Source organism: Thermobia domestica, chromosome 10, assembly GCF_964235325.1.
Source record: "Thermobia domestica chromosome 10, izTheDome1.hap1.1, whole genome shotgun sequence".
Classification (NCBI taxonomy): Eukaryota; Metazoa; Arthropoda; class Insecta; order Zygentoma; family Lepismatidae; genus Thermobia; species Thermobia domestica.
Window position 1 is genome coordinate 151261031 of NC_137463.1, and position 576716 is coordinate 151837746.

The following is a 576716-nucleotide window of genomic DNA, read 5'->3' on the forward strand; positions in this document are numbered from 1 at the left end:
ACTTTACTTAACTCCACTAATTTAAGTTAATCTACAAACAATGGAATAAAGTGATTATTAATAACAATTACAAACATACAGAAATGTATTTTGAAACAAAGAAAAATCAAAGTGAACCAGAAGAAAATTTGAACCCGGGTTGCTCCACTCATCAAGCAGACATCTTACCGACTTACCCACGGCAGAACTCGTAACTTTTGGTTTTGAAGCTTTATTTATATTGCGTATGTTACGTAACAACGCTACGAAATGTCATTACTGTTGCGACGACCTCTTTCAAGACCCGTTTCTTAAATTTACGAAATAACTCTTTTAATCCTCAATCATTCCGATATATATATATATATATACAAGGTCTGTATGATAAGTAATGAGACTCGCCGCGCCGCGGCGCGCGTGTCGCTGGAGCGGGTTTGTCGGTGATGGAGGATGTAGGGGGGGGTCCGAGCAAAGCAACGCACCGCGCGTCAGTTGGCTCCGAGCCTTAGTGGAGCGCGGACAAGCCTTGGACAAAGCCCTTGTGAACATTCTTGTCACGGCGGAAAATCAACAAACATGGAGGGTTCCATCGAACAGCGTTATGCGATCAAATTTTGCGTTCGCCTGGGGAAAACGGCTACTCAGACGCTTTCTCTCATCACGGAGGCCTACAAAGAGGAAGCCCTATCCAAAGCCCAGGTGTTTCGTTGGCACAGTGCGTTCCGGAACGGCCGGGAAAGCGTTGAGGATCTGGAGAGGGCTGGACGCCCGACAACAGTGACTACGGACGAAACTGTGGCAAAAGTGAGGGATCTCCTGAACTCAGACCGTCGATTATCGTTGAGATTGATTGCTGATGAACTCGATATGAACCACACAACAGTGCACAAGATTGTGACGGAACAATTGGGAATGAGAAAAATCTGTGCGAAACTGGTGCCGCGAGTGTTGACTGACGAACAAAAGCAACGACGTGTTGATTGTTGTCAGGAACTGTTGAACCTCATGAACAGTGACTCTAACTTTGAAGATGACGTCATAACAGGTGACGAGTCGTGGGTGTTCCAGTACGACCCTGAAACGAAACGTCAAAGCGCGGAGTGGCACACTCCTGCGTCCCCGCGCCCCAAGAAGGCCAGAATGTCGAAGTCAAAGGTGAAAACAATGTTGATTGTTTTTTTTGACAATGTGGGGGTGGTCCACAAGGAGTTTGTACCCCAAGGACAAGCCGTCAACGCCGCCTTCTACAAACAAGTCCTTGAGAGACTGCACAGGAGCGTCAAGCGGAAAAGACCGGCGATCGCTAGCCGGTGGAAGTTGCATCACGACAATGCCCCTGCCCACACCGCCTTCTTAGTGACCTCCTTTTTGACCCGGATTGGGGTGGAAGTCCTTCCACAACCACCCTACAGCCCAGATGTGAGCCCGGCCGACTTCTTCCTCTTCCCGAAGCTGAAGCCACGCTTGAAAGGAACCCGTTTTGCAGACGTCACAGCCATCCAAGCAGCCGTGACCACATTTCTAAAGGACATGCCGGCTGCTGACTTCCAGGGGGCGTTTGCAGCGTGGAAACATCGATTGCAGAAGTGCATCGACGCAAGAGGAGAGTACTTCGAAAGCTTTTAAGTCCCTGTACAGATCAGATCAATAAAACAATGTTTCCAGACCTGGTCTCATTACTTATCATACAAACCCTGTATATATATATATATATATATATATATATATATATGTGTGTGTGTGTGTGTTGGTGCACCAGTAAGTTCCTAAGACTATAGATTAATTAACTCTTGATTTTAATCTAGAAAACAAATGCTTTTGATGAAAACAAGGGGACTGTTGCCGTAGATGGCTAAAGGCCGTAAATAAAATTCAGACTTCAAGTGTAACTGGGGTAACTCACCGACAATGGCTGATTTAACACGTTTGATAGCGCGTGTAATGGCTGATTTATAAACGCAGTTTATATAGCGTGTACAGATAAGTGGGTAGCGTGTGTGACTGTTGTTCTAAGGATTCTGTTTTCGAATCTCACCCTAGACTGAGTTACATTTTTTTCAAGGAATTAAACACTATAAATGATGTTCGCGTTTGATACTGAAAGAGATTTATCCTATGAAAAACCGAGACAGATGTAGGGGATAGGCGAAAGACGCAGACTGTTTATCCCTAAGTGTTAAAATTTAATTTATTCCTATGTGTTTTGCTCTTTCCTTTCCCCCTTTCCTTCTTTTGTCATTTTGTTTAGCTTTCCATACTTTTTCGGTCTCTGCATGATGCGTATTATTATTTTCGTTTTCTTTGCATTAATTCTTATCTCTTACAAATTAACGTGAATGGAATTTCTGCAGATTTACCTCGTGGTTGTTTTTCTAAATGATGCTCTCAGATAGTAATACTTTTCCTTCCAAGTGGAGGAATATCCTGGCATGTTATGTTTTCGGGCATGTATTTACTGTCATGTTGGTTGTCTAACTATCAGACATACAGTGAAACTACTGCTACTGGGAAAAGCTATAATTTCTTACATATCCAACCTCCAGTTTCTGAAACCGTGGCTGTACTAGCAATAACTATAGATCTGTACTTGAGAGATTTGGTTTCTAATTTACTAATTTTGTCGTTAAGACTACCCATTTCCTGCTCAAGGTTTTCTACCTTATACTCGAGTGTTCTAATTCTCCCTGATTGTTTGAGAGCATCTACTTTCAAAAAACATATGTCAATTAAATCTCTATTACTACCTCGCTCATTCCTTGCGCTATCAAATTCGTTTTCCATTCATTCTTCGTATTGACACAATTTGTTTTCGATGTCTTCATTCATTTAAAGTTCGGGTTGTTGAGTTGCATTGCACTTACCGTAAACGTAATCAATTTGCCCTCGCAATACTTGCACTTGTTCGTTAGTATGAGCTACTTGAATAGTGTTTTCATCTACTTCGTAAGGAACCTAGCCTACTTTTCCAACTATCTCATTAATGCTCTTGTTTTCTTATTTATGGCATCTGCATTAACTGCGTCTCTTGTTTATACATGATTTTAATATTCGAGATTTCGGATTCGATACTTTACTGAATGGTTTCTTCTACATTTGTAAGTGTATTTACTATTGTGGTAGTGCTTGGTACATTCTTTCTGAACGCCTTCCACGAATTCTTCCAACCGATCTACTTTGCCCTCTACTTTTTGAATTCCTCTCTACTTTCGGTAATTTGAGTTTGCATTAATTCGAATTTATCATTGCAGTTTTCGAAATTTCGATTAATTTATTCACGTAATACTTTACTATTATTTTTAATTTCTTGTCCACCTTCTCTCATTTCGTCCCCAATTTCAATATCTGTTTGCTTATTTTGTTCCCTGTTTTCTTTAATTTCTACCCAAATTTTGGCTTGCATTTTTTGTACAATCTCTAATTTCTTACTTATTTTCTCTAATATCGTCCTGAATATGGATTAATAAATTACGTAATTTTTTATTTATTTTATTTTATTCAACACAACAGGCTCTAGGCCCAGTTACAGTGTTGTTCCTCAAAAATACATTTACCCTTAGTTATATATATATATTTAAACAAGGTTATACATTTATATATTTTCATTACATTTACATATTTTTAAGGCTATTCTTGTATACTGTCTCCGACATTCCAAAAACATCTATAGAAGTTATCCTTTCAATTGCATTGTAGGAAGCACTCATTCTCCATATAGGAGACTTAGCGAGGATATTTGTTCTTGCCTTTCTGCAGTAAAATGTACTGCTATTTCCTACGCGGGTTTTACCTGATGGGACATGCAATTGAACCTTCGAAGTAAATCTACGTTGGCGGCAGTTATTTCGAAATATTCACTCAATATATTGATTAATAAACATCGTAAAAACGTATAATTACTACCTAGATATAATCGTAAAACAAAATAAATATTCTATACTTACAATATGCTGATTTACAACTGGTACTTTTTTAAAGTCACTGCCTGGAAAAAAACATTATTTTGCAAATTTGACTTATTTTATATTTAGCAAGCCAACGGCTGTTCAAGGTCCATTAGTTAGGTCCAACCGCAATCGTTTACTACTTCGCAGTAAAGGAAAAGAGAAGCCTGAGTGAGTGTCGAACTCAGTTACTCCTGGTAACCTTAAAATTGTGATCTAGCCTGGAAACCTTGGCCATGGTAATTACTTTTCGAAGAGTTAGTGAAATGAAAAAGAAAATTCAAAGACTATCCTGAGTTGTCGGAAAATTCGACATTTTAATACTTGTAATACAGAGAAAAGAAACTGTCAATATCAATTTTAAATATGGAGAGGCTAAAATTCTCTTCTCTCCTAACGGGCAAATGTAGTGCATGCAATGATGTAGGAGGTATGAAACGTCAAGAGCCATATAAAGGAAATACGAATACGTTACCTAGATACTGAACATTTATTATGTATATCCAGAACACAAAATAGACATGAACATTTGCACGTGTTAAATTTGATATTATTATTATCAAAACACTGACTATTCTATTACTATTAAGCCCTTTCGCGGGTTTTCTCACGCTTTGAATCGCACACTGATATTTATTTCACAAGGGGGTGTATAATTCAGAGGGTCGCTAGCGTAGGTGATTGGGGACTATCAAAAAATTTCTCTTCTTGCCCTTCTTCTCCTCAAAGCAGTTTAAAAATGGGTGGGAAACAGCGATTTCACTCCATGTAACTGTAGCTGGCGAACAACGTAATAAACGATTTAACTTCTCACTCACTGCAAAATATTACTTGCCGTTTCAGCGTGCATTATTATACTACCTGTACAAAAGGCAAATGCCGAACATAAGTGCACTGTATGGAATAGGTCTACATGAAAACTGACCTAACCTGGCTTCTATATTGAGGAAAGGACGGATGCACACTGTTCCTTGAGAAATACGAACTTTCTCAGCATTGGGTTTTGGGCGTTATCATTAAGCTGGAAAATTCTGATGTTGGTAGTAGCATCCTTGAGAAAAGATTCAGTAAGTACTTCTCACGATCACAATTTTCAGGTTTCGAACGACGGAATATGTAAGGAGCTGACAAATATTTTAAATTAAAGGTACTCAAAAATACTGAGTGAATAAAAATAATAATTAATTTGCAATCTTGAATGTGTTATCATTCATTTCGACGAACAGTTGTTTTCTCACGCACCATTATCAACACTTTGCAGAATCTCGTAAAATGTCTGGTGTGACCAACTAGCTAGTTTATTTCTTCTTCTTCTTCTTCTTTTTTTGTATAGAAGGCGCATTGTTCGTTGTAAAAAGAAAATTAATGATTTCAGAATATTTTAGTTTTTACGCTTCTCACAGAAAATGTGAAATGTTACGAACAAATAATGCTAGTTAAAAATGCACTGTACACCAGAGATGGAGTGGGTCAGTGGGTCAAGTTTTCTGACTGGGTCAGTGGGTCGTGGGTCAACAGCATGTGACCCACTGTGACCCACCACCCACCATGACCCACTGTGACCCACCACCCACCGTGACCCACTGCGACCCACCACCCACCATGACCCACTGCGACCCACCGACTCAGTATGATCTACCGACCCTCTCTGCTCACTCCATTGTAGACAGTATCTTCTGAAGACTGGTAAATTTGTCTCCGTTTTACTTTCAAGACCTTCATTTCCCTTTCTTTTCCACTTGTTTCTGTCTACTTACCTGAGGTGAGTATATCTAACCAAGTGAAAAAAGAACTTCAGGCACTTTTGGATATTGATATTTTTAATAGTAATAATAGCAATAGGACTTTCGAGACCAGTGACTTTTTAGAGCTAACTACTGGAAAAAATACATTTTTGAATCACTGTAATATATAAATTATTATATAAAAAATTGAATGTAACTATGTGTGCCTGATCATCACGGTGAAATTGCAAAGTCAAATGAAATTACTTTTGGTATATAGTTAGGCCTTAATCCAAATTGAGATGTTATATTGCTTTTATTATAATGCATAATATCCTAAGGAGGTAGTGAGTATCCGAATTTTTGCGAAAAAAAAAATGAGTATCTTGCCAGCCGTTAAACTTACGGAGCTGAAATTCAGTGTATTAACTCTTTATTGAAAATAAACAGAATATGTCCTAGCATTTTTTTAAATTCTCCTTTATGGAGGGGGGGCACTTTCTATATATGGAAAATTGGTAGTGAGTTGGTTTGTAAAAATGATAGAAAACGATCGATATTAGTTAAGAAAAAATCAGAAACAAAAAATTCAGTGCTTGGCTTCATATATCCTTGTTGCTTTCTGCTATAAGAATTGCTGAAGCTTATGTTTATTATATGGAGCGCTTACAGCACAGGGCAATCAACCCATAAAGTTGTGAGAAAAACAGGCATAAAATTTGTACTGTAAGCTTAATTTCACGGAAATTTGAAGTTTGGATTATACGCATAATTGTATGGAAAATTTTGCACTTTTTTTTCTCTTTACGTTAGTCTACTTTGATTTGGAACTTTGAAATTTCATCTTTTTTTTCACTGAAAAGTATTGATAATTCAACAAGGAAATAATTATACTATGATAATTTAGTTGAAATTCATCGTAATTTGGCACATGGCAAACAGCAGTGTGGTAATCGAAGTTGAAGAAGGAGGGAAATTCCCATTCACCTCTGAACACTTTCCAGGAACCTCGTTCCCTTTCGCTTTCTAGACGGGGGAGGGAACTTGGTAATGGTATAAAACCTTCATGTGTAAATACAAAAATTAAATTTATAAACAAATAAGAAATAATCAGTTTATCAGGCTTTAATTGATAATTTATTCACAAGATTCCCTATCAAAGGCGTGGTAGATGAAGTTTCTGTTCTACATGGGTCGACATTGCCAACTGACATGGTCGATATCGAAAAGGTGTTGTATGGTGATAGAGAGATGATACTTCTTGCTGAGTATTTCAAACCTGACCAAGAAAAATCGTTATCAGACTTAAGTCTAACAAGTAGATTTTCGATGAGAAGTTGCAAAAATCGGGTAGAAGTATTATCAATTTCTACGACAGAATGGGAATGGGGATTTCCGCTTATGAATTTACAGATGACTGATATTAGAAATAGACTAAGTGCTCAAACATTGTCTAACTTGTTGCTCATCAATGTTAACGGCCCACCGCTAGACATGCTCAAAGTAGACGAGCTAGTTATTTCTTGGCTGAAGAATGGACATCATTCCACTGCAAATGATTTACCGCCAAAAAGTTACCAACAGGAAATAAATCCGATTTCAGATTTGTTTTAAGATGGAAAATTACGAGTTACGGAAAATGTATACTTGTATTACTAATGACTTATTTGTATTATTCAACTTTGTACCTAATTTTTAGTAAGTCTCTTCTTTGCTTTAGGTAAACTACTTTGAATAAATATTCGTAATAATTGCAATTATGCATATTTGTAACTTAAATTTAACGTGGTGTTTTAGTGATTACACAAATTACAATTATGAGCATACTTTATGGAAATGGTCTTACATAGGGTACCCAAGCACCTTTATACCCTATGAACAACTGATTTTTCAAGTCTGGTTGTGAGAAAAATACTGTGAACTGAGAAACCATAACCTTTTCCATATTGTACAGGGGTATTTTCCTGCGAATATAAGTTTCTTTTGGAATGCGTTCAGAAATTAACACTTGCAAGAATACTCTCTTAGTACAAGTATATAGTATTTTAGGCACACACTAATTTCCCCCCAGCTCGAACTGTTTCAATTTCCTCACTGACAAACACTTTACCATTTTATATTGTAAAGTTCAGATCCAACGTTATTGTAACAGAGTGGTGCTTGAGCCATTGACTAGAAATTCAAACTCCGATTAGTGACAATTTCACAGTCTTGTTCTATTACAAGTGTAAACTCTTTAGTCAGTTCAGAAGAGGCCGTGGATCGTGTTCACAGTTGATGACGATGGATTTTGGTGAGTCAGAGTAGGTCAAAGTGGATGAGAGTGGTTCATGGTGGGTGGTGGGTCAGAGTGGGTCACGGTGGGTGGTGGGTCATGGGTCAGAGTGGGTCACGGTGGGTGGTGGGTCAGTGGGTCGTGGGTCAAGTTTTCATTGACCAACGCCAACTCTGCTGTACACTAGAGCAAAAATTCGTGTAACCGTGGATCTACATTTAGTCAAGGAGCTAAGGGGAGTTGAGCATGCACGGAAAGCCTAACGCAGTTTTATTTCTGATTATTGTTGTAGGCATTATAGTGATCCTGAAAACCGATGTCGTAGACCCCCATCGTGGTCCACAACTTAGGGGAGGGGGAAAGGGGTGGGGCGCAGAAAATCATATACCTTCACGTTTTCGGTCCTAGTAGCCCTCCTAATTGTCACAGGGACATGAACAATACCTCGTTGGAAAGCTTATAGAACACAAATTCCGACGAGGTAACTTTTGTGCACCCCGTCCCCAACATGTAAAAGAAGAAGAAGAAGGAAGTAAAAAAAATTGGAAGAAAAACGAATTTTTGCAAAATTTATGGGACGCTGGCTACACTGTTTTGTCGTACGCAACAAAAAATAATCTCACATTTACGCCATTGGCAACAATCATATAAGAAAATGAAGGGCCTAGACACAATAGCAAGAGATATAAAAATTCGGATCTTCGTACCTCCGATGGCCACTCTGTACATATTTTTCGATGAACTATCGTCACTTTGGCAGCTCTAGCAACGCCCCTAATTGTCACAGGGACATGAACAATACCTCGTTGGAAAACTTATGAAACACAAATTTCAGAGAGGTAACTTTTCTGCTCCCCTACGTACGACAAATAACAGTGTTGCCAGACTCCCACAAAGTTAAAATTGTTTTTTTTTTATTTTCTTCTTCGTCTTCTTTTAGGGGTTGAGCATGGGAACACCAAAGTTACCTAGTTGGAATCTATGCTGTTTAAGCTTTCCAACGAGGTATATTTCATGTCACTGTGACAAATAGGAGCGTCGCTAGTATTGCCAGACTATGTGAAGGTAGACGACAAATATTAAAAAAAAAAAAAAAAAAGTACGAGCATCCGACTTTACTTTTATCTCCCTTGCTATTACACCTACGTCCTTCATTGTTTTCATATGACTGTTCCCTATGTCTGGTGTACATGTGAGATTTTTTTCCTGCTTACGACAAATAACAGTATTGCCAGCGTTCCTCAACGTTTAAATATGTGGCTTTCTTTTCTAAGAAAATACACACTGGAGAAATGGGCAAATTCAATACCCCATTTACCCCTCGTAAGCCCAAAGACAAAATATAGGGTATCACTAGTTAGTATATTCATTTATTTATATTGATACCAATTTTTATGCTTACAGCTCCTTTGGGATAAGTTTAAAGGGTATTTGAGTTTAGTAAAATGGATAACATTTTTTGGAGTGTATCTTTAGCTGTAAAATCATTATCATATAGTTAATAAATGTAACTGAAATAAAAGTATAATATTAGCATAACAACAATTTTATTTGAACCTACCTTCATTTGTTCAACATTTGTGTTCCTGAAGTTAATCCAGCCAATTTCCAATGACAAATAACGCCCACATCTGCACGTGTTATGTTATTTAACAACACTTTTTCATTTCACAAACGAACTGCTTGATTTTTAAACTTTACACTTCTTTAACTGAACATGTATCACTTACCAGAAGTGGCTATGTCATCAGAAGTGGACGATGATTTTATTGTTATCTAAGAAAAAAGAACCCTTGGTTAAATCTCAAGGCTCCGCAAACGAAATTGTAGAGTTACTCCAATAGTACAGTTAACCAGTGCATCTCAGTACATGTTGTCGGAAAGAGTTGGAGATGCACGGTAAACAACCAATATCATTAACTGCTGATGGGGATGACAGGAAGTGAATGCATCTAATTTCATCAGAAGAATTTTGCTTTTTCTTAACAATCTTTAAATAGGCAATCTGTATTTGGTGAAGTTGTGTGTCATTCAGGTCTTGTTGATGTAAAACTGTAGCACATCTAAAACATAATCCGATATTATTTCTAAACTGAAAACTTACTGTTTGGCAGGGTGCGAAATCATTTGAAAATGGTGGGGGGGAAGAAGTTCAGCGATCCACACTAATGCTTCGTGGAGCCACCAAAAAATTGAAATATTAATGGATTATTATTATTATTATTATTATTATTATTATTATTATTATTATTATTATTATTATTATTATTATTATTATTATTATTATTAATAATAATAATAATAATAATAATAATAATAATGTTCAAACTAGTCGTCATTGTTATTTAAAAATACTTTAATGTTATTTGTTCATTTAACCAAAATTGGTACACTTATTTACTGCATCTAATATCTACTGCATTTCAGTGCGTATGGTCCAGGGTTAGACTCCCATGGGAGCACATTCCTCTTGTGTTTACCATCATATTGAAGACTGCATTCACGAAAATAGCAGTATGAGATCTAGAAGTAAGAAATAATAGCTCCTGAGAATCGTTGTGCTAACCAAGCATTAGATCTACTAAGTTGAAATGCTCCACCTGGCCAGCCATAGATCCTTATGAGCTGTAGAGTCAGAGTATAGCTTTTATTATTATTTATGAAATTACCGTTTCTTCGCTAAGTATGTAGTGTTTCAGTTTGGTCGTTCAGATATCCAGTTACCTTTGTAAGTCTAAATGATACTATGTATCTATATTGTATTATTAGCAAAAATACATTATTATAAATAACAGATATGATTTCTATACAAATACTTCATAGACAACAAAAAGCCGTGTTGCCTCAATGGTAGAGCGCTCACCTCAGATGAGTGGGATCATTGGCTGGATCCTAGCTCGCGCCAAATTCTGCTTATGGTATACAAACAATTGTGTGGGGGTTTTCTCAGGGTCCTCCCGCTTCCTTCCACTATCTTAATCCACCCTTATAATTCATCTCATCATGGCCGTCTTCCTTAGCCTTACTGAATATTCGTAGGACGTTAAACTTTAGAAAATAAAAGCACAAACACTATAATACGATTGATTTGCTGATTTAAGTTTAATGACCCTTTTCAGAAGCGAGGCTATGAGATGTGGACTTACAGTTTAAGGCGGAATCCGAACCACGGTAATCGTTCAAATTTTTGTAAGGTGCTCTCACCGGGAATCGAACCCAGGACCCCGTGCACCGAAGATGGTGCGCGCATGCCTGCCACTAGACCACCGAAGAGAGCCACAATAATACGAGTATTCAATCATTGTGTTACTCTATTTATATACCTAAAATATAGTTTGCAATAACGTTTCTTATCTTAGAGAAAAATTTTAAGATTAAACTTCACTTTCTTTCCGTGTGTAACGAGAGCTGGACATGTGATGGCGAGAAGATACCCACGTATGAGCAGCAGTAACAGCATCCCATAATTTTAAAGGAAGTCCACTGAGTTTAATTATCAATAAAGATTGCAAGTACTCGCCAACAAACGGTTTCTTTCGGAACTTTTAATATGAACAACTCTGAATCCACGTTCACAGGCAGCAGTTGATAATGGCACAGAACGAACTTTCCGCGTTAAGGCTTTAAGAACTTGAAAATCATTTACCGACTTAAAACTTGACTTGTACTCTCTCCATTCTGACACTGTAGAACCCCCGCTTGGTCTAGTGGCTACCACGCTTGACTTCAGTTAGCGTGGTCCCTGGTTCGATTCCCGGTGGGGTACAGTTGAACGACCAAAGTGGTTCGGATTCCATTATAATCAGTAGGTCCACGTCTCCTTTAGCCTAGCAGGCATAACCGTGGGATGTTAAACTAAATCAAACCAAATCATTCTGACACTGCAGTATCAAGATTCAAACCAAACAATTGAGCTGCTTTATATACGTCTACGTTACCGTATAAACCACTCATGCTATTACGATCTTTATTTTCAAACACTGAAAAGCACTTTAGCACATCATTAGAAGGAAATCTTCTTTCCACTTCATCTACTAAACCCTGGATTACCTGCCACCTTATTTGATCAAACTCACTATCATCACTCCCTGTATCAGATGCTTGTGTGCAGTGCACTTATCTTTGCAAAGACTTTGGTAGACATCATTTTTCATAGGCATTTCTCTCAGAGCATGGATTGTAGGTTCAATTTTTTCTCTTTCATTGTACGAAACTGCTTCCTTTTGCATCGTTTCACTATTAGACAGAATGGACTCAATACGAGTATCCAGAAGAAAACCGAACAATAGAATGTTCGTTTTCTCCGACAGTTAGTTTTTTTTTTTATTATTATTATGTAAATACTGCTCAGTTTAAAACTGTCTGTTGAAATGGTCATTATTTTCATACTCCAAGAGTAGGAATTGCATCATACAAGAAAAATATGTAAAGGCTGCCAATAATGCATCCTTCTCATTTGAAATCCAACGTATGTGAAACAATTGTTTGATTTTCAGCAGTCCTGCGGCATCTGTGACTATCGCGATACTTTTAAGTTTTGCAGCTGTAGATGACTTATTGAACACCTTGTAAAGTTCGCCTAACAAACATTCAAAGTTGTGAACAGCATCCACAATACCAAAAACTCTTTCAGAAACCAGGTCCATTCGATGTGCCATGAAGTGTACGCTAATTAGGCACAGGTTGACATTTCTTCCAATTTGAGCAGCAACACCTTCGTTCTCCCAATAAACACTGCATCCACGTCCGAACTAAATCCAACAAGTTTTTCTTTAGGATTAAAAATATCTATGCCATCTTCGGAAAATGCTTGAATAATTTTCTCTTCAAGGGATTTTGCATCAGCATTTTCTACAGGCACTAATTTATAAAAACGACAACAAGGTTTATTTTCTTCGTCCACATATGTTACATATAACAGCAAGTGCTTACCCGCAAACCTGTTTGTAGATTCGTCCACTGAAATTGAAAAACAATCTGTTTGTTTGAGAAATTTTACCAATTTTGCACGTAACTGGTATGCTAGAGAATAAAGGTCTTCATCTCGTCAACAACTGAACAACCGAAAAAGTTAAACACCTGATCCTTTTGCAAATAAACTACGTTTTTTAAAAACAGCATGCATTTAAAATTATTGTTTGTCTGAAAATTTTTATTATAGACCTACTTATATTTTCATATTAAGGTGTCCCCCCTTACAGATTTTGGTGAGGGGGAAACTCAAGTGTAAAATTTTTGGTGGGGGGAAATCCCTCCCGTCCCCCCCGGGATTTCGCACCCTGCTGTTTGGTTTCTACTTCGCTCGTCGATTCACAGCTTGTAAAACATTATGAGCTGGTAAACTTTTGGAGAATTTTATCCCAAGTGCTTCTGATGCTATATAACATCCTAGAGCTCTTTTCATTTCTCCAACACCAGCGACTAACCACCAACTATGGCAACCGATATCTGTCAAATCATGCCAGTATGATATGGTTAATACGATCATATCCGTCTCTGGGCTGTGAATCATTAGGTTTACACTTCCTTTGTTTCTAACTGAATCAAATACATGAAGAAACATGCTTGTGTCTGCTTCATTCTGGTTATTTTGCAGGTTTTCGTACGTTCTTGTTAACTGATTTTCATGTTTTAGGTAACACTCGTTTTAGTTTTCAAAACTACCAGACACAGAAAACTGTTTGCCTGCAGGAATCATTAGCTTGTTAGTTATATACTCTGAAATGTACTTGACGTAGTTCCTTTTGTTTTCAGGCAAAGTTATGTAACGGAACTACTGTGTTGGAATCTTAGTCAGATCACTATTATTTTTTATGAGTAAAGGAGACTTCTTCATACTTCTGAAATCGTTTTCACCATTTTTAATTGATGTACTGATGTTACTGTATCTGTCATACACAAGATCCACTCGTGTTGTTGCACTGTTGTGGAGAAATCTTTCACCTTTCCTTAGTTGATGCTCGGCAAAGTCTTTGAAAGTCTCTAAATTTGATAAAACATTGTTTGGGACACTATGAACCAGACCCATTCCATCTTGGTTCCCTAGAGATTTAATTCTTGCAGGGGTTTATTACAAGAAGTCTCTGTTTTGATGACATTCATCAGGTGAGACTTCACACTTTTCTTGAGATGGAAATGCGGGTATGCTGAAGTTGGCAGATAGTCCAACAACTCATGACCCAACAAATCCTGGATATGATGGCTCTCTTGATTAGTTATCGGACTATCTTATATCCTGAACTATTTGTGGAGAGTACGTACTGTCACGCAAAAACGAAAACAACTGGGTGGATGGCTGAAAAAGTGGCCACACATCAACGGAGAAGGGAACCAGTTATGGGAGGAAAGTGACTGTGAACATTTCAAGGGTAGAGCGGATTATTTAGGACAACAGGTGCATCACGTTCATGGAACTAGAGGCGGCCACAGAACTTGCCAGAATTACTCTTCACCGCATAGTGCACGAACACCGTAAGATGGGTAAGTTGTCTGCCAGGTGGGTTACCAAATTCCTGAATGCAACACAAAGACAACAGCGCAAGGACGTGAGCGGTGATCATGTGCAACGCTACAGCCAGGATCCAGAAGGCTTCATGTCCAAACTCGTGACTGGCGACGAGACTTGGCTGCACTACCATGAGCTAAACATCAAACCCTAATCAATACAGTAGACGCATAAAGGCAGCCCCAGCCACATCCCTCTGTAGGCAAAGGAATGGCCACAGTCTTCTGGGACAAGGATGGAATCATCCTCATTGACTGGCTGGAAACCGGTTCCACAATTAACATGGAATCATATGTGACATTCATTCGGAGTTTGCGCCGTGTAATTCACAGGGAACGACCAGGGAAATAGGCGAAAGGTGTGCTCCTGCAATACAACAACGCTCGTCCCCAGACGAATCGGGCAACCACGACTGATATTATTGAGCAGGGGTTCCAGGTGCTGCCATACCCACCATATTCTCCTTTCCCATCAGCAGTTAATGACATCTGTTGTTTACCGTGCACCTCCATCTCTTTCCGACAACATGTACTGCGATGAACTGCTTAACTGTACTATTGGAGTAACTCCACAATTTCGTGGCAGACCATTCAGATTTAACCAGGTTAGTTTTTTTTTTCTTAGATGACAATAAAACCATCTTCCACTTCTCATGGCATAGCCTGCTGTACCAGATATCTTAATTCCACCTTGCACATCAAAAATCTGCAAAACACTGTCTTGCACGTGTTTTGTAAATAAGTCATCTTGCTGCAGATATTGTGCTTGTAAGGACAATTGCTAATATCCTGTGACAGGCACGTAGCCAGGATTTCGTAATAGGAAGGGGGGGTCCGAGACATGAAGTACAGTGGTTATCACACTAGAGTTCGATTATTTTAAACTATTTTACTGGTAACATATATTGGTTCGTTTAGTCAGGATTTCGTAATGAAGGGGAGGGGGGGAGTTTGACATGAAATATTGTTGTTATCACACCAGGGGCTTGATCAATTTAAACTATTTTACTAGCAACCAGGGACGGCGCCAGAAACGTTTGATGGGGTGGGCGGAAAAAGGCGGACCTAGTTGCTGGGTGGGCGGACAATGAAAATAAGAAATGGGCAATGTAGACATTTTTTTGGCAATAATTAAGTTTCAATCTTTAAACTCTTTAGTTAGCTAAGGCTCATACCGAAATAGGGTAGGGACAAGGATGTGGAAAACAACTGTCTTGGCCTTATAGAAGATACAATTCTGGCATTCGCCTGGTGGGACTGAAGAAATGCAGAATTTAGAATGGGCTGCGGGAGTTCGTGGCTATATGCTCGACCTACCGAATTTCGCGTAACAGACACGCTACCTCTACTTCTAGTTTTTCAAAACAATAATAACGGTGTGTACTGTGTAGTCGATGAAGTTCAAGACAGCTTTACCTCCTCTCCCTCCAATAGGGATGCGCACGAGACAAGATTTGTGGTTGTCTCGTCTCGAAAATGTGCTGTAAAAGTAATGTCTCGATTCGAAAAATGTATATTTCACTATTGGAAGAGGCGTGTCTCGACTCGAATTTTGTCAGGAAAATCCTGTCTCGACTCGACTCGTGCGCATCCCTACCCTCCAAGAATGCACATGGATGCATAGAAATAAAAGAAGGTTCAAACATCACAGACTAACAGATAATATTCTACCTTTCGTTAATATCATCGAGGGAGGCCGCCCCCCTAAATTTTTACTGGCCCCCTCTAAAATTTTCACAGGCTTGCAAATGAACTATAATGTGGTGATGTACTATAATATTTTTGGATCGGGCCCCCCTAGCTTTCACCGGGCTGGCTACGGGCCTGTGAAGGGCTGATTACAAGCTTACAATAAACGTACGAACAAGCTTACAATAAACTTTTATACCTGCACTTTAATGGAGTACATTGCGTTGATTGTTATGTCCAACATCGAATAATTTTATCACATTCTCTACATTCTCTATATTCATTACAAGTTTTATTTCTACTGAAAGGAAACAAAGATCGCTTAGGCGACTGTTTGCCATACGATTTCTTACACTCTGTAAAGACACTTGCTCGGATATGGTTTTCACAAAATACATTAACCAAACTATTTTTTACATGAATTCCTGATGACATTACAATGCATATTTTCAATGAGCAGTTCATCCATAATGCTTGCGCCAGAGATTTGGGTTATTGAGGGGGGATTTAGATTTCTGGGCTTTCGGATCTAAGGCCATTTAGCCCGTCACGTTTGAGGGATGATGTCCCTCGGGGATCACACTATCCGGGGAGAGGGAAGGAAGAAAGGATTGGGAAAGGAAGGAAGCGGCCTGGGACCTATAAGTTAGGTACCACCCCGGCATTTGCTAAGAGGAAAACCCAGGAAAACCTCATTCAGGGTGGCTGGTCTGAAAAAGCGTTTTTTTTTTTTTACAATTTTTCGACCGAGTGTCCCCACCGGAAATCGAACCCGGGACCACTCGCACCGAAGGTGAGAGCGATAGCAACTACGCTACGCGGGGCCACTATTTAGGTTATTGAGATTAATATAATTAATTTATATGCATGTGTAAGTAGCTATGTGTGTTTTGTACTAGATCTTTTGTAGAAAGAGTTACACATAAAAATAAGAAAGGTCAACAAGAGCAGACAAAACAAAAAATATATTAAGGGTAAGATATATTTTGTACAAACATCAGGAAGTACAATACAACAAACTAGTATTTTGTATATCCAACAGGGGCTTTCTGCAGTGTAGCGAATCATCCAGACATGTTGGTAACAAGGTTATTGCAAAATCCAGCGTCGATTTCGTGGAATCACGCTCGGAATACCTGTTCCGTGATTTCCATTCTAGTCGAGATAATTGTCTATTCAATCTTCTGCTCATATTGACTCACACATTTTCGATTGGATTCATGTCAAGTGAGTGTGGAGGCCACATGAGTCTCTGAATACTCATATTGTTGAACCACGTATTAACGATTTTCGTTCGGTGACATGAAGTATTATCGTCCTGGAAAACGATATAGTCCATATTTCCTTCACAAAAGTAATCTTTAACTGTTGTAAAAACTTTACATACCAGAATTTGAAGATATTTTCGTACATCAATTGACCCTTCACATATATCAATCGTTTTGACACCTTTAGCGGTGAAGTAAAGCCACACCATCACTCAGTGAGTGAATATTTGCAACTCTTAAACGCAATCCTTGTCAAGTTCCACGCTCGTGCGTATCCACAACTTCACACTATAATCGTTTGCCACTATTCTAAACTTCTTTTTGGCGGAGAAATCGACGTGTTTCCAGTTGCCTTAAGTCCAAGTTGCATATCGACTCCAACACCTACGTGTTGATGCCCTCTGTGATTTTGTCAGTTGCAGGTTCTTACGAAGTTTCTTCTTCGTAATATCCTCTTCATACAATAAAGACAATACAGCTGTACAAGTAACTGCAGTTCCCAGGTCATCTCGAATTAGAGAAGCGAGTTGTCGGGAACTCATTCCTTCATTGTGCAATGCTATTGATTTTATTTGGCCATCTGCTGTGGTTGATGCTTTCTTTTCTGTATCACGTTGTTGACGAAGGGACGATTGTTATGCTGTCTTTGCTTGTGAATTACTCTTCCTGCCGTCAAGTGGTGGATTTTGAGTATTCTGCCCATCTCCCTTCGAGATTTACCGTAGCTGAGCAAAGTAAGAATTATGCCTTGTTCACATGGCGAAAAATCACATTTCTTACCCACCTTATTTGTTTACAGTCCATATAATATCAACAATATCAAACAAAAACAACGCTGCACGACAAGAATACTGCCACTTGACACTGTCCAAACATTGAGAAATCAAAGAATAATCACAAAATACTATTTCCCTGGACCTACACATCTCAAATTCAAAGCAGAATTCTTCCTACAATAACTTGCGAGGTGCTCTCACTGCCATCGGAAGAGAATATTACTACTACATAAAAAATTAGCAAGCGCCGTTGTACACCACAAGTATCACATATAACGCAAATGAACTATCCCACTGTTCGTTTCCTTCTATTTCTTTTCTAGCGGGTTGCAACTATGGTTTTCTGTATCAGTTACCCAGTAACCTTGAGAATTGAGGTGTCTTTTTTTTTTTTTTTTTTTATTTACAGAGTGTAGATATGTTTTAACCCGTCTAAGACACGAGAAAGAACGTTCACATGGTGAACTAGATACAGGAATGGTGACAGCAATTACGGCTAATTTTGAATTTCATGAAAAGCAATTTTGAAACGATCCATCACTTCAATAAATTGAGGAACGGAGGTAATTTTGTATTGCTTTTCCTCCTATAACGTTTCAAAACTTTCGGGAGAAGTTTCATTTCCACCTCTACACTATCGATATCACATCCATAATGACACGTACAAGTGGTTCAATTTTCTCAAATGAGAGGAAATGTTCCCTTTTAGGGTGAAGACTGCTTATTCCAGTGTAAATTGGCGTTCAGCTGTATCTGGAATTATGTTTGTAAATAAAATCATGGTTCATTGCAGAGTTAAACAGGGTCTTAGAACCTATTACATTACAATCAATAGTAATACCTATTGCTTTTGGTGTCACTTTCATCATTTTACTTCTGTTGGGGTGGGCGGATGGGTGGGCAAGGCCATTCATCGGGTGGGCGGTCGCCCACCCCCGCCCACCCTTAGTGCCGTCCCTGCTAGCAACATATATTAGTTTGTTAAGACTTTAAAATTAGGATATTTTAGTAAGTATTTTAGTAACAAACTATGAAGAAATCTCGAATAAAAGAATATTTAAAAAAAAGATTTGAAATGAAAATGAATTGAAATCTTTAAGTTTTACGTCCCACGTTTATACCGGTTAGGCTAAAGGAGACGGTGATGATGAGAGATGAGTGAAAAGATAAATGAAGAAAGTGGGAGGAAACGGAAGAACCCCGAGAAAACCCACCAGCACGGCGCGAGCTAGTATCGAACCAGGGAACACAAGCACCGGAGGTGAACTCTCTACCACTGAGCCACCGCGCCCCCCCAAAAAAAGAGATTTAAAAAAAGATTTTACAATATCTACGTTCCTTCTGTTCATCCAAATATAACAATTTTCCTTTAATTATGACCTCAACTATTATAAAAAATACATATTCAATAATGTTTTGTAAAATATTTTACAATATCTGCATTTCTTTCTTTGTTGAATTAAATGTTAACAGAACTTGATTTCTACATAACTTTTTTTTTGTTTTTTTTGTTTTCATTATTCCGTGAACTACTGTCTGTTCCAAATGACAAGTTAAAGGATCAGTGGAAAACTGTTTCCGAAATAACATGTTTGATACTGCTGAGAAGCGACGATGAAAAATTTTTATTTTTAGCTTTTTTTATTTTTAACGCTGATTCTTCCTATTTCTTGTTTCTTTTTGTTTCATCCTTAATTTTTTTTTATTTCTGGTCTCGAAGGGGTGGGGTCCGGACCCCCCGGACCCACCCCTTGGCTACGTGCCTGCCTGTGGCTAAATATTACTGCGAAGAAGCCGATTGTGAGTAAGTAAATTATTTCCAATTGCGATGATTAAGAAGAACAAACCATTAGTATTAGATTTATTTTACTTTTTAAAACTGATATGCAAACTTTAACGCAACAGTTTCGATACGTTCGACCTCAAGTGATTAATGTTTAGTTAAAGAAGTGAAAACTTTGAAAAGACAAGCAATTCGTTTGTGAAATGAAGAAGTGTTGTTAAACAACATAACACGTGCAGATGTGGGCGTTATTTGTCATTGGAAATTGGCTGGATTAACTTCAGGAACACAAATGTTGAACAAATGAAGGTAGATGCAAATAAAGTTGTTGTAATGCTAATATTATACTTTTATTTCAGTTACATTTATTTACTATATGATAATGATTTTACGACTAAAGATGCACTCCAAAAAATGTTATCCATTGTACTAAACTCAAATTGCCTTTAAACTTATCCCAAAGGAGCTATAAGCATAAAAATTGGTATCAATATAAATAAATGAATATACTAACTAGTGATACCCTATATTTTGTCTTTGGGCTTACGAGGGGTAAATGGGGTATTGAATTTGCCCATTTCTCCAGTGTATATTGTCGTAGAAAAGAAAGTCACATATTTAAACTTTGAGGAACGCTGGCAATACTATTATTTGTCATAAGCAGGGAAAAAATCTCATGTACACCAGACATTGGGAACAGTCATATGAAAACAATGAAGGACGTAGGTGTAATAGCAAGGGAGATAAAAAAAAAAAAAATTGAAACCTTTACTTCTTTTAATATTTGACGTGTACCTTCAAGTGGTCTGGCAATCCTAGCGGCGCCCCTATTTGTCACAGTGACATGAAATATACCTCGTTGGAAAGCTTAAAAAACACAGATTCCAACTAGGTAAATTTGTGTTTGAATGCTCAACCCGTAAAAGAAGACGAAGAACGAAATCAAAAATAAAAGAAAAAACAATTTTAACTGTTGGAGTCTGGCAACACTGTTATTTGTGTTACGCAAGGGAGCACAAAAGTTACTTCTCTGATATATATGTTTCATAAGCTTTCCAAATAGGTATCGTTCATGTCCCTGTGACAATTAGGGGCGTTGCTAGAGCTGGCAACGTGACGATAGTCCATCGAAAAATATGTACAGAGTGACCATCGGAGGTACGAAGATCCGAATTTTTATATCTCTTGCTATTGTGTCTAGGCCCTTCATTTTCTTATATGATTGTTGCCAATGTATGGCGTACATTTGAGATTATTTTTTGTTGCGTACGACAAAACAGTGTAGCCAGCGTCCCACAAATTTTACAAAAAACGTTTTTCTTCCAATTTTTTTATTTCCTTCTTCTTCTTTACATGTTGGGGACGGGGTGCACAAAAGTTACCTCGTCGGAATTTGTGTTCTATAAGCTTTCCAACGAGGTATTGTTCATGTCCCTGTGACAATTAGGAGGGCTACTAGGACCGCTAACGTGAAGGTATACGATTTTCTACGCCCCACCCCTTTCCCTCTCCCCCAAGTTGTCGACCGCGATGGGGGTCTACGACATCGGTTTTCAGGATCACTAGAGTGCCTATAACAATAATCAGAAATAAAACTGCGTTAGGCTTTCCAAGCATGCTCAACCCCTATCCATGTATTCATCTAGTTACCTATCCTTTGCATACTCTAAATGATATTGTTGAATATAATTTCCATGTTCATGATAAACTTATACTCTATCTGTTCACACCCACAGTCTTCTTGCTTTACCCATTCTACTGGCTACACCTTCGTTGAGGTAGCTGATTGGTTCCCTATCTTTCTACTAACCGGTATCAACACCTCCGTTGTGAGTATAGCAAAACGCTGTAGATGCTGATCTCACAGCTTTTGCCTATACGCTATCTAAGACTAGTTGATAGGAAAACAAGAAAACTCCCCATCTCTCCTCCTCTTTCTCGCCGCAAGAGGGGAAAGCAGGAATACCACCCCTGACAGTGAAGGAAACGTTTGAGACATTCATATCAGTATTGTTTAAAATCTAAATTTTCCACTCCACTACGTGCGCGCTTTCTGTCAATGTGAGGGAGTTTGCTGTTCCTTTTAGCTACTCTTAACCCATTCATCATTCACAACTTCAATTAATATGGTTATTTTAAGAAAAGGATATAGCATTGTTTATGTATTTTATAGGACTAAAAAATATTGATTTGAGCATTTTAAAAAAGTATAACAACAGTTATTTATAAACCAAATTTATGCTGATTCTTTTATTTGATGTTAGAAGGGGGGAGAGAGTTATGAGGAATAGTTGACATATGTTCCCACTGTAAAGAAAGAAACAAAAATAGTCGTATATTCGATTGGACATCGAATACGTGGAATTAGCGTGTGTGGGCTCAGTGGTAGAGCGTTCACCTCTGGTGCTTGCGGTCCCGGGTTCGATCCCAGTCCCCGCCAAGTGAACTTTGTGATGGACAAACACCGTATGCGTGGGTTTTCTCGGGGTTCTCCCGTTTCCTCCCACTTTCTTCCTTCCCCATTTTCATTCATTACTCATCATCACCGTCTCCTTTAGCCTAACCGGCATTAACGTGGGACGTAAAACTCAAAAATTTCATTTCATTTCATTTAGCGAGTGTGAACTCTATAGTGTGTGAAAATACTGTAGTGCTTGTATATAGTAGAAAGTGTATTAGTGGATGTATGTGTAATACATACAAAAATATATTTATTTATTTGTAAGGTTTTTAGTGTGCGTGTTAAGCAAGATTCTAGAATGTCTTCCAGTTCTGTGATAAACACAAACGCGGAAAAGCTTTGAGAAGTGGTGAGAGGCGCTGCGTTTTGAATGTGTTTAATTCTTTGAGAGAACATCATCCTCATTTAAATGTAGAACAATTGGCCGACATGACTGCAAAACAGACAGGGGTGGGAAAAGCAACTGTGTACTGAATCCGACGGGAGGCCAAATTTAATGAAAATAAACTGAAAAGTCCAAAAAAGACGCGCAAAAGCACTTCCCTACTTGAAAAATACGACGATTTTACGAAGTCGGCTATTCGATCGAAGGTACATCAGTTCTTTTTCCGAAATGAGTTGCCAACATTAGATAAAATTCTGTCAGCAATAAACACCGATGATGACCTTCCATTTTTCTTTCGTGCAACTTTGCACAGACTTTAAAAGTTATGAAATTTAAATACGTGTTGCGCAACAGGAAAGGTTTCATAGTTGATAGGGATGATATTGTGATCTGGAGGAGAAAGTATCTCCGCCATCTTCATGGAAAACTGCAGGCCAGTAGCCAGTCCAAAAATGTAAAGGGGGTCCGGTAGAATTTAGGGGGGGCGATCCAATCACATTGTAGTTCATCAACATATTATTGTTCATTTTCAAGTCTACAGTGAAAATTTTAGGGACGCCAGTAAAAATTTAGGGGGGCCGGCTCCTTAGACCCCCTTTGATACGGGCCTGAAAAGGAGTCGACACACTTTTTAGTTTTCTTGTCATATGTTGCTATATTTTTGTTGCCATATGTTACGGAGGAATGGGGGCTCCGTGGTAAATTATTTACTTCCGGTCCGGTCCTTGGTCATGTAAATTCGTGGCTGATGACATCGTGTCAGTGAGTTTTCTCGGGGTTCTCCCTTTGCTGCCACTTTCCTCTTCCATCAATACTTCCTTATCATTCATTTTCAATTATCATAGTCTCCTTTAATCTATATGGCATACGTGCGAGACGTTAACTAAATATGTCCTATCATTTTTTTCATGCACATGTTGGTGTATTAACAAAAAAGAAACCTGATAAAATCATCGTGCTGATACAATAAATTGTGTACAAGGTCCAACCCTGCTATCAGTTGTAATGCGCACTCGAGTAGCAGACATAGTCCGCTATTCCAACGCTTCTGCACACTCCCCGCTTTTTGAATTAATGAGCATACTTAAATTGAGTTGACAGTTACTTGTTAACCCGTTTTGGTTACTCTGTTTAATGTGTTAAGAACCAAGAAGTACGTACACGTTTACCTGAGAGTTTCAATCCGTTATTTACACAGTGTTTTTTTTTTTTTTTTTTTAATATCTACATAGCAGCGAATGGGGGTTTGTATTGCTAAAGAGAACAGCAACACAACCCCCGTCTCAAACTGTAGGCAGCTAGCAGGTGAATTAGGTTTAGAATAAAATAACCATTTAATAAGAATTTAAAAAACAATGGTAATTTTTTATTCTTAGAAAAATATAAAGCTCATGTAAATAACAGTTTTAATTCATTGTGCTTATATAAACAGGTACGAAATGATGTCATTTAGTTTCTTATAAAAGAACATAATTTTCTGCAGAAATTCATTTGGTAATTTACACACATTCTATTGACACAGTACACTTATATCAATATACATATTCGAAAATGAGTTAAGGTACATTATATTTTGATGGCACTTTCTTACATGTGATATTGGTTAGTACAAATCAAACAAAATAAATGCAGGTTAACGTAAGTAATACGTAATATTATCATACCTAAGTTACAACTTGAGATTTAAAAATCAGGGAATTAGTTGTATCTTCTACATGTTATTACTGAATATGTTAGCAACTTCTAGTTTCCTTTTTTAAATAATATCAATAGTTAAATCACATTTTACGTACTTAGGACAATAACTAAAACTATAGTTAATATCTGTGTATGATAGAAGTGTCCAAACACGTGGGATTCGAACTCCTGCCAACCAACCATAATTTCGATAATCGAAGTTTTCCACTTCTACTTAACTATAGATAATTCATTTCGTTGTCTCAAACTTTCTAAACCGTAATTTGTTGATATCGATAAGGTGGTATTAATATCGAAAATGGTCCTAATCTACATACTGATGCCCAACTATTCAGTTATTTTACGAGTGGCATTCCTACTTCTAACTCTCAATAATCTATCCCTTTATTTTCGCTCCCTAACTTCCAGTATATATATATATATATATATATATATATATATATATATATATATATATATATATATATATATATATATATATATATATATATATATATATATAATCTAGAACAACAAAATAAGAAAAGTTTTATTTTCCGCAATGAATAAAAAGTATGTAGATTTAAAGATAAACTTTTAGAATAAGCAACGCAAATATGAATGCACGATACTAAAAATAATTTTGAAAACAAAGGCAACTACGAATATTCTTTTTTGACCTCTCCAAGTCCCAAACAACGAAGCAATCCGTATCTATTTCCTCAAAATTTACAATTTGCGACATAATTAAATAAGCAATTAAGAGTACTATGCCCATTATTGCAAACTGTAACGGAAGTTTGCGTTATGTTGATGCAAATCGCTATGGAATACGGCCCCTTATTGTTACACGCCGTGGCCACATATGATTATAATTACGAGTTCTTAGTTATGTTGTGCTTTCATGAAGATGCTTATGGAAACCAATAGCGTTCTTGACGCATACACACATGCTATTGTGTTTCGCGTACTACTTCTCTGTTCGCTTCGAACACGTCCATGTTGATGAAGAAATTGCCGGGAAGCTTTGATTACGTGTTTTATTTCATAGGTTACAGGAATTCCAGTAGTTATTCCTACTACATGAATAGTTTGAAAAGACAGATTAAAATAGCCCTACTCTTTAGCAGGTACAAGAATCGAACAAGGTAGAAGGAATGAAACAGAAGTGTGAAGCACACAAATACGGAATGGATATTTCTTATAACATATTTGAACACAAACACAAAACAAGGAAAAATTTACATGAACACATGTTCATAAAGTAGAACACAATGCAAGTTCAAAGGTGATAGTGACGACGCCAGAGAAATGGCAAAGGTGCGAGTGCCCTCGATGACTATGCCTGTTTCTCTTCCTTCTCAGAACTTTTCTTAAAACATTTTACACTGGTTTTAACACGTTAGTGTCAAAATCAGTCTCATTGTCAATTATATTATCCACGCCTTTATTATGGGACTGATTACTGCCGAAGCTTTCTCTTTTGAACGCATGGGTATATACCTACATGTATACCCATGGGTATACATGGGGAAGTTTTGTTTCCTAACTTAGCACTTTGCCAATATTTTGGCTAAAGTTGTTCTATTTTCTAAATATTAATTTCAATTTAGCGTTCTTTATTTATTAGCAATATTATAGTTTCTGCTTCAACTAAAAACAAATAGTGATTGTATTGTATGTAGCATACGGTATTGCTATAGTTCCTTTAAATCAGGATGGAAAAGGACGACAAATAAAATCATTATATTATGCATATTAAATAACTCGTGTATACTTTTCAGATTTAATATTTTTGTTAGTTTTATTTCAAGAGTCTTTGAAAACATGATGTAACACTAATTTAAACATTCAGCATTGATAGAATTGGCTTATAAGAGCATCATTTGTGTCTATTAGTACTTAAGTTCTTTAATTAAATAGAGAACTCAGGTTTAAAGTCTAGAAATGGCAGTAAAGGAAGTATATTCAACAATGTAAAAATTTAATGTAGACTTAGAAATGTTTAAAATACAGTATACCTAAAATGCTGTAAAATGTAAAGGACAAGATTACTTTAGAAACAACGAGCATTTATATTTGTTCATATTTTGTAATGTTTTGTCAATTGTTTTATATCACAAAATGCGCTAACCCTGAATTAAACAAGCAACAACTTTGTTACCGCGATCTTTTGGCTGGGCTGCGAACTTCGATGGTTGTGTTGATTTATGTTCGTGCTTGATTTTTGAAGGGAGAGGAACAGGAGATACAGGCCCGTAGCCAGCCCCAAAATGTAGGGGGCCCCGATCCAACCATATTAGAGTTCATTACCATATTCTAATTCATTTGCAAGCCTACCGTGAAAATTTTAGGGGGCCAGCAGCGGCCCCCCTAGACCCCCCTGGGTACGGGACTGAGGAGATACCGTACCGCACATACACTATAGAGCACTATTAATGTAACAAATTGTGGCAACAAATATCTAATTATAGGGAATACGTGGTATATCGTAAAAATACTTATAGAAGGAGACATGTAACCCACAGAAAAGTTCGTTTAAGGCGTTATCGACGGAAAGGCTGTGAAGAAATCAGATATACTTGATTCTGGTAATACGAAAGCATACTACTGACTAATACAACTTATTACATTTGGGAATAAGTTAGAATGAAGTTTGTGATTGGCAAATTAACAATATATATGGTTAAATAAAATAACAGAAACGCCTAAAAATGCAACTTTAATATGGCGTTGGACCACCATTCGCCCTCAGAGCAGCCATGGTGCGACGTAGGGTAACGTTCGTAAGACCAGGCACGATACTTAAACGGCATAAGTTTTAAAAATATGGACAGGAGCCAACAATTTTAGGTCTTCTGCCGTTTAAATCTTGTGCTCTTTAGGGCTTATGACGTTTAGGATTTCCGTCTGTTTCATTCACTTCTTTAGGTTTCAGATTCGCCACTAACCCACAGAACTGTGACAGTACAGTAGCTACCATAATGCTGTTACGATTGTAGTTAATTCTAACGGGAACAGTTACATTAGTAATACAATTGTATTAGTATATTATTATTATTATTATTATTATTATTATTATTATTATTATTATTATTATTATTATTATTATTATTATGCAGTTATACGTGAATTATGCAAAACAACTTACTTCATTGTAAGAATGATTCAAGACATTTTTTTCACATACAGGTTGTTTTAAAATATAAATATCGTCAATAAAAGAAAAACTGACTTCTTAAAGAGGTAGTCAAAGCCTGAACAAGAGGGAATAATAGATTTTTGTAAGTCAGATATATTCATCAATGGACTGCCATCAGAAATACGAATCTATACAATATGGTAAAAATGATGTTTCAAGTTTTCCCGCAATCGTCTAGCATAGAATTAAAATGAGTCAATTATGAGGAGTAATTTAACCCTTTCCTTGGATTTAGATATTACTTTCTTCTATAACTTTCGTTAATAGATGTTGGATTTTGCTGCAAAATATGGTATTTATTTTTTCTGAGCCTTACCAAAGAAACAAGTTGAAATTGATCAATAATTAGGAAGTGAATTTAATCCTGTCTCTATTGATTAAAAGCATACGTCCGCGAAACTTTCAGAAAAATTCTGCATTGAACATAGGGTGTGTTTTCTTTCATATTAGAGAGTTACTGATCGCTATGTTTAGGGTTGAAGTTAGGGGAAAGAGATTGATTCACGCCATCTCATGAAGCAGGTTAACAATAACTTCATGGAATATTGCGTATGTTGTCTTTCAGGCTTTCAAACAAGGTCTATTATTATTGATCAAAATCACTTAAAAGCGAATTCATCACAACTTCTAAATCATATTTCACGGTAACTTTCGTTAATAATATACGAATAAATACATAAATAATTATAAATCACGAAACAAGTAATGTTTTCTAGGAAGCGTCTCCTTCGTTTCCCACTAGAATTCAATTCTGGTCCACTTTGCTACCCTACAAACCAGGAGTATCCATCGCTTTGGTACATGTCGCACCCACTAAATTTACCTCACATGTTTCCCTAAAATAGTTATTGGTGCTGAGGCCGGTGTCATGGCCCTAAAATCCAATTTTCTTGAAGGCGAGGTAAAGTGGTAGGGAGCGTCCTATATTGTGAAGGTTGATCTTGTAACTGGTCTGTACACTCCCAACTGCACCAGATTCAATCCTCAGTCGTGGTTCGGAGCCCACGTTAATAATAGGTTCCATTTTTGTAACCACGAAGTAGCGTATGGATTCAAAACACAGAAGCTAAAAAGTCCAGATCAGTTATTGATCCTAAACTGATTCAATAGATCGTACATCAATATACCCACCCCCCAACCTGGAGTGGCTTTGATCAGAAGTGTTGTTTTTTGTATTCATTATACTTATTTAAAATTATCATAAATTTCAATTACACGTTGCTTTGAAAGATTCCTAAAATTTCAATAACGCATTCTGGCTACAATTAGTGATGATTTTAGACGATTTCTCCCGGGGGAGAATTTCAATTCGCAAAGAATTAAAGTACTCCGAAAATACTGGTAACTGCGAAAATATTGAGCATGACTGGAGATTCGCCCCAATGAGAGGGTGCAATTCCACCTCGGATCACTTCCTGAAATCATCACTGGTTATAACTCTTTCATCACTGCCAGTAACCCTGCTACAAACTAAGAACTTAAATATTCGATAAAATCTGACAGTCGCTAGCTATTTATACTGCTTTTACAGCATTCTTGGTATAGACGAGATGGTACCCCTACAAGAGATTTCAAGGCTTATGCCGGTTAGGTTCAACATAGTTTAGGTCTAATGCTATTTAGGGCTGGTGCCGTATATACGCTAAGTGAAATGGAGTCATAGAGATCATGAATGATAGCCAGTGAAATATTACGCCATTACACGAGCAGTGCATTACTAAGTTTTGTACGAGAGGATACAGGCAGAAATCTGTGCCGGATTTGTGTATCCAACACGGACGCAAAGTGTTCAATTATAATAATGCTCAGTGATTGAGTGGCCCAGAGCAAGTGATTGACTTCATCCCGGTCTACCTCAATCCAGGCTACAACAGCTCCAGCTGTGTTAAAGGGCGCATTATTATCCTGGAATATGGTGAAATTGCCCGGGAGCAACCTTTGGATCATAGGATACACATAATCACACCTTATGATGTGATACAATTACACCTTATTACTGCTGCTGCTGGTGTTTGTTCATTCTACATTCAAAATATATGAAATCATGTAGATTCAATTTCCTTTCAAACGACTTAAGTAGTAGGTACTAGTAAACTGCCAGGAGTTCGGTAGTGAAATTTGAAATGCAGCAGCCAATCAGCATGCATTGGGAGTTCCTTTCCGATTTGTATATATTTAGCACTGATACTTTCCCGTTCCTTTCTGCAATCATATTGCTTTTGAAATGTAAGCGGATCCAATTCTCCACAAAGTAAAATTTTCGGTCATCAGAAGTAGTTCAATAATACTACTAACAGAAACGTCCATTTGACAACTACACAACAGCATTAAAACTATTTGACAAGTGTTCTACGAATTTCATATTTCCATCTTCAATTTTCTCTCTATATTTGCTTGCCTATATCTTTACTTAAACGAAGGCCTCTTCACATTTAGAATATTTCTTCTAGTTTCTAAGAACATCATTTCAACCTATTGTTGCTAAAAACAACGAGATGTCGAAAATTTTATCTTTGTGCTCAGAAATACGTCGTCAGTTCAAATCATAGGTAATCTTGGCACAAACAGAAAACTGAATAACAATGGTTAACATCCTCAATGCACAATATTTTCACCACACGGGGATAGTGTTTCCAGAGAGCAAACATGCAAAAGAAATTATACCACAGGCGGAACCATTCAACCTGAGCGATTCTGTAATGGTGGTGATGACGTTGTACAAAATTTTAAATACTGCAAATTTTGTGTGAATTGTGACAATCAGAAATGAAGAAAAGCGGCTGTACTTTCAAAAAGAAATATTACGTAGCTTTCTTGTGGGGTTGGAAACTTGCTAAAACTTTAATTATTCTTAACTTCAAACGAATGTATTAGATGATTCGATTTATTTTAGCTATAACCACGTAGATTCCTATTTCTGAATTGTAACTATATACGTCCCGAGTTCATAATGTCTTGATAAGCTGACTAGAATATTGTTTTTCTCATATTCCACCAGGCGAATATAAGAATGATATAGCATGGGTCTCAACAGTAGAGCGCTTACCTCTTGTGCTTGGGGTCCCTGGTTCGATTTCCAGCCAAGTAAGTTTGTTGTAGATGTTATCTACATCGTGTCAGTAGATTTTCTCAGGGGTATTCCCGTTTTCTCACACAATATCATTCCACCTATTCTTCCATTAGTATTCACTTGCCTTAATCATCTGTCTCCCTTAGTCTAAATGGCATAATCGTGGGACATTAAAGTGAAAGATTTCGTTTCATTTTTAACAGTGGTATATGTATTTGAACATACTTCACCTGATCAATTTCATTCCTAACATTTCTTTTCACTCCTCATTAATAATGTTTCCAATGTCACATCGATGTATGTGGAAATTTAATAATAGATAAATAGGCGAATAAAACTGAAAGTGTACAACATGAAAGCCCAGGCTTATTTTTAAAAACAGAGATTCTGACAAAACATAGTTAAAAAAAAAAAAACATTATATACATTCATGTAGAAGAACGAGAAATACTTAATATTTTAAAATATAAAATTGTTTTAAAATCATTACCAAGGTATATGATTTGCAAACCAAGATAAAGTACATATGTAGTTACAAAGTCCCTAACTTGATACTTGATTTATTTATTTTTAGTAAGCCTAGCTACCTTGTAAAGGTCAGTGGGTGCTGGGGAACTATGAATATTTCAGCTTATAACATTTCGTATCAGCCTCAAAATTTAAAGGGGCCTGAGATCGCAACGGATTTGTTCCGTAAGTTACTAAAAAGGAAGTTACTACAAGGGAACCAGTATAGTGGAAGAGTATTTACAAGTCAACTTCTTAAGATTTCCATTGAACATGCTTTTCTTCCTGATATTTGAGTAACAAATATGAGACAGTGTAGTAAACCAAATCTCAACCACTGAGCGCAAAGTCAAGAGAGTTTCAGCTGTATAATAGTTTGTGAGCGTGAGTTCGAGTAAGCGCGAATTTCAGAAATCAGTTAGGAGAGGTTGGATGGAGCTCATATATAATGGACACCTCTTATCAAAGAAAGTAACGTAACATCTTAATGGCTTTGACAGATGCAATTGAAAATTGTTTTTGCCGAGAAAACAAAGACGAATAATACACTTAAACAAACAATGAAAATAAGTGGTATACAAGAAAGCTAACAACAGAACAAAAACATAAATTTAAAACTAAAATCTGACATGGTAACATTAAATATATATAGTAATAATGACCTATCACATTATCAAATGAACAATTAGTTTCTGTAAACATTTAAAATCACAGCTTAAAAGGAAAATAATACAGAATTATTTAATAGGAGCATTACGCATCACATCCACATAACTCGAACCATTGCTCCAATTTCACTAAAAGACTTAAGAAAAATGATTGAATAACTAACTCATTAAGAAATAATTGCAACCTGACGTATAAGTATAAATGTAAAATTGTTACACATAAAAATAGGTACATCTGAAACAAAAGATCTTGATTCATTTTCTGATTTGTCAGACCATTTGAAATATTGCAAATAGGCCTTCCAAAAGGCACTGGCATAGAAGTTACATATGATAACAATCAATAATAGTCAGTGTTTCATAATCAAATTTAATACCAGGTTAAGAATTGAGTGAGAATACGGGTGTAATACTGTTTTCTTAATTTTAGTAAGAATTGAATAAAATTATTTAAAAAAAGCTTTAGTACACTTGTTAAGTATTTTTCAAATAAATCAATAACTGGAATGGCACTGATAGAAAAGCACCAACGGGATTGATTGCTTCCAAACCAAAAATTTAGTCTTTTATCCACACTTTATTAATATAAAAACATACTTGAGAGGTTAAAACGTAGAGTTTTCTCCGATTCCTGCTAATTTATATAACTTAAAGCTCTCCCTCCTAGAATATAAAGTTTGTTTGCACTACTATAGAGATATACACAAATGTTGTTAGTTCACACTGAAAATTACGTCACTGCCATTTTGGGGAGCCAAGGAAACTAGCTGACATACTCAAGTTATATTGCAATTAAACTTTTGTATAAAAAGCGTATAGTCTTCATACAACATGTTTTAACCAAGGTATGACAGGGACAGGATATTGGGAGTCAGAACGGGACATATTAGGATAATTTTGGGAGGGCGTCATATAAATTGGGCTGAGGATAATCAGTTTTGGCTATTGCGTACATAATAAACATAATTTCGGTTAGAGATGATGTTATTAGAGGCAGTTATTCATTTTTCTTAACAGTAAAAAATGCTTTGAAGTCTTTGTTGCAGTAACAAAACTAAAACATATACAGAGTGGCACATAAGTCATTTTACCTATACAGTTACATTCATGGTATCTCGGTAAACTGACTTCTACATCACTCTATTTTAAACAGTTCGAAGAACATATTATAATTGATTGTTTATTCAAGGTTTCCTACATGTATGTATCAGCGTTTTCATAAATCGGTATCACATCAGAGTTCACTAAACAAAATCACAGATATGCGATGCAAATGGAAAATTACATAACAAACTGCGGCGCATCTACGACCATCATTTATTACCAAACTGAGTTATTTCCGCCACAAAAGAGCATCACATCATTGTCATATATAGTGCAATAATAAACCATTTTCCTTCACTGCTGAAAATGCTATACAGGATTTATAGATTGCAAAGCGAATTTAAACTTGTCCTACAGTTTAACTATCCACAAAGCAAAATGTAAACGCAAAACACTGGAGTTTAGTAGAAGTTTATTGAAATCTTTCATTTCTTGTTAAAATAAAAATATGATAAGGTAGCAAATAGTAGTATTGGTTTGAATTTTAATAATTACGGAACACACACAGGGTTGGGGTGTTATGACAGACAAACTGTGGAATGCGTACAGAAACAAACTTTAAAAAGTAAGCATTTAACTTCAATATTTTTTGTGTATTCGATTTTAATTTTACAACTTATTTAACTATTTAACTATTTAACTTACAACTATTTACATTATAGTTTTCTGGACATTCCTTTGCTGACATAGAATCTAATTTATAGAGAAGAGTAATTCAATGCATTGCTAATAGATTTTGGAAATCAGAAACTGGTCAAGATTAGTTTTGAATCTTTCTGAGTAAGGCATATAAGGCATAATAAAACACATAAAAATAAATAATTATTTATATAAACAATGAAGAACAATTTGAAATTCACTTCTTTGCTCAAGGCTAAATAATACCAAAATGACCATATACACCACACACACATTGTATATATATATATATATATATATATATATATATATATATATATATATATATATATATATATTAGATAGATAGATATAGTGTCTAACGAGTACTCAGCGGGATTTAGAACCAAAATGAAAGATACAATACCACTTTTCTAAATTAAAACAAATAAATAAATAAAAATGAGGTATTAAAAATAAAAAAAAATGTCTTCCTGCAGTTTATGACTTTCCATAAACAAACACAAAACGTCAAAACTCTCTTTACTCTTCTTCTACCTAACATTGGAAGTGATGTCTTGTAGTCTATCTCTCTTCGAGACGACATAGTATGATGAGAAGGGTTTGCTCCCTTCCACAGAATTTTTGTGTGCCTATCTCTGCACCCACGAACTACAATGATCGAGACACCGATATGGTTTGGAGTCCACTTTTATAATCAGACTCATCCTTGTAACTTGGGTGTTGCATAAGGAGGTAACGCATGGTGTCAATTACTGCTTTCTTCAAATACATGAAATTCACACGATCTTAAGAAAAATAGTAACAACCAGATGTCTTCGAAAGTGCAGCATGGTAGTGAAACTAGTGCTAACGAGAAGGAGTTAGCAACATTGCAAGGTAATCTTCCCTCAGTCTGGGCTCCAGTCGGACAAACAACAGCAGCGGCAAGGGTGAATGAAAAGGAATATCCTGTCCTTCGACAAACAAGAAGAAGAGGAGGGGCACGACCTCAGGAGACTTCGAAATTGACAGGAAACGTTCAATGACCTTCAAGGTGAGACTTTGAAAACTGAATGCTCCAATATGTTTGGCAGTGGTAAAAAGATAGAACATTTACGTATGTGCTATATAAATGTACGATCTAATAGAAAGAAGGCGACTGAGTTTTATCCTAATATTTTATCAAATTACTATGACATCGTAGCATTAACAGAAATCTGGTTAAATAACAGTTTCTTTGATCATGAGTTTTTTTTTTATATTCGGCACTCGGTTTATCGGAAAGATAGAGATAGTGCATGCAATAAAATGCGTGGGGGAGGGTGCTACAGGCATTTAAGAACATTGAAGTGATTCAGGTTATCTATACAGATCTGAACATGGATGGTATTCTTGTGAAAGTAAAAATTAATTCAAAGGCTGCTTACATTTGCGTTGTGAATATTGAACCGGACTCCAGTATCTCTCAATATGATAATTTCTTTCAATTTATTGAAGGCAATTGTGAAGCAGGCAGCACTATTCTCATAGTTGGGGATATGAACTATTCTCAAATTAATGGAACGCAATTTTCTTTTCTTAACTTGACAGGCAAATATCAACATTTATATAACTTTGTACTGTATTATGACCTAACACCCCTTAATAATGTGCGCAACAGCTTAGGAAGAACGTTGGACCTGTACTCTCTAACCTTGAGAATGTTACTGTAGAAAGAGAGCCGCATCCTCTCGTAAAAGAGGACATGCACCATCCGTGTCTTATCATAAATATATTGTATGAACGGTCAATAAAATCAAATTCCCATAAAAATATTTTAGGTTTCAACTTTCGAAAGGGAAATTTTTTGCAACTTTACAATGATCAACATGAAATTAACTGGCTAAACCTGGGAACTTACAGGGATGTAAATAGAATGTTGGATCAATTTTACGAAATAATTTATGACACTTCTCGCAGAAGGAAAGGTCCACAAAAATTTTTTTTCCATGTTGGTTTACAAGTAGTTTAATAGAAAAAATATAAAAGAAATCGTACCACCGTGCTTTTTGACTGAGGGGAAAGGTTAATTGTCAATTTCATTGCAGTGAATTTTGTAAATTGCGGAAGGAAGTGAAACAGGAAATAGCAAGGGAGTATAAATTATTTATTTTAGAAACGGAAATTAACATACAGGAAGATCCAAAACAATTTTGGAACTATATTAAGAGTAAAACGTGACATCTCTCTTCTGGACCATTGTTGTACCAGGGACGTAGCCTGAGCAAAAATGATGAGATTGCAAATGCTTTCGCACACCATTTTCAGTCTGTATATCGACTAGCGTCGTCAACTGATGATACCGGTAGCAGTCATTCATTTGGTGATAATATTGAAAATAACATTATGTTAGGCTCTTTTTTTCTATATCGGAGATAACATAAAAGAAACTGAAAGGGCAATTAAAAATTAAAATCTAATAAATCAATGGGAAATGACAACATTCCTCCATATATTGCTAAAGCATGTATTGATATTTTTATATACCCTTTAAGTATAATATTTAATTTTGCAATATAAACTGTTTTTCCTGACAAATGGAAGCACTCAATAGTTTGCCCAATTTCTAAATCGGGAATGAAAAACAATATTGAAAACTTTCGTCCTGCTGCAATTTTACCCGTGTTTGCTAAGATATTTGAAAGTGTTCTATATGTTCGAATACTAAATCACGTGCGCCCTGCAATCTCGGTATATCAACATGGATTCTTACAAAGTAGATCGACAGTTACAAATTTAGGTATTATTACAGACTTCATAGCTTCTTCTTTGGACAACAATGGTCAACTAGATGTTATATACCCTGATTTCAGTAAGGCTTTTGACACTGTACAACATGATGTTTTACTACATAAATTAGTTTTATTTAACTTTAGTTCTGCTATGGTCAGTTTCTTTTCCTCTTATTTGCATAACCGTAAACAGTCCGTTCTCTATAAGGAATTTCTTTCTAAAGAAATAGACATGGTTTCAGGAGTTCCACAGGGATCAAACGTAGGGGCTCTTATCTTTTTAGTTTTTATCAATGATCTCCCGTGTTGTATTGCAAATTCAGAAAAACTATTGTTTGCAGACGATCTCAAAATATATACAAAAATCAAAACACAAGAAGACTGTTATTTATTACAACAAGACCTAAATAATGTAATGAATTGGTGCAAAGTAAACACACTTCAGATGAATGTAGATAAATGTGTGTCTGTGACTTCAGTAGGAAAGAGTTTTCTTTCCAATATTCGCATTCCATTGGTGGGGCAAATTTAAACAAAACAAACTTAGTGAAAGATTTGGGAGTAATATTTGATCATAGGTTAACATTCAACCAACATGTAGATAAAATAACTAACGAAGCCTACAGGAACCTCGGATTCGTAATTCGAATGAGTAATGAACTTAGAAATGATATGACATTGAAGACTCTTTACTTTCGTATGTTAGGGCTAAATTAGAATATGCGTCAGTTATCTAGAATCCATACTTAAAATCTGAATGCCAGAAAGTTGAGCAATTACAAAATAAATTATTGAGATATTCTACCTACAAAAGTCTGTATCCAAAATTTGAGCACTATACCAATCTTATCGATAATTTTAAATTCAGAACGTTAGAACAAAGAAGAACACTAACTGACTTAATTTTTCTCTTTCGACTTCTATATAATAAAATTGACTGTCCAGCGCTGTTACAAAATCTATTTATTCAAGCCCCGTCCCTCAAAACGCTTGCAAAAAATAAAAACACATTCTTTTGCTGAAAAGCAAGGACAAATATACTGTATATGTCACCTACTTGGAGAACTAGTGCTGCTTACAATGCAATAAGTAAAGAAAATGTGTTTTTGGATATATTTAGTAACAAAGAACGTCACTTCAGAAACCAAGTTTTGGAAGTCCTATGATTCATGGCTTATTTGTACACTTATTGTATTTTATTTGTCTTCTCCTGTTATTAAGTATTTATTTACGTATGTGTTTAAACTTATTTATCACAATTATTCTTACTGGTTTACTGGACATAAACACTGAATGTTAACCTTCTGTAACTGGAGTTTTATACTCTGTTGAGGGTACAAATAAATAAATAAATAAATATTTTGAGTCATTCTGTTTGAAAAAGTGTCAACGAAAGAGTTACATAATTTATTAGTCTCTCGAGAAATTTTCCTACAGTTATCCGTACACCTAATACCTTTCAAATTCTCAGAAGCACTAATTCGCTAACTAGACTTTGGAGGTATATTTTCATGTGAGTGATTTACATTCAGCATATATGAATTGAACACCTTGCGGACAAACTTCAATATACCATTTTTTTTCAACAGAAGGAGTTATTTTCCTTTTTCAGTTATACAAAGAAAGTAATTCGTTAAAATTTTTTCACCTTAACCCTCTAGTGGATACGTGCTATTGACTGACATTTCTCTTACGTCTTGACAGCAAATTCCACGAGAATGCACTGGCTAGTGTTGCCAACACTCAACGGAAAAAACCCGGCTAAAATCAATAGCTAAAATGGCCAGATTGGCTAGAAATAAAGGAGGAAGCTTGAGCGCTGAGACAAAGTTAAATAAATTCGGTTCCTATAATAGCATAAAATTAAAGCAAAACTCCTCTAAACAGAAATAAATATCATCATCTTCTTCTTCTTCAGATTGAGACGAAGCTTCTTTTGTCTCGGTTGCTTGCACAGGGATGCTTTTGTTTTAACTAGCTGCAAAGCTGTGACTAAAATTTCGTATAGAGAATAACATTTTACTCACGGTGGAACCCAAATCTCACTATTAAAACTGAAGAAAGCGTTTTGTTTTCCACATGTTCCTGACTGTTTTTGACTATATGCACCAGCTTGAATACATGTTTCCGCGTTCGAACGTAGATCCGTTACTATGAAAAAAGACAACGAAACCAATTCTAAAAATGGACTCTCTTCTCCGAAATCTGTGTATTGATTTACTTCTTGCAAAAGTTCTTCAGTTAAGATTTATTTACATTTCATGAAATTTATGTTTGCCACTGATTTTCAAAATTATCTATATTATTTTTAAATTCCAAAGTGAAAGCTAAAGCTAAGGAAGTGAAATCTATTTCACTGATTTCAAATTCTAAATAGCCACATTTTCTGAAGCTCTGAAAGATGAGTATAGTAGTCTCAGCAAGTCTATTCTGAACTTTTTAATGAGTGTTCGAGCTTTCTTTTTCTTTTTTTAAACTAAAACTTGCACATCTTTTCCGAAGATTTTTCTCAACGTTTACGGGTAACTTACAGATAAGCTTATTCTCTACTACGTAACCAAGATCAATATGACCATCAATGCTACCATTAACAGAGGCAATTTTAGCAATTCTAGCGATGGTACCACTTAGGGAAGGAATCAATCTTCTGAAAATAGCAAAATGACCCACATAATATATTAAAAATGGATAAATTCAGAAAATGGTTAAAAGCAAAAGGCGTATGACTAGAAAAGCCACTAGTGTTTTTCTCGGAAATGTGTGGCTAATCCAGGTTCTCAACATGACCAGATATAGCCACAAAATTGCTAAATCGGTAAGCCTAAGCACGGTGTCCACTTTAGTGGACTTCGCTCTGACCGTTTACAACAGAGTGATTTACAATGAATAATCGCACCATCTGTTGGCTACGTGAAGATTATTTGTTCCGTTGCACGTGGTCGAGAAGAAAAGGAAAGAAAAATGAATGACAAAGGATCAGAAGAGAATCCACCTAATATTTTCTACGGAGGAGGTCCTGAAAAACAGGCCCGTAGCCAGCCCAAAAATGTAGGGGGGCGGCTGAAGTTACGGGGGTCCGATCCAACCATATGATAATTCATAACCATATTATAGTTAATTTGCAAGCCTACCGTGAAAATTTTAGGGGGCAGTAAAAATTTAGGGGCGCCCAGCCCCCTAGACCCCCTGGATACGGGCATGCTGAAAAGGTATGTATTTTTTATTTACTAATTATAAATGTACGAATACAATGTGCATGTTATTTTATGTATTTCTTCTATGTCCTCGTATGACGGAATTTCACCTGTCCACTCCACTGGACATTATGCATTAATAGTGAAAAGTGCTAAATTTATTTGTGCACGGAGATGAACAATGTGCTCTAACGCATAAAACTATATTTTGATTTATGCTTGCCGATTTGTTAGTTTATTTGTAAGAAATTACCAGAAATATATTATATCTAAGTAGAATCATGCTCCAGAAGAGTTATTATGAGTCAAAAATATCAGAAATAATAAACCAGAATGTAACTTTGTTGTATGTACCATGAATATTTTGTCAGTCATAAATAACTGGAATACAGTTTGATATTGATTCTGTATACAATACCAATGGCTGCCCGGAGCGGAAAGGAAGGGGAGATTGTCCCTTCTGGGAATCTGAAGTGGGATAATTTCTGTAGACTGTTACATATTTTCAAACCCAAAATCGGTGTAAATGACGAACTTTTCGTGCGTTTCACCCCGGGTCTTTTGTCATCACCTGGAATAGTTATGCGAGTTGCCTGTATGTGTCGTATTTCATAGATAGGTTTATTTGAGAGCTGAACGCTGCAGTCACACAGAATGACATGTTTTGGAAACAGTTATGAAACTATACAAAGGCGTTGTGATCTATTCCAACGTTATTCTTTTGCTAACAGTGTTCTTAGCCAATGTGACAAATTCGAAATAATAAGGTGTCACGTAAGCTTGAAGGCAGTGTACAAAAATTATATTTTTTTTTTCGGAGAAACATAAAACATTTAGAAGTTACTTTCCTAATTAAACACAAGTTGCACATGTTAGTTTTCTCATTGACCTTTTTTGTCCACTAGTGAGAAGCGAAAAAAAAAAAATGCTTTGTCTTTCAGCAAAAGTTATGATTATTATCGGTTTGGAATTACATAGATATTCTCCCTTGTTGCAGGGTGTAAGTAACTAACTCCAATTTGAGATATTGGAATCATTTCCGAGTGATTCAGAGAACAGCAAAGAAGAGGATAGCGATTGGAACCCTGATACGATTCTATCTTCAGCTGATTCCTCCACTTCGAGTGAAGATGAAGATGCACGGAGTACTCCAAGACGAAAAACAAATGAAGCATCAATAAACTAACTGGACAAAGAAAAAGAAAAATAACAATTTAACAGATAACTCTCCCTCTTTTCTCGGGAATCTTCAAGTAAAGATTCATGGCGATAAAACTCTTGATTTATTTTATTTATTTATTTATTTTTATAACTGTTGTATGAAGAATTGCTGGATGAAATGGTTGTATCAGTTAAATCTCTACGTTGTGCAATGTGGGCAAAAACATTTCTATCTTACAAAAAGTGAACTCAAAGTGTTCTTAGGTATAAATTTGGTTATATCACACATTCGTTATCCTCATAAGCGAATGTATTGGTCTTCTGATTAGGGATTTGCGGTCTAACATAGTTGCTGATCACATGCCTTTCAATAATGTTGAGATTATACTCACTAGTGAAGCACTTGAAGTGGTACGCGGGGATCTGCATGCGTTATATATCGTTGGAAAGGTCATACCGACTATACCTCACATGTAAAATATCTCGTTTGAATGGAGCCTGTAGGGGGCGTGGCGGCCATTTGAACATCAGAACAAGACATGCTCCGGAACACCATAAAACGTGGACAAAATAGGAAGCTATGATGAAATTGTTTTGAGAATCTGACATCAAATGTTTACAAATCAAAATGGCGGACACAAATTACAAAAAACAAGCTATGGATCTGAAGTTGGGTATAGAGATATTAGACATTGCTATATATGAATCGGATACCAAAAGTAAAAAAAAAAAAATAAATAAATAAAATAAAAAAATAAAATAAAATAAAATAAAATAAAACGAAATGGCGGATCCAAGATGGCAAGAAAATGCAAAACACTGCTACAGAACCGAAAGCGGGTAGGTAGAGATTTAACTGAATGTTAAAAGTGCAAAATGCAATATGACGAATCCATATAACGGGCGAAAAGTGCAGTAATAATAATAATAATAATAATAATAATAATAATAATAATAATAATAATAATAATAATAATAATAATAATAATAATAACAGAACGGACATATGTGATTCTTACACATGTAGTAGAAAAACATCAATAGTATATAACGGAGCAAATAGGGACAGGTGATGTTTTACAATAAACGGAGAGCGTGTTTTGCTATACAATCATGCCAAAATTGAGGCACGGAATGCAGAGCAGGTTTTGTAACGGACACGAAAGTTTTATGATACGAACAAATTGCAATCATAGACAATAATTATTTTACTCCCAACTCCCTTCCCTGCCCCCGAAGAGCTACGCGGAGATCGGCATCTGTTATATATCAATGGAAAGCTCGCAGCGAATACACTTTACATCTATAATATCTCGCATGAATGGCGCCTATAGGGTGCGTTGTGGTTATTAGCAAATACCATTTGAAGATCGAACAACGACAATGAAAAGGACGCGTTTAAAACATCGTTATGCTTCCATAACTGTCTTTCCGTTTTCACATTATGATGTGTACAGCGGGCCACAGAAATTCTTGATGTACAAAATGCGTGAGATAGGCAACCAAACTAACGCCTGCTCCAAGGTTAATTACGCCTGGTACAGTAGCTAGAATAGCAGCGTGAAGTTGCCTCACCTGTTAAAAGAACAAATCCGTAAAGAGTGTTTTCGTGCAGAAGTAGAGTGAAACGCGGACTGACGAAATGACAAACGGGAGTCTTTGGATACTTGAACTCACAGTCCCTCTTGTTTGTATGATACACACACAAAATTATACACGACCACTTGAAAAAATATACGGATACCAGAGACGCCGAAGAGAAGATAACAGTCGAGGGACTTAGTTAATCTCATAATTAACTCAAATAAGGATTATACAAACAAGTTTACTTAGGTCATATAGGTATAACTATACATATCCGCGTATCAAATAATATACAGATAGATTATGCGGTATATATTGTAGGTTATTTTCTTTTACGTAAAAGTGATGAAAATCGACTGGAAGCCTTTGAAATGTGGGTGTGGAGAAGAATGGAAAGAATTAGTTGGGTCGAGCGCAAAACGAATGAGAGTGTGTTAGAAATGATGGGTGAAAAAAGAACACTTTTAGATATTATTAGGAAGAGGAAGAGAAACTGGTTAGGACATTGCCTAAGAAGAGATTGTATCATGAGGGACGTCCTAGAGGGTATGGTGTCGGGAAAGAGAGGGAGGGGGCGGAGGAGACTACAATTAATGGATGATATAAAAACAGAAAGATCATACGCGAAGACGAAGAAGTTAGCGGAGGACCGTGGAGCATGGAAGCTTCTCAGCTGCGGCAAGTGACCTGCCAATAAAGGCAGAATACCTATGATGATGATTTTCTTTTAACTAACCCAAAGCTTTGCGCCGAGTTTCGCGCTAGTCCTACCTACAAATCAATTAAAAGTATGGATGGATCGTTTGAGGGAAAGAATCCAACTCCCAATGAAAATTTTGAAGGTCTAACAGGGCGTGAACTCCTAGGTTCCAGCGGTACTGATTCATACGTAATACTACTTCGAAAGAAGAAATAGTTGATTTCATTATTCGTTAAATCATTTTTGAAAATACCAACTATTGGCAATTTATTTGTAAAATTAAAAAAGCAAAATTCGATAACACTCAAACGAGTTGGAGAAGTTATTCCTTATTAACGTATTTCCGTTAGGTTACAAACATAACTGAGGGTTCATAATTTGTATAATATTTGTGAAATTTTACACATTGAGACACAAAGAGAAAAGGGGAGAATATAATGTCAATAAACAACTTAAAATGCATGAAATTAACGGATAATATCAAATATAGAACCATTCACACAATTAATTCTGTAACTCGTTTTCTCCAATCATTTTCTTTCCTTTATTTTCAAGATTATATCATCACTGAATTTCTCCACTTGAGATTATCTTTTATTTAGCAGCATCCAACTGGAGCTCAGCCTTGTAAATGAAACATTTTAAAAAGGTTAAACGGCGAAGGCGGGAATCGAACCTGGGGCACCAGATTAGAATAACTACAACTCGAACCACTCATCGAAAGCGTTACTTCTTCCGGCTCGCCTAAATAAAGAGCGTTTTCTGTTCGCTCAAAACAGTAGCTTGTTAATAGTCAGATTGATTGGCAAAACACAGGATCGGAGGGCATTATATCACTGTATTCACTAAATTATCAACATTACAGATTTTTTAAAAATAAAATACAAATCTCCTTTATTTTGAATTAAATACGGCGCGTGTATTATACTCGTAAACAAATTAAAGACAAATCAATTACTGCGTAGTAATCGTGGTTAAGTGGTCAAGGCGCTCGATCAGTAATCTGAACACTGGCGTCGTTAGCTTTTTAAATCTGGGGGGTCGGATGAATCAAAATCAAAATCCTCTTTCCAACGAAAGTTACATATACAAAGTAGTATAGTTTCTTTAAATATACTTGACTAAAGTCTGGGGGACGCGACCCCCCGAACCTCCCGCTAACGACGCCCGTGATCTGAAGGTAGTCGAATCGAAATGAAATGAAATGAAATTTTGAGTTTTACGTCCCAAGGTTATGCCGGTTAGGCTAAAGGAGACGGTGATAATGAGTAATGAATGAAATGGTGGAATGAAGAAAGTGGGAGGAAACGGGAGAACCCCGAGAAAACCCATGCACACGGTGTTTGTCCACCACAAAGTTCACTTGGCGGGATCAGGGTTTGAACCCGAGACCCCTAGCACCAGAGGTGAACGCTCTACCATTGAGCCACCGCGGCCCCGGTATTCGAATCGAATCGGATCCACGAACGACCAGTAAATTTTTTCTACTTTAGACGTTTTGGTGGCGATTGATCGGCGATGACACACGTTTTATTTTCTTCTGATATTTGAATACTAGGATGTTTCAATACTTGAACTTTCAAATTTTCACGAATAATAATAATAATAATAATAATAATAATAATAATAATAATAATAATAATAATAATAATAATAATAATAATAATAATAATAATAATCTCATAGAAGATTAAAAGTTAGGAGCTTATTATCGCTCAGGGCATAACATTACAACCAGAAATGTAACATTTGGCAAGAATATTTCGGTTTGGTTTAGTGTTGCTCACGAGAAGAGGAATGAACCCGTAACCCGGAGCAGGCGTAGTTGGGTTACCTAACTCACGGACTTTGTACATCAAGAATTTCTGTGGTCCGCTGTATACTTGTGAGCCATATGTATGATAAATGTCCACTCTGATGAGTAGGGATGGTACCGACACCGAGACTAGTCTCGATCTGATCTTGGTATCGTCTCTCATTCGAGTCCGAGATGTGCTTTTCCAAATCGAGATTAGATCAAGACAGAGTGCAGGCTTGTCTCGATACAATATGTCCATCCTGTACTTTTGCACTTTTTGTTCGCCATATTGGATCCGTTATACTGCATTTTGTACTTTTAGCATTGGATTCGTACCAGGATGGATTGATTTAAATCACTTGATTTTTTAAATAAAAATCGTTGATTTAAATCAAATTCTGAAATAATTTAAAGTGAAAATAAGCGAAGTCCCGTTTCTGTTCTGTTATTTCGATTATGGAAGATGATAATCATAATACAATGAGACTCAAATATACAGTATGTACAGCATAGTATGAAAACAAGTTCATGCAGAGGATGATTAGGAAAAATACCGTTTTGAACGGGTAACAGGGAAATCCTGTTTTCTTCTCTTCGTAACATAGGGTTTATGTTGTAAATCGTTAACATTCCAACGGAGAAATCACCATCGATATTTGAGACGAAGATTCTATTGTGTGCGCGTCTATATATTTGTTCCCAGATAATAGGGCGTATTTAGAAGTGTCCTATCCCCTCTCCGAAAATCTTTTAGATTTTATAACTTTTAGACAAAATTTATGTATTTCGTGCCGCAAGCTAGTTACAATTTCCTTAAAAATATGCCCCTGCCAAATTTCAGCAATTTTTGTGGAAAACAAGTGTCACTTTGATAAGCGTTGCTGTACTTTTTCCTTAACGCTTAACCTTTTAAATTATATTACCTATTTTTAGGTGATAGGATAAAATATTCATTCTTCGATTAAAAAAGTACCAATAAGGCTTTTTACTTCGTTTTTCAGGACAGAAGGCATTGTAGAGCACGTTACACATGCTTTCACGCCTCTCTGCGTCGAGACATAGGATGTGATGACGTCATAAATTTGAAAAAGATATTTTTTGTTGGGTTTATTTTTATTATTTTTGGCGGGCCTACATTTTGCATTCAGAAAACTGAAATTCTGCATACTCGTTTAGTGCACCCTTAGTATTTTTCAGAAGATTTCAGATCTCTGCGTGAAAACATGGGGGTCCAGAGGGGCAAAAATGTATTTTAAAAAAAGGAATATTTTTAACAAAAATTAGCTTTCTTCGCGATTTTCCCGCCTAAGATGGAGACATACGAATGGTGCCATCTGAAAGGCTGTTCGATTCGGAAGAGAATGATGTACGAACCATGATCTTAGGATAAATAGGGATGTCTCAGGAAATTGTTACCTGAGATCCTGTTTTATATGGGAATCTGGAGTATTTGGGGATATTATTTTTCGCGAGCTTACTTTTGCATCTAGAAGTTTGAAATTTTGGACACTCATTCACTGCGCCCCTTAGTATTTTTCAGATTTGTTTCAGATCTTTACCTTTAAACAGAGGCGGTACAGAGGGGTAAAAAGTAAAAAAAAAAAGGGGGGGATATTTCTTAACAGAAAATCCTTTTTCTCGTGATTTTTCAGCCCCAGATAGCCTACACGATGGAGACATTTGAATGGTACCGTTTGAAAATCTGTTTTATTCTGAAGAGAATAATGTACAAATCATGATTCTAGGATAAATAGGGATGTCTAAGGAAATTTTTATATTACATCCGGGTCATCTGCAGTATTGTGGGGATGTTCTTAGCTCATTGTTAAATATTTTTCCCGCCCTTACTATTCAAGACAGAAGCTTGAAGTTTTGTACACACATTTAGTACACCCTTAGTATTTCCCAGTTAATTTTGAGATCTGTGCGTTAACACAGGGGAGTCCAGAGGGGATCAAAATTTTAAAAAAATCAGAAAAAATCCCGACTTCTCTCGAAATTTTCCGCTTCAGGGACATGATAGGGAAAATGTGAATGTTACCGTTTTAAGGGCTGTTTTATTCTGAAAAGAATGAGATATGAACCATGATCCTAGGATAAATAGGGATGATGCCTGACTGAAAGTCGGTAATTTACCCAAAAAAAAGCCATAATTTAAAATTGTTAAGAAACATTGTTTGGGATTGATATAGGTTAATAATTGGGGATTAATTCAAAATTCAGCCCCAATACTTTCACTTAAATGGCATAATTGGCATTTAATACTAATTCGTAATGCTTTTTCTTCAGTTCGCGACTTGTATTATACGAGGAGAAAGATTTGGTTTAAATCAAAAAATAGATTTCAATTAAAAAAATCGATTTAAATAAAAAAAATCATCAAAAAATGATTTTTTAAAAGAAATCATGATTTTTTTCCATCCTGATTCGTACTCCGCTACCACGAAAGCCTCCACGTACCCGCTTTCACTTCCGTAGCAGTGTTTTGCATTTTGTCCGCCATCTTGGATCTGCCATTTTGAATTTTATACTTTTGGTATCCGATGCATACATAGCGACGTCTAATATCTCTATATACCCAATTTCAGATCCAAAGCTTGATTTTTTTTCTGTAATTTGTGTCCGTCATGTTGAATCCACCATTTTGATTTGTAAACGTTTGATATCAGATTCGTATTTAGCTACCTTTTAAACCTATATATACCAAGTCTTAAAACAATTACATCATAGCTTCCTATTTTGTCCACATTTTCTGGTGTTTCGGAGCATGCCTTGTTCTGATCTTCAAATGGACGCCACGTCCCCTACAAGCCCCATTCAAGCGAGATATTTCACCTGTGAGGTGTACTCGGTGTGACATTTTCAACGGTATATAACACATACAGATCCCCGCGTACCACTTCTAGTACTTCCCTTGTCAGATATTTTCGTTTTTATAACAACTTTAAGGCACGAGAAGGAAAGATCGCCTGTACAACTTACGTCCAATAGAAAAAAGCTTCAAGAAGTCAGAGTATTGACGATCAGATAATGCCGATTAAAAGTCGTCTTCAAATAAAATAATACATAACAATAAACAAAGCCGTGAGAGGTAAAAGTATGGGTGAGAGCTGGAAGTAGTGGGTACATGTTTGACTTTGAAGTATACCAAAGTGTGTCGGGAGATGAGAACGAGACGTGTAATGTGGGAGTGCACGGCAATATGGTGCTAAGATTGTCTAGGGGTTTGGAGAATATGAATCACAAAGTATTTTTTGACAACCTTTTTTGCAGCATTCCACTGCTCCAAGAGCTGCAAAAGAATTCTATTTATGGTACAGGTACATTTCAATCAAATTGTCTGCAAGGAGCTTCAACAGTACTCGCAACAGAAAAGGAATTTTAAAAAATATGGGAAGAAGGACGTCAGAAGAAGTTATATCAGATGATAACGTAACTCTAACAAAGTGGCTTGATAGATTGGTTCTACTTGTTACGGGAAAGAACCTGAAGATAAAGCGAATCGATGGAGCAAAAAAGATAGGAAGGTTATAAGTATTGCTCGCCCATATTCGGCCCAGATTTTCAACTCTCACATGCTTAGTGTTGACAAAATGGATCATTTGGGGGCACTATATCCCAGGGGTAAAAGTGGATCTGAAAAGGTAGGGGGATGGTTGAGGTCACGCTGTTCCCCGTGCCTATCTTTCCCCATTGTAATTTTTCAGAAAGTGGGGGGACGCCACCAGTGCCGTAACAATGGGCAATACAAGCGGTGCAACGCACCGGGGCCCCCAAGCCTAGAGGCCCCGTCAAGCCATTAATTAATCAGTAGCCTACCGAATACTTATATTTTATTATTCATTTCTTATGTGCGAGAGAAAAGCACTGTTAATTTTAAAATTGCCAGCAATTCTAGTAATATTTTTTTTTCAGTTTTGGGGGCCCCCAAGCCAAGAGGCCCCGCTGAATCCGGTTATTACTCAGTACTGAATACTTATATTGTTATTGACATCTTATGTGTGGGAAAAAATCGTTGTCAATGTAAAAATTGCTAGCAATTTTAGAAATATTTTGTTTGTTTGTTTGTTTTGCCCCCTCCAAGCCTATAGGGCCATTTCTTATGTGTAAGAGATAATCATTGCGGTGAAATTCTAGATTATTAGTAAGTATCGTAAGAGTTTGTTTGTTTTTGGGGTCCCCAAACCCAGGGACCCCTTTAAACCCGTTTATTACTCGGCACTGAATACTTATATTCTGTTATTTATTTCTTGTGTGGAAGAAGTAGTGATGAGCGCAAGAGTCTTGGTCTTGCAGTTTTTGCAAGAGTCTTGGTCTTGCAGTTTTTGCAAGAGTCTTGCATGCAAGACCAAGACCAAGACCAAGACCAAGACCAGGTATCCCGATGCAAGACCAAGACCAAGACCAAGGGGTGCAAGACCAAGACCAAGACCAAGACCATACCTGCAAGACCAAGACCAAGACCAAGACTCTTGCGCAAGAGTCTTGCACAAGTATGGTACTACTTGATTTTTTTATAGAATGTAAAAAGGAAGGGGAAAAACCATTACATCTTTCACGTGAACTTCTAGGCTCCAGTAAAAATACCACCGGAGTGAATGTGTTCCCAGTAGTTTATGCAATCCATGTGAGTCGATCTGCTCCTGTAACGTATAGCTACAGTATGTCGTTTTTTGAATCGGTTGTTCACGAGACGACCGACAGCATAATTCTATGAATCGTTACAAGCTATAATAACTTCAATGTCTGATTTACTTTGGCCATCATTTGATCATTCACGACGGCCCATGATTGGATTTTGGAAAATCATACGAAGAATAGTTGTGTCCATAAGAAGTGGATAAGCAAAAATAAACTAGAGCATGTTATGGACACGGTAGCTCAGTGGAAGAGCGTTCACCTCCGGTACATGGGGCCCTGGTTCGATCGCAGCTTGCGCTATGTGAGCTTCTTTGGTGAACAAACGCCCTGTACGTGGGTTTTCCCGTTTCCTCGTACTTTCTTCATTCCACCATTTCTCATCATCACTGTTTCCCTTAGCCTCAGTGTAATAATCGTGGGACATTAAAGTAGATATTTCATTTCATTTCAAAACATATTAATGGTGTTCTTCTTCCAAAACTAAAGAAATGTAGTATTGAACATTGGCAATTCCGTACACCATAGGTGCCGACTACATGGGTATGGCCTTGGCTCTGAGGTTCAAGCATCCATTGGAAATTTTTAATGTGTACTTATAAAGTTAATATTGAAATAACATTTTCATGACATTGACAAAAACTTAGCGCATGTGACCGCAAGTTTGATTTCATGGGCGGATACTTATACGTTGAATAATTGTTTATCAATATAACTTATACCCCCTTTAGGTATACGGCATATCTAGGATTCAATGATATAACATTATACAACAATAAATAATCTATATTCACAACTGAGAGTGATTTCGTACTTATTTCAAATAGTTTGAAGTTTGATGCCGTTATTATGTATTTGTAATATAAGTCAAAAATATATATATAAATTGAGTTTACACAAAAGACATAAACAGTTGAGTCGTTTTCAGTTTTCACTCAAATTATTCTAAAATATTGGGGGCGCGGTGGCTCAGTGGTAGAGTGTTCAGTTCTGGTGTTTGGGATCCCGCCAAGTGAACTTTGTGATGGACAAACACCGTGTGCGTGGGTTTCCTCGGGGTTCTCCCATTTCCTCCCACATTCTTCTTTCCACCATTTTCATTCATTTTTCATCATCACCGTCTCCTTTAGCCTAGCCGGCATAATCGTGGGACGTAAAACTCACAAATTTAATTTCATTTCATATTCTAAAATATTAAGAGGTTTAATTATTATTATTTTAATTTTTTGCCTCTTTTTTTTTTTTGGTCAATATTGCAAAACATATTATCATCGTCATAATAATAGCTATTCTGCCATTATTGGCAGGTCACTTGCTGCAGCTGAGAAGCTTCGATGACTGTGGTCCTCAGCTAGTCTCTTCGTCTTAACGTAGCAATTTTCTGTCTTAATATCTTTCTTCAACTACAATCTCCTTCGCCCCCTCCCTCTAACACGTCCCTCATAATACAGTTCCTCCTCAGCCAATGTCCTCCTCTTAATTACATCTAAAATTCTTCTTTTCTCCCCGACTGCTACTATTTCTAACACCTCATTCGTTTTCCGTTCAACCCGGCTGATTCTCTCCTTTTTTCTCCATGTCCACATTTGGAAAGTCTAATTGTTTCATCGTTTTTGCGTAATGTCCTTGTTTCTGCCCCATACAGTACATATTAGAATCAGTAAAACAAAATTTCATTATTGGGAGTTTGTTCAATACAAAGGTGAGCTAATCGTGGTTGGAAAGAAAAAAATCTGACGCCTTTGGAGTGTAAAAATAATTTTGCAATTTATGGTATTTCAGTAATCTGTGTCGCCTTGGTTTTCTTTCATGCGTCTCACTGTCAGGGGTAGCCTCCCCAGTTTGGGAACCAGTGGAGTATTGGATCTGTTAAATCATATAGAAATATTACGAAATGTTGTGATTTATCTTATAAGCAGTGAAGCGTGATCACCCATTGAAAAAAAACCGTAAAGGTCATCGCCTATGTTGTACAGTATCATCACACTTACACGAAGGTAAAATATATTACATTTAGAAATATACATTGTATTTCCCTCACTATTGACGCAATGTAGGATTTATTACCCCTTATATCCAGAGTAAAATTTACTTATGAAAATCATAGATTTCTTAAAAGCAAAACTTGCAAGACTCTTGCAAGCAAGACCAAGACTGGGTGTGCAAGACCAAGACCAAGACCAAGACTAGGTGTGCAAGACCAAGACCAAGACCAAGACCGAGGGTTCCAGTGCAAGACCAAGACCAAGACCGCATGCGCAAGACCAAGACCAAGACCAAGACCACCCGGGTCTTGGTCTTGGTCTTGCATTTGCTCATCACTAGGAAGAAGTCATCATTGTGAATTTTAGATTATCAGTAATTTTAGTAACATTTTTTCTGTTTTTGGGACCCGCAAGCCTAGGGACCCACTGAACCCGTTTATTACTGAATATTGAATAGGTACTTATATTCTGTTATTCATTTCTTATGTGTGAGAAATAATCATTATGGAATTCTAAATTACTAACAATTTTGTTAACATTCTTTTCTGTTTTTGGGGCCCCCAAGCCCAGTGGTCCTTGCTGACCCCTTTATTTCTGAATACTCATATTCTGTTATTTATTTCCTATGTGGAGGAAATAATCATTGTGAAATTTTAGGTTACTATTGCAATTTTGATATAACAATTTTTTTTTTTTTGGGGGGGGGGATCCCTTTCTATGTCAAATTGCAAGTTATGTTGGAAAGTAAAACTGATTTCGCTGATTTGCATTGTGTTCATGATACAGCGGAACACAATGTAACAGCTGATTGTAAACACTGACTGAGATTTCCTTCTCGTTCCACCCACCCCCTTTTCCTTTTTCTGGCAGGTTTGGATCTTACCTTTCAATACCCAACAGATAAAGTGCACTTTAGGAAAAACGTTTCCAACAGATTGAAGCGGAGTATTTTGTCTTATGGGCCTTGCCGACCAAACATTAACCTTCCTGTCAATGGAATTACAAGTTTTCTGAAGATCACTTTATGAGAACAAAATCAGGGGGTAAAATTCCTGGACTGTGGTTAAGTTATTCTTCTCTCATGGATAAAGTGTACTGTGAAACTTGTTGGTTGTTTGGTGATAGAAGTGCAAATCATTTTAAGACAGAATGGATGACTGTATAAATGATTGGGGTCGTCTTTCTCAGAAAATAACTTCATGAGAGAAGTATGATTCACATGGATGCTATGAAGATTAGTTGGATGATAAATGAAACAATTGATAAGGGTTTCGAGCATCAAATTTCAGAAGAAAGTGCGTTTTGGAGAGAAGTTTTTGTGTGTCCCATTAAAATAATACTTACTTTAACATCTGGAAACTCAACTTTGAGAGGAAATGAAGGTAAAAATGTAAAGACGACATTACAGAAGGACATTTTCTACGCACAGTGAAGTTAATCGCACAGTTTGATACGGTTTTGAACACGCTGCTACAAAAACAGGAAGTTAAATATCTGACTCCTGCAATTCAGAACAAACTCATTGACATTCTGTCTAGCAATTTGAGAAACATTTAATTATTTTTGAAGATGTTCGAAAAATCTCAGTCATTTTCAATAATCGTGGATTCAAAATTGGACATACAAAAACTGATCAGGTTAGTGTTAATATTCCTTTGTTAGGTTGTAGTGAACTATGAAAAAGCGACATTAGAAATTAAAGAAAGTTTCGTAGGATTTTATGCATTAGATAAGCATGGTGCCGAAAACTATGAACATCTCGTTCGTGAAAATTTCAGGAACCAAATCGACAAGGTGCAGAGGTCAGGGATATGATGGAATATCAATAATGAGCGGAGTTTATAATGGTTTACAAGCAAGAATTAGTAATACTCCAAACGTTCCGTACGTTTATTGCTGTGCGCATAATCTGAATCTTGTTATTGCAAATGCTGCAAAAGTCTCCACATACGTTTCCATGATTTAAAAATGTTTTTCAAGATATTTTCCTTTTTTAAGTTCTAGTACTACTAGATGGTCATTGTTAGCTCTTGGTGATGAAATGGCTTCAAAATTAAAGAAGAAAGCTAAAAAATGTATAACTAGGTGGGAAGCAAAACATACTGCTGTTAGCTGCATGAAAGAGAAAATTGCTGATGTTCAAAAGTACCTTTAAGCGATTTGTCTGACAAATGAGAAACGAGACGAGTAGAGAACATCTCAGGCATGAAAGAAGAAGAAAGGGACATTTGAATTTGTGTTGATGCTGGTCATTGGGAAAAGATCCTGGTATCCATGTATGTAACTTCCAAATTTTGCAGTCTTCTGATATTGATCTGCAAATAGCAGAGAAAAATCTGAAGAAATCACTTCAGCAAATGAAAGATCTTCGGGGAAATATGACGAGCTTGTAAAATTCACAAAAGACCTTTGCTCGAAATTGAGTATTTCAGAAACATTTCAAGAGAAACGCAAAAGGTTTGCAAAGAAATATTTTGATGAACGAGCTACGAATAGTAGACTAGACGTATCGGAAGATACATTTCGTGTCACTGTATTTTATCATATTCTGGATTGTATTGTGTCATAGCTTAGTGCCCGTTTCCACGGAATGACTTAAGTGCACAATAGCTTTTCTTACCCCAGCAAGATTGTTGTGGATGGGTATTTTCCCTTTGTTCATGATATGCTTACTGCATGTGTAATTTTTTTTAACAATACCTCTAAATGTGGCTTCTGCTGAACGCTCGTTCTCGAAATTAAAGCTTGTTAAGAACACCTTGCAAAATAGTACCTCACAACAAAGGTTAACAAATATTATATTAAACGTAGAACGAAAACATACTTCAAGATTAAACATAGACAAGATTGTTTCAGATGTTATTGATGCTAAAGCTAAGAGAGAAAGCTTTTTGAAATGACTTTAAATTTTTGTTGTAATGAATGGTACTTTGTATATTTGAATATTTGAATCCATTACAATAATTTTATTTTGAAATTGTTCCTGCAGTTGTGCATTCCTGATATTCCCTTTTTATTTCTTAATCATGATGTTGTTTTCTGTAAATAACGTATGTATAACTTCGGTACAATATGAACAACATTATTTCTTACACACACACACATACACACACACACACACACACACATATATATATATATATATAAAAAATTTTCTCTTTAAAAATGTATGTGATTAATACCTTTAATACCTTTTTCATTTTGACTAACACCGAAAAGACATTTCACTTACTGTGCACAATGGATATGGTACTGTGCTTTTTAAAAGCTCTGTAAAATTATCGTAAATTGTGAAATGCTGTAGTATGTAAATATACCCTTTCTATCTTGTGTTATTCCATCATTAAAGATTACTTTGGAGGAAAGTATTTCTCTCTCTTCCCCCCCCCTCTCTCTCTCTCTCTCTCTCTCTCTCTCTCTCTCTCTATATATATATATATATATATATATATATATATATATATATATATATATATATATATATATATATATATATGTGTGTGTGTGTGTGTGTGTGTATGTATGTGTGTAATATTGTGTCTCCTGCTTTTACTATTATATTGAAAATACGTTTGCTTGTGGGAGGCTCCCAAACATACTCTTGCACCGGGGCCCCGAAGAGTTTTGTTACGGCACTGGACGCCACATATATTTCCTAGAAGTGGGGGACGACGTCCCTCCGCGTCCCCCACTTTTACCCCCTGCTGTACCCCCATCGCAGGAAGAACAAGAGATGGTACATAAGGCTGTTCTTCCACTTTATAGATGCTACTGTTGTGAACGGTTGGATAATATACAACTTTTAAATTACAGTGACAAAGATTTGCTGGAATTCAAAGCTAATGTCACTCGAGTATTGATCAAAGACATAAGAGGAAGCAAGAGAGGACGACCATCTTCAGCTACTTCGTCCATTGTGAAAAAAAAAAAAATGTTCTTCCAAACCACCAACGAAAGTAAGATACAGTGAGGGTGGACATTGGCCAAAATTGATGTAAGTGAAGAATGCAAACTGGTGTCATGATGTAGGATGCAAAAGGAGAACAAAGTAAAACTGTAAAAAGTGTAATGCGATTGTGTGTCCCGATTGCTTTGAAAACTTCCACACGAGAAAGTAAAAGAAAGTGCTTGTAATTTCCCATTTCGCAAAAGACAACCACTTGTTAGGAATTGATTTACTTTCACGCACACTTAAGCTTCATAATAATAGTAAGCAATGATGGAATTAGAAATGCTAGTAGCTAGTAGTCATAACTATAACCTTGTTAAGTGCCTAGCAATTAAGTTCTATTGTATCTTTTAGTGTATGTAAACAATAATATAAAATGAAGTAAATACATAAAGTAAATAGGTGTTTTATTAAAAAATCAAAAATACTCCTATCGCATAATATCCACACAGGTGGACAGAAAGATTGTTGTCTATATTCCCAATATACTCAATCAAAAAATTACAAATACCGCATTTTCTTATTTAATTAGTGGTAAAGAGTTTAAAAAATACACATTTAAAAAAAAAACAGTTTTAGGTATTTCATGTATGAGAGGGTAAAACAGCAAAGCCTGCTCTTTCAAAAAATATGTAACTGTAAATATAATAATTGTTTTTATATCTGCAAATGGTTTTCGTTCTCTCTCTTCGGGAAAATTTAAAAAAATATGTCAGAACACATATTGACAATAATTAATACAAAAATAATTGACATGAAATACATACGTAGGTTGGATAATAAGAACGGCAACACTGTTCTCACGTTAGAGAGCTCTGTCTCACAATCAGCATTACAAGATTTCTGTAGCTTATAAATTAATGGACGGCGATGAAGTGTGGTGAGTAGTAACAGTTCTATGTTATTTAGTGAAAAGCAACAGTATCATCAAACAGAGGAGATAAGCTGAAGCGCCATAACAATATGTTTCGGAAAAAGGAATAACGTGGGTGGATTAAGATCAAAGTGACAAGTGGGCGCAGTGTACAACAATGTTTTCAGGGACACGGTAAGCACAACGTTGCAAGATAAATAATCATCCGTATCGTATAGCGATACTGTGTACATCAACAAAGATATACGCGCTGATGGAGTACAACGCTTTCCACAAGATGTGTAACAGATAATCTTCTGTGGCAAAAAGTCAGACTCGAGTAACGATGTTGCCATTACTTTTTATCCAGCCCTCGTATTTTAAAAGTGGACCTTTTATCCAGCCCTTGAATCTGTCTTCTACAGTTTACTAGAAAACATTGGCATATAGGAGCAAAAGAGAAAAGTTCACTTGCACAAACTCAGCTAACCATTATTTTACTACCATTACAAGTATGATATTGTGAAGGCAGCCAAAGAACAATAAAAAAATAAATAAAAATAAAAAAAATAAATAAAAAATAAACTTGTATGTAAGTGAACTTGTTATTTGAAGAAATAATACAAATTATTTACATAATTCCTCATTTTAAAGAACAGACGCCATACTTTCCCTTTCTTTCAATGCAGCGAAAAACTCCCATATTTATAATTTTTGGAAGTTAGCAATATTTTCGATAAGTACACAATAAAATAATCAAACGAAACAAAATCCTTTGTAAATCTTTTACCTCATTTTCAGAATCAAAATTTCACTAGTTTCGAAATCAGAACCGGAATCCTCGTAAAGAATTTCCAAAATCTAATCACCATCTCAATTGATCGACTCCATTTCGATACATGTTCAAGTAAGCTTCCCCTATGACGAAAACATTTTATTTTTACAAGTGAATGAGGAAACTTCTTTCGCAAAATTAACCAGTTCCGTTTTAGAGTCCCATATATTTTTAACTTTTTATGTAAAATTAAAATTAGTGAATGAAAAGTATTTGATTAAAATACCCAATAAATTATATTAAAATTATTATTATAAAACAGTAGACCTGCTAATAGAACGTAATTTAAATATGAAATCAATAAGAGTTATTTGAAATAATTATTTTTTGTTGCTTATGTGACAGATTAGAAAACAAGATTTTAATAAGCCATTTCCTTGAAAGATGTAAAGATCTCTCGAAAAGAAGTTATTTAACCCTTCATTCCATATTGAGTATCAGCTGTCCAGAATTTAATGAAATTTCTCTTAGGTCACCAAATAATGAATACTATTTTTCATCCCCCTTTTCTCTGAAAAACTTGTAGGCCTACTTCTAGAAGTGAGTGTTGCATATCATAATAATTGGGAGACCTTCGCCAATCAAAGTATAAGTATGAAAGTTGATTTTCAAAGGTTTTACCCTATAAGAAAATATTGAGAGAAGTTTGTTTTCCCATAATAAACACTCTCTGCTATTGACATGGAATACTACATGTTCGTAATAGGAAATACTAAAACGAAATACAATGTCGATAGACTAAAGTATGATTGGTCACACACTTATTCGGTGAAATCGATACCCTCAAAGAACATTTTTAGGATAAATAACATTTAAAATACTACAAAAACAAGATCTAATATGGTACAAAAGTCATTATCTACTATAATTTAATTGACCTAGTTAGTAAATATTTCCAATTTGTTACAAAATCAATTACTTTTACCTTAGAATGATATATTAACCCTTTAATATACAAACAAAAATATAGAAAAAGAATATTTTGTGCATTAATTCACGTGGACTAATAAGAAATGCAACAACAATAATATTAAAAAAAACAGTTCTGTTTATATAAAAAATTTCCAAGATTATCTAAAGCTATAAATTTTTAATAAGTTTTCATTTTCAAGCATAAAATTAACAAATAAAATTATAAAAGAAAATTGGTACACTTGTGATGAGACCATCTTTGGCAAACTATGTATTGCAACAACTTTCTCTTTTCTGCACTTAGTGACCATAATATATCACACTAAATACATTCATTATCATAATCAGTCGTCGTCGTCGTTGCATGTACTCACTAGCAATTTTCAGATTTTTATTTTTATTTATTATGTATTTTGGGGAGGTTGTAATTTCTTTCTTCGAGGCTGCTTAAATTGACTTCGAAAGTGTAACTGTTTCTTTACTACTCCTGGAAAAGATGCTTTTCGTGACGATGTAGTGGACATTTGCAAATCGTTTTATGGGGGTGCTTGATATCACTTTAGTTTCGCTTTGTTTTCGACCACACGTTTCGATCCCTTCCTTGTAGCTGTAGTAGGTAATTCACAGTTCCAGTTTGTAGAATTGTAGTGTTCTTCTCGCCGCTGACAAGGCTTGAGAATATCAGAATTTAATAACTCGTTTTCATATATATACAGTATATTAAAAAAGGTTTAATAGATATATTCCAGTTATTTTAAATTTATTAACTTCTGTTTGAACATCTCAACTGGATTATGTATTTTTTTCAAGAAGTGTAGAAACTGAAAACACTCTAAGGGTTGAATAGGGTTATAGTGAAAAGCCAAACGTGGATGCAATTCTTTACAATAATAAACCTTGAAAAGATTCATAATGAAAACACCTAAAGGTTACAGCTAGCTGGAGCAGTGGGAACGCAAACACATGCGGATTTTCGGAGTTCCATCTAACAAAACAAATTAAAAATTTGGAGTATGAAGTCCCTTATCGAAAATTAGGGTCTTCTGCAGTTGGTTTTACAGAACTTACAAAATATTTGAATGTAGTAAATCCAGTCTGACGGATAAGCATTTCGTTCAGTCTGACGGATAAGCACTATCTTGAAGAGCGGCGTCAGTTAATTCCTGCTTCATGTTCTTAGTAAAAGTACGAAAATTCCTCCTGTGCTCGTGTAAGGTCACTTGTGTTACCAAACTGATCTTCTAAGCTGAAATCAACACACTAGCTTTTTGTTTTTCCTTCAGCAACAAAACCTTTGTATGCTTGTCCTGTATGATAGTTAAACCACTCTCACCAGTTAAAGATTCAATTGGTTACCTGGGTAGAAATGCTCATACTCAGTATTTAGAAAATTGGAAGCTTTTTGTACCTTCTTCTTAGTGAAACCTTTTACTCTTGTTATGTAAGTTTCCTGCAAAGTTCTATGCTTTCCTTTGGTCTCTATTGTCAATTGCAACCTTCTACAAGATGGGGAAAAAGTCTCGAGAGCTTTGGAAATAGACTTCGCATAGTTATCATTTTAGATTTCCGGACCTTGGCCAAAGATGGAGACTCAGGACGTGAATGTTCGAGTTCCTAGAAAGCAGACAATATTTCTTATATGTCAATTGTAAACCAAATCTACACAGCTAAAACTAAGAAAAAATTGCAGAACTCAAATGCACAGGTTTTACAAGTTCTATGATATAAGGACGACAGTTAAAATACGTCACGCACTTGCAACAAGGAAATTATATGTATAACATAGGCTACACATCTCAGAGAAATACAATTTATATCTTCGAACATACATAACTTGTGATGATCGCTCGTCTGACTTCAGTTAATTGGCTCAATCCTTATATTTCAACATTAATCTGTTAAGCCTTTCTCGGTTCACTTATCAGGAGATTCATTAGTCTCATTACTCCGGACAGGGTTAAAAGTGGATCTGACAAGGTGCGGGGGACGGTAGATAGCGGCATGACCTCACGACGTTCCCATTGTCCATCTTTGCCCATTGTAATGTTTTAGGAATTGGGAAGACGCCGAACATATTTTTTCGAAATGGGGAGACGCCATCCCCCACACTTTTATCCCTGACTCCGAAGAAAAATATGAATTTGTTCACCTACATAAATTCATAATGGTCATTTCTTACATAATAAATTCTTATTACATTCAATACACATAGGAAAACAGTATTTAGTATAAATAAAGCCAGTAGAATCCATAAAACTTTGATGAAAAATATCGAATTTTCATAGAAAGACGGCGTTCAGCTAGACATTACAGCTGAAATTGATTTTAAGCGAATTTCTCAATGAAACTTGCAAGGTGTGCTTAAAATTAAAAATGGATATTAAGTTTCATCGTACGCGTTTGAGTTCTGAATTATAAAATATTTATCATTGTTCATAAATGTTTGAAAGGATTATGATAAAATTTTGTACATTTTCTGGCTTTTGCAACAAGTCTGGAAAACATAAGGAATGGGTATTACTCTCCCAAATGAAATTTATTAATATTGAAATGCACAGCTGACTGGTACATGGACTTATTTTTCAACGAAGATTCCCATTGCACTTCTCCTTTCTAAATCTTTTCAGTACAAATTCGTTTCGGAAGAAAAGGAACGACTACTATGTTAAATTATCAAAAAGGATGTTTCACTTATAAGAAGAAAATTAAAAATCTGATATTCTGCAATTTTAGTAAAGCAATATATAAAAATTTTGATACACACACACACACACACACACACACACACACACACACACACACACACACACACATTATACTGTATATATACAGTGCGTTCCACGAATAACACTAAGGTCCACCTCCTGAAAAAATCAAGGCAGATAGAAACATGAAATCTTTTGGAACCTTCAAGGGACATAAAAGGCAACATTATGCTGAGAAGGAGAATCCCCCACAAGGAGGGCTAAAGGGGGTTACTGGAGGTAACTCAAAAATTTTAAATAGCAACCCCCATCGTGTGGTACCTCGTTTGAAAGGTAATCACGAGTAAAGACCACCTGTGAAAATTGTAAGTCGCTAGCATGTCCGTAGCCAACATGGCGGCCATCCGTAAAGGACGGTCGAAGTGCGTTCAACGAATAACACTAATGCTCGTCTCCAGAAGAAACGAAGGCAGATAGAAACATGAAACCTTTTGGAACCTTCAAGGAACTTAAAAGGCAACATTATGCTGAGAAGGAGAATCCCCCACAAGGGGGGCTAAAGGGGGTTACTGGGGGTAACTCAAAAATTTTAAATAGCAACCCCCATCGTGTGGTACCTCGTTTGAAAGGTAATCACGAGTAAAGACCACTTGTGAAAATTGTAAGTCGCTAGCATGTCCGTAGCCAACATGGCGGCCATCCGTAAAGGACGGTCGAAGTGCGTTCAACGAATAATACTAAAGCTCGTCTCCAGAAGAAACGAAGGCAGATAGAAATATGAAACCTTTTGGAACCTTCAAGGAACTTAAAAGGCAACATTATGCTGAGAAGGAGAATCCCCCACAAGGGGGCTAAAGGGGGTTACTGGGGGTGACTCAAAAATGTTGAATAGCAACCCCCATCGTGTGGTACCTCGCTGGAAAAGTAATCGCGTATAGAGACCAGACCGTGTCCACAACAAACTCTAAAGTCTAACGTAGGTCTAGTTCGGAACGAATGCACAATACACATACCACACAACCAACACTATAACAGTATTGCAAATACAAAACATGCAAATTGAACTGAAACCGATAGAAAAGAGAGTACCATAATATTATTGAAAAATCTGAACCCTCCGAGGCTCGAACCCCGGACCGCACGTGTACTGAACCAAAACTTTACCATTGCGCTACTGTCGAACTGCTACTCTTACGGACGAGGAGATGTAGTTCATGACGACGAGTTGCCCGTGGTAGCGCTTTGGTGTTGGACACACGTACTTTAGCAAAGCTACTCTGTTTACTCGTGCACCACTATCAGATGTGCTTTTCCGAGCAACAGTGCGCTACACTACAACCCGGAACAGTAGGTCTGAAGGACGTAGACGTGTGTTTGTGCTGGTGCGTTTGACCATCCTACATTGCATACATAATGTGGTCTCTTGAACAGAGAATTGAAATTGTGTTACTCTTTGGTGCTACGAATCGTTCGTACAGTGCAACAGCACGGTTGTTCAATGAACAAAATGTGCGCAACCCAATTAGTGTTTCTTCTGTACGCCATTTATTAATCAAATTCTTTACGACAGGCAGTGTGACCAATGCCCCAAAGCCTCGAAACCCTAGTGTTGCTACGGAAGGAATACAGATACAAGTGTTGGCGGAGCTGAATATGCATCCTCAACAGTCCATAACAACTGTGGCTCAAACATGTGGTGTGTCACGCACAACGACATACAGAATCTTAAAAAACATACCTTCCATCCATACAAACTACATATGGTCCAGGAGCTAAGTGAACATGATCCCGATATGCGTATCGAGTTTTGTGAGCAGATGTGTGAGGCATTGGCACGTGGGACCATTGTGCTGACAAATGTGTGTTTCAGCGATGAGAGTACGTTCTACTTGAATGGCAAGGTCAACAGGCATAACTGCCGATATTGGTGTGACACAAACCCTCATGTATTTCGTGAAGGCAACACTCAACACCCAGAGTCGCTGAATGTCTGGGCGGGTATCTTAAGTAATCACATAATCGGGCCCCTCTTCATCGATGGAATATTAACGGATGAGAAGTACCTGGCGCTGCTGCAAGACTTTATTCCACCGTTGATTGTCGAGGCAATGGAAGAGAATCCGCAAGAATTTGGAGAGATTCCGCCCGTTTTTCAGCATGACGGCTGTCCTGCCCATTTTTACCGCCTTGTACGTGACTATTTAGATAGTGAGTTTCCGCGACGATGGATTGGTCGTCGCGGCACCATTGAATGGCCAGCCCGTTCGCCAGACCTTGCTCCACCCGACTTTTTTCTCTGGGTCTATTTGAAGACTATAGTGTTCCGCACGCAGCCGAACAGCATTGCGGAGTTGCGCCAACGCATAGTTGATGCCTGTCATTCTATACCGGTAATGACTTTTACCCGTGTTCGAGAGGAGTTCGTCCAACGTTTACATTACTGCCAGGAAGTGGGCGGTGCACACTTCGAGCATCTCCTGCATTAATGAGGTATGTTCCAAATCATACTATGTTACTCTCTGCTTACAGGTTTGCAATGTTTCTTCGACCGTCCTTTACGGATGGCCGCCATGTTGGCTACGGACATGCTAGCGACTTACAATTTTCACAAGTGGTCTTTACTCGTGATTACCTTTCAAACGAGGTACCACACGATGGGGATTGCTATTTAAAATTTTTGAGTTACCCCCAGTAACCCCCTTTAGCCACCCTTGTGGGGGTTTCTCCTTCTCAGCCTTTTATGTCCCTTGAAGGTTCCAAGAGGTTTCATGTTTCTATCTGCCTTGGTTTCTTCAGGAGGTGGACCTTAGTGGTGTTATTCGTGGAACGCACTATATATATATATATATATATATATATATATATATATATATATATATATATATATATATATATATATATATATATATATATATATAAAGAAAATGTTTTAACGAGATTTAGATAATTCACGTAAATTACATAAACACATCACTTAACTGAATTTCAAGATTAAATTATAGATTATTTACTTGGAGAAGGGAAATTCATTATCGTGCGGATCAATAATAATACATCTAGTAGGAAATAAATACAAGAAATAAAATAAGTATTACAAATAACAGAAAACAATTCAACTTTTTCATTCAGTGAAGATTAATAACAGTTCGGCTAACAAAATAACAGTATTCTGTAATGTGGACAGAATACTAACGAAACGTGTAGGATGACGTTTCATAAGAATCTCTATCCACTAACGATCCCTGCTTTACTATTTTTGTTAAATCGGTTTGAAATAGGGCTATTATTTATTTCCATTAATAGAAATGTAAGTCCTCTTAATGTAAAGAGTATAAAGCCCTATTACTGTCGATCCATTGTAATGCAATGATTCGGTACTTGTTTTTCCAGTTCTTAAGAGAAACCTGACTTCAAATGACTACTAGATAACGACGATATCGTCGTAGTATTCTATTTCTTTAACCACTGATGCTGTGAACATCTTTAAAGTCAAATTGCGAGTATATAATCGCAGTAGTTTATTTTTCTGCCCCCAGTATGAAGCACTGCGCAGGAAGAATAAAAAATATTCATAGTTGACAGTTTGGTCACGATTGGACTTCTGTCAGTACTCCGAATTGATTGAGTCATCAGATGAACCATCCCAGCAAATCTTGGTATGCCAAAACTATAGAAATAATATATTTCTCACAAGCTTCAATTCAAAGTGTAAGAAGATCTTTTTTAGTTCATATATGCATGAGCCAGGGGTGGACCAAGGGCCAGGCAACCCGGGCGACTGCCCAAGGCGCCACAATCAGGGGCGCCAAAACGAGCCCCAAAAAGTAAATTTTATAACGTGTTTTCTACTGACTTTTACATTTATATTCTAGTAAAGTAGCGTCAATTACATATTTTTTTCCATTCCACCATGGAAGAAGAGAGTTTTATAGTAGGGGGCTCTATCGACAAATGGAGACGTCGTAACGGTATGTAGAAGTAGGGATGGGCACGAGTCGAGTTCCGAGCCGAGTCATTGTTTCGAGGTCGAGTTTCGAATCGAGTTGAGTTTGATAAACGGATCGCTCCTTTAGCTCCTTTTAGCTCGTTTTGAAATCATGGCCTGATTAGACTAGAAAGCGAAATTATGAAAAATGTAAGCAGTAATGTGGAACATTTTTAGTGTTGCTCACGAGATGTACACATCTTGCGTCTCGTCTCCTCTCCATTAACAAGAAGACAATGAATTTTTATAACAAGACTGCCTCAAATGTCGTGAGTACCAATATAAGTACCGATATATACTGTAGTTGTTACTAACAAAGCTGAGACCTGCATGGTTGAATTTTTGAGCAGAAGCAGCAGCCCAACTCGGGTAGTGATGTTAACTGGCTCAGTTCGGTACAACTGAGCGAGCAGCTCGGGCCGACTCGGTTGAAACGAGGCACCGACTCGGCTCAGGTGAGCCATCGGCTCGAGCCGGCTCGGTTGCGGTGAGCATCAGCTCGGTTTGTTTCGGCTCGGTTGGGTGATCTGTTGGCTCGGCTCGATAATGAATGAGCTGTGAGCCGAGTCGCTAAAGCTGTTGAGAACCCTAAACCCGAGCCGAGCAGGTTTGAACATGTTTGGCCGGCGCCCTCTACTTTTAACGATTTTTAGTTCGAGCCCAGATACTTGCTCCTCCGGAACTCAAACCCAGAACCTCGTGAACGATGTCATTGCCTCCTAGACTTCACGACTACCGAGGTCAACAGTAATAATAATAATAATAATAATAATAATAATAATAATAATAATAATAGTACGTTTCCGTGTGTATGAAGAAAGTGACTATGTATTCACCTGCAAACAAAGCGGAAGTGATCCTTCAGGCATCGGGTTTGAGTATATGTGCAGCTGCGCAGTTTCATTACCAATATCTACAGCTCATCACATACAATGATTGGCAAGCTATCGACACGCTTCAATGATACTGGCAGTGTCTTGGGCCGACTTCGCTCTGGCAGACCGCAATCCGTAACCGACTCGTTGACATTCTGGCTAAAGTTACGTGCAGTCCAACGCGATCGATACGAAAGATGGCCGAAAAGAGTAATACCAGCCGAACGTCTGTCCAAAGAATTCTGCGTAAGCATCATTTTCATCCATTAAAGAGTTGCATAGATATGATGCCGACCGACGACGTGAATTCTGTGAATGGTTTACTCACACACAACATAAACAACCCAACCTTGCGGCTAACGTCATGTTTTCCGACGAGGCCACATTTCCTCTTAATGGAACTGTTAACCCTACATTGCATAGTGAGACAGATATGAGTCATAGTGGTAAATAATATAACGGTATGTAGTTGCTAATGCATGTTGACCGAGATTGGGAACGTTCGAAGCTAGTTGTAATTTCACAGTTTTCGCATAGATAGCACTATTAAGCGTACCAGTACTTCCTTGGCTCATTTTTGCTTTCAATTGCAAATCTATTTTTTCACAGAAAATAAGAAAAAAAAAACATTGTAGGGTTAACAGACATAACTTCGAGTATTCGGCAGAAAGCAACCCTCATGTTGCCGAAGTTCCCCATAATGAAAATGATCCTCGTATAAATGTCTGGTGTGCAATTCACGGTAATGTTCTGTGTTCCTAGAGGCGAGACTAACAGGTGAAATCTACCAAAACTTGCTACAAGTAATACTGGAACCTTATTTTGACAACTTGCCTCCCGCAAACCGCCAACACTTTTACTGCCAACACGATTGTGCACCACCACACTTCAGTGTCAATGTTCGAAAATGGTTATTGCAGCAATTCGTGGACATAGGATCGGGCGTCGAGATCTGGTGGAAGGGCCACTGAGATCGCCCGATTTAACACTGCTTGATTTTTTTCTGTAGTGCCACTTAAAATCTGTCGTTTATAGGTATCGCCCGCGTACAATTGCTGCTCTACAAGACAATATTCTCGAGGCCTGCGCTGCTATTATCACTGAGACTCTGCAACGGGTTAGGAGGAGTTTGCGATATTGTATGGCAATTTGTGCACAACAAGATGGACATACTTCGAACATCTACGCTGAGCACAGCTGCAGACTTGTTTTACCTGTTTCAGGATCTTCCAACAGGTACGTGACTTGAGGTGAATGGATTAGGTTACGTACGGTACCCATAGTGTAAGTGTCGCAGTCCATTCTCCTTATATCATTTATTTGTCAAAGGAACAAGGATTGTATGCCATTGTCGCCCATCAGACGAAAGCTGGGATGTTACAGCTAAAATAACGTTTTTTAACTCCTTTCCAATGATGTAAGTAGTATTGCTCACGAGATCAGAATATTCTCATATGTCGCCACGTTTCGAAAACTCATACAAGACACTAGACAATCATTCAACGTAATGATATGAGACAAGATTACGAGTCGAGACAAGACCTGCAAATGAATAATGATGCTCACCAGTTGAGAAAATTTATTTATTTGTTTGTTCAAGGAAATGACACAAGGAGAGATTAGGCTTCCACTCTGAGGTCACATGGACCCTTTAGGTAAGTCTAGGACTGGAGAAGAGAAGGGACCAATCCGGCATGCACCCGGGAGGTGCTGAGAAACATCAGAAAACAATTAGTCAGGATGTCCCGTCGAAGCAGGGATCGTATCCACGTTTCTCCTACCCAAATGCCATGTGGCAGACAAGCACGCTACCCCTACACCAGTGGCTATCTCACTTGAATTCGTCTGGAAACTGTTGCTTCCGTTTCTAAACGAGAGAACAATTGAATAATGAGAAAGGATCTAAGTGCCACAACAAGTAGAATTGAATTGTGTCGTTCAAAGGTGTCTTAGTAGTAAGCAGAATACATTTGTAAGGAATTTATAGCTTAAAAGTTGTTGCTTCTGTTTTAAAGCACTCATATGGTCACATCACCTATTTAACTTGTATTGCGATAATTCATGTTTATCGACTTTTTTCTGGAATTTGAGTTTTGGCACTTAGGCCCTTTCTAATTTTATTCAATTGTCCTCTTGTCTCGTCTCGTTGACATTACTAAACAATTAATACCTGTTTGCCGTGAATAAATTCAATTCAATTTATTTTTCGTACCTGCCCCCTCCCTTTCTGATGATGACGCCACTGACTTGGATTGACTTTGCGTGTAATCCTTCTTCATATCCTTCATTGTTTGCCGTCCCTTCTGTTCTCCTTGGTCCAGGATACTTCAAACCACATGCACTTTCCTTTATTGTTGTCCAACAAAGACGTGACAACATTTCGTTTTTCTTTGGCATTGGGCGCAATACCCGTGTAGAGCCCAAACGGTTGGTCCAATTCCGAAAATTCCAACATTTGAGATTGAAAACACATATACCGAAAATTCACACAACATTGCTCCCTTATCATTTTTTCGTATCTTCGATAGTATGGCCTATGTAAACGGACTTATGGGACACCCTATATATATATATATATATATATATATATATATATATATATATATATATATATATATATGGACCGTGCTCAAGATAAGAATATATTTAATTTTTATAGTTTTTGAAACATAATGCGGAAAGTAGTTTTACCTATCAACAAATTTCGAAGAATTATTTTTGTTACTGACAGTGCTGAATCAATTAGTACAATAGAAACGTGATCATTTCTCAAAATCCCTTATACACAAAAACAATTGGCAATTGGAACGGGACTGCTACTGAGTTGCTTCATCACATTATACAATGTTAACTCTGTAGTAACTAATGCAATTGAAAAAAAAAACTCGAGTTGCTGATACTTGTCAGGATTTTTTTAAAAAAAGTATTCAATTATGTATGTTCTTATGAAGCAACGTCACTTGCAGTTGCTTTCCTATTGCTACTTGGTTTCGGTATGCATCCATACGCTTCATATATCAAAGTACATACATTTTCCAGTTGTTAGTAAGTAAAATCTATTTTCCTGGCTTGGGTAGATGTCTCTTCATATGCAGCGCCAAATGGTCAGAACGAGCGAAGGATCTCTCGCATACTTTGCACTTAAATGGTTTTGCTCCTGTATGCTTTCTGTAGTGCCGAGTCAGCTCATCGGACCTTGCGAACCGCCATTCGCACTCTGGCCATTGACATGTATAGGGTTTCTCGCCTGCAAGAAATAATGAAAAACATATATGTAATTATTAAATATGAATGCATAGCCGTTGAGTACATTAGTGGAGCGGTTCTCAATCATTGTGTCGCGACACATTGATGTCATGCAGTCTTCTAAGGAGTATAGCGAAATTTTAAAATTTAAAAGCCACGAAGAATTAAATAATAATTAGTTAAAATCAACTTGGAGACAGACTGCACCAACCAACGCCTCCAGCAGAAGCGATGATGTTCAAATCAAACAAGTGTGTCGTGATGTCCCGGACGTTCAGTGAAGTGAGAAAAGGTTGAGAACCACCGCATTAGTGCTTGAGCATCGAGTACAAAAATTTATTGGGTTCCTAATATTAACCTCATCTCACAGTAAATGCACTATGGTTGTATCTATGCAGGATTTAAGATTAATAAATAAGCTACATGCATCATCCAAAATTTCAGCGGTCACAAACGCATAGATTAGAGGAGGGAACCTTTAAATCAGCATTAATTGAGAAATAGTAAAATGTGTTTAAATTGGTTCGTTCTATGTGATTCATGTGGATGCCGAAATATTGAGGATACATTTCTCCCGTGCCTTCGACTTTATAGGCTGTTCTTAAAACTAGAATAAAGATAATTACATGGTTAACTTAAGTCGCCTTCCGAATTGCTACACCTATTCAGCATGTAGTATTCTCTTGGTGACATTACCAATACATCACATTTACACTGGGATAATAACTATGAATGTTACGAAAATACTGTATCAGGAATTGAATTAAAAAAGTAGCCTCTAGCAGAATTAATAGCCCTGCAATTGACAATATTCATATATTCTCAATTATGGTGTGCCTAATTGTAGAGGATATCTACGTTACGTTATACGCAGATAGGGTTCCTAAATGTCACGGTTTAGATGGGAGAATTCCGGATTTACATAATTCGTTCCCACAAAAATTGTTCCGATTCATCTCCAAACCATAATATCATTTGTGCAATATGTAAAAAAAATACAGCTTTTGTTTGTCATCCATAATCAACTAACAGGAACAACCTATTCTCTATTCTCTATTACTTACTTGCTATCACCTAATATACTGCACCTAAGATAGTTGCAGTATATTAGGTGACAGCACGGCTAATTATTGTGTAGTGCTTGGGTACAATACCACTAAAATTCTAATATATATATATATATATATATATATATATATATATATAATACATTTCAGATTCACTACAGACAGTATTTGACGAACTTAATAGATTCAAGTTATTCGCGAGACAACTGGGCACCCATTGGCAGGTCAATTTCATGTCTAATAAATGATAAGAGCAAAATAAAGATATAAACAAATAATGAAAGTGTGAGTTTATTTAAGAGAAATCTGTTTATTTTTTTATTGATTCATTTTAAAATATGAGAGGAACATAATCTTAAATAGTCAAAGATAATATATCAGCATTCATTTAGTGAAATAGGAAAAAACAAGATATATATAGCCTATAGATATTACTATTAGGATTTGTATCCGAAACCTGCCAATTGAGAAATAGGAATGATTCTATGGAGGTAAGTGAGAGTGGTCCTAACATGTCGACAGTAGCAGAACCCAAACATGTTATATTGGATGTTCAAAATACACTATACTCAAAAGCACATACTGTATCTACAGAAGTCACAGAAGGACCTTTCCGGACAGGCAGCATGTTATGCAGTACGCTCCCTGAGTATACTCGGGCAACAATGGTTCCCAGAGCCCACTTGGCGGTCAGGTACTATCCTCGCATGTTCTATCTACACACACTAGTTAAAGCTTAGATCCGGAGACCAAACAAAGCAAGGTAGAAAACATCAGAGATAGAATGAGTCAGTGAGTCGTAGATCAGGTGGGTCAAGTTTTGAGAGTGTCAGTGGGTAATGAGTCAACCAACACTAGTGACACTGCGACCCACCACCCGCCGCGATCTATACTGATCCACCACTCTACAGTGATCCACTCTGACTCACTACCCACCATGACTCACTCTGACAAAGCGACCGAACATAATCCACAATGACCCTCATTCATTATGGCCCACTGTGTTTCATGTTATTGAAAATGCCAGGCACACCAAACACAAATGCTCGATTGTCAAGTTATTACGCGTATAATTTTAAAACAAAGGATTACCTGTTTAAACATAGTGAACTTTCCTTGTATTTGTGTGTAGTGTTTTAGATTCCTTTCTAAGCAGAGTGGAAACTAGGGAAGAAGACGGAATACGTCACTGTGGCGCCAAGTTGGTCAGGAAATCAATAAAAGGAGTAATGAATAAAGTCTGAACATTAATAATAATAATAAAAACACATAACACCATTTGCAGGTATTCGCTATTTGACACTATAAGAAGTCAAGAATTCCTAACATCAAAGGAATATTAATTGTCTGTAGTGATTACTTTTATAATGATGCTGTAATTACACAGTTCTTGTGTACATAGTACTTTACTAATTCTGAATCTATTCCTCCACTCTAGCTTCTTAATTTTCAGTATTCTACATAGCTATCTTTTTTAATCACAGAGGAAACACTGATCCTTTTCCTTCTCCTCTACAGGCTTAGTATCCCCCTCCCTCTAACTACTCTAGATAAGTCAGCAGGAATGAAAGTTCTGGTATAAGATAAACTCAACTCTGTTACCTGGTTCATTTATTCACAAATCCTTCTCAAATATACGAATTTACTGTAAATGTATCATCATTATTGTTAAACTCTACAGTGTGATATTGGTAATCACTTCTCGAAATCATTGATACGACAATACAAAACTATAACATTTTCCACATCCTAGTCATTGAAACTAAATTTTGGTAAATGTAAATCACATTTTCTAGACATCTTGCTAGGAACATAGGCAAATCTTGTGGAAAGAGAAAAACTGATAGTTTCTCGTAGATCATTGTTAGGGAAATTCATGGATATACATTTCTAACAAAACTTCTGTGAAGTATTTACTTGAGTACCATGTTATAACAAAAGTACTGGGAGCGGATGTTGGAACGCATGTGCCCCATTCGTTAAACCCCGAATTAAAGATTTCGAATAATGCATCGCATACCACTTGGAAAAAAAATCAGTGAGTCTTAATATACAGCTAATGAACAATAAATAAATGCTTTCCTAAAGTAAAATTTTCAAATTTCGTATTTAAGTGGAGTGAAGTATCTAAGTAGACGCTCTAGAATTTCCTCCTCTTTAATCAAATTCTGTTCATAGAGGGAAATAGGTAAAATATCTAAAATACTCAAATCATCAATCGGTAATTTGAATATCATATATTTTTTTCATTTCCTTCTTTAGGAACAGAATTTACGAAAATTCTAAAATCACATATTCCGTTATTTTTAATTGAGAATTTACATACCAGATTCCACCTCCAACTTAAGTGAATTCTCACATTTGACAAAGAAATAGAAAATTTAATATTATTGAAATGGCCTTCTTTTCCACTTCAAGAAAGTAGTTTTTGGAAACGTTGAAATATATATTTCATTATTTTGAACTACGAGGATCATTTCATAAATAATGCACATTATGGTAACACTGAGGATTGCATGATGAAATCGAGGAAAACATTTCATCTGTTGAAGTAGAGGTCTTGAGACAGCGGAATGTGTACTTGTTCGCTCTTTAATAAACACAGTATGGCTGCAACAAGTGTTGGAAATGGAGGCGGCAGGTGTCTCGTGTAACGTGTCTATTGAATATCAGAGGTCGTACATAAAGATTGAAACTTGAAGTGCAAAACCCGACAAAAATTCACAGTGCCTTACGCGAAATTTGTGGTGAGATAACAGTGGACCACAGTACAGTTTCTCGTTGGACTACAAGTTTCCGTAAGTAGAAGGACCCTAGGAAAGCTGGATTTGACCCTTGACCTTTAGGCCCAGCCTGGTGTGGAGGGCACGGATGGAGAATGCAACGTAGAGATGATATATATAAATAGAATGAAATTTAAATATGTTAATGAAGTTCATTTGAATGCAATGTAAATAGTCTTAATTATATGCATATTTACTAGCAAAATTGGTACAGCTGATTTAAATGTCGGTAGAGAAAAAACTAATTTTTAAATTGATAAAGAGATTATGCTGAACAAAATGAACTACAATTACATTAAAAATTTCCAGCAAAGATGAGACTAGTTTTCAAGGTTTACGCAATTTTACTCCAGGTGTAAGGAGTCAATAGTATCTCCCACTCACGCAACAACATATGGATGTTGGTCAACCGTGTCGTACCGGACTCGGACAACTCCAGGACAGCTAAAAAGAATACATAATATTGGCACACTTTCTACATACCTTAATGGACTTCCTGTGGAGAATGATGAGCACAGATTTCATTCGAATGAACAGATTTTAATTCGTTGTAATCACACGTTATATGAAGTAGAATAGTTCCCTTTCGTGACCTTCCTGAGGCGACATCATTTTAATTAAGGCTTTTTACGCTGTATTACGGGCTTCTAGCGCTGCGGTGTTGCCAAATTATGCCTTAAAAGGGTTGAAATTTCCTATATTTTGTATATTTATAGTGTAAATAAGGCAATATTGTAAGATATAATTTAATTAAATTTTGATATCAATTTTATTAACCCTTTAATTAAACTCCTATCAAATTGATTACCCCTTTAATCAAACAGCTATTAATTTATTCAATTAAAGATGATTGCGTAGAATTAATGTAATCGCCTATGATGATACACGTACCGTTATTACCTTATAGTATTGTTTAATTACGAAGGGGTTTAATGTATTATTGAAGTAATGACTTTGCAATTATTTTGGATTGATAAAGCGTGTTAGATGGTGCCGCTGGCGCCCTCACTGTCTTGTTATGCTGCGACTTTCTTTATACATTACCGCTTGCTTTGTGTATTTTATTACGTATGTGTAACCTTTGCGCTGGCGCCATTACTGTCGCGAGTTTTTTGCCCGCCTGCTTTGTATATTTGCCGCTTGGTAGCCGTGGACGCTAATGGTATTTTTCTTTATAGATACCGGCACACTTTGTATGTTTATCTAATATTTTAACTTAAGTAAGAGTAGAAAGTTTACTTACCTTTGATAACATTTCCGCTGCTGCATATTTCCTGGTTACGGTTGGTGGTTCATTGATGTTGACATTTTTTTATGACGTAGAAGAACTTGTTGCGCGAACCGAAAGCATACAAATATTGCGTTACCGCAGTTATAGTTTTCGGTTTTAGGGTATATTTATAACCTCAGTTGACTATTTGATTTAGGTTATTATTGAATTTAATAAAATAATAATTAATTGGGTAAATATATAAATTCGATATTGTAATTTTATGAAAAACATAATTATTGTGCACGTATGTATTGAAGAAACTTTTAAAAAGTACGAAAACTATACATTATTGCAATATGTAGTCGTATATTTTTATGATACGTGTCAGACATATGGATATTATCTGAAACTAACTATGTTTACAAGCTTACGTTGCATGATGATACTTGTTTATCACTTTTTTCCGAAACTTTGGCTTATTTGATATTCATTGCGCACTCACCATTTGATTGAAGGATATTTCCTGATCCTTACAAGCTTGAACCAAGTTTTTATACACAATACTTTTTGTTATTGTTAATACAGCTTGAATTGGAATTTTTATTTATTATTATTATTAGAATTATGAAAATAAGTATTATGTTACGTTAGTAGAATTGGAACTTGGGCTCTTTGAATTACTACTCCGTTATGTCAGGATATATATGACTCGAAGAGAGTTAGTTTTGTATGTTGCAGGAAATTATTATAAGTATGTGATTGCGTTTTTTGTATATGAAATTGGATATAGAAATAACAGTACATAACATGTAGTTGCGATTGTTTTTTATTGCATGCCCCTATTATTTCAATGTGAAATTACACGTTACAATTATTTGATATGTATAATACACTTATTATTTTGTTACTAATTGCGGAGACCATATGATTTTAGTTTACTTTTGGATTCTGATATTCAGATTTTAATGTTTAGTCTGTGTATTCTACCAGTTATGTAATCGGTAAGATTGAACAAACAATTTGAAAATGCGTAGAAGTCTTGTTTACCAACCTAATTTTGTGCTGTTTAGATTTTCATATTATATATGCATAAGAATAGACATTCTATACATAGGATGAATATATTTAAAACTGAAATTGTATTTTAGATATTTTGGAGGGTGGATTTTAAGGATACCCATTTTTTGTTTTGTTAGATACTTATTCTTTTATTTAGGGTACTGCATTTTTATTTACAATATTAATGCATAGACATTCAAGATATAAGACTCGAATTTAATAATGTTATTACTAATTTAATACAGCTTGTATTCAAAATAATGGTGACATTATGGATTGACAAGTCAAACGTGAATTTTACTAATTAAACTATATTTACTACGTATGGCATTAATTTTACTAGAACTTGCAATGGTTTTAAGATGTTTTGCTTGCATGAAATTAACATTAGCGGTTTGATTTACATTGGAGTTATTTGAATTATTCTTTAAATTAGAATTTTTCTTTATAACGGGAAACTTTATAGCTGAGTTTTACTTAGAAATCCTGTTACAGCGTTTGAATGGTATATACGTTTATTGCATGATGGTTATTGTTCTTGTAGGTGAAATGAATATTTGTTTACTGAATGAAGATATGATTACAGAAATATTTGATTTTTGATAGTCTTATCAGGAATTGAACTAAAAATTTTACGCTCCAGAGGTTACAATTGTACACTAAATAATTTTAAGTTTATCGTTCTACGATTATGCATGTTAAGGTAACTTTTATCAAAACACTTTGTGGTGACTTTCCCTTTTAAGATGAAAGAAACGGTGGAATGAGAATGTAGGAGGAAACGGGAGAACTTTGAGAAAATCCCATATGTAAAATGTTTGTCCATTACAAACATATATGGTCCAGAATTGAACCAAGAGTATTGGCTACATCAATTACGAAGTGTGTTTACTATAAATAAGAATAGAGTGTATTTCATTGTTTGAAGCGAATTTAGTGGGAAATTGTTGATAATTGTAAGGGTAAAAGTTATTCACTTTATGTGATAGATAGTGTTGCAGAACTATTTATATATTATGTGGACTTAAGACTTACAATGAATACAGTACCGAGACTATTGATTTAGGTGAATATCTTATTTGATGGCTTTTATAGAGAGTTTTTTTTAGTTTAAGCTTGCCGAGGAGGCTTTGAAGTAAATATACTACGGATATTTAATCTTGTACTCACAAGTGGACTTGACTCACAAGCCTTTTGGTTAACACCTGGATGTGTTACTTGATTATTTATTTTCTATGCTGCAGAACAATATTTTAGTGTATATGGTTTTATTTGACTCAATTTATGTACATTTAAATCACTGACAGAATCATTATAGGTAAAAATTGTTTTTGTCTCGAAATTTTATGTTAAGTGTCTTGGTTGTTTACCGTAAAAATATTTTTCATGGAGTATATGTGAATTTGATTATATCTAAGACTAGAATATATTGTTATTGACAGAGTATTTGACATAGGTTTAATTGAAGTTGGGAAACAGAGATTCACAAATTGACATGTGATGCATATATGTCAGATTGATTTTTAGTATAGTGTCGATATATTTAAATTTACAATGCACGACTATATTAGAATTTGACATGACTTGTATTATGGTAAAAGATTATCCTACAGAACCATCATATGAAGATTTGCCTGATTACACTTTGTATTTTGCTGAACTAGGTCCTTTAGGAGATTAGTTTTGTATAGAGATACAGATTAACTACACGCTATTACTGCATGATGGTGAAAATGATTGATACTTTATTGTTTGGATATTAGATATACGGGTTAATGGTTTCTAGAAAAGAATTCACGGAAACTTGTGTGCATTAAGATTTTGGAATTTCAGATTGCAAGATAGAATTTTGTTTGATGTTATTTGGTTTATTTATGGATGTTGATTTAAATTTGTTGAATTATAATTACACTATTTAAACTTGAAACCTGTTTAAAGTATTATATTTATGTAACATTACCAGAAACAACTACAAATTAGTTTGTTATATCACATTAGACCATATTAGAAACTATTTATCAAAATTGGTAACTATATTTGAAATAAGATTGAAGACAAAGAACTATGCTTGAATTTGGCGATGAATAATATTTACTTATTAGAACTTTAATTATGTGTTATGGTACCGCCACTGATTTACTACTTCATTGTTTACATATTGCATACATTTTAGGATAAATTAGTTTTCTACGACTATTTGTAGATATTACAGTAGGATTAGAATTTATTTTATATTGAAATATGACACAATATTAAATATGAACTATTGATAACTAATACTAACTACGGTTTACTAGGAACACAAGTTCAGACTATACTTTGTAGGTTTGAAATTACTAGTCTTTTAAGAAGTAGATGGTTACTATGTTTTAAGAGCAAGAACAATTGATTTGTACAATAGTGACAGCTATTATACTGGATTGGAGATACTCTATTTACGTAACTTTAATTTTTTAGTATTGCAATTAGTAGATAGAAGTACATTATTTATAAATATTGAGGATACCGAGTCTTTTAATTATCTATAAATGGTATGTTTATTAATTAATGTCATTTAGATTTGTTTAACTGGAATCAACTAAAGTAACAGTCTTAACTATGACCAATATTTTGATCCACTGGAGAATGTTTTGAGTTGATATCAGTGAAAATATACGGTAGAGACTTATTATATCCTTGGAATTATAGTTTTTACTAAGAAACGCTATGATTATGAATTATTATGATCTTGATATTGATATGTATTGCTTTAATAATAAGAATTAACTGATTTAGAATATTAGGATTGATAGATGATTCCCGGAATATTGTTATTTATTTCTTTATTTTAGATACAAAGCACCACAGCTAGTGACAAGTATTATCCTTTTGAACTACTAAACACATAATTGACAGATTGACACCTAGTACTTTATAACATAAATGCATTACAATTACATGTATGCTGTATGCTCATTTATTAAACCATAAATATTTTTTTAAAATGCCTGTATAGTAACAAGGTATATTGACGTTAAATACGACTCAGTATACGTCATTATCATGTACTACATCGTATTTAAGTTATTAGATTTTTGAATGACCGACTAGGACGTTTTGCTGTTATAAGAGTGTACTATTGACATTTAATTAATAGATAGCCAGGCCACCACAAATAGTGACAACTATTGTTTTGTTTAAAGCTATTTAAATATAATTGACAGATGGATATGTTTTGCTTTTATAATAAGATATATTTGGTGTACATTTATGGAGACACTTTTGTTTTGGCATTAGTCACTTATTTTAGATATGAGGCAGCGCAACTAACGACAGCTATTATTTTATTTGAAGTATTAAATACGCGAATGTTAGCGTGATTTGTTCTTTGGTCATAAGATGTATTTGCTTTACATTAAAGTTGGATATTGTGATTATTACAATACTGAAATATATATATGTTAGATAGAAGGCAATACAACTAGCAACATCTATTAACTTATTTGAATTATTAGAATGTGTGAATACCAGTTTCATTTGTTTCCTTTTCATTATAAGATATATCAGGTTTACATTTAAGGATTGATATTTGATTAGTATGATACCAAGACTACTCAGGTTAGATAGGAGGTAGCACAATTAGCGATATCTGTTGACTTATCTGAATTATTAATTGCATGAATGTCAGATTTAATTGTTTTACTTCAAATATTCATTTATTAAACCATAAATATTTTTTAAAATACCTGTATAGTAACAAGGTATATTGACGTTAAATACGACTCAATATACGTCATTATCATGTAGTAGATCGTATTTAAATTATTAGATTTTTGAATGACAGACTAGGACGTTTTGCTGTTATACTAAAAGATTAATTATTTTGAATATTTATTCATTCAATCAATAAATACTAATGGATATGCATTATATTTTCTTTTACATAACTTTATATTTCATTTATTTGCTGCTTATATTAACTTGTTATTGTAGACATTTCCTTTTGTTAAAGAAATTTGATAAGATAAATATAATTGTATAAACGCAGGTAAATTGAAATTATATATTTATAGCCTACATATTGAATAAATACTGTTTGATTTACGAGTTGATGATGAAGAGTTGAATAAACACACTGTGAGTTTTATATTTGTATATCAGTAAGCATAATATAAGGATAACTTTCTATGAATATGGAATAATTTTCTTGTACTGAAGAACAGTGTATCCTCATTGAACAGAAATTTTTCAAATACATGAACTTTAAAGAATCGTAAGGAATATTTACAAGTAATTGACAAAAAACTAAAACGATGAGACATGACTTTATGATGTGGAGATATATATCAGGAAAATATGATGGATAAGAAAATAGCAATTTTTACTTATGCAGACTTTTTTATGTATTTTTGTTTAATAGTGACAGCAAGTATTTTTATTTGAGATTGATTACAGATAAAAAACTATACACTATTTTCACTACTGATGAATTACATGATAATTTAATTGTATTATAGATTATGACATTTACAGTATTAAGTGCTTTGAAGGTTTGAAATTCTCCCAAGACGATGTTTGTGAATAGACGAATGTTATGTTCATTTATTAATGTTTTAATAAACGTATCAATGACGGGATCAACACATTGTAGGATTTGTTCATAGTTTCAGCACATACAAAGAATAATTTAATTATTAGTAACTATAAGCGCTTGTTTATCTTAGGTGACAGTTTTTGAGACTATATTCACTTTAACAATTGCATAGAATTGTTTTCATTATATTGATTCCTTTATTTTCTGCAAGATATGTTTTATGTTACGTTTGTTGATCCTATTTCTTCAGTATAGTGAAAAATGTTTTAACTGTATTGTGATATTTGAATGAAAATGATAAAATGATAACAACCGTTTTGTTTATTATTAGAGGTTCATTTGCTGAAGAGTATGAAGAATATGATGCTGTAATGAAGGAGAAGTTGGATTGATTGTGTTGGCTGGGTGTCTATAGAAATATGTGCGAATGACTGGTGTGAAGATGTCTTGAATGAAATCAGCAAAGCTTTACATTTGGAGGAGTCTGTCTATATAGGTAAGGCATCATTTGGTACTTGGTATGCTGTTTTATTATGTTTTCCGCAAAGAGCATTGAAATGTTTCCAGTACTTGTTAGGACGAGTGACATTAGATAGTATTACATATTTTAATCCGACACCATAGCTTCTAACCACAGATGTAATTCTTGACCATCCTTTGAAGTTGTCGGTGACGACGGAGTGATTTTGGATTTTTTGTGCGTTGATAGTCACGCTAAAATTCTCGAGAGCGAGTGATAAATGTGAGATATTTTGTTGGCAATGTTGGTCGATAAGGCGTTGATGTAATTACTGGTATGTAAAGTGAACTAGCGTCTTGGATTGAAGATATGTTGGTATGAATGTCATGATATGGTGCATCCATTGATGTACGGCTGTAATGCGTCTACTGTTGACGATAAATATGTTTGAATTGTTCACAGTTGAATTTGTCAAAACGGATGCTATCTTCGAAATTTTGTAGATTGAGTCGTATGATGAGTATTAAGTTGTAATTTGATCGGAAGAGGCTCACTTCCTAATGGATCGAGAACATCAATTTGGATTTGTGAAACATGATTAACAGAAGTAATGACAACATCTGGGATGCTTTGTGATACAGGCCTAGGGGGTTTGGAAGATCATGAATGATACCAGGTATGTAAGTTATGACAAAGGTTTGAAAGGTAGATCTGTTTTTTTTCTGATCTGCTGTGCATTTTGAACTTGTTTATAATTATGAATTTATTATAATTATCGGAAATGTGTTGCACGATTACAGTAGGAAGCGGTTTTACAGGTCTGATATAAACTGTAACAACGATTATAGTTATATATCGGAAGTATAAAGTAATGATGAGATATTCAGGAAGATCTGGCAGCCTACAAAAGTGTTGGCGTGATGGAATACGTGGAGAAAATTCCACAACTGTTCATCCATTTGTGCGCTTCCTAGGAAGGTGCTAGCCTGTAGAATTATTGTATATCCAGAAAAATGACAAATGATGGACGGAGTGAGAAAGGTTTCGTTAAGGATAAACACTACAGCTCTTTCTACCACTAACAGCGCTTTGAATAAAGCTTTATTCTGATGAATGGATCTAATATTGATAAAGACTATATCCATGACCAGTAGGTTAGACAATGAATGACTGGAGCGATCACCAGATCAATAGCTGCAGAGAGACGTATTTGGACATATGCGGTAGAGTGTTGATTATATGTATAGCATTTTTTTGTTCGCATTGAAGTGTTAGGGGGTGTTGGTGACCGTGAAAGTTTAACTCTGTTTTTTGTTATAAATGTATGCTCCAATAGTTAGAAGAGAATCATTAGTGGTTTGAGAAGGTGTTAGTACTTGAACAATGTACGTGGGATATGTAACATTTATAATTTGCATAACCTTCAGGAGTGTGTGTCCTTCGTAGGTAAGTTCATCCTGAATTTCTTTATTGGTATAAGGATCAACACACCGATTTATTACGGAAAGGAGAGGAGGACGGCGAGGTGGTGGCATTTACTTGCCTTGAGATGCATTATGGTTAGTAAGTTTAGCATGTTGTTGAAGGTTTCTATATGTACTTTGTTTTTTATAATGCAGACCAAGTTTGCATTTTCTGTTTGAAAATAAAGCTGTTCCTAGTTTGGTAAGAACTATTTGATTTATAATATCACAGAACAATATTTGATTGGTATATTAGTGTTATTCATATGCAATAGATACACCATATTGTATCTAGTATCAATAAGTATATTATTTGAAATATGTCAACCACACATGATAGTTGCTAATTTAACTTCTAAAATAAGATATGGTTTATGAATTCTTGTGGATTAATGAAAAAATGAAACGAAATCTTTGAGTTTTACGTCCCACGGTTATGCCGGTTAGGCTAAAGGAGACGGTAATGATGAGTAATGAATGAAAAAAGTGGAATGAAGAATGTGGGAGGAAACAGGAGAACCCCGAGAAAATCTACGCATACGGTGATTGTCCACCACACAGATCCTGTGGATTTGATTAATATAGAACCGTTATGTATCAACATTAAATATGAACCATCATACGAATTGACAAATATTACCATATTCGAAATTTTAACTGCATGATTGTCAGACTGAAATGTTTAGTTTCACAAAAGTTACGTACATTACAATATTAAATCAAGAGTAATCAATATTATAAAAATTTAAAACAAACAAAAAATGTAAAACTGAAAAAAAGTGCAGAACTAAAACTAAAAATACAACTTGAAAAACAAAAAAAAAAAAATAAAACGGAAAATGAAAAAGTGTAGAAGTAAAATCAAAACTGCAACTTGAAAAACAAAAACAAAAAGTAAAACTGAAAATAAAAATGCAGAAAAAAATTAAAAGTGAAACTTTGAAAAACAAAAAAAATGTAGAATCGAAATAAAAACTGGAAACAATATTCAAAATGCAAGTCTTGCAATGTGTGTGCAACTGCAAGTTCACTTCGTATGATGGCTCATATTTAATGTTGATACATAACGGTTCTATATTAATCAAATCCACAAGAACTTTGTGGTGGACAATCACCGTATGCGTGGATTTTCTCGGGGTTCTCCTGTTTCCTCCCACATTCTTCATTCCACTTTTTTCATTCATTACTCATCATTACCGTCTCCTTTAGCCTAACCGGCATAACCGTGGGACGTAAAACTCAAAGATTTCGTTTCATTTTTTCATTAATCCACAAGAATTCATAAACCATATCTTATTTTAGAAGTTAAATTAGCAACTATCATGTGTGGTTGACATATTTCAAATAATATACTTATTGATACTAGATACAATATGGTGTATCTATTGCATATGAATAACACTAATATACCAATCAAATATTGTTCTGTGATATTATAAATCAAATAGTTCTTACCAAACTAGGAACAGCTTTATTTTCAAACAGAAAATGCAAACTTGGTCAGCATTATAAAAAACAAAGTACATATAGAAACCTTCAACAAAATGCTAAACTTACTAACCATAATGCATCTCAAGGCAAGTAAATGCCACCACCTCGCCGTTTTCCTCTCCTTTCCGTAATAAATCGGTGTGTTGATCCTTATACCAATAAAGAAATTCAGGATGAACTTACCTACGAAGGACACACACTCTTGAAGGTTATGCAAATTATAAATGTTACATATCCCACGTACATTGTTCAAGTACTAACACCTTCTCAAACCACTAATGATTCTCTTCTAACTATTGGAGCACACATTTATAACAAAAAACAGAGTTAAACTTTCACGGTCACCAACACCCCCTAACACTTCAATGCGAACAAAAAAATGCTATACATATAATCAACACTCTACCGCATATGTCCAAATACGTCTCTCTGCAGCTATTGATCTGGTGATCGCTCCAGTCATTCATTGTCTAACCTACTGGTCATGGATATAGTCTTTATCAATATTAGATCCATTCATCAGAATAAAGCTTTATTCAAAGCGCTGTTAGTGGTAGAAAGAGCTGTAGTGTTTATCCTTAACGAAACCTTTCTCACTCCGTCCATCATTTGTCATTTTTCTGGATATACAATAATTCTACAGGCTAGCACCTTCCTAGGAAGCGCACAAATGGATGAACAGTTGTGGAATTTTCTCCACGTATTCCATCACGCCAACACTTTTGTAGGCTGCCAGATCTTCCTGAATATCTCATCATTACTTTATACTTCCGATATATAACTATAATCGTTGTTACAGTTTATATCAGACCTGTAAAACCGCTTCCTACTGTAATCGTGCAACACATTTCCGATAATTATAATAAATTCATAATTATAAACAAGTTCAAAATGCACAGCAGATCAGAAAAAAAAACAGATCTACCTTTCAAACCTTTGTCATAACTTACATACCTGGTATCATTCATGATCTTCCAAACCCCCTAGGCCTGTATCACAAAGCATCCCAGATGTTGTCATTACTTCTGTTAATCATGTTTCACAAATCCAAATTGATGTTCTCGATCCACTAGGAAGTGAGCCTCTTCCGATCAAATTACAACTTAATACTCATCATACGACTCAATCTACAAAATTTCGAAGATAGCATCCGTTTTGACAAATTCAACTGTGAACAATACAAACATATTTATCGTCAACAGTAGACCCATTACAGCCGTACATCAATGGATGCACCATATCATGACATTCATACCAACATATCTTCAATCCAAGACGCTAGTTCACTTTACATACCAGTAATTACATCAACGCCTTATCGACCAACATTGCCAACAAAATATCTCACATTTATCACTCGCTCTCGAGAATTTTAGCGTGACTATCAACGCACAAAAAATCCAAAATCACTCCGTCGTCACCGACAACTTCAAAGGATGGTCAAGAATTACATCTGTGGTTAGAAGCTATGGTGTCGGATTAAAATATGTAATACTATCTAATGTCACTCGTCCTAACAAGTACTGGAAACATTTCAATGCTCTTTGCGGAAAACATAATAAAACAGCATATCAAGTACCAAATGATGCCTTACCTATATAGACAGACTCCTCCAAATGTAAAGCTTTGCTGATTTCATTCAAGACATCTTCACACCAGTCATTCGCACATATTTCTATAGACACCCAGCCAACACAATCAATCCAACTTCTCCTTCATTACAGCATCATATTCTTCATACTCTTCAGCAAATGAACCTCTAATAATAAACAAAACGGTTGTTATCATTTTATCATTTTCATTCAAATATCACAATACAGTTAAAACATTTTTCACTATACTGAAGAAATAGGATCAACAAACGTAACATAAAACATATCTTGCAGAAAATAAAGGAATCAATATAATGAAAACAATTCTATGCAATTGTTAAAGTCAATATAGTCTCAAAAACTGTCACCTAAGATAAACAAGCGCTTATAGTTACTAATAATTAAATTATTCTTTGTATGTGCTGAAACTATGAACAAATACTACAATATGTTGATCCCGTCATTGATACGTTTATTAAAACATTAATAAATGAACATTCGGCTATTCACAAACATTATCTTGGGAGAATTTCAAACCTTCAAAGCACTTAATACTGTAAATGTCATAATCTATAATACAATTAAATTATCATGTAATTCATCAGTAGTGAAAATAGTGTATAGTTTTTTATCTGTAATCTATCTGAAATAAAAATATTTGCTGTCACTATTAAACAAAAATACATAAAAAAGTCTGCATAAGTAAAAATTGCTATTTTCTTATCCATCATATTTTCCTGATATATATCTCCACATCATAAAGTCATGTCTCATCGTTTTAGTTTTTTGTCAATTACTTGTAAATATTCCTTACGATTCTTTAAAGTTCATGTATTTGAAAAATTTCTGTTCAATGAGGATACACTGTTCTTCAGTACAAGAAAATTATTCCATATTCATAGAAAGTTATCCTTATATTATGCTTACTGATATACAAATATAAAACTCACAGTGTGTTTATTCAACTCTTCATCATCAACTCGTAAATCAAACAGTATTTATTCAATATGTAGGCTATAAATATATAATTTCAATTTACCTGCGTTTATACAATTATATTTATCTTATCAAATTTCTTTAACAAAAGGAAATGTCTACAATAACAAGTTAATATAAGCAGCAAATAAATGAAATATAAAGTTATGTAAAAGAAAATATAATGCATATCCATTAGTATTTATTGATTGAATGAATAAATATTCAAAATAATTAATCTTTTAGTATAACAGCAAAACGTCCTACTCTGTCATTCAAAAATCTAATAATTTAAATACGATCTAGTACATGATAATGATGTATATTGAGTCGTATTTAACGTCAATATACCTTGTTACTATACAGGTATTTTAAAAAATATTTATGGTTTAATAAATGAATATTTGAAGTAAAACAATTAAATCTGACATTCATGCAATTAATAATTGAGATAAGTCAACAGATGTCGCTAATAGTGCTACCTCCTATCTAACCTGAGTAGTCTTGGTATCATACTAATCAAATATCAATCCTTAAATGTAAACCTGATATATCTTATAATGAAAAGGAAACATATCAAACTGGTATTCACACATTCTAATAATTCAAATAAGTTAGTAGATGTTGCTAGTTGTATTGCCTTCTATCTAACATATATATATTTCAGTATTGTAATAACCACAATATCCAACTTTAATGTAAAGCAAATACATCTTATGACCAAAGAACAAATCACGCTAACATTCGCGTATTTAATACTTCAAATAAAATAATAGCTGTCGTTAGTTGCGCTGCCTCATATCTAAAATAAGTGACTAATGCCAAAACAAAAGTGTCTCCATAAATGTACACCAAATATATCTTATTATAAAAGCAAAACATATCCATCTGTCAATTATATTTAAATAGCTTTAAACAAAACAATAGTTGTCACTATTTGTGGTGGCTTGGCTATCTATTAATTAAATGTCAATAGTACACTCTTATAACAGCAAAACGTCGTAGTCTGTCATTCAAAAATCTAATAATTTAAATACGATCTAGTACATGATAATGATGTATATTGAGTCGTATTTAACGTCAATATACCTTGTTACTATACAGGTATTTTAAAAAATATTTATGGTTTAACAAATGAATATTTGAAGTAAAACAATTAAATCTGACATTCATGCAATTAATAATTCAGATAAGTCAACAGATGTCGCTAATTGTGCTACCTCCTATCTAACCTGAGTAGTCTTGGTATCATACTAATCAAATATCAATCCTTAAATGTAAACCTGATATATCTTATAATGAAAAGGAAACAAATGAAACTGGTATTCACACATTCTAATAATTCAAATAAGTTAATAGATGTTGCTAGTTGTATTGCCTTCTATCTAACATATATATATTTCAGTATTGTAATAATCACAATATCCAACTTTAATGTAAAGCAAATACATCTTATGACCAAAGAACAAATCACGCTAACATTCGCGTATTTAATACTTCAAATAAAATAATAGCTGTCGTTAGTTGCGCTGCCTCATATCTAAAATAAGTGACTAATGCCAAAACAAAAGTGTCTCCATAAATGTACACCAAATATATCTTATTATAAAAGCAAAACATATCCATCTGTCAATTATATTTAAATAGCTTTAAACAAAACAATAGTTGTCACTATTTGTGGTGGCCTGGCTATCTATTAATTAAATGTCAATAGTACACTCTTATAACAGCAAAACGTCCTAGTCGGTCATTCAAAAATCTAATAACTTAAATACGATGTAGTACATGATAATGACGTATACTGAGTCGTATTTAACGTCAATATACCTTGTTACTATACAGGCATTTTAAAAAAATATTTATGGTTTAATAAATGAGCATACAGCATACATGTAATTGTAATGCATTTATGTTATAAAGTACTAGGTGTCAATCTGTCAATTATGTGTTTAGTAGTTCAAAAGGATAATACTTGTCACTAGCTGTGGTGCTTTGTATCTAAAATAAAGAAATAAATAACAATATTCCGGGAATCATCTATCAATCCTAATATTCTAAATCAGTTAATTCTTATTATTAAAGCAATACATATCAATATCAAGATCATAATAATTCATAATCAGCGTTTCTTAGTAAAAACTATAATTTCAAGGATATAATAAGTCTCTACCGTACATTTTCACTGATATCAACTCAAAACATTCTCCAGTGGATCAAAATATTGGTCATAGTTAAGACTGTTACTTTAGTTGATTCCAGTTAAACAAATCTAAATGACATTAATTAATAAACATACCATTTATAGATAATTAAAAGACTCGGTATCCTCAATATTTATAAATAATGTACTTCTATCTACTAATTGCAATACTAAAAAATTAAAGTTATGTAAATAGAGTATCTCCAATCCAATATAATAGCTGTCATTATTGTACAAATCAATTGTTCTTGCTCTTGAAACATAGTAACCATCTACTTCTTAAAAGACTAGTAATTTCAAACCTACAAAGTATAGTCTGAACTTGTGTTCCTAGTAAACCGTAGTTAGTATTAGTTATCAATAGTTCATATTTAATATTGTGTCATATTTCAATATAAAATAAATTCTAATCCTACTGTAATATCTACAAATAGTCGTAGAAAACTAATTTATCCTAAAATGTATGCAATATGTAAACAATGAAGTAGTAAATCAGTGGCGGTACCATAACACATAATTAAAGTTCTAATAAGTAAATATTATTCATCGCCAAATTCAAGCATAGTTCTTTGTCTTCAATCTTATTTCAAATATAGTTACCAATTTTGATAAATAGTTTCTAATATGGTCTAATGTGATATAACAAACTAATTTGTAGTTGTTTCTGGTAATGTTACATAAATATAATACATTAAACAGGTTTCAAGTTTAAATAGTGTAATTATAATTCAACAAATTTAAATCAACATCCATAAATAAACCAAATAACATCAAACAAAATTCTATCTTGCAATCTGAAATTCCAAAATCTTAATGCACACAAGTTTCCGTGAATTCTTTTCTAGAAACCATTAACCCGTATATCTAATATCCAAACAAAGTATCAATCATTTTCACCATCATGCAGTAATAGCGTGTAGTTAATCTGTATCTCTATACAAAACTAATCTCCTAAAGGACCTAGTTCAGCAAAATACAAAGTGTAATCAGGCAAATCTTCATATGATGGTTCTGTAGGATAATCTTTTACCATAATACAAGTCATGTCAAATTCTAATATAGTCGTGCATTGTAAATTTAAATATATCGACACTATACTAAAAATCAATCTGACATATATGCATCACATGTCAATTTGTGAATCTCTGATTCCCAACTTCAATTAAACCTATGTCAAATACTCTGTCAATAACAATATATTCTAGTCTTAGATATAATCAAATTCACATATACTCCATGAAAAATATTTTTACGGTAAACAACCAAGACACTTAACATAAAATTTCGAGACAAAAAAACAATTTTTACCTATAATGATTCTGTCAGTGATTTAAATGTACAAAAATTGAGTCAAATAAAACCATATACACTAAAATATTGTTCTGCAGCATAGAAAATAAATAATCAAGTAACACATCCAGGTGTTAACCAAAAGGCTTGTGAATCAAGTCCACTTGCGAGTACAAGATTAAATATCCATGGTATATTTACTTGAAAGCCTCCTCGGCAAGCTTAAACTTAAAAAAAAACTCTCTATAAAAGCCATCAAATAAGATATTCGCCTAAATCAATAGTCTCGGTACTGTATTCATTGTAAGTCTTAAGTCCACATAATATATAAATAGTTCTGCAACACTATCTATCACATAAAGTGAATAACTTTTACCCTTACAATTATCAACAATTTCCCACTAAATTCGCTTCAAACAATGAAATACACTCTATTCTTATTTATAGTAAACACACTTCGTAATTGATGTAGCCAATACTCTTGGTTCAATTCTGGACCATATGTTTGTAATGGACAAACATTTTACATATGGGATTTTCTCAAAGTTCTCCCGTTTCCTCCTACATTCTCATTCCACCGTTTCTTTCATCTTAAAAGGGAAAGTCACCACAAAGTGTTTTGATAAAAGTTACCTTAACATGCATAATCGTAGAACGATAAACTTAAAATTATTTAGTGTACAATTGTAACCTCTGGAGCGTAAAATTTTTAGTTCAATTCCTGATAAGACTATCAAAAATCAAATATTTCTGTAATCATATCTTCATTCAGTAAACAAATATTCATTTCACCTACAAGAACAATAACCATCATGCAATAAACGTATATACCATTCAAACGCTGTAACAGGATTTCTAAGTAAAACTCAGCTATAAAGTTTCCCGTTATAAAGAAAAATTCTAATTTAAAGAATAATTCAAATAACTCCAATGTAAATCAAACCGCTAATGTTAATTTCATGCAAGCAAAACATCTTAAAACCATTGCAAGTTCTAGCAAAATTAATACCATACGTAGTAAATATAGTTTAATTAGTAAAATTCACGTTTGACTTGTCAATCCATAATGTCACCATTATTTTGAATACAAGCTGTATTAAATTAGTAATAACATTATTAAATTCGAGTCTTATATCTTGAATGTCTATGCATTAATATTGTAAATAAAAATGCAGTACCCTAAATAAAAGAATAAGTATCTAACAAAACAAAAAAATGGGTATCCTTAAAATCCACCCTCCAAAATATCTAAAATACAATTTCAGTTTTAAATATATTCATCCTAAGTATGGAATGTCTATTCTTATGCATATATAATATGAAAATCTGAACAGCACAAAATTAGGTTGGTAAACAAGACTTCTACGCATTTTCAAATTGTTTGTTCAATCTTACCGATTACATAACTGGTAGAATACACAGACTAAACATTAAAATCTGAATATCAGAATCCAAAAGTAAACTAAAATCATATGGTCTCCGCAATTAGTAACAAAATAATAAGTGTATTATACATATCAAATAATTGTAACGTGTAATTTCACATTGAAATAATAGGGGCATGCAATAAAAAACAATCGCAATTACATGTTATGTACTGTTATTTCTATATCCAATTTCATATACAAAAAACGCAATCACATACTTATAATAATTTCCTGCAACATACAAAACTAACTCTCTTCGAGTCACATATATCCTGACATAACGGAGTAGTAATTCAAAGAGCCCATGTTCCAATTCTACTAACGTAAGATAATACTTATTTTCATAATTCTAATAATAATAATAATAAATAAAAATTCCAATTCAAGCTGTATTAACAATAACAAAAAGTATTGTGTATAAAAACTTGGTTCAAGCTTGTAAGGATCAGGAAATATCCTTCAATCAAATGGTGAGTGCGCAATGAATATCAAATAAGCCAAAGTTTCGGAAAAAAGTGATAAACAAGTATCATCATGCAACGTAAGCTTGTAAACATAGTTAGTTTCAGATAATATCCATATGTCTGACACGTATCATAAAAATATACGACTACATATTGCAATAATGTATAGTTTTCGTACTTTTTAAAAGTTTCTTCAATACATACGTGCACAATAATTATGTTTTTCATAAAATTACAATATCGAATTTATATATTTACCCAATTAATTATTATTTTATTAAATTCAATAATAACCTAAATCAAATAGTCAACCGAGGTTATAAATATACCCTAAAACCGAAAACTATAACTGCGGTATCGCAATATTTGTTTGCTTTCGGTTCGCGCAACAAGTTCTTCTACGTTATAAAAAAAATGTCAACATCAATGAACCACCAACCGTAACCAGGAAATATGCAGCAGCGGAAATGTTATCAAAGGTAAGTAAACTTTCTATTCTTACTTAAGTTAAAATATTAGATAAACATACAAAATGTGCCGGTATCTATAAAGAAAAATACCATTAGCGTCCACGGCTACCAAGCGGCAAATATACAAAGCAGGCGGGCAAAAAACTCGCGACAGTAATGGCGCCAGCGCAAAGGTTACACATACGTAATAAAATACACAAAGCAAGCGGTGAAGTATAAAAGAAAGTCGCAGCATAACCAGACAGTAAGGGCGCCAGCGGCACCATCTAACACACTTTATCAATCCAAAATAATTGCAAAGTCATTACTTCAATAATACATTAAACCCCTTCGTAATTAAACAATACTATAAGGTAATAACGTTACGTGTATCATCATAGGCCATTAATTCTACGCAATCATCTTTAATTGAATAAATTAATAGCTGTTTGATTAAAGAGGTAATCAATTTGATAGGAGTTTAAGTAAAGGGTTAATTAAATTGATATCAAAATTTAATTAAATTATATCTTACAATATTGCCTGGTTTACACTATAAATATACAAAATATAGGAAATTTCAACCCTTTAGGGCATAATTTGGCAACACCGCAGCGCTAGAAGCCCTAATACAGCGTAAAAAGCCTTAATTAAAATGGTGTCGCCTCAGGGAGGTCACGAATGGTAACTATTCTACTATATGACACTGTACACTAAATTTACAGCTGAGAAAAAAATATTTCAAATTTTGAATGTTCAAGATTGTTTCGCCGAAAGTGTTCGTATTACGTTTTATGCCTGTTGTATCTAGAATTAGAGTTCGTGCACGTTGCGTCCCATGTCCTGGTCCTAGATCCTAGTGTCTCCTATGGATTCCATTTCCTCTTCTAGCGTTGTTCCCACTATCTTCCCTTCGTAGTGAGACGTCGGTCCAACGATGGCCTTTTTCCTCTTCCCATTGGAACAAGACTTTTCTACAACACCTCTGTTTCGCCTATGCCTTGTCAGTTTAGGTAACAATTGACATTTCCCATTGACTGGTGCCCGCAGTGTAGTTAGTTTCTGGAAGCTGCTCGTTTCGCCTAACTAGCGCGATCCAGCCCGTTAAGTGGCTATGGTGCGACTATCAAATTTCATCACCCTAATAGCAAAGGGAAGATGACACTGACGTTAAAATAACTTTCAAAACAATAGTTCGGAGATTCCGCTCATTGCAAAATATAACAAGAAGAAAAAAAACTGTTCTGTACCTAAATACACAGTTGCTTCGGTGAAAGTTTATATTGTTCAAACGATGAAAATTCTAGAGATTGACCAATATTTCATGTCTCTATCATTGCCGATCGCACACATCACTCACAGGAGCGAAAAACGCACCGAAGATATAGTTCTTTACGAAAGTTGAAGACGCATACTAAATATGCTACAAGTTCGTGAAGACCAATGTTTCTTTACTAAGATTAAGCACAAATTATCGAAGAGCGCGAAGAATGATCTTTCTGCTCTGTTGGCAAGACACGAATTCTCACTGTACGAGAGCGCGAAGAGTGATACTTCTCGTCCGATGTCAAGACCTGAAGTATCCTGATTCCTCCCGGTTATTCTCTTTTAACAAACTCTGGTTGTTGTCAAAAGTCCGGGATCGCTTTCTACCTACTGCAAATCTTATGGCGGGGGATGGTGCGGTACGAGAGGGTTTCCTCCACAGGTCATTGCACTATCTGACCTCATTAGGGCACTTTGGCATGTTCTCACGTTAATTACGTGAAACTGTTAAACACTATTTAAAATCCGACAATTGCACTGTCTAGTAGAAATATCAAGCTTTCATTCAATATATATCACTTTACTGAAAATATCACTAGTAAATATATAAATTAGTTTTAAATACAATGTGCATGCGTTGCACTTGAGCTAACCCCTTCCTCACACTCGCTTTAGCCGGTGCTACCACCTGGCAAGATTACTCGTAGTTGGTTCACCTGCATGAGGGATTGCTGTAACTGAGATTATTATCTACTTTCCATTGTTTTTCGGTGATTGAAATGTTTGTCAACACACAACACATTAAAATAAATATTTACATACATTAATACACATAATATGAACATATGACATGCTGTCATATCGTAACAACATAATAATTCATGATTTTGTTCGACGTGGGTGCTGTTTTGCTCCCCAGGACGTCTGCTTTACCGACAATAACATTGCCGCTCTTACATTTATTATGCATCCCCCTCAGGTTTAAACCGTTGGACTTGCCGTCCTGAACGGAAATAAGCCTTTCTTTCTTTATTTTCTAAATCATACTATAAAGCGAATAACTTATCCTACACACTACGATATCGAAACTTCAAGAAAATTTGTACAATACTTAAAGAATTACTTGTGAAAGTATAATTAATTACAGGGGTGAAGGCTTCTACAGGGAATGCTCTTTTCCTTGATTTTACTCTTCAGAGGTGAGGGGAGCTTCAAATTTCTAGGCCTGACTTGAGCTGGCCGAAAATTCGTTGGAGATAATGCTTCCGAGGAAAAAGGTGTTAAATCTGGGCAGTTTCTCATAAGTTCACACCTCTTGTATTCGATAATTTCGCATGTACCTTACAACTCCAGCAAGCGTTTTTGACAATGGCCTTTCTCGACTCGGTGTCTCCAGCTGTCAACGTATCCGACCGGAGTAAACTTGTCGTGGATATCTTTTATATGCACGTAGATACTTAACGTTCAGCCATATGCACCTATACTATGAACAATAAAGTTAGCAACGATGTACCAGTTGCTTCAAACTCATGGGTGTTCTCTGCTTGCAGACAAAGAATGTAATTTTTAAACTTTTCTCCTTTTTTTCTATGTGCTGGGTTTCATGCGAGCTGAGTTCCCAACTTCCTACGTTTTCTATATGGAATTTATCCAGAGCTTCGCCTTACAATTAAATATCATTTGCAATCAATATTAATCAAAATTCTAACTTATTTCGATCCTTCACATATGAAAATGCTACCAAACATGAATAATAATAATAATAATACACATACAAATGAAATTACTCTACACTATTACTTTCACAATTAATCCTTTGCTTACTACCTAAATTTAAATAAAAATAATTATACAACAACACATTTTATACGCAAATTAGGTAAGAATAATGATATGCATAGATTAGATTAAAACGATTTACATAGGGTACTGTATGTATATTACACTGGGGAAGTTCCCTGGGGGCCTAAATCGGCCGGAACTAGTATGTTAGGAAGCATTCATGCTCTTGGACGCATACTGGCTGTACAAACAACATGAAACATGTTTTCCTCTCCTTCTTCTTCTCGTCATGTATTGGGTAGTTATTTTGGATCCCCCGCCCCTCCTGCGAAGAGCGTAAGTACCCATGGGAGCAGGCTATGAAATTTGTCCTTTGATCGAATTGGTCTTAGTTGCTAAGGTGAATCTCATATTTCATGATTTTTTGAAAACGTGGGATGAGAATTCTTATATGCAGGTGCTCATAGACATTGAATTGGCCTTGACGTGAGTGCCCATGGGAACAGATTTTGGTACCAGACTATGAAATTTGTTCTTTGAACTTATTGGTTTTAGTTGCTAAGGTGAATATCGTATTATGAGAATTTGTATATGCAGGTGCTCCGATAGACACTGAATTGGCCTTGGTTTCAACGAAGAACTGCACAATCGAAATTTAGCCTTGGTCCTATTTCTCCCGGAGATGCCCGTATAAACAAGATGAAACCTGACTTTACCAGATGTTGAGTGAATAGTTTCTTAATTGGATTCAATTGAGCATGATCTAAGAACGGAAGGTGATATACTGAATGATGGAAGCTTCTCATAGCATTTCATAATGTTTTGACAACGTAGGATGAAAATTTGTATACTCAAGTCCCCCAGTGGGCTTGTGTTGCACATAGAAATGATCGAATCAGGTGATGTCATGTTTATTGAAGATACAGGATGAGAAATCGTACACTCAAGTCAAATATTTGAAGACGTAATTCGAAGTTAGGGGATTGTTTTGTTTAAAGTCACTTTATGATGTGATTTTCGATTTTAAATAGGTAGAAATGATAGGTGGGTGGGTGGATGTGATTGAATCATAACCTGTGTTATTTATGCCGAAGGAAAGAAATCAACAAAAATTTCTATGATGAGAGCCGCTAAGATCTATCGATTAATATGAATATTTGCCTTTGATTGACGTAGTCCACAATTCGAATCTGGGTGAGTTACTCTTCATTTTACGTTAGTGAAGTTAAATTTGTCAGAAGGAGAGAGACGTACATTTGGTTTCGTTTGTCTCGGAATATTTGAACTCTGAAGTGGAAAATACATTTATAAAATCTCTTGGACGGAACACAAATTTACTTAACTTAGGATCAAACCAAAAACTCACACAACAAAGATAATCTAACTTTAACTGTGGATTTCAATTCAAAGAAGTTGGAGACCCGAGTTCAATTTCTGGAAGGAGCTCATGTGCTTCGGATTTCACAGTAATCGGTGGGTCCACGTCTCATATACCCTCGCTTCTGAAAGAGACGCTAAACTAAAATGAACTCAACCAATTAAAGAAAAAGACCTTCTCATTTAGTTTAATAGTTTTATAGGTCTCGTCTCGTTTCATTTGCTCAGTTGTATAGTGTTCATATTTGCTATTACAAAAGAAAATCTAATTCTATTCTATTCTAGCATAGACGCAGATCACGCCAATGAGATTTGTTTTGCGGAGGAGGGGACAGAAATTTACATTCAAAATGGCAAAATCGTATTTTTAATTATACCATAATTTTACTTTTAAGAACGCCACATGGGAAGGAGAACGAATGTATTCTCTCTGACTTGAAAGAATAAAATAATTGGGTGAAGGTGGGAGTGAACAGAAACTGATGATGTTTAGGAAGAATGCATGCTACCAAGCAATGGCGTAACTAGGAGGTCTGGAACCTCCGACATTTCTAAAAGTTGTTAAATAAGGCTTAAGATTACGGTTTTATTAAAAAATTCTGGGAGTGGATCCCCGGATTCCTTCCGAATGAACGTTTAGCTAGTTGCCCCTCGAAATCAAATCCTGGTTACGCCCCTGATACTAAGTGAATGTACTGTCCTATGTGTGTGACATGCAAATCAATGTGGAATTCATTAGAGGGGAGAAATCTCGCTTACAATTTAAACACTTTTTCTGATGGGGAGGAGGAGAAGGATAAATGTGGGAGAAATTTCGCCCAAGCACTTGGAGGGATAGTCACCTATCGCCCATGAAGGAGTGGGGCTGTAATTTTTAAGTTGCCAAGAGCTAGCCAAGAGATTAAGTTCTTCCCCTCCAGAAAAGCAGTAGACAAAGCATTGGTTACTACTGTGTTAGTTAAGTTTTATTTGGAAGAACCGTCTGCTAAAAACTACTGTAAAATAATAAGAGATAAACCATAGCGAATATTCAAAAATGTCCTGAAAATGTAATATTTGTGAAACATGAGAGAAAGAGAGAATTAGACTTGCACATAACAGTGTCCCTCGGTTATAAATTTAAACAAAGAAATGCTTTCCATTAGATTTCTTTGATGAGTGGTTACGATTTGAGTGGATTCTACGTAAAGGGTCAACCGGCGCCGATTTCTCTGTAAATTTGGGGGGCTCATTCAGATGCAGAAGGTATTTATGAGGATTTTAAGACAAGTTGCACTCAAATTATGCCGAATATTGTATATTCATTAATACACTGGGGTCTACATGAACTTTGGGGGTCCCAGTCCCCCCAGGATCAGCGCCCTTGCCTACAGCAAGTCAGTTATATAAGAGTAGGAAAATATTTGCAGACTTCCTATATATTTGTTTTGTATTTTCAACGAAGACATCAATTTATTAGTTAATCATGTCTCAATAACTCAAAAGCACATTTCTTGTTACAATCAGCTACCAACGTCATTTGCACAATGATATTCTATAAAAAAACGCATATATATATATATATATATATACGCATCAGCATTCCGATTATAGAAGAGTAATTCCAAAGATAGTGGCACCGTACGTAGCGGTACTAGGTGAGCAGTAAGCAGATATCTGAAAAAGTAAGGAATTCAGTAGTCTAGAGGAAGCACGTGGGACTAGTAAGCGGAAGCCTGGGGTTCGATTCCCATCAACTTTTTCATTTTTTCTTTCTTCGAGCGTTTATTTTCATAGCATATATTGATTGCTAATAAGGTTGAGTTTATTATACACGGCATTTCATTCTAACCGGTCCCGCCACACAAACTATTGAATCGAAACGGGCACTTTTCCATGTATCTCATATATTATAATAATGTACGCTGCCGACAAAACAATTGCCAAAAGGTATGTGTGTGTATATTTCCTTAAAATTTACAATCTTATACTTTTTCGTTTGTGGTATAGACTTCAAATGTGGTATACGCATGTATCTAAACGACGAGCATAAAAGGGGTAATTTTTGCAATCATTTTCGGTTTGAAGCACACACTGTTGACGCGAGACAAAATGTAGAATATACTTGTCTGGTATGGACACTATATAGTGGACATGATGCCCAATTTTTCTTCCAGGCTTTTTTGGGGGTACACCACCTCCTCGGAGCTTTCAAAGTGCCCCCGCAAGAGACCAAGTATGTCTGTAATACAATAATAAATACAATATTATCAACAGTGCCCCCGGAATACTAACTGTGATCCCCCGGAACATTTTTGTTGAAAAAAACACTGGTGATGCCCCATCTCCAAAGCTACATATGTTTGTTTTTCAATACTTCAGTATCGTCTCGAAGCTTTACCAGAACATACTGTCTCGTTTCGAAACCATTTCAACCATTTTTATAGGAAATATATTCTTTCCCTGTACGTATGGAATAACGAAAATATTTTGTTCGCGCAATACGAACACAAGCTACTTTGCTAACACGAAGCAATGGAGATAAGAAAAACTGCAAGACAAAAATAAGTTTCGCCAGGAATAGAACCCAGAACTGTTACTTAGGAAGCGGACACGTTACCTCTGAGCGACGCTAGTACGTTGATTTAGGTGTTTCCATTATGCTTAACATATATAACAATTCAAATCAAGCCAATTCAACAACATGGCAACTTTGCACTCAAGATGGCGACTTCTTCAATGAATTGTTTCTTCGCTTAAACCATACTTCATCCTTAATAGTATAACAATACGTGACTGTCCTACCGTGATTACAACTTACAATTTTCATTATTACAAAATTTTGAACCGCCATCTGGAATCGAAGATGACTTTTCCAACATGTCCGATTTCACTCCTTACTCACGCTGTAATCTACACATTTGAACGTAATTTCATGATTCCACCATACTCACAAGTTGTCTAGAATTAGACTCCCCCTTAAAATATTCCTACCACTTTCTTACCCCGAAGATGACTATTTCTTTCAAATTTAAGTACGCATTCAGAAACTACGCATCAGAATAAGCATCAGCTCGAAATTTCAAAGTTCTAGCAACAGCCATTAAAAATTTCACGTTTTCTCGATTTGTGCCGCCAAACGGAAACGACTTTTAATGCCCTTTCTTCTAACACAAACTATGTTCAGTAAGCATTTATTGAGGTAAAAGTTTTATAACACATTTCATTAAGTAGTGAAATTTCGAGACGAGACAGTCATATAATTTTCGAGACGAGACAGCACTTTCACGAAACGAGACGGGTAGAGATTTTAAACTGCCTCTTGTCCCGTGCCAACACTAGTAATTCCACGAGACAAAATATTTCTCTTGTACCGTCTCGATAAATATATATAAGTATAAATAACGAGACTTCAAGATGAGACAGTTATACAATTTTCTAGACGATACGACATTTTCACGAGACCAGACGAAACAGCCTACAATCTCGTCTTGCGGTCACACCATTAAATTAGGTAACTTTGTTCTAGGCAACCTTTAAATATCAGTAACCGTCGAAAAATGTTTAATAAAAATGAACAAGTAGTGAATTCCTGACACATATCGCGTTTCGAACACTTTCAATTTAGTTATTCACTAACAATTTTGGAAATGTTGTGACTAAGGTGGAGACGAGAGAATTTTCTTTTGATTCCATGAGCGCCAGCAGCGAGAGATATGAAATTTAGTACATACTTTATATGAAGAAATTAAATATATTTCTAATCAACAAAATAAGGTTCCTAACACCGTAAAGAAAAGCTTTATAGAAAAAATAACAGTAATTGTCCACATTCTGCTTGAGTCGAATGCACTCAGACGTACCAAATCAAGCAATGGAAAGTGTTCAAAATTTTTAGAGACTTGTTTGGTTCAAAACTGGCATCGTGAAACAACCATGTGTTGCGTTTTACTTACAAATTCTGTAACCTGATATTTCAACTGGTTTGGGTTTATCAATGAACATTTCGTAAGGCGTAGAAAACTGCTGCATTAAATAAAGAAAACGAAAATTTACTCTATCGGGACTCGAATCCTCGTCCGTGAGACTAGAAGCATTATGCCTTAAACGCCTGTGCTATTATGTTCATCTACTACCAATTCACATAAACCGTGAAGTATTGGATATTCAACGAATATCCAGACAATATCCAAATATCCACACATGTTCACGAATATTCAACGTGTCGTGAACATGTACAGGAAGGTCACTCATGTTATGTGAAGAAACTGAAACGTACTCATATAAGGATATTTCTTTACATTGTCTATGACGTAGAGACCATGCTCCAACCGGAAAATGAGCCTGGAAAGCGGGAACATATATGCCTAGTGTGCCTTAGATATGTATGCTATGAATGTATAAACATAGATATTGATGAGAGCTGTAGTACATGTGGTGATGAAAATGAAAACCGTTCGTTTTTTAAAACCATTGATGAGTTTATTACACATATTTTATTAGATAGAGCGCTATTTAATACGGTCTGTGTAGTTGTGCATAATGGCAGTAAATTTGACATCTTCTGTTTGAGGTCCGTCATTGAGTCCCAACATATTATTCCACAAATCTTAACTCAGCTCAAAAGATTTTCAGTATTTCTATTCGAGATAAAATCATTTTCACGGATTATTATCTTTTCCTCCAGCTGAAGCTGTCAAAACTACCAAAGACATTAGGCCTTTCTGCAATTTACGAAAGGAGATTTCCCACACTTGTTTAATACTCTGGAAAATCAGTTATGTAGGACCCTGTCCGGGAATAGAATATTATGACACTGAATCGGGAAGTACTGAAAAAAGAGCGGTTGGAGATATGGCATAAAGAACTGTGCGATTGTGAGAGCAATTTAATTTGCGAAAGCAAATGGAGTATTGTGAAAACGGACGTGAGAATTCTCACAGAAGCTGTTATTAAATTTGGTAATATTATAGAAGAGAAAACGGGTGGCTTACAATATTTTCTTATTTCGTCAACAATTGCAAGTTTAGCCATGCCAACATATCGAACATCATATATTCCAGAAGAAAGTATCTCTATTATCCCACCTTTGGGTTCCATCATAAAACAAAAACAAGCGAAAAAGTGATTAAATAGCTAAAATATATGCAACACCAAATGGGTATAGAAGTCCAGCATACTGGACGGAATGGAGAACCATCGTTTGAAAGGTATGATGTTGACGGATACCATGCAGATCTCAACGCTGCCCTTGAGTTCATGGGGTGTTGCTGGAACGGGTGTAAGCTTTGTTTCCCGAATAACCGTAATGCCATAGTAGGTAATGCCCATGGTCCGTACAACACATTCGAAAAAAAGGGACGAACACAAGGAACTCCGTCGAAAATATTTCCCAGAAATTATAGAAACGAATTTGCATGAAATATGGGGGAGCTCTTCGGATGATAAGAAACTCACTGATGTATAGATGCAATAGTTCCTTAAAGAACATTGCACTGCTGCAGGCGACTTTCTGATTGCTAAGAATTACTACAACGGAGGACGTACAGAAGTATTTCGTTTGTATGTGAATTGTGCGAACGATGAAAAGATTTTTTACTAGGATATTACTTCGTTATATCCTCACGTCATAGCAACGAAAGCTGGTGGAACCATCTAAGGTACATAAGGGGTCGGTTTTCCCAGATGTAGGGAAATTCATAGGATTGTGAAATGTACTGTATTGGCTCCAATACAAATCTTTTTCCCTGTTTTGCGGTACGTGGTGCAAGGCCGATTACTTCTTGTCTTATGTCGCACATGTATGGAAGAAGAAACTACAATTGCACTCATAACGATTCTGAGCGCACATTAATTGGAACTTTTTGTACACCATAGCTTCACCGTGCTTTTACAAACAGTTATAAGATCGTCAAAGTATAAAATTTGGGAATTCGAACTTATGGGTTCTGAAGATTGGAATTCACTTAGTTTATTCCGGGAAAATGTAATACGTTTCTCCAGATGAAGCAGGAAGCGACAGGCTATCCTGCTTGGTGTAAAACTGAAGAAAACAAAAATACAAAGACGATTATTATGCTTATGAAGGCATAAGGTTAAATAAAGATAATATTAGGACTAACCTTGAACTTAGACAATGAGCGAAGTTGTATCTCAATTCCTTATAAGAAAAATGGGGCAGCGTAAAGATATGACGCAGTGTGTGATTCTTGATAGTAGGGCAGAGTTTCATAGGTACCTTACAACATCGCGGTATGAGGTTCATAGTGCGATTCAAGTTGGTGACGAACATCTCATTCTCACATATAAAGACCTGGAAACTAAGAATGTACCTCTGGAATTTTCCAACGTCATACTTGCCTGTTTTATTACCTTATGACTAAGGCTAAAATTAAATGCTTACTTGTAACTGTAGGACCTAATGACGTAATTTATTGTGACGTAATTTATTATGTTTACGCGTAAAAAGATAGGGAACCACCGTTGAAGGTTCAAAAGTATTTGGGTGATCTGATTGATGAAACAGAAGGGTGGGAGTTTTTAACGTTTGTAGGGTTAGAGCCAAAACATTATAGTATGAGGCTCAAGAATGTTTGAGGAGGATTTCGTTACATTCACAAAATTCGGGGAATTACACTAAATGATATGACTTATCAAAGAATAAACTTTGAGAGTTTTTATCACTTAGTGTAATTTCCCACCTTTTTTAAAATACACTTTCTAAATGCATTCTTCCCTCCAATTCTATTCACTAAAAGAAAAATACGCAACATCCCTTGCTGTAAAGGGTCAGTTGACACACAAGCTGTATTTTCCCACCCAACGCGTTCAAGAATTTATGTAAATACAATAGACCTTTTAACAAAAGAAACTCCTCGTTTTTCTTCACCCCATAAGCGAAGAAAGCACCTCCTCGTCCACAGTGACTTACTGTCAGCGATAGAGTCCGCAACTGTCTTTTTCGTACATTCTGTGAGTATGCAATTTTTATTTAATATATTCAATTATTGTATGAGCAACTACACTCGTTCAAAAGCACAACGGTTACCTATGTTACATGGGGGGTACTAGTTCGATCCCCAAACAGTTTCATTTTGTATAAAATTATTTCAATTTGTTTTCTCTATTTTCGTTTCCTCCCATTTTCTTCATTTATTCCACCAATCGTCATTCACTTGGTATACATTTTATAAATTATTAAAATTATTATAAAGAGTCTACAGGGAATAATCTTGGGACGTTACACTGAAAGATTCCATGTTATTTACCAACTGTGTACAAATTTAACACTAACCAATCTTACGCAACAATAATAAGTCAGTGAAACAGGGTTCATCTCTCATGTTTTAGGATTCCATGCTTAATCCTCGACCAAGCGAGTTTGTGCCGCACAACATCATGTTTACTTTGCTACACATTATCCGGGGTTCAATTTTTGCTCACGTAAGCATCTTATACAAATTCATTCTTAAAAGTAGTCGTACAAACATCAAATATAAATGTAAGATACACATTAGTAAATTAAACGAAATTTCACAAAAAGCAGCCCTTATAGAATAGATAGAATTCATTTTGATTCAAAGATGTCACTCTAATGTAAAAGTTCCGTGTTTATTTCCCAGAGAAACTTCACGCGATTTGTATCTCAACATTTAGCTTCGATGTTGAAAACAATAAAGGGTACAAAAAGAGTAAATCAATTACCAGTAACAGCCATACACACAAAATACTCTCATGAGGGGCGCGGTGGGTCAGTGACAAAGCGTTCACCTCCGGTCATGGGAACCTTAATTCGATTCCAGCTCGCGCCAATTATATTAACATTTTCCATGACAAAACAGGATTTGGATTTGTATAAATTTTTGTACAAGCACTGTGTGTATGGCTTTTCACAAGATTCCTGCTACTTCATATACTTTTTCAAGAGCTTTTATAAAAGGGAAAATAAATAAACCATAAACGTGTCCTTCTACCTAAGCAACATAATCGTAGATCCTAAAACTGAAAGATAGCACTTCATTTCAAAATAGCCTCGTTGCTAAAAACATTCAGAAATGTTAGTTCTTAAAAACGGTGGAAAATACATATATAGCAAAGTTGTTAAAAATAAGATCCATCACATAAATCAAAGCAATAGTAACTAACTAAATAAACAATACGCGTCAAGTGTAGTTTACAACAGCTCGATTCTCACTTGCAATATTTTTGCAATACAGACAACTTCTTGTATAAGCCCATGTTTCATATAAACACAAGTCTTTATATTCAAAATTTATTAATTTTATCAATTTCATGTAAAAATAACCTTAACAACACAATTCAACAAAACAGGTTTCCCGATTTCACTTACCTCTTGTCACCCCTTCAAGCCAAACCGTGATCCATTCTTTTTTTCAATTCTGCCATTCTCAGGATTAAGTAACTAAACACCCACAGTACCTGGCTAACTTTTTTTTTTACAGACACACAAATCATATTTCCTGTAACTAAAAGCGGTCTTTCGTATTCAAACGTTAAAAAATTCTCTCTTCGCATTTTTTAGTAAACAAAAGTAACTCTTTCGTAAAAGGAAAGAATGTATCAATCCCATTCACTTTTATGTGTCACAAATAACCAACGAAGGTCACCCTTTCAAACTTGACTTCCAACAAAAGAGTCAGCATGTTTACCATCACGTTTTTTACCCTTTCTTTAGAATGCCCATGTCACCTACATGTCCACATTTATCAAAAAGACAATAGAAAGGTATGTGAACATATCTGCAATCATTCTACCGTACGTGAAATAAAAGCAAGGATAGGAATGACGAAAGAGACTTTTAGGAGGAAGAAAATACTATTTTGTGGTGCCTTAAATAAAGGGTTGAGAAAAAGACTGATAATATGCTTTGTGCGGAGTATTGTTCTATACGTGTCAGAAACATGGAAATTACGCAAAAATGATTAAAAACGCAGGAAGCTTACGAAATGTTGGTGTGGAGAATGAAGAGAATTAGCTGGGTCGAACGGAAAACGAATGAGAGGGTGTTAGAGATGGTGAGGGAGGATAGAACAATTTCACACATTACTAAGAAGATGAAGAGAAACTTGTTCGGACATTGGATAAGAAGAAACTCTATCATGAAAGAAAGCTAGAGGGTATGGTGGCAGGAAAGGGAGAGAGGTGGCGAAGAAGATTACAATTAATGAATGATATCAACACATTAAGATCGTACAGGAAAACGAAGTCGTTAGCGGAATACCGTGGAGTATAGAAACTTCTCAGCTGCGGCGTTATGCCAAACTGGTAAAATACACACGACGATGATGAGGAAACATGCAGGATAGAAAAAAGTAGAACATCTAGTTTGTCACGAAAGAAAGGTATCATTAACATGTATAAAAGAGTCATGTGAATTGAGAAAGAGATAAAACTTAAATTCTAGCACACAGGGTAATGGTGATGAACCCCCACGTTTTTCTCGTCTGGGTACATGTTGTTTTGTTAAACCCTGTATATTAAATTTCTTGTATTAACTCATCAGATTATAAGGAATATATTATAAAGAGTATATATATATTTGAGATGGATTTCAGTATATAGTTGAACTTTAAGAACAGTATCAAATATAGTTATCATTTAAAGTAAGTGTGAAAGGTTAAGCATAATTTGTCAGATAACATTGGCATTCATTTGGAAAATTAGTGATAGTTAAGTGTCAAAGGCGAAGCTATGGCGTAAACCATCTGGTGATCAGTGAACAATGTCTAAGTGTCAAAGGTGATGCAACATTGGAACATCAGGTGATGGACGAATTATGCAAATATCTAAGATAAGCGAGAAGTTTTACTTCAGTTATTCTGCTGAACGCTCTCCGTGTGAAAGTTGCTGAGGCGCGTGCACAAATTTTTCGCCACCACCTCGTTCCGGCGACAGAAGTAACTGTATTTCGTTGTTGTATTGGACTTAATCAAATTTCAAATAAACGTACTAATATCAAATCTTTCTTTTTGAAGAATTACCAACATACCATTGGGTACGATTCTAAGGACTTGCGTCTTCTCTTTGGTGTGCTCCTTCGCCTGCAAATCGTAATTTGGTCACGTTTACTTTCGGGGCACAACAAGAATAATTTTGGTGGCAGCTGTCGGATGGAATGGAGTGCGGACTCTCATCACGTCCTTAAGTGCAGTGTTAATATAAACCATACATAACGTATTTGCAATCCTTCAGTGTGTGCTTCTCAAATCTAAAACAGTGCAGTGACGCCCTTCACACGGTAAAATCAGCAACCAGCATTTACAGAAAAGCAAGCACAAATCCAATTCAAACTCTATGCGCGTTTTCCTGGAACATGCCTATGAGGAGGAGGAATCCATAGATACCGAAAACGACGAAGCGACACCAGATCACCCGGACAACCTTTGGCTGGAAGATCTTGGAGCAGGATTTGGTCATATAATTTATTGGGAAGACGAGGAAATTGTGGACTACCTGTTAACCGAGTACGCCACGAGGGGTCGATTAAGAGCCAGAACGCTTACCTTGTGGGCATTTGGCTATACCTACATCCCGCAACAATTCGTGGGCAAAACAGCAGTTTCCTTTACTGAAGCACAATTTTGACTTCACTTACCCAGTACCAAGGCTGCTTTTGTGGATCCATCCGATCATTGGCCGCAGGAAATATTGAATATCGCCCCAAGACTCAGAGGATATCGCTACGACGAGAACGCCTATTTTCTATTGTGATTGGTGTTTAATTGTCTTCGTGAGGAACTTCCAGTGATCACCCAGTTAACTGCCAGAAAGGACTCGTTACCCCGGGATTTCACTTGGACTGGTACGCCGGGATCTACTGTACTGTAAGTCTGAAATTTTTAATTATACTAAGTAACTTTTCAAAATTTAAAGTTTGCACAAGAAACATTTTTTTTTAACAAGCGAAGTGAAAATAAGTAGTTGTGCTTGTTCTATCTGTAAAAGTTGTCTTTGTATTTAAGTTTTGGTTACATTTCTAGTTAGAAGTTTTAATTTTTTATAATGTCTACATCAGAGGATGAAAGCGTACATGATTATTGTAGCGTAGGTGAAGCCATGAAACTCATATCAGAGCCATTTTCGGGAGATAAGAAAAAACTTAGAGAATTTATAAGTAATGTCGATACTGCTTTCGAATTAGTAGACCCACAACAACATAGTAAGCTTTTAAAGTTCATTAAAGCTAAAAGGTGACGCTAAGGCAAAATTATTGGTTCGTTCAACAACCGAAACCTGGGCTCAAGTAAAAATTATCCTGGAGGAAAATTATGCCACCAGGAGGACATTAGACTACCATACCTGCGCACTCTTTAGTGCCAGAAGGGGAAATCAGAACCTACAGCTGCATGGGGATCCCGAGTCGATACCCTGCAGTCGGAACTTAAGGAAGCTGCATGTCGCGTCTGCGCGGATGGAGAGCTCTGTGGAGCCGTGCCACTTATTGAACAACTTTCGAAGGCTAGTTTTATTCAAGGTTTGGCTAACGAAAGGATACAAACAATTGTCCGTAGTAAAGGAAATGAAAAACTGACTTTAGGGAAGGCGGTAGAAATTGCTTTAGAGGAAGAGAGCAATTTACTCTCGCAAAAGGAAAAACCTTCGAAGCAGGCTCCACCTCAAACCGTGGATATTGTATATAGTAATTGCAAACGTAAAGGTCACAAAGCCGTAAATTGTTATTTGCGCAAGGGTAAGGAAAAGAAAGTAGCTTCCGTTAACGTAGTTCAACCCACTAAGCCCAGAAAACAAAGAAATAGGCAAGGATGCAACCCCTTGCCGAACGATACTGCATGGTCTTCTATGAGAGGCAGATGCCCATATTGTGCGCGCGTACACACATTCTCGCTCTAATGCGAATGAATTTGAAAATGTTTCCTGTAGTACTGGTTCTCAAAGAGGCTGCCAGCAGGACCGACCAGCGAACTTGTGCGGATACTCGCAGTATCGCGGAGGCTTAGCCACACAAGTACGGGCGCGGTGAGAAACCTGGGAAACTCTCAGTAGAAGGATTGAGTAGGCAGCCTGCTCAACCCTCCCGCTTCACGGGTTGCATACATGATTACACACATGAACTTACGGGAAGCGATAACATTGTTAATGTGCCCATAAATGAACTTCTGAGTCAAGTTCGTCTTTAAACAGACACAGGGTCACAACTTAGTGTTATTTTGTTATCAACACTCAATTCTTTTCTAAGAGCTCAAATAACAAAAACTAAAAACAACAAATAAGAGGCATTGGAGATACTCTCTATGGTACAGAAGGAACGCTTATGTTAACATTAAATTTACCAAATACGACCTTAAGGCATAAATTTCGCGTTGTAAATGACAAGGTTACGTTGCCATCCGATTGTCAAGGCATACTAGGATTAGACTTCTTTTCAAAAAATAACTGTGACATTTCATTTTGTAAGGATGCAGGTAAACAGGTTTTGAGAATCTGCATCCCTGCACGTTGCGAACAGCTTGTAAAATTGCCGACAACGTGTAGTGGAATATGTTTGGTGCTCAAACAACATCTTTCACCGAATGTAATATTAGGAGAAGCCATTACAGAATAATGAATTTATAGGTTGCATTTTAAATGCGAATGAAGAACCAATTGTTATAGATGTCGCACCAATACAGTTAGAACCTATTAACAATATTAATAAAGTATTGGCCATTCAAACCAACTTAAAATCATCAAGGGGTGAACCACTGAGTGAACGTCTCCAAAAATTACATGAGTTATTGCGTCTAGATCACCTAAATTCCGAAGAAAGGGACAGCGTGGTTTAAATATGTAATGACTATCATGACGTTTTTCTCCTCCCTGGAGATAAATTAACTCATACCACTGCAACAGAACATAGTATAGAGCTACTCCCACAACACAAAAATACAGTAATAACTCAAAAGAATTATCGAATACCTGAGATCCACAAAGAAGAAATTAAAAACAAATCCAACAAATGTTAGATGATGGCATAATTCGACCATGTCGTAGTCCTTGGAATTTTCCATTATTAGTGGTACCGAAAAAACTCGATGCTAGTGGCAAACCACGCGTACGTCTATGCTTGGATCTCAGAAAGTTGAATTCAATTTCTGTCGGTGAATATTTTCCTTTGCCTAACATCACTGAGATATTAGATCAAATTGGTAGAGCAAAATATTTTACAGTTCTCGACTGTACCCAGGGGTATCTATAGGTGCCTCTTCGCGAAGAAGACAAGGAAAAAACAGCATTCACATCGGCAGATGGCCACTGGGAATACAACCGAATGGTTTTTGGATTAAAAAATGCACCCAGTTCTTTTCAAAGGTTAATGAACACTGTTCTTGCCGGCCTCAATACTATCAAATGTTTTGTCTATATCGACGATGTAATTGTCTATGGTACCGATTTACCTAATCATAATTAACGTTTACGGGAGGAATTACCTAATCATAATCAACGTCTACGGGAGGTATTGCAAAGATTTAGAAAATGTAATCTGTTATTACAACCCAAGAAGTGTGAATTTTTGCGAAAAGAGGTAAGCTACTTAGGTCACGTTCTTTCAGAAGATGGAATAAAACCTGATCCAAAATTAGTTGAGAAAGTAGTAAACTATCCGCGTCCAAAAACAATTAAGGAAGTTAAATCATTTCTTTCACTTTGTTCATACTATAGAAGATTTGTAAAGGATTTTAGTAAAATAGCCACTTCATTAAACGCGTTGCTTAAAAACATGCTGTATTACAGTGGACAGAAAACGAGGAAACAGCGTTTGAAACTCTAAAAACAAAATATCCTCCTATTCAGTATTAGCATATCCTGATTTTACATAAGATTTTGTGATCAGCTGCGACGCCTGTGGGGGGCCATTGGCGCGATTTTGTCTCAAGGCGAGATTGGCAACGATAGGCCGATAGCTTACGCGTCACGTACTTTAAATAAAGCGGAGAAACACTATAATACTTCTGAAAAGGAACTTTTAGCGGTCGTTTGGGCTTGTAAAATTTTTCGACCGTACATATATGGCCGAAAAACGATCATATTAACAGATCTCCGTCCCCTTCAGTGGATTTTGAGCGTAAAAGATCCGGGCTCGCGTTTATTGCGTTGGAGGATTAAACTGGACGAGTACTGTTATGAAATTCGATACCGCCCCGAAAAAAACACCAAAATGCAGACACCTTGAGTAGGACCCTAATAGTAGGAGAAAAGGAAAAGAACGAAGAAGAAGAAGAAAAAGTATCTGAACGGAATAAGATTAGTAACACATTAAGTTCAGACACTAAAAAGAAAATACTTCTTGAATTTCACGATTCACCGTTAGCAGGACACGTAGGAACTAAGAAAACATGAAAAAATAAAGGAATATTTAACATTAAATAATATTAGCTTAGATGAGTGGCCCAACTTGAAAGCAGATGTTGAAGGGTATATTAGACAATGTAGTTCGTGCCAGAAAAACAAAAGTATGCAACACAAAACGAAAATGCCCATGGTGGTAACGACAACGCCTCACTTTGTTTTCGAGCGCTGTGCAATGGACGTGGTAGGGCCTGTCACACCGTCAATATCAGGGAATAAATACATCCTACCATTCCAGGATGATTTATCAAAATATGTAATAGCAGTTCTTATACCGCAACAAGACGCCACTACAATTAGTAAGGCCTTTGTCGAACACGTCATACTCAAATTTGGAATTCCAACTCAATTACTCACAGACCACGGATCAAACTTCTTAAGTCAAATATTTGCCACAACTTGTAAATTACTCCGAATAGACAGAATATATACTACAGCATACCATCCCCAAGGTAATGGTTCGATTGGGAAAATGCATCAAAATTTAGTGCAAATCATGCCACATTTTGTGTCAGAAAATCAAACAGATTGGGATCAGTGGCTACCGTATGCAATCTTTGCCATAAATACAAGTAAACATAGTGCTACGGGGTTCACTCCCCACGAATTAATGTTTGCAAGACCCGCGAATATTCCTGGAATATTACAACAAAAACCATATGAAATAAATTATAATCCGGAAGAATATGTTAAAAACTTGAAACAGAAACTGCAGGAATCATATAAGTTAGCTCGAAGTAATCTTTTACAGGCAAAAGAAAAAAGTAAGGAATACTATGATCAGGATATAAAAGAACAATTATTCAAAAAGGGGGATATGGTTCTATTATATGACGAAACTGTACGACGTGGCCGATTACGAAAATTGTAATCGCACTCTAACCACTATTCAGGAAAATGAACAACTTAAAAGTAGTCTTGAATATTTAACCGAGGAAATAAATAAACGGGAAAAGAAATTAACCAAAGCATATGTGACCTTAGAAATGCGAGTAACCCTCAATGAGCACATACGAAAAATAGATAAATTGGTAAAGGAAACACGACAAAATTTTGAGCTCATATTACAAGCTATAATAAATGCACAAAAAGGAATTTACAACCACATATAATCACACCCACTGAAATTTTTCGACATTATCGAGATAACGCTGTCACCTTGCCCCAGGGACTTTCGTTACCGTTCCCAACTAGTGTCTCGTATGGATATCTTCTCTTAAGGATTATGACATTAAATGTATTTTTACACGAAACCATATTAGGATATGTAATTAGTGTGCCATTAACTGAACAATTAAAATTCGATGCGTAACATGTGTTACCATTACCCATACGATTAGTAAATTCTACTACAAAATTCATATATATACAACCTGAAAAGGAATATATTATAATTGATAATACGAAACAATATTATGCAAAATTGACTGAGCAAAAACTTTCGTTGTGTAAACAGCTAAAAACGAATTGGTATATTTGTAAGCAAGCATATCCAATCTTATCCACTCATTTACACGATAAGTGTGAAGCAAGGTTGTTACAATATACACGTATAATATCAGAAGATTGTAACAAACGGATTGCTCATTTAGATAAACCCTTTGGACACAACTCGATAACAATGAATGGTTGTTTGTAACCCCGTCTGAAGAAAAATTAACTATACTATGTCAGAATCAGGAACCGTATGACATAATATTACATGGCACTTGTAAATTGTATTTAAAACCTAATTGTAAGGGATATGGCATTCGAACCTTGATACAATCACAGAACACCTACACGACTAACATCACAAACAAAGACATTGTGCCAAAATTAAATTTGACATATGAATGTTATGAATTGCACGGAGAAACCGTTAGTATTGATAATATCCAATTAGACATCACACAGAAACACATAATAAACAACTTAAATGACTTGCAATTGGCATCTCACAAAATTGATGATGTAGAAAGAGCCATAAGCGAGCAGGAATGAAAGTTATACCATTCTACACAGGTGAATAAACTTTCTACGTTTGCCTATGTAGGTGGTATATTGTGTTGTTGTGAAAGAAGTAAATGTTTCAAGGTAGCGAAAAAATGGTGCGTTGACGATGATTGTTGTAAGTGTATTTGTTTCAATTCAACAATAATCAATCGTATTCATTCAGATCGTAAGAAAACTCAAGTGACCCCAATGAGTATGAGTCAACTGGCCCAAAGCGAAACCAGTTTAATCGAAACGGAGGAAGCAACTGAACCCACATCCGGAATCAAACCCAGGAAAGCTTTGCCACGCACAAAAAGTCGATGAGTGACTGGGAAAAAAAGTCTAACCACTTTTTTCCTTGTGGGGTGGAGGTGATGTACCCCCACGTTTTTCTCGTCTGGGTACATGTTCTTTTGTTAAACACTGTATATTAATTTTCTTGTATTAACTCATCAGATTATAAGGAATTTATTATAAAGAGTATATATATTTGTGATGGATTTCAGTGTATAGTTCAATTTTAAGAACAGTATCAAATATAGTTATCATTTAAAGGAAGTGTGAAAGGTTAAGCATAATTTGTCAGAGAAATAACATTGGCATTCATTTGGAAAATTAGTGATAGTTAAGTGTCAAAGGCGAAGCTATGGCGTAAACCATCTGGTGATCAGTGAACAATGTCAAAGTGTCAAAGGTGATGCAACATTGGAACATCAGGTGATGGACGAATGATGCAAATATCAGCAAATATGGGTTTTTGGTAGTTTTTTGAAATTAATCAGAATATGTCTGACCATGATGAAATTCTGTATTAACCTTATACACGTGTCAATGTGACTGTCGACCGGATCGAGCTGGAAAGCGACAATTACGCAGCTGAATGGTGCGTATAAAAATCCCCTCTTATCAGATAAGCGAGGAGTTTTACTTCAGTTATTCTGCTGAACGCTCCCCGTGGAAAGTTGCTGAGGCGCGTGCACCAACTTTTCGCCACCACCTCGTTCCGGCGACAGAAGTAACTCTGTATTTCTTTGTTGTATTGGACTTAATCAAATTTCAAATAAACGTACTAATATCAATTCTTTCTTTTAGGAGAATTACCACCATACCATTGGGTACGATTCTAAGGACTTACGTCTTCTCTTTGGTGTGCCCCTTTGCCTGCAAATCGTAATTTGGTCACGTTTACCTTCGGGACATAACAATGGATGATCTGTACAGGGTGCAAAATGACCAGGATAAAAAGAACAAAAGGCAAATAGGCAAATTATTGCATGGCATGGTTAGATAGGCCACATATTTTTTTATTAATAAAATGATAATATAAAACAGTGTATATAACTATTAAATAAACAAGAATAATCTAACACAACAAATCTGTCATACCTAAATTCAGAATAAATATATTCTTCTGGCAGCCTTTACTCTTAAGCTTGCAAGTTGTTCGGGTGGTAAAATATCAATAGTCTATACGATTTTCACAAGAACATATTTAATCAAAATATTGGATCCCATACGCCAAATATGTTTCTCTATTGTTACCCCTTCCCGGGGCTGATAGTTTCCCTGATCATAATCTTGTGCTGGCCGAAGTAGATATTCAGCTGAGAATGTAGGCAGAAGAAAAGTAGGTAACAAAGTGTTGAATAGTGAAAAGTTGAAAAACGAGGAAATAAGAAATCTTTTCGTTGATAAATTTGAAGAAAAATGTTCAAACGAGGGAAGGATAGGCGCAGGTAGTAACGCATGGTGGGAACATATTAAACGTTGCTTACAGCAGACCGCAGAAGAAGGAGTCGGTTACCGCGAACACAAAACTGCTAAGAAACCGTGGGTTACAGAGCAGATGTTACAGAAAATGAGGGAGAGGAAGATGTGGAAAGAGGTTGATACAGAAGAGGGCAGAAAGATGTACAGAAAGTTAAATAATGAATTACGAAGATAAACAGACAGAGCGAGGGAAGAATTTTACAAAAGAAAATGCGAGGACATAGAATAATTAGAAAGAGGTGGGAAATATGACGAAATGTACAAGGAGATGAAATCTATGAAACTTCGGAGGAAACAAGGGAGTATTATGATGGCAGTAGAAAATAATAATGGGAAGGTAGTCAGCGAGAGAAATGAAGTCATAGGAATGTGGAAAGAATACGTTGAAGACTTATATGAGAGTAGGGATAGACCGTGTAGCCTAAATGTTGAAGTAGAAAATGAAGTAGGCGATGATACAGTATTTAGTATTCTTCGGGATGACTTTGAAAAGGCTATATCCGAGATTAGGAACGGAAAGGCAACCGGAATAGATAACATACCAATCGAATTTATTAAAAACATGGGAGACAAGGAAAAGAAAGAATTGTTGCGACTATACAATGAAATATATGAAACAGGAGAATGGCCAAAAAATAGCTGAAAACGATCATGATACCGATGGCTAAGAAATCGAACCCAAAGAGATGTGAGGATTATAGAACTATTAGTCTCATATCTCATACAGCTAAAATTCTGCTCCGAATACTGAACAGAAAGTTATATGACAGAACAAATAAAGATGTTTAGGAGGAGCAGTTCGGGTTCAGAAGAGGCAAGGGCACAAGAGATGCAATTGGATTATTAAGGGCGATCGGTGAAAGATTTATAGAAAAAGGGAAAGAGGTGTATGTTGTATTTATTGATCTAGAAAAGGCTTTTGACCGCGTGAATTGGGAATTGTTGTTGGGAGTTCTAACGAAGATAGGGTTGGAATGGAAAGATAGAAGACTCATAAGAAACTTATACATGAACCAACAAGTAAGTGTTAGGATAGGGGAAGAACTGACGGAAGAGAGTGCAATTGGAAGGGGAGTTCGACAAGGATGCTGCCTCTCGCCAACACTATTTAATGTCTATCTAGAAGAGATAGTGAAAAAGAGCCTACATGATGATGATGGAATTTCGGTAGGAGGTAGGATGATTAGATGCATAAGATTTGCAGACGATATGGCGCTTCTTGCAGAATCTGAATAGAAAATCGATAAAATGTTAGAAAAAATTAGAAAGGGCTTTGAAGAATATGAGATGAAAATAAATGTTAGAAAGACAAAAGCCATGGTGATTGGAACGAAGTGGTCTGTGTCAAATATAAAAGTAGGAGGGGAGAAAATAGAACAAGTGAATAGTTTCCGATATCTGGGCAGCATTCTTAGTAATAACATGAAGTGCGAACGTAAAATAAAAGCAAGGATAGGAATGGCGAAAGAAGCCTTTAGAAGGAAGAAAAGTCTGTTTTGTGGGACCTTGAATAAAGAGTTAAAAAGAGTCATAAAATGCTTCGTTTGGAGGGTTGTACTGTATGGGGCGGAAAAGAGGACATTACGTAAAGGTGACGAAAATCGACTGGAAGCCTTCGAAATGTGGATGTGGAGAAGAATGGAAAGGATTAGTTGGGTCGAGCGGAAAACGAATGAGAGAGTGTTAGAAATGGTGGGTGAGAAAAGAACACTTTTAGATATTATTAGGAAGAGGAAGAGAAACTGGTTGGGACATTGCCTAAGAAGAGATTGTATCATGAGGGACGTCCTAGCGGGTATGGTGGCGAGAAAGAGAGGGAGGGGGCGAAGGAGACTACAATTAATGGATGATATAAAAACAGAAAGATCATACACGAAGATGAAGAGGTTAGTGGAGGACCGTGAAGCATGAAAGCTTCTCAGCTGCGGCAAGTGACCTGCCAATAAAGGCAGAATACCTATGAATGAATGGTTACCATTAATTAGTATTCTTTTGGGTCACTTGAACTATGACAATCTGCCCTTCAGCTCAGCATTCTCATATCGGATGGTATGCATAGCTAAATATTTGAGATAAATATATAGAAAAAATAAATAAACAAAAGAAATCGCATGCTTTAATTTTTTTGACACAAAACGTTAAGTTATTCTCGAATCTTCTATTTTAAAGATTCTGAAATTGTAAATTTTATGTTTGATCTCAGAAGGCCACATAGGATGTGTACCGAAATTCTAGGATTTTTTAAGAAAACAAAGCATTTGATAAGTAGTGAAAATCAATTTCGACATAAAATGTACAAGTGACAGTACAGTGGCAGTAAGGTCCTCAATAGCATACAATCACTACTTTATATAAACTTACAGTCTCATACTATTGTAATTGATATAATTCATAATAAAAAATCAAATAAATGTGTTGCGACGTGGACGATCAGTAAAGTGAGTCGTCAGTCAAAGAAGGACAGGGACAACTAACTGTCTTAGGAGCCAAAATCAAGTTCTTATAAAGAGTACACTTACCGGTATGAATACGTTGATGAGCTTTTAGATGCGAGCTCTTCGTATAAACCTTCATACAACCTGAAACAACAAAATCAAACGGTTAACAGAACTGTGGAATAAAATCCGTCAAATGTTTATAAATATATAAGAAAATACGTGCGTGTCTCAGTAAATATGTGTTCAAATCTCTCCTACCTGAAGGCACATTATTTTTTAATTAAGGCTTTTACGAGGCTTCTACTACTACGCTGCTACCACATTAAGCAGTAAAGGGTTGGAATTCTCTCTCTCTCTCTCTCTCTCTTTCTTTCTTTCTTTCTTTCTATATACATATTCGCTTATTTGTGTCAGAAATTAGACAATGCTGTAATCTAAATTTCAACCAGACTTAATGATTTACCCATAATAAAACCTCCACATTCATTAAAAAAAACACGTTTTATATTTTATTGAGTTTTAAAAAGAAGCAACTTTAATTTTTTATCAGCTCATAAAAGCACGATTATTTTTTTATCAGTCTTTAGAAAGCGCGGTTGTTTTTTTTTATTAGCTCTAAGAAGGAAGTTCCCTTTGTTTAGGAGTATAACATATCTAAGAGACTGCCGACCGGGCGCGGTTGTCTTTACATGTTTGCTAATGGCTATCGGTATGTTAAAATCTAGAATAGAGTATCTTGGTTGTTACTTCGCTAAAAGAGACTGTTTTACCTGCTTCGTCGAAGGTTGTCAATCACGGCTGCTAACGTCTTTCCAGGAAACCATAACTTCTTCCATGTGTGTTTCTTCAGTAATTAATGAATACGGCTAAAATATGAGTTCTCAAACTAATATGAACCAGATAGGCTCTGTTGGACTAAAATATCAGTTATTTTAGTAAAATAATGATTTATTGAAGCATTATATGAATTTGACATTGTAATATTAAGAATGGTAAATATAATGTGCCTTTACTCATCAGGAAAAAAAAAAGGTTTCAGAAAATAAAATGCCTCCTAACGTACTTTTACACTACGAGGATATTCCCATCAGTCTAATGTTAGGGATAAAGAATAGAAATCTTATATTTAGCGTTTATAATCATGGGTGAAAGCCACCGAGAAGTGAATTTCTAATAGCCTCAATGAAGAGGATCGTATTTTCATTTGTCCTTTATTTCGTTCGAAACGTTGATATCGAACTTAGGATGCATGTCATTACTTGCAAGCGTTAGCTATGTATTTTACGAGCAGTTTTCCACACATTTCTCATTGTATGATCTCAAAGTATTTTCAATCGAAATTTCTATTTTAGCAGTTATTTACATTCATTATTATTATTATTATTATTATTATTATTATTATTATTATTATTATTATTATTATTATTATTATTATTATTATTATTATTATTAAAGTTATTATTATTATTACCATTTGCTCCAAGCATTGAATTATGAAAATAAAATTTTATGTGTTCTAAGCAAGATTTGAATCGTCGACCCCAAGATTACTAATCCCCGTGCTACTTACTAATCCATCAATGTTTTTGCTATGAGCTGAGGTTGCGTGAATATAGGAGTGATAGATCTCTCTTTCTGTCTCTGTGATAATGATAACTCAACACTTGTTCTAGATAACTTTTAACGTTTCACTCTTCATGAAGCTTTAGAGAAATAAGGTTCGCTGTCGCCTAGTTGTGAAACTACCTAATACAGGAAATACTAAAATGCGAAATCACACGTTCAAATCAATGAATACCTATATAGTCCAGTAAAGATAGGATTGAGAAAGGAACAAATTAGTAACAAGCTGAAAATTGGTATGGAAGTAGGGGGATGTATCAGGAATAACATACTAAAAGTCCCCTAAAATCCCACTGTAGCTTTTCCCGCAATTTTGAAAAATGTCCGCCATCTTTAGACGACAAGGAATTTATGGAAATCGTCACCCTTTATGTTTATTCCTCTAGCCACTATTCTATCACAAAGCCATGAATCATATATGGTTGGAAACCTTGAAAGACAGAAAATCTAAGTAAATAACATATATGCCCATCGTGCTAAATTTCTAGAAGCAGAGGAAGAAGAAAACAGCTTTTTTATTTAAAAAAGATATATTTTTAGAAATCATGAGAAGTTTGCAACACTGACAGTTATTGCACACCAACGAAACACCGCCAACAGATGTCCTTGATATTTATCTCAATCATAGCCAACAATGACACAAATCGGTGCAAAACAAGCCGAGAAAAAAATTTAACTTATGTTACTTTCTGACCTCTATGTACAAAAGTGCATAAGGTGACATACACTTTCGCGGTTCTAGTCACCTTCTTTTATCACATAGGACCAAGAGTTATATATCATTGGAAATATTAAGAAACGTAAATTCAAACAAGGTAACACTTATACTAATCAAGCCCAATTTGTGGAAGAAGCGCAAAACCCAAAATTTCGGGATAAAACGTGGTTTTCGCATAAATTCTTTAAAACTTGTAACACTGGCAATTAGCGTATGTTAACAAAACTCAGCCACCGTTTTCACTATCATCATTATTAATTTACTCTTAAAATGGCCAACGTTTTTCCCAATGGAATAAGCTTTTATGATACATAGTTTTACATCACTTAAATATAGCAGAAAAATCATTTATTGACAGCATTAGAAAGTAGCAGAAATTGGTAGTCTCCTATTCATAGGAAAATCTAATTCACACACTTAAAATCACTCTCAACTACAATAGTCATTTGAATGTAATTTTTAAAATATGTCTTGTTTATAACTAGAATGCAATTTTCCTCCTACTATTCTTCAAATCAACTTAATATTTACATTAGACGTTAGTATGCACTTTGAGAACATTTTTGTAACTAGTCCATTCGGACTTATTTCATTAGAAATCAATGAGGTTATCATTATCTCGTTCATCTTTATGGTTTTTATCATTTGATTTTGCATTCACACATCATTGCATTGCTTATAAGAGATACTTTGGATACCACATGAACTCCCGCCGGGAATCAATTCCGGGTCTCCCACACCAAAGACGCGTATAATAATAATATATTTGATTTTGAGTTTAGCGCCCCTTTCAGCAGCGAGACTATATAAGAAGTGAACCTACGGCTTAACGTAGGCTAAGCCCCGAACCACATGAGCTCCCTACGGGAGTCGATCCGGGTCTCCCACGCTGAAGAAGCGTATCATAATAATAATAATAATAATAATAATAATAATAATAATAATAATAATAATAATAATAATATGAACTGCGTTCTGGTAGTGATGAAGGAGGTATTAGGGCTGATATGATCTTCTGGACAATAGAACTCCGGATTTATTTTGAGGTTTACGAAAATCTTACGGATCGATGCAAGAAGTAATTTGCACTAAGGAGGAATCACAATGGGATATATAGAAAAGGTTTTACATCTGTACACCTTTCTTTTGGATAAATTAGAAAGTTGTCCATCACTTCCGTGTAATACATATACTATAAATGTGTACGGCAAAAATAAATGAGAAATTACAAAATGAAAAAAAGTAAGAGCATCGAGTGGGACTCGGACCAGGTTCAAAAGTACTAAATCCGCACAAAAAGCAAGAACTTAGCTTGCATGGCTATCGAGACAACTATGAAGGTCCATTCCTATTTCATGAATAGAGAACGAATTTCTTAACAGCTCTCCCTCCCTTTTTTTTAACGAATATTGTGGTCGAAAAGCGTGTGTGCTTTACTTACAACCAAGTTTTCTGCATTTACTAAGTACTATGATGTTCTAAATGTATCATTACATTAAGTTATAGAAAGACAACCGAGTATTTCAAACAGCAAACTGTGAGCTGTGTTGAGAAGTCTCGTTATTTTTTTCTTTTCACTTCCCCTACCCTTACGTCGACTGCGATGTTGCCAAACATACAATTTTAAGGGACTTAGAAAAATTCGGGCATGCAATTATATTTTGGAGAAGTGTACAAAAAGATTGTATCGAAACAACGCATTAGTGACACTTTCAACTTAGCAGTACTATCGCCAACAACAGCTGCTGCAAATCAGCATAGTCTCCGAGTGTTTTATCAAGTTCATAAGTGGAAACATCAAGAGATGACTTCAACTGAATGGGGCAGGAGAACTTGTGGTGATTGCCTTCTTTCTTTAACATTTAAACAACCTGTTCCAGAAGATTTGTTAAAGTTTATAGCATCCAACTGGCAGGCGAAATGCGGAAACAATTGTGGGTGCAAAAGAAGAGTGCTAGATTGTACATCACTTTGTGAGTAGAGTAGTGGATACGGATGTGGTGGTAGCACTACTTTAATTGAAGATGCAGATGAAGGAGGGGATGATGAAGCTGTCACCAAAACCAACTTCTTTGAGAAGGAAGTTAACAAAACTGGACATTCAACTGCAAAACGCCATCGAGAAAAGTAGGTCTCAAAGTACACTAGGATATTTGAAATTTTTGTTTAAGTTCATTTATCATCGCAAGGCTTTCTATGGTGCCATATAGACTGATCAGCAGTTGAATTAGAGACAGCAGGACAGTTGCAGAAACCGACCTGCAGATGCTCCACTAGTGCATGTGAATGAAATGCATCGCGAGTTTACTGCTGCCGTGTACTTCGTCTCTCGGTATCCATGTCAGTGCAGTGTGTGATGGGCAAGACGAAGGACTTGAGTGCACTTCACCGTGGTCAAATTGTGGGGAGACAGACGACTGGGTGGCTCGATTTTGGAAGTGACTGCGACACTCGGATATTCAAGGGCAACTGTGTCAAGGGTGTATCATGAGTACCTGGCTTGCGGTAAAACCGCACCTACACGGGCTACTGCCGCGGTCAGGGGTGTGTCGAGGATACTGATAGACGCCGAGTGGCCAGCATCGTAACAGCCGATAGACAGGCCACAGTGCATCAAATCGCGGCGAGGACCAATGCAAGACAAGAAAGCCGTGTCAGCAGCCACAAAATTCGCAACCACCTGCTCGCCAAGGGGTACAGAAGCCATCGACCTACACGAGTATCCGTTCTAACAGCACAACACAGGAAACAACGTCTAGCATGGACAAAGGAACACTGCCTCTGGACCGTGGAAATGAGGGAAAAGGTTGCCGGGATAGTTTCACATTGGTACATGCCTATGAACCAATAAGGGTGCGTCGTAAACCGCAAGAGGAAATGGATCCATCGCGACAACAGGGAACTGTGCAGGCCAATGGTGGTGGTAATCTCATCTGGAGCATGTTTACGTGCCTGAAATGGATCCCCTAACAGAGTAACACAGTCCTTTACACGCAAACGCTACCGCGATATTCTGGACGACCATGTCATGTCATTTGCTCGGCTGCTACTTCCAGGTGGTGACCTTATTTTGCAGAGAACAATGCGCCGGTCCACCACTCTAGGATGGCACCAAACTGGTTTGATGAGCACTCCTCTGATCTGGCAACACGGTCATCGAACCTCAATCCCATTTAACACATCTGGGACGCCATACAAGGACGCCTTCGGCAGTGGACACTCTTCGAACTAACATGCAAGCTCTGTGGGAGATTTTCCAGCAGATATGGATTGAGATTCCACAACACTTCAGGCGCCTCGTGGAGTCCATGCCGCGGCGGGTAGTCTCTATTATCAAAGCGAAAGGTGTGTTACACGATATTAGGTAGGTGTCTATAGTTCAACTGGTGATCAGTGTATATTGTCTTCCTTTTCATAACTACAAAACTTATAAGTTTAGCCGTTTAATACATGCGCAGAAGAATCTAAGCATAATTATAAAATCTAGTATGTATAGTGAAATAGTGAAAATCATGAAACAGGATGGTATTTGCTGTAAATCGGATACAAAATGCATCTGAAATAATCTAGGTAAGTATATTTTCCTTCATTTTTAATAATTAATCCTTGTTTAAACCAATTTTTTAATTATTTTTTTTCTTAATTTATATTTTCAAGCACTATTAGATAAAACTTAAAGGTACACTGAACTTTTGGTTACGCCAACGTGGAAAAAGTGATCACATATCTGGACCTGAGAAGTAGACTATGCCAAGTCACTTTTTGGTCGAAATTCAGTTATCATCTTTTTCTTACTTACATTAGCACGATGCTTCCAGTGGTAAATTGATCTAGATCCAAAAGCAGCTAGTTTCGGAAATAGCCAGTTGTAAACTAATCCAAGTCACAGTTTGTGTAAGAGGTAAAGAATGCTATGTGCACTTAGCTTATCCTCCGATATAAATATTTAGATACTAATATTCTAAGTCAGACTTGAAATAGTCTACCTTGCAAGGACATATAAAAATATTTTTTATTGTCAAATAATAATATTCTAAGTCAGACTTGAAATCTTATACCTCTCAAAAATATATAATTATATCTTTTACTTCTGACTTATCATATTTGTGTATTTAAGCACATAGGTGTTAAATTCACTCTCTCTGGAGCGCAACAATCGATTACCACAATGTAGCTTCTATAAAAAAAATAAAACAGCGGGTGCTTAGTCTTATGCGGTTGTTGAATCGAGCAGACGCACTGCAAAATGGCTGAGAGAAATCATATGATATTGCAAATGGTCCACAAACAAGCAATTGAAGATGATAGGGAAGATATTGGTAAGTACTTGTTTATTTTAATTTTAGAAGGAATAAGTAAAGAGAGGACGTTTTGGTTTAATCTCTTTTAATAGATAATAATTAAATCTCACTCATCCATCTTTTTAAAAAGAGTTAATCAGAAATAAAAAATCTGTATTTCCAGAGTTGCTTTCAGAAAAAGTTATTTGGGAATATTTTTTTTTAAACAAAAGGGGATATTATATGCAGAAATACAAGTTTCGTGGTATTCTTTCAGTATGCGCTGGGCAGGGAGAGGATTTTGCCAATACATTACAACGAGACCGATGCAACTCACGCAAAACGTATCTGGTCCATCCACATTTTTTTAAATTTAAATTTTGAAACGGCGCATATCAGAAATCTGCAAAGACTCAGTCTCGGGAAGCGTCGAAAATTAACACGGAATTGGCATAATACTTTTTTCTAATATTGCAACCCTCATTTTAATCATTCCTCGTTTTATTTTGATGGGGAAAATACATGAAAACTCATATATTTTTATTCTCATTGCTTATAAAGGAAGTTCTAAGCTAGAACATATGATGTTACTGTGAGAACTTGCGATGCATGTGTCTAGGTTTTCGGCCAATCTAATTTTATTTCTTTTATGTCGTACATAATTCCGTAAATGTTTACTTTTTGTTCGCTCATAAAGCAGTAAGATCACAAGCTGTTGTCTTAGTATTAATTACTTTTCTGAACCTAATTGGAATACTAAGAGTGTCCTGCCGAATCCATGGAGTCCGCGAAGAAGAGTTGAAGAACTCCTGATATGTACTGAACAACAAATTCAAATACAGAAATGTACGAGGCGAGTTCGAAAAGTAAGAATACAAAGACTAGTATTTAATGAAGTGTAAACACACTAAAACATCTGGATTAATAATTTGGATAAAACACGTAGATTATTGTAATCTTGTTTTCCGAACTCACTTTGTGCATTCGTTTATTTGGATTTGATCGTCATTCAGTCCAGATCAGCGGTTCTTCATCTGTGTTCCCCAGACCCCTGGGACTTGGCAGGACTCAACAAGCCTCCCTTAGATTCCGAAAAGTTTCGGATACAAAAGCAAACACTGAGGCATATCCGTAAAGTTACAACCCCTGTAGGCGGACAAGTAATATTTTTGTATGTAAATTTTTAGACTGGCTTTCAGTGCCAGCCTCTTGCTTCCCTCTCGCGGCTGTTTCTCTAATATTACAAAATGTTCACTACAAGCGATTTAGTGATTCAATGATACCGTATTCCTCAGAGGCTGACACTGAAAGCCAGTATAGCCAACCTACACACTAAAACATTACTTGTCCATCTACAGAGATTAATGAATATGCTTCTCAGAATATTGTGACTTGCGTTATTGATTTTTTAAAAATTTTTATCGTTTCAGATAGAGCTGGTGTGCCAGGACCTAGTGGCTTAAAGTGTACTCCTACTGCACCAAGCGATGTATGTAGTATGGATGATCGTTTGGATGTTGATGATATTGATGATCCCGACTATGAAGAACCTTCATCAGTTTCAGATTCACCCCCTGAAGAAACTACAAAGACTAAAAAATCAAGGAAGAGATGTAGAGATAAATCTACTTGGAAATCTGAAATTCTCAAAAGGAAGAGAGCAGCAGGAGAGGAGTATGTTTCTAGAACAAATAAAATCGTGGCCGCGAAAAGTGTACGACCTGGTTGTCCTGGGAATTGTCGCCGGCGTTGCTTTCAACTTATCTCCGAGAGTGAAAGGAAACATATCCATAAAAACTTTTGGAATTCAAATGTAATGATCAATCAAAAACGGCAGTTCATAGTGTCTTGTGTGGAGAAGGTGCCCATCAAAGTCAGACGGGAAAGAAGTGGCCAAAGGAGTGGGCAACGGACCACAAGTCTTTGCTTCAGCTTTCGAATCGAAGGTCGAAAAATACGAATTTGTAAACGCTTCTTTTTGACGACACTCGATATTTCTGCCCAGTTTGTGACCACTGCGCTAAAAAAAACTGCAAGACGGAGGTGTTGTTATGGAAGATAGAAGGGGAAAACATGAGCCTCCAAATAAAATATCTCCAGAAGTACGTGCACAAGTAATACACCACATTTCAAGATTTCCAACACATAGTAGTCACTACTCCCGTGAAAAATCAGTAAGAAAGTACTTGGGTTCCGAATTAAATTTAGCAAAAATGTACAAACTGTATCGCGAGGAATGTATACAGAATGGTGTACCGGAAGCAAACGTGAAAGAGTCTTATTATAGAGCGGTGTTCAATTCAGAATTCAACTTATCATTTAAAATGCCCGAAAATGACACTTGTGACACATGTGATAGTTTTGTTGCCAGCTTGAAAGAGAATCAAAGTGAAGAAGATAAAAATAAGCTCCAACTCGATTATGATAATCACTTGGAAGAGGCTAATAAACGATACAATTTGAAATGAGAAGATAAGAACAGAGCAAGAGGCAATTGTAAAGAACAAGTTCTTATGGTTGACTTACAAAAGTGTCTCCCAACACCATTGCTTAAAAATTCTGAAAGTTTTTACTTACGGAAATTGTGGACATTCAATTACACTATTTTTGATAGTACTACCCAGAAAACTTACTGTGTTATGTGGGATGAAACAAAGTATGGGAGAGGTGCCAATGAAATGGCTTCGGGTTTATACAGGTGGGCAGAAATAGAGCTTACCAACAGTGATGTTGAAGTGATAACAGTTTGGTCTGACAATTGCAGTGAACAAAACCGGATGTGTGTCTTTATACATGTGGTTGCTTCGAAAGTTTCCGAACTTGAAGATTATCAACCACAAATTTCTTCTAAGAGGTCACACTCACTTGGAAGTGGATTCCAAACATGCTGTGATTGAGAAGGCCAGGAAAGCGCTTCCGCATTTCTCGATAATGACACCATGGGATTGGCAACAACTTGTTAGAAGTTGCAGACACAAACAACCTTTTATAGTTGTTAACATGGAGCTTGAACATTTCAAGAATTTCAAGGCATTGTGTGGACAACGCTCAAGTCCTTTGCGTCTTTCTAGAAAAGGTACTAGTGAACAAGATGTATTTATATCAAAAATGGTCCACATGCAAGTACGTCAAGATAGTCCTGGAGTGCTATACTACAAGGAGAACTTCGGTGAAAACTTTCAAAGTGTTGACCTAAACAAACCTACGCGATATGCTGTGTGGCCGGACGAAGTTCCCCAATTAAGTGATTCATTGAAGCCCATCAGTTCGGCCAAGTACAAGGATATTCAAAGATTTTTAACGTGGGTCCCCATCATTTGGCATGAGTACTACAGAAACCTACCGCATCGTAATGCTGACGGGGACTCAAGTGATATGGAACATGAATGATTCTCAGTGTAATCATTGAAATCTCAATTATTTCTATGAGTAAATACCCTGTAAAACAATAATATCATTGTACCACATGCGTGATACATTGAAATTACTACTTTACAATGTTTCTTTCATTTTAAACTGCAGTTATTACTTTGCTAGTATATAGCGAAAACAAAGTTTTGTGGTAAAATATTACAAGTCATTTTGCACTAACACATAAAACATTGTTGCTAACATCGCAAAATACAACTTTAGGACACGGAATAAAGCAAAAATGTTTACTTTATAGACCATGTTAGAAAAGTTAAGTATCAGTTTTAAAATGTTCAATAAAAATATTACGCAATTAACCAAAATAGCGTCTTCAAAACAGTTTTTTGCTTCTCCTGTAAAATTAATAAAATGTGACTTATACTACTCTACTTGTCAGGTCCAGATATTATATAACCTATAATATTAGAAGTATAATAAAGAAAGAATAATACTTTTACGTTTATTGGCTTAGAAGCCATAAGGCAAACACTACGTGCTGGGGAAAATTTCAAGATGACGTACTGCTTATTTAAAATGGTAGGAAACCAGCAACTAGAGTTTTGAGATTGTTTTAGTATATCAATACCTATAACATATGCTAACAGGTTTAATCTTTTTTTCTTAACTTTTTGATTGATTTTAGTCGTAACTGCACTGGACTAAGCCTATTTATTCAAAAAGGCGGAAAACCCACTACTGGATTCTTTTGCAGGATAACATCAGTAAAACATATTTCAATAGATTTCACCTTCTTTTTGAAACGTTATCTCAAGTACTAATTTCAAGGGACACATAGGCCTACATACAGTAAGATAGTACGAAAGTCTACTTTCAGAGTTCTTGCGCACCTCCTGCCGACGCCCCTGTTTACGAACTATTTATTAAACTAGCCGGACTTCCAAACCTGTTGATACTTACGGAAATCGCAATGAAAATCTCAAATCACTCCCATCTCAAATCACTAAATAGTTTTCTCTTCATTTTAAATGATTCATTCATATGTTTCTACAGAAATTGTGTGCAGTCTGATAACGTTTGAAGCTTCATTGCGCATCTCTGACATCGTATATAGTAACAATATTATACATCGTTTTAAAACTTATGAAATTTCCAACAACTTTTATTCGAGCACTTTGTTCATATTTCTACTCTATTAAGTTGTATGAGGCAATGAAAGTACATGCCTTCGAATACAGATAACTATTTTTCACTTTATCCTAAAGTTATGCAAAACCGGTTACACGGAGAAAAGTTATAGCGTGTTACATTGCCTATAATAAAGAAAGAATGATCCTACTACATTAATTAGTTTAGAAGTTATGTGGCATAAAATAAGTACATGTAAGAAATCCAAGATCGCAGACTATTTATTGAAAATGGCGGAAAACCCGCAACTGGATTTTTTGGGATTTTCTGGAAGTTAATGAAGAGATTACGAACAAATTCCAGAAGATCCCATCTTTTTATTTAAATGTCTACCTCAAACATTATTTTGGCTGCACTAAAGGAATAATTTTTGAATTAGCTGTAAATAATATTTGCTTAATGTATTGATTAGAGTTTTAAATGTAATATTACATCATTATGGATTTTAAACTTTTTTATTATAGCTAATATTGCATATATTCTATGATAAATTAGAGTTTGTTATTATTCGTTTTAAATATTTTGAACTGCTTACAATTTATTGTGCATTTCGAATATACTGTATTATCAAGGAAGAAGTATTGATAAGTAATAAATTGACCGTCAACTATTAGGAATAGGTGCATCAGACTAAATTTTGTCATATCAGAAATATTAATTTCCTCTTACTTAAAAATGGTTGTTTAAGAAGTCTCAAGAGTGCAGACAAATGACCTCCATGTCATTATCAGCTAATGCATTAGAACGTAGAAAATATATCTAGTGCTAATTATAAAACTCTTTTATAAGTTATTTGAAATGAAGCAGGTTATTTTCTAAGTAATCGGTGATAACTTTTTAATCATCTGCAAACGGTGTACTCGTGCGCATTTAGATTGGTAACTCGGAAGCAATATTACTAGCGTTTCGTATTACCTCTTGTTCGATAGGTTAACACGTTTTATTTTATAAAATTGACTAGGAATTTTTAAGATACCTATCCGACATGAACGAGATTGCAAGATAGAAAGCTCTATGAACGTAAGATATATGGTATTGTAGTTAACATCGAGTGTTATCAAGATTACAAATTATCAAGATTGTTACTGACACACTGATATGTCTTGCTTTTATAATGAGATCTACGTGCTTTACAATCCTTTCGATCGTCAACTAAAGAGGACACTAGCGATACCTAATGTCGATAGATAGATAGAGAGCAGCACAGTTAGTTACAACTTCTTGTTCATCTCAACCATAGGTTGGTGAGCAACATGGAAATTTTAAAACCTCTCTCTCATTTGCGAGATGTTTATACTTTGATAAAGTCTCCTCTTCGTAACTGCATCTAAATATTCTACCATTGGCCTTCCTCTTCCTGGTTTTCCTTCTTTTTTCCCTCTATCAGCACGGTGATTCAATCAGAGTGCCGAATAAAATGTCCAAGCATCCTGTTTCTTTTTTTTCCTATTGTCTTCAACATATGTTGTCCTTCATTAGCTTCCTTTAGTACTTCATTCCCTTTGCTTTCGGTCCATGATATGCGCAGCATTCTGCGCCAACACGATATTTTAAATGCTTCCAGCTTGGATATTTAAACTTTTCTCAATGTTCACGTCTCTGAAGCGCCATACTCTATACCAGGGTCTTAATAAATTGTTTACGAACGTCCAACGACACATATCTTGATGTTAGTAGTCATCTTTTCCTATCGAATGCTTGTTTAGCCTGCGCCATTCTGGAACTAACGTCTTTTTCACTTCTTCCGTCCGTCTTCCGTTACAACTATTAACCAGATAAATTATTAAAACGGTAACGGACAAGATTGATATGTCTTGTTTTCGTAACAAGATACTTGGTTACATACCTTCTGATCGTTAAATGATTAGTACACTACTGACATACGAGGGCTGTCTAAAAAGTATCCGACCTTTGGCCAGAAAAATAGTTGCGAATACCTGACAGGATTTGGGACCCTAATCCCCTTCAAAGGGGATTCCACACACTTAGCCCACCGATCCTTCCACTGCTGGAAACACCGCTGGAAGTCTTCTTTTGGAATGTTGTTCAGCTCCGTCGTCGTGTTCCGCATTATGTCTTCTCTACTCTCAAAACGGGATCCCTTCAGAGGCGTCCTCAATTTTGGAAACAACCAGAAGTCACAAGGAGCCAGATCTGGAGAGTAGGGAGGTTGGCGAACGGTTGTAATTCCATGTTTGGCTAAGAACTTGTGGATCAATTGGGATGAATGTGCTGGGGCGTTGTCATGATGGACGTGCCAGTTCTTCGCTGTCCACATGTCTGGTCTTTTGCGCCGGACTGCGTCAAGGAGTCGCCTGAGAACATCTTGATAGTACTCCTTTGTCACTGTTTGTCCTTCCGGTGCGTACTCGTGATGCACAATTCCACGGGCATCGAAGAAAACAGTCAGCAACACCTTGATTTTGCTTCGCACCTGCCGCGCTTTCTTCGGCCTTGGAGAATCGGGATGCTTCCATTGAGACGATTGTTGTTTTGTTTCTGGGTCGTACCCGTACACCCATGACTCATCTCCAGTTATCACGGAATTCAGATACCCAGGATCAGTGTTGGTGGTGTCCAGAAGGTCCTGTGCAACGTCAAAACGGGTGTCTTTTTGTTCCTGAGACAACAACTTGGGTACAAATTTAGCAGCCACTCGTTTCATGTTCAAATCGTCACGGAAAATTGCATGTGCAGAATCTTTACTCACTCCAACATCTTCTGCAATCTCCCGCACTGTCAAACGGCGATCTGCCATCACCAAATTTCGCACCCGCTCAACAACAGCTGCATTCCGAGCAGTTTGGGGCCTGCCGCTACGCTGCTCACTCTCGACTGATGTGCGGCCATCTTTGAATCGATTGAACCATTGTTTAATTTGTGTTACACCCATCGCATCTTCTCCAAACACCTGCTGAATCTTACGAATTGTTTGGCTTTGAGAATCACCCAGCCTTTGACAGAATTTGATGCAGTATCTTTGCTCAATTCGTTCAGTCATCTTGCGAGAAACACTAAATCTGACGAACACTACCAACAGCACCTCACTTCGCGACCACCAGCTCACGACTGGCACACGCGAACGCGGTGAAAAAATTCAAGCATGCGCATTAAGGTTCCTCCTTCCACCGTGCACGGTGGCGCCCCCTGAGAATCACTACTTTGCGTGGAAAAAATTAAGGTTGGTACTTTTTAGACAGGCCTCGTATGTTGTCGATAGATGGGAAGCAACATAGCTAGTGACAACTATCAACCTGTTTTCAACTATTAACGACATAATTGTCAGACTAAAATGACGTTTTAACATACAGTAGACATCTTTAAAAATGCTTCTATATTAGTGTTACATATAAAACGGAATAAATATATTTATCATATAGTAGAAGCATAGATAACGAGATCTAGTACGTTGTGTCTGTGAAATATTAGAACATACATGATAGACCAAGACATCTTACTTTTATACTAAAAATTAACCAATTAAGTAATAACTCTATGATTATAATATATTGTTTCGGTTTCCATATTTTGATATGTCCATTACTTTTGTTCATATCATCATGTACTACTAACAAATTGATAGTGTAAACATATGATTAACTAAAAAATATGTTAAATAAAATTCTATATAACTATAGGTAAATGAAAATTATATATTTGTTGATTACATAATTAATAAGTATAGGACTGATGATTTATTGAGTAGATACTCATTAAATCCATGTATTCTTATGACAAAATTATATTGTATTGTCAGGAAATTCATAGATTAATTTTTGCTTAATTTTTTCCTTTTTCATTTTTGTTACTGCAACAGAATTAGTATTTCATTTACTTCTTTTAAAATACAAATTCGTGTTGAGTGTTTTTGTTCAGAAATAAGCAACAGTACACATATTTCGTTTGCTACTGGGCACTAATTTGTGTCCAGGTCGTTGAAAAAATTAATTTCGGCGTGCATTTTGGTGCAAATAACCTTCCAGAAAGAAGCCGGTTCGTTCCAAAGAGCAAAACTGAACTTAGGAAGATTTGAGTTATAGCTTCAAGTGGCAGCGTAGGATTAGAGTAACGTCCTGGACTCACGAGTAGTATAAATTCAAAACGTAGGTTCCAATGGTGGTCAAGACAAAGGTCTTTTTTTTCAAAAAGTGATCGTGAAGAATCGAAGAGTGACTTCTGATACTAAACTAGCAATTCGTAATAAACAATCCGAGTCCGAATAAACAGCGTGTGTAGTCTTCATCATACAGAGTAATGATAACTAGTTCTCATATTTATATTCGTATCTCTTTCTCTCTCTCTCTATCCATCTTTCTTGACGTTTCCTTATCATGTCTTGCATCTTTCTCTTTTCTTCTTACTTCCTTTACATAAAGTGTGTGTTTGTGTATTGTGTGAGTGAAAGTTCCTTTTATCCTGTGGGTTACCGAGTCTCAATCGAATCACCGTGTCACTGCGATGACCAGTCTCAGGTCTAGCGTCTTCATTCTACCATTGCCACTTACGTTATATCCGCAATAGGTGAAATCGAGAGTGGATGTTCGGAACAGACGAACGTTCAGAAATGACTAGAAAATGGCCCATTTTTGGTCAAGACAGATTTTATTTATATTAATTTGACAAAAAAATCCTTTCCATCCCATAATACTTCGATTTGTTTTATCCGCGTATGAAATGCAAAATATGGAAGATTTGTTACGTCTATAAGGAACTAACATCCAATTTTCCTTTTAAACATTTTTAACTTTTTATTATGATACAATTTGGAATTTTAATGTAAGCTCTTTCTGACAGAAATTTAGCAGTAAAATAGGACTCATTCAATTTTTCTTTCTTTTTCTATATTTTCTTTTTCTTTTTTTCCGTTTGCATTAGTAGTGTCGAATGGAAGGTATGACCTACGCTACCTACTATGTTTATTATATTGTATTTGAGATCTGTATGTTTAATGAACACTACCGAATTTGCAACAGAACCATGCGGAAAGACAGCATGTGTGTGAAACTTTTGGCATGATCCTAGATGTCTTGTAACTTTTCAGTTTTACTGGTAATTGAGTACTTAATTTGATCACCAAGTTTGGTATTCATTTTGAAAGTGACTTAATGAATTTTTCAAGCATACTCTACGTATTTATTTGAATAGTTCTGACATTTTAAACATAAACGTTATTTCTATATAACCGTTGGATTTCTGGAAACGGAACATTATAATGTTTGGTTTTTTTCTTATTACCTTTAAATCCAATATTGTTATCTGTACTTCCTTTTCTTTTTCTTCTTCTATTTCCTTTCCTCTCTGTCCCATTCCGTACCTCTAACAGATGTATATTGGTTTCAATTTTTCATTAAGATATGTTTAAGTTTTTCTCTATATTAACTTATGAATCTCGCTTCGTCTAATTTTTTCTTTCACTTTATTGACACTAATAAATGTATATTTTGGAATTACAACTGTGCTCATGTTGTTGCTGATTTCAATATGGGGGAGAGGAAAGGAGGAGAGGGAGGGGTCTTTCTACCAGACACGATTGTGGAATAAGAAAGTATATATTGGATGGCCTATCTGCAAGGTGTTAGCTGTCACTTTTTTATGCGGAGTGTATAAATTCAGTAATTCACCATGAATATAGTAAGTTGAGTTGAGTTGATTTTGAGTTTTAACGTCCCGTTCAACAGCGAGGCTATATGAGACTTGGACCTACTGATTAACGTGGAATCCGAACCACATGAGCTCCCGCCGGGAATCGAACCCGGGTCTCCCGCGCCAAAGGCGCGTACGCTAACCGCTTAGCCACGGAGGAGCTCATGAATATAGTCAATCAGAAGTGTTTTGTAACGAAGAAATAACATAAATTGTAAAATCTCTTTTAACAAACTGTCGAGATCTGAGTCGACAAACTTTATACTTTCCGGTTCCGATTACCTCGAAAGCCCGGTAGCCAGAATTAGCCCGGGATAAGGGACTTATATATTAAAAAATGTCAATTCCAGCCAAATGCAGACGCCTTTTAGTGTGGGGGAAAAAAGGAATTAAATATTTCATTTCTAGTTCTATTAATCTTGTAGTTTTGAGTCTGAGTCATAAACGCTGACAGAAATAAGAACAATGAATTATGATTATTTTGTAGAACATTCCACTTTATTATCACAAAAATTTTATCTTCCGATTTCGTTAGTTGTAAAGTCTTAGAGTAAATTGCTACACTATGTAAAGTATGTGTACTGTCGCTGATTTCTGATGACAATCAGATACAGAGGTAAAAGATAAATTACAGTAATAGTTTTCTATTAAGAAGGAAATATAACTACTTTTATTTTAACATTTTTTGGCTTAAAATGTTTGTTCGAGTTCATCCCCATCCCAGTCAACCTATGGTATGGAAATGGAAGAACACGTTTAGATTTTTATTGTTGATACAAGTATATTAAATATCCTAAATTATCGATATCGATCTTCCGTGTGGAGGGGAAAGCGAGGTATTAGGCGATAATAAGACTTGCGATAGATGAAGTAATAAAACTTAATACTTACAATAATGTTTTCTGATGTCAATTTCTTTATTACTATTGTAATGTAAATAAACCCACCTGCAAGTTGCAATATTATATACTGTAATTTCTTAAGCGACAAAATTTTCTCTTCCCAAAAAAAAGAAGCAAGAAAGCACCTGTCAAAAGCAAGTGCTTCGAACTTTGACCTAGAATGTATAAGAAAGCCTATTGTTCCTCTTTTTTTTGAGATTTCCAACCCTTTTGGCCTTCGGAACCGCTGATTGTCATAAAGTGCAAACATGGACGCTATATGTAGACATACTTTTATACAGAGTCAGAGATTTTGAAAAGGAAACGAGTATTCAATAACAACATTAATAATATTATTAATAATAATAATAATTATTATTATAACAACTGGGTTTACAAGGTGGGTTCCATGTCTTTCTCTTGCATGGGAGGCCCGCAAGTCTGCTATGCCAATTTTGTTCTTAAGTCTGTGTTTGTCTCTCCGTTTCGTGTGGATGTTTGTTCTTGTGCTATTAGACTTTTATATTAAACCTTTACATTATATAACCTTTTTGTTTTTTACGGGTTTTTGTGAAGAAGGAAGGAAACTGCATTTCTCTGATATCTATTTGTCCACATTCATCTTGTGTGAACTGCTTAGGTAAAAAGTTTTTTTGTACCTTTTTGTCATCCATTTCTCTCACAATAATAAAACCGTCATTCTTAACAATTTATTTTATTCTCTTATTTGCAGTTCGCCAAAATGATATATTTTAACAAAATTGAGGTTTGGTCCAACGCCTTTCTAATTCTCAATCAACCCAACGACTCAGAGTTTTGGGTTGCCTACAATTGCAGGAAAAGAAGAATTGCAGGTGGGAATGCACTTTTGGAGTCGTCCATACAAAGCAATGTTCTTCAAATAGGTAAATTGTTCTTGATAGTGAATAATTTGTATTCTACAAGCTCTTCCTTTCGCTGAAATTTGCAATACAACAAATGCTATGCTAACAAGTACAAAAGATACAGAAATTTTATCTGCATAGTATATTTTTGATTTTCCAAACTGAGTTCTGCTACGTAAAGTTAGCACCGACCAATTAGTTTTTGATATAAATTGTTTATAAATCGTGAACAAACAAATTTTATGAAAACATTCGTGAACAAGGGATGAATAAACGATCTGTATGGTTTATTTTCGATTTCCGGAAATGAGTTCTGCCAGGTTCATGCAAAAAATTTGTTTGGCTTCTTTCTTTCAATCTTAACTAGGTCATATTATATATATATATATATATATATATATATATATATATATATATATATATATATATATATATATATATATATATATGTGTGTGTGTGTGTGTGTGTGTGTATGTGTGTATGTCTGGATATAACAAATGATTGTGGGGTCTCAAAATATTTTAACAACATGTTCCGGCTATGTGCAGTGAAATAGGATCGAATCATCAATATTCATACTACGAACTGTACCAACACCTTATGTGTAAAAACATGTCTATTGGAACATTTGAATCGTTTAAGCTGTTAGGGGTGAGCACAATGCCATATGGTGTACTGCTTACCTCTGTTGTGCAAGGTTCATGATTCGCTCCGTGTCTAAATTATTTGTTGTGGACAATACCGTGTCCGTATGTTTTCTCGTGGAGCTCTATTTCCTCCCACAACCTCATTCCACCTAATATTTCATCATCATTCAGCTGAATTAATCATTCATTTCTCTTAAATCTAAAGGGTATAGTCGTGGGGTGATAAACTGAAGGATTTTATTTTTTGTTTAAGCTAATATCAATGTCATAAGCTTCAATATCAAACAACTTAAAAATGAATAAAAAGATTTGATTCTCCCTAAATGCCTTTGAATAATTTTTAGGAAAATACTCTTTTGATGAAATGTATAACCATCAAATTCTATCCTGACTGTAATTGGTGTATATATGTTTAAGGCAAATCAATATATATTACCTATATTAACCATGAAGTAATGGGCTTATTAAAACGATCAACAATGCAAATATAAGCGGCTATAAAACATCAAAACGCAAATATCAATTTATACAACTATATTTATTCCAAACAGCATTGTTATGACCTGCTTCTCATCAAGTCATAGCATTGTGATTACTTAGGTATTGATATACAGGATGGCCCTAAAGTAGGTATATAGTCCCGTACTGAGTAGAGTTGCCAATCATGAAATGTCTCATGAAATGTCTCGTCTCGTCTCGTGTATCAAAGATGCAAACGCTGGTGGGAAAGGCCAAGATTGAAGTTAGCAGTGGTCATATAGATTGCAAAAGGAAAATCCCCTTTGTGAGAAAATATTTTGAAAGGCCTTCATAGAAGAGTGTCCTCTGTCTATTGAATGAAACAATCATGATACATGAGTTTCCAGAAATATCAGCCTTAATGTCTTGTCCCAAATTCCCCTTGCCGTAAACTGAGGAATCCTCAATTTTTTCCATTTCTGGCTGGAATGATGAAAATAAAACAAAGACAGGGAAGATTTTTAGAAGCTCAAGAAACTACCACCACCATCCATTCAATTAGAAAACTGGGTACACTCTTCACAATGGTCTTTATTCTTTTTGCTAAATGCACCGAAAACGGCAATTGAAGCACGTCATATTGCAACTAAAAAAATTTCTCCTCTCTCTCTCTCTCTCTCTCTCGCGCGCGCGCGTTCACACACACAAACATACACACATACTTTTACCATTTTACCAATCGCTAGCTTAGGGGCATCTACAATATACAGCAGTCGTGTTGTAAAATTCAGCTCTTCGTTTGGAAGCCGGGCGAAGGACGAAGAAAGACAAGATATTGTCGATGAACCCTTCGAATTGTTGTTTGTATTCAGTAAGTTTATGATACTAACGATAACACTAGAGATGAAGAGGTTTTACAGGGGGTCTCTGTTTTGTTCCGTGGAAATGCTGGATTTGACCAGAGTCTGAAATTGCCCTCTGCTTCCATGAATACTTCCATTTCCTAGTGAATAATATTAATTAGAACCTGAATTATCTTCAGGAACGGTTTCCTACAGGCACATAAAACCTTTCGAACTTGATAAGTGAAAGAACATTTGTTATAATATTCATGGAACTCCGTTGAAAGCAGAAAATATCATGAGAACGGGCAAAATTCGAACACTGAAGAACTTAATTAATAAAAAAGAAATAGGATACCAAACCATATTCTCCCCAAATTTTTCAGACTGAAATCCTCTTATCCCGCACGATTTCGCCCCCTGACACTGATACGAAAAGACAAGTGTGTTAAAATCCACACACATGACCCTTCCGGGACTCAACCCGGGGTCTTCGAGCCGATGGTATATCGCCGTAGACCGCTCGGCTTTTTATGAATGTGTACGTTGTACGATCACGAATAGATCACTACAATATAAGAAAATGTTTAAAAAAGTCGCCATCATTAATCGAAAATGGTCACCCAAAAATCATTTTTTTACACCACTAGGTAATCTGGGTGTACCGTTATGAGTATGTTACACAAACGGGGCGAACACCATATAGGGCACAGACCCCACGGGTATGGGGATAGATTTGTAAAATGGGGTGTAGAATGTCGTCAAAACATTCTTTCCTCCGATGCGTCGTTTAGCTTCTAGTACTATGGCATTTTAAACAGAGCTTATTGTGCAGTGACCTATAAAATTTCAATTAAATACTTCTATTAAAAACTAACTAACTCTATGGCCTATGGAACCCGGAAGTTCAATGCCGCGTTCACAAAAGCTCTCCACTGACTTCTATCCTTAGCTAACTGCATTCAGTTTCTACTTTGTATTCCAATCTCTGCGAGGTCCATCTTAATATTGTCCTCCCATCTGCGCATAAGTCTTCCTAATGGTCGTTTTTCGATTAGTTTTCCAGTCAAGACTGAAAGCGTTTCTACTTTCTTCCATTCTAGCTACATCACCCGTCCACCTAAGCCTCCTAGACTTGACGACCCTGACAATGTTGGGTAAACCGTATAAATTATGTAGTTCCTCGTTATGAAGTTTCCGCCATTCCCTATTCCCGTTCCTCTTGAGTCCGAATATTCGTTTCAGGATCTTGTTTTTCCCTCAGAGTAAGCGACCATGTTTCGCAACCATACAGAACAACAGGCATGATTATCGTTTTGTCTATTTTAAGCTTCAGATTTTTCGACAGAATTCGCGATGACAAGAGATTTTGAACCGAATAGTAACACGAATTCCCTGCTTTTAGTCGACATTTAATTTCTTCGTGAATATGATTGTCGTCTGTTAATACTGATTCTACTTTTATTACTCAATAAAATTATTTTGTTCCAAGCTATTGCTGTTGTTTTATAAATAATTGCAACAAATCTAAACATGCTAAATTGGAAAGTAGTTTTTGGATTGGTCTGGGTTAACACTGAAAACCTAAAGGCTGAAGTATATGAAATCAAAGTATATACCTAGGTATATCTTTCTGGAATATATGAAATCAAGTGTCTTCGCCTTCGATGTGCTTTATGAGCAATTTACTGTATATTCGTGTATTGAAACTCGTGAAATAAATTTCAACGTTTCAAAATGTAAAAAAAAAAAAAAAAAAAAAAAAAAAAAAAAAAAAAAAAAACAGGAAGTCATGGTCGAGGAGAATCAGACAACTAACGGCAGAGAAATATTATCTTGTAAACTATTTGTCCTTGCCTTGTGAGCTTTTTTGAATTTATTTTTAAGACGTTTAGGCAACTTTGGCTCACGCTGAATGGATGATGATGGGAAAATTAGTAGAATGAAGAAAGTGGTAGGATACGAGGCAACTTCTAGAAAACAGGCACACTCGTTTTTTCACCACAAAGCTCACATGGCACTAACCGAGATCGAACCGACTACCACACGCACCAAAGGTGAATGCTTCAGGGTGTACTTTCTTTTTTAGCTACCGTGACATTTCTTGTCTTGTATGTTCTGGGAAATAACTTTGTTGTATCTTGATAAGCATGGTGCAGTTTGCTACATTTTACTTTCGTTCGTATGATATGCCACAATATTTTACGAGACAAGACGAGACAAACGAGACGAGACATAACCCTTCGAGACGAGACACGAGACAAGGCGGGCATATCTTTTCGAGACGAGACAAGCTTTGCACGAGACGAGACGAGACAGCCTGAAGTCTCGTCTCGTGGCAACACTAGTACTGAGCCGCTCATGGCATTTTATATAATTTACTTATTGTTATCCATACAAGCAGTAACTTACGGGTTCTTTATTATTTGTTTCTTTAATCTCTTTTCACTCATACCTTAAACTTGGAACAAACAGAAGCAAATAAACTAAAGTGTCATACTTTTGGGCCACCCTGTATAAGTGTGTTGTTGTTGTTGAATTTAGCTGTTTATTTTGTGTGCGACGAGTTACAGTACGGTACATGGATACTAGAGTGAACAGTGAAAGAGCAGTTTCATTTCGTTTGAGTTTGTAAATTAATTCAAGTTAGTTTAACTACGTTTACATTTAATAGTGTGTAATGAGTCTGAACGTGTTTGATTAAAAGGTCAAGTATTGTAGAGTTATGCAGTGATCAGGAATAGTAGGGTACCATATGTATGCAATTTCTTGGCATATTGTACATACACACTACACATTTTGGACGGCCCTATGATTAAAAAGGAATGTAGTATGCTATTCCATATGAAATGGAAGCAGAAGATGTAGGACAGTAGTAAGAGAATTACGAACAGTTAAATGTAATGTAAATAAAGTATACAAGTAGGCCTATATTTGTAAATCACATATATTGGTTCCATTTTTATGCAGTAAAATGGAAAAAAAGATAGGATAATATAAGACACTTATTGCATTTATTAACTTCAAGTGGGTTATATGTCTCTAGTTCTAACTGATTTCGAATGTAAACATTGCATGCAACAACTTACCTGTTATCGCAGAAAGAAAGTAAGCGCGTGACGCCATCTTGGAATACATGAACGGCAAAAATGTTTGAAATTTCACAAAATAGAACAATGTAATTAAGAATAAGAGTCAAAATAGTTTCCTTTCAACGAGGAAAGAATTTAAGCATAAAAATAATGAACTCTAAATGGCTTAAAATTCCGGTTCATTAATGAGCCTGCTGGTTGGCTCCTGAGAGGGCACGAATATTTCCGATGATGGTGTAAATAGTGGGAGTTTGAATTTATATCTGGATGCTCGCAAGTTGTGTTGTAATTGAGGAAAATTACTTTCCATATGTAAAATCCGTCTACATAAGTAATTAGGATTGTAAAGACATTACCCGGCATGCAGGTAATATCATTTTAATTACAAATAATGAACTTCAATGTGAGAAGTCGCGAGGGACGCCATTTGCAGTACGAACCTGTTTTTCACTGAACAATAATTATTGAATAAACTGAAACTAAGAACTTTTAAAAACTATTCATCTTAAATATATGTGTTTCTGTAAAGAGTTGCCTTAATCATGATCTTTTATGAGTAATTAAGTACGAGGGCAAGTCAAGAAAGACTTGGACTGATTTTTTTCCCGGCAGTTCTGTTAACGCTGGAGCTTCATAATTTGGCATACAAGTAGGGTGGGTCTTGCTGTGCATATATATAAAATGTTGTTAAGGAATCATTGCATGTTTGGTAACCACGACTTGTTATTGCAGGTGATGTTCTGCGCCGCCTCTAGAAGTCGCCTGTAGAAGAAATGGAGTCATTACGAGATGAACAATTTGCAGCTATACGGTTCTGCTATCGCCTGGGGAAAAGTGCAACAGAAACTCTAGGAATGTTGAGAGCAGCCTACAAAGATGACGCTCTGCCACGAAGTACCGTGTTCTGGTGGTTCAAAGAGTTTAAAGAGGGCCGAATGACAATCACGAAAGCTGGTGGACCAGGTGTATCAGCGTCAGCTGTTACTGAGGTGAACATTAACACGGCAGCAGTCATTGTTAGAGAAGATCGCCGCATCAGTATCGACGATCCGGCAGCCGCACTACGCATATCTCATGGCAGTGCCTTCAAAATTTTGCATGACCACCTCCACATGAGCCGAGTGTGTGCGCGATGGATTCCACGACTCCTGACACCAGAGCAGAAGGCCGTTCGAGTGGAGACTTGCACGGAGCTGTTGCAAAGGTTTGAGGATGGAGACGCCTATATGGAGTCAATTGTCACCGGCGATGAGTCATGGCTTCATCATTTCGATCCAGACTGCGTGGACGCCGCTTCTCCGATAATTCCGAGGTTCTGAAGGCATCGGAGGCGGTTTTGAAGGACCTCTCAAAGAATGGCCCGCGACACGTGTTTGAGGACTGGAAGACTCGAATGAAAAAGTGCATTCAAATGGGCGGGGACTACTTTGAAAAGGATCATGTGCCTGTTGCTGAGTAATAATAAATTGCCTAGAAAAAAAATTAGTCCAAGTCTTTCTTGACTAGCCCTCGTACTTACATTCGTCACAGACATTTGAACCAACTCTGAAGGGGGCGTGTCCTAACTTGTTCTCTGCAACCAATATTAGGCCAATTAATGCTATTTCCAAATTATAAATCCAAAACTATGATACCTTGTTAAACTTGATCACTGGCGCATTGGAACCTAATTTAATTAAGAAAATGACTGATTATGCAGGAAAATGGGAAGTGTGACCAATGTCTATTGAACCTTATAATTAGTATAAAAAATTATACGTATTAATCATTGCATAGATTACCTGCGTTAACTACTGAAACTCTAATCGGGTCACTCAAACAGTTCAGAAGTCATTCAAGAAAGCTATAATTGGTGATAAATTGACTGCAAATCAATTATGCAGAATGTGAGAATAGCATAGGGAACATCTCAGTTGCTACCTTAAAATTAAGATGCCCAGTCTGGATAATATATATTCATTAATTCAGAAAGTTAACAACAAATTGGTAAGTCATGGTCCATTTAATTGTGATAATATGTACAACAAACTATTGAGAAAAATGTATTTCCACAATATAAACAATTGCATCAGCTGTAGTGTCTGTAAGATTATGAGATGGGGAACATGGTTAGGTTAGGTTAGGTTAGGAAGGATAGGCTAGTTTAGGTTAAGGATTTTAGTAGTTAATTATTTGTTTATTACTTTAATGTGCTTATGTAAAGTATTGATTTTGAGTCCTCATATATTAGTATATGAATTGGAATAATTGAGTGGACCATATTATATATATATATATATATATATATATATACAGGGGTGGATCCAGGATATGATCAAGGGAGGGGCTAAGCCATATTTTGCCGTTTTATCCAGTGCAAAGCAGGATTCAAGCCCATTTTATCCAGTGTATACCTGAGCGTCAAGGGGGGGGCTATAGCCCCTATAGCCCTCCCCTTGGATCCGCCACTGTATATATATATATATATATATATATATATATATATATATATATATATATATATATATTAAATTCGTTGTACAAAAGTTGAGGAGTGATTCCTGGGAGTAAAATAAACAAAAAAGTTCCAATAAACATAGGGCGAAAACCCCATCGTTTGCGTGTTATAGGCTGCCGAAAACATGAAAAAATGAACTCTAAAGGTCCATAGTTCCAAAACTATGGGACCTACTGTAGCCGGATCAAGACCACTTTAGAATTAGTATATGCTCTATCGAAAAATACATGTTTTAGAATCCTAAGGTACTTTTTATGGAGGTAGTTGGAGAGTACTTTATATCATAGGCCCGTAGTCAAACTCCCTCTATAAAAATTGTTGTGGAAGCACCTCAGGATTCTGAAACACGCATTTTTGGCTAGAGCACATACTAGTTCCTAAGTGAAGTCTTGATCCGACCAAGGTAGGTCCCATAGTTTTGGAGCTATGAACCTTTAAAATTATTTTTTTCATGATTTCGGCAGCCTATAACACGTAAACGATGGGGTTTTTGCCCTATGTTTATTGGAACTATTTTGTTTGTTTTACTCCTAGGAATCACTCCTCTGCTTTTGTACAACGAATTTAGCGCCATACTATATTATATATATATATATATATATATATATATATATATATACATATAATGTGTGTGTGTGTTTGAGTGAGTGAAAAAGAGAGAGAGAGAGAGAAGTAATGAGACTGGCAACACTACGGGCGTTCTGGCAACTTTGTATCTATCTGCCTGTGCTAGACCGGTTTGTTTATCCCTTCCACTTCCTTAGTTCGAGTTACAACTCCATATAGCTAACACATTATTTTTGACAGCGCCATCAGTGAAGTTGTGTTTTTGTTGTGTTACAGAAATGGAGCATCGGAATTTACAGCAACGTTGTGCAATAAAGTTTTGTGTTACAACTCTGCGAGTGTGACTTTTGAAACGTTGAAACAGGCCTTTGGGAAACATTGCTTATCAAGAACACAAGTTAACTGCTGGCACAAATCATTTTTGGAAGGCCGAGGACACGTTGAAGATAAACTTCGCTCAGGGAGAAATTCAACTTCAAAAACAGACGAAAACGTTGAACGTGTGAGGGCTCTAGTGAGATCAGACCGTCGTTTAACAATACGGATGATGAGTGAACAGTTAAATTTAAACACTTTCACCGTACATAAAATTTGGCAGACGATTTGAACATGCGAAAGATTTGTGCCAAAATGGTGCCAAAAAAATCTCACAATTGTACAAAAGGACAATCGAAAAAACGTGTGCGTTGATCTTCTTGAGAGGATTGCCAATGACCAGGAATTCTTCAATTGTGTGATCACAGGTGATGAATCCTGGATATTGGAGTACGATCCTGAAACAAAGCGGCAAAGCGAAGAGTGGCACAGTCCGTCATCTCCTCGGCCGAAGAAACGTCGAATGAGTAAATCAAAGATCAAGACGATGCTGATTTGTTTTTTCTGACATTAAGGGTCAAAGAATTTGCACAAAGCATTTGTTCCACCAGAACAAACTGTCAACCAAGTGTTTTATAAAAGTGTCCTTGAAAGGCTCAGGAAAAGAAGGATTCGTGTGAGACCAGATATTACAGACAAGTAGATGCTTCATCATTATAATGCCCCGTGTCACATGGCCATTTCCATCACTGAATTTTTGACCTTCAAACTCATTTCTGTTGTTCCTCAACCCCCTTATTCACCTGATTTGAGTCCTTGTGACTTTTTCCTTTTCCCGACATTGAAACATGTCCTAAAAGCGCGTCCTTTTGGAACTCTGGAGAACATTCAAAAGACTATGACCGACCAGTTAAAAGCCATATGATTTGAAGACTTCCAGCGCTGCTACCAAGACTCGGAACAACGACTCCGCTGGTGTATAGCTGCCCAAGGGAACTACTTTGAAGGGGATAACATTGTTGTTTGAAAAACATAAAACTTTAGTTAGTACAAAATCAGTCTCATTACTTTTCTAACACACCTCGTATATATATATAAAGATCCGATCTACATTGGAAATGGAATATAAATATGAATGCATTTGTCCTATGTTTTATTGAATATTGAATTATTATTATATTACAAAGAATACGGAATCATCGGTCTCAAATATAATAATGTTTTTTTTTTTTTTTATGATTTGTATAAGCAAATATTGCTTTAACTCACTGTTGAGAAAAAAATAATTGATTATAGTAGCATATCTGAATTGTAGTAGTGTTGCTTTCAATATTAAATGGGATTTTGTGAACTCATCAAGAAAGCTAGTATAAAGGACCAAGCATAGTTCCGAGCTCTAGACAACTCCAGACTGAGATTTTGTTACTTAGTAGCGAATAGAATAAAGAAGCCAATAATTGATAAAATTTGAATATAAACTTTATTAAATTTATGATATACAATTAAAATCCTAATGAAATTAGCTGTTACGCTCAGTAGCCTATTAACTTACAGAAGCATGGTATCTACTTATATAAATTATTGGTGAAAATTATAGCATTTTCACTGTATATAGCTTTTATGGAAGTAGATTGCACTAAAATTTGTTCCTCAGACTCTACATTTGAATTGATTAAAATTGTTTCTTTTACTGAATACAACATTATTCGTATCGAAAGAGATAATAATATCAATATACTTGAGATTAGTGCACGTAATGTATAAATTCTTAGTTGATGTATAATAGAGTTTAAGTTCTCTTGATGAGAGTGGCACCACTGCAAGTTCCTGGATTCGTAATTTATCCGAAATCATATACCTATACCGTTGCGCGAAGAAAAAAATATTTTTCCGATGAGTAATTAAGTCTACGTACATCCTTTCTTCTGAATCAACTTGAAAGAAATATAGTTTGGAAAATTTATTTCTACAAGTGAAAGAAAAGAGAACATATAATTCACTTCCCATATTATTACTATATATATATATATATATATATATATATATATATATATATATATATATATATATATATTACTACTGCTATTATTTTGTTATTACTTTATTTATTTACTAGCAGCGTTCACCCCGCTTCGCTGGGGTCACCCCGGAACGCAATAAACCTTGTTAATTAGATAATTTTTACTTTTTCGCTTTCAAGTGATATGATAAAAACCATAGTAGATTGCAGTAAATGTTAACATTATATCGCCTGTCATTTATGTTAACCCGCCGAGTGACACGGTCATGCGGGTTGCATATAAATACGTTTGTTTTTACCTATGATGAACTAACAAAGGATTTGTACGTTATGGTAATTGAAAGCGAAGACACTGGTAATTGAAAATTAAAGTGATATGATAAAAACCATCTAGGGTCCAAATCCTAATAACCCCCCAAAAATGAAAGAAATTGGTTCAGCCGTATTAGCGTGATGAGGGAACAAAGGATTTGTGCGTTCTCTTTTATATATAAGATTTATTTTTATGATGAAAGAAAAAAAGTAACGTCATCGACGAAATCTCTAGTTTCAACCATTACTTTGATATTGAATATCTATTAAAAGTGCCAAACTGTTGCAATCTAAAGCCAATGTCACACGTATAATCCATAAGCTAACAATTAGTCGTTGTCGATCTGAAACACCACGAACAACCGTGTATTTAATACCAATATCAGTATTCTCTACAATGTGTAGCAAAAAAGTGAGAATAATTGCTTTGGAAATACTACTCCACACTTGCAATTAGTATTAATTAATATATACATTATATTTCTGATATGATTTATGAAATAGGGTAAGGGTGGGACAGTGGGCACACTTTTGAAAACAAAGGGAGAAACCTAAATATTTATGTTTTGTGTACTTCAAAAAGAGATTACATGTAATTTTAATCATTAATGCGATGGAAATGCACATTAACTAGGTTATTGACAGCCACTTCACATCATTTTGCATCCAACGAAAGTGAAGACTTTAGCCATCTGTCCCACTTGGCGTATCTGGGTGGATAAGATAGCGCAGAGAGAATGTCAAACAAAGAAAAAGTTTATTACCTTGCACATTCTTCCTGGTACCCCATAGTTTGTTGTTTAGTATTTATCCACAAGCAGAACACTTATCTGAATACACTGAGCATGTTTTTTGTAGCCATCTTCCGCACATAACACACTGTATCCAGTCTGCGGTGGATGTTGTTTCTGCATACAGTTATAGACACTCAAAACATTCATTTTCGTTCACCAATATAACTGTCACTGTCGTACATGAGAAGCGAACATGAGGACGATGAAAAAGAAGAGAGCTATATTATTCGGCGTCTTCTGTGAGTCGTCTGCTTGGGACGTTATAGGTTCTTTTTCAGAGCACCATACTTCAACTTCTTCTTTGCAATGAAATCTTCTTAGGTGAGAACATCAGCTGTTTATTTTCTTTTCGATGTCTTTGGTCTGGGAATACTAGGAATTGGATAAATTAACTTAATTACCTTGTTCGGAGTAATTGGAGCGTTGTTGTTTTCCCCTGCACTATCGCTGGAAATGGCATGTTGTGCTGAATGATGATTAGGGGCTTCGGTAGTATTACGAGATGGGCTCGGTTGTGATGTTGGAGAGTGGCCTGTGGATTCTGTAGTAACTGGAGATGCATGTGATGTTGAAGCGTGACTTGGATGTTGTATCTGTTGAGTCTCGAATAGTGATATGTCGGAAATTGAAAATAAATGGTCGGGAATAGCGGAAATATTTAGATGAATATTCCAGTAGCTTTGAAACCTGTAAGTCCATTGGCTGTAGTTGCTGCGCGTTTCCATTCACGGCAAAGTAGTCCACCAAGCTGATGACTTGTGAATTTTTCGGTTAGGATTTGTTAACATCCAAAATTGACAAGCCTGATAGAAATAAGCCTTCAAAGGCTTAAAGAAAGCGGCCCAAAGGCTGAAGGTAATGGGTTGTATGACATGGAATACAAAGGATGATAATATAATTATCCATGATAAAGTCCAACATTTCAAACGAACTCTTATGACTACTTTCTTTGACAGGAAATTTTGTTTCTATAATAATGTCTCTCTTACATTAACTATCTTTTCAAATGCCTTTTTACATTTATTCGCTTAAACGCATGTATGCTCTATTATTTTACAAAAGAAAGTGGCCACAGGTATTTCTTTCATTGATTAATGTACACCAATTACGAAAACAAACCTACAAATAAATACCAGCAGAAAGTTTTCGGAATCGATTTTCGGCCTCCAGAACTTCAATTTAAAACATTTACAATATTACACAGTTGCTGAAAAACAGCAGTGTTTGAGCCGACTTTCAACTCAAACTGACCTGACCCGACCCGATTGAGAGCACTGGTTGCAAAATAGCTCAGGCTTTCTAGGGTTAAAGAACAAGACAGATTGTTACTCTTATTGCCAATACAAATTTCTACATTACCTTTTTGTATTTTTTCACACATTATTCACATGTATCCACATAGCCCTAATGTATTCTTCAATACATAATTTTGTGGATGATAGAAGCGTAGGACAACTAGAGATTTAGTTCTAGAGTTGAAATAGGAAATGGTTCTAGGTCAATACCGCGCAAACAATAACAGCGATGGACAAAAACAGCGCAGCAAATACCGCGAGGACAAAAACCGCGCATGGACAAAAACAGCGCAAGCAAATACCGCGTGAACAAAAACCGCGCAAGGACAAAAACTGCGCATGCAAATACCGCGTGGACAAAAACCGTGCAAGGACAAAAACCGCACATGCAAATACCACGTGGACAAAAACCGCGCAAGGCAAAAAAAAGCGCATGCAAATACCACGTGGACAAAAACCGCGCAAGGCAAAAAAAGCGCATGCAAATACCGCGTGGACGAAAACAGCGCATTGCCATAATATGCACAGGTGCTGAAAGGTACGACAATGGCAGAATGAGTTTAGAGTGCGTCTGACACACTTCCCTTCAATGCACTTGATTGGCTTATAAAGTATTTCCTGCTAGTACTCACGTGAACGTTTTAATCCAATAGACGTCTTATTGGTTTTGTCGTGTAGGTGACGTTAGTTTTTAGCCAGCCCGTCAAATGAAGTCATTGCTATTTGGTGCGTATTTGCAGGGTATGATTAATGGGAATCTTAGAGGGTCTGTCTGTACCCCCGAGCCTCCACTCTGATCAAGATACAATCATCATCAGAAGATAAAATATGACACAAATATGAAACATATTCCCTTAATTTTCCTACTGTACTTTCACAGAAATGTATCTATTAGACGACGTCAGCAGGGATCACATTTATTCTAGCCCCGGGCCTCTAGATGGGTTAATCCGGCCATGTGTATTTGAAATGTTTAGTTGCCACAATCGCAGAAATGTGTTACCGTGATTTGTGAGAGGAGTGGCGTTTTGCTGTTTCCTAGCGTATTATAACTCTTAACTCAACCCTGGTGTGGCAACAAGGCATTGCAGACAGATCCATTCTTTAGGCGGGGAGCGTGCAAAGTAAAAACAAACATACTCTAGATGAGGACCGAATTTCTGTTTGAAGTAAAACAGATTCACGAGTATTAAGGATAGCTTACAACTAAGCCACGGATTTTATGTTCTTACATTTTTCTTTGTATGTACGTTGGTGAAAATCAGAAATGCTGGAAAATTGATGTGAGGAGCCATTTAAATCAAAATCACGTTACATATTTTTACATATTTTGAAGTCTGTTACATACTTTCCGTCTACTGTACACATTTTTACATTTTGATGACGCACCTACATAATTTCTAATTAACTAACTACGAGACTCCAAATAAAAGGACAGCAGAAGAGAAACAATATGACTTTCTAATAATTTATACCTACGGAAATTTCATTTTGCATCTTTATTTAAGGCAGAAACAAATAGAATTCGATGTATAAAAATTCTGCACAACTTTGCAAGGAAATATCATTTTATGTCGTCTTAACTGATGTTTTTTCCCCTGATTATCCTTGGTCTTTCTTAAGGCAAATGCTGGGATGGTGCCTTGTTGAGTCCAGGGTAGATACCTTCCCATTCCTGAGATAAATTCCTCAGGGAAGAAACTGAGGGTTTTATTATTATTATTATTATTATTATTATTATTATTATTATTATTATTATTATTATTATTATTATGTGATTTCTATTTTCTTGGAATACATTTTCATTTCTTCCTTGTGAAAATTTGAACTGTCTGTGGCAAGTAAGTGATAATAATTTTGCAGTTAAGCATAATTTTTTCAGAGCAACCTAGAATAAGCACCTGGAACATAAATAAATGAAACATATATATCTTTTTAACTGAGTAAATGACGCAGAAATAAAATACACTTGTAAATATGTTCACATATTTTTACGTATGTTAATGATTTTTTTAAATATATTTACAGTAGCCTAACTAAGCGCGCATGGACCTCCCAACTAAAATATTAAAAGGGACTCTCCTTCCAAGTTCATGAAGGCACCTAAAATTTATAGAAAATACAGTTTTGACTTATGATGTTCCATCTAGTCAGTCACTACTTGTTCATATTATGGGGAAAAAATGCGTATAATAATTTATTATTATTAAGCAATTATACATTGAACCAAGAAAATATCAACAGAAACAGATTTTTCCTAAATAAATTAGAATAAAATGTTCACAAGTAATATATCAAAACCCATAAAAATTTCTGGAACCTGCTCACAATTTTCCAAACCGACAAAAAATTTGGAAGAGGTATTCGTTGATTACTTTGTCAATATGAACATTGTGACTTTCTTGCCTTTCAATGCTAAAGATTATAAAAAAAACTCAATCATGTAGGAATAGATACTGACTAGCCAGAACGTTATGACCACCTACTTAATATTTCATGTGTCCACTTTTGGTTTGCAGGACAGCAGCAATTCAGTTTGTGACGGAAACAATGAGACCTTGGTAGATGGTTGGAAGCACTGCACACTACATCTGCACATACAAGCAGAGCCCTACACGGGCCGGGTGCGCCCGTTTGACCCGGCGGATTACCCGGCCTGGCCCTGCCCGTTTCAGAAAATAGCAAATTCTTTCAAGTAATATCAAACTGGACCGGGCCGAACCGGGCCGTGCACATTCCAGGTCGGACAGAAATGCTATAGGGCCGAACCGGGCAAATGTATTTCCGGGCCGGCCCGGCCCAAACACTCTGAAAGACGGATCGGAAACTAATGTTGTCAGCCTATGTTAATCGTGATGTGTTTGGGAAACTGACTCTTTATTCAAGACTGCAAAGTACTGTAATACTACTACTATTACTACTTCTACTACCACTACTACTTCTACTAATACTACTACAAACCACTCCTAATACGACTACAACTGCTACGACTTCGCGTCAGAGTTGACATGTCTGGTGGTACCGAATTTACCTTCTAAGTACAGAAAAAACGGAGAAATGCTACTTATTATGGCAGGGCTGCGTAGAATGTTAACCGATGCTTGATCTACGAGGGACAACGGTGGCTCAGTAGGTAAAGCACTCATATCTGGTGCTAGAGGTCATCGAATCAATCCGAGCTCGTGCTATGTGAGCTTTGTGGTGGACAAACACCGTGTGCGTGGGAGTCCCGATTCCTCCCACTGTATTCATTCCACCAATTCATCCCATCATCATCCATACGGCCTGAGCCGTAGCTATCTAAAGAACATATGATAAAGTCAAGTACTTGACCTACTAAGTAGAATTTGGTACTCTACCATTAGACCACGGAAGTCAAAACCGTGAACTTGCGTGCTCATAAGATCAATGCAATTTGTACTAATGTTCAATTGTCAAAGGAAATTCCAAATGTTACATGTTCCTGTATTTTTTATAGTATGATACTACAAACATAACAGAATATAATGATCAGATAAATTACGAAGACGCCGAGCCGATTAGGTGTTCCTGGAACGGTTGCTCAGTGGTTGAGCATTCTCTATGAACTTTGTGGTGGACAAACACCGTGTGGAGGATTTTCTCGGCGTTCTCCCGTTTCCTCCCACTTTATTCATTCCACCATTTCATTTCTTTTTCACCATCACCGTCTCCTTTAGCCTAGCCGGCATAACTGTGGGACGTAAAACTCAAAGATTTCATTTTCATTGCTTTGTTTTCGTATTACTAGTATTAGCAGTAGTGGTATTTGCTGTCGTATTAGTATTGTAATGGGTAGTAGCAGTACTGGTAATAGTAAAAGTAGTAGCAGTGGCAGCAATATTGGAATTAGCACTAGCATTCGTAATCGTAATAGTAATAGTAGTATTAGCAGTATTAGTTGTAGTATTAGTATTACATATAGTTTGTTAGCAGTTTACAGACTCGTAATGCACTAATAAATGAACATGTGTAGTATAAGACTTTTACGTCCATGAGCTGTATTAATGTATAATAAACATGGCTGGACGGAGCAAGCACAGATAACAAATTGCCGTCTAGCAGTACGCTCCAAATATGGTGAATTATCCACTAAGAGTGTACAATTTTCCGCTATACATGATTCAGCAGACTGACTTAGGAATCGTCATAATTTTGCGAAACCTTGGTAGTCCTAGCGATAGACCGTGTCTGTTTCTATCGTATTCTGTGGGGATTTGGATGCAAATTGATGTTAATCGGTGCAGTTTTGCAGTGTCAGTTTCTTGCCGCAGTACTTTGACCTGAAAGTTTTGATGGAAGTTTTTTTTCTTTTTTTTAATGAAATTTGTCGTCCTCATGTCAGTTTCGTTTTATGCGTAGTGTATTACATAGAAGTTTCGACTTTTCACAACAGTAATCCCTATTCTTGTTGCAGTTGTCGTCTGTCTGACTGGTTTCTCTTTGTTTGTCATTCTTCTCCAGAATAATTGAGAACTATAACAGAGAATAGTGGATTTCAGGGCGAATGTGCTACTATTATCTACTATTATCAATTTACAGACATACACGAACACAAAGAATTTAACAAATTGTTTAATATTACGGCAATTAAAAAACTACGTATTACATACTACATTAAGTGCGATTACCTGTGTGCACATGTAATAAGAATATATGCCCTACGCAATAACTTCGAGAGTTGTTTGATAACTTCACATACCAACTGGCATGTTTAGAAGTGTATTTATTGTAGAATACCAAAACAACAAGTATTTTCAAAGGAACATAATGGAACCGCAGAACAGTAAAAATATTGCTTTGAAATATTTTCTATTGTGTCCTAGACAAACCAACCATAAAACCTTCCTAGGGGATTTCTCGGTACTGGGAATCGGTCATATAACGAATGAGAAAATAAACTAGAATAATTCATATCACTTGTTTTTTTTATAGAAAAATAAAACGGAACATTGACACAAAGTCATACTCGTACTGCCATGCAAATCAATTATTATGAACTCTCTGAAGACTATAAAACTCAAATTTCCTCTGCTGCTATTTGATGGATCAAGACGAAAGTTTCAGTTTAAGTTGAATATAAAATAAGACACATAAAATCATTTTGCTATTCACGTAGTTTGCAGTGTTGCCATGTAATAACTGTACGTTGACACAAAGTGGTACTTGTACTTCCACTATGAACCCTGTGAAGACTATAAAATACATATTTTCTCTGCTGCTATTTGATGGATGAAACCGAAATTTTCAGTTTAAGTTGAACATAAACAGAACATCTAAATACATTTTATTATTCACCTAGTTTGCAGCGTTGCCATGTAATAACTGCACATTGATACAAAGTCGTACTCGTACTTCCGTGAAGATCAATTATTATGATCCCTGTGAAGACTATAAAATTCATATTTCCTCTTTTGCTATTTGATGGATTAAGACGATATTTTCAGTTTAAGTTGAATGTAAAACAGAACACCTAAATATATTTTATTATTCACCTAGTTTGCAGTGTTGCCATATAATAACTAAAAGAATCGCGAAAATCGACTTTTTAAAGGGAAATTTTCTGAAATATCCCTCAATTATTTTTCCTTTGTACGCAGAAATGTCTCGTTCGTTACGTAAACTGAAAGCCTAGACTCTTACAAATCGATCGAGGTATAACTTGTTCCAGTGTTCCACTGACGGTCTGAATATTGACACTAAGTCATACTCGTACTTCCATGAAAATCTATTATTATTGTGAACTCTGTGAAAACTATAAAAAAAATATATTTTCTCTGCTGCTATTTGATGGATCAAGGTGAAATTTTCAGCTTAAGTTGAACATCAAATAGGACACCTAAATACGTGTTATTATTTACCGTTTGCAGTGTTACCATGTAATAACTAAAATGAATCGCGAGAAGGGACGTTTTTAAGGGAAATTTTCTTAAAGATCCCTCAGTTAGTTTTCCTTTGTACACAGAAATGTTCCGTTCATTACGTAAACTGAAAAGCCTACAATATTACAAATCGATCGAGGTATAACTTGTTCCAGTGTTGCACTAACGGTCTGATCTACGGTTATTTAAAGAGATCCCATTGATGCTTCTAAATATACACGGGTGTTGAAGGGTTAAGAGTCCCAGGACCCAAGTGTTGCACTTATGTGTTGACCAACAACTATTTTTAGATCATAAGAACCCTAAGGAACATTTCTAATATAGTGGCAAAAGTTCCCTAGGGGGGGGGGAGTTATCACCCTTGGCCCTTGGTCTATAAATTTTAATATATATAACAAAGCAAGTGACATGAGAAAGAAATCAAAATATCTTTTTCACAGTGGTTCAAAACACTATGTATTACTATAAGTACTATATATACGAACGATGATTAAGATACTACTAACTTGTTGCCTGATAACCAAGTAACTGTATTTGAACACCATTAAATTCTGAATTACGGAGGAAAGTTTTATATTGTTCTATTTACACTTGTAGTGATTATTATACGTTTACTGACAAATGGTAAAACGAGAACTTGGAAATTCAAATGGATTTTTTATTTGCAGAAATCAAGAGCTTTGCGGCACGTGATAACGTTGATGGATTTTTGTGAAATTTTGTGTATGTTGTTTTAATTACGAAAGGAAAACAAATACGGGGTGGGGCGGAAAAAATTTGAAAATTTATTTTTTTCCCATATACCTAAGGATCACCCTAACGTACTAGTTAAATAAAAGTTAAAATATTGACAGTCAGTCAATAACACTTATTTTCTGTTTAATCGATCATAATAATAATAATGAAAAATGAATATAATAGCATGTCATTATGATATTCAAGCGAACGGACATAATCCTTGTACATAATTTTTATACTTATGCACTACATAATTTGGAAGTCTAACAAATGTTTCGGAATCTTTTCTTAAAGAGTTATTAGTATACGTAGTTCCAAAGAGTGTCACAGCACGAAGGGAATTTTGGTTTCACGACCACACATCTATGTTTGTTTCATAATATGTTATTCTGAAAATAACACAGAATATGAATTTTGTTTTACATTGTAAAACTGTGGTAGATTTCCAAATATTTGGATTCTATACCGAAAACAGAAGTAATAAATTTATTATAAGTTATTACAACACAAGATTAGAGAAGGCACCCGTTCTTCGGACGCATATCAATTAAGAATTTATCTCATCTCTTACAGCTTTTGTTCTCCAGGAATGAATATTAAAACCAGAATTAGTACTAATTCTTAGTACTTCCGGTTTCCATAGAAGAATGAAAATTCCTGAAATAGAATGTATTATCAGGATCGTGAATTTCTAAAAATACTTTTTACCGCCATTTGTTGCAGGTTTAGCCCTATCGGAATAAATATATAAACCGAAAGTGGTAGTAAATTTCAACTTATTCCGGTTTTAGTAGCGAGATAAGAGCAGAGAGAGAATCTATACTTTAGATACTGCAGCTGTAAAAGAAATCCACTTCTCGATATCTAACAATCCCTGTAGTGATCAATCTTGCAAACGAGAATTGCATTTCCATCACTTCTGGTTTGAACAAAAGGGATAAGGTTTGAGGTTAAATTTATTCTTGAGATGAATTTATAATTAAAGCCATATCTCCTTTGCATTACCATTTTCACCTTATAGGCATCTATATTGAACCTGGAAGTAGTAGTAGATTTCTGCTGTTTTTGGCACTAGTAGAGAGATGGAACTCACTCTTGGAACAGTAAATCTAAGTGGGAAAGAGCCAGTCCTCATTATACTGGTATATTATCATTTTTGATCTATGATGATCAACGTTGAAACAGAAATAGTTGATTTATATCAACTTCAATGTGAACATATGGTCGAAGAAACGGAACCTATTCTTGGGTCACTGAATCCAGGTAAAAGAAAATCGCTTGTCATTATTACCATTTTTGCTTGTAATAAATAATTAAGGTCATCTATAATAATAGTCGAACAATGACAGTCATATTTATCGGTTAGTTCACTGAACATGTTTTACCAAGCTTACAGTTAGTGCACATAGCTCAAATAGCTAAAGAGTACCCAAAAAATTTTACTGTAAAAAGTTGAATAAATATTGAAAGTTACTCACCGGGAAAGTCACAATGGTGTATTCTCCTTTTCTCTAGCTCGGGGTTGTTTCGTCGATTGTATTTAATTGTAGTCACAGTACTGGTGGTAGGTGAGGCATTCACTGACATAGACTTTACTGGAATTGTTGCTGATAACGTATCACTAAACATAAGATGACTGGGTGGAACTGATACAGTATTTAAAATATTATTAGTTATTGGCGCTGGATAAGGAGGTGGAGGTGTCCTTCTATTTACGCTTGTCCTATCAGCTCCAGGTGAACCTGGTTCCGAACTTGGAGGTGTAGGAGGTATATATCCACGAGATATCAACACCGGATCCACCGAACCCGAAAACTTTGCTACACTACATTCGGGTTGATTACGTAATAAATGTTGTTCATGTGGTAACAAAAAGTTATGGCTCATTCGCAAATGAAAACTTTGTTCTTGACGGAGGTTAGGTGAATGTGGCACCAATGTTGATTGTTGTGGCTGATTAACAGGACTTAACCGTTCAGATTTTATATTATTATCAGGAATAACATTTTGTGAACTTAAAAGTGGCACGCTGAAATCTCTAATAGCACACTCTTCTTGGATGGATGATTCATTTTCTGGTTTTGGCAAAATAGTAGCATTTTGAGGGTCAAGTTTCTGTATACTGGAAGCAATATCATCCCATAATGAAGACCCCATGTTGTTTTGAAAAGGTTCTAATGGTCTTAGAAAAACATCGTCATCCATTATCGTAGATCCGTGGGAAGATTTCAAAGGCACATAACTAACAACACTTCGGGAACGAACCGTAAGCCGTCCATCCGTAGACTGCTCGAAAAACTCATCAATTTGTGACGCTGACTCGCGTCTTGGCTTGTCGGTAGACTCCTCTTGTAAACGTTCCCACTGTTGTCGACAGACGTATGCGTCGAAATCACTTTTCTGGTAAAAAGAAAGGAAAATACATACATATATTACAATTTACATTATTGGAAGTGTCAAACATCTGAATATTAGATACATGCTACCGGCATTTCATTGTAAAATACATAACTAACAAGTATTGAATGTTCAACACATTTTCTGATTACATTTAAAATACCATTACAATACAATAACATAGTGTTAGTAAGGGTAAGAAAGGACAATTTTATAATTATTTCCGAGATTACTTATTTATGTATTGATATGCCATCTATTAATACAGTGCGTCCGTAAAGTTGTGCAACCCAAAATTTGATTGTGTATACCTTTTGATCGAAGAATGATAAAGACCTGAGACTTGAAACAAATGTAAGCATGTTCAATGTAGATATTTTCGAGATCATGACCAATGCTGGAACTTGTAAGTTTTTGTGTAGTAGCGAAAGAATTTACTGTAAGTATAAAATAAAAAATCTGCAAAATAAAGAAAATCAATATCCTGTTGCAGAAAACTGATTTCCTGCGGGTGAATTCCTGTGTATATGTACATTATGCATCAACATTTTTCCAGTGGTGCGAAAATGTGACGATGTTGATGCAGTGTTGCCATATAAAAGGGGTATTTAATGCAAGTCCGTAAAATGGGTGTTTTTTGACAGAAACGCGCCCCCTAGCAACACTTGTAAAATTCGCGATATCGCAAATGTTTGCATAAAAAATCATATTATCAATTATGTGAAAATTCTCATTCCTTATCATTAATTAACCTAAAACACACCTGTTGGAGTAATTATACAACAGTGTTCCCTAATTTTATTTAATATATAATAATAATCTAATAATAATATTTGCCTGGATACTTGTTAGAGCTCTAATGGAACTGCCTTCTTTTTCTCCCAGTAATTTCTAGTAATGGTTTCCGAAGAAATGAAAATCAGAACAAATGAGTTTCATTTTACAGTGTGAAAGTACGGTAGACTTTCAAGATATGCCAATTAAAGCATTACATGCTATTACTGCTTTTGCTCTATGGACATTAATACGAAGTGTGATCAAAAAGTACGATGAATCATTTTGTTACGAACAACGTAATAAGCTTATATTAAGTATGAATCAATCTCCTTCAAAGTGCATCCGTTGCCTTAACGTTGATTACACGATTGGAAGCTTTTATGGTAGTCTTGTTTCCTCAGTGTCTTCAGCAGCACCGACATCATCCTTTGGATGCCGGAAATAGTGTCAAAACGTCTTCCTTTTAGCACGATTTCGATTTTCGGAAAGTCAGACGTCCTATAGCGTAATATCCAGAGCGTATGGCGGATATAGACTTTTTTCAGTTAAAAACTCGCGAATCAAAAGTGAGGTGTGGCAAGTTGTGGGAAACATATTTCGCACTCTTGTCATTTGCAAAACGACGATTAAAATGCTTTGTACGGAAAGTATGAGACGTTTACTTCTTTGTAAAGATCTTTTTAAAGTCTGTTCCAGACAACCTGATAGGAAACTCCCCTATCTCCCACCATTTACCACTGCAGAAGGGGAAAGGAAGTCGCTGACCTTCGCAGGGAGGAAAACCTTTCTAATAAACAGAATCGTGTAAACTCTAAATTCGTACGTCAATTCGCTCGCATTTGATGTTGAGAAAGCACTGCTGTTCGTTTTACCATCAACCCCGAGAAACAATCAACTACTGTTTTTAATTTTTGTCCTGTAGAAAAGTATTGCATACTATTTATGTGCTAAAGTTCACCCTACTGTAAAACATTTTATTGTCTTAACAATTTTCGAAAACATTAAAATCGATAAAACCTCAATGCGCTCAATTTTGTATGAATATAGAAGTTGATCCCTAACACGAATACCAAAACGGAAACTGCCGGGTTTCGAAAATAAAATGTTGATAAAAAGATTTGGAGCAAAAGAGGCATACATTCAGGTGAATTAAAACGCTATATAAGCTTTTATTTCACAACAACTACAGGTCACCGAATAGAATTAGTAAAGTTAATATATATAAGATAAGCATGACACATTGTTTGTATGGGAAATACGCACTCAGTCACTAAGTCCTATTCAAAAAGTCTAGGTGAAAGAGACTATTAGGTGGGCTTTCGGCTTCCGGACAATGTAAAGCGGATCTTTGAAGGATGGTTGATAACAAACCTGTCACATTGACTTTTCGCAGGCTAAAATCTAATGGAAATGTTTGTTTCTGCTACGATGAGTCTTTGAGCCCTAAGCAAAGCGTTTGTTATTTTTGTATAATTGAACAAACTCGTATTCATCGTTACTCTTTTTTTCTCTGTACAATAATCAACTCTTCTTACAACATTAGACTATCCTGCACGCTTGGGGCCGCTGTGGCTCAGTGGTAGAGCAACAAGTGAACTTTGTGGTGGACACACACCGCGTGCGCGGGTTTCCTTGGAGATCTTCCGTTTCCTTCCACTTTCTTCATTCCATCATTTCTTTCATTTTTCATTATCACCGTCTCCTTTAGCCTAGCCGGCATAACTGTGGGATGTAAAACTCAAAGATTTCACTTCATTTTATATTCTGCACGCCATAACCGTCTCTCTCTTGCAACTTAATTATTGCAAATGATTATTCTTATTAATGGAGACCGATAATATTTCTAAGACAGTAAAATGTTATTTTCTCCTCTTCTGCAAGAGGCTCAGCAAACAAAATTATTATTGGAACTCTATTATCAGTGTATATATATTTTCTTCCTGTTCTTTTTAATGTAAGAACATTTGATAATGAGAGAGGAAACGAGAAGTGTTTTTTTTTTTTTTTTTTTTTTTTTTTTTTTTTTTTTAGCATTTCAGGTTCTATTGTTGCCTTAACGCTCTGATAATTTACCCATACGTATAGCACTTGGTTTTTGATTTTACAGCGTATGCGTGGGTTTTCTCGAGTTCTCCCGTTTCCTCCCACTTTCTTCATTCCACTGTCTCATTCATTTCTCATCATCACCGTCTCATCACCACCGTCTCCTTTAGCCTAGCCGGCATAACCGTGGGACATAAAACTTATAAAGATTTCATTTTCGGTTTTCGATGAAATTATTGTATTAATAAGTAAACACCCATTCAATTGCTAACCCTGCCATCCCTTGCTATTCCAACATTATGTCTCAAGCTTGACTGCCAAGAAGAAGGAAAATAAACAATACAACTGTGCAATAAAATTTCCATTATAATAACACATGTGTTACTTACATCACTAATACAGCCAAATGTAATTAAGTGTTTTAAAGTACGTAGTGTTATTATGAAAGTTGTAATTTATTATTTAGACATATTTAGATACACTCTATACTTCCGTGTGCTGAGGCTGATGGTGGAAGAACGAACACCAACATTCACCTGTACTTGAGCGTGGTGGGGGAAAACTTCTTTTTCCTATCAGGTTACGTGAAACAGATTATAGTTGAAATAGATAAAATGCCGATAGTTGGAGCTGTATAACTACATCCACCACATTTTTTTATTACAACTCGCATTGAAAATGCTAATTGATTCTATCACTTTCAGTTGCAATAGACGAAAACCCAAAGAATAAACGTATTCATGCGGTACCAAATCCATGTCAAATAAACTGCTTGTTGCTCTTTACTTCCATTTTATTTATTATAAGTTCAGTGTTTTAACCTGAAATCGCAACTTTTAACCTCTTCCGGTTTAATTGGATACAACAGAGTACAGAAAGACTTCAATCTTGAAAACAGAGGTATTCAACATATTTTATTAGTAGTAATGTTACCTTATTTTACTTTTTGAGCATAGCATTACTTTATTGAGATTTATCATTCCTTTATTGTAAAAAAGAATATGGGGAAAGCATGAAAGCAAATGGTTTAAACATTCATTCACTTTACTTTCTCCTGCAACACACTGAAAAGCCACGGGATAAAAGTTTTCAATCTTCCGTTGTATCGCATATCAAAGAAGATTTTTTATAAGATGGTCAATACTCCAAAAGTGTGAAAAGCACTCATCGCAGGTCATAGATAGAAATAACTCAGCCCACACAACTTATTACCAACTGTGAGAACAAGTTTTTGTAGCTCAACATCACTCAGAATCTTTTAGATTTTTTAATGTGCAATTGGGAAATTTATTGTATACACGACTCCAAAAGTGCATTACCACTTGCTCCCTTTCCTGCAATAGTAGGCAACCCAAAAACTGCAGCTGGAGTGCTTGAGCATTAAAAAGGCATTGGACCAAACCACAATTTTCTGACAAATATGCAAACTGCAAATAAGAGAATAAAATAAATTGTTAAGAATGAGAAGTTTGTTATCGTGAAGGCAATGGACGACATAAGTTACAAAATGATCTTACTAAAGCAGTTCAAATAAGATCAATGGTAAGAAACAGATACGAGACGAAATATTTTTTATCTCCTTTTTCAAACAAAAATCTCGTAAAAAGTTACCTAAAGTAAATGTTTAATATAAAAGCCTAACAGCACAAAAACAAACATTCATACGAAACGGAAATAGAGACAAACCCAGAATAAGGGATATCACTGGCGAATGGAACTTCCGGGCCTCCCATGCAAGAAAAAGCGATAGGGCCATAGTTGCAAACACAATTCCAATAATACTACTACTACTATTACTAATAATAATAATAATAATATCAAAAACTCGTTTCCTTTACAATATCTGACTCTGACTAAGAGCATGTCTGCATATAGCGGTCATGTGTGCACTTTTTGTCAGTGATTCGTCCCAAAGGCCAAAAGGGATGGAAATCTCAGAGAGAGAGAGAGAGAGAGAGAGAGAGAGAGGAATAAAAAACTTTCTTATGATAAGTTCTAGATTAAAGTTCGTAGTACTTGTTTTTTCGTTTCCTTCTTCCGGGAACACAAAAGTTTGGCGGCTAAGACATTATACTATACAATATTACAAATTTGCAAGTGGATTTATTTTCATTGCAATTTGTGGTAATAAAGAAGAAGACAAGTAAAGGTATGGTTTCAACAGTCAAAGGTTTGATCACAAGGCATATGAATTCCTGGGCGACATCGAGAGAGAGAGAGAGATTCAAGTATGGAGACAGAGAGGGATTCCGAATTTTAAAAATCTGAAACTTCCGAGACGGGTTTGGAACCACGAACCTTGTAGTTATTGAACCATGACTTTATCCATTCTGCTACGGAGAACTCTACGTACTCGTTTACAGAAGTCTCCTTTAGCGACGTTAAAAGAGATATTCCAAAAGTTGACTCGGTGGATGCGCCGTTCACATAGGACGTAAACCTCTTGTAACTTAGTTGCAATGTATCGTGGCGGATATAAATCATTGATCAGGTAATGACGACTACTATCAAACAAATGCAGAGTATGAGAATTAAATCGGTCATATCTGTGGTTTCGTCTGGAGAAGAAATAAACTTGTGAACCAAAGGTTTAAGAACAACTCAAGTTATTAATAAAAACTTTGCCGAAGATTATTCACTTATATCATCATAAAGGTAATACGAAAGACGTTCTCAAACGAAGAAATACAACTTTGCAAGCGGTTCAGTAGTCAAGGCGCCGAATCAGTAATCTGGAGGTTCGTGGTTCGAATCAAGGTCGGGCGTATTTTTTGTTTACTTAGGATTTTTGATGGCGATTGATCGACGATGACACACGTTTTATTATATTCAGATATTTGAATACCTGGATGTTTCAATACTTGAACTATCAAATCTTCATGAATAATAATAGTAATAATAATTATTATTATCTCGTAGAAGATTAAAGCTAGGTGCTAATTATCATTCAGTTCATATCATTACAAACAGAATCGTGACATTTGACAAGAATGTTTTGGTTTTGTTTAATGTTGTCCACGAGAAGAGGAATTTTTCATCTCGTTTCTAAAACGAACAAAGGAAGAGAATTAACATTTTACATTCGAGACGGGACAACGCTAACTCAAATTATCGTCTCACTTTGGAGATGAGAATCGAGACGAGACGAAAAGTATCGTAAACATTTCTCGTCTTGTCTCGATTCTCGAAATAGTGTATGTCCATTCTTTAAGTAACTATTACTCTGTAGACTGAATCTTATAGGCTTTTTGTTACTTTGTATTTAAGAGATCATTGAATTATGGTCTGTGTAGGTATTTTTGTAGCAAAGCTTTTATAATTATCTCAGCATATCCTAAAAATTAGTTTATTATATGCTTTACTGTTGAGTGATGTTCAGTTATTTTTATTAGTTATTTTTCTTAAAACAAAAAGTAGAACACTCTCTACATGAAACTTGAATGGAAAGCTTTTGTTTAAAATGTGGGTGGTTGCAGGGGTGTGTCTTGAAGGTACGGAATCTCCTCTCCGAAATCCCTACTTTAAGTAAGTTTTGCCAAAATTTAGTGCCACTTTAAAATTTTAACACCATTATTATTATTATTATTATTATTATTATTATTATTATTATTATTATTATTATTATTATTATTATTATTATTATTATTACTGAAGTGTTGTTAATTTAATGGTTCACCCTCTTCCACCCAGTTCCCGCCTAGTGGACATTGTGCTGAACAAACACCCTGTGTGAAGGTTTTCACCGGTCCTCCCACTTTCTTTATTCCAATATTTCTTTCATTCTCATCATCGACGTCTTCTGTAGCTTAAACAGTATAACCATTACTTAAAAACAAATTTTCTTACGGCTCTTGTGACGTCTGTATCCCTACTTTCCACATGAAATTTACCTCGAAACTTTCCGTTATAACATTTAGCTAGTTGTAAAGACGTATGCAGAGGGTATGTCCTGATGGTCCTGACACTTCTCTCCAATCCCGGGTATTTTGTAACTTCTGCCTAACGCGATGGGCAATTTTACAGATTTTAATACAATGTGTCGTCATACAGAATTTGTCTTCTATATGATGATGATGATTATGATTATGATTATTATTATTATTACTGTATATTTGACACCTCAATATTACTTCCTATTCCAATGCAAATTGGCATACTCAAGTTAAGAAAAATAAAAAGAAAAGTTTCAGATATTCTATAAGGATGAATTGCGTTATAAGAGATACTTTGAAAAGAAAAGGGGGGAAAAGAAGGTGTTAGCTACTGGACAATATGAAAATCGAAACTTCGGATGCCTTAACAGAAACTAAGTAGGATTTGTCATCACGATCACCCTTTGTTTGTATAAAAGACATTGGATTATGTATGCGTTATATTGATATTTTAACAAAATATAGAAACAAATATAAAACGAGAATTGTTCTTATTTACCTATTTTTTTGAACGAATATACGGAACGTGTTGAAAATGGCGAACGAAAATATTATTATTATTTCTATTTAGTGGAAGAACTTAATAAGAATTCCACAATGACATTTCAGACAAATTTGTAACTCATACTAGGCCTGAAAGATGACCCGTTTATATCCATGAATTGTTTGCGAAACACGCGGTTTTCAGACAGTAGAAATCGAAATTGTAGACTGTGACGTTATGTTTTTAGTTTTTTCCTTGTGGAGAAAGTCTTTTCAACTCTAACTTGTAAGAACGAGAGAAATTGACTATTTTTCATGTTGTTATACTTCAGAAATATCTATATTCTAAATTATAAAAATTTTCTGAATATCCTCGGAGGGACACAAACCGCGGACCCCTAACTTACGAAACGAATGCTCAAGCCACTACCCTAAGATCGCTCTTTTAAGTACAAGTCATGAAACACTCGTCTATGTAGCAAATTTCAAACGTTTACGATTGCAATATTTTGTTAAGGATAAAATACCGATTTCCGTCATGATAAAATACTATAGTCCAGGAAATTCAAGTTTATTTTTTTTAAAAAAAGACCGAAAGTACCTCCGTAACTTATCTCTATTATGTACGGTTATTCTCATTTTAGAGGTATTTCTAGCAACCTTGAACGACAGGGACACGAACACAGATACAGCGAGGACATTTAATATTTCAAAGGCTCTCCCACAGGGAATCGAAACTGAGTCTCCGCCTACTGAACTATCTGATGAATGGGGTGCCTGGTTCGTTCCCAAGGCAAGTAAGGTTGAGACGGACAACATCGTGTTCGTGGGTTTTCTCAGGACACTCCCACTTTCTCATTCCACCATTTCGTCCATCATAATTCACTTGCTTCCTCAACAGGCATAATCGTGGGACATTAAACGTAAAGATTTCATTTTCAAGCTGTTAACCCAAACCTATCCGAATCCAAAACAATTGTATTTTCTATTGCTCATTAACGTTTTTCACAAAAAATGGGGTATCGTAATTCCATTCAAAAGTGAAACAGCAGACTCGTAATACCTTAACCTAAAACGAAACCATTACATTTCGTTTGGAACTTTTCCAAAATATATACGGACATTCTGTCAAGTGGCAATATAGTGTCTATTAGTGCTCTCAACGGGTTGGGTTGTGGACCGACCCGATCCGACTCGTGACCCGCCCCGACCCGAACTGACCCGATTGATCCGACCCAACAACCCGACCCGAGCTGAACCGATTGACCCGACACGACAGCCCAACCCGAGCTGACCCGTCGGGCCAGGTCAACCCGACCCTTTTGAGAGCACTAAGGTAATGACACTGGTGAACGCAAAAATGCACTCTCATTGGGAATTAAACCTGGAGCACGTGTACCGAAGTCTTACACGTTAACCACTAGCTAGATCAAGCGGGAGATTTGTATATGCATCTTAATGAATATTTGGCACTTTTGAGGTTTGGTTATTTCTTTTTATAACCGATACCAATGTCTGACGTGGGAGAAATTAATTTTTTCTTGCTTTAGTTGTATGTGACGAAATTTTTCTTCAAGATCAGTGTTCTCACCTGCTCGAACGGCCGAGAAGACCCTCTGCCCACGTCAGATATTGGTATCAGTACCCTGGGTCGGATCAGCTCGGGCCGTGTTACGGGTCGGGTCAGCCGGGTCAGGTTGTTGGGTCGAGTCAGTCGGGTCAGCTCGAGTCGGATTGTCGGGTCAGGTTATTCGGGTCGAGTTGTCGGGTCAATCGGTTCAGCACGGGTCGGGTTGTCCGGTCGGGTCAATCGGTTCAGCTCGGGTCGGGTTGTCGGGTCGGATCAATCGGGTCAGCTCGGGTCGGATCACGGGTCGGGTCGGATCATCGGGTCGGGTCAGTCAATTCGGGTTACGGGTTGGTCTACAACCCGACCCGTTGAGAGCAACAATAGACACTATATTGCCACTTGTCAGAATATTCGTATATATTTTGGAAAAGTTCCAAACGAAATGTAATGGTTTCGTTTTAGGTTAAGGTATTAGAGTCTGCTGTTTCACTTTTGAATGGAATTACGATACCCCATGTCTTTTTCTATATATTTTTTGTGAAAAACGTTAATGAGCAATAGAAAATACAATTGTTTTGGATTCGGATTGATTTGGGTTAACAGCTTGAAAACGAAATCTTTACGTTTAATGTCCCACGATTATGCTTGTTGAGGAAGCAAGTGAATTATGATCAGGGTTTGAAAAAACCCGGGCTTTTTTGAAAAAGCCCAACCCACCTGGGCCCATATGGGTTTTTTCGGGTATTTTCGGGTTTAATTGGGTTTTTTCGGGTTTAATCGGGTTTTTTCGAAATATTTCAATGTCTTTGGGGTAAAAGTGTTAAAATGTTATTTATATTTCTGATGTATGTTTCAAGATTGTCATTGTCACAACTTGCAACAATTTTCTACTCACTGCTGTTTTGAAAAAATGGCCGCCATTTTGAAATTTTAAATTCAATCGCCGAGAAAATCTATACAGCAAATTTAGCATATCTTGTGCTTCCACCGTCAAAATTTCAACTTAAAAGACTGAAAATTGCGCTTCGTAACGTAGATACTCGCTGTTTTGACATTTTTCCTTGGTATGTCGCCAAAATCTATACAGGAAATTTAGATTGTCTCTTCTTGTACTGTGAAAATTTTAACTTAAAAGGCCGAAAGTTGTACCCTGTAGTGTGTGTGGTAGAGGCAAACGAGTTGAGTTGATTTTGTGTTTAACGTCCCTTTTAGCAGCGAGGCTATATTATACGGGACCTACTGATTAAAGTGGAATCCGAACCACATGATCTCCCTCCGGGAAGCAAACCCGGGTCACCCACGCCGAAGACGTGTACACTAACCGCTTACTGTTAGCCATGAAGGAGCTCGGCAAACAAACGAACAAATGTAGATCAAGTCATCCAGAAGCCTGACTGACATTCGCCAAATATGAATACAAAAGGGGTCTATTAATTTAAAACAAAGATACAATTCATGTTGTATGAAATAAATAAATGTTTCAAAATGTCGTATATGAAATTAACATCTTCCAGCGTAAATAAACCTGTCATATTTTCTCCATGAGAATACGGGATACCTCAGATCCCCCCCCCTCAACTTTCCAACACAATGCAATGAAATGTAGTCTGGTTATGAACAAGAGTATAATAGGCCGCGGTGGCTAAGTGGTAGAGCGTTCACCTCTGGTGCATGGGGTCCCTAGTTCGATCCCAGCTCGCGCCAAGTGAGCTTTGTGGTGGACAAACACCGTGTGCGTGGGTTTTCTCGGGGTTCTCCCGTTTCCTCCCACTTTCTTCATTCCAGCATTTCATTCATTACTCATCATCACCGTCTCCTTTAGCCTAACCGGCATAACCGTGGAACGTAAAACTCAAAGATTTCATTTCATTTTTCGGTCATTTTTGATCATTTATAAGTGTTCCTCTCCCTTCTTCTTCCCCTAAGTCTCACCGACAAAAGTGATATGAAAAGAACATCTCAGGTCTGAACCTCATATATGCTGAAAATTTGATCGAGATCAATCGAATGGTTCAAGAGTTAAGTTTTTTATTTATTTTTATATATCTCCCCACCCCCTAAGTTCTACCGTCAAAGTGAATACCTAAAAACAGACCCAGGCCAGAACTGCATCTACGTGAACAATTTGATCGAGATCGGTCGGGCGGTTCAAAACATTAAGAGTCACAAACATTTCAATTTTATAATATAGACTAGCATCAATTACCTGCTTCGCTGGGTTAAATTAAGAAAAAATAGTAATATATTCCCCTAGTCAGTCACTTTTTACTATTACTAAAGCGCTCTTTGATATTGGTCATTTTCGATTATTTTTTACATATCCCCCTTTTCTCGCCATTTGCGTGCCACGGCATCGGAAGTGTCATTGTTCATCTTAGCGACCCCAAAATCTACAAATTCGACGCAAATATCGGTCATTTTCGATCATTTTTAAATGTGTCTCCCCACCCCCTCTATTAAGTTACACCGTCAAAGTGATATGACAAAAAGCATCTCAGGTTCGAACTTCATCTAGGTTGAAAACTTGATCGAGATTGGCCCGGTGGTTCAGGAGTTATTAAGTTTTATTTTATTTGTATGTATCTACCCCTCCCAGTCCTTCCTCTAAGTTCTGCCGTCAAAGTGAAATTATAGAAAACATCTCAGGCCTGAAAATCTTCTACGTAAAAAATTTGATCGAGATTGCTCGTTTGGTTCAAGAGTTACAAAGTTTATTTATTTTTTAACTCCTCCCTTCCCCTCCCCGAAGTTCTATCGTCAAAGTAAATAGATAAGCACCATCCCAAGCCGAAACCTCATGTTGAAAATTTGATCGAGATCAGTTGGGTGGTTCAAGAGTTATTAAGTTTTATTCGTTTTCATATATCCCTCCCCTCCCCTCTTCCGCCCCTAAGTTCTACCGTCAAAGTGATGTAGGGATGGTACCGAGACCGAGACGGACTTTTATATACCGAGACGAGACCGAGCCCGAGACGGGCTTTTACATACCGAGACGAGACCGAGACCAAGACAGACCTCTATAAATCGAGACGAGACCGAGACGAGACCTTGGTCAGTCTCGAAAGTCTCGGTCTCGTCTCGAATATTGACAGCTATTTTGGCTTTACTCAAAATTTGTTTCGTTGCTGTGTGAGATAATATGGGAATGGTTGACTGATGTACAGTGGCGTATTTAGTGGGTAGGTGTCGGGCTCAAGCCCCTCCCGAAATAAATTTCTGATCATTTTTTCGCATTGCATGTACAACACAAGTGTTTCTTACCCGTTCCTCAAGCCTCTCCTGAAACAAAATCCACTGCTGTTGTATATAAGATTATTCTCCCTCTCTCTCTCTCTCTCTCTATCTATCTATCTATCTATAATATGATCGATCCAGGATATGAGCAAAGGAAGGGCTAAATCATACTTTGCCTCTTTATCCAGTGTAAAGCAGGATTGAAGCTCATTTTATTCAGTGTATACATGAGCGTTAAGGGGGGATATAGGCCTTCCCTTGGATCCGCGCCTATATATATAATTAAAAATGCTGAAAATTTGTGCCATGTTGTGCGAAATATTGAAGGGAAAATTCTTCCAGATACTCTGCAATACCACTAGATAAATAAGCAATGTTGCCAACGCAAAATAAAGTTGTATTTTTTAAAATTGCACTATGTAAGGTATTACCTATTTCTAATTTAGATGTCAAATAAAACCATAATACCACATACATTATACAGTGTAACAAAGGACAATACAGTATCACCAACATCAACATTTTGGAGATCTCTAATAACTCAAATGGCATAGAGGGTGCAATGCGCATCATTTGTATCTTAGCGTCAAGTGCTATGATCGTGGTAGAAGGAACAAAGTTACCAGAAATGGAAAATTTAACTTCTTCTAAAGACTTTACTTCGAAAACGCGCTGACATATCACGTCTCATCATGCAGATGCTTCCAAAAGACTTAAGTGATCATAATGTCATTTACAACAATTGTTATTTCAGAGATAGCAAACACATGGATAGTGATTGTTATACTGCTTAAAATAACGTATTTGTGTTAAATTTTTATAATGATTGTTGCTTTAGTTTGCTTCTATAACATTACAACAATAGTTTTTGGTGGTTTTAATTACAAGTCGCAGTTCCATTATTTTAAATAGTGTTGCCAACTTAAATAAATTGCTAAATAATATTCTAAATATAGTGCAAATAACGTAGCTAAGCTGTAAAATATTTTAAAATTACTCGTAATTTATTTTATGGTGCAAGAATGTTTTCAAAAGACGTTTTTTTCTTTTTTTTTTCGTAGTCTTTATAATGTTAATGTCAAAGTTTTGGTTCCAGCAATGCGTGTAAATGCAAATTGTAACTGATAACTTTTCAGTAACCCTTGTTGTTCCCCTAAGCCTTAATCCTGATGTACACAAAACCATGGTTAATTTAAAGTTCTAATTACACCCTAGTTACATTTCACTTTAGTTTGACCACAAACCACCTCAAACTCGATCCATACCATATAGCTATCTGCAATTATTCAAGGACTTACAGTTAGTAATACACATTGTGTTGATTTTTGGTTTGTTTTGTTTTAGTTTAATGTCCCACGATTATGCTAGGGTGTCCAAAGGAGACTTGGAGCTAATGATTATAATGAAACCCGAACCACTTCGGTCGTTTAACTGTACCCCCACCGGAAATCGAATTCGGGACCACGCGAACCGAAGTCAAGCGTGCTAGCCACTAGACCAAATGGAGGTTCTCACATTGTGTTGATTTAAATAATTGAGTCAGTGTTGTCAGATTCGAAGATCAAAACCTAGCGTGTCTGTGCTCCAAAAGTAGCGGATTTGAACTATTTGTAGGCCAAATATATACAGTAGAAATGAATTATTAGGCAACTAACGACTGGTACTAATGAAATGATTTTTAACATGGACTAGAAAATGTGCTGGACATATTGCAAGAAATTATGATCGATGACCAAAAACAATTCTAGACAGGATATTACGAGATAAAAACAGCCTGGAAAACGTCTTTGTACAAGAAGGTTTGACGAAATCAAGGACAACTGGGGAGTAACCTGAAAAAGAATAGCTCAAGATAGATAGTTGTAGTGAAACTTGGAAGGATCTTCATCCAGCAGTGGGTTGATTATGATTATGGTCATGATTTTATTATATCTGGACCTCAGTGATAAACTAAACCAAGTCATAATTTCCTAATTTTACAGGAGAAGCGAAAAACCGCGGTTCCTTAATTAAGACCTATAGTACTGTTTTTCAAACTATACTAAGTAGTTACAAAGTAATAGGATGCTTTTAGACTTAACATTATTACACCACTAGAAAGAACATAGTATATTAAAAAAGTATTGTTAACTCAATTTCGACCAAAAAGTGACTTAGCATAGTCTATCTCTACAGTTCATACATACATACTTACACACACATACACACATACACACACACACATACACACACACCGGATCCAAAATTTAACGAAATTCGTACAGCGAAAAAAAAATATTTTTGAAACTTCATATTGCAGCAAAACTACGAAAATTAATAGAAAAGAAAACTAGAAAGTTAAGAATAACTTGTTTTGCCGGGACAGAGAAAATAGATACATATAGGTCGAATTACCTATATACTTATATAATATGTATATCCATGTTTCGCAAGTAATTTTCAATCAATATAAAATTTCAACATAATGAAAGCACGATTAGTTTTCTCCATACCACATGCATCACTGAGAGCTCAGGAATAAGCTTAATCTATGTTACGGCACTGATATATGCTTATGTTATACATTACGACCTTATGAACTTGTATAAGAAACAGAATGTACTTAAAGTGAGACGCGAACTATACGAATAATCGGACTTTGAATCTGACCTGTTTGGTGATCCAACCCGAGACCACAGATAGCGAACATGAGTGCTGTAGCTCCCATCACAAGGTTCAAGAAGTTCCTGTTTCAAAGTGTCAGTCAAACACTGATATGTGAAACGGTAATAAAGCATTTGGTCAGTTTGAAACAAAATATAATGTAGTAATAATTTACTCTATTTGTTAAGATAATGAACGTTATATTCTGTTTTTAAAATGACAGTCAAAACAGAATGTATTGCATAATAACTGAGAAATTGTAAATTTCAATTTCGGCGCTATTAAATACATTCGTACTCCTATGTGTTGCGTTATCCGTTAGGAGGTATTCAACAATTTTGATTCAAAGGAGGGAAATAAACTATTATATAGTACTGGAGTTAATTTAATAGAGTTTAATTGTATAGGCAGTACTGAGGCTATTTGAGACAAAGTCTATTACTCAAAGTGAAATATGGGTTACTATTATTGCCTTATCCCAGGTACTCACTGACGATTGAAGCTGGAACACACAAATGGAAAACATTAGCGCTAGCAAATTAGCTACGAAGAGGTACATCACACTATAATTCTAAGTCAAGAATGAAGGCAAAAAAATAAGAAGCGGAAACGACAGACGGTACGATAATAATACTGTCACAATTTTAATTTCACATTATTTATTTCGAGACTTTCGAGACGAGACCCGAGACGAGGCCGAGACTTGGCCTTCGAGAGCGAGATCGAGACAAGAATCTGTTGACCGAGACGAGACCGAGAGGGCGATTTTTGACTCGAGACGAGATCGAGACCTGCTACTTATCAACCGAGACGAGACCGAGACTGTATAAAGTCTCGTCTCGTCTCGTCTCGATACCATCCCTAAAAGTGATGTAATAAAAATCACCCCAGGTCTGAACCTCCTCTATGTTAAAAATTTTATTAAGATCGGTCGGATGGCTTAAGCTGATGAAGTCACAAAGACAGTCACTTTTATTTTATTTTATTTTATTTTATTTTTCAAATATCTCCCCCGCCCCTTCCCTTACGTTGCACCATAAAAGTGAAATGGCAAAGCATCCTACGCCCTAACCTTATCTATGTTGAAACTTTGATCTAGATCGGTCGGGTGGTTTAAGAGTTATTAAGTTTTATTCATTTTCGTATATTTCCCCTTCTCCACTTCCCTAAGATCTACCGTCGAAGCGATATGATAAAAAAAAAATCTTCCCGGTTCTGAACCTCATCTATGTTGAAAATTTGATTGAAATCGGTCGGATGGTTCAAGAGTTATTAAGTCACAAACTTAGTCACTTCTATTTTTATTTATATTGATTTTTATATGTATCTTCCCCTCATCAAGAGTTAATAAGTTTTATTTATTTTTTCCATCTCCCGTACCTCCCCCCCCCTAAGTTCTACCGTCAAAGTGAATAGCTAAAGACACTCCCAGGCCAGAACCGCATCTACGTCAAAAATTTGATCGAGATCGGTCGGGCAGTTCAAGAGATTAAGAGTCACATAGTCATTTTCAATTTTATAACATAGATTCGTGACAAATATATATATTATATATATATATATATATATATATATATATATATATATATATATATATATATATATATATATATATATAATTATTTTATTAACAACTATATCTCACTTCCTGTTTTATACCAGTTATCATTAAAAAAACGAATGAAATCCAAACTGTGAAGCTGAAAAAAAAAACGTTTTTCACCAATTTTCCATCTGATAAAAAGAAATGTTTAAAACACTAGTTATAGCATACAAAAAATATAATTCACTTAAAAATTAGTTTAGTATCATTGTTTTATGGTATTATTTATAGTACCTTGTTAAAACGTTTGTCTTCAAACCGTCAAATATAAATCACAGTAAATTGTGCAATCTGCTATCACAAAAAAAGTATACCATACTATTTTCCGATCGGCATGATAAAATAGTATTTTTCTATACTATTTTAGTGTAAAGTATCAATTATATGTAAACTTTGTTATTTTTTAATGATTGAAGCGAGGTAATCTCACGATGATGTTTGAAAGCTGCTCACTTAGGGAGGGGGGTTAGGAAATCATTTGGCGGTCCTGGCCCCGATGGGACCCCCCATGGCTACATCCCTGGACTTAGGGATCCTTGCGTCATAGATAAACGCTACATTCTGAACTACTGTGCTGCACATTATTAATGTTTTCTCTGTTCAAAACCTCTTCGTTTTCTTGGAGAGGGATTTTTGGTAATATCAAAGCAAAGAAATAAGTTATTAAGTAAAAAGCTAGTTCACGATAGTTCAATGTCGTAGATTTGGAGGGATATTTCCTCCATTTAAATAACTTTCTTCTTTCTTTCTTTTCTTCTTCTTCTTCTTTTTTCTTTTTCTTTTCTTTTTTTATTTGTAAATTGAACTGTATATGCAAATTATCATTCCGTATATTTTAGTTTCTGTAGAAGGAGTGTAGTGTCATGATCAAGCAAAACTTCAAGAATCACTCATGAAGTCATGAATAAGTCTTAAACTCCCTTTGACACAATGTATGGTGGTCAATGCACCTTGTATTCCTCCCCTCTTTTTGTAGTGAGCTTATCCGAGGAATCTGGCCTGTGGTTCTATGTCGCGTGTGAGCCGAATTCTTAAGTGACGCCATTTCGTATTCAAAACTTGTCTGCTCAAACAGTCATAGGAAGACACATTCCATTTACCTGTGTGTATAAAAAGGGCACATAGGTTTGCCGAAGGATATAGATTTCTCTCCTGAGATCATCTGTTGCCTACACTCTCACTTTAGAACAACTTTGCATATATTGAGGACATACTAATGTATGTTGCTTTCATTTTAACAATTCCTCTCCCTGGTATAATGTTTCTTAGAAGATTTCTTAGTGACTCCCTGTCAGTTTCAGGATAAATCCAATGCCACATGCGAGTTATGAAACACCGCTCCGTTCTTCCTTGTAGACAAAAGGGTTCATTTGTCTCTTTTATAGATTAGTCTTTCTGGACTATTGTATCGTTTCGAAAACTAGTAACTAGAGGCAAAGTAAGAATAAGAAAATGAGAAAACATGAAAATCAAAAAGTCCAAAACATGAAAGAATATGGAATTACATTAATATACTTTCTCAAAGATTAACTTCATGCATTGTATTAGGGTCTAGGTCAAAACCCCACAGCCAAAACCCCCACACTCAAGAAATGTCAAAACGCCCACACGATCGGTCATAACTCCCACATAAATGGACAAATCCCCCAAACGCACGAACGGTCAAAACCCCCACAGCCAAAACCCCCACACTCAAGAAATGTCAAAACGCCCACACGATCGGTCATAACTCCCACACAAATGGACAAATCTCCCAAACGCACGAACGGTCAAAACCCCCACAGCCAAAACCCCCACACTCAAGAAATGTCAAAACGCCCACAAAATCGGTCAAAACTCCCACACAAATGGACAAAACAGCCACAGATAGCAACGGTCACAATCCCCACATAAATGGACAAAACCCCCACACAAATGGACAAAACCCCCACATGCAGAAATTGTCACAACTGCCACACAAATGGACAAAACTCCCACACAATCGGACAAATCCCCCACACTCTGAAATTATCGTGATTGCACGTCTTTGTTGCGGCTCTTTAAGACGCCCACTTTAGTGTTTCTGTCATTACAAAACAGTGCAAGAAGAATAGTTGCAACATCAGTTTAAGTGGAATAAAAAATATTGTTAAAAAGTACAAGGGCAAGAAATACAACCAGGATCATTTCAGAGTGTGGGAGATTTGACCGATTGTGTGGGGGTTTTGTCCATTTGTGTGGGGGTTTTGTCCATTTATGTGGGGATTGTGACCGTTGCTATGTGTGGCTGTTTTGTCCATTTGTGTGGGAGTTTTGACCGTTGGAGGTTATGACCGATTACCAGTGTGGGGGTTATGACCGTTCGTGTATTTGGGAGATTTGCCCATTTGTGTGGGGGTTATGACCGATCGTGTGGGCGTTTTGACATTTCTTGAATGTGGGGGTTTTGGCTGTGGGGATTATGACCGTTCGTGTGTTTGAGAGATTTGTCCATTTGTGTGGGGGTTATGACCGTTTGTGTGGGCGTTTTGACATTTCTTGAGGGTGGGTGTTTTGGCTGTGGGGGTTTTGACCGGTTTCCTTGTATTACCTTACATTAAATTTTATGTCACTCATTGATCATTTTCAAACATAGCCGGCGTAGATTTACCTATTATCCAGAGCTGGATTAACTCATCTGGAGGCCCGGGGCTAGAAAAAAATATGTGGCCGCTGCTGACTTCGCCTAATACGTTTCTGTGAAACTACATGTAGTTACTGCATTGGAAACGTTAAGGGACTATGTTTCATATTTTTGGTATATTTTGTCTTATGATGATGAATGTATCTTGTATTCACCAGGTTATGGCATATGCTGATTATGTAAATTTAATAGTGGATGACAGGAGAACAATAGAAAGAAATGCAGAGATCTTATTAAACGCTTGCAGGGACATGGGTTTAGAAGTAAATGCAGAAAAAACTAAATACATGGAAGTGCGTCGGGAGCAAATTATGGACGCGTTAAAATATTAAATAACACTTTTGATAAAGTGGATACTTCCAAATATCTAGGATCTATATTAACAGACTCAAACCCTATTCACGAAGAAATTAAATGTCGAGTAAAAGCAGGAAATTCGTGTTAATATTCAATTCAAAATCTCTTGTCGCGAATTCTGTTGAGGAATTTGAAGCTTGAAATATTTAAGACGATAGTGGCGCCTGTTGTCCTGTATGGTTGAGAAACATGGTCGCTTACTCTGAGAGAAGAACATAGACTGAAAGTATTTGAGAACAAGATCCTGAGACGAATATTCGGACCCAAGAGGAACGGGAACGGGGAATGGAGGAAACTTCATAACGATGAACTACATAATTTATATGGTTTACTAAACAATGTTAGGGTCATCAAGTCTAGGAGGCTTAGGTGGGCAGGTCATGTAGCTAGGATGGAAGAAATAGAAACGCTTTCAAAGTCTTGACTGGAAGACCAATCGGAAAATGACCATTAGGAAGACCAAGGCGCAGATGGGAGGACAATATTAAGATGGATCTCGCAGAGATGGGATTTAGGAATACAAAGTAGAAACTGGATCCAGTTGGCTAAGAATAGAAGTTAGTATAGAGCTGTTGTGAACGCGACATTGAACCCCCGGGTTCCATAGGCCATGGGTTTCCTAGTGGTATCCCGTGTCAATTTAATGGTACAGTATTGTGAATGGTATCATGTTGTTCCTTATAAGATAGGGAATAAGAAAAGTGATGGTAAACATGTCAGACACGCGACTGGGAAGTGGGAAGGGGTGTGGGGAAATGATGAGTCATCGTTCGCTTAACCCCTTGTAACTTCGCTCCTAATCATCCGATTTTAATTTTCTTTTCTTTTCTTTCTTTCTTTTCTTTTTTTTTTAAAGATAGGTCTACGTTCTACAAATTATGTTATTAGCACCTTTTACGTAAATGTAGCCGTTTTAGTTAAAACTTAAAAAAAAAAAAATCTAACAAAAAACATTTCATTTGACAAAATAATCATTTTTGCATTATTTATTTATGCCAAATAACTAAATTTATAAAACGAGCATGAAATACGAAGAAATTTTTATTTTCAAAATCATTGTTATATAAAACGCAAGGAAAAGAACAGTACAGAAAATCTAATATTTCACTCAAGAGAAGCAATTAATATATTTTAATTATCATTACATCTATTCCTACAATTTATTATATTATGGGATCTGGAAATGAAAGTTAATCTGGAAAGGTAGAGGGATGCATGACGTCACGCCGTCCCCCGTGCCTATCCTTGCGCATTGTTATTTTTTAGGAATTGGGGGACGCTATGGACATTTTTGGAAGTAGGGTAACGGCTTTCCCCCGCGTTCACCCTCACTTTTACCCCTGATGTGATCCATATTAATATTAATTCTGTAGATGTTCATAAGTATTTGAGAAAAATGTTTTAATTATTTTATCATGGAATAAGTACTCCAGTTATGTGTTTTCTTATTATATTCATTTACTGAAACGTTACAGGATATCCTTCTTTTGATGTGAATCCACAAGTTAGTCATCGGAAGACTTCCAGAATCCGAAGTTATCCTTCTTACTTCAATCTTTATAACATTATTTCTTCTTAATATTTTAATATACACTACACTACCCTATGACACGATATTCGAAACACACTAAGAAAAAACAAGAAATGGTTAAAAGGGGGGGAACAAAGGAAACATGAAAACACTTAGGCCTACCGCTCACTGGCGACAAAACAGTTGCGCAACTATCTCGTCGCTGTCGCCTGCAGTCAGCAACTTTACGAAGACAAAACAGTTTTGTTGCCATACCCTCGCTCACTGGCGACGGCAACAGAAAAGTTGCCGAGCATTTGATATCACAAGTTACATAATTGGCAACCGGAACAGTTCATATAATCGCTGGTTTCGGTCATTTAAAAAAACTATAGCCCATTCCAATGGTTAAATAAATATAAATAAATGAAATAAGACCTACTTGGATAAATTTCAAAGTCCTCCTTTTCTACTAATTTCAAGACGCTCAATCCAATAGAACTATTTTCTTAACATGTCCCTCTCTGGGGTCTCGAGAAAAATAATCTCAAAATTGGGTGGATTGAGCGTTCTCAAATTAGTACGAAAGGTCTATTAGACATGTACCCTATCGTGGGCACCTTTACCATTTGCATGAGGTTTTTTTTTTTTAATCAATTCACACTCGGAATTAGTGCAGAAGTTTTCGGGCGTGTTAAAGGAGTATAAGTTCAAAATAGTCATGAGTGGAACTAACAATGCGGAACTAAATAATTTGAAAAGATTAACAATGAGGACGGAGGATGGACTCAGACGACATAACATTATTATAACAAGATCTTCTAAAATGTTCTTGCAATGTTTAGTCTAGAAGTAAGGGGCCATGGCTCTCCAGAAAATTACCCTAATTACACCAATGCTATCAAATTTTGGAAGGTAGCGTCAACAGGGGCGTCATTTCAAACTTCGCTTGAGGGGGGCAAGAGCACTACCGACATAAGACTTCACGTTTTGTGCTAGTATATTAATAGACAATAGATTAGAGTATTTATATATATTTCTCAAACTCTTGGGTGGCAATTGCCCCCTCCTGCCCCCCCTAAATGACGTCCCTGAGCGTCAATGAGTGACAAAAAATAACAGCATTATGTAAGCTAATACGAACGGGAACAATTATTCGAATCAAAAGATAACAATAATAACGAAAATATAAAACGACTGGAAATAACTAACAGAACGAAACTAACAAAAGCGGCAATCCGACAACACTGTGCCGTAACTGTACTCTCAGATGTTCTATGTATAGCCATAAAATAAATATTGGCTTTCTTCGTTCTTCCTGCGTATTCTTGACGTTTTAAAATCGGCTACTTTTATACCGTACAGTTTTTCTTTTTTATATTTGAAATGGAAAGAAAATTGATAATGATAATTTTATCTCTATTTTTCTACTTGTGGGAAATTAATGAAAGTAGTAGTGTGTAGTATGCCAGCGATATGTCATTATCAATTAATGTACACTCATGTCCAAAATGATTGCCGCATATCTATAACTATATTCTTGTAAGAATATAATTTGATAATGATTTTGCAGGATACTTTTAATACTGATAGGCCTACTATGTGTATAATTGGGAATTGTATATTTGTGGTAAATTTCATAGGAAAAGAATTATAAATACGAAAATTACAATGAGTAAAACAAAATGTTGCTAAATGGACAAGAAAGTTTTATTTTCATTTTATTGTTCTTACTCTTTTGACATGAAATTTTCCACATACATGTCTTTGCTGATTATACACATACTAACATTATAAGAAATACCGAGCGAATTCGTTATCAAATTATATTCCTACAAAAAACATATTTATAGACATGCGACAATGATTTTGGATATGAGTGTACCTACCTGTGTTGTTTTTTTCTTGGCTGGAAAGCTCATTCTAGTTTCTTACAACAGCAAAACACACTTCCTTCAACAATTTCTTCTTTATATATATATTTTTTTCTTTAGCGCTGGGCGTTTCTCTATTTCCTCAATTAATTTTTCATAGTCTTTATCACTAATTAAAAACATACTAGTCACTAATCAAACAATGTGTTAGTTTCCTTTGCGAACACTTCTTTCCACGCGCTACACACGGAACGAACTCGTAGGAAACATTTATTTTTTACCTTCCTACTTGGCGGTACCTCGGCAACTTTTCTGTCGCCGTCGCCTCAGTGAGCGGACTCCCATAAGACTCAATGCATTTTTAGATGTTGCGCAACTGTTCCGTCGCCGAGCTGTTGGCCTGCTGTCGCCCTGCTTGGCGACACCTCGGCAACTTTTCTGTTGCCGTCGCCTCAGTGAGCGGACTCCCATGACTCAATGCATTTAGCCAGAGCAACAAAATAGTTGCCCGACAAAATGTTGCCAGTGAGCGGTAGGCCTTAGTGATTTCCATTCCTTCTCGTCACAGAGATTTTACGCTGTTCAACCTATCGTCAGCAGGTCGAAATACGGACGGACTGGTTCACGAAAGAATAGAATAAGAAGTTACATAACAAAGGCTTTCATTTAACCGAGTTATGACGGTGCTCAGTTTCTTCTTGTTCCACGAGAGTTTATTTCCTTCGCATTATCCTAGTAACAGAACAGATTCCCTATCTGCGTATTCCGCTTCGAGGTAGCCATCTCATAACCATGATTGAACTTCAACGCTGAAAGAAGCGTTTTAGGTCCACAAGGAATATCACACATTATTGGCTCGTATTAGCCTTTCCCATTAATAGTTCAACCCCAGTCAGTCACTGTAGTTCAGGATTCGCAATATGTGATTTTCGCCATATTAGGGCTTGAAAATGTGCTCCTTTATGACCAGACGCAGAGTATCCTGTGTTGGATGCATGCATGATCCTCCTTTTTGGTTTTAGTGAAAAAACATCACCGCATTCTTTCACGGATGTTATCTTCGGGATTCTTAGATATACAGGGCATATAAACTCGGAATGTTCCTCCTTAAGAGATCCGGGGTTTGGGGGCTATTTTTTAGACTTTCAGTCAAGCAGCTACTGCATCGTCACTATTTATCCTAGGATCATGGTTCATACCTCATTCTCTTCACAATGGAGCTGGCTTTCAAATGATACCACTTGCATGCTCATACCATATACCAAGAACGAGAAAAATTTTTGTCAAAGGGAAAATTTCGGAGGGAATTTTTTTCTCGCACTTTGGGCCCCTCTGGAGCGGCCCTGTGTGAACGTAGCCATCTAAAAGAAATCTGATAAATAGTACTTGGTATACTGAATGTGTGTGCCAAATTTCAAGTTTCTATCTTGAATACCAAGGGCGGGAGAAATTTTATCAGGAATTCCCATCATGCCCCAAATTACCGTAAAACACCATGATCTCAGGTAAAAAATTTCCTGAGACATCCCTAATTACCCTAGGGTCATGTTTCGCCCATCATTCTCTTCAGAATAGAACTGCCTTTCAGGCGGTATGACTCACGTGTCTCCATCATGTATCTAAGGCGGGAAAATGAGGAAAAACGGGATTTTTTGGTCTAAATATCCTTTTTTCAACTTTTAGCCCCCTGCCCCCCCTGTTTTAACGCAGAGATCTGAAAAAAAATCTGGTAAATACTACTCGGTGGGCTGAATGTTTATGCACAATTCCAGTTTTCCAGGTGCAAAAGTAAGCCCGCCAAAAAAAAAAAAATACCGACAATGTCCCATATTCCCGTATACAGAGGGAAATTTTTAAACATTCCCTGAGACATCCCTAATTACGCTAGGGTCATGTTTCGCCCATCATTCTCTTCAGAATAGAACTGCCTTTCAGGCGGTACCATTCACTTGTCTCCATTATGTATCTGAGGCGGGAAAATGAGGAAAAACGGGAGTTTTTGGTAAAAATATCCCTTTTTTCAACTTTTTGACCCTCTGGATCCCCCCCCTGTTATAACGCAGAAATCTGAAAAAAAAATCAAGTAAATACTACTCGGTGGACTGCATGTTTGTGTAAAATTTCAATCTTCTACGTGCAAAAATAAGCCCGCCAAAAATTCTTTACATAAACCCCCCCGAAAGGTATTACACGAAAATATAAATTTTAGACTTATGATGTCATCACCTCCTATGTCTCGATGCAGGAAGGTGTGAAACCATACGTAATGTCTTCTACAATGCCTCTGGACTTGAAAAACAAAAAACAAAAAACAAAAAACAAAAAACGGACGAAAAAGCTCAAATAGGAGAGTTATAACGCAATGTACCATGAAACACCCCGTATGGTAAAAATTGTACCATGGGATCGCCAAAGGGTTAAAAGTATCTTCTCCCAATGATGACAAAATGTCAAGAACTGTTTCATCAAAGAATGCAATCCAATGAAAGCATGAGCTCGGTTGTGACCTAACGCTTGATATATCATACGAACAGAAGTCTCACGTGTTTTAGCTCCTGAGGCAACAAACTAGGTATCCTGTGGAAGTTGAGGGTAGATCAAAGGTGGCCATTTTCCACTGGGCTCGCTCGGGCTCGCGGGTATATGATGGGTATAAAGAGGTATTAAAATCTAGACTTTGACTAGCAGTACGCCTAATTCAGTAGAAAATAGAGCTTTTAATGCTATATATCAGTTGTCAGATATAAAAATAAAATAATAAAGATGTTGCAGGGTTTAATGTATTAACCTTCTTACGTCCCTCGGGTCCATTTTGACCCAAAGCGATTTTTCAACTTGATTATCTCGTACCCTATGTGAGCTGTGATCATCATGCTTCGTGACTTTTAGTTATTTGACCAAATATGTGTTTTGTAAAAATTTCGATTCAAGTCTCCATCCTGTTACGTCACAATAGAAAAACTAACACATAAGTTCCTCGGGTCCATTTAGACCATTAGTTCAATGAATATTTAAGTGACTGAAAAATCATTATTGAATGGATTTCTGATGATAATACATCCACAAAACAATGCAAAAATTATTATTATTATTATTAGTTATTGCACTATCCGAAAATAATTTAGTTTCTTCCAGTATACTGTACTGGCAAAGTTGTTCAGTTTCTTTCAGATACCTTGTATTGGCAACATTGTTTAGGTTCATTTTGGATAAGTTTTTATTCGTAGTATTGTTTGTTTCCTCGTTGTGTAGTAATTACAGACTATTTTGGTGTCCAAAATGACTGCTCTGATACCAGAAGAATTCAAAACTTTCTTACTTTTCTGACGATGAACTGACATCTGAAACGGAGGATCAATTATCAGTGCAGGATTTTTTGTCTTCGTCTTCCCTGTCCGATGAAAATTCTTCGGAAAGCTTTGATTGAAAACTGCATCAAGATCTCCCTCGTGGCTAAGCGGTTGCGCCTTTGGCGTGGGACACCCGGGTTCGATTCCTGGCGGGAGCTCATGTGGTTCGGAATCCACGCTAATCAGTAGGTCCACGTCTCATATAGTCTCGCTGCTCAAAGGGACGCTAAACTAAAATCAGCTCAACTGAAAACTACATAAAACAAACAAAAATGTGCTAAGAAAAGTGCAGCCCAAGAAATCGTACGATCGCTCCGTGGAGAGACACAGGAGGAGTGTGTTCATCAAACGACGAGTAGCCCTGATGTTCTGAGGAAAAGAGGTATTGCCATACGTGAAAGGGAACAGACGACAAAAATACGATCAAATACAGTTTGTGAAACAAATTTATCTGTGAAAGACATCCCAATCAGATTTGTGAGCAATGTCAAAAACAGTGAAATGGGTGTTCACATGTTTCAAGTAGCATAAAAGAAAACAACCACTTACGTGGCTTTTGTTCTCAGAGATTTTCAATAAAAGTTAACAGGAATGCATGACCTAACCTAAATAAAACCTGCTTGCAACAGAAGTCAAAAGTATTATATATATATATATATATATATATATATATATATATATATATATATATATATATATATATATATATATATGTGTGTGTGTGTGTGTGTGTGTGTGTGTGTGTGTGATGTTTTAGTGTTCTAGATGCAAGGGCACCTCTGGCATGTTAAATTTCGGTGAATAATAAAACAATTGTACAATTATTTCTAAATATTTGAGGACGACCGGAAAATATATCATGTATTTAAAAAATATAGGGGGCCGAGGACATCCCCCCCCAAACAGTGACGCTTGTCTAGATTTGACCCATCTTTTGTTATATTTGACACAAACCAGTTACAACGCTATTGCATGTACAAATGTAGTGTAAACTACTAATTGAAACATAAAAAAATGAATGGGTCCATTTTGACCCAGAGGAACTTATGTGTATGCAAAAATCGAGGGACGTACAAGGGTTAAACGTGGGCGGACTTTGAGGAACTTGAAATAAAATGCTCCTGATATTTAAATCTGGGCTTTGACTACTAGTAGGCCTAGTTCCTCAATAGAAAATAGGGTATATGACTAACGTCATATAGGAGTTATCAGACATCAGAATAAAATATTAAGTGTTGCAGACTTCAAGTCTTAAGGCTGTCATCACGCTTCCAGACCAATACTCATTAAATGAATCTCTTTCTTATTTACTAAGATCAAAACAACTTATGAACAAAACAAAAGCTTAGTGTTAGTAAATACGAAAGAAACTTGTTTGAGTGTTTGTCTGCAAGCACGACGGCAGCATTAAGAAGCAAAGCCTAAATATATCTGAGTATGATGATTTCGTAAAATAATAATAATAATAATAATAATAATAATAATAATAATAATAATAATAATAATAAATCACCAGTCCTGTTAGCAAGAAAATTCTATTATGTAAGTACTCATGCCTTATCATGAAATTATTTTAATGCGGTTGATGAATTGTCAGGCTTATAAGAAAAATTTGGTTCGAAAATTTCCAGGGCCAAAATTAGGCTTACTGTCGCCCATGCTTCACACATTAAACTTGCAACATCCCTATTTTATTCTGATATCTGATAACTGCTATACGACATTAGTAGCTCTACTTTCTACCGAGTTATTTGGCCTATTTGTAATTGTAGTCAAAAGCTAGATTTTAATATCCAGGGCATTTTATTACAAGTTCCTCAAGGTCTGCTCACGTTTAATACAACGCAACTCTGCAACGTCCTTATTATTTTTTTATACCTGATAGATAAGTCATATAAGATAGTAGCTCAATTTTCTGCTTAGGAAGTAACTAACACGTGAATTTCAATATTCGGCGAATTTTATTACGAGTCCTTCAAGGAAGCTTATGTTTGCTATCGGTGAGCTTTTGTCTGTCCCTGTAATATGAGACTGTCGGTGAGATTATGTCCGGTGAGCTTTTTGCCGGTGAGCTTATGTCCAACACCCACATTACGCATAGATATCTCTTGTTTTTAACTAACACACAGATTCTTAGGTTTTAATTTTTTATTTATTTATATTTTTGTGAGAAGACAGCTTTAGAAGTAAAATTAGAAGTAGAAATTTAGGGAGACATTACAGGTATTCAACATTCGTGAAATTACAGAACTTATAATAACAAGAGCTAAACGTTTCCCGAAAATCTGCTAAACGTTTGGTAAAGATAGTAACAGGATCTGATATCAGTGACTCTAAGTGTTTGTTAAAACCATTTTATAATAAAACAGCTACCTCTGCGGAAGCTAAAAGCAAACCAAAAGGTAAAAGGGAACTTTCTCTGATCCCTTTATATCGGTTTGAATGTAACACAACGAAATAATAGTACTTCAGAGGGTATTGCAATGTCAATGGTCTCATAGGCTCCAGTAATACTTGCAGGAGTTCCGGCCTATCCTACAGAGATGTGCTAATCAAAGCACTAAAAATTAGAGATTTTTGAGAAATGTTGGTAGTGTATACATCCAGAGCAATAACTTTTATACATAGAGAAAAGGAAAAGTAGAAAAATATTTTCTAAATTTTTTAAAATGTACTTTCAATCGGAGGCGGCTTCTAAGAGAAGTAACACCGATAAAAATTAAAAGACTTTTTGTTGCTTCAAACTAAAAGAAGAAAACTTCTCTACTATATTAATTGTTGTATACAACAATCAGGGCCGGACTTCAGCGCATTGGACCGATTGTTCCCAGTTGGGTCCCGCGCTAGAGTGTAATCTACTATTCAGTGCCGTCGTAGCAGCATAATGTTCCCCTGTGGAAACTACTGTGGCTCCTATGACTAAATTCTGCAAGTAATACATGCAATTAATACATGCATTCTGCTCGCGGGTCCCTCTGCCAAGTGATCATCAGACTGTTAGATGGGTCTGTTACTCTTGGCTTGTGAAATACTCACAATAGCATATTGTAGTACATGTATTAATACATCCATGAACATAAACAAGGGAGCGTATAGCCTGTTGGCCTCTATCTAGAATTTGAGGGAGTGAATAGTTTGTATTAACAAACAAGCAATATTTTCTAAAGTTAATTCTGGAGTAGTTTCTTTGTTTCTTTACGTTTCCAACTTCCGATAAAAAAAATGGCCTATTAAGTGATATAACACCTCAATGAATACCAGGATGATATAGTCTTAATGCGATTTCTTTACTTGTTTTTCTGGAACCGGAAGTCCCACAATAGTGTTCCCATTCGGGCCTGCATCTTCTAAGTCCATTAGATTACTTTTTCCCCTTACTGTGAGGCAAGAAAACTTTAATTTTTTAACTTTGTGACTTCCCTCAGGAGCAACCACTACTTTTAATTATGTATTTGAAAGCATATTGTCCTGCTAAAATACATTAAATATGAATATTTCTTAATTTAGGCCAAGTTTAAGAGTATTAAAACTGAAAATTTGAAAGTATGCGTTGATTATAGCCTGTATTTTGTTAAAACAACAAAGAAAATTACAAATTAGTGAAAGCTCAATAAAGATGTTTATGAATGAAATTTACGTCATAACATCAGTTTGAGTCAAGAAGTTATGTGTAATACTTTCGAAAATGGTAAGCATATTGTGATTCTAGTTTTCAATTCATCTGTACATTTCCTTATGTATATTAAAAGACGGTTCTTTAATTAATGGCGTAACATAACGGAATAATAGAACTTATATAAAATAAGGTAATATTAAGAACTGCGTTAAAAGAGGAAATGTAATTATGTCAATTTAGGAGGCTATCGTGAAATTTAGAATGTTTTGTCTTTGTTTGTTTGGAGCTTAATATTCTTTTTCATCAGTGAGGTTATATGAGATCTCGCTCGTCTGGAAGGTGAGAATACTTACCACTTATTCACAGTGAATCAATATGAATAAGTGCCTGGCAACCCTTAGATATTTCGTCAGGTATGTGCTAATCTTCACGGTAATAAGATTTGATAAATCCGCAATGAAAATATTTATTTATTTATTTATTTATCAACACCTGATGCTTGAACACAAAAAACTAAACTAAAATAATACATTTTAGCCTTATTATTATTATTATTATTATTATTATTATTATTATTATTATTATTATTATTATTATTATTATTATTATTATTATTTTTACAAAACACACAATACTAGTTTTTTGAATGATTTTTCTGAACAATGAAATATGTCTACATCTTCGTAATCTTTAATGATTTTATTGTATGTAGCACAAATTCTCCATGTAGACATAGGCGCCGACTTTGGGGGGGCAGGACACTCTTGGCCCCCAATATTTAGAGGTGGGGTCCTCGCCCCTCCAATATAATCCGGCCGAGGAATAATTATCAAAGACTAGCAAGAATTTCTGTCGTAAACTTCGTCCTTCCTTTAATTCAACGTTAGGAACAGCCTTCTAGGGATAGGCACGAGTCGACTTCCGAGTCGAGTCAAACGTAATTTTCTCGAGTCGAGTTTCGAACCAAGTCACTGTTCTTTAGGTCGAATTTCGAGTCGACTCGAGTTTGATAAATGGCTCACTCGTTCAGCTCGTTTTAAAATCATGGCATGATTAGACTGGAAAGCGAAAGCCATGAGAAATGTAAGTGATAAAGTGAAATACTTTTAGTGTTGCTCATGAGAGGGGACACTGCTCGCATCACGTTCCGTCTCGATAACGAGATGACAAAGGATTTTATAACGAGGCCTCAAATGTCGTTAGCACCAATTTAAGTGTATACTGTAATTCTTACCATTTAGACTGAGACCTGCAAGGTCGAATTTTTGAGGCTAAACAGAAACCCAACCCGGGTAGTGTTGTAACTTGATCGGCTCGGTTCAACGGAGTGATAAGCTCGAACCGGCATGGTTGGGATGAGCCATCGATTCGCCCCAACTGAGCCATCAGCTCTGTTCGGCTCGGTTTGGGTGAGCCATCGGCTGGAGCCGGCTTGGTTGGGATGAGCCATCGGCTTAAATCGGCTCACCTAGGCCGACAATCCTAAACACGAGCCAAGCAGTGTTTATTATGTTTGGGCAGCGCCCTATAACTTTTAACAATTTTTAGCTAGAGCCAAATCCTTGCTTCTCCGGAACTCAAATCCAGAATCTCATGAACGATGTCCTTGCCTCCTAGACTTCACGACTTCCGAGGTTCGCAGGCAACTAGTTTTTGGTATTCAGATACAAATTGCCTATCTTTCATATTTATACACGATGTTATAATAATAATAATAATAATAATAATAATAATAATAATAATAATAATAATAATGAGTTGTAGTATCACTGATAATAATTATACTCTCTATCTAGGATAGTTAAAGAGAGTACTTGAAACTACACAAAATTTAGCTCTATTTGACTTGTTTTAGCTCGACTTGACTCGAAATTCGATCTGAATTCGAGTCGAGTTGGAGGGGGCCTTCAATCAAGCAGTTAATTGAAAACGGTTGAATACGATGATGATATATTTATTCATTGTTTGGACCTCCCAATATTTTCTTCAAGTCGGCGCCTATGCATGTAGATGACATATTCAGTGCATTTGTACGTGCCTTTCTGCAGTAGAATAGGCCACTATTTCCCTTGCGTGTTTTGATGGATGGAACCTGTATAATTATTTTTGTACTTATGTCTATACAGTCTATTTCGTTGTGCAAAAGTCTGTGTAAGAAAAGGAGATCGTTCAACGTCCGTCTTTGTTCAAGTGTCTGAAGTGTAAAGTTATCAAGTAAATTATCATACGGTTCGTATTTTGGGTAAAGTCCTGTCCTCTTGTACGTGAGAAAACGTATGAATTTGCTTTGTATCTGCTCTACTTTTTGGCTACGTGTTTTCACAGAAGTGTTCCAAATAAGTGAGGCATATTCAATTTTTGATCTTACGTAAGAAAAATAAAGCAATTTTAAAGTGTTGCCATTTATAAATTCTTTGGTCGTTCTGATAAGAAACCCAAGATTTCTATATGCATCTTCGGTAATATTTGCCACATGATGCGCAAAGGTTAATTTTTTTTATATCAAATATCACACCTAAATCTTTAATTGTATCTATTTTTTTCTAAATTTATTCCATTTATCGAATAAGTAAAGTCATACGTTTTTCCACGTCTACTGTATGTCATGGTTTAGCACTTATTAATATTTACTTCAAGTCTATTGGTAGTACACCAGTTTAGTATATTAGTCAGGTGCTGTTGCAGAAGTAGACAGTCATCTATAGATTTCACATTTGCAAATATTTTCAAATCATCTGCAAAGAGTAATTTGTGAGAGTTATGGATATAAAATGGCAGATCATTAATAAATAATAAAAACAAAAGAGGTCCAAGATTAGATCATTGGGGGACTCCGGAATTTACACGAAAGCTTTCAGTTTTATATTCTTTATATAGAACGGATTGTCTACGTTCACTCAAGTACGAATTGAAAAAAGTTATCATAGGGGAACTAAAATTGAAAGTGGCAAGTTTCTGAATTAGTATGTCATGATCCACAGTGTCAAATGTTTTATGAAAATCCGTATATATTACATCTATCTGTCCATTATTGTCTAAGGATGAAGTTATGAAATCTGAAATGATGGTGAGATTAGTTATCGTGGATCTCTTTTGTAGGAAGCCATGCTGATATATTGAGATTGAAGATTTAACATGATACATGACCTGATCAGAAATGACACTTTCAAATACCTTTGCAATTGTTGGTAATATAGCTACTGGACGATAGTTTTCTATGCTATTTTTATTACCGGGTTTTGGGATATTATTGACTCTTTCTATATGCCGGAAAAACATTTGTTCTTAGTGAGAGGTTAAATAAGGCATATAGCGAATATTTCAAAATATTACTACAACCCTTCACAATATAAGGTGGTATATTATCAGACCCAATTGCCTTATTCGGTTTCAGTTTCTTTATTGCATTCTCAATATCTCTTGGACTAATCTCCATGATATGAAATAAGTTCTGATATTCCCTATGTAGGTATTTTTTTTCATGTGAGTCAATACTATTTTTAGTTGAGAAGGAGGATTTACTGTAAATGGACTGGAAGTGTTGAGCAAAAGCTTCCGCAATTTCATCATTTTTAGTCAGACTCCGTCCGTCATAGGTCATAGACTCAGAAGAAAGATGTCGGGATTTACTTTTAATGTAGGTCCAGAAGTGTTGTGGGTCTTCGATTATATTATTTTCAGCATTAAAGATAAAATCATTATGTGCTATTGCTATTTCACGCTTCACTTCTCTACGTAGTCTGCAGTACTCGTTATAATGATACTGGTGATTAGTCGTTCCCCTCCTCTGAAGCCATTTTATGCCATGTTGCCATTTAAGTTTTATTTTTTGTATTATACTCTTACTAAAACAGAAAGGGTACCTTTTTTGCGTTGGCCTTTTCATGGGAATGCACTTCTCAAATATGTCATAAATTACTTTATAGAATTCTTCTACTGCTTCATTTGGATCCGTATATTCGTTTAAATATTGCCAATCTATTCTCGCTAACTCATTATAGAGATTATCATAATTTCCTTTCTTAAAATTGAAACCAAATATGTTTCTTTTGTTTTTATTCTAGATGATTTAACATGCGGAAAGCTTATACAAATAGATGGGTGGTAATTATCTTCTTTAATTAATGGGTGTGGTTCTTTTATTACTGTTATATTGGAAAGATTACTTATTACTAAATCTAATGTTCTCCCTAAGCTATTTGTAACATTATTGAGTGATTCCATGTCATGATATAACATAAAATGATAGAGACTTTGGGATTTACTTGTTGACTGTAGAAAATCAAAGTTTGCTCCAGTTATTTCAGGCAAATTCATATCACCTACAAGGAGAATAGGCTACCTATTGTACAATTACTTTCGATAAAATGAAAAAAATATTCGTATAATGATAGATCTGAGTTTGGTTCAAAATACACAACACAGATATAAAGCGGTTTGTAATTAACCATAGTTTTCACTAGAATGCCTTCTGGACTCTGGTCAGTAACAGCCACTTGACTCACGTCCAGGTTCTGTACTGCCAGCAACACCCCACCCAACCCTTGTTTTACCACTTGTATTATAGTCCCTATCTTTACGATACACTAGGTATCTGTTATCGAAATACTCTGAATCAAAATAATCACAAGACAACCAGGTCTCTGTTATTGCTACGATATCATAATTGTTCAATGAAATGTTGCTGGAAAACTCACATGCTTTGTTCCTAAGTGATCTCGCATTCATATAATACATTAGAAAATTATCATTTTTTGCGTTATCTACAACACACTTGCTGTCATTATTATAGCTCGCGACAAAACATAACCATTTTTTTCCTCGAAGGTCAAGATCTAAGGGTTTACTTGTCCCTACCATAAATCCTTCATTGTAACTAGATTCCGGCGTTGCCGCTCCAACTCAGGTAGAACTGTATAATGCTCTCAGTATGGCTAACCCCATTACGGTTATCATAGTAGCCCGAGCCCGTGCAGACCTCTAAACACGTTACTCCATAGAAATGAGTGCCATAAGTCCAGGCTTCTAAAGGCTGTTGCGCCAGGAATTTAGTTATCATTATTATTATTGCTAATAATAATATGTAATATTAGTAATAGGCTTAATAAAGATTCTACCTGTTTATCTGCTCTGCTTGTAAGTATATTATTTCTAACTTTAAGATATAGTTATACAGGTCAATATATAATTGATCAGTTTCTTTCTAATGTGATTCGTCACGTATATAAAAACTGGACAAACTACAAATTAGGATACTGAAAACAGAAAATTAATAACGATAGCTTTATTACTCAGATATTAACATGCATACATTAATACATATGAGGATTTAGGTACTTAATAGAATGCTTTTTAATCATTTCCTTTTTTTAAAAGAAAGTTTTAAATTGTCATTATAGACAGATGGCCTGTCGAATAATAATAAAAATAATAATAATAATAATAATAATAATAATAATAATAATAATGTTTTCCGAGGACATTGAACAAAGTTATCGTGTCTTGCAAAATATTTTTGATGGAGACAAAGATCATGTTGTCATCGAGATAGATCAATCGTTCTCAGAAACTGAGGAAAACGAAAACGAGGACATGTTTTGAACTCTTGAAGTGTTAAGTTCCAATTGTTTATTTTATCTATTTATGTGAGAATTTTCAAAATAATGTTCAATCAGGTCTGATATAGTGCTTTATGTGAGATTGATTCTAAGTTGCATGAAGGGCATAAACAAATAATAATAATAATAATAATAATAATAATAATAATAATAATAATAATAACATTTATAAAAGACTAACATTAGTGCATCACGCTAACTCCTAATAGTAAATCACGTTGATGCTCATTGCAATAATATAATTCAATAATTTAGGTTTGAGCATTTATATTTATGTATCCGCAAGTTCGTTGGTCGGCTACCTAAAAAAAAAAAAAAAAAAAAAAAAAAGTGAATGCAAACAATTAGAGCTTTTAAGTATTGACTTTAACCTATAATTAGTGCTTGAACTTTTCGGGTAAACTGTACCCGCCCGATACCCATTGCGTTTGGTTTACTCGATCCTTAGACCTGATAAACCCGTTTGACCCGTGTTTGGCCTGTTTGGACCGTTTGAACCGATAGACTCGTTATGAGTTCGTACATGATAATTAGAACAATTTGTGTTATGATAATAAAGTGAAACAACACATCATTTACAATAGTGACAGACTAAGCTTGTTTTCATTAAAACGAGATTATCAGGTCATCCCTATTCATACTGTTCAATCGGGCAAACCCGATTCATACGGGTAAAAATACAATATCGGTCCAACGTGCGGTCCAGTTTCTATTCTGTTTTCCGAGCATTACCGCAAATGCACAGTAGCCCGAAATGGCTCGGACGTAAAAACTATATTATTATTATTATTATTATTATTATTATTATTATTATTATTATTATTATTATTAGTATATTAATAGGAGAGAAAATTACTTGTTGAATGACCTGTACGTATTTTATCCCTATTTTAAATAGTTATTCTGGTTTTATGTATCTGCTTATTGGTTTGCAACACTCAGAAATAATGGTTCGAGAGTTCATTGTTTACCCTGGCGACAGGGAGAGTGGCTAAGCTTTTGTAATACCGGCAACATCCAACTGGTTGACAAACCGCACGTGGCCGCTAACAACCATATGACAGTTTTACTGCTGATAAGAAAACTTGGTTTAGCTTTGAAAACCACTAGTACGCGACAAAACATAACCAATTTTTTCCTCGAAGGTCAAGATCTAAGGGTTTACTTGTCCCTACCATAAATCCTTCATTGTAACTAGATTCCAGCGTTGCCGCTCCAACTCAGGTAGAACTGTATAATGCTCTCAGTATGGCTAACCCCATTACGGTTATCATAGTAGCCCGAGCCCGTGCAGACCTCTAAACACATCACCCTACAGAAATGAGTGCCATAAGTCCAGGCCTTCTAAAGGCTGTTGCGCCAGGAATTTAGTTATCATTATTATTATTGCTAATAATAATATGTAATATTAGTAATAGGCTTAATAAAGATTCTGCCTATTTATCTGCTCTGCTTGTAAGTATATTATTTCTAACTTTAAGGGGATCTTCTATCTCTTCGCTTAGGTTTCTAACTCTCCATTTGATAACACGTAAATTTTAATATGGTAATTTCTAACAAAGTATTACAGATAATGACTTGAAATTTTTAATACAAATACACAAGACCCGTATAAATTCAACCACGGTCTCCAATTTACGTTACATGCGTTAGATTAATTGTAATATATTCTTCAGAAAGTTTGGCAACTATGCTGTATATAGTATATGGATAGATCTTTTTGAAGGAATTGAGAGCCCTCTGAACCTCTAGCCCTACTAGTCTTCGCGACACGTGGTAGTGATTTATGAGCGTTTCAGGCTAAAAACCAATGTCGCCTCTGTTCCTTTCCTTCTAAATTTCTTTCTTCTTTTCCTTTTTTTCGAAAACTTGTTTTGGGCAGCTTTGCCATTTTGTCGGCTGTCTATAGAAATAGCAGTCATACTCCCTGGAATTGTTGATTCTCGGTTGGAAGAGTCACTTTCTCTCCGTCGTGAACCTCAGTGATTCGACAAACAAAAATAAACTCGAAGACAGTAAATGTAAAAAGACAACAGTAGCAGTAGTTTGTATTAAAAATTTGGAACGAACAAAAATATTGTATCTAAATAACGTATTTGTGTTAAATGTATTTTATCATGATAAGAAGTTCTATATTCTTCTCGTATAAGATGCTATAAATGCTCTACTTTGTAATAAAACTAAAAGTAATGTCTTTGAAAGATGGTATTAGACTTGGCAAAAATTGGTTTTGTGGGGTCAATGTAATATTTCACACATACAATATTTTTATTCAATTTTCAGAAATTAGTGTATTGGTAATATACAAAGTGTACAGTACATGTAATCAGTGTACAATATTAAGATATTTTATTGATATTTGTTTTTTGGATGACTTAACTTCAGGCATATAATCATTCTATTCTTTTCTATAATGTAATTAATATAAATGTGTACACAGAGTATGAATGTTGTTTGACAATAGTAAGGTATTTCGTTGAAAAAAAAAAATGCTTTTTGTAGGATCATTTTAATTTTAGATATATAGTCATTCTACCTGTTTTCATAAAGTAATTAATATAAATGTATCAACAGTATATATGTCGTTAGTGTTAGAAATGTAGGGAAATATTTAGTTGATAATTTTTTTTGTAGAATCATTTGAATTTTAACCTTATAGTCATTCAATGGGGTTCCATAGTCTAAAAAAATGAAATGAAATCTTTGTTTTACGTCCCACGGTTATGTCGGTTAGGCTAAAGGAGACGGTGACAATGAGAGACGAGTGAAATGAAGAAAGTGGGAGGAAACGGGAGATACCCCGAGAAAACCCACGAGCACGGTGTTTGTCCACCACAAAGTCCACACGGCGAGAGCTGGGATCGAACCAGGGACCCCAAGCACCAGAGGTGAACGCTCTACCACTGAGCCACCGCGCCCTCCGTTCCATAGTCTAGTGGTTAGAGCGTTCGACTCCTGATCGCCTGGTTCTAGGTTCGATTCCCTGCTAGAATACTCAAATTATTGGCGTCTGCCCATCGCCGTGAGGCAAGCTGGGTAGCCATGTGATTAAAAGACATGACAGTCTATATAATTAATAGAAATATATACACAGTACAAATGTTGTTTGACAGTAGTGAGGTATTTCGTTGTTAATTTATTTTTGTAAGATGTATACTATTTTTATAATGGTAGAATGTGTGTATACTATTTATAGGATGTAGACCTATACATTTCTTTGTATAGACTTTTATAATGTACAATGAATTTTTATAATCAAGAGCGAAAGTTTAAAACCTTAGAATGGGCGAATCTTGCCACAAAAGCGAGATGTACCCGTAGAAAGATTATTATTATTATTATTATTATTATTATTATTAATAATAATAATAATAATAATAATAATAATAATAATAATAGTAATAATAATATAATAAGGGAAGGAATGAAGAGGTACTAAAGGAAGCTAGTGAAGGACGACAGATCATGAAGATAATAGGAAAGAGAAGAAACAGCATGCTTGCCTATCTTATTCGACACTCCGATCGGACCACCGTGTTGATAGAGGAAAAGGCAGAATAAAAACCAGGAAGTGGAAGACCAAAGATAGAAAAATCTATAAGTTTTACGTCCCACAGTTATGCCTGGTAGGTTAAAGGAGCTAGTGACGTTGAGAAATGAAGGAAATGGTGGAATGCAGAAAGTGGAAGGAAACGGGAGAACCCCGAGAAAACCCCCACTCATGGTGTTTGTCCTCCACAAAGTTCACTTGGTGCGAGCTGAGATCGAACTAAGGACGCCATGCATTAGAGGTGAACCCTCTACCACCGAGCCACCGCGGCCCGACCAAGGATAGATGCAGTTACGAAGAAGAGACCTTATCAAATTATAAAATTTCCTTCTTGCGCATCAACCTATAATTGAAGTGAGGAAGATTATTATTATTATTATTATTATTATTATTATTATTATTATTATTATTTTATCGAGAATGTGTTTCTGGGTTTCCTCCTAAAAAAAATGCACACACTATTTCCAACTATAGTTATCCTACTTTTTACAAATTTGTCTAATTCAATATTGGTTTAAATAGTAGTAGTTTTCAAGCTACATATATGAGTTCTTTGACTAGCTGAATAGTGCACGCTCCTTCTGGCTCACTCGTCACTATTTAGCATTAAATTTCAGATGCTTCGATATATTTGCATAAGTTTATTATTTCTAAAATAAACATTACGTAAAAGGTCTATTCAAATTGATATCAAGTTTTTCTGACATTTGTATATTACGCATATCTTTCTTAATTTGCATTACTCACATTACCCCAGAAAACGAACACATTTTAGAGGTCGGGTTTGAACTTCTCTTACAATAATAAGCAAATATACGAGGAACAAAATTTACCATTATTGACGATGCGGAGGGGAGGAGATTTTCTGGACTAGGAAGGAATGTGTGCGGGTGCGGAGCAGAGGTCTGCACGGATCGGAATTTTCAGCCCGGGCCCGGCCCATGAATTTACAATGTGAGGCCCGACCCGAGTCCGAAATATGTCTTAGCATTCAGGCCCGAGCCTGGACTGAGCTCTGCGATAATCAAATGAGCCCGAAATAAGCCCGAATTACAGAAACTTAATTGTTAATGCAAAATTGTATTTTTATTTACAGCAATTCGAGGTTTGATTTTGCAGTTGTGTTTTAAAAGTCCTCCAGAAAGAACGGTGCAATTTGTATCATTTTACACTATATTTACAAAGTTAGGGCCGAAAAAGTCCGAGAAACATGGTTGTATATTTAAAAATTCACAGCCCGAACCCAGGGGCGTCATGCAGGGGGGCATTAGCCGTCCTGAGTTTGAGATTTATATAGATTTTATCAATAGAATAGTAGTAAGTCAGTGAAAAACGCGAAATTTTACATGTATCAAAGGGTCTTGCCCCCCCAAGCCAAATCTGAAATGACGCTACTGCCCGAAACCCTCCCGGGCCCGAAGTGATACATGCTTTGTAGGCCCGAGCACGTGCAGACCCCTAGTGCAGAGGCGTTTCAAGTGGTGGGCGACTGCCTACGGCCTTGCATCTTTAGGAACTTCGCAAAGACCAACGAGCCTAAATCGATTTGGCACTCACTTTTGTCGATGCAACAATAGAAACAAGTATGAATTCGGACTTACTTACAGAAAAACAATACATAAGGCTTCAAACTAACTTTTCATCTATTCGTATATATTAGATCGCTAGCATACGCGACAGGCGGCGAGTTTATTTTAAGATTGCAATAATGAATGTGTATAAGTCTTTATCGTTGGGATGAATTGTTTTCGATAAATTTTATTATAATTAGCCATTTTTAAAAAAGGGGGCAGGAAGGACTCGTAAACCTTACTCGCCTTGCTGTGCAGATGGTATGGTCAAAATAATACTGGATAGTGAAAGTGTAAGTGTAAAGGCTAATATGGAACAGAGAAACAAAAGAGAACTTCTTCAGAAGGGAATTGGGAGGGAAGGGGAGGAGAATACAATGCTGTGACACTTGAAATGCGTCTTGATCTGTATACTTCAACAAACTTTTCTTATTAGATTACGCAATTTGTAGTTTCTTACTCCGATTATTCAAAGTATTCAAATGTTCTCGGAGGAAGTGACCGCCCCTCCCTTTAATCCGTCCGTGGTGTCATTCAGTTTTGCTTTTTGCTACTAATTCAAAATGCTTTCCGAAACAAGTTGTCTTCTTGTGACTGCAGGGGGTGGAAGAAACAAACAAACCGTGAAAGGAAGAAAGAAGTGGTTTTGGGCTCTTCCAGTCCAGACCATTCTAACCACTGAGAAGCGAAAATCACAGCGTTCTTTTAAATGCAGCTAACAAGCAAACAGATGGTCAGCCCTCTCCCCTCTGCAGCATACTTTTTATTCTCTGTTGCCAAACTTACTGAAGAATATATTACAATTAATCTAACGCATGTAACGTAAATTGGAGACCGTGGTTGGATTTGTATGGGTTTTGTGCATTTGTATTAAAAATTTCAAGTCATTACCTGTAATACTTTGTTAGAAATTACCATATTAAAATTTACGTGTTATCAAATGGAGAGTTAGAAACCTAAGCGAAGAGGTAGAAGATCCCCTTAAGATATAGTTATACAGGTCAATATATAATTGATGAGTTTCTTTCTAATCTGATTCGTCACGTGTATAAAAACTGGACAAACTACAAATTAGGATACTATACACAGGAAATTAATAATGATAGCTTTATTACTCAGATATTAACCTGCATACATTAATACATATGAGCAGGCACGTAGCCAAGGGGGTCCGGGGGTCCGGACCCCCCCTTCGAAACCAGAAATGAAAAAAATAAGGAAGGATGAAAAAATGCAATGAGAAAAAGAAGGATAGCGTTTAAAAATTTTAAAAATCAGGAAGCTTTTGGTTACTCTTTCTTATGAGGATATTTGTATTACTTGAAATACATGGTGGCGAGGAGAGCGAGATATCCTGGAAGAGACAGAAAATTTGAAATTTCTAGAAAAGTTACGGAATTCTCAGAATTTCTAGAAAAGTTACGGAATTCTCGGAATTTCTGCTACTAGTCAGTGGGATTTCAAGGGACAGACAGTAGTTGACGGAATAATAAAAACAAAAATTTATATAGAAAGAAAGTTCTATTAACATTTGATTCAACAGAGAAAGGAACGCAGATATAGTAAAATATTTTACAAGGCATTATTGAGTATGTACTTTTTCTAATAGTGAATATGTACTGTTTATAATAGTTGGGGTCATAATAAAAGAAAAATTGTTATATTTGAATGAACAGAGGAAGGATGTTAAAATTGTAAAATCTTTTTCAACACTTTTTTTTTTTAGTTATTCCACTCGAGATTTCTCATAGTTTGTTATTAAAATACTTACCAACATATCCTATTTTATTGTCCTAACAAACAAATATATGTTGATAGTAAAGTAGTTTAGATTGATCGAGCTCATGGGCATTCAGAATTTCATGTCGACCCCTCCCCCCCGCTTACGAAATCCTGACTGAACGAACCAATATATGTTCCAGTAAAATAGTTTAAAATGATCGAGCCCCTGTTGTGATGACCACAGTATTTCATGTCACGGACCCCTCCTTCACGAAATCCCGGCTACGTGCCTGATATGAGGATTTAGGTACTTAATACAATGCTTTTTAATCATTTCTTTTTTTAAAGAAAAAAGTTTTAAATTGTCATTATAGACAGATGGCCTGTCGAATAATAATAATAATAATAATAATAATAATAATAATAATAATAATAATAATACTTTAATAATAATAATAATAATAATAATAATAATAATAATAATAATAATAATAATAATAATAATAATAATAATAATGTTTTCCCAGGACATTGAAGAAAGTTATCGTGTCTTGCAAAATCTTTTGATGGAGACAAAGATCATGCTGTCATCGAGATAGATCAATCGTCCTCAGAAACTGAGGAAAACGAAAACGAGGACATATTTATTTATGTGAGAATTTTCAAAATAATGTTCAGGTCTGATATAGTGCTTTATGTGAGATTGATTCTAAGTTGCATGAAGGGCATAAACAAATAATAATAATAATAATAATAATAATAATAATAATAATAATAATAATAATATAATAATAATAACATTTATAAAAGACTAACATTAGTGCATCATGCTAACTCCTAACAGTAAATCACGTTGATGCTCATTGCAATAATATAATGCAATAATTTAGATTTGAGCATTTATATTTATGTATCCGCAAGTTCGCTGGTCGGCTAACTAAAAGTGAATACAAACAATTATTGCTCTTAAGTATTGACTTTAACCTATAATCAGTGCTTGAACTTTTCGGGTAAACTGAATTCGCCCGATACCCATTGCGTTTAGTTTACTCGGTCCTTAGACCTGATAAACCCGTTTGACCAGTGTTTGACCTGTTTGGACCGTTTGACCCGAGAGACTTGTTATGACTTCGTACATGATAATTAGAACAATTTGTGTTAAGATAATAAAGTGAAATAACACATCATTTACAATAATGACAGACTAAGCTTGTTTTCATAAAAACGGGATTATCAGGTCATTCCTATTCATACGGTTCAATCGGGCAAATCCGATTCATACGGGTAAAAATACCATATCGGTCCAACGTGCGGTCCAGGATCGATTATATTTTCCGAACATTACCGAAAATGCACAGTAGCCCGAAACGGATCGGACGTAAAAACTATATTATAATAATAATAATTATTATTATTATTAATAATAATAATAATAATAATAATAATAATAATAGGACAGAAAATTACTTGTTGAATGACCTGTAGACCCCTACGTATTTTATCCCTATTTTAAATGGTTATTCTGGTTTTCTGTATCCGCTTATTGGTTTGCATCACTCAGAAAGAATAATTCGAGACTTCATTGTTTACCCTGGCGACAGGGAGAGCGGCTAAGCTTTTGTAATACCGGCAACATCCAACTGGTTGACAAACCGTACGTGGCCGCTAACAACCATATGACAGTTTTACTGTTGATAAGTGTTACGTTTAGTCGAAAAATAAAAATATGTAAAACGTTTGTTAATAAAATCTCCGTTTTAAAATAGCAATAGCTTCGTGAGATACTCGTAATTGAGTGACCTTGGCGGTGCCTGTGGTGAAGTGCGCGAGCTTTCCGCTCTGTGTCGCTAGTTGTCGCTGCAGCCAGCTGCCTGCTGCTTAACTAGCTGACGGCGTATTTTAACATATAGGTACTACTAGAGTGAAATTCGAAAACACGATCGTGGGAATTGTGAAATGGAGGTGTTAATATTTGAAGTTAATACGACAGGAACCAGTGGATTTTGGCTGCAAGGAGACTAAAGGAATATCTAACCACTAAAAAGGCTCTGTAAGGAAAACAGGTTTGGAGACAGAAAAAAAAAAAGGAAATGAAAATGAATGAAACAGTTTCTGGTTTGTATGTTAATTATTCTTATTTCCATTAGAAACTTCCATTTCCCTTTTCTTATTGTCTTGTTTGAAAAGGAAAATAATGAAAAGGAAAATAAATGAAAGAAACTTGGATTCTGTCAACTTACGTAACCAGTAAATGCCTTGGTTAAGCTATTTGAATAAAACCCCTTTTGGATTTTTGCTTTTAATTATAAATTAAGTTTCAGTAGCTAACCCTGGTTATTCGTATTGGGTAGAGAATTTCAATATCATTTAAAGTTCGATAAGCAGTGCTTTATTGCGTTTAAAGTGGGGATTTTATATCTAAAGATTCTAGTGTCAAACAAATCTTGAAAAAAAAAGTTAATGTGTGTTACTTTCTCATTGGATGTTGTATCTGAAAGTTAATTTAGTCAACTTCAAGACTTTCTTTATTACTTTTCGTTCAAGTTATTTGTTACTAAATTTCACAAAATAAAGTTTGTTAGTTGTTATCTGAAATTGGGATTTGCAGTAATTTGAAACTGATACGAACCTATTCTACCCTTCTATCGTAACTATCGCGCTCACTCGATGTGTGGACGTTAATTGTCAGTGCTGGTTGTTTTATTTTCAGGAATTATTTTGCAGTAAAGAATTTTAATGCTATTTATATTCCTAGTGGGTAAAACGGCTAGAACTGGGAATTGGCGGATACATGGAATTATATATGTGTATTTCATTACGCAACACATCTATAATTTAAATAAGGTACCTATGTTAAAATTACGAGTGTAAAATTAATTGAAGGGTTTTCATGAATAGGTTTTCTCTCTTTGAAAGTTTCTGTATAGCAGAGTTTCTGTGGAAGGATTTCCTGCTTAATGCTTTATTGGCAATTTGTTTATTGCAATTGGTACTGTTTGTGTATAGACGTTAATGTGTTCGTACTTCTTGCATTGTTTATGGCAGGTTGCTAAATGCGTAAAACTGATAGTTATGGAAGTCGCATGCTAATGTGGGAGGAAACTTTATGGAAGTATATTACAGAAACATAATAGATATAAAATTCCCAATTTATATTGTAGTGTTTATATGTATATATGTAATTCCTCTCTCCCCGTTATATTGTTTTGTATTTAAGAGTAATATGGCGCAGTTTAATGATATAAGGGCTGGTTTTGTACACGATAATGATCAATCTAGCTCTAGTGGCGATGAGTTCGTGGGGTATCAATATGAAAATCCTTTATTTGAAAATGGCCTGAGCGGAAGACAAATTCCTAATTATAATAGTGCTTCTCCTAATATGAGAAGGGGAGCCTCCAATGTGAGAGGAGGTGGTCGGACCGAAATGGTACCTCCACTAACCCGTCAATTTCAATTCAATTTTTCAAGGCATGCTTCGGATAGCATGTATAAAGTCTTAATGGAGGAAATTAATAGTTTACCAGTAATTGATGGAGGGAATACTGACTTGACTTTCAAGTTTTTGCTTCGTTTGGATAGTTTTCTCAGGGGACGGGATTTCCCGTTGGATTTGGTGCTAATCGCTTGTCTTTCTCGAACAATAGGGGAAATTCAGGAGATGGTACAATCTCTGATTGGAAGTTCCCTCTCATGGGAAACTGTTTGTAGTCGAATAATGTTGCGTTTCATCTCTACTATTGCTAGAACTCAATATATGAAGTTATATTTTTTCACTACTATGAGTGAAGAGGAAACACTCTATGACTTTATTGATTCTAAATTATCTATAATTAAGGTTTTGGATATGAATTTTGATGAGCATACTATTTGTAGTCTAATTGTAAATATGGTTACTCCTCGAACGCATGAATTTTTAGTTGAGCACGGATTTCCTAACACTTTTGAAAACTTGTTAACTTTAGCTGCTAGGTATGATGCTTTGTTCCGATATAAAAGGGATTATTATAAGTTAAGTAAACGAACCTTAGGGGACAAACAAAAACTGGTCACTACACAAAATATGTCACCTAATATTTTGAAGGCTCGTGGTATGCGTAGCTCAGTGGTTCAGGTACCGAAACAAAAATGTTATATTAATCATCCTAGTGTTCACCAGTTAGGTTATGAAGACGACTCAATTAGTGGAATGCAAATGAGGGAGAATAGTCAGGCTACAAAAGTAAATAGATCTTTGGGTAATAATACACTAAAATGTAAATGTCCTCATTCAGATTTAGATAAATTCAATAGAGTAAGGGGTGGTCTATCTCAACCACGGTCTAATGTGAAAATAAATGAATTTGGGGAATCTACTGAATCAAGTATAGCTCATATGCCTGATAAAAGATTAATGAATTTAATTTCGGTGTTAATATATATAAAAGGCGAAGCTGTACCTTGTGTAATAGACACTGGCAGTAGTAACAATTTCATTAGTCAGCGCTATTATCAACATCTAAGTAGTATGTGTCGTATAAAAAGTGAGAATGTGAACTTACGAACTACGGGTCTTGGAAATACTCAGATTCTCGTAAAACAGAGAGTTCGTATTTACTTCCGCATGGGACGTCAGCAGTTTTGTGAACTGTTTTACATCATCGAGTCGGACGACTTTGATATTCTTTTGGGTAACAGTTTTCATACAAAGTATAGTGCTGTTATTGACTTACCAAATAACTTATATAGAGTACAAAATCGAAGATTAAGCGTACCTATACAAGATGCCTCCCAGTTGTTGGCAGAAACTGTGCGCTCTTCCCTTTATACTTCTAGGGGAGAGGATCGTGGAAGGCAACCACCATGCAACCTAGGTTCGCAGGAAACATCTTCTACTCCTAGTACTTCTGCGAGTTTTCAACAACAACATGGATTACCGGAAGCTGCTGCATCCACGTCACATGGAGCTGTTCCAAAAGAGCCAGACCCAGAGTTGGAGTTTTGTTATGATCATTCGGTTCTTCATCCAGAGAGGATTACCGAGGAAAATTTACAAGGTAATTATAAGGTTTCGCCTGAACTTTTACAAATAGATCCTAGTTTACAGAAATATGTTGATAAAATTTTAAATAATTATCAAGATGTGATTTCGGATAAAATCGGTAGAGTTAAGAACTTTGAATATAAAATATAAGTAACTGATAATACTCCCATTAGACAACAACCTTATCATCTCCCTACCTTTAAACAAAAAGAATTAGAACAATATATTGAACAACTTGAGAAAGATGATATAGTAGAGAGGGTAGACTTTTTACCTTTTACTTCCCCATGCTTTCTTGTAAAACACTCAGATAAAAGTAGTCGTTTGGTCGTAGCGTATGGAGAAATGAATAAGCGGGTGATTTGTAATAATTTTCCGTCTCCTAACATGGAGAATGTTATATCAAGTATTTCTAATCACTCTATATTTAGTAAACTGGATCTCCGATCCTCTTTCTTTCAGTTGACCTTGACTAAAGACAGTCGTCCTTATACTGCCTTTGTCACAAAAAATAAAATTTATCAATTTAAGGTTTGCCCTATGGGTTTTCTAAATAGTCCATTTGTGTTAAGTAATTTAATGAATAAGGTACTTGATGGGTTAACTGGAAAGAATTTGGAAATATTCTATGATGATATTCTATTGTTTAGCTCTAATGTCAGAGAACATAAGAAATTGTTAGAGGATGTTCTCTCCCGTTTACGAAAATGGGGTATAACAATTTCCCCTAAGAAAACATTCTTGTTTCAACAATCTATAAAGTACTTAGGGTTTCGTTTTGAAAAAGGAACTATGTGTATTGACTCCGACAGAATTAAGGCAATTCAGGATATTCCAAAACCAAAAAATCGAAAAGGAGTGAATAAAATATGCTCATTTTTTGCATTTTACTCTAAATTTGTAAGAAATTATTCGGAATTGATAGTTCCTCTACAGGAATTACGATCTCCTAAACGAGTATTTAAGTGGACCAAAGATCATGATATTGCACTTCAAAGATTGAAGGATGAATTTTGCACTCATGTAATTTTGAAAGTTCCTGATATGAACTCAAACTTTATTGTCCATTCGGATAGTAGTTTGCGTCATTATTCGGGAGTTTTAAGTCAATATGATGAAAATGGTAATTTGAGACCTGTTGCTATGTTCTCTAAAGCAATTCCCCCTACAGATTGGAGTAAAAATGTCTATGAGTTGGAACTTAAAGCCCTCACTCTTTGCTTAGAACGATTTGAATATTATCTATTCAATCCATTTGTTGTATACAGCGATAGTAAAACCCTCTCTTGGCTTCTTACAAATCATAAAAGACAACGTCGGTATGGAACTCTTCTGGAGAAACTTGCTCGATTTAGGTTTAGAATAGTCCATATCCGCACTAAGGTAAATTGTATAGCTGATTTTCTCAGCCGTGTTGGCAATCATTTGGAATTTTATACGAAAGACGCAGATACTGTTGAAGTTGTCAAAGATCATGGTAAAAGTGTAAATGTGTCTTTTGTAAATTTTTGGAAGTATCCTGATTTCAGTATATCCTTGAAAGAACATCAAAGGAAAGATCCAGAGCTTCAAGAGATTATAGCCAAACTCGAAAGTAAGCAGGAGGTAAGAGGTTACAAATTACAGAATAACATCTTGCTAAAACGAACAAAAGGTAAATCTGGTCAAGGTTTTAGAGCTGTCGTACCTTCTTCTTTAATTAATAGTATTCTAGAATATGCTCATAATTCTTTAGTACCGGGAGGTCATATGGGAATTAAGAAAACGATACAAAAGGTTGCTTCTCGCTTTACATGGTCAACAATGTATTCAGATATAAAGAATTATGTGAATATTTGTGAAATATGTCAGAAATGTAAAGATAAAACTAAGAAACCTATGGGAAATTACTATACTAGAAATGTTAAACATCCGAATTACATTTGGCACATTGACGTAGCTGGGCGTCTTCCCAACAGTTCGGGATGAGTTTATTTTGATTGTAACAGATTCTTTCAGTAGATTTGTGTTTTTAGAACCTTTGAGACAATTAAATTCTAAGACTATTTGTAATAAATTATTAGATCTTTGTCTGAGATTTGGATTTCCAGGTTCTGTCTTGCACGACGGCGCGACATATTTTGTATCAGAGTACTTTTCTCAATTTTTGTACTCTTATGGTATTCAGGATGTAAAATTATCCCCTTATAACCCATCGCCGAATAAAGCGGAAAGAACCATAAGGTCGGTGAAGAATTTAATTCGTGCATACGTTGATAAATCACAAAGAAAATGGGCCCAATTGTTATCTAAAATCGCGTTCACTATCAACATTAGCATGAATGAAATTACTGGGTATTCACCTAGCGAAATTTATATGGGAAGAAAATTTTATCATCCTCTTGATATTAAATGGTTATTAGATCTAGAAATTTTGGACGATGACCTAAATAAAGACGAGAAATTTGCTATGATCTATAATAATATTCAGAATTCCTGGAAACGTAGTGAGAAAATTTACTCTCAGAAACATATTCCCGTTAATATACATGTAGGAGATCTTGTCTTAGTTAAAAGAATGTTAAAATTATCAGTGGAAAAGCACTTTAACCCAAAAATTGCTCCTCCTTGGGATGGTCCATTTGAGGTTTTAAGTAAACCTACACAGAACACAGTGTGGTTAAGAAGTGTAGAGAATCCTAATATAAGGTTGAAACGCCATGTATTCTTTTGTAAAATCTTTAACGTTCCTCCTAATGCTCAGGGTAATAATAATGAGGATACCTTTATATATACTTGAATTGCTTGGTATTTGTATTGATATTTATTGTTATATGTCTTATTGGAATACTTGTTGTGTTTGTTTTATTCTGTTTTTTTTCCTGCAGGAAAATCTTCATTATTGTTAAGGGCTAGGAGTTGTGGTGGTAGAGCCCATCATCATCATCCGTGTTCGTCGCGTGATTGTCGCTAATATGTAATGGAGTGGATAATATAAGTTTGTAAGAGGATTAACCATATAATAATGATCTTGAAGGAAATTTGGTAAAGTACAAATTAATTTTATTTTTCTCCTCTTGTTTAGTTTAATAGTATTGTTTGCCTTTTACGGGGGAGGGGGAAATTAATGTGTTACGTTTAGTCGAAAAATAAAAATATGTAAAACGTTTGTTAATAAAATCTCCGTTTTAAAATAGCAATAGCTTCGTGAGATACTCGTAATTGAGTGACCTTGGCGGTGCCTGTGGTGAAGTGCGCGAGCTTTCCGCTCTGTGTCGCTAGTTGTCGCTGCAGCCAGCTGCCTGCTGCTTAACTAGCTGACGGCGTATTTTAACATATAGGTACTACTAGAGTGAAATTCGAAAACACGATCGTGGGAATTGTGAAATGGAGGTGTTAATATTTGAAGTTAATACGACAGGAACCAGTGGATTTTGGCTGCAAGGAGACTAAAGGAATATCTAACCACTAAAAAGGCTCTGTAAGGAAAACAGGTTTGGAGACAGAAAAAAAAAGGAAATGAAAATGAATGAAACAGTTTCTGGTTTGTATGTTAATTATTCTTATTTCCATTAGAAACTTCCATTTCCCTTTTCTTATTGTCTTGTTTGAAAAAGAAAATAATGAAAAGGAAAATAAATGAAAGAAACTTGGATTCTGTCAACTTACGTAACCAGTAAATGCCTTGGTTAAGCTATTTGAATAAAACCCCTTTTGGATTTTTGCTTTTAATTATAAATTAAGTTTCAGTAGCTAACCCTGGTTATTCGTATTGGGTAGAGAATTTCAATACCATTTAAAGTTCGATAAGCAGTGCTTTATTGCGTTTAAAGTGGGGATTTTATATCTAAAGATTCTAGTGTCAAACAAATCTTGGAAAAAAAAAGTTAATGTGTGTTACTTTCTCATTGGATGTTGTATCTGAAAGTTAATTTAGTCAACTTCAAGACTTTCTTTATTACTTTTCGTTCAAGTTATTTGTTACTAAATTTCACAAAATAAAGTTTGTTAGTTGTTATCTGAAATTGGGATTTGCAGTAATTTGAAACTGATACGAACCTATTCTACCCTTCTATCGTAACTATCGCGCTCACTCGATGTGTGGACGTTAATTGTCAGTGCTGGTTGTTTTATTTTCAGGAATTATTTTGCAGTAAAGAATTTTAATGCTATTTATATTCCTAGTGGGTAAAACGGCTAGAACTGGGAATTGGCGGATACATGGAATTATATATGTGTATTTCATTACGCAACATAAGAAAACTGTCATATGGTTGTTAGCGGTCACCTACGGTTTGTCAACCAGTTGGATGTTGCCGGTATTACAAAAGCTTAGCCGGTCTCCCTTTCGCCAGGGTAAACAATGAATTATTCTTTCTGAGTGATGCAAACCAATAAGCGGATACAGAAAACCAGAATAACCATTTAAAATAGGGATAAAATACGTACAGGTCATTCAACAAGTAATTTTCTCTCCTATTAATATAATAATAATAATAATAATAATAATAATAATAATAATAATAATAATAATAATAATATGATAGTTTTTACGTCCGAGCCATTTCGGGGTACTGTGCATTTGCGGTAATGCTCGGAAACTATAATAGATCCTGGACCGCACGTTGGACCGATATTGTATTTTTACCCGTATGAATCGGGTTTGCCCGATTGAACTGTATGAATAGGGATGACCTGATAATCCCGTTTTTATGAAAACAAGCTTAGTCTGTCATTATTGTAAATGATGTGCTGTTTTACTTTATTATCATAACACAAATTGTTCTAAGTGTCATGTACGAACTCATAACGAGTCTATCGGTTCAAACGGTCCAAACAGGCAAAACACGGGTCAAAGGGGTTTATCAGGTCTAAGGATCGAGTAAACCAAACGCAATGGGTATCGGGCGGGTACAGTTTACCCGAAAAGTTCAAGCACTAATTATAGGTTAAAGTCAATACTTAAGAGCTCTAATTGTTTGCATTCACTTTTTTCTTTTTTCTTTCCTTTTTTTTAGGTAGCCCACCAACGAACTTGCGGATACATAAATATAAATGCTCAAATCTAAATTATTGAATTATATTATTGCAATGAGAATCAACGTGATTTACTATTAGGAGTTAGCGTGATGCACTAATGTTAGTCTTTTATAAATGTTATTATTATTATTATTTGTTTATGCCCTTCATGCAACTTAGAATCAATCTCACATAAAGCACTATATCAGACCTGAACATTATTTTGAAAATTCTCACATAAATAGATAAAATAAACAATTGGATCTTAACACTTCAAGAGTTCAAAACATGTCCTCGTTTTCGTTTTCCTCAGTTTCTGAGGACGATTGATCTATCTCGATGACAACATGATCTTTGTCTCCATCAAAAATAATTTGCAAGACATGATAACTTTGTTCAATGTCCTAGGAAACATTATTATTATTATTATTATTATTATTATTATTATTATTATTATTATTATTATTATTTATTATTATTATTCGACAGGCCATCTGTCTATAATGACAATTTAAAACTTTCTTTAAAAAAAGAACTGATTAAAAAACATTCTATTAAGTACCTAAATCCTCATCTGTATTAATGTATGCAGGGTAATATCTGAGTAATAAAGCTATCATTATTAATTTCCTGTGTATGGTATCCTAATTTGTAATTTGTCCAGTTTTTATATACGTGACGAATCACATTAGAAAGAAACTGATCAATTATATATTGACCTGTATAACTATATCTTAAAGTTAGAAATATACTTACAAGCAGAGCAGATAAACAGGCAGAATCTTTATTAAGCCTATTACTAATATTATATATTATTATTAGCAATAATAATAATAATAATAACTAAATTCCTGGCGCAACAGCATTTAGAAGCCTGGACTTATGGCACTCATTTCTGTGGGGTAATGTGTTTAGAAGTCTGCACGGGCTCGGGCTACTATGATAACCGTAATGGGGTTAGCCATAGTGAGAGCTTTATATAGTTCTACCTGAGTTGGAGCGGCAACGTCGGAATCTAGGTACAATGAAGGATTTATGGTAGGGACAAGTAAATCCTTAGATCTTGACCTTCGAGGAAAAAATTGGTTATGTTTTGTAGCGAGCTATACTATTGAACAGCAGTAATTCCGTAAACCATAGTTGCGGACTACGTGGGTATGACCTTGGATTCGAGGCTCAAGCATCCATTCGAAATTTTTAATGTGTGCTCATAAAATTAACGTCGAAATAACATTTTCACATTGACAAAACTTAATGCATGTGACCGCAAGTTTGATTTCATGGGCGGATGATTAAAAGTTGAATAACACTGGTCCGCATGGGTATTGTTGTTTTGAAAATTTCACGTGATTTTATGTTTTTCAGGTCGCTCGTTCATAATCTGGCATTAGTATTTTCCTCTCACCCTAGAATTACTAGCAATTCACTAATTACGCTCGAACCTAATAGCATATGTTTGCTCTGTAGTTCATCAAGCGCTCCCTGGATAGCAGCAGTGAGTCTGTAAGCAATTATGCAGCTGATGTAGGTATGAGGAAAGAAAATTAGTTATAAATTTAGTCCATAATTGACATTTCTCTTTGTCTACAAATTAAGTTGTATAACGTGCATAATAGACAAAGAAGAAATGGCGCGTCATGATTGTAAATATAGTCCGAATGTGTTTTTGTTATATTTGCGGTGAATTTGTTCCTAAGAGACAACGGCAATGCTCTTCGGAATTTGCTTTACAAGCATGTTACGCTTATTTTCATATAAAACTTGGTGATCAATCAAATCCATAGGCTCGACATAAAGTGCGCCGCTCTTTTGTTGAATCTGAGAAATTGGAATAAGGAAAAACAGGTGTCTATGCCATTTGGTATTCCTATAGTTTGTACAGACCGAAGAATCATACTGATGATTGTTACTTCTGCTGTTGTGAAACTGTTGGTATCAATGTTAGAAATAAAAAAAAGGTAGTTTAACAAATATTTAATCAGCTATAGGGTCTGTGGGTTATGGCCCAGACATTCCTATCCCAAAACTTTCATCACTGCTACAGTGTGTTAGTGATTCTAGTTCGTCTAAGCCAGAAAAAACTACATAAAAGATGACAACTTTGAACCGCCTAATGGTTCATCACTTTTCCCTTTTCTCTTTTCTTTTTTTTATCATCTTACTGTATACCTGTATTTTTCTTGTATGTAACCGTATCTTTTGTACTTAATTGATTGTATGTTTATTGTATAACTCAATGTACTTCCTTGACAAGGGTTAGGTGGTACAGCAGCAATATGCTGAACCTCGTCCGCTTGAATAAAGCCTTTTTCAATTCAATTCAACTCAATTCATCTCAGCCTACATTTCTCACAAAATGATCCTCATGATTTGGTTCCGGACTTAAATCTGTCGAAGGAGTCAGGAGCAGTCAGCAAAAGTTCTTAGTTCTAGGATTCACGAAAGGAACCTTCTGGAACGACATTTGGACGGTACAGACCGAGAAAGACAATTTTGACCCTACTTTGTACAAGAAACTCTTATGTACTGTTGTGGTGTGTTGGATTTGCTTAATAAGTTAAGTTTTTCTCTACTTTCCACTAGCTGGAGACTGTTTGTTGATTCTAACAAAACAAGTTTAAAATGAAAATAAGTACCCATCTGTACCTGTTGCCCATTCAATTTCAATAAAAGAAACGATGAAATTAATTCTAAAGAAAATTAAATATCAAGAACATGGGTGGGACGTAAGTAGGGACAAACAAGATTCTACACTTGAATAGGGGGTCCGTCGAACTGGTATTCTTTGTATTTTCTTGTCTGTGGGGCTGCACCGGCCCTGGGTAGGTCCTTGGGGGAGGAAGATTTATTACCTGGGCAAAAGAGGAGGATTGGGTGTTCCAGGAAAGTGGAATGACCTTTTTTCCTGTTGAAACGTGATCCTACACGATTCTTTAATCGAAATTTTAAAAATTATAATCAAATTAAAATTAAAAATATGTTTCAGATTATTAGAACTTTAGTATATGTCTTAAAACGCAATCCCTAGCTCTCACAAGCTTTTCCCCTTAATTTAATTATGATCTTACTTAAATATTTAATTCGATCCATCAAAATGATGTCATTTGTTTTAATTTAATTCGTTTTCATTAAAATTATTTTCCTCCTTTTTTACGGATCGCTCGTATAAGCTCTGCTTTTCTGTTATTTCGTTTTTAAACGTATTAAGAACTCCTTGTAAGAAAATGTTCCGAAAATATTTAAAAAGTATTATTTTTAATGGTGGTTCGTTTTACTACGTAGTCTTAAGATGGGCTACGGTAACTTCGAAAACTTTTTTTTTCGAAAACATTAACAGAACAGAGCAGAACAAAATAGAAATAAATTATATAGGAACGGGAAGGAAAGGAATGAATATTTATTTATTTATTTTTCATTTTTCGCTGCGAAACGAACTCCGTTTTTTTCAACTTTGCAGCAACATATACCCACATCTGCCGCTTAGCTTAGCTATCTCACCCCCCGTTCAGCTCAGATCTCCCAACTGAAATGGTAGATTTCGAAGTCCTCCACTTCCTTCACTACAGACATATTTTTGCGATCTGATTGGCAAGCCAATTCCAGTATAGCCACACCTCCCACCATTATCCGATGCGAAGGTAGACACATGTCAATCATTTCCTTTAGTTGTGAGTGAATGGAAGATTTAATTTTTTCCTGCCTTTTGCCCATTAATGCTTATAGTTTCTTGTTTGCACAGGTAAATTCCCACCTTCCCCCGCGATGACTGACTAGCCATATTGTTTCCCTCTTTCTCTTTACCACTGAGTGAACACACATTTCTTATTGCTAATGGATGAATGTTTTTTCCCTCACTCTTTGACGACTTCTCTGTCTGCCGAAAGTGTATTCTGCAACTTGAAGTGCTTTCCGTGCCTCCTCTCTTTTCATGCTGGAAGACGAAGAGCGTCTATAGGTTACTTAATCCCGCGTACAGCCGAATGAATGGCTTTGTTTTTGCAAACAACTGAAAAGGCTACACCTACTTCTGGACGTCCAATTGGCGTCCATAAACAATGTTTCAGACAACATTGTCCCTTCTTGAATGGTTTATTGCTCTTTTTGTGTATTCAGAGACAAAAATGGTTGCTGTGTTCCTTGTGACAAGAATACAACATTTATTGAGATATATGTCGAATTGAAGGCCATATATATTTTCAAGAATATAAAGCTGACATTGGTTTTCATTCCTTCATTCAAACGTATGTACCATTAAAATCAAATTTCTATGAAAATTGCTAGTTGACCCCGCCTTAACGAATTTTCTAGTTCTTTGTAGATATTAGCTCGCTTGTCTGGTGACGCGTCATGTTATTAAAATACAAAAATTTCTCTCCTCTTAACAGAGCTGGAGGTGTGATAGGCACAATTGTATTTATATATTATCTCATTTGCATACTAAATGTTTGCCTTATATACATATCTAATTCATGATTTAATTAGTTTTATTTTATTTAGATATAGTATAAAGGATTATACAGAAGCTGCGCGATTTAGATTAAGCTTGTATGTAAATATTGTTTGTATTTTATATTGTTTTGTAACGTGATATCAAATCATCGTCAATACATTTAAATAAGACTGCATAAATTAATCAAAACTAGAAGATAATTGGATATGGGGAATCTAAGGAACAGAAAATACGTTGAAAATTGGAGTTTCGCAGAGTTAGCGGAACAGAAAAAAAGATACAAGAAAGCGAACTTCGAAGCTCAACCTTTGTGTGAGCAAGCATGCATACTTTTAGCAGCGCAAATCAAGCAACTGTTACCATCTCATTTTCAGAAATAGGAACGAAGATGAATTAAAGAATAGAACAAAGAGATGGGGGTAGCATTTCTAGTTTCTGGTATAGGAGTAGGACACTGCGTACTGTAGACACGAAGTCGAGAGAAGACATTGTCTCCCAAGTACGAAAAATTTTCGCATGTCTATATGAGTCGTCGAGTTTAATAGTGTGTTACTTTTTCTGACTCCTCCCCTTTTTAGCGTCCTACATCTCTTGAGCGTGGCGTCTCTTAACGAATTTCAGGCTGGCACAGCGAAGCTATGAAATTCAAAATTTTAGCAGTCACCACAGCAGTCGAGAATTCTGCGTGATAATCCCAGTAGATGTCACCCCTGTAGTTGTTATGTGTAGCTTCTGCTATGATTCCATTATAATATTATGTATCGAAAACTTTCTGGATGTTTCGTTATATATTTTAATAGTAGAACGTTGATATGTTATAATAAAGATATAAAGGCTTGTATCAATGCATGTCCGAAGAATTGTTGCGGTTCTGTTATCTTACATGATTGCAGAACACGTACCAAAGTATTTTTTTAAATCCACTGCAGACGCAAACCTGAGGAGCGAAAGGGATGCTCTACAGGATATTTATCCTTTTATGAGGTTTCTCAGGTATGACAGCCCTTGAGAGGCTGCATACAAGATCACTATTATATGTATTTTCTTTCTCACACCTATGTTTAACAGATAAACATTTGAAAAAGCTAAAAACATTAGAAAAATGACTGCCTACACCATCAACCCCTTCTGTCATACAGGTGGAAGTTTGTGAACCTGCCGCCAGGTGGCAGCAAAAGATTGGTGCTGTCAAGCAAGTGTGCTTGGAAGTATAATTAATATAATTTTGTGTTTACGCTACAATTTCGAATATAAAACTATCTATCGATGTGAAGTGCTATATATCAGCGGAAAGCTTATTTTGTGCTCTGTGTAACGAACATATGCATTTACAGATATTTGAATCGTGTGAGAAGAGATAAACAGAAGAGTGAGTTAAAATGTAAAACTAGACCAACTCTAGGTCACGGAGCGATGTGCCCAAGAGGGCAAATACCTGCACCCCTATCTTCCAGTACTTTTGATAATGGGTGCGCCTGTAACGAGTCTTTGACAAGACAATGAACTTGCGGTTGTTTTAAAACAACGTGGGTCAAAGACTCGAGATCAGTTTTTACTTCGCTGTCAAAGAACTCACGTCGAGTCGAGATCAGTTGACACTTGACTTCTGGATAGCTCACTTAGAGCTACAAGCAGTTCGACGCTCGAACTATTTAATAAGTTGAAAAGTCGTGGATACGCGGAAAGAACGCACAATGTTCTTTCATTAGTGCTCAGTCGAAAACCATCGCGATTTTGATACGCGAGATCAGTTACTTTCATTTTTTGTGGAAGTGGATAATTATTTTTTACATATAAAGAATTATCAGTGTGATGAACAGTGATGTCCGCTAACTACGTTTCTGCATATAGTTTAGCATAAAAGTGTATTTCACCGCTATATCTGAATACACCATGCGGAGAACTGAGTTAAATAGCTTCGTACTGAAAATATGCTATTCTTAGAGCGGCATCGTCAAATATTTGTACATAGCTATATATATTATTCAGTGCGTCATATTAATGAATTTTGTGTTATTTTACTGTGAAGCATTCTCAATTATTCCATGAATCCATGAATTATTGGATAAATCCATGAATCTGCTGGGCATATTTTATGTTTAAAGTAACTTTTCAAAATTTTCCATTAATTTAAACATTAGCTCTACCGACTGTTATTAAATTCTTTTGGCCTTCAGCTTGTGATCGTATGCAGGGTCCGATTAGTTTAAGCCCCATTTGCATACATGAGTGTGATGTAGTCTCCCACATTAGCATCCCACTGTTTTATTTTCATACGTCATCCACTCATCACACCCTCCATTCACAGAGGCTACGATTCCAGACATACTGGCTATCTACAAAGTTTAAGCACAATATGGTACTGCCTAAAACTGGTTATTACTTTGAAGAAATTCAGATTTATTGACAACCTAGCTCCATAGGAAAGAAAGAAATGTGTTCTTTGATCCGACAAGATGTTTACAAGCGAAACATTCCTTTCTTTTGCTCTTTGTAAATGGAACCCAAGCAGTATTACAAAGAAGAATTCATTTACATTATTTCTCCTTTATCCCCCTATATCTTTAATAAATAAATATACTATATAAATGCACTGCACATCTATTTGTCAATATAGTTTACTCTTGCGACGTGGTGAAGTTGTGGGTATTTCTCATAGTCTAAAAATCTTGTGTTTTTCTTTTGCTTTTTTGTCTGTACATCAAGAGGAGATATCATATTCAAGTAAGTTTTATATTATTAATGTTGTTATTGTTTTGATATATATTTGCATTGAGAGTGGAGGGAACTCCCAGGAAATTTACATACATTTAATTCTTCGCCATAAACCTATTTACCCAAGGATTGAAGCGGGAACCCCCTAAAAATTGAGACACATTGTCTTTCTTATGAAAATAATTAACGCGGTGTAGAAACGAACCAAGAATTTCCACCACCACCGGAGAAAACTTTACCACTGAGCCATTATCTTTTAAACCGTGAGAAACCAATTTTGAGCCACCGAACCCTCACGATTGACTTTATTCTACTGTTATATATGTATCTGTTTTTGTGAATACTACAAATGGGTATTTACCTGTACGATTCTTCTCTCTAAGTAAATAGATGTTACCCACAACTGATGCCTATACCGATAGAGGTAATCTGCAACCTTTTTTGCAGGGCTGTGCAAACGCATTACCACAAGTAATACAGGATATTTAATACCTTTTTGTCTTAGGTTTTTTCTCATAATGTACTTGGATAACCTTTCCGAAAGTCTTGTCTTGCATCTTCCAAAAAGAGTCGTGAATAATATGATAACCTTGCTTCTTAGTACGGAAATTATAATCACAAGTTAAGCAAATCCTTAATATCACGCTAATTACAAGTAAAATTGTTTCTCAATATGGTCCCAAGAGCTCTTATATGAAAAGTGAGGAGCAGTGGGGTATCGACGAGAATATAAATATATACACATATGTGGTAAGGGAAGGAACTCAGGTAAATTTTGTGTCCCTGAGTCCCTGCTCCGGAGTCACGGCCAAGGAGAATAGGAACATCCCCTCTATATTTTGCCAGGTGTACCTTGGTCCACCCCTAAATTTTGGTATGGTAGTATAGGAACAGTGTGGTAGTATGGTAGTATAGGAACAGGGTATTACCTCTAGCTGTATTAAGTTAGGGTGATCCAGCTCGTTCCCTTTCATGGATAAACAATTGCCAAAAATGTAAATATGTAACCTAATTTATCCTCTTTGATGAGGTCTTATTACCTGATATTGTTATATGAGTGTGTAAAAAGGGATCCATTACCTTTTATAAGGCACGTGCACATTGGTGCTTCCTCTTGAAATTTGGAAGGGATCCATTGGCCCACCCTTTAACTTGGGAATTCTCAAAAGAAAACAAGAATTGGTAAATATTCACTAGGATCATAATATATACCACTATAAATTTGGATGGTTCATCTCGTTCCCTTCCATGGGTAAAAAAAAAATGCCAATAAGTGCGACCACTGTTAGCCATGAGGTCTGTCATTTAGTTAATTTATTCCCTTTGATAAGGGTTTTATTACTTTAAATGACTATATGGATATGTACAGGGGTCCATTTTTTTCACTGGGCATGGGTAAGTTGATGCACTCCCTTTTAAATTTTGGAGGGGCACCTCGGACCATCCCTTAAATTTCGGAATGGTCAAAAACAACAATTGGTAAATATTCTCTAGGACTCTAATATGTACCATTGAAAATTTTAGTATTCCATCCTATTCCCTTTTGGGAGACCCATGAGTACATTGTGTAATATATTGTAAATTTTGGGAGCAGGGTACCTAAGTTCACTTCAATTTGGGAATGGTTAAAACAGGAATTGGTAAATTTTCACTAGGATACCCTGTAAATTTTTATTAGTTCCACTTTTCTTTCTGGTATATGGTATATTACGTAGTAGGTTATTGACTTCTTAAGATCTTATTGCAAGTGTGAGGTTTGGAATCCGAGATAAGGGTACATCAATACACATTTTTCTGAGGAGTAACTAGGAATACCTTGTTAAAAATTGGGAAATGTCAAAAAAGAACAATAACTGTGAATATTGTCTAGGAAAATTTGTTATTCGTCAGGTGGGAATTTTGAATGTTGTACTACAAGGTTAATGACATTCAAACAAAATTTTATTTTCAACCAATGAATAAATTTTCAAAATAAAGATTATAAAAGTTTTCTCAAATAAAAGATGTTCAAACTAAAAATTTCCAAACAAAAAACTTCGGAAATACAACATTCACAAAATTAAATGTTGTGAGACAAATTATAAATATAAATTAAAATATAAATTTAAAAATTGTAAACCGGTATTTTGAAACTAAAAAAATTTAAAAGCTTTTTCAAGCAAAAATTAAAGAAAAATTTTCAAATTAAAAATTAAGGTTTTTTAAACAAAAATTAAAATTTTCAAAAAGGTTTAAATTAAAAGTTGTAACCTAAAGGTTTTCGAATATTCAAAATACTCAAAACAAAATTCTCAAACTAAAAGATTGTAAACAAATATTAAAAATGAAATAGTGATCGAACGAATTCATAATTATCAATCAAGAATAACTTTCCAGTGATCAACCAATCAGATTGAACGTCACGTTTCACGAATTACCGTCAAAATTTATCCGGTTTTCAGCTATTCGATTAACAAATAAACGATTTACCATTTCTCGGCCAACATTTATCAGAGAGTACAAAAAATTAAATGAAAATGTTCAAACATTTTTTTGGGACAAAACTCTTCAAACTCGTAAAAATAAAATCATTGATGTTCAAGAACCACTTTAATACACATTCTATTTGAAACAACGTGCTACTGTTTATCATGGATACACAGTGCAAATATCCATTTACTTGTATTCTCGCTGGACCTAATGGTTTGGAAAAATGTGTTTTGTGAAACCATTACTGTATAATCTTTCAAGTATCATCAATAAGAAATTTTGTAAGATATACTGGTATTATGGTGAATGGCAAAACATATATGCAAAGATACCGGTTAGTATGGTGGGAACACTTGCTGCAACACTTGTAACCAGATTTAGTGTTTTTTGTAACCAGATTTAGTAACTTTTTGTTCTCTTTTAAGACCCTTTTTTATGCTGATAGACAACGACTCTTTCTGGATCCTTATTGAATATAGCGGATTAATATTTCCCAACCCTATTGAACCTACGGCGCCTTTTCCAACCACTATGTAACGCAATAGAGGTTACAAAAGAAACGTTATATTTACATTTTCCAACCCTATTTAACATAGAATTTAATGTGACTTACACAAGAAAGGTTATGACTACTTTCTAACCCTATTTAATAGAGCAGAAATTACACAGAGACATATGACTCCCTATAAGAATGCCAGCACGATAGCAGAAAAGGCTACTTTTAGAAACGATCTATTCTAAAACCCTCTTTCTTTGAATTTTTAAAAATCACATACACACACATATATATGACTCACCTCTAAAAATAGGTGGGTTTACAGAAATAACAAAAGATACAGTTAAATATTTCTTTATTATACTAAACTTCTTATTAGTGAATAAACTATAACATAATTACTATTAGTATCGGAAAACATTGATACAAACATAAGCAAGGAATAACCTGAAGCCCTAGAAGCTAAATATAAAAAACAATAATAAACAAAATTGAGATAAGTCATCGTGAATACGCCTATTATTACATGTATAAAACAAACAGTTTTGTTTTAAAAACCTTATATAGAGCGGTAGGCCATAGCTATCAAAACGTTCTCCCACACGAATATTATATATATATATATATATATATATATATATATACGGCAACCAATGTTCACCGGGCTTATTACTAGGATCAAAATTTACAATAAATGCACTGATTACAATAAATTTACTGATTGCAATAAATGTTTGAATAAACTGAGGCAATTGATCTGCAGCATATACACCTATAAATTGATTTTAGGCAAATTCTGTTCTAACCCCTCATAAATTTGAACGTTATTTAACATTTTCTTTTAATAAATTAATTTACTTCTTCTCTGGAAATCTATTTCTATTTCCCAGGAGAATTCACCATAAATAATAGCTGTTACAGGAGATGGCAGTGCTTGCTACAAATGAACCTTTAATTGTACACTTCCTTTGCGTTGGGGACTAGTATGAAATGCAGCAGTACCATTAGAATTAGGAGTTAAATCAAATACGAGTAGAGTATAACCATTAGGATACTCAGTTAATGAAATATCATAACATTGATTAGAAAAATAAATACCAGAGCATGTAAAAAAATGTAGAATATGCTTGAATATATAGCTTATTATCAAAGTCTAGTAATAAAGGTACAGGCGTTCCATCAACATACAATGAAAAGAATGGCATACTGAAATACTTAAAAGGATTTGTGATATAAGTAGCTTTGAAAGCTGTATTAGTAACAAAACCTATAATAACATGCTTAGGTACTATTTCAGAAAATGTCTGAAGGTGTGGTATATATAGTTTCCTGAGGTAAAGTTTCTGTTTTCACCTGCCCTTTGTTCTAAATTTAGGGGTTTGTAATAGTTTATTTTGTGCTATTTTCACCATGTTTGTCACATCAACCTTCTTTACAAGTAATGTTGCATTGGTAATTACAACCTTTTCCTTAACACCCGAATCGCCCATTAGACAAAATGCAGATTTGGCTGGAATTAATTTAACACGCAATTCTACACCACTCAGCAGAAATTTTTCCTGACTGAAAATATCACCGTGAATATAACCCAGTAATTCAAATGACTGGTTTAAAGTAGTGAGAACAGAACGTTGTTTAAATCCTAAATTACTATCGGCCACTCTGTCCATATGGCCTGCAGTATCTTTAAATGACATGGGTGTTTGAAAATGCGTTAATTTTGCATTTGCATTATAATATAGTATTTTCCATAAGTAGAAGCTTTGCTTTGTATATACTTAAACACAAACTATTTGCAGAGCAAAACAATATATTCACATAAAAACTACATACGTGATACAGTTTCGCCAACTAACATTTTGGCTTCATCAGACACTATCTTCACCAGACTTCATCAGACATCAGATAGTGTCTGATGAAGCCAAAATGTTAGTTGGCGAAACTGTAACACGTATGTAGTTTTTATGTGAATATATTGTTTTGCTCAGCAAATAGTTTGTGTTTAAATAATATAGTAGTTTTCCAGTGTACGAGCGATATGGATATGTATATAAGGAGTAGGAAATAAGTTGATTATTTAGATATATTTTCACCTCGCTGAACATTGCACTCAGAATTATTTACAGGATCAATTTTCTTATCACCTTTGGGAAAATAAAACCATCAGTTTTAATAATTTTAACTTTAATATATAACATATTTTGGAGTCAATCATATATCAACACTATGACTTGGAGAAAACTAAATACATGGAAGTGCGTCGGGACCGTAATACAGCAAATTATGGATGCGTTAAAATATTAAATACTTTTAATAAAGTGGATACTTTCAAATATTTAGGATCAATATTAACAGAGGAAAATCATATTCACGAAGAAATTAAATGTTGACTAAAAGCAGGATTCGCGAATTCTGTCGAGGAATTTGAAGCTTAAAATATAAAAAACGATAATCATGCCTATTGTTCTGTATGGTTGCGAAACATGGTCACTTACTCTGAGGGAAGAACATAGACTGAAAGTATTTGAGAACAAGATTCTGAGACGAATATTCGGACCCAAGAGGAACGGGAATGGGGAATGGCGGAAACTTCATAACGAGAAACTACACAAGTTATATGGTTTACCCAACATTGTTAGGGTCGTCAAGTCTAGGAGACTGAGGTGGGCGGGTCATGTAGCTAGAATGGAAGAAAGTGGAAACGCTTTCAAAGTCTTGACTGGAAGACCAATCGGAAAACGACCATTAGGAAGACCTAGGCGCAGATAGGAGGACAATATTAAGATGGATCTCACAGAGATTGGAATACAAAGTAGAAACTGGATGCAGTTAGCTAAGGATAGAAGTCAGTGGAGAGCTTTTGTGAACGCGGCATTGAACCTCCGGGTTCCAAAGGCCATAGAGTTAGTTAGTTAGTTATGACCTGGAACTACAGACTCTATTGGTGCATTATCAGATATTGAAGACACAAGTTTATATGGGACTATTTTATTAAATATAATATTTGTTTGAGTGGTTAAACTCACAAATAAATCTAATTCTAATTTCGTACACTCACACTGTATCTGTTTTTGCTATTAATATTCTCACTAGTCAGATTTATAATAACATTATTATTATAATACGTCTCCCAAAATGTAATTTTACACATACACTGCCAGATTGGAAAGGAATATGATTACCTGTACTGTCTCTTAAATGAATAATAATCTGATCAAACTGTTTACGTTGCACAGGGACATAATGAGGATATTTAAATATGTGTACATTAATAATACCATACTCTGTAATATACGTAATAATGGAGTAACCGTGTCACCTTCCAGCTGTGCTTCTACCATATGAGTATAAATATATACACGGAACGGTAGCGATTTCTGTAAATCGGGTGGGTAACGAGCATAAGAAACAAGCTGTATATTTTCTTGCTGTATATGATGAAACCATAAGATTTTTGCTGATTCAGGGAAGAACGTATTTTTACACTGTCATCTTTTCTTTGGTAAGTTGAATTCGTTGTACTGAGGGTTTAACTTTCATTAGTAAATTTAATACATCATTAATCTTTTACTATTAATTTGTGATAAAATACCGTCAACATGATAGTAGTGTCGTGGCAGAACTTTAGCTATTTTATTTTCCACTTTTCTTCAACATTGGAACGGTAATAAATATTGTTAGTATATTTGGAAACGTTTTGAAATGAACTGGTACAATGTAGTTTAATAATAACTGTTTCCCACATTCGCCTCTTTAATACAAGAGAATGATATAATTTAGTAGTATACCAAGCGAGAGTAATTTGTGGGAAATATTCCATAGAACTGTTACTAGGGAGTGTGAAGTAAAAACTACCACTCTGTTCCATAGTTAATTCATTAATCAAAAATATATCTTTTCTTTTTCTTCTTTACATTACCACCACCACACGTTTGATTATTTTTACGTTTTAACGCAAGTTGAACTTTTCCCTGTTTCCTGATCCTACCAGAGTTGATTTATTTTATTTTGTGCTTTATTGTTTTAAAATTTGTTTTAGCTTCTTGTCAACGAGGTTTCAAAGACAGAGGACAATGTGAACTCCAGCGTCTATCCTATTTTGTCGGGATATCATACGCCTGTTAACCACCTATTATATAATTAGGTAAATATTAGGTAATTTAATAAAATAAAACTTCCATTGTCCCCGTTAAATGTTGCTAAGCGCTCTTTTTCACGTTCTTTAAATACGATACAGGTAGTGATGGGCAGTGGGAATATTCCCAGTAGGAAGGAATTTTAAAAATGGGAATATTCCCGGGTTTTTCCCTGGCCTATAAATTCCCGGGAAGGAATTTATTTCCATTTCTTTACTTTATCTTCCAAATTATAAGAACCGTATGGCTAATTACATTATTTTAATTTATTATGATTTACTTCTAGGTTTTAAAGAATTTGGAGATTAAAAATTTTAAAATTCTTTGACTGTACTTTATATAACTAATAATATGAGTTTTTAACTTCCATTTCCATTTGGACTAAACGGTAGGGTAATTGTTTAGTATTGGGGACTGAAACTAGCAAAACGTAGAACGATTTACGGAACAAATGAGTTGATAGTTGTGTTCAAGTAGTCAAGAAAGTACCAAACACTTTTTTTTTTTTTTTTGGGCAGTAGGGAATTTGTACAAACCATAAAGGTAAGTGGAAATGATTTATGTGAGAAAAGAAAGTTAATTATTGGTAACGATGATGGAAAACAACGTGCCCTGCGGGGCTCTAACCCCTTCACTCCCTAACGCTCGCTCGGCAATGCTGTCTGAATGTAATGTTGGTAACGTAATTTAACGTATGAAACCATAAAACAACCGCATCGGAATAGAATATCGCAAAAAAGTAGGTGCAAAAGCTAGCCCCTCAAAGCTAATAGCCAAAAGTAGCAAAGTAATAATTTACAAATGATGAAAAGGAACCATTTTGTACAGTAATGTAGAATTACGTAGAAATAGAGATGAAGTACTATTAATAAACCCTGAACCACCGTTACTAATAGACATCGGTCTGTCTCCTGTCTCTGACTCGAATTTCTGAAGAGGTACTCGGACTTCTCTTACATGCGAATTAACGCATGAAATTTCGAGAAATGGGAAGGAAGAAAGGTGGTGTAAGGCTATATTACATGCAAAAATATAAAGATAGATAAATAAATATTTCATGATATAAATATTTCATGCAAATATTGTGAACATACATATTTATGCGCAAATGTTGACAAAATGGTGGGACATGTGTCTTCTGGCAGTTACCCAACCTAATTTGTTTATAACATTTAAAAATTTAGTATGTTTATATCAGTAGTAGAGTCAAGTTTAGAAATTCCGCTTAAACATGTAAATTTAAACTTTTTAGCGGTTTAAAAGTATGTGGACTTACTATACCATTTTTCAAACATATTTACTTTCATAGAACATATTGTAAATAAATATCCATTTATGCATACTCTCTAAATATAATAAAAATATTAATAAAATAACATAACATCGTTCAGAATATACATTTTAAAGACTCCTCTGGGGGCAACAGTAATAATATACTGTGATATAAAAACGAATTTAACTTTGAAATCATAATATAGTAATAGAATGCAATTTTATTTGTTATTGTACACAAATTCCCGCAAAATTCCCATTTTTGGGAATCTTCCCAGTGAATATTCCCAAGAAATATCTTCCCGGGAATTTACCTATCACTAGATACAGGAACCCATGAATTAAATGAAACGGGATACACCCGCCAACGATCAAGTATGCGTTTAGCTTTAGCTTCTAAAATTTCGTTTATTTCATAAACTTTGGACAAGGGCACTCCTTATATTTCCTCTTCATAATATATATCATCAATCACATCACCACTTAAATCCTTTAACACATAAACCACATTCTTTCCTTTTATCGTATTTCTTTTATTTTAAATATTTCCATAGTCCAATTTTCTTTGTAACCTTTTCCAAAACACCGCTTTGCCTTACTAATGCGAACTATATCCAATTCTTTATATTTTGCTACTTTAGCAATAGTATGAGGCGATAGATTTATTAATTTATTCCACTCTTGTTCAGACCAATCTTGGTTCACAAAACTGATGGTAATTGGTGCCTTCTATGCGGTCGAGAATTATGCGTGAACTAACTGGGAAAGCACATTTATGTAGGTGGTAAGTCCAGGGCCGGCGAGAGTGGTAGCGGGCCCCGGCGCTGAGCAATCCCGGGCCCATTACATGTTCCCTTATGACTTTTTACGTACTTACCACTTAGGACGGAGGTAAACTAAAATGAACATTAAGGCTTATTTTGAACTCTTTATTAGACCATTAATGCGTTTAATTTACATGTTAAACAGTATGATATATCTGCAAGTAAGTGAATAATAATAAATCTGAACCTATGTTCTCTGTTCGCTGAAAAAAAAGAAAGCTCATTAATTCACTATTTATGATTATGTTTAGACCCTATACTTGTTGGTTCTAAGATTTTTTGAATGCTTCAAAACTAAAATGAATTTTAAAAAATTAATTTAATACAATGGTATCAAAATACAGAAAAAAGTAACTTATATATTTGTAATAGCAGAAGTTTTCCCCCAATGTTCAATGAAATGCTCAAAACAAAATAATTTGTGAAGGAAATGCAAAGAGAACGTATTAAATAGTTAATAAACGTTGAGAAAGTAAATGTTCTCAACCATCCAACCTACCATGTACTATGCAAATCTTTGCACAAATTGTCGCTATAAATAATTATATAGAAGTAAGCTATGCAGTTATTCTTCCTTAACTAGAGACATGAGACATTAGACCTAATTTAGTTATTTCAATGAAATATTGCTCAAATTAATTATAGTGTGATTAATAATGTGATATTAATAGTAACTATCTATAGGAGAAATTTATTATATGTATTACTGCTAGACAACTGTTACAGTTACGATGTATCTTTTCTACGTATAGTTACAACAAAATTCCCTTTCTGGGCTTTTTCAGGGCGTATTCATTAATGATAGCATCCAGGTTATTACATTTGACAAGTTCTGTCTCCACTTCCAACCGCCTAAGCTTGATAATCTGTCTTGACACATTGTTGGGCGTAAAATTTTTTACTCTATTTAACACAGAGAAAGAGCGCTCTGTACTAGCAACGGTAGCAGGGATTGTGGCGATTATACGAAGGGCCACTGTCAGATTTGGAAATAAATTTTCTAGATTCAAAGTTTTGATGTTATTTAGGAGATCCCATGGTGAAGCGTGTCACGCCTCGTCACCTCGAGAGCCGGTCACGCCTCGTCAGTCGTCTAAGAGTTCATCTTCGAGACGTGTGACTCCGAACTGGTCTGGAGGACGACAGTGTAGAATAGCGCAACGATGTATTTCTTAAATTAGGGTCGCCACCGGAGATATTCCGGAAAATCTTCTAGAGTGAAAAAAAAAACGCATCTGGTTCGTGAGAACGAGTGAACGCAAGCGTAAGAAGACGCGATCTAGTTGATTTCTTATTAAGACTATAGACATAGTAAATCCAAAATACCTTAAACATCTGTAATAATTACAATGTTTGCCAATAAATAACAGTAGCAGAATTTAGGTTAATCATTTATATTATAAAACACAACAGCTACATAAACGAACACAAGTTAACACAATCTATTAAATTCGCAATGTATATATATATATATATATATATATATATATATATATATATATATATATATATATATATATATATATATATATATATATATATATATATATATATATATATATATATATATATATCTTTACTGTAGATCCATATTATCCAACATTAAACGAAGCTTATAAATTAATCCAGGCATCTAGATGTACATGCACGTGAAATTGGAAATATAAATCAGTAACTTCAAGTATATGTGACAGAAGTAAGCTCAGCATGCATTTGAACATTTGTAAATAAAGTAGATTAGGTTTCGTTTGGTAAATAGTTGGTATGCCACAAGTCCTATTATTCGCCGTAAGCGGTGTTCTAAGTATAAGCAGCATAAATAGTACGTGAATATATATGTATATATATATTTTATTATTAGCTTAAGCTTTGTAATTAAATATTATATTTATTATTTGTCACTCACGTTTCTACGTATTTATCCTCCACTTATTTGTTTCATTATAATTATTTACTTCGTAACTCATAACCTCTATATTTATTCGTAATTCTATATATCTTTTCCTTCATTTATTCATAACATTTCATTTGCATCCATAATTGATGATGAATTCATTTCGAAGATTTGCTTTAGCTAACTGATTGTATTCACGTAAAAAGGAGGTACTATATTCTGCTTATATAGAACATTGACCAGGGTTAAAGTACATGCATGGAATGGTTATAGCTTGAACTTTTTTTTTTCGTAAGATTGATTGCTGAGAAAATTATGCATGATCTGCTAAGGATTAATGTTATCTGACACGTTCATATTATGAATGTTATAGCTGTGGAATAATATGGACACAAACGCTTTTCCAACATAATTTCGAGCAGTAAGAACTAGAATTTTGAAGATAATTTAGGTTAGTTTAAATTACGGTGCAACACATGTTCGCTGAATTGTTACAGGGGTGAACCCCTGACTTGGTTTATTCAGAATTTCATTGTTCCATTATTCAACAACCTCTTAAAACACAAAAGTACCATTCGGATTAAGAAGAAGTAAATATAACTTTACCTTGTTGTAATTTCTTTAGCCTGTTAACTTACGTAATGTAGTTTTCAGATAAAATATTATTTATTGAAATTAATTTTGAGGTTTGTTTTAGTAATTTACCAAATTGGAATACAAATTAAACATACATATTTACACAGATAATATCACTAAACAGCAAACTCGTTGTTCATCGATTCAGGGAATTTTTTTTTTCGTTATTTTTCTGTTTCAGAATACATTTAAAATCTTTACGGTTCAGACCAAACTTCCAAGTTGACTATATACGTCCATATGCTGTATACTCGTGCAGGTTAATTATGATACATACATAACATTATTAAACATACATGAAGATGTAAACGCAATATTATTTTAATTTTATACAACAATAAACAACAAACTAACAAACAATTACGAATACTGTAATGCCAATTATAGTGGAGCATTACAGTTCTCCTCCTCCTCTGATTAAAATTTTAGCGTATGGTAAAATTTTACAATCATGTGCTTTAGAAATTAAGCGTCCCTCGTATATATGGATTTTTAAATATATATCAGCAACAATGAGTAAACGATGTTTGGTATATTTGGTTACCTTAGTCTAATTGAGAATATAGGCTATAAAGTTGTTGTATTCAATTATATGAATATTGGGCAAAGGTATAAGTTAACATCTCAATGTGTCACTTTTATTTTTGTTTTCAGTTCTTCATCAGTATGCATATAATAAGAAAATAACTACGCGTAACCAGAATGAAAATAAATAACAAATCATAACACCATAACAATATCACAATCTGAAACATGGAATTACAGCTTTTGCCCTCGAATTTCCAAGTATCCGTTATCGAATTGCATGTTCTGTTGTCTCAACAGGTTTTCTTTTATACTTTTCTCCGCAATGGTTTTCTTCCTTCTCCATTGCTTCAAAAGTTTATCAGGTTTCGTTTCATTTTTCCTTTTCTTCCTCTTCTCTACTTCCGGTGTCATCAAGTTTTTCTTTATTGTCTTTTCTTTTATGATAGATGTACTGTTTGGTTTCTCTTTTCGTGGTCTCTTCTTCACAGGTCGCATCATTCTTACTACTTTGAATCTTCCTTTTCGTTTTACAATTCTTTTGTCAGATAAAACGATTCTTTCCTTACATACATAATGACATATCTCTTTCATAGCAGTTCTCTTCTCAGTCAATTTCTTCTCGGGAAGATTCTGATATCTTCTCTTGATTTCTTTATCTTCGTTTCCTCTAGTTGTTTGTGGCTTCTCTTCATCAATTCTCCTCGTTTCACCGCTTTGATGATCTGAGATTTCGCCATATATATTGTCGTGAACATCTTCCTGAAGAAGTCTGTCAATTTTATTGGTACACTCCGTTAGACATCTAGTACTCACTACGTCATCACTCACTGACACACTAAGAGAGTTTCTTAACTGGCATACTTGCATTTCCACCTGAGCTGTTTTTTCTTTTTGAACCACTATCATCGATTGACTTATGTGTTCCCGGTTACAAACGTGCTGAGACCAATGAATAGTTTTCTTTTCCGATTGATCCTCGGATATCAGATCAGCTATATAATGTTCCATATCCTTCTTCTTTTCTTCCCCTTCCAAAACTTCCGAACCAATTTCAATGTCACTTAATTTCGCATCTAAAGTAGTTCCTTCTTCAATATCTTGTGACGATTCTTCTACAGGTATATTGTTTTCTCTTTCCTTTTGATCTTCACAATTTCCACTTTCCAAAATAAAAGTTATTTCATCTTCAGGGTAAGAAGAATTCTTTAAAAACGCGCTGGATGATTCATCTTTCTCATATTCTTCAATCATTTGCTTTTCCATCACAGAACTGTTTGCGGTATCATCTCTGTCCTCTACATTGTTTCTAAAATTAAAACTTTCTTCCTTATTTAGGACTCTTTCTGCATCTGTCATAATCTTATCCAAATCAGATAGAAATTCAGTTTTAAGTCGTATAAACTCCCTCATAAACTGAGCTAAATTTAGTGCTTGTCCATCCTTCGTACTATTCACAGGGAACTTTTCACACACACTGTTATTAATGCCAGTGTCTATAAAATTATTGACTTTCAACATTATGTTATTTTCCACTAAAGAACACTCAGCAAGTTTCACCCCAAGTAACATATTCAGCTGCTCTCATATCTGCACCTATCCATATCGTTATATTTTAAAAGCTTCATGTAATTCTCACTTGATATTGCAAATTTATCGTCGTCTTCCGAACTCGCAGTTCGCACTCAATCCTCTTTAGTTGACTTCTGTGGCGAAGAACATTTCACATTCCATAAACAGCCAACCATGATCCTGGCTTTGGGTTTCGCCATTTCTGTCACGCCTCGTCACCTCGAGAGCCGGTCACGCCCCGTCAGTCCTCTAAGAGTTCATCTTCGAGACGTGTGACTCCGAACTGGTCTGGAGGACGACAGTGTAGAATAGCGCAACGATGTATTTCTTAAATTAGGGTCGCCACCGGAGATATTCCGGAAAATCTTCTAGAGTGAAAAAAAAAACGCATCTGGTTCGTGAGAACGAGTGAACGCAAGCGTAAGAAGACGCGATCTAGTTGATTTCTTATTAAGACTATAGACATAGTAAATCCAAAATACCTTAAACATCTGTAATAATTACAATGTTTGCCAATAAATAACAGTAGCAGAATTTAGGTTAATTATTTATATTATAAAACACAACAGCTACATAAACGAACACAAGTTAACACAATCTATTAAATTCGCAATATATATATATATATATATATATATATATATGTATATATATATATATATATATATATGTATATATATATATATATATATATATATATATATATATATATATATATATATATATATATATATCTTTACTGTAGATCCATATTATCCAACATTAAACGAAGCTTATAAATTAATCCAGGCATCTAGATGGACATGCACGTGAAATTGGAAATATAAATCAGTAACTTCAAGTATATGTGACAGAAGTAAGCTCAGCATGCATTTGAACATTTGTAAATAAAGTAGATTAGGTTTCGTTTGGTAAATAGTTGGTATGCCACAAGTCCTATTATTCGCCGTAAGCGGTGTTCTAAGTATAAGCAGCATAAATAGTACGTGAATATATATGTATATATATATTTTATTATTAGCTTAAGCTTTGTAATTAAATATTATATTTATTATTTGTCACTCACGTTTCTACGTATTTATCCTCCACTTATTTGTTTCATTATAATTATTTACTTCGTAACTCATAACCTCTATATTTATTCGTAATTCTATATATCTTTTCCTTCATTTATTCATAACATTTCATTTGCATCCATAATTGATGATGAATTCATTTCGAAGATTTGCTTTAGCTAACTGATTGTATTCACGTAAAAAGGAGGTACTATATTCTGCTTATATAGAACATTGACCAGGGTTAAAGTACATGCATGGAATGGTTATAGCTTGAACTTTTTTTTTTTTTTCGTAAGATTGATTGCTGAGAAAATTATGCATGATCTGCTAAGGATTAATGTTATCTGACACGTTCATATTATGAATGTTATAGCTGTGGAATAATATGGACACAAACGCTTTTCCAACATAATTTCGAGCAGTAAGAACTAGAATTTTGAAGATAATTTAGGTTAGTTTAAATTACGGTGCAACACATGTTCGCTGAATTGTTACAGGGGTGAACCCCTGACTTGGTTTATTCAGAATTTCATTGTTCCATTATTCAACAACCTCTTAAAACACAAAAGTACCATTCGGATTAAGAAGAAGTAAATATAACTTTACCTTGTTGTAATTTCTTTAGCCTGTTAACTTACGTAATGTAGTTTTCAGATAAAATATTATTTATTGAAATTAATTTTGAGGTTTGTTTTAGTAATTTACCAAACTGGAATACAAATTAAACATACATATTTACACAGATAATATCACTAAACAGCAAACTCGTTGTTCATCGATTCAGGGAATTTTTTTTTTTTTCGTTATTTTTCTGTTTCAGAATACATTTAAAATCTTTACGGTTCAGACCAAACTTCCAAGTTGACTATATACGTCCATATGCTGTATACTCGTGCAGGTTAATTATGATACATACATAACATTATTAAACATACATGAAGATGTAAACGCAATATTATTTTAATTTTATACAACAATAAACAACAAACTAACAAACAATTACGAATACTGTAATGCCAATTATAGTGGAACATTACAGTTCTCCTCCTCCTCTGATTAAAATTTTAGCGTATGGTAAAATTTTACAATCATGTGCTTTAGAAATTAAGCGTCCCTCGTATATATGGATTTTTAAATATATATCAGCAACAATGAGTAAACGATGTTTGGTATATTTGGTTACCTTAGTCTAATTGAGAATATAGGCTATAAAGTTGTTGTATTCAATTATATGAATATTGGGCAAAGGTATAAGTTAACATCTCAATGAGTCACTTTTATTTTTGTTTTCAGTTCTTCATCAGTATGCATATAATAAGAAAATAACTACGCGTAACCAGAATGAAAATAAATAACAAATCATAACACCATAACAATATCACAATCTGAAACATGGAATTACAGCTTTTGCCCTCGAATTTCCAAGTATCCGTTATCGAATTGCATGTTCTGTTGTCTCAACAGGTTTTCTTTTATACTTTTCTCCGCAATGGTTTTCTTCCTTCTCCATTGCTTCAAAAGTTTATCAGGTTTCGTTTCATTTTTCCTTTTCTTCCTCTTCTCTACTTCCGGTGTCATCAAGTTTTTCTTTATTGTCTTTTCTTTTATGATAGATGTACTGTTTGGTTTCTCTTTTCGTGGTCTCTTCTTCACAGGTCGCATCATTCTTACTACTTTGAATCTTCCTTTTCGTTTTACAATTCTTTTGTCAGATAAAACGATTCTTTCCTTACATACATAATGACATATCTCTTTCATAGCAGTTCTCTTCTCAGTCAATTTCTTCTCGGGAAGATTCTGATATCTTCTCTTGATTTCTTTATCTTCGTTTCCTCTAGTTGTTTGTGGCTTCTCTTCATCAATTCTCCTCGTTTCACCGCTTTGATGATCTGAGATTTCGCCATATATATTGTCGTGAACATCTTCCTGAAGAAGTCTGTCAATTTTATTGGTACACTCCGTTAGACATCTAGTACTCACTACGTCATCACTCACTGACACACTAAGAGAGTTTCTTAACTGGCATACTTGCATTTCCACCTGAGCTGTTTTTTCTTTTTGAACCACTATCATCGATTGACTTATGTGTTCCCGGTTACAAACGTGCTGAGACCAATGAATAGTTTTCTTTTCCGATTGATCCTCGGATATCAGATCAGCTATATAATGTTCCATATCCTTCTTCTTTTCTTCCCCTTCCAAAACTTCCGAACCAATTTCAATGTCACTTAATTTCGCATCTAAAGTAGTTCCTTCTTCAATATCTTGTGACGATTCTTCTACAGGTATATTGTTTTCTCTTTCCTTTTGATCTTCACAATTTCCACTTTCCAAAATAAAAGTTATTTCATCTTCAGGGTAAGAAGAATTCTTTAAAAACGCGCTGGATGATTCATCTTTCTCATATTCTTCAATCATTTGCTTTTCCATCACAGAACTGTTTGCGGTATCATCTCTGTCCTCTACATTGTTTCTAAAATTAAAACTTTCTTCCTTATTTAGGACTCTTTCTGCATCTGTCATAATCTTATCCAAATCAGATAGAAATTCAGTTTTAAGTCGTATAAACTCCCTCATAAACTGAGCTAAATTTAGTGCTTGTCCATCCTTCGTACTATTCACAGGGAACTTTTCACACACACTGTTATTAATGCCAGTGTCTATAAAATTATTGACTTTCAACATTATGTTATTTTCCACTAAAGAACACTCAGCAAGTTTCACCCCAAGTAACATATTCAGCTGCTCTCATATCTGCACCTATCCATATCGTTATATTTTAAAAGCTTCATGTAATTCTCACTTGATATTGCAAATTTATCGTCGTCTTCCGAACTCGCAGTTCGCACTCAATCCTCTTTAGTTGACTTCTGTGGCGAAGAACATTTCACATTCCATAAACAGCCAACCATGATCCTGGCTTTGGGTTTCGCCATTTCTGTCACGCCTCGTCACCTCGAGAGCCGGTCACGCCCCGTCAGTCCTCTAAGAGTTCATCTTCGAGACGTGTGACTCCGAACTGGTCTGGAGGACGACAGTGTAGAATAGCGCAACGATGTATTTCTTAAATTAGGGTCGCCACCGGAGATATTCCGGAAAATCTTCTAGAGTGAAAAAAAAAACGCATCTGGTTCGTGAGAACGAGTGAACGCAAGCGTAAGAAGACGCGATCTAGTTGATTTCTTATTAAGACTATAGACATAGTAAATCCAAAATACCTTAAACATCTGTAATAATTACAATGTTTGCCAATAAATAACAGTAGCAGAATTTAGGTTAATTATTTATATTATAAAACACAACAGCTACATAAACGAACACAAGTTAACACAATCTATTAAATTCGCAATATATATATATATATATATATATATATATATATATATATATATATATATATATATATATATATATATATATCTTTACTGTAGATCCATATTATCCAACATTAAACGAAGCTTATAAATTAATCCAGGCATCTAGATGTACATGCACGTGAAATTGGAAATATAAATCAGTAACTTCAAGTATATGTGACAGAAGTAAGCTCAGCATGCATTTGAACATTTGTAAATAAAGTAGATTAGGTTTCGTTTGGTAAATAGTTGGTATGCCACAAGTCCTATTATTCGCCGTAAGCGGTGTTCTAAGTATAAGCAGCATAAATAGTACGTGAATATATATGTATATATATATTTTATTATTAGCTTAAGCTTTGTAATTAAATATTATATTTATTATTTGTCACTCACGTTTCTACGTATTTATCCTCCACTTATTTGTTTCATTATAATTATTTACTTCGTAACTCATAACCTCTATATTTATTCGTAATTCTATATATCTTTTCCTTCATTTATTCATAACATTTCATTTGCATCCATAATTGATGATGAATTCATTTCGAAGATTTGCTTTAGCTAACTGATTGTATTCACGTAAAAAGGAGGTACTATATTCTGCTTATATAGAACATTGACCAGGGTTAAAGTACATGCATGGAATGGTTATAGCTTGAACTTTTTTTGTTTTTCGTAAGATTGATTGCTGAGAAAATTATGCATGATCTGCTAAGGATTAATGTTATCTAACACGTTCATATTATGAATGTTATAGCTGTGGAATAATATGGACACAAACGCTTTTCCAACATAATTTCGAGCAGTAAGAACTAGAATTTTGAAGATAATTTAGGTTAGTTTAAATTACGGTGCAACACATGTTCGCTGAATTGTTACAGGGGTGAACCCCTGACTTGGTTTATTCAGAATTTCATTGTTCCATTATTCAACAACCTCTTAAAACACAAAAGTACCATTCGGATTAAGAAGAAGTAAATATAACTTTACCTTGTTGTAATTTCTTTAGCCTGTTAACTTACGTAATGTAGTTTTCAGATAAAATATTATTTATTGAAATTAATTTTGAGGTTTGTTTTAGTAATTTACCAAACTGGAATACAAATTAAACATACATATTTACACAGATAATATCACTAAACAGCAAACTCGTTGTTCATCGATTCAGGGAATTTTTTTTTTTCGTTATTTTTCTGTTTCAGAATACATTTAAAATCTTTACGGTTCAGACCAAACTTCCAAGTTGACTATATACGTCCATATGCTGTATACTCGTGCAGGTTAATTATGATACATACATAACATTATTAAACATACATGAAGATGTAAACGCAATATTATTTTAATTTTATACAACAATAAACAACAAACTAACAAACAATTACGAATACTGTAATGCCAATTATAGTGGAACATTACAGTTCTCCTCCTCCTCTGATTAAAATTTTAGCGTATGGTAAAATTTTACAATCATGTGCTTTAGAAATTAAGCGTCCCTCGTATATATGGATTTTTAAATATATATCAGCAACAATGAGTAAACGATGTTTGGTATATTTGGTTACCTTAGTCTAATTGAGAATATAGGCTATAAAGTTGTTGTATTCAATTATATGAATATTGGGCAAAGGTATAAGTTAACATCTCAATGTGTCACTTTTATTTTTGTTTTCAGTTCTTCATCAGTATGCATATAATAAGAAAATAACTACGCGTAACCAGAATGAAAATAAATAACAAATCATAACACCATAACAATATCACAATCTGAAACATGGAATTACAGCTTTTGCCCTCGAATTTCCAAGTATCCGTTATCGAATTGCATGTTCTGTTGTCTCAACAGGTTTTCTTTTATACTTTTCTCCGCAATGGTTTTCTTCCTTCTCCATTGCTTCAAAAGTTTATCAGGTTTCGTTTCATTTTTCCTTTTCTTCCTCTTCTCTACTTCCGGTGTCATCAAGTTTTTCTTTATTGTCTTTTCTTTTATGATAGATGTACTGTTTGGTTTCTCTTTTCGTGGTCTCTTCTTCACAGGTCGCATCATTCTTACTACTTTGAATCTTCCTTTTCGTTTTACAATTCTTTTGTCAGATAAAACGATTCTTTCCTTACATACATAATGACATATCTCTTTCATAGCAGTTCTCTTCTCAGTCAATTTCTTCTCGGGAAGATTCTGATATCTTCTCTTGATTTCTTTATCTTCGTTTCCTCTAGTTGTTTGTGGCTTCTCTTCATCAATTCTCCTCGTTTCACCGCTTTGATGATCTGAGATTTCGCCATATATATTGTCGTGAACATCTTCCTGAAGAAGTCTGTCAATTTTATTGGTACACTCCGTTAGACATCTAGTACTCACTACGTCATCACTCACTGACACACTAAGAGAGTTTCTTAACTGGCATACTTGCATTTCCACCTGAGCTGTTTTTTCTTTTTGAACCACTATCATCGATTGACTTATGTGTTCCCGGTTACAAACGTGCTGAGACCAATGAATAGTTTTCTTTTCCGATTGATCCTCGGATATCAGATCAGCTATATAATGTTCCATATCCTTCTTCTTTTCTTCCCCTTCCAAAACTTCCGAACCAATTTCAATGTCACTTAATTTCGCATCTAAAGTAGTTCCTTCTTCAATATCTTGTGACGATTCTTCTACAGGTATATTGTTTTCTCTTTCCTTTTGATCTTCACAATTTCCACTTTCCAAAATAAAAGTTATTTCATCTTCAGGGTAAGAAGAATTCTTTAAAAACGCGCTGGATGATTCATCTTTCTCATATTCTTCAATCATTTGCTTTTCCATCACAGAACTGTTTGCGGTATCATCTCTGTCCTCTACATTGTTTCTAAAATTAAAACTTTCTTCCTTATTTAGGACTCTTTCTGCATCTGTCATAATCTTATCCAAATCAGATAGAAATTCAGTTTTAAGTCGTATAAACTCCCTCATAAACTGAGCTAAATTTAGTGCTTGTCCATCCTTCGTACTATTCACAGGGAACTTTTCACACACACTGTTATTAATGCCAGTGTCTATAAAATTATTGACTTTCAACATTATGTTATTTTCCACTAAAGAACACTCAGCAAGTTTCACCCCAAGTAACATATTCAGCTGCTCTCATATCTGCACCTATCCATATCGTTATATTTTAAAAACTTCATGTAATTCTCACTTGATATTGCAAATTTATCGTCGTTTTCCGAACTCGCAGTTCGCACTCAATCCTCTTTAGTTGACTTCTGTGGCGAAGAACATTTCACATTCCATAAACAGCCAACCATGATCCTGGCTTTGGGTTTCGCCATTTCTGTCACGCCTCGTCACCTCGAGAGCCGGTCACGCCCCGTCAGTCCTCTAAGAGTTCATCTTCGAGACGTGTGACTCCGAACTGGTCTGGAGGACGACAGTGTAGAATAGCGCAACGATGTATTTCTTAAATTAGGGTCGCCACCGGAGATATTCCGGAAAATCTTCTAGAGTGAAAAAAAAAAAAACGCATCTGGTTCGTGGGAACGAGTGAACGCAAGCGTAAGAAGACGCGATCTAGTTGATTTCTTATTAAGACTATAGACATAGTAAATCCAAAATACCTTAAACATCTGTAATAATTACAATGTTTGCCAATAAATAACAGTAGCAGAATTTAGGTTAATTATTTATATTATAAAACACAACAGCTACATAAACGAACACAAGTTAACACAATCTATTAAATTCGCAATGTATATATATATATATATATATATATATATATATATATATATATATATATATATATATCTTTACTGTAGATCCATATTATCCAACATTAAACGAAGCTTATAAATTAATCCAGGCATCTAGATGTACATGCACGTGAAATTGGAAATATAAATCAGTAACTTCAAGTATATGTGACAGAAGTAAGCTCAGCATGCATTTGAACATTTGTAAATAAAGTAGATTAGGTTTCGTTTGGTAAATAGTTGGTATGCCACAAGTCCTATTATTCGCCGTAAGCGGTGTTCTAAGTATAAGCAGCATAAATAGTACGTGAATATATATGTATATATATATTTTATTATTAGCTTAAGCTTTGTAATTAAATATTATATTTATTATTTGTCACTCACGTTTCTACGTATTTATCCTCCACTTATTTGTTTCATTATAATTATTTACTTCGTAACTCATAACCTCTATATTTATTCGTAATTCTATATATCTTTTCCTTCATTTATTCATAACATTTCATTTGCATCCATAATTGATGATGAATTCATTTCGAAGATTTGCTTTAGCTAACTGATTGTATTCACGTAAAAAGGAGGTACTATATTCTGCTTATATAGAACATTGACCAGGGTTAAAGTACATGCATGGAATGGTTATAGCTTGAACTTTTTTTTTTTCGTAAGATTGATTGCTGAGAAAATTATGCATGATCTGCTAAGGATTAATGTTATCTGACACGTTCATATTATGAATGTTATAGCTGTGGAATAATATGGACACAAACGCTTTTCCAACATAATTTCGAGCAGTAAGAACTAGAATTTTGAAGATAATTTAGGTTAGTTTAAATTACGGTGCAACACATGTTCGCTGAATTGTTACAGGGGTGAACCCCTGACTTGGTTTATTCAGAATTTCATTGTTCCATTATTCAACAACCTCTTAAAACACAAAAGTACCATTCGGATTAAGAAGAAGTAAATATAACTTTACCTTGTTGTAATTTCTTTAGCCTGTTAACTTACGTAATGTAGTTTTCAGATAAAATATTATTTATTGAAATTAATTTTGAGGTTTGTTTTAGTAATTTACCAAATTGGAATACAAATTAAACATACATATTTACACAGATAATATCACTAAACAGCAAACTCGTTGTTCATCGATTCAGGGAATTTTTTTTTCGTTATTTTTCTGTTTCAGAATACATTTAAAATCTTTACGGTTCAGACCAAACTTCCAAGTTGACTATATACGTCCATATGCTGTATACTCGTGCAGGTTAATTATGATACATACATAACATTATTAAACATACATGAAGATGTAAACGCAATATTATTTTAATTTTATACAACAATAAACAACAAACTAACAAACAATTACGAATACTGTAATGTCAATTATAGTGGAGCATTACAAGCGTTTTCTCACCAAAATTGGCCGAATATATCAATTTAAGGCTATGCAGTTCATCCTAAATCTTTTGGGTATCGCTAGACTAGTGCAGCTGTTTGTTCTTGGATCTGGTCATCTGCCATTTCTTTGCAAGACCACACTACACAAAAATTGTTACACAAAGATCGCACTGATTGGAAGCGAACTGAGTAAGAATATACAACATTTAGTAATTCTTTATCCTCGGCGGCCAAGCCCACTATGGGGCCCTGGGCCCCAGGGGATCTGGCCCCTCCTCCCCCCTCTAGCCGGTCCTGGGTAAGTCTGCTTCACTGAGGGTAGGATTAAAACCCTCCACCACATTTACCGTAATATCGGGGTTGTGTCTTGTGAAAAAATGAACATTTTGCTTTTTCAAGTACACCTGAAGTGGTTTGATAAACTCTGTACCTTTATCTGTTTGAAGACGTAAGGGTCTACGCGTGGTATATGCAAATATTTGCTTAAATGCATGTATAATATATTCACTCGTTTTTATAGACATAGGCACGGCCCTTGCATAGCAACTAAATCTAAATCAATTTCTGTTAAAGTATAATTGTAACCATCACTATATTTATTAAACTTTGCATATCGTTTAAATCGGCTAGCCGTTGATCGTGGATATTGAACACTAAATAAGGATTTCTTGAAAGTCATCGTTTACGTACTCGTTTATGCAGTGTATATGTTGGTTGCTTTTCTAACCGTTCTTCCACCCTGTGTAAAGATATTGGTTTCCTCACCACTTTCCGTAATATCGTATCAGTTGAAAATGAGGCTGGGTATGAGAAATCATAATAAATATTAGCCAGCCTCTTCATAGTTTATAATTATGTGGTTATATATAGGAAGTCGCATGGCTACCTCTCCCCGCCCAGTCTGGAATGCAGAAGGGGCACCCTTGAAGGAGGAGGAGGAGTATTTACTAAAGTCTGTTCCAGGCAATCTGATGGGAAAGTTCCCTATCTCCCACCACTTAGCACTGCAGAAGGGGAAAGCTAGTCATTAACCTTCACACGGAGGGATGCTTTTCTAATAAACAGAATCGTGTAAAATCTAAATTCGTACGTCAATTCGCTCGCACCTGATGTTGAGAAAGCACTGCTATTCCTCAACCCCAGGTAGTGTTGAAATTTCCGGAAATTTTGAACCTCCTGGTAAAAAACCATTTTTGTTTCGGAGAAAATGGAAAAATTGGGAAAATAACAAAAATCTTTGTATTAGGTTAGTTTTACTAGTAATGGAATCTTGTTTTCGAACGCGTGAAAAATGTAAGTTGAGAAATTTCAATATAGCGAATATTAAAAAAAAAAAAAAGTATTCGAAAATAAAATTATCGTAATTATTCTTGAAAATTAATAGTCTGCACTCTCATTTCCTTTATATGTCTTTTAGTCGTTTACACCTGGATGTGCATAAATACAGAACTTTTACAATTGCATACACATCTACATCTCATGAAGCGTTTCTGTTTTGCAACAAACAGGGCTCTTAAATGAAACCGAGTCCTTAATGTGCTCTTTGATCGGGTGAAATTTTGTTAATTTTAACCAAATTATTTCTTAAAAGAAAGGGCAATAGGTAAATTTCGCTATTACTCATGCACTTAGACATATAATTACTATCATTTAATATTCAAATACAGAATTTACTATAACCTCTATGTACAAAATTTTGTAAGTAAACAAATACCTGTTTTCTAATGCGACAAATTATCTATATATATAAAAATGAAAGTGAATATATTTGTAGTTTAAAAACTCTTGAACCACCAGACTGATCTCAATAAAAAGTTTCAACATCGATGAATTTAGGGCCTGGGATGGATTTCAGCATTTCACTTTGAAGATGCAACTTGGAGGAAGAAAGTGCAGATATATATTGAAAATTACCTATCTTGGTGTCGAACCCATAGTTTTCGGGGTTGCTGAGATGAACAGTGACATTTCCGATGAAGCTTAAATTCAAATTCAGCTCTGCAACTTGGGGGAAGGGGGGTCTATAAAAAAAGATGGAAATAGCCGATATCAGTATCGAATCCACAGGTTTCGGGGACGCTGAGGTGAACAGTGATACTTTCGATACGGTACCGTTTAAATCTAAATTTATCCCCGCAAATTGGGGGAAGGGGAGGTAGACTATAAAAGTGAAGCAAAATGATCGATATTAGTGTGAATTCATATATTTCAGGACCGCTGAGATGAACAGTGACATTTCCGATTCAGTTTAGATCCAAATTCAACGGAAAAACTTATGGGAGGGAAGGGGATGATATATATAAAAATGATCAAAAACGACTGATACTAGTGTCGAATCCATAGTTTTCGGGGTCACTGAGATGAGCAGTAACACTTCTAATGCTCTTTAAACCCAAATTCAGCTCTGAGACCTGGGGCGGAGGGGAGTTATATATACAAATGATCGAAAATGACCGATATAACTGTCGAATCTATAGTTTTTGGGGTTGCTTTGATGAACAGTAACACTTCCGATGCCATTTAAATACAAATTCAGGCCTGCAACTTGGGTAGGAAGAGATATATCCAAATAACTGAAAGTGGCCGATATTAGTGTCAAATCTATAGTTTTCGGGGTCGCTGAGATGAGCAGTGACATTTCCGATGCCGTTTAAATTCAAATTCATCCCCATAACTAGGGGTAGAGGAGATATATAAATATGATCGAAAATGACCGATATTAGTGTCGAATCCATAGCTTTTAGGGTCGCAGAAATGAACAGTAACACTTCCGATGCCGTTTAAATCAAAATTCATCCTTGTAACTTGGGGATGGGGAGAAGTGCCCGATATTAGTGTCGAATCCATAGTTTGGGGGTTCTGAGATGAACATTAACACTTCCGAAGCTGTTTAAATCCAAATTCAGTCTCATTAGTACCAGTAAAGGGGAAGGGTGACATGCAAAAGTAATTGAAAATGACTGGTACTAGTGTCGAATTCATAGTTTTTGGAGTCCGTAAGTTCATTGGTGACAGTTTTGGTGCCCCTTATACTTAAAATGAAACGTATTCTCCCTGTGCGAAAAACGGGTATTCTGCTAGTCTTTAATAATAACGAACGGAAGTTACACATGTTAAATTTATTAATATATTTGTCGCTGCTCAAATTTACGAACTTGTACGGCGTATGTGTGTATATGTAAATAAGATCATCTCTCTTTTTGAGCTGTTCGAAAAATATACAAATAATAAAGAGGGATTTTTTTATCAGAAGTCAGAAAACTAAAAAGTAAAATTAAAAGCTGTTGCTTTAAATATTTTTCCTAGTAGCGAAATACATTGTATCTATTCTGTAGACACGTTACAGCAAATAAAGATTAGCATCAGGCGAAGAAATAGTTTCTAAATGTTTTCCAGGTTTTACCAATATTTTCGAACGAAATATTTTTTGTAATGGATTCAAAATTTCCAGAAATTTTACACAGCACAAGGAAGATACGTATCTCCATAAAATATATATTTGATTCTAACATACTGCTTATAACTAAAATGAATCTGGTCCTGTTATTTTAACACTTCCCTGTCGTAAAACGGTAACTTTATAATATTACTTAAGATAATTTAAATACGTCAGTGGCGTATTTACGATTTTCTTTCGGGGGGGAGGCTTTGCTAACTTTCGGGGAGGGCTTTGCCTGAAAATGTGAAAATTCTGCAAGATATTTCATATACTTTACTATAGTAAGTAAGATTTCGGGGGGGGGGGCTTCCGGGCTTAAGCTAAATACGCCACTGAAATACGTCTATATTAATTAATCTAACTAAGATTATATTTTAGTATCTTTTGTAGCCATACCTCCATTCTATCTCGGTGCTTACTGGAAACGAGTGGTGTAAATATATTTGTTGCCACAAAATTTCCCTATTCTAATACAAGAAATATAACTACTCACTGGTCTTAACTGTAAACTAGTAAATATAAAGTAGTTCTCATTTTAAAAGCATAACGCAGTAAAATATTCGAAAATTTCAATTTTTTTCAATTTTTCCGTTTTTCTCCAAACTCAGGAAAAAACGCTAAAAAACTGTTTTTGCTCAAAATTTCCGTTTTTTTCCCAGGCTTTTTCCCATTCCGTTTTTTAATTACAACACTACCCCGAGTAACAAAAAATTAGTTTTTAATTTTTTTGTCTTGTAGAAAAATATTACATATCTATATATATAAAAGAGAACGTACAAATCCTTTGTCCGCTCATCACGCTAATACGGCTGAACCAATTTCTTTCATTTTTGGGGGGTTATTAGGATTTGGACCCTAGATGGTTTTTATCATATCACTTTAATTTTTAATTACCAGTGTCTTGAGATAATTGACCATTCAAGTGTCCATAACGTACAAATCCTTTGTTAGTTCATCATAGGTAAAAATAAACGTATTTATATGCAACCCGCATGACCGTGTCACTCGGCGGGTTAACATAAATGACAGGCGATATAATGTTAACATTTACTGCCACTTGAAAGCGAAAAAGTAAAAATTATCTAAGTAACAAAGTTTATTGCGTTCCGGGGTGACCGCAGCGAAGCGGGGCGGGTTAACATAAATGACAGGCGATATAATGTTAACATTTACTGCAATCTTCTATGGTTTTTATCATATCACTTGAAAGCGAAAAAGTAAAAATTATCTAAGTAACAAAGTTTATTGCGTTCCGGGGTGACCGCAGCGAAGCGGGGTGAACGCTGCTAGTTATGTATGTACTAAAGTTTACCGTAATGTAAAACATTTTATTGTCTTAACAAATATGGAAAACATTAAAATCAATAAGAACTCAATCTGCCCAATTATGTATGAGTGTGGAAGTTGATCCCTAAAACTAATACAAGATAGGAAACTACAGGGTTTCGAAAATAAAATGTTGATAAAAATATTTGGAGCAAAGGAGGCATACATTCAGGTAAATTAAAACGTTATACAAGCTTTTATTTCACAACAACTACAGGTCACCGAGTATTAAAGAAATAGTAAAGTTAATACTATAAGATAAGCATAACATGTTGCTTGCAGGGCCGGATCTAGGAGTGGTCAATTCGGGGCATTTGCCCCCCGGCGCAGCTGGTTGAGAACATGTAGGGGGCTCCATTTCGATGCAAACTTGGGAGAAATTAGGGCAGATATACGTCTTTGCCCCGGGCGCAATATTTCTTAGATCCGGTTCTGGTTGCTTGTATGGGAAATACGCACCAAGTCCTATTCAAAAAGCCTAGGAGCAAGGGCACCGATTTCTCTGTAAGTTTGGGGGAACCCATTCAGATGCAGAAGGCATATATAAGAATTTGAAGACCAATTGCATTCAAATTATGCCAAATACGGTATATTCTTAAATAAAATAAGGGGGGCACACATCAGCTTTGGGGTAGTCCGGGCCCCCTCGGCCCCCCTAGGATCGGCGCCCTTGTCTAGGAGGAGCTCGGCGAAAGAGAACTTCCAGACAATGTAAAGTAGGATAACAAACATGCTACAGTCCGCAGCAAAAAACCTGCAACATGAGCATGTAAATTTATTGTGAAACTACGCCTAACAGTGCAGCGAATCAACATAACGTCTAAGTGGCACGTATCACGCCAGGATAAACCTTTGCGTCCTCCCCTGCACACTTATTTTGGAGCAAAAGACTTTGTCGTTTGACAATAAGCTTACATGCTCATGTTGCAGGTTCTTTCCTGCGGAGAGTACATGGACTTTTCTAAGGTTAAAATCTAATAGAAATGTTTGTTTCTGCTATGATGTATGTTTAAGCTCTTTAAGCCGAAGCGTTCGTTATTTTTGTATAATTGAACGAACTCATATCTATCGTTACTCCTACTTTCTTATACAATAACCAACTCTTGTTACAACATTAGACTATCCTGCACATCTGGGGCCGCGGTGGCTCAATGGTAGAGATTTCACCTGTGGTGCATGGGGCCCCTAGTTCGATCCCAACTCCCGCCAAGTGAACTTTGTGGTGGACAAACACCACTGCGTGGGTTTCCTCGGAATCCCCCATTTCCTCCTCCTTTATTCATTCCACCATTTCTTTCATTTCTCATCATCATCGTCTCCTTTAGCCTAGCCGGCATAAACGTGGGATGTAAAACTCAAACATTTCAATTCATTTTATATTCTGCATGCCATAATCATCTCTCTCTGCAAGTTAATTACTGCAAATGATTAACCCTATTCCTATTAATGGAGACCGATAATATTTCTAAAACAATAAAAAGTCATTTTCCCCTCTTCTGCAAGAGAGACTCAGCAAACAAAATTATTGTTGGAACACTATTACCAATATATATAAACATTGGTATAGCCGCCATTCAGGAATACTAGTATATACGACAACGTGAATAGTGTTCTTGATCTTTTCAAACATAAAGTTCATCAAACTATATGTTTTATAACTTTCGGAGATGGTCATCAACCTGCACTGGACCACTTCGTATGAATTGACCCAATAAATATGTGATTTATGAACCAAAGTAAGTGTAACTAGTTATAATATCACATATCTAGTTATAACAATAACAATAATAATAATAATAATAATAATAATAATTTATTTATTTATTTATTATAGATGATAAAGACCACAGCCGAAGCCAAAATGGTCATATATACAATGATATACAATAAAATATTACAAGAAAAATACAAACAAAACAAAAAGAAATTAGAAATACATCAAGTCGTCACGACCAAATACAAAAAAAAAGTAAATAAAAATTTTACACAAGTTTGATACAAACTGAATAAAATAAAATTACAACATAAACTCGATTCAATAAAAATTAAATTAAACTGGATGTATTATTAAGAATTTAAATATATTGAACGTAATAAAAATAAACAAATTAGAAAAAAGATTTCTAATAATACACATGGACAAATATAAACAATGTAGGTAAAAGAAAAACAATGAAAATACAATAGACAATATACCATAGCAAGGTAGAATTTTATATATTTATTAAATAAAACATTTCAAATATTGTTTTTTGAGTATTGTAAAATTCGGATCAAAGAAATCAATTTTAAGAGATTTTTTATTTATATTGTCATCACTAGTAAATAGTGGAGAACCAACCAATTGATTATTACATAATATGGAACGGTAAACCCTAGACTTATACAGGGGAACTTTGATATATAAATATTCAATTAAATTCACTCTAGCATGTATTATATCATGAATAAATTTGATTTGCCTTAAATTTTGCCGAACTTTAAGAACTAGTAAATCCAGTTTAGCAAGAATCTCCCTAAATAATAATAATAATAATAATAATAATAATAATAATAATAATAATAATAATAATAATAATAATAATAATAATAGTTATTATTATTATTATTTGGTTGCTGTTGTTTCAAAGTCCGATCCGAAATCTAGATTCTTGAACAATATTTTGGGAAGAGTATTTACGACTTCCTGAAGATAATTTCAAATGCAATAACACAAGTAGGAGTGAGAAGTACACGTTATTAATATTGATAGCATTTTGTCATTAGTATGAATTAAGAAGTCTATTAAAGTTCAAATGTTTTTTAAACCGCCACGACTTTGGTTCTTAGCGAGGATACAGCTTTAGCTTAGATTATTACATACGAACTTCTATCACTGTTACAATCAAACTAATTTTCTTTATTCCTATCCATCAATTTGAATGGAATCAAAATTCTTTATTTACTTCCTTTTTATGCGAGAATTAGTGGGTCAAAATTACTGGTGCGACTAAAATTACCACTCGACATAGTGTTGCCACGAGACGAGACGAGACGAGACTTCAAATTCTCTCATGTCTCGTCTCGAAAAGATGTGCTCTTCTAGTGTATCGTCTCGTAAACGAGACGAGACAAGAGAAATGTCTCGTTTCGTGACAACACTAGATCGGCTGAGGTCCACAAAAAAGAGCTGTTATGCCAATTTGTTAAAAGTACAACTTTTAACCAAGTTTGGTTTGGTTAACAGAGCACAACACATAATACGACTATGATCTTTCAACAACGATTGCTTAGTTTCGACTGAACCAGTAATGAATTTATACAACAGGAGTATTTGTCAATACCGTCGGTAGAGGCAAAAGGCAACCCTTTCCCACTTATTCTGAAATCCTTCTTTGAGAACCTCTGGCGGCACTTCAACATATACGGAGACCTATGTGGCTTTCCGATTTAAAAAAAAAAAAAAAAAAACTTCTTACGTTCGAATAACATCATAAAACAATAAGAAAAAAATATTGCCAAACCAACATCCTTTCGAAACTCAGTACCGAAAAAGGCTAACAGGTTTCTGTCTTTGTTCGTAACCAGAAAGAGCATGAAACAATTGTTAATTAGTAATAAAATTGCCAGTAAGATAAATTGTACATCTATAACTGATTTTTTATACATAGATACCCCCACCAACTCCCGGAATGAAATCTTCTGAAACACTGACCTCGATGAATGCTTTAAAATTGTACTTTAATCTGGAGCACAATCACAAACTAATTAAACTTAAATCGATTCAAAAAAGGAAATGAAAGCTGTTTGTAAGAATCATTTTTTAAAAATAACTTTACGTATTCCCTGTTCTTTGTAGGATAGCCCTAATTTGAAAGTAAACGTTGGTATTTCATATTCGAAGTATTCATTTCGAAGGCATATAATTTATTCCGAGTTAGTAAATTTTAAAACAAATTCAAAAATTGTGTTTGCATTTTCGACACATTTCACGAGACGTCTCGTCTCGCCTCAAAGGGTTCTGTCTCGTCTTGTCTCGTCTCGTGGAAACACTAACTACGCGGCCAAATCACCTCGGTGAGAAAACACTGTAGAAAGTCGAAAAATATTATATCATCTTCATGTCAATTTCTGAACCGATAAATAGGCCTATCTCAACCTAATGAATTATTTAACACAATTCGTATTTCTGACCGTCGATTTTATAACCAGGGCTTTGATTTTGATGACCTAAAATTATCAAAAATGACCTATAAAATCAGAAAACTTTTAGAAATGTATTACAGAAAAATATGTATTCATGCTTTCTGTAGATGTATTTCTGAACACGATGAAATAGGCTTTAATACTATGGTTAATATAAAGAAGTAAGCCTTACTGGAAAGCATTTTGCTCTGTAATCATATGTAATATATGTAGTGTGTCTGTTTTTTTTTTTTTTTTTTTAATAAGCAAATGCTGTTAGGGGATTAAGTCCTAGAATAATTCTCTTTAGGGAAGATTATGTCCTATGCAAATTTTCTCTAGGGGAGATTTTGTTCCACCTGAACGAAAAACCTTAGAGGGAATTATGGCAAAGAGGATTATGTCCGTAACTCTTGTGGAATATTTACTTCAGATCAATGCTGTGTTTACTTCCTCCAAAAGGATAATAATAATAATAATAATAATAATAATAATAATAATAATAATAATAATAATAATAATAATAATAATAAATAGTTTTTTTCCGTTCCTAATATTTTTTCAATCCTGTCGATAGTCTTCTTTTCTTCCTTTTTGTTGACAATCTCAAATTATGCGACAATTTATCTTTCCTATGTCTGGGTTGTCTGTCTCTTCGATGGCATTCTATCCCGAAACAAAACAAGATTAGCTCTCTTTACACAACCTTTACACCGAGCAAAATCGGAAACAGACTGAACGATATGAATGACAAAACTTGTTTCTTTGCTGATAGCAGGGGTGGGGCTGAAGAACCAAGGGGTAGATGAAGCCCTGAGGTTACCCGGTCAAACAAGACGAACGGAAGCCTGCTTTCTCCAGCTGTATTTTTTTGAACAGTCATCTAACGGGAAAACGCTTCACTTTTTAAACATTAGTTACTACGAGAATGTGCACTCTTCAATTTAATTAGTGGGGGCGCGGGGGTTCAGTGGTACAGCGTTCACCTCTGGTGCTTGGGGTCCCTGGCTCGATCCCAGCTCGCACTGTGTGGACTTTGTGGTGAACAAACACCGTGCTCGTGGGTTATCTAGGGGTTCTCCCGTTTCCTCCCACTTTCTTAATTCCACCATTTCACTCATCTCTCATCATCGCCGTTTCCTTTAGCCTAACTGGCATTACCGTGGGAAGTAAAACTTAAAGATTTCATTTCATTTTCAATTTAATTAGCATTTTCTCTGTAGATAATAATTAAGAAATAAGAAAATTATAGGTTGATTAAAGACAAATCAAAGACAAGGTATGCACCTGAATTGCTAAATCTCATTACTTTCTCTAAAAAGCAAAGTGGAATTTAGTAGTAAATCTTGATTTTCTTATGAGAAAATAAAAAATATATATTACTAATTTTGTGCAAATTACACACACATGCTTTATGAATACTTCATGAATTTGAATAATATTGTAAAATGTATAAACCTACTTTATGATTTTCTCCAAATGAGCAGTGTAGGATGTGATACCATGCAAAATTGAGAAAAATCGTAAATCGAAATTTATCCTATTTTTCACGGCACCCTCTCAAAGCTTCAGTCCACTCTTAAGAGATGTGCCGCTCCCAAAGTTTAAGAAAAGTGCATCAATATACGTCATATGAAAAAAAAAGAGTTAGCCACGTACGTAATCATATATATTTATATGTTGTTGTTAGGTCTCATCTAAGAGGATAAATTAGGTCAATAACCTCCAATTTTGAATATTTGGGAATTGTTTACCCTTAGAAGAGAATAAGCAGAACCACCAAAGTAAACATTGAAGTCCAGAAACATTTACCGAATTTCGTTGTTTGGTAATTCCCAAATTCAAGGAGTGGCCCTATGTTCCGTAACAAATTTTCAAAAAAAAGGATCAAAATTTACATGTCCTATAAAATGACATGGATCTCTGTACATAACAATGTATCCGTATGTTCATATAAGAGGTGCACCAAGTTAAATATGTCTTATGAGAGAGAATGGCGCTCTGTATACACCCATATAACCATATAAGGTAATAAGACATGATCAAAGGGGATACGTTTGGCCAAAAAAAAAAAAACTCTGAAATTTGAATTTTTGGCAAATTTTTACCCACAAAAGGAAACGAGCTGAATCCCAAACACCTACAGAGGAACATACTCTGGTCCTATACTACCATACCAAATTTGTAGTTTGTTTAAATTTTCAAAATTTAAGGAAATGGTCCTAGGTAACCCTCCCAAAATTTAGGGGGTGGGTCAATATACCCCTTCCAAAATATAGAGAAGGTTGTCATAGGTCATTGACCCCGGGCCAAGGTTCTTGATCTTTGACCTCTCAAAAATTTTTGCTGACTCGATTAGATATAAACCAGCCCCTACTACTGGGAGATCCAGCTCGTTCCCGTTTATAGATAAAATAAATTGAATAAATTATAAATTGGAAGGTTATTGACCTATGATAGTTTATTACGTTATATGATTATACGGCGGACATTTATTTCGTAACGAGACATTGATGTTGCTCGAAATGATTTTCTTTTAATCACGAGATCTCGAGTTTAATCTTATAAGACAAACTGTGTGGTCGGCCCTAATTCATGAACCGTTTGAAAAAAACATAACCAGTTGGCGAGCCATAACCTTTTATAGATGTTTATTTATAATGAAACATATTTTGTTGTTTAAGATTTAAATCGTCTTGAGAACTGTTCAAGAATACATTTTCACTACTAAAACATAGTTCGTAAGTTATTTTTACAACAGAAAGTATTACTAAAGGCCATTGGCATCCATTCTTGATAATGTGTGACAATATTCCAAGCCATCTCTATTCTTAATGCTATGAATTTGGTTGTTTTATTATTTCATATTTTTTTTGTATAGTACCCATGTTCCTTAGTTATATCATCAAATGATATATTTAGAAAAAAAGACTTGTAAAATTCCATATCTTAAAAGAGGAGAAACAAAATTATATTCGTAAACAATACAAATACATGTGCTGATTTTTTTTAGAATTGAACGTATATATAAGATTTATGAATTAACTGACAGTATATTAAAGAAATACTTTTACCGTTAATAAGTTTAGAAAAAACTGATATCTTCACCAGAAAAGGAGGAAGTACAAATGTATTAAAATTCAGCACATCGAATGGTAACTTATAGTTTAAGTTCGTAATAGTGCTCTCCACGGGTCGGGTCGGGTCGGGTTGAAGACCGACCCGACCCGACCCGTGAGCTGAATTGACTGACCCGACCCGACCAGTGATCCGATCCGATTGACCTGACCCGACAACTCGACCCGAGTTGACCCGACCCGAGCTGACCCGACAACCCGACCCGATCTGACCCGACCCGAGTAGCCTAACCCGACAACCCGACCCGATCCGTAACCCGACCCGAACTGACCCGATCCGAGTCGGGTCAACCCGACCCGTTTGAGAGCACTATGGTCACGACACTGGGTGAACGCCAAAATGCACTCCCATTGGGAATTAAACCCGGACCACGTGTACCGAAGTCTTACACGTTAACCACTAGTTAGATCAAGCGGGGGATTTGTATATGCATCTTAATGAATATTTGGCACTTTTGAGGTTTGGTTATTTCTTTTTATAACTGATACCAGTGTCCGACGTGGGAGAAATTTATTTTTTTCTTGCTTTATTTCTATGTGACGAAATTTTTATTCAAGGTCAGTGTTCTAACCTGCTCGAACGGCAGGGGGTCTTCTCGGAAGGCAGTAGCAAGAGTCTCTTCGCGGAGACAAAAGGAAATCGTTTAACTACAATGATAAGGGTTGAGGAAACGGGAGAAACCTGTGATTTTTTCCAACCATTCAACTTTCATTCCAAAATAGGTTCTTTTGATTCCGGGACCCGCGCCACTTTGATTTTTCTTTCTCGGTAATTAAAACGTATTTTACAGTATATATAGTTGCACGTAAGAAGATACATAAAATGAATTTTGTAATTTAACATTTAAAAATACAGTATGATAATTAATTATAAAGTACTAATTTTATTTCATCACTTTCAGCCCAACAAATGAAATTCAAACAATTCGCACCCTGGGTCTTGGTCATCAATACTGCGTCTTATTCTTTGTCTGGACAGTCAAGTCTTGGTCCTGCATTCCGTAGTGTTGGTGGTCTTTCGTGCTATACAAGAGCCAAAAATGCTCGCCTCATCGGTACAAATGAAGACCAAGTGTGATTTTGATTATGGTCTTTCATACTATACGGAAAACAAGAAAATATGCTCATCGCTACTTCGTGATCACCAAAACAATGCCAAGAGCAAGATTACTATGCACTTTGTATTGCATATCCAATCTTTATCTTATTCTTGTATCGATGTTCTTGAGCTTGGTGAAATTAAATGAAATATTCAGTTTAAGGTCCCTCGATTCTGCACCGAGGCTAAGGGATATGGTGACCATGAGAAATGAATGCAATGGTGGAATGAAGAAAGTGAAAGGAAACAGGAGAACCTTGAGAAAATCCACTACACGGCGTTTCTCCACCACAAAGCCCACTTAGCACAAGCTGGGATCGAACCATGGACACCATGCACCAGAGATGAATTCTCTACCACTGAGCTACCGCGGCCCTGCTTGGGCTTGGTCATCCATATCCAATCTTTCTTTTGGCCTTGCTTAAACAACTTCTAGTTTTGTTCTAAATCCAGACTCCATATTGGCGTAGATATTAATATTACAGTCGATTGGTAAAATCAATCTTCCACATTTAAAAAGTCCCTGCTTGTACGAACTCCGTCGTCGCAACATTAACGTACCGATATAAAGGAAATTTCTCTAGCGTGGAAGACCCGGGTTGGATTCCAAGCAGAAATGTATGTGGTGCGGATCCCAAGTTAAGCTGTGGGTATAACTCGCTGCTACACAGGACGCTAAACTCAAGTTCTACCTAATTCTACGGGCATTTTATCTTTAAGAAAGACACATAATTATTGGATGCAGAATGTCTCAAGGAGCCCAAGAACATGGTGAACATTGTCGAAGTTTATTATAGATGATTACGAAACTACACTATATTCAGTAACTAGTTCTTTAATCTACGTAAGAAATAGTAAAAAAGGCAGCTGGTTGGTCATGATTCCGCGCAGGATGGCAACATACCTAGTGGAATGGATTTACCGGTCATGAATCTTCGCCTTGTGTAAATCACTCTTTTATTGGAAAATTTTGAAACGAGACTTGATCAACTACATTAGGAACTGTCCCTATTGCGCTCGAAGTAAACACAAAAATTGCCAATTTTCTTAGAAAAAAACATATCATCTGTCACTTTACAACGTACATGACAAAACCTGTATGGATTTGGAAAGGAAGCTTCATAAAAGGCAAAGATATAACTGCGTCTTGACATTGTTGGTGTTTACTCATGGTTTGTCTGTATCTGTTGAGGGCAGCCTCAACGAAAGAAATTATACGCTCGTACGCTCGAAAAATTCTTTCACCTACTTCTATATCGGAAAACTAAGGACGGAATTTTATGTAGAAGGAATGAAAGTACTTCGAAGAATCTAAGGTCAAGCGTTGTCCTACGTGCCCATATAACCTGCGTGATAATGGGATAATAATGTAAGCATAAGGACCTCAACCGATTTATTAGGAGCTATTCCTCAGAAAATGAGACCAAATGGAAAAACATGCAAAAACTGGTGCAAATTTGTTGAATAATTCTTTGAATACTTGACAAAACTAATCCTGGTTATTTTTATTTTTATCAGCTGTCGACAATTACAAAAAGTCTTACAACTGGCTGAAGAATTATGTCCGTTCGATGACAGACTCTTAGCCACAAGGAATCCAGTTCTACAAAATGATACGGCTGAAAAGACTATGCGAAATAATGACATCGTATTAAAACCAGGAGACCTAGTGATGACAAAAGACCCATCTTCTTTCGTCAGAGGTTAAGAGTGAAGCTGCCAAATATCTACAACAGATTTCAGATGAGAAGCGGCATGGCCTTGAGTTGGCTTTACGCGGCGTCCAATTGGCTTTGAGCGGTGTTGACAATTCGCGACAAGCAGTTCTGTACGCTGACTTCTCGCGCTACTGCGAATCTTGACAATAGCAGAGGCGCTTATTAGAAATATTGTATTAGCACATTAACTGCTCACTTTACGAAGTAGAGAAAAGAATTACGAACACATACGTGAAAACTACATCTTTTTATGACAACTGGTTGTCATGATACACGCGTTGAAAGGTTTCCATATAAAACAATTAGTAAAACGAGCGTTGAGTCCCGTCTAATTTCCAGTGGATTTTTCTTCGATTTGGAAATGGAACTCAACTTTTATTAAAGGATAATCAGGGGTGTAACCAACAGGTTGTTCTAGGGGAACATTACTTTCAGGGGGAGGAAAGCTTTTCACACATTAAAAACAGAACAAATGACCTCTTTCAGAATATGAAAACATTTTAACTCACCATGTATACTATACACATATTATGTTTTCTCGATGCTACCTTAACAAAAGACGGATCTTGACAGTACTGAAGTTGAAAAGCGGATTGTAAGAGATAAATCAATAAGCTATTCATAAGAAAACAAATGCTGTTTCTAGCAGTCTGTTTATCCGACTTTGTGTTTATGTAGGTTAAAATACTAAAAGGAAAAAACTCGAAAAAAATATCAACTCAGATATTATTATGCAATAATATAGTAGTGAGAGATCCTGGGGGGACTGAGGGAGCCAGGGCCCCTCATTTTATTTGTAAATGTGCAATATTAGGCATAATTCGAATGCAATTTGTCTTAAAATCATCATATATGCTTTCTGCATCTGAATGCACCCCCCCCCCCTAAATTTACAGAGAAATCAGCGTCCTTGTAATTAGGTACAGAAACTGTATTGATAAAGTTTTCTTTTTTCTTTTTTTAAAAAACTTATTTTATTATAAACGTTCCTAATTTGCATTAACTATTAAATAAGTTTACTAAACATATACTAGATGAACCTCATTTCGGGGCTGGAAATAGTTTGGAAAGTCAAGGCCCTCTTTTTCCCCGTTTCTACACCCTTGAGAATAGTAAGCGATCGAATTAAATAACAAGCCTCTGCAATTTGATTCATATATATATATTCGATTCCCGGCGAGAGCTCATGTGGAAGAACAGAAGGTATGGGACATTCGTAATATTGTTTTGAAATTGCCTTCATGCAAGATTCTTCCTTATTCGACAGAAGAAACGCAGTATGATTTTTTTTCTTCGTTTCAATACCTTACGTATGTGTGGCCAATTACGTACTCCTTCTTTACTCCTCTAGCAGGGATGCAAAAGCACCAGGCGTCTGAGTGGTGTCATAAATTATTGTAACCCAAAACAAACTCGACCATATCGTGTTGCTTACGAATCAGATGGATTGTTGTTGTGAGACCTACATCAAGTATAAGAGTATGTTATTATAGGAACAGACATGGAAGCAAAGGAGCTGATTGTGTGTGTAGGAACGCAACTTCTCTTCTTCTAGCATAAACAGAATTCATCAGTGTCTAGGTTGCTTTCTTTCGTGGTAGTTCATTGGTTCTCCAAAATTATAGTTGATAATGTCTTTAAGGAAACCGAGTACAAGTGCGGAATTTTCTTAAAAAAAAATAAAAAAATAAAAAAAAAAGTGCTACGAAGTGAAGCTCGAAGAATTATTTTTTGTGTTTACAATTTTTGGAACTCATAATAAAAAATTTACAAGAGTCAGATTCAGACAATGGCGAAATATTAATTGACATACACGATAGTGAAAGTAGTGTTGAAGACGAACGTTTAGCAGTTCCATTGGAATAAGTTAATAGGTAAGTTATTCAGTTGCTATATATACTTCTAGGATACACAGCCAAAATCTTTGAGTTTGCTGGAATAGTATATTTACATTGTGAATAATGTTGCCAATGTATGTGTAATAATCTCAACTAGAGGAAGAGTGAGAAGGGAAAGGGGAGTCCGAAATCCGGCAACACCGCGCGGAATATCGCACAGCATTGGCTACTGCCCGTGATGCTTTACATCTGAAAAACACAATAGATTGTTTCTTTAGGCCTTGTCGTGTGCTCAAACTGCTAAGAAACTGCGCCATGCTAACTACTCTGGATGATCAACCACCGGGCACATACAACTTTCGAACTTTAAACCATAATAACTGTTCGGATGAAAAAGTAGCAAAATTACTAAATAAATACAAAAATCCTGAACCAGACCATTCAGAAAACGATTGACTTTAATAATACATTGATTTGACATTTCTGTTCAACGAAAAATTTTATGGATACACAAAACTTTCTTTTACGACACGAGAAAGCCTGTAATTATTCACTCTTAAGCGTCACATTATATGGGTTATTTATTTCTTTATTCATTATTCAATTCAATAATGTTATTAGTTTCTTTCTGTTTTTGAGTTCCACTGTATAGTACCTCTTCTTAAGTTGTACTAGCAAATAGTATAGTTGGCAGAAAAAGGCTCGTAAAATTCAACAACATGTAAAGGAAAAACAAAAGTATATTTTTAAACAATACAAATAAATGTACTGAAACTGAATGTATATGAAAGTTCTATAAATTAGCTGTCAGTATATCGAAGAAATACTTCTACCTTTAATCTATTTCGAGAGAACTTACACCTTCACCTGGAAAGGAGAAAGTACCGGTACAGTCACGAAAGAAAGTATTCTTAAGTTGGCAAAATTTCTTTTCCTAATAATTCAATAATAAATTATCCTATTAGAGTACCGATTTTGGCAAGTTATCAAATTCTATCTACTCTAAAGATAACAACAAACAAGATCCAAATTAATTCATTTGTTCCCAAGTTATTGGCAAAAGAAAATCTGTCAACTGTCAAATACTTTCTTTTCCGTGTGCACAAATGAACTTCGATTAGATATAAGTTGACAAATCGAAAGATAACTTACAATTTAAGTCTGTATATAAGAACTTCCCTGAAAGCAATATGGGAGCCATGTTTTTGTTTCATTGAAGGAACCCCCTATTCGGGAAGATTCTACTTTGTCTCCTCGCTACTAATTACACCACACCATGAACCTAACATAATTTGAAAGTATCTTATCAAAATTCCCAGTAAATCTATCTGAAATTAGTTATGCTACTTGTGAGGAATCTTTCTAGGTAATACTTTACAACCGCTGATGTGACTATTGTAGCAAATGTGGAGATCCCATATCGTTGTGGTATATGTATTATCGGTACCTTAGTATGAAAAAGTGGTAACATGACATGCTGACAATCAACAATGTACCAAGTTACCCCCTCCCACAAAATAAAGAACCAAGAACACAATAGCACAACGATATGGAAGCTTCATACATACATACATACATCATTATACTACTACTACTACTACTACTATTTATTCCTATGTCGAGAACAGAACCCAATCAACCCCTGCGGGGCTTCTAACCCGTTCCAACTAGTACTATTACTGCTACTACTAACTACTACTACTACTATTACTACTGATGCTGCTGCTACTACTACTACGACTACTGTTGCTAGTACTGCAACTGCTACGACTACAACTAATAATAATAATATTTGTCGAGAACAGAACCTAACCAACCCCTGCGGAGTTTCTAACCCGTTCCTACTACTACTACTACTCATACTACTACTCCTAGTCCTACTACTACTACTACTTATACTAAGATTTCCTTACCACAAGATTTACCGTAAGACTTTGCACAAGATTTAAATAATTTTAGAGAAAATCGCTTGTAACTTACAAACGTAATGATTTAGAACATTGTATTTTAAACATGTGATAGCTAGATATATATAAGGAAAACATTAGTGCAAGTTCATTAGTAAACATTCAGTATGACCATAGTTATTGAAATATAAACTTTGGCGCAAAGTACTACTAAGTAATAAGTAATAAGTGGGGTTACTTTACACAGCATACAAAAAGTATGTTCAACATACGAACATAACATTGATGTGAAACGTTTTCCCTTTAGTATTTATACATTTTGCTCTCCAGACACAAAACCGCATGCAGTCTACAAATATTGATATTAGAATGATGGTACCGGTATCAGTACTTAGTTTGAATTATCGATATTTGTAAAGAAAATTATGTATTTTCCGGTACCGACACAGGAACCACATTCTAATTTAGCATATATCCCACAAAAATGCCAACTCAGGAACAGAAAAAAAAAGATTCCCATGAACTGATTTGATTTGATTATTCCTGATGTCCAAGAATATCATCCCAACCGTAATCAATGAAAGATTTACGAGGTTTGGTACTTTCAGACTGAAGCCAGGGGCGGATCCAGGACCGACTTCTGGGGGGGCGGTGGGTTGTCATACTGCTACTTTTAAGGGCTCCAAACTTTGGGATGGGTTTTATTTATATTTATAAAATAAGAAAGTTTCCTCTTCTGGAGGGGCGATCGCCCCGATCGCCCCCCTGGATCCGCCCCTGGCTGAAGCTCACCCAAATTGCCTGATTTCTATTTTTAAAAATATCTAATGCATAAGCGTATGCGTATAAGTTTCAAAGTCTAGTGATTTCTTAAAAAAAAAAAAAAAAAAAAAAAAAAAAAAAAAAAAAAAAACCGAAGCCTTTGTAAGTGAAGCTCCTCTCAAACATTTTTTCTGGATCTGCCACTGTTCATAATTTATTTTCCAACAAGAAATTCATTCCGGCATCTACCTAAATAGGAAATTTGCCTAATTTAGAATGCAGAAGGTTCCAGTAGTAATAATTTCCCATCTAAGCGGTATTTTGGATCGGTGCAAAGTAACCCCGAGTAGAGGCTGAAACCGCTTTCTCCCAGTTTTACTTTTTATGACTTTTAAACGTTTCACATTTCAATTTCAGCTATTGCATCAAAGCCCTATTATACACAGTAGTATTCTACGAAACTGACTTAAATTTGATTGAAATTCTTGTACGTGATATCTTTTAAACTTTGGCAACCTTTACAGTGACTGCTTTCCATACCTCTACAACAATGAACCCTCTCGGTAATTAAAACTGATGTTAACCACCAATATTATAGCCAAAATACAGTCAGATGTTCTATCTTACGGTGGCAGTTTAAACTTCATCTTTACTATTCATGGTTTTACCAACATGGACTGTGAAACTCTTTTCAGATTTTATTCAAAGTAATCCCTGAGTGCAAAGTAACCCCATCTTACGGTACACAATTTCCCTAGTGAAAGCACTCCATGATCTTGTAATAATGTGAGAGTTCCACTTCCTCTGTCAGCTGTTATTTCCACAAGCCTATACTCACTGATTTCGCACCCGTCACAAACTGGAATACGCATAAGAATCCCACCTGCCATTTTCGATCTCAATTTACCACGCCTACTCGTCACACTAAATAGTTCTGGAATGTTCTTTCCTACTTACCACACTTCGGATTAATACACTGAAGCTCGATCAGTGGCCAGTTAAGACACACGACAAAGCCAGTCCAAATATTGAATGCAATTACATTTTAAAAATCATTTTAATAAAATAAGGATCTCATACCTCACAACACGCATTACCATGTAATATTTAAAAATTCAACGAAAAATAATCAATGCTTTATAATTTTCTGCATGAAGCAACGAACTACTTACCAGTTAAGTGTTCCGCCACACTCGAGAAATACAACTTCCGCTACACCCCCCCCCCACTACAATGTAAACAATCAACACCGCGTCCATTTGTCAAATTTTATTACGCAAGATTTTAAAATTAAATTTAAAACTACTTATAGATAATTTGCAATCTTCGTTACCAGCGATATTAAATCGACAACATATCTACATAAAAATGAAACAGAAAGTGCACTTCTACCTACTCGGGAAGTACTTCACCAGACACATAATATATAACCACTGCGTATTTAGTTAAATGCTCAAATATAAAATATCTGTTTAATGTTGAAACAACCTAAATTGTAAATGTTAATGTAAGTGAGTGAAATACATGTATAAACATAATTTGGCGAGTACTTAGGCATATGTAATTAGATACTTACTTCTCTTGAAATGAGTTTTCGAATATCATATCTGCGCTTGCATCCTTGTCGTGTCTCTGGGAATAAGAAATTTAAGAATTAATAAATGAAAATACATTGATATAATGAATTAACTAAATAGTATTGATATATAGTTAATGTTTACTATATTAGTGCAGTATGTAAGGGTAAATATCGGGCATTTCTGGTTACCAGCACGAAAGCCATGCTGTTACATGTTCATCCACAGTCCGAAAATAACCGGTAAACAGTCCATCGAATGATTATGATTGATACTGGATGCTACCTTGGAAAATAGCGCACTTCTAGCAACTAAATAAGTTTTTACATAAAAATTTTAAAAAGCACTTTTCTTCTTCAGTCTGTTACCAGACAGGATACAAAAAACGGTGAATGCCAAGAATCATCCGATTTTTAAGTCATTAAACAACACAAATTACCTCATAAGTTTTCCCAATCTCACTGTGCGATTTTCTCTTGTGGCAGTACATTAAATACACTGTTTACGTGTCTCCACTCCTAACTACTGTAGGTGAACTGCGGAATTGGATAACAGCGGCAGTGACCGCAAATATGCTCACAAACAGCGCAGACGTTAAACCTACTGGATGTTGTACTTTGCTGTGCATGTTTAATGATAGTCCATTTCGTGTGATAGTATTACCTGACCAGGATAGCAGTGCGGTTTTGGGAGGATGGCGCTGCTGTTGTGTTTACATCATTTTCGTGGCAAGCGCTGTGGGACAGGGGAGCGGAGAGTTTCACTCTGCAGTGTATCCAACGATTTTTAAAAGTCGCAGTTTGGATGTTATGCATATCTTAATCTCTTTCCACTTAATAAAAAAACGTCGTAAGTTATGTACTTGTAGTGAACCATTCCTGCAGTAATGCAGATGTCTTGTGAATAGTGATATATGAATGGAAATTACCAATTTAAGAACAACATAGCACAATTGACAATTCAGTGAACTTCTACCGTGTATTAAGCAGATTGTGTAAAAATTGATTACGTTTTATTCGATGTCAGTATAAAACAGAAGCAACCTGTAAAACGCTAGGCAAGTTAATATGGAGGGTGTATTTTTGTTGTAGTTGTTTTTTTAGCTTGTTACTTAAGATGTTCTGCAAATAACTTCAATAACTTTTGAAACTGTTTGTCTTAACTTGAACCAGGGGCGGATCCAGGCTGAATGTTTGGGGGGGCGGTCGTTCGAAGACAAATCAAGATAAGAGTGTATTGCAAAAAAAAAAAAAGTAAAACAACTCTAGAAAAGGAGAAGTAGCTATTGTCTGCAATTTCTAGAAGAAAAATGGCCACCTGCGATTTCGAAGGTGGACATTTTTTTGATCAAGAACGCCAATGTAAGTAATTTCTTGCAATTTTTTGCTTTATTTGACTTCTGCAACGTAAAACAACAAAAAAAGTAAGGCCTACCTATTTTAGGTTTTATTTTACATTTATAATACAAAGGTGAAAATTCTTAGTTTCATTTTTAAAATAAAAATTATCCTATTCTGGGGGGCAATTTCCCCGATCTCCCGGCCCTTTGGATCTGCCCCTGACTTGAGCATATGCGTAAAGTGGTTTGTTACGAACAGGACAAAAAGAACTGTGATAGATTGATTACAAGTAATACGGTTAGAAACACTGCTGCTTGCATTTTATTTCCAAAACCGGCCGCCCGCACTCGTTCGCTGGTCAGGTAATAGCTGTGCGAATAAGTCATGATTGTCGTTCACATCACCATCCAGTAAATGGATAGATACTGAATAATGCTCCTTGAATGAAACGTTATGTGCAAGAAATTTATATCCCTAACACCTTGGGGGTTGATGAGTCGTTCCTGATAGTCCTTTTGGCTCAAAGTGCATCTTGTCCAATCAACTTATGTATTCTGCAGACCACTTTTCATGAAATACAAGCACCCTTCTTTGATCTTTCGTAATCTTCTATGCTTCACGGAAATGAAAATGATTAGGAACCTACGTATATCGACAACTTTTGTAAACACGAAGTATCAAAGCGTTTGCATTGGGTAAAATTATCAGGTAGGGTGCTGTTATCACTGTAGGTATTATTATATGGCAATAATTCCCACGCTTATATTAAAAAGAATACCTCTGAACTATTTTTGAGACACTAGAAAACGATATACTGCAAGAAACAAAACAAAAACGCGTTAAAATAATCCTTTCCTATACACGAACTTAGGAGATCTATAGATTTCTTCTGGTAATTAGGCTTATAGATCAATGAGCCCCATTTCACAACGGTCTGCATCAATGTAACGCTAAATCTATGCTTTGGTTTGCGATTATATGCATAGCAATTATAATTTATGTTTGCATGTTTCGCGTTGTTTTGAGTTGCTTTACGCTCCGCAATTTAGCGAAGGCTGATATGGAAGGAGCTCTATTGTTACCTTCTTTATAATCTTTAAACAGGTAAAATTTAAATGATACTCCTACTTGTGCTCGGAATTTTCGGGTAAACAGATACCCGGTCGCTCGCTCGTTGCTTGATGCATTTGGTTTTACCCAATTGAATGCGAGCTCAGGTCTGGACCATTCGACACGTTTAGCCAGTATGACCCGTTTGGCTCGTTTGGCCAATACCGTTAAAACCAACAGATTCGTTAGAACAGATATCTCTTATAACTGTTAGATCTAATAGACTCATGAATCCGCACATGTAAAATACAAGAATCTGTGTTATAATAATCACTCGAAACGATTTATTATTATTATTATTATTATTATTATTATTATTATTATTATTATTATTATTATTATTTAGATTAATGACAAAATGTGTTTTCATTCAAATGTCATACTGTCGACTTATTTGTGCTTAAAAGAAGAGAAAGAAAAACACAGAAAATCAAAAGTGCATAATTATCTTACTCTTCTTCAATATATATATATATATATATATATATATATATATATATATATATATATATATATATATATATATATATATATATATATATATATATATATATTAACTGATTGCGTTCCAAGGTAGAAATGTACTGTACCTTCGTGGTTAAGTTGCGTGCATTATCTCATGTCATTTTGGGTTTGATTTCAGATGGAGCATAAAGGATCGAATAAAGTTCCTGAATAGGCTTGCCTACGAAACAAGAGTTTAGGTAGTCTCTTCTCGAAAAGTGTTATGAAAGTGATGTCCCAGAAACTGAATGTGTTTCTATTGGAAGATCTTTAGTTTCGTAACGCAATTCTGTCTAATCTTGCCTCGTGAGAAATTTCTAAGTACTGTTTTGTATCACTGAAGCACAAGGCTCTGTCTCACATAGCCTCATTGCTGGAAAATAATAGGTCAACACAAATAATTAATTTTCAAACTATCATACCAAAGATAACTAACCAGTACAAAAATTGGCCGGTGTGCTTTCCCCTGTATGGCTCTCCGGCAAACATCATCTTGATATCTTGCAAAATTAGTGTTGAAGGTCCTAAATTGTGTTTCTATCTGTTTGTATTAGTGCATGTGGTAGATAGTTTCGAAGACCGAATAATCTCAAGAAGGTAAGTTTATTCGATACACTTCCCGCTCTGACCAATCGGTATGGCGCTCTCCCAATATCTGTACCACCGTCCTTCTCATGATGTTAATCTACCTCTGATCCACCTCCTTATTTGTTTATATGTAGTATGCAAATCCAAACACGATCAAGTTCTCTTTTTCAAAAGATGTATTGTTTGCTTCAAAATGGCAAGCTATATTAAAACTTAGTAAATAATATTCCAATACCAACAAGGAAAACGCGCAGAATAGGCTTCTGAGTCTTACTTTTTTATTCCATCTCTTATACTATCACTAGGGCCTACTAACTCTATTACGACTCTTCACAATACAGTGAAATATCCCTTAATAAGCTCTTCTCACTAAAGGACACGTCCACAATACAGGCAAACATTTTTTCTTGGCAAAAATATATGTGAAAAAAAAAAAACTCTCACTTTTGCGGACATTCTCATATACTGACACGGACAATACGCTTTTACCCCCAACGTTTTAGTAACCTCTTCATAACGGAATGAATTACTCTAAGCTCATACTTATTTAATATAGAAAGTACTTTCTGCCATCTAAAAATAAATTTTCAATTGATGCGTTTAAATGATCCAACAACAACATACAAATTCCAATGAGAAACTAGCATCCACAAATTATACAACAGACATTTATTGTAGATTTTTTCGCAAGAAATTCATAAACCATCACGATTGATTAGTTCTATCTACATTTTCAGTATCTAGTAACAATGTTGCATGTTCTTACTTGGTTACTTTTATTTGTAATACAGTCAGTAACCGAACTGAAGACTCTTATACAGGTATGACTTGTACTTGAGAAAAAAATCATCACAGAAGAATTTTACAGTGTACACATATATAAACAAATCCTGGTTCTTGATTTGATCTCAGCTCGCGCCAAGTGAACTTTGTGGCTGACAAACACCGTGTACGTGGATTTTCTCTGGGTTCTGCCGTTTCCTCCCACTTTCATCATTCCACCATTTCCTTCATTTCTCATGATCTCTTTTGCCTAGCGGGCATAACTGTAGGACGTAAAACTTAGAGATTTCATTTCATTTCATAAACAAATCCTTTCCGAAGAATATTTTTATTTCTTTACACATACACACATACACACAAAGAGAGAGAGAGAGAGAGAGAGAGAGAGAGAGAGAGAGAGAGAAAGAGATTTCATTTCATTTCATAAGCAAATCCTTTCCGAAGAATATTTTTATTTCTTTATACACACACACACACACACACACACAGACAGAGAGAGAGAGAGAGAGAGAGAGAGAGAGAGATTTATCTTCATTCTCCCAGCAATTCAAACTTGATTACAATTTTTCGGTATTAGCCAATATTTCTATTTAGACCTATAACTAATGTACTGTACATTTCTATAATTTTTTTCAGACATTGACTCCATACAAAGCAGTTCGTAGCTATCTCTTGCAGAAATAAAATTTAAAAGAATTTTCTAGTTTAATGTCTTACGATTATGCTCTGAGAGTAATGAGACGGTGATGATAATAAATGAAATGTTGTAATGAAGATACTAGAAGGAAACAGGAGAATCCCGAGTAAACCCACTCAAATAGTGTTTGTCCACCACAAAGTTCACTTGACAAGAAATTGAATTGAACCAGGGATCCCAAGCGTCAGATGTGAACACTGGTGAACACTCTAACACTGAGCCACCACTGTCCTTTTATCTCTTGGAACTATTAATATATGAACCACTAGTAAAACCGGAGATTGTACTAGTTTTACCACTTTCTGTTGCAGAAGAAGAAAAGCTGAGATGAAATCAACTCTTGAAATCGTGATTTCATATATGTTAAAAAAAAGAAGGTTGTCGGCGCCTATTAACGTTCTTACTCTGTAGGAATCAATAATGAAACCGGAAGTGGTAGGTCAATCCTACTATTTTCGATTAGAATACAGAAATAGTTTCGGAAAAAACTATTTGTACAGAATTTACAGCAAAAAATTGATTCTCATTATGTATTAATTCTTTTTCCTACTATGACGATTAGGGTTGAAACAAGAAATTGTAGATTTCCACCACTTCAATTGTGAATAGAAGGGCAAAGATTAAAGTGAAATCTGTCTGAGACATTGAATCCATAAAAAAGAAAAATAAAGAAAATCTCGCTCAGTTTTTGCCCTATGGTCAACATTAAAACTTCAGAAGATAATAATTTCTATCACTTCCAATTGTGATAGAGAAATATAGTCGGAGATGGAAAGTATCCATACAGTACACTAAATCTATATAAAAAAGAAATATCTATTTGCACCCCTTCCCGCTGACTAACGGTTAGTGTGTGAAATCCTTGCTATATATGGTTTCGAGTTCGATCCCCAGTGGGAACTCATGAACGCATTGTGAAGGTTGGAAATAAAATTAAAATGGAATAGTTCAGTTTAACACCCTACGATTATGCCCTTTAGGCTTAGGGAGATAATGGTTAAGGCAAATGAATGAAATGGAATAATTGGTGGAATGAGAAACTGAGAGGAAACGGGAGTACCCCGAAAAAACATTCGAACATACGAAGGTTCGAATCCCAACATAAACTGTAGGGTCACGTCTCGTGAAGCTTTCGTGCTGAGTTGGACGTTGAGCTCCAACTAATTAAACTAAAGCTAACTACATACGATTTTTCTCACTACGGTTTGGTATTGAAACCATTGATATATACCATTGTTGGTTTGAGTAGGAGGAGATGAAGATGTAACTTATTCTTGGGACACTGAAGTCATATTACATATATATATATATATATATATATATATATATATATATATATATATATATATATATATATATATATATATATATATATATATATAACTCTATGGCCCATGGAACCCGGAGGTTCAATGCCGCGTTCACAAAAGCTCTCCACTGACTTCTATCCTTAGCTAACTGCATCCAGTTTCTACTTTGTATTCCAATCTCTGCGAGATCCATCTTAATATTGTCGTCCCATCTGCGCCTAGGTCTTCCTAATGGTCGTTTTCCGATTGGTCTTCCTGTCAAGACTTTGAAAGTGTTTCTACTTTCTTCCATTCTAGCTACATGACCCGCCCACCTAAGCCTCCTAGACTTCACGACCCTAACAATGTTGGGTAAACCATATAAATTATGTAGTTCATATATATATATATATATATATATATATATATATATATATATATATATATATATATATATATATATATATATATTACAACTCATACTGGTTTTGCAATATGGAATCAATAATGGAACCAGAAATGATAGATTTCTCAGGTGAGGGATGAAGACCAAACTCAAGAAGGCCACTTATAAATCAAGACCGGTACCTAAATTCAACATATCGAGACGTGACCAAGATCGTGACAGGTACTTGGCAAAATCTAGTCGCGACAGTTTTCGTCTCGTCTCGTATATTGAAAAAAGTACTGATTTTATTATTACTCAAAATTCATTGTATTGTTAAGTTATATATAAGATAACAGAATGGCTATCATCAGATGACCGCAGACATCGGCGTATGCACGAAAGAAAGGGGGACATGCCACCTGTGATCACTAGAGGTTAGAGGTTTGCACGGGCCGGAATTTTTAGCCCGGCCCGACCCGTGAATTTATAATATGAGGCCCGACCCGAGTCCGAAATATGTTTTAGCATTTACGTCCAAGCTCGTGTGATAATCAAATGAGCCGGAAATAAGCTCGAATTACAGAAACTTGCTAATTAACGCAAAATTGTATTTTTATTTACAGCAATTAGATGTTTAATTTTGCAGTTGTGCGTTGCAGAAGGAACGGTCCAATAAACATCATTGTACAGTAATATATTCACCTTTATTGTTAGTATTATAATTCCAGCATTTTTAAATCAAGATAACATAAAATTAACACAAAAGCATGAAACAGTTATACATGGATCTACACATTTAGTGGTCCATTTCAGTAATATACTACGCATAAGGACAGAAACTAGAAATCAGATGTAACAAATACAATGACATAACCTTTCTTTCATACTATCATTATTGTATCATTGAACCAACATGTGAGTATAGATTTATAACTGATTTTTTTTCTATCACGATAATATTAGGTTCAAGTATTTTATTGGAATTATCTAAAGCATTTGATACAATATAACAAAATTCTGCTATATAAGCTAGAGATGGCCGGATCCGAAGATCCGCATCTGATTGGGTCCGGATCCTTTGGATCCGGATCTCAAATCTGGATCCGGATCTGGATCAGGATCTCGAATTTCGGATCTAGATCCGGATCTCGGATCTGGGTCCGGATCTCGAATCTCGGATCTGGATCCGGATCTCGGATCTGGGTCCGAATCTCGGATTTCGGATCTGGATCCGGATCTCGGATTTCGAATCTGGATCCGGATCTCGATCCGAAATCCTGATCTCAGATCTTGATTCTTATTCAAACCCACAGCCCACCCAAATTGTGATAAACTTGAATATCAAAAATTCGCCGAAAGTAATTTCACGAAGTCCTGACAGTGAAGAAGAAAACAGAAAATTAAGACGAATATTGACAAGTCTATTTGTCTCCTTCATTCTACAGTAAAGATCAAATGCTTGCCTTACTAAAAAATAATCTGATTTGATCCGGAGAGTTCGAATGTCGAATCTAGGTCCACCCGGTTGCAGGACCGAGATGAAATACACATATTTATATTTGAAACCGGAATACAAAACTCGAATATTTAAAATTCCTCAATACATCTATTTCATTGACAGTTAAGAAAACAAACAGTTAAGACAAGTATTGACTAGTTTTTACGTATATTTATCTTGCTCAGTCTGCTCAAAATATCAAATGTATACCTTACAATTAGATTCAATAATTATTTAGTAAATCACAATATGAGCACCGAGAATAAACTATGAATTTTGGTGCCCCTTATCTAGATTTGAATTTTCAGATTCATACATAGAATCAGGCTGAAAGATAAATATTTGAAATCTGGAAACCGAAACAAGTGCTAGTACCAAGAACGTAGCCGTTTGTACCTAGGTAATGCGAGCGGAAGGCACTTGCACTAATTCCGCATGTACTTTGGGGAACACGAGAAACTAAAAACAGATAAATATTCTTTTTCAGGGGCAAGTCGCGCTTTAACATGACTTTTCATGAGTGTTGTGTTCAAATACGAAAACTGTAATGGCGACTTGTTTGAAATAAATGCCTTCTTTTTTTAGCAATAAAGTTACTTACTTTCACATTGAATAAAAATTAGCAAAACACATTTCACTGATTAGAGTGCTGGTTCTTATGGAAGCTTTCACACTGAACCGAAGATTTCCTCATGTGGATACCGGATTGCTACAATTCACCTTGCTGAAAGACGTGGTTTATCAGGAAGTCGGCCAAGATTCTTTTGGACTTTGCCTGTAGACTGCTTCTGGTCTCAATTATTCCCATATAACAACAATAACCATATATAAAGTTGATCCGAAATGATTTAAAATATCACTAATTGACCTTAAGGGGATAATCGCGATTTAAATATTCGTAAATCAGAAGAGATGTAAAAGTTAAGCGTTAAAATAAATCCGATAATTCCTAATGCAACCTAATGATAGCAATAACACTCCTTATGTAAATATTTTAAAGCTAAGATTAACAGTAATGTTCTTGAAGAGGGTTTATGGCAACATAGAATATTATAAATCCAATTATCATAACTAGTACCTCTGACAGCCCCGCATTTCACATCACCATCGCCCTTCATCCTGACAAGTGGGCAATTCACTTACCCACAATGACTTTTCAGGCGTTCCAGTGACATCAATATCTCAGTTTGGGTTTGGAATCATGCTTCGGTGAACCTTGACTATCACTATCAGCAGTTATTAGAGAATCAGAACTTATTTCTGTATTAGATAAGGTGGGTAACTATAGCTTTTCGTCTATAGAAAACGGAGAGCGTGCCTTCGGTGCCCGTGGTAATGTTCAATTTCCGGAGAGGCACTCAACAATTTCGACCTTGACCCAGCATCGTGAGGACAATTGGGGCGTTATCTTAAGTAAGAGGTAGCGGACTCCAGTCTAGAAAGCCAGCATTAGGGACTTCGGGTGTCGATGCGTTGACTACACATCCCCACTTTGTATGTAAGCCCGCTGGTAGGAACAGAAGGACTGTCGTGCCAAGAGTTTAGTTTGTTTTAATTATCATAAATGCCTTCTTTATTATTAAATTTTATCCAATATTTTCTTTTCAACTGGTTTGCGAAACTTAGAGCTAGCTACTTGTTTTCTTTTTAATTCATGTTCATAGTTGGCACAACTAATCACTAAGGAAAAACAATCTTTTCAATAAAATTCGCCTCGCGTCTTTCGTAGCTCTAAGTTTAGTTATTTTTAGTTTTTTTTTTTTTTAAGTTGAAGGGCGGTTTATCATTTCCCCCTCGCTTTCCCTATTTTTTCTAGGTTTACCTATGTTTCTTTGCACGGACATTGTGCCTATACGCACGTGCTTAGTGTGTTCGTTGACAAACGCGCGCCATTTTCCTGCCACTATAGAAAGAAAGAGTGCCCTGTATCAGAGAAATATTAATTGGCGTATGTAAGTGAATATATCTGTGATGAAGTCATAATTACTCGGTTTTTGCATCGTACATAGTTTCCTCATCCTCATTAATCTCTTCACCCTCGCTTCCTGAATTCCAGTTCTAGTATTCTTTCTTGATGGGGGACTGATGTCTCATGTAGGCTTATTAACTATAACATCAGCAATAAAGAAAATAGGGTTTAATTTGCACTAATTTTAAAACATTACGTTAAGTGAATAATAATAATAATACGGAGCGAGCTCAGGCTACTTGTTAGGATTCTTGATTGATTGATTGAGTTTGAAGTTTTACGTCCCGTTCAGCAGCGAGGCTATATGAGACGTGGACCTACTGATTAACGTGGAATCCGAACCACATGAGCTCCCGCCGGGAATCGAACCCGGGTCTCCCATTGTTAGGATTCTTGCCTCGCAATTGGGTAATACCGGGATCAAATTCGGAGACCAGCCATCCTGACTCAGGATTTTCCAGGGTTGTTCCTCAGTTATACTGGGCAAATGCTAGGTTAGTACCTTGATCTTAGGCTCTGGAGACCTTCCTTCTATTCCTTTTCCAATGTTTTCATCTGTTGATTACTACAGTGTAAAGTGGCCTCTGAAAATGTACTTGGTAGCTTATAGTAAATAAACAATAACGACGTAATATATCTTCACGAAACGTGTGGGTTAATTTAACTACAGCCTTATAGTCCCAATAGATAGCTGAAGTTTTAATATCAATTCCCTAACTGTTAAATACTATTTTCATATTGTTTCAGCTTTCAAAAAATGAAATCTTTGAGTTTTACGTCCCACTGTTATGCCGGTTAGGCTAAAGGAGACGCTGATGATGAGTAATGAATGAAATGGTGGAATGAAGAAAGTGGGAGTAAACCAGGAGAACCCCGAGACCCCAAGCACCAGAAATGAACGCTCTAGCACTGAGCCACCGCGGCCCCACCGATACATGGATATGTTTTGGTTACGTCCTGCAATGTATGATTAAAGAAACCTGGAGGATGAAGAAAAAATAACAGAAATATCTTTTATATTTACTCCTTCAACAAACTCCCGACCTCAGAAGATCAAGCCAGAAGTTAGGTAATAAAGTCATACAACGAACACAACCATATCGCTCTCCTGAAATTCTCGTGTGTATGTTTAAAAATCTACTGTTGTTCCACGCCAACCAGTCTATATTTTTGTTGTATATACCTTCGAAGTGAAAGATATTAATTATTGCATTTGTTGATGGTTGGACTCTAGTGAGTCAAAAACTACTATTAATAAAGAGTTTGTTTTGTCTAGTATTCCTGCGATTAGAAGGGCCTTATATAAAAGATATTTCATTTGTATATGAGAAAAGAAGAAAGTTTATTTTCTGAGAATAAAATACATATTTTCAATGTGAAGCTAACATTAAGTTTCGAAGAGGAGCTAAACAGAAGAATTTGTTACCACTTACATCAGTTTTCAGACAGTTTACTATACTATGAAATGGGAAATCTAACTTGGAAACATTTTACTAAAGGGACTTCGAAAGTGCAGCATGTAAATATTGCAAGGGTAAAATAAAATAAAGAACAAAGGTAGCACAAACGTGTTATGGAAACATTTAAAAGCACAGCAACCTACTATATCAGTGAATCGAAAAAAGTTTTAACGAATTTTAGATATTCAATTTTACCATCACAATTTCAGATGTAGCTTTGGATACGAATCAAGATCTGAGATTCGAATTTCGGATCCAGATCCGAGATCCGAATTTCAGATCCAGATCCGAGATTCGGACCTGTGGTTCTGTATGATAATTAAAGTTTATGTGTATTATATTTTTACACAGAGGAGTTTCCAACCCTGCTAGTGTGCTGATGGCTGAGCACGAGGGCCGAATCCGCCATTCCTGTTGTATGATGGCAGTGGTATATATCATCAAATTGAAGAGAGGATGAATGGGCTGCACGTATATAGAAAGTACATTTGTTTCGGGAAATAGTAAGATATTGCTTCGGAAGAGATTTTTTGCGAGTATTTAATTTATTTCTTTATGTTCGGTATTAGTAACGTATCGTGGCGAATCGTGTTGCATTTTCTTTTTTCCTGAATTTGATCGAACCCGAGAGAATGAGGGATTTTTCGAGCAGAGTGAATGCTTGCACATGTGAGATTGGTAAGTGTTACTTTATTTTCTCTTAATTTTTTATTGTTTATTTTCTTTTTTTCTGTCTGTCCAATGTTGTGTTGTTTTTGTGATTGGTTTGGTAGACTGGTTTGAATGGAGGAGTGTGTGCGTGTGTGTGAGACACTCGCGGAAAGGAGTTGCTTTTTTCTTTTCTTTTTGCCCTTTGGCTGTTGAAGAGTTTGTAAGTTGTTCGCGATTTATGTAAAGACGTGCTACGGGAATATTTCTTTCAATATTTAATGTGTATAGACGTAATTCAAGGCCCATCCATTCTTTCTCCAATTTATATTTAAAAAAAGAAGTATCACCACTCGGAACGTATCACCAATTAATAAAAATTTTTGGTTTAAAGAAATATTGTATTTAGTTAAGAAAATAATAAATTTGTTGTTAGATTTACTTAACAAAAGTCCTTGTTTCTTTTGAAAAAGTAAAAATCCAATACTCTCATCCTAACTCAATGATCTACACTAGCTCCAGCCTGTAATCTCTCTTCCCGTTTCTGATTCCTTGTTGTATTCCTATTTCTGAGGTTCTGGTTTAGATCAACCTTACTCAGGAATGGGAGTACCACTTGGGTTAGATTGGGGGAGTGAGGTTACAACGTAAGTTCAACACGAATCGAAATTTGGATTTTATATCCAAATCGATGGGAGTATCGGAAAGTAAGGTGATACTAGAAATTGTTGAAAATATATAGGGTGGTTGATTTGTATAAAAAGAAAAATTAAATTATTAGTATATTAGAAGTATGTATTGATGAGTGGTGATTTCTCGGTCATTAAAAACAGTGAATGTCGGTCACTTCTCTGTGGGAAACGAATACCATAATAAAGTAATAAGGCTAATGTATACTAGGCACGATATTAAGGTAAACGCCTTTGTATATTATATTTGTAAAGTCATTCCGCATTTTCGAGATAGGGAAGCGTACGTTTGTAATGTGTGGTGGTTATTAAATATTTCCTCCCGAAAAAAAAAGAATCTAAATTTTTCTCTTCCTCTTTTTTTTCGAGATTAGTCTGTCAGTACGCGTTATTGAATGCCGATCGATCAAGAATCCTAAGAATGTAGTGTGTAATTATTATTTATTTCTGTGTATCTAGTAAAGTAAGTAGTGTGAGTAGAAAATTAAAAATATATATATTGTTTGCCTATTTTGTTTTGTGTATTAAAATGGAAACGCGAGACGAATCTGTGTAATGGCTTCATCAGTAAAGTGCAATGGAGAATTTTTAAACGAAATGGAAACTGCTGTTATCGAATATTTCCTGGGAGAATTTGAAAGATCGTTTAATGACGATATTTGTTACGCCTGTAGTGAGGAGTTCACTAATTGCGGACCGAATTTATAGAAAAATGGGAGTCCACGAATTAGTAGAACACTATATTGATTCTGTAGTAAATGTCTCGAAATTATTAAATTTTACGAGATCTGAGATGGAATTAATGTCCATAATTGTGAATGGTTTAAACCCTGCGATTAAATTTAAATGCTTAGGTAACACTATTCCGAGTAATTTGGAGGAATTGCGTAGGAAAGTTTTTGAATATCAACAGTATAAGTGTTCTAAAGTTGAATATATTAAGTTAGCAAGTAAAGAAAATAAAGATCAAATATATGTGAGTAATTATAGCTCCCATAACTGGAAAGAGAGTCGCGCTGATGATAAGTTTGATGAGACTCCCAAGGGAAGGACTCCAAGTGATGATTGTGTAAATACAGGTAAACAAAGAGAGATATGAAAATAAGTTTAGGAATAAAACTCGGAAAGAAATTAATGTACAGTCGGGAACAAATAGGCGAAATTTCGGGTTTAGTGATTCCAATGCTATAAAAGTAGTACCATCAGTTGCGCAAAATAAAACGGCACCATTGGTGAATGGTCGTGTGCATGGGGTGAATGTGAAAATATATATAGACACAGGCAGCTATTTTAATTTTGTATCTGTCGAATTGTTAGAAAAACTTAAAATAAATCCAAGCCAATGGAAGGAAGTTCAACTTTTTGAAGTGGCTACTGCTGCGGGTAAATTAGTTTCGAGCAAAGAGGTTATGTTGAACACTGAGGTGGCAGGAGTTAAACAAGCAGTGTGTTTTCGTATGGTGGATCCGTTCCCGTGTAGTATTTTGCTAGGCATTCCATATTTGAAAGCTTCACAAGCAAAATTAGATAGACTTGGTTAATGACATACTTTGGTTACGCAATGGATTGCGTCGAACATCTATACAATGGTTAACAGAGGCAGCTTTGACTTCAGTTCATTTTTCCTATAATGGACGAAGTGACTTAACTAAAGGAGATCAGTTGTCCGCATATATTTATGTGTGTTTGCGTCCTACTCAAAATAAGGGAACCGCGTTCTACCGAAATTTCGTTTTTAAAAATCTATCGGAAACCAGTGTTCAGTGTAATCGGTCATTGGAGGAAATAGAGGGAAAATTATTGGCAGTACCTAGCAGTAATGATAGGTCAGGAGAGTTGTCAGGCCATTCCAGTAAGACTAACAGAAATATGGTTTACAGTCCGCAAGTATCGGCGAAGAGTGATAGGACGTATGACCGATTGCGATCCCCATTGCAATCGAAGAAGATTGATATCGGGTGATGTGGTTGGCCAGTGTACACCATCAGTAGGATAATTGTTGTCTGGCAATCGAGATAGCCGTTACAAAACTACAGTAATGAGTTTAAAATAGAACTACTGAATCCTTCGGATGATTACTCGTCGATTAATACAACGGGATTAAGATCCGGTGATACGGATGGTCAATTCACGAGTAAAGTCTAGTAAGTTGAACTTAGAAGGAAGTGATATATATAGAGAGAGACGGAATGAGGAAGTTAACTCTAAAGTGATAGAAAATCAATTCCGATTTCCAAATCAGAGGTTTCCGTCAGGTGATAGCGATGGCCAGTCTCATATTAATAATGAGAAACTTAGATCAGGCGATATGACTGACTTATTTTCAACTCGGTATTTGTCAGTTAAATTTAATGATCGGAATGATGGCACCCAATTTCAAGTCGAAGGGTTCACGTCGGGAGATCAAGGTGACCAATCTGATGTGAGGTTGAGATCAGGGCGTCTAAATGGCCAGTTTCATAAATTGAAAAATGAATCCTTTAGAGATAATTTTCAGGATAAAACATTTAATCACATTGATGGGTTTAAATCAGGAGACGTGGTGAACCATTCTACTGGATGTCAGAATTTAGCAGCAGGAACTATGGGAGATCATATGAGACGACAATGTGAACAGTTAAAGTTACAGGAGACATTTAATTCTTCGGATCAGGGTTTAAGTGGATTTAAGTCTGTTAATAGGAATGGCCATTTGGAAAAAACTTAGTTGCCCTTTAAGATCTGGAACTATGTTCCAGGATTAAATATACCTAGTGCCACTGGTAACTCGGTTGGCCAATGGATTACAATCGATAAGTATTAGATCGGTTGACAAGGGTGACCAAAACAATGTAAAGGTTCACACAGTGAGTTCTAAAAAAAATTTACGTCCAATTTAGCAACTAGTGAGGTGCGTCACGTGAATTGTTCGGATAAACAACAATTTTCGGATAATAAGTCTGATATTTCGGATATTGATGAACAATTTTCTCATCGATTCAATGAATTATTGCGCAAGATGAATGAACCTTCTCAGGATGACTCCTCAGGAGAGAAACCTATAATTACGCATGTGGAAAACTCTAACACAGAGTGAAAAACCAAGAGAGAGGACTTCGTCCACAAGTCCTAAGGATAGTGATTGGAATCACCTGGACCCTGAAGTTCAGCAATTTGTTGACGACTTAAGAGCTAATTATTCTGATGTTATTACATCAAAAATAGGATGTTTGAAAGATTATGAATGTAAAATATATTTGAAAGATCAAAAGCCATTTCGACATAATCCCTTTCCGATTCCTAAACAAAAACAAAAAATTTTTGATGGCCTTATAAAGAAAATAGATGAAGGTATTATTGAAGAAACCGATTTTTCGGAATATGGCAGCATTTGTTTCTTAGTTGAAAATCGTGATGGTAGCCATAGACTTGTTGGTAATTATACTCAAGCGAATTCTATGATCTTAGATGTTTTTCCGACTCCTAATATGGAAGAATGTTTGGCTAGTTTAGCTGGTTGCCGTTCTTTTCCAGGCTGGACTTGTTCAAAGCTTATCATCAAATTCGCATTAGTGAAGAGTAGGTCGATTACAAAAATTGTTACTCCTAAGGGATGTTATAGATTTATCCGTGTACCAATGGGAATAAAGACTGGTAGTAATTTATTAGCTCGAGCTATGATGAGAATTTTAGGAGATTTAGAAAATGAAGGAGTAAAGGTATTTTTGATGACATATTGTGTGCTCATTCAGATTTAGAACAACATAGAAGAATAGTTCAAAAGGTATTAGATCGTTTAAGAAAACATTGGCTAACAATCTCGCAAGAAAAATCTTATTTTTGTAAAAAGAAAATTACGTATCTAGGATTCTTAGTCGACGGTGATTCAATTCAAATTGCACCTCTGGTGCTTGGGGTCCCGGGTTCGATCCCAGACCCCGCCAAGTGAACTTTGTGGTGGAAAACACCGTGTGCGTGGGTTTTCTCGGGGTTCTCCCGTTTCCTCCCACATTCTTCATTCCATCATTTCACTCATTTCTCATTATCACCGTCTCCTTTAGCCTAACCGGCATAACCGTGGGACGTTAAACTTAAATATTTCATTTCATTTTCAATTCAAATTGGTCCAACTCTAATCCTGGCAATTAAAAATATGCCTTCTCTCAAAAATAGAAAAGCTTTAATGAGATTCTTAGGGGTAATAAATTTTTTGGCTAAATTTTTACCAAATGTACAAGATATATTGGCTCCTCTTACTGATTTAAGATCACCTAAGAAGCCCTCCAAATGGGAAAAGGAACAACAGAGCCTTTGAAGAGGTTAAAGAGTTATTATCTACACATACTATCTTAAAGACACCTGATTTAAGTAAGCCTTTTTCAGCCTGTGTAGATGGGTGTGGAAAAAGTATAGGTGGATGGATAGGACAATTAGATGCAAATAATAATGTAAGACCTGAGGCATATTATTCGAAAAAATTAACTGAACCACATCGACATCGGTCAATATACGAGATAGTTTATTAGTTTGGTGAAAACCATTACTCGTTTTAAACATTTTTAGTCAATCCTTTTGTAGTCTATACGGACAATAAATCTTTAAGTAGGATATTAGGAAACCCTAAAAGACTATTAAAGTATGGACCATTAGTTGAACAACCGTGTAGTTTCGAATTTACTATTCACCATATTAGACCAGGGGAAATAAGGTAGCTGATTTCTTATCACGTCTTTATGATCCCGTAGATTTTTATCTAACAGAATCATCTTTAGGAAGTAAAATTAGAGAAAATTATTTAGGTATGGTGAATATTTGGAAACATCCATTCGCTCATAAACCATTGTCAGAATCACAAAGATCAGATCCAGAATTGAATCAAATCATTAAGAAAATAGAATCAGACCAAGTAGTGGATAATTACTTAATTAGTGATAAATTGTTAGTAAGGAAAACTAAAGCGGTTTCAAACCCTTATAAAATTGTAGTTCTTGAAAGTTTGAAAAGAGGCATTATGTAATACTATCATAATGAACAACAGGTGGACATTTAGGAATTCGGAGAACACTAGCTAAAATACTTAAAAGGTATACTTGGTAGAAAGTAATACAGGAGGTAAATGAGTTTGTAAAGACGTGAAATCTGTCAAAAGGTAAAAGAGTGTAATAAAAGGAAAATGGGTCAATTAGTGCCCAAAGTCATTAGTCGTATAGATCATAATTGGATGTGTGATCTGCCTGGTCCTTTGGCACGATCCAAAGGCTTTAAATATTTTTGATTTATGTGCATAACGCATCTCGTTTCGTTATGTTAGAAAAGTTATCAAATTTAAATGCTAGAATAGTTGTTGATAAACTGTATGAACTGTTCTGTAAATATACGTTTGCAGAGAGTTTGTCAACGGATAACGCAAGTATATTTACATCAGAAACCTTAAGAGTTATGTATAGTGTTGGTATTAAACATATCAGACTTTCGCCTTATCACGCTGAGGCGAATATATCTGAAAGATTTATTAAAACTTATTATTCAAAACGACAAGCTGATTGGGCGAAGAATGTTTACGAATTACAATATAGCTTAAATATTTATGAACATTCGGGTTTGAAGGCAGCACCTAATGAGCTGTATTATGGTTGACCGTTTAACACCCCGTTACAAAATCATTGGTGCGTGTCCGATCAGGATGTAAACAAGAAAGATGAAGCACAGATTTGGAAATTAGCAACAGAAAATATGAAAAGAGCATTCGTAAGAAAATATTTGAAAAAAAGACAGCCTGTATATGTTAATGTAGGAGACTTAATATTCATTAAATCGCATGTAAAGAGTTCCCTTAGCGATAAGACAACTAAAAGCCTGGCGAATAAATGGATAGGTCCCTATACTATTAAGAGGTTTCTTACGAGGAATACTGTTTTAGCAGTTAATACAAATAATGAAAAGGAGTATGAGAGAGCTCATGTATCGGAAATAAAGAAATATTTTGCCAGAAGGAATCAAGATGGATCAGTGAATAATGTGAAGAATGACTAAAAGACTAGAACAAAATAGAATAGACTAAACTAGATTAGACTAGATTAAAGTAAAAAATATGTATATTTGACTTATATTCTTATTAATGACTTATTTTTATATTTCCAGTTGGAATTAAGTCTTATCCGTAATGTCCTAGGTAACTCGGTATTGACTGAAGCTTGGTCAAGCAGAACCCTAATTAAAAAATTATAATGGACCATGGTGACATTAATTAAAGATTATTTAGATTGTCTAAATTTTGAAAATTTATGATACATTCATGTGTAAAGATTGAATAGATTGAAATTTGTTAAATTTTCCATTTTTCTTGAATTTGAGATAAAATATTGAGAATTGTTTTTAGTTTAAATTTTGAAAGTAGTTAATTAAATAGTAAATTCAATATTTGAATTAGAGTAAATTAATTAATGAATAATTTAAATTTTAGACACACACACACACACACACACACACACACATATATATATATATATATATATATATATATATTTATATATAGTTGAGAAAAATATTTGTTCAGTTAAACATTTGAAATTGGAGATTGGTTAATAAGAGTAAATTGAGATAATTAATTCAAAAAAATTTGGCTGTTTGAAATTTTTTCTCACACAGGCGGTCAATTGTAACGTACGGTTACAAAAGAGAGAAAAATTGTGTTAATTCATTATTTTAGGAAGTATGATAATTAAAATTTGTATATGATATTTTTCCACAGAGAAGTTTCCAACCCTGCTAGTGTGCTGATGGCTGAGCACGAGGGCCGAATCCGCCATTCCTGTTGTATGATGGCAGTGGTATATATCATCAAATTGAAGAGAGGATGAATGGGCTGCACGTATATAGAAAGTACATTTGTTTCGGGAAATAGTAAGATATTGCTTCGGAAGAGATTTTTTGCGAGTATTTAATTTATTTCTTTATGTTCGGTATTAGTAACGTATCGTGGCGAATCGTGTTGCATTTTCTTTTTTCCTGAATTTGATCGAACCCGAGAGAATGAGGGATTTTTCGAGCAGAGTGAATGCTTGCACATGTGAGATTGGTAAGTGTTACTTTATTTTCTCTTAATTTTTTATTGTTTATTTTCTTTTTTTCTGTCTGTCCAATGTTGTGTTGTTTTTGTGATTGGTTTGGTAGACTGGTTTGAATGGAGGAGTGTGTGCGTGTGTGTGAGACACTCGCGGAAAGGAGTTGCTTTTTTCTTTTCTTTTTGCCCTTTGGCTGTTGAAGAGTTTGTAAGTTGTTCGCGATTTATGTAAAGACGTGCTACGGGAATATTTCTTTCAATATTTAATGTGTATAGACGTAATTCAAGGCCCATCCATTCTTTCTCCAATTTATATTTAAAAAAAGAAGTATCACCACTCGGAACGTATCACCAATTAATAAAAATTTTTGGTTTAAAGAAATATTGTATTTAGTTAAGAAAATAATAAATTTGTTGTTAGATTTACTTAACAAAAGTCCTTGTTTCTTTTGAAAAAGTAAAAATCCAATACTCTCATCCTAACTCAATGATCTACACTAGCTCCAGCCTGTAATCTCTCTTCCCGTTTCTGATTCCTTGTTGTATTCCTATTTCTGAGGTCCGGGTTTAAATCAACCTTACTCAGGAATGGGAGTACCACTTGGGTTAGATTGGGGGAGGGAGGTTACAGTTCGGATCCGAGATCCGGATGTGAGATTCGGATCCGAGATCCGGATCTAGGACCGGATCCGGCAAAATCCGGGACATCCAGATCCGAAAATTTTTGGCCATCCCTAATATAAGGTTGAGGAATGTAGCTATTTAAGTAACATAACACCGACTGTCGAAGTGAAGAGAATGCCATAAGGAAGAGTCCTAGGGCCAATTACATTTTAAATCTTTTAAATATATGAAAATGGTTGATTCTTCGTCTAGTAGCAATTGCGAGATTTTGGTAAGTGGAAAGTGATTACAAAAGGACGATTTCGTTCAAAGCTTTTTTCCGGGTGGAGCGTTCCTAGCATCGCTGCTACGTTACCTCTTTGCACAGCGATACTTACTCTTTCTATAAGATAGGATGAAGCTCGGGTGTCGCCTGTGTTAAGTTATGCGGTGCCCAACTTCTTTAATGAAGTGTAGACCTTCCTGACCCCAGGAGCCACAAGTTTCAATGGCGATGGTGACGAAGTGGTATTTGTCCAAGAGAAGGTTATATCTTCGTCTCTTTTCATCTTCTCTGCGAGTTGCAGCTTTTGTGGAAGATGAAGAAAGAATAAAGGGGGCTAGGGTATCGGTACAAGTGAAATCCCATATTAAAGCCTTCCCTGGTTTCCAATGCACCGAAGACATTCCGTCAGGTCTCTTGCCATCAGAGCGACTACACCCCATTGGCTCTCTCACGGAAGGCGATCGAATGGAGATGGAGTCTTTCATAATGAGGTTGTTAACAGTGCAGTGTCAAGAGTATCTTCCAGCACTGTGAAGACATGATAGGCCATATATATCTTTCGTATCCAATAAACTTCCCAAGCAGGGCACTGGTGTTCCTCACAGACATCTGCTCCCAAACGTAACGCACAAGCGATTCGAAAACTTTCGTCGGAAATATGCAGCCCTAGGGAAGGAGTTGGGATAGCCTGTAACCAGGCACCTGCTTCATTAGAAGAAGTAGCAAGACGACGTGATTATTTTCAGGATTGGTGAAGGACTGAAGGAGAGAAGAAACTCTAGAGTCTATAAGAGGAGCGTTCCATGAACATTGAAAACTTCTCATGTCAAGATCAGGTAGATCGAGTCTGCCGAACGATGTACACTGGGAGACACAATGATTTATCTCAGTTTCAGAATCTGACGAAGAAGATAGATGATCAAAGGCAAGGAGCTATACATGGATGAAAGGAAAAATGTAGTAGCGAAATCAAGGGATCAACGAATTCCTAGACCTCCGTGATCCACTGGGAGAGATACCTGTAGTCATGAGTTATCTGTAGGAGAGCAGTTAAGAAGAGATTCTAGGCAAAATCGGATGGATTTATCGTATTGTTCCAGATCTGTCTCACGCCAAGATGGAGAACTACGAAGGAAATATAACAGTCTAGGAACGGCCAATGAGGCCCGTAGGAGATTAAAAGCTGAGTGGGCAGATATCTTAGATAGGCGAGTGAAAAAGAGATCTAATTTAGATATCTTGTCCAATAACAAAATGCGCCGAGTATCAGTGTGTAGCCCTGCATCTAAAAGGAATGCTCTGTCGGATGATTAAGTTGAATTCCAGATGCGACTTCGTTGAAAAGGGAGTAAAGGGTGTTAGCCTGTTCGTTTGAGACTCCCAGGAAACCGACTTCACACTTGCAGAAATTGAGACGTAATCCAATCTCACGAGATTGAGTACGAATCTTTGACAAAGTTTCGAGGACATCCTCCTTGCGTCCAGCTATAGTCCCATCGTCGAGATACCAAATGTTTAACTCAGTATTGATATTGCTGAAAACAGATTGAAGTGTTAACGCAAATAAAGCAGGTTTTAGGGGGTCACCTTGTTGAACACCTCGCTGGGAGAGGATGATATCTTCACCAAAAGATAGATGACTAGGCTGTGAATAGCACTGATGTATGAAGGCGTATATATAAGGGAAGTGCGTTCTTACAGCTGTAAGCATAGTCTCTGTTGATTTCGTTTAATGCATTCCGGAAATCTACTTTCAAGAAAATTTTCTCTTGTTTGTGGGAATGAGAATAATATAGTCGGGCGACATGGGCTGTGACCTCTGAGCCATGTGGAACGCACACTCCCAACTGATGTGGTGACAAGAAGGTAGGTAACGGTTCCCTAATTCTTTGGCATATTATCTTAGCTGATAGCCGTCTCCAAACGTTACCTACAGCGACGGGGCGTATATCACCACATTTCTTCCTTAATACTATAAGCGATGCTCGGAAAATAGTGAGTCTGATTTCTGTAGGTAGTTTCCAGTGAGGATTATGTGAAGAAAATAACTGACAGTGCTTAACCGACGGTCTCTAGAATCAATGTCGTGGCACAAAATGCTTCAAACCACATTTTCAGCTGATTTTCTGTATATTATTATTTTCTCTCGTCAATTCAATTAGACGCTACTCGAATAATGTGTTGTCAGGATGTTCCGAAACTTCAATTTTGTAATACAAAGACGCATGATCTCAACTTCCCAAGATTATTTTACACACAGTTCAGAAATTTTCTGGGGAAAGACATGTTTAAATATTTTTTGCTGTTTTACTGCAACCGTTCGTATAAAATGATACCGATTCTTCTTTGAAACTAAGGGCAAATTCTTCAGATGGAAAAAAAAGTAGGGCCTGGAATTCTAGAATAGGATAGGACAAGGTCATGGAAAGATAAAGAGATTAGATTGGACCAGAGAATTGGTTATAACTATCAAGATATTAAAAGCATGTAACGAATTGTCTATTGATATATATAAACATCTCTTTTCACTAAGCAATAAAAGTGCTTAATTTAACAATACTTCTCAAAACATAAGTCATGCAGAATAGAAAAAAGAATACAAAATTTGAGCCTTAGAATATTGTATTTACTATGGTTAACTTAAGCATTCATACTCGGATTTTGCTTTTCTTTCGTCATTTAATTAGCTCATCATAATTATCTGCGTAAAGCAGATATCTTTTTCGTTACTATGTGAAAAATTGGTCCAAATTTTGCGATGCATTTCCGTTCATTTTAAAATGTCTTAAAATAACGATAGTCTTGTAATTCTGAGTTGACACAATATTCTAAACTATTATAGTCATCTCAAGAGAAAATGAACTGAATGCAAGTTAGAATGTGTGCTTAATAATGATGCCGGTAATAATCGTAGAACTAAAGTAAACATTTTCCTTTTTTTAAGTTAACTCATTTGCTATATTGGGTCAATTTAGAGTTACAAGACAATCTTTATACCAAAAGGTTTCAAAATGAAATGAAATACGGCGTAACTTTTGACATTTTTTGGCACGTTAAAGAAAACTAAATTAACTTTACGCCGGAAACAAGGCAAGGAACATTTATGCAAAACGAAAAGCACAATAAGAGTGTAAGTGCTAACATCAATCACAACAGAATCATTAAAGTTTGTCAGAAAGGGGGGGGGGGCTTGTCCCCGGACATATAAGTTTCACGTTTTTTTAAGCACTATTCAATTTATTAAAAAGCATACGGTTCTCAAACTAAGAGAGGGCAATTGCTTCCCTACTCTCCCGAAACGACCCTACTAGTCAATTACAATGGACATAATATTGTGAGGTTTAAGTTTGATCCATATTTTCTAATGATTGTATTTAAAATCAGCAGTTTAATTTCCTCCACCACAAACACTAAAACATGAAATTGAGGGGTTTGCTTTCAAAAGAGAAAATTTCCATTTCTGGTTTTGTGCTAAATTGATCTTTAACAGTTTTTGAATCTATGGGATAAAGTCTGTCGAGTTGCGCTATAAAGTTTATGCAAACGAAAATGTTTTTAGTAGAATTCACAATGTAGTCCGTTGTCTCTATAAGAAAGAAATATATCCATCTCGTTCATTCACTTCTACTGCTAAATTAGCAATTGTGGTACATTCCATCTCAAAGACTAAGACACTGTTAAAGGTCAATTTAAAAAAAAAATGGAGATTGAAATGTTCCCTTTTGAAAATAAGCTCCTCAATTTGAAAGTACGCATATTGTTAGACGAAAGAAAGAAGTCAGGATATAGTATGTGCGTATAAAGCATTTCAACTTTATAAACTAGCATAAGAAACGAAATACATAAAATGGATCCGAAATGCGTGATATACCGATTTTGAATCTAATTGTTTAGGGATTCAATCCCAGATCGCCCACAGTAAAGATGAGTGTCGTAGCAATTAGATTATAGATAATCAAGCTGTTAATAAGTTACACAGAGCTTATATTATGAAGTGTCAATTAAACTTGTGAAGTAAAACAGGATTGAAGCATTTCATCAATTTTAAATAAAGCATTTTGTGATAATGATGCTGTACCAATATTTGTTAAGATAGTGAACCTGACTTGCTGTATTGAAGATGTCAAATAAAAATGGAATAGATAATAAATCAAAAATCATAAAATTTGCAGTACGATTCGATTAAATCCTGTTTTTAATTTCATACAATTTATTTCGATATTATCGAGACTTGGCCCTCGAGATTGAGATCAAGAGAAGCAGTTCTTGATGGGGACGAGACCGAGGCTGAGACCCCTACTTGTCGACCGAAACTATATGTAATCTCTTCGTTTTGATTAGGTATTATCTCTACTACCACTTCCGGTTGTAACAGAGTAAGGTTGCCTTCACACTAGAGATCTTGTGAGCCGCTCATGTGAACCTGTAGTGCGAACACATTGAATACTTATGAGCCGCTCAAAAGATCGTGACCAAAATGGACCCATATTAGAGTCAGAAGAAGCTGTAGCTTAATCTTAGCGATAAATTGCAAGAAAAAAGGAAAAGAAGATGCAGAACAATGTGGATTCATCCTATAAATCGATCAAGACTGGAAATATGTTCATTTTACAGTATAACGAACGATTATTTTGCCTGAGTTTGGTTTTATTTTATAGTAGTAGTAGTCCCCGGCGTTGGCGCGAATGACTCATCCTCACTCTCTTTTATGACCAGGATTTTTGAAATTTATTCCCTTTTACGGCTAAGATGAATGCTTTGGTACCTCGATTCTGATTGGCTGAGAGAGGTCACGTGACTTTAGGCCCCGCCCACGCGTGAAACTCAAATTTCCAGGTCACGTGGTATGACGTCATGAGTCACCCCGCGGGGGAAATCCCTCACCAGGGATTTTTGAAATTTGTTCCCTTTTACGGGTAAGATGTGTGTTTTGATTGGTTGATAGCTGTCACGTGATCTTAGACCCTACGATATTTGAAATTCGTTCCCTTTTACGGGTAAGATGAGTGTTTATGATTGGCTGATAGAGGTCACGTGATCTTAGGCCCTGGGATTTTTAAAATTCGTTCCCTTTTTATGGGTAAGATGAGTCCTTTGGTACCACGATGCTGATTTGTTGATAGAGGTCACGTGATCTTAAGCCCTGTGACTTTTGAAATTAGGGTGTCCTTTCTGATGTATACTTTGGTACCTCGATTCTGATTGGCCGACAGAGGTCACATGATCTTAGACCCGCCACACGGTGAACAGAATACGTGGGAAAACCCCATCACTCATTTGTTTCCATGTTACGGGTAAGATGATTGCTTTGGTACCACGATGTTGATTGGTTGATAGAAATCGCATAATCTTACACACCCACCCCAATGCTAGACATTCAGAGTGCTATGACGACGATCCACCCTAGACCTGGATTTTTTTTAATGGTTATCCTTTTTGGTACCTTAAAGTTCCCATGGAGGGTTCAACCCCATCCTTAAATAACCCTTTTATGGTATCATGATATTGTACTGAAGTTTACATTAAATATTATCGTTCTCTTTGGCAGATAAGATGATTACCAGCTTTTTTACCTTGATGGAGATCATGTCCTTGAATTAGTTGCCTATGCCTCTGGAAGTAACAATGGTGAAAGAGGGGTGTCGCTTGTAGATTTCTTATAACACATTGTTGTGAGTTTAAGCGATTTATTGCTCAGTAAGCGCTTCATTAATGGAAACAGTGTTGCCAGATTTTTCTTACCTAAACTGCTCCGATTCTTTTCGAAACGGTTCCGCAGAGTACAAGAAATTTTAAACTAAAAAATTTTTCGAACTAAAAAAATTTCATAACTAAAAAAATTTTAAACAAAAATTTTCGAACTAAAAAATTTTGAAACAAAAAAGTTTCAAACAAAAAATTTTCGAACCCAAAAAAAATTTCGAACTAAAAAAAAATTGAAACAAAATTTTGTCGAACTAAAACATTTTTAAAAACAAAAGTTTCGAACTAAAGATGTAAATCACATCTAAAAATTTTCAAATCAAACTTTTTATCGAACTAAACTTTTAAAATTTTTCGAACTAGAAATTTAAACCAAGTTTAAGAAAAAATCCTAAGAAATGTTTTTTTCAGGAATCGAACTCAGGTCTTTCAAACCAAAGATGTGTATGCTAACCGCTTAAATGAATTCGGTTTTAATCGATCTTGGTGGGTTTCGAACCATGGTCCTTGAAAAGGATACACATATACTTTAAGAAAATAAATCTGACAGTGTAACGCTTCTCAAATCAAACTTTTTATCGAACTAAACTTTTAAAATTTTCGAACTAGAAATTGAAACCAAGTTTTAGAAAAATCCTAAGAAATGTTTCTCCAGGAATCGAACTCTGGTCTTTCAAACCAAAGATGTGTATGCTAACCGCTTAAATGAATTCGGTTTTAATCGATCTTGGTGGGTTTCGAACCATGGTCCTTGAAAAGGATACACATATACTTTAAGAAAATAAATCTGACAGTGTAACGCTTCTCAAATCAAACTTTTTATCGAACTAAACTTTTAAAATTTTCGAACTAGAAATTGAAACCAAGTTTTAGAAAAATCCTAAGAAATGTTTCTCCAGGAATCGAACTCAGGTCTTTCAAACCAAAGATGTGTATCCTAACCGCTTAGCTATGAATGAATTCGGATTTAATCATGCTTGGTGGGTTTCGAACCATGGTCCTTGAAAAGGATACACTTATACTTTAAGAAAATAAATCTGACAGTGTAACGCTTCCGTTCGTGGATTAAAATAAAATGCTGATAGACTTCTTTGTGTGACGACATAGAAGCACATATGATTGAAAAAATGCAAACGTCAGCGGATCGCATTACTTTAGTTTTACTACGAACGTGTCAGCATGATTCATGAAAAAAGCAAACATTGACATTCTCGTATGGAATATGATGAAAATGAAATGTCGTCACAGTTACGACAAGTAGTGACATGTAGAAATCATTTGGGATCGGAATTGCGATACTATTGAGAAACGTGAATGACGTCACGATCGATTGTTACACATCGTTTTGGTTCGCGATTCATGACAAAAGCAGCGAGCGTTTTGATTGGTTCGTTATGACATCATTTTATAAATTTGCTCGTTTCTGATTGGCTGACGGTGACGTCGTTTTCGCAGCGACCTAAATAAAAATCTAAATTTTATTTTTCAAATCTTACACCGCTCTCAACTATCGTGTGAGAAGGTCTGTTCTTGAAAAGTGTCTTCATTTAAGAAGCTTTACTGCACCGACTTTTTGTTCATTGAATTTGAGGTAAGTTCAGTGAGATTTTATTTTTCACACAAGATTCGAAAATCATTTTTATTTTATATTTGTGGGCGGATCACGAATACACTGTTTTACTTTTAGTACGAAATATTTAGACTATGAAGAAATTAGTGGAATGGGAAAGTGGGAGTACGAATCAGGATCCCCACACACATTAGAAGTAAGCACGATAAATGATATGGTTTAGCGCCCCTTCAGCTTAATGTTGAATGTGAACTCCCGTCGGGAATTGAACCATGGCCAAAGATGTGTGCGCTTAGTTTTGAAAAGAATACATTACAAAATTTCAGAAACTATGCCTGAGAATAATATGGTTCGATACCCTTTGAAACCATTAGCGTCCCTTCAGCTTAACGTGATATTCGAGCAACCGCCCGAGATTGAACCTGGGCCAGAGGTGTGTACGTCAATCATTTAGCTTAGTTTTGAAAAGAATGTATGATAACGCATGAGAATATTAAATTTCAGAAAAGGCTTGACAACGCTCCGATGTGGGAAAGCAAACCCCACCGAGGATTGAACCAGGACCTTCCACGTTAGAAGCATGTACGCTAACCACTTAGCCACGAGTGCATGAATATGTGGTTAAAAAGATTTACGCTATACAGATTTTGTTTTGACAATTACGTATGTGTAACGTTAATGGTTGGTGAATCTCTTCAACTTGCAAACGCATCATTTAAAGGTCGTTGTGAGTAGAAAAAAATGCTTACGAGTGCTTTATCACATCTCAGTACTGTTGAAACATTCATTCATGCATTCTTTTTTTTTATCACTATAGAATGGTAGGTCAGTTACATGCTGATGTAATGGTCTCGAGTTTGACAGCAATAAAACACACATTTCAGTAACATAATTATTTTTAAAAAACTTTGATTTCTAGTACATGTGCTTTCATAATGAGATTCTGTACGTCACCGCCAGGAATCAAACTCAGGACCTTTACATGAATTGGTTAGTTAAGAATTTATCATGAATGTTATGATTTCCTGGGCTAAGCGGTTAGCATACGTGCCTTTGGCGTGGGAGACCAGGGTTCGATTCCCGGCGGGGAGCTCATGTGGTTCGGATTCCACGTTAATCAGTAGGTCCACGTCTCATATAGCCTCGCTGCTGAAAGGGACGCTAAACTAAAAAATCAAAAAATCAACTCAAATTCACGCTGCTCAATTCCTTTTTTCCCATTACATATTTGTTTTACCGTACCTGTTTGTTGTTTTCATTTTTTAATCATGGCCGAATCGGGTTTTACTGTTCGCAATGAAATCACTCGTCATTATAGACGATTTATGTACGTTTATGTATTATGAGGTGTACGTCAACCATTTAGCCTAGTTTTGAAAAGAATGTATGATAACGTGTGAGAATATTAAATTACAGAAAAGGCTTGACATGCCCCGACGTGGAAAAGCAAACCCACCGAGGCTTGAACCAGGACCTTCCACGTCCGAACCATGTACGCTAACCCCTTAGTCACAATAATAATAAAAAAAATACGCTATACAGATTTTGTTTCGACAATTACGTATGTGTATCGTTAATGTTTGATGAATCTCTTCAACTTGCAAACGCATCATTTAAAGGTCGTTGTGAGTGGGGAAAAAAAATGCTTACGCGTGCTTTATCACATCTCAGTACTGATGAAACATTCATTCATTTCATGCATTCTTTTTATCACTATAGAATGGTAGGTCAGTTACATGCTGATGTAATGGTCTCGAGTTTGACAGCAATAAAACACTCATTTCAGTAACATAATTTTTTAAAAAAAACTTTGATTTCTAGTACATGTGCTTTCATAATGAGATTCTGAACGCCACCGCCAGGGAATCAAACTCAGGACCTTTACATGAATTGCTTAGTTAAGAATTTATCATGAATGTTATGATTTCCTGTTTATCAGGTGATTAAGATTTTTCTTTCTTCTTTTCTTTTGTAGTAAATTCACACTGCATAATTCCTTTTTTCCCCACATTACATATTTGTTTTACCGTACCTGTTTGTTTTCTCCTTTTATTAACCATGGCCGAATCGGGTTTTACTGTTCGCAATGAAATCACTCGTCATTATAGACGATTTAACATTGAGGGCAGAATGCTCGAAGTTCAATTCAACGCACCGCCCGTAGGAACCGATATCATACAGTATGTACATAATAGTTTCCAAGCAATGCTGGACCATTTGTTAGTCAATGTCGACGATGAGGCGATGGTTGGTTTATCAGTAATATCACCACGCAATACCAATAAACCATTTTGGGTGAGTTTTCGCCAAGCACGAAACTTGACACTGGAAACGATGTGGGCCTCGTTCGAAAGAGTGTTACAAAGTAACAATGCATTTCTCCTGCACGAACCATTCACCGTTCATTTTCATCGTGTGGATATTCCACGTGGCTACGGCGGCGGTTTGCGGCAAGGAGTACTTCAAAATGAAGAATTGTTACGTAGCAAGCGAGGGATTGTACGTGTAAGAAATCAAGATTCAAGGTGCCTGGCGTACGCCCTTGTTATTGCTATTGGCCTGAAGGCATACAAAAATGTAGATATGCAACGATATTGGCAATATCAACGTCAATCGAAATATGTTGTGGACGATGAAGTGAATGCGTTATGTGCAAATGCAGGAGTCAATTTGGATCATGGTGCCAGTGTAAATGAAATACGACAATTCCAGTCATACCTCAAAGAATATAAAATTACAGTGTATACCAGTTTCACAGGCCATGATATCATGTACGAGGGGCCCAACGACGAAAATCGCACTCCCATAAATTTGATTTGTTTGGCTGGCCATTTTGACATCATCCAATCCTTAACTGCTTGTTTTGCAACCAATTTCTACTGTGAAGCGTGCCATAAAAAGTATAGTAAACGCAATGAACATGTGAAAAATTGTCCTGTAACGTGCTCCAAATGTTTACAGAGACCACTATGCGACAAGAACCAAACGCTGATATTATGCAACGACTGCAATCGTCAATTTTATGGCGAACAATGTTTTAACAATCATCGTAATATTGTATATCATCAAGGGGAACCTGTATGCAAAATGGTGAAGCAATGTACTAAATGCTACAGAGTATATTCTTTTGTGCATACAGGACAACGACTTCATGATTGCAATGAGATCTTTTGCAATGTTTGTAAGAAGATTGTTCCGGGATCACATCAATGTTTTATGCTTCCTGATCGCCAATGCTTGAAACCAGGTGTTCCTTCACTCATGCACGCAAAGAAAGCCTTGTTGATATTCTACGATATAGAATCTATGCAGGACACGAATATTGGCGATAATACGTATGTACACATTCCAAATTTATTGGTTGCAGAACAAGTATGTTATGCATGTGTTGAAAACGATAATATCCAGCAGTCTTGCAGTACGTGTGGTCAGCGCCAGCATATTTTCCAAGGAGAGGATCCAGTTTATAATTTTCTCCAGTACTTGCGGGAACGTCGTCCCAATATAAATAGGATTTTCTGTGTCGCGCACAACGCTAAGGGATACGATGGGCATTTTATCCTAAAGACCATGGTAGAACAATGCCAATGGAGACCTGACGTCATATTAAATGGGACCAAGATACTGAGTTTAACGTTGAATAATCTGACGTTCATTGACTCGTTGAACTTCCTACCTATGGCATTAAGTAAATTGTCAAAAGCGTTCAATTTACCCGCAACCAAAGGCTACTTCCCGCATTTCTTCAACACCAAGGAGAATCAATCGTATATTGGACCACTTCCAGAAACAAAGTATTATGGTGCAGATGAAATGGCCGTCGAAGACAGGAACAAGTTCATGCAGTGGTACAACGATCATCGTAATGACACGTTTGATTTCCAGAAAGAAATTCTCAAGTATTGTATTCAAGATGTCAATGTACTGCGACAAGCATGCGTTTCGTTTATGACGTCATTTGAAACAGAAACCAAAGTGAATCTTTTCTTGGAGACGATCACGATTGCAAGTGCTTCCAATTTAGTATTCCGCCGGAATTTCCTTAAACCCAATACCATTGGAATTCTACCGGCACATGGATATCGATGGAGAAGTACCCAATCGATCGCTGCAATGCAATGGCTGGCCTACATTGAAAAAACCGAAGAAAAACAAATCTTACATGCGGCCCGACAAAAAGAAGTGTTTATTGCGGGATTCCATGTTGATGGCTACTACCAAGATCCTGAGACGTTAGAGGAGCACGTCTACGAGCATGCCAGCTGCTTTTATCACGGGTGTAAAGTATGTTTTACTACAGGCCGTAATCAGCCCATCTACAGCAATCCAGAAGACACCATGGAATTCCGTTATGAACGAACGCAAAGAAAAAATGCAAGACTGCGTGAATTGGGGTACATTGTACATGAAATGTGGGAGTGTGAATTTAATCAGTTCTTAAAACAAAATCCTGCAATGGCGACGTATCTGAAGAATCACCCGTACATGAACCGCAGACCATTAAATCCAAGAGATAGTTTTTTTGGAGGAAGGACCAATTGCGTGAAATTGTACCACCAAGTCGATGAAAAAGCAGGAGAAGTAATAAAATATTACGATATTGTCTCGCTTTATCCTTACATAAATAAGTGTGCTAAATACCCTGTAGGCCATCCACGAATTTATCTACAGGGTGATGAAAATATACCACCAATAAATAAAGTCAATGGTCTAATCAAAATGTCGATATTACCAAGTCGCCATCTTTATCATGGTCTCCTGCCTTACCGATGTAACAAGAAACTACTCTTTCCACTGTGTGCTGCGTGTGCCGAAGAAATGAACCCAGACCCTACAGCAACGTGTACACACAACGACCAGGAGCGGTGCCTCACTGGAACATGGGTATCATATGAAATACAGAAAGCAGTAGAATTAGGATATCAACCAGTGGAAATTTTTGAAATTTGGGATTATGACATTGAACAATACGATCCCATCACGAAAACAGGTGGCTTGTTCACGGAATATATCAATACATTTTTAAAATCAAAAATGGAAGCGTCTGGCTGGCCTAGTTCCTGTGTGACCGAAGAAGACAAATCAAAATTCATACAAACCGTCCTGGAGCGTGAAGGTATTGCATTGGATCCGTCCAAAATTGAAAATAATCCTGCACGAAGAAGTTTATCTAAGCTTTGTGGGAACTCTCTATGGGGAAAACTTTGCCAGCGTACAAACTTTAGCCAGACCACAATTATTGATCGGCCGGAAGAATTTTATGAAAAACTCACTTCCCCCGACATTAAACTCCATCAAATTGTACCCATCAATGATACGATGTTGTATGCGTTCTGGGAGTACAATGAACATGTGCCTGTTCAAAACCGAAACACCAATGTCGTGTTAGGTGCATTTACAACATGTCAGGCACGTCTGGAACTGTACAAGTACCTGGAAATGTTGCAGGAACGTGTTTTATATTTCGACACGGATTCTGTGATATTTACAGAAAAGCCCGGGGAGCCAACCATTGAACCTTCTACGTACTTGGGATGCTTATCGGATGAGATGGAGTCTTACGGACCACGAGCATACATCAAGACATTTGTCAGTGGAGGACCAAAAAATTACAGCCTAGAAATATACAATCCGGATACCAACGTCACCAGCTACATATGCAAAATTAGAGGATTTACATTAAACTACAATGCAGGACAACAATTAAATTTCAACACGCTAAAAGAAATGATTACAAATCAATGCCGTGGACAAGTCACCATCACTATCCCCCATAAGATATGCAGGACCAAAGACCATACCATCGTCACACGAAAGGAAGAAAAAATGTACAGTATCCAGTACACAAAACGTCGATTTAAAGAACTCAATTCTTATGATACGGTTCCGTACGGGTACGTTAAAAAACAGAAGATGGAACTGGAAAAAGAAGATGAAGAAGAAAAAACTGTAAATACCCTATAAGGCCGCCATTTCTTTTTTTCCTTTTCTTCTTTCCCTTCCTTAACCACAAAGCAGCAACACCAAGAAGAAAATGAAGTACCCACAAGAGTTCATAAACCATCAACACCACCATCAGTGGAAGAAATGTAGTCATCTCGTACCGAAGGAGGAACCTTGACCATAAAGCAGCAACACCAAGAAAAATGCAGTACCCAGAAGAGTTCATAAACATCCATCAGTGAAAAAAATGCTGTCATCTCGTACCCGAGGAGGAAGATGAACCTAAACAGATCCATCATTTACGAGTAAGTTTTATTTCTCTCTTATCAATATTGACTCGTTTTTATTGTTTCAGAAAAAAAAGAAATTCATAAAGTAATCCGTCGTTTCTTCTTTTTCTTTACAGGATACGTCTACAACATTCGAAGATGATGACACGTCCAACATATTCATTAAACTAGATCCTGTATTTATTATGTTAATAAACATGTATAGAAAGAGCACATACTTTTCGTTAAAATACAACAAGTTGAAAAAAAAATATGTTTTATTATTTCTTGAAACCCTGAACACTTGTTTTCAAATCATGGTAATCTTGAAAATTTAAGGTGGAAAATATATTCAAGATTTGGTTTACATGATTTTGTTCGAAAAAATAATTAAAGAATTTTTTTAGTGTCCAAAATTTGATTTTTAATTTAGTTCGAAAAAAATTGGATTTGAAAATTTTTAGATGTGGTTTACAACTTTAGTTCGAAACTTGTTTTTAAAAATTGGTTCGAAATTTTTTGAAATTTTTTTTTGGTTCGAAAATTTTTTGTTCGAAAAATTTTTGATCTGAAAATTTAGTTCGAAAGTTTTTAGTTTAAAATTTTTTTGTTAAAAAAAAATGTTTAAATTTTTAGTTCGAAAATTTTTTGTAATTTTTGTTTCAAAATTTTTAGTTCGAAAATTTTTTGTTTGAAACTTTTTGTTTAAAATTTTTTAGTTTTGAAATTTTTTTTAGTTCGAAAAAATTTTTAGTTTGAAAATTCTTGCACTCTGCGGAACCGTTTCGAAAAGAATCGGAGCAGTTTAGGTAAGAAAAATCTGGCAACACTGTTTCCATTAATGAAGCGCTTACTGAGCAATAAATCGCTTAAACTCACAACAATGTGTTATAAGAAATCTACAAGCGACACCCCTCTTTCACCATTGTTACTTCCAGAGGCATAGGCAACTAATTCAAGGACATGATCTCCATCAAGGTAAAAAAGCTGGTAATCATCTTATCTGCCAAAGAGAACGATAATATTTAATGTAAACTTCAGTACAATATCATGATACCATAAAAGGGTTATTTAAGGATGGGGTTGAACCCTCCATGGGAACTTTAAGGTACCAAAAAGGATAACCATTAAAAAAAATCCAGGTCTAGGGTGGATCGTCGTCATAGCACTCTGAATGTCTAGCATTGGGGTGGGTGTGTAAGATTATGCGATTTCTATCAACCAATCAACATCGTGGTACCAAAGCAATCATCTTACCCGTAACATGGAAACAAATGAGTGATGGGGTTTTCCCACGTATTCTGTTCACCGTGTGGCGGGTCTAAGATCATGTGACCTCTGTCGGCCAATCAGAATCGAGGTACCAAAGTATACATCAGAAAGGACACCCTAATTTCAAAAGTCACAGGGCTTAAGATCACGTGACCTCTATCAACAAATCAGCATCGTGGTACCAAAGGACTCATCTTACCCATAAAAAGGGAACGAATTTTAAAAATCCCAGGGCCTAAGATCACGTGACCTCTATCAGCCAATCATAAACACTCATCTTACCCGTAAAAGGGAACGAATTTCAAATATCGTAGGGTCTAAGATCACGTGACAGCTATCAACCAATCAAAACACACATCTTACCCGTAAAAGGGAACAAATTTCAAAAATCCCTGGTGAGGGATTTCCCCCGCGGGGTGACTCATGACGTCATACCACGTGACCTGGAAATTTGAGTTTCACGCGTGGGCGGGGCCTAAAGTCACGTGACCTCTCTCAGCCAATCAGAATCGAGGTACCAAAGCATTCATCTTAGCCGTAAAAGGGAATAAATTTCAAAAATCCTGGTCATAAAAGAGAGTGAGGATGAGTCATTCGCGCCAACGCCGGGGACTACTACTATAGTAAAACTCACATACAAATATACGTATGACTTCTGCTTACTACGATAAGTATACATTGATTATGAACTATTTGCAATCATTTAAATGCATTATGTTGCACAATACTTGTTATATGTTTCACATCGATTCAGTACACTTTTGCATAATAACATGGTGTCCTTTTGCATTATCTTTGTAACAAGCATAGGTAAAAAAAAAAAAAAAAGTCTGGCAACGGAACCGCACTATCGTAGTAACCGTACTATTGTCCTTAGTAACTGTAGAGTGTGAGTGGAAGTCCCTCACTCTCATTGGTGTTAGAAATAACTAATTTTCTCGGCCCTAACCATACCAAAGAGAGGAGGAAGCGAAACAATGAATCAACAAACATTGATATCTATCGATTGAAAATATAACATCTACAAAATAAGATTTTGTGATGTTATATCATTTTCTTCTTCTTTTTCTATTGTATAGCAAGTGCATCCGTTAAAGCACTTTTGCCCTACATATTAAATGAAATAAACAATGTAAATACAGATTATCGTTGTAACAGTCTGTTTCCTAAACTGAGAAAAGATGAAAGCATTTTTATCAATTATTTCAGAATGCCTATATCTTCCTTTAACAAATTGTATAATAGTATAAAATGCGCATTTCATCAGAGTAACACCAAAATGAAAAAAAAAAAGTCAATGTCAAATATATATGTACACTTTTCTTCATTGCAACTGAGTTCACGCTCAAGTGTGAAGGGCTCTTACAAAACTGTGTGTTATTTTCTTCCCCGCCAGCAGCCCGCTCGAGCCGGTTACTGGCGGGGTGATCTTCATAGCGCTCACTTGCACCGAAGCGCGTGTGTGAAGGCGTAAAATTAAGACAATCTAGCAGCTGCAGTTCACGTGAGCGGCTCACAGCATCTAGTGTGAAGGCATACCAAAAGTCGGGGTGAATACATATATATGTATATATACAGGGTGTCTTGCCTAACTTTGCGACCTGAAATATTTCCGAAATAACAAAAAATGTGAAAAATCTAGTTACTTAAGAATGTACCCATACCAGGGGCCTATAAAATTCTGTGAATAACCAGTGCCTCCAGGGATCCCATCATTCCGTTTCACGAGCAGGAAAAGAAGGCAGGGCACCGTTCTTTATTATCGAATTTCATTTGAAACGGAATGTAGTTAGTGGTCAACGAAGTTAGGGTTATGTTAAATCCAAGTGTATCATACAGCTCTTCCTAACAATCCATTTAAAATGTAGGAGAACGAAAAGTGCTTCAAGTAAAAGTTGCTTACTTTCGGTCACAGAATCAGAATTGCAATAAAAATAGGGATTTCCATTTTAAATTTTCAAGTTGGCCCCTGGAGACCTATGATGGGCCCTCCTGACATAGTTACATTCTTGCGTAACTAGATTTGTCACATGTTTTGTCATTTCGGAAATATTTCAGGTCGCAAAGTTACTGGACGTACTTACAAAAGGGACGTATGCGAACCGTGACAGCTAGACATTTATGAAAATTGGTACCCTGACTAAATGCGGACCGCTAATCATCGTGGTGATAGTCACTCAGTGCGGAAATGCCTTGTTTACCCGCTACGTATAATACATATACCATGCAGTGACCGGTTGAGGTTGTGCCGAGTTATACCCTTAAAACGCCGGAAAAAGGCTGAAAATGAAAAATGTGTGCAAGTAATGTGATAATTATGGTAGACGGACACATGACCAAGAACAACACAGCAGTAGTGTTACACAAGCAGTGTTCCCACTCCAACACAAACTTATAATTATTCAAATAGAACGTAAATCATTTTATGGTATTAAAACAATCGCAATCAAACATGACAGGAAATAAGCAAACTGTGGGCTGTCAGTGTTGTCAAATAAGGGAGAAATGAGGCTCCAAAGCTGAGAAATTAGGGGCCGTATAGAGAAACGAACAAATGCACAACAAAACTGAAGAAGGGGAAAATGTACAGCAGAGAGTAAACCACAACATGCACAGCATCCAGTGACCAGAGAGTAAACCACAACAGGCTTGATATAGGAATATCGCACAGAAAGGGCAGACGTTAGAGTAGCCGTAGAAGGAAGACGTCCAATGTGACATAAGGCGGAAATGTGAACAGGAAGCCTTCCTGTAGCCCAACAAGTCCAATGGTGAGTGAGAAGAATCGATATCTCGAGCTGTTCACGAGAGCTGTAAAACAAACTGTCTTGGGATTGCAACACTGTATAAAATCCTGAATGCCTTCCAAACCATACAAACGTCGCGCAGCGCCTGAGGAGATTACAGAAAAACTGTGGCAGGAAAGATAAAAAACCTGTGACAAAAATACATCACAATCGATTCGCAAAGATTAATGACCTATGGTAGGTGTCAGTCAAGAGTTTAGGAAACGTTAACATGTGAGACAACAATGAAGACAAAACATACTGTATTCAGGTTAACAGTAACATACATGCGCAACCAACACACACAACAGAAAACTATAGATAGTATGGCAAAATACGTACATTTCTCGCCCTAGCCCCACACTCAACATGAAGCATCAAACTCGTTAGTCTCTGGATGCTGTGCATGCTATGGTTTACTTCCTACTGTACATTTGTTCCCTCCGTAGTCTTATTGTTGTACATTTGTTCGTTTCTCTGTACGGCGCCCTAATTTCTCAGCTTTAGAGCCTCATTTCTCCCTTATTTGACAACACTGACAACCCACAGTTTGCTTTTTTTTTCTTTCACGTTTGATTCTAATTATTTTGCCATAAAATTATATACGTACTATTTGAAAAATTGTAAGTTTGTATGGGAGTGGCAAAACTGCTTGTGTGACACTACTACTGTGTTCTTGGTCATGTGTCCCCTACCATAGGTATCAGGTTACCTACACACATTTTTCATTTTCTGCCTTTTTCCGGTGATTTTAGGGTATAACTCGGCACAGCCTCACCCGGACACTGCGTGGTATATGTATCATACGTAAAGGGTAAACAAGGCATTTCCGCACTGAGTGACTATCACCACGATGATTAGTGATCCACAACTAGTCAGGGTACCAATTTTCACACATATCTAGCTGTCACGATTCGCATACGTCCCTTGTTAGGATGATATTCATTTTTTTTGCGATTACAGCGCCATCTAGCAGAATAACGGAAAAGTTCTTCAAGTAAAAGTTGCTTATTTTCAATTGCAGAATCAGAATCTGCAATGAAAATAGGGGTTTCCATTTGAAGTTTTCAAGTTGGCCCCTGGAGCCCTATGATGGGACCCCTGGGGGGCATTTGTTGTTCACAGAATTTTATAGGCCCCTGACTTGGGTACATTCTTGAGTAACTATATTTGTCAGTTTTTTGTCCATTCGGAAATATTTCAGGTCACAAAGTTAGGTGAGACACCCTGCATATTATATATATATATGTATATATATATATATATATATATATATATATATATATATATATATATATATGTGTGTGTGTGTGTGTGTGTGTGTGTGTGTGTGTGTGTGTGTGTGTGTGTGTACAGGGTAGTTGGTTGAGAACTCCACCAGAAATTTTCGGGAGGTGATTCCTCACATCAAAGTAAGAAAAAACGTTCATATGAACCTGGGGTCAATAGTGCTTAATTTCGGAGTTATAGGCTGCCGAAAACTGGGCAAAAGGAACTTTAGACCGCTATAGCGCCACAACCGTGAGTGATAGAGCTAAGGCGGCATGGTCCTCTCAAGGAAACCAAACTTTTCTATGCAAAAATGCTTATGTTACAATCATGAAATCCGTGCGAAAAGCATTAACCACAGTTGCGTATGAATTCTTGGAGAATAATATGTCAAGGAATGAAACGTCAAAATAGGCGTGAATGGATAGGTTTCCCACCTGACAACCATAAATCGTATGTGCCATGTCGAGATCTCAAACAGAAACGAAATGGTGGTCACCATCATATCTACTGTGTGGTAGAATAACCACCAGGTGACCAACAATGAAGTGGTGGATATGACGTGGAGAAAAGACACGTCGGGAGATGATTCCACAACTGAAAACAAGGTAACAAGCCCATATGAACATAGGTCGACAAAGGCGGCGTGGTTCGGCAGGAACCGGGCGAAAGAGTGGCGCACATCTTTGGGGAAGTAGAATATCTCTCGAACGAAGAGATATATTGACGTCGGTCCAAAACAAAAGAATGAAAATCATACCCAAGGGAAAAGATGGTGCAAACCAAATGGCACAAAGGGAACTGGACAAGGGGATTCTACACAGAAAGACGGGGAGTCACCAAAGCAGACATAGTAGGGCAGTGCAAAGTGACACAGACGTATGTACCATGACGTGTGATGTAGGGATTACGTACGAACGATAGGGTGAGAGCTGGAAAATGGGGATTCCCTACTGCAGCGTCGGGAAGCAAGGCAAAGGAACACCGCCGGACATGGTGTGTTGGTGCGACGGTATCGCAACAAGCAGAGTAGACGCTATTCTAGTTACCATGGAGATGCACAACGTGGGTGAGATCTCTCCTCAGAGGTGGTTTTCGGTTCCGAAGGGGGCGTGGGAACGGAAAGAGAAGAGTGGGGTCGAAAAACTATTACGATGCGTTAGAGATGTCATGACCTACTCGACGTTTTCGGAGGAGGAGGGTAAAAGACTATTGTAGGACGACAAACAAGCGTTCCTTTCAGGTTCCTACAGCTAACTTGGGACTTCATCCCGACACCCTGTTCGTGGCTTGGCCTACGGCCTTGATTACATGTGTCACAATCCAATCAGGGCTTAGTTGAAGACTTGAAATCGTTTGTCTGGATCGTTGTCCCAGTCTTACGTTAAGCCTTGTGCATGGAAGATTGGCTTCTGAGGGGGCGATCAGGGCAATCGCATGCACGCAAAGAGGGGACGTGATAGGCTCGAAAAGGTTGAGAACCATTGGTCTCGGCAACCACGGGTGGAACAATGTGGCTTTCAAAAAGAAACAATGACAGTCATACTTGGACGGTTCAAGGACATTGCACGATCACAAACAAAGGGCTATAACTCCTATACTGATAAAACACACTACATACCTACTTCTTTGATTTGCCGCGAGAGGGCTCGAGGTTGCCAGTCACTGAGGGCTCGAGGTCACTGAGATGCACAAGGAGTTACAACTTAAGAGACACTGAGTGCACAACCAACAAACAATACATCGCCGAGAGCAAACCTAGCTTGTCTGTCGATGTCATCTGTGCAGTTGAAGTGGGTAACTACTACGTTGTGTGTTGTGTATCACGTGCATAGTGTGGTGTTGTGACAATGGCCGATTACACCAATCAGGAACAAGCTGTGATGGTTTCTGTGTATGGGGAACACATTGGAAATGGTTTGCGGACAGCACGGTTATACAACGAACGATACCCGAATAGACGACAACCACATCATACGTTTGCAGCGCTGTTTCGTCGTTTGTGTGCGACGGGAACGTTTCGCCCTACCATGTATGACACTGCAGACCACGTGGGGAACACACTCTTCATGCGGAAGAACGTATTTTACGACATGTGCGCAATGACCCATGTGTAGATTGCAGTGCGCTTGCCCGTTGGCAGAATGTCAGCTCTGAGAGGGTGCTGTCAATCGTGCATACCAATAATTTTTATCCCTATCACTCGCAACGGGTGTAGGGTCTATCGCCACGGGATTTCCGTCCCAGGTTGGACTTTTGTACGCAGGTTCTCCACTTGGTAGCATCAACTGTTGGGATTCTCTCCTCCATTTCGATCACCGATAAAGCTCAATTTGGAAGGGATGGTATCCACAATTACCATAATTGTAATCTCTGACCTGTGGAAAACCCACATAGAATGGTACAGGCCCGGCACCAGGACCAGTTTCGAATCAATGTGCGGGCAGGGATTTTGGGTGACCATCTCATTAGACCAGTTGATCTTTCCCAATGACTCAAAAGGCCTATCTATCTGGACTTCTTGCACGAGCTACTTCCCACACTTGGTGCCATGGCGCATTTCTGTCGTCCCGTGCAAGACTATTTGAACTAGGTATTCCCGGGCAAGTGAATCGGCCGTGACCGTCCTATGTAATGGCCTGCCCGGTCACCAGATTTAAACCCTGTAGATTTTTACTTATAGAGGCATCTCAAAACTGTTGTTTATGATATTCCGGTACATGTTGTCCATACGTTGAAACAATGCACCCGAGGCCCTTGTGACGCTTTGCGGGACGAGGCAGCAACGTTTGGACGCGTACCCCAGTCTATGCGACGACGTATGAACGCCTGTATTCAGAGTGGTGGACGTCATTTTGAGCATCTCCTTTACTGTTGCTACAGGTACATTCGGTTGTATCACTTCAGTAACCTTTAGCATCATTCTGTGTGATGATTACTCATCACGGATACAAGTCCCAGCTGTAGTGTATCATCCTTGCAAATACAGTCCATATTTACCTGTATGTTTTGTACTTTTGTCTATGTCCTCCACGCTTCGGTTGCCTACTTGATCGGGCCTATAGCGATTCTTCGTTCTGCAATGTCTGCGTACTCTGTTGTTGAGATACCGTTGCAACAACACATCATGTCCGGCGGTGCTCCTTTACCTTCATCCAAGACGTTGCAGTGAGGAATCTCCATTTTCCAGCTCTTACCCCGTCGTTCGTACGTCAGCCCTATGTCACACGTCATTGCACATACGTCTGTGGCACTTTGCACTGCCCCTGCCATGTCTGCTTTGGTGACTCGACGTCTTTCTGTGTGCAGTTTCCTTACGCAGTTCCCTTTGCGCCATTTGGTTTGCACCATCGTTTCCCTTGGGTCTGATTTTCATTCTTTTGTTTTGGACCGACGTCAATATATCTCTTCGTTCGAGGTGTGCGGTGTGCGGTGCTCTTTCGCTCGGTCCTGCTGGACTACGCCGCCTTTGTCGACCTATGTTCATATGGGCTTGTTTCCTTGTTTTCACTTGAGGGGCCGCGGTGGTTCAGTGGTAGAGCGTTCACCTCTGGTGCTTGGGGTCCCGGGTTCGATCCCAGCCAACGTCAAGTGAACTTTGTGGTGGACAAACACCGTGTGCGTGGGTTTTCTCGGGGTTTTCCCGTTTCCTTCCACTTTCTTCATTCCACCATTTCATTCATCACTCATCATCACCGTCTCCTTTAGCCTAACAGGCATAACCGTGGGGCGTAAAATCAAAGATTTCATTTCATTTTTGTTTTCACTTGTAGAATCACGTCCCGACGTGTCTCTCCTCCACGTCATATCAACCACTTCATTGTTGGTCACTTGGTAGTTATGCAATCACACATAGGGGTCATTCCATGTGAAATCACCTAATTTTAAAACATGACCGTGCTTCAATGTCTCAGATTCTATTCAAAATTTTTTCATGTATAAGTACCAATGAAATTATGCTAAATTAATTTTCTCCGATTTTTTGGATGAGAAATGGGCCGGGGAGAAATTTTTGAAAAATGTGAATTTTGCTTCAATTTCACTTTTTGGCACTCAGCATCATGGATCTAAATTACCATAACTTCCTTATTTTTGAAGTTATTGAGCTCACCCAGGTGTCAAATAAAAGCTTAATTTTTGCTCTTTCAGTTCATCTTAAGTAACGTTGCAAAAGGCTACACTATCAAAGAATAATGGGCATACAAACAAATTTTAGTTTTTTTTTAACAAATTGTGCCATTGCTCAAAAGTTACAACTATGAAGCTTCTGAAACTTTTTTTGAACATTCATCTTAACACGTACATAGTATAGTTAAAAAATAAATAGGGTGCTTTTTGTATTTTCGTAATTATTATTTTTTATGTACGGAAATATACATTTTTAAGTTTTGTTACAAATTGTATCATTGCTCGTAAGTTTCAACTATGAAACTTTTGAAACTTTCTTAATAGAATCATCTTGGCACATACATGATATGGTTTAAAAAATAAAAAGAGTGTTTTTGGTATTTTTGTAATTATTATTACTATTATTTGTGTTTTAGATGTACAGAACTATACAGTTTTACTGTTGTTATCAGATTATGCCTTTCCTCTGAAGTAGTGATGGCTAATTCCGGATTTTTTACTTTCCGGATTCCGAAAAGTAAAACCGGAAAAATTTCGGAATTCGGAAAAATTCCGATTTCGAAAAAATCTGAAATTCGGAAAAAATCCGGAAAGTGAAATTTCTTATTCCGGAAAATTTTGGCCGTCCTTACTCTGAAGTGACAACTGTCACACTAAAACTTTTTCAAATAATCATCTTAGTAAATATTTGGTATGCTTAAAAATAGAACTGGTGTAATGTGTAGTTTTGATATTACCATAATAATATATTTTTGTATTTTAACTATGACTTTCAACTTTTTTCCAATTGTACCATCGCTTTCAACTATCAAACTTTTGTAACTTTTTATAGGATTAGTTTGTATTTACTAGGTATGATTAAATAACAAAAAGGGATACTTTTTTTTTGCAATAATCATGCGGTTTTGTGAATGGAAAGTAAGGCAAAGCAATGTAAGGGATTGAGTGATTATTACAAACCCTATCAACGGAAACAAGAAATAATAGGCTAATGTACATAGATGAAAACAATAAACACACATACCAGTAATACTTATTAGAATTACAGAGATTTACATACAAAATGCTGTGTCCTATATTTCACAGTTCATTCTTCTCATTGATGATATGATGTATTCTTTTAATTTTGCTTTCAGTTACGTAGGTCCGGGCTGATTGGCTTGTAAGAGATGGAACAGGAACTTCCCAGATATTTTCAAAAAATATCCAACAAAAGTCTTCATTTTCCGGCCAGTAGAATATAGAGGACCCAGAGCGATTCATGAATTGCACTCTGACGTACAAAAATAATAATTACAAAAATACCAAAAACACCCTTTTTTATTTTTTTAACCATATCATGTATGTGCTAAGATGATTCTATTTAAAATGTTTCAAAAGTTTCATAGTTGTAACTTAGGAGCAATGACACAATTTGTAACAAAACTTGAAACTGTATATTTCCATACCTGTAAAATACCTAAATATAAATAAATAAATATATAAATAACAATTACAATAATATCAAAAACACCCTTTTTTTAACCATATCATGTATGTGCTAAGATGATTTTATTTGAAAAGTTTCAAAAGTTTCATAGTTGAAACTTACGAACAATGGCAAAATTTGTAAGAAACCTTAAAACTATATTTCCGTACATAAAAAATAATAATTACAAAAATACAAAAATACTCTATTTTTTAACTATACCATGTGTACATGTTAAGATGAATGTCCAAAAGAAGTTTCAAAAGTTTCATAGTTGTAACTTTTGAGCAATGGCACAATTTGTAAAACACCCTAAAATTTGTTTGTATGCCCATTGATGTCTGACAGTGTAGCCTTTTGCAAGGTTGTTTAAGATCAACTGAAAGAGCAAAAATTAAGCTTTCATTTGACACCTGGATGAGCCCAATAACTTCAAAAATAAGGAAGTTATGGTAATTTAGATCCATAATGCTGAGTTAAAAAGAGTGAAATTGAAGCAAAAGTCACATTTTTTAAAAAAATTTCTCCCCGGCCCATTTCTCATCCAAAAAATCGGAAAAAAATTAATTTAGCATAATTTCATTGGTATTTATGTATGAAAAAATTTTGATGAGAATGTGAGACATTGAAGCACAGTGCTCTAGGTGATTTGGCATGGAATGACCAACTCGACATGGCACACACCATTTATGGTTGTTTCGTGGGAAACCTATCCATTCACGCCTATTTTGACGTCTCTTTCTTCGACATATTCTCTGGGAATTCCTACGCAACTGTGGGGAATCCCTCCCGCACGGATCTCAGATTGTGACATAAGAATTTTTGAATAGTACAGTTTGGTTTCTTTGAGAGGGCCATGACACCTTAGCTCTATCACTTACAGTCGTGGCGCTATAGCGGTCTAAAGTTTTTTTTTTTTTTTTTTTTTCATGTTCGGCGGCCTGTAACTCCGAAACTAAGTACTCGAACCCAGATTTATATGAACATTTTTTTTTTTCTTATTTTGATGTGAGGAATCATCTCCCGAAGTTTTTCGGTGGAGTTTCCAACCACCCTATACGTGGGGCATACTGAAAGTGGTGAACAACAGTTTTTCACAACCGTAATCTTTACTTGTAAGTCAAACCAAATATATCATCTCAATCTACATACCTTTCTTCCACTTTTCCACATAGTGTCCGCTTATTTTTTTTCACGTATTTTTCCATCGTTCTGCAACTTTGAAAATACGCTTGTGATATAATTCTCTTCCAGTTGCCCATAGACACTGACGCACTGCTTGCCGATATCCTCCAGTGTTTCGTAGCGATGGTCTCGCATCTGTTCCTTCACAAAACCGAAAAGATAATAGTCGGAGGGTGCCATGTCGGGGCTGTAGGGAGGATGTGGAAGTGTTTTCCACCCAAATCTCCTGATCTGCTCCATAGTAGCATGTGCAGTATGCGAACGCGCGTTATCCTGTTGAAGGATGATCTTTCCAGGACGTTCTCCATGCAAGGTACGACGGAGCTTCAAAAGTGTCTGGATGTAGCGGGCAGAATTTATGGTTTGTCCAGGCTCAAGAAAGTCAACCAGAATGCAACCCTGTGCATCCCAGAAGACGCTCCCCATAACTTTCCCTACAAATTGCACTATCTTCGCTTTCTTCTTCGGTGATGAATTCAAGTGATGCCATTCCATACTCTGTCCTTTTGTTTTAGCTTCATAAGATAGAAACAGCTTTCATCTCCAGTCACCTTCATGTCGAAATCTCTGAAGAAGGATTTGGGCAAAGGTTAGTCTCTGATATTTGTGGTCCTCGATTAATAAACGTGCACCGCAACCGGCACAAACCTTCCGATACCCTAAGTTGTGAATCATTTTTTGTGCCGCACTGTCCAACACCAAGTTTTGCAGCTATTTCATTCACAGTAATACGCCTATGTTCCCTAATTAGCTTATCAACCCTTACCTTGTTGCGTTCCGCGGAGGCAGTTCAAGGGCGCCCCCTTTGAGGCTCATCTTCGATACTCCTGTTTTCATCCTTAAAATGTTGCACCCACCTCCTAACACTGCTGGCACCCATGCACACGTCTTCACAGGCACGCTGCAGTCTGCGCTGAATTTCAGAAGCAGATCGGTCCTCTTTAACAAGGAATTTAATCACAGCACGCTGTCAAAACGAAACATCGCTGCCTGCCATTTTGGAAATCCTGCTGTAGTCACGTGCTAGCAACAAACAGTGTCAACGTCTGAAAAGAAAGAACAAAAAAGGTCTAGATTGAGACGATATACTTGGTTTCACTTACAACTAAAAATTACGGTTGTGAAAACAAGTTGCTCACGACTTTCAGTATGTCCCTCGTATTATATATATACATACATACATATATATATATATATATATATATATATATATATATATATATATATATATATAGCCTATATCGGGTGATTCCGATACCAGGCCTTTAAATCGAAAACGGTCCGAGATATGTAAAAACTGAAAAACACGTATCTCATTAGTTACAAAGGACAACATAGCGAAGTAAAAATTTTCGTCCCAGGGTCCCAGACGGGGTCCAACTTAAAATTGTCAAATGGAAAGAGCGGTCAAGTGGTATATCGCTTGAAAGCTCTTGTAAAAAGAAAGAAACTACAACAAGTCCCGATTCGCTACGATCACCCTATGCAACATGGCGGCGGGTCAAAATGTCATCAAAAGCTGCATTGGCATGAATGTGAAAAAACACATATTCAAGTTGAATTGGCGGTAAAATGGCTGGACGGTGCCCTGGAGAGTTGTGGTGTTTATTATAAAAACACACCAACGAGTGGTGCACACAGCCGAAATATTGAGTCAATAACTAGTCGGTCGGCAGAAAACAACTGGTTTCACTTTGCTTGCACAGAATTCTTCGAGATGTGGAACGAGGCAAGCATTCTCTACCAATGTTTCCTGCATCTGTTTTGTAAGAGGTCTGGGGCTCTTCCCAGATCTTGACCTTGGTGTCCGCACAGGATGTGTGTTTGAAAGCCCTTTGTCGGTAGTTGTGATGTTGCTTCTTAGGGTGGCCTCCCCCCTCCCAGACCTCCGACACTATGGGATCAAGGAAATTGAACATTGTATCCTCCCGACTGGCTAGTGCAACGGACGAAATATTTCGGCTGTGTTCACTACGCGATGATTAGTTTCCATGATGCACACCATAACTCTCCAGGGTACAGCAATTATACGGAACACTCCCCTGGGACATGTTGTTTTGCACCATTTGCCCGCATTCAGCCCAGAACCCACACTGGCGGTATAAATAGATCTGTATTCTGCGCTTGCCGTGTGCTATCCAATGACGTATAAATCTTGCCAATCCCCGAGTGTCACGTTGTGACCCTCTCCACGTTATTGTGTTATTTCCGTTCGAGAATGCATTTTCCCCCCAATTCCCGACCTAGGTTTGAATGATGTCACAGCCTGGTTCGTCTGTATACCCATCTTAAGCTCAGTGTTCCTCAGTAACAACAAGCGAAAAATGGGATTGACGCAAGGTTCCAGCCCTGTCCTTACCTTCCTTTTCTTCCCTATGCGTCGTGTAAAAGTGAAATTCATGAGACATTAATGTTGTGAAACGTATAACTTCAAATGAAATACCGAAATGAATAAACATACACATCTTTGATAACGATTACTGTAACTGGATTGTGCTGTTTGCTGGTTTATGTTTGTTGTACAAAACATACGCCTTTCGAGAGAAACAGTCGCAGACAACCTTGAATTGAAAGGCACGAACGTGAGGTACGCTGGAAAACAGTTTGTTCCACAGTAAGTTGAGCGGGCTTTGCTGAAGGTCCGTTAATACGAATTGTAGTGAAGTACTTGTGCTGTGCAAAAGCAATACTCGCTACGAATTGAGTTTTGTGTGTGTGTGTGTGTGTCAGAAGGCTTCCATTTCATTGTAGAAGGTGGCACGCACGACCCTAATATCGTGTGTTAGTGCAGTGTTGGCTAAGAATAGCATTGTATTGGAACAATGCCATATACGAACGGGGAGGCATTTGACATGTTAATGGTGTTAGGGGAATGTAGGCAAAACTATAGAGCTGCAGCCCAAATTTAAAACGCAAGGTTCCCACAGCGACAATCAATTTCCCATAATGTACTTCGACGGTTAGCAAATCGTCTAAAACAAACAGGGCGCATACCTTCTCAATATGGGGGTCACAAACATGCTCCAATTGTAGATGACAACGATGTCGTTATTGATGTTTTGGCTGCTGTCGACGTTCGTTTTAATGCATCCTCAAGAGATGTTGCCCGGGATCGCGGAATTAGTCAAACAAGTGTACTGCGTATACTGTGGAAGCATAAACGCCACCCGTATCATATCTCCTTGTGCCAGGTGCTAACAGATGCCGACCGTAATAAGCGCCTCCAGTTTTGTAATTGGGCCCGTCAGAAATTGAGGACAAACCCAACGTTTTTCAGTATGTGCGTGCTGTAGACAGACGAAGCAATATTTACAAGTGACGGCCATGGCAACCTACACAATGCGCACTATTGGGCTGCGGAGAATCCGCACTGGACACTACAGATCGACCGACAAAGACGTTGGAGCATCAATGTGTGGGGTGGTATCATTGGAACACATGTAATTGGGCCCTGGTTTATTGATGAAAATTTAACGTCGGCTCTGTTGCATCAATTCTTGACAGGGCATCTACTGCAACTGCTGGAAAACATCCCACTTCATGTGCGGCGTAATATATGGATGCAAGTGGATGGTTGTCCGGCACATGCTGCTCGTATTAAATACTTTATTTCCGCACCGTTGGTTAGGAAGAGGGTCGAATACTCCTTTCCCTTCTCGCTCTCCAGACCTTACGTGCATGGACTATTATTTCTGGGGTCGACTCAAGGAGCTTGTTTACACGAATAGATCAACTACACCAGAAGATATGAGGCAACGTATAATGACCGCATTTCGAAGCATAGGAGAGGCAGAACTTGAAGCTGTGGGCTATAATTATTATCGCCATCTGGACCGTTGTCTTGCTGTATATGGACGACAATTTCGGTAAAACGTGATGTAAAACGTGCTGTGTGAAGTGCACATCTGTTACATAACAGACAGCAGCCGTCTCCAAGGTAAATATGATATATCCCTTGTACGTTGGTAAATTAATTCTTAGAACAACGTTAGACGTTTCAATATAATATGCTTACCTGTCCACCATAACGCTTCCACTTCCATACTGTATATGTTACCAGTGTTTACTACAAGACAAGACAAGACAACACTTTTCAGTAGTGTCACGAAAGAGGACTGAACAGTCTCTGTAGTGTTGTACCCGGAAAACGTATGTTACCAAGGAAATATAGCTGTTCAAAATGTTCAGTCTTCCCTCCAGCACAATCAAACAACTGCTAATTTGGAGGTGGACCCTGCCTAGATATCTCGAACTGGTTACCGTGATATGTTGTACTTTTGAAATAATGAGACACTTGTTTTTCAGTTTTTACGTCTGGCTGCACGTTTCAGATTTATAGGGGTGGTCATATTGTTTTCACTGCACATTTTGATGACATTTTGACCCGCCGCCATTTTGCATAGGGTGATCGTAGAGAATCGGGACTTGTTGTAGCTTCTTTCTTTTTACAAGAGCTCTCAAGCGATATACCACTTGACTCCTCTTTCCATTTGACAATTTTAAGTTGGACCCTGTCGGGGACCCTGCGGGGGACCCTGAGACGAAACGTTTTACTTCGCTCTGTTGTCCTTTGCAACTAATGGGATATGTGTTTTTCAGTTTGTACATATCTCGGACCGTTTTCGATTTAAAGGCCTGGTACGGACTAACGGAATACATATAAACTTCTCGCTTTCTATTATTGTTTTTCTGCTATGGTGATCAATACTGAAACCGGAAATCGTAAATTTCCCCACTTTTAGTTTGTTTGTTTTATGTGAATCATTCACCAGATTCACAGGTTCTATTCTGTCCACTAGGTCTAACTAGTCAAAGGGTCCAAACAGGTTAAATGGTCAAAACGAGTCAAACGATCCAAAAGAACTCAAACGGTTCAAATGAGCTGAACAGGTCAATCGAGTCTAATGGATCAATCGGTCCTATTACAACGGTATGTTGTATATTTTTACTTGTAAATTTGGGCCATAATGCATTTTAAATAGGTACTAGGCTGAATCGGCTATTAGAAGAAGAGAAAGAAAAAGAAATAATATAGTTATAAGGTTAATATAAAAAGATTATTCACATGTTTTTTATGTAATCAAAATCTCGATGTCGTCGTCATGACAACATAAAATAAATAGAATGATTGAGATAAAATGAAGCAGACATCTTAAAATTTGTGTGATTGTAAAATGTACACTTCTCTTATATATTTATCAAACTAAGTGTGCAAAAACATAAATTGATGTATTTTAATAGCTCAATAATATAAAGAACCGTTATAAATTGGTGCCGAAACGCCGAGAGTGAGAAAAGAAGTTGTATCGTTTAGAAGAATAGTAAAATGATCAATACTGAGCCCAACATCAATTTCACTATTTTGAGAAGTGGAAAAATAATAAACAGAAATATCATGAATGCTACGGATAGTGAAGCGACCGATAATCACACTGTCCAGACTGAAAGAAATTCTCCAGAGAATCTGATAGACGTCTTGAGAGAGATACCACAACAAATTAAGGACCAAGCTCGAGATCAAGCTCGAAGAAGTGATGAACAGTTTCAGAAGTTAGACCAAAAAATGAATCTACAAGCACAGAAGTTAGACCAAAAAATGAATCTACAAGCACAACATTTTGATGAAAACCTAGAGCAATTGCAGCAACGTAACGACGGCAAATGGGATGAAATACAAGAACAATTAAATCAGGTGAACCAGCAAATTGCAGCCAAATTTGGACGTTATGATAAAGATATGGAAAAGATAGTACAAAGATGCACCGAGGTTCAGGACTCTGTAGATATTATAGAAACAGCGGTAAATGAACATGCCAATCAAATTAAGCAGTTGCAGGATGAAGTGAACTTCATTGAAGAAAAGTGTATTCACGAGAGTGCAGTGCGAAATGGTGGGCACACGAACACTGTACACCCTACCTCCATCGGTTGGAAATCTACACGTCATCCCAGAGCAACTTTTGAATGTAATGAATCTTCAAGCTGTAATGAAGATAGTACCGAAGGAGAAAGGAGAACGAGGCAATCATCCAGGCAGAAAAGTAATCACTACAGGTATTTGAAGGCCAACACAGGTAAATCATTACGGTTTAGTGAAGTAGAAGCACTTACTAAATTTAGTGCTGTACCGGAAGATATGCCCGCGAGAGGGTTTCTTGAAAAAATTGAGGACGAGTGTGAACTAATGGGCGTAGACGAGTCTCAATTTTTAAAGTTGTTACCCCATATACTATTGCCACCTAGTTTAACATGGTTCAAGGCCATTAGGAGTAGTCTTCATGCCTATTCTGATTTTAAGAATGCCTTATTATCCAACTATGAGAATAATTTTATGATTGCAAATAGGGATGCCTTATTGAGTACGAAACCATTTAATCCTAAGGTTCATAGGAGCATTACTGAATTTGTGGTTTCTACCAATAATGAGATAAGATCATTAAATCCAAGTCATCCTGAATCCCGAATCATTGCTTCTATTCGAATTCTATTACCTTTCAGGTTACAACAGTTATTAATGTCTGCGCAATGTATCAATTTCAATCATTTGATTATGTTTATTCAAAATTGAGAGTCAATCTGCAGTACAAAATGGTAATAGAGGGCAGGATAGAGGTCAAGGTAATTCTGGTCGTAACCATATTAGTCCAGTAAAGATAGGGTTGAGAAAGGAACAAATCAGTAACAAGCTGAAAATTGGTATGGAAGTAGGGGAATGTGTCAGGAATAACATACTAAAAGTCCCCTAAAATCCCACTGTAGCTTCTCCCGCAATTTTGAAAAATGGCCGCCATATTTAGATGACGACAAGGGATTTATGGAAAACGTAACCCTTTGCATTTATTCCTCTAGTCACCGTTCTAATTATCACAAAGCCATGGATCATATATTGTTCGAAGGCTTTAAAGACAGAGAATCTAGGTAAATAACATATATGCCCATCGTGCTAAATTTCTAGAAGAAGAGGAAGAAGAAAGTAGCTTTTTATTTTAAAAAAGGTAGATTTCCAGAAATCATGCGAACTTTGTAACACTGACAGTTATTGCACATCAACGAAACAACATCAACATATGTCCTTGATATTTATCTCAAACATAGCCAACAATGATACAAATTGGTGCAATACAAACTGAGGAAAAAAATGATAACCAATATTACTTTCTGACCTCTGTATACAAAAGTGCATAAGGTGACATTCACTTTCATGGCTCTAGTCACCTTCTGTTACTACATAGGACCAAGAGTTATATATCATAGGAAATCTTAAGAAGCTTAAATTCGAACGAGTTAACACGTATACCGGTACTAATCAAGGCCAAACTGTGGAAGAAGCGCAAAAACCAAAATTTGAGTACAAAACGTGATTTTCATATAAATTGTTTAAAACTTGCAACAGTGACAATTATCGTAGGTTAATAAAACTGCACCGTTTTCACTATCATAATTATTAATTTACTTTTAAAAATGGCCTACATGTTTCCCAATGGAGTAAGCTTTTGTGGCACATAATTTTACACCATATAAACACAACGCAAAAAGTATTTGACAGTATTAGAAAGTAACAGAAATTGGTAGTTTGCTTTGCATGGGTGATCCATAATTCACACACTTAAAATCACTCTCAACTACAATAGTCATTTGATTGTAATTTTGTTTTTAAATGTCTTGTTTATAACTAGAATGCCATTTTGTTACTATTATTCTTCAAATTAAACTTTTTTTTTTTTTACATCAGATGTTAGTATGCACTTTAAGAGCATTTTTGTAACTAGTCCATTCAGACATATTTTACGTACTAGAAATCAATGAGATTATTATTGCCATCTCGTTCACCTCCATGGTCTTCATCATTTGGTTGTGCATTCTTACATCCAATTTGTCGAAACTGACAAATTAGAGCACACAATTCTTGCTTTCCGACAACCGCACATACGATCACAGCCATTTTTACAGTTACAGGATATTAAATGCATGACATTACACGGAGAGGCTCCTTGGTCATTCTTGTTGGTATGAGAATACTTCCTAATGCTTTCCTTCAAATTCAGTCGCTCGCATGTAATTTCCATGCCATAATTGAACCTGATGATAAGCTCTCAAGATATGATATTTCGCAGCATCACTGGTGGGTGGCAATGTTGCTAATTGTATTTCGTTCTGAATGGGGCAGCGATTTACTGTACAGATGTATAAATGATACTGGAATTCATCCAATGAGGTTACTATTGCCAGAGATTATACACTTACATTATCATGGTTGAAAACTTCAAGTAATCGGCATAAATCTTCCCGTTTTTGAAGTAACCGCAATGCCTTTTTCTTTCCCTGTCGATATAAACTACATGATGTGTCGCATGGTAAATGAGCAAAACAGTTAGTACATTTGCCCATGTATCTTGCAGCTTCTTAGTACTAAATTATTTTGTCACTTCTTGTCCACGTTCTGTCTTTCGAAATGTGGTGCCTTACTGATTATTATTTTTTGCAAGCAAAAAGATTAAAATGTCAACATCCTCGTCAATTACTATGACGTGCCTACAAGGATTTAAAGACTTGGCTACTGCAGTTCTAGCTATGTGTGTGTCAGCATCACTTCTTGTTTGCTAGATTTGAATTCCAGCTTGTGTCAAATGAACCATCAACTCACGGGGGAAACAATCTTATTTCTAAAATTACCCAAGAATTTATTCTTTTTAGTTGATAATACGGTTTCATTTGTGAATAACAAATAAATGAAGTTGCTGAGTGAATCTTTGACTCACGTCGTTCCTGCTCAGCGGCTTTTGTACAGATTTCAGTACAATACCCATCAAAAATAACTGTTGGTTTCGTTCCAAAGTTTGTGAGTACATAGCACACATACGAGTTGTGCACGTCAAGGTATGTTCCATGCTGTGGCCAAACAACATGATGTAGAAGCCAGCCTCCATCTATAACGTACACAGTGTTCTCAATTTGAGTTTTAGAATCTGTCCGATATTCAAACATGTCATACAAAGCAGACTTTTTCGTTTTCCTCATGGACATTCCTGTGAAGAGAGAAAGTGGATAGGGTGAAAGCTCGTAAGCAAAACACTGTCGGAGTTCTTCTTCGGACTTCAACACGCATGTGATTCGGTTGAAGATTAGCATGGTGTTTACAGCCAGTACGCTCATCACGGATGTGCACTGCATTGTGCATTGCGGATAATGAGATGACTTTATCTTTTTATTTAAGTTTTACATTTCCAAAAGTTTGTCCAAACATTCCTTCCATAGCAGCCAATCCGATTTCCTTAGCTTTATCACCGTTTGACCATTTCCTTACCTATTATGCCAGTGCTTAGGGACGCGAGCTCCGGATATGAAGAAAATTGAGAATGCTGGATAAACCAACACAAGACTTTCTCTACAAGTAATATATCGCGCGATTGAACGCTTTCGTACAGTTCCACATGCCGAACAGTGTGAATTTCATGTCTATCTTTGCTTAATAACTTTTCAAGACATTCTCGTAAGTGTTAAGCTGCTGGCACACTTGACACCCACCTAGATACTACCTTTTCAGTCATGTCTCTCGCATGGGACAGTCCACCATTTCTCTTCATTGCTCTCATTAAAACCTGCTCAATCCTTATATCAGACCATATACTACTCCAAAAGATACTTTTCCTGCGAATAGTGAAGTAACCGTCTCGTGTAAATAGCTGGAACTCGTGAGGATCCATTTCATCCTTCAGCCACAAGATTCCTTGTAAATATAGATGTGCGTATTTGGCATACAAAAGATACCCAGCTACATAGAAGTACGGCAACATTTCCCGTGTGCAATGAAGGTGAAGACTCTAGTCTCCAGTTCTTTCGGCACGAATGAAAGGACACATAATTTCTACAAGTTGAAAGTACAGGGCAAAGAACTTAAAGGTACGGCTTATTTTGCAGCAGCGTCCATGAATAACTTGAGATTATTTGCAGTCTTGATTATATTTGAGTGTTGAACAATTACATCAGAATCGATATCTTCTTCAGTCATTAGAGGAATGCAAACATCTCGGAATTGACGCACAAACTCCTCAGTGGCGTCTAATTCATTAAATATATAAAATGCAATTGCTGTGTTAAAAAATGAGCTCGCAAAGCACGAGCATAATAATGGCCTGACACCAACCGTGAAATGGAGTTACTAGCATACACAAGACCAAAGTTCTTTCATGTTACCTGCTCCCATAAATGACATTAATGTGTGGAAAGTCCCAAGTGTAACAACCGCCGACGATAATTCACCAGAATTTCTACATGCTGCTACAATGTCACATTATTTAGCATACCAAGGTTGATCGTTTTTGCTTGTTTCCTGCATATTCTTTACTGCACCAAGTATATAGGATTCATGCTTGTTGGCTGAAGTTTGATGAAAGGTAGAATCACTACTTGAAATGTTTGGTAGTTACTGTTGTTGCTTGTCATCAGCTGCATAAATCCATACCAATTCGGGCAAGTTGCTCTCTTCAACAACTTGAGTATCATCCATGTTACATTGTACAGAAGTTGGATTTGAGTTTGGATATTCAGAACATGAAGGTGTCTTATATCTTCAATGATTAAACCCGAAAAGCCATTACCTCTGTGTGTATACGCTAAAAGTGGTATCTTCCATTCATTTTTTGACAGTGTACGTTCATTGAGCTGAGATGTTGCTCAATGATACGCGAGGGACAGAGTATTTACGGAAGACATTAGGAGGTATTCTCATACCAACAAGAATGACCAAGGAACACGCTCCGTGTAATGCATTTAATATCCTGTAACTGTAAAAATGACTGTGATCATATGTGCGGTTGTCGAAAAGCAGGAATTGCGTGCTCTAATTTATATCAGTGTCGACGAATTGCATGTAAGAATGCACAACCAAATGATGAAGACCATGGAGATGAACGAGATAACATTGACAATCTCATTGATTGAAACATAAGACAAAATGTTCTTAAAGTACATACTACATCTAATGTAAACATTAAGTTTGATTTGAAGAATAATAGTAGGAAAACGGCATTCGTGTTATAAACACGACATTTAAAAACAAAATTACAATCAAAAGACTATTGTAGTTGAGAGTGATTTTAAGTGTGTGAATTACGGTTTACTCATGCAAAGCAGACTACCAATTTCTGTTACTTTCTAATACTGTCAATAAATAATTTTTGTGCTATATTTACGTGGGGTAAAACTATGTGTCGTTAAAGCTTACTCCATTGAGAAAAATGTACGCTATTTTTAAAGCAAATTAATAATTATGATAGTGAAAACAGTGGTGCAGTTTTATTAACATACGATAATTGTCACTGTTGCAAGTTTAAACAATTTATATGAAAATCACGTTTTGTACTCAAATTTTGAGTTTTGCGTTTCTTCCAGTTTGGGCTTGATTAGTATAAGTGTTAAGTTTACCTCGTTCGAATTTATGTTTCTTAAGATTTCCTATGATATATAACTCTTGGTCCTATGTAATAACAGAAGGTGACTAGAGCCATGAAAGTGAATGTCATCTTATACACTTTTGTATACAGAGGTCAGAAAGTAATATTGGTTATCATTTTTTTCCTCAGCTCGTATTGCACCAATTTGTATCATTATTGGCTATGTTTGAGATAAATATCAAGGACATATGTTGATGTTGTTTCGTTGATGTGTAATAACTGTCAGTGTTACAAAGTTCGCATGATTTCTGGAAATCTACCTTTTTTAAAATAAAAAGCTACTTTCTTCTTCCTCTTCTTCTAGAAATTTAGCACGATGGGCATATATGTTATTTACCTAGATTCTCTGTCTTTAAAGCCTTCGAACAATATATGATCCATGGCTTTGTGATATTTAGAACGGTGGCTAGAGGAATAAATGTAAAGGGTTACGTTTCCCATAAATTCCTTGTCGTCGTCTAAATATGACGGCCATTTTTCAAAATTGCGGGAAAAGCTACAGTGGGATTTTAGGGGACTTTTAGTATGTTATTCCTGACATATTCCCCTACTTCCATACCAATTTTCAGCTTGTTACTAATTTGTTCCTTTCTTGGCAGAAAAATGAGATATCTTTACTGGACTATATACAGTATGCTCCTGTTCGTAACTTAAATGTGCAACCTGAAAATACTTCTAACTCATATCGTTTTAATAATAGAATAAATAGTCACAGTGTTACCGGTAATCAGACGCAACCTAATCGTAGAAATGGAAACAGGAATTTTAGAAATAGTAATCGGAATTTCAATAGGAACAATAATCATCGCCTGTTTATACGAAATCGATTTACAGATGGCAGTAATTACACTAACAGAAATCCGAATGCTGCAACAGTGCATAATCGCCAAGAAAGTACTCAAGATTGTGGAATACAATGTAATTTAACTGAAGCTATGAGTCAGCGTAATATAAACTAGATTGTGCTGATGTGGAAGGGGTTGAATCCACGTCAGCGTTAAATAGTTCCATATTTATGTACGAAACGAATTAATCCTCAAGTATTTGAACTTATGGATATAAGAACTGGGAAAATTTTAGGATTACGAAATATTGATGAAATTAAGTTATGGCAGCCTACCGAAAACACTAGAAAACGGTGGATGGATTTAGTCAAAACTTTAGTTCCTCTTTTAACAAAAGAGACACTGACCAAAGCTTAAAACTTTACTTTATTTTAAATTATGTATAGTCTTACTATTTAGTTCCTCCTGAAGTTATAACGAAAGCTAATGTAAAGGAAACTTAACAGAGGGAACTTAGTATTCAAAAAGAGATAAACGAAATATTTTATGGATATGTGAGTTGATTTAATGTATTTTACTTTATGTTATTTAATCTTTGAGTTTATGTCTATAATAGTAATTACTCAATTTGTATTAACATATGTCTTAATGTTATGTGTTTTCTTTGATATTCGTGTTTCATACTAATCGTATGTTTTTATATGATTGCGAAACGCAAAATCGCATCATTCGGGTATGTCCACGAAAATAGGGACAAAAATTCATGAAAGAAATAAAGTTATAATTTTTAGTCAAGTTGTTCTTTTGATAAAAAAGTATAGTTGTATGTAGCTGGCATCATTAATTTTTTTCAGAGAATTACTATTTTTATATTTTTCCCGTAGGTTACCTTTCATCTACTAAGTTTTAATGTTGATTATATTATACAAGCCTTATTTATTATTACATGGGTCTTACTTTTTTCTGTCGGTATCCCAAGTAAAATTTCATATAACTGATGAAACCTTTTCTTAAAGTAAAGTTTAACGTTCAACTTAATTAAACTGTGCTTATTTCAAATTATTATAAATATATGTTGCTTATACTTAATAATAAAAGACCGTTGACAAATGTAACGTGAGTTATCCGACTCTGTGCATATTCCACTAAAATAAGTAGTCATAAAATGTAATAAAAATTTAATATTTTTGTCATAATTAAATTGTGTGTGTCCCTATCTTACATAATAATTTCATGCACATAGCTATGTCAGCACAAAAGAAAATGTACTAAAAAATCACAGGTTCTGGATGTAGGGAGAAAATTTGTAACGTGAGTTACTGTAGTATTTTCTTTTTTTTTCCTAGGTATGCTGTATCATATAAAATGACGATATTTGGTAATTATCTGTATAAATATGACAGCTTTCCTTTTCTTTTTTTTTTAAAAAAACGGAGCTTTTAAGTTTATTGTGGTTAGTATCCTTCAAAATATACGGCATTACGTAACGTGAGTTACCATGGACATACCCATTCGTGTTTCATGTTATATAGTATATTTGAAAGCAATTTTGTAATGTGAGAATATATATTGAAGTTAATAATTCATGTTTTCTATAAGGACTTCGTATTTAAACAATTCTTGCTTTTATGTTCTCGTTCTATTCGAATTTTACGGCAATAATATAAATGTTAAAGAATAAAACAAGATATATTTAATGTAAACGTATGATAGTAATGACAGTTATGCAAAATTGATGTCACATATTTTATGGAAAAATTACGAGTAATGAAAATCAAATATTTAAATGTTATTACGGATTCAGTCTTAATTTATATTTTCTTCCATATATTCTTGTTAACCTTTTTATGGCCCATAATGGACTTGAGTTATGATGTTGACCGTATTTTTTGTTGTGCCTTTTAATCGACGATTATAAAGAAATATAATTAATAATAATATTTGTTGTGTAAAAATAAGGAAATACTTGTATACTATGATATGAGAGATAATGTATATAAGAGGGGCACTTGAAAAGTATGTAAAGGTCAACGGTCCAGAGTTCTTTTCCTTTTATTGAATAAATAAAAGAAAAGTCTGTCGAGCGCCATGATATACAACGGTATGTTGTATATTTTTACTTGTAAATTATTATTTACTTGTAAATTTGGGCCATAATGCATTTTAAATAGGTACTAGGCTGAATCGGCTATTAGAAGAAGAGAAAGAAAAAGAAATAATATAGTTATAAGGTTAATATAAAAAGATTATTCACATGTTTTTTATGTAATCAAAATCTCGATGTCGTCGTCATGACAACATAAAATAAATAGAATGATTGAGATAAAATGAAGCAGACATCTTAAAATTTGTGTGATTGTAAAATGTACACTTCTCTTATATATTTATCAAACTAAGTGTGCAAAAACATAAATTGATGTATTTTAATAGCTCAATAATATAAAGAACCGTTATACTATCGGGTCAACTCGCTTCATACGGTTAAGTGCCATATCGATCCACCGGGTAAGTGGTTTAGAATCGGTTTCATTTTCCGATCACTAACTTCTGCGTACCTAATTTTAAAACATGATCATAACGAAATCTATTATCTAAACGTTTCATTTTAAGTATCTTGTGGCATAATAAAATGCTTTCAAGATGACTGCTATTTCTAACAAAGCATAACCGTGAATGTAGCAGAAGCATATGCTAATAGTCAATATACGTTGCAAATAATGGAATTTTCCATTCCTATCAGCTTACAATCTCCTGTGACCGTTTCACCTGTCAATTTGAGCCCAAAGATAGCGTAACTACGAAAAAAAATGGGGAATTTGTGAAAAGTATGACGTTTTCCAAGATGACACCCAGTATCACAGGAAACATATTGAGAAGGTGTCTCCCGGTTTATTTCTCACGTATATGTAGCACTAAAAATTCGGAACAAATTTCGTACTGGTAACCAAATATATACGGTTCTTATAAATTAATACACTAATCGACTGCACTGAAGAGAAATATGTCTTTGAAAATGATATGAATATTGTATTTGCATAATTGATTAAATAATAATATTTTACTTATAGTATTAATCTATACAATTAAATATAAAATAAATGCTTACTTGCGAAGTGTGAAGGATTCTAATCCTGATACGACGAACAACGTGAAGTAGACAGCCTAAAAAAAAATAAAAAACGAAATGAGTACGTAATGAAATTAAAGTATACTACTGCTATCCATTACTCATAAAAGCTTACTATCTCTTCAGATGACAAGCTTTTAACTATCCTCGTAACTATTTAAAAAGGCAATATACGAGGTGATATCTAAATCTAAGCCTACACAAATAAAAGGAAGCCTATATACTTCTTATTCTAATACAAGCTAACCTAACCTATTATAACGTTATTGCAAACAAATCGACTTTCAACTCTACATTTACTTTCAACTCGACTCTTCTACTTTAAATGTTACGTTTCTACTTTTCAATTTTACTTCTCTACTTTCAACTCTACGTTCCTACTTTCAACTTTACATTCCTATAGCATATGTAAATATTTCTAAAGGTACGAACTAGTTCTACCATATTATATGAATACAAGTAAATCAGGAAGCAAGATTCTAAATGTTGTAACTGTACTTACCTTTGTAGTATTATGTGCTTGTGCAATCACCAGTTCACAATATAGTTCTCATTCATGTTTCGACGACCCTTGTAATTGCAGAATAATAGAAGCTTCGGGTTCCATACTGTTTAGAATTAAATGGTCTTATGTTATGAATTCGTCCCAGAACCTATCATCCCGGCGATGCAAATGAAATCAGGACTTAACACGATTACCGGTAATTTCTAATCATCTGCCTCTAACATCCGAAGTAGCACAGAGAAATGTACTTGGACCACTCTTATTCATATTGTATATGGATGGCCTGGCTAGTCCTTTAACTCAGCCTTCAGCAAAATCTTGTTATTTTCAGACGACTGTAAAATCTTCAGGGCAGTGAACGGTATATAAGACTCCGACCTACTGCAGAAAAAGATAATTTTTCCTTTTGTTATAAAACATGGCTCTTAAAAGTGAATCCCGATAAGACCAGATCCATAACACTTTCCCTAAAGAAAAGTATTGTACACACCTCATACACCATAAATAGTTCGCTCATCATGAGAGTCAACAGTCGTAAAGGTCTCGGAGTTCCTTTTGACACAAAACTAACTTTTACCGAACATATAAACATTATCACTAAACAATAGATGCGTCTTCTATAACTTCTGTACAGATTAACAGAAATACGGAACATATCTTCCTTAACAACATTCTACAAGGCAATAATTTCCCATAAAATGGAAATGTTCAACTGCCTGAACCATGTCAGTTTCTACAAACCTATCTTGGCTAAACTATTATAAATATCTTCCTAGCAATAGTATGTTTCGGAGTACCCCGCATTCGTGTGATGACAAAACATGAACTGATACGAACACTATATAAATATTCAACTACCTGATACTCGTCATAAAATCAGTGATCTCAAATATCTGTACAAACTTACACATTCCCAGATCAGGTCCGAAACGCTACTTTCAGAGTTGTATTTCCGATTTCCATTCAGACAAATACGTAACATCATAGTTCGATAGTTCGGTGTTTTCTGTTCTACCGGCTTCCTAAGTTATACAATGAAATGTCACATACACCCATAGATTTAATTAGTTTTGAAACTGCATATAAGTCTGCACTGCGACGTCATTTTAATGGATAAATTCTAGTCAGCTATTGTCAATCTTTCTTGTTATTACATAGATACTGTTATCTATTATTATTATTATTATTATTATTATTATTATTATTATTATTATTATTATTATTTTATCATCTCTCAGAGTTGTTAAACATTCCAGTGTAAACTGGCGTTCAGCTGTATCTGGAATTATTTATGTAAATAAATAAACAAATCCACCATCTCGATGAGCCCTACATCATTCAACGAATTTGGATGTTATTTTTCCGCGGCGTAGGCCCATCGCTGCGGTGGCGGCTCCTGCGTTCAGTATTGGGTCAAAGATTGTCTTCTCGCTTTCCCTTTTACATGGAATTTCGGGAAGCTGAATTTTTATATATATTAACACTATAGCAATCTGCCATCTACTGCCGGACGCATATAGCCCAACGTAATTCGCTGAGAAGATCTGAAGAACTAACATCTGAAGACGTCAACTATCGTGAATGTCTAGGAAAGCAGATGATCGAAGGCAGGAAGAAGTGGTTCAGTGTAGACCTACAATAGAGGAATAAAATCAGAGGTGAAACGTACTCTAGAATCTTATATATATATATATATATATATATATATATATATATATATATATATATATATATATTGAATTACCACTGTTGCACCCATGATATTCCGCAGGATTATGGAAACCACTAGAAAACATGGAGTATATTGATTTCCAAGTGCGAATATTGTCAACGTTACTTATTTTCAGAATAAAAGTCGGTTTTGATTTTCAAAATTTCCAGAAAAAGTCATTTTTCATTCCATAGGTAAAGTGAAATCCGTTTATGTTATATGATTTTGAAACCAAAATATACGGTCCCACAAATTTTACTCCATTATCATTATGAAACCATTCAATGCACAGGGGCACCAACCTTTGTATTTGCAATATTTCTTGCCAATTATTTTAGTTATGCAAAACGTCAGAGAGCAATCAAAAAAGAGGAACAAATATTTCTGTTTTTGTTTTCTTTTTTTGGTGTTTTCTGGCATTTCTTCCTATTCCCTCTTTGTCTATTCCACAAGGTTTAATTTATCAGAGACTAATTCAGATATAATGCAAACTTCTACTACTCGGTATTATTTCCATATATACATTTTGTTAACCCACATCTTCCCCTTAATCCCCACCCATCGTAGTTTGAAGAAAATAAACTCAATCGTTGGTTCGACTTTAATTCCTCTTTATGTGCTTTTATATTCTGAATAAGTCTATACATTTTGGAAATGAAAAGCCATCATGTAAATGCCTTGCATTTCGTTAGTTACGCCCAGCGAAAGAATTTTTTGAAACCGGTTTAGTAGTTTCCCGAAATGACTATATATATTTAAAAAATTACGGCCCAGCACTGGGGACATATTTTCCGGGATAAATTATAGCGTATCATCACTGTCATTAGATAAGTTTCCGAACAACGAAATATTTTTTTTAAATCGATTGAGTAGTTTCTGAAAATTTCTTATATATATATATATATATATATATATATATATATATATATATATATATATATATATATAATGAAGCAAAAAATTTTATCCCCGCCGTCCGATGGCCTATTTTCTGGGATAAAATGTAGCGTATTCTAACTGGTATTAGACAAGCTTCCCAACAAGGAAAGAATATTTTTAAAATGTTCAGAGTTTTGTGAAAATGTCTTATATACAATGAATCAAAATGGACGCCCTCAGCGTCCGAGGCCTTATTTTCCAGGATAAAACAACTAACATAACTAACACTAGATATGCTGTCGAATAACGACAGATTTTTTTGAAACCACCAGCTTCTCAGGGCTCAATTTCTGAGATAAAATATAGCGTATCGTAACTGCATTAGACAAGCTTTCCAATGGCAAAATAATTTTTGCAATTTGTTGAATAGTCTCAGAAAATTTCATATAAATAGTGAAGCGAAAACTGACGTGCCCAGTACCCAAGGGCCCAGTTGCCGGGATAAAATTTACCTTACCATCACTAGTATTAGATAAACTTTCCAACAGCGAAAGAATTTTTAAAATCGGTTCAGTAGTTTCTGAACATTTCTTATATATATTGAATTACAAAAGGATAGCTCCAGCGCCCGAGGGCCCATTTTGCGGGATAAAATATAGCGTGTCATTACTAGCATTAGACAAGTTTTCCAACAGCGAAAGAATTTTTGAAATCGGTTCCGTAGTTTCTGAAAATTTGTTAGATATATTGAATGAAAAAATTACACCCTAGCCCATTTTTTCGGGATAAACTATAATGTATCGTAATCTATATTAAATTATCTTCGCAGTGGTGAAAGAGAAATTAGAATCGGCCGAGTACATTCTGAGAGCTCGTGATATAAAAATTAAACACGAGAGTTCACGGTTTGTAAAATGTTAGCACTAACGTAAGTTGATCACGGTCTGGCACGGAAGCCTGTATGTTTCGTTAGCTTCGATTCCTCATGGTATGATCAGGAGCGTCATTTCAGATTTTGCTTGAGGGGGTGGGGGCAAAACCCCTTGATATAAGTAAAATTTCGCGTATTTCACTGATTTACTACTATTTTATTTATAAAATCTATAGAAATCTCAAACTCAGGAGCAATTGCTCCTCCCTGCCTCCCTAAATGACGCCCCTGGGTATAATGTCACATTTAAAACCTATCAACCAACTATTTGCTGTGGAGCGAAATCACACACACGGTCTAAGATAGATGAAGAGACAGAGAGTGTGAGAGAATCATTGATTACGTACACTCAGGCAGGCTTTTAATTGGCTCTCGCTGTTCCCTCCCACAAAACAATTAAAAAGTCATTTCACGCAGTCGAGGAAGGCTACCAACCATACCGATGGTTCTCATAATGCCGAAACATGGATTCGCTATCTGCGATATGCGTATATATTTTCAGATCGATAGGCCACACGCGAAATGTACTCGAACTAAAAATTTATACGTTTATCATATTTCGTGTTTTATGGATACCAGTTCATTTTTTCAAAGTTAGGTATTTTTAATAATTTTGAACATGAGGAACAGAATTTGATGACCGCATAAGTTTTCTCCAGACAAGCGATCGCTGCAGATTGAAATATGAAGAGTAGGAAAAGAATGGAAAATGATACGACGATCGTATAGGTAACATAAAAGGGTAGATGCCACATTAAATAAAATTTTTATATATAAGAGTTTAACAAGGATAACGGAAGTATATATATAAAACAGCGTTCAAAAAGAAACGAGCCGGACGTACTTGTCCCACTGCGACACAAGGCGGTGAATGACTGTCTCGTAGAATTCCCTGGACTGCGTTGCAAACCAGTTCCGAACGTACTGCTGGACATTGTCGTCCGAGGTGAATCGTTTGCCCCTCTGAGTCTTTTTAAGAGGGCCAAAAATGGAGTAATCGCGGGGAAGGAGTCTGGGATGTATGGAGAGTGATGGACAACTTCCCACTTGAATTTCTGTACGACTGCAGTACCTGTGTTGGCCGTATGAGGTCAGGCATTGTCATGGAGCAAAATGACCCTAAGTAGTAAGGGTCTGACTATAGGAAACTTTTTGGCACCTGGGTCCCTGCCTCAGGACCCATGGTCCCTGGCCGGGGTCAATGACCTAGGGGTACCTAGGACCACCCCCTAAATTTAGGCAGGGGTACATAGGACCACCCCCAGGACCCATGGTCCCTGGCCCGTGTAAATGACCTAGGGGTACTTAGGACCACCCCTCTAGATTTTGGCAGGGGTACATAGGACCACCCCTTAAATTTTGGAAATTGCCAAATCTAAAAATTGGGTGTGGTAGCCTAGGACCACAGTATGTACCTCTATCAGTATTGGGTGTCTATGTCGTTCCCTTTTATGGGTAAAAAATTGCCAAAAATTCAAATTTCGGGGTTTTTTGACCTAATTTATCCCCTTTGATGAGGTATTATTATCCTATATGGTTATATGTGCATATACAGGGATTCATTACCTTTCATAAGACATGGGTATATTAATGCACCCCTTCAAAAATTTGGGAGGTGTACCTTGGCCCACCCCTTCAATTTTGGAAATTGCCCAATTTCAACATTGGGTATTATAGTACAGGACCCTAATATGTATTATAATAAATTTGGGTGGTCCACCTCGTTCCCTTTTAGGGGTACAAAATTGCCAAAATTTTAGTACAACCACATGTTTTTTTTTTTTTTGGTTCATTTTTATTCCCTTGGATGAGGTCCCTTATATGGGTGTATACAGGTGTTTATTTCCTATTGTAAGACATAGGTACATTTGTGCACCCCGGCAGGAGTGCCTTGGCCCACCCCTTCAATTTTGGAAATTGCCCAATTTAAACATTTTGGTACAATAGTATAGAACCCTAGTATGTATTACTATAAATTTGGGTGGACCACTTCGTTTCCTTTTAGGGGTACAAAATTGCCAAAATTTTAGTACAACCACATGTTTGGTTTTTGGCTCATTTTATTCCCTTGGATGAGGTCCCTTATATGGGTGTATACAGGTGTTTATTTCCTATTGTAAGACATAGGTACATTTGTGCACCCCGGCAGGAGTGCCTTGGCCCACCCCTTAAATTTTGGAAATTGCCCAATTTAAACATTTGGTATAATAGTATAGAACCCTAATATAGATCACTATAAATTTCGGTGGTCTATCTCGTTCTCTTTTAGGGGTATAAAATTGCCAAAATATAAACGTAAGCAATACGTTGTACCACGTGTTTGGGTTTTGACCTAATTTATTTCCTTGGATGAGATCCTATTACCTTATATGGTTATATGGCCATGTATAGGAGTCCATTCCCTATTATGAAACATAAGTACATATGTGCACCCCGGGAATGGTACCTTGGCCCGCCCCTTAAGTTTTAGAAATTGCCAAATTTAAACATTTGGTATCATAGTACTGGACCCTAATATATATTACTACAAAATGTGGGTGGTCCACCTCGTTCCCTTTTAGGGTGCATTTTGTTCCGCTTTAGGAGTGAACCTTGCAATCGTCCCGAGTTTGATTCTTGGAAATGTTGAATTTAACGTCCCCGCGAAAACGGTGATAGACCGAAACATGAACTTACTTGACTGAGGATTGAAGCAGTGACCTCATACAGTAGAGAGACAAGCACTGAGCCATCGTACACGTGTGTTGATTACTATGCAATGGTCCCGAGTTTGATTCTTGGTGCTAGTTTCAGGAAATGTTAACGTCCCACTTGAAACGATGATGAGAAATGAGAAAACATCATAAACTTACTTGCTTGCGGATTGAAGCAGAGATCTCACATATTTGAGCCACTATGGCCCATTGAGAAGTTCAGTTTGTTGATTACTATGTCATGGTCCCGAGTTCGATTTTTTGTGTTAGTTTAAGAAATGTTGAGTTTAACGTCCCCTTGAAACGATGATGAAAAAATGATAGGAGGAAACATGAACTTACTTCGTTGTGGATTGAAGCGCTGAGCCGCCGTACTCCATTCAGTGCGAACAGTTTCGCGTATGAAAAGAAGACGAGCAGATTATGTTACATTACACATTTCAGTGCGAGCAGTTTATACTAGGTTTATGTTTCATATAGAAAGATAGAAGATCTGCGTTGTCATCTTTTTTACTTCGTGTGCAACTTTGACCTTGAAGAAAACCTTGTTGACTCAGTGCAAAGCATTGACGTATACACATAATCTTATTGTTTAGTTGGCTGTATTTAGAGATGAATCAGACATGTAAGGTTGCTGGTTCGAATCTAGTTGTGTTCGCTGTAACTCAGGGTCTGAGCGATACTTACCGAAATTTTTCCAGTGTTGCCAACACTATCAGAATGAATCGATTCATTTAGTCGGAGCAGTTTCGTGACGAAAACTGATTTTTGTTTTGCACACAAAAATTTTTTCTGAAACAGAATTTTGTTTGTACATAAAAATTTTTTTCTGAAACAGAATTTTGTTTGTACATAAAAATTTTCTGAAACAGTTTTTGTTTTGTACACACAAAAAAATTTCTGAAACAGAATTTTGTTTTCGTACACAAAAAATTTTTCTGAAAACATTTTTTTTTCGTACACAAAAATTTTCTGAATCAGTTTTTTTTTCGTACACTAAAAATTTTTTGAAACAAAAATTTAGTTTGATTTTTTTTTGTAAAACATTGATTTATTTTATCGGTAAACTGATTCAGAAAAAAGAAATTGAAATCGCAGTACAGGAAAAAGAATTTGATTTTAGGATGTGAAATAAAAACACAGAATCATGTTTTTGTACATTTATTTTAGCATGTGAAATAGAATACAGAATTTTTTTTTCTTCAAAGGAAGACGTGTCCGTGACGGGTACAAATTCTGTAAAGAGAAAATAAAACATATGAATATACATGGTAATATTTATTTTGTTTCCTGTGAAAGAAGAAAAACAGATTATTAACATCGAACTAACTGATCAAGAGAGAGTGAGGTGAGAAAAGAAACGCAAATGTGACGTACCTGAATTCCTTTTTTTTTTCTCCACGGGTTTCTGCAAGGTGATGTCATCTGAGTTTTGTTTTTCCGCTGTGGCCTCGTTGAAGCATGTCCCGTGTTGCGTTGATTCTTTGCCCCGTCTTTGGGAGGTGATGTTGGTGGGATTAGGGGAAAATATGGCTGTTATTCTGTTCTGGCTTTTTTATACCCATAGGGCAATGTCTCGTATGTGTCTGGTATTAATCGGCGTTTTTTATAGTTGAAACTGTACTTCTTTTCTTCAGGTTTTGTGACAAGATGATGATCGTGGGTTCTGTAAATTTTGTGCGGCGTGCTAATGGAGATTTTTTCATTCGATTGATTTATGATCATTTGCTCCAGACTGTTAAAATTTAGCTTTTGACTTGCAGTATAATTGAGTGTAAACCCACGAATTTTGCATACATAACTGGTTGATTTCGTGTCGGGGTTGTAGATTTCCAAGGCGTACTGTTTTGGGCCACCAGACACGAATTTTTTAATGTATGCTTTTGGTCCAATTGATTCCAGTTCATTTGACATTGAACCAAGAAATACTTCTGGTTCTATTGTGGGCTGTGATGGTCGCTGCGTGAATATTACGGAATCTGTATCGAAATATAGTACTCTTTCTTGCAGCAGTTCTAAATATTTGTAGAGTTCCAGACGAGCTTGACACGTTGTAAATGCTCCAAGGACAACATTAGCATTGTGATTTTGTACTGGAACATCATCTTCATACTGCCAATAAAGGTATAACATCGAATCGTTAACAGGTAAAATTTGGTTGACTTTTATGTCTGGAGCAGTTAATTTTTGATACAGTTCTTTGGGGTCGTTAATGATGGTCGTTTGGCTGAAATTGTCTCTTATAGCGAGTCGTCCCCAGAAGGCATTCAAACAGAGCTTTGCAAGACTACGACGTGCTGAATTTGTCATTATATTTGCTGCATCTAAAGTTATGCCTTCCCGTTGTTGTACCACTTGAATATACTGCTGCTTTTCTTCTTCGGTGACGCAATTGGCAGGCCAACCAGAAGCTTCCAGCTTAGATTTCAAAAATGTATTAATGTATTCGCTGAATAATCCGCCAGTCTTGGTTTCTGGATCATATACGGTGATGTCGTAATCCCAAATTTCGTAAATTTCAATGACTTGATACCCAAGTTCAATGGCTTTTTGAATTTCATAGGACACCCATGTTCCTGTTAGACTTCGTTCACTGTCCGAATGTGTACATTCAGAATCTTGATTTAATGCTGTGGCACAGGCAGCACAAAGTGGAAACAACAACTTCTTATTTGAACGAAATGGCAGCACTGGATGAAACACATTTCTGCTAGGCAAGATCTTCAACTTGACCAATCCGTTGACAGTTTGAATGTCGGGCATTTCTGGATCTCCCTGTAGATATATTCGTGGATGCCCTATTGGATACCGTCCACATTTATTCACATAAGGATACAGGGAGACGATATCCAAGAATTTTATTTCTTCGCCTTCATTTTCATTTGCGACGTGGTACAATTTAATGGCATTAACACGGCCACCATAGAAGCTGTCTCTTGGATTTAATGGTGTCTTATTAGTATAAGGATGTGTGCTTAAAGAAGAGGCCAATGCTGGATTGGATTTTAACACTTGACGAAATTCACATTCCCACATTTCATGTACTTTATATCCCATGGATCGTAATAACTTCATTTTACGCTGTGTTCTCTCGTAGCGATAGTTCATTGTTTCTTCGGAGTTCTCATAAATGGGTTGATCACGGTCTGTAGGGACACATAGAGGACAGCCGTGGAATCTGCACCCTTCAAATTCATACACGTGTTTCTCTTTAGTGTCAGGATCTTTGTAGTAACCGTCCAGATGAAAACCAGCAACATAAACTTCTTTTCCTCTCGCAGCATGTTGAATTGAATGACCCTCTTTTTCCTCCATGTAGGCAAGCCACTGCAAAGCAATCCGTGACTGATTGTTTCTGTGACGATATCCACGTGCAGGAAGAATGCTAATAGTATTGGGTTTTAAGAAATTTCGTCGAAATACTAAATTGCACGCACTCGCCAAAGTGATAGCCTCCAGGAAAGGATTGACGTGAGTTTCTTGTTTAAAAGTGGTCATGAAAGATATACAAGCCAATCGAAGTACGTTGACGTCCTGGATACAATAGTTCACCAATTCTTTTTGGAAAATAAACGTATCGTTCTGGTGTTCGTTATACCATGTCATGAATTTTTCTCGTTCATCCACTTTCATTTCATCTGCACCATAATAATGGATGTCCGGTAATTTTCCCACATACGTTTGATTTGCAGCAGTATTAAAAAAGTGTGGAAAATATCCTTTGGTCGCTGGTAAATGAAATGCCTTGGATAATTTACTTAAAGCCATTGGCATGAAATTTAAGGAGTCAATAAACGATAAGTGATTCACTTTCATGCTTAAAATTTTTGCTCCGTTCAAGATCAAAGTAGGTTTCAATTCATGTTCTTCCACTAAAGATTTAAGAATAAAATGACCATCATATCCCTTACAGTTATGTGCCAAAGATACAATAAGTTTGATGTTGGGTCGTGGTTGACGTAAATACGCAAGAAAGGCATTGATCGGATCATCTTGAAAAATATGTTCTCGCTGTCCACAAACTTCACACGGATGATGTATATTCTCATCTTGAACACAGTTGTAACATACTTGTTGGGCCACCAATAAATTGGGCTTATGAATGAACGTGTCTTCATCGAAGAAAGTATCCTGTGTGGCTTCGATATCATAGAAGACAATCATAGCTTTCTTGGCATGTAACACTGATGGAACTCCAGGTTTTAATTGAGTCGTATCAGGCTTCATGTAGCATTGGTGGGTAGACGTAACGTGTTTATGGCACACATTACAAAAATAATCAGTACAATCATGTTTTCTTTCCCCTGTACGGACAAACGAATAAATGCGTAGACATTTGGCACACTGTTTCACCATCTTGCATATTGGTTGGCCTTTATGGTATGGTACAGTCAGATGATTTGTCTAACATGTTTCACCATAAAATTCACGATTGCATTCTGGACACTGCTTCTCCGTATTGGTCTTACTGCATGGCGGTTTCTGCAAACATTTCTCACACATGGCCGAACAGTTCTTAACGTGTCTATTAAGATGATCATATTTTTTGTGGCATGCAGCACAGTAATAGTTGGTAGAAAAAACGGCCGTTAATGACGTGATGATGTCATAATGAGAATTGATGCACATTAAATTGATTGGAATCTTGTCTTCGCCACCCGGCCCTTCATACAGAATATCTTCTCCGGAAAAACTGGTGTATACGGTAAGTTTATAATCGGTTAAGTAGCGTTGCAATTGTCGTAATTCTTCCACAGATCCCCCATGGTCTAAATTCACTGATGATCTGGACAAAAGTTCATGTACGTCAGGGAGAACGACACACTTGCTCTGTTTGCGATATTGATCGTAAACTTTTTTATTTGTATCCTTATATTTCTTTAGGCCAATAGCAATCACAATTGCATACGCTAAACATTTCTTGTCGGTGTTTTTTACACGTAAAATGCCTTTCTTGCACTTTAATAATTCGTCGTTTGATAAAAGACCTCGACGCACCAATCCAAATCCACGGGGCACATCCACATGATGAAAATGGACAATGAACGGTTCGTTCATGAGAAAACTATCGTTACTTTGAAGGATGCGATCAAAGGAAGCCCATAAAGTCTCCAGTGTCAAATTACTTGCATGCCGGAAAGATAAATAAAATGGCTTGTTCTTCTCATCGTGGGATAAAATCGATAATCCAACCATCGATGATTCGTCGACGTTTTCCAATAAGTAATCCAACATCTGTTGAAAGGAGGCCTGAACCCACTCCACAATATCGGTGCCACTGATCGGAGCATTAATTTGAATTTCCAGCATTCGTCCTTCAAGATTAAAACGCCGATAATGTCTATTGATTTCTCGCAAGACAGTAAAGCCAGAAGTAGCCATATTCAAATAGGGAAAAAAGGTAAGGTAAGCAAAAAAGGAATAGGCAAAGAAAACAAATATCTAAAACGAGAGAGAAAAAAAGCACGAATTAAAATTGAATTCAGAGATCACTACATTATCAAAATGACTACACGATTAATCCTAAAAGAATGATCATATCTCAAATAGTTTTACTGTTAAAATTTTTTTTTATTGTCGTCATACTGGAAATCAAACCCGGACCAACATCAACATGTAAATGACCTAAGTTTCTGTAGTGATAAAAAGAATGAATGAAATTGTTTTTCTAAGCGTGCTAAGAGAATCATTGTAGTAAGCATTTTTTCCTCTGACACTGAACTTTAAAACATATGACGAACATGAAACGAAAACAAAATCTCATGCGCTTGCTTTTCTCGAGCTAAGGCAAGAAAGACTCGAATTCGATTCTCGGCGGGAGATCAGATCCCACATTAAACTGCAAGTCCACGTCTCACGTTGTAGGGAACAAATTCGTGCGTAGTTTCTTTGTTTACTTTCAGAAACTGAGCTAAGTGGTTAGCGTTACGCAACTCTGGCCCGGGTTCAACACCCAGTATGCGCTCAGATTCAACATTAAGCTGTATTCCTAGCACCCCACTACTGAAGGGACGCTAAACCAAAATCAACAAATTTCTTGTGCTTACTTCTAATGTGTGGGATTCCTAATTCGATCCCCGGTCAAGTTATTCTTCCATTTGCTAAATATTTCGTGTTAAAATAAAACAATGATAACAATGTTATCCTCATGCAAAAAAACACTCCATTGATGTTAAGAAAACGCAGTCGATACTTACCTCAAATTCAAGGAACGGAGTAAAGTCACGCTGTCACTAGAGGTACACCTACGTTCATTCAAGATCTTCGTGGAAGTAGGATTTGAAAATGAAATTAAGAAATTTATTTAGGTCTAAAACGTGTTCAACTATAAAGTGACATCACTATCAGCCAATCAGAAACGAGGAAAATGAATCAATGACATCACGGAGAACCAATGAAAACACAGTTTTCATCATGAGCCGAAAGGTGATGTAAGAAGCAATCTGATTGGTTGTGACATTATTCACGTTTTTTCTCCTTACACATCAATCGTTACGACATCTAGTATCGCAATTTTGATAATGACATCATACCGTTGACTCGTTAGTTTCTTACGACATTCAAATTAACACATCTAAAATGTGATTCATTTTCCTTAAACTTGATTGAAAAATGTAACACTCATCGATATGTTACGAAACTGTCTTTGACATAAATGTAAAGTTGAGCTTTAAAAGTCCGTCAGCTGAGAAAAAATGCTGATGTAGTAAAAGCAGATTCTGCAATTTCACAATAACAAGCTTCTATGCGTAACAACAAGCAGAAATGTGTAGTAATGTAACATAATCTGTTCATGTTCTTTTCATACGCAAAACTGCTCGCACTGAATAGTGTACGGTGGCTCAGCGTTTTTTTTTTCTGATGTGTGAGTTCTCTGCTTCAATCCGCAAGCAAGTAAGTTTATGATGTTTTCTCATTTCTCATCATCGTTTCAAGTGGGACGTTAACATTTCCTGAAACTAGCACCAAGAATCAAACTCGGGACCATTGCATAGTAATCAACACACGTGTACGATGGCTCAGTGCTTGTCTCTCTACTGTATGGGGTCACTGCTTCAATCCTCAGTCAAGTAAGTTCATGTTTCGGTCTATCACCGTTTTCGCGGGGACGTTAAATTCAACATTTCCAAGAATCAAACTCGGGACGATTGCAAGGTTCACTCCTAAAGCGGAAAAAAATGCACCCTAAAAGGGAACGAGGTGGACCACCCAAATTTTGTAGTAATATATATTAGGGTCCAGTACTATGATACCAAATGTTTAAATTTGGCAATTTCTAAAACTTAAGGGGCGGGCCAAGGTACCATTCCCGGGGTGCACATATGTACTTATGTTTCATAATAGGGAATGGACTCCTATACATGGCCATATAACCATATAAGGTAATAGGATCTCATCCAAGGAAATAAATTAGGTCAAAACCCAAACACGTGGTACAACGTATTGCTTACGTTTATATTTTGGCAATTTTATACCCCTAAAAGGGAACGAGATAGACCACCGAAATTTATAGTGATCTATATTAGGGTTCTATACTATTATACCAAATGTTTAAATTGGGCAATTTCCAAAATTTAAGGGGTGGGCCAAGGCACTCCTGCCGGGGTGCACAAATGTACCTATGTCTTACAATAGGAAATAAACACCTGTATACACCCATATAAGGGACCTCATCCAAGGGAATAAAAATGAACCAAAAAAAAAAACCAAACATGTGGTTGTACTAAAATTTTGGCAATTTTGTACCCCTAAAAGGGAACGAGGTGGACCACCCAAATTTATTATAATACATATTAGGGTCCTGTACTATAATACCCAATGTTGAAATTGGGCAATTTCCAAAATTGAAGGGGTGGGCCAAGGTACACCTCCCAAATTTTTGAAGGGGTGCATTAATATACCCATGTCTTATGAAAGGTAATGAATCCCTGTATATGCACGTATAACCATATAGGATAATAATACCTCATCAAAGGGGATAAATTAGGTCAAAAAACCCCGAAATTTGAATTTTTGGCAATTTTTTACCCATAAAAGGGAACGACATAGACACCCAATACTGATAGAGGTACATACTGTGGTCCTAGGCTACCACACCCAATTTTTAGATTTGGCAATTTCCAAAATTTAAGGGGTGACCCTATGTACACCTGCCAAAATCTAGAGGGGTGGTCCTAAGTACCCCTAGGTCATTGACACGGGCCAGGGACCATGGGTCCTGGGGGGTGGTCCTATGTACCCCTGCCAAAATTTAGGGGGTGGTCCTAGGTACCCCTAGGTCATTGACCCCGGCCAGGGACCATGGGTCCTGAGGCAGGGACCCAGGGGCCAAAAAGTTTCCTATAGTCAGGCCCTTACTACTCCCTACGAATGAGCTTGCCTGGTCGTTTCGACTTGATCGCTTGGCGAAGATTGGCAAATGTTTGCGCGTAACACTGGGCACTTACTGTTGTCCCGTGCTGCAGGAAATCTATCAGAAGTAGCCGTCTTGATCAAACAAGAACGTTAGCATAACCATTCCGGCACTTGTGTAGATGACTAGAATTATTTTTGGTGGTGGTGACAGTGGATGCTACCACTGGAGACTTTATCTTTTGGATTCCGGTTCGACGTGATGGCACCAAGACACATCTCCAGCCAACAATCATGCCAGGAATTCATTCCTTTCCGTCACATAGCGCTGCAAATGATCAAGATAGTGGGCCATTCGACCTGCTTCCTGTTGTGGTTGAAGACTGTGTGGCACCTACAGCGCGCACTTTCCGAAAGTTCAGTATTTCCGTCATGATGGTGTGCACATTTCCGACGCGCAAGTTGACCTTGGCGCCTACGAGTTTCACTGTAACTCTGCGGTTCTGGATAACGAGTGCAGTAATCAGCTAGACGATGTCATCGCTGATACGGTATAGTGTTCTAGACCGTGGATCATCGGCTAACGACACCCGTTCTTCCCTGAAGCGCTTGTGCCACTCCTTGACTCTTCCAAGGGGCATACAGTGTTCACCGTACACGTGTGACATTCTCCGTTGAATGTCCGTTCCCTCTACTCCTTCCGCCGTCAGCACACGAACAGCATCTCTATGCTCTTCCTTTGATGCCTCTATGTCACCGCTGTACTGCTACTGGACGATTGGCGTCTGCTTCTGCTGACTTAATGTTACGTGGCTTGCACATGTGACCATCTAGCGGAGGATTGTGAACTTCCGCGCTGTTGTCGGAATGCCTATTTGTTACACGCGCAACAATATTACCATTCTATCACCGGTGTGCACATTAAAGCCTTCGGCTCGTTTATTTTTGACCGTCCCTTATATATATATAAAATTGTCGATATACAGGGTGGTAATGAACTACACCAACAAACTTTAAGAGGTGATTCCTCACATCAAAATAAGACAAAAAGTTCATATGGACCTATGGTGAAAAGTCCATAGTTTCAGAGCTAGGGGTGTACACAATCGTGAAAAACCCAAATTTCAACAGGCCCTACTTTGAATTCCAGAAACTGAGGATGGTGGTCTGTATGAACGTAAAGGAAGCCATGCATACACAATCCAAAAATGCATATTTCGTAAGTTTTCAATAGGTATACACTCTACAGAGTGTAATTCTCAGATATGCTTTCAATAGATTTTTCATTATACCCTGATTTTAAGGAGGGTCCAAAGTTGACAGAAAATAAGCCTGGACAACAATGGACATCCAATGCTTCGGAGGGAAGTCGGAAGTGTTAGAAACCGGCAGCTCCATGTTCTTTGTGTTCGAAATTATGTGAGATGCGATGTATTTCGTCACAATATATTTCTCGTTTTCTTCACCTATAAGCGTGAAAGAAAACATAGCTGCATGCGTTTTCCCGAGTACGAGAAACCGTGCTGCTGACGATCCTTAAAACTTCCGACTTCCCTCCGAAGAATCGGATGTCCATTGTTGTCAACGCTTACCTTTTGCCAACTCTGGACCCTCCTTCAAATCAGAGTACACTGAAAACTCTATTTAGAGCATATCTCAGAATTACACCCTGTAGAAAATACCCTGTATGCCTATTGAAAATTTACGAAATATGTATTTTTGGATTGTGTATCCAAGGCTTCCTTTACGCTGATAAGGACCATCATCCACAGTTTCTGAAATTCAAAATATGGCCTGTTGAAATTGGGCTTTTTCGGAATTCTGGACAGCCCTAGCTCTGAAACTATGGACTTTTCGCCATAAGTCCATATGAACTTTTTGTCTTATTTTGATGTGAGGAATCACCTCGTACAGTTTGTCGGTATAGTTCATTAACAGTCTGTATATTTTCATTTATGTAACATGTGATCAGTGTTCTAAACGGAAATCGTAGGTATTCCAAGATGGATACTAACTAAATGTTCAATATTTGCAATTCCTTATCTGTTTTCGTTCCTACTTAGTAACAAATTCCTGCCGTACGACTAAGTAATGTTATTAGTCATCCTACCTTTTAACACTCTCGCTGCCAAACTGGTTTTGCGTGACTGTCACCGTGCGGCCAGATGATTTTTTTTAACTTATTGTAATCAGAGTAATGGATTTTTTTAAATATATGTTGTTGTTTTGTCTTATTGGTTCTCCATTGGTGTCTCTGTGGAAGTGTCCACCCGTGGTACACGTGGCTCCAGAATGTGAATTTACATTCTGAGGCCACGTGTACCACCGGTAGACAATACTTTTTTTTGTATTTTTCATCATGTTTTATCAGTATAATTGTATATGTTTTTTTACTGCTTAGTCAGACATTACCCGCCTAATGCACACTCAAGCAAGTTGTAAGGACTTGGAGGGATGTTTTCGTTATCACCTCAGGGACAGCATCGAAAACTGCTTACCAACCCTTTTGTATACTTTCAGTGATCCAATCATTCAGTTCAACATGTCCACAATAGAAGGCGATAAAATAACCAAAGTGTAGATCAGCATCAGAATCATCAAAAGAAAGACTTACTAGAATTTGCCTATGCTATAGGAAAATGAAATCACTAGAATTTTCATTTTCTGAATCCATCAGAACACCGGTTATTTTAATCAACTTCTATTGTTGGAATGTTGTAAGTCAATGATTGAGATCACTGAAAGTAAACAAGAGTACTGCCAAGCAGTTTTCGATGCTGTCCCTGCGATAAAAACGAAAATACCCCTGCATGTCCTTACAACTGCTTGAGTGTGCATTGTGCAGGGAATGTCTGACTAAGCAGTGAAGAACGTATTGGTTCACCGTGCTGATAGAGGAATACCAAGATAGAATATTCAGGTGCAGTTACGAAGAAGAAATGTTACTAAAGTATAAAATAGCTCCCCAAGGAAACAAAAGTTTTCAAATTCCCATGTTGCCCCCCACCTATGGTTGAGGTGAAGAAGAAGAAGTTTACTATAAAAATGCTGCATTTTCAGCTGTGAACAGTTTTTTTTTCAACTCTCTTAACTATTATTCTTTGTGTTGCTGCAGTTATTTAGGCTTCTCAATATCAATACACTTTAAATAAAATAAAAAGCAAGATTTCCAATAAAGACATGTATATTGTTATGCGTGGGAGAGCTAAGTTATCGAATGCGTTATCTAACATACGTATTGCTAATATAGTGAAGGTCTTAAGGCAACTTCGATTTCCTACATAACATAGGGCACCTTACTAGTGTGGAAGGCAAACGGGAAGTAACGTTATTTTTTTGCTTCTTTGCTTTAGTGTAATTTCATTAGACAAAAAATGTTTCATGCAAAATATAAAATCATCAACCTAATTAATTACTTTTATTTTACGTTCAAATATTTAGTTAGTGTCTGGGGAAATTTGAACTTTTGCGTCCCACTTAGTATTTTCTCAATCTATAACTAAACGTAAGAATTAATTCGTTAATTCCTTTAATTTAATAGTTCTCTTCATGTTTGCTCATAACGAACTTGGCCTATGACCCTATAGCATAGGCAAATTAGCTTTATCAGTGGAACAATACTTGGAACAAGCTGATTTTTTGTACACACGTTCAGAGTACCATTGTCGAACTGTTGACAGGACACATTCAGTCTGTTCTTTTATTAATTGGAATTTCAATTACGATTTTTAGGATTTAGCTTTTTTGGGGCTTCATTCATGATGGTGGCGATAAATAAAGTTCCCCACAAGTTGTTGGGAACCATTTCTCTGAAACATGCCGTTTCTATTTTCCTTCCCGGGACAATCTTTTTTGCTTTTCCTTGTGTTTTTTAATTTCTTTATATATTTATATAATTCTAAAAGCATCGCTACTAAGAAAGTATTACGTAATATATTTATCCGAACTTCAAAATTGTGAGATAAATTTAAAAGAAATTAAAAATAATTTGCTTATCGATCTTAATGGGTTGATAGGATCGAACTCAGGAAGGTTAACTTCATGTAACATTCCCTATTCATATTCCATTATATTTTATCTGAATGTCTTGGATGTTCGCAATCCTTTCGTGTTGTCAATTTTTCGTCAACCATTCTGTCTGTGACTTTCGAAAAGCTGCTACCAGAAGTGCGCAGCCCTACATTTTCAGGATCGCTTATGTTTTTATCTTCATTACCAAAGAGTTTTTCTTCAACTTCATCAGCCATGATTTCTTCTTCAGTTGACATAGTAGGGAGCGAGTTATGGCATCCCAATCCTCTACAGTGAGAACATGCAATAGAACATCGAAGACCTGCATTTATGCATCCGCAATGTAAATAGCGACCCTTTTGACATCTACATGCTATTAACTTCAAGAGCTTTTCGGGAGCTGGTGGTTTAAGAGTGGTGACTGAAACCAAATCACATCGGGTGCAAGTGATGTCAGCAGGATTAGTAGGTTAACATTTTCTCCTACTACAATTACAGGCTTATTATTGATGCTGATAGCCAATTTGATAGCCATTTGTACGATGAGCGTGTCTGCATCATCATTTGCTTGAATGACTAATTCCTCTGCATTAGATTCTTTTCTGAGTTGCTGAATAAAATTACACTTATTCGTCAGATTTGACAAAAACTTACTTTGTTCAATCGTTGTTCAGAAACTATGTCATAGCAACTCATTTTCAAGGATCGTCTCTGTCTTTCAACAATGAGTTGGATTCATAACCATCAAACAGTACTACTGACATGTGAGCATAGCCAAAGTGCTTGATCACATGCTGCTGGTAAGTTTTGTATATATTTTCATATGTGGTTTGGGTACGCCAAACCACTTTGTGTAGCAGATAACCTCCATCAATTTCATATTGACAGTTTTCCAGAGGTAGATCGTCAGTTGGTTTGAAAAGAGAGAAGATTTGCGGGTCTTTCTCATTCCACCCTCATCAAACAATGATAATGGTACTGGTGCTAACTCATAGTGAAAAAAGGATGACCATTCGTTATTGTCTTTTATTGTCCGCCTATCCCGGGCTAACTCTTGCTACCTTGCTTTCGAGGTAATCGGTACCGGAAAGTGTAAAGTTCGTTGACTCTCAGATCTCGACAGTTTGTTAAAAGACATTTAAAAATTCATGTTGTTATTTCTTCGTTACAAAACACTTCTGAATGACTATATTCATGGTGAATTACTGAGCTTACACACTCCGCATAAAAAAAATCGAAAGCTAACACCTTGCAGCTAGGCCATCCAATATATACCTTATTATCCCACAATCGTGTCAGGTAGTGACCCCCTCTCTCTCCACCCTCCCTCTCTCCCATATGAAAATCAGCAACAACATGAGCACAATACTAATTTCAAAATATAAATATATTAGTGCCAATAAAGTGAAAGAATAAAAATGAGACGAAACGAGATTCATAAGTTGTTGTCGAGAGAAACTTGAACATATCTCAATGAAAAATATAAACCAATAGATATCAGTCAGAGGTACAGAAGTGTGACAGAGAGAGAAAAAGAGACAGAAGAAGAAAAAGGAAAGAGAGCACAGATAAAAATATTGCATTTAGACTTATTAGGAAAAGAATGTAATATTATTAAGTTCCGTTTCCAGAAGTCCAATAGTATATTTGAAATAACAGTTTTTAATTTGTTGTCAGAACTATTCAAATAAATAAAAATTCATTAGGTCACTTTCAAAATGAATACCAAACTTGCTGATCAAATTAAATACGCAATTTCCATTGAAACTTAAAAAGTTTCGATAAATATCTAGGATCATGCCACAAGTTTAACACACATCCTGTCTCTCCGCGTGGTTCGGCTGCAAATTCGGTAGTGTTCATTAAAGGTACGGATCTCAAATATATTATAATAAACATAGTAGGTAGAGTAGGTCATACATTCCGTTCCAGACTATTAATGCAAACTGAATAAAAGAAACCAAAAGAAAATATAGAAAAAGGACAGAAAGAAAAATGGAATGAGTGCACTTTTTGGCTGCACTTTTTGCACCTCTGGTGTTTTTGTTCATATTTCACTTCTTTTTGTAGTTCACCATGTCAATATTGTATATTGGGGTTCTCAATTGTGGCATATTGTTGGATTTAAATTTAAAATTGTACATTTTTAAAGGAGTCATAATGTGTCACATGCAACATTAGTTTCCAAGGCCTCTCCCACCCGGAATCGAACCCAGGACCCCGTAAAAGAAAGGCGCACATGCTAGCCACTAGAACAGCGGCGAGGATTTGTTCTATTAAATATCTGTCAGAGAGTTATGTCCAAACGAGATTCTAATTCATTTACCCGAACTACAAAATCACAATCGCTAACATCTCATTTTCCATTACCTAAATACTAAGAGTATCAACAGGGTCCATAACCCTTGATGCTGAATCCTCGATGCAACATCACCAGACATGGCTGATGTTTCAATATACTTAATTGTCCTCTACCTTTCCACATTGGGAAATTACGGAGTTCATTACATGACGCGCATGTTGCGCAGTTTCATACTGCCTCGAGTTTCCTTCCGATGATATACACCTTTCAAAAAGCTTCTAATCTTAATTATATTTGCCACCAACATATCCTAACTGTACATAAAACTACACGAACTGATATAAATTAAAGAGGTGCTTCCGGTTGACGTGGAAATTTGAAATGAAGAAGAGGGATGAAGAATTTCCCTATGTTAAGTAAATGGGTCTCTTTTGGACCTATAATCTCATGTTTTAGGAACTTCGAATTGGAAATAAAACTTGAAATTCGGTATGCTTCTACGTTTTCATTAGTATTACCTAAGTAACCAGAAAAAATACACAATTCCAAATTTAGAGTGGTTTTGTGCGGAACAGAAAAACCTTTTCAATGTTATTTACTTTATATTGGACGTCCTCATCATCCCAAAATGTTTAGCCACTTCCGGCTGGATTAGAATGATGAAATTTGACACGATTGTAGCATCCCGGGACAAACCTACAGGAAAGTTGATAAAAGTGAATATTTTTAATTTTTAAGGAGTCTAAAGGGAGATGAAGAAATCCCCGTGTTATTTAAATAGGCGTTTTCCTGGGATACAAGATCTTATGTTTTAGATAGTTGAAATAGGACAAAAAATAAAATTCGGTACTGTTATGAACTGTTATGATATGAACTACTGTTGACAAAAGCACTTCCCCAGTTACGAAGAAGGTGGGGCTGCCACAGAAGAAACACACTAAACACTGGTATCAGCGGAAGGGTCCGAAGGAGGTTTCGGTTGCAACACAGGAAACCACTATAATTTTTAATGTCTGCTGCACTTTCAAGTTGTACTGGGGAAGGGGGTCCCTTCAGTAAGGTACGAACACCTGAAGCCACTGATATTGACGGATGCCCATGAGTCTGAACTGGCTTGTCCTGGCAATGAGGGCAGGAGGAAACGAAGTGAGATTCGCTATCACACATCGCACATATTTTAGATTGTCCAAAATAGGTAACCCAAAGCCGTAAATTACAAATTGGCACATAGGAAGGAATGTTCCCTTTTACAATTATTTTTAGGAGTTTTCTCCCAGTTCGTATAAGATAATGATGACTTGTGGTGTACTTTCCTTCGTCCATAGAAATTATTTTGCCATACTGTCCCAACACTTGCTTTATTAGAGCATCCGAAATTTCCATAGGAATAGTATGAATTTTCACCAATCTGAACATGTGAAAAGCCGATTCCAAAGCCACTTCATAAGTACCTTCAGCGTCAGTATATGAAACAATGCCATTACGATCCATGAGGATCCGATCACACAAGCCTGCATTAGAAAGTTTAATGAAAAAAAGGTTACGAGAAAAATCAAGTTCGATACTCAAAACCCCAATTAACGCAAACCTAAACTCATCATGTATCCATTCATGTAAGTAAATAGAATTAGGAACATTTACTACACTCTCGAAGTTAATACGAATCGTATTAAGACGTAAGGAAGCCATGAGTCACTGCATAATCACAATTAATAACGTAGCATTGCAAAGAAAAAAATAAGAAAATAAAAAACAATGCAATTCAAGTGCACAGGCAGCAATTATAACACAAAACGAGGGCAAGAACAGTTCATCAAACAGACACAACCCTTCACCAAACGCTCGACTCGTACAGACACAATACAGCACACGATGTGAATTGCACGAACGTCACAGACGTACTGTGTCTTGGCCACCGAAGCGATGAAGAAAGCGTCGCTTGTAGAGAAATAAATCGTTGAAGTCTTTTGAATTTGGCTAATCAAAGTGCTCCTTTAACTGTTTATATTCGACGATAACCGTTTGGGATCAGATAAAATCTAATCATCATGTATTTTTTCAATAAAATGACGCGCGTCTATTTACTTTCTTTAATGGTTCTCTCATATTCACTTTCAAATGATCGGTGACAGTTGCTATCTAAATTCAAACAATTATACGCACTCAATCCAAGATCTTTCACTTCATGATGTAGAGTCAGGTGTTACTCTTGCTCCCTGGAGCTAGCTTTAGGAACAATTCGGCAGGAAAAAATAATCTAATATAAATAAAACAAAGAGATTGTGTATTTGTCTGTCTCCGTGTTGCCTGGGGACAAGACGAGTGGACAGACAGTTGCCAAAATTTGATCACAGGACCAAGGTGCAGAGGAAGCGTTTATTTTTTAAAAAATTCGAACCAGGGTGTCTCAACTGGGAGGCGTTTACCGCGACCGACCTGGAAACGAGACAAGCTAACCGAGAGTTATCATAGTTTGGACAAGGATACCTTGGTCCGGACCCCAGACGAAAGCGAAACATTTTATATCACAATCCGAACCAGGGAGGTCTCAGGGGCGCGTTTACCAGGACCGACCTCCGGACCAGACAAGTTGAAGGAGAGTTACCAAATTTTTCTCACGGATACTTTGGTCCAGGCACCAGAAGAAGGCGAAGCACGTTTGTTAAAATTCGAATCAGGGGGTTTCAGGGGCGACGTTTACCGGGACATGTAAAACTAGTAGTAAACGACAGATATTATTCTCCAACTCATAGTTTTCGCGGTCGCTGAAATCAGTGACGAAACTCCGATCGCATCAAATTCCAAATTAATCCTATTTGGCTGAGGGACGAACAAGTAAAAATAATTCAAAATTACTGATATTAAGTGTCAAATCCATAATTTCCGCGGTCACTGTGGTCAATGGTGACACTTGCATTAGCGATAACTTGCAAATTCACTTACCAAATTATGCATGTCGGTACCGAGACATGTAAAAAAGAGAGCAAAATGACTGATAATAGTGTCAAATTAAATAATAGTGTCAAATAAAGGTAACGTCCTGAACTCACGAATAGTATAGGTTCAAAGCGTAGGTTCGAATCCTGGTCAAGAGAAAGGTAATTTTCTCAAAAAGTGATCGCGAAGAATCGAAGAATGGCTTCTCATACTAAACGAGCAATCCGCAAGAATGTGGAATTAAACACCTATATCATGATAGAGACAATTTGGAAATGTTGGTTGGTAAATGACAAATAAAATTAGGGGGCTGCTAGGACAATCCGAAACACTTAATTGGTCTGTAATATCCACTTTTCATGTTATTGTTCTTCGAAAGGAACATTATACCTTCTGTTAAATATGCTTCGGGTAGAGTAACCGTCGGTGTTATGAGTACTGTCATGGACTTCCACACGGAAACCTCCGTTCGAATCCTCGTCAGTTACTACTTTCTCATAAAACATTAGCTAGTAACGTTGGTTGGAGAAGCTACAAGACGAGAATCCGAATAAACAGTGTGTGCAGTCTTCATCATACAGAGCAATGATAACTAGTTTTCATATTTATATTCGTCTACCTTTCTCTCTCTCTCTCTATCCATCTTTCTTGACGTTTCCTTATCATGTCTTGCACATTTCTCCTCTTTCCCTCTCTCACACACAACTACACACTATGTCAAGAAATACGCAAAGTCAAGAACTTGTAGGTTACGAGTCTCAATCGAATCACCGTGTCACTGCGATGACCCGCTTCAGCTCTAGCGTGTTCATTCTATCATTGCGAATTACAACGTTATATCCGTAATAGGTGATATCGAAAGTGGGTATTCGGAACAGACAAATGTTCAGAAATGGCTAGAAAATGACCCCTTTTGGGTTATTTCAAGACCGATTTTATTTATACTAATGTCACACAAAATTCGTTTCCATCCTTTAATTCTTCAATTGTTTTACCCACGTTGAAATGCGAAATATGCAACATTTGCTACTTCTATAAGGAACAAACATCCAATTTTCCTATTAAACATTTGTAACTTTTCATTCTGATACAATTTCGTATTTTAATGTGCGCTCTTTCTGATAGGAATTTAGAAGTAAAATGAGACTCATTCAATTTTTCTCTCTGTCCTTTTTCTATATTTTCTTTATGTTTCTTTTGTTCAGTTTGCATTAATAGTCTGGAACGGAATGTATGACCTACGCTACCTATTATGTTTATTATAATATATTTGAGATCTATACCTTTAATGAACACTACCAAATTTGCAGCCGAACCACGCGGAGAGACAGGATGTGTGTTAAACTTTTGGCATGATCCTAGATGTTTATCGAAACTTTTTAAGTTTCAATGGAAATTGAGTATTTAATTTGATCAGCAAGTTTGGTATTCATTTTGAAAGTGACCTAATGAATTTTTATTTATTTGCATAGTTCTGACAACAACAAAAAACTGTTATTTCAAATATACTATTGGACTTCTGGAAACGGAACTTAATAATGTTACATTCTTTTCCTAATAAGTCTAAATGCAATATTTTTATCTGTGCTCTCTTTCCTTTTTCTTCTTCTATCTCTTTTTCTCTCTCTGTCACACTTCTGTACCTCTAACTGATACCTTTTGGTTTATATTTTTCATTGAGATATGTTCAAGTTTCTCTCGACAACAACTTATGAATCTCGTTTCGTCTCATTTTTATTCTTTCACTTTATTGGCACTAATATATCTTGAAATTAGTATTGTGCTCATGTTGTTGCTGATTTTCATATGGGAGAGAGTGAGGGTGGAGAGAGAGGGGGTCACTCTACCTGACACGATTGTGGGATAATAAGGTATATATTGGATGGCCTAGCTGCAAGGTGTTAACTTTCGATTTTTTTTATGCGGAGTGTGCAAGCTCAGTAATACACCATGAGTATAGTCATTCAGAAGTGTTTTGTGTCGAAGAAATAACATGAATTTTTAAATATCTTTTAACAAACTGTCGAGATCTGCGAGTCAACGAACTTTACACTTTCCGGTACCGATTACCTCGAAAGCAAGGTAGCAAGAGTTAGCTCGGGATAGACGGACTTATGTATTTCAAAAATGACAATCTCATCAACATGCAGACGCCTTTTAGTATGAGAGATAAAAGGAATTAAATCTCTCATTTTTAGTTCTATTAATCTTGCACTTCTGAGTCTGTGTCAAAATTACTGACAGAAATAAGGACAATGAATTATGATTACTTTGTAGAACATTCCACTTTATTATCACAAGAATTTCATCTTCCGGTTTGCTTAGTTGTGAAAAATTATAGAGTATATTGATATACTATGTAAAGTATGTATACTATCGCTGATTTCTGATGACAATCAGAAACAGAGGTAAAAACATAAATTACAGTACTAGTTTTCTATTAAGGAGGAAGTATAACTACTTTTATTTTAACAAACTTCTTGGCTTAAAATGTTTGTTCGGGTTCACCCCTATCTCCTTAAAGTTGGATACAGAATGCAAGAACGTATTACAAATTTTGATTATTGATTCCGGTATATTTCAAGCATCATTTCTCGGACTTAGACCTGTGGGATATACCGATATATCGACACATATCAACATTCAATATCGCAAATATATCAACATCGATATATCCATGTCGTAAATTTTCCATATCGATCTTGGGGGGAGGCCCAAAAAACTTGCGATGGGTGACGAAACAAAACTTATTATTTACAATAATGACCTCCAATGACAATTTTTTGTCACCACCAATAGCCATGGAAATAAATCCACTTGCAAATTTGCAATATTATATACTGTAATTTCTTAGGTGCCAAAACTTTTCTCTTCCCGAATAAGAAAGAAATGAGAAAGCACCGTCAAAAACAAGTGCTTCGAACTGTGACTTAGAATTTATCTTAAGAAAGTGTTTTTGTTCCTCTCTCTCTCGATTTCCATCCCATTTCGCCTTTAAGATCGCTCATTGACAAAACTGCACAGATGACCGCTATATGCAGACATTGTCTTAGGGAGAATCAGAGATTGGGAAAGGAAACGTGTTTTGAATAATAATAATAATAACAATAATAATAATATAACAATTGGGCTTACAGGTAGGGTTCCATGTGTTTATCTTGCATGGGAGGCCCAGAAATCTACTAAGTATTGGTGTCCCTTAGTGTGTGTTTGTATCTATTTGCGTTTCCTGTGTTGTTTGGCGTTAATATTAAACCTTTACATTATGTAAGCTATTTTCTGATTTCCGAGCTTTTTTTAGAAAGAAAAGAAACTGCTTTCCTCTTATATCTATTTGTTACCTTTTATCTTGTTCCGACTGCTCGAGATCATTTTATAACTTTTTGTGTCATTCATTTCCCTTACAATAATAAAACCATCATTCTTAACAATTTACTTTATTCTCTTTTTTGCAGTTTGCCACACTGATTTAATGTATTTGTAACGGAATTGAGGTTTGGTCCAACGCCTTTCGAATATTCAACGAACATAACTTCCGAGCTTTTTGGGTTGCCTACTATTGCAGGAATTGGAGAATTGCAGATGGTAATGCAGTTTTGGAGTCGTGTGTACATTGTATCAGATTTCATTCAATAAAAGCGTTAAGAAATATTTGTTTTGCGTCATAATGCACATCTTGTCTAGTTCTACAAAAGAAACCACTTCCGCAAGCACAAAATAACTCACTTTAGTGAAAAAGGGCATACGGTAACGGAAGTGACGCCAATTACATTTCTAAAAACATTAATTTTTCGTAGAATGAAGATGAAAAGTGTGCGCCAAAAGATGCAATCTTATGTTTGCAGAAAGCGTAAAATCATGCCCAACGTACTCAATTCAAATTCAATAAAATGAACACACACATTTCTTAACATTCGATACACATACTACCACACGTTCTTCAAGATTTTTTTATTTTTTTCTGAACTACGAGAGGGATAAAAACACAGTTATATCTGTCGATTAATTTTGCGTGGTTCGTATCCAACGTCAAGCAGTACGACCACGTTTCATATAGCCTCGCTAATGAAAGGGAAGCTAAACTCAAACCCAAACCTGTGATTCGAAATGTGAATAAATAATGAAATCAAAGTATTACAAGTAAGTTAAATCAGGACATTTCGCAGGATATTTTTAAAAAGAACGACGTTTCTCGATTTTCTACATGTCTTTGCAACTCGCAGGACAGCAGTACTGTACTGCGAAAATCAGTATGTCTGATCACCCTAATTCACATTCACACTCGTTCACAAAATAGTCCATAAATGCTGTAACTTATTCTTCTGTTGGCAATGTACCGTGTACTGTTAGACACCCGCAGAATAATAGCCAAAGCGCTGCACATGCGAATATGTAACGTCACGTGTTTTTTTCTCTCTCTCTAAATCTTGTAATCTTATTATTTGCAATTTTCCAACCAACATTTGTAAATTGTCTCTATCATGATATAGGTGTTTAATTCCACATTCTTGCGGATTGCTCGTTTAGTATGAGAAGTCATTCTTCGATTCTTCGCTATCACTTTTTGAGAAAATGACCTTTCTCTTGACCAGGATTCGAACCTACGTTTGAACCTATATTATTCGTGCGTTTAGGATGTTTTCCTTACCCAACGCTGCCACCTGAAACTATAACTCAAATCTTACTAAGTTCAGTTCTGCTCTTTGGAACGAACGGGTTCTCTCTGTAAGGTTATTTACATCAAAGTGAACGCCGAAATTGATTTATTCGAGAACGTGAAGACAAATTAGTTCCCACTAATAAACGAAATATCATACAATCTAGGAAAAATTACAGATATAATAACATACTATGCAGTAATTACGCCTATCCCATGTCGTAAACGTCGCCAACACCTAGTGGGCCACTTGCTGGTAAATGTCGATCGTCGCTATAGTGACGTGTCGAAGCATTTCTGCTAGTGTGCAACTGGCGGCAGCGTTTCGTCGAGTCGAAATAGAAATGTAGAGTCGGGGTATAGAAGTTACCACCGCCTAGCAGCGAAGACTTCATTTTTGTAAACGCTCCCTCGATTCGTCGCCGAGAATCGCGGAGGGACCAACACGAACTATCGCCAGTCATGTGCATGGGGGTATTATTATATACAAGCTGAATATACCAATTCTTTGCATGGGGTCAGTGTTTGAAAGTCAACCCCTGTAAGAGTATCATCATTCATTTCAGCGACCGTGTAAAGTATGAATTTGACACTATTATCGGTCATTTTGCTCTCTTTTTTTACATGTCTCGGTATCCCCCCCCCCTCGGTTGCCCACCGACCAGCATAAAATGGTAGGTGAACTTGCAAGTTATCGCTAATGGAAGTGTCACCATTGATCTCAGTGACCGCAGCAGTTATGGATATGATACTTAATATCGGTCAATTTGAATTATTATTACATGTTCGTCACTCAACCAAGTAGGGTTAGTTTGGAATTTGATGCGATCGGAGTTTCACCATTGATTTCAGAGACCGCGAAAACTATGAATTAGAGAACAATATCTGTCGTTTACTACTAGTTTTACATGTCCCGGTAAACGTCGCCCCTGAAACCTTCTGATTCGAATTTTAACAAACGTGCTTCGCCTTCGTCTGGTACCTGGCCCAATGTATCCGTGAGATACATTTGGTAACTCTCGTTCAACTTGCCTGGTCCGGAGGTCGGTCCCGGTAAACGCGCCCCGTGAGACCCCTGGTTCGGATTGTGATATAAAATGCTTCGCTTTGTTCTGGGGTCCGGATCAAGGTATCCTTGTCCAAACTATGATTATTCTCGGTTAGCTTACCTGGTTTCCAAGCCGGTTGCCGTAAACGCCTGCCGCCCCCGACACACTCTGGTTCGAATTTTTTTAAAAGAAACGCTTCGTCTGGATCTGGGGCCTGGACCAAGGTGCCTGTGATCAAATTTTGGCAACTGTCTGTCCACTCGTCTGGTCCCCAGGCAGCACAGAGACAGAGAATTACACAATCTCTTCGTTTTATTTATATTAGATTATTTTTTCCTGCCGAATTGTTCCTAAAGTTAGCTCCAGGGCGCAAGAGTAACCCCTGACTCTACATCATGAAGTGAAAGATCTTGGGTTGAGTGCGTATAATTGTTTGAATTTAGATAGCAACTGTCACCGATCATTTGAAAGTGAATATGAGAGAACCATTAAAAAAAGTAAATAGACGCGCGTCATTTTGTTGTAAAATTACATGACGATGAGATTTTATCTGATCCCAAACGGTTATCGTCGAATATAAACAGTTAAAGGAGCACTTTGATTAGCTAAATTCAAAAGACGTCAACGATTTATTTCTCTACAAGCGACGCTTTCTTCATCGCTTCGGTGGTCAAGACACAGTATGTCTGTGACCTTCGTGCAATTCACATCGTGTGCTGTATTGTGTCTGTACGAGTCGAGTGTTTGGTGAAGGGTTGTGTCTGTTTGATGAACTGTTCTTGCCCTCGTTTTGTGTTATAATTGCTGCCTGTGCACTTGAATTGCATTGTTTTTTATTTTCTTATTTTTTTCTTTGCAATGCTACGTTATTAATTGTGATTATGCAGTGACTCATGGCTTCCTTACGTCTTAATACGATTCGTATTAACTTCGAGAGTGTAGTAAATGTTCCTAATTCTATTTACTTACATGAATGGATACATGATGAGTTTAGGTTTGCGTTAATTGGGGTTTTGAGTATCGAACTTGATTTTTCTCGTAAGCTTCTTTTCATTAAACTTTCTATTACGGGCTTGTGTGATCGGATCCTCATGAATCGTAATGGCGTTGTGTCATATACTGACGCTGAAGATACTTATGAAGTGGCTTTGGAATCGGCTTTTCACATGTACAAATTGGTGAAAATTCATACTATTCCTATGGAAATTTCGGATGCTCTAATAAAGCAAGTGTTGGGACAGTATGGCAAAATAATTTCTATGGACGAAGGAAAGTACACCACAAGTCATCATTATCTTATACGAACTGAGAGAAAACTCCTAAAAATAATTGTAAAAGGGAACATTCCTTCCTATGTGCCAATTTGTAATTTACGGCTTTGGGTTACCTATTTTGGACAATCTAAAATATGTGCGAGGTGTGATAGCGAATCTCACTTCGTTTCCTCCTGCCCTCATTGCCAGGACAAGCCAGTTCAGACTCATGGGCATCCGTCAATATCAGTGGCTCCAGGTGTTCGTACCTTACTGAAGGGACCCCCTTCCCCAGTACAACTTGAAAGTGCAGCAGACATTAAAAATTATAGTGGTTTCCTGTGTTGCAACCGAAACCTCCTTCGGACCCTTCCGCTGATACCAGTGTTTAGTGTGTTTCTTCTGTGGCAGTCCCCACCTTCTTCGTAACTGGGGAAGTGCTTTTGTCAACAGTAGTTCATAACAGTTCTAGACTTCTACCTAGTGCTGAGTCTTTTTTTAAAGCTGAACCTTAAAAATGAAAAATGGTCCCCTCCGGATCATGTATTTTGCAATCGCAGCAACACCCCCCCCCCTCCCGTAGTAGAAGACTTGCCCGGCTCTATGGTACACATGGGAAAGAATGTATTTGACAGTTGACAAATTTTATTTTGCCAATAACTCGGGAACAGATGAATTAATATGGATCATTTCGTTGTTATCCTTAGAATAGTTATAATTTAATATCGTGCCAAAATCGGTACTCTACTAGATTAATTTATTGTTATCAGGAAAAGAAATGTTGTCAACTGAAGAATACTTTCTTTAGTGACTAGCAGTCTCACTGCTCCATAGTGTTGAGACCCATGTGGATACTCCTGTAACATGTTAGAATGCTTCATCTATTCAGGCTACGACTTCTCAAGTTTTTCCGGTTTCTACCACTACGACTTATTCTGACCCTATGGTACTGGATAGTGTTTCAACCGCACCTACTATCACAGAAATCAACCGTTCATCTTCTGCGTCTCCCGAACGAGGACGTAGAAAACGTAAGAAGCGACATGAACTTGATACGTTAATCTCTCAAAACGCTACATTAAAAGAAGATACGCCTAGTACACCCCCCCCCCCCCGTAGGATATCAGTGCTACTCAGTGAATTCGCCGTTCTTGTGTAAATTGAAAACTTCAGTACCTAGTGTATACGTGATATTATTTTGTTTTTGTCATGAATCTTTTCCCGATCCGTTTCTTTACTTTTATGGTCCTTATTACTCGGGCTTTCATCGTGTTTGTATCGTTTCCGTTTGATTATTTCTACATGTTTTCAGTAAATTTTCCCACAATTAATGTTAATGGTTTATCTTCTGCGGTTAGAAAAGCTGCTTTAGTGGATTTTATTTTGGTCCATTCTCTTGACGTAGTGTTTCTACAAGAAGTAAACTTTCCTACTCTTTAATTACCGCATCAGTATGTCTGTTACTAATGATACTCCTTCTGGTGCCGGAACTGGTCTCATTTATAGGGCGCATTTGGCAATTGATAATCTATTTTTACATCCCGAAGGTAGACTGTTAACAGCAAAGTTAGAACACTATCACCTTACTGATGTTTATGCTCATTCTGAAAATGATCAAAAAGCTATCAGAAATCAGTTTTTTGCTACGGATCCTGCCGTTGCTTTACATGATAGTACCACTCCTATTTTCTGCGCAGGTGATTACAACTGGCGCAAGATATCATCCAGGACGCAAGTTTTCGTCAACCCTACAACAGGTAGTCACTTCGTTTAACCTTATCGATGTTTGGAATTATTATAAGCCTACAGAACTAGGACACAGTTCAAGTCGATGAGACAGATTCTACATATCTCACTCCTTCATTCCTTGTGTGCGCGATATATAACTTCATCCTGCTTCGTTCACAGATCACTGTGCTGTTTTGTTAACATTGAAGTTACCTGTTCAGAATTTTTTTCAGCGTTCTCTAGCATGATATATGAATACAACTCTATTAACGGATCCTGAGTTGCAACATCGCCTTATGACTAAATGGCGCCAATTTTCCAATTATAGAGGACGTTCATCCTTGTTTACTTGTTGGGAACTTTGTATTAAACCTACTTTAAGATCTGTATGTAGAATTTATAGTAAGAAGCGTTGTCATGATTATCATATCCAGTTTAATTATTACACTGGTTTACTTCATGCCTATTACTCTGCATATCCTGCACCTATGCCTCCTTCCGTGTTTGTCAAGGTCAAAGAGCTTAAAGCGTTCCTGCTATCTTTGTATCGGAAGCGTATAAGTTTTTTTTTTTTTTATTTTTTTTTTCTTAGTCAGAAGGAAAACAAAGTTGTAATGCAACGGAGAATGTGGCACACTTCAGCAAATTTGTAAAGAGCGCCAACGCGGTCAACGTAAACTTACGAGTAAAGTTGTGGATCAGACTCACACTGTGCATGAGGGTAATCAAGTGGTTCCATGCTTTTATAATTATTATACCAGTTTATATACGAATGTATCTCCAGTAAATACTTCCTCTTTCCTCTTTTTTGTTATGCTTCCTAGCTTTGAGGCTGCCGATCGAGATACTCTAGATGCACCATTTACAGAATATGAAGTTAAACATGCCATTCTTATGGCTAAACGACATAAATCTTCAGGTCCTGACATGGTACCCAATGAAATGTACTTAATATTTACTGACTTGCTGTTACCTTTTTTCACTCAAATGTATAAAGAATTTTGGAGTCGGCCTTACTTGATTAGGCACACGAAGAAAGGCTTTCTTGGTATTAGTTCCTAAACATGCACATTCAACTTGTATTCAGGATTATCGTCCTATTACGTTACTTAATTCTGACTACAAGATTCTTGCTCGTCTTCTTGTAAATAGACTAGGGCAGGTCTTAACACGTTTATTGTCTCCATTTCAGTTTGGTCATGGATCTTGCCCCCTTTGTATGTCGCGTTAAGTTCATGGTTCTACCACGGCATTACTATCAGTCGATATAGCACAAACTTTTGATCATATCCATCTCGATTATTTATATCAATTACTGCTGTCTTATGGTATAGGACCTCACTTTATTTCTATGATAAAATCACTTTCTTCCGATCGTTTACTCCAAATACATTGTAATGGTATTTTTCTCAGCATTTGTTGGTGAAAAGAGGTCTCCCTCAGGGGTCTCCCTTAAGTTCTATTTTATACAGTTTAGCTAATGCATCTTTAGTATACAAACTTAATAATCTATTTCCAGGTGTCCGGATTGAAACAAGGGTCATTTCCATTCAAGCTTACATTGATGATATCCACGTCATACTTAATTCCGCTGCAGATTTACAAGTGGTGCAAACTGAGCTTAGTATTTTTTTCTGGTATTTCGGGTGCTGTTCCAAATTATCACAAAACTGAACTTTTTGTTTTCACCCTGAGGCTGAACAGTTTTATCACACGCCTTTGACTCTTGTTGATGGTTTTAAACTTTTAGGAGTTCACTGGCGGCGCACATTAAAAGAAACCATAGATTATAATTATTCGCAAGTCACGGCTAAGGTAATTTCTGTTCTATATGATAATAAGTTGCGAGACCTTACGTTATATTGTCATGCTTATTTTCTTAATGTATTCGCATTTTCACAATTCTGGTTTCTTGGTCAAATTTTGACATTACCTGTCAAATATGAACATACAATCACCAGCCACGCAATATACTTTCTGTGGCATAAACAAATCTCAAAGTTTACGTATTTTAAATATTCGCCAACAATGCCGCAGTTTATTGTTACACCGTTCATGCGCTTTACTTTGTGTGTATGATTCTTCAATCACAGATGTGTTACTAAAACAAAGTCTTTTTTATGTATCTTTAGATTCGCTAGTCAGTGTTCTCCCTTGGTCTCGTATGTACCCACACCTTACTAATATTATTCTTGATATAAGTTACGCTCTAATCAGTCATGAGAGTATTAAAACTTATATTAGACAATTATATTGTTATTATCATAGTAATAATAGGTATTGTGTTGGGAAACAGATTTTGCAAGAGAAAAAAATTGATAAGGAAATCTAATATGTACTAAGAAGAAGAACTATTATTTTTTTTTTTTTTAGAAAAAACCTTGCCTAAGGGACAAGAGAGACTTCTTAATTATTAGAAACATAATTAAAGTGTGATAAACACAAGGGATATAAGGAGGATACAGGCTGGCAAAAAGAAGGACGGAAGCAGCCAAAGACGAGAGGAGAATTCAGAGTCATGTGGGTGAGAGGACATCTTATACTCATAAAATGGGTCGCAGTGCTATCCCAACTTCCGCATCCTATCCTTGCACTCTCTTATTCCGATTTCACATTAATTACAGTTACTCCCCTCTCATTCCTACTGTTAATCATTTTAGGGCTATGCTGTTACAAAAAATACCTAGCCCACAAAACCTACCAACATGTGGGTATTCCCCTCCAACCAGAGATTGACTATCCATTTTTCCAACCCCCCCTTCCCATCGCTAATCCATATTATACTCCACAAAGAATTAGTAATTGTGTTATATAAACAGTACCTATCCCCAGGTACCGGGCACAAAGTACTGGCGAATCCATTCAAGAAAAAAGAAAAAAGAAAAGAAAAGAAACTTCGATTTTAATTTCCTTTAGTTCCTCCTTCTATTTTTTAAAACATTTTTTTCCCTTTTGAACTTACCTCTAATCAACAAATTAACCTGATTTTCACCCAAAGATCTGTAATTTGCTGCATCTAATTATCATTCTTCTACCCATCCACACACATAGCGACAAACAAAATAAAAATATATAATTGAAATTGCACTGGGAAGTTACTGTCATGTCTCTGCCTTAATTGAGAAAAGCATGTCCTTTTCCTATCAAATAAATCTGGTATAAAAACAATACCCCACCCACCTACACAACAAACAAACATACAAGCCTCTCCTTTATCTCCTTCCTTTCACGTCATTCATCATACCTCTCATCCATTGATCCTCTCAAGCAATAATGCCTCCACAAGTAGCATCGAGGATAGTGCACATTGGTTCGATTCTCCATGCTGGATTCTGCTTCCGTTGAACGACGCAGACATCTCCTCAAGCAACATCGAGGACCGTACAGGAGGTGCACATTGGTTCGATTCTCCATGCTGGATTCTGCTTCCGTTGAATGACGCAGACGTCTCCTCCAAAACTCCAAAGAAGAAGATGGTTCCCACACCCATTCAACCTACTGCCAAGCTAGTGTAGTGATTCCTCATAGAAACAGACTTGTCAATTGACTATCATGGTATTTCAAGACAACAACGGGTTGTTGTACTCCTTCCTCCGGTGGATTGTATTACAGATGAAGAGGTCCAGGTGACGAGCACCCGGAAATTTTCACACCCAATGGGCGACATTCTATCCTTCCTTCAGCGGACTGGAGGACTGGGTCATACCATATTCTTGTGTTCATGGAATTTGTGTTGTAGTGTAGAACATCGTTATACTGTGATACAGTGAGATGTTGTGAGTGTGAATTGCGATTTCTATTCTTGTTTATTCATTTACGAATTCCTTTTTTTATTATTTTTTAAAACATGATTCACATTATTTTGAGTCTAATACATTCTGTGACAGTGTTAAGTGGCTCACTGCCAGGACAGATTTTTGCAAGAAAAAGGATAAGACCGACACACACATAAAGGTATTGTTCGAGTTATGTACTGATACAGTGGGGGAATGTGTTGGGAAACAGATTTTGCAAGAGAAAGAAATGGATAAGATAATCTAATATGTACTAAGAAGAACTATTAATTTTTTTTTTTTTTTTTTTTTTTTTAGAAAACAACCTTGCGAAAGGGACAAGAGAGGCTTCTTAATTATTAGAAACATAATTAAAGTGTGATAAACACGAGGGATATAAGGAGGATACAGGCTGGCAAAAGGGAGGACGGAAGCAGCCAAAAACGGGAGGAGAATTCAGAGTCATGTGGGTGAGGGGACACCTTATACTCATGTAAGACTTTTTCGTGTTTGTAAATCTTAATTGGAAAAGAATCTGAGCTAAGTAAGGTCTCTTGTGTAAAATATTTTGTGATTACAAATTTACGTTATTTCAATGCAATCTTATTGTTTTTTGCATTTCTCAATAATCTCTCTCAGTGTGAATAAAATTTGCTGACTTAAGTAATCCTTCCGGTTCTATTACTTACTTCCATAGAGAAGAGACAAGAGCCAGTATATTTGAATTGACAGCGGCGGATACTCATCACTACTGATACTATAAAAATTCTTTCATTTTTATTAATCAGTATGTTCCTGAAATACAGCAGCAATTCCCAACTCTTAAATGGTCGCAAATTTGGACCAATATTATGGCGAAATTTCTTTTTTGTAATCTTAAATTGCTTTGGCTTATTCTTGTACACAATTTAATTGTTACAGATGTACAAATACATAACATTGGACTAAGTAATACTATTTATTGTGCTTATTGCCCTACTGAGGATACCACTGAAAATTGTATTTCTGCGTGTCATGACAGCAAAATTATCCGGTCCAAATATTGTTGTATTGTATGCCGCATTCTCCGTCTGCACCCAAAATATGTCACTGTTAAGAACATGTTGCTCCTTTCTGAATATAAACATTTTCCGCAAGAAAAGCACAATATTATTATCTGATTAACAATTATTACGGCAGTTTTAATACTCGAGGGCAATATCAAAGGAAATACTGATCTATATCTGAAACTTTTATTTTCTTGTCTGTCACTTCTTTCATCTCAACAACAGAAATATTTTGCTTAATAATATTTTGCTGTTTTCCTTGTCTGAGTTTCGAACCACCAATCTTTCTGCAGTATACTGTTTATGTGCCTTACAGTCGAAAGAGCACTTGCCTAGTAATCAAAGGGTTGGTGGTTCGCGCCCACCCCAGGATGCTTTTTTTTTACTTTTCAAGTGTTTTTAGACTTACCTTAAAGTAAACAAATTACGCACTTTAGGCGATTTACATATTTTGGGGAGTAATTTTTGTGGTTCATTGGCGTTTCGTCGCATCTCTACCGTTGGTGGTATAATTTTCAAAACGGAAGTGGGGCCACCGCGGATCGTCGCTGCGAGGCCGCCAGTTTCCGGCGAGATGTCGCTAGTTGCCAAACGGTGGTTCACCGACGCTTACAGCGTGGGGAAAGTACGCTTATAATAATAATAATAATAATAATAATAATAATAATAATAATAATAATAATAATAATAATAATAATAATAATAATAATAATAATAATAATAATAATAATATTAGAAAATCCACGCACGTGGGGTTTATCCACCATAAAGTCCGTATGACATTACATGGGATCGATCTTATATATACATAAGTGTCGGGGCCAGTATTACACATCTTATCGTTGAATAACTCAAGCTTGTGTGCAGCGTTACAAAAATATTTACTTACGTCTTGTGCGCGTGGACATAGGTTCAAGTCCATTGGGAACTATAGAATACAGTGGATCTTAACATAGTTTAACCAAAAATGTAAGTTTCATCGTTAGAAGCTCAGCTGTTCGTTTTCATCTTTCGTAGTAATTATTATTGATAATATTTAGTACTGGTAATTTTTGTCCTTGTGTATTGCTTTTACTCTTTTCTTTATTTTAAAGTTATATCCAAATTAACACCAGCATAGTTACTGTTATTTTGAATGTAAACGTCATTTACAATTGATAAAGAACAAACACCTGAAATTCCAACGTAACTGTAAACAATTTTTTTTTAAAAAAAAAGTGGAAGTGTTGGTGTTCGAATGCACTCTCCCAATAGGGGCAATATAGAACCTGAATACATTATTGGGTGTTACTCAGCGTAATCATTATGGTCAAGCGGTTTTCGGAAGCTGGTTTTAATACCCTTGAAATCAGTAACTATGAGTTCGAACCCCAATAGTCCCACTTTGTTTTTTACTTTTTCCTGCTACGTTGGGACGTAAAATTTTTATTCTTTATCAATTGTAAATGGCGTTTACATTCAAAATAATAGTAATTGTGGTCACATTTATTTGGATATATTTTTAAAATAAAGAAAAGCATAACAATACGTAAAGACAAAAGCAATTACCTGTACAAACAATATCAATAATAATTACTACGAAAGAATAAACCGAATAGCTGAGCTCCTAACGACGGGACTTACACTTCTGGCTAAAGTATGTTAAGAACCACTGTGTTCTATAGTCCCCAAAGGACTTGAACCTGTGTCCACGTGCACAAGACGTAAGTAAATATTTTCTAACGCTGCACTCAAGCTTGAGTTCTTGGACAATAACATGTGTAGTACTGGTCCCGACTTTTATGTATAGATAAGATCGATCCCATCTAATGTCACACGGACTATGGTGCATAAACAATACATGCGTGGATTTTCTGCAAACGGAAACGTAAATGGAAGAACTGCCTAATCTTCAAAGAACGTTCGTTAGATTGACTCCGCATATTGATATTATTATTCGCTGAAATAACAACTACACAGTGAAGTTGAATTTATTATTATTATTATTATTATTATTATTATTATTATTATTATTATTATTATTATTATTATTATTATTATTATTATTATTATTATTATAAGCGTACTTTCCACATGCCTTAAGCGCCGGTGGACCACCGATGCATAACTAGTGACTTCTCGCCGAAAACCAGCAGCCCCGCAGCGACGATTCGCGTTGGCCCCAAATCCGTTTTGAAAATTATACCACCAGCGGCAAAGATGAGACGAAACGCCAATGAACCACAAAAATTACTTCCAGAAATGTTAATTCGCCTAAGTCCGTAATTTGTTTACATTAACGTGAGTCTAAAAATCACTTTTAAAAAGTAAAAAAGAAATATCATGGGGTGGGCACGAACCACCAATCCTTTGATTACTAGGTGATTGCTCCTTCGACTTGTCCACCGAGGTGATGATGAAAACGTCGCTTGTAGATGGATAAATCGTTGAAATCTTTGAAATTTGGATAATCAGAGTGCTCTTTTAACTGTGTATATTTGGGATCAGATAACCATTTGGGATCAGATAAAATCTGCTCGTCATGCAATTTTACGACAAAATAACGCGTGTCTATTTACTTTATTTCATGGTTCTCCCTTATTCACGTTCAAATGATCGGTAATAGTCGCCATCTACATTCAAACTATTATACGCACTCATCCCAAGATTTTTCACTTCATGATGTAGAGGAAGGAGTTACTTTTGGCCCCTGGAACTAACTTTAGGGACAATTTGTCAGGAAAAAATAATCTAATATAAATAAAACAGAGATTGTTTGTGTATTTGTTTGTCTGTGTGCGGCTCGGGGACTAGACGAGTGGACTGACAGTACTTTGGTCCAGGTTCCAGACCAAGGCAAAGCACTTTTATCAAAATCGTAACCAGAGGGGTCTCACGGGGGCGTTTACCGGGACCAACATCCGGCCCAGACAAGTTGAACGAGAATTATCAAATTTTGGTCACGGATACCTTGGTCCAGGCACCAGACCAAGGCGAAGGACTTTTGTTAAAATTCGAACCATGGAGTTTCAGGGGCGACGTTTACCGGGACATGTAAAAGTAGTAGAAAATGACCGATATTACTATCGACTTAATAGTTTTCGCGGTCGCTAAAATCAATGGTGAATCTCCAATCGAATTACTTTCAAATTCACCCTATTTGGCTGCGGACCGGGAATCACTGGGGCGGGAAAATGAGACATGTAAAAGTAATACAAATGCCCGATATTAAGTGTCAAATCCATAATTTCCGAGGTTGCTGAGATCAATGGTGACAATTCTATTAGCGATGACTTGCGAATTCACCTACCATTGTGTGCCGCTCGGGGGAACGCGGAGGGGGGGACCGAGACATGTGAAAAGAGAGCAAAATGACCGATAATAGTGTCAAATCCATACTTTTTACTGTCGCTGAAGCGAATGGTGATACTCCTCCACGCGTTGACATCCAAATACTCCCCCATGAGAAGAATGGGTATATTCAGCTAGTATATAATAATACCCCCATGCACATGACTGACGATAATTCGTGTTGGTCCCTTCGCGATTCTCCGCGACGAATCGAAGAAGCGCGGACGAAAATGAAGTCTTCGCTGCTAGGCGGTGGTAACTTCTATACCCCGACTCTAGATTTCTCTTTCGACACGACGAAACCCTGCCGCCAGTGACACATTAGCAGAAATCCTTTGACACGTGGCTATAGCGACGATCGACATTTACCAGCAAGCGGGCTACTAGATGTTGGCGACATTTACGGCATGGGGTTTGAACTTGAAGGGCGTAATTACTGCATAGTATGTTATTATTTTGTGTAATTTCTCTGGATTGCATGTTATTTCGTTTATTAGTGGGCATTAATTTGTTTTCAGGTCCCCGAATATATAAATTTCGGCGTTCACTTTGACGTAAATAACCTTACAAAAAGAAGGTCGTTCGTTCCAAAGAGCAGAACTGAACTTAGTAAGATTTGAGTTATTGATTGATTGATTTTTGAGTTTTACGTCCCGTTCAGCAGCGAGGCTATATGAGACGTGGACCTACTGATTAACGTTGAATCTGAACCTCATGAAAGATTTGAGTTATAGTTTCAGGTGGCAGTGTAGGGTAGGGGTAATTCCTGGACTCACGAATCGTGTAGGTTCAAAGCGAGGTACGAATCCTGCTCAAAGAAAAGGTCATTTTTTCACGAAGTGATCGCGGAGAATCAAAGAGTGATTTCTCATACTAAACGAGCAATCCGTAAGAATATGGAATTGAGCACCTCTGTCATGATAGAAAGAATTTACAAATGTTGGTTGGGAAAGGGTAAATAATAATTATGGAAGTTACTAGGAAAATCCGAAACACTTAATTGGTCTGTAGTATCAACTTTTCGTGTTATTGTTCTTCGAAAGAAACACTATTTTTTTAAACAATATGTTTCGGGTAGAGTAACCGTTGGCGTATTGGTACCTTCCTAGACTTCCAAACGGAATATCTCGGTTAGAATCCCCGTCGGGTACTACTTTTTTTCATAAAACATTCGCTACCAACGTTGGTTGGAGAAGTTACAAGGCGAAAATCCGAATAAAAACTGTGTGCAGTCTTCATCATACAGAGTAATGTTAAGTAGTTTTCATATTTATATTCGTTTCTCTCTTTTTTCTCTCTTTCTCTCTATAAATCTTTCTTGATGTTTCCTTATCATATCCTGCATCTTCTCTCTCTCTCTCACACACACACATACACACATACACACAAAGTATGTCAGGGAAATAAAATATTCCTTCCTGTCGGTTACCGGGTCTTAATCAAGTTGAGTTCTTGAGTAATTTTTGAGTTTAACGTCTCGTTCAGCGGCGAAGCTATATGAGACGTGGACCTGCTGATTAAGGTGAAATCCGAACCACATCAGTCTGGAATCGAACTCGAGTCTCCCACGCCGACGGCGATTCTCAAACGAATCACCGTGTTACTGTGATGACCGTTTCAGCTCTAGCGTGTTCATTCCATCATTGCGAATTACAACATTATATCCGTAATAGATGAAATCGAAAGTGGATATTCGGAACAGACAAATGTTCAGAAACGGTTAGAAAATTGCCTCTATTTGGGTTATTTCAAGAGAAATTTTATTTATATTAATTTCACACAAAATTCGTCTCCATCCTTTAATTCTTCAATTTGTTTTACCCACGTACGAAAAGAGAAATATGCAAGATTTGCTACATCTATAAGGAACCAACATCCACTTTTCCCTTTAGACATTCGTAACTTTTCATTATGATAACCTTTCATTAGGCCATTTCTGATAGAAATTTAGCAGTAAAATGGGATTTATTAAATTTTTCTTTCTCTCCCTTTACTCTCTCTCTCTCTCTCTCTCTCTCTCTCTCTATATATATATATATATATATATATATATATATATATATATATATATATATATATAGATAGATAGATAGATAGATATATAGATATATAGATAGATTGATAGATAGGTAGATAGATAGATAGATAGATAGATATAGATATATATTGTTCAGTTTGCATTAATACTCTGGAATGGAAGGTATGACCTACTTTGTTCATTACAATGTATTTAAGATCTGTACGTTTAATGAACACTCGAATTTGCAACCGAACCACGCGGAGAGACAGGATGTGTGTTAAACTTTTGGCATGATCCTAGATGTTTATCGAAACTTTTTAAGTTTCAATGGAAATTGAGTACTTAATTTGATCAGCAAGTTTGGTATTCATTTTGAAAGTGACTTAATGAATTTTTATTTATTTGAATAGTTCTGACAATTTAAAAATTGTTATTTCTATATTACTGTTGGATTTCTGGAAAGGGAACTTAATAATATTACATTCTTATCTTAATAGGTTTAAATGCAATATTTTTATCTGTGCTCTCTTCCCTTTTTATTCTTCTATCTCTTTTTCTCTCTGTCTCACTTCTGTATCTCTGACTGATATCTATTGGTCTATATTTTTCTTTGAGATATATTTAAGTTTCCTTCTACATCAACTTATGAATCTCGTTTCACGTTTTGATTTTTTCCCTTTATTGGCACAAATACATGTATATTTTGAAATTAGTATTGTGCTCATGTTGTTGCTGATTTTAATGTGGAAGGAGTAAAGGAGGAGAGAGAGGGGGTCACTCTAACTGAAACGATTGTGGGATAATAAGATATATATTGGATGGCCTAGCTGCAAGGTGTTAGCTGTCAATTTTTTTACGCGGAGTGTGTAAGTTCAGTAATACACCATGAATATAGTCATTCAGAAGTGTTTTGTAACGAAGAAATAACAACATGACTTTTTGAATATCTTTTAACAAACTATCGAGATCTGAGTCAACAAACTTAACACTTTCCAGTAGCGATTACCTCGAAACCATGGTGGCCACAGTTAGCTAGGGACTTATATATTAAAACTGACCTCAGCAAAATGCAGACATCTTTTAGTGTAGCAGAAAAAAAGCATTTAATCTCGCATTTCTAGTTCTAATAATCTCTCATTATCAGTTCTGAGTCTGTGTCAAAATTGCTGACAAAAATAAGGACAATGAATTATCATTATTTTGTAGAACATTTCACTTTATTATCACAAGAATTTCATCTTCGGGTTTGCTTAGTTGTGAAAAATTATAGAGTACATTGCTATACTATGTAAAGTATCTGTATTGTCGCCGATTTCTGATGACAATCAGAAACAGAGGGAAAGCATAAATTACAGTACTAGTTTTCTATTAAGGGGGAAGTATAACTACTTTTATTTTAACAAACTTTTTTGGCGTAAAATGTTTGTTCGGCTTCACCCCAATCCCCTCAACGTTGGATACGGAATGCAAGAACATATTTAAATTTTGATTATTGATTCCGGTACATTTCAAACATCATTTCTCGTACCTACACCTGTGGGATATATCGATATATCGATATCGTGAATATCGATATTGACACATCAACACTCGATATCGCAAATATATCAACATCGATATATCCATGTCCTAAATTTTCCATTCGATCTTGAGGGAGGCATATGGGGCTCCAAAGACTTGCGATGGTTGACGAAACAAAACTTAATTTTTACAATAATGTCTTCCAATGAGAATTTCTTTATCACCACAAATAACAATCGAAATAAACCACCTTGCAAATTTCCAAAATATTGTATACTGTAATTTCTTAGGCGCCAAAACTTTTCTCTTCCCGGAAAAGAAAGAAAGAAAAAATCACCTGTCAAAAATAAGTGCTTCGAACTTTGATCTAGAATTTATCATAAGAAAGTGTTTTTGTCCCTCTTTCTCGGAGATTTCCATCCCATTTGGCCTTTGAAACCGCTCATTGACAAAAACTGCACAGATGACCGCTATATGCAGACATGCTCTTAGGCAGAATCAGATTGAGAAAGGAAACGAGTTTTCAATAATAATAATAATAATAATAATAATAATAATAATAATAATTATTATTATTATTATTATTATTATTATTATTATTATTATTATAACATTTGGGTTTACAAGTAGGGTCCCGTCTGTTTAACTTGCATAGGAGGCCCGCAAATCTACTACCTATTGGTGTCCCTTATTCTGTGTTTGTCTATCTTTCCGTTTCCTGTGCTGTTAGGCGTTAATATTAAAGCTTTACATTACGTAACCTATTTTCTGACTTCCGAGGTTTTTTTTTAGAAAGAAAAGACACTGCTTTCCTCTGGTACCTATTTCTTACCATCATCTTATTTCGACTGCTTAAGTAAGATCATTTTTTAACTTTTTGTGTCATCCACTTCCCTCACAATAATAAAACCATGATTCTTAACAATTTACTTCATTCTCTTTTTTTGCAGTTTGCCACACTGATATATTTGTAACAGAATTAAGGTTTGATTCAATGCCTTTCGAATTCTCAACCAACACTACTTTCGTGCTTTTGGGGCTGCCTACTATTGCAGGAAATGGAGAATTGTAGGTGGTAATGCACTTTTGGAATTGTGTATACGAAAGAATCATATGTGACAAGCAAGTAACATATGTGAATGTACGTACAATTACTATACTAAAGTTGAAATTTTAGTAGAAAGGAAGAAAATTAAGTTCTAAAACACTTACCGGATTCCACATTGAAATTTTCCATTTTCTTCCGTCTCAGTGCCTACCTATTTGCAGATAAAATATACCGAGTGTGCTAAAAAGAGGTTGTTTTCTTCATTACGCTTTTAAATTTATATTCCGTTTGCATTTTTAAAATATTGTTTTAATTTTTTCTTATATTTTAATATAAAAGAATAAAAAAGTATAATATATGTTTTAAGTAATCTTCTTTGTAAATGACACATTTATAAAATAATGAAAAAGATTAGATTATATAGTGAAATGGTCCATAAAAAAATCCTGTTTAAGAATGTGACCTACATTTAATTTAAAGCACAAAAAAAAAGACTCATTTGAACTTTTGCACCAAACGCACTATTGCATTTAATAATTTCGGCATAGTAGTAGTTCAACCAAAGAAATCAGAAAGCTGAATATTTGTGATTTAAAAAAAAAAAAAAAAAGCCAAACCGACGAATTTGATTGAAAATACAATCCCGTCGATCGCCGTTCGTTTTTATTAGATTGAAAATTATTCATCACTTTGGAGATTCTTATTTATATCATTGTGCTATAGAATGACAATTATTGATGAAATAATCCTTGTTCTATATCAGACGCGTTCTTTGAAGTCACATAAGTTACTATGGTCACGTAAGTTACTGAGACATTTGGTAACGTATGTGACATTTTGTACATTTTAAAGAAAAACTTACCAGATCACTAACTTTGAATGCAATCTGTTTTAATACTTCAAAAACGATAGGTTAGCGCTTCAGAATATACTAAGTATAATTTTTTGCAGCATAAACAATACTGAAACATTGGTAACTTACGTGACACATATTAAACCTACTTATGCATTCATCTACATGTTTTCTTCCACGAGCAGGCATGTAGCCAGGGGGGCGACAGGTGAGACATGTCTTCCCCCGAAATCTTCATAAAGATAAAAAAAATAAGAAGAGGTAAAACGCTAAAAAAAGGAAGTAAGGCAAGAAAAATTAAGAAAAAAACAACACATATACATTCTAAATATTAAACTTAGACATTTAAGGGTCAGTTTTCAGTACCTACCTATGGTCTACTTTGAGTTACTATCTGGCATACCAACATACTAGAAATGGCATACCAATATTACCTTGAATAAGGCTATGAGTGATTCCTTCCCTTTACCCCATCTCGCCCTGGGCCAAAAGATGCTTGAAAAACGTAAAAATAAATATGTTTCTCCATATATGAGAGTATCATTTTCCACATAAAACAATGTTCATTTTTTTAATTTTCTTCTTCTTTTTCTTCTTCTTCTTTTTATTATTATTATTAATAATAATAATAATAATAATAATAATAATAATAATAATAATAATAATAATAATAATAATAATAATAATAATATTTTAGCGAAAATATTTGACAACTTACTAGTTACGAGGAAGTCTAGCAGAACATGGAATAGTGTAGCTTTTTCTTCTTTTTTGCAAATAAAAGAAGACATCCTTAATAGTAGAAAGACGAGCGGCAAATTGTAAAAATAGTCTCATAACTATCGAAAGAAAATTATACTGCTTTTATTGTCGAAATTTTTGTTTCCCGTTTATAAAAATAGACGGCTCCTTTTGTAAAAGAAGAAAGAGGTGAAAACTAAGTTTGGACTTCAACAGGGAGAACACAAAAATGCCTCTCATCTGGTTTCGTTTCGCTAGTGACATGAACTTTAAAGGGAACAAAGCGATAGTTATAGGGAATGAGTAATTATTAGTATAATTAAAGGTATGTGCCTGTCCAAGTCTACTCCTGTTGGTATTTTGTGCAACTGGACAAGTGGATGTTCCCATCATTTCTTCAGGAGTGTATTTACTAAGCTAGTTAATTCTGAGTTAGTTAATTAGCTAGTTTATTATTATTATTATTATTATTATTATAAGAGTGTGAAATATTAACTATTTCATTGCCATCTTCATTAACAACTTTTAGGAATCCAAAGTGTTTTACCACTTACAATTTTTTTTAATTACTGTATTTTCTTAAAATAAATCACCCAAAATTCATTGCAATATGTTTTGTAATGAATTCTGTCTTTTCTAATAATAGAATACGATTAGATAATAATAATAGCATGTAAAATTTTAGTCAGATAGTTTATTTCAAAGGCGAATAAGAAATGCTGTTTCCTGCATCCAAATCGTGACATAACTTGCGCCTTAACAGTGGGTACTGTTTTCTGCTGAACATTCGGAGCGGCGCCCTCTGAACTCTCACGCAATAAGGAGAAATGTAAATCCCACCAATTAATAACTGGCAGACAAACAGAGTCGGTATATGGCGCAAACAATATATTGAGACTTTTCTCAAACACTCCTGAAAATACAAGAGCTAGCTCTAGTAAAAAGTTTGTTTGAAGCAGTATAAAATACGCTTTCCTTAGCTCTTCACTAGTGATTCAAAAGAAGTGAAGTAAATTTTTATAAGAAGAGCGTACGTCCCCTGTGCCATTGCATTACTTGCCTATAAAATGAAGAGAATAGATAATTTCTTTAAACCAGTGTCGAAGAAAATAGCTACAGATGAAAGTGAAGACAGTAAGAAAGAAAGAGGAACAGAGGTTGTTGTGAGTGATAAAGTCGTTGTTAGTGATTGAATGGTAAAATGGGGCTGTGACTGAAGCCGAATTGGTAATACAGAAAACTGTATCTGAGAAACAGTGTGAAGTCTGCGCAACGACACGTAAAACTACAGAAGCTGTTGTGAGTGTTAATTTCCCAGGCATCTGCGAAGTTTCGAACTATATATTTAATACGAATCCAAAAAATCCCCCACTGACAGATCAACAAAGAAAAACTGTGTTGACTAATCTGCTTGTACCTGATACATCTTTCATTTTCCCGACTCACTGTTATGGAAAAAGGAAATTGTGTTTTCAGAGAAACTGGATGACAAAATGGGAATGGCAAGTATTTTCTCCTGTGAAATGTGGAGCCTACTGTAAATACTGTGCTATATTCTCGTCAGAACATGCAGAAAAAGGTGTGCATCAGAAAGTTGGAAGTTTGGTATCAAAACCTTTCGACTATTGGAAAGACGCAACTGAAAGATTTAGAGATCATTCTACGTCAAAATTCCATCAGTTTTCAATATTGGCACCAGAAATTTCTTTCAAGATCATGACATCAAAAATGGAGGATGTTGCTACGCAACTAAGTGAACAAAGAAGAAAGGAAAAAGAACAAAACAGAGTTACTTTGAGAGCTTTAGTGGAAACTGTCATTTTCTGTAGAGAAGAAGAGTTGCCTTTACGAGCTGACAAAGACAGTGATCCCTTATCTCTAGAAAAACCGCTTCATAAGGATGGGAAATTTCGGGCATTGTTGCGATTTAGAGCACCCACGTTTATGCCGGTTAGACTAAAGGAGAAGGTGATGATGGAAGATGAGGAAATGGTGCAATGAAGAATGTGGAAGGAAACGGGAGAATCCCGAGAAAACCCACGAGCACGGTCTTTGTCCACCACAAAGTCCACACGGCGCGAGCTGGGATCAAACCAGGGACCCCAAGCACCGGAGGTAAACGCTCTACCACTAAGCCACCGCGCCCCCTGTACCATTTAAAAAGCTAAGGATAATTTGAGTAGTCTATTCAATTTTGTACCAACGAAAAGGACCATTTTAACAAGCTTAGCATTTTCTACCGTTTTGTGCCATTTAAAGAAATGAGTAAATAAATCCGGGTGTCCTATTTCCTTTTGTACCAACGAGAAAAACAACGAAGAAGGGCCATTTTTTACTGGATTAGAATTTTTATACTTTTTTGTAATATTTAAACAAACGAAGGGATAAATTTATACCAACCAGACAAATAGTGAAAAATGAATAAATTTGAGTGTCCTATTTCCTTTTGTACCAAGGAGAAAAAAGTGAAGAATGAAGAAATTTCGTTGGTTTCTCTACATTTGTATTAACGAAGAAAAGCAAAGAAGGTCCATTTTAACTAGCTCATCATTTTATACTTTTTTGTGTCATTTAAAGAAATGAACAAAAAAATTCTGGTGTCCTATTTACTTTTGTTTCAACGAGAATAAAGCGAAGAAGGATCATTTTAACTAGCTCAGTATTTTATACCTTTTGTACTATTTAAACAAAGGAAGGGATACATTTGTACCAACCAGAAGAAAAAGCGAAGAAATGCCATTTTAACTAGCTGAATATTTTATACCACTGTGTACTACTCAAATAAACGAAGGTATAGATTTGAGTGACCTATTCAATTTTCTTCCACCGAGAAATGCCGTTTCAACTAGCTCAGAATTTCTATACCTGTTTGTGCTATTCAAATAAACGAAGGAATAAATATGTACTAACCAGAAAAAGCGAAGAAGATTCATTCTAACTAACTCAGAATTTTATATCATTTTGTAACACTAAAATAAACGAAGGAATAAATTTATGTGACCTATTCAGTTTTGTAGCAAGCAGAAAAAGGAAATAATTAAAATTTTGTGCTACTCAAACAAACGAAGGAATAAATTAGGGTGGCCCATTTCGTTTTGTACCAACCAAGTAAAAAGCGAAGAAGGTCGATTTTAACTAGTTCAATATTTCTGCATCATTTTGTGCTACTCAAATAAACGAAGGAATAAATTTGAGTGGTCTATTTTATTTTTGTACCAATCAGAAGAAAAGCAAAGAAGGTCCATTTTAACTAGCTCAGCACTTTATACCTTTCTGAGGGGTTGAAATAAACGAAAGAATAAATTTGAGTGGTCTATTTAGTTTTGGTGCTAGATTTTGTATATTTTTGTCACCCAGAGAAAGGGCACTTTAAAGTAGCATTGCTAAGTAAATTTAAATTGCCTCCCTGCCACTAAGTAAGGCTCATAGTTATATGGTAAATGAAAGTGCTTCCAGCGCATTAAGCCTTACATTTAATATAGGTTGACAAAATACTAACGGCGACGCTAAAGTCGAAAGTTTCCCGGTCACTAACTACATATTTGAACGTAAGATTTAACCAACCAGAGCTACCATTGGTTACAGAAGAGAGTAGCATCATACATTAATTTTAACTTAACTGTATAAAGCAGACTCCATAGCAAGTAGCGTTATTAAGACATGAAGACATACTAAAGAAAAAGAAACAGCATGCTTGGCCATTTTAAATCACTGTGTCGATAGAGGAAAAGGCAGAAGGAAAACCAGACGAAGAAGAGATCATATCAAAGTAAAATCAGCTTATTCAGGAAGAGAAAAGTTTTCGAAGTTCCATGTTGCCCACCATCTATAAAAAGTGCTGAGTTATTCTTTCTGTTGCTGCGGATATTTAAAGCAACGTTACGAATGCGCTACCTAACATTTGTATTGTGAGTAGTGAGGGTCCTAAGGTATAGTCTATTGAGCGCAAATTCGTATTTTATATAATATAGGGCACCTTCCTAGTGCGGAAGGCAAACGGCTATTAACATTATTTTTAGTGTAATTTCATTAGACAAAAGCTGCTTCTATAATGCGTTTTCACGTGGCGAGAGAGGCAATTAAAATTTACTTAGCAATGCTACTTTAAAGGGCCCTTTCTCTGGGTGACACACAAATGTACAAAATCTAGCATCACAACTCAATAAACCACTCAAATTTATTCTTTTGTTTATTTCAATCCCACAGAAAGGTACAAAATGCTGAGTTAGTTAAAATGGACCTTCTTTGCTTTTCTTCTGATTGGTACAAAAATAAAATAGACCACCCAAAAGTTATTCGTTCGTTTATTTGAGTAGCACAAAATGGTACAGAAATATTGAGCTAGTTAAAATGGACCTTCTTCACTTTTTTCGTAGTTGGTACAAAACTACATGGGACACCCTAATTTATTTCTTCGTTTATTTGATTAGTACGAAATGTTAATTCTTTCCTTTTTCTGCTTGCTACAAGACATAATAGGTCACAGAAATGTATTCCTTCGTTTATCTGAGTATTACAAAATGATCTAAAATTCTGAATTAGTTAAAATGAAATTTGTTCACTTTTTCTGGTTAGTACAAATTTATTCCTTCGTTTATTTGAATAGCACAAACAGGTATAGAAATTCTGAGCTAGTTAAAATGGCAGTTCTCTGGTACAAAATTGAATAGGTCACTCAAACCTATACCTTCGTTTATTTGAGTAGTACAAAGTGGTGTAAAATATTCAGCTAGTTAAAATGGCATTTCTTCGCTTTTTCTTCTGGTTGGTACAAATTTATTCCTTCGTTTGTTTAAATAGTACAAAAGGTATAAAATACTGAGCTAGATAAAATGATCATTGTTCGCTTTTTTCTACTGGGATCAAAAATAAATGCGATACCCGAATTCTTTTATTCATTTCTTTAAATGACACAAAAGGTATAAAATGCTGAGCTCGTTAAGATGGACTTTCTTTGCTTTTTTCTCGTTAATACAAAAGTAAAGAAACCAACGAAATTTATTCATTCTTCACTATTTTTCTGGTTCGCATAAATTTATCCCTTCGTTTGTTTAAATATTACAAAAATTATAAAAAATCAAATCCAGTTAAAAATGGTTTTTTTCTCGTTGGTACCAAAAATAGGACACCCGGATTTATTTACTCACTTCTTTAAATGGCACAAAAAGGTATAAAATGCTAAGCTTGTTAAAATGGTCCTTTTCGTTGGTACAAAATTGAATATACTACTCAAATTATCCTTAGTTTTTTAAATGATGCAAAAAGGTATAAATTGCTGAGCAAGTTAAAAAGGACCTTCTTCGCTCTTTTTCTGATTGGTACAAAAATAGACCACTCAAATTTATTCTCTCCATTATTTGAATAGCACACACAGGTATAAAATGATCCTTCTTCGCCTTTTGTGGTAAGTACAAATTTACTCCTTCGTTTACTTGAATAATACAAAAGCTATAATGGCCCATCACTTTTTCCAGTTAGTACAAAAGGAAATAGTCCACTCAAATTTAATTTTTGTGTTTTGGTCCCGGGTTCGATCCCAGCCACTGCCAAGTGAAATATGTGGTGGACAAACACCGAGTGCGTAGGTTTCCTCGGGGTTCTCCCGTTTCTTCCCACTTTCTTCATTCTACCATTTCATTCATTACTCATCATCACCGTCTCCTTTAACCTAACCGGCATAACCGCGGAACGTAAAACTCAAAGATTTCATTTCATCTTTTATTTTCTGATCGGTACAAAAGTAAATACTCCATCGAAATTTATTTCTTCGTTTATTTGAGTAGTACAAAATGATATAGAATTCTGAGTTAGTTAAAATGGTCCTTCTTGCTGCAAAATTGAATAGCTCACTCAAAAGTTATTCCTTCGTTTGTTTAAATAGTACAAAATGGTATAGAACTTCTGAGCTAGTTAATATGGCCCATTTTTGCTTTTAGTGCAAATGTATTCCTTTGTTTATTTACAAAATGGTATAAAATACTCAGCTAGATAAAAAACGTTCATTTTTGGTGAGTATAAAACGTAGAACACCTACATTTATTTTTTTGTTTATTGCAGTGGTACTGTTCGCGGCATAGAAATCGTTACACAAATTCTAAGTCCAAATTAATAATAAACTCCTGACCCGTTTTCTTATGCATCCAGAAATACATATCTCAATCGATTAGTTGCTTCTAGTATTCAACACAATTCCTCCCCCTCCGCCACCTCTCCTTGTCTAAAGCAGTGTGTGGTGTAGTACACTCTTTCCATTCAGCTGAAAAGAAACAGGAATCAAGTTTACAACGTTATAGCTTTAAAACAGTCTTTTCCATTCGTTTGTTCTCAAATATTTTTAAGAGCCTAAATTTCAAAAAAGTCACACAATGTTCCCAGAGCTTCATAAAGACCTTTAGTTTCATTCTTTCCGTTCTTTAAAGACTGCAAGCTAGTAAGATGCTTCCCAAGAAATCTATGGAAATTGCCAATAACGGCAGTAGGTTTTGAGCTTCCTATAGTCTGTAATGCACGCACAGAGCTCTAAAATATCTACTGACGGAAATGAGTGTTATCCAATGATTCATTTATTTTCTTTTCAGTTATTGCTAGCAAATGCTCCAGGTGCGTCATTTGGGTAGGACAGGAGGGTGTAATTCCCCCTCCCTTGAGATTCATGTGTATTGTTTGATCAAATGTATAGTAATACACTAATAAAAAAGCGAAACTCTTATATCGGCAGAGATTCCCCCTCCCCGAATAAAATCTAAACGACACTGGTTTTAGCAAACAACTATAGAGTTACGATAGCACATTACTAGAGAACCTACATTTGGTTTCAAGAGTCGAAGGTTTGGTCTCAAGCCATATGAGTTCCTGGGCGACATTGACGGAGAGAAGGAGAGAGAGAGAGAGAGAGAGATTCAAGTATGGAGACAGAGAGTAATGATTTATATACACAGATTTAGAATTGGGGAAAAATGATCGGAGAGCACTCGTATTATGACAAAAATTGAGATTTTGTGAAATAGAAGAAGGGAAGGTTTCGAACTGCGAGGATCACTTTAGGCAGTTGTCGAACTAAGGTGGAGAACTCTTTTTAGAGTATCAGATGTTTACGAAGGCAGAGAAAGATCTTGAGACGAAGAAATGTAACAAACACTTTGCAAGCGGATGCAAACAAACCTAAAGTAACGGCACTAAAGACGAATCATTTACCGCGTAGTGATCGTGGTTGAGTGGTCAATGCGCTGGACCAGTAATCTGAAGGTTCGTGGTTTGAATGCGGATTGATCGACGATGATGGCACACGTTTTATTATATTCAGATATTTGCATACTCGGATATTTCAATACTTGAACTATCAAATCTTCATGAATAATAATAGTAATAATAACAGTAGTAATAGTAATAGTAATAATAATATTATTAATAATAGTACTAATAAAATAGTAATAATAATAGTAATAATAATAATAATAATAATAATAATAATAATAATAATAATAATAATAATAGTAATAGTAATATAGTAATAGTAATAATAGTCGTAGAAGGTAAAATCAACGAATATCAACCGAATTTATCGCTCAGGTCATACCATTACAATCAGAGACGTGACATTTAGCAAGAATATTTCGGTTTTGTTTAATGTTGCCCACGAAAAGAGGAATTTTTCATCTCGTTTCTAAAACAAACACAAAATTGAGAATTGAAATTTTACATTCGAGACGGGACCAGACTAACTGAGATTATCGTCTCGCTTTGGAGATGAGAATCGAAACAAGACGAAAAGTATCGTAAACATTTCTCGTCTCGATACTCGAAGTAGTGTATGTCCATTCTTTAAGTAACAATTGCTCTGTAGACTGAATCTTATAGGCTTTTTGTTACTTTGTATTTCAGAGCTCATTGAATTATAGTCTGTGCAGGTATTTTTGTAGCAAAGCTTTTATAATTACTTCTGCATATCCTAAAATTCAGATTATTACAGTGAAACCTCTACTAACGGACACCTCTATAAAGCGGACACCTTCCTTAACGGACATATCTTATAATCCCCAAACACTGTAATAGGAAAAAAACATATTGGCAAACCTCTATAAAGCGGACACTCTCTAGTACGGAGACGGACAGTCTTTTCTGTCTTTTATAGGTATTATTTACCTCCGTATTACGGACACTTTCTCTAGAAATCAGTTGAAAAGTGTAGTAAAAATACATTTTCAGTAATTCATACACGTGTCACCAAGGAAGCATTGTGACAACATTTTGCCTCCTCAGCTGTCTGCTCAGCAACCCAGATGAAGCATCTCTGTTTAACAACACTCTTATGTCCTTTGCTTGCATCCCACTCCCACCCAAGCTGTTTTAGACACAAAAGTGATTGACAGTTGCCCGCCGTTAGGGATGACACGTTATGCTACTCCCCCGTTGGAGTCTCTAACCGACCAGAAAACAAGTTTAATAATTTTTTGCCCTCAGGTATATATATTGTCTCAAAAAGAACACTTCAGGACTGCAATTACCCCACAAATTAAAGCGCCATACTCAAAAAAAAGGAAGTACTGATAAGTGTAAAGTGCAGAGAACTAGAACATGTTATTTCCATGTTGTGCCTTGAACACAGAGTATTTGATGACAGAGGATAATACATGTAATATTCGGAAATACGTGATTCATGCAAATATTTTTTTTTCTACTTGTACATTACCTTGCTCACTAATTTACATAACAAAATACTGAAACCTCTTGAAGGCGGACACCTCTTTATAGCGGACAATTTTTGAATCCCCACAACTGTCCGCTTTAGAGAGGTTTCACTGTATATGCCTTACTGTTGAGTGATATTCAGTTATTTTATAAGTTATTTTCATTAACATTTACAGTAAAATACTTTCTACATGAAACTTTAGTGGAAAGCTTTTGTTTAAAATGGGGGTAGTTGTAGAGGTGTGTCTTGAAGGTACGGAGCCCCTTCTCCGAAATCCCCACCTTTAAGTAAGTTTTGCCAAATTTTAGGGCAACTTTAAAACATTTAATACCATTATTATTATTATTATTATTATTATTATTATTATTATTATTACTGAAGTGTTGGTAATTTAATGGTTCACCCTGTTCCACACAGCTCCTGCCTAGTGGACATTGTGCTGAGCAAACACCCTGTGTGTAGGTTTTCTCCGGGTCCCGTTTCCCCCAACTTTCTTTATTCCAATATTTTTTCTTCTCATCATCGACGTCTTCTGTAGCTTAGCCGGCATAACCATTCCTTAAAAACAAATTTTATTATGGCTCTTATGAGTTCTGTATCCCTACTTTCTACATGAAATTTGCCTCGAAACTTTCCGTTTTAACATTTAGCTAGTTATAGGGACATATGCAGAGGATATGTCCTGATAGTCCTGACGCTTGTTTCTAACCCCGGCTATTTTGTAACTTCTGCCTAACGTTATGGGTGATTTTACAGATATTAATACAATGTGTCCTCATACACAAGTTGTCTTCTATATTATTATTATTATTATTATTATTACTCTATATTACTCTTTTCCCCCTCTTTTCTTTTTACAAAGAATCTCTTATAAGGCAATTCATCCTTATAGAGGATCCAAAAAATTTATTTTTATTTTTCTTAACTTCAGTATGCTTATTTACATTGGAATAGGACGTAATATTGAGGTCCCAAATATACAGTAATAATAATAATAATAATAATAATAATAATAATAATAATAATAATAATATAACAATATAGAGGACAAATTCTGTTATGAGAACACATTAAAATCTGTAAAATCGCCCCTAGCCTTAGGCAAAAGTTACAAAATAACCGGGATTAGAGAGAAGTGTCAGGACCATCAGGACATACCCTTTGCATACGTTCTTGTAACTAGCTAAATGTTAAAACGGAAAGTTTCGAGGCAAATTTCATGTAGAAAGTAGGATACAGAACTCACAAGAGCCGTAAGAAAATTTGTTTTTATGTAATGGTTATCCTGGCTAAGTTACAGAAGACGTCGATGATGAGAATGAAAGAAATATTGGAATGAAGAAAGTGCGAGGAAGCGGAACCCGGAGAAAACCTACACACAGGGTGTTTGTTCAGCACAATGCCCACTAGGCGGGAGCTGGGTGGAATAGGGTGAACCACTAGATTAACAACACTTCATAATAATAATAATAATAATAATAATAATAATAATAATAATAATAATAATAATAATAATAATAATAATAATAATAATAAATAATGGTATTAAAAGTTTTAAAGTTGCCCTAAAATTTGGCAAAACTTACTTAAAGGTGGGGATTTCGGAGAAGGGGTTCCGTACCTTCAAGACACACCTCTGCAACTACCAATATTTTAAACAAAAAGCTTTCCACTAAAGTTTCATGTAGAAAGTATTCTACTGTATGTTTTAAGGAAAATAACTGTAATAAAAATAACTGAATATCGCTGAACAGTAAGGCATACAATATACTAATTTTTAGGATATGCAGAGGTAATTATAAAAGCTTTGCTACAAAAATACCTACACAGACCATAATTCAATCATCTCTGAAATGCAAAGTTACAAAAAGCCTATACGATTCAGTCTACAGAGCAATTGTTACTTAAAGAATGGACATACACTATCTCGAGAATCGAGACGAGAAATGTTTACGATACTTTTCGTCTTGTTTCGATTCTTATCTCCAAAGCGAGACGATAATCTGAGTTAGGCCGCGCCTCCATTGCATCCGAATGCGACTGGGAACACGAATGCGAATGCGAACTGCAAATTCATGTGTCTCTATTACATCCGAAGTTTTATGAACGCGAATCAAGTTGCAATGTCTGTATCAAACCTTGAATGTGAAATATTTTTGCTTGAAAATTCATATCTTAAAGTTTTCAGAGCAATAATAATAATAGTAATAATAATATTATTATCATTATAATGTTACTCTTTCCTCTTTCCTTTGTGTGCAAAATAGGGTGAATATTTCTCCTATTATTATTATGCTTCTGTGGTAACCGCTATTTTCACTTTAAAATAAATTAACTAAATAAAATTAGATATTCCAAAATCAACCAACTTTCTAAGAAAATTTTCTCCATGAGTAAAAAACCCATTTTTGCTATTTCAAACATATTAGTCAATAATTACATGTTTTCGTAAAATCATTATTTGAGGAACAAAGAAAAAATATAAATAGAATAAAAAGTTGCGATCCGTGTATTAATTAAATCTTCATATTTTAAAGAGAAAACAAAGAAAATTATACATATCTTCCACTCCAAGTTCTTTACTTACATCTGCCCATACTTTGTTCACGACGTGTCGTTTGTGGTAATTTGGGTGAGCTTGGATCCACAATGGAACGTATCAAAAATACAATTTATTAAAGCATCAACATCTATTTCCATTTTTATTTTTATTTTTATCTCCGCACCTCGCAACGTCGTCTGCTTTCACGCAAAACCAACTTTCTTCTCTCACGAAGCGCTCAATTTCTCTGCAGACGACTCTCCATTCGCACGAATTCGGACGAACAATCCCAGCATCTTGGGATTGTTCGCATTCCATCTTTTCGTCGGTTTTCGCAATTCGCACGTCGGAACTAGTCGAGGCACTCCAATTTATTTACACGTGCTGGGAAATTCGCCTTCGCGTTCGCAATCGCATTCGGAAGCAATGGAGGTGCGGCCTTAGTCTGGTCCCGTCTCGAATGTAAAATGTTAAATCTCTTTTTTTCTTTTGTTTGTTTTAGAGATGTGATGAAAAATTCCTCTTCCCGTGGGCAACATTAAACAAAACCAAAATATTCTTGCCAAATGTCACGTTTCTGATTGTAATGCTATGACCTGAGCGATAATTAGCTCCTCGATTTTAACCTTCTACGAGATAATTATTATTACTATTATTATTCATGAAGATTTGTAGTTCAAGTATTGAAACACCCGAGTATTCAAATATCTCAATATAAAAAACGTGTGTCATCGTCGATCAATCGCCATCAAAATCCTAAAGTTAAAAAATGTCTGACGTGGATTCGAACCACGAACATCCAGATTACTGGTCCAGCGCATTGACCAGTGAACCACTATCAGTACGCGGTAAATGATTCGTCTTTAGTCTAGTTACTTTAGGTTTCTTTGCCTCCGCTTGCAAAATTGTATGTTATATTTCTTCGTTTCAGAATGTTTTTCTTATTTCTTTTGTGATGATATAAGTGAATAATCATCGGCAAACTTTATATTAATAACTTGAGTTGTTTTTAAACCTTTGGTTCAAAAGTTTGTTTCTTCTCCACACGAACACAGATATGACTGATTTAATTCTCATATTCTCCATTTGTTTCAAGGCAGTCACCATTACCTGATCAATGATTTATGTCCGCCATGATACATTGTAACTAAGTTACAACAGCTTTACGTCCTATCTGAACGGCGCATCCACCGAGTCAACTTTTTGGAATATTCCATTAAGTTAGCTTTCAATGTAGCTAAAGGAAACTACGTGCACGAGAACATAGAGTTCTCCGTAGCAGAATGGATAAAGTCATGGTTCGATAAATACAAGGTTCGTGGTTCGAAACCTATCTCGGTAGCTTCAGATTTTTTAAATTCTTAATTCCTCGGTTCTCAAGATCTTTCTCTGCCTTCGTAAACATCTGATGCTCTAAAAAGAGTTCTCCACCTTAGTTCGACAACTGCCTAATGTGATCCTCGCAGTTCGAAACCTTCCCTTCTTGTTTCACAAAATCTCAATTTTCGTCATAATACGAGTGCTGTCCGATCATTTTTCATCAATTCTAAATCTGTGTATATAAATCATCATTCTCTGTCTCCATACTTGAATCTCTCTCTCCTTCTCTCTGTCAATTCGCCCAGGAACTCATATGGCTTGAGATCAAACCTTCGACACTTGAAACCAAATGTAAGCTCTCTACCGATGTACTATAGTAACTCTATAGATTTTCTGCTAAAAGCAGGGTCTTTTAGATTTTATTCATGGCGGGATTCTCTGCCGACATAAGTTTCACTTTTTTTATTACTGTATTACTATACATTTGATCAAACAATACGTATTTATGAATCTCAAGGGGGGAATTGCACCCTCCTGTCCTGCCAAAAAGACGCCCCTGGAACATTTGCTTGCAATTACTGAAAAAAAATGAAATGAATTATTGAATAAAACTCATTTCTGTCTGTAGATATTCTCGAGCTCTGTGCGTGCATTACAGACTTTAGGAAGCACAAAACTTACTGTCGTTACTGGCAATTTCCATATATTTCTTAAGAAGCATCTTACTAGCTTGCAGTCTTTAAAGAAGGGAAAGAATGAAACTAAAGGTATTGGTGAGACTACGGGAAGATTGTGAGATTTTTTTTAAAAAAATAAGCTCTTAAAAGATATTTCAGAACAAACGAATGAATAAGACTGTTTTAGTTATAACATTGTAAACTTGATTCCTGTTTTTTTTTCGTCTGAATGGAAAGAGTGTACTACATAACACACACTGCTTTAGACAAGGAGATGTGGAGGAAGGGGAGGCGTTGGATTGAATACTACAAAGAACTAATCGATTGAGACATGTATTTCTGGATGCATAAGAAAGCGGGGCAGGAGTTTGTTATTAATTTGGACTTAGAATTTGTGTAACGATTTCTATGCCACGAATTGTACAAAAGGTACGTTAATTCAGAGCTAGTTAAAATGGTCCTTTTCCGCTTTATCTTGTTAGTACAAATATATCCCTTTGTTCATTTAAATATTACAAAATGGTATAAAATACCCAGCTAACTGAAAGTGATCCTTTTCTGATTGGTACAAAAATAGAAAACCCAAATTTTTCTTTCGTTTATTTGAGATGTACAAAAGGTACATTAATTCTGAGTTAGTTAAAATTGTCCTTTTCCGCTTTGTTTGGTTAGTACAAATATCTTCCTTTGTTTATTTAAATATTACAAAATGGTATAAAAATTCTGAGCTAGTTAAAATGGCATTTCTCGTTGGTACAGAATTAAATAAGTCACTAAAATTTATCACTTCGTTTGTTTAAATAGTAAATGATGATATAAAATTCTCAGATAGTTAAAATGGCATATCTTTGCTTTTACTCTGGTAGACACAAATTTATTCCCATGTTTATTTAAATAGTTCAAAATGATACAAAATGCTCAGCAAGTTAAAATGGCATTTGTTTGCTTTTTTCTGTTTGGTACAGAAGTAAGTAGGACCACATTTAAATATTTGACCTTTGATCTCGATGGTCAGTACTACTGGGGGAATGTAGTAGTTGATGACCTATTACTAAATGTGGAAACAGCACCTCAACATGTGGTTTCGTTTACGAGTTATTCGTGTTTAAATATTTGACCTTTGACCTGGATGGTCAGTACTTCTGGGACATTTAGTATTTGATGACCTATTGCCAAATGTGGAAACAGCACCTCAATATGTGGCTCCATTTACAAGTTACTCGGTTTTAAATATTTGACCTTTGACCTGGATGGTCAGTACTTTTGGGACATGTAGTAGTTAGTGACGTATTACTAAATTGGAAACAGCTCCTCAATATCTTACTCCGTTTACGATTTATTCTGGTTTAAATATTTGACCTTTGATCCCGATGGTCAGTACATTTGGGACATATAGTAGTTGATGACCTATTACTAAATGTGGAAACAGCACCTTAATATCTTGCCCCGTTTTCGAATTATTCGGGTTTAAATATTTTATCTTTGGTCTTGATGTTGAGTACTTTTGGAACATGTAGTACCTGACGAATGCTTGTGTAATTTCTGCTATGTTACATAGGAGTTGATAAAATGGAACGAATATACTGATTCATAGTCTTATGTATTATCTGCTGTATTAAATAGGGATGTAGTCTGTGCTACGTTAAATAGTGATTTAAAAAATAGGACATATTCTCTTATACACAGGGGTTGCGAAAATAGGTGTTCGTAGTCTGTGTAATTTCTGATTGGATTACGTGTTATAGTGTAATGTAATTTCTCCTATATTAAAATAGGAGTTGAATAAAAGTCGTCATAAAAGAGAACAAATACACGCCCCATTAATCTCTGTTATGTTAGTAGTCTCTGCTATGTTACATACGAGTGCTGCTCATAGTCTTACGTAATTTTTGCTGTGTTAAAATGGGGTAGTTAAAATAAGTCAAGCTCTTTTGTTAGGTCTGCTACATGTTCGTAGTCTTATGTAATTTCTACTATGTTACATAGGGTTGGAAAATGTGTTCATAGTCTTTTATTAGCTCTACTATCTTCGTAGTATCTGTGTAATATCTGATTGGATTGTGTTCATTGTATTAAATAATTTCTATGTTAAAATAGGAGTTGAAAAAATGCTCATAAAAGGGAACGAGTATACCCCTAAAAAGTTGTCGTAAAAGAGAACGAATACACCATCATAAAAGAAAACGAGTTTTCGGGGTGTTCGATTTTCCATGGTAGGACGATACGGGGGTTATACGTATCGTGCGACACTGGAAAATTGAATCCTTGCTATCGGGAGGCCCTGGAATAAACGCGATTCTTAGGGTTGTGTATGTCAGGTGACCTACACCTACTAATGATTTAATCTCTGTAAACAAAGAAAGATTTTCTGATAACAAAGTTATATTATCTTCTCTAGAGATTCTGCTTCCAAAAAATGCTGATGAAAGAAAGCTATAAGACCTTTCAAATATTGAATTCTATTGGGTTACCTTTTGTTTTTGAACCTGTCATCAAAGCAGAGTACAGCCTATAGTGTGAAAAATGGCGAGCAGAACCAAACAAACCTCTCGTAATAATGGACGTATTGGATGCATTTGATCCAGCCTTCTTTCCTTGAATCAGCAAGCTACTCCGAATTTTCGCTTGCTTGCTCGTTTCAAGAGCATCAGTAGAAATATCCTTTACGTCATTGAAAAGTATCAAATCATATCTCCGAAACAAGATGGGTGGTGAACGGCTTACAGAACTTGCATTATTATCCATTCATTCCCAGTTATTGCTTGATGTTAAAAAGGTGATTGATGTGATAGCTAGCAGTGGAGAGAGTAAAATACTTCTTTAACTCTACTACTATTGTAATTTTTGAGTACACTAAATATTAGGGGGTTACCTGAGATTTCAAGCGCATTTACATACCTTTTTTCTTACATTTTTACAGTATTATATTATTGTAGTACATGCAATGCCTCACGTATATTAGATTCTAATTGTTAAATGTGTAGTTTATATGTAGAAAATACACTATTTTGGGGCCGCGGTGGCTCAGTGGTAGAGCGTTCACATCTGGTGCTTGGGATTCCGGGTTCGATCCCAGCCTCCGCCAAGTGAACTTTGTGGTGGACAAACACCGTGTGCGTAGGTTTTCTCAGGGTTCTCCCGTTTCCTCCCACTTTCTTCATTCCACCATTTCATTTATTACTCATCATCACAGTCTCCTTTAGCCTAACCGGCATAAACGTGGGACGTAACACTCAAAGATTTCATTTCATTTCAATACACTATTTTAATGCAGAATAAAGCTCTTTGTGCAGTTAATTCATGAATTCATATATTATATATATTATATATATATATATATATATATATATATATATATATGAATTCATGAATTAACTGCACAAAGAGCTTTATTAGAAATTACACAGAAATTACACAGACTACGAACACTTATTTTCGCAACCCCTGTGTATAAGAGAATATGTCCTATTTTTTAAATCACTATTTAACGTAGCACAGACTACATCCCTATTTAATACAGCAGATAATACATAAGACTATGAATCAGTATATTCGTTCCATTTTATCAACTCCTATGTAACATAGCAGAAATTACACAAGCATTCGTCAGGTACTACATGTTCCAAAAGTATTCAACATCGAGACCAAAGATAAAATATTTAAACCCGAATAATTCGAAAACGGGGCAAGATATTAAGGTGCTGTTTCCACATTTAGTAATAGGTCATCAACTACTATGTGTCCCAAATGTCCTGACCATCGGGATCAAAGGTCAAATATTTAAACCAGAATAAATCGTAAACGGAGCAAGATATTGAGGAGCTGTTTACACAGAGGTTGGACAAAAATCTAAAAACACTTCATACAGGACACGTAAGTTGGGCCCTCCACTGTACAACACGTGTTGCGGTTGCCGATCGTTTTTTTTGTTTTAATGTGTCATGTGGACCTTCCTCTTCCATCAGCAGTAACCAGTTCACCTGTGAGTGTCGTGGTGTGAAAGTGGTGCGGTAAAATGGGCGACCTGACAGACTTCCAAAAAATATGATCGTTGGTGCCCGTCTGGTTGGAGCTTCAGTGGCAACAGTGGCGAACATTCTGGGGATATCTAAAGGTACTGTGTCCAATGTCACAAGGCCATACACAATTCATGGCCAGACAACGTCTGCGAAGCACAACAATGATCGAAAGACAATCCTGTCAGATAGGGACCAGAGGGCATTAAAACGGATTGTAACAGTTAAAAAGAAGATCACTGCAATGAAAATTACGTCTGAACTCAATTCCGGCCTAAGAACCCGGTTTAATCGAAAACAGTGCGACGGGGACTTCATAAAATGAAAATTCATGGTAGGGCCGCTATCGCCTAACTCCTGGTGACAACAATAAATGCGAAGAGGCGTATCCAGTGGTGCAAGGACCACAAGGCGTGGACTCATGAGCAGTGGAAACACGTAATGTGGTCCGATGAATCGATCTTCACATTGTTTCCAACAACCTGTCTTGTTTACGTATGGAGAACACTGTCGCGGGCCTATGATACAGACTATCTGCTCCCAACTGTAAAGCATGGGGGTGGTTCTGTTACAGTATGGGCAATGATATCGTGGGTTTCTGCAGTCCCATCATAGCCCTGCATGGAATGATGAATGCTAAGGCGTATGAGGTCATTTTGGGGGCCAGGTCCTACCCATGGCCTAAATATTGTTCTCTGATGGTGATGGCATCTACCAAGATGATTTGGCACCCTGGACGCAAAAGGAGGCCCCACACCATATTAGATATGATTTTCACACTTTTGCAAACGTTTTAGATTTTTTGTCCAACCCCTGTACATATATATATAGATTGGACCTATATATATATATATATATAAACTTGGTTCTCTCCCCGGCCGAAAAATATTCTGGCTACATACTTGTCCACAAGATCAAAAACGTATAACAAGCATCGGCGCTACACTGAAGCACAAAACATTCAGAGAACAAAACTAACAATGTTGCGTTGTATTTCGAATCCTGTCATGTGTTGGAAATTCATAAAACCAGAGAGTAACTTAGTCTCGGTTCAGACGAGCAGAGAAGTCTGCTGCGGGCCCGCAGCAAAAAACTCTGTTGCGGACCCGCGCGAGCAGGAAATACTTTGGCTCTTATCACTCATGCCACACGAGCAGACTTTCCCATGCGACTCTGCTGCGGACCCGGCAAAAATTGAGTTGCGGGAACTGCTGGCTCGCAGCGAGTCTGCACAGGTGTAGCGGGCCGGCAAACCATTGCTGGCAATGAGTCACGCCAATCGAGTAGCATGTTATGGTTACTACGAGTGCAATTTTTCCCTTCTCAGTACTTTGACCAGCGCAGAAGGACCCAACTAATTATACAAAGTTACAGAGCGCAAGGTATTTCCATAACTACAATGTTAAAGTGAGATTGAATAGGGTGCTTTGAGCATAGGACTTTATGATGTTATAACCATAAAGTTTAAATGATTAGAAAATACATTTACAATTTAAACAATCCTCATTGCCGCATAAAGACTTGGAGTTAATAAATATAATTCTATAACAAATTCGATTATATTCATTCTGGTATATATGTAATTTTCCGTTTTTAATATTTCTTTTAAGATGTTCATAATGCTTTTCGTATGTAGATGGTAGTTTTAATACAGCTTTTTCTTCTTCTTCTTTAGATGATAAAACAGCATAAATTTCTCCATTAATAATTACATAATCAAAAATATCTTGTAACCATTCTAAATGAGTACCTTTAACTATAGTATATTTAAAGTCTGGTTTATTTTTTCTACATTCTATACATTTTTTAACATTTGGTTATCTTGGGTTTATTTTAAATTCTTTTTGACACATTAAACATGTTAAGGGTGATAATGTTTCGTACAGACATTCACGACAAAGAGAATCTTTTTCTCTCTATCTAAACTGAGCTTTATATTTTTCTTTCTTACATTTCTTACAAATTTTACTTCTATACTGTACAAATCGTGCTTATAACTTCTGATTAAATTCATCTTTTTATAATATTCTTTTTGATTGAATAAACAGTCTTTATAATTGTTAAATGATAGTTCTTTACTTATAACATTTTTCTTAACTCCTTTTGCTCTTTTACAACATTTATCTTTTTCGAACCTGATTGAATACATTTTTGATCTTAAACCTACAAATTCTTCTATGATTGTTCCTTTAAGTTCATCTTTCATCTTACCAAGTATTTTCTTATTAACCTGTGGTATCTTATATTTGTTATCTTCAGAGTAATCACTCGTGTGGAAGTAATCAATATAATTTTTCATATTCTCGTACACATCTTCTTTTGAATATGGTAAATATAACTATCGGTGTCTGTATAACATACTTCAATTTTGTCTTGGTATTTTGTCTTGATCACATTATAATGGAAGTCGTACATTAAATGCTTTGATAAATCTAAAATTGTCATACCTACATAAATCGGTTTGTTAAATTGCACTTTAACCTTGTTCATGTGAACAGCTACTAAATTTTCCGTAAAAACTGTAGTACTCTTATAATTTGGTTTTGCTACAAGCTTCTCGTATTTTTTCTCATCACTTACAAGTTTAATATTAACTCTCTTTTTAATATTCTCCTTAGTCTTACCAAATACTTAATTATTCACGAGCTTATAGAAGTCTTTTTCAAAATCATTTGTTGCTTTCGTTCTCATTTGTGTGTTTAAATCAATATATTTCTTTAACCAATCTGATTGTCCAAACTCTATTACTCGATGTATCTTCTTAAATTTTAATCCAAGTGAAAGACACTGTTTTAGGTTTTGATAGTGAATTACATATTTTTCTTTGTCATATAGGCTTGTTAATAGCTTTGATTGTTTTGAGCCAGTCGGACATATGTTTTGAGGAGCTAGTGGATAGTCTTTGTGATGATTATGTAATTCTTTCGGATATTCAAGATCAACTTCTAATATGTAACCAGTATCAGAATTATCAGATATACTTGTGAAGTCTATTTCTCTTATCTCATCTTCGCTTAACCATCTAAATCCCTTATACGGTAGATATTGACTCATTGCCCACCCATACAAGTTATTAGCATCTAGGTACATTAAGTAAGAATCTTTATTCTCATCGTAATCTTCCATATACTTATTATTTGTTTTAACACATCTTTTTGAGCATTGACTAATCCCGCCTCTTATACTTTTCTCTACCATTAATACCATATCATAATCACACAACAATTCTAATTCTATATTTGTCATCTTTAACATTGCATCCCAAGCTAAACCTGGTGCTGTCATATACCAAGCAGGATCAAAGTCATAAGCTTTAAGACATGTTTCCCTAAAATTTTCGAATATATCTGCTAACAATAATACATCCGTTTTTAAATATAAATCATGGTATTGTCCGAGATTCTTAATGTTGAATTTTTCCCATACTTTCTTGGCATGTTCATAATCTTCATCATTTATATGTGTGTTCATAAGCTTGTTGAAGAATGCTTCCTTTAGAGGTAATTTTCTTTCTCTAAACCTATTCCAATTGTTAACATAATCATATGGGTAAACACCTTTTCTTATTACAAGTTGAAACTGTTCTTGATTAGGATAAAAGTGCTGGGTATGTATCATTTGTTCAGGTTTCAAGTTCGATGGCAATTTTTCTAAACTAGAAGCCATAAATCTAAATGAATCTACAAATTTCAATTTAATAGTTCCAACCTTTTTACTGAATATGTACCTTTCTTCGTTATTGGGTATTAGATCTATTTTTTTCTTTATTACATCCAAGCTCTTTTATAAACAAGTGTGAGTCATATCCTGTCAAGTTATGTATGATTACTGGTACAAACTTTGGTACTCTAACTTTTAAATTTCAGTTATTACACAGAGATGCTACAAACTTTCCTGTTATATGATCATGATGCTTAACTTTATAATTTTCTTTAGTATACTCCTGCTTACAGTAATAACATTTAGATTTATTGAACTCTTTTCTCTGACTTTTTGTTAATGGTAATTCGTTATTTTGTTTGTATATGTTTGATATGTGTTTGGCTTCTTTTGTTAACAGTCATAAATTTCTTAGCAGCGTTCTTACCTCTATACAATACAGGATTGGTTTTACTTCCATCGCTCTTTACTACATAATAACAAAATCCAGATGGCTAATGTTGTTGATATTTCTTCGTATATGATTTCTTATCTGAATAACATTCTTGACAACTCATAACTTTATGTAACAAGCATTCAAAATCAGCATAAATCACAAATGCCATTTTCATTGTGTATTGGTAGTTTTTAAATTCAACGTATTTACCTTCCTCAGGCATTATTATTTTTATTGGCTCATTTGACGAACAATCTTGCTCATGCTTATTTAAAGCGCCTTGGGAGTGAAAGTAAAACAAACATCTATCACATAAATATTTTCGAGCTCTCTTTTTAGTTAACTGTGAACATACTAGTCTGCTTAAATCCTTAATCCAGCAATAATGTGTTTTAACTTGGTCTTCATTTTGTTCTTTTATGTATAATAAATTGACATGATTTTCTTTCTTGTTTTGTGTGTGATGTAGTATATAGATTGAATAGTCTTTATCATACGCATAGACATTTATACAAATATTAAGTATTTTTTCAGCTTTTAGAATATCGCTTAGTTCTACAGGAAAATGAATCTCTCTTAATTTTTCTTCTAAGTATTTAACAACTTGCTTGTACTTGGAAGGTCGTTGTGGATCTTTATTAGCTGGGTACAGTGCAGAACAAATGGAATATAAGAAACATTTTTCATCTTCGTTCTTTACATTTACGACTGCTTGTGTATTTTTAATTTTATCAGGTAGATCTATGTATGTCGATCCTCTATATGGTGTGTAGATCTATGTATGTCGAGCCTCTATATGGTGTATATCTGCCGATTGCTAGTTGTAAAAAGTTAATGTTTATAAGAGCCCAGCCAGAACCTCTAGCTTGGAACTCATCCATTCTTGTTCTTAATCTTTGTTTCATCTTACTTATTTCTTCTTTTAAATTACTTGATTGATATATTTCTTGGTCTTCAGTGTTAAAATAGAAGTTTTGAGTTTCTTCACCTTTCTTATGTGTACAACTTATATAAAGATTAGCTTTCAATGAAGTATGTTTACTTAAGCTAATTTGTAATCTGTTTAATATAGCTTTAGATGTTGCAGTAATATAATGTTTGAGTGGATCTTGTGGCTTATACTCTGTTTTAAATCTCCATGTTTCTAATCTTGATTTCAATGCAATTTTTTGACGTTTTACATCGATTGGTATTGATTCAATTTTGATTCTTGGTTCTCCAAAAATCTCTTGTTTAAATGGAAACAGTTTTAAAGCTTTTTCCCTACCTAATCTCCTAGGTTTAGGCTTTTCAAAGATGTCTTCTTGAAATGGAAATGTTTGGTTAAAGTTTAATGTGTTTTGTTCATCTTCGTGTTCTTTAATTCGGTCTATCAGTTCTGCTTTTCTTAATCGGGAATAACCTTTTATCCCCTTTTCTTTACACAAGTTTTTAATTCTATTACTGTATGCTTAATTAAACTCATTATTACTATATCACTTTTTATTATATAAAAAATAATTTTAATCATTTTCGTTTTCTAAGACAACAGTTAATATTCACGCGACCTAGGAAATCTCAATGTCTATTAGCATATTGTATTAGAACATGGCTTTCATGGGGAGACCCATCAAAGCTACTATTGATTTAATGAAAAATAATTCATTTTTATTATTGTTTTTTAAATCTGCCTCCTCATCATTTGTGGACTCAATCTCTTTATCGCTATCCCAATTTGATTCTGGTGTAAATCTTTCTTTTAATAACATTTCTTGTTTTTTTTAATAGCATTTCTTGTTCTTTTACTAATATCTGTTTTTCTAGTAGTGCTGTTATGAGTTTATGATCTTGATGAATAAGGATAAGCTTATTTTGTATCAATTTACAATGTGCTTCCATATTTATTATATAGAAAATTAGCAAAAATGATTATTATTTTTTAAATTTATATACAAAACGAGACTATGGAAAGGAAATCCATTCCCCAACTTAAATACTGCAGAGAGAAAGGAATACATGGTTATTCAAAGCTTAGGAAAGCAGAACTAATAACCTTAATCAACGAGCACAGAAATAAGTCTCTAAGAACAACTGCCACAAATTCACAACAACCAAATGAACAAGCTAAAACAACTGCAATAAATTCACAACAAATAACTGAACTTATAAAAGACATGGTTCAAAAATTAAATCCTGAACATATTGTAAACTACTTTCAAAATCCACTTTGTAGAAATATAGTTATAGATGTACTTAATAATCGAAATGCCAAAGAATGGAAACAAATTACAGAAATAAAGAGCTTATCCAATGAATTTCTACATACTTTCAAAAACAAGGAAAATTGGTATTTAGTTACATCAAACCATAATCTATCACTTTCGTTTATTGAAAATCATGAAGAACATATCAATTGGGTCAGATTATCAAAAAGAAAAGACCTACTTAAACACGAAAACATCATTAACAAGTATGGTGATAAACTTTCCTGGGACAAATTGTGTGAACTAAAGTATAGATCAAGGTCTTATCCTCATTTAAAACTAGAATTCGTATTAAAACATAAAGAACATACAAGACAGCATATTCATTGGGATTACTACACGTATGAATATGCTCGACAAATGAGTGAAGATTTTCTTAATGAGTTTAAAGAAGAGATTGATTGGCTTGCGTTCAGTGAAAAAAACTGGAGAAAGTATACACAGAAACAAGCTATTAAGTTTTGCACACAATTCAGAGAATACTTACATTGGGATATATTCTCTCATCATTCCAATTTGCTTAAACTTGCGTTTCTAAGAACCTTTGAAGATAAACTCCGTTGGAATATAGTTTCTAAAAGGTTTTACATTGAAGGAAACAAACTAACAACCTTCTTGAGCGAATTTAATTTTCTTATCGATTGGCAAGCTATTACACCACAACTAGATGAAACACATGTGATAAAATACCAAAATAAAGTTTATTGGCCAAAAGTTAGTTTAGATGATAAAAGCGAAAATTTCATTCTCGAGTTTGAAAGAAAAAGCTTAGATTTAAGCAACATAGTATATACTTGTTGGAATAGGAGGTTCTCTGAAAGCTTTCTAATAGCGATCAAAGACAAGATCAATATAGTTCAATTCTTAAGAGTAAATAAGCATGTTAGCAATCCCCTTAGAAACAAACTAATATTACTTTCATCAGGTTTACACTTAATACAAAACTCAGAAGAATGTCCAATATGCAAAGAAACAAAAACTCAATTGTGTAAAACAATATGCGAACATGTGTTTTGTGTTGAGTGTATGCTTACCTGGTTAGGAAATAATAACACTTGTCCTTTGTGTAGAGCGGTTATACATAACAACAACGACAACAGTGACAACAACGATATTGAATATTCTACAGAAGAATTTGATTTTGATAATCCGGTTTATTCTAGATATCCTGAAAGTCCTGATATTGATAGCACGTTTTTTATGAAGAAGGAGACTGGAATTAGGTTAGCGTAGATTAATGTTAAGCTTTTATGAACAATAATCATAAAAGTTATATTTAAAGGTTTTACATAGGATCAGATATTAACCGATCATATAAACCATCAATTTCTTTAACCAAATCTTCTTCTGATAGGGATGTCCAAAACTCATTACCCTTACCCTTACGAATATCTAGTTCTTGCTGCATTAGGTTGAATAACTTAATACTGTTAGGATCTCTAAACTTTTCGTATATTATCTCATGATTCGGATATTTTTCTTCTGCTTCATTAAGAGGCTTATATAGGCTTCTCTTTTGGCATCTGATAGCATAATAAGGGAAAGGTTCATTAAGTTTGTTCTTCTTGTATATGATTAGGCAATTATCTTTTGAATTATCCTCTGTATATTGTGCTGCAATTTCTTTTAAGCCCTCGTTTTGGATTCTCAACCTCTCCATTGTTTGTTCTATTTTCTTTACTCTTATTTGCAACTCTTTTTGGTCTTCTTGCATCTGTTTAAAGTCTTGTGTGAAGTAATCTTCGATTATATTGTAACACTTATCATAAAACTCATTTGAAATCCAAAACGAGATACTCAATATTAATTCTTTTCTTACACATGTTCCTGATACTAATAGATCTTGTTTATTTGTTTCTTTTGACTCAACTATGTAAATTGAGTTTTGGTGGTGCAGATCTGGCCCATGTAATTTCTTGTCATAATATCGTAGGAGATCTTTTGATTTATTTAACCTTGTCCAATGTTTAAATTCTTTCCCCCATTTTGACACAACTTAGTAGCATTGAAATATCCTGTACTCTTATCTATAATCAATTTGAAATCACCAAAAAATAATTGTCTTTAATCTGTTCGTAACAAATATCGTTTAAACTAAGAGAACTATCCGTAGTACCCATATTTATGGTTTAGAAAATAATCTTTTAACTTATTTTTCCTCGCTATCTGCAAGTTTTATTTCGTAAGTTGCTTTAATAAAGTTCCTGGAATTAGAAGGATAAAGTTTTTCGTTACTGTGTAAGATGAGTTTTCAAAGTAGTCCGAATTCGGTCCACTTAGTTCGTTATTATAATATACTAGCCTTTTATGGAATAATAACCATAAAAGACAATATTTATATATACATTACAACATTACTTTTATCTATCCAGCTATTATGCGAATCATCAAATCCTAACCATTTAACGTATATTTTGTCACCTTTCTTTCTTAACACCTTTTCCACCAAGTATTATCTTTATGTTTCGTCTTTAATAGTTCTGGTTCGTAAAATCTACCTTGCACATCTTCTAAATCTTTAATTCTATACGTAGGCGGATTAGATGGAATAACTTCGCTAATAACAAATACTTCTGTTGACCAATTAGGTGTATATCGTTTCTCAAATAATCCTTTCGATTTACTTATACGAACATGATCACCTAATTTGTATTTGGGTTTAACACGCTTATATTCTTTCTTATACACTTTCTCCAATATTGTTCGCTCATTCTTTTGTTAACTTCTATAGGCTTTAAACCAATTGTTCTATGCACACGATTATTATATTCGCTAACTAGTGTTGGTAATATCTCTATCCATTTATAATTTCCTTCTGTTGTAAATTTCTTACACATGTTTTGTTTAAGAGTTCTATTGAATCTCTCAACAACAGAAGCTTTCTTACAACTATAGGTTGAGTAATGATTAATCTTATTTTTCTCCATTAACTCCTTAAATTCTTTATTGTAAAACTCTTTACCTTGATCAGTTTGTAAGTTACTAGGTTTTCTCATTTTTAATATAGATTCAAATGCTTCTGTAACATTCTTACCGCTCTTATCTTTAACAGGAACAGCAAACGCATATTTCGAAAACACATCTATAATCGTTAGCAGATACTTATAGCCTTTGTTTAACTTGGAAACACCTTTTAATACTTCGCTATATATTTCTACAAGATCTGCTTGCCATAAATCATCTATACTTTCAACAATAACACTAAATCTAGGATAATTCTTTCTGGAAGGTTTGTGAATTTCTTCTATAATGTCTTCTCTAGTACCTTTACCTTCTTCTAGTCAATCTTTCTTTTTAACAAATTGAGATTTAGTAACACCACATACAGAAAAAATACCTTTCTTAATATATTTTCCATTCTTTGTTCTATTCTAATGATATTTTTCTTCGTATCTGTTGATTTCTTACACTTAACACAATACATCCTGTTTATTATATAGAAAATCATTTAAGTTTTCTTTCTACGTACATAATAACAGATAGTAATTCTTCTTCTTTGAAAGCTGAATTTTTATCTGCTTGAAACGTAATTATATCACCATTTTTAACGTCTGAAGGAAAAGTTTCAACTAAAGTATCGTTCAAAAATATATGTAGATAGTATTTAACCAAACTTAATTCCATATGCATTATTTTCCCATTATAGGGAAACTTATAACTATTCGATAGATTAAATATTCTAAAGATTGAGTCTTTAACATTCTTAGTTCTCAATCAACATAATAGGTCTTTAACATTCTTAGTTTTTTTCTTCATAATGAAAATATTTGCTTCTTTGTTTGATTTTTGGAAATCTTCTTTTGTAACAAATTTATCTATATCATTCTTTCTAACAACATTCTCTAACTGGAGAACAACGGAGCTATAGCGATTTGAAAATTTCGGGAATTTTTTGCGGGTTTATTTTTGAGTTTTCGGGTAAATGTTATTCTTTAAAAAAAATCTTAGAATTTTCAGTAGATTATGGTAGTATTTTTTATTTTTCAAAAGTGGCAAAAATTAGTAAAGTTATTAAAAATTTAAATCGTATCCTTAAAGGTAGGCAACCAGACATCAGAAAAATACTACCTTTAATTCTCTATTGATTGCCGTTTGAATTTTGAAAATCGGCTAATAAATAAGGATGCTATAGCGATTTAAAAATATTACTCCTCAAATACGCTACTGTATGACAGGGTTGGTTATCGTGTTCAAAAAATTATCATTTTTACCTTATTTGGTAGTAATTCATTAGTAATAGTTTCAAGGCTTAATTCGTAATTTTAACAATTCTGGAAAAACATGTTAAAAATAATTAGTTTCCAACCCTGTTTTGGAATTGCTTCAGCTCTAGAGATGTGTGAGAGAAGAGAATGTATTCTGTTGGCGCGAGCGCTGCATGCGGCATGTTTCATAGTTATAAAAGCTAGAGATATGCGGACAGATTTTCATCAAGGACTTTTCTTCGAAGTGATGACCTTGAATCAAAAAAAGCGGGACAGACAACGAGTCGTGACAGGTAGGACAGGACAGTTTTGGTGTTGTTATTATTACCTACTCAGAAGAAAGAGACATCTCATGTTAGGGTGTTCCAGCGCTGGTACTGGAATCGTTCAAATGAATCAGTGATAGATTACCTACTCCAGTAAATGCTATATTTATTATACATTCCTTCTCATTGACTTTCTAAACTTAATTTTTAAGCGATTTTAATGATTCAAATATCAAATGAAAGCTTAGAACCTGGAGATTAAGATGCAGTAAATATATTTTGTGTAGGATCCCATTGTAAGTTTTTAAATGTAAGTTTTTTATGATTTTAAAATATCATTAAAGCCTACTGAATCTCACTTTAGCATTGTAGTTATGGAAATACCTTGCGCTCTGTAACTTTGTATAATTAGTTGGGTCCTTCTGCGCTGGTCAAAGTACTGGGAGGGGAAAAATTGCGCTCGTAGTAACCATAACATGCTACTCAAACGAGCAGACTTTCCTGCGCCCCAGAAATGGAAAGCGAAAAACTGGACGTAGAACTATTCATTAATGAAATACAAAAATATCCCGAGATATGGAATTTAAAGTGTGAAAAATATCGAGACAGAAATAAAAAGCGAGAGGCATGGAATAAGATGTGTGAGAAGAAAAAAACAGCACTGATATGTATTATTATTACTTTTAAATGTGAGATTCTAATATTCATGTTGTGTTACTAATGACATAGTAACATCTTGAAACTAGAGTCAAGATATCGTTAAGTCTTAATTGTTTTGTTTATCGTTTGTTTGGTTTTCTTTTTGCTTAGTTTTTTTTATAATCTCTTATTTATGGTTTCCTTGACCTTCTCTCTCCTTTCATGTCAACACATTTCAATAGATTTCGTCTTCTTTTTAAAATGTTTATATCAAACACTAATTTCAATGGACACATTGGTCTACATACAGAAGGAAAGCGCGAAAGTCTAATTTCAGTTCTTGCGCACCCCCTCGCGACGCCACTGTTTACGAACTTTTTTATTAAACTAGCCGGACTTCCAAACCTGTTGATACTTACCGGAAATTGCAACGACAAACCGTCTCAAATCACTAAATATCTTTTTCTTCATGTTAAATGATTCCTTCATATGTTTCTACAGAAATTGTGCGCAGTCCGATGACGTTTGAAGCTTGATTGCGCATCTCCGACATTGTATATAGTCACAATATATATATCGTTTTAAAGCTTATGAAATTATCAACAACTTTTATTCGAGCACTTTTTCCATGTTTCTATGCTGTTAAGTTTTATGAGGCAATGAGAGAATGTCCCATAATACCGATCCCAATTTTTCAATTTATCCTAAAGTTATGCAAAAGCGGTTACTCGGAGAAAAGTGATAATTTAACTTGTTACGTTGCCTTTAATATTAGAAGTATAATAGAGAACGAATGATCCTTCTACGTTAGTTTAGAAGTTATGTGGCATAAACTAAGTGCATGTGAGAAATCCAAGATGGCAGACTATTCATGGAAAATGTCGCAAAAATCCGCAACTGAATTTTTTGGATTTTCTGGAGGTTAATGAGAAAGAGACCACGAGCAAATTCCAGAAGGTCCCATCTTTTTATTCTAAATGTCTAGGATTGGCCCATTTTTGATGTAATTTGACTGGACTACTTCAGCAGCGAGGGTATGAACACTTTATTGTGATATTAACAACAATAGACAACAAATAGGTTTGGAGAGCTAGTTTCTATTGTTAATGCAGTTCCTTGAGATATCTTGTATCATCCACTCCCCATATAGCACACTACGTCCCTGGGATGTCCCATTTTGATCCCAATCATCCCATTCGGTTCCCGGGATTATCGGGACAATGAGAAGACATCCCATGGACGTCCTGCATGAGACGTCCTGAAGGATTCCCATGTAGGATGTCCACGGGACGTCCCAGATGGGACAGGAGTTCCGAGGGAAAACCAATAGACATCCCTTCGTGGTTCCGTTGAATATCCCGTATCCCGGGATATTAGCGGACATTTGGATCTCCCGCGGAAATCCTGTGAATGTCCCGGGAGCACATTCGGATAATCCCGGGATGTCCCGTCGTCCGTTGCGGGCTCAGTCTCAGACATCCCGTGGACGTACAGTACTTGTGCTATGTGGGTCCGGAATGAATGGCCACTTGTAACAGAGCAGTATACTTTAGGTCGAGGTCACGTATTATCTAGCCTCTGTGCTGAAGAGGGACGCTGAAGTCCAAAACAACCATCATCATAATAGCAGAACAGAAAAGAAAGAAAAAATTGTTTTTCGGCTGACAATTTGTCGTCCATTGTTAACGTATTAAATTTTAAAAATATTTAACACGAAAATTAGTTGAACATCAGGGTATTCATGAGGTTAAAAAAAAAAAAAAAAAGGTGCTGGATGCGTAAGAAAAATATTACTTGTTTTCGTATAATTGATAACATTGTGCACATCGTTGATATTTTAGAGATAGCAACTGAATGTTCCTTGACATACAGAACAACTTAAAACCTTGCCATGAAACTCTATCTATGTAGCTTACAAAATAATAAGCCCATCTTTTCTGTTTTCGTTTGCTGCATTCCCTGCTTGTGGTGTGCTACACATATTGGGAATTTTCTCAAACCCGTTTATAGTTATTCGTAAGATATTTGAGCAACCTTCCAATTGATGATTGCATTTCAATAAAAGTGTAATTTAAAAACCCCATTATATACTCTATTTTTGGCATAAAATTTGAACTCCCATATCCACTTAGACTGTAAATAAGTGGAAATTTTGATATTATATAAATGACCGCCCTTCGTCTTTTAACAGTGGAATATACGAAAGCCTTGAAACATGTTCCATTGTTTTATGTAAAAGTTCATATTTGGAATTCACATCTTTAAGTTAAAAGACTCTCACACACGGCACTGTGTGAATAAATAAAGGGAAATTTTACAATTATAAAAATATTCCCCTTTTCCCACCTTAGAAGTGAACTCTTCGGAAACACTAAATCCAATTTATTACTATTTAACAGTTTATTTAACAGTTTACATTCGGAATTTCACATCTCCAATTTAAGCGAATCCTCACATTGAAAACTTTCTTAATATATAAAGGGAAATTTCACTACCATAGAAATGAAATGAAATCTTTGAGTTTTACGTTCCACGATTATGCCGGTAGGCTAAAGGAAACGGTGATGATGAGAATGAATGAAATGGTAGATTGAAGAAAGTGGGAGGAAACGGGAGAACCCGAGAAAACCCAAGAACACGGTGTTTGTCCACCACAAAGCCCACTTAACGCGAACTGGGATCAAACCAGGAACGCCACGCACCAGAAGTGAATGCACTACCACTGAACTATCGCGACCCCACTACTATAGAAATCCCCCTTCTCTTCAAGAGAAAAAAAATCAAAAACGCTCGAACTTGTGCTTCATTATTTTTATTTAGGGTTTCATATTCCGAATTTTACATCTCTAACAAAAGTGAATTCTCACAGTCGGCTCTTTGTGTTTAAATAAAGGGAAATTTTACTGTTACTGAAATGCCTCTCTTACCCTCTTAGGAGCAGAATATTTGGAAACGCTCAAATAAGTGTCTAATTTTTAATTTAAAGTTGCGAACATATACCAAAAATTGTAATTAGTCTCGCGTTAATTAAACCACGCTAGTGGACGCTAATAACTAGAGATGCAAGGGCTCGAAAAAAACCGGCTTTTTTTTTTAAAAAAAAATCTGTTTTTTTATGCTTCGCTTTTTTGCTTGGGAAATTTTGTTTTTTTTTTTTTCAAAAATTTGCTTTAAATTGATAAAAAAAATACCTTGTTTCCCTTCTCTACAGCACAAGAACTCATTTCATTAGTGGTTGATGTAGATAATAATACAGAACTTCTAAAAGAAACCATGAATTTCGAAAAGTTTTTGTTTTAATTCTTAACATATTTAAATTATGAATTCCAAAGGATTAACCAATATATATATATATATATATATATATATATATATATATATATATATATATATATATATATATATATATATATATATATATATATATATATATAATTTTTTAACTTCTTATACACAAAAATAAGTACTTTTTTAATAAAAAAAAAGATACACAAATAACTTGCAAAATTCTATGTAGTATTTTTACTTCAAAATATCACATACCCTCTTTTTGAAACAAAAAATAAAACATGAGAAAAATACATTTATATGATAATCTTAAAAGCTGCACATCAAGAGCTTGGTTTCGGGTGGTTCTGTACATTCTTGAAATTTTTAAGTTTTTACTTTCATATACATTGTATGGATATTTCGAACAAATTTTTCATTCATTGATCACATACGTAATAATGTTACCATCTATCAGGTGCTTGGAATCTGCAAAATCGGTAAAATTCCGAATTCTATAATGCACTGACTGTTTCTTAAGCTTGTTCAGAATCGGGAAAGTACCAAATTTTCTGTTAATGGATCATATGAGTAATACACTGTTCATCTGATCGTGCGGTTTCCTAGACTTATAACCATCATCACGGTTTACCCAGTCCTGAAGGTTTCTGAATTTTTAACGACAGGAATTCAACATATCATTACGAAACTTTAAAAAAAAGAAAAAGAGAGAGAGAGAGAGAGAGAGAAACTATGAAATACATTTAAGAAGAGTGGAAAGAATGAATCACTGTTCCAATTCACAAGGCGACAAAACTGAATGTAATAATTATCGAGGCATTTCTCTTAACATTCTATTAACAAGATTGATTCCATACGCAGATGAAATTATTGGAAATTATCAGTGTAGATTTAGGGAAATCGATTACCTATCGACCAGATATTTACTATTCGATAAATACTCGAAAAGAAATGGGAATATATTACCCAGTACATCAGCTGTTTATTGGTTTTAAAAAGGCTTACGACTCGGATAGGAGGGAAACATTGTACAACATTCTTACAGAATTCGGAATACCGAATTAATTAAAATGAATCTCAAAGTAAAATCCGAGCAGAAAAATTCTTGTTCATGAGCTTCCACGTCGAGAATGGCCTGAAACAACGAGATGCGTTATCGCCATTACTGTTCAGCTTTGTTCCGGAGTACGCTATAAGGAAAATTAAAAATAGCAACCAGACCTAAGAGCTGAAATGTATTCACCAGGTTACGGCGTATGCTGATGATGTAAATTTAATAGGGGATGATAAGAGAATAGAAAGAAATGCAGAGTCCTTATTAAACGCTTGCAGCGACATTGGTTTAGAAGTAAATGCAGAGAAAACTTAATACATGGAAGTTCACCGGGATCGTAATACGGCAAATTATGGATGCGTTAAAATATCACATAATACTTTCGACAAAGTGGATACTTTCAAATATCTGGGATCAATATCACCAGACCAAAATGATATCCACTAAGAAATTAAATGTCGACTGAAATCAAGAAATTCGTGTTATTATTCAATTCAAAGTACCGTACTATGTCGTCGCGAATTCTGTCGATGAATTTAAAGCTTAAAATATATAAAACGATAATCATGCCTGTTGTGTTTTATGGTTGTGAAACATGGTCGCTTGAGGGAAGAACGCAGACTGAAAGTATTTGAAAATAAAATCCTGAAACGAATATTCGGACCCAAGAGGAACGGGAATGAGGGAAACTTCATAACGAAGAACTGCATAATTTATACGGTTTATCAAACATCGTTACGGTCATCAAGTCTAGGAGGCCCAGGTGGGTAGGTCATGCAGCCAGAATGGAAGAAGATAGGAACGCTTTCAAAGTTTAAACTGGAAATCCAATCGGAAAACGTTCATTAGAAAGACTTAAGCGCAGATGGGAGGACAATATTAAAATGGATCTCGCAGAAATAGGAATTTAAAGTAAAAACTGGATCTAGTTGGTTAAGGATTGAAGTCAGTGGAGAGCTTTTGTGAACGCGGCATTGAACTTTCGGATTCCATAGGCCATAGAGAGAGAAAATATATTTAAGCACAACTACACAACAACCATGAGTGAGTGGTTAGCTTTTGCGCTTCTATCGGGAAGTCAGGGATTCAACCACGCATTCGACCATATTTAACAAAACTTTTTCTTAATCGTATCTGTGAATGTAGAGATAATGCGCGTACTGTGAGTTCTGGCCGACTTCCTTTCTTGTCGTTTTTAAATCGCTGCTATTACCTCCCTTAACGGACACCTCTCAATAACGGACACCTCTATAATACGGACACATTTTTTTGTCCCTGCAGAAATATATGTTCCCTTATGGAACAAAACCCTCTCTTTTACGGACCCTCTCAGATACGGACGCGGACAGTCCTTTTCCCCCCCCAGACCTTTCAATAACCTCTTCATAACGGACAGGAATTATTCTCGGTTCTGCGATATATTATTCCTCACAAGCGTATCTATCATGAGTCTAGACCTGGTGAACCATCAAACAGAACAACTTCAAACTGAACTTGAAATTATTCTTTTTTCTGCCTTCAATAAACTGCTTTCTGGTGGAAATCCTAGAAAACCTTCAATACGCGATAACACTCATGCAGAGTCAGTCGTATGGTCAAGAATTCTATGCGAACTATCTTCCCTTCCCTAACAAATTTAGTCCTTTTGCCTCTGGGCCTTGTATCTTTCCCGACAGTTTCATAGGTAACAAAACATTGTTTGTTTTACAATAACATTTTCAACGAGCAATGTTTCCTCTATTACGTTCTTTTGGACAAGCAACATTTTTCTTTTACTGATGATACTGGAACAAGTCTGGGTTGGAGTTTTCCCGGCTTCCTTTTTCACTGTCTCTAAGAGGATATTCTTAGTGACTGGGGCTGGGTCAATCAACATATGCACTCCCATATGCCTTGTCATCCATTCCGCCAACGAGTATACCGCTGCAGTATACAAACGTACACACACACATGTTTTTTTCCGCAACCGTACCGAGGATTCTCAGAGGACACTCTCTAATGAGTTTTATTACTCTTGTAGAGTAGAAATTATGCCTTTTCTCGCTAAACAAAAGAGTTTAGCCGATTAGTTGGTTCCTAACGCATCTTTTGAGAAGGTTCTGAGAATTTGAAATAAATGAGAAATGCTTACAGAGTGATTACATATACTTAAGAAAATTAGCATACACGCATTATCTTTTGCAGTACCGGTATACGAATATATTAACACATCCCCCTGCAATAATACTTTTTAACAGAAATGAATCTCTCCTTCATCCCTCCCAGTAATTCAAATACGTACTAAATAGAGTATTTTCATATTGAATTTTACGTATGTACGCTCATACATAATGAATTCGCTGCATATTACTGCATACAATTACCGTTGTGAGAAATTAAATTTCTGAACCTCTCAATAACGGACAAAAATTCATGTCCCATTGGTGTCCGTTATTCAGAGGTTTCACTATACTAATTATCAACAATGACGGATTTGCGAAGGAGGTTAGGGTGGGGACAGTGGCGGCTAATGTTAGTGTTGCAGCGTTGCGCAACGACCCAAATATTTGAAGAAAAAAAATTTATTGTCAATAGTAGTAAAGAAGAGAAAAAATACTTTTTAATACTTCCATATATACACTTTAAATAACATATTTTTTTACTTCTGTAACTGTCCGTTCCGTTAATCCGTTTTAAAAAGCGAAAAATAATCCGTCACAAAGTCTCTAATTTACACTGTGTTGCAGCGAGCATGCAACGACCAGATTCCTTCAGAACGACAATTGGAGCAAATGTTAAGTCTCCTTTCCCCTATCTCAGAAGTTAAAGAGACTGGTCGTTGCAGTGCTTCTGCAACACAGCACGGTTTCCAGTGAACGAGAAAGTTTTTCACGCTAAATAAGATTTCTGAATTTTCTTTCACTAGCAATTAACAAATGGAATTTGTTTTTATGCACTCATATTTTTAAATTACGGACCATACTGAAGCAAATCAATATCATGACAATTAAAAAAAGTAATTGCAAAATTACAAAATAAGAAAGAAAATATCTAGTAGAGGAGAAAACAAATAAAAGTAGACCCGCATTTACAAGTTAATTCTGAGCTTATATTGATAATGAAGGCTTCTTCTACAGTAATTTGTGAATCAAATATTAATAAGTCTGTATGTAGAATCGCTCCCCTCCTCCCCTCTTTGTGGATAGTATTTAAGCATAAACATATTTCTTTTATAAAATAAGTATATTTTATACACTTGATAATTTCCACATAAAACTGTATGATGGGGAACGTCACATTGAATTTGGGACTAGTTAGCAATGCTCAGGGGCGTAGCCACGAGGGGTCCACCGGGTCCGGACCTCCCAAAAAATTTCGAAACTTGACTAACATTTGTAGACTTTCTTAATAAATTATACTTTTTTTAACACAGAAACGATTGATGTATGCTAAATATTTTATTTTACGCCTCATCATGTACTCTTCTTTTCTTATAAAAATAATCGTTCTATCATTTTTTTCTAGAAGTATAGGTGACAGTAAGTAAGAATTACTTATCGTCTTTTCGGGTGCAATATAAGACAGGTTCCATATTATGTAGACGTATTCGACCTCCCTCAAATACCCTCTAAAATTATCTAAACAGGTGAACAAAATATATTAATCGTTGATAGATGGTGAAAGGTAACAGTTTTTGGTTTAAAGAATGACAGGGGATTCAATATCTATACTTCGAACTAGATAAAATTGCTTCGAATTAGATACAAATTTGAAAAAACCGGTCATAAAGGGCTGGTGAGAAGTTTGTACCCGTCACCGGCTTTAATCAAAATAACTGCATTTTTTCCGGTCGGCCAGTTAGCAGCCCTATATATGAATATGTGACATTCGCAATTCATATACCAGTACCTCTTTTGTATCAGCTGTTTTGGTTATTAGTTATTGGGTTTAATTCTGTAAATAACCTACAAATTCTGAATGAATTGTATACCATGACTTCTGTAAATAACTTACAAAATATTGCCCAGCTTTCAACTGAGGAAAAACTTGCAATTAAGGCTTAGACAAAACAAGCAAAGTGCAATTCAGGTGAGTGTTCGTAAAAGCATCGGTTTAAATTTACAGGACATGTTATGGCAGTAATGTTGTATGCATTAGATACATTTCCACAATTTATTTTAAATTTTCCTAAACAAATTGTGAATAAAGCGTGTTCAATGTACATTTTTTATAACACTAATCTCTGCTACGAACTCTCTTCAGTCAACGCTGAAGAGGAATTCGGATCACTGTCAAGGACTGAGTTGGCTAGAATAAATCGTTCGCAATAATCTACAAAGCTTTGAAATTAATATTAACAGTACCTATGGCGTCAGCAAAAGACGAAAAGTTTTTTTCACATGAGAAAGAATTGACACTTTCAAGGAACTGAATGTCCCAAGAAAGGTTATCACCATTGGTTATGCTTTCCATCGAAAAAGACCTGACAATAAGAATACCAGAGTTCAACCAGCATGTATTAGACAGATTTGCTCCAATCAAAGAGAGGAGAATGAACTTACTAATTAATTAAGGTGATTAATCCGATAAAATGTTCTGCATTTTTATTTTTTAAAAACAGAATTTTATTTAATTTAACATGTCACATAGCATTTGCATCTAAAGTTACGCTGATTAGTCAATGAGTCAATTTTATATCTTCTGTCTCTTATCGTTCGTACTGCAACACTCGAAACCACAATCCACCGGCCGCCACTGGGTGGGGATGCTTTACGGGTGAAGCTTGTTCCCCGAAATTACAGAATTTCTAAAACAAACGAAATATTTGGTATGCCGTTACTCATAAACTTCAAGCTCTTCTCAAATAAAACTTGGATATTTTTAGAAAAACTAAACATTAAGCAGAAAAACCCCTCCCAAAATACTTTTCTAAATCCGCCATTGATTATCAGTGTAAAATAGTCTTCAAGGTTGTATCCGGAAGACTATTGCTAAATCATTCCACAGCTACAGTATAACAAGAATGTGGAAGTACGCTTTGACAGATATACTGAGAAACGTACGCTCTGACGGATTTATTGAAAAACAAAAGTTTAACTTATGCGCTAGAAGCTAGAGTTGGCCTACTAATCTCTAGGAAATGAAATACGGATGACTAAAAGGAAATGATGTATAAAAGAAAAAAGTGTCGATAATTCAGAAGTTAAAATAAAGTTAAATATCTTCTACAGTTGCCCTCAAATACTACGTACTTTATGTTTACTTTAATTCATAAAACATGTGTTCCATCCATCATGATGGTGAATTCCAGAGCGAAATTTAGCATTTGGGTCATGAAATCTTATTTAACTTTACAGTATACTATAAGAAAGCTATTTGAAGAGAAAAATCATGAAAATGAAAAAAGCCAAAATTTCCAAAATTCTCGTTTTCTTCCCAATTCTCTTTTTATGTGCAAAAAACCATCATTCAAAAAAGACGGCTTTTTTGCATCCCTACTAATAACAACTGAAAATGTCTATGAATAGGTCCCGAATTTCTTACTTTTTGCATTCATACAAACGATAGTTAACATAATTAGCTTACATTTAATGTAACAGCTAACATTTGAATTGCTGGTATAGGAAGTCTTATGATAGTACCTTCTGCTTTAATTTTATCATTTAACTTATTATCGTTAAGAGTTCATCAAATGAAGTGCTGATCATGTAAACATAATTTAAAGAACTTCTCTTAGTCATTGCGTAAATCAATAAACATGGAAGACAATTGTAGCTGAAAATAGAATAAACTGTTTTCTATGTTGGACTGAAACGCCCGCTCGAGTTCGTTGCGAGCCCGCAGCAGACTTTTCTGCTCATCTGAACCAAGCCTTAACTGACAGACAATTACAGGACAGAACTTTCTTTTTTAAAAACTTAACAAAGATACTCACTAAAAGAGAAAGTTTATATTTTTCATTTCTATAAAAACTTCTGATTACGATCGTAATGATTTTATTTTGGATCTCATACTTGTCAATGTAGAATAACTACTTCAAACTTTGAAAATGCTATTGGGATAGGTAACTTATGTGACAAAATTAGTAATTTTTATATTTTCAAATAACTCTGAGATATATTTCCCTGATTATTCTGTTCTAAGTATTAGCAGCAGCTATGCTGTCTCCCTTTAAAATAGAAACTGGGTAAATTAAATTTTGAACATCCTATGCAGCAGTGGCGGCTTTAGCTGGTAGGCCGGGTAGGCACGAGTCTACCCAAAAATTTTGAAAAATATAAATGCTAAAAGACACAATAAAGAGTATAGTAGATAATTATTTAACAAATAGCATCAACCACTACTGTAATTTCCTACTGTCATTAATCAAGCAAATGTAGTATATGTATCCATAAGCGAGGGAGTGGGCCTACCCAAAATTAAAATCCTAAAGCTGTCCCTGCTGTGCAGTTTGACAAGGCGTGCCGGAGTTCAGCGAGAATGACTCATATATGTATAATATGCAGGGTTCAAAAATAATTTAGTTATTGTAAAATAGGCTATGTAAGAATGTCAATTGTCAGTTGTAGAAACCAGAACAGAAGGACCACCCTTTAAGTTTGGTAGGGCCCTGCAACCCTATACTTATACGCCCCTAATGTGATTTGAAAACAGAATAATTATTTCGAAGACAATAACAAGAATTAGCCTTTAATATTCTTATAATTCTATAGTTTGCATTCGGATTTCTCTAAATTAAATAGCCTCTTATAGGACCATTATTAACCCTTCAGTGCGTAATTTTCAGATGAGAACCGCTGTAAAAAGTTGTTTTTTCTTTTTCTTTTCTTTTCTTTTTTTTTTTTGTTTTTTTTTTTTTTGGAGAACTTTGGATGTTGATTCTAAATTTGTTTCAAAATCACTTATATCAGAATCACTAATTAATAACTCTTCCTCGATGTCAGCATCATTGAAATAGCGTTTTGAACCCATTACTGTGCTGTCTGCTCTTAAACAAAACAAAGAATGAAAACTGTATTTGAAGAAGTCCAAACTCTATTTTAATTTCTTTCTTTTTCCTCTTCTTCTTTTAATTAAGCAACAATTGAACCTAGCTGAGCGCAAACTCGCTAAATATTGTCGAGATAACATTACTCATACTATGGGCAAGTATATTCGTCATACGCAATACAAAATAGCCAAAGCAAAATGAAAGCGTATATATACCATCTGCATAGCAGGTGCGTTTTGAAGGTACGAGTTAACTCGCCACCCACACTGAAGGAGTTAAACATGCCTATACTCCCCATTACTATTGAAAAGTATATATTCAACCGCGGATCCAGGATATGATCAAGGGAGGGGCTAAACCATAGTTTGCCGTTTTATTCAATGTAACGAAAATAGGATTAGAGCCAAGGGCGCCCATGTTGTGGTTTCCAAGGGGGGGGGCAAGTATAAGCGACATTTCAAATATAGTTTCAAATTTTGCTGTAACTATTCTCAAAATTCAATTGAGTTTTCGATATTCCGAAGTACAATTTCTTCAAGGGGGGCGAGCGCCCCACCTTGCCGCCCTAATGGGCGCCCTTGATTGAAGCCCATTTTATCCAGTGTACACACTAGCGTCAAGGGGAAGGCTTAGCCTCTATAGCCCTCCCCTTGGATCCGCGCCTATATATATATATATATATATATATATATATATATATATATATATATATATATATATATATATATATATATATATATATATATATATTCTTACGAAAGTTAAAAAATAAAACGAGTAAATTTTAAAATATCATTCGCGATCTGGGAGATGGAGGAACGTAGTGTAATGACAAGTTCTTAAGAGAACGCATCATGGAATATGGTGAAATAATTACCCCAGCGCTAAAGAAAATCCTAAGGAAGGATGTACCTGTATGTTCAGTCTTCCGTGTAGGTGGAATACAACACGTAAGACGTAAAATTAAGTTTATGAGGTTCCGTGAAGTCAAACGTAATTTTTATTTATATTTTCTTTCACTTACCTGCATCTGCGGGTAACTGTTGTTTGCAGTTGCAGGCCAGGGCAGAGTACAATCTGGCACTATTTGGTCATCATCTGGCTCTCGTGAAAGGTCAAGACCAGTCTCCATAGCAGCCACAGTCAGCTTGGCTCCAGCTTAAACCGCGCCGTGTATGTAAAATGCCACACTATTCAGTAAAATGTTCACGTGATCGTATTCTAATGCTTGATAACAAAATTCACATAACTTTAATAACATCAGCACAGTGAAATACATAAACACCTGTTTCACTGAAAGAGGGGAAATAGCGTACACATGCATGCGCGCGCAATTACTTCCCACAAACGATTCATTCTTTGAAATGTAGCCGTGAACGGGGAAGAACATGAAAGAGAAATACTGTCTGGCAACGCACCTTCACCAGTCTTTTCTTCTTCAGCTGGGTAACTATGATCCTTCATTTCTATGCGCGGGAATTCCGTCAGGAACCTGTGTTCTGCCGCCAGCTATAAGCTTGTTGTTTTATGAATGGATGTTCGTTGCGATTGGTGGGAAGTGTACAACCAATCCACGACCTTTAATTTCGCTGCCTGAAGCTTGTAACTTGAAGGATCATCTGAATAATTCACGTCGCATAGCACTCGGGTGAAAGTCATCGTTGTGGTATTTTTTTTTAAATCATCAGTAACGTCGCGTTAGATCATCAGAGAATGATGAAGTGTACAATTTGGATGTGTCAACTTTTAACTCTATGTTACATGACATTCTGAACCCATGTAGTATACTTACATATTGTGATGTGTAAGAGGGAACATTTCGATCTCCATTGTTTGTTGTAATTATTTCTTCGTTTATTATTATAATACTTGGAACGTCAAGATCATTTCTGTCGCACAAAACGCCAATGTATTGTTTTTAGCCAGTAACGTAATCAAGGAGGCATGAGATCCCTCAGGCCCGTATCCACGGGGGATCTAGGAGGCCGGACCCCTCTAAATTTTTACTAGCCCCTTAACTTTTCACGGTAGGCTTGCAAATGAACTATAATATGATTGGATCGGGTCCCCTAACTTCTACCGGGCCCCCCTACGGGCCTGAGCTCCTGCAAAAGAATCGAAAGACTCCCTTGTCTACCCACATTCATGAGGACACTAACATTTATACAGTTATATATATATATATATATATATATATATATATATATATATATATATATATATATATATATATATATATATATATATAAAACATTGGATGTTCCATCTAGTCAGTCACTACTTGCTCATACATATAAAAGTTACGCATATTTTCTTTGTGGGATTGGAAGCACCCCACAACTTAGGGTTGAACTCAACCAAGAATGAAAGTGTGATTTCACCCCTTCCCCTTCGGCATCAATTTCAAAAATACGTTCCACGATAATTTTCATTTTAAAAAAAATCGATTTTGACGTGATACACGTCGTACATTTTCTTTACAGCTTCCCAATCATCTAATCTGGAGGAAATTAAAATCATTAAAGAATGAAATAGTGGATTTACCCTCTTAGCACTTCTCCAATTTCTTTTAGAATTCCACGATAAAGCTTCTAAAAGTAATTGAGGGCGTGAGCGTAACAGTGACCTAACACAGGGCCGGCGCGAGGGGGGTCGAACCGTGCCGCCGCCCAGGGCGGCAAAATTTGAAAAAAAGAAAAGAATACAGGGGCGGCAAAATTTGAGAAAGAAAACAATAAAAGGGCGGCATGTGAAAGAACCGCCCAGGGCGGCAAAACTTCTAGCGCCGGCCCTGGTCTAACCCACATTTTTTAAAAATTGAGAAAAGTCAAACACATGTGCTTTTTGTACAATATACCAAGAGCAACCACAATTGGTTTAATGTGTCATACATTGTATATACATATATATATATATTGTACAAAAATCCACACATGTTTAAGTTGAACTTAATCTTTCTTCATTTTTAAAAATGTGGGTTGGACCACTGTTGCGCTCACCCCGTCAATTTGATTTTGATGCAGTATAATGTGTGTACATTTTCTTTGACTCTTTCCCGTAATTTCCAGTGCTTAGGATAAGACTGTGGCTAGTCGAGAAAGCGTTTTCAATGCATTACCTCCCACAGCAAACGCGACCTAGGTGGCTACTCAGTAATTTAACTTTCCCCAGAGTTGTAAATCATAGTATGAGCCAGTCAGGATTTCCAGGTCTTTTCCTTTCATTTCCCGCGCCATAAGTGTAGAATGAGAATGACCTGCTTCAGTTGGTTTCTTGTGAGAAGACATGAAGGTTATCGAAGAAGTATTGGTCTTAGCTGCAGTTTCTTCTTATATAAAGAAGAAAAGACGCAGAGGCAAACGCCGATTTAAAGTGCACCCAACTAATAATTACAAAATCGTATTTTATATCGAGGTCTGGAGGGGCTACGAAAAGTTTAGGGGGCCCTAGGCCCCCTCTGGTTGCGGGCCTGAGTGCTTAGCAACATTTAGCTGTTTCGTCAGGTATGTGCTAATCTTCACTGTAATAGGAGCTGATATATCCGCAATAAAATTATTGTGACAAACTTTATCAAAATCGAGTTGTGGCAAACGACACGCCATCGTTTCAGAGTAGCTTTCGAAAATATACTTTAATGAAAGGAAGCGTGTGTGTGTGTTTTCATGGATGTTGAATTGCCACCTTTTTTTTTTTTTCTAGCCCATTGATTTATATGAGGAAGTATTTTTCTTTTAAATGGACAGGATTTTAATTGTATGATTTTACTAATTTCTCCTTCTGGCCTACTTAAGTGTCACTTGCTTCAAAAATGTTCTCATATAATTATAATTCTTATATTAATACTCTAACATTAATGTAATATTGCTTTAGTTTTTATTTATAAATATTAAAATTACATAATACAGTAGTTAAATATCGCATAGAATACATTTAAATATCTCAAAAGAATAAATCAGTACGATAAAATAAACTTGTTAAAATTCTCGTTTATTTCAAAGAATAAATAGAATGTTTCCTCACATAAATTAAAGGGCTGAGAAACAATAATGGTGTCGATATTCAACACTCTTAAGTGCTAATCTTTTTGGGATTTATCAAACCTACAATTAAAATAATACATATTTCGCTCGACTTTTCTATGAACGCACAGTTTCATTAGTTGTAAGTATATAAATTCCCTACCTCGGAAGGACAAGAAGTTTCCTTACTCTATGATCTAAAAAAAAAAATAAATAAAAATAAAAAATAAATAAATAAATAAAATAACGGCATTACTAAAACAACAAAAATAAATGTCAGCCTCAAACACCACTAAAAAAAAGGAATGAAAAAAAAATTATATTTTGAAAGATGTTTGAACAATGAAATCACAGCATCAAATATCAGACATTCGTCAAGTGGATAAATATAACATTACAAATATTACAGAATGCACTTCTTCATCTTCGTTTTGCAAAGCGGTTTGAGTTACGTTGACCCAATTTAGCACGATAATAGTGATTATTATGCGTGTGGTTTCGAAATTAACTGGATACAAGGCCCATTGTGTATGTCAATTTGACACCGAACAAATTGCACCAAATTTACTTAAAGCGGACAATTTGCCACCTCCATTCTGGGCAATTTTGCCGAACTTCGGTAATTTTGTCACGGTAATTTTGTCACGAAAATATTAGCATTTAGATAATTTCGTTACCGGAAATTTTTTACACAGTAATTTCGTCATCGGTAAATTTATCAGCATAGTATTAACACATAGGAAACTTTGTCAGTTATTTTTTCCCCTTTGTTGAACTAAGTACAGACAAAGTAAATGACCGAAACGGCTTACTTTATCTTAATCAAACTAGGAAAACAATTCAGTTGGTGTTAGATTGTTGCTTTTTCAATTTATTCCTACATCCACATTAAGCTGTGTATCTGTATAAAAAGGATGTGTATGTATGTTAGGAATGGTATAGAGACGAGATGAAACTCAATACACTCTCGGTCTCGTCTCGTGTCGAAAAACATCGTATCAGTCTCGGTCTCGTTTCGATCAATATATGGAGCTCCTTCGTGACTAAGCGGTAAACGTACGTGCCTTTGGCGTGGTAGACCTGGATTCAATTCTAGGCAGGAGGTTATGTGGTTATGATCCCACGTTGAGCTGTAGTTCACGTCTGATATAGCCTCCCTAATATAGTCGAAAGAGACGGAGCAAGAGGCATTTTGTTTAAAATATCCTCTGTATCGAAAACAAATATTAGACCTCAATTAATAAGTTCCTACACTTACATTACTTTATACTTTACTAGTTATGCACGTGCCTTTCGAGCATGGGATTCCGGATTTGAATACTGGTAGGAGACCATTGAGGGCGGCGGTAATTTCGTCACCGGAAAGTTCGTCACGGTAATTTCGTCACCAAAATATTGCCATATAGGTAATTTCGTCACCGAAAATTTTGTCACGATAATTTCAACACAGGTTTCTTTTAGAGCATAATACAAGTACAAAGAATGAACTCGAAAGTTTTTAAAGTTGCTTTCGTTAATCTTCAACTGAAGCAAAACTATGCAGCATAATCGATAGATTATTAAATAAAGAAGTACATATTTTAGATATCGTATTTGAGATAAGGAAAAAAAAAGGCTTCCGGTAATTCTATCACAGAAATATTATCATATAGGAAATTTTGTCACGGTTATTTTTCGCCCTTCTTGAACTAAATAGAGGGAGAGCAAATGACCAAAACAGCTTATGTTATTTTAATCAAACTTGGAAAACAATTCGGTTGGTGTTGAACTATGCAAAATTGAAGTTTCTGGTACTCGACGTAGGAGCAAGCGCCAGTAGAAGAAAATAGTGCCAGCTTCAGCAAATGTTAAAAGCACGGGCAACATGGTGAATATATCACTATTTACCAGTATTAAGTTTCGCCAATATCAAAATTTCAGAACAGAAAATAGCAAACAAATATGGGTACATATCCAATCCGTTAATTTTCCTGCAAAGTAGACGAAAATTTGCATCGTTGTTGTACGTTTCTCTGACCTGAAACTCTTGGACCTTCCTCCACGTTAACTGAGTCATGTGAAAAGAGTGATCATTTTTAGGAGCTATTGAAGGAAGAATATTATATTTCAACTCTGAGTAAACATTGGCAAATTGTTATTGGATATATGTGAAGAAAACAAATTTATATAAAGGAAGAAAAACGTATAAGTATTTCTGGAAGTTTCCTTTAAATATAGCCTTATGGAGCTATTGAGAAGTGAAACATGCATGATGAACTACAAGTTTTCAATGGCTCCTAAAAAAAAAAAAATAAAATAAAATAAAATAAAAATAAAAAAAATAAATAAATAAAATAACTCTCACGTACGTATATATTACTTGAAGTGAGACTTCCTTCACTAGGTATACGCCCTAATGCAGAGCAAGACACAAAATTCATATGAAGAACTGTTTCGTGCGGTGGTGCATCAGTGCAGTGAATTAAGTGAACATCCGACCCCTGTAACTGTGGTTATGGATTTCGAGATAGCGGAAATGCATGCTCTAAAAGCAACTTTTGGAATTTCAACTCGCGTACAGCGTTGCTTTTTTTCATCTGACTCAATCAAGTTGAGGAAGGTCCAAGAGCTTGGATTCACTGAACGGTACAAGAGCAATGAAAATGTTCGTTTATTTTTCGAGAAAATGAACGGATTGGCATTTCTTCCCGTAACAGATGTGCATCAAGAATACAAGAGTCTTCGGAACAAGAGCTAGAACTTATGGACTACTTTGATAGTACTTACGTGTTCGGCACATATTGCCATGTTAAAGCTCGGTCTGGGAATATTCGTTTACGTAATGTGCCTCTTCTAAATCACCCAGTCATTTGGAATGTTCACTAAGCCACCCTGAACAGCTATTCTAGGGGTCTAGGATGTTTCGGTGTAGGGCGTTTTGGTGTAGGATGTTTCGGTGTAGGACGTTTCGGTGTACGGATGTTTCGGTGTACGGACGTTACGGTGTAAGGACGTTTCGGTGCAAGGACGCTTGGCTGTAAAGGACGTTTCGGTGTATAGCCTAATATTTGATTGCATTAATCATATGCTTGTAATGAACAGTCATGAAGTGTCATAGTGTAGAAGACACTCTGCAATAGTGTAAACTGATTAACATTGTTATTGAGTCTCATTGTTATTGCTCAATCTCTTCGTAACATTGGCGTATTTTTTTCGTTTTTCTGACTTCATGTCCGCCAATTAGCTTATTTGTTCCATTTGAACAGCACTAACAAGGAGACTTACGGAAGTGTAATTTACTGATTTGAATGAAACTTTGCATACTTGTAGAATATCAAAAAATAATTGTCACGTATTATTATTATTATTATTATTATTTTACTTTGGTAATGGTGCGGGTTTAAGGGTAGAAACCACCCTTTGAGCGTTAGAGGTGGCCTCCAAGCATAAACAGAAAATACTTATTAAAATAGAAGATTAAATGATACGGCCAGCTTACTGCCAAGGTGATTCAGAACCTGACGTTAAAATTACAAAATTCAAATTGGCGGATCCAATATGATGATTACAATTACAAGTAGTCTTCTGGTTTGAAATGTTCTGCAGTAAGCCAAGAATACTTATAATTGGCAGGAACTACTGAGAGAAAATGCAGACTGATTTGAAACCCCCTTTCTGTACTTATTTTAACACGACGTTTGATTAAATCTATAGCCCAAAAAGTTAGAAGCCAGTGTCAATGCATTTGTCGAGAATGTGAAGCAACACGTGTTATTGGAAAAGAAAATATTTATAACTCTGATCAATACGGTTTAATTTGGAAATGCAGACGCGACGTACTCTAGTGTTTACAGGGATACAAACAGTAGAAAGTGTGACATAGTCAGTAATCAGTTTTCTTCTCCTAGATTTGCTAATCTTATTGGGTATGCATGATATAAAAGCGGTTATTTGGAAGAAAAAACACCTGTGTTTGAAAATTTCCTTTCAAAGATTGTGCAGTATTTTGCGATTTGTGCACAGTTATTGCCGTAATAAGGTGTGTGTGGTGTACACAATGTTTATGCATCACACACTTTTTTACTATATATCATTACCATAAAACGTTTTCCCAATCAATTCATAATTATAACATTGGAGGATATAAAAAGTTCTGACATACAGTGAAGCGAGGGGACTCACTATAAATAAGTAACCCCTGTCAATTACAGCAGCATTTAATTTTTAATTTTATTTATTAATTTATATTTTCTACTTCATGAATTTATTTCTCCCTAACGAATAATTTTCATTTTGAAGAGTGGGCGTTTTGGTGTAAACATTGGAACTTTTACACCGAACCAGCCTCACACCTAAACGCCCTTACACCGAAACGTCCTACACCGAAACGCCCTGCACCAAAACGTCCTACACCGAAACAGCCGTATCCCCAATTCTAGGACAAATAATATTTGTGAATCGTGGAACTAGAAGTTTCATCATCTAGTAGGAATGTCCCAACCACCTATTTGGAAGTTTATTCATGGAATTCAACAAGTTGAAGCAACAGTTTCAACTGTGCTTCGTCAAGATGCTGTGGGTCAACCACCAAAAAAGAAAATTAGAAGAGTGTTTCATATTTTGCAGAAACGGTTCCAGTCTTTGTGCATAACGTATAACACTGGAACTAAATGTTTGAAAAAAACTGATAGTTGTTTCCTATAATGTTATGAATAGTAGAAAATGAACGTTTTGTTATTTTCTGTTCTGAAATTCTGATATTGGCCAAATATTTGTAAATAGTGATACATAAATCCAGTAGCGGCCCATTTTGTGTGTGATTTAACATTTACTAAAGCTGACATTATGTTCTTTTACTGCTGTTTGTTCTTGCGTCGAATATCCGAAACTTCGATTTTCCAGAATCGAAACCAACTGAATTGTTTTCCAAGTTTGATTAAGATAAGGTTAGCTATTTTGGTTGTTTACTTAGTTCAACAAAGGTGAAAAATGACCATGACAAAATTTCCTACATGCTAATATTTTGGTGACCAAATTACAAGTGACGAAATTACTATGTCAATATTTGTGGTGACGAAATAACCTACATGCTAATATTTTGGTGACAAAATTACCGCTGACGAAATTACCGTGACGAAAATTCCGGTGACGAAATTTCCTAAGTTCGACCATTGAAAAGTTTCAAGGCATAAAGATGGTTTAGATTCCACCTTAAACTGTAGGTTCACATCTTGTATAGCTTCGGTGTTGAAAGGGCCGCTTAAATTCCAAGCCACCAAGTATAAAATTTACATCTTGATATTTTAAACCAATTCTCTGGTTTAATCTGATAGTTTTCCTCTTCCCATGATCTTGTCTTATTCTGAAATTCCTACTCTCTTCCAATTTTAGCATCTTATTCTCAGTTTCAGAACAAAGTTGATACAACACGAGAAGTTGGAGTTAAAAAATAAATAAATAAAATAAACATATCTTTCCCAGGAATATTTCTAAGCTGCATGGAAAGAAATGTCTGGAAACTGAAACATTATACTGTTTGTTTTACAAAATTAAGTTTCGAAATAATTTGGCAACGTAGTTTTTCGGTCATTTCAAAGGCGGGAAAGAGAATAAGATATATTGAATCCCCATTCAAAATTATGGTCTTTGCTGTTTAAAACATATTCGATATACCTAAGTACTAAACTATTAGAGGTGGCATTTTCTGCCTTTCCCCTGTGCACGCATCTATGACTTAAACCATCTAAGGGCAATTGTTCCACCATCTAATATATCCATCCCCATAAAATGTCGCATGCCGGCCCTGACCCTTACGAGCTGTTGCGCCGTAAGGTTTGGTATATATTAGATATATTGGAAGTTGGCACAACTTTAACAAAGTATTATTATTACTATATTATTATTATTATTATTATTATTATTATTATTATTATTATTATTATTATTATTATTATTCATAGTGAACATACAATTTGGCTCGATGTAGCTCTACTTAACAGTATTAAATTAAATCATAAAATAAAAATATTCTTACTTTTTTCATTCTGAGAATTCCGTTCTATTCGCTCCCAGTCTTGAACAAATATCTCAGCCACTTCTCTCCACACTTTTATTTTTAAATCACGATTCATGTAGTTCGGATCTCTTAAATCATATAGGCATGTCCTATTTTGTATTTCGATTATAAACGCACTAACCATGATTGGACATGTACACAGGACACGTTTTCAAACACAACTGAAAATTTCTCTTTGTGATTACACTTGTGGTTATCTGCTTCGGGGTGGAATTCGAGCTTCAGAGATAGGAGCTCAAATTCAAGTTATTTCGTTGTTTCACCTTTTGCCTAAAACCAAATATTTTGCTTATGGATTACCATGGCACTAGTGTTGCCACGAGACGGGACAGAACCCTTTTAGACGAGACACGAGACGAAACAGTCTACTTGTCCCGTCTCGAAAATGAAAACGCTGGCGGGAATGGCCAAGATTGAAATTGCCAGTGGTCATACAGATTGCAAAAGGAAAATCCCCTTTGTGAGAAAACATGTTGAAAAGCCTTCATAGAAAAGTGTCCTCTGTCTATTGAATGAAACAATCGTGATACGTGAGCTTCCAGGAATATCATGCTTAATGTCTTGTCCCCAATTCCCCTTGCTGTAAATTGAGGAATTCTCATTTTTTTTTATTTCTGGCTGGAATGATTACAAACAAAATCAAAGACAGGAAAGATTTTTACAGGGTCAAGAAACCGAACTACCGCTACCATCTATTCAATTTGAAAACTGGGTAAGGTCTACACTCATTACAGGCTGTAGTTGAAAGTTCTGTCTGAGATGCCGGAAGAGAACAGAACAGACTACACTTGTCTTTATTCCCTGGTGGCGGTATTCTTTTTGCTATATGAACCGAAAACGGCAATTGAAGTATGTCATCTTGCAACTAAAATTTTGTCTTCTCTCTCTCTCTCTATATATATATATATATCTCTCTCTCACACACACACACACATACAGACACATAAAAACACACTTTTACTATTTTACCAATCGCTCGCTTATTATACAGCAGTCATGTTGTAAAATTCACCTCTTCGTTTGGAAGGCGGGCGAAGGACAAAGCAAAGAAAGCAAAGATATTGTCGACGAACCCTTCAAATTGTTTGCTTTCAGCAAATTTATGATACTAACAATAACACTTTAGGTGAAGAGGTTTTACAGGGGGACCTTTGTTTTGTTACGCGGAAATGTTTCATCTGACCAGAGTGCGAAATTGCCCTCTGCTTCCGTGTTGAGAGGAGGGAAATACTTCCCTTTCCTAGTGAATAATATTCATTAGAACCTGAATTATCTTCAGAAATGGTTTCTTACAGGCATATAAAACCTCTCGAACTTGATAAGTTTAAAGAACATTTGGTATAATATTCATGGAACTCCATTGAAAGCAGAAAATATCATGAGAATGATCAAAATTCGAACATTGAAGAACATAATTAACAGAAAAGAAATAGGATACCCAAACCATATTTTTAAACCTGCTATAAAATGTATATCCTACATTTTTACTACTTCCTTACTCCCATGGAAGTATTCTGGGGAGGATATTCTCTCCAATTTTTTCAGACTGAAATCCTTTTATCCCGTACGATTTCCCTCCCTGACACAATACGAAAACACAAATGCTGTTAATATCCATACACATTACCCTTCCAGGACTCAACCCAGGGCCTTCAAGCCATGGTCTGTCGCCGCAGACTGCTCGGCTTGGTATGAAGATGTACGTTGTATGATTGCGAATAGATCACGACAATATAAGAAACTTTAATCCAAAATGGCCACCCAAAAATCAACTTTTTTTTAGCCACTAGCTAATCTGGGTGTACTGTCATGAGTTTGTTACACAAACGGGGCAACCACCACACAGTAGCACACACCCCGCGGTTATGGGAACAGATTTGAACCATGGAGGTGAAGACTGGCCCCAAGCATTCTTTCGTCCGATGTGTCGTTCAGCTCCCATTACTATGGCACTTTAAGTAGAACTTACTGTGTAGTAACATATAAAATTTCAATAAAATACTTTCCATTACTGAATAAAATTATTTGGTTCCGAGCTTTTGTTGCAATAATAATAATAATAATAATAATAATAATAATAATAATAATAATAATAATAATAATTGCAACAAATCTAAACATGCTAAAATGGAAAGTAGTATTTGGATTGTTATGAGTTAACACTCTGAAACCTAAAGGCTGGAATATATGAGATCAAAGTATACACACATATCTATCTCTCTATTTATCTATACATCTTTCCATCTCTCTCTCTCTTTATATATATACAGGGTGTTTAATAAGTAATGGTCATAAATTAAACCGTAGATAGTACACGCCAAAACTAACAAAAAAGTCTTAGTAAACATGTGTCCGCAAAAGCTTCGTAACGGAGATAGGGGCTGTCGAAAGTATGGGAAAGTGAAGTTTAGAGGCGAATATCTCAAAATGTATGAATCGGGCAGAGGGCGGTCCAATGAATGACTATCGAAGTCAGACCTACGCTATGCACGCTTTCGTGGTACCAGGTCGAAAGCTCGAAAAGATACAAAATGGTGGACAATGTTTACGTGCCGTGTTTGGTTGCATAAAAAGCAGGAAATGAGAGAGGCAATCGAAGTGTGGTGATGTACGTTGTATATGGCTCCAGGAAGAATTCCGACAACTAATGCACACGTACAAGTGTGGCAGCACTTAGGTAAACCAAACAGTATGCAAGGCACTGATGAAGCATTATGTGCTAAGCAGTTAACGTAACGAATATCCGCAAACTGGATTGCAATGGGAAAAGCATGACAACATTCGAGTATGTGGGAGACGAGTATGGTACAGTAAAAGAATACTCTGTACATGTGCATTCGTCTTAGGAATGTCCTCTGAAGTAGTTCACAACATGCACCACTACCTTTCTTCGATTGCCTCTCATTTCCTGCTGGTTATGCAACCACACACGAAACGTCAACATTGTCCGCCATTTTCTTTCTTTTCGAGCTTTCGACCTGGTACTACGACTTATGAATTACTAGTGGATAGACGCGCCCCGGAATCCCTCCGTTTCTTTAGGGAACCTTGCGCGCGCATTGAAGTTATCAATCATGCATTTCTGTATAGCGCAGGTCTGACTTCGATAGTCATTCATTGGAACGCCCTCTGTCCGATTCATACTTTTTGAGATATTCGTCTCTAAACTTCATTTTCTCACACTTTCGACAGCCCCTATCTCCGTTACGAAGCGTTTGCGGACACATGTTTACTAAGACTTTTTTGTTAGTTTTGGCGTGTACTATCTACGGTTTAATTTATGACCATTACTTATTAAACACCCTATATATATATATATATATATATATATATATATATATATATATATATATATATATATATACAGACACTATAAAGCAAGTGGGCTGATAGTAGGCCCTATACGATAGTGTCGGAGATGGTGACACCTTTACATTGAACTTTGCTTCTCGTGTAAATATTATTTGACATTAGTGTCATCTTCGACGTACCTATGAGCAATTTACTGTATATTCGTGTATTGAAACTGGTGAAACAAACTTCAATGTTTCAGAATCTAAAAAAAAAAAAAAAAAAAAAAAGCCAGGGTCGAGAAACCTCAGACAACTAACAGCAGAGATATATTATCTTCTAAACTATTTGTCCTTGCCTTGTGAGTTTATTTAAATTTATTTGTAAGATCTTTAGGCAACTTCGGCCGAATGGATGATGATGGGAAAATTAGTGGAATGAAGAAAGTGGTAGGATACTAGACAACTTCGAGAAAACACACACATTCGAAAAATGAAATAAAATGAAATGAAATCTTTGAGTTTTACGTCCCACGGTCATGCCGGTTAGGCTAAAGGAGACAGTGATGATGAGTAATGAATGAAATGGTGGAATGAAGAAAATGGGAGGAAACGGGAGAACCCCGAGAAAACCCACGCACACGGTGTTTGTCCACCACAAAATTCACTTGGCGGGGGCTGGGATCGAACCCGAGACCCCAAGCACCAGAGGTGAACGCTCTACCACTGAGCCACCGCGGTCCCCACACACATTCAATGTTTGTCCACCACAAAGCTCACATGTCACTAACCGAGATCGAACCGACTACCACATAGAATACACCAGAGGTGAAAGCTTCACGGTTTCTTGTCTTGTGTGTTCTGGGTAATACTTGTAACTTAGTTGTATCTTGATTAGCATGGCGCAGCCTGCTACATTTTACTTTCGTTCTCATGGTATGCTGCTATATTTTTACGAGACAAAACGAGACAAACGAGACGAGACGAGACGGGACAGAACCTCTCGAGACGAGAACAGCACATTTTTTCGAGACGAGACGAGACAGAATGAAGTCTCGTCTCGTCTCGTCTCGTGCCAACACTACATGGCACCAGTTAACTGTCAATCAAGTGTATCACGAGAAATAACACTATTGTGTTACACAGATTTTTCTGTGATTAGCTAATTTTTCGGAATTTCCTTGTATTTTTCTGAATTTTCTTTTGTTATACACGCACATACTTCATAATAGCAGAGTTCCAATCTCTGCACAAAGCGTCTTCCAAGCAGCTGTTTCTTGCTACAATCCCCTTGCCTGGCAACACGTCATTCCTTTTTGTCCTTCCTTTTGAAATCTTTTAAACAGCAGGCGGTCTATTGTTCCGAAATGCACCAAATACGCTCGAGCTGACGTTTTCTCCGCGATTTTATTGCTTTCGCGTTTGCAATTACCCACCTACATTTAAATACATGGTCAGCGTATTCCAAGCGTACGCATGAGCAATAAATACGCTTTGCGATCGCCTCAAGTAGCCGGGTACTTAAAATCAGCCAAGAATCAGCGATAAATTCAGTCCCCTCTTGTAAAATGGATTACCTCCCTCCAAGTGATTTAAAGAAATGTTTTCCACGATCATTTCCATTATACTATTCGATTTTTGTATTAATATACATCACATTTTCTTTAAGGTTTCACAATCATTGATCCTGCATGGAGCTGAAATCAGTAAAGAATGAATACGGAATGTAAATCAACATCAAAAAATCGAAAGTCGCGAGAATATCCCGTGGAAACACGCCCTTACAGGTCAGAGTGGAACAAAGAGAACTTAAGGTTGGTTTAAAGGGACAAGTTTTGTCGATAGATGGAACTACAGTCTTCATCTCTCTCCCATGTATTTTTTATCTTTCACGAAAATTCACGATTTCTCTTACAAATTTCAACCTACAGATTTCAAATATTTAGTGAAGGAACTTCATAACCTATTAAAGGGAACAATCCGTGCCAATTTTTTATTTGGAATTTTCTTTATTGTTGAAATGGCTTGATTGTTGAAATGGATATCCAAATCTTTAACAATGAAGCTCTTTCGGGTCTAGGAAAATTCGGTGTAGGAAAATTCCGTGTAATAAAACTCGGTGTAGGAAAATTCGGTGTACAGAAAATTCGGTGTACGGAAAACTCGGTGTGGGGAAATTTAGGTATAAGGTAGATTCGGTGTAATACATATTGAATATTACCACTTACGATAATTTACGACACTTCATATTGTGAAAACGAAAACCATAAAATGTAACGAATAAAATGTTATTACCTATTTCAAGAAAAGCAGATTTATTTTTTTGCCTTGAGTCCAATACCTCTTTCATGTCTTTTTCGGGGTATTACTATAAACTACTTTTCATCTCACAATGAAGCTGACTGTTTTTGTCAGAAATAAAACAATTAGGCCTACAACTATAAGTTCATAGAATAGTTATAGGAACAACTAAAAACACCTTTCCTATAGTACATCATAGAACACATACAAGGTGATTCTTTTAAAACTCACGGATTTCATTTGGGTCTAGAATTTCTAACTGAAGTCCGATTTTCATGCGGTTTGTGGCAAATGATCAAGGAAATGGAACTATGTTTACTGGTTTAAATTCATTTGGGGTAATATCGGCCACGTCTCTAGAAAAACAACAAATATTCGCCACTGTACCGAATTGGAATTAGGTAAGGTGCGATGTGGAGATTTGAGTTTCTTCGTTAAATGGCAACCTCGCGACGGCCAATAAGAAACAGGAAACTAGGCTGTTATATTGAGAATTGTGCTGTGCTACTGTATCAATATGATCAGGACACACTTACAATACTGTACTCTTTGGAGCTGGAGAACGAGATCTGTTGTTCGTACGCAAAGGGCATTTACATGCAACTTTGCCTCACTTCTGCCCCAGATAGGAACATAATATGGTCGTTAGTGAATAAATTGCAGGAAACAGGATCGCTTCTGAGTAAGACAGGGAAGCATCTGACCCCGCTGGCGGATGTTGTGGAAGATGTCAGTTACCGACTCTAAGTCACCCAAGAAATCTCTATTCAACATGTGATTTATGTGTTACCACTAACACTTAATTTGTATTCTTCAATTTCGCTTGATATATCCAATATCATTCGAACTGTAACGTACAATGGCGAATATTTGCTGTTCTTGTTCCGGCCTGCTCGATATTACCCCGGATGAATTTAAACCAGTAAACATGGTCCCATAAATTACCCATCCTTCCTTGATGATTTGCAACAAACCGCATGAAAATCGGGCTTCAGTTCGAAATTCTAGAGCCAAATGGAATCCGTGAGTTTTGAAAGAATCACTAAGATGCAAAAATATATTGATCAAAAAAGTCTTAGTGGAAAGGGCAATATAAAGCAGGATTGTTTTATCAGATAATAGTTATACAAATAGTTGACTTCTCCTACAATCAGACACTTTAGTTTGTTTGCCTTAAGTTAAGGTAAACAAGTACTGCAACCCTCTTGACTCCTTATTGACTTCTCCTCCAATCAGGCGTAGATACTTTAGTTGAGGCATTTATTTTTACACCTTTGAGTAACATAAATAAACTATGTCATTTTTGAAGAATTTAGATTTAAATATTTATTTATAAAATAGGCATAAAATCGTCAGAACATTTTTGAAAAATCTACCATTTTCAACTTTACCCGTCCAGTAACCTACATTTTATTTTGGAAGTAGAAAATTCTAGGAGACATCCTCCAACGAATCTTTCTTTACACCTAACATTCCCCGCACCGAGTTTTCCGTACACAGAAGTCTCCTACACCGAGTTTTCTTACGCCGAATTTTCCTACACCGAAATTTCCTACACCGAATTTTCCTGCTCCCAGCTCTTTCAACAATGAAGAAAATTCTAAATAAAAAATCGGCACGGATTGTTCCCTTTAATAGGTTATGAAGTTCCTTCTCTAAAACTCTGAAGTCTCTAGGTTGAAATTTATAAAAGAAATTGTAAATTTTCGTAAAAGGTAAATAAATACATGGGAGAGATAGGAAGACTGTAGTGACATCTATCGGCAAAACTTATCCCTTTACACTAACCTTAAAGAGGTTGATCATTTCAAATATCTTAGAAGTATTTTCACGAAAGATACTTCAAGTCAAGAACTGCAGTAGCTAAAAGAGGCATTCAACAAGAGAAGATCACTCTTAACTAGCAGGCTTAATATTGGACTAAGAAAGAAACTGGTCAAGTGCTAAATATAGAGTATTGGACTGGTTATTTCATAGATTTGGACATTATGGAAGTTACAAAAGAACTATTTAGAGTGGTTCGAAATAAGAGTTGAACGAAGATAAAGATGGTCAAATGGATGGCGAGAGTAACATACTAAGATATTTTGAAACGTGTAGAAGAGAAGAGGATACTTTTAACCAATATTCTTCGTTGTAGGGAGGCCAATTGAAATGGACACATCTAGTGATGAGCGCAAGAGTCTTGGTCTTGCAGTTTTTGCAAGAGTCTTGCATGCAAGACCAAGACCAAGACCAGGAATCCCGAAGCAAGACCAAGACCAAGACCAAGACCATACCTGCAAGACCAAGACCAAAACCAAGAGTCTTGCACAAGTACCGGCTCAGTGGTAGAGCGTTCACCTTTGGTGCTGGGGTCTCTGGTTCGACCCCAGCTTGCACTATGTGAGCTTTTTTGGTGGATAGAGACCGTGTGCTTGGTTTTCTCTGGGTTTTCCCGTTTCCTCCTACTTTCATCATTCCACCATTTCATTCATTTCTCATCATCACCATCTCTCTTAGCCTCGGTGCATAATCGTGGCACGTAAAACTAGATATTACATAATTTCAAAACATATTAGTGGTGTTCTTTTTCCAAAGCTAAAGAGAAATATAGTATTGAACATCTATAATTCTGTACACTATAGGTGCCGACTATATGGGTATGGCTTTGGCTCCAAGGCTCAGTAGTTATGGGAAAACTAGTCCACACTCATGAATATTCATGAGTGTTTACTTTTTTGACATTTTAGCAGTTCCTAATGCACGTTTGAAAAAATGGATACACCCTTTTTCCCCGCATACTAATGACACATAATGTATGCAGGTGCGGCCGGAGGTAACATGACATATAATAAATGTTTCCGGTCAAAAGAAATGTTAATTGGACAAGCAGAATACAGAAAAAACCTTTTGGAAATAAAATATGCAGATCACACACGTAGAACAAGGTAATTCATTAATATTCAGCACATGTAACGCGACAGCTGCTGCTGGAGAATTCTAGAAATTGTGATCGTTGGTATGAGTGAAAGAAAGCATTGGAAACTTCCAGATCTTTTTTAAATTTATTATTGTTGGAATAGGGGAAAGAACACACTCGAAACTTCTGGAAAGGTTTTTTGTAGTATACTTGTTTACTTTTATATGGGAAAGGGACATATTGTAATTGTTGGAAGTATAAGGGGGACGGAAGTGTTTGGTTTTATCGGGAATTGATTGCGGATTTTCCGGCATTGAAAAATGATATGACTCGGTGTACTTTTATGGAATTATAACTTGACTAAGATATAGTATAATGTAATATGTAAGGAATCAACATTTTTTCATTGCACCGGGACTGGAATTAGTATTCTCCCACGTGGAGAACCGTACGCTAAATTTTATGCTTGCAATGCGAACATGTTACTTATATGTAGCTATGAATTGTGTATGACATAACAGGTATATATAAATTATATTGTACAGAAAGTTAGCAGAATGCGCTTCCGGGAATCGAACCAGGACTCTTCCACGTGAAAAGCCGTACGACAAATATTTTTTCTTAGCAGATGTTGTTACTTGTATGTAGCTATGAATTGTGTAAGACATAACAGGTATATATAAATTATATTGTACAGAAAGTTAGCAGAATGCGCCCCCGCGAATCGAGCCAGGGCTCTTAAACGTGAAAAGCCGTACGACAAACATTTTGCTTAGCAGATGTTGTTACTTATACATAACTATGAATTGTGTAAGACGTATAACCGGTATTTAGAAAGTATATGGTAAGAATTATTATTATTATTATTATTATTATTATTGTAAACTTGTGTTTTGTTTCATAAACGCTAGTGTAACAATGAGGTTATATGGCGACAGAACGTTTAACGTTACCGCAGATTGAACTTAAAGGTTTTTCATGTTGAAAGCTAAGGCAAAAGAGACCCGAGACTGTTTGAACATATTACCCAGGATGAAATGTAGTAGTGAAGTTAAAAGGGAAACTTTATACTTATAGTTTGTAATTGGAATCTAATACAGCAAATAATTAATTTTTAATTCTTTTATTGTTTTAGGTGGTGAAGGAAATAAAAAAATTAAATAGAAACAGTGGAGAACAAACCTTATTTTCCTGAATTGTTTGTTGTTGAAATATAGCGGAGGTTTTTTAGTGAAAAGGAGTTATAGATTGGTTTTAAAATATGGATTCACTGAAACCGTTGGATCTTAGTTGTATGAAATATTGAAAATATTGGATAATGTGTGATATGAATATTGAATACTGAAATATCGACATAAAAGTTATTATAAGTGTTACATCCAACGAATATACTGGCTAGACTAAAGGAGACGGTGATGATCAGAAATTAATGAATATGGTGGAATGAAGAAAGTGGGAAGAAGCAGGAGAACTACGACAAAAACCCACGCACATAGTGTTTGTGCACCAAAAAGCTAACTTGAAACAAGCTGGGATCGAACCAAGGACCCCATGCACCAGAGGTGAACACTGTATTGCGTACCCACCATAGCTTTTTCTATGTATTATATTTAGATGAATAAAAGTGCGCATGTATAAGTTGGTGGAACGAGAATGTAGGTGGAAACGGGAGAACTTCACACACAATGTTTAAACTAGAAAATACACTTTGATTGAGGGAAAGCATTTTGTTTTAGAAGTGACTTTTTATGATCAGCGCTATTTAATGTTTATGAACGAGGAAAGAAACTGTAGCAGTTATTGGAGAATTATACTTTTGAAACTCTTTATACAAAATTATGTGTTTATATAACTTCATACATACTACTAAAGAAGATATATGATGTACATTAAGGATGATTTTGACATTATTTGAACAGTGTAGATAACGACTCTTAAGGCAATACAAGAGACGGACAATTATTTGACAGCGCAGATTGTGATAGTAATGGTGTGCTTGGTTTATTAGGATTAGTCATATGCAGATGGAAACAATTGCTTTAAATAAGAGATAGCACTTTGAACGTATAGTTTGGTTAAAAGTGCTTTACTTTAGAACTCATAACATTAAGTACAAGGTAACCAACACCATTGGCGATAACTATTAGCAGGACTGTGAGCGATGGGAATTAGCGTGTTGGAGAGACAGATACATTTTGCGTACATAATAATAATGAGTATGAATATTTGACTTTGACACCTAGAAGATTATGCAACCGACAAGTTAAAAATGTTTTGAGGATTGCATATAATATTTACAGACAGTCTGATACGATTTTGTATTTTATTTGAAGTGTGATGAATGTTTGTTGAACTAAAAAAGGGTATTTTATTTATAGGTCTTGTTTGTAAGTTAGAAAAACAAGAAAATATTCTTGTAATGGTGTTACGACCGCCAGAAACGAAATAATAGCTAACATGTCCTTTTTACAGTTGAAATAGATTTCTGTCAATTTAAACTTTAATAAAAACTAGTCTGAATTTCGACAATTTTAAACTTTGTTGTAATTGTTACAATTGCATAAGAAAATAGTATTTTAATGTTTTAGTTGTCTGCTTATACAGAGCAGATATATTTGTGAGTGAATACATGACATACAGTTATAACATATCAGAAGTGATGTACTCCCGAAATTAGATCTTCCTAAACCTTAAAGAGATTATATTGTGCAGTTTTCACTTATTGAGTTAAATTTGGTAATTTAAGACGAACTGTGGTTTTGCTTTTTACCCACTGCAGTTGTATTGGATTGAAATACTGAACTTACTATATCTGGATTTTTAGTTACTGTTTTACTGTTTTACTGGTTCTGTATGGTTGCGAAACATGGTCACTTACTCTGAGGGAATAACATAGACTGAAAGTATTTGAGAACAGGATCCTGAGAAGAATATTCGGACCCAAGAGGAACGGGAATGAGGAATTGCGGGAACTTTATAACGAGGAACTACATAGTTTATACGGTTTACCCAACATTGTTAGAGTCGTCAAGTCTAGGAGGCTTAGGGGGCAGGTCATGTAGCTAGAATGGAAGAAAGTAGAAACGCTTTCAAAGTCTTGACTGGAAGACCCATAGGAAAACGACCATTAGGAAGACGTAGGCGCAGATGGGAGGATAATATTAAGATGGATCTCGCAGAGATACGAATAAAAAGTAGAAACTGGATGCAATTAGCTAAGGATAGAAATCAGTGGAGAGCTTTTGTGAACGCGGCACTGAACCTGCGGGTTCTATAGGCGATAGAGTTAGTTAGTTTACTGGTTTTATGAATGATTTGGGAGGGCTGTTGTTTAAATTGGAATTTGAACCATTACTAATGCTTGTAACGAGAAACTATACATATCTATTGGGAAGTGTGGACTTTCTTTTACGCAGATGAGAAGTAGCCTGTGTGTAAGACAGCAATACGAAAACGAATATTTGCACAACGAATTGAATTACTATTGCTTACAACAAGATTTATTTTAACTGTACCTGGGACTTTTGATTGATAAGTAAATTAGTAAATTATATTTTAAGCGGTGTTGAGATTTATTTTGTATTAGGTTATCGACTACTGTTTGGATTATTTTTAATTTATGTTTTATATAACAACAAGGTTATAAAGAACAATATAACAGTAATATGGGTTTTGAACCACAATAGGGATAAATTTAATGCAGTTGCTGTGTACATGAACTGTTATGGAACATTAATCACTTAGTATATAGCATTTTTATATTATTGTAACTGCAAGAGAACTGTATTATAAGACTACCTAACACATGTAAATAATAGTTAGAGCTAAAATACTGAGTTACTGGCAATTGAATTGTCAGTGAGAGTAATGTATTTTTAAAGAAATAAACTGATATTAGAAAAAATAATCTTAGTTGTTTGTATGCTATATGAAGAAACTAGTGTTTAAGAAACAGTGCATTAAAAGAAAAAAATAATTGTTTTCGAAGAATATGGTAGGAAACTGAAAATATTTAATACTTTGTTTTAGATTTTAGAAACATTACCAACGTAAGTAAATGATGAACTATTGTCGATTGAACGGGAATCACTGAGGTTGATACCTTGTGTTTAGTTTATGATATGAAGACTTTAACATTCTTGTTTACAGTTACTTTTAAATGAAAACAACATATAATCTTGTATGCAGAATGGATTGAATTAAGGGCATACTTACGCGAGGGATTCATTGGATGCGGACCACATTTAAAACTTTATAACCCAACAAACATTTCAACACTTTGTTAAGAGAATTATGGTTGCAGTAGGAGAGAAATGTGTGATATACTGTAGAACACTCGATGTTACAGTACCCTTGTACTCTTTATGTCTTATAAAAAGAAGTTAGTGTACTCTTTTGCTGAGGACAATATTGTAAAATTACGTGTCGTTTAATTGCAACTAGAATAATGTTACTTTAATAATGCTTAAACGCAGTCACTGTTAGTGCAGAATCCACCCTCCAACAATTTTCAGGATGTGCAGACCCTTACTTGGTATATGATTTAAAAAGAATAAACATTGTACGGTAACCTCTTGAAACTTGTAGACCCACAGTGAAGTATAGTCGGATATGGGGGAGGGCACGGTGACTCAGTGGTAGAAGAGATTTTGATGTTTCTGATTTAAAAACCGAGCAAGTGAACTTTGTGGTGGACATCTCTTTTCTCCTGGTACTTCCATTTCCTACATTTATTTATTGGCTTAAATAGCTTATCCGATCTTTCTCTTTTGTAATAGAGTCATTGCAAGGCTATGATCATACCTTATAATTATTATTAAATAATCCTTATTGAAGGTTTAATTTACTTCATGATTTCTTTGGAACAATAAAAATTTTTTGCTTGAGATGGATTGTTTTCTCAGGGAGGAAATGTTAGAATCATGAGAACTTGCTTACATGCTGTGTGCCAAACATAATAAGCCCTTGGCGGGCTAAGATCGAACCATGGACCCATCACGCGCCAGAGGTGAACGATTTGAAGACGATGAAGAATATTTTATAATCCCACAGTAGTATTAATAATTGTTTGAGATTCTTAGTATACTATGTGATACACAGGTTACACGAATTTTATTTTGTTCTTTTTGAACTAATGTTTAAGAGGACCAGAAGGATAGATTTCAAGAACCACCTATGGTTCAAGGATTACAGTTTTAAATTTTACAGCTTTATACACATGCATTCAAAATTATATGGCCATTAGATGGTTGTATAAGATTCTTGTTGGACTTGATTTGATTTGAGTTTAACGTTTCTTTTCATCAGCGAAGCTATATGAGACGTGGACCTATTGATTAACGTGGAATCCGAACCACATGAGCTCCCGCCGGGAATCGAACCTGGGTAGACTTTTGTTGGAATAAATGTTTTCGCTGGAACCTTTTTTTAAAATTTAATGTAAAACTTTAAACATAATGAAGAAAATAAGAACATACTGAGGTGAAATAAACTTGAAAACTTCCACCGTGCAAAAGAATTAAGGAAAACAGCCTCTGTTTTCAAGCTGAGACTATCCATGGTTGAGATTGACCACCAAATATAACGATTATTTTTCTCAGATGATGAGTTTGTATGCTTATGCCAGTAGCTAAAACTGGAAAAAGTGAACCAGGTAGTGTTTGCAAAATGTATCTCCTCACGTCCAAGTCTATCAATTCGCTGACGACACAGCATTTCTAACAACGGCTCGTACTATCCAACGTATCAACAGACTAATGCAGCCAGCCATCAACACATTTGTCCACTGGTGTGACTTAATCTCAGAACATGTGCAATTGTGATGGACAAAAATTCCATGGGTAGTGGGGCTGGTGAACAACAACAACAACTTCACGAAACATCTGTTGGTATTAAAATTAACGATACATGAACTTTCAAAAGACGAAATGTTTATTTATCTGGACTGTTAATACTTTTTTGAAATTTCATCGGTACAAGCATTCAACTTAAACTATAACAAACGAACGAACTATCTAGTTGCATTATAGGAGGGCGATACAGGTGTGGATGAAAAGTTTATGTATTGATTTTGAATACGAGTTGTGTGCGAGTAATTCAATTTTATTTAACTTTTAATATTAGAGATTATTTTATACGACCATTTAATATTTTATTATTTCTTATACATATTCGCTTTCATCATTTGTCCATTGTAATGTTAGTAGAAAAATGTTTTATTTCACAACATGAGCACGAAAACCTACAAGAAAAATATTAGACAACACTCATAATTATCACTGTACGGAATACTTCTTTAAATGGAAACAGTTTGATCCATTGGTAGAGTGCACCCATCTGACACGAAGATCCCTAGTTCAATCCCACGACCGTGACAATTTGTGATGGACAACACTCTGTGGATATTCTCGGGGTTCTCCATTTCCTACCACTTTCTTCATATTCAACATTTTTACAATCATTAACCATTCAACGTTGCCTACTTGTAAAATGTCTCGAGTAGATGAGTATATAAGACTCATGCCAGAACAAAATGTTTTCTCTTTGCTGTCAAGCCAGAAAAAAAGCAGAAACTCATATCTACTTGCCAGAATAAGTGTTTTCGCTTTGCTCTCAAGCCAGAAAAGAAGAAACACGTATCCACGAAGTGAAATTTCTCGAGTTGCTACTCGCCAAATTTCACAAGTTTCGTGGATACGTGTTTCTTCTTTTCTGGCTTGAGAGCAAAGCGAAAACACTTATTCTGGCAAGTAGATATGAGTTTCTGCTTTTTTTCTGGCTTGACAGCAAAGAGAAAACATTTTGTTCTGGCATGAGTCTTATATACTCATCTACTCGAGACATTTTACAAGTAGGCAACGTTGAATGGTTAATGATTGTAAAAATGTTGAATATGAAGAAAGTGGTAGGAAATGGAGAACCCCGAGAATATCCACAGAGTGTTGTCCATCACAAATTGTCACGGTCGTGGGATTGAACTAGGGATCTTCGTGTCAGATGGGTGCACTCTACCAATGGATCAAACTGTTTCCATTTAAAGAAGTATTCCGTACAGTGATAATTATGAGTGTTGTCTAATATTTTTCTTGTAGGTTTTCGTGCTCATGTTGTGAAATAAAACATTTTTCTACTAACATTACAATGGACAAATGATGAAAGCGAATATGTATAAGAAATAATAAAATATTAAATGGTCGTATAAAATAATCTCTAATATTAAAAGTTAAATAAAATTGAATTACTCGCACACAACTCGTATTCAAAATCAATACATAAACTTTTCATCCACACCTGTATCGCCCTCCTATAATGCAACTAGATAGTTCGTTCGTTTGTTATAGTTTAAGTTGAATGCTTGTACCGATGAAATTTCAAAAAAGTATTAACAGTCCAGATAAATAAACATTTCGTCTTTTGAAAGTTCATGTATCGTTAATTTTAATACCAACAGATGTTTCGTGAAGTTGTTGTTGTTGTTCACCAGCCCCACTACCCATGGAATTTTTGTCCATCACAATTGCACATGTTCTGAGATTAAGTCACACCAGTGGACAAATGTGTTGATGGCTGGCTGCATTAGTCTGTTGATACGTTGGATAGTACGAGCCGTTGTTAGAAATGCTGTGTCGTCAGCGAATTGATAGACTTGGACGTGAGGAGATACATTTTGCAAACACTACCTGGTTCACTTTTTCCAGTTTTAGCTACTGGCATAAGCATACAAACTCATCATCTGAGAAAAATAATCGTTATATTTGGTGGTCAATCTCAACCATGGATAGTCTCAGCTTGAAAACAGAGGCTGTTTTCCTTAATTCTTTTGCACGGTGGAAGTTTTCAAGTTTATTTCACCTCAGTATGTTCTTATTTTCTTCATTATGTTTAAAGTTTTACATTAAATTTTAAAAAAAGGTTCCAGCGAAAACATTTATTCCAACAAAAGTCTACCCAGGTTCGATTCCCGGCGGGAGCTCATGTGGTTCGGATTCCACGTTAATCAATAGGTCCACGTCTCATATAGCTTCGCTGATGAAAAGAAACGTTAAACTCAAATCAAATCAAGTCCAACAAGAATCTTATACAACCATCTAATGGCCATATAATTTTGAATGCATGTGTATAAAGCTGTAAAATTTAAAACTGTAATCCTTGAACCATAGGTGGTTCTTGAAATCTATCCTTCTGGTCCTCTTAAACATTAGTTCAAAAAGAACAAAATAAAATTCGTGTAACCTGTGTATCACATAGTATACTAAGAATCTCAAACAATTATTAATACTACTGTGGGATTATAAAATATTCTTCATCGTCTTCAAATCGTTCACCTCTGGCGCGTGATGGGTCCATGGTTCGATCTTAGCCCGCCAAGGGCTTATTATGTTTGGCACACAGCATGTAAGCAAGTTCTCATGATTCTAACATTTCCTCCCTGAGAAAACAATCCATCTCAAGCAAAAAATTTTTATTGTTCCAAAGAAATCATGAAGTAAATTAAACCTTCAATAAGGATTATTTAATAATAATTATAAGGTATGATCATAGCCTTGCAATGACTCTATTACAAAAGAGAAAGATCGGATAAGCTATTTAAGCCAATAAATAAATGTAGGAAATGGAAGTACCAGGAGAAAAGAGATGTCCACCACAAAGTTCACTTGCTCGGTTTTTAAATCAGAAACATCAAAATCTCTTCTACCACTGAGTCACCGTGCCCTCCCCCATATCCGACTATACTTCACTGTGGGTCTACAAGTTTCAAGAGGTTACCGTACAATGTTTATTCTTTTAAAATCATATACCAAGTAAGGGTCTGCACATCCTGAAAATTGTTGGAGGGTGGATTCTGCACTAACAGTGACTGCGTTTAAGCATTATTAAAGTAACATTATTCTAGTTGCAATTAAACGACACGTAATTTTACAATATTGTCCTCAGCAAAAGAGTACACTAACTTCTTTTTATAAGACATAAAGAGTACAAGGGTACTGTAACATCGAGTGTTCTACAGTATATCACACATTTCTCTCCTACTGCAACCATAATTCTCTTAACAAAGTGTTGAAATGTTTGTTGGGTTATAAAGTTTTAAATGTGGTCCGCATCCAATGAATCCCTCGCGTAAGTATGCCCTTAATTCAATCCATTCTGCATACAAGATTATATGTTGTTTTCATTTAAAAGTAACTGTAAACAAGAATGTTAAAGTCTTCATATCATAAACTAAACACAAGGTATCAACCTCAGTGATTCCCGTCCAATCGACAATAGTTCATCATTTACTTACGTTGGTAATGTTTCTAAAATCTAAAACAAAGTATTAAATATTTTCAGTTTCCTACCATATTCTTCGAAAACAATTATTTTTTCTTTTAATGCACTGTTTCTTCATACAAACAACTAAGATTATTTTTTCTAATATCAGTTTATTTCTTTAAAAATACATTACTCTCACTGACAATTCAATTGCCAGTAACTCAGTATTTTAGCTCTAACTATTATTTACATGTGTTAGGTAGTCTTATAATACAGTTCTCTTGCAGTTACAATAATATAAAAATGCTATATACTAAGTGATTAATGTTCCATAACAGTTCATGTACACAGCAACTGCATTAAATTTATCCCTATTGTGGTTCAAAACCCATATTACTGTTATATTGTTCTTTATAACCTTGTTGTTATATAAAACATAAATTAAAAATAATCCAAACAGTAGTCGATAACCTAATACAAAATAAATCTCAACACCGCTTAAAATATAATTTACTAATTTACTTATCAATCAAAAGTCCCAGGTACAGTTAAAATAAATCTTGTTGTAAGCAATAGTAATTCAATTCGTTGTGCAAATATTCGTTTTCGTATTGCTGTCTTACACACAGGCTACTTCTCATCTGCGTAAAAGAAAGTCCACACTTCCCAATAGATATGTATAGTTTCTCGTTACAAGCATTAGTAATGGTTCAAATTCCAATTTAAACAACAGCCCTCCCAAATCATTCATAAAACCAGTAAACTAACTAACTCTATCGCCTATAGAACCCGCAGGTTCAGTGCCGCGTTCACAAAAGCTCTCCACTGATTTCTATCCTTAGCTAATTGCATCCAGTTTCTACTTTTTATTCGTATCTCTGCGAGATCCATCTTAATATTATCCTCCCATCTGCGCCTACGTCTTCCTAATGGTCGTTTTCCTATGGGTCTTCCAGTCAAGACTTTGAAAGCGTTTCTACTTTCTTCCATTCTAGCTACATGACCTGCCCCCTAAGCCTCCTAGACTTGACGACTCTAACAATGTTGGGTAAACCGTATAAACTATGTAGTTCCTCGTTATAAAGTTCCCGCAATTCCTCATTCCCGTTCCTCTTGGGTCCGAATATTCTTCTCAGGATCCTGTTCTCAAATACTTTCAGTCTATGTTATTCCCTCAGAGTAAGTGACCATGTTTCGCAACCATACAGAACCAGTAAAACAGTAAAACAGTAACTAAAAATCCAGATATAGTAAGTTCAGTATTTCAATCCAATACAACTGCAGTGGGTAAAAAGCAAAACCACAGTTTGTCTTAAATTACCAAATTTAACTCAATAAGTGAAAACTGCACAATATAATCTCTTTAAGGTTTAGGAAGATCTAATTTCGGGAGTACATCACTTCTGATATGTTATAACTGTATGTCATGTATTCACTCACAAATATATCTGCTCTGTATAAGCAGACAACTAAAACATTAAAATACTATTTTCTTATGCAATTGTAACAATTACAACAAAGTTTAAAATTGTCGAAATTCAGACTAGTTTTTATTAAAGTTTAAATTGACAGAAATCTATTTCAACTGTAAAAAGGACATGTTAGCTATTATTTCGTTTCTGGCGGTCGTAACACCATTACAAGAATATTTTCTTGTTTTTCTAACTTACAAACAAGACCTATAAATAAAATACCCTTTTTTAGTTCAACAAACATTCATCACACTTCAAATAAAATACAAAATCGTATCAGACTGTCTGTAAATATTATATGCAATCCTCAAAACATTTTTAACTTGTCGGTTGCATAATCTTCTAGGTGCCAAAGTCAAATATTCATACTCATTATTATTATGTACGCAAAATGTATCTGTCTCTCCAACACGCTAATTCCCATCGCTCACAGTCCTGCTAATAGTTATCGCCAATGGTGTTGGTTACCTTGTACTTAATGTTATGAGTTCTAAAGTAAAGCACTTTTAACCAAACTATACGTTCAAAGTGCTATCTCTTATTTAAAGCAATTGTTTCCATCTGCATATGACTAATCCTAATAAACCAAGCACACCATTACTATCACAATCTGCGCTGTCAAATAATTGTCCGTCTCTTGTATTGCCTTAAGAGTCATTATCTACACTGTTCAAATAATGTCAAAATCATCCTTAATGTACATCATATATCTTCTTTAGTAGTATGTATGAAGTTATATAAACACATAATTTTGTATAAAGAGTTTCAAAAGTATAATTCTCCAATAACTGCTACAGTTTCTTTCCTCGTTCATAAACATTAAATAGCGCTGATCATAAAAAGTCACTTCTAAAACAAAATGCTTTCCCTCAATCAAAGTGTATTTTCTAGTTTAAACATTGTGTGTGAAGTTCTCCCGTTTCCACCTACATTCTCGTTCCACCAACTTATACATGCGCACTTTTATTCATCCAAATATAATACATAGAAAAAGCTATGGTGGGTACGCAATACAGTGTTCACCTCTGGTGCATGGGGTCCTTGGTTCGATCCCAGCTTGTTTCAAGTTAGCTTTTTGGTGCACAAACACTATGTGCGTGGGTTTTTGTCGTAGTTCTCCTGCTTCTTCCCACTTTCTTCATTCCACCATATTCATTAATTTCTGATCATCACCGTCTCCTTTAGTCTAGCCAGTATATTCGTTGGATGTAACACTTATAATAACTTTTATGTCGATATTTCAGTATTCAATATTCATATCACACATTATCCAATATTTTCAATATTTCATACAACTAAGATCCAACGGTTTCAGTGAATCCATATTTTAAAACCAATCTATAACTCCTTTTCACTAAAAAACCTCCGCTATATTTCAACAACAAACAATTCAGGAAAATAAGGTTTGTTCTCCACTGTTTCTATTTAATTTTTTTATTTCCTTCACCACCTAAAACAATAAAAGAATTAAAAATTAATTATTTGCTGTATTAGATTCCAATTACAAACTATAAGTATAAAGTTTCCCTTTTAACTTCACTACTACATTTCATCCTGGGTAATATGTTCAAACAGTCTCGGGTCTCTTTTGCCTTAGCTTTCAACATGAAAAACCTTTAAGTTCAATCTGCGGTAACGTTAAACGTTCTGTCGCCATATAACCTCATTGTTACACTAGCGTTTATGAAACAAAACACAAGTTTACAATAATAATAATAATAATAATAATTCTTACCATATACTTTCTAAATACCGGTTATACGTCTTACACAATTCATAGTTATGTATAAGTAACAACATCTGCTAAGCAAAATGTTTGTCGTACGGCTTTTCACGTTTAAGAGCCCTGGCTCGATTCGCGGGGGCGCATTCTGCTAACTTTCTGTACAATATAATTTATATATACCTGTTATGTCTTACACAATTCATAGCTACATATAAGTAACAACATCTGCTAAGAAAAAATGTTTGTTGTACGGCTTTTCACGTGGAAGAGTCCTGGTTCGATTTCCGGAAGCGCATTCTGCTAACTTTCTGTACAATATAATTTATATATACCTGTTATGTCATACACAATTCATAGCTACATATAAGTAACAACATCTGCTAAGCAAAATGTTTGTCGTACGGCTTTTCACGTAAAAGAGTCCTGGTTCGATTCCCAGGGTGCATTCTGTTGACTTTCTGTACAATATAATTTATATATACCTGTTATGTTATACACAATTCATAGCTATATATAAGTAACAACATCTGCTAAGCAAAATGTTTGTCGTATGGCTTTTCACGTGGAAGAGTCCTGGTTCGATTCCCAGGGTGCATTCTGTTGACTTTCTGTACAATATAATTTATATATACCTGTTATGTTATACACAATTCATAGCTACATATAAGTAACAACATCTGCTAAGCAAAATGATTGTCGTATGACTTTTCACGTGGAAGAGTCCTGGTTCGATTCCCAGGGCGCATTCTGTTGACTTTCTGTACAATATAATTTATATATACCGGTTATGTTATACACAATTCATAGCTACATATAAGTAACAATATCTGCTAAGCAAAATGTTTGTCGTATGGCTTTTCACGTGGAAGAGTCCTGGTTCGATTCCCGGAAGCGCATTCTGCTAACTTTCTGTACAATATAATTTATATATACCTGTTATGTCATACACAATTCATAGCTACATATAAGTAACATGTTCGCATTGCAAGCATAAAATTTAGCGTACGGTTCTCCACGTGGGAGAATACTAATTCCAGTCCCGGTGCAATGAAAAAATGTTGATTCCCTACATATTACATTATACTATATCTTAGTCAAGTTATAATTCCATAAAAGTACACCGAGTCATATCATTTTTCAATGCCGGAAAATCCGCAATCAATTCCCGATAAAACCAAACACTTCCGTCCCCCTTATACTTCCAACAATTACAATATGTCCCTTTCCCATATAAAAGTAAACAAGTATACTACAAAAAACCTTTCCAGAAGTTTCGAGTGTGTTCTTTCCCCTATTCCAACAATAATAAATTTAAAAAAGATCTGGAAGTTTCCAATGCTTTCTTTCACTCATACCAACGATCACAATTTCTAGAATTCTCCAGCAGCAGCTGTCGCGTTTCATGTGCTGAATATTAATGAATTACCTTGTTCTACGTGTGTGATCTGCATATTTTATTTCCAAAAGGTTTTTTCTGTATTCTGCTTGTCCAATTAACATTTCTTTTGACCGGAAACATTTATTATATGTCATGTTACCTCCGGCCGCACCTGCATACATTATGTGTCATTAGTATGCGGGGAAAAAGGGTGTATCCATTTTTTCAAACGTGCATTAGGAACTGCTAAAATGTCAAAAAAGTAAACACTCATGAATATTCATGAGTGTGGACTAGTTTTCCCATAACTACTAGGCTCAAGCATCCGTTAGATATTAGTAATGTGTGCTCAAAAAATTAGTATCCAAATAACATTTTCATGACATTGACAAAAACTTGTGTACGTGACCACAAGTTTGATTTCATGGGTGGGTCCAGGCCGGTAGCCAGCCCAAAAATGTAGGGGGGGCGGTTGAAGTTAGGGGGGCCCGATCCAACCATACTATAGTCCATCATCGTATTATAGTTCATTTGGAAACCTACCGTGAAAATATTAGGGGGTTAGCGAGAATTCAGGGGGGATCCAGCCCCCCTAGACCCCCCTGGATATTGGTCTGGCGGGTGCTTATACGTTTCAAGATTTGTTTATCAGTATAACTTTTAGCCTCTTTAGGTATATGGCAGACGAGGATTGAGCGATATAAAATTATACAACAATAAATAATCCATATTTACAAGTGAGAGTGATTTTGTAGTTATTTCAAATAACTTGGAGTTTGATGCTGTGTTTTTGTATTTCTAATTTAGGTCAAAAATATTTGTATAAGTTGAGTTTACACCAAAGACTTGGACAGTTGAGTCGTTTTCAGTTTTTACTCAAGTTATATCAAAATATTAAGAGGTTTGATTATAATCGTTATTATTTTAATTTTTCTCCCTCCTTTTTGTCCAATATTGCTAAACATATCATCATCATAGCTATTCTGCCATTATTCGCAGGTCACTTGTTGCAACTCAGAAGCTTCGATTACGGTGGTCCTCAGCTAGTCTCTTCGTTATGACGTAGCAATTTCCTGTTTTAATACCTTCCTTCAACTACAGTCTCCTTCACTCCCTCCCTCTCTTTCCTTCCATCATATTCTGTAACACGTCCCTCATAATACATTTCCTCCTCAGCCAATGTCTCAACCAGTTCCTTTCCCTCCTCTTAATTACATCTAAAATTCTTCTTTTCTCCCCTACTGCTACTATTTCTTACACCTTCTCATTCGTTTTCCGTTCAACCCAGCTAATTCTCTCCTTTTATCGAAAGCCTCCAATATTTTTTTAATCGCTTTTGCGTAAAGTCCATGTTTCTGTTCCATAGAGTACATTTTGGAATCAGTAAAATAAAATCTCAATATTTAATTGGAAGTTTGTTCGATACAAGGATTAGTTAATCTTAGTTGAAAATTTAAAAATATACCTGACGCCTTTAGAGTGTTAAATTGATTTAGCAATTTATGGTATTTCAGTAATCTGTGCTGTCTTGATTTTCTTTCATGCGTCTCCCCACTTTGGGAATCAGTAGAGTACTGAATCTGTTAATATATATATATATATATATATATATATATATATATATATATATATATATATATATATATATATATATATATATATATATAAGCCTTACAAAACGTTGTAATTTATCTTGTAAGTAGTGAAGCGTGGGGACCTACTGAAAAAAAAGTAAAAGCTATCACCTATGTTGTATACTATCATCATATTTACACGAAGGTAAACTATATTTCATTTAGAAACATACGTTGTATTTCCGTTACTATTGCGCATTGTAGAACTTATCCAGAGTAAACTTTACGTATGAAAAGCATAAGATTTCTTAAAAGCAAGACTTGCAAGACTCTTGCAGCAAGACCAAGACCAAGACCAAGACTGGGTGTGCAAGACCGAGACCAAAGGTTCGAGTGCAAGACTAAGACCAGACTGGATGTGCAAGACCAAGACCAAGAGCAAGACCACCCGGGTCTTGGTCTTGGTCTTGCATTTGCTCATCACTAGACACATCTTGTGAAAAACTTCATACTAATAGAGAGGGAAAGGTAGAAGGAAAGGATTACCTCCCAGATGCGTACATTCCCAGATCCGTACATGTCAAAATCCTTCCCAGATCCTTAAAAGTGCCACGAGCGATGACATGACATATGTTGACATTTATAAAAGATTTCTCACTTTCGTACATGTTTAATAACACACTGTTTCTGTGTAGTTTTAATAAAGTTTGAGCAGAGGAGGATATGGAATTGCATGCTCAAGGAAATACGAAATGAGACTAATAATAATAATAATAATAATAATAATAATAATAATAATAATAATAATAATAATAATAATAATAATAACATGCTTTCCATACTGTTGTAAGTTTTTTTTTTTTAAGTTAGTAACAAGAGAAATGGTACTAACGTAAAACGGCCAACTCCTCGCGTTGAATTCAAAATCGACCAATGTATTCCCGAAATATGTTGGATACGAATTAACAAATCACCAAAGGAATGCAAAAGTCGACTCTTATAAGGAGTCTTCGTTGAACCAGTATCTGGATCTTCTATGATCTTGGTCCATCTGCAGCAGGCCGTTTACTGTTGTTACCACCACTTTTATGTAATTCTTATCATTATATATACACTATCTGCAATTTATGACAACTTATGAATATATGAAAGTGCTACCAAACATCTTCTAACGGCTTTTGAAACATCTAAACTATCCAAAATGCTCTTTACTTTTTTGTCGAGCTCTACATAGACTATACTTTCTATCTTCTTTTACCTTGCAAGCTGAAACACTTTTTGTCGTGAGCATGATCACTTGTCCTGGCTTCTAGCTTGAGAAAGCGGACTAATTCGATGACATGCAAAAAGACTATTTAATGCAAATCCGTAAAGTGGGTGTCTTTTTGGCAGAGACGCGGCCCCTAGCAACACTGTTGTCGTAAAATTGCTGCAACAGATGTGTTTAAAGTTAATTAATGATAAGCAATGAGAACTTGCACACACATAGGTAACTCATAACCTGAGTTTTTATTCAAAAATTTGCAATAAAAAAATACCCATCTGAGAGCTGGCATAAAAACTCAGGTTATCAATCATGTGCAAATTCGCATTGCTTATCATTAGTTAACCTAAAACACACCTGTTGCAGTAATTTTACAACAGTGTTGCCAGGGGCCGCGTTTCTGCCAAAAAAACACCCATTTTACGGACTTGCATTTTGCATGGCAACACTGCATCAACTTTGTCAAATTTTCGCACCAATGGATAAATGTTGATGCATACTGCACATTTACACGGGGATTCACCCGCAGGAGATCAGTTTTAATATTGATTTTCTTCATTTTGTACATTTTTTATGTTACATTTTCGGTATTTTCTTTCGTCACTACATAAAAACGTTACAAATTCCAACATTGCTCATGATCCCGAAAATATCTACATAGAACACGCTTACATTTGTTTCAAGTCTCATGTCCTTATCATTCTTGGTTCAAAAGATATACGCAATCAAACTTAGGTTGCGCAACTTTATTTTTTCCAAAATTGTATCACGGGCACGCCATGGTCAAAATTAGCCAAAATCAACCATACCACACTTATAAGGGGGCAATTGCAAAAAGAACAGCTATTGATGTAGCTTTAGCATATTTGCAACGTGGATTAATGAGAAATCATACTTGAAAAAGACCAAACTCCCTGAGGCTGCATTTGATGCCCTGTGGCGTCCCCATCAGGCCCGTGCTGGGATGCTAATGAGGGCGATGGACAAGTCTGCTAAAAGGGCGCCCATACAAACGGGAATATATATATATATATATATATACTTTGAAAGAAAGTATAGGTGCCATTTTATATCAAATTCACCACCAAATTTGTTTTAGTATTAACGTAAATAGCTAATAAATTTGTGGAGACGTCGAATCGAAATTCTCTTATGATAACATTTATGTCAAATAAAAAGAAGCTAAATATATCAACAACTTAACCCTTAACGAGTTTTCGTAACCATTTGGCTACACCTTTGTTTGATCTTGTGTATTGCGTTTGAAGAGTATCAGGTATTGTTCGTTATGATTATTTGTGTACTTACTTTCCGCGATGGTAGCAGTTATTGCCCCTGGTGACAACTCTGGTAAATTTTTCGCGGGAAGTTGTCTTTGGATATATTGTTTTGCAAACAGTGCCGGAAGCAGTGAACCGTTAAGGGTTAATATAGCTCTATGCCTATGGACACAGGAGGTTCAGTGCCTCGTTTACAAATGCTCTCCATTGATTTCTGTCCTTAGCCAACTGGACACAGTTTCTACTTTATATTCCAATCTCTGCGAAAACCATTTTAATATTGTCCTCCCATCTGTGTCTCGGTCTTCCTAATGGTCGTTTTACTATTTGAATTTTCAGTTAGAACTTTGAAAGAATTTATAATTTCTTCCATTCTGGCTACATGACCTGCCCATTTTAGCCTCCTAGACTTGATGACCCTAACAATGTTCGGTTAACGAATAAATTATGAGTTTCTCGTTATGAAGTTTCCGCCATTCCTCATTTTCGTCCCTCTTGGTGTCTGAATATTGATCTAAGAATCTTGTTTTCAAATACTTTCATCTGCGATTTTCCCTCAGTCAGTTATCATGTTTCGCAACCATACAGAACAACAAGCATGATTCTCGTTTTTGTATTTTAAGCTACAAATTCCTCAACAGAATTCGCGACAACAAAAGATTTTTAACTGAATAATAACACGAAATCCCTACTTTCAGTTGACATCAAATTTCTTAGTGATTATGGTTTTGGTCTATTAATAATGATCCTAGATATTTCAAAGTATCCACTTTGTTGAAAATAAATATTATTTGGTATTTTAACGCATCCATAAAATGCAGTATTACGATCTTGACAAACTTCTATGTATTTAGTTTCCGCTGCATTTATTTCTAAGCCCTTATCGCTGCAAACGTTAATTAAGATTTCTGCATTCCTTTCTATTGTTCTATCATCTCTTATTAAATTTACATAATCAGCATACGCCATAAACCTGGTAAATACAATTCAGCTCTACGACCTGATTGCTGTCTTTGATTTTCCTTATAATGTTCTCCAGAACAAAGCTAAATAATAATGGCGACAACGCATCTTCTTGTTTCAGGCCATTCCCAACGTGAAAGCTCATGAACAAGAATTTCCCTACTAGAACCTTACTTTGAGATTCATTTAAACATAATTAATCTATTTTTTTCCATATTCCAAATTCTGTAAGCATGTTGTACAATGTTTCCCTTCTATCTGAGGCTAAAGTCAATAATTGATGTTCCAGGATATTGTATTCCCAGTTCTTTTCAAGTATTAGTCGAATGGTAAATATCTGGTCGATAGTTGATCGATTTTACCTAAATCCGCTCTGATAATCTCCAATAATTTCATCTGAGTATGGAGTTAACCTTGCTAATAGAATGTTTAAGAAGATTTATTAGATGTTGACAGAAGATAAATGAAGTAATAATTATTAAATCAGTTTTATTGCTTTTCTTCTGAACTGGAACAATGATTGATTCTTTTCACTCTTGTAGTAATTGCTCCTTATTCCAGATAAGGAGAACAGGTTTGTGTATCTTACTCTACAATTTTTCCTCTCAAGCTAACATTAAGTCAGCCAGAATTTCGTCTACACCGGGAGATGTGTGCTTCTTTAATTTTTTAATAGCGATTTCTATTTCTGTCTGGTTAGGTTCTTTAATATAGGGTTATGCTGTATGCATTTCACTTTCTCCACGAACATCAGTTTTTGGCTGCGTTAAGCAAATTGTCAAAGAAATCTTTCCATCTATTTAAGATGCTATCCCGATCAGTGAGAACTCTTCCGTTGGCTTTCTTTAATATATAAGCACTAGGTTGATAGCCTTTCTTAAGTCCGTCGATGCATTTATACGTCCCGAATGTTTTTATTTTTAGTATTATCTTCAAGTTAATTAGTTTTAGCTTTCAAAATTCGCATTTCTTTGTTCTAAAAGTTTTGGAAATTTTTCACCAGATGACAATGAAATTTTAAGTAGTTATTTCATTCGAATTTTATAGCCAACCCTGTTTCTTCTGTTTTCTCTTCTCTGCTACTTTAGTGCACTCCTGATTGAACCATGGTTTGTTCCTATGTATTTCTGCGTGCCTCAATATTTCTTTTTCTGAAACTTTAATGTTATCTCTAATTTCAACCAAGTATCCTGAACACTAGTGCACTCCGAATCTTCTAAAACCGAAAATGTATTCGACACTTCAATCTGGCTCCCCTCTCACTTGATTCTTCTCTAATTTATTTAAATTAAACCGCTCCGTTTCCAGATATTGAATATTTCCTTTATTCAACGATAGTCTCTCTCTTATTATCGTTGCTACTAGGTGGTAATCAGTATCACAATCAGCTCCTCTGAACGACCGAACATCAGTTGTGCTAGACTGTTTCCTTCTGTCTACTAAAACGTTATCAGATTGGTTATGTGTTTTTCCATAGAATTTTATAATCTTCACGATAAGGTTTCTGGATGTTGCAAAGTTCACTAGTCTAACGCTATTGTCACAACCTTCCTTATGCTGACATTTATTCCCTATAATCGGTTTGAAAATACCCTCTCGTCCTACCTTCGCATTGAAACTGCCTAACAGAATTTTCATATGGTATTACGGGAGATGATCAAACACCCGTTCTATTCTTTCGTAAAAACTGTCTTTCTTTCTATCGTCGTCCTTATTTTCTGTTGGGGCATGTGCATTTAAAACAATAATATTATACCACCGACCCTTAAGAGAAGTAGAAGAAAATCTATCATTAACAAATTCAACCCACGTAATTGCTGATATTATTCGTTTGTGAACGAAAAGCCCTGTTCCTAGTTCGTAATTTTTAATTCGTCCCCCGTAAGAGAACGTAAAATTTCCCGACTTGACTCCTCCGTTTCCTTCTGATCTAACTTTCTGATATCCCACTAGATCCATCCTCTATTTCTAAACTGATTCGTTACAAATTTTAACTAGGGTGTGCACGAGTCCAGACACACTTTGTAAAATTCGAGACGAGTCGAGACAAACGTATTTCTCGACTCGAATTTTCGAGTCGAGTCGAGACATCTGGTAAAAATCTCGACTCGACTCGAATGTCTCGAAAATTTTTCTATAATTTTTAATATTATTTTGAAGAAAGTGCTCGCTCAGAAACACTCGGCACGAGAAGTTCGGAAACTGTAGGACTTGTCAGGTGTTCGAGAAGTGCTGTGGTGATTGTCTTCAGCAAGTGGCGCAACCAAGGGAAAAAGACGTCCAAATGTCGAGGGGTTGGGTGCCCCCCACCTCATTACAGATGTCGAACGTCATAGGCTGGTCCGACTGGTAAAACAGAACAGGCGGCGAACTGCGTCGGAACTAAGATCAGAGTTTAATGCTGGGCAAAGTACAAATGTCTGAACTAGTGTTGTCAAATTTCCGGAAATTTTGAACCTGTTTTTTAAAAAAGTTTTTTTTTTCGATTTTCCGGAAAAATTGAAAAAAATAAATATGTTTGTATTAGGTTAATTTTACTAGTAATGATATCTCTTTTCTTTTCAAACACGCGAAAAATGTAAGTTCAAAAATTTCAATATTGCGAATATTAAAAAATAGCACTCGAAAATAAAACTATTCCAATTATTATCTATATATGAAAATACTAGATTTACGCGTATATGTTTCTCCGCACAGAAAAGTTTATATGTTTGTCTCCAATCCTTTCAACAATGAGATCTCGAACCCACAAGTGCTAGAAACGTGCCGCTTTCATTTGACGATTCCAAATTTTATGTAAATTGTCCAGTTCTAATTGAACATTTATATATATATATATATATATATATATATATATATATATATATATATATATATATAAACATGGCCATTAGTTCTTTATTACATTCATAGGGGTACACAAGAAGTACTGTGGGGGGGTGCGGTGGCTCAGTGGTAGGGCGTTCACCTTCGGTGCTTTGGGTCCCTGATTCGATCCCAGATCGCACCGTGTGGACTTTGTGTGGACAAACACCATGCTCGTGGGTTTTCTCGGGGTTCTCCCGTTTCCTCCCACTTTCTTCATTCCACCATTTCATTCATTTCTCATCATCACCGTCTCCTTTAGCCTAACCGGTATAACCGTAGGACGTAAAACTAAAGCTTTCATTTCACTAGAAGTACAGAAATTTTTGAAAAAGTAAAGCATCATATCCTAAGAGTTATATATTCCAACATCACATAGTTGTATATAGGGGCTGTATATCTGTCAGGCGTTTGTTTCATGGCCAAATGATAATGAATACGAAGGATAACCATTTCTCCAGTCTAAGATTAATCTTCATTATTTGGAGAGTTTTTTTTTTCAATAAACACCGTTTATCAGTGACATAATTAATTGTGTGTGTTCTTTATTTACTTATTAAATAATGCATGCAAATGCAAGCATACACGATATGGGCATTCAGTAAATGGATACTTGAATATTTGAAGGGGGCACGATGGCTCAGTGGTAGAGCGTTCACCTCCGGTGCTTGGGGTCTCTGGTTCGATCCCAGCTCGCGCCGTGTGGACTTTGTGGTGGACAAACATCGTGCTCGTAGGTTTTCTCGGGTTCTCCCGTTTCCTCCCACTTTCTTCATTCCACCATTTCATTCCTTTCTCATTATCACCGTCTTCTTTAGCCTAACCGGCATAACATTGGGACGTAAAACGTAAATATTTCATTGAATATTTGAATTCAATTATCTATACAAGCCGGCTATGCGTCTTGTTTTGACCACAGGTGCAGTCCAAATTACTCTTTGGGATGAGCTTCTTACCGGATGTGTAGCCTACCGAAGGACCACACAGATGTTATCGATACTATTGTGCTATTCTTTCTTTGTACGCTTTGGCAGAAAGTTCTGTAGATATCGATGCCCGCCAGTGAAACCATATCTAGCATCTTGGTGTTAGATCTAGCATAATTCTCTCCCATTTAGCATCTAGCATCTTGACTTTAGCATCTTGGCAAAATCTCATTCTTTCCTCCGGAGAACAGAAAAAGAACGAAAATTTAGATGGCTCACTGAATCATCTCTTAGTTGAAGCGATGGTTGGAGTAATAAAACCAGTTAGTATCTCCGCTGTTGTATTGTTGAATTCACAGAAATGTTCAAAAATAAGCAAACGTGACTCTGTACAAGATGTTTACTTACCCATAATTTTATTATTGTCAACTGAACCCTGAGTGTCTGGGATGTTTCTGTCCCTTCTCACTTTACAACTTGAGGGGGGAGGGGGTATGACCGCTAAAAGAAATGCTTCAGTGCTGCTTCGGAAGCGGCATGTTTTGTATATATTTCTTTAAATGTTATCCATTCATAAAGTATAAATTCCCCCTTCCTCCCCTGATTCTCTTTCCAATACAGAGATCCGACTCTTTAAATGAAGAAAGAACCCTGAACCCTCCCGAAAATGCAATAATGAATGATGCGTACAAATAACAAATCTGTGGATAAATCAAATAATGCAGATAAATGAGAAGATGATGACGAAGATAGCAGTGCTTGATGCAGCGCAGTCCACCGCATGTAAATAGATTTGAAGTGTTCATATTTGTGTATGTGTACGTGTGTATGTGCTTGTTTCTGAGTATTTATATGCGCGTGTGTCTTGTAATTGTTATATTAATATCCACTGGATTAAGTGAAAGTATAAAATGGATTTGATGACTGCCAAATTGACGTCACCTTGGTAAGTCATTATTTTTTAATATTTAGTAATATTAAATTAGATTATAGTTTAGCGTTGTTTTCTGGAGCAAAGCTCTACAAGACGTGAACGTACAGCTTAACGTCGGATTTGAAACACACGAGCTCCTACCATGAATCAAACTTCGTTCGAGAAAGGCGCATACGCTAACCACATAGCAACGGGGAGCTCAACATTTAGTGATATGTATATTAAGTTGTAAAATTATATTCGTTTTATTTTCACTAATATAATCTTCACAATGTAAAGCATTCGCTAGGTACGTTATCTTGTTTAAAAACAAAAAGCCTCTCTCTTATGTTTCCGCCTCGGGGTTGGACTGTGAGATGATAGAAATCCGAAAGAGATGTTTTTATTATATTTTGTACAGTAGATCTACCCCTTCAAAATCTCTGTGTTTGATAAGAATGAACCTCCCTGGCTCACGAAAATGTAAACGTATTATAACAAACCATGCACATTAAATGCCAGACTAATATAGCAAACATTGAAGGTGCCCCCCTAGAAAATTTTCTTTGGCCGCCCGTAATCGTCCGGCACGAAAACTGAAGTTTTTACAAGTGTTTCCTCAGCAAATTTTTTGAGAAAGGGGTCCTCCAGAAGCGTTATTTAGGGGGTAATTCCTGCGTTTGTTATATACATATATAGATATAGATAGATATAAATATAGATATACTGTGTATATATATAAAGATAAGTAGGAGCGGGTCTTTAAAATTAGTTCGGAAAGATAATATTAAAATCTGGCATAATTTGCAAGAATGTATCTAGTCTAATATAAAGAAAATAAATAGTTTGTTTGTGTTTGTCTGTATGCAGCCTGGGGACCAGACGAGTGGACCGAGAGTTACCAAATTTTGGTCGGGGGTATCTTGGCCCAGGCCCCAGATCAAGACGAATCTTTTTTTTTTTTTTTTTCAAAATTCGAACCTGCGGGTCTTAGGGGGCGCTTACAGGGACAAGTAAAAGTGATAGAAAATAGCCGATGTTACTGTCGAATTCATAGTTTTCACGGTCGCTGAAATCAATGGTGAAACTCTGATCACATTAACTTACAAATTCACCCTATTCGGGCCGGGGATCACCGGGGGGTCGGATACCGAGACAAGTAAAAGTAATCCAAAATGACCGATATTAGTGTCAAATCCATAGTTTTCGCGGTCGCTGAAATCAATGGTGACAATTCCATTAGCGATGATATCCAAATTCAGCTACAATTGCATGCGGGCCGGGAGTCAGCGGGGGGAAGGGGGAATACCGAGACATGTAAAAGTAATCCAAAATGACCGATGTTAGTGTCAAATCCATAGTTTTCGCGGTCGCTAAAATCGATTGTGACACTTCCATTTGCGATGATTTGCAAATTCAGCTACCATTGTATGCGGGCCGGGAGTCAGCGGGAAGGGGGGAGGAGAGGATACCGAGACATCTACAAGTAATCTAAAATGATCGATTTAGCCTCAGATCCATAGTTTTCGCGGTCGTGGAAATGAGGGTAATACTTCCATAGGCCTTGACTTCCATGCGAAGAATGGGTATTTTTAGCTAATATATATATGTATGTATATATACATACTGTTAAAAAAATTAGGGAATCAGATGAAAACACATGTAAAACTTCTTACGAATAATGTGAGAACACTGTATCTTGTCCAGTTCAGATTAAAATCATGAAGGCTCAACGTGCAAACGAACCGTTTGGAACATTTGTGTACGTGATCAGTGACGTGGCGCTACCAGATATCATTTTGTAGTGTGGCGCTGCCCAGACATTCCAGCTCCAGGATATCTTTGTTCTCATTGTGTTTAGTGCGTCACAAATCTACGTAGTGAAATTGCACAACAACGTGATTTGCCAGAATCATTGGCATGGCGAGCTGTCGGCTGGTTGGAAGCTGGTCAGTCACGGCGGGAGGTGGCACATGCCATAGGAGTGGCACAAAGTGTGATTTCTCGATTGTGCAATCGATTTCAAACAACTGGAAGTGTTCGAAGAAGACAAGGATAGGGCCGTCTACTAGCAACCAAAGCCAGAGACGATCGTTATCTCTTGTTAACAGCCCATCGAAACCGGCGTCAGAATACAACTCTGCTCCCGCGAGCCTTCCGAACAACAACAGGACGCACAATATCTACTCAAACGGTCCGCAATCGCCTTCGAGAAGGTGTCTCTACGCACGTAGGCCTATGGTGTGTGTCTCATTAACTGCACGACACCGTGTTGATCGAAAAGCGTAGGCGGAGGAACATCGTGGGTGGGGACGCAATGAATGGGGCAATGTTTTGTTCTCTGACGAGTCTCTATTCAGTGTGGAGCCTGATAATCGACGTGTTTTCATCTGGAGAGAGTGTGGAACACAATCCCATGTTTGTGCGAGAAAGATCCCAGTATCATGGTAGTGGACTGATGGTGTAGGCAGGAATCAGCATTGGTGGGCGTACTGAGCTCCACATCATCCGAAATGGCTCTTTGACGGCTCTCAGATATAGGGATGTGATCATGAAAACTCTTGTTCTTCCTTATGCTGGTGCCATTGGTGATTCGTTCCTTTTCATGGATGACAATACTCGTCCTCACAGAGCTCGGTTAGTGGATGAGATGCTGCGGGTATCGCTCGGATGAAGTGACCAGCATGCTCTCCGGATCTCGTTCCAGTTGAGCATGTCTGGGATATGCTTGGGAGACGAATTGCCGCTAGGCCAGTAAATCCAACAACCGTTCCAGAGCTGGAAGTCGCTTTTCTGGGTGAGTGGCACAACATCCCCCAAGAACTCATCGATAATCTGATTGAATCCTTGCCACACAGGTGCGAGGCTCTGTTGGCTATTCGAAGTGATCATATGACATATTAAGGAACAATCAGTGTTGTTGCCTTGCCTGTTTGTGAGCAGTTCGAGTGGTGCACACATAACCGTCTTGTGTCGAGCCATGTGAACAAGGTTTTCCGTGCCCCAACACCAGTATGTGCCCCATTTTTCTAGTGTATCCTAAAGCATTCCTTCTTGTACGATATATATGAGTCAAACACAAGCTTATTCATACACCATCTTAAGGTCTTGTGTGATATTTCAGCTGAACCCCTAATTTTTTTGAGCATTATATATATATGTAGTGGCGGATCCAGGATGTGATCAAGAGAGGAGCTAAACCATAGTTTGCAGTTTTATCCAGTGTAAAGCAGGATTGAAGCTCATTTTATGCAGTGTATACTTGAGTGTGAAGGGGGAGCTATAGCCCCCTTGGATCCGCCTCTGTATATATATATATATATATATATATATATATATATATATATATATATATATAGATACATGATCGAAAATGGCCTCGAATCCATACTCGCTGAGATGAACAGAAGATGCCGTTTAAATCCACAAATTCAGCCCAATTAGTACTCTAAGGAGGATGGTGACATGTAAAGATAATTGAAAATTATCGATATTAATGTCAAATTCATAGTTTTGGGGCTCCACAAGTTCATTGGTGACAGTTTTGGTGCCCTTTGTGTCCAAAATGAAACGTATTCTCCCCGTGTGAAGAACGGATATTCTGCTAGTCTGTAATAATAACTAACGGAAGTTTCACTTAATATATTTCTCGCTGCTCAAATTTACTCACTTGTGCGGTATATGTGTGTAAAGTGGAATTAAAACCTGTTGCTTTAAGTATTTTTGCGTTAGCGAAATACATTGTATATACAGTAGGACATCGATAATCCTAACGTGAAAAATCCGGACGCGGTCCCTAGATGCTTTTTACATTTTGTCTTAACGCTAGCGATAAACAAACAATAGCGTGTCCATCGACATTATGTGAAGTCAGTGTTTTTACAAAAGTTCATTTATATGTAATCGTTTGTCATGTATTTTTATTTTTATTTTTTCTTAGGCCTATAAGTTTTAAGTGTGACTTACAAGAACAATGTTATTTAGAGTACAAGCAAATTCTTCAGAAACATTAAATGTAAGTAGCCTTACGTACGGTATTGTAATAACTATGTACTGAATAACCACTGTATCGATAGAAGAACATACCGTACAGTATATGTAAGCCTAAATGGCATTTTCTTGGTCATTTTCGAAAATCTGAACAATTTGAAAATCCGAATACCTGTGGTCCCAATTAGTTCGGTTTTCGACTTCCCACTGTATATGTTGCAGACATGTTACAGCAAGTAGGATTATTAGCATCAGGCCAACAAATAGTTTTTAAATTACATTTTCCTGTTTTTGCCAATATTTCCGAACAAATGATTTTTTCTAATGATTTCAAAATTTCCGGCATTTTACATAGATCAATGAAGATATCTCTATGAAATATATGTTTGATTTAACATATTAACTAAAATGATTCTGTGATTAACAAAAATGATGATTCTAATGATACCCAAATTTTCCGTTTTTTCCCCCAGCTCGGGAAAACAGTAAAAAAGACTGTTTTTTACCCCAAATTTCCGTTTTTTTCACAGGCCTTCACAACACTAGTCTGAACATACAGTGCACCGAAGACTCCTAACGATGGCGAATGTTAACACTACGACATCGGCAACTATAACTGAAATGAACACGTGACCATCGCCACTAGACCTTGGCGCAATGGCAGAACGTTGCATTGTCTGATGAATCCCGATATATTCTTCATCATGACGATGTGAGGGTGCGAATCCGTCAATTTCAAAGGGAACGGCTCCTTGACATCTGTACCGTGGGACGGAGACAAACTGGCTGCGGCTCAATTATTATCTGGGGAACATTCAGGTGAGCATCCATGTGTCTAGTGGAGCTCGAGCAAGGCACTATGACGGTCGAGGCGTCGCACGCTGCTTACAGACTACGTACACCCCTTCATGACGGCCATGTTTCCCATCGGTAGTGGCATTTTTCGACAAGATAATGCACCATGTCACAAGGCCAGGAGTGTGATGGAGTGGTTCGAGGAACACAGGAGCAAGTTCCAAGTGATGTGCTGGCCCCCAAACTCTCCGGATCTGAACCCAATCGATCACATCTGGGATGTGATTGAACGTGACGTGAGGGCGCATCACCCCCTCCTGGAATTTACGGGAATTAGATGACCTGTGTGTGCATATGTGGTGCCAACTCTCTTCAGCGACCCATCTAGGAACATTGCGATCATGCCAAGACACGTTGCCGTTGTTATTCGTGCGAAAAGGTGGACATACTAACAATTAGGTAGGTAGTCATAACGGTCTGGCTGATGTGTGTGTATATTTTAACTCGTATATTTTGTCTCGACTCGAATTTCGAGACGTCTCGACTCGAATTCGAGTCGAGTCGAGACAGAGACTGTCGAGTCGAGACACGAGTCGAGACAGCAACATATTTTCGAGTCGAGACAACATTTTCTCGAGACGATTCGAGACAGGTTTAAATCTCGACTGGACTCGACTCGTGCGCATCCCTAATTTTAACGCGCCTGCTCTATAGAGACTTCTTATATTCCATGTTCCAAATCCCATGTCGATTTTACTTTGCTGAGTTCGTGCCGAGTTATCAGTTCTGATCTGATGATTCTGCGAATATATCTGAACAATACTTTTTTTTTTTTTCAGGATGAGATTGTTAGCACCACACCAAATCCCCAAGCTTTAGGATCACCCCTTGTCGTCAGTCCGCGACTGCTTATTCAGTATATTCGCAGCTAACCTTTACATCTACAGACCTTCTCCTCGACCCACAACCTGAGGACGCGCTGTGCCGTGGTAACAGGAGGTCCACATTTCACGGAAATTAATGTAGCTATATTTTAGAAATACCATAGGTACTGATAATCCGAACACTGCTTTAAAACCCACAGGAACAATCGATATGCTCGGATAAATAGATGCATATTAAGACTGTGAAAGCTTCGATGCTGTAAAAATCTAAATTAGAGACTATTGTCAATCAAGTATTTCATGAATGCATCGTACGTTCGACAATCCGAACTATTCTTGATGTATCACATTGTTTCGTTTTATAGCTACGTAACTTTTATACCTACATTTTCGTAAGTGATCATACTCTTTACCTGTTCTTTGCCAATAGTAACTGTATGAATTTATAATACAAAACTGAAATACAGAAGAATAAAATATTTAAAAGAAATGAAATGTGATATTTCGCATAGTATTTTATGTAAAGGGCGCCTTGTAGACCTATCCTTCACAGGTTCTTTATTAACAGTCGCTATTTAAATTTATTATACAAAGCTGGTATACAGGATAATTAAAACCACTTATCTATAATGTGATGTTTCGTAGCGCACCTTATGTAAAGGACGCACTGTAACTTTCACTGGTTCTTTACCAACAGTAACTGTATGTATTTATTGTACAGAATTGTGGTATACAGAAGAATGAATAAAATCGTTCATCTTTGATGTGGATTCGCAAGGGCGCCTAATGTAAAGGGCGCACTCCACTTTTCACGGGTTCTTTACCAATAAAACTATAAGAATCTCCCCTTCATTTTCCATACCGAGCTACAAAATTACCCAAATTACCCATGTTCCCCCGGTGAAATTTCGATAATTTTGGTACCGTCGTGTTTGTCTCGTCACATACTACAAGAATCAAGCGAAAAAACATGGGGCCCAGTTTGCTCCCTCCCCTTCATTTTACAACAAAATTACTCAAATTACCCATGTTCCCTCGGTGCAATTTCAATAATTTTGGTACCGTGGTGTTTGTCTCGTCACATACTACAAGAATCAAGCGAAAAAAGATGGGGCCCAGTTTGCTTCCATCTAACCGAATTTATTACTAAAAACCTTTACCTTTATTTATACTGTTATGTTTCGGAGGGCGCACCGGGACACGTCCACGGGCCTGGTCCCCATCCCCATTTTGAGCCAACTGTTTATATTGGTGTTTATTTCACATGAATCAATCAGCCTGAACATGAATATAAGATTCAAATTGTGATTAGACCGCCGTAAGTATCCCATTTGAGGATGCCTAAAGTTTCAGTGTGTGTTCATATATATATATATATATATATATATATATATATATATATATATATATATATAAAATTCAATGTTACCTATACCCACAGTGAACAATCAAAGCGAAATAACCTCAGCTGGAAAGAGAATTACCACCACCAACAACATAATGTAATGCAACCTTTGTTGTAGTGTCTCCCATAGGTTCTGAGAGGGAAGATGGGGATAAGAAGTTGAGTATTGGCAAGGGCGCCTATCCTGGGGGCGCCGGGGGGCCTGGGTCTCCAAGATATCATGTGGGCCCCCAGGTATTTTTATAAATATGTTTTTATATGTATTTTTTATTGTTATATGTATTTTTTATGAATGCCGCCCCCCCCCCCCCCAAAGTTACAGAGAAATCGGCGCCGTTGAGTATTGGAAACTGCAACATTTGAATAAAAGATACATTTCATTCAAAAATAGAAGAAAATATAATGCAAACGGAAAGTAAGTTACATGTAAGAAGTAAGGAACGTTGTCGTATGTAGTTTGGTTCTCATCACTGTTTTCATTTATGACCACACAAATATTGTCGTGATCAAATATTTTGCCCAATATTTGTTCTGGTTTTCGGATTATCGACAAATATCTTCCGTAACTTAGGTAGTAAATAATGACTGCAGCATGGGAGCAAGAGCCAACTGTTCGCAGTCCATTTGCAAAGTTGTAACAATGCTTAATGACACTTTTGTAATCTTCTGCATTTGGTTTTAAATGAAACATTAGTATGTCTTGCTTTGCGTATGTCTTGAATGCGCTATTGTTTCCAATATCTTGTCGTTATCTTTAACATATTGCATATTAATATTACCTCTTTCATGCAACATTTCAGCCAAATAACATATTGCCTGTTTATATTGGAAGGATTCACAAAACAACCCTTTCAAATATTTTTATGTAATTCTAGAAAAATTCTGAAGATCCTGAGAAGAAATGATGTAAACGGAAGTTCTCTTGTTCTCACTTTCTTCTGTTCAACAAAGGCTGCAAAGATGTTTTCGTTTCCTGAAGTTTTCGCAGATTTCATGATTGCGGTGATTCCTGAGTGGTTTTCATCGAGTATCACACGTATGGAGAATTTATTGTGTAGAAAACTAGCAATTCTATAATACGGCCCGATAACTAGCTATTGTGAAATATTTGAACACTAATTGTGTTCACAATTGAACATTAATTGTGAAATATTTCATCCAACAGACGATACTTTACTTTCAGCATTCCACATGTAGCTTCAAATGGCCAACGAACTCTTGTAACAAACCTGGTATCATTTGTTTCAGCAGTGGACAATTGTGATTTTATGCCTTTAAATGCAGGCATAGGAACTTCACAACATTTGTCCTCAATATAAGTATTACAAGGTCTATATTTTAATCCATTGACTACTAATTTACTATTATAAAACGTACAGTTCTTATGTAGATGGGGGTCTTGCCCCCCAACAGTGGCGGCGTAAGGGCGGGGCGAGCGGTGCCCCGCCCCGGGCCTCACTTTGTGGGGGCCCCCGATGGTAGGTAAAAAGTAATTACTAAGGAACCTTGTTAGCATGAGCCGTACAAGGGCCGTCAAGGTTTATAATCCACACCTTCCCTAAATGTAAACACAATTACCGGTAATTGTCAATCAATATTACACCAAATAACGGATGAAACAACAGAAATATCTGTCTAATAAAGCTAATCAGTGCTGGATTTCCGTATAAGCTAAACGAATTATAAGCTTTGGGCCTCACTCTCTTGGGACCCGAAAGAAATTTAAAGAAAAAACTGAATGTAGATTAAAAATAAATAAAATAAAAGTTTCATTATCTTGAAGGCTTCCAAAGAAATTTTAAGGAAAAAGCTCTAAATATAGGTGAAAATAAAGTAAATGTTTCATACTCTTGGGGGCCTCCAAAGAATTTTAAAGGAAAAGGCTGAATGCAGGCGAAAAAATAAAACATACGTTTCATTTTCTTGGGGTCCCCAAGAAAATTTAAAGAAAAAAGTTCAATGTAGGTGAAAAATAAATAAAATAAAAGTTTTACTCTCTTGGGGCCTCAAAGAAATTTAAAGGAAAAAATGTGAGTGGATTAAAATATGAATAAAATAAAAGTTTTACTCTATTCAATAACCTCAGAGAAATTTAAATGAAAAGCTGAGTGTAGATTAAAATATAATGAAAGACCAAGTATATTGTGTTATTTACATTCTAAGATCTTATGATGCAAGTAATGGGGCCCCGTCTGCTAGCCTGCTTCCTAAACTATCACTGTTTATTTATTTATTTATTTATTTATTTATTCATATATCAGTTCAAGAGAAGGGTAGAAAGAAGGGATCAACGTATATAATGCTTTATTAGGGTACTAGCATTCTGTTCCTAATTAAAAGCTCTTTGGTGCTGACGCTATAGTCGCTAATTCACTTGTTTTCCTTCTGTCTTTATTCTTTTGTCCTTTACAAGTCGAATTTTCAGCGAGCGAAATTCTTTTGCTTAGCTGGTTTCCCCATTTCTGCTCTTGTTTTTTGGCGTACGAATTTACATTTCAGCCCACAAATTTAAAGTGAACAAAATGTTCAATAAGAAAACAAATGTTCAAATAATCAAAATACTTCAGCATTATATTTAACTCCTGATTGTTCTCATATGGAACACTTGTCACAAATCATTCGATTTCTTGACATACAACGTGATTCTGTTCAAGTTCAGGAAGCATTTATTGATTTAATCTCTTTCGAAGGAAAGACTGCTGAGAGTATTTCTGCTAAAATGCTGAAGAAACTTCAATGTGATAGGCTTGGTATTAAGATTCCATAGGCCAGTCTTGTGATATTCAGGCTACAATGGCCGGGCAATATTCTGGAGTTCAAACTTCCATACGAAATATAAGTCCTTTGGCAATTTTTGTTTCTTGTAACAATAATTCATTGAACCTTGTGGCTTACATGCTGCGCACGTTAACGTTCTGGCGGCGACTTTGTTGGGAGCAATGGAACGTTTGTTGATATTCTTCTCTAGATCTACTCACCGATGGAATGTGCTGCAAAATCACGTAAAGATTGGTTTGAAACGTGAAAATGACACTAGATGGAGATCAAAAGCAGAAGCTTTAAAGGCACTTTCTAGTCAATTTAATGAGGTAATTGATCCGTTGGAAGATCTGCGGACCACTTCGATTGAAACGCTTGATACTACAGGAGATGCTGGTCTTCTTTTTGCAAACATCCAGTCATTTAACTTCATCGCTTTACTGGTCTGCAAATCTCTCATATATTGATCGGATCCAAAAATGCCTTCAATCTCAGGATATGAGTTTCAATCAAACTCTTATTCAGTTACAGAGCCTGGTTAACACCATTAATATCTGGAGACTTGACCTGGACAAGGAAATCATATCCACAGCTGAAAGAAGTTGCAGGGAATGGTACATAACTGTGGGTACACACAGTAGAAGGAGATGCATGCCTGGAGAAGCAAAGAATGAAACCTGACTGCACAGGCCGAAGTGAAGCGTTCTATCAATGAAATTCTAGATGAGATGAGACAACAAATGATCATTTTACTCAGATGCATGATCTGAACGACAGATTTGGATTCCTGTGTTCTATGGCCAATTTTGTGCAGCAGGTAGATGATGAGAGCGAGGAAAGGCATGTTGCTCTGATTTGGCTTTGTTCTATCCGAATGACCTAGATGGTTTATTATTATTTCAGGATTGTAAGGATTTAATCCGTTCACTAAGGTCTGCTCAGAAAGCTAAAGAACAACTTGACTTTCCACCACAAGGTATCCTGAAATGTGTATCTTCAATGGGGCTTGAAAGTTACTAAAGTTTGGCAACCGCTCTTCAGATTTTGATAACACTGACCGTATCTGTCGCATCATGTGAAAGGTTTCTGGCCAAAATGAAATTGATAAAGTCATACTTGCATTCCACAATGAGTCAGGAAAGATTCACGAATCTGGCCATTCTTTTTATCGAAAATGAAATAGCATCCACTGGATTCTGATAATATAGTTGAGACTTTCGCTGCTACCAAAGCAAGGAAGGTATCATTCTGAATGTTGGTGGAACATAGGCATATATGGTAGTGGAACTAATGTCGAAAGTAGTTTCATGTTTCAAGTAAAGGCAATAAAAATACAAAAGTACCAAAAGAAAATGAAATTTTTGTTTTACGTCCCACGCTTATGCCGGTTAGGCTAAAGGGGACGGTGATGACGAGAAATGAATGAAAAGGTGGAATGAAGGAAGTGGAACGAAACGGGAGAACCCCAAGAAAACCCACGAGCACGTTTTTGTCCACCACAAAGTCCACACGACGCGAGCTAGGATCTAACCAGGGACCCAAAGCATCGGAGGTGAACGCTCTACTACTGGGCCACCGCGCCTCCAAAAGTACCAAAAGAGTAATAAAAAACTGTCAAGATTTGTCAATTGACTGGTGATAGGTGGTAATTAAAAGTAGGATGGTATAACCCGTAGTAGAATTCTGTGCTCACATATTTAATCTATAATATCCCCAATTATTCAATATATTCAGGATTTTTTGTTATAATATATTCTAATACTATGTTAGTAAATGATAATGGAAATAGATATAAGTGACAGAATATAAACATGACTGAATTATTAAATAGAAAATAATATAATCATAAAACAAGTGCGAAATCTGCAAACAATAGTAAAAAAGATAAGCAGGAGAGAAATATTCTAGTGCTTAACTATTCATTGATATTTCGGCAAAAACAGAAGGACTAAATAGATCGTACATTATCACTGGAGAGAAACCAAATGTTAAAGTGAATGGGGCTAATTGTAGGAAGAAAAATCTAAGCAAATAAAACTCATCTAACGTAAATTCAGACAGGTGAGAAACTATGAATAAACTTAACCATATAAGTAATTGCACAGGAGAAACACCAAAGGCGAGAACCGAACAGAATTATTCTAGAAAACCTAGAGCTTACATTTAAAAATCGCATCAGTTATATTATTATTTGCAATTTTTGCAATATCAGCAATAAAGCAAAGTTTTAAGCTTTGGTCAGTGTTTCTTTTGTTAAAATATAAGCTCATTGTTATGTTTTGTACGTAAGTTTGTCTCTAACTGTATTATTAGGAGCATTACTTCCACTATTCCATCTAATTACAGTACGCGTTGATACTACGATAATCAAGGTGACCAGACGTCCCGTTTTAGCCGGAACAGTCCCTTATTTTCAACCGCTATCCCGGTTTTTTTTATTCTCAAACGGGACGCCTAAATGTCCCGTTTTTAAGCAAACATGACCCAGGTGTCTCGTAATTATTATTCAAATTATTATTATTATTCAATGCAAATTCTACACCCTTCCGTACCAATACTCATTGGGAAGGTTCAGCTGTGTCTGGAACCTCTGAAGTTCAAATGGGAATTGAGTGTTCTGTGCTTCAAGTGGAAATTGAGTTGGAATTCTGAGTGTTCAAGTAGTTAAAAGTATTGTTGAGTAGTACTTAAGTTAGAAACGCTGTGTTATCATTTTTACTTATGTATTTTGTGAATTAAAAACACTGCTGAATCCCAAAATGCAATGTGGAATGCCCCCCTCCCCGTTGCCGATTCGTATGTGTCCCGTTTTTGAAAGTAAAAGTTCTGGTCACCTTGACGATAGTATAGGTGTAGGATAAATTCTGGATTCTTGATTGTTACGTTTCTGTTGTGGGTTGTAGTTTTCGTTACCCTTGTATCTCAAATCCTTTTTCTACCGTGTCCTTTGTTTAAAAATGAATGAAAAAGAAAAAAATATGCAATGATAATCATGGTCCAGTTCTATTTGTAGATACCAGCCTGGAGGCGGTTCTAAGCATTTAAAAAATAGACAGGGATGCTGAATGTCAGCCCTATTTGTTTAATACATATCCCAGATTATAATGATCTAAACACACACATCAACGGAAAAGGGGGAGGAGCAAACAGAAAGAATGATTATGTAAATGAATGTCAAAAATAGAAGTGTATAAATCACGCTTGTTTGAAAAGGGACCCCAATATACTTCACTGGTCCCGGGCCCCAGTTTGCCTTACGCCGCCACTGGCCCACAAGAAAAATCGCAACAGACGCTTCTGCCTCTCAGTATTCCTTTTTTCACGACAAATTCACATAATCACAAAGACTCATTGTTTCGTGTTTGTTTTTGAAGTGACAAGGGTGTTCATTCCCAAATATATTGTTAAATATCAACAGTTTCACTATATCCCTAACAAGGGATGGGGGCGCCACAGGCTATCAAATGGGGCCTCAGTGAATTTGTCACTTCAGGTGTGATTTTTCTCATTCATTCACTTAGCAAATATGCTAGAGCTACATCAATAGCAGTTCTTGTTGCATTTGCTCCCTTATAGGTGTGTTATGGTTGGTTTTGGCTAATTTTGATCCTGGCGTACCCGTCACACAATTTTGGAGAAAATATTGTAATGTTAGAGCGACATCTAAAATTTATTTTTTCATAATTTTGCTCGCAGATCATCATAGGTCAAAAGGAACTCAAATATTTAATCGAATTTTTTGAAGGGGGAAAATGGTCGGTTGGAACTGTTAATTTCTTCAGATAAAGCCATTGTACACACCTATACGTACATCTAAGTTTGAACAAAATCTATCGAGCCATTCTTGAGAAATAAATTAATCTCACTTTTCCCATTTTGCGCCATTTTTCATGAACCAATGAGAGTTGAGGTTCGAAACGTGAGTTATTAATGTATCTTGGGAGTACCTACCTACCACCCACTTGTCGTCCCAAGATTCTTCTGGGGCCATTTTACTATACTTATCCGCTCATGCCCTTTATTTGCAAAACACAATGGTTTGTGTGATCATTAAGTTTTTAAATGTGCCACAACTTGCAGTTGAAGTCAATCAAAAGTCATGGCTCACTTAACCCCAGTAGCATAGACCGCATGTATGTCCTAAATGTGTTGCCAACCCTTAAAATTAAATTAACTGTTTTTGTAATATTATGTTAAATTTTTACTAATTTTATCCTATTATATGGTGATTTTATACAATTTATGGTAATTATATGATAATTTTATACAGTTTATGGTGATTTTTCTAAGCTTTTTGCCATTTTATAGTGATTTTCAGTGTTGCCATTCAACAAAAATTTCTGTAAAATATTTTTTGATAATCTACTTTGATATCTAAGTTGGTAACACTTGATGCAAACACACAAATGGTTGAGAATACAAAGTTAACTAATCATCCTTCCTAAGCCTCGAAAGAAACTTGTTCCTTCCCTTTTTGTCCTTCCCTCGAGCGGTGAAGAGCAGGTGAATGACTTTGAAGAAACTACACGGAAAGGATGGCAGGAAGGAGACAGAGGTGCATGAAAGAATGCTAGGAATTCCTTTGTTCACGGAGTAGTGGTGGATCGTAATGGCAATTCAACCCTTTAGATCCAAAATGAGAAATCTGGCGCCCAGACAAGGTCATTTGGTAATTATGTTGGGTCTCGAGAATAGGTCTTTGTTTACAGGAATGTTGTTCATCCTTGAGTACACATGTACACGTGTGCAAACAATGGATAGCGCTGATGTTTGTATATGTAATAAATTAGGGTCATTGGCATGTCGGTTTCCTTTATCCTTTGTTGACAGAGAAGTAGTTGAAGAATGTGGTGGGTGGGGTGAGAGAAGTGTACATTGTTTATATTATTTTTATTGTTGACAGAGAAATGGTTGGAATGACTACGTGACAGGATGCATGTACAGAGGAGAAATTTGTTTAGGGAGCTCAGCTGCATGTTAATTTTTTCTATTCATGACAAGAAAGTGGTTGGAATGATTACGTGACAGGATGCACGTACACAAGGGTTGAATGTTTTGATTATATTCAAGAAAGTAGGTGGAATTTCTGATAATAGGGTGAAAAGATAAAATATTTAAATAATTGTAGGCAATACAATTATGTGGAGTGAGTGTGGGATTGCCTCTTAACAGCTAGTGGGAAGAACAAAGTGTCCTTGTTGTGTGGCAGTATTGGTTATTGATATTTTTATTGATAGGTAGATAAAATATTCATGACTAGAGAACATATTGATAGAATAAAGGAAGAAAATTTAATCAATTATGTTAATTTGTATTAAATTATGTTTCTATTTGCATGAATTATAAGCAGTTTTTGGTTCTTAGGAGATAGGAAAATATACCCTGGTAAAAGGTAGTTATTTCTGTTCGAACTTGTTTGAGCTTTGAGGCAGAAGGTGGAGCTTGTTAACTTGTATAGAAATACTCCAGCAAATGAAGAACCAGAGTTGGAGAATGGATTTACAACTTTTTATTCTGCCCAGAAACTTGTAGGAACCAATAAAAAAAGGACTAGGCAAGAACGAAGAACGAATGATAATTTGATTGCCATTGCTTGGAGGAGGTCCTTTACGTCTTAAAGAACCCTTTTCAATCGGCCTGTCCCCTGTCAACCAGCTTGTTTTGTGATCCAGCCACCCGAGGTTAGGGAAGATCGACCCATCTTTACCTGAGTTTATTTTTATTGCAGGGGGGGCTAATAAACTCGTTACCTGCCTTTAGGTTTATTAGGGGTGCAATAAAGTCTTTACCTGACCAGAGTCTTCTTTCTTTCTTTTGCAGGTAGGCTTCAAACAAGATTTCTTTAACATCTTTTTGCATAAATTAGATTAATGAATTAATTATTCATGAATATTGATTAATTGGTAATGAAAGGGCAAGAAAGAATAATTTTTTGTGTTTAACGTTTATTTAGTGGTATATTATGATATGTAAAGTATAGACTAGTATATATTGTACATCCATATAGCAGATATTGTGGAAGGAAACGGACACAACTCTAAGAAAAGTATCTTATGCATTTATACAGTCTTTCGGTCTTTTCACTGAATGATACGGGATTTTAACGTAGAATATCATCTTTTCATTGATGTTTGGGTATAATCGTGTACGAAACACAGTTGAATCACAAATTACGTATGTATAAAAGTACATTTTTTCAATGGACGTATGTATACGTGTTCTTGTTGATATGTGGACAGGAATATATCTGCATGCATATTATGCTCTGTATGCATGTAAGTGTTTTATCATCACCCTGAATGTAATGTGGGGTTCCATAACCTGTTGTTAGAGTTATAATCTTGGGTTGCATAATTTCCACCTTTGGTTTGTATTGTAGACTTATATATTATGACTCTTTATGCATGCAAGTGCTTTATACCTAATCTTCAACGTAATGCCGGGTTGCATAACTTCTTCTTTTGTGGTATGCTACGTTGCATAACTTCCACCTTTTGATTTGTATTGTAGACTTATATGTAGTGACTCTTTACGTGTGTAAGTGTTTTAACACTGTTTTTACGTAATGTTGGGTTCCATAACCTCTCCTATTGACATAATGGTGGTTGCATAGCTTCTACCTTATCGGTTGTACTGTAGATATATTGTAATTCTTTATACATGTAAGAGTTGTAACCTTGCTTTGACTGGATTGTTAGGGCTGCATAATCTCTTGTTATGATTGTAACAGGGCGTTGCATAACCTTAACTTTTGTTTGTATTGTATGGTTACATATTATGATTTCTTTATGATTCTTTTATATGTAACTGATTTAACTATGTCTTAAATGTATTGATGAGATATATATTGTGACTTTTACGTATGTAAGTGTTTGTTAGTTATGTTCTAGTTGTATTTTAAGCGCATATGATATCAATTTTTAATTGAAGTTTTAACTGGTCTCATTTTGCAAATAATTTATTTGTGCGTCCTTGTAGAAGACATTATGACGTCAATGGGGTTTGCAGCTTATGCTGATTTAACGTAGGGTGTCAAATAACCTTATATGAATCATATGTATTCCTTTTGGTCTTATATAGAATACCATATTTACTTATATAAGATACCAATATTTTGTATAAAGGTTTGATCGCCACATAAAGTATTATTAACACTACAGTACTCGCATGAAATTTTGAAACACGAGTGCTCGCGCGGATTACGATTGTAGTCCATTTGATAAATATATATATCTTAGTGGTTATTCAATCGGTATTTTTTTACATTATTTTTGTGGGTTTTCACAAGCAATAAAGAACACATTTCAGTGCAAACATTTTGTTTTTTAATGCACAAAAATAATTAGAAGCCAAAACTTTAGAATGCGTATGCAATTTAGTATATTTTTTCTAAATGTTTGTTTATTTTCATGTTATTTGATTAAAAATTGAAATAAAAGAGGAAATTTACATTTAAAGTGTTAAAAACTGTAATAAAAAATAAAAAGAAGTTGTTAAATTGTTTGCAAGTTTAACTTTTACACTTGAAAGCAAGGTCAAAAGTAGACAAAATTTTGGGTGTTTCAGTCATAAGAGTCAGTGCAAAGAGTGTGCTTGTGGTCAGAGCAGATCCACTTACTGCACCTGAAACATCTTTTTCGGTTACTCTTGTTTCTTCATCTTCCACAAAGAGGATCGATAAGTCCCATAGTCACAGATTGCAGGAAACTTCTACGGTCGATCATGGCACCATTGTTATTTGCATTGAAAATAATGAGAGCGTTTACTCCAGCAACGTTTAACACGTGGAAGAAGAGAGTGAGTGGCATCTTTGCGAATTCCTGACTATATCACACTGGCGACACAATTTGTTCAATATGTCAACTCCAAATTTAATGTTTTTCTATGCAGTGTAAGTATGATATTATGACGCTGTGTTCGCGAATTTCTTGGGTGCACTGGATCAATATACCATTTGGTAATTCTGCCCTTTCCAATGTAAAATTCTCCGTGAAACCTGTCTTCCTGGATAACACCGTTCCTTTCTCATCTTCTATTTCTTCCAAATCGTCACTACCACTTTCTTCAGAGTCACTACTCGACAACATCGTCCTCTATTTCATCTTAGCGTTCTATACTCAAAACACTTTCGTCGTCACTTTCAGTTTCTTTTAGCCATTATCGTATCTGTTCTTGCTCTGACATTTTAAACTAACATATACGTATATCACATATATTTGAGCGAATAATGTGAAATAATACATTCAAAACGAGAACAGTTAACACGTTAGCCAGAAAACAAACTATCACGTCAGTACTCGCACGGATTACAATAGTAGTCCATGCGAAAATAACAATCCGTATAACATCAGTGCGTTGACTTTGGGTGCTATCACTCGACTAATGGTGTTCTAGAAATGGGGGAGGAAGGTAGACGACCGTTCAAAGTCACAAGTGTTGCCAATGCTCAGATACCAGAAAATTGAAACCCACTGGACTACAATAGTAATCCGCGCGAGGAGTGTAGTGTTAAATATGTAAAAGTGATCGGAAAATACTTGATATGATACAGTATATGTACTCTTCCTTTATCTTATTCAGAATACACATACTTCTTAATATGATACCAATTATTGAACGTACATAGTCATTTTAAAATAAAACATGTAATTGAAATTTGAGTTATTTGTTTATTAGCACTAATTCTTGTTCTACAGTGGCGCGCTATGTTATTGATTACAGATATTATTTACATATATTTAGGTGATTGATATATTTATAAGTATTCATTATAATAAATAATTATATACTTACAGTATTGTTAAATAAGGCATTCACAATATTTTCATACTTAGACTATTTACAATAACAATATTTGCAATATACTATTTGCATATTTATATTATTACAATAACAATATACTATTTACATATTCACATATATACACGTAGGGAAGTGCCAATTGGCGAGTGGTGTGAAAATATTTATGAAATTTGTTCTGTCCGATAATATCATGACTATGTGAAGGGTAATGGGAAAAAACAAGGAATGTCACAAAACTGCATTTTCGAGGTAACGGCATTTTAATATTGAAAACCGCGTACAATGAATAGGATTATGAAATCTTTTGCCACTTTTTACATGAACCTTTCTACATCTACGCATGCATGGCATAGATAGTCAAATAGTGCCAAGAGTCACCAACAGATAGGACAAAGCACCCGAAAAATCACATACACGGACATTCCTTGTTTTTTCCCTGTACCCTTCATGTCACTTTGTTAGGACACAATTAACATAACATATATATACAAATATTTAAAACGCACACTCATACCCCTAATGCCATGCCCTTGATACGCCTATTATTTTGGTACCCGTACGGTAATGTCCTAAAGTCGGTCAAACTGTGGGGATCAAGTCGTCGTCTTGTATTTTCAACCTTTTGATGTGTCTTAGTTACAGGCCTGGACACAATGATAAATCCCGGCTTTTGAACAATCCTCCCTGGATTGTTTAACTATTTCTTGTCAACTTTATCGCGAACTAGATTATAAAGATGATCAAAAATAATTTCTTGGCGCTTACGATAATTTACAGTTATTCCCCTAATTTTAAATACATAATCTACTTTCCCCGTCTCAAGCTCTTAAACGGTACGCGTAATTCTTTGGCTCTAATCCTATAAATGCATTAATTTCCCACCCTTCGGGAAATTCGTTAATTAGTTCACCCAGGTAGGAACCCCCAAAAAGCGGAGGTTTCTCAATACGTGGCTGTACAAACATAATACTATCGGTGTCGCAGTACAGCAGACGGTCAGGTCCTACTGTTGTCAATAATCCATAAAGTTTTAGACGTGCCCACGAGGTGATGAACGCGGCAAGAACAACATTTGAGAACTTCCATGGGTGGTTTTTCTTCTCAAAGTTTTTATACGTTACAATGAGATGCCGCTCTCCTATAGGTAATACAGTTTGCACCTCGTATTGTGGTGACCATAGACAAGTCAAAAATTTTTCCGAAGTATCAAGAATCACCGATTGCGATGAATCCGTTCGCTGTCTTCATTTTCCATATAGCGAATTGAGGAATATTTTAGAAATGTACCGCAATCCTGGGTTCAATTCAATGTTTCCTTCTGTTAACTGTATGCCTTCATGGGCATAATAACTGCAATGTATTTCCTTTGTCTTCTTCGCTTCTGCAAGAAGCAGGAAATCCCAAGGATTCCTGCTTCATTTGAAGAAAGGAATTCACATAGTCTTCTAAGAGACCATTTGAATCCCCTTCTTCGGGGTCCATGAGTTCGAATTCCCAGATTTCAATTACTTGCAGAGTTTTGTATCCGAGCTGTAAAGCTACATGGAGTTCAGGGGTACAGTACGTGGCCGTTAAGGCACGCTCGGAATCGCTATGCACGCAATTGTCAATACTTTTTCCCTACACGTACGGCACAACCCAAACAGAAGATGACCATTGCACGCATATGGTAACACCGGAAAATACAAGTCATTTGGGGGCAAGACGGTGCATTTTACTAACCCATTAATACTTTCTACTTCTGGAAAGTCCGGTCCCTCGTGTATTTTTGATTTACCTACAGGCATTGGTTTACGTTCCATGACCCAAAAGTATAACGATGTTACATTAAAGTATGCAACGGTCTCCTCGCTGGTACATTTGTACAAAGCATTAAAACATTCGGTACGACTACCATGAAAACTATCCTTCGGTATTCGATTATCAACAAGATCCTTACACTGAATTTGAATAAACTCCTGCAAGATCTTATCAGTCTTAAACCAATGATCCCATTCCCATTCCCACATTGTAACGACATTAAGATTTAATTTTTTCAGGAATACTATTTTGGTGGCAGTTCTTTCTTACCGGTCTTGTAAGGATGTATCTTGCTTAGAGGTGGAATCCAAGGACACGTGTCGAAGTGTAGGATAGCAAGTCAAACTTTAGTTTTCAAAACATTTTACTACACTCAGACAAAGTGTTGGAGTAAATTACGAGAGGATAAAAAGATACGAATCAACTATGAGATTTCATTGAAAGCGATCCGTCAAAATACAAGATATGATTCGTTCAGTGTTACAAGATATGGTATAAGTTACGTAATGATCATAAAATTAGTTTGTTTGTTATAATGTAATATAATTAACACTGTCCGTATTATTACTAGTACTAATTTAGAAAAATTCACAATTTAAATTGAGTGCGAGATAACAAACTGAATGCGTCTGGGTACGAGATTCCGTTTCGCGCTTATATAAGACGTGTGAAATCCGTACGGCCTTACTTTGAAGAAGTACTACAGCAGTGAAGCTGCTCCTGATTCAACACTATGTGTTGTAATTTTAAACATATTATAGTTAGATAAAAATACGTAACCATGACATTTATAATTACCGGAAAGTACTGCAGGATTTGCCAATTAACTTTTTACTACATCATTTATGTACTGAAAAAAGTTACAAGCCTTTGCGATTTTCGGGAACTTCGACAAAGTTCGGCAAACTTTAGTTATCTTCCTGTGGAATTCTTGGAATTGGGTAGAATTCTTGTAAGTTTTAGTAGTCTGCATGTATATAAGAGACGTAAAGTTACGCGGTTATTCAGTATAAAAGAAGAAGTTATATACTGAAGACATTCCCTGGTTGTACGTAGCGTGGAGCAATTAACTTGAAGAAAATCTTATTACCGCAGTTGGTAAATTACAATTACTGGAAAGTAGTTAAAGATTTAGCGATAATATTAGAAGAACATCTACGGTGAACTGAAAAAGTTACGGGAATTTTATCATTATAGTTACCGGAAAGTATTAGTGCAATTGGCAATAAACATTTAACTGGATCGTCGGTAGACTGTAAAAGTTACGGGACATTATCATTTTCAAAAGGAGCAAAACCTTTAGTGACATTGTAATTTCAGAAACTTTTAAGTATATCTTTGATAAATAAGAAAAACTTATAGTGTTCTAACAAACTGTTATGCCCCACTCCTGACATCAAGCCCTGTTTTATTTGTTACTCGGGACAGTTTATTTAATCACAGAATTGATTTATAAGTTATTATCTTTATGTAATGCATTTCATAATTGTTTAATTTACCAAAGTTAGAATTTCTTAGAATTTCCTAAGTTATTTGTTATATTTTTCTTTATTTGCACCAAAATTACACCTTGTTTAGAATTTTAATTAATAAAAGATTTAATTGTTCGAAAAAGGAGAAGAAAGATTTAAGGTTTAAATCGATATCAAAGAAAGAAAGATTTGTAAATGTTTTGAATATCGAATTGAACCAATGTTAATTATTTATAAAAGTGATAAATAGAACATATTTTGAAGAAAATTTAATATAAAAGAGTATCCAGAAGTTAGATTAAAGATCGTAATCTATACATTGTCTGTATGTCATATTTATGGTTATAAATTGATTATTAATTGTGATCATAGCCCTAACTGCGATCAATATGTTGTATTAGAAAGTTCGTTCTAGGGACTTAGGCCCTTGTTTTTACCGTAGGCCACCCAAAATTTAAAATGTGGAAATAGTAATCAATATATACATGTGAAACTTCAATTTAAAATTTTAGTGTTCTTCGACTTCTGTTTATGTACGAATACCAACTTTTACAATGAATAGAGCATCTGTATATTTTCTCCATCTACTGGTTGATTCTAAAATATGTACATGTCGACCTGGTATATATAATAATAATTGAGTATGTTAAAATAACTGCCTTCATCATGAAACATCTTATCTGCTTTACTATCAGCAGATTCTTTTATTTAATGGTGCTAAACATTTTGTTTTAATCGAGTTAACATGTGAAGTTTGGGCAAGGTTATATTACTTAAAAACATGATTAATATGAAGTATAAATGATATATATATGTTGAATAAATATGAATGGTAATTGTTATATTAAATGAGCAAGTAACTTTTATAAAATAAAGGTTTCACCTTGTCATAATATGTATAAATACAATAATGATGAAAGTACTAAGCACCTATTCATTCTGCTGAATGACAAGATACATCATATACCCTATGTTAACCGATATTATAAAATTACGTGGAGACAAATAAGATTTCTCGCCGATATGTGTTGAATGAATAACTACTCTATGTCTAAATACAGTTTCTAGTAACTCGTACATGGAACAGGTCAAATTTGGCTGGCATCCATATCAATAAATCTATTGTAATTGCATTTGGTTTTCTTTGAATATATATTTTAACACGTTCGCTGCTGAGCACGCCCTTCGGCGCCCAGTACTGAATTTGGCATATGCGCAGGACGCCACTCGGCGCTTGTCCCTGCAGCTGATTCACTTTCCCGCCAGCGCTAGTGCAGATAAATGCGGGAAAGTAAATCAGCTGCTGGGACATGCGCCGAGCGGTGTCCTGCGCATACGCTAATTCAGTACTGGACGCCGATAGGCGTCCTCAGCAGCGAACGTGTTAATTTAAGAAATTAACGATGGCATCATCCACAGAAATTAGTTAAGTCGCGGTGTTTATTGTCCCGCACGATTTGATTGTTTCCTGGTTTTTGTTACACTTAATATCTCCACACTTACATGAATCTTTTGTGAAGACTTTTCCACGTCAGAACGCGTGGTGGCGACCCAATCAATATTAAATGCACATGTGTTTAACCATAGTGTAAAGCGCATTAGCTAGGCAAAGCGCAGCTCAAATTTGGCCTAACCAAGCCAGGATTTTAATGTTGGAGGTTATATGATGTAACCGCACCAAATATCAGTTATTCTGTGAATGAAAAGAGTATGAAGTAATGGTAAATAATTGTATTCCAGGCAAGTTACTTATTTAATACTATGAATGTAGTGAAATATATAATGGTGTGCTACGGTGAAAACAAAGGTACTGAAGTTTCTGGAAACTGTCAAAGAAAGGGAGAATAAAGGAAAGGGCCTTTTTAAATGTTGTAACGAGCTAATAGTAGCCATGAAGAAATGTGGTAAGAGGAAAGTGAACTCTCGCGATAAAACAATTATTTGCGATGAATGTAAAAATGTTTTCCCTTACCGGTGCCTGAATCTTGACGAGGAACAGTGTGAAAATATGAGTGATGATGAGGGTAAATGGTCATGTGACGGGTGTTCCTCGAAAGCGCCCAAACAAAGAGAAGGTGAATGTATTGAACCCAAAAATGAATTGGATGACAACGAAAGTAACAAAAGTGATGAGGAAGAACAAACTGTAGAAACAAAAACCCATGATGAAAAGGATGAAAAAAGAAGCAAGTGCGACTCGCGGAGATTTGTTATTTATAAGACGAAACAATCCGGATAAGGGAAAAAGAAAAGAAGTATGTATATTACAGGAATCCGTGATAACCCAGGATTCTGATGAAGCCAAAAATATCACGACGGAATCTAATATACCAATTGAAATAAAGAACCAACAAATGTTGATAATTTAATTCAACTAAATGCAACCTGAAGTATACATTGTCCTGTACGAATGTGAGTGTGAGTGAAATGTAGGTTTAGTATTAAGTGCACCAATTCTTTTGACATATATGTGTGACTTACTATAATTAATGGTAGTTGCAATTAAAGTCGTTGAAAGTCAATACTAACTCAACTTAAGTTGGCTCTATAAAGGAAGCAAAAAGGACCGGAGTAACCTAAAGGAACGATCATCATGGGAGAACTTCGAGAGTCAAAATCTTCGACAAGTATATGTGTTACTCTGATTTTTTCTGTGGTCAATTCTAACATGCCATCAACTTCATCATTTATCCTTCAAGTATTGGATACTAGTCGAGAACTCTCTAAAATATTGAATAAACTGTTAAATTGAACCTTCTCATCTATCTCAGAGCTAGATTGGGATAATTCTGTAGTTGAGGTTAAATGGATCTAGGTCTGGGAGGTATGGGTTAACATGTGTCTACCTTTGATCACCTTAATACCAAATATTCACCCAATAGCTATTGGAAATGATCCCAATTCGATTATTATTTACTTTCCTTTACCATATTTCTCAAAAATATCCAGTAACAGTTTCCCTATTTCCTCGTCTCCTTATTTTCCTTTTTCCTTTTTTTCTTCTTCCTATTCCATCTTTCTCTTCTCTTCTTCACTTCTAATTCTAATTTAAATAATACTGAAAAGGGGGTCGTGACTGGGAATTCTATATATAATAAGCACAGTCATGTATTTATTTTACTTTATTTTATTTTTCTTCGGAAGTCCGATATAAAAGTTTTCTCATTTTGATTTAACCTTGTATGCTCAAAAGTAAGACATGGATTATATATTCCTATTAAATTAGATATAAGCTGATAGCTTCATGAATATTACCCCACCAGGGGTGAAGGGTTCCCACTCACGACTTATTCCATGCACGATACAGGGTTTTTCCCTCTTTTGTTACAGAGCGAGTGTAGTATTCTTAATTTTTTCTTTTTTTCCTTTTTCTTCTTCGCACTTTTCAGTTTTAGAATGGCGACACGAGACAAGGACGGTTGTCATGGCAACGTTTGTTCCCATGGTAACGGATCTTAGTTTAAATGGTGACCGTTAGATCTGAAATTTTTTAAGAATGTCAAAGAGTGAGGTTGAAGGCATGTTGAATTGATTACAACATTGAAATTAATAAGAGAAATTTTATAGTCAATTGTGAAAACTAGAGTCGTTGGCTACTCTGTCATTTTTGTTTTCTTTCCTAAGGGGAAAAATGGAAGGAGTGTCAAAAATTTTTCCAAATTAGAACTAAACGCTAGAAGGGTTTCAAGGAAGGAAAGGGAATGGGAGTCCTTTAATTCATGAATAATACCTGTCTTGATAGTGAATAAGTATTTCATAGTATATGTGTATTTGTGATATACATATCTTGTCTTTGTATAGTGTTTCAAGGCTATGGCAATGTTATTGTGTCACAGGACGAATGTGAAGTCACGTGCACTCAATGCACGTTAGATGATAACGCTAAAAGATCTCGCGCCCCACGGAGATTAATAAGATGCACCGGTTGTGGACTAAAATAGATCCACTTTGCTTGCACCAATCTGGATGATACTGCTGAAAATGCAGAAAAAGTCCAAACCGGTGAAATAGTAAAATACTGTGATGATTGTGAAAAGGACCGAGGCCAAATATCTCCAGCGGAGATATCTGACCTCGATGATGAGGAAAAGAATGGAAATCACAGTGATTCTCGGGATTAGACGGTAAACCCGAAGGAAGGAATGCATCTGGAGGGTCTGACACGCCTGCATTAATTCGCCAGATGATGCAAATGATGAACAAAAAATTTGATGAAGTGAAATAGAACGGTGCAGATCTGAGACGTTAGAATACGGAAATGAGGCGTGAGATAAATAAAAAGTTAGATCAGAATAGTGCAGACCTGAGGCGTGAGATAAATGAAAAGTTAGATCAGAATAGTGCAGACCTGAGGCGTGAGATCAATGAAAAGTTTGATACTTCGAAACGAGAGACCGATGCTCGATTCGAGGTACTAAACAACAAAATTGATAAGATCTGTTTAGACTGCTTCTTCAATTAGCAAATTGAAGGAGCAAACGTCCACTGAACTAGACCAGGTTAGATACCAGGCCCAACATTCTACCGAAGAGCTCAGAGAGGAAACAAATGCAAAATTACATGAAATAGATGTAAAGTTTGAGAGCACGAACACAAGATTCTGTGACATAGAACAAAAGGTTGAACAGCAGCATGCTGAAATAAGTAAATTAAATGTTACAATATCCAACCTATCAATAGAAATCATTAAGAATCGGTTGATCAAAGGATTAGTCAAATTCAAACCGAAGTAGACAGTCTTAAGGGGAATATTACTAAATTGGAACTAGTCAAGTTTGATATCCCCTATCCTTTTCCTGGTAGCGATTCCCCAGGGAAAATTTTCCCAGAAACGAGTAACATTCAATCGGTAAAGAGTAAAGTTTTTCCTGATGCACGGGGCACAGCAATGTATCGTCCCCCGCACCAGCCAACCTCGAAATCATGGTTGAGCAATTTCAATGTACCGATGCAGTTAAGTGTTGTGACAACAGTCACTAGTGTAAATGCTCATTCTACTTTTGGAATGGTACAATCTTACAGCGTGCTGCCAGGAGGGGGAGAGATATATGCCGGACCGTCGGTTACTGCCGTGGTGGGTCCTAAGTTCGAACCTCAGATGGTCAACACTAATTATAAAACCTCTCTTGGTCATATGGAAGTGTTCAGTTCGGTGACCACTCCGTCGGTGGCAAATCCGGTGACAACCCCAACCGCTCAGGATAACGTGTTGATTCCACTAGATTCTTTTCGTTCCCCGTATAGTATGAGCTCTAAAGTTTCCCTCCGGGATATTGAACGTTTTCCCACTTTTGATGGGAACATTGCTAACGGGTTACCTCCAGTTTTCCTGCGAAGACTATAACAATATCTCGACATATAGAAACTCACTGATGGGGAACGTTTACAAATAGTAGAAAAATGTTTAATCGCCGCTTCCGGCGCATGGTTTGCCTCTGTTAAATACCAAATCCGGACGTTCAGTGATTTTTTGATTCTTTTCAAAGAAGAGTATTGTAATGAGCACATCGAGCGGCTCCAAAAGAGAAACTTGCAATCACTCCGGTTTGATCGCTCCAAGTATGAGTCCCTTTGGACTATGCTTGGAAAATAATTGGATTATACTATCAGATAGCTGAACATCCCTCTCAGGCCGAACTGGTAGACATTATAGTTAACGCTCTTCCACCCGATGAGTCCCGGGCATAGCGTCCCATTTGTGCCAATCGGTGCGAGAAGTCACTTCACGTCTGGCTGCCTTGTGCGGAAAGGAAGTTGGTGGCCCACCAAAACGGTACTTCGCCCGACAGGCAAAAATTCTAAAGCCAACTAAAACGAAGGTAACGGCAAGTTGTCAGACAGATTTCCTGAGTTACACCCAAGCTGGATCTCGTTATCCTAGTGGGTATGGCTCAGAAAACAACAATAACGGCCGGCGACTATTCAGGAATCGGCCCATGTTCAACAATCGCCGGAGTATCGTCCCTATGACAGAACTAACATGGAATCGAACCCGGATAGGGGCGATAACGCCCGGAGGAATTTTAACAGGACGTACGGAAGAAGGGAGAACGGTAATAGTCAGGGTAATAATAATAACAACAATAGTAACAATAATGTAAATCGACTCCAGAATTCAATCCCTTCGCAAGTGCATGGTAACGGTGAACCTAGAGTAATATTAAATGGGAGTGATAGTCGCGAAACTGCGGTAAAGTCGACAAACTAACGCCGCAGTTATCTGATGAAATGGGGGAGGATAACTGCGGGTACATACATCCCATTAACTACAAAATGCAAAATTCTAATAATGGTGAATCCGATTTTCAGATACAAGAATACCCCTCACCGAATTCCTTAGAAATTATAATAAAATTCGTAATCGATGAAGAGCCATTTGCGGTGGGGTAGAACGCTATTTCTCGCCATCTCCCAGCCTAAAGGGAAGTATCGGTGGCGTTGAACTTGTCGCTACCGTAGATAGTGGTTCGGAGCTCTGCTTAATGGACTGGGAGGTGTGGAGAAGATTGAAACAGCGCTTCCCCTCTGCAAAATTAAGGCCGTACACGGGTCTTACACTTGGTGCATTTGCGGGGAAAGAAAGTTTTTCAGTTCAAGGGGTTCAAAATTTTAATCTTAAGATTCAAAACGATATTTTTGAAATAGCTATATTCGTTATCAAATACTTGCGAACGGATTTAATCCTGGGTTGCCCATTCTTAGATAAGTTCCACTGTATCATCGACCGTGAAAAGAGAAATTCGTATGAAAGATAGTCTCGGGAATGCAATTACCGTTTCAACCAATAAACCAAATGTAATGTTAGTAGGAATACCGGAAAGAGAGATTGCAATCGGTGAGTCAGGGCGGCCAGTGATGGATCAGCCCATGCTTGACCCCAGGATTATCTGTCAATCTGCCTGTGCAGTGACACCTCTCAATGGGGGAGAGGTTAATAGGGATGATCAGCTGGATCCATTCCTGAATGCCGAATGCAATGCCTCCCCACAAGATATCGATACTTACATTAATACTCGGGATGACTTACCATTACCAATTACATCAGGTCTCCGTAAATTATTGCTACAGTACAGATCTCTCTTCTCCGAGTACCCACGTCGTGTTAATGCGCCTCCGTACAAAATCCAACCAAAAGATAACGAACCAGTTGTGGGACCTTGCTATTCTGTCCCACAAGCAATGCAACCCGAATTTGAGGCCGGATTAAACAAATGGTTACGGTTAGGAATTGTTATAGAACAGATGTCCCCATACAGAAATCCTATTCACGTTGTCAGAAAGGCCTCTGGGGGCGTACGTCCCGTTTTGGACCTCAGGGCGACCAACTCTAAAATTATTTCCCCACAAGCACAGGTTGAACCAATAAACGATTTATTACATCGTGTTTCACAAGCCACTTGGTTCTCATCCTTTGATGCGTCTAGTGCCTATTATGGGATCAGTTTGCACAAAGTCATATCAATATACTAGTTTTGTGTATAAAGGAAGGCAATATTGCCTTACTGTTTTGCCACAGGGATTGAAGAGCAGTCCTGCTGTTTTCCAATCCGTCATGACAATTTTGTTCAATGACTCAACTCATTCTTTCGTAGTTTTATACCTTGATGATGTTATGGTAAAATCGGTCACAGAAGAAGAACACTTATCTCATTTAGAAAGAACCTTTGAAATTTTAAAGCGGGCAATTTTTCCTTAAATTTTCAAAAATGTAAGTTCTTCGCTCGGGAAATAAAATTTTTAGGTCATATCATTAGTGGCAAAACGGTAAGGGTCGACCCTAAATTAAACGAACCCATTCGTTGTTTTCCGGTTCCGAAATCAAAGAAGGCATTACAAAAGTTCCTAGGCCTCATAGGGTGGAGGAGAAAGTTCGTACCAAACTTCTCTGGACTTACCGCTAAATTATATCAGCTATTAAAAAAGGATCAAAAATTCACATGGAACGATGAAACATTGGAGACTTTCCATAAGTTAAAAGAGCTTATTAGCAATCCGCCTGCTTTAAGTCAGCCAGATTTCTCCCTGCCATTTCACATACACAGTGATGCGTGTATGGAAAATCTGGCTGGCTACCTTGCACAATATCCTGCAGGGCAAGAAGATCCTAATGTCATCGGGTATGCTAGTCGGCGGGTAAAGCCTTACGAGTTGTCTCTGTCGATTTCTCAGAACTTCTGTCCGTTCTGTTCCTATGTGAACACTTCGAACAATATATTATGGGTCGTATCACGTATGTTCATATTGACAATGCAGCAGTTACTCATGCTTTCACTCAGAAGAACCTTGAACCAAGAACCACTAAAATCCTACTCAAATTACAGAAATTTGATTTAACATTTCGGCACTGTCCAGGCCGCGAGAACTTTATCGCTGATACACTTAGCAGGTATCCGCCTGAGGTATTGCTTGAACCCGAACCCCATTATGTGCATTTCCTAACGAAAACACAATATGCTGACATTGATTTAGATCATATAAAGAAAAATCAGGAAACTGATGAGTTATGTCAAACGTTTTAAGGCAATATAAAAATAGTGGTAATCAGGATAGAATTGCAATGCATTGTGGGTTAATGTACATAAAACAGTTGCGAGTTCAAAAATGGCTTTCAGTAATACCTCAGGCTTGTATTCACCAAATTATCAGTATTCTTCACTCCACAGGTCATTTTGGAGTTCAAAAATGTTATTGCTTTCGTCGCGCAATCTTTTATTGGAAAAATCAAAAATCTAATATAAAAAATTTCATCCGAAACTGTATTTAATGTGCGGAAACAAAGTTCACAAACCGAACCATAGCTCAACAAGAATATCACATAAGAGCAAATGTACCCATGAGACTCTGGGGGTGGACCTCATTGGGAAATTACCATCTAGCCAGGGATACTATTATATTTTATCGCTAAGAGATATTTACTCTCGTTTTGTTACTTTTCTACCGCTTAGAAAAGCTCATACCAAATAAATAACAACGGTACTAGAGAGAAGATACTTTCACCTTTTACCATATCCCCAAGAATTCTTGACAGGGGACCACAGTTCCAGTATACCTGTGGCAGGATTTCTGTGCTAAGTACAAAACTAAACATAAGAAAACAGCTAGCTATTCACCTCAGGGTAATAGCGTAATAGAGCGCAGCGATAGAGAGCTCAATAGGTTAATTCGGCTATGGTGTAATGAAGATCAAACCACCTGGTATAAATATCTTGTAAAAATACAGGACCTCCTGAATAATTCTTATTGCTCAAGCATTGGTTGCACGCCGGCGGAACGCTTGCTGAGTTACTCTGCTGTTGACAACTACCGGAAGGTGTTCCCATGGCCAAAACAATTAGACTCCGTCGAAAATAGGTTTAAATTTACGGAAATAGATATAAATTCGCGAAATTATAGTAAACGGTCAACACTTTCTGTTACTCTGGAAGGAGGTCAACTAGTAATGCTAAAATTACACAACTTGTCGTCAATAATAAAGCAGGAATCCGCCAAATGGATGAAAGTTTTCACTTGCCCGTTTATTGTGAAAAAATTGCTAAAAAACTGCGCCGTTTTGCATAATCTCAAAAATGAAAGTATCGGAACTCATAACTTTCGAAATTTAAAGATTTTTGACTGTACAGAAGATAAACGTAGCGAATTACTCGCGCAATACCCCAAGTAGATGTAATATACTGTCCTAATGTGACTGGTAACGTTTCAATGGGATGAATGAGTGTGTTAACAAGCATCAGTAGTTAGTATTCCCAATTAGCAAAATTTTGTTATTCTAACAAAATTTTGTTATTCTAACAAAATTTTGTTAATGGGCCGGGGAAAACTGTAATGTACCATTACAGTTGAGAGTAATGGCAACTTTTTTACTCACCCTATACCTAGTAAATTATTTTTAAAATTCGATTTCGGTTTAATTACACAATTTATTTATCCTCTTTACTTCAAATGAATGTAATGAATCGAAAGGTCTCATTAGGAATCATATTTTTCACTGAATAACATATTTATTTATATTTTGATTAATTATAAATCCCATTTTCGTATACACAAGTTGAATAGTTACAAGGTTTACCATTCTGACGTCATACCGAAACATAGTTCCGCCATTGGATATAAATTTTCTTAATTTCAAACCAATGTAGAATTTGGCCAGGTAACTAAATCTTCCCTCACCCCCTCTCACTAGTCCATAGTCACTTTCAGATCCGGTTATATCTGGATTTCACCAATTTCTATTTGCTTTGTAATTTCCGTGGCTGAAAGATTTCGCCCTGATTGGTGGATTCCTCCTATCTCTGTCGTTTTCGGCGCAATGTTATTATCATCATCGTGGACGCGTCACAGCGATACAGAAAATAAAGTAACCGTGGTCAAGTTAAACATTAACAATTCCGTAACAAAAATCAGTATTAACATCAAAACATGAAAAATATGTACAAATACCTTTTTGTGCAAGAACTACACTGCAATGTAGACAAAAGTTTCAAGTGATCCTTGTACAGGATTATGTTTATTTTATTTTGAGCGTCTTCGCTTGGCTTGCCTTTTGTAGGTTACATCTGGAGCATCCCTTGCAATAGTCCAACAGTAGTCGGCCAATATGTTAGAACTCCACTTTCCCTCATATCTCTTCTCCATGGCTGCAATATCTTGATGGAAACGCTCACCATGTTCGTCACTTACTGCTCCACAATCTTCGGGAAAGAAGTCTAGATGTGAATGAAGAAAGTGGAGTTTCAGAGACATATTGCAGCAAAGATTTTCGTAGCACAATAACAACTTGGCTACCAGTTGTTTGTAATTTGCTGCTCGGTGTCTTCCCAAGAACTGTGAACGAACACTCTTCAAGCTTTCCCACGCAGCTTTCTCCTCACCTTGGAGAATTTCGTCGGACTTGTGATCTTTGAATAGTTGCCTAATCTGTGGCCCTATGAAAACACCCTCTTTAACTTTGGCATCACAATCGAGGGGATTGTCCTCTTAGGTACTTATAGGCCTCATCCTCTTGGTTCATGCTCTTAACAAAACTTTTCATAAGACCTAATTTAACACTCACCCCAACCCTGTTTGAGTAAATTTCATCCCGGGACCAGACTACAGTTTGCTATGAACACTGTCAGCCCATGTGTATCTATTTGATACACGTGGTCCATTAGTAAACCCTCACTGTGTATCAAAAAGATACACATGGGGCTGAAAGTGTTAATATGTAGAGGGGGAAGCAAAATTCGGTTACGATCTACCAGTGGTTCATGCTTCACATTTTTCACTCCCGGCTGAAGAGTTTCTCTGGTACGACAATCACTTTTGCGGTAATGAGATCCACGATCTCTACTGTCCCATTCACATATAAAGCAACAATACTTTGTATACCCTAACTGCATACCTAGCAACAGTGCTATTACTTTAAGGTCACCACAAATGAGCCACTGAAAATCGTAATATTTAATGGCTTGAAGTAAACGTTTCAAGTTTTCATAAGATTCCTTCATATGAACTGCGTAACCTACAGGAATTGAAGGAAGTTCATTTCCAATATGTAAAAGCACTGCCTTTAAACTCACCTTGGACGAATCTATAAAGAGCCTCCACTCCGTAGGTTCGTAATTAATTTTAAGTGCCCTCATTTACATCTGTACATGCCACAAGTGTGTCTTCCATAGTAAAAAATGAAGTAAACATCTTCTCCCTATTCCGATACACTGAAATATTTACTTTTTCCTGCAATAAATTCCATTGATTTAAGCGTGGCGCTAAAATTTCGGCTTTGCTTTTCGAGAGGTCCAAGTCTCTGATGAGATCACTTAGTTCCTCTTGAGTAAGTCTATATGGTTCACATAGAGGTTCTAAAACAAATGTAGGGTCCTTCGAAGTACTTGATTCAGGAGCTTCAACTTCTTGATCATCATCAGAAAAAGGATCGTATTCTTTAGGTGGGTCAGGAACAGGTAGTCCTTCTCCATGTGGAACAGGGCGCATTCCAGAAGGAATGTTAGGATAGATCAAGGCCCGCTTCTTCTTCGTGGAAATTCCCTTCTTGACGGAAGGAACCATACAAAAATAACAGTCTCTGATGTGGTCGCTTGGCTCCCTCCAAATCATGGGCACTGCAAAAGGCATTGAGCGCCCCTTCCCATTAATCCAATTTCTTAGATTGCTGGCACAAGTGTTACACACAATGTGGGGTGCCCAAGATTTATCTTGGTCTCCAATTTTACAACCAAAGTAATATTGATAGGCTTTTCTTATTAGTGGTGCTATAGTCTGCTTTTGTGAGAAAAATGTCACTTCCCCACACACGTAGCAGAAGCTATCCGCACTGTTTACACAACTTCGCGGCATTTTTGTTTATTGAAGTCCTCAAAATGTCACTTGAAATAGTTCCGACACCTATTTAAAAATATACATTCGAAATACCAGTATTTTTGAGTACTTGTAGTTGTATTTTTATGTCCTGCACTACACAAACGTCACACCCAAAACGCTGATAACTGCACTAAACCTGTCTTTTCTAACAATAGCAGAACACTACTGAGATAAGGAACACAATGAATCCAAGCGTTCATATAGTTTCTCCAGTGTTGCCGGATCAGTGTAACATTTTACCCCAAACGAAGCGAATATATTTATTTTTAAAGCGTTATTATTAGACATGCCTGTAAAACGAAAAGTAGAGCCAATATTCAAAAATAACTTTCAAATTCGTGATCAGCACCACAAAATCAATAAGAATTAGCTGATTTTGTTCAATTTACATTTTCGTTGTTGAACAGTGTAGCCGAAAGTTCAAGAGAACTTTTTTCCTTGTCTCACTTATTTTGCAATACCCGATATATATATATATATATATATATATATATATATATATATATATATATACGAGGGCTATCCAGAAAGTAGATTACGTTTTGGAATAAAAAATCAACAAAGTATAGGAAACAAATTTTATTATATACAGATGAAAGCCACACACAAATACTACTTTTCGACATAGTCACAATTCAAATTAAGGCATTTATCGTAGCGATGTACGAGCTTGGAAATTCCTTCGTCGAAAAATTCGGCCGCCTGCGACTTCAACCACTTCGTTACCTCTTCTTGCAGCTGTTCGTCGTCATCAAAACGCTGCATAGCCAGCCACTTCTTCATTGCTGGGAATAGGTGGAAGTCGCTCGGTGCCAGGTCGGGACTGTACGGCGGATGAGGAAACAACTCCCACTGAAAAGATTCAAGAACTTCACGCGTGACATTTGCCGTGTGGGGCCGGGCGTTGTCGTGAATCAACAAGATCTTAGAGCTCAACATTCCTCTGCGCTTGTTTTGAATTGCTCTTCTGAGGTTTTGCAGAGTTTGGCAATACCTTTGAGCGTTTATTGTAGTGCCTCTTTCCAGGAAGTCCACCAAAATCACACCTTTTCTGTCCCAAAAAACAGTCGCCATCATCTTCCTTGCCGACATTGTTTGCATGCATTTCTTGGGTTTTTGGGGAGAACCTGTGTGCCCCCACTGCATTGATTGCAATTTCGTTTCACAGTTCACGTGTTTCACCCATGTTTCGTCACCAGTAACGATGCGATCGAGTAAAGAGTCACCATCCTTATTGTAGGCGTCCAAAAAGTGCAACGCTGCAGCCATTCGCTGATTTTTGTGGTCCTCTGTCAAGATTTTTGGAATCCATCTTGCACAAAACTTGTGGTAACCAAGCTTTTCGCTGATGATTTCGTGCAACAAACTTCGCGAAATTTGTGGAAAACTCAAAGAAAGTTCCGTTATTGTGAACTTTCGATTTTCACGGACTTTAACATCGACTTTTTCGACAAGTTCGGCAGTCACTTTGCTGGGTCTCCCACTTCGATCTTCGTCGTGAACATTGGTTCGGCCATTTTTAAATCTTATGACCCACTGTCGCACTCCACCTTCAGTGATAATGTTGTCCCCATACACTTCACACAGCTGCCGATAGATTTCTATCGGTTTACAGTTTTTTGCTGTCAGAAACCTTATTACTGCACGCACCTCGCAGCTCGCGGGATTTTCAATTAACGCAGACATTTCAAACCGTCACAGTATCTTAACGGAGCACAGCACGAACCTCTCACTAGCACGGCTAGATGCCGACTGAGCTGCGCAACGCTCTGACCCCAAGATGGCCGCGCTAGCCCCGCCCCTAGCGGACACAGACGAAAACGTAATCTACTTTCTGGATAGCCCTCGTATATATATATATATATATATATGTATGTATATATAATTATAACTGTTATTTTCATATTCTTTGAAAATATGAAGTATTAGTGAAAAAAAAATCACCGCTGTACTGGTAGACTTGACAGCAAATATTCCCCTCGTTTCCTGCCTACTCGTCAATTTGAAACGGTTTAATTATTTAACACTGTATCTAGAAACCTAAACCTTGGTGGAACCAACAGTCAGGGTTGGAAAAAATACTTTTTTTTTTTTGAAAAAGAACAAAACATGTGTTTAAAACATGAAAAAGGAGTTCAAAATGTTTTAAACATGTTTTAAAACACACACGAAATAAACATGTTTTAACATTTTGAACAGTTTAAAACATGATTTTAAACATATTTAAAAATCGTGTAATAACGTATTTATTAAGACTGTTTTGCTCTTACAACCGATCTTTTCATTTATTTTATTCTCGTTTAGACTCCAGTGGTTTGGTACAGAATATTTTATTATAGATTGGTAATTCTCCATTTATGTAAGCAGGCCTGAACCTCGAAAGTAGAGCCACCTTTGGAATCCTTGGGCTAAAAAATATACAAGGGAGCAATATAGGCCTATAGCTCCTTACGGCCAATGGAAATGGATTATAACTGATGAAAATCTGTATTCATTCGTAAAGACTTCAAATATTTTATGTTGGACTTTGCTCAGCAAAAAGTTTCTAAATCTACATTACTGCACCCAAAATCTGAAATTCAGGTAGGGGTGGATGACCTCTAAACGAACGCCCCTCTCTAGCAGCAATCATATAAAATTCTAGATTGCATCTTGTCATGTTTTTCTTCCTTTCATCTCGGATTCGTAGTTGTGAAAATATCACGTTTTCCGTTGGTTTACTCTTTTGGACACACCCTACACTTATTTAATTATGCATCATTGACTATGACATTCGGAGCTTGACTTGTTAATCATTCTCACGCCGCAGCGTACACAATATAATGTTATTATCGTAAATTTATGAGCATGGAGATGGAAATTAGCCCTCCTCGCCCATTTCATCCTTGTCTAGCGATTGCCATATGAAACTATAGTCCGCACCCTTTCATGTGTTTTTTGTTTCATTTATTTCGTACACTTGGCTACGAAGATAGTACGTTTGCTGAGCAAAATGAACTTTTCTGCAAATGCACTTGGATCCCTTGCGCTCTGAACGCCCCATATCTAAACATATTTTTATAAACACTGTGTTGGAGCCAAATTTATCCTGCAACTCAAGTTTGTTAGAAACGCATAGAATTAGTTTGTTTAGTTTGATTCATTTCAACTAACTATAGCATCAGTAACAAGGCCATATGAGACAGGGTTTTTTCTTTAAAGTGGGATCCGAACTACTAATTTTGAAGTTTTACGTCGGATCGCAGTCTAAATCTATACAGCAAATTCCGACGTCTCGTGCCTCTACTCTCAAACTTTAATATTAAAAGATCGAAAATTGCGCTCTGTAGCGTGGTGCATACATACAGACAGACGAACAAATTGAAATCAAATTGTCCCAGACACTGACGTTACAATAAGTATCACGTTTTAATGGTTAGTTACGCGAGCGACTGCCATTCCTTGCGCTTTCTCGCCTGGTCCATTCATACAAGCTATGCCAAAGTGTAAAGTTTTTAAGAAAATTTAGAACTGAGGTGGGGAAGCGACGAAATAAAATTTTCATAGTATACTATAATGAAAAAAAAAAAAACATTGTTGACACCAAATTAATTCTTTCCTGAAGTTTCCAGTTGCATCTCAACCACATTACTGACGTTAGAATCATGAGAAGTAGTTTTCAGATCGATTCTTTTATCATCTGTTTTGGTTTCCAGTTTTTTTCACAGCATTGCATTTTCCATAATGATTCTTCATTCTTTGAACTAAATCAACCATTTCTTTCTTACATGTTTTGCAATGAGCTCGTATGGTCGTTTCCTTATCTGATGGAGTTTGAGTTACTTTAATAAATTTGCTCCAAATCATGTCCCTTTTCTTCCCGTAAAACTCATGTTAAATGATTCCAAGTTGTACGAAGACTGAGAACCAACATATACTGTATCAACGAATGCATGCAATATTTCAATATCAGAACCACAATTAAGCAAATAATCTTTTGTTTGTTTTCTGAATACAACACAAAAATTTATTTCCATGATAATTATTTTATTTACTTTTTATTTACTTTTTTAAATATCATTTCTACAAGTAGTCCAACCTTTGTTTAGGACACTTCTTTGCAAATTCACTGAGAAGCACTTAAACAATACCATATACGAAAAATAATAAGGGGGAAAAGAGACAAAATAAATTGTAGATCACAAGATTGACCTGCTGTAGCCAAGAGAAATCAAAATATTCATATAGGAAGAAAATAGTCTTCTGAATGGGGAGCACTTTTCGACAATTTTCTTTCTCTGGCTTTTTTTTTTTTTTTTACAAAAATGATATAAAATAAAAATAAACATATGTTTAAAAAAATCTTAAGAAATACACATGTTTAAAACAAAATGTTTAAAACGTATACAAAATTTGTTTTAAACAAAATCAATTGTTTAAAACAAGTTTTAATAATTTGTTTTAAACATTTTGTTTTAAACAAAACAACCCTGCCAACAGTACACTCATGTTTTGTTGTTTGGCATATGCACTGTGAATTTCAATTTTAAAAATGCAGATTTTAGGTCAACATTCCTTGTGATTCGATTAATCCGAGACACTTTGCTTGTAAACCATGTCATCAATACTTCCTATCACAGCAAAATTGAAATTTCATGAACTGTTTGGTTTTTAAGTTATATACTCTGAGTAAAACGCAAAATAAGAGTATACAAACTTTGATATAATGTGATATATTACGAGAAGCTGCTGAAAACCAAGGAGGTAGATGGAATGATGAAATCGTACAGTTTTGAAGAATATATCTTTGTATGTGTAAATACAAATTTTCATATTAACAACGAAATCCTTATTGTGTTTTTTAGGCCTTTAAAGTGATCACGTGTGCCCAAACAGCGAATTTCACGAACGTTGAGATCACAGCTGTCATCAAATTTTTGTTCCATGAAGGAAAGTCACCGAAGTAAATTCATGAGGACACGAATGAAACACCATGGGACACTCCTCCGTCATATGCAGTGATGAAGAAGTGTGACACACACTTTAATCATGGTAATTTCTCACGAGATGATGCTTTACGTTCAGGATGACCAAAAGCAATGACTCTCCCCGAAATCATGGATGAAATTCATGATATTATTCTTGAAATTTGCAGAATTTGAGCAAAACATGTAGACGAGATTGTGGCCATTTCTCTGGAACACGTCGATAGCATAATTCATAGTGACTTGCGCATGCGCAAGTTCTCGGTGTAATGGGTTCTAAAAAATCTATCAGAAGATCAAAAGAGTAAAAGAGTGACGGCAACAAGGGAAGTCTTCTCTAATTTTTACCGCTATGCCGATCAATTTAATAATAACCATGAGCGAACCATGGTTGTACCACTACGATCCTGAAACGAAGCAACAGTCAATTCAGTGGTAGAACTCATTTTCCCCTCGGCCCAAGAACTTAAAGAGACAGAAGTCTACTAGAAAAGTGCTTGCAACCTTCTTTTGGGATAAGGATGGAGTTGTATTCATAGTACACCTGCCCAAAGGTCAGACATTAAATGGAGAGCCTCTGTATTAGTCACAAAACTGAAAGACAAATTGAAAGAATGTTATGAAAAGCTGAAAGAAAAAATATTCTGTACTTCAGGACAATGCATCTGTATATCAAGCACTGGAAACACAACTGACATTGCATGATTTAGGGTTTCAATGTTTAAATCATCCCCCTTATTTCCAAAATAATAGTTTCGTCCAGTGGCGGCGGTTGGACTTTAAAAGTGGGGGGGCAAGACATGATCTGAATATTTGTATATCAGGGTTAGTTTTACTGGTTGTTTCTAGCACTTTGTCTGGCGAAAGGTTGTATAACTAATAGGATACTATCTTTTTCAGTTATAATACCGTACATCGTATTTTATATTTTGTTAAGTAAATTGACAAAAGCAACACAAGTAGGTACTCGTAAACAACGAAGGTGTAAGAAGAGATTTGATTCCTTGCTTATGAACATCTAAAATTCTGTCTGGAAAATTTTGATCAGATTACCGGTAGCTTTTTAATAAATTTGCAAAACAAATAAATAGAAAGGATAATATATTATTAATCATAGTAATAAATAATGAGGCTTGTCTTGAAAAAGTTATATTGAAACGGGATTAATGAACAACTTTTATTTTTAATTCCACACATGCTTCTAAATGTACGTTATTACTCTTAGAAAGACAGTAAATACTACAAGCACATGTACAAAATTTAAAGAAGTACTTTTGCAGCTTCCCGAAACATGTTAAAATAATATTAAAAATTTTCAGTTTTACTACATTCCACTGTTATGCCGGCTAGGCTAATGAAGACGGTGATGATGAGAAGTGAATGAAATGGTGGAGGGAAGAAAGTGGAAGGAAACGAGAGAACCCAGAGAAAACCCACGCACACGGTGATTATCCACCACAAAGTTCACTGTGCTTGAGCGGGGATCGAACCAAGGACCTCACGCACCAGAGATGAACGCTCTACCGAGCCACCAAGTCCCTTCCGAAATATGTTCGTTGCATTAGGTGTAGTTTTCACTTTCTTGGAATACATCAAAACTCAACAATACTTAGAATCACTCCACACTCCAGTTATACAAAATAATCCTAAAACCTAGAATTATGTTGAGTTCACTAAATTTAATTGTATATACACTCGTATACCCCTAAACGCATCACTTCACTCGTATATTACACTGCAAAACAGTGGAAAAGGTAGAAGTTGTTTCTTATTACTCTTTTTAATCAATATTCCTTAATATTAGAAAGAAGGAAAGACATTTTAGAAACTGTCAATTTTTGTGCAATTAAAGAATAACTTTATGAAAGACTTTTTTTCTTTTGTGAAATGTTCTCTCAATTAGTTTCAAAGCGGCTAATATATCGAGCCGAATAACATTGTAAGAAGAAATGAAAGTACGTTGGAATTGCGCTCCAATAGATTAATTTTTGGACCGTTTTCCGTGGCAATCACAACGCAATTCTTGTAGCTTTCTTAACTCCACGGAAAGCCAACCAATACATGCTCACGCAACAGCAAATATTATATGGCATATTTTTTTTTCTATGAACCAGTAATACATACAATAATTTTACATTTCCAAATGAAACTAGATATATGTATTTTATAATGGGTCACTTCAAAAAAGTGGGGGGCAACTGCCCCCCTTTGCCCCCCCTAATCGCCGCCCATGGTTTCGTCTATTTATTTATTCCCCAAACTCAAATTACACTTGAAAGGACGAAATTTTGGATCTGATAAAGGTAGTGCTGTGAACAGTGGTTCAAGGATCTGTCTCCCGACTTTTTAACTGGTCTTCAAAAAATAGAGCACCGTGCAAGGAAGTATTGAACTTAGAAAAGAGGATGTAAAATAATTAAATTCCTTCATTCCACGTGCATTACTTCTGAGTTGGGCTACGAACTTTTCAATAGGTCCTCGCACATTTCTGCTCAATATGGCAGACAATATTGTATACGTCAAGTCAGTGAATTGTGTTTTAGAAAAAGAAAGTAGAATCTTTAAATAAAACAAAATGTGTAATTGAAAACTCGAAATCTGGGTAAATACACACGAGCTATTTAATGTATATAATATAATTAATGGTTTTACCTTTTCTTTTGTTTCTAATCTTAGTTGATCCTTGCAAAGAAAAGAAGTCAACCAACTCGATTATTGTTGTTCGCTAGGCACAATCAGTGTTGGCAACCTGAAACGTTATAAAATTCCATCTCGAGAAGCAGAAATTCCCACTTTGCGCTTAAATTGTGCGCTATACTAATATCAAAATTTTCAAAACTTTGAATATGTACACAATTAAATTAGGGTATATCTGCCATTTTGTTCAATATGTGAGTGAGTTATCAAAAAGAAAAATCCGATTGTCTGCGTTTATAAAACAGCTTATGAATAATTTTTCCTTAATTAAAAGAAACAATTGAAAAGGCTGATGAAAATAAGTACATATTATTACACGTTTCACGCCTTTATGCCATGATCTTCCACTGAACGTAATATGACTCATTCATTTCATATGAAACGTTTTGAAAATTGGACGCCTCTCGTTCTACCTTCTTCCTGTAAATTCTGTTCTTCACCTGTAAGTTCACCTTACATTCATGGTTCCTTAGTTCATAAATGCTACCATTATGAAATAGATTTTCCTCAATGAGCTACGTAAAAACAAAAGTATTTGACAAGTATTGAACAATTACCGAAATTCAAAGTAAATTCAATAACTTCTGAAAATTGAAAACTAATTACAAAATGAAAGCTTAATTTCAGGTGAATAAATGTAAAACATGTTGCCAGCGCAAGAAAAAAATCATTTCAAATTTTAATTGAAAGAAACGAAAGGAAATAGCTAAGCAACCAGATTGGTAGACAAATGAAATAATGCATCCGAAGAAACACTTGAAAATTTTGGAAAACAAAAGAAGAAAATACTAAATTCATCTCTCCTTCAGCGACAATAAAGAAACCTCCGTGATAACACCGAGAAATCGTTGTCAAGTTAATAAGGAATTAACCCTACATAAATTCATATTAATGGAAAGTCTTTCAGTGATACACTAAATACGAATACTAACGAGACCAAACTAAAATGTAAACACCATATTTAACCTTCAGAGAATGCTTATATGTAGTCATCATGTAATAAGCAATCATTTAGCTTCCATTTGAGAGGATGTAATATCCATAGGATCCTAAAATAACCAAACTATGCTATTAGAGTAAAGTGAGAATTGAATTATTTTAATGTGTATCGCCTTGATGCCAAGTGGTCTAACTCCAAATTTGAATTTTCGGTAAGGAAAGTTGCAGTTCAATATCTCAAGAACAATCCATACTCCTTTTGACTATTTATATTTTGTTTAAAAAAGAAATCTTCAGAAATGAATGTAATCAGTATATTATTTAGTTTTTTTCTGGTAGTTAGCCCACTTCTCATCTGAGTAGTCCGTTTATTGTAATATACTATGTAAAATAGTTATATATCCGTATCGTAATATGCATCGGCGCAAATCTGTCTTCAACATTGGGGGGGACGGGTAAGACCGTCCCCATATATATATATATATATATATATATATATATATATATATATATATAAGCGATGCTCAAAATATTTATGAAGTTGAAAAACAATGCTGTGAAGGATCAGGGGAGCAGAATTGTCTTCAGTGGCGTATTTAGGGGGCTATCAGGCTGGGCTCAAGCTCCCCCGAAATAAATTTGTTAGTTTTTCGCATTTCACGCACAGCAATAATCCTTCTTACCATTTCTAAGAATGTCATTGACTTTCCATTTTCTTTTGCTCTTTGTTCAGAAATAATACTGTATTTGTCAAATTTCATTCCATGTAAGAACTGCGTCCTTTTGTTATTTCTTTCGTCCATTCTACTTTTCTGTTTCTTTTTCTTGATGTTACTTTCTTTCATTTCGCTTATCATACTTTATCGACCATTCTCAGTTGTGATTCAAGTCGGCCGTCATCAGTAACACCAACACTAAGAGGAGTTGGTAAGCGAAACTGGTGTTCCACACTAACTTGCGCTGATATCAACATGACAGAACTTTGGTTATTATAACAAAGGAAAAATTATATCGGTTAGTTATATTTAAAAGAAGGAAATGTTTGAATTAAAGAAAATCAAAACAGTGGAATAATTAGCCCGGGAAATTAGGAAGTCCAAGAGGATGCTTCCTTTTTCTTGTGTAAATAGAATAAAGGGTTAGATTCACTCCTAAACTTTTGTATCGTATCATATAGGATTTATCGGTCTGCAATTCTTGCCATTATGCATAAATTAAAATATATTTAATTCTCAAACTCAGGTGGCAAGTGCCCACTTCCTTCCTTGTGTTGGACATAGCCCCTCGAAACAAAATCCTGAATACGCCATTGGTTGTCTTCAACATTGGGTGGTGGGCAGATTTGAGGCTTATTTTACAGAAGGGAGATGAAACTCATATTACGGTAGATGGATCTGATTTCTGAGGTGAACCTGTTGTAGAGTATATTATATATTAGGCGATGTAGATGAAGTAGTAGTACATATCTATATTACAAATCACTGCCGTGAACACATTCTGAAATCTGAATACATGCATATTTATAATTGGTATGTTTCTACTTAGGCATCCACAAAGATCCACGTTAAAATTGCTTTTTAAATATTTTAATAATATAAATATTGACTTCCCCAAAACTATGAAGAAACAATATCAATATGTATGACGCAACAATACTCGCATTTGAGCAAATGATGATGATCTCAATAACATTACAGGAATCGTTACAGAATACTGACACATGTCATATACTCTTTAATTAACACATATAATCCTAAGATTATGGAGAAAAATATTCCAGCAATTGAATTCTTTTCTTTGCTTACGAAGCATCCTCTCTCAAAAGAAAAATTGGGACACGCGGAAGTACGTAGGAACAAACCATGATTCGAACTAGCAGAGAAGAGAAAACAGGCAAAATTACGTTTGCTACAAAATCCGAATGAAATAACTACACAAAATTTCATAGACATCAGGCTGGAAACTTCCAAAACTTTTAGAAGAAAGAAACGCGATTTTTTGAAAGCTAAAGTTAAGGAACTTGAAGATAATAGTAAAAATAAAAACACCCGGGACATGTATAAAGGGATCAACGAATTTAAGAAAGGCTATCAACCCCGAGCTTATATTAAAGAAAGCTGATGGAACAGTTCTCACTGATACAGATAGCATTTTAAATACATGGAAAGATTTCTTTGACGATTTGCTTAACACGCAGCCAAAAACTAATGTGCGTGGAGAAAGGGAGATACACACCGCAGAACCATATATTCCAGAACCCAACCGAATAGAAGTAGAAATCGCTATAAAGAAATTAAAGAAACACAAATCTCCGGGTATAAACAAAATTCCGGCTGAGTTAATTTTAGCTGGAGGCGAAAAATTGTGGAACAAGATACACAAACTCATTCTCCTTATCTGGAACAAGGAAGAATTGACACAAGAGTGGAAAGAATCAATCATTGTTTCAATCTACAAGAAAGGCGACAAAACTGACTGTAATAATTATCGAGGCATCTCTCTTCTGCCAACATCCTATAAAATCCTTTCAAATATTATATTAGCAAGATTGACCCCATACGCAGATGAAATTATTGGATATTATCAGTGCGGATTTAGACGAAATCGATCAACCATCGACCAAATATTTACCACTCGCAAATACCCGAAACGAAGTGGGAATGCAGTAATCCGGTACATCAACTATTTATTTATTTTAGAAAGGCTTACGACAAGGTTAGGAGAGAAATATTGTACAACGTTCTTACAGAATTTGGAATACCGAAAAAGCTAATTAGATTATTTAAGACATGTTTAAATGAATCACAAAGTAAAGTCCGGGTAGGAATTTTTTTTTTTGTACACGAGCTTTCACGTCGAGAATGGCCTGAAACAAGGAGATGTGTTGTCGCCATTATTATTCAACTTTGTCCTGGAATACGCTATAAGGAAAATCAAAGATAGCAACCAGGGCCTAGAGTTGAACGGTGTTCACCAGGTTATGCGTACGCTGATGATGTAAGTTTAATAGCGGGTGATATGAGAACAATAGAAAGAAATGCAGAGAAAACTAAATACATGGAAGTGCGTCGGGACCGTAACACGGCAAATTATGAATGCGTTAAAATATTAAATAATATTTTTGATAAAGTGGATACTTTCAAAAATCTAGGATCAATATTAACAGACGATAATCATATTCACGAAGAAATTAAATATCGACTAAAAACAGGAAATTCGTGTTATTATTCAGTTCAAAATCTCTTGTCGTCGCGAATTCTGTCGAGGAATTTGAAGCTTAAACTATATAAAATGATAATCATGCCTGTTGTTCTGTATGGTTTCGAAAAATGTTAGCTTACTTTGAGGGAAGAACATAGACTGAAAGTATTTGAGAACAAAATCCTCAGATGAACATTCGGATCCAAGAGGAACTGGAATGGGGAATGGCGAAAACTTCATAACGAGGAACTACATAAATTATACGGCTTACCAAACATTGCTAGGGTCATCAATTCTAGGACTCTTAGGTAGGCAGGACATATAGCCAGGATGGAAGAAAGTATGAACGCTTTCAAAGTGTTAATGGTGAAACAAATCGGAAAACGACCATTAGGAAGACGTAGGCGCAGATGGGAAGATAATTTTAAGATGGATCTCGCAAAAATAGGAATGCAAAGTAGAAACTGGATCGAGTTGGCTAAATAGAAGTCAACTGAGAGCTTTTGTGAAGGTGGCATTGAACCTCCGGGTTCCATAAGCCATAGAGTTGGCTTACGAAGCATGAGTAGATGCCTAGACTGATACTACAAATAGATGAAATGCGCTTTTACTGAAAAGATAGGTTCTACTGACATTGGGTAGTCTATATACTCTTCGTGTTTTAAGGTCTAGGGGAGAGAATAAGATAAGATTTTACATGAGGTTACGTCACACACAGCCGTGCACCTTCATTTTCATTAAAAATGGAAAAAACAAGAGAAACCGATTTCATCTCACTTTTCTTTGTGGCAATCGGACACAAATCATCACACTTATCTGCAAAAATCACTTTCAAATCGGATTATTGGGAGAGCCTCCAGTTTCAATGTTGGGGGGGAACATGTCTCCCCATTTCTCCGGAATTTGTGCCCATACCTACAGCTGAGACAACTTTCCAGCATGAGGAGAGGGGCATATCCTCCTCTGGCATTTATTTCAATTTGTGCCCCAGTAGCGGAAGTGGAATTAATACATATTGATGAGACTACTAAACGCACTACAGCACAAAGTTCAGTTTGAAATACTACAGAATACGATTCTTTTTAAAAGAAATTGAAAAGGCAAAATAAATCAATTTAATCTCACATTTCTTTGTGGCAGTCGGACACAAATCATCACACTTATCCCAAAGAGCACTTTTAAAGTCAGATTATTGGGGGGACAGTCCCCCCAGGTCCAAGATTGGGGGGACATGTCCCCCTCGTCCCCCCTGGGATTTGCGCCAGTGGTAATATGTGACATACAACAAGTGTTACATTACACACATTTGCCTCTGCTGATTTGTTTCTTTTATCCGAGCAAAGAAATGAGAGCTCATAACCAGAATATACTACTTTCCTTATCATGAGTAATGAAGTGAGCCAAACCAGAGCCCCTTTTCGAGGTGCGATGTAGTGGGATAACACTATGGCGGACAACATTAAGAGAGAAAAGGAAAAGATATTAAAATATAAAGACAAAGGGGATACATTTACAGATACAAGGTTAGAAGTAGAGAAATAAATAATAAGAAAACAAATTCTGAGGTAAATTTTAATTGTCTGAGCATAAGAGTAAAAAATATGACGTGCGGGGTTTTGTCCATTTATGTGGGAGTTTTGACCGTTTCGACGTGTGGGGGATTTGTCCATTTGTGTGGGAGTTATCACCGTTTCGACGTGTGGGGGTTTGGTCCATTTATGTGGGAGTTTTGACCGTTTCGACGTGTGGGGAATTTGTCCATTTATGTGGGAGTTATGACCGTTTCGACGTGTGGGGGATTTGTCCATTTATGTGGGAGTTATGACCGTTTCAACGTGTGCGGGATTTGTCCATTTATGTGGGAGTTATGACCGTTTCGACATGTGGGGGTTTTGTCCATTTGTGTGGGAGTTATGACCTTTTCGACGTGTGGGGTTTTTGTCCATTTATGTGGGAGTTTTGACCGTTCCGATGTGTGGGGATTTTGTCCATTTATGTGGGCGTTATGACCGTTTCTACGTGTGGGGGATTTGTCCACTTATCACCTTGTCCACTTTGGATCAAAAGCGATTTTTGGACTTTTTTATTATTATTTTCAGCGTGTGAAACTTACAAGACATGCAATCACGATCATTTCAGAGTGTGGGGGATTTGTCCGATTGTGTGGGGGTTTTGTCCATTTGTGTGGCAGTTGTGGCAATTTCTGCATGTGGGAGTTTTGTCCATTTGTGTGGGGGTTTTGTCCATTTATGTGGGGATTGTGACCGTTGCTATGTGTGGCTGTTTTGTCCATTTGTGTGGGAGTTTTGACCGTTGGAGGTTATGACCGATAACCAGTGTGGGGTTTTGGCTGGGGGAGTTATGACCGTTCGTGTATTTGGGAGATTTTTCCATTTGTGTGGGGGTTATGACCGATCGTGTGGGCGTTTTGACATTTCTTGAGTGTGGGGGTTTCGGCTGTGGGGGTTATGACCGTTCGTGTATTTGGGAGATTTGTCCATTTGTGTGGGGGTTATGACCGTTTGTGTGGGTGTTGTGTGTTTTGGCTGTGGGGGTTTTGACCGGTTCCCATTATAAAAGATAAAAATTGGATTTGAAAGTTATAAACTCATATTGAAATTCCCTGACCTTTCCAGGTGTTGTCAGATTTTCATGAAATTCCCTGACTTTTCCAGGACTTTTCACGAATAAGGTGTATTCCCAGTGGATGAGAACCGTGGCATAGTTAGAAATAATAAACTGACCGAGAGCCATTTTCCATAAGAAAAGGGCAGGGTCCTTTACGACTGAAAAAATAATACAAGATTTACGGGTGTAGAACGTACATATGCCTATCTGGCTTTGCTACGGAAAAGTCAGAAAAATAAATTGTATCTTGAATATATATCGCGCAGTCACTTTGTGCACTACTTTCAACATCACTAATATTGAATTCACTACATTCATTAAATTCGATGTCACTAACTGACTTTACGTGCTGATGTACATGTGCTGTTTTTTTGTACGGAATGAAAATCATCTTTGTCACAAACAATGGTACTGTCTGATTCATTATTCCTAGAGAGTTCAACACTTGCCACTATATCTTCAAACTGTCGGTTGACCTCTTTCCTTATTCTTTTGTATGCAGTTGAAGATAAAACACGGTGGTCACTTTTAGGCATCTGTACTCAATAGGAGTTTTTTTCTGTAAAAGAAATATAAATGCTTCTATTACATATTAAATCTAGATTTCACTAGGGATACTTTTGCAACAAAATTTCGTGCAAGACCAGTTATTTGTAATTTCTGTGTATTAGAACTTTTTCTTTAAACCATCTAAGGGAATAAAAGTTCATCCAAACAAGTTTGAAAGCCACACTTAAGCCAGCAGCACTGGCAGCAAGTGCTGCAGACTCTTTGTCATCTATTTTTGTACCCTGAGATCAGTAGAAAACCGGAGATGGGGCTTTTAAATGAGTATTTAGAAAATCAGGAATATAAGAGAACAAATAGGATAGGATGCCGTTACAGGGACGTATACATATACGGAAAGATGGGAGTTCACATCGGGATAAAAACTAACACTTGTAAAATCTCAATCACGAAGAAATGAAAAATAATGTTAAAAAGGATTGGCAAATTGGATAAGTGCCCTCGTTTGTTACACCATGAACCCTTTCAATTCATGGTGCCACTGGTGCTAAATCATAAGATTTCACTGGAGGTGCTGCAGAAGTTAATTTTATTAGCAATGCTGAATTTACTTGTCTAATTTTCGTAATCAAATTGTCATTTTTGTATCAGAAATGTATTGTTAAAATTTTAAGTGTTGGAAAGCAGTTAGGGCTAAAATAGTATTACTAAATGTTCGTTGGACATTTCTGAAATTGCTTTACAACCTTTTAGTAATATAAGAACACTACTGAGGTTTGTACAGTTCTATCGTGCATGGACACTTCAGAAAAGGCTATTTTTCCTCTACAATCATTAAGAAAGTAGTACCAAGAAAAAATTTGTAAAGATAGTGTTTGAACACTGATTTGGTGAAACTAAGTAAAGCTCTGAGAAACTTAGAGACATTTAGCAAGATTAGAAGAAATTTTCTCACGAAACAGTATATTTTTAGTTTTCAATTACAACCTGGTGCTTAAGCAGTAAAACTACTAAAAATATATTATCAAATAAATCGAATTAAAGACCGCCCCGGTGGTGGTCTAGTAGTTAACGTCGCTGACTACGGACTGAGGGGTCCCGGGTTCGATCCCCGGCGCTGCGATGGTTTCCGAGGCGTGGGTCTGGAACGGTGCCCACCCAGCATCGTAATGCAATTGGGGAGCTGCGATGAATGAAGATAGTAACGATCACAGTGAAAGCTTCGGCTCTCCTCTCCCAACCCGTCTGGTCAGCGTGGGAGCAGTAGACCAATTCCTCCCTCTGGGAAGAGGCCTCATCCAAGAGTGGATCGAATATGGCTGTGATTTATTATTATTATAAACCGAATTAAAATTAGATGAAGGGTCTTGTTATTCTTAGGAAAATATCTCAGTACACCTCTGTGATGACAGATACAGAGTTAATTTATCTTTCTTCTACATCTTGCATGATTGGTCACGAACACCAACAATACATTGAACTACAGAGGGCTAACCAGAATTCAGACTATCCCTACGGTATTGAAAAATTAGAAGGTATTCTGTGAAAAGCGGATACAAACCCGTGCATCTGTCTCGTTGACTCAGCTAACACAAACTTCTTTGTTTGCGCTTACTAACTGCTGGACAATTATTACGACATGAAAATTTTAAACTGTTTTTAAAATTGCATATATGTACATACAGAAAAACGAAAGGTGTCTAAAGGCAAATTGGTAAATCAAATAGGGGAAATAGCTTTTACGAATATGCTCGCAAAGAAAATGTAGGTACCTTTCGGTATCATCAGCAGCATCATATCATCATCATATTTTAGTCCTTTACGTAACTCCTTCCTCAGGACGTAGCATTAAAATAATAATGATAATAATAACCATTGCCCAAAAACGAAACTTTTCAGGAAGATGAAAAGAAAACTTTTCTTAGTACAAACTAGGAGAAATTGTGCACATGAGCTTCCTTAAGCATGTTCTAGAAAGTCTGAGACACATGAACAAAGATATTTGAAGAATTTCTTAATTTGTACCAGGGAAAGTTTTATTTTTACCATCCTGCGCTCCCCCTGATTTTTAGGTAGTTTTCTTTAAAAATTGCCTATTACAGAGACTCTCATGTCAGCACACATATATATAAGGTTATATGTATATAAGGTTTCTTGTGAACGCTCTAGCTGCCGTAATTTTTCATGGATTGAAACCAAACTTGGTACAAAAATTGGTCGTATTAATAGCTCGAATGAGTTCGTTAGCCAGAATGATCGGATGAAACATTTCAAAACAGGGGCCATTTGAACTTTCGAAAAATTCGTAATTTTTACAATTATGAACCGATCTGCTCCATATTTGACCAAAATGTCGAGGTTAACAATACACTAGATGTGTGTGAAAGTCAGAACGAACCGTTAGAAAATTTCAAAGTGGCGGCCGTTCAAAAAGCAAAATAAAAAAAGAAAAAGCTATCTTTCCGTGAACGAGGATCGAACTAGGGACCCTTGCATTACTGAACCTATGCCTTAGCCCACTTTTTTTAACATTCACGCTGATCTTTGCTACACATTCATACCACATATACTGATTTCTGATTACAGATTTCCGCTTAATACATTCCACAAGAACAACCACGACACTATAGGCTACAACACCCAAGCCCAAGGCGGAAATCGAAACCATTACCTTTAGCGTACGCGCATGTGGCGTGGGAGGCCCGGGTTCGATTCCCGGCAGAAGCTTATGTGGTTCGGATTCCACGTTAATCTGTAGGTCCACGTCTCATATAGCCTCGCTGCTGAACGGGACGTTAAACTCGAAATCCACTCGGGCAACTGTGGCCCGAGGAAGGTAGAAGGTTTTTTATCAGTATTTGTATATTTCAATCTATCAAGAGAAGACCGTGCAATAGGTCGTGCATCAATAAAACACATGCTTGAAAGAAATCTACCTGTCCTTTGCGGCCTTGTGCCAAAAGCTTTTTTTTCTTTGAATAGGGCAGTTTTTGAAAAAGAAAAAAAAGATTGACATTATAAGCCAGTAAATTTGCAAAGGAAAAAATTAAGTTTCCAACATTTAAATTCTTCCCCCCCCAAAAAAAAAGTTTTTTTTTTTAATTTTAAAAAATAATAATAAAGCAATTTATAATCTCTGTTTTCTGACCTTGGGCTGACATGTAATCTAGTCGGTAAAACGACCGACTGCCAATCTGGCGACCTGTGTTTCATTCCCGGCGAGAGTAGAAGGAACTTTTCAACTGAGGGTCTAAGTCCTACGGGTTTTCGTCCGCATGATTCTGGTTTCTTATACAGAAAGCTTGCTCCAATATCTTCGTGTGTATATTCGTAAGTACTCTTTTCCTATATACAAACATTTGAACGGAGAGCTTAAATGCAATGCAGCGTGAACAAGAACTTTAAGCTTAGAGCCAAACGGTGAATAAAATAGGATAAATGTTACTAGTTTTAAAAATACTAGGCTAGTAACTAATTTTACTGCTCTGAGCTGTGCATGTTTTACAGTCTAAAGAGTTAGAAAATATACTGCTCAAGTATACCTGACGTCTTCTTTTCCTTCCTCCGTTCCTGTCTACCACACTTTTTAACCAACTTTGGGTAATGTGTATAATACGGTCGGTGTGTTGTGACATTATATCCTGGGAAGTTTGCGGCGACAACATCTGGAAAATGCAGAGAATTTGATTTAGAAGTACAAAAGTGGAGCAAAAATGGCACACTGTAAAATATTCGTATTTACTAACAGTAAAAGATGATCACTTTTTAGTATTCATTTTTCTTTTCGTTCTCTTTCCAGTGAGCTTTTCAGACAAAATAACACCAGAAATGCAATTAGCTAAAAGTGGTAGAAAATATATTGGACCTTATGCAGAGTCGTTTTGACGAATGATTAAATTCATACTAAAGGTGTGACTACTGCAGGAAACGTATGTTAGTCGAACCCTTTAGTATGGCACTAATCACGCGTCAGAACGACTCTGCATAACGCCCATTGTATTTACGCGCGTATAATGAACGGATGCTCCTGCAAAAAAAAAAAAAAAAAAAAAAAAATATTACAATTTGAAAACAATACGCAACACTCCAACTCAGAGCAGGTGATAATATACCAATCACTACTCACCTCAATGTTAAAAAAAAGGAATAAAAAATAAAATTAAAAAAAAGTTTTTATCTAGTGTCTGCAATACATGCACGAAGCACCCGAGTTTTCGCTGACGGTGTCATTGAACGTACTACGTTTTAAATAAAAATATAAAGGTAATTACTGATAGCAATATAAAAACTAAACAAAAGCAATTTCGGCTGTTGTCATTGTCGACATTGTCATCATCTATTGAAAACGGATATATAAGTAAAACTACTTTGTACGTTTAAAAACACGCTGAAGGAATAAAAATCACGAAGAGAATTAAGAATTTTATACTGTGATCTCAAGTGGATTAAATCTCTTCTTAATTTTTCCTCTCCAGCGTGTTTTAACCATTCATTCACGCTTTTCCTATGTATCTTTCTTAAACAGATAACCAATGATGACCATGTCAAAGAGCCGAAAGTCTTTTTTTTTTTTTTTTTAATGCAATCACTAGTTGGCTTTATGCGTAGTACGTTCAGTGGCATCCTAGGAGAAAAATCCGGTGCTTCGTGCATGTATGGTACGCACTAGATGAGAAGAAGGATAATTGCAAACTGAATACGCTCATTATTAAAAAGAAAAACTGTATAATCACTCACTAAATCGCAAATATGGAATTCTAAACAAATTAGAAGCTCCGGTAGAGGTAGCGCAATTGTGATTTTGAGCTCTGTTAATTTAAATCGAAAGAACATAATATCGGAAGATAGTTAACATTTATCAAAAGTGCTATGAACACAAAAATAAATAACCTTTCCTACCTGATTCTCCTGGTGAAAGTGCACCGGATGTGTGACAGCTTTTAACACTCGGTGTTGTATCACCTCCCTACTTGGAGTATTCTGATCATGACTGTTGACGCGAGTGGAGCTTTGAAGCCACAGTGTTACAGCGAGGATCTGTAAAAAGAAAGAAAGAATAAAAGCGTTCTGACACCGGAATTTAAAGTGACACAAATGCTGTTACCGCGGTCTACCAATTAAACCCGGAAAAACCCAATAAAACCCGAAAAAACCCATATGGGCCTAAGTGGGTTGGGCTTTTTTAAAAAGAACTGGGTCTTTTCAAACCCTGCGCAATTGTGATAAACATTACGCTTCACAATCAAATTAAAATTGGTATGAGTTTAACGTCCCTTTTTCGCAGCGAGGGCCATACCAGACGTGGACCTACAGTTTAAAGTTGGTTCCGAACCACTCCATTCACGGTGAGCTCCCAGCGGGAATCCACCCCGCGACCACGCGCTAAGTATCCGACTATGAGGAAACCCACTTCACAATGCATCCACTGATGTATACATAACGTATGTTGAAAGGTAATGTTCGTCATCTGGACACTGTTGCCTGCTGACGAAAAACCACTAATTTGTATATTGTCAGCCCGATACGCATGTCTGTATTCCAGACATTTGCTGTCCGGAATTGACTGCTGTGAATTGCACTTTTCAAGGCCAATCCAGTAATATAAAAATCATTCTTGTCTAACATTTTCATGGCTAAACAAAATCTGCACTCGTATCCGGATGAGTCCCTATCTGTGTACATATGCAAGTGTAATTAAAGTTCTACGAAATTTTCTATTTGGTAGACCGTCTGGTAAACTGAACCCTAATTTCTAAACCTGATGGCAGTGGGAAGGAACCTACATTTTGAAAATATGGTATTTCATGCATTTCCTTCTTTTTTTCACTTGGAAATCTTAATTTGCACCCTCCACATAACGTGTGAGTTGCCACTATGTTGTACCTTTATTAACAAATAAGATATAATTTTTTAAACGTTAAGTTTGCAGCTTAGTGTCAGCGTTTACCATCACCTATATCTTGTAACAGTCCTTGCATTTTTAAGTACAAGAGCGTAAATCCCATGTTTCGCATCATAAGAAACTGTATTTTACGATTAGTAAAGCAAACGAACCTAATTTTAACTGTTTTCAAGCCAGAATTCTTACGGAAAGATCCGAGGATTTTACCTGTCTCCAGACACAAGTTAAAGAAATGGCGCTAACGTAATTTTTTTAAATGTATATCTCGGTTATTCTTGAAGACACAACATTGTAGCAACTCACCATTATGTTGAAATTCAAAATTCCAAGGAAAAATCTCAAAACAAAACAGTAGAAATTACAGGTCCAAAAGGTAAATTTACGCAGTTTCAATAAAGATTGCACGAACTGCAATTTTGTGACGGTGTTGCGGACCAGTGATCTGGAACCTTCCCTTTAAGGGTTGGTGCAACAGGAGGGCAATACTCTCTCCATCCTCCCCCTCCATAATCTTTACACCATGAAGGAGTTCAGGGTTCTAGAACACAGGTCCAAATTTCAGATTTATCTGTAATAAAGACGGAAGACAACGTGCCCTGCGGGGCTCTAACACGCCTTCACTTGCTAACGCACGCTCGGCAATACTACCGGTGTGTGAATTAAATATTTTACTTTCGTACAGAAAAAAACGACCTAACCATTATCCTATATGGGGGACCTGTGTTCTAGAACCTTCCCAGGAGTTCATTTTATCATTTGTAAACCAAACTTGTTTAAATTTAACTAACCTAAAGCAAGTACTATGTATATGGAGGTCGGGCATCTACACCCTTCGCCTTTATTTGTTTCACAATATACAGGAGGTATGTGCATCTTTTTATTTCGAGGCTATAACTTTTTTTAGTGTGTTACTAGTACGTTGCAAAAAATTTAGTACATTTCTAAAGGGTTAAGTGCCGTATCGCCGGACCAATTTTTGCAAATTTTGGGGGTCAATTGGAGAATTTATTTAAGTTTGTGAGGACGAATGAGTGAAAGTGAGGTAAGTGAAATAGTAAAAGTGAAGAATGTTGTTTTTTATGTTGTAAGCGGCACTGTATGTGCAGACGGAAGGACTATTTCGCGGAGAGGTACATTACTTATGATATAGTAGCGCGAAAGGCATGGCGTTGGGGAAGAAGGAAGAGCATTTCAAGGGCTATTTAGCGGAGTATTTATTTAATGAAAGGAAACCCCAGGGAACTGTTGTACACAATTTTCTTCTTGAAATTGGGAAAGCTCATAAGCCTCAGTTTAGAAGGTAAATGACTTTTAAATGACAAGTGCTATTGAAATTTAAATGATCGCCAAAAACCACATGTTGTCATTACCCTCGTTTACGCGCATACCCACCGTCGCTGACACGCCTCTCCCTTTGGGCGTACCCCCTCGCTCCGCTCGGGCTTCCCTGCTGTGCTCCAGCTCTGACTCGGTTAGATAGCATTCGTGCTTTTTAGTGACCACGTAGCACAGGTTTGTTTGTTTTTGCACTGCAGTTTTTATGCCCGTAACGTAAAGCAACGTCCCTAGTATGCCCCTAACGTAACTTAATGTAATCCAACAAAATATAACCGACCGCAGTACGTTTTGGTGCTTTTTTTCCGTTTTCAAACTGGTCCGGCGATACGGCACTAATGTCTTTCTAAACCCTATTCTACGCAAAGTTTACAATTTTCCTCGATTTGCTCAAGCGAGTATAGCAAGTAAATTTTAAAAGCAAGTATATTTCAGTGTATTTTACTGCCACTTCGTAGGTATCCCATTTTCCCTCATCTGGTTCTTCATAAAATATAATGTCATTGTCGTTTTGTTCCATGGCAAGTGTATCTTCTTCCTTAAATAGAACAACTTAAAATACAACTGAACAACTGAAATATAATAATCGCTCTACGTGAAAATAACTTGCAGATCTTGCCCGCCACATTTTAGACCCGTATGTAAAAAACAAATGGAAACCTCCTTCCGCATGCCAGCGGCGATGTTGACGCGTTCCTTCCTCAGCGAATCGAAGAAGCGCGGACTGCAACGAAGTACACGCTGTTACGTGGTGGCACCGTCACTATGCCGCTGCTACATATCTCTATCCGACTTGTCGGAACTCCGCCGCCAGCGGCCCACTGGTGATACTCTTCAATACGTCGCTATGACAACGAATCGACCATTTCCCTGCCAGTGGCCCGCTGGTTTTCAGCGACTCTTATGGCATTGGGTAGTGTTTCCCATCCAAGGAGTAGAATGGTGTCCCGGATAACCCTAATCACGTGGGGCTTATCGTTGTCCTGTAACAGAAGGACCGCTTTGAGATTCAGAAGTTCTGGATCCAGAGTTTTGATTTTTTTTCTTGAACACGGCTCAACTGCTAACAGTATACAGTTGCATTGATGCTCTTACCAACTGGTAGCAGTTTCCGATGCACGGTGCTGCGAGCGGTCCACCAAACAAACAGCAGAACCTTCTTCTGGTGCAGTGCTTGTTTCGGAATCGGTTCATGGGATGCTAACCAATGATGGCGCCGTGGAGCTTTGTACAGGACCCACTTCTCGTCACATACCAACACCCTGTCCAGAAATGGCTCCCTCCTCAGACGAGACAGCAAAGAAACACAGGTGTCTACTCGCTTTGCCTTCTGGCCCGGAGTCAAATCATGTGGAACCCATCGACCCAATTTGTAGTGCTTCCCAAGTTGATAGAGGTGCTGCCGAATGGTTTCTCCACTCACACTGAATTGTAGTCCCAGTTCTTCATATGTTTGGCTACTGTTCGCCTCAATTGCTGCCTGAAGATCTTCATTTTGTACATGTGTTTAACTTCCAGCACGAGTTGACTCTTCGAGTACTTCGTCACCATCCTTAAATTTGTTAAACCATCGCTGCACTGTCCTGGTGTTTGTTTTAACTTATTTGTTTTAACAATTGAAAAATAGAAAAGATCAATAAAAGTAATAATAATAATATCCGATAGCAGGGTTGGACAAAATACAGTTTTTTCTTAAAAATAAAAGAACAAAACATGTGTTTAAAACATAGCAGAGGCGTTCAAAAGGTTTTAAAAACACACACGGAAGAAAAATGTTTTAAACATTTTGAACAGTTTTAAAACATGATTTTAAACATACTTCAAAATCGTGTAATAATGTGTTTATTAAGACTTTTTTGCTCTTGCAACTGATCTTTTCATTTACTTTATTCTCGTTAAGACTACACTGTGTTGGGTACAGAATATTTCAGTATAGATTAGTAACTCTCAACTTATTTAATATCACGACCCCCTTTTATTACACCCTCTTGCCAATGACTTGTAAGTTCTTTCTTGGTTGTAATAAGCTTTATAGGTATATTTTAAAATCTACCTACAGTAGTACTGGCCACACTTGATCGCGTTTTGGACTTTCACCCCGAACTTTGTGACGTTATACGTCAAAGGTCAATGACCTATGCTCGGGGTCAATGACCTAGGGGTGCTTAGGATCACCCCTTCTAAATTTTGGCAGGGGTTCATAGGACCACCCCCCTTAAATTTTGGAAATTGCCAAATCTAAAAATTGGGTATGGTAGCCTAGGACCATAGCATGTACCTCTAGTAGTATTGGGGGTCTATGTCGTTCCCTTTCATGGGTAAATAATTGCCAAAAATTCAAATTTCGGAGGTTTTTGACCTAATTTATCCTCTTTGATGAGGTGATATTACACTATATGGCTATATGAGCGTATACAGGGGTCCATTACCTTTCATAAGACATGGGTATATTAATGAACCCCTTGAAATTTTTGGGAAGGGTACCTTGGCCCACCCCTTTAATTTGGAAATTGCCCAACTTAAGCATTTGGTATAATAGTATAGAATTCTAGTATGTATCACTATAAGTTTGGATGGTCCACATCGTTCCCTTTCATGGGCAAAAAATTGCCAAATATTCAAATTTGGGTTTTTTTACCCAATATATCCCTTTTGATGAGGTCTTATTACCTTATATGGTTATATGGGCATGTATATGGGTCCATTACCTTTCATAAGACGTAGGAATATTAATGCTCCCCTTGAAATTTTTGGGAGGGGTATCTTGGCCCACCCCTTAAATTTTAGAAATTGCCAAATTTAAACATTTGGTATCATAGTACTGGACCCTAATATATATCACTATAAATTTGGGTGGTCCATCTCGTTCCCTTTTATGGGTACAAAATTGCCAAAATATAAACCTAAGCAATATAAACGTAGTACCACGTGTTTGGTTTTGACCTAAGTTATCCATTTTGATGAGGTCCTATTACCTTATATGGTCATGTATAGGGTCCTTTTCCTATCATAAGACATGGGTATATTGATGCACCCTTCTTAAAATTTGGCAGTGGTACATTGACCCACCCCTTCAATTTTGAAAATTGTCCAATTTAAGCATATACAGGACCTCAATATGTATCATTATAAATTTCAGTGGTCCTTTCATGTGTACAAAGTTGCCAATTTTTTTAGTACAACCTCGTGTTCGGTTATTGACTTAATTTATCCTCTTTGATAAGGTTATAAGGTATGGACGGGGATCCCCTTTCAATTTGGTAGGACACTTAGAGTGTCAAATGCTAGTACGATCACGTGATCAATGATTTGGTATTGATGTGCGACGAGTCCCTGGTCAGTGTTTTCTAGGAATTAGGTGGAAATTTTGAACCATATTCATGGCATTTAAAACTTTTTCAACTTTCAAACTAAAAAAAATCAAGCCAAAATTTTCAAAACAAAAAAAAATTAAACGAAAACTTTTAAACAAAAATCTTCAAACCAAAAATTTTCCAAGAAAATTCTCAAACAGAAAAATTTCAAATTAAAAATTTTAAACAAAAAACCCAGTCAAAGGTTTTGAAACAAAATATTTTCAAACAAAAAATTTTGAAACGAAAAATTTTCAAACAAATTTTGAAACAAAAAAATTTTAAACTAAAGAATTTTTGAAAACAAAAAGTTTGAAGCAACATTTTTGAAACGAAAAAATTCAAACTAAAAATTTCAAACAAAATTTTAAACAAAATTTTCAAAAAAAATTTCGAACATAATTTTGAAACAAAAATTTTCCAAACAAACAGACTTCAAACGAAATTTTTTTAAAAAATAGAATTTAAAATCAGTGATCAACTTTCACGGTTAACCGTAAAACTTTATCCGGTTTTTAGGTATTCAATTAACAAATAAACGATTTTCAACTATTCGATTAACAAATAAACGGTTTTCAACTATTTGATAAACAGATAAACGGTTTTTCCGTTTCTCGCCAACATTTACCAGTGAGTGCAAGAAATTACAAACTAAAACAAAGAAAATTGAAGTCACTTTAAATATGCATCATATTTGAAACAAGGTGTTAGTGTTCATCATGGATACACAGTGGAAACATCGATTTACCTGTATTCTCGCAGGACCTAGTGGGTGTGGAAAAACGTATTTTGTGAAGCGATTACTGTCACATCTCCCAACCATGATCAATGCGAAATTTCGTAATATATACTGGTATTATGCAGAATGGCAAGACGTGTATGCAACAATGCCGATTCCAGTAGACTTTCACGAAGGACTTCCACGAATGAAATATTTTCAGCTTCAAGATGGACCACATTTGATTATTATTGATGACCATATGCGAGAAGTTAATAGTGATATTGTTGATATGTTCACGAAAGGATCGCATCATCGAAATATTAGTGTGATATTTATAACACAAATAGTATTTCATCAAAGTAAAGCAAATAGAAATATGAGTTTAAATTGTTCGTATTTGGTGTTGTTTAAAAATCCACGTGACAAGTCACAAATCAAGCATATGAGTTATCAAATCATGCCTGAGCATCCACTGTTTCTACAAGAAAGTTATGCAGATGCAACAAGAAATTGAAATCCACATGGCTATTTACTGATGGATCTTAAACAAGATACACCCGATGAAATGCGATTTCGTACAAATATTTTCCCGACGATTTGCATCATTATGTTTACGTGCCAACAAGACATGTTTAAATTATTGTGTATGTGAAAATGGTGACTTTGTCTGTCACGATGTCTCCTACAGTGAAACACGCTGATCTGCTACGTGCTCTGCACAAAGCTAAACCAAGATTTCGTAAAGCTATCATTACCAATGCAGACGCTTCATTAATTCATAGTATTTGTGAATGTTGTTATAATGTCTTAAAAGGCAATGTTCCACTGACAAGTGCACAGAAGGCAAGATTACAGCGTTACAAGAAGACGCTCCGCTATCTCGTTGACAATACAAAATCATTAGATAAAAAGAAGAAACATTTAGCCGTACAACAAGGAGGATTCTTACCTGCATTACCTGCACCTATTATAGGAAGTGTGTTATCCAGTATTTTGTTTAAAAAATAAACATCATGGAACATAGCAAGAAGATGGTTTTAGTGCCACCAGAAATGCTTCAACGAATGCATGCATCATCATCCCGTCTGAGTGAAAATCGAGAATCTAATCTCGATCGTGAAATGCAATCTATATTGAATACATCGTACCCGTGACGAAGAAAAATGGAATCAGTACAATAGAATATTGCAGAAATATCTTTACATTATACTAAACAAGAACCAATACCACTTACAATTATATCAATGAATACTGATGGTGACGTTTCGAATGTTGATGATAGCACGAAGCAAGAAATTTTAGCCGCAATACCACAAATATATTGAAAGAAAGACGAACTACTATTCCGTCGTTTAAAACAAGATGACGCAATTACGTGAGATCATAAAGGAACAGTGTATTATCTGTCAGGAAAGTAAATGTACACCTATTTTTCGAGTCTGGCATTCCTGCGCTCCATCCGTGGAGAGTATGAGAATTAAATCCATCAAATGTTTATAGAAGGGCAAAAAGAAAAGTTTAATCTGAATAAGCCATTGCAGAGGGGCACAAGCTGTAAATACGAATAGTGCATAGTGTAAATAAAGAACAACACCCAAAGAGAAAGCCAGAAACAGCTGTTAAACTTAGAAAAAAGAGTAAAAATTGTCGAAGTGGGAAAATCAAACACAAATACAACAAATAAGCCGACAACCAAACGTTGACGATACCATGATCTTGGTGTAGTGGTTAAGGTGCTGGCTTACAAATGCAAAGGTCGCCAGTTCGAATCCTCGGCAAGGACATTTTTTAAAAATTTTGTTAATAATACATAAAGCTCATGACAGATGGTAAAAGAGTTTTTCGTAGCAATTATTATTGGTAATGTTTAGTACTAATAATACTTTTTGTCTTTGCGTATTGCTTTCATTCTTGTCTTCATTTCGAAAGAGAAGAATATCCGAACAAATTCCACCAAAATTCCTCATATTTTGAATGTAAACGCCATTTGCAATTAGCGAAGAATAAAAATTGAACGTTCCGATGTAGCTGCAAAAAGTAAAAAGAAAAACATGGAAGTGGAGTGTTCGAATCCATACTCATGGTTATTACAAATACAATTTCTACATGCCTTACACCTCCCTACCACGTTTCTACGTTAGCAAGTAAGAGGCTTGTGTTTAGGTTAGGCTGATCAATACGTTTTGCAAAGGAGCCCGGTTTAGCTCGGACGCACCACAGGTGCGAGAAGGGAGCAAAACACTTTTTCTCTCTCCCTCTGTGTGTCTATTTATCTATCTATCTGTGTATATATATATAACGCTATTTGTGAATGCCATAACCACCCTAATTTTCAGCGGATTAAGACAAAACTTGGCACAAACATTAATTGTTGAAATATCTTGATGAGTTCGTTAACCAGAATAATCAGATGAAAATGTTCAAAATGGCGGCCTTTCAAACTCTTAAAAACTTCCAAGAGAACCAAATTTCGCCCATAAATAGGTATTCGGAAAGTTTGAATAACTTTTCCCCGTTTACTGAAATATTTGTGTGCAGGGACTTATTGAAATATTGGACCCGATTAATCGCCTAAAGAAGGTTCACGCCCTTTCGCTACGGTCAGGCTTTTTTTGCAGGAGGGGTTATTTTCGTATCAGAACAAGATGATTATTAGTGATGATAAGAAGTTACACATTGAAAATGAAGTAACTTGTGAAACGTGTTATTTGAAAGAATAATATAATAAATGTGCTTTCGTCTAACACAAAGAACTATAAATCATGTATTTCGAGTTCGAGAGCGTGAATGGCGAGGAGTGTTATTTGACTTGCTTTTTAGTAACACATTGCAATGCAAATAAAGGTAGGCAACATTAGTGGTAAGTAAAACAACAACAACAATAATAATAATAATAATAATAATAATAATAATAATAATAATAATAATAATAATAGGTGTTGTTTGTGGCAAGGCAATATCTTCCTCAATTCTTCTTCAAACGTAATGATTGTAACGCCATATCTCCCTTACAAACAAAGTATTAGCAATTTATATCGAGAGAACGGTAAATGGTAGAGTGATGGGAGCAACGTTGGACAGTATGCACTCATAGTACTCAGAAAAATAAGCGATTTTAATGCAAAATGAACAAACAGTCTTTGTCATGTGTAGTCATGGAGCCACGGCAGAGCGCTCTTTAGGCAAAATGTCGATAACTTATATCGAGAGAACAGGAGGTGATAGTGAGATGGGACCAACGTTGGACACCATGGACCCATAAGCCGCTTAGAAAAAAGTAGGGGGCGGGCACCAGCCAGCCTTACTTATTTCCACATAATAAGATAAAATTATATTGTCGAAATACACACACGAATAAACTACTAATATTTCATATTATTATTATTATTATTATTATTATTATTATTATTATTATTATTATTATTATCGACAGCGTCTTTTCATTACGTGAGCGTGTTTAACATGAAACCAAAGAGAAGAACCATCATTCGTAGAAGGAATAAGTATAGCGAGTTACTTTAACTTTGAACGACGGCGAAAAATACGAAAAGAGTGACTACCTGTAGCGAAAAGAAATAATACTTTCTCTCAAATGATTAGAAAATCTAGCCGAGATAGTTTCGAACTCGCATGGACGGCGGGAAAAGCCAGTTCATTGTCCACTTTGTTTTTTAACGAATTCACCGAACGTGTTTCAGTAACCTACTAATGCTAATTTTACTTGCTTAACTCGTGTAGCTTGCTTTTTCTAATAATTTATAACGACAGGGACACGAACACAGAAACATCGAGGACAGTTAAAAATCATAGATGCTCTCTCGCCGGGAATCAAACCCGGGACACCATACACCAAAGGCGCACGTACTAGCCACTAGACCAGCGGGGAGGGCACCGCTCACTCTCTGTGTCGTTAGGGATTACGACCACTGTATTGGCAGCTATCACTTCTGTGGGTTGTATACTATGATCACACGTGTCTTCTTTGCTGGAAGAGTTAAAGCTACATTCTATGTAATACATGAGATATTTAGACCTACATGCTCTTCATATAATGTAATAAAAGGGTCATGCTGGGAATAAGAAAAAGAACATTCCTTGGACAAAACGGAAACTATTGGCAGCAGAAATATTTATCTACGAGGCATGCGCAGTAGTATATTTCAGAATAGTTACTGATTACTTCAGTAAACGAAGAAAGGGGTATAAAAAAGCAAATATGTCGCGTCAACGAGATCGACCAGAGTTGAGAGAGGCGGAAGCAGATGTGTAGTAATACAACAACTTGGTTAAATTGATAATTGGTTCTTTATTCTGTAGTAGATCGTATGACAACTTTACGGGAAAGCAGAGAAAGACTAACGTTATGATATAATAAGCTTTAGTAACAAGATCATATAGACACAAATGGATAAAACTGTGAGTACTACAACTTGGAGTTAACGAAAACTGTTTAAATATTCAGTGCTTTGCAGGGTTGTATAAGACACAAAAAGATAAGACACAATACAATTCTTCATATCTCAGCTACCAGTAGCTATATACATGCAATTTCTGGTTAGATACTGAAACTGCTGTCGGATTTTAATACATGACGCATTGCAGGATGCAAAATGCTTTCCACTACTTGTTTGTTTGTAGACATCTACTAGCTTAGGTTCTGAAAGGTTGTGTGTAAACTAGGGATAGCCAATTGCGGAATTATTACTTTCCGGACTCCCGAAAGTAAAACCGGACATATTCCGGAATTCAGAAAATTCCGATTTTGGAATAATTCCGAAATTCGGAAAAATCCGGAATTTAGAAGTTTCTGATTTCCTTAACATTCCGGAATTCGGAAAAATCCGGATTTTTTTCGAAATCGGGAGTTTTTCTCAATTCCGTAATTTTCTAAATTCCGGATTCTTCCCGAGTTCTGGAATTCTTCTGAATTATGGAGTTCAACTGAATTCCATAATTTTCCGAAATCGGGAAAGTGAAAGTTCCGCTCCCGAAAAATGAATTTATTTTGGTTAATATGAATCGTAGCGAAAATAAGTCTTTGACCAAGTAATGGCGACTGCTTTGAAAGAAATAGAGAGTATGAGAATTCAATCTGTCATATTTGTAGTTTAGTGTGGAGAAAAAACAAACTTGTGACCAACGGTTTAAGAAAAACTCAAGTTATTAATGTAAACTTTGCCGACATCATAAAAGAAATACGAAAGACATTTTGAATCGAAGAAATATAACATACAAGTTTGCAAGCGGAGACAAAGAAACCTAACGTAACCAGACCAAAAACGAATCGTGTACCGCGTAGCGATCGCGGTTCAGTGGTCAAGGTGCTTGTGCGAATGCACATTGCAATTATTTATTTATTTTTTTATTTTACTTTAGGACTTTTGATGGTGATTGATCAGCGATAACATACGTTTTATTATATTCAGATATTTTAATACTCGGATGTTTCAATACTTGAACTATGAAATCTTCAGGAATAATAATAAACTAATAATTATTATTATTATCTCGTAGAAGATTAAAAGCTAGAAGCTAATCACCGCTCAGGTCATACCATTACAAGCAGAGACGTGACATTTGGAAAGAATATTTCGGTTTGGTTTAATGTTGCTTACGGGAAGAGGAATTTCTCATCTCGTTTCTAAAACAAACAGAATAACAAGAGAATTAACGTTTTACATTCAAGACAGGTCAAGGCTAACTCAAAATTTTCGTCTCTCTTTGGATATGAGAATCGAGACGAGACGAAAAGTATCGTAAACATTTCCCGTCTTGTCTCGATTCTCTTAATAGTGTATGTCCATTCTTTAAGTAACAATTGCTCTGTAGACTGAATCTCATAGGCTATTTCGTTACATTGTATTTCGGAGCTCATTGAATTATGCTCTGTGTAGGTATTTTGTAGCAAAGCTTTTATATTTACCTCTGCATATCCTAAAAATTAGTTTATTATATGTCTTACTGTTCCCTGATATTCAGTTATATTTATTACAGTTATTTCCCTTAAAACATACAGTAGAATAGTTCCTACATGAAACTTCAATGGAACGCTCTAATTTAAAATGTTGGTAGTTGCAGAAGTGTGTCTTGAAGGCACGGAACCATTTCCCCGAAATCTCTAGTTTTAAGTAAGTTTTGCCAAATTTCAGGACAAGTTTAAAATTTTTTATAATAATAATATTATTATTATATCAACACCGTGTATAATCTTTAAAAGATAAGCGGTTTGTATCTGAATAGTAAAAGCTAATTGACTATCGATCTCGGTCGTCGAGAAGTCTTCAGGAGGGAAGGACATCGGTCACGTTCTGGGTTTGAGTTCCGAAGGGGCAAGTATTCGGGCTCGAGCCAAAAATTGTTAAAAGTTATAGGCTTCAGCCAAACATGTTCAAAACAGCTGGGACCAGGTTTAGGCTTTTCCACGGCTCGAGCGGTTCGGCTTACAGCTCATTCACTATGGAACCGAACCGAGAAGTGAGCCGAGCCAACAGCTCACCCAACCGAGCCCATTTGAGCCATCGGCTTAGTTGAGCTGAGTCGAAACGTGTCGATGGACTTGTTTTAACTTAGCTGGCTCGAACCGGTTCACATGAGCCGAGTAGGTGACCCATCCCAACCGAGAAAGCTCGAGCCATCGGCTCAATTGAGCTGAGTCGATGGCTCGTTCCAACTGAGCCGGCTTATGTCATCGGCTCAATTGGGCCGAGCTGACTTGAGCTGTTCCCTCAGTTGATACGAGCCGAGCCGGTTGATATCACTACCCGAGTTGGTCTCCTGCTTGGGCTCAAGAATTCGACCGTGCAGGTCTCAGCCTTGATTTTAAGAACTACAGTATATACAGTATATTTGAGGCTGTCTCGTAATAATAAAAAAAAACTCTTGTCTTCTCGTTATTTAGACGAGACGAGATCACTAAAATTGCCCCATGAGATGCACTAAAATTACGAGATGAGATGCACCCCTGTCGTGAGCAACACTAAAAGTATTCCACATTACTGCTTACATTCCTCATGGCTTTCGCTTTCCAGTCTAATCAGGCCATTATTTCAAAGCGAGTTAAAACGAGCTGAACGAGCGAGCGAGCCATTATCAAACTCGACTCAACTCGAAACACGACCTTGAAAACAGCGACTTGGCTCGGAACTCAAGAAAATTACCTTTTATTCGACTCGAACTCGAGTCGAGTCGAATTTCGGCTCGACTCTTGTTCATCTCTATTCGTATTTGTATTTTATGTTTACACTTACCTCCTTACCTTGACTACTCATGTGATTGATTTAATTCTCACTTTCAGCGCAGGACAAATGAAAATTTTTATTATTATTATTATTATTATTATTATTATTATTATTATTATTATTATTATTATTATTATTATACTATTGAACTTGCACAGCGAAATTACTGTATAATACGATATCATTTCTGTAATTATTATTATCATTTAATAATAATAATAATAATAATAATAATAATAATAATAATAAAAATAATAATAATAATAATAATAATAATAATAATAATAATAATAATAATAATAATAATAAAAATTTAATCGGTCCTGCGCGGAAAGTGAGAATTAAATCAATCACATGTGTAGTCAAGGTAAGGAGAAAAGCCTAAACGAATAAGATAATGAAGCGGGTCAAAAGCTGGGAATATGAGTAGTGCATGCTGTAAATAAAGGACGACGCCGAAAGAGAAATCTAGAAACAGCAGGTAAACAAAGAAAAAAGTGTAGAAATTGTTGAAGTGGAAACACAAAATACAAATACAAATAGGGATGAGCACGAATCGAGCCAAAATTCGACTGAACTCGAGTTCAATTCCAGCCGAGTCAAAGGTAATTTTCTTGAGTTGAGTTCCGAGCCAAGTCGCTGTTTTCGTGGTCGAGTTTCGAGTTGAGTAGAGTTTGATAAGGCTCGCTCGCTCGTTTAGCTCGTTTTAACTCGTTTTAAAATAATGGCCTGATTAGATTGGAAAGCGAAAACCATGAGAAATGTAAGCAGTAATGTGGAATACTTTTAGTGTTGCTCACACAGGGTGCGTCTCGTCTTGTAATTTTAGTGCTTCTCGTGGGGCAATTTTAGTGTATGTCGTCTCGTCTAGATAACGAGAAGACAAGAGTTTTTTTTAAAATTATTACGAGACAGCCTCAAATGTCGTAATCACCAATATAAGTATATACTGTAGTTCTTAAAATCAAGGCTGAGACCTGCACGGTCGAATTCTTGAGCCCAAGCAGAAGACCAACTCGGGTAGTGATATCAACCGGCTCGGCTCGTATCAACTGAGCGAACAGCTCGAGTCCGCTCGGTTGGGATGAGCCGATGACCCGAGCCGGCTCAGTTGGAACGAGCCATCGACTCAGCTCAATTGAGCCGATGGCTCGATCTTTCTCGGTTGGGATGGGTCACCTACTCGGCTCATGTGAATCGGTTCGAGCCAGCTAAGTTGAAACTAGTCCATCTACACGTTTCGACTCAGCTCAACTAAGCCGATGGCTCAAATGGGCTCGGTTGGGTGAGCTGTTGGCTCGGCCCACTTCTCGGTTCGGTTCCATAGTGAATGAGCTGTAAGCCGAACCGCTCGAGCCGCTGAGAAGCCTAAACCCAGTCCCAGCTGTTTTGAACATGTTTGGCTGAAGCCTATAACTTTTAACAATTTTTGGCTCGAGCCCGAATACTTGCTCCTTCGGAACTCAAACCCAGAACGTGACCGATGTCCTTCCCTCCTGAAGACTTCTCGACGACCGAGATCGACAGTCAATTAGCTTTTACTATTCAGATACAAACCGCATATCTTTTAAAGATTATACACGATGTTGATATAATAATAATAATAATAATAATAATAATAATAATAATAATAATAATAATAATAATAAACGTTTTAAACTTGCCCTGAAATTTGGCAAAACTCACTTAAAAGTAAAGATTTCGGGGAAAGGGTTCCGTAGCTTGAAGACACACCTCCGCAACTACCAACATTTTAAACTAGAACGTTCCATTGAAGTTTCATGTAGAAAGTATTCTACTGTATGTTTTAAGAAAAATAACTAATAAATATAACTGAATATCAGGGAACAGTAAGGCATATAATAAACTAACTTTTAGGATATGCAGAGGTAAATATAAAAGCTTTGCTACAAAATACCTACACAGAGCATAATTCAATGAGCTCTGAAATACAATTTAACGAAATAGCCTATGAGATTCAGTCTACAGAGCAATTGTTACTTAAAGAATGGACATACACTATTTCGAGAATCGAGACAAGACGGGAAATGTTTACGATACTTTTCGTTTCGTCTCGATTCTCATATCCAAAGAGAGACGAAAATTTTGAATTAGCCTTGACCCGTCTCGAATGTAAAATGTTAATTCTCATGTTATTTTATTTGTTTTAGAAAGGAGATGAGAAATTCCTCTTCTCGTGAGCAACATTAAACTATACCGAAATATTCTTTCCAAATGTTACGTCTCTGCTTGTAATGGTATGACCTGAGCGATAATTAGCTCCTAGCTTTTGATGTTCTACGAGATAATAATTATTATTATTAGTTTATTATTATTACTATTATTATTCCTGAAGGTTTGATAGTTCAAGTATTGAAACATCCGAGTATTAAAAAATCTGAATATAATAAAACGTATGTTGTTGCCGATCAATCGCCATCAAAAATCCTAAAGTTAAAAAAATGCAACGTCCATTCGCACAAGCACCTTGACCACTGAACCGCGATCACTACGCGGTACACGATTCGTTTTTAGTCTGGTTACGTTAGGTTCTTTGTCTCCGCTTGCAAACTTGTATGTTATATTTCTTCGATTCAAAATGTCTTTCGTATTTCTTTTATGATGTCGTCAAAGTTTACATTAATAACTTGAGTTTTTCTTAAACCGTTGGTCACAAGTTTGTTTTTTCTCCACACTAAACTACAAATATGACAGATTGAATTCTCATACTCTCTATTTCTTTCAAAGCAGTCGCCATTACTTGGTCAAAGACTTATTTTCGCTACGATTCATATTAACCAAAATAAATTCATTTTTCGGGAGCGGAACTTTCACTTTCCCGATTTCGGAAAATTATGGAATTCAGTTGAACTCCATAATTCAGAATAATTCCAGAACTCGGGAAGAATCCGGAATTTAGAAAATTACGGAATTGAGAAAAACACCGGATTTCGAATAAAAATCCGGATTGTTCCCAATTCCGGAATCTTAACGAAATCAGAAATTTCTAAATTCCGGATTTTTCCGAATTCCGGAATTATTCCAAAATTGGAATTTTCCAAATTCAGGAATTTATCCGGTTTTACGTTCGGGAGTCCGAAAAGTAATAATTCCGCAATTGGCTATCCCTAGTTTATACACAACCTTTCAGAACCTAAGCTAGTAGCTGTATACAAACAAAGAAGTAATGCGAAGCATTTTGTACCCTGCAATACGTCATGTATTAAAATCTGACAGCAGTTTCAGTATCTAACCAGAAATTGCATGTATATAGCTACTGGTAGCTGAGGTATGAAGAATTGTATTGTGTCTTATCTTTTTGTGTCTTATACTACCCTGCAAAGCACTGAATATCTAAATGGCTTTCGTTAAATCCAAGTTGTAGTACTCACAGTTACATCCATTTGTGTCTATATGATCATGCTACTAAAGCTTATTATATGATAACGTTAGTCTTTCTCTGCTTTCCCGTAAAGTTGTGATACGATCTACTACAGAATAAAGAACCAATTATCAATTTAACCAAGTTGTTGTATTATTACACATCTGCTTCCGCCTCTGTCAACTCTGGTCGATCTTGTTGACGCGACATATTTGCTTTTTTATACCCCTTTCTTCGTTTACTGAAGTAAACAGTAACTATTCTGAAATATACTACTGCGCATGCCTCGTAGATAAATATTTCTGCTGCCATTAATTTCCGTTTTGTCCAAGGAATGTTCTTTTTCTTATTCCCAGCATGACCCTTTTATTACATTATATGAAGAGCATGTAGGTCTAAATATCTCATGTATTACATAGAATGTAGCTTTAACTCTTCCAGCAAAGAAGACACGTGTGATCATAGTATACAACCCACAGAAGTGATAGCTGGCAACACAGTGGTCATAATCCCTAACGACACAGAGTGAGCGGTGCCCTCCCCGCTGGTCTAGTGGCTAGTACGTGCGCCTTTGGTGTATGGTGTCCCGGGTTCGATTCCCGGCGGGAGAGCATCTATGATTTTTAACTGTTGTCGATGTTTCTGTGTTCGTGTCCCTGTCGTTATAAGTTATTAGAAAAAGCAAGTTACACGGGGAAGCAAGTAAAATTAGCAATAAGTAAGTTACTGAAACACGTTCGGTGAGTCAGTTAAAAAAAGTGGACAAAGCACTGGCTTTTCGCGTCATCCATGCAAGTTCGAATCTATCTCGGCTTGATTTTTTATCAATTTGAGAGAAAGTATTATTTCTTTTCGCTACAGGTAGTCACTCTTTTCGTATTTTTCGCTGTCGTTCACAGTTAAAGTAACTGACTATTCTTATTCTTTCTACGAATGATGGTTCTTCTCTTTGGCTTCATGTCAAACATGCACACGTAATGAAAAGACGCTGTCGATAATAATAATAATAATACTATGAAATATTACTAGCTAAGTCGTGTGTGTATTTCGACAATATAATTTTATCTTATTATGTGGAAATAAATAAGGCTGGCTGGCGCCCCCCTCCCGCTGCTAATTTTTTTCGATGGCTCCATGGTGTCCAACGTTGGTCCCATCTCACTATCATCTCCTGTTCTCTCGATATAAGTTATTGACATTCTGCCTAAAGAGGGCTCTGCCGTGGCTCCATGACTACTCATAACAATGACTCTTCGTTCGTTTTGCATTGAAATCGCTTATTTTTCTGAGTACTATGAGTGCATACTGTCCAACGTTGCTCCCATCACTCTACCATTTACCGTTCTCTCTATATAAATTGCTAATACTTTGTTTGTAAGGGAGATATGGCGTTACAATCATTACGTTTGAAGAAGAATTGAGGAAGATATTGTCTTGCCACAAACAACACCTATTATTATTATTATTATTATTATTATTATTATTATTATTATTGTTTTACTTACCACTAATGTTGCCTACCTTTATTTGCATTGCAATGTGTTACTAAAAAGCAAGTCAAATAACACTCCTCGCCATTCACGCTCTCGAACTCGAAATACATGATTTATAGTTCTTTGTGTTAGACGAAAGCACATTTATTATATTATTCTTTCAAATAACGCGTTTTACAAGTTACTTCACTTTCAATGTGTAATTCCATATCATCGCTAATAATCAGCTTGTTCTGGTAGTAAAATATCTCCCCTCCTGAAAAAAAAGCCTGACCGTAGCGAAAGAGCGTGAACCTTCTTTAGGCGATTAATCGGGTCCAATATTTCAATAATTTCCTTCACACAAATATTTCAGTTAAAGAGGAAAAGTTATTCAAACTTTCTGAATACCTATTTATGGGCGAAATTTGGTTCCCTTGGAAGTTTTTAAGGGTTTGAAGGGCCGCCATTTTGAACATCTTCATCTGATTATTCTGGTTAACGAACTCATCAAGATATTTCAACAATTAATGTTTGTGCCAAGTTTCGTCTCAATCCGCTGAAAATTAGGGTGGTTATGGCATTCACAAATAGCGTTGTATATATACAGATAGATAGATAAATAGACACACAGAGGGAGAGAGAAAGTGTTTTGCTCCCTTCTCACACCTGTGGTGCGTCAGAGCTAAACCGGGCTCCTTTGCAAAACGTATTGACCAGCCTAACCTAAACACAAGCCTCTTACTTGCTAACGTAGAAACGTGGTAGGGAGGTGTAAGGCATGTAGAAATTGTATTTGTAATAACCATGAGTATGGATTCGAACACTCCACTTCCATGTTTTTCTTTTTACTTTTTGCAGCTAACGTTCAATTTTTATTCTTTACTAATTGCAAATAGCGTTTACATTCAAAATATGAGGAATTTTGGTGGCATTTCTTCGGATATTCTTCTCTTTCGAAATGAAGACGAGAATGAAAGCAATACGCAAAGACAAAAAGTATTATTAGTACTAAACATTACCAATAATAATTGCTACGAAATACTAAATACGACCTCTTTTTACTCTGTCATGAGCTGTATGTATTGTCAGCAATTTTTTTTAAAAAACGTCCTTGACGAGGATTCGAACTGGCGTCCTTTGTATTTGTAAACTAGCACCTTAACCACTACACCAAGATCATGGCGTGATGAACGTTTAATGTTCGCCGTATTTGTTGTATTTGTGTTTTATGTTCCCACTTTGACAATTTTTACTCTTTTTTCTAAGTTTAACAGCTGTTTCTTACTTTCTCTTTCGGTGTCGTCCTTTATTTACACTTTGCACTATTCGTATTCACAGCTTGTGCCCCTCTGCAATGTCTTATTCAGATTAAACTTTTCTTTTTGCTCCTCAGTAAACATTTGATTGATTTAATTCTCATACTTTCCACGGATGGAGCGCAGGAATGCCAGACTCGAAAAATAGGTGTACATTTACTTTCCTGACAGATAATACATCAACGATAATAAACTACATGGATCCAATATTGTAGATTTAATGTGTGATGTGACTCGACCGAGGAAACATTCTAATCCTCAAGGCTGGGAATTGTTTTGCAACTGCCTTGCATCGTCCAACACACCTCAAGAATTGATTGGTAATCCACGAAGATTAAACTATATTGTCCAACATAATAGTACAACAGCATCTGAAGGATCTGCACCACCAAAACCTGAACCTGAGTTATTTTCTTCCGGAAAAGAAGAAGAAGATGATGATGATGTTTTAGAAGTCCGGCCAAAAAGAAAACGTATTATTCCGCAATAGTCAACGTACAAACCATGAACAGAAATTTGAAATCCATTTATTACAATCCAGCACATCCTGCATCATTTTCTACATCAAAGAAATTATGGCAAGCCACAGGAAAATCTATACCTCTAACCAAAATAAAACTTTGGTTAAACAAACAACCTACCTACACGTTACATCGGCCTGTACGCCGTCGTTTCCGTAGAGATTTTTATCTTCTCAACAATATTGATGATCAATGGGAATGTGATTTAAATCATTTACAATCACTTCAAAACTATAATAACAATTACCGTTATTTTCTTCCAGTAATTGATGTGTTTAGTCGGTACGGTACTAAAATCTAAAAGTGCCGAGGATATAGTGAATGCATTTGAAATGATTTTCCAGGACAGGAAACCAATTGTTCTACGTGATCAAAGAACTGAATTTACCAACAAGACAGTACAAAAGTTTCTCAGGAAACACAACGTGGAACATGTTGCAACAAAGGATCCAGATATTAAAGCCAGCATCGCAGAAAGATTTAATCAGACATTGAAACATCGTATGTGGAAATACTTTACCAAATATCAAACATACCATTACATCAAAGTATTGCCTTTACTTGTAAAAGCATAGAATGAAAGTCGACATTCCAGTATTAAAATGGCACCTGCAAACGTTTCTCAAGACAATTTACTGGAGGTGTGGCATAACTAATACGACAAAAAACTACAACGTTCAAAACAAGATACGGATTTTTTCTGTTGGTGATACTGTTCGTATTAGTAAAACAAAACGTATCTTAGACAAGGGTTACCTCGAGAAATGGACTTGGGAAATATTTAGAGTAAAAACCATTGTATCAAGAATCCCACCAGTATATCGACTAGAGGATTTAAATCAACTCATCGATGGTGTTTTCTACAGAGAAAAATTACAACCAGTACCGCTCCCTTCGATGTTCCTCATCGATAAAATAATACGCACAAGAACAAAAGGTCGCAGAAAGGAGTATCTCGTCCAGTGGAAAGGATATCCTACCTCATTCAATTCGTGGATCCCTGCAACTTCATTGAAGAAGAAGAAAAAGAATTGAACCTGATCAAGATTTTTATGTTACACTTCCCAGTAATAGTTCCATGGATTATTTTCCAGAAAATACATTGACTTCATGATTACAAAATTACAACGACGTGTAGAGTTTCGCCAGAAATGGGAGGTGGCAATTGTAGAGATTCATTATCCACATTCTTTACTGAACATTAACAGTGAAAACAATAAAATATATTACAAAGCATCAAATAGTAATGATCAGGAACCGTGGAAGCTTGTAACGATCCCTGTATGCTATTATAACAATATACGGGATCCTATTCATGCAATTAATACACATCATAAAGAAACCAATTTATTTATATCTCATGATGCAACTAATAATATATGCCTCATAAGCAGTGTTGAATTCAGACATTTTCACCCGGGGGAAATGCGAACTCCTCGGGGGGAGGTTTGCTTTTTTGTATATGTACAAGGAAGCAGTATATTTAACAATTCCATTCACATGCACATCTTACCTAATGTTGAGACTAATTGCTGATAAATATTCAATGTGAGATTATATTTAAAAAAACAAAACAATCCTTTAATTTTGTCTACAACATTAAATAAAGACTGGCAAAAATATTTTAGACTCAACTTTAACTGCTATTTACAGCAGCTATTTTTATTATTTCCTATATTCAGTAGTTACTGTTTGTTACTAATGTAGAAGTTTTTAAAAAGATTTAAATTAACTCAAATATTTTTTGTCCTAAAACAAACATACATAGGAATGTCTTAACAAAAAGTTATTATTCTTTCTCATACTTCTGATTCTAAATCAAGCATATTAGCCTTGGTTTCTTCGCTGCATACACATCAATAGTTTAGTTTACGAAATCTTCAGTAGATTAGTGCCGTGTCGTGGAAAATCAGCGCTTGAGGCGAGAGTATACGACGGAACCCCCGTACATATGAGTGAGGTCAACAGACCAGCCGCGAAAGGTGAGAAAATTTTAAAAAGTAAACCCTGCTCTTCCTTGATTTTGAGCACTTTTTATTATTTTTTCCTTTCATTTTATATATATCTGCACATGCCCACATGTGCACATGTGTTTCATTTACTGTTGTAAAAAACGTTTTTTTTCTGTGAAGCTTTTTTCAATAAAAAACCGTTCTTTTTCATGTTTTTTTCAAATGTCTGTTTTTTTCTGGCAACTATTATTTATTGATTTATGTTGCAGATTATTGAAATAATCAACAGAACTTGAGTCGAAGCCCTCATAACTTATAAATCGTTTGTTTCTTTGTACCTGTATACTAGCAAAATTGTGTGATTATTCCTTTCGGACCCAGGTCACTTTTGGTGTTTACCTACATTTTCAGTTAGTGACTTATTGCTCAAAAACCGTTTATTCGATTGATAAGGTTAAGTCCTTGTTTTTTAGAAAATGTATGTAGCTATTTTTCGGTGTAAGTTACATTGCAGTCTTGCCAACGAGTGGGAAATTATTGAGGGAAATGTAGGGGTGAAAATTTACAAAAAATTCCCTAACCGAATTTCAATTTTTTTTTTTTTTGTATCTAGCACCACTGCTCCCATATGGGTTGAAGTCACCTAAAAATTCTTTGGTGTATTGACAAAATACAGTGAAATCCTGGAGTCGCTGGCTTCCATTCAAAGAGAGAAAGAAAAAATTCTCTGTCATCATACACATGAAGTTTTGACATTTTTATACCTCAGAAACAAAAATCAACAGATATCCCGGGGCTACAGCTTCTCTAATTATCCTATTCAAACTTTTTATGGTGCGTTCTGTAGGCCAAAGAGGAACCTTTCAGATAGCGGTACGTTTATTTCAATGTAGCCAGCAAGAGATAAATAATAGCGAGGAAAGGGAAATTTTTCGAAATTTTCACTTAAAATCGGGAATTAATTGTTTTGTCTGGAAACACTGCCATCAGACAGACGAAAACTATCTGAAAATAAACCTTGGTACCCCATGAATATATCCTACAAGTATCATGGGGAAATCTAACAAACTAAGCATGAAATTAAAATAAAAATATCTCATTCTACCTCAGAAATTCACCTTTATCTTACCATTTACAGAATATGGTTTATTGTAAGCCTCAACTGTATTTTCTCTAATTACACGAGTGAAACTTTTTTATGGTGCGCTGTGTAGGCTAACGACGAGGCTTTTTGACACTGGTACGTTTGTTCGAATGTAGCCAACAAGAGAGAAATAATAGAGACAAAAATGGAATTTTTCAAAATTTCCACATAAAATTTGGAATTAAAGTTTTCTGTGGCTGGCAACACTGCTATCAGTCACACAAAAACTATCTCAAAATAAGCTTTGTTATCCATATAATATATCCTACAATTATCGTGACGGTATCTAATAAAGTAAGCATGTAATTTTAAAATATCTCGTTCTACCTTTAAAAAAAATCACAGTTATCTTTCCACTTAGAGAACAAGGCCTACTGTAAACCTCAACTGTATTCCCCTAATTATCCTATTAAAACTTTCTATAGTGCGTTGTGTAGGGCAAAGAAGAGACTTTCAGATACTGATACGTTTGTTCCGATGTAGCGATCAAGAGGGAAATAATAGAGACAAATACTTTTCAAAAAATATCCCCCTAAAATCTGGAATTATTTTTTTGTAGCTGGCAACACTGCTACCAGACAGACGCAAACTATCTTAAATTAAACATTGGTACACCACTAATATATCCTACAAGTGTCATGCCGGTATTTAAGTAACAAAGCTTCTAATTACCAAAAATATATTAAGGTAAACAGAAAAGTAGGGAAGAACTAGAAAAATCAAGGGTTAGAACCTAAATACGAATTTTTCGTGCGCCCCTAATTACCCCATTGTAACGATCTGTACCCGCGTTTGCTCAGTAAGGACAAATGTTTGACTAGCGTAAGTTGACTTGCACTCAGACGTATAGATACGGATTTATAAACAAAAATTTCGATTTTTTTTTGGTCCAAATTTAGAGAAACTTTAATTTACCTAATTGGCAATACTGCATGCAGGCCCGACCAATTGATGTGAACAATTAGGTATCTATCCGAGGTATCTACCTGGCAGGTCTTAAGGTCTCTCTACAATAAAAGAAGCTACAGGGAAAAAAGAAGTAAAGAAAATTCGAAAATTTTCGAATTTTTGACTGGGCTGAAATTTAAGCTGTGGTTCAACCATATTTGGCAAAAATAATATCTCGATATCTTAATTAGTGTCCACACAGGAGCGGATTTAAAAAAGTGACACACCCGTGTGTGCCACTTTGGCCACCTGGGTCCGAAAGTGTTTCAAGTGTACATTTGATTACATTTTCTTGACTACTAACTCGTGTTGTAGTAGTTATAGTCTCGACTAATAATAATGTTATTGTTGTAAACAATAATTTTATAAGGAAAATTTTCTCTCCTTTTTACATCTTAGTTCCAATATTGTTGTTGAGAAATGCAGGGTGTTTCAAAATGAATATTGGGGTTTTAAGTCTTCGTAGTACTTATTACATGTTACGTACAATTACAGTATAAACAATACATCAAGTAAAAGAGCAACTCAAACAGTCTTTGCTACAAGTGTTCGATGTGAGCTTCATTTGTCGCACGGCACACATCGAGTCGATAGGCGAGAAAGCCCCACAAATTTTCCGCCATATGGCATAAAACACATTCAATTTAGGGGAGTCTCGTTTCAGCTGTACCATCTCCTGAGGATTTGCTGACCCACAAATGCGAACATTATGAGTATTTATATTAGCTCTTAGGTGAAATGTCGATTTAAAGACGACACGATCTAGAAAATCTTCACTGTTATGCAGAAATATTTCATTTGCGAAATTGGCACGTAAACCGTAGTCTGTAGGCTTTAGACCTTTAGCAATTGCAAACGATAAGGACGTAGTTGCAATCATCTCCTTAATATTCTTCACATAGACGGTTGCACTGTAACTACAGATTCAGTCTTTATTAAAACACAAACAGCTTTCTGCTCTCTAGTCTCCATCTTTGATACTGGCTCTTTCTAACGGCAGACAGAGGAAACAATGCATGTGCATGCGTGCGTACAAAACTGTTTGAGTTGCTCTTTTATTTGATAATATTTATAATTGTAAGTTAATTGTAATAGATACTACAAAGTTTCGAAACCCTAATATTCATACTAAAACACCCTGCATTACTTCAAATTGTGTCATCCTATATTCATGTCTTGTATATACATATCATCAGGGCCAGCCCTAGGCAATTTGTCGCCCCGTGCAATGACATAATTTTCCGCCTCCCCCTTTCTCCACAAAGAACAAATTTTAAGTCACGATTTTAGGTATGCTACTCCAGCATGAACAACGAAGGGGAGGGTAAGTGCAGTTGCACTGAGAAAGGCTTAAATACTTACTAAAAGTACAATCTCCTTGTGATTGTTTTTTTTTAAATATTAATCTGTAATGTTAGTGAGAGACAAAGGAAACGCACCTGGAAAGGAAAGATGGTAATCATTTTTATAGAATTCAATATCGAGCTTCAATCTCAATGTATCAGTTCGCAATTCCAGTGCTACTAGCTCTTTTATCTTTATTTCTAGATTTTTCTTCTACATCTGTTAACATTTAAAAAAACTTGTTTCTATCTTCAATGATAAGGAACTTGTTTGTAACAAAAACGAGACTAGTTGTCATATCAAAACTTTGATAACTAACTAAATGGAACAAATATTCACTACTATTCGAGAATTGAGTTCTTGCATTTGACAACAATCAAGCAATTCGTTCTGGGATTTATTTGACCATTTGCTTTAGCATTGTCCATGTGACAAACTAATGCGACCTAAACATAATTTATGAATGTAGTATTCAAATATTAGATCAGCTTAGCAAATGTAACTACCATGAAGTCTGTTTCAAACAAGAATTTTAATTTAAATAATATACTTATGACAGATTTTGCCCGACCCTCCAAACTTGCCTCTCCATGCAAATGCACGTGCTGCACATATGGTAGAGCCGGCTGTGCATATCATATATATCTAGTGGACAAATTATGTATATATGATATTTAGAAAGATACTAGTAGGGAAATTAGTATTAGCTTTTACCTTTAGACAAGTTATTTGAATTTTATACTGTTTGTGACATTATTTTTATACTTATTAAAGACCTCCTTTCACGAAAAACAAAATTTAATTTCTACGTTTATTCCTAAGTTGATATTGATGAAAACTGCTGAAACCCGAATTGTTAGTAGGTATCCAATTCATAGACTATAAATTGTAAAATATTTTTAGCGTATAAATATCTAGCGTTTAATTTATGTTGCATTTTACGATAATTACACCTACATAAAAATATTTCATACTTAAATAGACGTAAGATGCATTACAAATGACTATTTGAAAAAAAAAAACGAAATTTAGAAAAAAACGAGAGGCAATGTATTTTTTCTAAAAAAAAAACGTAGAAAAAATACGAACGGTTTTTTTCTATTTACAACACTAGTTTCATTCCTCTCTTTTTTCTTTCCTTCTTTACTTTTCCCTTCCGAATTTTGCGCCCCTTACTTGGGCGCCCGGGGTCGTCGCCCCGCTTGCCCCTCCTCCATGACACGGCAGTGAGCAGGATCTTCGTAACCTTCAATAACAATCTTTCACTTATATACTACTATTATATTGATAAATTCTATTTAAATCTCTAACCCAGGAGGGATAACTGTTCCTCCCTGATCCCTCTGAATCTCACCCTTTAACTGACTTATTTTTAGTTAAAGAAAGGTGTGTTAACTTTAACAATCGTCAAATACATTTACGTCTGTTACTTCCGATGCTAGAAATGGGATTTAGGCGCTCTATTTCAAATAATGCAAGAACTGAAGTCTGCTGACATCAGAGATCATATGGAATGATCGAAACATCTTCCTTATCTTTCCTTTCCTATCTCAATCTGTATTAGTGCTACTTACTAATATATACTTACTAATATATCTTCAACACTATGTGTGCTAGTGATAGTTAGTAATATATCTTCAACAGTTGACAATTTCATGTTCTGCCAAACTCGGTCATGCGTTAAGAAATAAAGGTTTTATTGACTATTTGGTATTCTATCTTAGATGTTACATGTTTAATATTTATATAGAATGGGTCTGCGTCATTTATATATATATTGAGAGATCGGATTTCGTCTGCACGTGCACGGAAAGAAAAGCAAATAATTGGATGAAGTAATTTCTACATTTTGTGACTGAAATTTTGGGAGTTTCTCCGGGGGGATAAATTTTCTTCGGGAGGGAGATTCCCCCCGGGCTACCCTCTGAATTCATCCCTGCTCATGAGACATCCCAATAAGGAAATCCATACTTCTGTACAATTCTCACCAAGTGTTAGTTTAATGCTTGGATTTGAACCGAAAAGTGATTTAAAAGATAAGCAAAAGGGATAATATACACCGGATGTACGATTAGGCTTACCATCACAAATGTACAGTACGTCTACTGTGACATTATTGAATCTGTCATTGTTCGAGACAGTGGCGGCGGTTGGACGTTACAAGTGGGGGGGCAAGACATGATCTTAACAATTGTATATCAATATTAGATTTCCTGATTGTTTCTAACAATGTTTGATGAAAGGTTGCATAACTAATAGGATACTATCTTCACTTAAAATGCCGTATATCGTATTTCTATTTTATTAAGTAAATTCGTAAGAGCAATACAGGTAGGTACCTAGCCCTCTATACTCTTAAACAAAGAAAGTGTAAGAAGAGATTTGAATTCTTGCTTCTGTCTGGAAAATTGTGTGATCAGATTATTAAATAAATTTGAAAACAAATAAATAGTAAGGATAATATTAATCATAGTAATGAATAATGACGCTTGTTTTGCAGAAGTTACATTGAAACTGGGAATTAATGAACAACTTATATTTTTAATTCCACACATGCCATTAAATGAATGTTTTTACTCTTAGAAAATGAAATACAGTAAGTACTGCAAGCATATGCTATGACATTTAAGGAAATATGCAATTGCAATATTAATTGCTTTGAATTGCAATTAAAACGCAATTCCTGTAGCTTTCTTAACTCCACGGGAAGACAAATATCCAACACGTACTCACACAACGGCAAATATGATATGGCAACATTTTTCCCTATGAAACAGTAATACATACAAAACCTTTACCAGGGTGTCCACATTCTGGAAAATAAGTGAAAGTCAGGGAAAGGTCAGGGAAGTAGTATCAGGTGAAGCCAGGGAAATGGCAGATTGGTCAGGGAAAGTCAGAGAAAAATCGATTTAGGTACATTGTTCAATTACTAAATTTATGAAATAGGGTTGATTTCTTTACTGTTACTGGATGCAAAATGTAGTGTTCTCAATGATGAAATTGAGGGAGACATGTTCTCTGATATAGTTGTTGAAACTAATTTTCTGGGAAAAACACATATCTAACTGCATCCTGGCATATTTGCTCAAAAGAGTAGACGCTGTTCTAGAGGAATTACATAGTGTCAAGAGGATATCTGGACAAGTGGCTGAGAACGCAAAGAAATAATATCTCCAGTTCACAGTGAAAGCTCAGACTGAAGAATGTAAAGAACACTCGAATGGATTCATAGCCAATGATAGAGATGGTACTGGACTTGATGAGTTTTTTTACTTAGTCTTAGGAAATGGGAAGAACTTGTTGACTTATGGTCAGTTATGAAATTGTGTTTTTATCTTCTTTCACGGAAACCCATTTATTGAAAGTGGTTTCACAATAAATAAAATTCTAATTGTTCACAACTTACAAGAAGAATCACTGGTGGCTCAACGGATCATATATGATTCTGTGATGAGAATAGGTGGATCATCAGGACTAATAATTACAAGAGGTATGATAAATGCAGTGGGAAGTTCAATGAGACAATATCAGTTGTATTTGGAAAAGATAAGAGAAATAAATGCTGGAGACGAGATAAACGGAAGATTCAGCAACAACTAAAGGAGATGGAGGAAGAAGAAAAGAAAATTAAACTGCGGAGACAACAAGAAGGATATTCAGATCAATGAGAAGAAAACTATGCGAGAAAGGATGAAAACAAAGGACCCTGCACTTTTCTTATGGAAAGTGGCTTTCGGCTAATGTTGTTGAAACTTCGCTGGTTGATAGTTCTTAACATGTGGATCAAAAGTCTCAATGGGCACAAAGACCGAAATCCACTCCTTCCCCCAAAAAACCGCCTCCAAGTAGCTGGGGGATTGAACTGATTTCAGCATGTAAAACAATTTGTTGTTTTAATCAACTCAACAAGGACCCCAAACAACCACATGTTAGACTATCAAACTACCCCACTTGACACCGCCCTTTCCCCCCACATATCCCCCCCGCGAATTACCTTACGGATGTTCCATATTACTGTAGTTTATAGTTGCGCGTATCTGTTGAAATACCTACAGTTTTGGTCTCACCGACGATATAATGGGTTTCACGTATCGCTGATTACGAATCTGAGGTGAGAGTTCTAGAATTCAAGATGGAGAATCAATATGGCGGATCAAAAACACGAAACTCCTGAATGTAGCCACAAATAGCTGTTTACTAGGGTATTTTGGGTCGTTGGTTACGAATCTGAGGTCAAAATTCTTGAATTCAAGATTGCAGATCTAATATGGTGGATAAAAACGTCGAAGCCACAAATCATAGTAGACTAGAATGTTTTTAGATCGCTGTTTAAGTACGCAACATTCCTTGATACTTCAGCCACCATGTAGAATTATTCTGCACCCTTGTCCTTTACTAAACCCACCACAGATATCTTAATGCTGAACGGTGTTAAAATAATTCACCAATTATCTGTTCATTATTTTCATCATTTCGGTTTGCAGCATCTAACATGGTACTTAGCAATGAGTCATCGGGATATCTAATATTCTGTAAATGTCGTGCATGGCCTAATTACCACAAGGCACTTGCAACGTGCGCACATGTACCTAATGTACGAGCACCGCTTTGACATGTACAGTAGTAACCTTGAATAACATTTTGATCATAATCCTGGTCATCTTCATCATTGGCTACATATGCTATGAAAACTTGATGCTTAGTTGCATTGCGGAACCTTGAGTAGAGACGTATGCGCAGGAATCCCGGTTCAGTTACGTTTTCGTCAAGCTGGAATTGCTCATCATTATCTCGTATTAGTTTATCTTGGACGTAAGAGGATGAGAGATCTACTTGATATGTGCCTACAGTCAAAGCTCGTAAGTAGTTTAAGTTAAGTACAGGGAAATCAATTAGGCCTTGATCATTCAGCGGTACCCATTGACCGTTCCTTCTAATAAGATTATCTATCTCTACTCTTGCTTTAACAATGTTCGGCATGATTGACCCATTTCTCATTTCTCTAGCTAATTCAATGGTTGCATCTTGCATGAAAATAACGGGATGGTATCTTATCAAAATAGCTCCAGCTATGCGATAGAAACTATTCAGTTTCTTTTGTTGTTGCAGATTCAACGTTTGTGCTAGAAACTTAAAAACAGATCTTAGATGCCCTTTTCTTGCCTCGACTATCCATCGACTTTTAGTAACTAGTCGAGAAGTATTCGCATCTTCTGTTGATAGTTGTCTTTCACGTGGTAGTACGAGTGCGGGCATTCAATGATCAATTCCTAAATATTCCAGTAAAGGAATTGCATCGCGGTATCCTCTGTCTACTAACACAATGACCAGGATTATGATCAAAATGTTATTCAAGGTTACTACTGTACATGTCAAAGCGGTGCTCGTACATTAGGTACATGTGCGCACGTTGCAAGTGTCTTGTGGTATTTAGGCCATGCACGACATTTACAGAATATTAGATATCCCGATGACTCATTGCTAAGTACCACATTAGATGCTGCAAACCGAAATGATGAAAATAATGAACAGATAATTGATGAATTATTTTAACACCGTTCAGCATTAAGATGTCTGTGGTGGGTTTGGTAAAGGGCAAGGGTGCAGAATAATTCTACATGGTGGCTGAAGTATCAAGGAATGTTGCGTACTTAAACAGCGATCTAAAAACACTCTAGTCTACTAGTATTTGTGGCTTCGACGTTTTTATCCACAATATTGGATCTGCAATCTTGAATTCAAGAATTTTGACCTCAGATTCGTAACCAACGACCCAAAATACCCTAGTAAACAGCTATTTGTGGCTACATTCAGGAGTTTCGTGTTTTTGATCCGCCATATTGATCCTCCATCTTGAATTCTAGAACTCTCACCTCAGATTCGTAATCAGCGATACGTGAAACCCATTATATCGTCGGTGAGACCAAAACTGTAGGTATTTCAACAGATACGCGCAACTATAAACTACAGTAATATGGAACATCCGTAAGGTAATTCGCGGGGGGGGGTATGTGGGGGGAAAGGGCGGTGTCAAGTGGGGTAGTTTGATAGTCTAACATGTGGTTGTTTGGGGTCCTTGTTGAGTTGATTAAAACAACAAATTGTTTTACATGCTGAAATAAGTTCAATTCCCCCAGCTACTTGGAGGCGGTTTTTTGGGGGGAAGGAGTGGATTTCGGTCTTTGTGCCCATTGAGACTTTTGATCCACATGTTAAGAACTATCAACCAGCGAAGTTTCAACAACATTAGCCGAAAGCCACTTTCCATAAGAAAAGTGCGGGGTCCTTTCTAAATGTGTTGCATTTAACAACTGCACCAGCAAAAATATGTGTTACACAATGTGTGTGTGTGTGTGTGTTTAATAATCAGTAAAATCATGTATGAACTGTTTATTACTATAGGCAGTATTATAATGCTGTGTAATTGGATTTTAATGTGTAAGCATATAATGTGTATTTTTTCTTATATTAAGTACTCTGTATACTGCACACTTTCGTTTGTAACTTTACATTTTGTGTAATATGTAGGCCTAATCAATATCGGCCTAATGCATATGTTTGTGAATTTACATTTCTTTGGAAAGAAATTGAAAAAAGAAAGAAACAGAAGAGGAAGAAAACAAGGCCAACTATGGGGAGTGTGGAGGCTGGGGTGTCTTTCTACTTTCTATATTTTTAAGTTATTCAGGGGCTAGGGAAATCTGGAACTTTCGTCATGGGAAGTCAGGGAAAAGTCAGAGATCTTTTCTTCAAATTGTGTGGACACCCTGTTTACATTTCCAAATGAAATTATATAAATTAGAGCGTCACTTCAAAAAAGTGGGGGGACAACTGCCCCTCTTGCCACCCCCTAATCGCCGCCCATGGTTGGAGATACAATGGTACTTTTGCTACAATTGTCAACATGGATCCTGTAAATCATACTTTTGGAAGTCATGCAGTAAAAATCTTTAATCCTGCACATTATGTTCCGGTGGAAAAAATTAATTTTGAGCAAATACAAATCGATATAAGGGATAGCACAGGTCATCGTATGCCATTCACCTTTGGAACGGTGTGTACAAAACTACATTTCCGTCGTCGTCGTCATGACTGATCCGTATTTGCAATACTAACAAAAACAAGCGTTATTCGCTATCGGCAACGTCTATGTGGGAAGTCCCTATCAAGCAGGACATGGCATTGGAAGTTTCCTTGGTGGCTTATTTCGTTCAGTGTTACCACTTGTAAAGCAAGGAGCTAAAACTGTGGGAAAAGAATTATTAAAATCAGGTGCCAATATGATTAATGATGATGTGATCTCGAATCAACCGCTGGAAGAATCGTTTCATCAACGTATGCAAGAGGCAAAATCAAATTTACAAGAAAAAGCTAAAAATAAGTTGAAAACTATTCTGGGAAGTGGATATCATAAACGAAAATGGGATGACTGCTCTCAGTTTGAGGTTGACCTTCCAACGATCAACAATACCATCAATCCTACGAAGAGACGTAAATTATCACATAAGAAGAAGAAGAGATCATTGGCACCGTCACCAGATATTTTTGATTAATTCAACGATGGTTTTCTTGCATCATCAATCCTGTGAATGTTAAAAAGTGAATTGGACATTTTTTCAACGTTACCCACGCAAACCAGTGTTCTGGACAATCGTATTATTGGCTACAAACCAATTAGTTCAATAGCTGAAAATTCATCAATAGAATTTGTAGTGATTGCTCCAAAATAAGTGTGCACGGGAGGAGGCCGAGGTTTATCCTGGCGTGATTCGTTCCACTTAGACGTTATGTTCATTCCCTGTGCTGTTAGGCGTAGTTTCATAATAAACTTACATCCTCATGATGCAGGTTTTTTACCGCGGATTGTACATCCAAGCACAAATTGTGAAATCAGATGGTTCATCCTTCACCGAGACGGATAAAGCAATTGCACCTGTCAATTATTTTCTAAATGCTATGTTTAGTGAAGTACAAATCTTCTTGAACAATAAACTGATTGCATTCCGTCACATAATCATTCATATCGTACCTGGAACAACTGCTCAATTATAGTGATGGAGCTACAAAATACACATTTACAAACAGCAATGTGGTTTCAAGATACGGCTCGTCATATGAACGCAACCACCAGTGAGAACAAAGGATTTCATCAACGCTATGAACTGACAAAACAAAGTATGAAATTCAATATGATTGGACATCTTCATTGTGACATTTTTAATTAAGATAAATTTTAAATTCATAGAGTGGAATTACGTGTGAAACTTATTCCTGCAAAACCAAACTTTTGTCTCATGGCCAGTGAAAGTGGCGTCAATGCAAAAATCAATATTCTAGATGCATCGTTGCAGGTGAAAGAAGTCAGCATTAGCCCTAGTTTCAAATTGGCACATAATAAAATTTTACAATCTACACCGGCAAAGTATCCTCTGACAAGGGTTCAAATGAAATCATTTACCATCCCGAAGGATATACAATCCAAAACTATTGATAACCTGTTTATGGAAACGTTGCCAAACGTCCTATTATTGTAGGATTTACATCGAATGAAACATCCAGTGGAACTATTACCAGCAATCCATTTGAATTTCAACATCTAAACATTAATTTCTTTACATTGTACGTGATGGAAAAGCTGTACCTTCAAAACCATTGCAACCCAGCTTTGAAGAGAATCTCTACATTTCATCGTACCACACATTGTTCTCAGGCTCGGGCATACATTTTACCAATACTGGAAATACAATTTCAAGAGCCGACTACAAGAATGGATATACACTGTTTGTATTTGACCTAACTCCCGATTCTTCTGCTGGAGATTGTCAGTATTGGAATTTATAACGACATGGAGCCATCCGATTGGAAATTCATTTCCAAGAGAAATTAGCAGCACCTGCAAACTGTATTGTGTATGGGAAGTTTTACTCACTCCTAGAGATCGATCACCAGCGCAACATTATCCTGGACTTTTAAATTACAAGGTACGTATCATTTCCATTCACGATGTTGAATACATTACAATTAGCTAGTGCTTTAAGTGGTAGTCCATTATTCAGAAATCATTTTACCGGGGTATTTGCAAGCGATGAGTTGCCCTCACGGATTTCTCTTCCTTTGTCAATCATTGTGAATACAGATCCATCCACAGAATTAGGAAGCCATTGGATTGCAATTTATATTGATAATCGCGGTGTTGGAGAATATTTTGACAGCTATAGCCTTCCTCCTTATGTACCACAACATGTTGCATTCTTAAAACTTCATTGTATGTACTATAAATATAATAATAGCCAAATGCAAAGTCTTGGTTCATCCATATGTGGCTATTATGCTTATTTTTATTTGTGCTGTAAAGCCCAAGGAAAATCTCTGCGTGAAACTCAATACCTGTTCACAATAGTACCCACGGTTAATGATCGTAGACTACTACAATATACCTTCCAGGTAATTTTATCATATTTATCATTGAGAGCGTATTTATTTTATCATCATCTATTTCTATACTAATCACCTTTTTCCTCGTTCTTTTTACAGAATTCACAATACGAAGCTTTGCAAACCGGTGCTATGCTGCAAAACATGGAAACAAATCATCACAATCAAGAAGAGGAGGAGTAATGAAGAAACACAGCTCAATATACAAACGTTGTCAATACATTAGTGTAACAGGAAAGAAACAAAGGAGAAACCAGAAAAATGAATAAAATACAATTTATGCTTATCTATGTCGTTTTTATTGTCCATTCCATCAATATGATACATACAACGTTATCAGATTCAAAGTAATGTTCTCTGCGATATAAGACGAGAACCCTGGTCATAAATCTTGTTAAAAGTTTCCACCTAATTCCTAGAAAACATTGACCAGGGACCCGTCGTGCATCAAAACCAAATCATCGATCACGTGATCGTACTACCATTTGACACCCTAAGGGTCCTACCAAATTGAAAGGGGATATCCGTCCATACCTTATAACCTTATCAAAGAGGATAAATTAGTCAATAACCGAACATGTGGTTGTACTAAAAAATTTACCACCGAAATTTATCATGATACATATTGAGGTCCTGTACTATGCTTAAATTGGACAATTTTCAAAATTGAAGGGGTGGGTCAATGTACCACTGCCAAATTTTAAGAAGGGTGCATCAATATACCCATGTCTTATGATAGGAAATGGACCCTATACATGACCATATAAGGTAATAGGACCTCATCAAAGGGGATAACTTAGGTCAAAACCAAACACGTGGTACTACGTTTATATTGCTTAGGTTTATATTTTGGCAATTTTGTACCCATAAAAGGGAACGAGATGGACCACCCAAATTTATAGTGATATATATTAGGGTCCAGTACTATGATACCAAATGTTTAAATTTGGCAATTTCTAAAATTTAAGGGGTGGGCCAAGATACCCCTCCCAAAAATTTCAAGGGGTGCATTAATATTCCTACGCCTTATGAAAGGTAATGGACCCCTATACATGCCCATATAACCATATAAGGTAATAAGACCTCAGCAAAGGGGATATATTGGGTCAAAAAAACCGAAATTTGAATATTTGGCAATTTTTTACTCATGAAAGGGAACGATGTGGACCATCCAAATTTATAGTGATACATACTATAATTCTATACTATTATACCAAATGCTTAAGTTGGGCAATTTCCAAATTAAAGGGGTGGGCCAAGGTACCCCTCCCAAAAATTTCAAGGGTTGCATTATTATACCCATGTCTTATGAAAGATAATGGACCTCTATATACGCTCATATAACCATATATGGTTAATATCACCTCATCAAAGGAGATAAATTAGGTCAAAAACCTCCGAAATTTGAATTTTTGGCAATTATTTACCCATGAAAGGGAACGACATAGACCCCCAATACTACTAGAGGTACATGCTATGGTCCTAGGCTACCATACCCAATTTTTAGATTTGGCAATTTCCAAAATTTAAGGGTGGTGGTCCTATGTACCCCTGCCAAAATTTAGGAAGTGGGCCGAGGTACCCCTGCCAAAATTTAGAAGGGGTGGTCCTAAGTACCCTTAGGTCATTGGCCCTGTGCCAAGGTCATTGACCTTTGACGTATGACGTCACAAAGTTCGGGGTCAAAGTTCAAAACGCGATCAAGTGGGGCCAGTACTACTCCTACTATAGATATTTCACACAATCTATCAATATACATGGCAAAACAAAAGTTCTCGCCATCCTTGTGCATTGAGAACCAGTTGAGGGAGAATGGTGAAACTTTGAATATGGTCTGACACATCAGATGGTGCTATAAAGTATCATGGCGGAAATCTTTGATTGGTATTCGAAATTTCAAATGCAAAGGGAGTCATGTTACACGTTTTAAGGCTAGAATTTTACCAGAAATACGGTTATGTGGTCATTTTAACCCTAAAGCAAGTCTTTTTGGAGTTACTGCTTCTGAAAGTTTTATAGTTATGCTTTTAGGGGCTAAGCTCGCGCTTCGTGGAGACGGGTGATTTTTGTTGCAAAATTTGATTACTATTTCAGAATACTGATGCTAATAAAATTATTTTAAAATAATAATTTTTTGAAAAATAATATTTGAATCACACTTCATGTTGCGCTAACTTTATAATATTTTCTGCAAGCCTAAGTAATTGGTTGTTTTTAAGTCAATAATTTATTGAAGAAAGGTAATATTTGGGGCGTTCTGAGCACAATGGATCCAAATCCACTTTCAATAAAGTTCAGTTTTGCTCAGCTAATGAACTCTATTTCAAAACGTAATATCTTCGCAGTCGAGAACACAAAACAAATGTAACTAAAACCATGCGAAAGGGCGTGGGATAGTTTCATATGACAGCCACTAGACAGGGAAGCAACAGGAACAGGAGGGCAACCACCCCCATCCCCACTCTGAATTTCAGATTTTGGGAGCAGTAAGGCAGTTTTAGAAATCTTTTGATAAGCAAAGTCCAACAGAGCAAGCTTGAGGTCCTTACACCGAATAAATATGGACAACATACAGATGTTTAAAACTGGAAAGTTGATTAGGCCCAATTTCCAGAATTTTCAGCAGGCCCGAAACTCAAAAGTAGAGTCAGCTTGGAATTCTTGTATCCTTGGGCCAAAAAATATACTAGAAAGTAATATAAACCTATAGCTCCTTGCGGCCAATAGAAATGTATTATAACTGATAAAATCCCTATTTATTCGGTGTAAGGACTTGTAACCGTCTTTGACTTCCAAATACAGAGCAAATTGACGTAACTTCTTTTAGGCATGCAAGTACAGGTTAAAGAAACAGGTATATTTTAGAAATGATAATCACCGAAATGCTTTTTGTGCTAACATTAAATAGACTTTTAATAAACTTAACGAGAAATAAGGTCATTTTCTACAAAACTATACAAGGAAGCTAATGCAAATGACATGTGAAAGCGATGAAATTAATAAATCGAATTTGCTTAGAATGAATCATATTTTCGAGTGTTGTTACAAAGTGATCTGATAAATTTTAAAACATTCTTAACTAAAAAACGCAATGTTTAAGTTATCCAATATTTACAGAAAAACAGCAACAATTTAATACTGCTTATTGAATTGACAATATTATAAACTTTGTAATTACTATTAACCTACTTTTACAGAAGAAAATTTCTATTATACTGAATATTACGAGGGTCACTACAAAAGTTTTGAGATGTGAAATAACTTACATACTTAAAATCAATGTAACATTTACATTTTCTCAAAGTATTCACCAGTACACTGTACACACTTTTGCATCCTCGAAAACCACTTTTGGAAGCAGTGTTGCCAGTCTTTTTCTTCAAGTGTTGAAAGTTCATTTTCGTAAGCCACTACAGCTTCTTCAGGGCTGCAAAATCTCTTCCCACGCATGCGATCCTTGATCCTGGGGAACAGAAAAAATCACGCGGGGCCAGGTCAGGGCTATACTGCGGATAAGTCATAAGTTTGACCTCCGTAGATTCTAAATCTGAATTGTGATGTTGACCGTGTATACGAACTCGTTGTCATGATGAAACAGGATCCCACGCAATCCAGTTCTTGGACGCCGTTCCCGAAGCTTCTGGAACACTTTTGTTAGGCAAACAGTGGTGTACCATTGAGCAGTAACAGTCCTTTGTTCTTATATATAATTCTTACTGGAAAGTATGTTTAACTCCAATTACTTAATCAATATTTTTAATAATATATTTTTATTGTAATACTTTTACTATTCAATGTTGAATACACTACATTTCCCAAAGCAAAACCTCGCAAATGTATAGTGGACTAGTGAATGTTATCAAATAAATTATCATTTTGTTTACGTAAATACTCCATCGCCTTATTTGAAACTTCGTACTTTAAATAATAATAATAATAATAATAATAATAATAATAATAATAATAATAATAATAAAATCATAGCCATACCTTTATCAGAATTTCAGGCTTAGTCAATAAATGAATTCAACGTGGTCTCTATTCGAAGTTCTATTTAATCGAATCCGATAGAAATACAAAGAAAAAGAAAAATGTTACTTTGGTGGGATTGGAAGTAACTTTTAGGAGTTCTTTACAATTTACAAACAAATGCCTTAGACAGTTTTTTTTTCTTTTCTTCAAGTTAACTTATTCACCGAACGTATCTAAGTAACGTGTCTCTATTTTCTGCTCGGTTATATACATTTTATAATCATTTCCGTTAATCTTGAACGACAGGAACACGAATACAAAAACATCTAAGAGAATTAAAATTCCAAACTCCCCCACCGGGAATCGAACCCGGGACCCCATACACCTTAGGCATACATGCTAGCTACTAGACCAGCGGGGGCAGCAAGTGAAATGCATTTTGTAGTATCTGAAGTTTACACCTATTTCATCCTGCTATAATAATGTTTACCGTATTCGTTACTTTGAGGAATGATATATGTTATTCATATAGGTTCTATTACATATTCGTTCATAAATATTAGGCAAATTTTTACTTTGAGCCAAACAGTGACTTCAACCGATTCATGTGATCCGATTCCGGGAGCAGTTTAGGAATCATTCCTAAACTGCTCCCGGAACCGGATCACATGAATCGATTACAATTACTAACACAGTGAAAGTAATGTACGATGTTAAGAATTATACTATAAGTACAAGGGCCACAATGTTACTATACGATGTTAAGAATTATACTACAAGTACAAGGGCCACAATGTTACTAAACATCAATTCAGGTGAAGCGGTGAATATGAATTTTCAGATCTAAATGGGGGGCTACCTTCCCCCAAACCCCCCGCTCAAGTACCATAAAAACATCCAAAATAATAATAAATAATCACACCACTACTATAAAGCTAAGATAAGAAGGGAAAAATTAAAAAAAAACACTCGTCTCTAATCATAAATCAGTGCATGACAAAGAAAAAAAATACATCTCAACAAGACAATAGGACAAGCAGGATTGCAGCAAACCAAATACTTTGCCTAATATTCAAATGCAAAACAAATCAAGAATAAAAATAATATGAATTAAAAAAAGAAAACACTCACCATTTCGCCATAGGAGAGCACTCATGAATTATGAACTCATAACTGCTGATTCCACACACGAAAAAATAAGATACCAAGAACACATGCACAATACTCAACATTACTGAAAAATGTTCCTTTCCGCACACACGTCGTTTTATTAAACCGAGCACACTTGCTATTATTACAAACAAGAAACCAATAAACATCCACTTTTACAATACGTCGAAAATATCTTCAGCTTTAGACCACAACTATGATAGGTTTTCTCCAACTCAATTCAACCAATTCAATTACGCGCTTCCCGCATGCCACAAACAGTAGCACACACATACATGAACACAGAACATGTGACATCACACTAACAAACTACCATATGACTACACAGACACCTAGTGGGAAAAATATGAACTAAGACGTCACACCAAAGGCACGAACAGTTCCAACAAGTGACTCACGCACAAACAGTTCCAAGAAGTAACTGAACCTATAAGAACCGATTAAAGTCACAGTTGGAGTCAAAGTAAAGACTTACCAAATATTATATAAATTATCAGAATTATTCATGATCTTCCATGGAAATTCACTGGTGCATGCGCAGTAGAAACAGAAGAATGCAGTTTACTGATATTAGTCAGGATGCAAATTTCTAACAGACTATCAGAATTCCTTAATGGAAAGTAGTTTCCCAACCTGGGGACGCGCAGCTTCCTCCTGAGTAAACATGAAGTGGGAGTAAGGGGGCGAAAGCTACTGACAGAAATGAATTGTGAAGTAAATTATTATTATTATTATTATTATTATTATTATTATTATTATTATTATTATTATTATTATTATTATTATTATTATTATTATTATTATTATTATTTGTCATACCGCTAAGTCAATTTCTTCACTGCTTTCTCGTCACAGCCCAAAACCCAAGCGATCTGAATGAGAGTTTGTTCCACTTTTACTCGACTATAATTTCTCCTCGCAGACTAACAGATAGTTCTCTACAGCCTTTAGAGCTAGGCATTTTGACAACTTGTAGAAACTTGCATTGTGATTCGTATTAGCAATGACAGTAAAGTGGATCTTTCTGTTTCTACTGTGCATCATCAGCATCATTATATCAGAAGTATTCCGCCATTACCAGCGGGCCACTTACCGCAGCTGAGAAGCTGCCATGCTCCACAATCTTTTGTTAACCTCTCCATCTTCACATACGATTTTTCTGTTTTGATATCGCCAATAGCCTAATTATGTTTCTATATAGTCTAATTCGTTCCCTCCCTCTCCTTCCTGCCACCATACCCTCTAGCACATTCCTCATGATACAGTTCCTTCTTAACCAATATTCCAACCAGTTTCTCTTCCTCTTAATAATATTTTTCTCCTTCCATTTCCAACCCTCTCATTCGTTTTCCTCTTGACCCAGCTATTTCTCTCCATTCTTCTCCACGCACATATTTCGAAAGCTTCCAATTGTTTTTCATCATTTCTGCGTAATGTCCATGTTTCTGTCCTATAAATACAGTAAAGTACAGTACACGAAGCATTTTATGAGTCTTTTTTTTCAACTCTAAGGCCCCACAAAATAGTATTTTCTTCATCCTAAAGGCTTCTTTCGTCATTTCTATCCTTGCTTTATTTCACGTTCGCATGTCATATCACTAATAATACTACTCAGACATCAAAAACTAGTCACCTGTTTTTTTCCCGCTCCTACTTCTATATTTGACACCGATCGCTTCGTTTCAATCACCATGAACTTTGTCTTTCTAACATTTATTTTCATCCCATATTCTTCAGAAGCCTTTCTCAAGTTTTCTACATCTTATTAATTTTCTTTTTAGATTCTGTAACAACAATCATATCAACCCCAAACCGTATACACCTCATCATTCTATCTCCTACCGAAATTCCATCTTCATTATGAAAACTCATTTTTGCTATCTCTTTTACATAGCTATTAAATAATGTCGGCGAAATAAATAATATCTATTGAACTCACCTTTCAATTACACTGTCTGTCTACTGTGCATGCACCAGTGAATTTCCATGGAAGATCATGAATAATTCTGATAATTTATATAATATTTATGAACGAATATGTAATAGAACCTATATGAATAACATATGTCATTCCTCAAAGTAACGAATACGGTAAACATTATTACAGCAGGATGAAATAGGCGTAAACTTCAGATACTACAAAATGAATTTTACTTGCTTTCCTCGCTGGTCTAATGGCTAGTACGTGTGCCTAAGGTGTATGGGGTCACGGGTTCGATTCCCGGTGGGGAAGTTTGGAATTTTAATTCTCTCAGATGTTTTTGTATTCGTGTTCCTGTCGTTCAAGATTAACGGAAATGATTGTAAAACGTATACACCGAGTAGAAAATAGAGACAAGTTACTCAGATACGTTCGGTGAATAAGTTAACTTAAAGAAAAGAAACAGTATCTAAGGCATTTTTCTGTAAATTGAAAGGAACTCTTAAAGGTTAGTTCCAGTCCCACCAATGTAACATTTTTCTTTTAAGTGTTTTCGAAGTTTCTCTTTGTATTTCTATCGGATTCGATTAAATAGAACTTCGAATAGAGACCACGTTGAATTCATTTATTGACTAAGCCTGAAATTCTGATAAAGGTATGGCTATGATTTTATTATTATTATTATTATTATTATTATTATTATTATTATTATTATTATTATTATTATTATTATTATTATTTAAAGTACGAAGTTTCAAATGAGGCGATGGAGTATTTACGTAAACAAAATGATAATTTATTTGATAACATTCACTAGACCACTATATATTTGCGAGGTTTTGCTTTGGGAAATGTAGTGTATACAACATTGAATAGTAAAAGTATTACAATAAAAATATATTATTAAAAATATTGATTAAGTAATTGGAGTTAAACATACTTTCCAGTAAGAATTATATAGAGAGAGGATTTTACTTTAAAGTGCGATGCAAACGAATATTCGAGTTTTAATCTGATTAGAAATCGATAACTTACACAAGAATATTTACTTCATTAGTTCTATAAATCTTTATGCTTATCGTATTCTTCTAAAGGAAACCTTTCAAACTGATGATTTCAGGGCACGACCTGTGGGAGAATTTGAGACATTGTCGACATAAATTTCCCCCTTCGTGGCCATAAGTTATCTTCGATCATGCTCAAAGTGGACTATTAATGTTTTATCAGTTTTCTCTCATTCATATATTGACCATTACCGGGGGAGAATCTTCTGAAATCGTCAATGCTTATAATTAGTTTTTCATTACAAATCAAAGGATAATAATGAAATATTGAACATAATATTTTGTTCTCAGCTGTGGATTTTAGATTTGCAATTCATATAATGTTCCCTTCTAATGGAATTTGAGAGAAAAGTATTTGCCAAAGATTTATTTAAAGAAATGTTCTCAGTCCTCTGATGAAAATGGAACACACTTTAAAACAAACAAAAAAACGAATACTCCCTTCAGGGTTTGAACACATAAACTTCTAATTGATAGCCTAGCGCCCCAAACCGCTCGACCCGTTCGTATGTCTTCAGGGAGTCTTTTTTGACTTTTGGGTATAGTAGTTTCCTGCTCCACACTTCTTTTTGTTTATGTCGATACGACTATAAGTTTGTGGTGAATATTTGGCAGTTACAGGTCTTGCAAGCCATAAGTCTTTTTCGTATAAATTATATTCAATTTTACGTCCTAATAACTTATATACAACAGGTTGAATCTGTGAAATGATTGGGGTTGGAGTGATCGTAAATGTTTTCATAGTTAGGAGCCTGGATATTCAAACCCGCTCAACGTGGGGATTTACTTTTGAGAAATTTGGTACGACGTAGTGTTAGAGATGTATCTTTCGCGAACGAGTCGTTCCTTTGGAACGAATCCTTTCTGAGAACGAATCCTTGAAAGGAATCAAACTCGTTTTGAAAGGAACGAATATGCACTGGAAAGCAACATGTGTATCGCCTTTGGCAAATGGAAGAAACACTAGACGTAGACGACACTGGCTGAACATCTTCGGTTGAACACTTCCGTTTTCCTGCGAAAGTTAACGAAGTTCCCTTCTACAAATCTATAAACAAAAGGACGTCCATTCCTTCCTCTCGCCCCGCCAACTCCTAAACGAAACAAAGAGTGGCGTGAACGAAGGAATCATGGAATAAAACTTTCCTTCGTTTTCTTAACATTGTCGCACAAATTACTACAAAAAAAAAAAAAATGAGGAACGAGGGGCTTCACAAATAGAGTCAAAAGTAGATGTGGAACGAAGGAATCAAAAAATGCAGTCAAAAGTGGAAGTGAACGAAAGAACTCATGAAAGGGAATCATATTGGCCTTGTTTTTGAGTGGCGAATATATACTTCCGATTTACCAGTTCAGATTTAATTATGACCGGGCCAAAGGATATTAATTTTTTCGATTAAGGGGATGTCTACCCACTTGCAAGTGTTTCAGGATCCCTATAAGATAACACGTAGATATTTCTATGTGAATATTTAACAAGATATTGCACTTACCGTCTCAAAATTTTCCATGATATTTTCCAATAGCAATACCTATATGTTCATGGTTTCTGTTTTTGATTTAATGCCCTAGATCAATTTAGATTAATTATAATGTATACTTCCGTTTACACTTGGCAACGTAGAGGATAGAATTTCTCCAGGAATTGAGAGCTCTCTGCTGAACCTCTAGCCCTAATAGTCTTCGCGTCACGTGGTAGTGATTTATGAGCGCTTCTGGCTAAAAACAAATGTTGTCTCTGTTTCTTCCTTTTTTTTTTGTCAAAAACTTGTTTTGGGCAGCTTTGTCCTCAGTTTTGTCCACTGCCTCTATCGAGATAGCAGTTATACAATGGAGATCGTTTGCAGATCTCATAGCAGATAATGTAACATTCTTTGAAGAAACTCGAAGACTGACATACGAACCGCGTGACAATTTGGGTAGGGAATCTGGAGCGTTGCAATTTTGTGTTCTGAAGTCCGCCTTATCACACAAGACGAAATGACCATAAACAAGAGACTTGTGAAGGAAGAAGGAAAATGTTCTTAGTAATTGTATCCAATTGTTTCCACATTTTTCACCTTTCCCCCCGAAAGATCCCTTCGAAAAGGGAAAGAGGGGAGGGTGATTTTGTGACCCTTGAGTTTTAGAATAGTCTTGAAACGAACTGCAAAGTGCACTTACTGGAAATTCTACTGTCGTTGTGCTATAATATCTGTGTTGCAAGAAGTGTGACAAAATGAAGGAATCAAAGAGGAAAAGAATTTGGTACTCTCTCCTTCCAAAAAAGAAGTCTCGCCAAGCTAATTCATATGTGTGGTCGATCTCAGAGTATGGAGTTCAGAGACTGGATAGTTAATATTTACCATTCAGGATTACCTTACAACCAATTAAATTCCATTTTCACCTAGCTTGGGCTGGGTTTGGGCAACTCCCTCTTGTGCAGTCGCCTGGACCCAGATCAGGCTCGTATTTATGGACATGTGTCTATTTCCGGATCACTTCGGAATTGATCCTTCGTTAATAACCATTCAAGTTCATCACTATATTTCCTGAATTATCCAGTAATCCTTTCTCCTCCAATCCTTTATCTTTCTTCATTCTTTCTCTTTTTCTTTTCTTCTCTGCCTCCCTCTGCTACTCTTCTTTTCTCACTCTTCTTTTTCCTAACACTAACAAAACTGAAAATCGGTGTCGTGACGGGGAGTAGTCGCTATCAGCACGGTCAATAAGTTGTTTCGATAGGTTTTTTTTTTTCTTCGGGAGTCCGATATGGAATGATTAACTCGAAAATGAACATATACAGAAAGAATAATAATAATAAAATTTATTCATGATTTCAATTATCAGATAGGAGAGTATTGTATTTCTTCATTACTTCGGGCGACTCCTCCTTCCACCCACGAATAAAATTACCCGTATACATGACAATAGGAAGGTATTTCGTTGAAAAATATGCTTTTTGTAGGATCATTTTAATTTCAGGCATATAGTCATTCTACTCCTTTTCATAATGTAATTAATATAGATGTATGCACAGTATAAATGTAATGTGTTAGAGATGTAATAAACTATTTCGTTGATAATTGTTTTTGGTAGAATCATTTGAATTTCAAGCATAACGCCATACTAAGGGGTTCCATAGTCTTGTGGTTAGAACTTTTGACTCCTGTTCGCGTGATTCTAGGTTCGATTCCCTACTAGAATACTCAAATCATTGGCGTTTGCTCATCGTTGTGAGCCAAGCTGGGAAGCCACGTGATTAAAAGACGTGACAGTCTATAGAATTAATATAAATGTATACACAGTACAAATGTTGTTTGACAGTAGTAAGGCATTTCGTTGATATGTATATACTATTTCTAGGATGTATACATTTCTTTGTATACGACTTTTATAATGTATAATGTATTCTTATAATCAAGAACGAAATTTTAAAATTCTTCTTATTATTATTATTATTATTAAGTATTCTGCCTTTTGGCCGGTCCTGGGACTGATGAGATTTTTTTCGTTTCTTCTTAATTTTCAGTTTGGACCTTGAAATATTTCTTCCATGTTTCTCGATTTTCAGCTTCTTCTTAATAATAATTAATTATTAATGCTTAATAATAATTAGGCATAACAATGTTAGAAAACTGAAATATTTTAACAGAGCAGTTGATTTCCACGAATGTCTAATAACAAATTTTACCACCCAAGTGAGATTTATACCACTTGACACTATGGTTCGGAACTCATGACTATCATATTTGTGTTACAAGGTTATTTTCTAAAGACAGCTGTTTATTAGTCTAAAATCTAAACTCAGCAATACAGCCCATAGGGGCCTGGACATGGCAGCTGGTAAACATTCACAACCTAGAAGATCGTGATCAGTGCAATGACATCAAACAATCCTTTCGTCTTTCTTGGCCAGAGATCGCTACCACTTTATTCGGATAGTTCTCCATTTCTTTCACGATGTTGACTCAACTTCGGAAGTTGTGAGCTTACACTGGCAATCGAATCCTATTCTACGTACAATGGAGACACAATATAACGAGATTCAGCTAAGGAAAAACTCCTAAATAGTCATTAGTAGGAAAAGAAGCTGAGTACTATTCAGGAATGAATTGTTGATCATCTCTTAGGGGGAGGATATTTTCGAGAAAATGTACGCATGGAAAATAATAATAATAATAATAATAATAATAATAATAATAATAATAATAATAATAATAATAATAATAATAATAATAATAATAATAATAATAATAACACAGCTACACAAAAAGAATAAAAATTCTGTGCACCAGACCCCAGGGTATGGATTCAAAATATTTTGGTACCCAGAATCCAAATTTCGAAACCCCAGGACGATTGACCGTGATATTTTTTTAAATGGGCGATAAACATAAGCAAACGTAAAACAGCACTTACGTTCTTCGCCCATAAAACAAAGTTGACACGATCAAATCGTACTGGAGTTTCGAAATTTGGGTTCTGGGTACCAAAATACATCGAATCAATACCCTGGGGTCCAGTGCACAGAACTTTTATTTATTTTGTGTGGTTGTGTAATAATAATAATACTGTATAAGGAAAAGGAATGAAGACGTACTAAAGGAAGCTAATGAAGGACGACAGATCATGAAGATAATAGGAAAAAAAAAAGAAACAGCATGCTTGGACATGCTTGGACAAAAAAAGAAACAGCAACAAATATGAATTCGGACTTAATTACAGAAAAACAATACGCTTCAAACTAACTTTTCATCTATTCGTATATATTAGATCGCTAGCATACGCGACAGGCGGCGAGTTTATTTTAAAATTGCAATAATGAATGTGTATAAGTCTTTATCGTTGAGATGAATTGTTTTCGATAAATTTTATTATAATTAGCAATTTTTAAAAAAAGGGGGCAGGAAGGACTCGTAAACCTTATTCGCCTTCTGTGCAGATGGTATGGTAAAAATCAATACTGGATAATGAAAGTGTAAGTGTAAAGGCTAATATGGAACAGAGAAACAAAAGAGAACTTCTTCAGAAGGGAATTGGGAGGGGAGGGGATGAGAGTACAATGCTGTGACACTTAAAATGCGTCTTGATTTGTATACTTCAACAAACTTTTCTTATTAGATTACGCAATTTCTAGTTTCTTACTCCGATTATTCAAAGTATTCAAATGTTCTCGGAGGGAGTGACCGCCCCTCCCTTTAATCCGTCCGTGGTGTCATTCAGTTTGGCTTTTCGCTACTAATTCAAAGTGCTTTCCGAAACAAGTTGTCTTCTTGTGACAGCAGGGGGTGGAAGAAACAAACAAACCGTGAAAGGAAGAAAGAAGAGGTTTTGGGCTCTTCCAGTCCAGACCATTCTAACCACTGAGAAGTGAGAATCACAACATGATTTTTCTGGTAAGAGCGTCCTTTTAAAAGCAGCTAATAAGCAAACAGATGGTCAGCCCTCTCCCCTCTGCAGCATACTTTTTATTCTCTGTTGCCAAACTTACTGAAGAATATATTGCAATTAATCTAACGCATGTAACGTAAATTGGAGACCGTGGTTGGATTTATATGGGTCTTGTGTATTTGTATTAAAAATTTCAAGTTATTACCTGCAATACTTTGTTAGAAATTACCATATTAAATTTTACATGTTATCAAATGGAGAGTTAGAAACCTAAGCGGAGATGGTAGAACATCCCCTTAAGTTTAGAAAGTCTGCTTTTGGAATGCTTGCGGCCTTTTGAGTCTGAGTTAAATTTAATATATTACAAAATTTATTTGAATACAATCAGTTTTCATGCGTTATGATGTAACTTTTAATGATGTAATAAAAAGGTCACTGGGAAGGTAAATAACTCCTTTCTTCCTCTGAACTCTCACTGTGAGTCAGTCCAGTGTTGAATTCAAACAAGCTCAAGGGGGCTCAGCCCCCCTTGAATATCTATTATGACCGGCCGGGTTCGATTTCCCATGTTCGGGCAGTTAATTTTTGTACCCAAAATGGATTTAGTGATCAATAAGAACAAATACTTAACTCTACAGGTGGCAGTGGTTAGAACAAAAGTTAAATGCAACTCTTAATCGGATCGTAAACCAAGATGAACTCGTGCATAGGTTGCTTTCGTGCTTACCCACCATCCCTGACGCGTCAATCATTGAGGCGTACGGAGTATGTATGAATACCAACACAAAATGCTAAGAATTCCTGTAATGATTTGTGTAAGAAACGTGGAAAAGATAACTGAAAACAAAATAAATGCATAGGATAAATTTTACTAGATTAGTAGGTAATTTACATTTCACACTTACTTACGTGTATCTTTTACCAGTATACTTCTATTGACACATAGATTCAATATATTTTCAGAACCTTCTAGCCCATTTAATATTGAATAAAAAAATAAAAAAGCCGAAGAATTAATTTAAAATGGAATCATATTTTCGTTGCCGGCGTATATTAAGATTGGTGGTACACGACCACTTAGCACACGTTGGTTCACTACACACTTCACCACTTTTGTCATTGATCACAGGGGTTTTTGGGAGGGATTTAAAGTAATTCCATGGAAAAGAAATCCTTTTAGCTTTTTCTTCTTATTCCGACGATGAATTTAAGGCTCCATCCAGGTTACTTCAACTTGAACCCTCTTACTGCACTATTTACAGTGAAGTTACTTGATATACGACAAATTGATAGTACGACGAATAAATTTGTCTTTTTACCTATCTTTTATTATATTACCATCAGTATTGATGTAATTAACTGCGAAGATTAAATTTACTGGTTGACCAGAAAAGTAGACCCTACACAATAGATTTTCACGATGAGTGTTCACATGGTTTCGAACTAAGTTATATCATTTTCTTATATATTTGCTAACTCTCACTGCAATATTTACACCGTGAAACTGCGTTCACTCTAGAAACTGTTTATACAATTCATTTCACAACAGCGTGAAGGATGACAAATTTTATCACAGATTTCCTTTAGGCTAGTTTTAGACGGAAGCATTTATCGTAGCAGATGTGCTTCCAAAAATTTCATATAATATTCTATGGCATCAAAAGTATATGGTGCTTTTAAACGCTAGCATTTTGATAAGCATCTGTCGTGAAGCAGCAAACAAATCACTGGAGAAGAGCGCAATTATGGCTCCGAAATTAAGCGTGAGGTAGTTGAAGCTATAGTAATTGTAACTACAGTTCTCGTCGGTCATATTAAAAAACTAAATTCACAAACAAGTATGTGGGCAAACAGCATCCCTACTCCAATTCATTTTTCTTTACCACAATTCAATTTCCCACACAAAACAAAGAGCATGGATATTTGGCACAAAATTTTTCGCTTCTTTTTAACACACCACGGCGCTGCAATCGGACCAGAAATGCTGGGGAAAATGCTACGAAATAGAGCAGGTTCTATTGACAAGAAATGGCATAGGATATGCCATGGCATGGGAAATGCTATAGCATTTGCTACTTTACACGGTAGAATAACGATAATACGATTTTTGCTACGAGAAATGCTACGATAAATGCTTCCGTCTAAAACTAGCCTAAGAATCGATCTACATGCTTGTTCGTTTATTAAGTGATGTCGTCGCATTGTCAACCTTTCGCGCCTTCGACACAAAGTGTTCGTCTTCCTACGCCTATCAATGGCAATGAGTAATATTACAATATTATTAGAAAACATTCATTTGTAAATAATGCCCTATACTATTAAGTTTTATACCTATTTACCATTTAGATAAAATAATCAAAATACCAAAAACAATAGAAATAAATGTTGATGGTGATAAGTTTTACGAAACTACTTTTTTAAAAGATCATAGCCACTTCACATCCCTTTGTTTTCTGAGCACGTAAGGCAAGTCATCACGGTAAAGCGTTGCCAATACGTTAAAAAAGACAGCACCATTATATAAGGTTTGCGTATTGTGCATAGAGCCTTATTCCACTTCAGGTGGGGCTGACTGGGGAATTTAAACAAATGGAATGGGAGTGAGGGAGGACACACGCTCACACTATATATAGTGCATATCTAGAACATAGTGTATAGTGTATATCTAGAATATCTATTGCCCTTCCTTGTACAAAAATCTGAATTCAACACTGAATAAAAAAAAAATGAAATGAAATCTTTGAGTTTTACGTCCCGCGGTTATGCCGGTTAGGTTGAAGGAGACGGTGATGATGAGTAATGAGTGAAATGGTGGAATGAAGAAAGTGGGAGGAAACGGGAGAACCCCGAGAATACCCACGCACATGGTGTTTGTCCACCACAAAGTTCACTTGGCTGGGACTGGGATCGAACCCGGGACCCCAATCACCAGATGTGAACGCTCTACCACTGAGCCACCGCGGCCCCCAAACACTGAATCAGTCGTATACAAATACACATATGTTCCTTGCAGTACAACAGTGTAATAATCATAAACAAAAGAAAGGAAAGCTTTAGTTTAACGTCCACGATTATGAAAACGGAGTGCTAAAGGAGACGGATGAAATTGCAAATGAATGATAATTAAAGAAATGGTGGAATGAGAAGGTGGGAGGAAACGGGAGAATCCCGAGAAACCCCACGAGCAACGATGTCGTCCACCACGAACTTACTTGAGCGGGGATTGAACCCGCGACCAGGGCCGGCGCTAGCAGTTTTGCCGCCCTGGGCGGTACTTCCACATGCCGCCCCTTTAACCCGCAACCTCATTTTGACAGAAAACGTTCAAGTGTCACGAAAAAGTAGGATGCCCCGTTTAAAAGCATGTATGAAATGGAAAAGTAAACAAAAAATTGAACTCTCTCTCTCGAATGATTACGTAATATTTAAATGACTCCATATATAACACAATATTCAGTATGCTTGATTTCGCTGTATACCTGTGATATACAGCAGCGCATACAGAAAATAATTTTTTTGAAAAAAAATTGGTTTGGTCACAACTAAGAATTTTAATTTTTAAACTTATTTTATATCAAAAATTGTTTTCCAGTAGAGTTGATTGATTGAGTTGATTTTTAGTTTAGCGCCCCTTTTGCCAGCGAGGCTATATGAGGCGTGGACCTACTGATTAACATGGAATCCGAACCACATGAGCTCCCGCCGGGAATTGAACCCGGGTCTTCCACGCCAAAGGTGTTTCCAATAGAGTATGGAACATGAAAATAATAGTGAATCAGCTATTACGGCAAAACTAAGTGATTGGCCTAAGCCTTATGATGTACTAGAACACAATAGTGATACATGAATTTAACATACCTTAATTGAAAGAAACTTTTCTTGCTTTGATATGAGCAAATTTCTGTATAACATTCGCGTAGTCCAATGTTTCAGCCAATTCGTGTTGTATTGATATCGCTAGGCCACTCAAGACATGGAAGACGTAGATAATTTTTAATAAGCTTAAGTTTCGAAAACCTTCTTTCTGCACTTGCCACTGTTACCGGTAATCTTAACAAAATCCTAGGTGCAACACTAACATTGGGAATAAAGTCATGTTCCTTAATTAATTTTAAAGTTTCTTTTGTTGAACTTTTACGCTTAACTATAGCGGATAACACTTTTAGTTCGTCTTTCAAATCACTGGGGTTAATATCTTTCGATTCTTCGTGTGTTAAAATGCCGGCAAGTTCAGTACCTTTTCAGACAAAAGTTCAGGTGACATATCTTTAAGATTACTTATATCGTAATGAAAATCGAACTACTCGATATGATGTTTAAGTTGCTCTTAAAGCTAACACAATCACGTCTAGAACTTTGTAATAAAAATCGCTCTTGTATCTTGTTTGTGGATCTTCAATAGCTTCATCCTCTGCCTCGTACTGAAATTGTCTCTTCCTCTTTCGACTTCGAGCTTGCACTGTATTACCTATCCGTGGGTCATCCATGTCTAATGCTGATGACAACTCCATCATATCAACTAAGTAAGATTGAAACTTTGCATCATTTCTGTTCCTCTCAAAGTATTCAGATGTGTTGTCAAGAAACCCCAACTGCATCCAACACACGAGAATCAATGCTTTGGAGGCTTTTAATTACTATGTTTATGTGGAGTAAAAACTCATACCAAATAACTAGTGAGTAAAGGAAAGGAAAGTTATGCAGCTGGTTTGCTATACACAGAGCATCTACGGCGACCATTATATCTGCTCTATTGCCATTACTTATTTGAAGTAAGGCATCATAAACTTTCCTTGTTTGATACGAGGGACTCGTATCTGAATGGGGGAACGGACAGAATGGCAGGGGACATAATGGCAGGAGGACAAAATGGCAGAGGACGAAATGGCAGGGTACAAAATGGCTGGCGGACGAAATGGCAGGAGGACATAAAGGCAGAAAGTATAATTTGAATTCTCGGGTTTTAAACTATTTTGTTTCTTACTTGGTAAATGAAGATTTCAAAATAAATTTTCGATTTATTCATTATGTTCCAAAATTCGAACTGCTAATAATATTTCAATTCTAAGAATTCTGATGTAAGAATTAAGAGAGTGCTACCAAGATTTTCGCCGGAAGTTTGGAATGCTCACGAAGCAACTTTGTCTAACAATACTCGCACAAATAACTTGTGAATGGTGGAATCATAAGTTTTTTCCATTTGGTTGGACACAACCACCCAACAGTATGCACACAGAACTACAAGTGCATCATAGGAAATTTGAAACATTTATGTGCATCAAATGGCGCGTTAATATGTATAAATTTAGTTTTTGTCACTGATGCGCAGCATTTTCAACCCGAGAGAACGTTCGAAAATAAGAAACGAGTCATTTGAGACATTTAAATGCATTGTGGTTTAAGATTACTCGATTGATGCAGATTTTTGCATCCGGTCTGATGCATTTCTTCTTGATGTGAGCGTCACCTGTCGTGTTTTGTTTGAAGCTAGTCTCCAGCACTTGCTGCGCATGCTCGACTGGTTTTCGTGTTGTTATGGAGCGAATTCTGATTTGTTATTGTATGTGTTCGTTTCTTTGGGTGCTAACTGGTAAGAAAAACTAAGGTAAGTGTATATTAAAATACTATATTATTGTGTTAGGTAGTGGAAGTATGTAGTTATTAAGAAAAATACCGTTAGCAAAACAAAAATACCAACAAGAAAAGAGACAAAACCATAAGGGATTCTCAGAAGGAACTCATTTCCTGCACAAATCCACAAAGGAGTGAACAAATAAAGAATCTCACTTGCTTGTGATTCATTTCCAAGGAGTGAAAGAAAGTGACTCATGCTACGAATTTACATAAAAGTACGTATGATTTCGAAAATAATTTCAGGTTTAAAACAAAAATGGTACTGGCTGCTAGGTTCTCATTAAAGATATCCGATGCATGCGTGAACTCCGAAGCGTATTATTATTATTATTATTATTATTATTATTATTATTATTATTAATAATAATAATAATAATAATAATAATACTTAATATTCTTATTAGGTGAAGGTTGATTATTTAGAAAAATTTCAGCTCGCATAAGTTGGTAGCCCTGCACCAAGGGCGCCGATCCTGGGGGATTTAGTGGCCTGGGACCCCCAAAGTTGAAATGGACCTCTAGTGAGAGCGCCCAAATTGCTAAGTTGAAGCAGGTTCTCCTATTTCTACAGTACATGGTCATTCGTTTTTCCCTTTTACTAATGCATATCTTTCATAGGGCCCCCCAAAATTACACAGAAAACGGCGCCCTTGTCCTGCACATACCAATAGTAGAGTACCTACTAAAGGTCACACATGGTCACGTAATTGTGATGTTTTGGTTACAGTATCGGGCGAAAAGCCCCGATTTCGTGATATTGAATTAAATATTGACAAAACACGGGTATGCCTACTATTGAGCAGGAAACAAATTGAAGATTAAAAACAGTAGCACGGCATTAACTCTTACATATATCGTATATGTTTATACGTTAACCCGATATGGACGACGAAAACAAATTTGTAACGTTTCAACGCATTGTTGTATTGCAAGCCAGAGCATTTTTTTATTCGAAACGACGAACGTTTCATATCCGTTACGTTTCGAGGATTATATTTGACAAGTAGTGAAGCCTGGCGTCTTCAGTGTGGATCACAGCTTGATACCGAAAACAATTTTTTTCTTCAACAGGAAAATAATTCCGTCCATAAAGGGTTAAGATAGTATATTCATTATACGATTTAAAAAGTACTAATAAAGCTTTTTTTTTCTAGCGTGGAAGCATTGTAGAACACGTTACGTATGGGTCTGGGTCGAAACATAGGGTGTGATGGCGTCATAACTTAAAACAAAAGATTTTTTTGTTAGGCCTACTTTTACTATTTTTTGGGTGACTTACTTTTGCATCTATTAAGATTGAAAATTTGCACAAACATTCATTGAACCCCTTAATATTTTTCAGATCTCTACATTAACACCGGGGCAGTTCAGAGGTGCAAGAATGTAATAATAATAATAATAAGAAGAAGAAGAAGAAGAAGAACAAAAATTCTCTTTTTCTCGATTTTCCCGCTCAGATACGGTACTCGACGGAGACGTCCGAATTGTACCGTTTTAGAATGCTGTTTTATTCTGAAGAGAATGAGGAACGAACCATAATCCTAGTATAAATAAGGATGTCTCAGGAAATTTTTACCTGAGATCTTGTTTTAAACGGGAATTTATGGTACTGTGGGCATATTATTTTTTGGCAGGCTTACTTTTGCACCTAGAAGATTGATATTTTGCACATACATTCAGTGTACTCCCTAGTATTTTTCAGTTATATTTCAGATCTCTGCGTTGCCACAAGTTGTGTTCAAACGGGTAAAAAGGTTTTTAAAAAGGGATATTTTAATAAATCCCTTTTTCGAGATTTTCCCGCCTCAGATACATGATGAAGATATGTGATTTGTAACGTTAGAAAGTACTTTCCATTCTGAAGAGAATGAGGTACGAACTATGATCCTAGGATAAATAGGGATGTCTTATAAAATTTTCCGTTTTATGTGGGAATTTGGGGTATTGTGGTGATATTCTTAGCACATGTTAATATTTTTTTTTAACTTTACTTTTCTAAATAGAAGCTTGAAATTTTGCAGACATATTCACTATGCCCTTAACATTTTTCAGTTGAATTTGAGATCTGTGTGTTAACAAAGAGAGGAGGGGTCAAGAGGTGCTAAGAAAAATTGGATATTTTAAACAAAAATCCCATTTTTTGCAATGTTTCCCGCCTCAAATACATGACGGAAACATATGAATGGTACCGTTTGAAAGACTGTTGTATTCTGAAGAGAATGAAGAGTAAAACATGACCCTAGGATGTCTCAGAAAACTTTTATATTACATCCGAATCTTTTTGAGTGATCTGGGCCACTGTGGGGATGTTCTTAGCTGATTGGTAATTTTTTTTCCATACTTACTATTCAAGATAGAAGCTTGAAAATTTGTACATACGTTTCGTACTCCATTTTTTTTCAAAAGCCTCATTTTTCCCCTCAAACTTTCCGTTTCAGGGACACGATATGGAAATGTGAATAGTAACGTTTGAACATAGCGTATAATAACAAAAGGAAATTTCACATGTAATTTCTGGCAACACTATCAGGTTAACTTTTCAGAGGTTAACAGTTCTTCATATGAATTCAATTTGATTATGAGATTTAAACTGAGTGTTACTTCTTTTTAATTAAAATTCAGAGTTTCATGAATGGGAAATGAAAGAAACATAGCATGTCAGAAGGCTTCTGATGATGTGTCAGTAGAGACAAGAGACATACCCACTACAAAACATGCTACAGGCTAAACCAGTAACGTCTTAGTTACTGTTCCATTCTCAGTTTTTTTTTTCTTCAGAACATGCGTCGTGTACTTAAGTAACATCATATATTACTGAGAAAGTAACCCTGATAGCGAAATTCTGATTTCAGATTTGAATTTAACATGGTAAATTACTATAGACTTACAGACTTTTATCCCAGAAATATAACTTTTTTAGAACATTGTAATTATACATCACAAAAACAGTTTTCATATTTTTGTACCTAATTCGAAACGTCCACGTATTTTTCCGTTAGCAAAATATATCTTTAATAATTAAACACAGGAAAATGTAAGTGATCAATTCTTTCAGATGAATTTAAAATGAAACTTTGGGTGTCTTCCCGTTTAGCCTTTTCCTGTCTCACCTTGTGCCTGTTTTCATTACTTCCGGCTATGATGGTAAGATAGTATATGCTAATTTGATTGTAAGGCAAAACAGGAGTTTCCGTTTGCCCTTTCCATTTCGCTTTACACCAGCGAAGGGAATTTTCAAATCATGATAGGGAAATTTAGTGTCATTTTGGAAAACATTTGTAAGGCTAGTAGTATTTACGTTTGAACGAACAGAACAGCATATAATCAAAGCAAGTATTCATAATACTGTGATATTTGCTTCACTATTTAAAAAATTGCTCATGTAGCCTTGTATATGTACCTCACACATGAAGAAGAGAGCGGCAGAAGAACGAACATCAACAATTACTAAGACATATAGGTAAGTATATATAATATTTGTAATAAGGTATAAGTAATTTTGACACTGAAGCTTCTCTGCATGTTTCTAATATTTATTCTTGCAACTTCTCCAAAAGTTATTTTAGAACTTTAGACATGGAACTTTTCTTAAATGGCATCCTAGCTAGCATACAAATACATAGTCCATTTTTTATTTATAATGTAACACAATTAACCGGTCGTATTTAAGCAATATTCCGTCAAGAATGGCATTGTTTTCTGTTGATGTTTAAACTCAATTTATTTTCTTCTTTCCAGGTAGAAGGTTGCTAAGGGAAATTACTGTAGTGAAACTGCATCTGTTGTCCCTATTTTTCGTGCCGTCAAACACTCTCTATATAACGTATGAGCATGAACCGGGCACCACAATCGCAAAGATTGAGTAAAGGTGAAAGGATCGTGGAGCGAAACGCACGACGGCAAAACTTTTATTGAGGGATGAAGGCGTTGACACCAGTAGAATTCTTGTGAGTTATATTTTAGTAATCAAGAAAATAGTTTATCATTTCCTACTTTCTTCTTGCATTTTTTTTTAAATCGTGAAAATCTGATATGACAATAGTAATAGAAGTAAGAATATTAATATTAAAGCATTTTCTTTAGAATGTCTGTGTTATTTCTATCTTCAATAGGGTTTCGGCACTGTTGGAACTTTGGAGATTCTTGGTCAGTGCGACAGGATTGTAATGGATGGGACACCTAAGACTGTGCCTCGCCTTTTCTCCCAAATGTACACCCTGCACGGAAAATATTTCGGCCAGGTATTTGTTCTCCTCTTCTGCATATTTCCCAGTAAAAAGCAAGACACATGTAAGATTACAGGAGGTCATCAGGGAAGAAGCTGAGAAATTTGGACTGCGTTTCAAATTGAAAGAAGTTTCTATTGATCCTGAGAAAGTAGCAATCAATGCTGTAAATAAAGTATTTCCTGGTTAAAATCAGAGGACGTTCCTTCCACTTCTCTCAGTCTGTTGGAGAAAGGTTCAGCCTCTAGGACTTCCTCAATTGTACAAAGAAAGCACTGAAGTGGAAAGATGGATTCGACATGCAGCAGCACTACCTCTTCCCATTTAGATGTAGTGTTTTTACGTTTGCAAGATGATGCGCCTGACGTTCTATGTAAGGAGGAGTTCCATGATTATCTTGTAGACAATTGGCTGGATGATGGTGATACGTTATTTTCTCTGTAAGTATGTTTTCTTTCCTACATAAATAGATGGCGTTGTGCAAGTTTTTTTTTAAAGTATTAAATCATTAATTAAGCTATTCCGAGCACTCTACAGTATAGCATTTTCCCCATTAACACCTCATGTAAAGTGTAATATAGATTTTCTTGCGACGTGAATGTATTGAAGATTCTGCATACACTGATTTGTAAATTATCAAAAGAACACCTTCTTTTGATTTACAAAAGAAATAAATTTGGTTCACCCAAAATTTTGCTTCGACTTTCTAACGTAGATTCTCCTGCAATCCTTTGAATTTTTAATGTGCTAATGATGTATTTTTACCTATTTGTAGTGACTTGTGGAATCACTTGGAAAACGATCAAGAACAAACGACTAACAATGCAGGACAGTGGCACGTCAAATTACGAAGAAAGGCATCAAGGGATCACTTAGACACACATTCTTTCATTGAATTAATGAAAGACAAGCAACGTGAAAATGAAAGGTTGTGAGTACTTCTTTTAGTGGATTATCAGGAAACACTTAGAAAGCTAAAGTAGAGACGGTTTGACGACAGGATTCACCGCCTAAAAGATAGACTTAAGAACAGTGAAATTGATGTAATTTCAAATACTGATGCTGTTTCATATTATATCCACATAGAAACTTGATATGCTATTTCGGGTGTGATAATAAAATTTATGTTCTTCTAAGATATTTGAGTTTAATTTGTCTGGAATAGAAGAGACGTTGCAGTTGAGAATAAGATAAATCCCTCTTTGTTACAGAAACAGAGTGAAAATTCTCTTCTATGTTATAAGGTCAAGCAGGAAAAGGCCAAACGGGAATTCCCTTTCCGCCTTAAGATAACATCCTTATCGGTTGTATGGCAAAATATTTTGAGGGCATAAGGCAAAACGGAAAAAGCCTAAACGGGCATAAATTAGTATACTAAAATATATTATAAAAAGCGATAGAAAGATTTAGAGAACATAGACATACCAAGTTTGATTTATAATCTGAGTTGGTAGTTTTCATTTTTTTTTTTAACTGTAAAGTTTTGTGTTTCCCATTGCTAGATTTGCTATCGGTACGATTTTTCTAATGTTGACCCATGTTCTTTTATCTTACCAAAGATAATTTGGGGTTTCAGCTTTAGTGAAAATGGCAAAACTGCTCTTGTAGAGCAACCTGTAAAAAAAAAAAAAAAAAAAAAAAAAAAAAAAAAAAGCTATGCACCTAGGTATAATAAATTGAGTTCTTTTCCTTTTTTGACTTGTAAGATATACTATTTGAAGGCCTTATGTTTGTAACTATTTTTTCATAATGGTTGTGACAGTTTAGATGGGTCTCATAAATTGAGTGGCCTAAATTGTATATTGCACATCTGAAATACAGGGTTGTCAAGGGTGTGAAAACGATGGAATAAATTTAGAACACTACCAAAACTATGAAATCGAGGTTTATTGGTGTGATGCATGACAGAGTGAAAATATTCCACTTTACATGAGAGCCTCTGCGACCATTTTGGAAGGTATCATACTGGATTTTAATTAATTCAGTGAAATGGGAACTTTACGATCCGATAGTATTGTTGAAATAAGGTGTGATTTCGTAACGATAGTATAGTAATTTCCTCTCTGCTTGTTTGCATCCTGAACAAAATTATGATCATAAATTTACAATGACAAGTTTTTGTATATGTTCTAGACCTATGTGATCAAAATTTCGTTAACAAAAAATATAGAAAACAATCTTGTTAATGTCTAAAAATCACACTTTATTTCAAAAATAGTAGTGTATAGTAAAGTCTATATTTCACTTAACTCAAATCCAGTATGACAACTTCCAAAATGGCCGTAGAGGTTCTCATGTAATAGGGCTATTGAATATTTGCATTCTGTCCTGCATCACCCAAAAAGCCTCGATTACATATTTTTAGTAGTGTTCTAAATTTATTTAATCGTTTCCACACCCTTGGAAATCCTGTATATTTAGGGAATATGCAACCAGCGACACAAACCACTGTTTCAATTAATGCATGTAAATACTTCAGTAGGAGCCAAAAAAAAAAAAAATGCATAACATTTTGTGATTTCAGCAAAACATTTACCTGCATAATGAATTTTATGCACACAAGTGCATCAATTAACATAGTTTTCATTATGCATTTAGTTGCATCCTTAAAAATTATGCATCTAAACGTTTTGCTGGAGTCACAAAAGTTATGCATTTTTTTGTGTCAACTAACGCGTCTGTGGTTCTGTGTGTGGAAACTCATACAAAGCCTACAGAAAGAAAATTCTACCTTTCATTCTACCATTTCCTAGTGCGAAAGAGGACAATACCCGTCAAGAAAACTAAAAAAGATTTATGTTGATCTGCAGCATAGATTGAGGAACCTATGTGTGGATTATGACACAAACAAAAGATCTCTTGAGGAATTCTTGCGGGGAATTGCTCACAACTTGAAATTAACGACAATGTAAGTAGCTAGTCATTCTTATGACTGCAAATTGTTTTTGTAGTCTATTTTACGGTATATTTTATTATATAAAATTAACGACGGTGTAAATAAATAGCTATTCTTTTCTTAAGACTGCAGAATGTTTTTGTAGCATATTCTAGGATATATATTATAGGATGTTCACGACACTGTAAGTAACTAGTCATTCTTACGACTGCAAAGTGTGTTTATAGTCTATATTATATATATTTTGTTATATAAAATTAACGCCGATGTAATTATTATTCATTCGTACAACTGCAAAATGTTTTTATATTGTGTTCTAGTATATGTGTTATGAGATGTTAACGACCTGGTATCACGCCGGTAGCCAGCCCAAAAATGTAGGGGGGACCCGGCTGAAGTTACGGGGCGCCGATCCAACCATATTATAGTTCATCACCATATTATAGCTCAACACCATATTATAAACATTTGCAAGCCTACCGTGAAAATTTTAGGGGGCTGCAAAAATTTAGGGGGGCCCGCCCCCAGAACCCTCTGGATACGGGCCTGCCTGGAATGTAATTAGTCATTCTTACGACTGCAAAGTGTGTTTATAGTCTATATTATGATATATTTTATATATATATAAAATTAAGGACTATGTTTTTGTCATTCTTACAAGCGTAGAGGGATTTTACTAGTGCTATTGAAATCGGTTTTGAAAACCGCTTTTGCTGTTTCTCAAGAACCCGAAAACCACAAATGTCTTAAAAAACAATAGCACTAGTTTTTACAGTGTATTCTAGGATATGTATTATAGGATGTTCACGACACTGTAAGTAACTAATCATTCTTATGACTGCAAAGTGTGTTTATAGTCTTCTAACTATATATAGAACTACATGAGCTGACATAAATTATTGAGCACTTCCTGTACGACTACAACGATTAAATTTGGCATGATTGTAGGTTTCCGGAACTAACCCACGGGAAAATTTCCAAAAGTAAATATTTTTAATTTTAGGGGGTCTAAAGAGGGGATGAAGAATTTCCCCATGTTATTTAAATGGGCCTTTTTTTTAGACCTATAATCGCATGTTTTAGGTACTTAGAATTGGAATATAAACTTGAAATTCGGTATGCTTGTACGTTTTCGTTGGCACTACAGTAAACATTTTTAAAAAATCCAACTTTAGAGCGGTTTTACAGGGAACTGAAAAATCTTTCCCATGTTATTTATATGGGACACCTTTTACACCCCCAAATTATTGAGCACTTCCTGTAGAGCTACAATGATTAAATTTGGCGTGGTTGTAGCTTTCCGAGACAATCCCACAGAAAAATTTTTAAAAAAAATGAATATTTTTAACTTTAGGGGGTCTAAAGAGGGGATGAAGAATTTCCCCGTTTTCGTTAGCGTTACCTAAGTGAATCATCAGAAATAAAAATTTCCAACGTTGAGTGGTTTTATGGGAAACTGAAATCTTTTCCATGTTATTTATATGAGACGTATTCTCCACCCCCAAATTTTTTAGCACTTCCTGTAGGGCTACAATGATTAAATTTTGGCATGATTGTAGCTTTCTGGGACAAACCCACAGGAAAATTGCCAAAAGTGAATATTTTTAATTTTTTAGGGGTCTAAAGGGGAATGAAGAGATTTCTATGTTATTTAAGCCGACGTACAGTGGTTCAGGACGAGCAAAAAGCTGGCCAAAACCCAATTTTTGAAAATTGCGTTAGAAGGATACTGGTTTAGTGTATGGATTACGAAATATCCATAGTTTATTATATACAAATAATGAACACGAGTAACATGTAACGTGTGAGTTAGAAAGCGTGAAAGCTAACCATTGTGGACATATCTGTGAAATAGCTGCCAAATAGAGTACTTGTCATTCAAGTTCATGGCTTGGTATCTGAGAATATGTGGTTACAAGAAACATTTGTTGTATATGGTACCAACATACCTCTCAAGCACTGCAACTATCCAAAGTGGCTATGCAGTATCTTCCATATCTACGTTTCCTCGAACAAAATATATTAATGTGACAAAATCTAATTTGCTTTAGCAAAAGGTCCACAAAACTACAGATATTTAGTATAGTGCCCAGCGTTCCCCAGCAGAGTTATTGAAATGGCCTGAAAGAATAATCCATAATGAATTGTTTTTCAGAAAGTTTAGGTGCGAATATGTGCGAATCCGTGAAATACGTGTTCCTTTGTGATTGAGTGTGGTGACAGGACACTGAAATTAATTATTCCTACTTTTTACGTGCAGGACATCTATAGTTCATAATGATGCTGAGACGCATCCAGGTCAATGCGAAAATGAGAGAAATGTAAGGACGTTGTCAAAGGGAACAAACACAGCATGTCCAGACCTGGGTTTTGACGTAATTGGACCTTGGTGATAACCCAGCCCATGTTAGTGAAGACATTCGACGAATTGTTTCCAGGTTTTGCAGCCAAGTGTACCAAAAACTGTATAAGAGTGGCAGAAATCATGACATTTCCTAAAGACACATACAGAATGACTTGATGAAGAACTGACATTTAAATTCCGGAGACAGATGGAACGTCGATCAAATCCTGGCGGTTGTCCATCGAAAGATTTCAGAGAATCTTTTGACATAACTAAACGGAGGAAAGTGGAAGATTTACGTACATCTGCAAGTACGTCGGAACTGGCTTTTGCTGCCAAAATGAGGCTTCGGGTATCAGAACAACAAGATCAGAAAAAGTACTTTGTGAGGTAACAGAAACAACTTCGACTAGAGTTCGTAAGATGAGACAAGCTTTTATGAGCGCAAAGGGCCAGAGCATTTTACTTAAACCGTGCACCAAAGAAGAGGCGCGTGCATTGCTTCTCGATCGTAAGTTAACCAAAAACCAATACAACTGTCTACGTCTTGGTGCCAAAACACACAGCGCAGACATTTGTCCAAGTTATCACCAATTACTCGAGGCTAAGAAAGTTGTTACCCGTTAGATGAGAGTATTACTGTTTCAGATGTCAGTGCAGAAATTAAATCTCAAGCTTTATTGCAAAAAAAAAAAAAAAAAAAAAAAAAAAAAAAAAAAAAAAAGTTGAACAAGTCCAGTGCATCGAACAGCAGATTCAAGATCACCTATCAACTGTGAATGTCATTGGTTTCCAATTTACTGTGCATCACGAGCTCATTCTCACTATGGTAGATGGAAAAGTTGTAATGCACTCCTGAACAACAAATCTCTTCAAAAGTGTTATATTTGCAAAACATCTCTCAAAGAAATGAACGATTTAGAGAGAGTTTCTATGAAAGACATAGACGCATCCACATTTCTCTTTGGATTGTCAGTGTTACATGCGTACATACGATTTTTTGAGTGCCTTCTTTATATTGCATATAGACTCGATTTCAAGATATGGCTAGTTCGAAAGAAGCACAAGGAACTATTGAAATCACGAAAACTATTGAAATCATGAGATTCGGAAGCAGTTTAGAGCAAAAATAGGCCTTAATGCGATAGGCCCAAAGTAGAAGACAGTGGAACAAGCAAGGATGTGAACACTGCTAGATGTTTTGCGGACTCACACCGATCTTCACAAATAATGGGGATTTCTGAATAACTAATTACACGTTTTTCGGTGATATTATACGTAATCAATTCTGGACTTGATATTGATCCCAACGTTTTTGACAGTTATGCACTGAGACAGACTGACTCTTTGTTCATCTTTACAGTTGGTTCTATGTGTCCGCTAGTGTCTATAAAATTCTTGTTCATGGATCGGCTACAGAATGCCATTTTACCAATAGGTCAGCTTTCTGAAGAGGCAAAAGAGGGACTTATGAACATTTCGGAAAGATCACTGAGGCAAATTCTCTCGCACTATTACGAATCAAGATATGCTGCATATGCTCCTTATTACTTCTGATCCCTTTCTTTCGAGTATTAGGCACATGGCTACCGGGAAGAAAAGACGTTGCTTGTGACATGAAGGACGACTGCTGTTAAAGACGTCGGAGCGTGGAGCATAAGGAGCCAACGCGGCGTCCAGCAAACAAAAGAATGAAGGCATTCCATTTTTATTCAGCGATATTGATAGTGACAGTAATGATTGACTTACAAATGTGATTTACAAAATGAATTCTCGTTTTTCATTTATGTGTGTGAGTGTAATGAAGACTTGTATGCATGAATGTAGTGCAGATTTTTATGTGTGTGTGTACTGCATACCAATACGTAGTACTTTATCAGTATTTACAAACATTTCCTACAAACTCTCTCCAGCACACAGGCTAGCGCAACCGAACGATGAACGTGTTCGTTAATTCTTAGTACTATAAATATACAATTTTCACATATTTGAGGCATTAAAAGCATTTTAGTAGATAGTCAACCTAACTACGAGCGCAATTTCCCCCCTCTCAATATTTTTAACCTGCGCAGAAGGATTCAGCTAATTATACAAAGTTACACGGCGCAAAGTATTCCCATAATTACAATGTTAAAGTGAGATCGCATAGGCTTTTATGACATTTAAAATCATAAAAACTTACACCTGACTACAAAAAATCACTAAATCTAGTTACAAAATTACAAAAAAATCACTAAATCTAGTTACAAAATTACAAAAAAAATCACTAAATCTAGTTACAAAATTACAAAAAATCACTAAATCTAGTTACAAAATTACAAAAATCACTAAATCTAGTTACAAAATCACGAATAAATCACTAAATCTAGTTACAAAATCACAAATAAATCACTAAATCTAGTTACAAAATTACAAAAAAATCACTAAATCTAGTTACAAAATTACAAAAATCACTAAATCTAGTTACAAAATTAAAAAGTCACTAAATCTAGTTACAAAATTACAAAAACCACTAAATCTAGTTACAAAATTACAAAAAATTACTAAAACTAGTTACAAAATCACGAATAAATCACTAAATACGTAACAAAATCACAAATAAATCACTAAACCTCGTTACAAAATTACAAAAAATCACTAAATCTAGTTACAAAATTACAAAAAAATCACTAAATCTAGTTACAAAATTACAAAAAATCACTAAATCTAGTTACAAAATTACAAAAATCACTAAATCTAGTTACAAAATCACGAATAAATCACTAAATCTAGTTACAAAATTACAAATAAATCACTAAATCTAGTTACAAAATTACAAAAATCACTAAATCTAGTTACAAAATCACAAATAAATCACTAAATCTAGTTACAAAATTAAAAAATCACTAAATCTAGTTACAAAATCACGAATAAATCACTAAATCTAGTTAAAAATTAAAAAATCACTAAATCTAGTTACAAAATCACGAATAAATCACTAAATCTAGTTACAAAATTACAAAAATCACTAAATCTAGTTAAAAAATCACGAATAAATCACTAAATCTAGTTACAAAATTACAAAAATCACTAAATCTAGTTACAAAATCACGAATAAATCACTAAATCTAGTTATAAAATCACAAATAAATCACTAAATCTAGTTACAAAATCACAAATAAATCACTAACTCTAGTTACAAAATCACAAATAAATCACTAAATCTTGTTACAAATTCACAAATAAATCACTAAATCTAGTTACAAAATCACAAATAAATCACTAAATCTAGTTACAAAATCACAAATAAATCAAATAAATCACTAAATCTAGTTACAAAATCATGAATAAATCACTAAATCTAGTTACAAAATTACAAAAATCACTAAATCTAGTTACAAAAGAATTTTCAGGCGCATAGGCTTTTATAACATTTAAAATCATAAAAAACTTACATCTAAAAACTTACATCTAAAAACTTACATCTGAAACTTACATCTAAAAACACATCTAAAACTACAACTCTTCTAACTTATAATGCCCCCATGGTAGAGTATTTACTCCATCCTTTAAAACACATCTCTTATCATCCACACAACTTAAAGCTAAGTTATTTACTTCTATACTGTACAAATCGTGCTTATAGCTTCAAATCAAATTCATCTTCTTATAATATTCTCTTTAGATAATCAAACAGTCCTTATATTCGTTAAATGTAAGTTCTTTATACACGACACTCTTCTTAACACCTTTAGCTTTCTTACAACACTTCTTTATCGAACTTACCTTTAAAGTCTTTATATGTTAAATCTATTTGAGGTGCTTTTATACTGTACATCTTACTTCTTAAACCCACAAACTCTTCTATGATTGTACCTTTAATTTCATCCTTCATCTTACCAAGTATTTTCTTATTGATTTGTGGTATCTTATATTTGTTATCTTTAGGGTAATCACTCGTGTCGAAATAATCAATGTAATTTTTCATGTCCTCGTACACATCTTCTGTTTGGATATGGTATATATAACTATCGGTATCTGTATAACATACTTCTATTTTGTCTTGATATTTTGGTTTCATCACATTATAATGGAAATCGTACATTAAATATTTTGACAAATCTAGAATTGACATACCAACATAAATCGGTTTGTTAAATTGCACTTTAACCTTGTGCATGTGAACTGCTACTAAATTTTCCGTAAAAACTGTAGTACTCTTATAATTTGGTTTTGCTACAAGCTTCTCGTATTTTTTCTCATCACTTACAAGTTTGATATTAACTCTCTTTCTAATATTTTCCATAGTCTTTCCAAAAACTGAATTGTTCATGAGCTTATAGAAGTCTTTTTCAAAGTCATTTGTTGCTCTAGTTCTCATCTGCGTGTTTAAATCGATATATTTATTTAACCAATCTGATTGTTTGAACTCTATTACTCGATGTATCTTCTTAAGTTTTAATCCAAGTGAGACATTGTTTTAGGTTTCGATAGTGAATTACATATTTTTCTTTATCATATAGGGTTATTAATAGCTTCGATTGTTTTGAACCAGGCGGACATATATTTTGAGGAGCTAATGGATAGTCTTTGTGATAGTCATGTAATTCTTTCGGATATTCAAGATCAACTGCTAATATGTAACCGGTATCAGAATTATCAGGTATACTTGTAAAATCTATTTCTCTTATCTCATCTCCGCTTAACCATTTAAATCCCTTATACGGTAAATATTGACTCATTGCCCACCCATACAAGTTATTGGCATCTAGATACATTAAGTAAGAATCTTCTTTATTCTTATCATAATCTTCCATATACTTATTATTCGCTTTAACATATCTTTTTGAGCATTGACTAATCCCGCCCCTTATACCTTTCTCTACCATTAATACCATATCATAATCCCACAACAATTCTCATTTTATATTTGTCATCTTTAACATTGCATCCCAAGCTAAACCTGGTGCTGTCATATACCAAGCAGGATCAAGGTCATAAGCTTTAAGACATGTTTCTCTAAAGTTCTCAAACACATCTGCTAACAATAATACATATGTTTTCAAATATAAATCATGGTATTGTCCGAGATTCTTAATGTCAAATGTTTTCCATACTTTCTTTGCATGTTCATAATCTTCATCACTTATATGTGTGTTCATAAGCTTGTTGAAGAATGCTTCCTTTAGCTGTAATTTTCTTTCTCTAAACGTATCCCAATTGTTAACATAATCATATGGGTAAACACCTTTCCTTATTACAAGTTGAAACTGTTCTTGATTAGGATAAAAGTGTTGTGTATGTATCATTTGCTCAGGTTTCAAGTTCGATGATAATTTGTCTAAACTAGAAGCCATAAATCTAAATGAATCTACTAATTTTAATTTAATAGTTCCAACCTTTTTACTGAATGATATGTATCTTTCCTCGTTATTGGATATTAGATCTATTTCTTCTTTATTACATCCAAGTTCTTTTATAAACAAGTGTGAGTCATATCCTGTCAAGTTATGTATGATCACTGGTACAAACTTTGGTACTTTAACTTTTAAATTGCAGTTATTACATAGAGGTGCTACAAATTTTCCTGTTATATGATCATGATGCTTAACTTTATAATTTTCTTTAGTATACTCCTGCTTACAGTAATAACAACATTTAGACTTATTGAATTCTATTCTCTGACTTTTTGTTAATGGTAATTCGATATTTTGTTTGTATATGTTCGATATGTGCTTAGCTTCTTTTGTTAGCAGTCTTATAAATTTATTAGCAGCATTCTTACCTCTATACAAAACTGGATTAGTTTTACTTCCATCGCTCTTTACTACATAATAACAAAATCCAGATGACTTATGTTGTTGATATTTTTTGTATATGATTCATTATCTGGATAACATTCTTCACAACCCATAACTTTATGTAACAAATATTCAAAATCAGCATAAGTCACAAATGGCATTTTCATTATGTATTGGTAATTTTTAAATTCAACACATTTACCTTCTTCAGGCATTATTATTTTTACTGGTTCATTTAACGAACAATCTTGCTCATGTTCATTTAAAGCGTCTTGTGAGTAAAAGTATAACAAACATCTATCACATAAATATTTTCGAGCTCTCCATTTAGTTAACTGTGTACATACTAGCCTGCTTAAATCCTTAATCCAACAATAGTGTGTTTTAACTTGGCCTTCATTTTGTTCTTTTATATATAATAAATTGATATGATTTTCTTGCTTGTTTTGTGTGTGATGTAGTATATAGATTGAATAGTCTTTATCATATGCATATATATTTATAGAAATATCAAGTAATTTTTCGGCTTTTGGAATATCACATAGTTTTACAGGAAAATGAATATTTTTTAATTTTTCTTCTAAGTATTTAGCAGCTTGCTTGTACTTGGAAGGTCGTTGTGGATCGTTATTAACTGGGTATAGTGCAGAACAAATTGAATATAAGAAACATTTTTCATCTTCGTTCTTTACATTTATGACTGCTTGTTTATTTTTAATTTGTTTAGTTAAATCTATGTATGTCAAACCTCTATATGGTGTATATTTGACGATTGCTAGTTGCAAAAAGTTAATGTTTATAAGAGCCCAGCCAGAACCTCTAGCTTGGAACTCATCCATTCTTGTTCTTAATCTTTGTTTCATCTTACTTATTTCTTCTTTTAAATTACTTGATTGATATATTTCTTGGTTTTCAGTGTTAAAATAGAAGTTTTGAGTTTCTTCACCTTTCTTACATGTACAGTTTATATAAAGATTAGCTTTAATGAACTATGTTTACTTAAGCTAATTTGTAATCTGTTTAATATAGCTTTAGATGTTGCAGTAATATATTGTTCAAGTGGATCTTGTGGTTTGTAATCTGTTGTAAATTTCCATGTTTCTAATCTTGATTTTAATGCAATGTTCTGACGTTTTACATCAATTGGTACTGATTCAACTTTGAATTTGGTTCTTCAATTATTTCTTGTTTGAATGGAAATATATCTCTAATCTGTCTTCTGCTTTGTTCATCATCATATTGTTTAAGGAGGTTTATTAGTTCATGTTTTCTTAATCTCTTCT

At 35.8% G+C, this 576716-nt stretch overlaps 3 protein-coding genes across 4 annotated transcripts; all 3 read right to left on the reverse strand.

Annotated features, from left to right (window-relative positions):
- Window positions 1–55034: 55034 nt before the first annotated feature.
- LOC145662773 (uncharacterized) lies at window positions 55035–411104 on the reverse strand. 2 transcript variants are annotated; one of them, XM_081728643.1, is made up of 6 exons: window positions 410625–410674; window positions 368166–368212; window positions 155831–156752; window positions 116369–116428; window positions 68610–68826; window positions 55035–59628 (listed from the first exon to the last, which is right to left on the reverse strand). In XM_081728643.1, exons 2-5 carry the CDS (start codon window positions 368175–368177, stop codon window positions 68636–68638), a joined length of 1185 nt encoding a protein of 394 aa, XP_081584769.1. In that variant the 5' UTR covers window positions 368178–368212; window positions 410625–410674; the 3' UTR covers window positions 55035–59628; window positions 68610–68635. The 2 variants fall into 2 exon arrangements, with proteins under 2 accessions (XP_081584769.1, XP_081584768.1); XM_081728642.1 differs by lacking the exon at window positions 368166–368212 and having other exon boundaries at window positions 55036–59628; window positions 410625–411104.
- LOC145662093 (uncharacterized) lies at window positions 330148–332832 on the reverse strand. Its single transcript, XM_081727431.1, has 2 exons — window positions 330352–332832; window positions 330148–330210 (listed from the first exon to the last, which is right to left on the reverse strand). Exon 1 carries the CDS (start codon window positions 332788–332790, stop codon window positions 330511–330513), a length of 2280 nt encoding a protein of 759 aa, XP_081583557.1. The 5' UTR covers window positions 332791–332832; the 3' UTR covers window positions 330148–330210; window positions 330352–330510.
- Window positions 333025–335862, reverse strand: LOC145662094 (uncharacterized). Its single transcript, XM_081727432.1, has 2 exons — window positions 335172–335862; window positions 333025–334416 (listed from the first exon to the last, which is right to left on the reverse strand). The coding sequence occupies exon 2, from the start codon at window positions 334354–334356 to the stop codon at window positions 333379–333381; it is 978 nt and encodes a 325-aa protein (XP_081583558.1). The 5' UTR covers window positions 334357–334416; window positions 335172–335862; the 3' UTR covers window positions 333025–333378.
- Window positions 411105–576716: the final 165612 nt, after the last annotated feature.

Coding starts and splice junctions, on each gene's coding strand:
- LOC145662093 (XM_081727431.1), bottom strand. CDS start 332,790: ATGAAAGTGAATCACTTATCGTTTATTGACTCCTTAAATTTCATGCCA.
- LOC145662094 (XM_081727432.1), bottom strand. CDS start 334,356: ATGGCTACTTCTGGCTTTACTGTCTTGCGAGAAATCAATAGACATTAT.
- LOC145662773 (XM_081728642.1), bottom strand. CDS start 410,732: ATGGAGACTGGTCTTGACCTTTCACGAGAGCCAGATGATGACCAAATA. Junction 116,429..155,830: donor ACACCATTGTGACTTTCCCG/GTGAGTAACTTT, acceptor TTGTTGTTTCAG/GTTGTATGAAGGTTTATACG. Junction 68,827..116,368: donor TCATCAACGTATTCATACCG/GTAAGTGTACTC, acceptor TATTTCTTGCAG/GCGAGAAACCCTATACATGT.